This window comes from Podarcis vaucheri, assembly GCF_965113315.1.
Source record: "Podarcis vaucheri genome assembly, chromosome: 10".
Classification (NCBI taxonomy): domain Eukaryota; kingdom Metazoa; phylum Chordata; class Lepidosauria; order Squamata; family Lacertidae; genus Podarcis; species Podarcis vaucheri.
Window position 1 is genome coordinate 7,811,078 of NC_138748.1, and position 576,716 is coordinate 8,387,793.

At 42.2% G+C, this 576,716-nt stretch overlaps 6 protein-coding genes and 1 pseudogene across 13 annotated transcripts; 3 read left to right on the top strand and 4 right to left on the bottom strand.

The window, feature by feature from the left end:
* Window positions 1-8,664: 8,664 nt before the first annotated feature.
* PMPCB (peptidase, mitochondrial processing subunit beta) lies at window positions 8,665-19,492 on the top strand. The gene is made up of 13 exons (XM_082239746.1): window positions 8,665-8,831; window positions 10,106-10,246; window positions 11,361-11,447; window positions 13,412-13,541; window positions 14,292-14,490; window positions 15,463-15,542; window positions 15,760-15,872; window positions 16,678-16,821; window positions 17,459-17,619; window positions 18,423-18,508; window positions 18,584-18,672; window positions 19,030-19,105; window positions 19,185-19,492. The coding sequence occupies exons 1-13, from the start codon at window positions 8,739-8,741 to the stop codon at window positions 19,247-19,249; spliced, it is 1,464 nt and encodes a 487-aa protein (XP_082095872.1). The 5' UTR covers window positions 8,665-8,738; the 3' UTR covers window positions 19,250-19,492.
* DNAJC2 (DnaJ heat shock protein family (Hsp40) member C2) lies at window positions 19,488-34,518 on the bottom strand. Of its 2 annotated transcripts, XM_082239691.1 has the most exons (17): window positions 34,330-34,518; window positions 32,947-33,137; window positions 31,646-31,721; window positions 30,528-30,626; window positions 29,586-29,727; window positions 28,540-28,620; window positions 27,714-27,779; window positions 26,975-27,066; window positions 26,766-26,887; window positions 25,385-25,534; window positions 24,302-24,390; window positions 24,147-24,216; window positions 23,050-23,234; window positions 22,276-22,376; window positions 21,603-21,710; window positions 21,047-21,201; window positions 19,488-19,619 (listed from the first exon to the last, which is right to left on the bottom strand). In XM_082239691.1, the coding sequence occupies exons 1-17, from the start codon at window positions 34,388-34,390 to the stop codon at window positions 19,545-19,547; spliced, it is 1,863 nt and encodes a 620-aa protein (XP_082095817.1). In that variant the 5' UTR covers window positions 34,391-34,518; the 3' UTR covers window positions 19,488-19,544. The 2 variants fall into 2 exon arrangements, 1 of the variants encoding a protein (XP_082095817.1); XR_014223815.1 differs by lacking the exon at window positions 19,488-19,619 and having other exon boundaries at window positions 21,106-21,201; window positions 22,262-22,376.
* Window positions 34,519-35,182: 664 nt separating this feature from the next.
* Window positions 35,183-44,125, top strand: PSMC2 (proteasome 26S subunit, ATPase 2). Its single transcript, XM_082239798.1, has 12 exons — window positions 35,183-35,346; window positions 36,614-36,651; window positions 37,236-37,317; window positions 37,872-37,971; window positions 38,510-38,641; window positions 40,006-40,078; window positions 40,228-40,323; window positions 41,064-41,228; window positions 41,685-41,772; window positions 42,338-42,540; window positions 43,651-43,747; window positions 43,841-44,125. Exons 1-12 carry the CDS (start codon window positions 35,277-35,279, stop codon window positions 43,996-43,998), a joined length of 1,302 nt encoding a protein of 433 aa, XP_082095924.1. The 5' UTR covers window positions 35,183-35,276; the 3' UTR covers window positions 43,999-44,125.
* Window positions 44,126-44,673: 548 nt separating this feature from the next.
* SLC26A5 (solute carrier family 26 member 5) lies at window positions 44,674-89,648 on the bottom strand. Of its 2 annotated transcripts, none has more exons than XM_082239648.1 (19): window positions 89,478-89,648; window positions 79,664-79,864; window positions 79,115-79,254; window positions 77,874-77,984; window positions 76,746-76,924; window positions 75,960-76,124; window positions 66,927-67,079; window positions 66,676-66,758; window positions 66,438-66,585; window positions 65,407-65,520; window positions 63,524-63,601; window positions 55,949-56,044; window positions 54,809-54,915; window positions 53,528-53,597; window positions 51,813-51,905; window positions 50,805-50,915; window positions 47,305-47,508; window positions 46,676-46,730; window positions 44,674-45,394 (listed from the first exon to the last, which is right to left on the bottom strand). In XM_082239648.1, the coding sequence occupies exons 2-19, from the start codon at window positions 79,816-79,818 to the stop codon at window positions 45,246-45,248; spliced, it is 2,211 nt and encodes a 736-aa protein (XP_082095774.1). In that variant the 5' UTR covers window positions 79,819-79,864; window positions 89,478-89,648; the 3' UTR covers window positions 44,674-45,245. The 2 variants fall into 2 exon arrangements, with proteins under 2 accessions (XP_082095774.1, XP_082095773.1); XM_082239647.1 differs by having other exon boundaries at window positions 89,294-89,648.
* A 10,544-nt stretch (window positions 89,649-100,192) lies between these two features.
* RELN (reelin) lies at window positions 100,193-396,914 on the bottom strand. 3 transcript variants are annotated; one of them, XM_082239381.1, is made up of 65 exons: window positions 396,700-396,914; window positions 360,251-360,361; window positions 330,212-330,347; window positions 283,170-283,240; window positions 274,768-274,800; window positions 272,672-272,750; window positions 264,080-264,176; window positions 262,611-262,662; window positions 248,489-248,585; window positions 246,279-246,519; window positions 237,682-237,827; window positions 236,650-236,697; window positions 231,037-231,188; window positions 228,770-228,882; window positions 227,151-227,359; window positions 223,781-223,909; window positions 222,864-222,973; window positions 220,255-220,321; window positions 217,146-217,379; window positions 216,388-216,549; window positions 210,403-210,639; window positions 201,559-201,751; window positions 199,314-199,426; window positions 192,328-192,465; window positions 191,815-192,001; window positions 188,678-188,883; window positions 188,162-188,333; window positions 186,081-186,281; window positions 179,360-179,595; window positions 175,277-175,434; window positions 174,200-174,407; window positions 169,852-169,928; window positions 165,885-166,043; window positions 164,791-164,979; window positions 164,419-164,692; window positions 163,366-163,506; window positions 163,081-163,258; window positions 162,847-162,931; window positions 161,980-162,162; window positions 160,682-160,853; window positions 160,405-160,507; window positions 154,933-155,162; window positions 152,776-152,996; window positions 149,952-150,099; window positions 143,707-143,965; window positions 139,502-139,751; window positions 135,847-136,015; window positions 133,548-133,688; window positions 131,698-131,875; window positions 130,463-130,656; window positions 128,194-128,450; window positions 127,635-127,789; window positions 126,491-126,705; window positions 123,974-124,151; window positions 123,474-123,649; window positions 121,437-121,543; window positions 119,693-119,935; window positions 118,266-118,441; window positions 117,676-117,749; window positions 116,481-116,642; window positions 115,313-115,470; window positions 113,586-113,805; window positions 112,660-112,857; window positions 109,614-109,712; window positions 100,193-101,338 (listed from the first exon to the last, which is right to left on the bottom strand). In XM_082239381.1, the coding sequence occupies exons 1-65, from the start codon at window positions 396,881-396,883 to the stop codon at window positions 101,242-101,244; spliced, it is 10,386 nt and encodes a 3,461-aa protein (XP_082095507.1). In that variant the 5' UTR covers window positions 396,884-396,914; the 3' UTR covers window positions 100,193-101,241. The 3 variants fall into 3 exon arrangements, with proteins under 3 accessions (XP_082095507.1, XP_082095508.1, XP_082095509.1); XM_082239382.1 differs by lacking the exon at window positions 236,650-236,697; XM_082239383.1 differs by lacking the exons at window positions 360,251-360,361; window positions 396,700-396,914 and adding an exon at window positions 348,405-348,558.
* A 25,914-nt stretch (window positions 396,915-422,828) lies between these two features.
* ORC5 (origin recognition complex subunit 5) lies at window positions 422,829-489,737 on the bottom strand. Of its 3 annotated transcripts, none has more exons than XM_082239788.1 (15): window positions 489,636-489,736; window positions 488,941-489,104; window positions 484,407-484,499; window positions 482,814-483,008; window positions 478,130-478,204; window positions 475,756-475,867; window positions 472,550-472,680; window positions 471,679-471,727; window positions 470,235-470,325; window positions 467,414-467,466; window positions 467,058-467,170; window positions 465,606-465,653; window positions 461,772-461,882; window positions 427,478-427,590; window positions 422,829-423,363 (listed from the first exon to the last, which is right to left on the bottom strand). In XM_082239788.1, the coding sequence occupies exons 2-15, from the start codon at window positions 489,049-489,051 to the stop codon at window positions 423,318-423,320; spliced, it is 1,341 nt and encodes a 446-aa protein (XP_082095914.1). In that variant the 5' UTR covers window positions 489,052-489,104; window positions 489,636-489,736; the 3' UTR covers window positions 422,829-423,317. The 3 variants fall into 3 exon arrangements, 2 of the variants coding, with proteins under 2 accessions (XP_082095914.1, XP_082095915.1); XR_014223817.1 differs by lacking the exon at window positions 422,829-423,363 and adding an exon at window positions 439,857-439,973 and having other exon boundaries at window positions 489,636-489,737; XM_082239789.1 differs by lacking the exon at window positions 422,829-423,363 and adding an exon at window positions 439,909-439,973 and having other exon boundaries at window positions 489,636-489,737.
* Window positions 456,880-458,060, top strand: LOC309542331 (proteasome subunit alpha type-2 pseudogene; annotated as a pseudogene). Its single transcript has 2 exons — window positions 456,880-456,991; window positions 457,396-458,060. The product of its transcript is annotated as a proteasome subunit alpha type-2 pseudogene (transcript).
* Window positions 489,738-576,716: the final 86,979 nt, after the last annotated feature.

The window sequence follows — 576,716 nt, forward strand, 5'->3', positions numbered from 1 at the left end:
AATGTCTAAATTGTGAATACAATGGTTTACACTATATGAGTGTTACTTTAATTCAATTACTCAGAATAGTCATTAATTATCAGAATATATAGTTCAGTAATTTGTCAGTTTATCCCTGAAGGGGTTGTGCAAGCACAACATTTGTGTAGCACTTCAAATGGGTAGATTCCATCCAGAAAAATGGCACCATTAGTCTCAGTAGAAAATTGCTTAGCTTCAGCAAATTAAATCTAGACATTGCCTAAAAGCAGGTTCAATGAAGCAGCTACCTACAGACACAGGCACTGTGAGGCAGAAACACTTAAGATTACAAATCCTTAATTTGCCTCTGCTTCAGATATGTTTAAAAGATGAAGGTGAGGAAAATTGCCAGAGAATAATGAAGGGCTCTTTTCTCATTCTGAGGCATAACAGCTAATACCTCCAAGTGGACAAGTCTTTTGGACACAGCAATTTAGAAGCAGAGTTAATTACAAGTTTACTCTGTGTATAAATAAAGCAGAATAAAAGCTTCAAGATAACTCCAAATTATGAACAATCTAAATATTGTTGGATTTTTAGCCCCTTGGTTTACAATGTTTTCCTCTGCAACTGTATGTGTCACACACCCACAAATACCATCTTAGAACAATATTCAGTAATCTGATGAAGTGAGCTCAGGACTCTAGTTTGTGAATGTTTATCCCTAAGAACATAAAGAGTCCAGCATCCTATTTCTCACAGTAGGTAACCAAATCCAAACCTTTATCTAATCCCCTTTTAAAGTCGCCTAAGCTAGTACCACCATCATATCTTATGGCATCTAATTCCACAAGATATGTCCACACTAGTGGGTGTTAAAGAGTCAACTCGCCTGAGCATGCCATTTTTAACTTTAAAAAAATCCAACAGAATATTAATATACTTTAAAATGTAGATAGAGAATCTGTGGCCATGGTGACTTGAGAGTGATGGGAGCTTGCCAACAACATCTAGAAGGCCACAAGTTCCCCATCCCTGATTTAAAATAGATTAAAATTATATTGATATTTTTAAAAGATAAAAATGGCATGCCCTTCCAGTTAAAATAAGCACACTGATAAATGGCAATGACAGCAAATACAATAGCAGTGTGCTGATTTAGGAGTGCGTCAAACGTCTCAGCCACAGAAACAACAGTGACCTTAACGTAGGCATCTGCTGTAGACCAAGCCAGACTGAAGACTTGGATGATGTGTTCATAAAGCAGATTACCAAACAATACAAAGGAGAGATATGGTATTCATGGGAAGCTTAAACTTCCCTGATATTTGCTGGAACTCAAACTGTGCTAATAATGTAAGGTACGGCAAACTCCTCCATTGCGTCGCTAACAATTTAATCTCCCAGAAGGTGGAAGAAGCAACAGTACTCATCATCCTGGAAAAAAGTGAAAAGTGGGGTGCCACAGGGTTCTGTCCTGGGCCCATTACTGTTCAACATCTTTATAAGAGACTTGGATATTGGAATTGAGGGGAGGCTCATCAAATTTTCAGAGTACACCAAACTGGGAGGGGTAGCTAATATTGCAGAAGACAGAATCAGAATTCAAAATGATCTTAACAGATTGGAGAACTGGGCCAAGCTAACAAAATGAATTTCAGTAGGGACAAATGTAAGGTTCTGCACTTAGGCAGGAAGAACCAGATGCACAAATATAGGGTGGGGGGCACCTGGCGTACTAGCAGTACATGTGGAGAAGATCTAGGGGTCTTGGTGAACCACAAGCTTAACATGAGTCAACAGTGTGATGCAGCAGCAAAAACCCTAATGCTGTTCTAGATTGTGTCAAGAGAAGTATAGTGTCCCAGTCAAGGGAAGTAATAGTTCCACTCTATTCTTCCTTAGTCAGACCCCACCTGGAATACTGTGTCCAATTTTGGGCAGCAGAATTTAAGGATATTGACAAGCTGGAAGATGCACAGAGGAGGGCAACCAAGATGATAAAAGGGTCTGGAAACCAAGCCTTATGAAGAACAGTCGAAGGAGCCGGGTATGTTTAGCCTGGAAAAGAGATTGAGAGGAGATATGATAGCCACCTTCAAATATCTCAAGGAATGTTCACATGGAATATGGGCAAGTTTGTTTTCTCTTGAGGGTGGGACTGGAACCAATGGCTTCAAGTTACCAGAAAGGAGATTCTGACTAAACATCAGGAAAAACTTTCTGACAATAAGAGCTGTTATACAGTGGTCCTGTCTCTCTCGGGGGGTTGTGGGCTCTCCTTTCTTGGAGGTTTTTCAGCAGGGACTGGATTGATGCTTTAGCTGGGATTCCTGCTTGGCAGCGGGTTGGGCTAGATGACCCTCGGGGGTCCCTTCCAACTCTTAAGATTCTACGATCCTCGTGCGCTACGGCACAGCGACGATCCACGAAGATAAACCACGAGCAGAGTGAGCTCGTGGCCGTGGGACCCGGCGGGCACCTGAAGCGACCCCCAAAACGAAGAAGGGACCCCGTAAGGGGTTCCGGAAGCGCGGAGGGGAAGCGGTGCTGTGGGTTCATCGCTCTTTCTGCTGGAGTGAAGCCGCGCGGCTGCTGCCGATGAGCGCCGACCTTTCTTCCTTTGAATTGGACTCTAAATCATCTACTCGTGAGTAAGGATTATTCTTTCTTTGGATTACAAATTTTTGAATTCGGCTGAAAGCGAGAGACGAAAAAAAGGAAGTCCGTCTCTCCGCATTGCTTAAAGATCAAAGACAAAGAACTGACAGCGGGAAGCGCTTTAAAGGGATTTAAAAACTGAAACCATCGTGCGTAAACGGAACTGTTAACAAAAAGGCAAGTCTTTCATCTTTTAATCTCCATGGTATTGAACAAACTGGGAACTCTCTCCTCCTTAGTGGATTACAAATTTTGAGGCACCCAGTATCGGGCTGGCAGAGCGAAGGGAATCTATGGCTGCGGAAATTGTATCTAAAGTGGAACTTGATACTTTGGGCGCTTTGGAGGATAATTTTTAAAAACTGTAGCAGGCACCTTGTGGACTTGGTGACGATTTGTGGATACTCTGTAACCTCTAGAGAAGTGGGTAAAGACTTATTTCTCCCTTTCTCTTTCTCAAAAAAAGATTTGTTTAAACTTTGTGGAACTGCAGGGACTTTAAATGGCGGACAAGCTTCTTCTTTCCCTTACTGAACTGCAATAATACTCCCTCTAGTGGAGTTTTGGATTTACAATTGCCTGGGAACAAACTTTATTTTGTCTCTCTGTGGTTTTTATTGGCAACTAGGGGACTGCCTTTCCTATGGGAAAATTGACAATTTGACCTTGAGCCAGAGACAGGTGTGGAATGAGTGGTCCGTCGAAAACAAGGGCTGCAACAAAAGCGAAAGCAGGGAAAGGACTTTGCAAACAACCTTGACAACCCAAGCACGCAGATCATCCGTCCCTGCTGTATTAGACGTAGCTGCTCAGACTGCATCAGAGGGTATGGCTGCAGGAGGAGCTGAGTCCACTTTATTGAAACAGATGATGGACCAATTTGCAATTCTAAATAAGAAAGTGGACGAACAGACGGCTAAAATTGACTTAGCCACATCCTCCATCACCAAACTTACTGAACAAGTGACACAACATTCACAAGCAATTGGAGATCTTAAAGACACTGTATCAGAAAATCGGAAACTGGCTGAGGCCGCAAATTTGAAAGCTGAACAAGCAAATAAAGAAATCCAGGAAATAAAGGGAGAAGTAAGGCCACTACATAAACATATCAGTGACCAGCAGGCGTACCTGTCTTTGATCGAATTGAGAAACCGGGAAAATAATTTGAGAATCCGCTCTATCCCAGAATCAGAGAAAGAAGATTTGACTGGTTATTTGACAGAGGAGTTTTCTAAATTCTGGGACATAAAAGTTGATCAGGACTTTAAAATATCAACTGCATTTAGATTGGGAAGAGCAACAAGGAAGGACAGACCCAGGGATTGCTTGATTATTTTGAGATCAAAACAGGAGAGAGACAAGATATTAGACCTTCATTTTAAGAAACCACTTGAGTTCCAAGACAGGAAAGTGGAAATTTACAAGGATATCCCAAAACAACTTTTGGACCTCAGAGCTGCATACACGGACCTAGCAAGATTACTGAGAGGCAACGGGATACCTTATAGGTGGGAGTTTTCCCAAGGGTTATCATTTACACATAAGGGAAAGAAAACTAAAATCAAAACGCAAGAAGATTCCCAGAAGTTCCTGCACGACCACGGAGAGGACCTACAGAAGGGGACAACGATCCCTTGGCCACCACCATTGCTTGGAGTAGATTCAGCATTGTTGCCCTCGGGCTCGAAAGAAAAGGAGGACACCCCATAAAGAGCAACAACAGATTGATCCAGGATGTCTCTGCAGTTGTACAGTTGCAATATTAATGGCGCAAATTCCCCGGAGAAAAGAAGAAAGATCTTTCATATCTTGAAAAAAGAACATCTGGATATAATTTGTCTTCAGGAAACACATGTGACAAGACTCCAAAGGAAAGTATTAATAAATAAAAGATTGGGCCAAGAATTTATTTCATCGGACAGAGTTAAGAAAAGAGGCGTAGTGATCTATGCAAAGGAGAATTTGTCACCAAAATTTTTGTTCAAAGATGAATATGGACGAATTTTGGCAATTGAAATACAAACTCAGGGTGAAAAAGTTTTGATATTAGGAATTTATGCACCAAATGAGGGGAAATCGGAATTTTATAAGAAACTGCATGAGATACTGCTGGACTATTTGGATTATAATAACATCATTATGATGGGAGATATGAATGGAGTGGTCTCTACTTTAATGGACAAGTCGCAGAATCAAAATTTGACTAAAGACGGCAGACTACCTAAAACCTTTTTTGAGCTGACTGACAATATGGATTTGATTGATATTTGGAGGACAAGGAACCCCCTTGGTAAAGAGGGAACGTTCTTCTCTGAGGCCCACCTATCTTGGACAAGAATCGACCAGATCTGGGTAACTAGAGGGCTGGCACCTAAGACTGTAAAAGTGGAAATCTGCCCAAAAACCTGCTCCGACCATAACGCTCTGAAATTGGAATTAAGATTTACTCCAGCCGGTTCCTTCAGATGGAAAATGAATGACAACCTGTTAAGAGATCAAGAGATTGTAAAGAAGGCCCAAAAAGCTTTAAAAGACTATTTTGAAATAAATTTGAACACCTCAGTGGAAAAGAGAACAATCTGGGATGCAAGCAAAGCTGTAATGAGAGGGTTTCTGATACAACAGAACACAATCAAGAAAAAGCTCTGGAATGGAAAAAAGGATAAGATATTAGAGAAGATAAGAGATGGCGAGAAAAAATTGAGATCTAACCCGAAATCAAAAGAGATTCTGAGAGAAATTAAATTCCATCAAGCACAATATATGAAATTGATAAACCAAGAAGTGGAATGGAAAATTAAACAAATGAAACAAAGATCCTTTGAATCGGCGAATAAATGTGGGAAACTGCTAGCATGGCAGTTGAAGAAAAGACAAAAATTGAACTATGTCACCAATCTAGAGGTTGAAGGGAAAAATATCCAGAAACCAGGTGAAATTAGAAAGTGCTTCCAGAAATATTTTAAAAAACTGTACACGCAAGGACCTGAGGAAGTGTTCGAGATGGATCAATTTTTGAAAACCAATGGCCTAACAGAACTTTCTCAGGAAAAGAGATCAATCTTGAATTATAGAATAACACAACAGGAAATTGAGGTTGCCATTCAGAATATGCAATTGGGCAAATCTCCAGGCCCTGACGGACTTACCTCCAAGTATTATAAGATACTAAAAGACTATTTGATACAACCTTTAACGGAGGTTTGCAACCAGATTATGGATGGAGGGAGAGCACCAGAAACGTGGAAAGAAGCTTTCATTACATTGATTCCTAAAGTGGAATCTGAAAAGACTCAACTAAAGAATTATCGTCCCATCTCACTCCTTAATGTGGATTACAAAATATTTGCAGACATTTTGGCAAATAGATTTAAAAAGGTTCTGAATGAAGTAATTCATAAGGACCAGGCAGGCTTTCTCCCAGGTAGACATTTGTACGATAATACCAGGAACATTATTGACGTCTTGGAACTTTTGCAAACTAACATTAACACTAAAGCAGTGTTAATTTTTATTGATGCGGAGAAGGCCTTTGATAACATTTCCTGGAGGTTTATGAAGAAAAATTTGGAAGGGATGGGAGTGGGACGGGGATTCGAAAATGGTTTAGAGGCAATATATTCAGAACAGAAAGCTAAGCTGATAGTGAACAATGTGGTGACAGAAGAGTTTCAAATTGAAAAAGGAACACGTCAAGGGTGCCCTCTCTCCCCCTTATTATTTATTTCGGTCCTGGAGGTGCTCCTGAATATGATTAGGAAGGACCGGCAGGTACAAGGTATACAGGTCGGAGAGAAACAATATAAACTGAAAGCTTTTGCAGATGATTTGGTTTTAACATTACAGGAGCCAGAATCTAGTACAAAAAGAGTTCTAGAATTGATTCAGGAGTTTGGTCGGGTGGCAGGATTTAAGTTGAACAAACAAAAAACCAAGGTATTGAGTAAAAACTTGACATCTTTGGAAATAGATGGGTTTCAGAGGGAAACAGAATTAAATGTGGTAAAAAAGGTGAAATACCTGGGGATTAACTTGTCTTCAAAAAACTTGAATCTGTTTAAAGATAATTACGAAAAATGTTGGACAGAGGTGAAAAAAGATCTAGAAATCTGGACAAGATTGAAACTTTCCTTGTTGGGCCGAATAGCAGCGATAAAAATGAATGTGTTGCCAAAGATGTTATTTTTGTTTCAAACCTTACAGATCGTGGACAGAGTGGAATGTTTTGGGAAGTGGCAGAAGGATATCTCGAAGTTTGTTTGGCAGGGCAAAAAGTCCCGAATAAAATTTAAAATATTAACTGACGCAAAAGAAAGAGGGGGGTTTGCCCTGCCAGACTTAAGGTTATATTATGAAGCTGCAGCCTTCTGCTGGATGAAAGATTGGCTTTTACTTAAGAACACTGATGTCCTAGATCTGGAAGGGTTTAATAATTCTTTAGGATGGCACGCCTATTTGTGGTATGACAAGGTAAAAACACATAAAATGTTCAAAAACCATATTGTCAGAAAAGCAATCTTTACAGTCTGGATAAAATATAAGGACTTGCTAGAAAGTAAGACCCCGAGGTGGCTTTCACCAGTGGAGGCCAAGGCGCGGAAAAGATTCAATATGGAGGCCGGATGGCCGACATATGGCGAAATATTAGAAAAAATTGGAGACAACTGGAGATTACAGAGTTTTGAAAAATTAAAAGACAAGGTGCAAGATTGGTTTCATTATGCCCAAATTCAAGAAGTATTTAAGACGGATAAAAAAAATACAGGTTTTCAGGTGGAAAAATCGAAACTAGAGACAGAATTGTTAGAACCTAGGACTAAGTTACTGTCTAGAATGTATAACTTGCTGCTTAAATGGAATACTCAGGATGAGACAGTTAAATCAGCCATGATAAAGTGGGCTCAAGATATTGGGCACAACATCATGTTTGAAGACTGGGAAAGGTTATGGACCACCGGTATGAAATTTACGGCATGCAATGCCCTGAAAGAAAACATTATGAAAATGATATACAGGTGGTACATGACCCCAGTCAAATTAGCAAAGATATACCATTTGTCTGACAATAGATGTTGGAAGTGTAAAGAGGCCGAAGGGACATTCTTTCACCTGTGGTGGACATGCCCTAGGGTGAAGGCCTTCTGGGAAATGATCTATAATGAGCTAAAAAAGGTGTTTAAGTACACCTTCCCTAAGAAACCAGAGGCCTTCCTCTTGGGCATCGTCGGCCAAAAGGTGTCAAAGAAGGATAGAACGTTTTTTATGTACGCAACTACAGCAGCAAGGATTCTTATAGCAAAATACTGGAAGACTCAAGACTTGCCCACACTGGAAGAATGGCAAACGCAGCTGATGGACTACATGGAATTGGCTGAGATGACTGCCAGGATCTGAGACTTGGGAGAAGAAGCAACGGAGGAGGAGTGGAAAAAATTTAAGGACTATTTGCAAAAGTTTTACAAACTATATGAATTATAAGATTTCGCACGACCGGGAAAAAACAGCTCCAGCAAGGAGAGTGAAGGACAATGAAAATAAATAATGAATTAATGAAAGGAATAAATGTTTAAAGGGTGGAAAGATAAGTATATTGGCTGATTAAAGTAATATGACAATAAGTAATTTAAACCAAAAAGTAAGCTTTAAGGTAAAAGAAAGAAACGTATGAAACAAGGATATAATTTGTTGAAATTTTATTTGTTAAGAATGCAATGTAGGGGAGACGTGGGGAAGTTCGATAATGGACTGGAACAAGCTTGGAAATAACCAATTTCTTTTCTTTTTTTTTTCTTTTTTCTTCTTCTTTCTGTAAATGCATAAGTTTTCTGTATAACTTGTTGAATAATCTCTATCTGGAAAAAAACAATAAAATATTATTATAAAAAAAAAAAAAGATTCTACGATCCTGCGTCGCCTCGCATCATTTTGACATCATTTTGAGAACTCAAGGAAAGGTGTTTGAAAGAGCGCGAAAGCGGAACGGAAGTACGAGGGGCGCTTCTGCTTCGGCGACGTTTCCCCGTTGCGCACCGACCCCTCCCCCCGCGCTTCCTCCCCTCAGGACTCTCTCTTCCGGAAATGCTCCCGGCGGACCGCTCGGCTGCGGCAGGAAAATGGCGGCGGCCGCGGGTCGGCTGGCGGGCGGGCGTCTCCTGGGGGCCTGCCCGGGGCTCCTCCTTTCGCGGAACTCGGCCTTAGGGAAACGGGTGAGTGACCGGAGCTCCGCCGGCCAACGGCTGCCGAGCCTTCGGGCCTCTGAGGCAGCCGCTGCCGGAACGAGAGGGGCTCTCGCCTGTCTGGTCGCCGCGCACTGCATGCTGGGGCGCGTAGTTTCCTGGCGGCCTTGCCGCGCATGGTTTCCTTCTGGTATTCCCTCCGCGTTGATGGAATCCGTAGCGCGCCGCCTGATGGGAATTGTAGTCCGTGCTGTTGATTTAAGTTTCGGTGGGGGCATTGGGATGTCGCCTGGTACTTCTTAACTCTTCACAAGGTGTTGCCCTGAGCAAGGACAAAATTTGCCCCCCCCCATATTTATTATTTTTCACAATTATTCCTTTTGGTGCAGTGACTTTTTAATGTACATCTGCTCTGTATGTACCCCTACAAATATAGGTGGTGGCTGTTTTTTTGCCCTGTGCTGGGGAACAGCCCACGCCCTGTTGTGAGGAGGGATGCTCCCCACCCTATGAGTGGCCACTGACCCTCATCCAGCTCCTCCTAGTTCCTTCTGCCTTGTCAGTGTCCAGCGGTGCTGGTCAGGAGGTAGCTTGGCCAAGAGGGCAGTCATCGTTCTTCACCTTTTCCAACGTGAGCACTTTATTTAAAGGGTAATTCTGGGAAAAGGAGCTAGGTCTTCCTATCAAGTGTCGCCTTTGTGTCAAAGCCTAGTTTCAGTATCAGAATGTGCTCCCAAACACACCAAAGCAATAGTGAATATTGTATCTTACAACACATTACTCTCATCACTCAGTAACCATATGTCTTTCGGTTGTGACGGATAATAAAAACCCTCCCATGCGTTAAATTTTAAGGACATGGACCGGCCCTTTCTTCTACTGATGTGCCATCTGGCTGTGCTTCCAGCAACTGTGAGAAGGGGCCATATGTAGCCACATGCATTGAGCTATTTCATGTGGGGGCTCTGAATTATCCCTCGCACATGGAAGCTCTGGTAATAGGTGGCAAGCAGAAAAGCCAGCCCACACAATCTGGTGGCTCCCTTTTGCATTCTTTTAACATTTGAGAGGGTTGTCTCAACAACCCTAAAGTGAGGGCTCCACATAGGTTTTCTTCCCAGTATGTCTCTCTGTAGATAGAAAATACTGAACAAAGTTTTGGGAGCACTTATTCTCTTAAACTCTCATAGAACAGTAACTGGAACTCTGTTTGCTTTCACATTATTTTATAAACGTGCTTTACTTCCTTGTAAGTGAAGATAAGCATTTGTATCATACTCCTCACTGGTCACTTTTTCCAATAGTCTGTACATCTTGGGAGAAGCAGATTCAGAGCTACCAAGGCAGTATCTCAAATTGTCCTAAATGTTCCTGAGACGAAGGTATCTTCTCTAGATAACGGCTTGAGGGTAGCGTCCGAAGATTCTGGGATTTCAACATGCACAGTAAGTAACAGTTGTGAGGGAAATACTACCCTGGCCTTTCAAATCTTTGCCTTTTCAAATATCGGTAAGTTGGTTTTGTAAAGAACAATGATAGCATCCTTACTGAAGGAAAATTTAAATGCCAAGGCTTCCTAGTAAATATTAATGATGCTTCATTAAGGGTATGCTTTACTTATGCAGGAGATTTTAATGTAAACTTTCCTGGCTTGTAGAATAGTTGTTTATATTAAGGCCTAATTGCTTTGATCGCTGCATCAGCAGGGAAACTGTTCTTATAGGAAATAGCAGCCGTTGTCACTGGTGCTGGTATTCTGATGTTGGAAATTGATTCAAGATACCAAAGTGGATCAGTGGGGTGGATCCACTATGCACCAGCAATATGATAATACATTGATCAGGTGGTGATTTTGTGGTGCAGTATGGTTGCAGTGGGAGCATTCCTGAGTCTGGGTTGCCTTTGCATTATCCTAATGCAGCCTTAATTGCTAAATAGAATCAATGCCTCTTCCACACCCCAGAGGTGCAACGTGTGATGCTGGTGCCTGGGGCAGGGCAAGTGTTCCTCCCCCTGGTGGACTGGGCAGCTGGTGTGGATGCGTGCACCGGGGGAGTGGGGGGCTTCCTCGGGCCCTTTCCTGTCTTCCTCTTCCTCCCTCCTTGGGTGGTGGTGGTGGTGGCAGTGCTCCCCTCCCCTCCCTCCCTCTCAGCCTGGCTGGGAGGCACACTGGCAGGCACCCAGACTGGGAGACCTTGGGGCTGCCCTTGTGTGCCCCGCAGTTGCCTGCTGGCCATGTTCCCCCCGCCACTGGCGAGGCCAGTGCCAGGAGTGCCGAGTGGAGGCGCTGTTGCGGCAACCCTGGATCAGACTCCTCTGCGGCCCCCTCCTCCCCCTCTGTGGGAGCAGGCTCTTCCTCCCTGGCCTGGGCCACCGCTCCCATCAGCGCCCACTGCTCTCTGTGCCCCTCCACCTTCATGCTCACCACCTTGCAGTCTGGTCAGGCTCTCGCCTCTCGACCAGCCCCTTTGAGAGATAGGAGCACTCTGCCTCCACAGCATATTGAATCTCAGTCTGTGTTTTATTGGTTGGTAAGACTAATGATTTGTTTTGAATGAGGTGGGACTTTGGATTGACGCTGGAAGCAGATACGAAAATGAGAAAAACAATGGAACAGCTCACTTCCTGGAGCATATGGCTTTTAAGGCAAGTTCTCAAAGTAACTTTCCCATGCTGTTTTTCCAATTAAATATTAATTTGTGTTCATCTTTAATTCAGTAGTAGACCTTAGGCCTAGCTTCAGATTGGAAAACTAGAAAGCAGTGTCAAAGCATGTAAGCAATCTATATCTTGTTCCAGTAAAGTCAGCTGTGGTGAAATAACCTTGGCCCAAGTATTTAATGCTTAATGGTTTTGAAAGTAGCCTCCAATGTTAAAGGACGAGTAGTTACTTTACAGCTTGTCAGCCGGATAAGGCTGATGAAGTTCTTTTATTGCTCCTCTGAAGGATCTATCCCATTTGTATTGTATGTTGTGGCCTGTGAAATTTGCTGACTGCGCAACCATCATAATCTCTAGGAAGACCTGGCTCCTTGCATTACAGGGTGCTGACTCACGCGTAGCGGGTGCTCCATTCTGGTGAGGTATGCAACTCCATCATGACACGCCACACTTGCAGAAAGCTTTTTAGAGCATGTGACGCAGTGCTCCCACACAACAGTTGTGGCAAAAGCATGGAGATCTATCAGCATTAAGGGGGCATGCTGGGCTGTGCCAGGAGATTGGGCAGTCTGCACTCTGAAAGCGTGCCTGCAAATCATACAAGACAACCATACAAGACTTCAGATCGCACGTATTTTTTTAATTCAAGAACTATTTCTGTTTGCTCCATCTAGAGGTTGTAAAACTCAAAGGTGGTTGAGTATATTTCTGGTCATCTTCGTTGTTTGGGGAGTGAGCCATACAAACTGGTTTATTTTAATCAAATAAGAGCTTATGGACCAGATTGAGACAATTTTTGATCTTTATTAAGAAAACAAGGCTTTTAAAAATATTGAGAGTGATAAGTCAAGTAGTACAGGAATTAGTTTTGATACGTTATATCTTAAATTTTGGGTGACTTCTGAGATTCCAGCAACATAACAGAAGTGTAGCCTTGCAATTTTTTATCCACTTACCTGAAAGTAAGTCTTGTTGAACTTGGTGGGACTAACCTCTGAGTAAACAAATAAAAGATTGTGTTGTGTGTTACATTATGATAGACCCTGGGGATATACATTTTTGTTCATTTAGACCTGGGGGACTGTACCTACCCATTTTAGATGCAGATAATCATTTTGTGCTCAAATTTGTTAGCTAACTTCTATACCATTTTAGCCTGCTCTGTATTTCATGCACAAGACAAGTAATGCTTTGTTTAAAATTATGAAACCTATAATAGTAAGTAAAGTAACCTGGGCCGCACCCAACAAAGGCTAGTTGAAATCACATCACATACAGTTTCCAATAAAAAAAGAAGGCTTTGGTATCTTGGGGGAAGAGGTCTCCATAAACCATTTGGGGACTTACCAGAAAAATGACCTTTGAGTCCTTTTTCTTAGGGGACTTTGGCTCTTTCATGATGTCATGAAAAACCACACAGTAACCAGGACCCAAGCAACTAGAGTTTCTGCTTAATATTGGGCGCACAGATGTGTGGCTGTCCTCAGCGTGTGCTGGGACCGTGTGTCAGGTGACTGCAGTATTTTTCCTGATGTCTAAAACCATTCTTTGATCAAATTAAACTCATAGACTTCCTCAGCCTCGACCCTCCAGATGTTTTGGGATTACAACTCCCATCATCCCTGACCACTGGTCGTGCTAGCTAGGGATCATGGGAGTTGTAGGCCAAAAACATCTGGAGGGCTGAGGTTGAGGAAGCCTGTCATAGACCAAACACTATGTGAGGCAGGTGCCATATATACCTGCCCTGGTTATTGTTGACAAACTGGAAGTAGATAATCCAGTAGACATCCAAGACAAACTTGCTAGACCAGATCAATTTGGGGTCCCTGATGTAGGATAACTACATTGTCTATTTCTGATAAGGAAATACAGCGCGTCATTTCAGTTATCTCCTCTTTTTCCACTGAGGTACTCTTACTGTTTTTTTTCTTATATCAAAATTGCAGGGGACAAAAAAAAGGTCCCAGTTGGATCTGGAACTGGAGATTGAAAACATGGGTGCTCACCTTAATGCTTATACATCAAGAGAACAAACTGTATATTATGCAAAGGCTTTCTCAAAAGACCTGCCAAGAGGTAATTGTGAGTTTGGGAATTTAGATTTTATCTCCTAAGGAACTGATCTTGAAAGTAGATTAACTGTCCGTTCAACATCGGCAGAAACACCAAGGTTGGGGGCCCTGTGTGCTGGGCTTGCTTTATTTATGCCTTTCTGTGTCATACTCTCTATACTATTTTTAAAATTGAGGCCAGACTGTAATAATTAATTTGGAAGTAGTCTTGATTTTTTTTGGAAACAAGTCTTGATTTCTGTGGGTCTTCCTTCCAAATAAGAGTGCTCAGGAGTTGAACCTTGAAAGTATACTTAATGACAATGTTTTTCACATCACGGTTAGGTATAAACCATGGCTTACTGTGCATGACTGGTTTGTGTGACTTCACTTCTCCCTGCTAGTGCGTGAAAGAAAGAAACCACAATTGGTAATCTAGGAATAAACTTTTGCTTATCATTGTTTTTGTGTAGAGTGAAACAAAGCATGATCCCTGCTGAGATAGCCAAGGATTGTGGTTAGTTTCCTCCCAATACCAAATGGGATGAGCAACTTGGGTGTGATTCACCTATGCAGAGCAAGCTATGGTTTATCGTGTACCATATTTGGCTCCAAATATGGATCCTGTGACAAGGATAGAATTTTAAATAAATTGAAATCCAGAGCACAAAGTTATGCATCCCCCCTCCCATTTCCTGGCTGTTTCTAAATATAAAATTGTCATTTCCCCAATTTCTTTCTAAAAAGATGGATTTCTTTCTTATTTTACTTCCAGCTGTGGAGATTCTTGCCGATATCATACAGAATAGCACACTTGGGGAGGCAGAGATTGAACGGGAGCGAGGAGTGATCCTTCGAGAAATGCAGGAAGTTGAGACTAATTTACAGGAAGTTGTCTTTGACTATCTTCATGCCACGGCTTATCAAAATACAGCACTGGGACGGACCATATTAGGACCCACAGAAAACATAAAGTATGCCTCCCTTTTGTTGCTCCAGTTCTTAAATGATATTTTATAGTATAGTCGTTTTATTATGGTCAATGATGTGAGGGCGATCTGGCTGCCACATCTGTCACCCCATTAGTTGCCAGGGTTGATTCCGCTCATCTGGTGTCCCCTCCCTCCCTCACGGCTCCACATGCACCCCTCCCTCCCAAAGCTGTGCACTCAGGGGAAGAAGACGACCATCCCAGATAGGAGTGTACCATTCTTTGGTCAAGGGTATGCTATAGCTGTGCTCCCTGCTAAAACCTTAAATGATACTACAGTTTTCAAAGCAAAGATTACTATTTTGGGGGCGGGGGGGAATCGTGATCCAACGAATACAATGTTCCAACCTTTCTGCACACAGTTCATTATTCTTAATTGAAAGTTAATTGAAATTGTTGTGCATAGTCCATCTCATTCTTGAAATCACAGGGTGGGTTTTTTTCTGGCAGACCTATTGCATTATTTTTTTTGCCAAGTATACTATGTGTTGCACTTTGTACCTGGAGAAAAATGCAGTATTTCCAGGTAACAATTCCCCCCCCCCACTCTTAATTGGATATTGTAACATGATTAGTGGAAGGTGACACAAATCCTTGTAATTCTTCTCCATAGCAATCAACTAGTTGGTTCTAAGTTTGTTTAATTTTTTCAGAGTTTGAATGCTCTGCTCTTCTGCAATCTGCTCTTAGTGTACAGGAGTTTGTTAGTGTTTCACTTGTCTCCTGAGAGCTCCTGGCCATAAAAACCATGTATCGGGACTGTGCCCCTGGTGAACTCTTCTTGAAGAGCAGCAAGGCCATTCCCTCCTCCCAAATTATACATATTGAACATCAGAAGCAATTTTGCTTCGTACGGTGGCATACTGCTTTCAACTGTAGACAAGTTATCTCGCTCTGTTGCCCTTCTATGCATCATATTATTTTCTTTCTCACTGTTTTGCTGATCTGCTTGTAGGTCCGTTAACCGTAATGATTTGGTGGAGTATATTACAACACATTATAAAGGACCCAGAATGGTACTTGCTGCTGCGGGAGGTATGATGCCGCTGTTGTATGATGTATACAGTGTTTGTGGTATTTGTGATGTTTACACAACTAAGAAGTACATCTTTCCTCTGTTCAGAATCAGAAAGGATAAAATAGTCAATGTTTAGCTGAGTATTACTTTGGATTCTAAAATGAAGTATTTAATTGCTTTTTTGTCTGATTCATTTACATATATCACCCCTAAACTGACATGCATCTCATTTAGGAGTCGCTCATGACGAATTGCTTGAACTAGCCAAGTACCATTTTGGTAACTTGCCGTCTGTTGCAAAAGGAGGAGCGCCGCCTTTGCCCCCTTGCCGGTTCACGGGCAGTGAAGTAAGTTGAGGCCTTTCCTTTCCCTCCCACCCAGACAGCTGCAGCTTGAAAAATCACTGATAATGTAATAGTTATACAAGGTATTTGGTTAGCTGAGATTCTGGTTTCTCTGCAAAAGCTGCTGAGAAACCGGATAAAGGAGCAGTGGAGTTCAGCATCTTTTGAAGCACCATTAGTGTTGCATTACAGCACTCATGGGATTTCTGGCCTGTTTCTTTTGCCGCTTTGACTTTCCCTCCATTTCTCATTTAACCTCTGCTGAGTTGCTGTGATGTATTGTTTAGACCTTATTACAGAGCCATTATAGTGGAAACAAAAGCTGTACAATTGATTTAGTTTATTAGGCAAATTTGGCTCTCTGTGTCTTTTTAGCTTCCATCCATTTTGGCCTTTACATTAAAGCAGGGAAGGAGCTGCCTTTTTCAGACAGAGGTCCACATCCCCTCCTGGGCAGACTTCCAAAGGCCACATGTCAATGGTAGGTGAAGCTAGAGGCAGAGATGAAGGACCTTTATTACAGTAGGCTAGTTTCTAACTAGACTGCTCATCCTCCTCTTTGTTCACCATCCATCTGGGCAAAGTTCATGGGCTCATTCCAGCCGGGCAAAAACTTTGCACTCAAGGAGGGTGCAAAGTTGTGTTGGAGAGGGGTATGGCCTGGAGAAAGAGGTGTGTGGCCAAGATGGTTGAGGTTGTGGAGTCTCAAGGATCAGATCTGGCAGGCTGCATTTTGCCCCAGGGCCTGAGGTTCTTCCTGGCCTGTTTGAAAGGTACCTGAAACCTTTTGTTTGTGGTGCTTTATCAGATTCGTGTTCGAGATGATAAGATGCCTCTGGCCCACATTGCGATAGCTGTTGAAGCAGCCGGCTGGTGTCACCCGGACACCATTCCTCTCATGGTGGCAAATACTCTGATAGGCAACTGGGATCGATCCTTCGGAGGTGGTGTGGTGAGTTAGCCTCAACATTACTAACCAGTTTCAAGTAAAGGATTGTTGCAGTCTTGTGTCTATACAGTCTCCTTGCGAAAGATGAGCCCAGTTCGAGTATCATCTTTTTTTCCTTTTTTTTTGCAAACGTAGACAAGTCTTGATACTTCCTATAGCTATTTGAAAATAAGTCATTGCTTGAGTCCTGTAGATCCATTTCCCTGCCACTTAAGAGCAAAAACTGATGCGATATGGAGATATTATTAGGTTAAAAGCTTTGTGGGCAGCGAAAGGATTGAATTATTTTCACCTGTGCTTTTGCCCTGCAAATTCTGTCCCCTCCCCCAGTTGCCGTTAGTCCTGCAGGGAAAAAGAGTTACCTGGAAATGACACGTTAACATAGTCCTTCGCAGAAATCAAGCCCCTTCTGAACCGAGTTTCCTTTCAATTCCAACAGCCATTATTTTAGCTTAGATTTGTCTGTCTCTAAACTTGTTCTTATAGATTAGTACCGTACTTGCCACTTAGAAGCTGGTAGATGGATGAGTGTGTGGTGGAAAAATATCTGCCTTTAAGAAGTGCCTAGAATGAAGACATCTGTGTCTAAGCTTCATGATCCCCTTCTACCCCAAATATATTCCTCTTTTTATTTCAACAGAATCTGTCTAGTAAGCTTGCTCAAGTTGCATGCCATGGCAACGTTTGTCATAGCTTCCAGTCCTTCAACACCTGCTACACAGATACTGGACTGTGGGGTGTCTATATGGTTTGCGAGGGATCAACCATAGAAGACATGATGCACTTTGTTCAGAGAGAATGGTAAGGAAGTGACCATATCTGAAAGGAGCTGATATGGAATGAAAGCAACAAACGCCCTGAAGGGTAATGTTTTATGCATACATGAGAGCAGTAGCTTACGTAAAGTTGGTGCAGGATTTCACTTAGAGTGGGCATAGGCAAACTCGGCCCTCCAGATGCTTTGGAACTACAATTCCCGTCATTCCTGACCACTGGTCCTGTTAGCTAGGGATCATGGGAGTTGTAGTCCCAAAACATCTGGAGGGCCGAGTTTGCCTATGCCTGATCTAGAGGATACCATGCAATTACTCTTGTGCCTTGTTTTTTTTTACAAAGTGTAGGAGAATATGCATGCACTGGCATATTTGGTGCTGGGTTTGGAACCTAACAGGTCAATGGGTCAGTGCATCTGGCTGTTAACCAGAAGGTTGGTGGTTCGAGCCCAACAAGGGTCAGCTGCGGGCAGCATTCCTGCACCGTAGGGGGTTGGACTAGATGACCCTCAGGGTCCCTTCCAACTCTACCATTATTAGCCATCCAGAGGGCAACCCAGTCACATAGGCAGGGTATAAGAAATAAATTACTTGTATTACATTATGATTCTGCAATTCTTGTGGCCTTGGCCCGTCTATTTCACTGGGATGTTAGCTTACAGGAACAGGTTACTGGAGCTGTAATTGTTCTATGTGCTATTCATAAAGGCCTGTTTTCTAAATTATCTAGACTCTGCATTTGCTTGTTCTTAGTGAGCCCAGTGAAGTATATCATGAGGAACACTGGCAGCCAAATTATTAAAACACATTTCTATTTTTCATTGTCTTTAGGATACGACTGTGTACTAGTGTTACTGAAAGTGAGGTTGCACGTGCGAAGAATCTTTTGAAAACCAACATGTTGTTACAACTGGATGGTATGATCTGATTGTTTTCTTTTTAAAAGTTCGGTCTAATTAATTTGCACACATGCTAAGAATGTCTAATTTTAGGTTCCACTCCCATTTGTGAAGACATTGGACGACAAATGTTGTGTTACAATCGTCGAATCCCAATTCCTGAACTTGAAGCAAGAATTGAAGTAAGGAGCATAATGGTTTGGTGCTTTTCTTAGCCATCTTAACATAACAGCTCAGAGTTATGGCTTTGTTTACTGCACATTATGCTGAAATCTCAGCTACAAGAGAGTTGGCCAAAAGTAGGGTTCCAGCAGTTGAGAGCTGTGTTTCAGAGCTCCTAACTGGTCTCAGGAAAACTTGGATGTTTGTCAAAATTCTTACGTACTTCATGGGCTGTAGCTCTTCTTGGTGTAATGTTTGATATAGCATATAGACACCCTCAGCTATGCTGATGGATACTTGTTTTTAGGTTTCAGCTATTTGCACTGTCACATAAAATGGTCACAAATTAAAGGCTTACTGTGTTCTTTGTATTTCAGGCAATTGATGCTCAAACAATCAAAGAAGTCTGCACAAAGTATATTTATGATAAGTGCCCTGCAATTGCTGCTGTTGGTAAGGATTTCAGTACTAGCTGCCATTTGTTTAAAAAAGTTGTCTGCTCTTTGTAATTATCTCTGTTTTAAAATTTCAGGGCCACTTGAACAACTCCCTGATTACAACAGACTCCGTAGTGGAATGTACTGGCTTCGTGCTTGACATTTATCGTAAAGCTTTCCTGGAGGCTTAAGGGATGATTTGCAGAGATTTGTGATGATGGCTTTGAACTTTCAAGACTGGCAAATTGATTCCTCCCCCCTTAACTAAAACTTTGCTTTGATGTTCAACAACAAACCCAAGTATGCTGCCTGAGTGGAACAAAGTTCACTACGTAGCATTTTGTCTTCTGTTTCCACAAAGAAGTGTACACTTATCTATATAAATAATAAAAGCCGTATTATACATTTGTACTTTTATTACAAAACAGAACACACTAAGATTGTCATTGAGAATCTCATTTCTTAGTCTTAGCAGCATTCACTACTTGCTCTTGGGCAGCTTTCTTCGCTTTAACCATTTCAACAAGTTCCTAGAATGAGAGAGAGAGAGAGAACCTTGTTCACATTGTTTTTTATCTAGTAGAATTTGCTGAGCAAGTTCTATTTATTTCACGTATTGAGAAGCTAGAAAGAATACTTAAGTCTTGGCACAGTAAGACAAAAGTTTCAAATGATCAGTAAACTTTAACACTTGCCATTAGTAGGCTGCCACCAGTTAGCCTTCCTGTGAGTAACACTCACTCCCACCACCCGATTTAACTGCTCAATAACTTTTGTATTGACTTTATACTAGATCAGACTTCCAAAATTAGGGTTCAGAATTGGATAGATATTACAATTCCAAAAGCTATTTAGTTTCAAGTTATAGGGTGATTTCTATAATCCTGTACAAGCACCCCAGTGCTGCAGTTTGACTTTCAACATAAGCTTGATGCAAGTATAGTGTGGATTCTGGCTGTGCCACCATGAATTGGCACTTACTGTAAGACTAAGCACATAAAGCAGGGACAAGGAATCTTCCCCTCTGAGGTCTGTGCTCTTTCACACACAAACTTGGTGAACTGCTCATGGAGGGAAATCATTCTCTCTCCGGGTAGCTGCAACAGGACTCAGCTGTGTCCCCATTTCCCACTGACTGAGCAGTGAAGTTTGGGGGCTCCCAGTTCTGAAATCCACTACGTAGTTCACTTATGTTTCAATTCAATAAAGAACACCACAAATAATCCTAAATGAATGGCACTGAACTAAAAGGCCAGCACTCTGAATTTAGTTAACATTGAAAGAAAATTCTAGTGTGTTCCCTGCTCTTTTCTATTTCTTCATTTGATACAATTCTACATTTGCAAGTGGTCATGGTATATGTCTTCGATTCAAATGGTATAATGCAATCCTAAAAGTCTTTTCTGGCCAGCCTGTTTTAATTAAAGAGGTATGTGCAGTGAATGTGTGCTTTGTATGTATCTAGCATCACATTCAATCCCTGGCGCCTATTTAAAGCTTTTTACGGCTCTTACATTTTTATCTGCCAAGACAGGGTCTGTAGCTTCCTCTGTCTCCTGATTAGTTTTGGAAGCAGAGTTTGCCTGTTAAAACATGTTATGTGGGGACCCATAGTGTGTGATTTGCTTTACCTGGGTCAGCCTTGCCTGCAGGAAAAGTTGGTAAGCCAGGGTTTTCCCTCCCTGGCACAAGTGGCAAATTCTACATAAGGCAAGGCATCATTAATTTTGCCCTTACTATCTCAGGCAGTCATGAAAGCTGTTTTGCCAGTGACTATTATCAGCAAGCTACTCTTACCTTTGTTCATGGTCTCTTTCCCAAGGAACAGGTAAGGTTCCTATGACACTTGAGTGAGAAATTAAAGAAGTGGAATGGAGAGAAGCAAATGTGATCTCTCTTAAGCTGGTAATACTCTGAAGTGCACTATGGAGTAAAAACAGAAGCAATTTTTTCCTACCTTATATCGTTTCATGCAGTCTTTTTTAGATCGGCCTGGAACAGAAGCTGCTATTTTCTCCCACCTTTCAGGGGTATTCACTGGATATGTCTTGAGAGCTTGTTCTAAAAGTTTTTGCTCTTCCGTTGTCCATGGAGACAAATCTGTAAATGTGGCTGTTGAAAATAATACATGAGAAAAGAATGTGTTTTAATCATGAAGTCGTTAGTGAAAGCTATGCAGAACTCCCAGGCAATTTCCCAACACTCTCCCTCTTCCCTGAATGCCTTTAGTTCAGACATCGGGGCATTTTTGTTTTCCATCAATTGAACATTACATAATTTCATGCAAATTCTAACTATTCTGTTCACATCTGCAAACACTAGAACTTGCAAATGAAGAACTTTGTTCTCCTCACAGTAGTAGTGATAGACATCAAGCAGATAATGCCCAAAAGCATCCAGTGGCAGAACTGGACGTTTGGCTCTTAACCACATGAGATCTGGGCGTAAGAAAGCTGAATGGAATATTTGGGAGTGGGACTGTGGGGAGAGGCAAATCGTTCTTCCCCGCTTACCTTCAAAACGTTCTGACGGTGTAGCACTGTCTGCCTGTGGCACAACTCCATGTTCTTTTTTAAACTTATCAAAAGCTTTCTTATTTATGTCATCCTTCTGATGAGGGTCTAAGAAGAATAAGAAGTTGCTTTTAAGTAATCATGCCCCAAACGAATGTTTCACAGGAAACTGTTCTGCTTAAAGTCAAGCATTAAAAGGCCAACTAAACAATTCAACCCATGTCATAAACGAAAGACGTCTGAGAATTTTAAGTAAACTCAGTTTTCACCTGAAAGGCCAACAAGTTACATTATTTTATCAAGAGGGTGCACATACAAAGTGGTTTAGGTCACCCTTGTAAGGAGCATCAATACTTATACAATGTTGAAATTTTGCATATAAGTATAGCTCAAAATGACACTCCAGTTATTATAAGGACATCTCAACCCTTGGGATATGAAAGTCTTCATTACGCAAAACAGCCAGCACTCCAGGAGAAATCAAGCCAAGAAACCAATGAAACAGATTGGAGGGCTATATTATTTCACCCTTCATATACTCTGCCGCAGAATTGGGGAAGATAGTGGAAATGGGCAAGGATGGACAGGAATGTATTTAGGCTTGTGGAATGTAAGCTGAATTTACTAGGAAGTAAATGGAAGCATGCAGACCATCTTACAAAGATAAAGATACCAAGTTTCTGGAGGCTCTTTGCTTTGTTGATAACATCTTTTGCTGTTCGCTTTATTCCCGTAGTAGAGTGCAAATTCATGTAATTGGCAATAACCTCCCACCTATTATCAGGCAAAAGGAAAAACAAAAATGCTCTAAAAACATCCTTTAAAAGTATGTTGATTCTAGCAGTTAAATGCCTGGCTAGTTTTTTTGTGTACTGTAATTAATATATCGTTTGGTAAGATATACAGGATATAGTATATATAGTATATATAAAAGAGGCCCCGTGGAACATGGGTATTCTGTATCCACGGGGTCTCTGGACTCACCCTGTTTATTTTAAAATCAAATACTGAAATTATTTGTTGGATGCAGTTTTGGAATTATACATGCACATCTTCCTAAATAAGAGTTACATTATTCTCAGTTGTGCTTAATGCATATGCTTAACAATATCCATAATATACAATAACCTTGTGTTTTAGAAAAACACAAATTGTTGAAGAAGAAAGGGTCTTCCCTGGAAAATGCATTGGCCTTCAGCTCATACCCCCAAACTGCAATCTAGCCGAAATCATGCAGTCAGAAATACAGAACAAATTCAGCATTCAACTTGCATGACTTTGCAAATACCCCTCAGCAGAAAGCTGTTTCTGCAGATCTGTGATACGTTGAGAAAGTGTATATTCACAAATCAATTTAACATAAAAATCAGCACCCTGACTTGCCTTCCTTTTACGCTTCAACACAAGACTACTGCCTATATACATACTGTTCAATAATTGTAGATACCTTGAGTTAGTCCCAGCAGGAAAGAGGTTTACTGCTTTAATTAGCAACTGTAAGTCATCTTCTGACCAGTTCTTACTTCCGCCAACACCTCCGCTTGTGGGTTTTTCAGAACTCTTTGTCGCTTGCCGCATACGAGCCTCTGCTTCCTCCCTTTCTCTCCTTATCTGCTCATTTACTTCGTCTATCTATGGGAATACAAGGACACACGAGACTTTAGCACTGAATTGCTGCAAACACAAAAGGCTTCTCCCAATACGCAGGCAATTGCCACAAGTTTCCTGGGCCACAACTGCCACTGTGGGAGAAGTCCACTGCTTTCCAACAAAAACACAGCTGAGCAAGTTAAAAAGAGGTAGCAGCTGCACAAGTTACAACACAACTCTGGGATCCCAGCATGTCTCACCATTTGTTTCTTGCAGAAGCAATTAAGAAAGCTTTCCCCAAGATCTGTGCAAATTAACTGCACTTAAATAGGTAGCTTTAGACCGATTTAAAACTCTGAGGAACACCCTCGTCTAAAGGAGGAAATTATTATTTCATCACATGCATCTTACTGGTCTTAGACATGTTGTAGCCACAATAAAGCAAGAGAATTGTCAGACCATTTAAGCTTAATTCACAATTCAGTTTAAATAGTGTAACAGAACAAGCAGTGTCTCAGTCTTCTGTTGGTATTGGCACCATGTAAGTCCATATACTTTAACATGAAGTTCAAGCATTGAACTTCCTTATCCTTTTTTATATATATAAAAAATCTATAATCCGCTTGCTACCCCTGAAGAGGGGAGACGGACAAGGTAGTGTCCCATTTTTCTCGTTTTTATCTCTCAAGCTTGCATAAATGTGCAAAGATTCGTCTGCTAACCTCTAGATAGCATACCGCTCTTCCACTTTGTATGCTCTGAGATTCTGCTGGACTTTAAAAATGCAATAAAAGAGGCATAATTAGATGTGTAAGCAGGGACACATTCTCTTTAGAAATGCAATTCTGCTGGGCAATTTGCTTCCTATACAACACAGCATACATGTTCGACAGGATCACACCAATATTTTCACTATGTTGACACACTCTTACGTGACAAAAGATGAATAATTACCTGTTTTTCTACAGCAGCCTTTCCTTCTTCCCTTGTGGTGGATGTAAGTGCTTCATTCAAGCACTGCAGACTAAAAATAAATTATTGAGCGATATTTCAGATCTAGTAGAAAGCTGAAGGTCAAAAAACGTAACATGTAGGTCAGGAATGCATACCTTGCCAATTCCAGACGATCACACAGCTTTTCTACTTCTTCCATCATCTTAACACATTCTGCCTCACTGTCAGAAAAGTAATTCCAGTTCTGAAAGAGGAGAACACCATATGCTTTATCTTCAGAGTACAGAAAAACAGCAGGTAGAGGCAACAAGCAATGTTTGGTTTGGGCATTTTGGCTGTAGTAATTCTTTATTTAAGCAAACCGCTTCCATGAACAACATCGTTATCGAAAGTTGAACTAACTTTGCTTTTCAGAGCAGAAAGCACTGAAGAATTAGCTGATTTCTGACATTCAAATGCCTAGTATTTTAAGCTCTTGATTAATTAGTGCAAAATATCAGTGACACATACACTGGTTAAAATTTATGCTTCTAAAATTGGATTTTGGAGAACTTGCACCTCGTCATGTTGACTATCAGTACTACAGCGTCACTTAAGGACGTAAGTATTTCCCCCCATAAAATACACATTTGTGTGTGCAAGTTCACCTAACGTAATGCATTTTTGTATATTACTTTTGCTAATATGCACATTTTGTGTGCATGTTTCCCCAATGCTCACTTTTTTATTTGGATAACTGCAACTGTTCATTTTTAGCATCCCTTCTGGAAAACTATATACAGTGGTACCTCGAGTTACATACGCTTCAGGTTACAGACTCCGCTAACCCAGAAATAGTACCTCAGGTTAAGAACTTTGCTTCAGGATGAGAACAGAAATTGTGCTCTGGCGGCCGGTGGCAGCAGGAGGCCCCATTAGCTAAAGTGGTGCTTCAGGTTAAGAACAGTTTCAGGTTAAGAACGGACCTCTGGAACGAATTAAGTACTTAACCCGAGGTACCACTGTATAGTTACCATAGCCTTCACATCATGCCTCAGTTCACAAGGATATTTTGAATAAGAACATCAAAAGTATATGTGAGGCTTTATAAAGCTTTAAAGAAAAACTCTTTTAAGATATCAAGGTCGCTTCTCCGAGAATTAGGACTAATGTAGCGTGCTGTTCAAACCTGATGTTCTATGAGCTGGATGTTAGAAAGCTGATAAAATTTATATTTAACTATAGCAGTACACATATACCTTGCAGGTTGTTCGCAGTTTTTGCCTTTCCTTTTTAATTGCTTTTTTCTGAATATCCTTCTCCTTTTTCACTAGCAGGGCTTGTTGCCTGATTTCTTCCTCTTCTTTTTCCTTGGCTAATCGTGCTGCTTCTAATTCTGCTTGCCTTTGCTGAAACAGAAGAAAAACTATGAATCAGTAAAGTCTGATACCATATCTATGCCAAGTTAAAAGCAGTTTGTGATACTCGGTTCTCAAAATTTAAGGTATTCTTACTAGCAAACCAACCAGAGATGCCTATTTGTCATTATTTCAAGGCCATGACCTGAATTATTGACCAAATAAATAACTGCATCATTCCAGTAATCATCTGTGCTCCATGAAATCTTTCAGCATGACAGGTCTTTAGCAGATGTGAACGTCACAAATTCTTACGGCTAATGAAACAGGTTTAAATCGGTTTTTAAACACTTGCTTATCTCACGTTTTGGTGCCAGAACACACCCATCACTTGAATTCAAAGCTATTGTGTATTTGTTTAGGTGGAATACATATTTAATTAGGTGGAACAAGGTGTCTTCTAGGAAAGCACAATTTATTACATGGGTCATGGGCCAAGACAAAAGATTATTATTGCTATATTATTATTTCAATTTACTACCTGCTCTTCACTCTAAGGTCCCAGGGCAGGTTAAAACTATTTTATATACAATTTAGAACAGTTTGTATTTTTCAATTGTATGCCTTCAATCACAAAAAATAGGGTGGGTCATGAAAATATACATCTCAAGTTTCAAAGACTAAGGTAGAGGTGCATCCAGCATTTGCTGAAAACTATAATGAAGTTGCCAGATACACCTCTGGCAACAAGCATTAGCAATTTGGAGTGATATTCAGGGGGTGACAGCTGTGTCTGCTACTATAACAACTTTTCCTTCACCTCCTTTCCGCTGCAGCCCCCATCCATGAAACCAGCTATGGAGGGTCGTCCACAGGGGAGTGGGGGGGGGGGCAGGCTTCATGGGGGAAGTGAGGAAGAGAAAAGCCCTGCTCTGCTAGCAGAAGTTCATAGTTCAAGCTGGTTGAATACCACCCAATGTGTAGTTTTGTCAAGGCTGGCAGCGCACCAAAACATTTTGTACACCAACGCTTCCCAAACTTTTCATGTAGGTGACACACTTTTTAGACATGCATCATTTCACAGTGATTTAGTTTTACTAGCAAACCAGAGGTTAAACGAACCCCTTTCTTGCCCCGGAAGGAGCACAGGGAGTATTTGCATGACACACCTACACACTGCAGCTGACACACTTAACGTATCGCGACACAAGAGTTTGGAAAGCTCTGCTGTACGCATTCACACTTTTTGAATCCTTCAAAACAAGTATAGATTGAAATGTACTCTGTCGCGCTCCTCCTGTTCTTTTCGTTTTGCTTCTGCCTTTGCTTTCTTTTCAGCTTCTTTCTTTGCTTTTTCTTCTTCCTTGAACTTCTTTATTCTGGGATCACAGCTGTATGCGGTGTCTAAGAAAAGAAAAGGTGTCTGTGAAGTGAACATATAAAGGCTGAAACGTAATGAACGGGTCTTGACAAAACTGAGTTCACACTTACCAACGAGTGTCCTTATTCTATTCATCTCTTCCTTTTTCCTTAATGCTCTAGCTGCTCTGTTCTGTTTTTCAATCCACCTCCTCTCATCTCGACTGCAGAGAGAGATGAGAGGCGTTAAGTAGAAAGCACTTCTATGCTCCAGCACATCTCAGTACAAAATCATTTTGGGAAATGTCGCAAAACTCAAGAGGAACAGCAGCACTTCCACGAATTCCTCAGTGAATACGATCGTATTCAGTAGGGCTTCAAACAGCTTCGCAAGTGATGCCTTTTGATAAAATCCCAATTATTGTATTCAATGTACCCTGACACATACCATGGGTTTACCATTGCCTGAATAAGCTTCTAAACTTTGACTAACCGAACCCTCCCTCCTTCCTAAAAACAGAAAGCTTTCCTATATTTTATTTCTATTCGAATTTTCCTCCAATAAGCTGGGGAATGCTTGCACAATACTGAGATACTAGAGTAGAGAACAGGACCGTTCTTTGGACTGATTATCTCCGAGAATCTATACTGGGCCTATTCACAAGGCTTATTCTGCTTTGTTATTTAGTACCTGTTATCATTAATAAGATTAGTGTAAAATCTGTAACACAGTCGAACCTCTGTTTATGTAACCCTCTGGTTATGTAACCTTCGGGATGCGCACACGGCAAACCCGGAAGTACCACTGTATACTATGATACGCAAGTTGAATTTGTTTGGTATATTAACTTTGGTGCTTTTATTTACATACCATTCTGCTTTTTCTTTTTCTTCTTCGTCTAAGTAAGAAAACTCCCGCCAAGAATCAAAATTATACCTAACATACAATAAAGTAAGAGAGAGAAAGTTAGTGCTACGTTGATGCCTAATCAAATGTCGCAATAGTTGTGTTGCAAATTCTTCATTTTTAGTTTGCATTCTTAATTTGAGATTGTACTGCTAGTTGTCTGGTACATACACTTTATCAAGCTTAAGGAAATCTACATGCCACCAGAATATTAATGAACAGCTCATTCTGATTATTTTATGCTGCAGGGCAAAATCTTATGATATGGGAAGAACAATGCCTCCAAAGAAAATGGAGATGGGGGTGCAGATGGGCATTCTGCTTCCTACATTGGCCCCTCTCCCCCTAGCGTTGTTTCTGCATTTCTACGCAACCACAGCACAGAGCAATGGAGATTGCCAATGATGTTAACATCTAGTCACATACATCTGTTTGCCACTAAATAAAAACATCATTCCCATAAGTCACAAGCCATCAATCTGAAGATCTCATATCACAACTATTCCAGGCTTGTCTTGACTAAAGACTCTGCAACCCCACTATTTATATATATGGCAGTCTATTTTTGGGGGAAGGAAAGTTTCAAACTGCAACAGGGTTGCAATGTTACTTCCTGGCCCCACCCTTTATTCCTAAGGAAAAGTTATTCAGTGCTCTTATGTTTTTATACTCTACGGACTTGTACAAGTGTAAGAGTCTTGTTTATTTTTACAGACAAGTTTTCCCATACAATTTTGACATGTCACATAAAATTATTTCAAAATGAAGAAAAAGAAAAAAGTTTGCTTACCAAAATGAATAAAATGCATCTACCTCTTCAAAGGAGGAATTTGTGTCCCCAAGCTTAGGTACATTTTTCTTATTTGACCATCTGTAGCAATTAAGACACACACAGACATTCACTATGATGAAAAGTTGGGTGAATTCATTGACGAAACAGTAACTTTGACTATACATTAATGCTATATCATGTGAGAATTTAATCTGAAGTATATGGATTTGCTTCTCTAATCCTCTGAACTCTACAGACCATAATTGATAAGACTTAAATGAGATTTCAAATTCAGAAGAAGTGAGCTTAATCTTATTCTCAAGCAAGTAGCACAAAGGAAAACAGTATCAGTGTTCCATCTTGGTGCTAACATTGCAAATGACTCGGAATGTTGAGATAGTATAATCTATTATTTCTACAGTATTAGCAAATTAAATTAAATTTCTATACCTTCATCCAAGGATCACAGAGTGATTTACAATATAAAAGCACAAAAATATTTAACATAGTAACAAACAAAACTAAGTGTTTATTTTAACCTAGCACTGCTGGACTAAAAACATCCACGACAGCAAGATGCAATATAAAACTGTACACTGGACAGAAACCAAGAAATTGAGCATAGCCTCTCCTCCATTGCTCTGACAAGGTTAAGAAAATTATTTGTGCACCATCGTGAAGGCTAGGCCTTGTGAAGCAAGTGACCGTGGAAGATGGCCAAGCACTGAGGGCTGCATTAAACAATTAGAACAGTTCTGGAACCAACAGATGGATCTGCTCTACAACAGACTGCTCCAATGGTATCACCAGTGTGTGTTGCTAGGAAACAGCAATAAGCACACAAATATTATTTTGGTACCTAAGAGTGAGATAACTGAGTGCGAGTTCAGTTCAAACACATCAAACCACTAGGTATGTAGACACAACTCTATCTGCATCTGACCACTATTAAGATGCTCAAGCTCCCCAAATGGCTGGAATCAAAGACGCTTCTAACACAAAGACACACTGCCAATAAGGCAAAGTGGGAGAAAATCTCCCCTACAGCCTATAATATAGCTTACCTGGCATTTCTTTCAAAAACCGGGGAGAAAACTTCAAAGAAGTTTTCCTTTGCTTCACTTTTAGAAGGAACAGTGTTATCAAAAGTAGGATCTATACTGTTAAATGCTCGTCTCTTCAGAGGATCTGACAAAATTTCATAGGCTGGAAAATGGAATTACAGTAAATAATCAATTTACAGTAAGGAATCAACTTAGAATGGGAGCCAAGCTTGGTTCCCCCTCAAAAATGCCTTGCTGCCCATGCACTGCGAATGCCCAGCATGACTTTTTCTGAACTAACATGCAATGCACAGCCATTTCAGAAAATTAGCTTTGTGGACTGTGCTGGATGGATGAAATAACTATTCATATGTATCCAGTCCTCAGAGCCAATGAAGAATCCCAGTGACTGCATTTACCAATAGGTTTGGTGAATCAATAGAATAAGATATGCACTGCGTGTTTCTGTAACATGCTTAAAAGCTATCATTAGGACTTCTGAAAAGGGGATAGAGCACAATTCTAAAATCATCATTACATCAGTTTTCCCTTTTCAAAAGCTCCCCCAGTTATTGCAATTTCTGGAATGCAACATTTCAGAGCAATAATTGGATTAGAGGCTGCTTATCTTTAGAGTAGCTTGCACATACACACAAACTAGGAATCTAAAATCATGAGTAAGCATAATTCAATCAATTATTTCATAATTAATCTAAGCTGACACACACAAGCCCTCTCATCTGCATACAAGAACAATAAGGAGCACAATAACTTGTTTCAATGAATTCATGATTATTTTATTAAGCAGCAACATTATTATTATTACTGAGACACTGCCAACAGTTCCATTTGCTGGAAGCTCTGTTCTTCTAATATGTGTTTTATGTAAGCAAGAATCACAAATAGACTGAACCATTTTATGCACAGTCATATAGGCTATGTTAGTTGATAACTAGGACTTACCTTTTGTTATACAAGTGAAGTAGTCGTTGTCACCTTCACCTATCTGTTCTCCTGCTGCTTTTCGCTTGTCTGGATGGTGTTTCAAAACCATGGCTTTATCTATGGGAGGAGAAGGAAATGTCAACTTCAGAAACACCTCCCTTCACCTGCTTTATCATCAATTGCATATTGCCTGTTTTAAACAGCAAAAATGTTTTAAGCAGCAAAAAGTAAACAAACAGCAGCGATACCCTGCACTTTCATAAGACACCCCATGAGTTGAACCATACTACGTATCTGTGGGGTCATAGCTATCCTTAATGAAGGACAGTAATGTAAGTAAAATTATTTCCCCCTCTCCCTTATATGAAATGCAAAGTGGCAAAACAAGTACTTTGTGGTGTTTCACACATATTTAAGGTTTCAACATCTCACCCCACACATTAATTTCTGAATACTAATTATACTATAACTACAGTATTGAAAAAATGCAACACTGCATATGCAAAGTATTGTATTTTAGGATGCAATCCTAACCATGCCTATGGGGTTGAAAGCCCCCATTAACTACAAATGGGTTTGGGCTGTGAATGACCCCCAAACCTTCACACTACCATAGCTGATTTAGGCTGATGCAGCAGTTAAGATCAATCATTTATCAGCCTTTCAGTATTTTGTGTGTGTCTGGCATCTCTAAGTTTTGAACTAAATTGCACAAGGAGTTACATTGCATCAGGAGTCTGAGTTGCCACATAAAAATTACAAATGGTCCACAGGCTGCATGTGTGCATAGCTTTGCCCCACCTTAATTTCAGGTGTTTTACTTCAATTGGAAGTCAATGTAAAATGCATCTTACTGTTTTACTTTAGTTTTGTGACTCATCTGTTATTGTTGATCCCTGAACACATGTATTTTAAAGTGTCGTCCTCCCCACCCCATAATCATAAGAGTCCTAAACTAACAATGAGACTCTATGGCTCAGCTGAAAAACTGTGCCACAGCAGTCAAAACCACATTGTTGATGCCCTTTTAAGTGAACTATTCTTCCTTTATGAAATCAACAGCTTTCAGCGCAGCACAGAACTGTTCATATGACCTGAAACATTTTCAATACAAAAAATGAATGTAAGGTACTTACGAGCAGCTTTTATTTGTTTCTGAGATGCCTTGTATCTTATATGTCCCAGCCCAAGAACTGAATAATGATCCTGATTCTGAGAGAAAATTGCAAATATCAACAGCTATTTATGGTGAGGAGCAACTATTGAGCAGCCAAGTGGCAGAGAAAGCTAAACTACTTTTTCCTTCTTCTGTTTTCTTGCCACTTTTGCCTTTACTGCCTTTCCTTATCCCTATAGCTCCTCCATCCAGGTTTTGAATAAGGAATTTTAAGAGACCTTAAAAAGGAGAGAAAGAAGAAGACCTCACTTCATGGGAGAGGGAAAGAACACAGGTAGCTGCTACAGTGTGGTGCCCTACTTCTCCAACTCTCTAAGAGTTGCCACAAGATAAGTATTAGCAGAAAGAAATGTGAGCACAACAGAATGAAGCAAAAGAAAAAGAAAAGAGTTAAATGAAAACAGGTATGTATAAATTAAGCACAAGGCAGCAGCAATGCCTGTTAATGGAACTTTAGAAGGCAGACTTCCATATTGCCACTGTTAGCTGATCTGACCAGACCTTCATATTATATGTTCATCATATATTTTCAAAGCTTCTATAATGTTATATTTTTCCACGTGACCCACTGACACTGTGCTGTTAGCTTAGAACTATTTACTTAGTATTAGCAACTGGGAAAGGAAACCTAATACCAATCTGAAAAAAGGAGAGGGCACAAAATGCTATTGGGCAACTCAACGGGGCTTACTCCTACATAAGTGGGATTGAATCTTGAATTTCCCTGAAGTGGGGACAGGGAGAACTAATTTTTGTGTGGCTGAAAACAATCCTTAAGATCAAATCACACAGGGAATACAGTGGTGCCTCGCAAGACGAAATTAATCTGTTCCGCGAGTCTCTTCGTCTAGCGGTTTTTTCGTCTTGCGAAGCAACCCTATTAGCGGCTTAGCGCTATTAGCGGCTTAGCGGCTATTAAAGGCTTAGCGGCTAAAAGGCTATTAGCGGCTTAGAAAAAGGGGGGGGGGAGCAGAAAAAAATCGGAACACTCGCAAGACGTTTTTGTCTTGCAAAGCAAGCCCATAGGGAAAATCGTCTTGCGAAGCAGCTCAAAAACGGAAAACCCTTTCGTCTAGCGGGTTTTCCGTCTTGCGAGGCATTCGTCTTGCGGGGCACCACTGTAAAAGATGAAGCAATTATCAAGAAGCAATATAGAATATATTGCTTGAAGCAAAATAGAAATATTTCAAATTGTTAGTACTGGTAGGAAATCTTCACTAAAAAATGAACAAATACAATTGTAACATCAGATCCATATACCTTCCAGTCCTTTGGATCAAGTGTTTTTAACATAGGAAATTCCTCCAGCTGCAATTCTTCATCTCCTGACTCTTCAGAGAGCTCTTTCTCATCTTCCAGTTCCTGGAAAGAGGCAGAAACATGTATGTTTCTCCTCTTAATAAATGCTTCAAACCATCTTCCCACAGGTTCAACTTGGCAAAGCACAGAAGCTGTGAATAAAAATAATACAAGCTTAGGAGGCACTTCCACTGAGCTAAAATCTTCACATTCACCCAGTACCAAAATCTGGACTACCTTGCATACATTTATTTGGCCAAAAGTATGTGTTCTGCAAACATAAGATGAAGCAAATCCTAGTTTGGGTATCATTAAGGTATCATATACACGAATAAATGCACTCTTATTTTGCCCACTTCTAGCCAGCCTATAAAAACATTATATACCACACACACACACAGTACCAGCTATTTAAATTTGTTGTAATTCATCAGCAAACCCGTCTTTATAATAGTCATTACAAATAGATATTTGATAAGTAGATGTTTGAAAAGTAGTTTTAGTAGAAATAGGTCACTTGTAAAGTGCTTTTAAAATAAGAAGCACTTTAGCTGATTAACTGTATTATAACTGACGCATTTCTACCATACTTAGGGTAGTAGATGCTGTGCTTTAGTCAGTTACATGTCAGGGCAACACGGCTCTTCTATCCCCCAAACTGCAGGTTTCAATCCTACAGTTTATAGACTATACACCTGCTCAACCAGCAAGAAGGGCTTTCTTCTACCGACATATCTGCTTTGGGTGTGCGTGTGAGACTTCCCAAAAAGATGAGGATTTGCTTTGTTCTTTCTCTAAAAAACGCGTGAATAAGATCGGCAGTGCTGCACTAAGGTAGGAAACAGCGCATTCCGCCCATGGAGTTAACACCTAATTACATGAAGCCTTTATGGGAGAAAAAGCAGGAGAGATCTTCTGCCCAACAATCTCAGTAATATGTCCAAGAGGCAAACGAGCTCAAAACCCCTCCATGCTGCATAACCTTCTAGAGCCGCGGATATTTGTGCGACAGGCGGAAATTCAACAGGGGCAGCTTCTGCTAGCAAAAAAGCTACATCGACGGGGGGCTGGGTGAATTTCTGCTCCTCTTATGCAGCTCCCGCGGGGGGGGGGGCGGCAGAAACGGGGTGGCGGGGGGGGGAGAGGGAAACAGCCGGGGGCTTTCAGCGCCGGAGAACCGACTAATCCCCCCCTCCCGGCCTCCGCTTGCCCCCCCATCGCGGCGAAGGCCTCGTGAAAGGAAGCCGCCTCACCGGGGACTCGCGGAGAAGTGGCCCCCCTGCGAGGCCCCCGGAGGCCGGGAAGAGCGGAGGGGAAGGAGCCGAGAAAGGAGAAGGGACCGACCCGAGGACAAGGCTCTGGAGACGCCGGTGACCTGCCCCTCGGACGCCCCCCTCAGCAGCATCGCGGCGCCGCCCAGGGGAGGCCGCTCCGTCCCGGAACAAACGGGTCCGCCGCGGGTGTTTCTCCCCTCCGCCGCCGCCGTCGGCCTTGGTTGCGGGTTGCCAGGAGCCGGCGCATGGAAGGACCCGGCGAACACTTCCGGGGCGGGCAAGCGCTTCCTGTCCGCTGCTTCCTGTCTTCCGCCTCGCCTCGGAGCGCGACGGAGAGGTTCCGCCGCACAAGGGAGCTGCAGGCCTCCTTCTCTCCCCCGCGGTGGTTGGGAAGGTCGCGTCGCCCCTTTTAATGAACGTCCCTGCCATCTTACATGTTGCAGAGAATTAAAAGTTTTGTGTTTTTTTAAACTGCGCACAGGGACTTTCCCGCTTGAAGGACTGAGGGCCGCAGATACAGACGCAAATAAACATTTTCAGCTGTGCTTTTCTCTACAAGCGACAAAAAGGCCACAACAAGAAGTGGTTTATTCCTGGGAACAGCAAAGAAAACGAAGCCCCGAACAGTCGTGAATGTCAGAAGTGGGGGGGTTTTTTTGGGGGGAGGGGATATTTCTGAAGAGATTGAGCCCAGTCAGTAGAAAAAACACGATGCTCTTCATCTCAGGGTCGTGGGTTCAAACCCCTCGTTGGGCAAAAGATTCCTTCATTGTAGGGGGCTGGACTAGATGCCTCTCTGTGCGCAGCTTTAAACTTCCCCCGCATCTCTATGGACCTAGTCCTTTTCCCCTCCCTGTGGAGAGGGGTCTTTTCCGGCGGCGGCAGGAAATGCTCGTGACGTATTTCCTGTTCAGTCCCGGAAGGAAGAAGCTCGGAGATGCTGCGTAACGCGCATGCGCAGTGGTAGCCGCCGGTAGAAGGAGTCTCCGCCGTCGGAAGCTCTGAGGGGGAGACACGATGCCGGATTACCTGGGAACCGACCAGCGCAAAACCAAAGAGGAGGAGAAGGAGGACAAACCCATCCGCGGTGAGCCGGGGGCTGCTGCCGAAAAGAAAAGCCCCCTGACGCCTAGGCCCTGGTCGCCCGTTTGGGTTCCAGTGCGCATGCGTGCCTCTCGGATTCCCCTCTGCTCATTTGCGCGCCCCCCCCCGCACCGGGTCCGCTGTTGCGCCCGGATAACGCGCAGCCCAGCCGTCGTGTGTGGACTTTCCCTAACACCGCGCCACGACTTGCTCTGCCCATTGGGCAGCTTCACAAACCACCCTTCTCCCCCCCCCCAAACCCTGGTACCCTACAGATGTTTTGGATCTGCAGATGAAGGGCGGTGTACGAATTCAATTTAATTTAAAATCCTGCCCTCCCCCCTACGTTAAACGTAGAATTATAGAATCTTGGAGTTAGAAGGGAACCTGGGGGTCATCCAGTCCAAACCCCTGCAATGAAGGAATTTCAGCTAAAGCATCCAGGACGGAGGGGCAGCCACCCTCTGCTTAAAAACCCCCAGAGAAGGAAAGTTCACAACCTCCCGAGGGAGCCCGGTCCACTGTCAAGCAGCTCTTACTGTCAGAAAGTTCTTCCTAATGTTGAGTCTGAATCTCCTTTCTTGTAACTTGAATAAATAGGTTTGGGTCCTCTGGAGAAGGAGAAAACAAGCTTGCGCCATCTTCTAACGCTGTAGGTTCTGTTGCTCTTGTTAGCCCCATATTGTGGCTAAATTGTGACACTGGCTGCTGTTACGCTGCCCAACCAAATTTAAGGTCTTGCTATTGACATATGAAGCCCTGAACAGCTTGGGACCAGGTTATCTCTGGGAAAGCTATACATTATACAACCTTCCCAGTCACGTCAGTCCTTGGGAGAGGCACTCTATGGGGCCATATGCTCCCAAAGTTGGTTATTTTCACTAAGATCAGAGCCTTTAGTGTGACAACCCTTTGAGATGTGCTTCTGCTGGACATCAGGTAGATGTTTACATGGTATTGGCATTTAGGCGCCTGCTTAACATTCACCTGTTCACTCAGGCTTTGCCTGATGTGATGCAACTGTGTTGATGTATTAATTTGATGTACCGGTTTGTGATGTGTTTATTTTATGGGTAGAATTGCATTTTTGTATTTTTACTTATCTGCTGCTTGCCACCATATATAGTTTAATGTTGGCAGTACATACATTTTTGCAAATAATAAAACAGAAAACTTATGTCCAGATGCTATGCCATCAGACTGTTGGTGGGAAGTAGTACAAAATGTAGTTGTTTCACTTTTTAATATGATCTGTGTTATGTGTCTTTCAGCTTTGGATGAAGGTGACATTGCTTTGTTGAAAACCTATGTAAGTATTTGTTGCAGTTACAGCTTCAATTTTTTTTAAAAAAAACTAGTAATATAGGAATGTTTGGGAAACATCCACATTAACCAACTGGGAGGAATAAACAGTCCTAAAAGACATACTTTGAGAGTTAGCCTCACTGAAAATAGCAGGGTTTAGTTCTAAGTAAATATGCATAAATTTGTGAGTTTTGCCGCTTCAGCTGGAAGATTTCACTTTCATCTAAAGTAACAGCACCTCAAAACAAAACCCAATTTGGAATAAGCAAATCAAAAGCCTAAATATTACAGTTTCATGTGTGGTTTGGTGAAAAGATGAAAATTGCAGATTGCTGAGCTAATTGGACTTGAGTAAATATGTGTCTTATTTGCAAAGAGCTGTGTAAGGGTTCATATCTCACGATTAACAAGATCTGACAAAATTCAACATCTGCTTGAAACTTTGCAGAACTGCAGTGCCTACTACCAAGCTAGATTGACCAGTGGCCTGATTAATAAGGTTTATCTGTTCATAGGTCTGCATTTGGGAAGTATCTGTTCAAGTCCCATTCATATATCCACTAGTTTGCCTTACTTTTTCTAATCCAGGGCCAGAGTACATACTCGAGGCAGATCAAGCAAGTTGAAGATGACATTCAGCAGCTGCTTAAGAAAATCAATGAGCTCACGGGTATGTCATTTTAGGGTTCATTGAAAGCGTATATCTTTTTCATTTTAGTTTTGCCCTTTCAGTTATGGAGCATATGGGCCTGTCGTTCACTACTGCTCACTCCCAAGGAAAACTCCAAATAGGAAGGGTTGTTGAACAAAACAAAGGAACTGAAAACAAAGAAACCTTCATGGGCAGAGAAAAAGGGGAAACATGAGAGAGAGGAGATGCTGTCAGATACAGAGAGCAGCTTAATTTTGACAGTTGTGATTTTGAAGCTGACATGGAAAAGGATAACCAATGTACAATTGAATATCTAGTGGGGTGTAATTGTTAAGACTGGGAGCTAAAAGCCCCCAGTTTAAATCTCCTAAAATGCTCCCCCAGGAAGGTTTGCAAACCTGTTGAGTATTACATAGCATTGATGCAAGTGGCAAAGTGGTTTTTCCTTTTTGTCATGTTTATGTTCCATTTGCTGCTGAAACTAATTGAAGCAAACTAGTGCTTGAAGCAAGCTATAGCACAGCATTGACCTGAGTGGCAAAGCAAGTGGTTTTTCTGCTTTTGTTTTTTAGGTATTAAGGAATCAGACACTGGCTTGGCTCCCCCTGCTCTCTGGGATCTCGCTGCAGATAAGCAAACTCTTCAGAGTGAGCAGCCACTGCAAGTGGCAAGGTATGCAGATACTTTATCTGGTCAGCCATAGGAGCAAATAGTTATAAAAATGCATAGCGATATAGCCGTTGCTTCTATCCTCCACGTGTAATGTGCAATCCCTGTTGCAAACAAGTTACATAGGGTCCTTTCCAGTGTAACATATGGAGTTATGCTACAACATAAATATTAAAACTTTGTTATTTGCATCTATCTGTTTCCTAGGAGCTTTAATTTAATGTTTCATTCTGACATTGTATCTTAAGGCCCGGGTGTTTGAAATCCCTGGGGGTGGGGTAGGTTACACTGAAAGCAGTCTTTAGTTGGATATTTAAAGTGCCACTTCTCATGCTGTTCATGATTATTTAAGTTTTAGGGAGAAAAAGAAATATGGTAGAAAGAAGAATTTTTAGTTATGGTTAGCTAGGCAAGGCAGAAATTTAGCCTTCCTGTGAGTTCTTCAAGAAACCTGGACTTTGAATGACACTTGGCTGTCAGGCACATTAAACCCTCATTTGCTCACAGATTGCTTGTTTAATTACTTTTCTCTTCTGATTAGATGCACCAAGATAATCAATGCAGATTCTGAGGATCCTAAGTACATTATCAATGTGAAGCAGTTTGCCAAATTTGTGGTTGATCTTAGTGATCAGGTGGCTCCCACTGACATTGAAGAAGGGATGAGAGTTGGGTGAGTTGATACCAATATTTTTACTGTTCTTAGTCTGAGTTACTTGACTAGTCATCGAGTCTAGAGTGTTGAATGCACGTTTATATTTATAGGAATATATATATATATATGTTGCCTTCCTGCCCTAAACGCCAAGGTGGTTTACAAAATCACAATGCAATTAAAAGATGGAATGCATTCGAGCAAGTCATGGTAGAACAAGTGAAATAGTTTTCAAGCGGTATAAACATCTTTGATTGCCTGCCTAAAATACATGCAAGGGGCCAGTCTAACATCCAGCGAGCCAGCACATTGAATTTGGGACTGGAAACTGAAATAATATTTTCTTATATTGCTGCATAACAAAGTTCCTTGAGAGGTTTATAATAGAAAAAAAAATTGTAGAGTAAAATACAACAAGCTCGTAAAATGGAACACAAAACAATATCAACATCATACGTAAGGATTTTAACAATTCCCAGATGAAAACGAGAGTACAAGTCAACAAACATTTTCTGAAAGAAAATAATCTTTGCCTGCCTTCTAAAAGAGAACAGGAATGGAGAACATGGGGAGTGCCTTATCCCTAAGCAGGAAATTTCACAACTGGGATACTATCGCGGAGAAGGCTCTGGATCCTGCCTTTAGACACTGGGGCTTCTTGAAAGAACGTCTCATCAGCTCTTACTGCATGGGATAGAGCAGGCATCAGATAAACAGGGTCTCTATCATGTAAAGCGTTAAATGTCAAAATGCCAGTTAGGGACCAACTGATAATAGCAGATTCTTTTCAAGGGCCTGGACTAAATGGCACTTGAGGCTTAATCCAGCTAAAAGTGGACAAGTTTTAATTTTCAGACCATCTGCAGAGTGTGATCACTTGATACAAGGCACCAGACAAGGTCAGCATTGAACCCAGCAACCACTGGGAAAACTTGATTATAAGCCGAACATGATACGAAAGTGGAGTTTGGTCTTGTTTTCTTCTAGAGTACTATTTGGTTGTAAAATGCTTGCCTGCAGAATGTAAATAAAACGCTCACAGCTGAGCTGTGATAAAATATGAGGCGCAGAGTTCTCTGGAGAGAGGGTGGGAGAGTGACAAGGATTGAACAAGTCCCTCCACCTGGATTCCTTCAATATGTTGCTGTGGTGTCACATGGCATACGTGTCTGTCCAAATGTGTCCCTTGGTATTCCAAGCTACCCATTCCGACCCCTCACACTCACTATGTAACCAGCCTCACCAATATCAAATGGAGAAAAGCTTTACATCTCTGTGGTTGCAGTCTATTCACTCTGCCGTGGTTGAAGGATGCCAGACCCCCTATGAAGGGAGAGTTTGCCCCTGTGGAGCTAATGTGCATTTGTATTCTATTTCTGCAGTGTTGACAGAAACAAGTATCAGATTCATATCCCTCTGCCTCCAAAGATTGATCCAACTGTTACTATGATGCAGGTAAGAACTCTTATTGCTATTGGCCTTTGATTGTTTACCTTTGTAATCTGACTTCATTGTAACCTGCTCTTCTTATTTCATAAGATCTGTTAAAAAAAACACGTTATTGCAAATAACAAAGATGTATGCACATCTGTTTTGTTACAAAGGTAGAGGAAAAGCCTGATGTCACCTACAGTGATGTTGGAGGTTGTAAAGAACAGATTGAGAAGCTAAGAGAGGTGGTGGAAACACCCTTGCTTCATGTAAGTATTGTAATAGAAAGTGTGTGTGATCTGCTGATTTTATTCCTCTTACAGCTTTCAAGGGCTAATTGCATATACCGCAAGAACCTAAATTATTCAGTAGTCAAAAGGCTTTTCAATCGATTTACGTTTCAGTTGTCAAGATTTAATATGTTCCTTTTGTTCACCTTTCGAGGAAAGTATGAATTGCTTCGTTAGATCTGACAAAACTTCATCTAGTCCACTATTTTGGAAATCCCTCTTCTAGGCTGCCACAAGTGGGGCACAAAAACAATGCCCTTTTGTCGTCTGTCACAATAGTATTAGGGATTCAGAGAGATGCTACCCTGTTAGTATTCTCCTGTGATCAAGCTGACTGCTTGAATAGGGCAGTGCTGTCTTTGTGAAATTGCAGGGAACATGTACCATTGGAGGTTTGAAGAAAGGGAATGGCAAAGGGAAATGTCTTTATCTGCTTGCATTATTGAAGCTTCAGTGCCTTCCTATTGGCTTTGCACCGACTCTCTTGTTACACTGCGCTGCACAGCTTTCTTGCCACTGTGTCCCTTCTTGACTCGTGCACTACTTTTAAAATGGAAGATTTCTTGACAGTTCATTGATAGTACTGAAATTGTACTGCTATGGCAAGCTTGGGCTCCTGCAGGGCTTTGGCTGCCATTGGGTCCAGTCTAGGACCCAACGATACTGCATTTCATCCTGTCTGTGCAACTTTTAAACTTACTGTCTCCCAACCACTACAGCCAGAACGATTTGTCAATCTGGGGATCGAGCCCCCTAAAGGAGTGCTTCTCTTTGGCCCACCGGGGACAGGAAAAACTCTCTGTGCTCGTGCTGTTGCTAATAGAACCGATGCCTGCTTCATCCGAGTGATTGGATCTGAGCTGGTGCAGAAATACGTAGGAGAGGTAAGGAAAAGAGGGAGCGTGTCTGTGCATCTGTACCAGGGGAGGTCAAGTTTCCAGAAAGCCTGCTCAAACTATACTTAATCTAAGTTTTCCTGCAGAGGAGGGTGAAAGTCTCTGCCTTAATATTATACAGTATGATTAAAAACCTGGACCTCTTTATATATTTGTTCACTCCTCTGGCAGTTTGGGTCATATAGAATCTGAAGCCTGTCTTTTTATGTAGGGTATGTGAGATACTGTATGATGTACAGTAGGCTATTCGCATGAGTTGGGACAGCCAGGCACCCGTTATGTCCTGGAAGGAACTGCAACTAAAATGATGTCCCATAATGATCACAGTTTTACCTCTTGGTTCTGTAGATTCATTTGGAAGTTTTAATATTTACTTTAAATACTGTTAACTCAAGTGACAGTTGGCTTTATATGAAAGTAAACCGTCTGCCTGTCTTTTTATAGGGTGCTCGAATGGTTCGGGAACTCTTTGAAATGGCCAGAACAAAAAAAGCTTGCCTTATCTTCTTTGATGAAATTGATGCTATTGGAGGTTGGTATCACCTTACATCAGTGCCCTTCTGAAACTGGACTACAACTCTTTATTCTTTATTCTTGGCTTAGCACTCATGGTGCATTTGGAGAGAAACAAACCACTAGCTCCAGTTTTTACATAACAACAAGCCACACCCTGGCTTGTTTTTCTATCTGGTGCAGCAACAGCAGGAACAGGGAAGCTAGTAAGTGTGGCCTACCACACTACTCACATTTAAAGCATAGGTGAATTTATCGTTCAAACCAAGTCCCCTTTCTCTATGTCAGGTTAGTCTGTTTGGAAGACGATTAGGTAATAGAATGGCAGAAGCAACTTGATATTTGGCCTCTGTGCTGTGCTGCTTCATGCTGGTCTCTGTAGCACCAGCAAAGGACAAGGAAAAGTATTTAACAAAAGTATATCCTGCTAGTAATATCCTTTTTTTAAAAAAAATGTGATATTTTGATTTACTTCAATAGCCATAGATAACATGGTAAGGGAGTACACTTGAATTACATTTTCTTGTTTTGGGGATACAGTTAACAAGGGTGCCTTATGTGTTTCTGCTGCTGTCTCTTTCTAGGTGCTCGCTTTGATGATGGGGCTGGAGGGGACAATGAAGTCCAGCGCACTATGCTAGAATTGATAAACCAGCTTGATGGCTTTGATCCAAGAGGCAACATTAAAGTACTGATGGCAACCAACAGACCTGATACTTTGGATCCAGCACTGATGAGGCCTGGAAGACTGGATAGAAAAATAGAATTTAGCCTGCCAGATCTGGAGGTTAGACTAATTTTATTTTGATACTAAGCGAAGTCAATAAGAACACATTTATTAGAACTTGAAGGACTGGAGGTGAGAATTTTTTCTACTACCTCTCAGAAAATGGATTTGATCAAATAGTCATTTTGCACCATACCTGATTCTCTCTTGTCAAAAGGATTCTGGTGGGCAATTTTAGACCTTTCCTGTCTGTCTTGGTTCTTGCCTGATTCTATTTCAAATTATGTATTTGACCTGGTGCTTCTGTCTAGTGACAAATTCTAAAAGAGTAACTCTGTGTTGTAGCAGTTAACAAAAAGGAAAATAATATTGTAGTCCAGCCCACAAAAGGTTGTACTGTGCTGTGCTTGTCTTGAAGATGCCACAGGATTCTGTCTGCGCTTCCTGTTGTTCTGAGGGGGGGACATGGACTACAGCATAGGCAATAGGAAAGTATGACGCCTTAAGGGAAAGTGCAGGTTTTTATTTCATAGAATTGTAGAGTTTGAAAGGTCCACAAAGATCATGTAGTCCAATTTCCTGCATTGCAGAAATCTTTCACCCAACATTTGGCTCCATGATCTGTTGAGCAGCTGCTGCCTTCTGCTCACTCACCTGCCCTCTTCCTCTGGAGAAGGGGCAGATAAGCGATTAGTGGAGGCTGGTGGGCAAGGAGGTGGTTGCAGAACAGCAGCTCTGGACCTTTCCAAAGTGCTGGAGCCTCAACTGTTGCCTAAGGATGCATTCCCCCATTGTTGTCCCTTCAAAGGACAAATCATATTGGCTGAACAACTGCTTTACTCCCAGGTGCATCACTAGACATCAGCGATGGGGAGTGTCAAGCAGCTTTCCAGGCCTCTCTTTTTGGCCCTCTGGAGTTTCCCCAGGCCACTGGTCCTGCTCTGTACCCTCAAGTGCTTTTTGCTTGACTGGAATGTGTTTCTGAACTGGGACAACGTCTCTTGCTTGAATGGGTGGAGGGTGGTGTGGCTTGAATGTAACATCTACCAAATTACGAGTCACATCTGTTGCCCTGCTGACTCTTTGTCTTTGGCCTTCCCAGCACTGATGTGTAGATGGCAACAAGGGGATGAAGCCCTTATGCTTAGTCTGGCTGTGGTTGTTTTTTAGGGACGAACTCACATCTTCAAGATTCATGCCCGTTCAATGAGTGTTGAAAGAGACATAAGATTTGAGTTGCTAGCTCGACTGTGCCCTAACAGCACTGGTAAGTCAAACATCATAGTTCTTGTTCTCTCTCTCTGTTTGGTGGTGATAGTTGTTTCAGATTGTTTTTACATCCACTGTTCTTCCTTGCAAGGTGCTGAAATTCGAAGTGTGTGTACAGAGGCAGGTATGTTTGCCATCAGAGCAAGGAGAAAGATTGCCACTGAAAAGGACTTCTTGGAAGCTGTGAACAAAGTAATCAAGTCATATGCCAAATTCAGTGCTACACCTCGTTATATGACTTACAACTGATTCTAGATACCACTGAAAGATCTCCTTCATATGGCTAATACTACGCAGAGTAATATCAAAAGTTCTAGTTTGTGTGTGTGGTGTAACATAGTTGGACTAGTAGAAATAAATGGAATATTCCAAGTTACATGGTGTAGTTCCTTATGATATTCAGTAAAAATGTTTAACTGCATATTACTCTTCCTAGATCTAATGAACTCTTTTCCTTTCTGCAAGCTTTTGAGTGGGACATAGCCTGTACAGCACTGTGAAATCAGTAACTACCTCATTGAAAGTGGAGTACATGTTACCTTCATTAATAACAAACCCCAACATTTGAGATTCCAAAACTTTGGCACCAGTTTCAAGGGAGTCATTTTGCAGTGAAACCCCCGTTTTTTTACAGTGCCCCACAGTGCCTTTTTGTATCAGATTTTGGTGTCATTTAGGAGGAAATCTGTAAAAAGGTTTTTCATTATACACTTGAATTACCATAACAATATGCTTAATCAGACTAGATCACTGGCCCCCTTTTTAAAAAAAGAATAATTGCCATTAATGTCTATTACTGTCTCAGGTCACAAAACCTTTAACCTAATAGATAGGCACCATCAAAGTGTCACAGGTGCATATCTATCTTGACTACCATAACATCTAAAAATAAGCAGAAGGAAAATGGAAGAACTTAGCACAAGCTGCAAAAAATGGCTTTTATGGGATTTTAAAAATTGACTACATAAAATGTAGTTTTGAAAGCCAGTGCTGAACACTTCAAAGATATCGTACAGTGCAATTCTTCAGTAGATGGTACAAGAATACATTTTACAACAATGCCTCCACAATAAAGCGTCAAAGGAAAGTAGCAAGCAGTCCATGTCTCCCAGGCTTGCTGCATCATCTGTACTCTTTTCAGTAATCCACAGTGCTAAAAATATCCATGTAGTGCAATATCTCATCTGCTGGCACATTTCTGAACAACAACAAAAAAGAAACTTCCAAATCTTTTAGGATGCTTTCAGGAAAATACACGAGTCTTCTTTTTTTATACAAACCAGTTCAGGCTATACCTGACTTCAATTTTTGAAAGTATTAAGGCTTCAAATTCTTCAGAGAGCATCCTGGCAGAAAACAAGGCGGCCCTACTACTGTGTCACATACCCGTAAGACTGGCTAATCTTAGGCGCTGTATAATCTGTGCAAATTAAGTATTAAAGAGAAGCCCTTGGAATTTAATCAATGCACCACCATACAATCTATGATGCAGGAGTTCACACCACAACATCTGCAGGAGTCTGCGAGGCTGAGAGGCCTTTCAGTTGGCTGAAGAGGACAGCATCATGGGTACTGGGAAACAGCAAGTCTCTGCGAGCAGCTTTGTCAAAGAAATGTAGTCTAGCAAGGTTCTCCACAACCGATCCTAGGTAAAAAAAGAAAAAGCTTTAAAGGGGTGTGGGTGTAAAATCGTACAGCCTCTATTTCATTCCTGTGATCTGACTAAACAGCTTACCTATGCAAAACCACACACACCTGCTCATGTAGCTGGAGGAGGAACAATGCATACAATGGGTGGTGTGTGCTTAGTTCCGGGTGCCATATAGGAGCTATGGCTGTATTTATATAGTCCCAGTATGGAGGAAACTGAGCGGCATTCAGCTAACTAGTTTCATCAACACAAGGATGTCCACTGGCACAATGGAACTTCACACCCTCCCATTATCTGCTCTGGAGGCTTGGGGGAACCCCCAGAACAGATTTATGGAGCTCATGGTGGGAGTAAGTGTCAAAATCTGCTCTGGTGTCTCCTGCAAGTCTCCAGAGCCAATTTTAAGGGAGCAGAAAGAGGGAGGAGGCAAGAGAGGAATAGGAAGAGGAAGCTTTGCTCCATGCCCTGAAGTCGGTGGCTTCATAGGTGTTGCAGCATTGGATGTGGCCCCAAATATTGTGATATTTTAAGACGCCATTTCTAACTCCCATGGCTGTGAAGAGGTGTTTGTGTGTCCGTTCAAGCACCCTTGAGAGTCTGCAGCAAAACAAATGTGTGCAAAATGCCTGAACTTATTTTGAATACTGAATTTGAGCACTCTCACAGAAAAGTTCAAGTAGTAGTCCAACATGCATACAAATTGGATGCAGCATCACCCATAGTGCACCTTTGAGCACACTAGAGGGCACTGCCGAGTTTAAAAAGCAGCTGGATAAAAGTGGATCAAAAGTCACAGGGCTCCATATAGCCTCCAGGCTGTTCTTTTAACAGCAGCTAGTGTGTTAACAAACCAACTAACAAGATCCTCTCCTCTTTCTTCAAAAATGCCAACAGTTACACAGGTAAGGACCAAGAATCTCATTCCTTGGGTTTATCTTCAACAGTTGCAGGTTGCTAGGATTTACATTAGCACTTTCTCCTGTTGTTCTTTAGCTGAATTTGCTGGTGTTACAGTCACTTCATCTGCACTCCAGGCAGAAAGGAGAGACAGGCATAGCTTGTATGATATGGGGTTGATCAGGAAGCCACACATCACTAACACAGCATGTTTTTAGCATCTTTGCTACGTACAATCAGGCAGTAGACCAATATTTGCCTCAGGCCTTAGCTGCTGCCAGTTAGATTAGATGATTCAAGGCTAGATATGGGGGTGGGGGAGAGGAGTCAAAAGTGACCACAGCAAGTCCATGATTTCCAACTGTCAAACAGGCTTACCATTGCAGCCACTGATATACACTGACACTCCTATTTCTTCATATTCTTTTATGATCTACAACAGTGCAGAAATTAATTTGCAGTTAATATATTTGTATTTTAAAAGTCATCGTCATAACATACACATGCCCTTTTAAAATTGAGCAGTTATTCTAAAAATACCAAGGGAGAAATTGGGAGGCAAGGAGTACGGTGCTTAGAAGTGCAATCCTTTGCATGCCTATGCTGAAGTTAAGTCCTTTCAAATTGAATGGGACTTAATCTCAGGTTAAGTGTCTATAGGATTGCAGCCTAAATAGCTAGGGAGCCTGTGGCCCCCCAGATTTTGCTGGACTGCGACTCCCATCATATTTGATTACTGGCTGACCAGTGACACTTGGAAGGCCACAAATCCTCCCACCCTGTTTTGAGGCCTAAGACAGTAGGAAGCTCTTCTGGGCAAGCCTCTTTGAAATGGACATGAGCTGTGCACAGTCTTGTGCAAGAGAACTTCCTTTGGCCTCACTCCCTTTACTTGGTACGTGGATGCATGAAGCTTTGTCTTTGATGTGTGCCTTAAAGCAGCGAAAAGTATTCTGGTAGCAAGGTATTAAGTGTAGGATATGGCAGTGAGATAAGATGCTACATACTGAATTTAGGGCTTTGACTCCAACTGAATCCATGAAGTTCACAGGTGAACAATCCAAAATGATTGTGTGAATGTTGGTCACTGGCTCCATAAAGCGCTCAAGCTCATCGGGAGAGGAGTCCTGCGTAGTTGCAGAGAACTTTCCGTTGAGCGGCAGTTCGTCATTCATTACTTCATGTTTCACACTGTTCTCTGTGTAGTTTGTCTTTCACAAAAGATAAATAAATACCAGACTTAAGTATAGGTTTTTGCTTCTTTCAGACTCCTACAATCAGCACAGGATGTCATATTAACTCTGCATAATTAATAATAATAATAATATTAATAATAATAATAACTGTTCCACATGCACACTTGTTCTCTGTGTAAATGAATGTAAAGTGTTGACTATGTAAATATTTATCTAGAGAGCTCTCATTGTTTACATACAAATTAGGAAATATCAAAGGACAAGTATCAGCGTTACTATATAAGGACACATGTTGTAATGGAAAAGTTGGTTCCACAAGTGTTTCTTTTCACTTTTTTCTCCTGCCAGCAAATGGTTACAGAATGCCAGCCTCTGGTTGGCTGTGGTTCCAGGAGGGAGAGTTTAAAAGGAGAGGCCTTGGAGGGAGATAGGGTCTGTGTGGTTAAGTGGGTGGTTGAGTTGAGGTGGTTGAGGAGGGAGGTTGGAGATGTTGGGAGTTAGGTAGGGAGATAGGATAGGAGTCAGGTTGAAATACAGAGAGTGTTGAGGAGGGAGAGTTGGTTCTGGAGAAAACATCCATTCCGAGTCTACAGTGAAGGACTGAGTGTAGTGTCCTGCAGGAGTAAAAGGACCGAATTTTGCTGGGAGACTGAGGGTGAGACAGGAGAAGTAGGAGCTGAAAAAGATTAAGTCTACTTAGGTCTCAAGTGAGTCTGGAGGGGAGAGACTCTTCTGAGAAAAGAAGAGACTTCCAAAACCCAGTGAAGGAAGGGGTGTGTGGTGAGCCCTTAAGACTATTACTGAAAGTACCTCAGGAGCTGGAGTTGTTAAAGGGGTGGGTAACTGAAGGACGCGGGTGGCGCTGTGGGTAAAAGCCTCAGCGCCTAGGGCTTGCCGATCGAAAGGTCGGCGGTTCGAATCCCCGCGGCGGGGTGCGCTCCTGCTGCTCGGTCCCAGCGCCTGCCAACCTAGCAGTTCGAAAGCACCTCCGGGTGCAAGTAGATAAATAGGTACCGCTTACCAGCGGGAAGGTAAACGGCGTTCGGTGTGCTGCGCTGGCTCGCCAGATGCAGCTTTGTCACGCTGGCCACGTGACCCGGAAGTGTCTCCGGACAGCGCTGGCCCCCGGCCAATAGATGTGAGATGGGCGCACAAACCCCAGAGTCTGTCAAGACTGGCCCGTTCGGGCAGGGGTACCTTTACCTTTAACTGAAGGAAAGTACTGCCTTGGAAAGGAACCAAACTATAAAGCTGAAACCTCTGAAAACGACTTGAAGTGAACTAGCATATTATCATTGAAGTAAAGTTTCTCCACTTGTATTATACTACCTGGTTTTAAAAATAAACCTTTATTGTTTATTTAAAGAACACCCGCTTGAGACTCCAACTTATTAGTTGTCCTGCTCACAAAGATCCCCCACAGGATACTCTGGGATAGTTAGGTTTTGTTTTTAAGCCTTCGGGTGAAAGGTTGTTTAGTGAGGTGGGGGCAATATATTTAAGTGAGAGCGGGCACATCGGCGTGAGCGGTAACTGAGGAGCTGAGCTTGTTGCATGTCTATGCAGAAGTCCTATTTACAAGGCTAACTCCCAAGTACATGACTATAGGACTGCAGCCAACTCAACTTCTTTTGTTGCCTTTTGGGGGCTAATTCCCTGATAATTTTGATGTGAAAGATCAAAAGCCGGGCCTACCAATAGCTAGAGTGAAACACGGCCCTAGGGAGTCTTCCTAATTCTACTAGCTGCTGCCTCCACTGGAGGACAAAGCTGTGTGTGCTGCTTCCTCGACCAGCCTGTTTCCTTCAGGTGTGGAGGATACTGTCCCATTGCTAGTGTTGAAATAAATTCTGCTTCATCCCTGTCAAGTCAGCTTCTGCCTGTGGAATCAGGGTGGGTGGAGAGGTTCTGGTCCTTTCTCTCAAGCATATGTGTTGAAAAGAATCACCCCCTTGATATGCACAAAATCCCGTGAAAGGGCCCACCGTGTAAAAAAAAAAATCTAGTTACATCAGCCTGAAACACACTAGAAACTAAGTGCAATGTTGGGATATGAAAACCAGAGGTCTTACATGGACAGGAACACCATCTCTCAGGGGCCAATCCCTTTTGGGGGGCATGTACAAAAGGGGACAGAGGAGGCCAAGTGTGACATGGCTTCAGTGGCCAGCTCCTCCTCATCCTGCCATGGAGGAGAAGGAGCAGGGAAGAAGCTCCCAGCTGGTTGTGGCAGCAGGAGGAGGAGCCACAGCCATTGAAGTCGCAGTGCTGCCATGTTCGGCTCCACCCCTGCCGCCTCCCGATGCCCTATCATCGCATACAACACAATGTGGCCCCGTCCCTCAGAAGCTGGTACCTCTGCTCATGGCAGGGTGAGTTTTACAGGATCATGATGTCTCTTTCCCCTTCAAAAACAGGTGTGTGAATCTGCCCTTAGGACATCCTCGTTCCAAAACAAGTCTGAATCTATAACATAATTCTCCGGTCAGTCTTTGTTTTTGGATGCCTCTCTGGAACAGTAAAAGCTTCTTTTGTGAGATCAGCGGGAGGAAACAATGATGGCTACTCTCTCTCTTGATGTAGCAGTTTCATTCTGCACCAAAAGGGGGAAGTGTGGTCAGGCGACAAAAGCAACAGCTAGTTTTGATCCACATCTTGTTCCCTATTCATATCACATGTCACCAGCACTCTCCCCAAATCCCAATTTAACAGGAATTCTATTAAGGCAAACTGCTGCTCACATTCTGTATGTCTAATGGACTTGAAACAGACCCATTCGATTCCTGAGTATTCCCTCCCTCCCTCTCTCTCCCTCATAAAGGAAATGCAAAATTGTCAATCAAATGGTCTCAGCTGCACTAAACACACACCTTTATGTTCCTATAGCACTGACACCCTTGTAAAAACCATGCACAGTATTGGACAAGGGTAGCCAACTATCAAAACATAGCCTATGCATAGCTCAAAAATAGCACCAGCCTCAAGAACATGATACTCCTTCATCTGACCCTTCTCTTAAATGAATTTCCTTTCTTCCCACTGATTAAGTAAAACACTAACATTGATCTCAACCTTGGTTAATGCTAACCAGGCTTCTCCAAACCATTATTTCAGATCCAGGCAAACTGGAGACCCAGCTAACATTAAGCAAAGACAGCAGACATTTCAGTTAGCTGCTGGAGGGGGAAATTAATGCTTTGCAAGAAGAGAAAGTTGGAGGAAGAATGCATTCCCAAGGCTGATTCTCAATTTATTAAATCACTGCTAAGGAGGAGCCAGAGCCTGTGCCAGGAAACACTTGCAAGGCTTACCACTTTCAGGACTGCTGTTTTCTTTTGTTCATGAAGGTGCTTCAGTTCCTTTCTGTGCCTTTTCTGTGCTTTCTTCCTTGCTGCCAAGACTGCACAGGGATCAACACCAGTCTATAGCAGAAACAAGGCAACCCCCCCCCCCAGAGAAGATTCATCTTTGTAAAGTGGTAACCAAGCCATAACGACATTACCAGGACTCTTTGTTTGCCTTTTAAAAGGTCACCTTTCAGCAGCTATTAAAGAAGTAAAATTAATTCACCTGCCAAATTGGAGAATTTACACTGGAAAGACTCTTTTTAATGGAACTGCTGATGAGGACAGAGAAAAGGGGGGGTTGGGAATACTAGAAAACAGAGCTTTTATTTGGTTTTAACAAGCACCATCTATTACAGTAACATTCCTGGAGCTTCCAATATCGCTACCCCACCTGATCTGGGGTGTAAGAGAAGAGATACACCAGTATATCAACATATAGGACCTCTATGTTTAGTACCAGTAACATGCAAGGTAACCTTCAAGTGTGTCAGATGAGATTCTGTGTATGTGTGGGGTAAGAATCAAAACAAGACACAAATTCATGCTTGAGAATGGAGCTATGTTCAAATGCTTCAAGAACTAATCCAACTATTCTTAGCTCAGGCTGGCTGAGACAGAAGGCTTTTCTAACACACCCAGATGTGACATGGGTGGCTTAGAGATGAAACACTTCATCAGAAAACTCACATAACTCTGTTGCTGGGTTGTACCTTCTCAGACTACAGGTGAAAAACCAGAATGGTTGAACAGAATCAGTGTTCCCATGTCTAAGAAACAAACACCACCCTGCCTGTACAAAGCTAGCATATTGAGAAGAACATTGGTCTGGAATCCAAGTGTTGTCTGTACATAGATTTATTTTTCCTTTTTAGACAGGGGAGTAGTCAAATATGTAAATCCCTGCAGTGTGAAATGGCAGTGTTTAGCATTTTTCAATAGGACAGAGAGTAGAAGTGAATTGCTGTTCCTCACCTTTTTCTTCAGTGCATTGATATATAAATCACTATTAGCAAAATAGAGCGATGCATTTGCCTGGAATATTTTGATTCCAGGGCATTCTTTCACCTAAGAAAAGAAGAGATTCTTTTAATAAAGAAAGCGTGTCTTCCTCAACTTGTTTATATAGCAATATAAAATATACAGTCATTAGAGGTTAAGTACACATTGTCCATCATGCCGGAACATGCTGCCCAGGGGTCATATGGTACACATGGGAGTAGGGGGAGGTGGGAAAGCACAAGATTAAACTCAAAGGAGATTTTTGTGGTGATCTATCCCACCTCACTAACACATTTTGTTCCTCTGGCTCCCTATTTCCTTGCTTCCTGCAAAGAGGATCCATCAGTCCACATGTTGCCTCAATGAGCCATTTCAAACCCTTCTTTCTGGCACCCCAAGCGCATCACATCATCAAACTACCATTTTGGAATAAGCGACCTACTTGACAGGAAATGGCCTTGGAATCTCACCTGGGACAGTACCTGTCCCAATGAAGGAGGGCAGCCTTAAAGATCCCTTTAGTAGTGCCTTTGGGTAGACTTATACGTGAATTTGTGAGGCAGCAGGAGCTGCCATGGAGGGACTATATCACTTCAGCCTCATACGGGAAGATGTCAGTCTAAACACCCACTCACATCTATTAAGAGCACAAAAATCTTACGATATCTGAAAGAAGAAACTGATTGAAATACCTCACCTCTGCTCTGACCTTGACTTCCAAGACTGTTGCTATCTGTCGTTGAATTTGGACTGGGTCTCACAAGCTAGGATGTGCCAGAACTAGACTAAACCACTCCAAACTGCAGGTAGAATATTCCAAGTTTTGAAAGCTCCCCCACGTAAAAATAACAACAACCTCCTAACAATTAAAAACGAATGCTTCAGAAAGAGATGCTCTAGCGCAGCTGCCTTTCTCCTGTGTCCGTAGAATGCTGGAGAGCATTCAAAAATCTGTTTTCTCACTGACCTACAGTCTGAAGTGATGTGGTTGTAAGAAAAATAAGAGTCCTGCCAGACCAAACCAAAATCCCGTTTTCCCAGTGGCCAAAACTAGATGCCTATGGGAAGGAAGACTTGAAGCAGGGCCCGAATGCAGCAGGGATTCCTCAAACTGTACTTCCCAGCAGCTGACATTCAAGGGAATAGTGCCTCTGACAGTGGAAGAAGAACACAGCCTTATCCTCCATGAATTTTTCTAAACCACTATTAAAGCCATTCAAATTGCTAGTCCTTCCTAACACCTCAGGATTCAGTCTCCTGTTTCTGCTACATGGGTGGAACAGGCCTGAAGCTTGCTAGAAATCAGAGCAGGGGAGTTGGCTGAGATCTTAAGTCAAGCGGGGGTGGGGAGTCTGGTAAGATTCCCCACCAACAGACAGGCATGACTACTGAACACACACCCTGCATTCCCGTCTCATCTCTGAACATGCCTCATGGCTCTGGTTATTTCTCCCTCCAGAAATGTCCCAGCTGCTAGTTCCCAAAGAACCGTTTGGCATCCCTGCTCTCATCTCCCCATGTGGTGGGCTTGCACTGGGAGGAATGGATCTTAATGTTCAGTATGGGGTCCTACGGGATTCAGATTCAACTCCCAACCAAGGCTTTGTTACTGCTCCCCTCCATCTTAAATCAAAGAGAGCACTTTCCTTCCTTCTTAAGGGGTATAAAGAGATTTAGCACCCTCTTACCTCTTCATACTCTTCTATATCACAGTAAATGTCTGTACCGGGAATCTGGCCGAGGATTCTGTATTGTGGACTATAGAGAAAGAATCTCTGTATTAAGAGGCTATAAAAGCAATCTCTGTTAGAGGCTCCCACTAATGTCTTTACCTCTTTGGTAAAGTCCTGGTGCCCATTATCCAGAAACAGTGAGTGGAAAACTATTTTGAGGTTTCTTGTTTTACAGTCAAGCAGTATATTAAATATTATGAAATAAAATTGAAGAGGGGTGTGAAGGGAGAACGACACTTCGACTTCAGCACATTTTGGACCCTATTTCAACATGCATGGAATCATAGAGACACTTCCTACACTTCAAACCTGCTTTCTGTTTGAGGATCAGATTTGGGAAATTACGTCAGTTGCAAATAAGGTCTGCTTAGACAGTTTTGCTGCCTCCCCACCCCTTCCGTAGAGCCTGAATATTGTTATACAATGTATTGCTTGTAGTTTCTTGGGTGTGACTCACTAAAGAGAAGTTGCAACTTGCCATTTATTGGCTGCTTGAGCTGTAAATGCTCTCCTCCTTTTTAGGACTTAAGATCAGATCTGAAGTCAAAAGTAACCCAACAGGTTTCTTCTGACGCAGTGCCTTGATCAAAGGCCAGAACAGAGAGGCATCAGCAGAAATTCCAGTTCTTGAGGCATAAAACGGGTTGAAAACTGAGTGCCGGGCCTGTGCTTTTTAAAGCAATCTAGAGAAATTTGATAGAACGGATGATGCCGATGCTGAGTTTACCTTTAGCAGCATAGGAAACTGCAACATACTGAGTAAGACAATTGGTCCATCTAGCTCACGACTGACTACATTGATGGGCAGCGGCTTTCCAGGGTTTTAGACTAGGGAAGCATGCGAAGCAGATGTCCTACCACTGAGGTATGGCTCTTCACTACTTTTATTTAGTTTAGGTTTTACAATACTATTTTAGATTCAGATGCCGTTTATACTACTGCGCAAACGTTTGCTTTTCCAAGGAACTCTTCCTGGAGATATTCTTCCAGCTGCACTGGGAGGGATTGATTGGGTTGGAAGAGGTGCAAGAAGGTCTCTTAACACACTGCCGGCAAGCAGAAGTGGTACCCTACTCAACCATTTTGATGAATGACCTCACCTTCCATTGTAGGGAGGACGAGCTAGCTCAGCAAACTACACTGTTTTGGTTGAGCATGGAGAAGGAGATTGTCACTCTTTACTCCCACCACCAATAGCTTCGATTTGAGAGAATAAATGTTTAATGTGAGCCTCACCTTTGTGTTCTGTACACGATGGTAATCATTGCAAAAGTTATAGAAGTGAGCAAACCGTAGTCGAGCCCCAGAAAAACTGAGGACAGAAATGCTACAATCCAGATAGCCTAAACAAACAAACAAACAAACAAACACCTCATCAGTAATATATGGTTTCTACTTTCCAGCAGGTTCAAATAAAAGCCTGGTGAGTCAATTACAAACACTCAAGACCACTTTCAAGAAAAGGCTAACCATGTTTCACACTCACATTTTACTTTCGGGCGGGAATGGGGTGGGGAGAGGAAATTGTGGGAAGGAAACAGGTCTGAACTGTTTCTAGTACACTCAAAACTAGTGATAGGCCTAATATAGTAAGGCAAACCAAGTGCACACATTAACATGGATTTTAAAAAATGTGTGGGTAAATAAGGCCTTGTTTTGAAGCCTCATTGATGAAATGGATTGCACACCCTATTTGTTCTTATAAAATAAGCAGGTGGTGTACTGAGAAAAATCTTTAATTCCCAGAAAAGGATTTCCCTACTTATATAAATATCGTGAAATAAAAGTGGTTATCTACACACACACACACACACACACACACACACACACACACACTAAACAGAAATACGGCTCTAAGCAGCTCTTAGTGATAGCTTATCAATGCAGATTAGGGCAAGAGAACCCAGGGTTTGCCAGGAGTCAAGCCTTGAGTTTTGCTCCTGCACAGGCAAGGGCCATGCCTTTCCTACCTCTGTGAGGAAAGGACACTGCTAGTCAAACTCAGGGTAGACCCACTGAAATAAACGGCCATGGCTAACTTGGGCTCATTCATTTTGTTGGGTCTACTCTAAATAGAAATTAGGTGGATATAACCCAATGTATCCACTGTGCTGGCTTTACAATTCTAAGCAGGGAAATGTTTCACTGGCAGATGAGACCTTGAATTGCCTAATTGATCTTAAGCACATTTCAATACCCTCTCCTGCGCTATCTTCTTTACGTTCCTCGTTTTGGGGCCTAGAGCTTTGTTCTTCTTGCATCATTTGACTCTCACAGTGCAACTATTTCTGTGCGACACAACACTGCAGGTGGACCACTGGATTACCATATCAGAAACGTTCTACATGCACTTTGATCAGAATCAAGGTCACTCACCAGTTCAATCTTGCTGGTCCTCCAGAAGCGAGTGATATCTTGAAACTGTTTGAACATGCCTTTAAGGTTGACCATTACAATTGCTGCAAGCACAGCCTAGGAACATATTTTGAAAAGGGTTTGGTTTTCTTATTTTTATTTTAAAACCGTATTGCAGCTTAAAAAAAAAAAGCATTCCAAAGTGTATATAACTAGCAAGTTCTATGCAGGAGATCCATTTACATACACGAGAACATTTTTTTTTTAAATCAAAGTTTAGCAAGTGTAAACAGCCATGCAGTCACATGTCATTTTTGATCTTTTGCTTATATGCACATATATTTCATCAGAAACCAAATGAGATTCCTTGATGATAAACATCAGCAGGGTTTTGTTTAAAGTGCCTATAGCTGCAACCCTCCTGGATGGCCCATTTCAAAATCAATGTGTGTAAGGGTACAATTCACAGAATTGTAGAGTCAGAAGGGACTAAAGAGTCATCTAGTCCAACCTCTGCAATGCAGGAATCTCAGCTAAAGCATCCAGGACATTAGTTAACTTCATTCAGTAGAAGTTAAACACGTCAAACAACTGATTTCACAGCAGAGAGGAGGAGCATTCTCTCCCAAAGAAATTGGGGGAACTTAAAATGGACATGCCCACTACAGCAAGGATGGGAGCCTTCCAGATGCGGTTGTAATGCAACCACTCCACCCAGAAGGGTTATTAGATAGAGGATGATGGGAACTATTGTTCCCCCACCCCCACACTACATCATTTGCATGTTTTATAAGCCCTGTAATATACAAGTCAAAATTGCTGAGCTTTCTTCTCCCCCCCCCCTTTCCTTGGGCAGTTGAGCTACCTCCACACCCAAGTTGTTGTTCTGAAAAGAGAAGTAACAATCTGTTGCCTCATTATATTTTAGGGTCTGAAATGGAGATTCCAGTGTTTTACTAGAATAATAGGTTACTAAGATTATTTTCTGTATTCAAAACCCTTTGGCCTGCACCAGTTTCTAACTGGGATTTCTCCTTTAGCCTTTTATGGTTAGCGCAGATCCTAGGAAAGCATACAAAGTAATCCTTATATTTGTTTTTTAATAAAATGCTAATCTTCAAGTCCTCTGACAAACCTTTTATGGCTTGTGCACAGTGCTCTTCTTCCACTCTAGCTAACCAAGCAAATGGACTCTTACTTAGTTACTGCGAAACTGTCTATCAGGGGATGATTAGCTGCTTGTGCTTAAAATAGTGCCCCTTCAGAGTTTGTGCGACCCCACAAACCTCTGTGTGTGACAGAGCTCCTCAGACATGTCTGCTCTAGTCACTTGTAGAGTCCGACAGTGGCTGTCTGCGGAAGCGCTTCCAGCAAAGAAGTTCCTTAACGGAAACGCGTCTCCTGGACTCACGACGTGACAGCTTCCGGCGAAGCATAGGTCTCCCTGCAGTTGCTTCTGACACCTCCCCGCTATTATCGCTCGAAGTGTCTCTCACCCCTTTCTCTCCCCTTCTGCTTCCTGCCTGGGCTGCTGCGTGTCTCTCAGCATTACTGAGATCCTCCTCCAGAGACCCCGCGCTCCCCCTACTGGTCCCTGCTTTAGCTGTTGACTCTCTCCCAGTCTCTGGGAGCCCTACCACTTCCCTTTCCTCCGATGTCAGTTCCCTGACATCCACCTCCCCTCCAGGGCCCCCCTCTCCCCCGCCCCTACTCTCTCCTCTGGGCGGTGAGGAGCTGAAACCCCTAAAAGAATCCTCTTCATCTTCCGACGTCTCGAACATTTCCCTCCATCGGTCTTCGTTCCGACTCGCTGAATCCTCCTCCACCTCGGAATCAGCGAACCCCTCCAACTCTTCTTCTTCGTCGGTGGTGGCGAAGTATTCCCTCCGGAACCTCGCCACTGGCTGGGGTTTCCGAGGGAATCTCTGATGAAAAGTTTCAATCAAAACCTCGTCATCTACATCCTCTGCCCTGACCCAGGTGTTTTCCGACTCCGGCTCCCCTTCCCACATTACCAAATACTCTACTTGCTCTCCCCTCCACCTGGAATCGAGAATCTCCGCTACATGGTAGCTGTGTTCTTTTTCCTCCATAGCTGGTCCCCTATTGACCCTCCCCTCTCTGTCCCCTATATACGGTGACAGCAATGATCTGTGGAACACTGGGTGCAACTTCATGTGGTTAGGTAACCGGAGTCTGAAAGCCACTGGGTTGACCTGTTGCGTGACTTCAAATGGGCCCAGTCTTTTGGGTCTTAACTTCTTACAACCTCCTTTAAATGGTAACCCTTGGGTGGACAACCACACCTGGTCCCCCACCCTAATGCTTTCTCCTTCCCTTCTGGTTTTGTCTGCCTGCCTCTTATATTCCTCCTTCGCCCTGTTTAAATTAAGTTGGAGCTGGCGATGGATCGCTTCCATTTCTTCAACGAACTGTTCTGCGGCTGGAACGCTCCAGTTCTCCCCCTCCCCCCCTGGGAAGGCTCGGGGGTGACACCCGTGATTGGCCAAAAAAGGGCTCATTCCCGTGGACACGTTCTCCGCATTGTTATAGGCAAATTCTGCCAACGCCAGCTTCTCCACCCAATCATTCTCTCTGTCATTCACATAACACCTCAAATATTGCTGGAGGACACCATTAGCTCTTTCCGCCTGCCCGTTGGTTTCTGGATGACGGGCAGTTGAGAAATTCACCTCTACATGCAATAAGCTCATGAGCTTCCTCCAGAACCTGGAAGTAAATTGTTTCCCTCGGTCCGAAACCACCCTCAAGGGGGCACCATGCAATCTAAACACATTTTCCACAAACAATTTAGCGGTTTCTTCTGCTGTGACCGCATGTGAGCAGGCTATAAAATGGGCCATCTTGGTTAACAGGTCTACCACAACCATAATGGCTGTCTTCCCTTTGGACCTGGGCAGATCAGTCATAAAATCTATTGCCACTGCCTCCCATGGTCTTTCCGGCGTGGGTAGTGGTTCTAATAAACCTGCCGGTGCCCGCCTCTCCCCCTTGGCTCGTTGACATCGGTCACACCCTCTCACATACTCCCGCACATCTTCCCTGACCTTGGGCCACCAGAATTCCCTGGTAACCAGCCACATGGTTTTGTGTTGCCCAAAATGCCCTGCTGTGGGGCTATCGTGCAGTTGCTTGAGTACCTTTTCCCTCAATTCTCCTTCAGGTACGTATAACGCTCCCTTGTAGTACAACGCCCCGTTTCTCTCCTCAAAACCCCCGGGTTTGTCTCCCTCCCTCCTGAGACCCCGGAGTTTGTCCTGGGCATATTCATCCTGCACCGTTCCCTCTATCAGTTCCCTTAGCCCCACCAGTGCCGCCCCACACACCCAGCGATCCTCGGGAATGACATGGGTCTCTTCGGGTGCACCCTCTCCCTCCAAATATTCAGGTTTGCGTGATAGAGCGTCCGCCCTAACGTTCTCCTGGCCTGGTACGTAACAAATCTCAAAGTTAAATTTGGAGAACTCCTGGGCCCATCTCAACTGCCGTTGGTTGAGCACTCGCGCAGTTCTCCAATACTCTAGATTCTTATGGTCCGTGCGTACTTGCACCTTCTGTTGTGCACCAATTAGTAGGTGCCTCCATCTCCGGAAGGCCTCATAAATCGCAAGAAGTTCCCGGTCATACACCGTGTAGTTTCTCTCAGATTTGTTCAGCTTTCGCGAAAAGAAGGCACACGGTCGCCACTCGGACCCCTCCTTCCCTGGCTGCAGAAGAAGCACCGCCCCTATGGCTCTGTCAGAAGCGTCTGTTTCGACCCTCAGCCTTTTTTGTAAATCCACATGTAGAAGTTGTTCGTCAGAGGCGAAGGCCTTTTTCAGTTCCTCAAACGCTCGCTCCGCCTCCCCCGTCCAAACAAACTTCTTTTTGCTGCTGAGACAGTCCGTGATGGGCGCCGTCAGGTGAGCGAAGTTTCGGATGAACTTACGATAAAAGTTTCCAAACCCTAGGAACCTCTGCACATCCTTCTTAGTCTTGGGGGTTTTCCATTCCAGCACCGCTTGAACCTTGCCGGGGTCCATGGCCAACCCCTTGTCTGACAAGCGGTACCCCAGGAATTCCACCTCCTTGGTATGAAACTGACACTTCTCCAGTTTCACCCACAGTCTGTTGGCTTGCAGCCTGCTCAACACTTCTCTGACGTCTCTCACATGTTGCTCCTCATTCTCCGAATACACCAACACGTCATCTAAGAAGGCCACGCAATTCTTGTAGAGCAAAGGCCCCAGTACATGGTTCATAAAGGCTTGAAAACACGCGGAGCCTGCTTGTAATCCAAAAGGCATAACGAGATATTCAAATGCCCCCAAAGGGGTGAACATGGTGGTCTTCCATTCATCCCCTTTCCTTATACGTATCAGGTTGTACGCCCCCCTTAGGTCCAGCTTTGTAAAAATCTTTCCTTTTCGCACCCTGGTAAAAATATCATCAATCCTGGGCATAGGAAAAGCCACCGGCTCTGTCACTGCATTTAGGGCCCGAAAGTCACATACCAGCCTCGGCTTGTCCGTGTTCTTTTTATCCACAAAAAACACTGGGCTACCCCCCGCTGCCTTGGACTCTCTGATGAAGCCTCTCTTCAGGTTCTTGTCAATGAACGCTCGCAACTCCTGCATCTCCCTGTCTGACATGGCATACAACCTGCCTACAGGAAGCTGTGCTCCAGGGAGTAAATTGATCTGGCAATCAAAGGGCCTATGCGGGGGTAGTTGGTCAGCTTCCTTCTCGCTGAACACGTCGCTGAGATCAGCATACTGTGATGGCACCTTCCCCTTCTCCATCACTTCCGTCCCCGCTAGGGTGGCTTGGGCCCCTGCTGACCCCTTTTCCCCCCTGCAGTGTTCTAAGCAATGTGCGGAACCGAAGGAAACCACTCTTTGATGCCAGCCCACCAGCGGATCATGTAGGGCTAGCCAGCTCATTCCCAAAATAATGGGAGCGCCTCCCAAGGTGGCCACATTAAACGCTATCAGTTCTGTGTGCCTTGCCACCCTCATTATCATTGGGATGGTCTGCAAGCTGACGCCTCCTCCCAACAGTTCTCTGCCATCGATCGTGGTCACCTGCAGGGGGTTGCTTAAGGGGATAGTCTGTATCTGGTGTTCAGCCGCAAACTCCTTGCTCATGAAATTGCAGGAGCTGCCTGAGTCCAACAGCGCCTTTATTTTTAGGGGGTGTCCATTTTGCAACTCTAGCGACACTTCAATCACTAGAGCAGGTCGAGGAGCTTCTGGCACTGGCACTTGGGAAAGGGGCACTTTCACTGCTCTTTGGCCTGGCTGCAGTGCCCTGCTGGCAACCAGGCGTTGGCTTTTACCTGCTCAGTTTCTCCCTGCTCTTCCCCCTCAACAGTTCCCACCATCCCTTGCCATTCCTTCCTCTGGGGGCAGACTCTGGCAAAGTGGCCTGGCTGTTGGCAGAGATAGCATTTCCGGGGTCCCTTTCCCTCCTTCTTCGCCCCCTCACTGGGCTTTGAAACTGCGCGCGCGCGGGCTGTTCCGATTTCCATCGGCTCTGCCGGCGGGAAAGCTGGCTCAGGAATGTCTGGAATGCGTAACTCCTTCCAACGTTCCCCTCTCCCTTCCCGCCTCTCCAAGGCTCTTGCCTCCTGGCGCGCTCCAATGGTCAGCGCAGATTTGGTCAGCTGATCCATAGACACCGCCCTGGGGCTCCTGGCCAGCTCGTCTTTCACAGCTGAAGAAAGACCTTCTTCAAATAGCATCTGAATGGGTGCTGCCGATAAATCCCACCCCAATCTGTGAATCAGCATGGTAAATTCAGTCCAGTACTCACGGACAGATCTGCTTCCCTGCTTGCAAGCCATTAGCTGTCTGCGCACTCCCCCCTCCTCAATATCGCTGGAGAACATGATATCCATTGCACGAAAGAATTTCATAGTGTCCTTCAGGATATCGTTGTGCGTTGCCATCAGGGGTCGAACCCAATCTCGCGCCCCCTTCTCAAGATGCCCAATTACGAAAGCAACTCGGGATTCCTCATCAGGGAACTCATCAAACTGCACATTCAGGGCATATTGCATTTCAGTCCTAAAGGCATGGTAATCCTTGGGGTCCCCCCCAAACTTCTGCACTAATCCTGGTACCTTTCTGGGGAACTGAGTGGTTCTCCCCTTCTTGTCTGCATCTTGAGCCCTCCTCTCCTCGAGCCTCGCCGTCTGCAGCGCAAGTTGGACCTCCAATGCTCGGTATCTGTCTTCCAAGCTTGGACCAGCTCCACCCCCTGCGGCTCCGGCTCCTGCTGGGTCGCTCATGATGCCTTCTCCTGCACAGGCAGCGTACAGAGACTGTCGGACTGCTATCAGGGGATGATTAGCTGCTTGTGCTTAAAATAGTGCCCCTTCAGAGTTTGTGCGACCCCACAAACCTCTGTGTGTGACAGAGCTCCTCAGACATGTCTGCTCTAGTCACTTGTAGAGTCCGACAGTGGCTGTCTGCGGAAGCGCTTCCAGCAAAGAAGTTCCTTAACGGAAACGCGTCTCCTGGACTCACGACGTGACAGCTTCCGGCGAAGCATAGGTCTCCCTGCAGTTGCTTCTGACACCTCCCCGCTATTATCGCTCGAAGTGTCTCTCACCCCTTTCTCTCCCCTTCTGCTTCCTGCCTGGGCTGCTGCGTGTCTCTCAGCATTACTGAGATCCTCCTCCAGAGACCCCGCGCTCCCCCTACTGGTCCCTGCTTTAGCTGTTGACTCTCTCCCAGTCTCTGGGAGCCCTACCACTTCCCTTTCCTCCGATGTCAGTTCCCTGACACTGTCACTTCCCAATCATGTCACTCCCTGCCTTATTTATTTCCAGTTAAGTGAACAGGGCAATGGCCTGGCCTACCAGCAATAAAATCTCTGAAGCTTTATTTGGAACCTACAGGTTTCTTATCTTCATTTTAGGAAAGAGAAGCGGTGATCTTTAGGAAACTGATACTTTTGTTTGGCTAAAATAATATCTCAACAGCCTAGAACTAGATAAATTCAAGATAAATGTGTCAGCACATCGGCATGCATCCAGTGGATTGAACAACGACTTCTCACTTGCAATTTGTATAACCTGAGTACCCAAACAATGAAGTTCCTGCTAATCATTGGCTAATAGTTCTGTCCCACTATTCCTGAATCAATGGTTGAAAGTATAAAAGGTGACAAAGTAACACGTATAAAGTGCTGGATTAGAATTACAAAGCTCAAGTCTTCATTGCTAAAGAATATTTAGTTTCTTGCATGCTTACAGGTGTGGAGACCAAATGCAGGACAAATAAAAAGAGCTGCTGTTCATTACCCAGAGCCAAATGAGACTCACACAGGCATTCAGACTAGAAAGCCTTCCCTCCAATTGCAGATATTCAGGAAGGACATTAGAAAAAGCTGATGCACAGTAATCACCAATGCCATTAAATTACCCTGCAAATGAACCAATTTTTAAGCTTATTGTTGCAGCACAGAACATTCTATTTCCTTACAGATCTAAACATTACAGATTGTGCAATGCCTTAACAAAAGCGGTTTTACTGCTGCTTATGTACCAATTTAGATTGGAATGAAAACATATATATAAGAGACTCTTACCTGTGGCAGTGGTTCAAACAGATAACCAATGGCAACAATGACCAGGAAAACCATGATTGAGGACAGAGTACCAGCAACCTGGGGGGGAAGGACACAGAAACACTTTTGAAGAATCCCATATATAGTTTAAAAGGTTTTTAAAGGCATTGCCAAGCCCAAATATTCTTCCCATTTCTTTTTCTATATACTTGTATGTCTGACTGAGTATGCTTAAGCAAGCACACTGATGCTCTAAGCAATAACACTCACAAGAAGAGGCATCAACTAAATTTAAATACATCACATGTTGCATACAGAGTAGCAAATACGGAGTATGTGGGCTTGGACAGAATTGGGGGAGGCAGGAAGATATAGATACAGATCCCTGCTCACTAGATGGCCTTGGGGTAATTCCACTTATTTAGCCTAAGCTGCCTCCCAAAAGTGAGGAGGTATATGACCCTGATCTCCTATCTGGACAGGGACAGTCTAACTACTGCTGTCTATGCTCTGGTAACCTCTAAGTTAGATTACTGCAACGTGTTACCTCTGAAGATGGTTCAGAAACTTCAGCTAGTGCAGAATTTGGCAGCTAGGTTGCTCACTGGAGCAAGACAGTTTCAGCATATTACACTGATCCTGATCTCACTGCACTGGCTACCAATTAGTTTCCAGGCCCAATTCAAAGTGCTAGTTTTGACCTATAAAGGCTTAAACAGCTCAGGACCACAAGAACTCAAGGACCACCTCTCTCCATATGAACTGACCTGGACCCTGAGATCATCCTGTGTGGCCCTTCTTTGTGCACCTTCTTCACGTGAAGTCCGGAGGGTGGCAACACGAGAAGAGGTATCGTCTGCAGTGGCTCCCTGTTTGTGGAATGCTCTGCCCAGGGAGGCGCAGCTGGCGCCTTCATTAAACACCTTTAGTTGGCAGGCAAAAACGTTCCTCTTCAAACAGGCCTTTGGCTGATTGACAACCCTTTTACTGTGTTGTGGGAGGGGAGATTATTGGTTTGATTTTATTATGTATTTTGTGGTTTTTATATTGCAATGTTGTGAACCACCATGAGATCTGTGGATGAATGGCAGTATACTGTACTAAACATCACCATCATAATACAACCATCATAATACATCATAATACAGTGCCCCGCAAGACGAATGCCTCGCAAGACGGAAAACTTGCTAGATGAAAGAGTTTTCCGTTTTGGAGGTGCTTCGCAAAACGAATCTCCTATGGGCTTGCTTTGCAAGACGAAAATGTCCTGCGAGTTCCTGCGTTTTTTCCCCCTCCCCCCTTTTTCTAAGCCACTAAGCCGCTTATCAGCTGATCCGCTAAGCTGCTAAAAGCGCTAATCCACTAATCCGTCAATGGGCTTGTTTCGCAAGACGAAAAAACCGCTAGACGAAGAGAATCACAGAACGGATCATGTCCCTGGGGCAGCAGTGTTTGAAACTGAGATATGAAAGCTAGAAGCTAAATGGCACCTTACACCTAGGTTACAGGCGCCACAACCTAGCGTCTGGGCATGCTTTTTTATAACAAAAATACAAAGCCAAAAATGAACTGAAGTTAAAATCTTATGTTCATTTTTTACATGGTCTGGTCCTCATCTGAAGACTGCAAAAAACCAAGCCATACTTCCCCTGCCTGTCCCCCTAAGATTCTCACGAGGGTCCCTTCTCCAGTCTTCAGAGAGTGGCTGGAAGTGGGGAGGCAGAAAAAGGTCCTTTCCTTCCAGAAATTGAAAGTTTTAATCTGAAATCTTAGGTGCAGTACTGCATCCAGAGCTCAGAAACTGCTTGCATTCATGAAATTCCCTGTTGCAAAACAAGCCAAGAACAATGGGAGTTTTGAACGCTGCCCTGCAGGAAGGGCAAGTGAAACCTAAATACACATACCTGAGTCTTTCCACCAGTGCCCTCCTGGACAAGACTCCGGGACATTGAGCAAGTTATAGCAAAGGTCTGGAAAAACGATCCTGCAGAATTGCATATGCCTAAAGCAATGAGTTCCTGTCAACATAGAAAAAGCAGGAGAACACAAGGAGTAAGAACATAAGATGGGATGCTGGATCAGGCCAGTGGCCCATCTAGTCTAGCATTCTGTGCTCCCTCTCTCTCTCTCTCTCTCTCTCCCCCAGCAGAAGTCATGCTGAACATTGCCACAGATACATACCAAACTTCCACACGTGACTATTATCTCCTAAATAAGAAGCTGCTTTGCAACTAATTGGGGAGGGGGGACTGCATAAAGATAATTTAAGCACTGAATTTTAAAAAATGGAAACAATGTTCTTAAAGTCCATAAACACAAAACGAAGACTTCAAAACCTTTGTAAAGCTGAAGTGGCCTGCACCAAACTTGCAAAGAAGGGTTCTTTGTTGTTACAGTGAAACCTCGGCTGCCAAACGCCTCCATTATCGTATGTTTCGGCTCCCAAATGCCAAAAACCTGGAAGTAAAAGTTCCGGTTTTCGAACCATTTTCAGAAGCCGAACGCGCTACACGGCTTCTGTTTTGAGTTCCCCTATTGTACTGAGGCTTCTGCATTCAGTTTTTGGTTGTCAAACGTTTTGGAAGTCAAACGGTTTTCCGGAATGGATTATGCTTGACAACTGAGGTTTGACTGTATTAGATTGACTGGATAGGCAGCATGTGTACTGAAAGCAAATCTTTCTAATGGAAGAATCTTCTCTCGCCAACTCACAGGACTTCTTCAATTAGGATACGAGGCCAGTGCATATTTAATGTTTCCAACCTAACCATGGTTAGGAGGTCAGGAATGTTACATTTTCTCTGGGCCCTGGAAATGTAGGGAAGCTATTTTTCAGATAAGTGTGTCTTCAGCAACTAGCTTTTGGAAAAAATTCCCACCAATTTCAACAGGCTTTTGACCAGATAGTGAAAGACATATATTACATTCAAATTACCTGATTTCCATCAACTTTATAGCCATGCTTGAGAGCAAAGATTTTGGCCATGGAGATTGTCATGGAAAATCCAACAAGTGCTATGGCTATTGCATCCACAAATACTGCTGGGATGAGGCTGATATCTGGTACCTGTGGAGGACGTAATCTGCAAGGAATTAAAAAGGAAAAACTATTATCGACTGACTGTATTAAACTACAGAGGGCTAAAAAGATATGTTTAATTCCTCATCCTTACCCTTTGGGGATATGGCCAACAACATCCACTCCATAAGTCTTTGACAGATTCATGCCAGCTGAAGCTCCAGTACCAATTACCACCTTTAAAAGGAACACACATGAAACAAGAGACAACTTGGTTACAATAAGAAAACTTGGAAGCTAATCCAAGAGGGAGTTCATTCTGAAGTTTTGTCTGCACAGTGAATGACATTCCAAACCATGCTTAAGAGGTCATACTTAAGACATCCCTTCTTATCCCTCACTTACTACAATGATCTCCATAGGGATAGGAACTGGAAGTTTCTTCTTTAAGCGGTCGTTGATTTCTTTACCACTCAGCAACAAAACCATGCAAATTAGTCCAACAACCAAAGCTGCTATGTTGGTTTTTGTGATGTTTTCAAACACAGCAATTAAACTCTGCAAGACAACAAAATGTGGAATGTTATTCATAAGTGATATAGTCAAAGGGGAAGCAGATGTGGATGTTTATGTGGAAATGTGATGTTTGATGCAGAATATAGCACCCTGAGAACCTCAAATATCTCTTTTCATGTTTCTATCCCTTCTGGGTGTTAAAATAGGCTTGAAAGGAAGTAGACAAGCTTCATGAAATCTTTGAGGCTAAAGAGGGCTAAGTGGGGTTTTCAGTGGTGGTGGTAGTGGAGGCTATGTGGAAAGATAAAATACATCAGTTTTTCTCAATCTGTATAATTTACCGGTATTCAAATCACAGAATTTATTCATCTCAGAGAACTCAGCTTTCTTTGATAATGACTTTTAAATTCCCCACACAGAAGTGCACATGATCCTTTTATCTCTTAAATTCCAAATGGATAGCAATATTTAAAACAAAACATACTACACCAACTTAAGAACTTGCATCTGTGCTGACCGCAAACACACACCAGCACTGGAAATAATGATTTCAAACCTTTTCCAGCAAATCAAATCTGTTTAAAAGTACATAAACTGATCTACAGGCAGGGAGCTGCCAACAGGCCTTCAGGGTTACCATAGCAATGAAATTCAGTGTTGATTAAGCAGCAGTGATCTTTCCTAGAAGTTGGCAAGGAGAGCTGCAGGAGAAACGCATGCAGAGCATGATGTATTAAATACACTCGATCTCAAAATTCCTGGGCAAAGGTTTTGGTTGCTTCTCTTCAGTATTTGAAATCTAAAAAACTTTCCTAACCATAAGTCATAACTAAGTGACAAATGCAAACATCAAAACAAATTACCCAAATCCTAAAATGTATGAATAATGTTAAAACCATTAACACAATGAAGTTTTGCTTAACCATGTTTTACTACTGTCACATAAATATGAATGGCATTTTGCCAGAGTGAAGAAAGCCACTCCCTCCCTCCCCTCACTATTATTACTTGAAAACAAAAATGGTGGCTTGTGTGCATTTGTGTTTTGCCAATTTGACTAGCGCTTACGGCCTTCAAGAAAAATATTTCACACAGCCTCAGAAATGCTAAAGCAAAAGCTGCATAGAGTTGGGGTATCCTAAATAAATCCCTGTCTGCAAATACAACTGGAGAAAGTAAATCAGGTTAGTCTGATATCACCCATGTAAGGCTGCTGAAGGACACTACTAGATTCTTAGTAAAGGCTTTTCTATGTGACAATTTGCTTAAATCAGTTTATTTCCCCCCACTGCTATTCTTCAGTGACCCAAACTGTGTTGGACACATGTATTCCCTCATTCTGTTTTAAAATATTATTTTGCTACTGGTATCTTAGTTCTTGGAAAGTAACTTACAGAAAAGCCATATGATTGTGTCAGGGAACTGACATCGGAGGAAAGGGAAGTGGTAAGGCTCCCAGAGACTGGGAGAGAGTCAACAGCCAAAGCAGGGACCAGCAGGGGGAGCGCGGGGTCTCTGGAGGAGGATCTCAGTAATGCTGAGAGAGACGCAGCAGCCCAGGCAGGAAGCAGCAGGGGAGAGAAAGGGGTGAGAGACACTTCGAGCGAAAATAGCGGGGAGGTGTCAGAAGCAACTGCAGGGAGACCCATGCTGCGCCGGAAGCTGCCACGTCGTGAGTCCAGGAGACGCGTTTCCGTTAAGGAACTTCTTTGCTGGAAGCGCTTCCGCAGACAGCCACTGTCAGACTCTACTAGTGACTAGAGCAGACATGTCTGAGGAGCTCTATCACACACAGAGGTTTGTGGGGTCGCACAAACTCTGAAGGGGCACAATTTTAAGCACAAGCAGCTAACCATCCCCTGACAGCAGTCTGACAGTCTCTGTACGCTGCCTGTGCAGGAGAAAGCATCATGAGCAACCCAGTCGGAACCGGAGACGCAGGGGTTGGAGCTGGTCCAAGCTTGGAAGAAAGGTATCAAGCTCTGGAGGTCCAACTTGCGCTGCAGACGGCGAGGCTCGAGGAGAGAAGGGCTCAGGATGCTGACAAAAAGGGGAGAACCACTCAGTTCCCCAGAAAGGTACCAGGATTGGTGCAGAAGTTTGGGGGGGACCCCAAGGATTACCATGCCTTTAGGACTGAGATGCAATATGCTCTGAATGTGCAGTTTGATGAGTTCCCTGATGAGGAATCGCGAGTTGCGTTCGTAATTGGGCATCTTGAGAAGGGGGCGCGGGACTGGGTTCGACCCCTGATGGCAACGCACAACGATATCCTAAAGGACACTATGAAATTCTTTCGTGCAATGGATATCATGTTTTCCAGCGATATTGAGGAAGGGGTGGTACGCAGACAGCTAATGGCTTGCAAGCAGGGAAGCAGATCTGTCCGTGAGTACTGGACTGAATTTACCATGCTGATTCACAGATTGGGGTGGGATTTATCGGCGGCACCCATTCAGATGCTATTTGAAGAAGGTCTTTCTTCAGCTGTGAAAGACGAGCTGGCCAGGAGCCCCAGGGCGGGGTCTATGGATCAGCTGACCAAATCTGCGCTGACCATTGGAGCGCGCCAGGAGGCAAGAGCCTTGGAGAGGCGGGAAGGGAGAGGGGAACGTTGGAAGGAGTTACGCATTCCAGACATTCCTGAGCCAGCTTTCCCGCCGGCAGAGCCGATGGAAATCGGAACAGCCCGCGCGCGCGCAGTTTCAAAGCCCAGTGAGGGGGCGAAGAAGGAGGGAAAGGGAGCCCGGAAATGCTATCTCTGCCAACAGCCAGGCCACTTTGCCAGAGTCTGCCCCCAGAGGAAGGAATGGCAAGGGATGGTGGGAGCTGTTGAGGGGGGAGAGCAGGGAGAAACGGAGCAGGTAAAAGCCAACGCCTGGTTGCCAGCAGGGCACTGCAGCCAGGCCAAAGAGCAGTGAAAGTGCCCCTTCCCCAAGTGCCAGTGCCAGAAGCTCCTCGACCTGCTCTAGTGATTGAAGTGTCGCTAGAGCTGCAAAATGGACACCCCCTAAAAATAAAGGCGCTGTTGGACTCAGGCAGCTCCTGCAATTTCATGAGCAAGGAGTTTGCTGCTGAACACCAGATACAGACTATCCCTTTAAGCAACCCCCTGCAGGTGACCACGATTGATGGCAGGGAACTGTTGGGAGGAGGCGTCAGCTTGCAGACCGTCCCAATGATAATGAGGGTGGCAAGGCACACAGAACTGATAGCGTTTAATGTGGCCACCTTGGGAGGCGCTCCCATTATTTTGGGAATGAGCTGGCTAGCCCTACATGATCCGCTGGTGGGCTGGCATCAAAGAGTGGTTTCCTTCGGTTCCGCACACTGCTTAGAACACTGCAGGGCGGAAAAGGGGTCAGCAGGGGCCCAAGCCACCCTAGCAGGGACGGAAGTGATGGAGAAGGGGAAGGTGCCACCACAGTATGCTGATCTCAGCGACGTGTTCAGCGAGAAGGAAGCGGACCAACTACCCCCGCATAGGCCCTGTGATTGCCAGATCAATTTACTCCCTGGAGCACAGCTTCCTGTAGGCAAGTTGTATGCCATGTCAGACAGGGAGATGCAGGAGTTGCGAGCGTTCATTGACAAGAACCTGAAGAGAGGCTTCATCAGAGAGTCCAAGGCAGCGGGGGGTAGCCCAGTGTTTTTTGTGGATAAAAAAAACACGGACAAGCCGAGGCTGGTATGTGACTTTCGGGCCCTAAATGCAGTGACAGAGCCGGCGGCTTTTCCTATGCCCAGGATTGATGATATTTTGACCAGGGTGCGAAAAGGAAAGATTTTTACAAAGCTGGACCTAAGGGGGGCGTACAACCTGATACGTATAAGGAAAGGGGATGAATGGAAGACCACCATGTTCACCCCTTTGGGGGCATTTGAATACCTCGTTATGCCTTTTGGATTACAAACAGGCTCCGCGTGTTTTCAAGCCTTTATGAACCATGTACTGGGGCCTTTGCTCTACAAGAATTGCGTGGCCTTCTTAGATGACGTGTTGGTGTATTCGGAGAATGAGGAGCAACATGTGAGAGACGTCAGAGAAGTGTTGAGCAGGCTGCAAGCCAACAGACTGTGGGTGAAACTGGAAAAGTGTCAGTTTCATACCAAGGAGGTGGAATTCCTGGGGTACCGCTTGTCAGACAAGGGGTTGGCCATGGACCCCGGCAAGGTTCAAGCGGTGCTGGAATGGAAAACACCCAAGACCAAGAAGGATGTGCAGAGGTTCCTAGGGTTTGGAAACTTTTATCGTAAGTTCATCCGAAACTTCGCCCACCTGACGGCGCCCATCACGGACTGTCTCAGCAGCAAAAAGAAGTTTGTTTGGACGGGGGAGGCGGAGCGAGCGTTTGAGGAACTGAAAAGGGCCTTCGCCTCTGACGAACAACTTCTACATGTGGATTTACAAAAAAAGCTGAGGGTCGAAACAGACGCTTCGGACAGAGCCATAGGGGCGGTGCTTCTTCTGCAGCCGGGGAAGGAGGGGTCAGAGTGGCGACCGTGTGCCTTCTTTTCGCGAAAGCTGAACAAATCTGAGAGAAACTACACGGTGCACGACCGGGAACTTCTTGCGATTTATGAGGCCTTCCGGAGATGGAGGCATCTACTAATTGGTGCACAACAGAAGGTGCAAGTGTGCACGGACCATAAGAATCTAGAGTATTGGAGAACTGCGCGAGTGCTCAACCAAAGGCAGTTGAGATGGGCCCAGGAGTTCTCCAAATTTAACTTTGAGATTTGTTACGTACCAGGCCCGGAGAACGTTAGGGCGGACGCTCTCTCACGCAAACCTGAATATTTGGAGGGAGAGGGTGCACCCGAAGAGACCCATGTTATTCCCGAGGACCGCTGGGTGTGTGGGGCGGCTTTGGTGGGGCAAAGGGAACTGGTAGAGGGAACGGTGCAGGATGAATACGCCCAGGACAAACTCAGGGGTCTCAGGAGGGAGGGAGACAAACCCGGGGGTTTTGAGGAGAGAAACGGGGCGTTGTACTACAAGGGAGCGTTATACATACCTGAAGGGGAATTGAGGGAAAAGGTACTCAAGCAACTGCACGATAGCCCCACAGCAGGGCATTTTGGGCAACACAAAACCATGTGGCTGGTTACCAGGGAATTCTGGTGGCCCAAGGTCAGGGAAGATGTGCGTGAATATGTGAGAGGGTGTGACCGATGTCAACGAGCCAAGGGGGAGAGGCGGGCACCGGCAGGTTTATTAGAACCACTACCCACGCCGGAAAGACCATGGGAGGCAGTGGCAATAGATTTCATGACTGATCTGCCCAGGTCCAAAGGGAAGACAGCCATTATGGTTGTGGTAGACCTGTTAACCAAGATGGCCCACTTTATAGCCTGCTCACATGCGGTCACAGCAGAAGAAACCGCTAAATTGTTTGTGGAAAATGTGTTTAGGTTGCATGGTGCCCCCTTGAGGGTGGTTTCGGACCGAGGGAAACAATTTATTTCCAGGTTCTGGAGGAAGCTCATGAGCTTATTGCATGTAGAGGTGAATTTTTCCACTGCCCGTCATCCAGAAACCAATGGGCAGGCGGAAAGAGCTAATGGTGTCCTCCAGCAATATTTGAGGTGTTATGTGAATGACAGAGAGAATGATTGGGTGGAGAAGCTGGCGTTGGCAGAATTTGCCTATAACAATGCAGAGAACGTGTCCACGGGGATGAGCCCTTTTTTGGCCAATCACGGGTGTCATCCCCGAGCCTTCCCAGGGGGAGAGGGGGAGAACTGGAGCGTTCCTGCCGCAGAACAGTTCGTTGAAGAAATGGAAGCGATCCATCGCCAGCTCCAACTTAATTTAAACAGGGCGAAGGAGGAATATAAGAGGCAGGCAGACAAAACCAGAAGGGAAGGGGAAAGCATTAGGGTGGGGGACCAGGTGTGGCTGTCCACCCAAGGGTTACCATTTAAAGGAGGTTGTAAGAAGTTAAGACCCAAAAGACTGGGCCCATTTGAAGTCACGCAACAGGTCAACCCAGTGGCTTTCAGACTCCGGTTACCGAACCACATGAAGTTGCACCCAGTGTTCCACAGATCATTGCTGTCACCGTATATAGGGGACAGAGAGGGGAGGGTCAATAGGGGACCAGCTATGGAAGAAAAAGAACACAGCTACCATGTAGCGGAGATTCTCGATTCCAGGTGGAGGGGAGAGCAAGTAGAGTATTTGGTAATGTGGGAAGGGGAGCCGGAGTCGGAAAACACCTGGGTCAGGGCAGAGGAGGTAGATGACGAGGTTTTGATTGAAACTTTTCATCAGAGATTCCCTAGAAAACCCCAGCCAGTGGCGAGGTTCCGGAGGGAATACTTCGCCACCACCGACGACGAAGAAGAGTTGGAGGGGTTCGCTGATTCCGAGGTGGAGGAGGATTCAGCGAGTCGGAACGAAGACCGATGGAGGGAATTGTTCGAGACGTCTGAAGATGAAGAGGATTCTTTTAGGGGTTTCAACTCCTCACCGCCCAGAGGAGAAAGTAGGGGCGGGGGAGAGGGGGGCCCTGGAGGGGAGGTGGATGTCAGGGAACTGACATCGGAGGAAAGGGAAGTGGTAAGGCTCCCAGAGACTGGGAGAGAGTCAACAGCCAAAGCAGGGACCAGCAGGGGGAGCGCGGGGTCTCTGGAGGAGGATCTCAGTAATGCTGAGAGAGACGCAGCAGCCCAGGCAGGAAGCAGCAGGGGAGAGAAAGGGGTGAGAGACACTTCGAGCGAAAATAGCGGGGAGGTGTCAGAAGCAACTGCAGGGAGACCCATGCTGCGCCGGAAGCTGCCACGTCGTGAGTCCAGGAGACGCGTTTCCGTTAAGGAACTTCTTTGCTGGAAGCGCTTCCGCAGACAGCCACTGTCAGACTCTACTAGTGACTAGAGCAGACATGTCTGAGGAGCTCTATCACACACAGAGGTTTGTGGGGTCGCACAAACTCTGAAGGGGCACAATTTTAAGCACAAGCAGCTAACCATCCCCTGACAGATTGCTTCACTCTGACTGTTCTCCAATATCAAGAAATCTGTTCTGGGGAATTGGTTTGCATTTGCTTATACTGACAAATCTTGGTAGCTCTTCCTCCGTCATTTACACTGTTGTAATCCAATAATTAAAGAGACACAAGTAAGCTGCTATTTCTACTGGAAAAAATCCAGATTCAAACCTTAGCAAAAACACCAAAGGCATGTCCCTTGAGCCATTTATGATTGGTAGAACTTTGTCTGGGGGGTGGGGGCGGAAATGACTTCAGAAGATACACAGGAATGTAGGGATTTTATGGAAGTAGATTTGCAGTGCTTTGCTTGCCAACTGTCTAATTAAATGGTTTTTCATCTGAAGGGCACTATCACCCAGCATAACAGTGGTCTCAGATTCTGAGCAGCATGAAGAATTATCAGTCAAGGGCCAATCTACATTTCTGGTGGCTATCAGAAAATTGGGCGTTGGGGAGGAAGAACAGAGGAATCTCCCTTGTACAAAGTCAAACCACTGGTCCACTTAGCTCAGTATTGTCTACACTGGCTGGCAGCAGCTCTGAGAGTTTTCAGACAGTTATTTTCCAGCCTTAACTGGAGATGCTAGGGATTGAACCCAGGGCCTTCTGAATGCAAAGCAGATGTTCTACTACTGAGCTATGATCCTTCTCAAGGTTCAGCATTGTCTGCAATTCTTCTACTCCTCCTCCCAAAAAGCTGGGAATCTTCGCCAGGGGCAAAAGAGCTGCAGGCAGAGTTCGAAACTCCCCTTGTTCTAGGCGTATTATGCGACAGGGAATTACATTAGTGTGAGCTGTTTCTGAGTTCTGTACTGCACCTAAGATTTCAGATTAAAACTGCTGAGGAACTCCCAGCTACTCTCTAAAGACTGGAGAAGAGACCCTCTTAAGAATATTAGGGGGGTGGGCAGGGGAAGGACTAGAACATGTGAAAAATGAACATGATATTTTAGCTGCAGTTCATTCGTTTTCAGCTTTCTATTCTTGTTATAAGAAAAAAAATGCCTAGACATTCCATTGTTGTGCCCATAACTTAGGCTTAAGGTGCCATTTAGCTCCTAGCTTTCACATATTTGTTTCTAACACTGACTGCACGGATTTTATGGAACAGATTATATACACATACCTCTTGCCTCTTTTCAGCTGCAGTGTAAAAAGTGGTAATTTGGGCTCGTATGCTGCCAACAAAAGGTATACTGGCCTTGACACTAACATAGTTTCCTATAATATAAGCTATATACGAGACCTATCAATGTCAGCTCAGTAATTGGCCACAAATAATATCTGACTTCTTCATAGTCTGCAATGGTACACTAAAATTAAAACTGCCTTGTTGGAGCAGACCAATGCCAGGAGGGACCAGACAAATGCCCTTGAAGATTTATTTATTTGAAGAGGTATCATTTGCTTTTCAACTCAAATGCCTTCTGAAAGCAGAGAACGGTATGAAAAACCATCTGGTACTTAGATGTGTACCACCGCTGAACACTGAGGATCCATATAGCTGTCATATTAAATAGCCACTGATCAATCAATTCTCTGCCCACTCTATTTTTAAAGCCATCTATGCTAGTGGCCATTACAAAGAAAAGGAAGCAAAAACAGAAGGCTATATGTTTATAACTGACATAACTATTTCAGAGTACTGAAAAATCTGCCTTTCTTTAGGTTGTGTCTACACTACAGTCTATAAACTTTCACTGGTTAAATAATCATTGCTCCCTCACTTCTAGGTGCCTGAAGGATCTGAAAGGGAAGTTTCTGAGGAACCTCACAAAATGAAAAGATTCCCTGGCAAAACCCATGAGTGATCCATTTGAAAGCTGGTTAATATTTCTTTGTGGCTATGGACAGTGAATCTAGAGACTGGCTTTAAACACTAAGGAATGGTCCTTTTGTGCTTTAACTTCCATATATAGTTACTTACATAAAGAAAGGAGAGGGGTCCACTGAACCTTTTAGTCTTAATTCCAAGCAGATACTTTAATTGGGATGTAAAGACGTGCACAGCTGCAGCAGTGGTGAATCCCCGGACCAGGGGCTCCGTAAGATAAATAGCTACAAATCCAAATCGAAGGAGTCCTAAACACAACTAATGAAAAGAGAGAAGAGACATGTTCAAGGAATCATCATTTAAAAGCCAGCACAGGACAATATCATAGAGAATCCATGTTCTGGTGGGTTGCACAGTGTGTGGTTATAGAAGCGGCAAGCATAAACAGCAGAAGTCTTAGGAAAGCAGGGAATAATTATTGTCTTTAAGTTGGATGAAGTGATAGCAGGACACCTATAACCAAGGTGGCTTGCGAGGATTTCCGGAGGTCATGAGACCTCCCGGGCTCTTCCATACTTCTTTGCCACTCCATGTGACCAATGAAAGCAACGCAAGTTATATGTTTCTTGGAATAAAATGTTATTTTTAAAGGAGAACGAAGTCTACCTAGTTGTGCTTACTACGTGACCTGGTTACTTGCCAGTAAGTCTAGAACAGCATACCTTGTTCTCCTCATTCCACAGCCCAACACGAAAACACAGACTGAAGCTATTCCCCCAAAATGTAGGTTGAAAGGATACATCCCATGCCATTTTAGATCCTGAATGGAAAACCAGGTGGATGAACCAGGGGCTTACTCAGGTGGAGTTCCGCACAGCAATATTCAAATCTTTTGGGAAGCAATATTCAAAACTGCTCCTAGACCAACGGTGACGTTACCTGTATGATCCCTGAGAGCAAGGTAACTGCAACAGCTACTTTCACCCTCATGTCATCTCTGGCACTGTTTTCAAGATCTGTGTTATTAGTAGAGTTGGTGTACGTATTGGCAAACATTTCATCAGGGGCTTCCCTGACAGCAACTCCGCCAATCATCAGGCTGATTACAGCAAAGGTTCCTGCAAGAGTGTGGATTGAGAGGAGATATATGTTTATTATTACCAGGGAATCCTACATGTTTTTGCTAGATCACATATATTTCAGCTTCTGAAAAGAAAATTTAATCATCTTCCTTATTGCAGTTATACACACACACACACACACACACACACACACACACAAGCACACACACCAACACCACTTTATGGGCCTGAATTAATATTTCCATCAATGTCATAGAATCATAGAATTGTAGAGTTGGATGGGACTCTGAGGGCCCATCTAGTCCAAAGCCCTGCAACACAGGAATTCAAATGCCAATGAGAAGTTTTCAGTTACTGAAAAGGAGTTGACAAAAACAAGGCAAAATATATTTGCTAATCATCATCATCATCATCATCGTTTATATAGCATTTGAGTTTTCAAAGCACCACACTTATTTGCACTACCCTGGTTCTCACAGAAACTTTGCTGAATTACAAGCCATTAAAAGTGATCACATTTGACACACAATGAAATTAAAATGGCACAAAAGTGAGCTGCCTAAGGACGTACAACAGTGATGGAAAAACTCTGCTCCCCCAAATATTGTTGGATTCCAGCTCCCATCATTCCTGACCACTGGCCATGTTGGCTCAGGTTGATGTAAGCTGGACTCCAACAACATCTGGAGGACCTCATCTTTCCCACCATTGCCATAGTTAAGATGGGGCCAAATAAATGTTAAATGTTGGGGCAGCAGTTGATGCATGGAGGTTATGGGCCACTTCTGTGCCCTGGTGCTGCAGCTGTGACTTTGGCATGATGAATACAAGTAGATTTGACTTCAAAACTTTAAAAATGGCATCGAGTAAGAAGATGGAACAGTGGGCAATACTCATCTGGGGTTGCAACTGTTTCTGATGCAGAAGTGCATTTTGTTAATCTGACCTTTAAAGAAAACAAACGCTTGCATGCTAAAATATTTACCTATTGATATGTGTCTGGAAGTTCCAAAAAAAGTGTACAGAAAGACCGGATAAAATGAAGAATATAGGCCAAATACTGGGGGTACTGCTGCCAGTAATGCATAAGCTAATCCTGAGAGACAGAGAGAGAGAGAGAGAGAGAGAGAGAGAGAGAGAGAGAAAGAGAAGCATTGGTGAAACGAACTCAGATTCAACACTAATTATTCAAATGAAAAAAATGTTCATATACATGCCACATTGATAACAGATACTGTGCCCAGACAATCACAATGTACAGTCTCCCCACTCCAATACATCCTTCATCAATAACTAGCAGGACAGTCAATAGTATGAAGAGAAGAAAGTGGTGAAGCGAAACTGAACCATCAACCAGCTCCCAGGGCTTCAGCCACTGCTCCTCTGCCCTGCCCCACTTGCCAATGAGGTAGCAACTGGGGAAGGCAAGCAGACCTCATCGGAGCAGGGGCAGGGGGCAATTTTAGCCTTAGAGCCTGTACATGCTAGTCCTTAAAATACAACTAGTATATGCTTTTATGTAGGAACTACTCCCCTGAGTCTTCTTAGAATTGGCCAGTCCAATATTCATTCAGATTTGAATTCACTCTGGGAGAGAAGAAGGAAAAAATGGCAGGAAGAGGGGGAAATATTCTGCAGAAAAAACTGCACATCTGTTGTTCACTCAGCTTAATTATTTATTCTGCTTGCTTACATGTACTAAAATAAGGACATAATCTGATGGTGGTATAGATTGTGGAGTCAAAAGTCTGTGTGTCATCGGGACTTGCCACATTAAGAGTCACCAAAAATCCTATAAAGGACGAATATTAAACTAATTCAGCAAAACAGCTTCACTCACTACTGCAGGCCATCAACTGTGAAACCTGACATGTTTTAACTATGGTGAATGCACTAGTTAAATGCACTACCCTCAAAGGGTAGTCATTGCAATGACAAAATTGTTGATTTTATTACAGAAATACACAATTTTCATACAGGAGGACTTTTAAACAAGATATTTCCATTGTGGAAACTGAGGGTGTTTATTCCCATTAGATGAATGCAACGTCTCAGTTGATTGCCATATGAGGTGTACTGCATTATGCATCCCCCAAAGGCATGTGACACCCTCATGAAAAGTGACTGTACAATCGGCTGGAAGCTGACTGTCTCCAAAAGATCTCTCAAGGCTGTTCTGAAGATTCCAAAAAGAAGACTAAAGTTTAAAAGTTAAATTTCACTAACCTTGAGGAAGCTGCATGACCCCAGTGCTTATTCCTGAGATAATGTCTCCCAGCAAATACTCCTTCACTGGATAGCGGGGGAGCCATGTAAAAATAGGTAAAAAACTACACAGAACAGATTTGGCTTTCTTGGAAGAACAACTGAAAAATACAAGAGGGGGAGAGAAAAAGTTGTATCAGCTGAAAATGTACATTTTTTGTGTACGGGCAGAAAATACCTTAATCATAGGAAATATATTGTATCTACTATGAGAATGCAGAATGAGTCCTTGTATGTTCTCTACCTATTATTTTAAAGAACTATTTGACAGTGAAATGCCAGCACATTAGAAGATTATGCTCTTCCCTCTGGCATGCTAACTTTCTCCAGAACAGTGTGGGAGGTGACTCTGGGGCCTACAGGGGGAAATCTAAAAAATGCTTTCACACAAACCCAATTTTGCCAGTAGGAACCTCCCATGAACAGAAGGAGCCCTTCAGTGAATGGAAGGGCAATTTGGCATCCATACCAATTAATCTACTGACTGCATAAATAGCTAAGATGTCCTACCGACAAGAACGTGCTATCTTCTGAGCAAGAGGCAGAGAGGTCTTCTCCTTCTTGTGCAGTTGCTTTTGTAGGGTTCCTTGGTTATATACGCGCCTTTCCACACAGTATCTCTGGTCCAACACATGGCAAGTTTCATCCTCTACAGCATGTTCCATAGTACATTTCAGGGAAAGGGAACTGAAGAGTTGCTCCTCGAAGATGCTATCAAAATATAAGCATTTTTTAAAAGGACAATTTAAAGAAGTGCTTCCTTCTGCGGAAGAGAATAACTGAGAGTACTTTCATATAAAGAAAGGAGGAGACACAAACCTACTCCTGGGCCCTCTGCCCCACAAAGAGGTTATCTCAAGACCAACTTCTCTGCGAGAGAGAGCCAGGAGAGGGAGGGACCACACGTCTACTCTTCCTTCAGCTAGACTCTTCCCTCTCCTGGGGCCGTACAAGCCCAACTATCCTGAGAGAGAGAGACTGAAGAACTAGGAGACCGAAGAACTAGGAGACTGAAGGAGGAAGAAGGGCACTGCAATCACCACACACCTGTCTCTTCTTTCCACATGGACCACGGAAGAACAACTGCTCTGTGAGTATGGGTGACACCACAAAGTCACCATTACATACTAGTTTACGGTTCAACCAGAATGTCCTGTTCCTCCACACCCACCCCCTGAGACCATGCAACATCAGAAGACAGAAGAAGAGCAAAAGAAAATTGTAAGCCTTCTCCCTGGTCATCTCAGAGATGCCCCTACTATGGCAGAAGCAGGCAGATGACAGACTTACTGGTAGATCTCAGGGAGATTTCCAGATCATCAAGGGTTTCTATCTCACAACTGTTGAATCATAACAAGAAATGTGACTTTTCACATCTAAATTAGACTGCTGAAATGAAGAAAACCAACCAGGCTTATGGGTGAAAGGACTATGAATTCACTCCCCCAGGATCAAAATGTGCTCACTGTTCTTTAATTCTATCTGTAACTTTTAGCAGATAATATCAGAGGGTGACTCTTGTGGGGAAAGCCAGGTGGCTGGTGGTTTCAGAGCTATTCTGTCACACAAGCACCCCTCCCAAATTTAGGCAACTTGTTTGGGGACACACAAAATTGTGGTATAGGCAGGACTCATTGCCAGAAGTGGGCATGACCATATGAAAAGATAAATAAATGCCTATGTCTGGCAGCAACCTTCCCTTATGTTGTAAATATCAACCTGCTCAGGCTCCAAGATCTGCAGGATCAGCCACTCTGAAGGTCCCACCAGTAACTGTGCCACACTGGGTCTTTTCTCTGGTAGCCAGGAATAGTCCTCTTTCCCATCACTATGGTGTCAACACTACATGATTTTTTATGCCAGTTGACGACATCTTCATTCACCAAGATATTTGGGGGCAATTTATCAGTCCTGCCCATTTGTAATGGGGGATTGGTTGCTGCTATTGGCTGGCTATGGATTTTAATACCAGTTTTAATGTGTTATTCTGTTTTGTAGCTTTAATAATTTTATGTATGTAAACCACCCTGAGGTTATTTTTGATGAAGTGTGTTATAGAAATTTATTGAATGAACGAATTGAGAGCTCATACCAAGAACAAACTTAGCTGGTCTCTAAGGTGCTACTGGACAATTTTTTTATTTTTTATTTTTATATATATTTCTACTGCGTCAGACCAACATGGCTACCTACCTGAATTGAGAACAGTTTGTCAGGAATCTCCCCTCCCAATATACACAATGCTGGGATATCACAATAATACACCATAGCATAGATGTTCTGAAGCAAAGTCAATATTTGGGGATGGAAAAAAATCAGCCCCTCTGTGTTCCCATAAAGGAAAACAAAGAATGAAAAGCTGCTCTTGAGCAATCTCAGTGCACACCTGAAAAGACTGAACAGACAACCATAAAAGCTACAGCAATACTTATCTGCCTAGTAAGAATTATTGGGTGTATCCAAGAGACCAAACACAAAGACTTAATAACTGATGGCTCTTAAATGTGACTGATAAGTCAGGCTTTGAAAGGGCTTCTTGCCACTTATCAACTTGAAAGTGTTAGAAGAATAGATGCATACTGCAGAGTTATATCACCCGGAGATACTGTATATAAAAGCAAGCTCACCTTTTGATTCCCAAAGAACAAAATATTGTTATAGCAGCCATATGCCTTTGTTAGACTAACAGCCCAGGATAACTGGTGGCTTTTTGTCGATGGAAACTATTAGTTAGGTGCTGGTCTGCTGGTAAAGGTAAAGGTAAAGGTACCCCTGCCCGAACGGGCCAGTCTTGACAGACTCTGGGGTTTGTGCGCCCATCTCACATCTATTGGCCGGGGGCCAGCGCTGTCCGGGGACACTTCCGGGTCACGTGGCCAGCGTGACAACGCTGCTCTGGCGAGCCAGAGCCGCACACGGAACGCCGTTTACCTTCCCGCTGGTAAGCGGTACCTATTTATCTACTTGCCCCCGGGGGTGCTTTCGAACTGCTAGGTGGGCAGGCGCTGGGACCGAGCAGCGGGAGCGCACCCCGCCGCGGGGATTCGAACCGCCGACCTTTCGATCGGCAAGTCCTAGGCGTTGAGGCTTTAGCCCACAGCGCCACCCGCGTCCCTGCTGGTCTGCTGGTAGCTAGGGGAAATGCATTGTTTTTGAATGACATCCCTGCGGTAATTTGGAGAATTTGACACTCCTTCACCTAAGAGGGTGGTCCAGGGATGCATTGGTGGAAAAGAGCACCTGACAATTTGAAGAAATAAGTGGGGAGCTGGCTTAAGGCATCTAGGGTTGCAAGGCCACTCTCTGGGAACCTGATGTAAGGTGGAAGAACTGCTGCCCTTTAGTAACGCTTCAGTCTCCACATGCTTTGTTTGTATATTTATAAATAAAGAAAATACTACAAAAATGCAAGAAGTATTCACTGCTTTCTTCTCATGTTTTTGGTTAAGTGAGATTCTGTACACCACCTTAATATAGTTGTTTGTATAGAAATAAAATAGTAATAATAGATTGCAAACTAAATGCAGAAGTGCTGCTCCAGGAATTTCTCATTGGTCAGAGAGAAGATGCCTCCCCGTCCCGTTGAAGTCTTGCTTATCAGGGTTGCATGGCTGCAGCTTCTGGGTTCTGGAAAGATCTCTTGAAAGGGCTGCAAGATCTCACTGAAACCTGCAGCCACTTCTCCTTCCTTCTCTAGCAATGACAGGGTGTGGGCAGGGTCCCCACCCCTTGCCCAGGAGAAGTGAGGAGAAGAAGGCATCACTTCTCTTCACTTCTCCAGCAGCAGCAGGGCTGGGTGTGATGCCCATGGGGGAGCCATCGCTTGGGATTCTGCTGCCCAAGGTGGATGCCTCAGTCCACTTCATAGGCTGGCCAGCCCTGATTGCTGGACATCACAAATGCAATTTCCAAAGGAAAAGAATCAGGAGTGTGCCCTCTCGAGTCTCCTTTTGCAAACGTGGCTTGAGGTAGGGGTTCAAAGGAAGAGCTTTTGGAGACATGGGTTGAATTCAAGCTGAGCTTGTGACAGAACAATCAGAAGTGCATTCTAAGTGTGCTCCCAATTCTTCCTTTGAAATAAAAAATCGGCCCTTTTTGAACTTGGCACCTTTTCCCGTTGCCATGCAGGCACAAAATTTAAAAACTGCCAACTTTTGACTACAAAGGAAGAGCACGCTCACTACCTCCTTTAACTGCAGCTTGAAAGTTTCAGACATAATTTGATGTTTCCTGTGCCTAACATCATATATGATGTAAAACATGACTCTTTTATAGATTCTTAGTGCATATACGGTAGATTTTTTCAAAACAACACTCTGGTTAACTGCAGTTATACTCATGTAAAGTTTACCTTTTGACTGTGGGTTACTGCATCTGCTTACCAAAACAAGAGGAACTGGCACTGCCCTGCAGCAGAATGCAGAAACTGAAGTTTAGCACCTGAGCAACACTGAACTGGTAGGATGAAGGGACACCAGAACCATCCTCAAAGATGGTACTTTAAATCCCTGGTTTGAATTCATGAAAGGGTCAGATAGTACAGTTATCTAGTGGATCCAATTTGGGACCCTCTTTCTCCCAGAGTGGATTGTCAGGAAAATGAACCATAATCAAGGCAAACCCCTTTATGCATGTGGACTCTGTGTACCAAATGCATTTCTGAATCATTTTGAAAGCTCCACAGATTTCATCCAGTTTGTGTGTACTAGGGCTGATTTACATATTAAATACCATCAAATCAAGGCTTGCCACTGAGTGTACACTTCACAGGGAGCTGCAGCCAAACCTGCCTCTGATATGCATGCTAGATATCTATATTCCTGAATACAAATTTGTAGATTGCATGTTTAGGTGCACACTTTACCCAACCCCAGTTAAAACAAAAGCAAACTGTAGCCTGGGGACATTGTGTAAGCACACCAGCAACATATGAAGCATCAATGCCACAATGATTAGGAAAGGCTTGCACAGCAAATATGCCAGAATGAACTCTTCATGTTACTACTCTGGAGCACGAGCAGTAGAATGTGAGCAGCATAAAAGGTCAGACAGCATAGTACCCAGATATTTATGCTCAAATGTTTGCATTTTCTCCTCCTCTGCTCCATCTAGACCAAATCGCCAAGGGTGCACAAAACCACTAACAGTCTTTACTGCAGTGAAAGTCATGGCAAATGTGTGCTAACACATGGTGTTCTATGTAGTGCTTCCAAATCACATAAGAAAAATGATAGAAAGATGCAGTTCAACAGCAAACCCTCAGACCCTTGTCCCCAAGCCACTTCCTTCATGAGTCAATTCATAGTCAAGTTACTTGTTCTGATGATTGGCCTTTCCTGGTATGCCCAGAAGAGTCACAGACCCATCATGACACAGCCTCAGCCTAACCTCTCCCATTAGGGTATGTTTACATAGCTGGGAGGACTCATGTTGATCATTCTGGAGTCTTAGCCCAAGTTAACAACCCCTGTTTTCACAGGCAGGAAATTCAAGTTAATTTTATTATAAATGTTTTATTTCAAAGTATCTATCACAGGTCACTCATGGAACACGTTTAGGTCACACTGCAGTTATGGAGAATTTTGAACTCCACCCAAGATAATGGCTAAGGCCATGATCTCTGGAGACATTCACACAGAAGTACTTAACTTCTATAACTGAGAAGAAACCACAGGACACATTCAAGCCCTGACTAAACCAGATTTTTTTAAAAAATGTACTCCTTTTCTGCCATGAGTTATTTTAAATAATTGACAACAACTTTTAACTGCTTCATTGCAATATATCAAGAGACTCAATGCAATCACTTGTGGAATGAATTTTCACAATGGATTTTTATCATACTACATGTATTAATTGGCTTACCAATGCTAGGATATCTGTGTTATCAACACAACTGGTGTGTGTGTGTGTGAATGGCCACTGTTTATAGCATAAATATCACCACCTGTAGTATTTCCTTCTGACCTCACTATTTACCCCCCCCCCCAAAAAAAAAATCATATACACAGACATAAACCCTTGCAACCCAGGATAGCATTTCATGCATTTGGTGAGAACTGCAGTCCACGAAAGCTTGTACCATAATGTATTAGTTTTTAAGGTGTCACAATACTTATCATTTTGCTGCAAGAGATTGACACAACAAGCCATCTAGACAGAATCATTATTGATCTTTAAAATGGGCTATCAATGACCTGACATTTCATGTTTAAATGCAATGAATGTTCACTTCCAAAGTTGCATTTTCCTTAAATGATTTTGTCCCTCAGAGTCCCAATATGCTATCAGCAGTGTGTATGTTTGTTCTAGGGAAAGGTTCAGTTTTAAAAGGTCACTAATGCCCATTTGTGGACCACGTGTTTCTTATGTGCCAAGTTGATTAAACAGTTCAATAATCTGCAAGGCACTAAGTCTTTCCACTATTCGTTTAGATAAGTGATGGTTCCAGTTCTTGGCATAAATGGCTTGCAGGCTCCCTTCTGAGAAAAGAGTGAGAGGTCTGAGTTGTTAATTTTCTTGTTGTTCCGTGGTGTTCCTCATGCTGACACTGGCCTGAAGACTGATCTGACCAACCCATTTAGCTTGGCAGGTTCATAGAGCAAATGAAGTTTCTAGCCAAGTTCACATTCCAGAGTCAATACTGGTTTGCTGATGGGAACATACAGAGGTGAACTAGGCACATGCCAATAACAAGATGAGAAAAGGGCAAGTATTCTCCTTTCAATGGCAGAATAATGCAAATAATATTGCTTAGAGCAGGCATGGCCAAACTTGGCCCTCCAGCTGTTTTGGGACTACAATTCCCATCATGCCTGGCCACTAGTCCTGTTTGCTAGGGATGATGGGAGTTGTAGTCCCAAAACAGCTGGTCAAGTTTGGCCATGCCTGGCTTAGAGGATCTAACTATCTCTCCCCTTCCCTACCCTTTGTCTAGTTCAAGCCTAAATCACTCTCTCTCTCGTTGTAGTGTTCAAAGGGATGAGAGTATTCTAGCCCAACCCCCTGCAATGCAGGAATCTTTTGCCCAGGACCCTGAAATTAAGTCTCCTGCTCTACCAACTGAGCCATGATGCTGGTCACCAGCTCTCATAATCTCTGACCATTAGCCATGCTGGCCGGGGCTGATGGGAGCTGGAACCTAAATGCATCTAAAGGGCCGCAGATCCTCCATCCCTTGCCTGGTTGGTCGAAATGGAGAACAGGACTGTGATTTCTGGGTAATGTTGATAATTCTGGGCTTCCACTTTTCCTGTCTAGTATAGTGCATTCCGGCTCCATCCTTACTCATCTTGGAATTATGTCAAATACTGGTGCATATTGAGGGAAATATTGGCAATATAGGCAAATACTGAGGGAATACCAGTGGGAGGCTGTGTACACACCATACGTAGTTTACCTCTCACGGAGCTATATTTCCCAACACAAACTAAGTTATTGAGATACTGTAGGGGAAGTAATGTGCTTGATATGTATGGTGTGCATGCAGTCCAAGTCCTTGCTGTGCTTGTCATACTAAATCTTAATTGCCTTGATAGCACAATGACAATCATTCTCTATAAAAGCAGTCATCTACTGACTATCTGCATAACTATCCTACAATTACAGAAGCTTTGCACTACACTTTAAAATGTTTTACCCCAGTGAATCCAAGTGCTTGTGTGCATGTACTATATGTGGCAGGGGTGCCAATCTTTATCGGCCCATGAGCTCATTTGATTTTGGATTGAGTGCCATGGATGCCATCCCTTCTGGTAACCTCTCTCCATTTCCTTTAGTTCAGTACCAACCTCCAACTCCTCAGAGAGAGATAAAAAGCATGCACACACTTTACTTTTCTAAGGGATCTTAGAATTAATATGAGCCTTGAAAAGCACATAGAACTAAAAGAAGAATTGGGAAAATACCATAATTTCAACTTCCTCCTTCAGCTCGATGTATTTTTCAAGGGAAAAGCATGTAATCACCCACACCACCTCATGACCAAGAGTGCTCCGAGGCTTTGTGGGAAGACTTCAAGGGTGCTTTCGCAATCACAGGCACCACACTGGCAAGCCCTGGTCTGTGAGGCTGTTTAAGCTCCTGTATGCAGGATAGTTTTTATGGATATGTTAACTCCTGAATGGCCAGTTTTGTGGTAAATCAAGTTTCATTTGCCGGGTTTGTACCAATTTTTATCAATGGTTTTGGAGGCATGAGGGAATTGTATTTAGAATGTTCATATACTTAATGCTTTTCATTAAGTGTATTTTTTGCTGGAAGATTTGTGTGTTCTAAGCAGGCACACTAAGCCAGCTCTGGCTTAACTGAGAGCTGTCCAGCAGAGGTTTTCCTGCAATCAGTACATTTTGATGCCTTACAACCAAGAGGCTATTTGTTTGATCACCAAAAGATTTTTGTGCATTCAAAACATGCACCTAGCAGGTCTAATATACTTTCACAGTTAAAATATACTTGCCTTTATGTACAGAAGCTTGGACAGAAAGCACCATAAAAATGCAGAACATTAATAAATATCGGGCAGATTTCTTTATTCACAATACAGACTACTTTGTTCCTTATACTTTGATTGTACTACGACAACTTAAGGGCCCCTTTATTCTCAAGGATTTATGAACACACTATTAAAGTTTTAAACAAACAACCTTAAACAAAGGAAAAAATAGAAGGCTATGTTGCTGGGGAATGAAAAAGTGGAAAGGCAACTAGAAGGGGGGAAATCAGATTATGCTGGAAATGATTGTGGGATTTGGGAAAAACAAAAAAGTTTTCAAAAGCTAGTGATTACCGGTAAGTGATTTTCAGCTCATTTTGGAATTCTTGCCAGTGGTTCTCCCTAGAATCTAGAGCCAGGATCTTTAGCTGTGGGCTAAAGATTCAGGTATGGGGTTTCCCCCATCAGTGCTTCCGATTACAGGCTCTTTGCTCTTCCTCAAATACGTCAATGGAGTTGAATACTTTAGTCAGCCAGTCTCGCTTGTATATTGATACAAGTTGTAAACCTTATCCTACTGATAAAAGTGTGATAAAAGCAATGCAAGCAACATAAAGATGAAAAGAGGAAGTGCGGGATGCAGTTAACAGGGTGAAACCGAGGGAGGGGAGGCGAAAGAACTGCAGGAGGGGAAGTTATCAGGGAAGGATGGCAAATGATGGGCTAAACCTTGAGGAGGCTTCTCATGGCAAAGCGGCACTTAGAAAGGAGCTTCTTGCAACTTCTGAGCAAGATAAAAAAGTTCCTTCCAGTAGCACCTTAAAGACCAAGTAAGTTAGTTCTTAGGTCTTTAAGGTGCTACTGGAAGGAATTTTTTTATTTTGACTATGGCAGACCAACACGGCTACCTATCTGCTTCTGAGCAAGAGGTGCGATTAGACCCAGGTCCCGGGCGAAATCTGCTAAGGTGGGCAGGCTCTCTTTTTTGCAAGCAAGGTTGGCAGCCCCAATGAACAGGGACTCATCCCTTAGAACCTCTTTTCTTAAAACCAAGGTTCCTCCCTGAACTTTGCGAAACAAACCTTGGGGGCCACTTCCACACCCCAAGCCAGCCTCACCCATTAGCAGGGCAAAGGCTTCCTGCGGGCACGACTTTCTAAACAAGCCTGACTCGGACACATCGCCAGGCAGGGACTAAACAGATTTAAATTAACAACAAGCAGCAGCAACAATAATAATAATCAGGAGGCTTCCTTCCTCTCTCTCCGAATGAGGTTTCTCCTCACACACCCCAAATTCATTTTTTTTTTGTTAAATAAAAAAACTGGCCCTGCTCCTTAAAAGCAGCAGCCTGACCGGCGAGTAGACCAAGCGAGAGGAGGAGCTGCTCCGCGCACCGTTTCTAACCTCTCTGCCGGGACAAGTTTTGCTGGTCCTTAAAAGGGGATCGCGCACACACTTGAAAAGCCCCGAGATCAACTCGGTCCGAAATCTGTTCTCTCTGAGGAGGCGGCGGTCCCGAAAGCTGTTACTCACTTATTTTACTTACTTATTCGGTCCCAACCCGCCGAGTCTCGACCACCCGCCGCCTCCTTCCTTTCCCCCGTTGCCTTAATTTTTTTCTTTTACCCCTCTTTCTCTCACAAACATACAATGAATAAATAAATGAAGATTTAAAAAGGCGCCTCGCGCTCCTCGCGCCTCACCTTCTCCGCCTCCTCGCGGCCTCCCGAGGTCGCTTCGCCGCCCAAGCCCAGTAGCAACAGGAGCGGCGGCGGCGGCGGCCTGTTAAACGGTAACCTGAGGTAACTCTCCGCCCTCAGCCGGAGCTCTCCTCCTCCTCCCGGCAGCCCAAAATTAGGCATTACCAAAACACACAGACACACTCACATATCAAGGGCGGGCCTTTAGGGTTTCTTCACCCCCCCCCATTCCCCGTGGCAGGGGCTGCTGGGACCGGTAGTTCCCGCGTCCGTTCAGGGCACGAGCGACGGAGCGGGAGGCAACTACAAGTCCCAGCATGCCTCTCGAGGCGACCTCGGTGGCGCTGGGCCTGAGGTAAAAGCCGGGCATCTCTCTCTCGTTCGAAATGGCTTGCTAAGCTTCTTCTCGGCCGAGGGGCTCCTCTTTCCGTCAGCGGAGGGTCCGGTCCGGGGCTCTGGACGTTGTTCGCAGATGAATCTCGCGAAAAGGGAGGCTGAAAATGACCCCCCCCCCCCGGTTTTGAAAGCGGACCCAGGGGAGAGCCGCCGTTTTGTCCACCCGTGTCGAGGGGTCGCGCGTGACCAGCTGGTTGTACAGGAGTTTCCCTCTGCAGAAAAACCTGCGCCCCGTTTTGAAATGGGGGTGAGGCTGGGGATCGTGGCAAACAATTCTTGTCGCTTTCAAACTATTCCTGGTATTGTTTTATATATATATATATATATATATATATATATGCAGGTTTTGGTGTCTTCGGGTGTCTTCCCGTGTAAGAGTCGGGGTGTCTGTGCGACGTTTCGACGAGGTCTCACTCGTCATCTTCAGGCTGGTGCTTTCGGCTTCAGCCTGAAGATGACGAGTGAGACCTCGTCGAAACGTCGCACAGACACCCCGACTCTTACACGGGAAGACACCCGAAGACACCAAAACCTGCATTCCTGTACCCGTGAAAATCTACGAAAGCATATATATATATATATATATATATATATATATATATATGTCAGGGGTTCAGGAGCAGAGACGCAGAGAAGGGAGGAAGCAGAGAGCGAGGGGGAGGAATCCGAAGGGAAAATGAGTGATGATGACGACCCGAGATCTCCAAGCCTAAGCAGTGAGTCAGAGGACTCCCAAAAGGGAGCCCCAGTGAGCAGAGCAAGGGGGGGATCCGGGGGGACTCCCCAGGAGGAAGGGAACAGAGGAGATTCAGAGAGCAGCAGCTGGAAGTCGGGACCCACGCTCATAACTGAGGGCGGCAGCAGCTGGAAGTCGGGACCCACGCTCAAGACTGAGAGCAGCAGGGAGGAAGGTAGCCAGGCATCGGGTTCCGGAGGCTGTCAGCAGGAGGGAGGGCACGAGTCAGGGGTGGTCACGCCCTCCTCAGAGAGCGAGGCAACGGTTAAGAGGAAAGTAGAGAGTTGGGCGCGCGCGCCAAGTTCAAATGCAGCGGAAGCTGGAGCAGTAAGCAGCCCGGAGAGTGAGCCAGGTCCTAAAGCCCGCCGCAAGGAGGCAGAAGGATCAGGGGGGTCAGCGTCAGAGGAGAGTAGAAGGGAGGAGGCCCAGGGGGGCAGAAGGACCCAGAGACGTAGGGAGAGGCGAAGGAGGTGGAGCAAGGCTAGGGTATTAAGCTGGTGTGCAAGAGGCGGGGACTCAGACGGGTCTTCGCCGACCTAGGGCAGAAGGTGTAGAGCTGCACGCTGCAGTTCGGAAATGAAACCTGTAACTTAATAAAGACTCTTATAAAGTGAACGCTGGCGGACTTGGTCCTATGTGAGCTGGGACTGGGTGGCAGCTCTGACAGTAAGACCCGTCTCCTAAAAGCTTCGGACACCTGATATCTCGCAGCGGAGAGAGAGGCAGCTGGAGGAGGGGATCGGTGTTTGGGAGCAAGCTCACGACGGTTAGCAGAGATGACGGAAGCAGAGAAAGTTGCAGCGCTGCAACAGGCAGTTACCCAATTGAACGCGGAGGTACTGGCATCCAAGAAGAGGGAGGAGGATGCGGCAGCCGCCTACAGAGATCTCCACGCCAGGTTTGAAGCATGGGTTAAACACGGGCAGCCAGGACCCAGACCGGAGGGGGTTGGGTTGGCACGGAGAGCAGGAGGGCTTGTGGCTCACTTCGATGGGAATTTACAACAGTACCCCAATTTTCGAGCAGACGTAATGTGCGCACTGCAACTGCTGGCAAAAGACTTTAGAGATGAGGAAGAGAAAGTGGGGTTCATACTATCCCATTTGCATGGGGATGCTAAAGCGTGGCTACGCAATTTGTGGAGGGATAAAGATCCGGCGCTTCAGAATGCAGATGCCTTTATCAAAGCGATGGATGCGTGTTTTTTGTCTACTATTGATGTGGATCTTGCCCGACGGGAGATTCATGGACTGAAACAAGGGAGGGCAAGCGTCCGGCAGTACCACGCCCGCTTTTTTGCGCTGGTCAGTGCCTTAGAGTGGGACCGGGATTCGCCCCCTGTCAGAGACCTGTTCTGGGAGGGTCTAAGCTCAGCGGTCAAGGATGAAATTGCAAGGGGGGAGAGGCCCCGAAGCACGCAGGAGGTGGTCCAAAGGGCGCTGACTGTGGGGGTGAGGCTGGAAGAACGTCCCTGGTGCAGAGATGAAGGACGTGGAGGGCGCGAAGCAGCGAGAAGTTTCTCTTTCGTTCCAAGAGAAGCAGCGCGTGCGCAATCCACACCTCCGCCTGGAGGGGGAGGGGAACCGATGGAGGTTGGAGGTGCAAGGGCTCAGTCAGCAGCCAGAGCCCAAGCACCGACGGCAGTGAAAGCGAAGCCTCCTAGAGGGAACAGGAAGTGTTACATCTGCGAGGATCCAGGCCATTTGGCGAAAGAGTGTCCCCGGAGGCTCCACAAGCACACTGCAGCCTCAGCAATGGTGACTGCAGCAACGCAGCAAGGAGAACCACAGCAGGGAAACGACGATGTCTGGCTGGAGACAGAGGCACTGGGGCCCAGCCAGACGCATCAGTGAAGCAGTCCCCAGCGATCTTGCAACCCACGGACCCCCTCCCACCCAAACCAGTAGTGCAGCTCACAGCATCTCTCCAGCTACCCGATGGCGTCACTATCGAAGTGCCGCTTTCTGTGGATTCTGGAAGCAACGCAGACTTTATAGCGCAGGATTTTGTGGAGCAGCACGCTATACAGCTACTGCCTGCCACTCTGCCCCTGCAAGTCGTCACAGTGGATGGCAGAGAGTTGCTAGGGGGGCAGGTGGTGAAGCAAACGCCACCGATGGTGATGCGCCTTGGCAACCACAGGGAAGTCATCAGTTTTAATGTCACCCAACTGTCGGACACGCCCATTGTGTTGGGCATGAGTTGGCTGGACAGGCACAGTCCGACACTGGCTTGGTACCAGAGACAGCTGATCTTCGGCTCCTCTTATTGCGCAGAACACTGCATCCTGCCCAGACAGGAGGGAGAGGAGGAGGAATCACAACTGCAGTTGGGAACGTTGCAAGCAGTCCCCCACAAATACGCGGACTTTCTGGAGGTCTTCTGCGAGAAAGAGGCTGACAAGCTACCACCGCACAGGCAATATGACTGCAAGATTGACCTCCTACCAGGGGCGACGCTGCCGAAAGGGAAGCTGTATTCCATGTCTGAGGACGAATTACAGGAACTCAAACAGTTCATAGATCACAATTTGCAGCGCGGTTTCATCCGGGAGTCCAGGGCAGTAGGGGGCAGTCCTGTTTTCTTCGTGAAGAAGAAGGACACGCCCCAGAAAAGACTGGTGGTGGATTTTCGCCTCTTAAACAAGATGACCAAGCCTTCTGATTTCCCCATGCCCAGGATTGACGACCTGCTAGCGACGGTGCGCAAGGGACGCGTGTTCACCAAGTTGGACCTGCGAGGTGCGTACAATCTCATCCGCATGAGGGAGGGCGATGAGTGGAAGACAGCCATGTTCACGCCTCTGGGCACCTACGAGTACAGAGTGATGCCGTTTGGATTGCAAAACGGTTCTCACTGTTTCCAAGCTTTCATGCATCATGTGTTGGCGGGACTCCTTTACAAGAAGTGCGTCTGCTTTCTGGATGACATCCTGATATTCTCCGACTCGCAGCAAGCCCATGACCAAGATGTTCGGGAGGTGCTGGAGAGGCTGCAGCAGCATAGACTGTACGCCAAACTGGAGAAGTGCCAGTTCGACACGACGGAGGTGGATTTCTTGGGTTACAAGTTGTCGGACAAGGGGCTAGCCATGGACAGCGCCAAGGTTCGTGCGGTGTTGGATTGGAAGAGCCCGCGCAATCGGAAGGAGGTCCAGCGGTTTGTCGGCTTCGCCAACTTCTATCGCAAGTTTATCAAGGGGTTCGCGATGCAGACGGCGGCCATTACGGACACGCTAAGCTCCAAGAAAAAGAAATTCATCTGGACGGAGCAGGCGGAGCAGTCCTTTCAGGCACTCAAGCGTCTCTTCGCGTCGGAAGAGCAACTGCTGCATATCGACCCCAGCAAACCGATGCGGGTAGAGACAGACGCGTCCGATAGAGCAGTGGGAGCTGTCCTGCTGCAAAGGGACACACAGGGGGTCTGGAGGCCGGGAGCGTTCTACTCCAGAAAGCTCAGCAAGTCGGAGCAGAACTACACCATCTGGGACAGGGAGTTGCTGGCCATTCATGCAGCTTTCAAGGCGTGGAGGCACTTCCTGATCGGCGCCAAGCACACGGTGCAGGTCTGCACGGATCACAAGAATCTGGAGCACTGGCGCACGGCTCAGTTCCTGAACCAGAGGCAGATACGTTGGGCGGAGTTCTTTGCTGACTTCAATTTCCGAATAGAGTACGTCCCAGGCGACACCAACGTCATGGCGGATGCACTGTCCCGCAAACCGCAATACCTCGAAGAGGCGACGCCAGCGGCAGCCATGCACATCTTCGCGCCAACAGCGTGGGCGTGCGCTTCAGCCACAGTAGACCTGGATGCGGTGCGGCGGGCGTTGCAGGACGACTCCTTCGCGCGGGCGAAGATGGCAGAGGTGCACAAGGGCACGGCGAAGGGCGACGAGTTCCAGATACGAGACGGCTTGCTCTTACGTAAAGGGGCCATCTACGTGCCGGGAGACGAACTTCGCGCCAGGGTACTGCAGCAGCTGCACGACGCACCCACGGCCGGGCACTTTGGCACGGAAAAAACGGTGGAATTAGTCGCAAGGGACTTTTGGTGGCCCAGACTGAGAGGGGAAGTCGCGGACTACGTTGCGAGGTGCGACACCTGCCAGAGGGCCAAACCGGTGCACAAACCACCGGCGGGACTGCTGGAACCGCTGCAAACGCCGTTTGAACCGTGGGAGAGAGTGGCCCTGGACTTTGTTACGGATCTACCCAGCTCGAGAGGCAAGACAGCTGTACTAGTGGTGGTGGACTTGTTCACCAAGATGGCACATTTCATTCCGTGTGCGAAGGTGGCCACGGCGGAACAAACCGCCAAACTGTTCATAGATCACGTGTTCAAAGTGCATGGTCTGCCGCGGTCTATCCTGTCCGACCGCGGGCGCCAGTTCGTCTCGAATTTCTGGCAGAAGCTGATGAGTTTTCTAAATGTCAAGGTCGATCTGGCATCAGCAAGACACCCGCAGACCAACGGGCAAGCAGAGAGGGTCAATGCCATCATGCAGCAGTACCTGAGATGCTATGCCAATCAACAACCTGCGACCTGGGTGGATTACCTGCCGCTCGCCGAGTTCGCTTACAACAACACGAAGCACGTGTCCACAGGGGTGACGCCGTTCTTCGCCAACAATGGGAGGAATCCCAGAACCTTCCCGGGACGGGAGAGAGTGGGGGACGGAGAACCACAGACGGCGGACGCGTTCGCGTCAGAGTTGCAGGCGGTACACGATCAACTCAGACGGCAGCTGGAGCTAGCTAAGCACGCCTACAAGGTGCAAGCTGACAAGCACAGGCGGGTTGGCGAAGAGATCCAAGTGGGAGACTGGGTCTGGTTGGCAGCCCACGCAGTGCCGACCAGGTCACTAGCCAAGAAGAAGTTGGGGCACAAGCAAATTGGTCCGTACCAAGTCGAAGCACAGATCAACCCGGTAGCCTTCCGACTGGCGCTGCCGGAGGGTTCCAGAATGCATCCGGTGTTCCACAGGTCGGTGCTCACTCCCTACAAGGCACCTCACAGATTCCAGGAGCCAGGGACGGCACCGAGTCCGTTCCGGGAGCGGACGGAGACGCGAGGGGTGACGCAGCAAGACCCCATCAACGAGGTCACGGAGATTTTGGACTCCAGATGGGGAGAAGAGGGAGTCGAATACCTCCTAGCCAGAGAGGGCACCCGGGCCAGCGCCAATAGCTGGGTGCCAGACTACGCTTTGGAGGAACCCCTGCTCAAGGACGAGTTTCATGCCCTTTTCCCACACAGACCCATGCCAGCGAGCTTCTTCGACGACTGGCTGTTCACGCCCACACTTTCTTCCAGCACGTTCCATGGATTCGACTCGGACGGGGAACCCGCACTGAGCACCCGTTCCCCAGAAGGATCGCCGGCGGGTTCGGCGTCAGACACCTCGTATTGGTGGGACGATCGACCGGAGGAGCAATGGCGCCGGAAGTGGCTGGAGATGCCAGGTCGAGCGACCGACGCAGAGACTGACATGGACGTGTTCGGGGAGGACCTTGGGTTCGAGCACGGCGGTACAGAGATGGAAGCGGAACAGGTCAACGTCGGCGACCGCGAGGAGGAAGACTCGGAGGTCTTCAGTTGGCGGCCAACCACGGGGAGCGAACTGTATCCGGCATTCCCTCCCGTGATGATGGAGCACCCAGCACCCACACCTGAAAGCGGGGAGGGGGGAAGGGGGGGCTTCGAGGGGGGGATGGATGTCAGGGGTTCAGGAGCAGAGACGCAGAGAAGGGAGGAAGCAGAGAGCGAGGGGGAGGAATCCGAAGGGAAAATGAGTGATGATGACGACCCGAGATCTCCAAGCCTAAGCAGTGAGTCAGAGGACTCCCAAAAGGGAGCCCCAGTGAGCAGAGCAAGGGGGGGATCCGGGGGGACTCCCCAGGAGGAAGGGAACAGAGGAGATTCAGAGAGCAGCAGCTGGAAGTCGGGACCCACGCTCATAACTGAGGGCGGCAGCAGCTGGAAGTCGGGACCCACGCTTAAGACTGAGAGCAGCAGGGAGGAAGGTAGCCAGGCATCGGGTTCCGGAGGCTGTCAGCAGGAGGGAGGGCACGAGTCAGGGGTGGTCACGCCCTCCTCAGAGAGCGAGGCAACGGTTAAGAGGAAAGTAGAGAGTTGGGCGCGCGCGCCAAGTTCAAATGCAGCGGAAGCTGGAGCAGTAAGCAGCCCGGAGAGTGAGCCAGGTCCTAAAGCCCGCCGCAAGGAGGCAGAAGGATCAGGGGGGTCAGCGTCAGAGGAGAGTAGAAGGGAGGAGGCCCAGGGGGGCAGAAGGACCCAGAGACGTAGGGAGAGGCGAAGGAGGTGGAGCAAGGCTAGGGTATTAAGCTGGTGTGCAAGAGGCGGGGACTCAGACGGGTCTTCGCCGACCTAGGGCAGAAGGTGTAGAGCTGCACGCTGCAGTTCGGAAATGAAACCTGTAACTTAATAAAGACTCTTATAAAGTGAACGCTGGCGGACTTGGTCCTATGTGAGCTGGGACTGGGTGGCAGCTCTGACAATATATATATATGGGGGGGGGGAGCCACGATAAACTGGTATAAAACTAGTTGCAGGTAGGTAGCCGTAATAAAAAAATTCCTTCCAGTAGCACCTTAAAGACCAACTAAGTTAGTTCTTGGTATGAGCTTTCGTGTGCATGCACACTTCTTCAGATACACACTTCTTCAGGTATCTGAAGAAGTGTGCATGCACACAAAAGCTCATACCAAGAACTAACTTAGTTGGTCTTTAAGGTGCAACTGGAAGGAATTTTTTTATTTTGACTATGGCAGACCAACACGGCTACCTATCTGTGTAGGTAGCCGTGTTAGTCTGCCGTAGTCGAAACAAAATTTTAAAAAATTCCTTCCAGTAGCACCTTAGAGACCAACTAAGTTAGTTCTTGGTATTGTTATTTCGTGTGCATGCACACAAAAGCTCATACCAATAACAAACTTAGTTGGTCTCTAAGGTGCTACTGGAAGGAATTTTTTATATTGTTTGGTGTAAAACTGATATCCTTTCATAGCGCAGGTAGAACCTTCCCATGAAGATACCCCCGTATTTAATTTGCATGAGTTAGCTAATTCAGGACTGTTAGACCTGAAAGAGTATCTCACCCTGAGCTGCTCCTTCCCTGTAAATATCATTTCCGGGCCTAGCATCTCCCAGAACTGTCCAGGATTGTGATGCAATTATGGCCTAGCGCCACAAACCATCCCACCTGGTAATGATGATGATGTAATAAGTGGGACCTTGACCATTGAATCCTAGGCATGTCTATTCTAAAGTAAGTCTTGTTGAGTTTCATGAGATGTATTAAAGGCAAATATGTATAGGATTGCAGTCTCTCTATTCTTTTCCTCTTCCCGGCCACCATCCTTTCCTTTTGTATCATGTATGTTAGATTGCAGATCTGCAGCCAAGACCTGTGTTCTTTTAAAAAATAGTACCTAGAAATGTTAGGCATTTTATAAATAATAAAAGCAGCAGTAGTATCTATTGGTTCAAGGCACAAGGTACTATTGAAGTGGATGGAACAAAACAAGCATGAATTAATATTCTTCAGTTTAACTGGATTGAATATCAGGTTATAAATTGTTTGGTTTTTTAAAAAACAAACTCGGTTGCAGCCAACTTACCCATTGAAATAAATGAACTTGGCTAACAGAAGCTTGCTGATTTAATTGGGTCTGCTTTTGAGTATAACTTGGTGGGATACAAACTCAACCCTTGCTCGTGTCAGGATTAGAATTGTTTCAGGCTTTGAAAGTGGATTACTAACATTTGGAGTGAATTGATAAAACATTACATAAAACATACTTTATCAGCTGCCAGATAACAAGTACGTAATTTTGGATGACGCTGCCCCATAGTTTTATAGCTGTGAAAAGGAAAATGGTGTAGGGAAAAATACACATGCATTAAAAATATAAACAACATACAGAATTTGTTTTTATTTCAGAGTTTAAATGTGATAATAATGATGGAATGGTTAATGGGACTTATTGTATAAATGCATTAAAATTCCTTTTAGTTATGTTTAATTTCATTAATACAACAAACTTACACCTTTTAAAATCTACAATCAAATGTGAATGTGTGTCTTGGGGGAAATTTCAAATAAGCTATGTTTGCAGGGTTACTTCATTGTTTGTGCTGTCCTGGCGTGAGTTGGCCTAGGCACGTCTTTCAGGATTTAGCTTTATCTCTGAGCTTTTCTTTTAAGCAGTGTCTTGTGAGTCTTATGCCTCTGACTTTCATCCACTTAGGCTGGCTCTTTTGTTAGGAATCTCAAAAATCCTGCCAGTTCTTAGAAAATGGGAAGAACTAGTAACATTTCAGAATTGCATTTGATGGCATGGCTGCAAGTGTACTCTGTTTGAACAATACATAGCATACTCTACCTGAATAAATAGAAAAATGATTGTTGTTTGGCAAAATTGTACACATTTTTCCTTTTAAAAAAATAGTTGTGGTATTGGAATTTCTTCCTTATAGCATTTTAACACAGGAAATCCGTAAGAGACCAGAGTGAACAATAAACTCAGCCAACACCCTACTTTCCTGGGCCAAGTTTTAATACCAGCAGATAAGATTATCATGTTTTATAGTGCTCCTGTTTTTACAGTGCCTCAACTATGGCACTGTATAATAATGTGCTTCAGGACCCAGTAGTATCTCCTGATATTGCTGTTTATTGATCCTGGAGAAGGGAGAAGAAATGCCACCAGCGTGTTGAGCAGATGGTTGTACCATGTATGAATACACACACATGAGAATGGAAAATCAACAAAGTGTTTTGTGGTATCTGTAGACTTAACACATTTATTATGGAATAGACCAGCACTGCTTCCAACTGGAAATAAATCATAAGTGGTACTACAGACAGCTGCTGCTGTATCGGTACCACCTGGGGGCTTGCCTTGCAAAGGGGTATATTCTGTGGCCCATTCTTTCAGGTTCTATGTATTAACCAGCTCTGACATCTGTTGAGAGTAGTATACGCAGCCAGGACAGGGAAGGGCAGGTGGATGTACCATGCAGGCAAGACAGAGTGTGCTGATGTGACTGCAGCTCACCTGACACATGGAGAAGGAAGGGTTTTGCCTGGCTTGCATGAGGAGCTTGTCTCATACGTGTACCTGACGTAATCTGGCAGACTATGAAGCTAGAACAGGGCATAAGGGTCTTTCGGAAAACAAGCTACAATAGTGATACAGTATAAGAAAATCTGTGTTGGTGTTGTTTAAGACCTTTGAAAAATCTAGCCACAGTTTGTATGTCTTAACTTCAGAGAAGGATTTGTTCATCATCGTGTGCACACCTTGGAATCAACACTTGTACTTAAAGCCCTCAAAAAGAGTTGTGCCAATGTAACCGCCCATTTTCTCCTACACTAAGGGACTGTTCAGAAATGACCCCCAAAAAAATCTACCTGTTGTAAGATTAGAAGTAGATTCCAGACTTATGTGCATAACTATGTGAAGAATGTTAATGTCGTAAGTGAGATAGCTCTCAGGTGAATATCCACTCCCAATCGCACAGCACTTGCACACAATATTTTGTGAAACAAACCACCAGGTCTCTTCCCAATGCACTTTTACATTAGGTACCTAGGTGCAAAATCACTTCTTTTTCAGACATAGGCCTAATCATTACCTCTTATTTTCTGGGTATGAAAACTGTAGGCCATAAATATGTGTGGTGTATATAACTTTGAATCACTCCCTCTTCCCAATGAATAAGCTGTGAAAAAAGTAGCACATAAATAATTTGTTGACATTATCTTTATTGAAGCATAGAATTTTAGCTCAGTTCACTGTAGAGTGAAACATGTTTAATTCATGATAATAAGACAGTTTAGGGTTGTAGGGTCATTATTATGTTGCTGGTGTAGATACAACATCATAAGATACAAACATGACCCGCAATAGAAACAAACCACAAATAAACACGAAGAAACGTTCACTTTTTACAAATCACTCCATTACTACAGAGACCAAATGGCAGTTACTGTAAGTAAATCATCCACAGAGAATTGCTTTACTTTTGGACACGGAAACAGGAGCTTTTGTTTGGAGAGGGTTGGGTGGGAAAAAGTTTATCCACATCTGCTTAGTAGAAAAGGTTTAAATGTCAAGTATTTTTTTTTTTTGCCCACAAAACAATAACTGACAGACATATCAAAGAGTAAGAATGAAGGACAATGATGTCTTGTACAACAATGTCTGTTATTAACTTTTTGATTAGGCATTTGTTTGCTTTACTCATAGCATCAGACAGTTATGTAGCCCCCAAATCAGCAGCAAATTATTATAACAAGTCAATACAGTGCCAACGTATCAAGTTGAATACAAAGAGAACAAACAATGATAACTTAATCATATAAAATATGATACAGAGCTGAAATACAGTGCATTTAAATACCTATGTGACAAAGTATGTTAAATATTGTACTTAATATTGTCGTTTCTGACATAAAATATGAAAAGTCTTTTGTGCTTAAATGTATGCTTGTTTTGTTTTTTGTTAAAAACAGAACCAGTTGCTTACTTCCAATACTGCCACTGTAACTGGTATTACAACAGATCACAATTTTTCACAGACACATCAACATTAAAAACATTTACCTATGAGAAAATAAGTCACTTCTCATTAGATCACAGTGCGAAAAAAGTGGTGTAATGCTCTGTCTCGATGGAGGCTTTCAAAATATTCATCAATAAAAAAGTCCTGACAAACCAGACGGCAGTGCTAGATTGAAAAGAATGGAAAGCGGCACATCACAGGTTGGGAAAGAAAGGAAATGTCTTGTCCTTCACGGGAATCGCCTAAGTGACCTTCGTCTTCTGTTGTAGAAATGCCTGAGCCCATGTTGCCGTGAAAAATTCATCATGTAATTTTGTTTGCGAGTGCTGTTCAATGGAAAGAGGACGGAAGAGAAGAACTTAAGGTCCCTTTGTATATATGTTGGAAAGAACTTCCCAAGCTGCAGGTTGCATTCTTCTACACATCTTGCTTTAAATGATAATTAACATTCATACAAAATTATGTAAAAAACCCCAAACCAATCCAAATTTGAAGCATTTTGGACAGCTGCTGCTACTCATGGCATGGAGTGATCTGGAGCCAGCTAGGCTGCCTTAAGTTCTGTTAGTTTCCAGTTTACTATGTGCTCAAGTCCTGTTGATTTCACTGAGACTTTGGCTGCAATCCTGTACACACTTACCTGGGAATTAATCTCAGAGAGTATATAGGATTGTATTAGGCATGCAAAGTTTGGATTGTACCCACGGTGTGTAAAGCAGACAAGGGACCCTTATTGTGCTTTCATTACAATTCAGTTTAGGAAGACGGCTTTACATTAATTGAACATTGTCACACAATGTTTCGTTAATATTCTAGTGCTGTCTTCTTTATTAGTGGTAGGTACATGTGGATAAGTACCCTTGGAGGATAAGCCAAGTTCCTAAAGTGAGCACTAGATACCAGAAATGCAAAGCAGCCTGACTGCTGGAAAATTAAATGTATCATGGATAAAGAACATCATTAAGCAGAGAATTATTTTGCTTTCATTGTGCTTAACTCATAATTGTTCAACTCCTGAGAAACACAGGCTCATTAATTTTGGTTTTGCAGCCTTTTGCAGTAATTGGCTTTTGCAGTTATTCTTATTTAAATGAAATCTACTTAGTAGATCTTAGAAACCATAAGATCAGAGCTGGTAGTGTCCACAAAGACTGAAATGCTTTCACACCATCCCCCCCCTCCCGCCCTATTTAATTCTGTTGCATAGCACCACCCCTGTGAAGCAGATACAAATCGCTAACAGGCATTACTGACCTATATGTAAAAGCTAATGCCCTGGTCTGGTCATGTACCCTTTTGCCTTCTAGATGGTACATAAACACTGCCACATTACTTTCTCCCAAATGAACAAATGACTGATAGTCTATTCTGAAAATGGAAGGGTAAAGTCTATGATATGACAGTGATGCTGTGAGCAAAACCGACCCTTGGTGCAGCTATCACTAGAGATGGATAGTTAGATTTCACCCCTGTCTCCCATTGTGTCCCTGTTGTTTCATGCCATAGAAGGGAGTGTTGCCATCAGTTCAACCTTCCCCTGCCCTAGTTGCAGAGAAGCTCACTATCCAATGCCAGGGATCCCACTGAGTACATTCAGAGAGAGACTGTATGTCCTCAAATGGGAGGGTGGGGTCCTGTGATCCACAGGCTTTCCTTTCTACATATCAATTTTGGACTGATTGTGGATTTTGGTGGTGTTTGTAAGTAAAAATTAACACACTAATGTCAGCCACCCACATATGAGTTAACGGCCCTGAACTGTTCCGTGACTGCAGTAGCACTTTATTCAGTTACCACAATCACAGGAATTGCTGCTGGCCATGTCAAAGATGGCTGGGCTCATGTGTTATGTTTGTCCATTTAATTACATGCCTGATGATGAATGTGATTGCTTATGTAGACAAACAGGTAAAAGTCTGAACCGGCATTCTTCCGACAAGACGCTTCTCAAAAGTTAACGTTCCTCATATGTGAGAAATAAATTTAAATACCAGTACAGTCATACCTCATGTTATGTTTACTTCAGGTTGCGCGTTTTCAGGTTGAGTCCCGCAGCGACCCAGAAGTTACTTCCGGGTTTCGCCGCTCACGCATGCGCAGACGTGCAAAATGACTTTACGCGCATGCGCAGAAGCGGCGAATCGCGATCCGTGCACGCACAGATGCAGGTTGCGTTCTGCTCATGTTGCGAACGGGCCTCTGGAACAGATCCCGTTTGCAACCAGAGGTACCACTGTATCTCAAAGCAAGATAAAAGAACTTAATGAATTGCTGTATTGCCACAGCAGCACACAGAATGTAACAATCTGTGCCAAAACCAAAATTAAAACCCAAACCAAAATTCTTCTTGCCTAACCTACCACAACTTCCTGCTGTTGTTTTAAAATGGCTTTGATCTCGTTCTCATTGAGATGGTAAACTAAAAGTCCATATCACTTCAGATGAGAAATGGGTTCACATGACTACACAATTCCAAACAAAACATCCCCTTCTCACTGAAAACTCTTTGTAAGGGAGAAACATTCTCCCCTGGTCTCCTTAACGTACTAGCTTTCTGTGTAGAGAGATCCTTCCCTCATCCCATACTCTCCAACATTTCTCCGATGAAAATAGGGGCATCCCATTCCATAATGACAATTTTCCTATTTATACCCCACACATCTTACTGGGTTGCCCCAAACACTCTGGGCAGCTTCCAACATATAAATAATAATAATAAAACATTAAACAAACTTCGCTATACAGGATTGCCTTCAGATGGCTCAGGGGTTGGATAAGGCCATACCCTCCAACATTTCTCCAATGAAAAATTGAGACATCCTAAGGAAAAGTGGGACATTCCGGGATCAAATCAGAAACCGGGACGGCTTCTCCTAAATCAGGGATGTCCCTGGAAAATAGGGAACACTTGAGAAGCATTCAATCATGTGAGCCCCACTGCACTGCTAACTTTGCCCCCTGGATGTATGCAATGAGGATGTGTGGAAGAAGCTGCTCATGTTTAGGCTTAGGACAAGAGGGCATGACCTCACTTTCCAGCCATCCCCCGGGTAATAGAAGATGGGGGTTTGGTCCCTTGGAAGTATGTGCTCTGTCACAAATTATACTTCCTATGCAGCGAGCAGCCAGCATCAAATTATTTAATCTCATGTGACTGATCATTTAAAATAACAATGAATTATAGCAGCCCAGTATGTGCTTCTGTGCTTATATTTGTAGATTTGAAACTGTATGGAATGAGTTTCTATGCTGTATTTTGAAACTCTGTGAAGACTGAAATAGAGGCATTTGACAAGACTCTTGGGTGCATATTTTGATGGACTACAGCTGTTAAGGGCATCAAACAACACAGGACAACAGGATTATGCCTTTTACGGGCAGAGAAGTTCACGTTTCCATGTTTGCTGGTGTAAATGAATCTGATCACTCTCACCTTCAAGCCACAGTAATCAGACCTAGCTAAGTGAGCAAAAGAATATTTGCACAAGTATAATGGCTGCACAGATATTGTGGTAATAAGTTTACTTACCTTACTCTAGTGTAAAACCAATGACAGCAAATAATGAAATACAACACAAATTAGAAAATGTATTTCAATGCATGCAGCACTGTGATTAGTCATAAAAGACTGATGAGGTTTAGAGGCAATATAGGATTTTTCATCTCTTTTGAAAATAAAAATTGAACAAATTACTTTCTGATTTAAAAAAATGCTTATTTCATCATTCAAATAATTTTACAAGTATAAATTGTTATAGAAATACAACCACATAGCTGAATGTTCACATAAATAATGAGAAAATTAATATAATGCTGCAATATTTCAACAGTTTCTTTTCTGTGCTGGAGTAGGTATAAACTTTCCTATACGTATAGTAATGGCTCTGTGCTTAGGAGATGAAGCAAAGAAATATGGCTAGTGAAATGAATGCAATTTCATACTGCTAGAAGCTAGATTTCATATCTAAATCTTTTAAGAAAAAGCACGGCGATTCTTTGCAACAAAATTTTCAAAAATCATTTGTGCCAAAACCGTGAAATTATCTTAATAATGAAAAGCGTGATATTTATGGAAAGATTAACAACATGCCCATAAGCCCAAAGTCATAACATGATGATTCCAATTTTGATAAAGATAATATTTGTAAAAGGAATTATGGGGCTACTTCCAAATTCATGTGCCATTAACATTTTGATGGGAGTCATTGAACAAGGACAGGAGACCAAGTGTCCCATCCTTCAGCTATTAGTAACATTTGACATCTTTGTTTCTTAAATCACTAATAAGGGCTTGCCCTCTTCACAAAGAAACAATTATTCAAGATGGACATGCAATATATATATATAATTGTGTGGTTTCCACAGTATAGCAAAGCAGGCAGTGAGCTTTGGCTAAATGAGAAGTGACATGCACAGAGAATACAAAGTTGGTTCCAAGTTTTAGTCCTGGAGATAAAATATAGGAGTGCAGAGAGCAAAAAATATTTCCCAGAAAGGAAGGAAGTATTTATCCTAAAAAGACCCCCTCCCCAGGTCCAAGTGAGTGATTTGCCTAAAAATGTTTCCCCCCAACCATATATGCAATCAAGAATGCAATGAATTCTAGGGCTTATAATTTAAGAGACAGAGAGCCAAACTAGATGTGATAATTGTTCACACCATCGGTCCTTGATGCCAATGGAATCTTTCCTCCCATCACAAAGAGCTGATATGGTGTGACTAGTTCTGACCAGGAGCATAATGGGAGCAAAGTTTTCAGATGAAGGATGGTAAATAAACTTTTAAGAATAATAAGTAGTGGTAGTAGTAGTAGTTGTTGTTAAAGCTCCTCTCCCTCTTCCTCACCATGCTCCCAGTCAGGCTCCACACCACAATGGCTATTTGTGAACCCAAAAACAACTACACAAGGCCAAACTTTGCGACAAACATTGGGCTGTCTTTTGACTCCCCCCCTGAAGGCTCACTCTTCCATTGTCTCCTGAGACAGACAGATGCCAACAGCAATAAGTTTACTGTGTCCATTCATTTACGTGGGGCTACTCTGAGTATGACTAACATCACCTTCATATCTAGTTTGGGTTATGTGACATGGTCTCTTAAAAGATAAATGTCTCAGAGTTCTTTAGTCCCTGCTGGCATTTTCCTACTGGCATAGATAGGAGGAGCCAACATGGAATGGCCACTGAATGGCAGCAGCAGGGATTAATTAATGGCATAATAATAAGGAACTGTGGGTGCCACTGTAGATCCTCCCCCACCTTCCTTTTTGTGGTAGGTGGATCATGTGGCTGGGGTATATTTCTGTAGCTGGGGTGGTCAATGTGGTACCCTCCAGATGTTGCTGGACTATAACACCCACCTGCCCCAGAAAGCATGGTCAATGCTCAAGATGAGAGTTGTAGTCCAGCAATGTTTGGCTAACCTTGTCCTATGAAATGGACATGTGTCTGCAACTTGTTCTGGTTCTGGTTGCAGAAGGGAGCTGCATAACCTAAAGCAGGGCTTTCCAAACTGTGTGTCGCGACACATTAGTGTGTTGGCTGCAGTGTGTTGCACACACGCTCCCCGTGCTCCTCCTGGGGCTGGAAAGGGGTTAGTTTAACACCTGGTTTGCTAGTAGAACTGAATTAGTGTGTAGCACAGTGTTTCCCAACCTTTTTTGGGCAAAGGCACACTTGTTTGATGAAAAAAATCTCGAGGCACACCACCATTACAGCCCCGTCACGTCAGCGCGCAGTGTCACGCCGGGAGGGACGCACGAAAGTGTAAGTTTCAATTTTTTTCCCTCCCCCTTGCCGGGGAACCTCCAAGCTTTGGGGGTGGGGGGGGAGGAGGCAGCAAAGCGAGGCAGGAAGGAGAGCGCGGCTTGGCTGGGTGAGCTTTGGCAGGGGCAGGGAATGAGAGCCGCGAGGCGGGCGCTGCGGACGGAGGCGCTGCCCGCCGAGCTCGCAGGCAGCCAGGCAGGCAGACGGCGAGAGCAAAAAGCAAAAGGCAGCCAAGCGTGAATCAATACTTGGGGTGGGCATGAGTGACATGCAAGAAGGTGCCTTGCAGTGAAGTCTAGAGCAGGACTATCTAGATGCCGTAATCCGAGTTGCTATTGTCATATTTACTACTTTAAATTAGGGCTGTCCATAGACTAAAGCTGAGGTTTTGAGAGACAGTTTACAGACTTGCTTTAACAGAGTCAGCCACGGCTGAAGATACAACTAGCAGTTTGAAGCTATTCAATGGCAATAGGATATTTCTTCAAACTAATTTGTCATCATTTTAAAAATCATCAACACAATGGCTTGGATCCAGATTTGCACAAGTGCTCAATTGCCGCCCCAAAGCTTCCCCAGTGGTTCTGAGAGTCAAGTAGCTCTTCAGAATGAGATGGGATGGGGTATAAGGGGTCGTCATGCAAGGCACCTCCACCCAATTTTCTCCAATTCCTTCCTCCCACTCTAATCCTCTGTGCTGCGTTCTGGAGAGTCTCCTGATGTCCAGGAGCAGCTTTGGGTTGGGAGGAACTGCAGTAGGGGGAGCATGGGGCAAGTCTAGATCCAAGCCAGTGGCTCTGAACTTTTTAAAGTTAGTTGTGCCCACATCCTGTTACTCTCAATGGGACATAACTTGGGGACTTTAGTCACAACTAACTTTAGCTGGATTGGGACCAGCACCTGACCCAATCATACTATTAGCACTTTTCACAGATAAAGTATATGACAAAAAGTGATAATTACTGAGTAAAATAGTGTACCAATTAATACTTCCACAGCCCTAATTTAAATGTGAATCAAGAAACCAATAGTTTAACAGCTGAGCAAAAATGTTTGAAGATATAATCCAAGCTCCATCACTCTCCATTACACTTTGAAAGCTTTCAATAAAATAACATTTGAACCTATCTACTGGGAAGGCACACCTCTCTCAGCCAATCACTGGAGCGATGAATCCCAGCCCGTCATGACACTAGAATGTCAGGAACTAAATTGTTAGAGAAAAAGTTGGTCATCTTTCTGTGATGCAATAAGCATAAACTGGTTATTCTGATTGTGAGACCATTTTAGCCAGGGGAAGAATCAACAGGACAAAAACATTTTACTTGGTAAGATTGTGGCAGGGAAATGAATGTAGTGCTGTCTGCCCATAGAAACTTGCTATAATGAACCCTGTTTCTGAACACCACCTGCTTACTGGGGAAAAGAGGTGGAGGATGAATAAGGCATTAGTTGCTAAAGCTGAAGCCCAAGTCAATTGCAATATGGCCCAATTCTCCTGCAATGCTAGGCCAACCATGGGTTGAATGAACAAACTTGTGGATTCCCAGAGAAAAGATTGTTGCTGTGGTGCTCCTCCTCAAATCTTGCTGCTGCTGTGCTACTTAGGATCTAGTCATGGTTTGACTTAGTTTCACGTATGAAACCTGAGTTTGTTCTTTGTATCTCCCAATCCACAAACAGTAAAGCAGGAACAAAACCTTGGTTACTCATCGCAAAGTATTGGAAGACACAAGATTTACCCACTCTGGAAGAATGGCAAATGAAGGTGATGGACTACATGCAATTGGCGGAAATGACTGGCAGAATCCGTGACCAGGGAGAAGAGTCGGTGGAAGAGGATTGGAAGAAATTTAAAGACTACTTGCAGAAATACTGTAAAATTAATGAATGTTAAAATGATGTTGGAATGGAAAATAAGTGGTATTGGCAAAAAGATTATTAAGAATATGTAAATATGGATTGACAATGGTTGAAAATATATAGTTATAATAGGTTAAGATACTGAGTAAAGATAAATGATAGAGGGTAAGGATTTGCTGAAAGGAATTTTAAATGGGAATACAAAAGGGGAGGTGCGAGGAAGTCAGGAATCAAGTAAATGAACTACAAGATACGAAATACTGATTTTTCTTCTTTTTTAAACTGATTTTTACTTTTTGTGTGTTTTGTTTTTGGTATTTTTATACCCTTCTTTTTTCTTTTTTCTACTGTGGCTGTTCTTTGTTTTTATCTTTTATGTTTAAATTTTGTAAACTTTTATTGTCTTTAAAACTTTAATAAATATTATATATATATAAAAAACCTTGGTTACAACTTGTGGCTAGTCTGAAGCAAGACTAATACAATGCTAAACCAAGCCACGCCGTAGACCTGAGTAATTTAACAGCAGCAGGACTGCAGGAGGAGCACAGTGACCACAATATTCTCTTCAGGAACCCACACATTTGCTTGTTTACACCAAGTCATGGTTTGGCTTAGCGTTACAGGTGAATTGTGTTTATAACTGCAGAAGAACAACAACATATACTACAGTTCTGAAGTGTGCTTCAAAATGCAATTCAGCTTCACACCTTACTTGCTGAAACACACACATCTTCTTCCATGGACAATGGGGCACAGAATTATCAGCAATTCAAAAGCAGTTTAAACCCCACATTTCCCCTTCCTGCATTTACAACAGTACCAGTGCATTCCCTGCGGCTGACCTCAGACACATACCCTCTCCTGGAACTAGGAAGAGCTCCTTACTACACTGAAACGTGCCATGCTGTGGAAAAACCAGCACTTTCCAAGGTGAGGGTGGTGGTGATACGAGACGACGTTTTATACTCACTGAACAACTTCTACGTGGTCCAGAGCCCATTGATCATGGCCTGTGCCATTGTGGCGGGGCTGCCACCAGCGAAGGAGCACTCCCTTCATTCGTGCTTCCCTAAAGGGGCAGACGGAGGAGGAGAAGTTAGAGGGGAGACAAGCAGACGTTTAGCATGCATGGGGGATTATCCTTGAAGAGGCACGGCTTGTGGTCCTTGGACATGACAATACAGCTCTCTCGTAGTCTTATCTGTATATCACGGTCTGTTCCAGGAGATGCAGAGCAGAAAGTCTGAAATGTGTTTGGCAGGAAGAAATTTAAGGACTATCTACAGAAATATTGTAAAATTAATGAATGTTAGAATGATGTTGGATTGAGGTTGTGGTTTCTAGCCGTAAAGGTTAAAAGAGTATGGGGGAAAAAAATTGGATTTTTCTAAATAGATTAAAATTTAAGGTTATCAGAAATATACATTCAGATTAATGACTAGGGTGTAAGAAGGAGGGAAAGAAATTGCTGAACGAAATAAATTTGAATTGGAATACAAAAAAGGGAGGTATGAGGAGGTCCGGGAAATAAGTTAATGAAAGACAAGTGACAAAAAGTTGGAATTGTTTTTAATTGTTTTTTAATTTTGTATTTTTTCTTTTTCTTTTTCATTTTGTAATAATATGAAAATTTCAATAAATATTTATAATAAAAAAATGAAATGTGTTTGGCAATAAACAACAAACAGGAAACAAGACTCATATGCATTGTTTGAACTACCATGTGCTTCTAGGCTATTTCGAGATTTATCAAGCTTAACAGCGTTCTGAAAAAAATATTTGAGGGTGGGGTGCATTTATGATACTAGTATAAGGATGCCAAAGTCAGACGGTCCAATCCTATTAATGGACTTTTAACTAAAAGGTAAAGGTAAAGGGACCCCTGACCATTAGGTCCAGTCGTGACCGACTCTGGGGTTGGGGCGCTCATCTCGCTTTACTGGCTGAGGAAGCCAGCGTACAACTTCTGGGTCATGTGGCCAGCATGACTAAGCCGCTTCTGGAAAACCAGAGCAGTGCACAGAAACAGAGTTTACCTTCCCGCCGGAGCGGTGCCTATTTATCTACTTGCACTTTGACGTGCTTTCGAACTGCTAGGTTGGCAGGAGCTGGGATTGAGCAACGGGAGCTCAACCCGTTGCGGGGATTCGAACTGCCAACCTTCTAGGGTCTGTGGTTTAACCCACAGCGCCACCCACGTCCTATGGACTTTTAGCTACAATGTCACAAAGCAGTGGTTTGAGGCAAAGAAGCTAAAATTAGCTGCGTCTTAGCAACTGTTGTGACGTCAGGGGATTCCATATAATACAAGCCAGGATGGATGAGACGCAGGAGTGGCAAGTCACAAAATGTGTTTAATCCTTTCTATACCCATCACTTTTTTTTTATCTGCAAACCCCTAGTAACCTTTCCCCAGTTGATTGGGAAATCCAATCTTGGAACCAGGTTGCAATTGTGGCTACTTCTTTGAAGAGGTCCCCAGACTCCTGCACACTGGAGACAAGTAACCAGCTGGGAACCTTGAATTTGCTGCTAAATGTCAAGTCAGGTGTGCAGGTGTGGAGGTGCAGGTGTGGGGCAGGTGTGGAGGATTCCCTGGTCCTGAATGGGGTAACTGTGCCCCTGAAGGACCAGGTGCGCAGCCTGGGATTCATTTTGGACTCACAGCTGTCCATGGAGGCACAGGTCAAATCTGTGTCCAGTGCAGCTGTTTACCAGCTCCATCTGGTACGTAGGCTGAGACCCTATATGCCTGCGGACTGTCTCGCCAGAGTGGTGCATGCTCTGGTTATCTCCCGCTTGGACTACTGCAATGTGCTCTAGGTGGGGCTACCTTTGAAGGTGACTCGGAAACTACAACTAATCCAGAATGCGGCAGCTAGACTGGTGACTGGGGGCGGCCGCCGAGACCATATAACACCGGTCTTGAAAGACCTACATTGGCTCCCAGTATGTTTCCGAGCACAATTCAAAGTGTTGGTGCTGACCTTTAAAGCCCAAAACGGCCTCGGTCCAGTATACCTGAAGGAGCGTCTCCACCCCCATCATTCTGTCCGGACGCTGAGGTCCAGCGCCGAGGGCCTTCTGGCGGTTCCCTCATTGCGAGAAGCAAAGCTACAGGGAACCAGGCAGAGGGCCTTCTCGGTAGTGGCGCCCGCCCTGTGGAACGCCCTTCCAGCAGCGATAAACAACTACCTGACATTCAGAAGACATCTTAAGGCAGCCCTGTTCATGGAAGTCTTTAACGTGTGATATTTTACTGTATTTCTGTTTTCTATGGAAGCCGCCCAGAGTGGCTGGGGAGGCCCAGCCAGATGGGCGGGGTATAAATAATAAATTATTATTATTATTATAAGTCTTAGGCTAAGTTTTATTTACTTGCCATAGAACTAGCAGCCGAGGCTTGTCCACCCAGCCCAGTCAGTCCTCAGCCAGCTTGCACCTGCCTATCACCTCACAAGCAGTCTAGCAGGTAGTGCTGTCTGTCAGCTTCCTCCTCAGCCTCAGTATTGCAAGGAGGAGGATGGGGACAAAACCAGAATTAGGAAGCTCTGTCTGCCATTGACTATATCTCCATCTTCTCTTTTGGGATTCCTGCTTTCCACCCTACCAGTTCCAAAGGGCAGCAGACTCCACTGAGTATAAGTAACAAAGACCACCTTGAAATGGTAACAACATCTGTGGGGGAAATTGTCAAATTATAATATCTCTGGAAAAGTCACCAGTCAATACAGACTACATAATTTTTCACTTTTAAACTATATTGGCTCAGGAAATAATAGGTCTTTCTTTCACGGTTCAATTTTTTTTAAAAAAGGATTTAATTCTTTAATTAAAAATGCTGGTGTCTCATAAATAACTTTTAACGGTCACATCCATCCCCCTCCAGGGCAAGACCCATTTCACTTTTCAGTGTCTGCCCCACGCAGCCCGGTTATTACTTTAATGTGTGGTTGAGTTTCTTTTGTATGGATTGTCTGCGGTAAGAGAGACTGGTAGTATTACTTGGTACTTACAGTGGTACATTGTAAGACACTCTTTGGGCTTGTATAAAGTCCTTTGGTTGATGTTGTGCAATGACTTGCCATGTAATCCCATTATTTACACTGTACTGGAGCAACACTGCCTTGTCCACCGTATTAGGATCACTTAGATTGGTGTTACAGCTGTCTGTTTGAGAAAGGCTTCCGATTTGCAAAACAAACATTATTTTGCTGGGGAGAAAAAACCATGAGAAGTTAAAAGAATAGAATAGAAATTACTTTACTGCATGATCTAACACTTAAGAGTAAAACTACTAACAATAAAACTGACTCTTACAAGCAGTGGCGTAGCGTGGGGGGTGCAGGGGGGCCCGGCCGCACCGGGCACAACATCTGGGGGTTAGGGGGCGCAAATCCACGGGTTAGGGGGCGCAAATCCACGGGTTAGGGGGCGCAGATTACTTGCCTTGCCCTGGGTGCTGACAACCCACGCTACGCCACTGCTTACAAGAGTTAAGATTCTTTGGGAGGAATTTCCATGTGGTGCCAAGGCAATTGTCCCAGCAGGGCAAACAGTTCGGCTTGCCAGATGGAACAATCCACTCCCTCTTCCAGCCGTTTCCCCTAAAAGCTGCTCAGGGTAGTGAGGCAAGGAAAAGACACTTCAAGCTGGAAGGCGATATGTGTGCATGTAGGTCCCCCTTTTAGAAGCCTGACTGAATGCCTCTGTGTTGGAGGTGAGCTCATCTAGCCATAGCACCATTTGGTCTAGGCCAAATGCGTGGAGGGAAGAACAGAACACAACTCATGTTGCAAAACAATCCCTGTAATTTTATTTCCTAAGGTTATTTTCATTCCACCTGCACCCCTAATATCACTGAATGCCATTGTGTTCAACACTAACTTTCTCATGCAAATTGAAAAATATATATTTAAGATTCATGACAACACAAAATTACCTTGCTCGGGTCAAATCCAGGGGCTTAGTTACAGCTTGCCTTATCTGGCATCCGTTGAAATACAGAGAATCTCCATGTGCAAATGGTGCCAGCTGCCCACATCCGTTCCCTATAACCCCACCCTGGATAGTTTCCCAGTTTATTTCAGTTACTCTTGAAGATTCAAAATTATCTTTAATATAACTGGGAAGGTCGTGGCTGAAAACAGAGCAGTCATCCCCTGAAAAGGAATAAATAAAAATTACAATGCTGACAACACTGAGATACTCTAAGGGAGAATTTATGTCCATGGTTAAGAAAAGCCTGTGCTTCAGTTGAAGTCCTTGAACTTGGGGCTGAGGGAAAGGGAAAGCTCTTGATGCTCGACTTGAAATATTACAACAGAAGTGCACCAAGCTCCTTCTCTCCCGACACTTTAAAACACTGAAAGTCACTTGTACGTCCTCAGATACAGGGTCTTTTATTTGTAGACTGATTAAATTATAAACATTCATTGATTTTCAAATAACCTATGTTAAAAATGCCATATATTTTCTTTCCCAGTTTTAGCCCTATATAAAAAAATAAATACATGGTGGTGGATCAAACATCTTATTTCACACATGTATTCAAGAGTAGTTGCCATAATGCATCATACTTGTCTTGAGATTGTATTTTATTTAGTGATTTCGTCTTTGCCAGCTAAAACGACATCATTCACAGACATAACTTTTTCAGAGCAGAAACACTGTTGATGGGACGCTGGTTATGCTTGCACATGTTGGAAATACAGATTAATGCTCTTTGGTAAATATGCTTTTTGGTAAATTCACTATCCTTAGTAAATGTTAATCCCAGACAGCCCTAGGAGTAAATGTTAATATAGTAAATGTTAATACAGACAGCCATAGGAGTGCATTGTTCCCAACAGTCCACTGAATGTGTAGCACCACATTTGAGGAACCCAGAACTAATTCCTCTGAACATTACTTGTACAGCCAATAATGGGGTGGTGGAAACCCTCACATTTTTCTCTCTCATTACTGATGGTGTTTGGGCTATACACCGCCCAAACCACACCGAGGGACTTATCACTGTAGTTAACCAATCATTTAAATGGCAGTTCTCACGTAGCTGTTCTGGTGCTTTGATAGATTGTCATTGGAAGGCTGCACCCCTGCAGGACTGAATTTTTCCAATTCAAAATTGAAAACAGAAATGGCTTCCATAAATATGAACTGCAGGGCTATCTGAGTTTTAGGTACCCTGTCAGTAGCTGATGGCATGAAGGAGCAATGCCACTCACCTGAAAGCAGGTAAGGGTAGGTGTCAGCATGGTGCAAACACATTGGCAGAATTACCAGGTTGGTTCTGCTGACCTCCCCATCCCTCTCTTTCCTGGTAAGCAACAGCGGCTCAGGTGACAGGAGATCAGGTGAGTGCTGCCTCCCTAGCACACCGTCTGCTACCGCAGCCTGTGATTTGTGCAAGCAAGTAGACATTTTTTGGGAGGGGCTAGGTGGAGCTAGATCTGTATGAGGTACTATTATTGATAGGTGAAAGATGGTCTCTGTATTCACATTTCCAAATTTTTCAGGCACCAGCCACACATTGCCTAGGAGACTCAGCAGACTTCCTCTGAAACATGGTGGATTCCAGACCCATTTTGCTGTGTAATATTGAGTTAGTTTCAATGGACTAGGTTTAAACAATAATAATAATAATAATAATAAAAAAGAACATGACACCTTGGTATCCTTCGTCACAAATGCAAATGGCTCCGGTCGTACAGTATCCATGGCCGCCACAGAGTTTTGGGCAGGATTCTCCAATATACACATGATCAATTGCCCAGCTTTGCTTTTCTGATTCTTCTCCTTTTTGTATCCACCGGAACTGAGTCGCACTGCAAATAAAATAGCCACCGTGAGCCAGAGTAGAATGGCTGGATTATGATGGGGAGACCAGAGTTTGAACTGTCAGTCAGCTACGAAGCTCTCTGGGTCACCTTGGGCCAGCCCCTCTCTCCCTTTGCCTCAAAGAGTTGTTGTGAGGATGAAGTGCAGAGAGGGAGAACCATAAATGCCACACTGAGCTCCTTGGAGGAAAGATGAGATATACAGTGGTGCCCCGCAAGACGAATGCCTCGCAAGACGGAAAACTCGCTAGACGAAAGAGTTTTCCGTTTTGGAGGTGCTTCGCAAAACGAATTTCCTATGGGCTTGCTTCGCAAGACGACAATGTCTTGCGAGTTCCAGCTGGTTTTTTCCTCCTTTCCCCCCCCTTTTCTAAGCTGCTAAGCCGCTTATCAGCTGATCCGATCAGCAGATAAGCCGCTAAAAGCCGCTAATAGCGCTAATCTGCTAATCCGTCAATGGGCTTGCTTCGCAAGACGAAAAAACCGCTAGACGAAGAGAATCACAGAACGGATTCTTTTCGTCTTGCGAGGCACCACTGTAATTGTAACAAACAATACATCCTAACACAAAAACTTTTATTGTAATATTGGCACACATTATAGGCATGCTAGACAACGGATAGAGACTACCATGTGTATGCATGCTGCAGTCTTGGGTGCTGTTTTACTGCCTTCTGTGTATTACAGTTACAATATTTGCTAGCCTCTGTTTCAAGGAGCTGTGGAAGATGCAGAGCATTAAAATCACAAACGTTCTTTTGTCCAATATATCACAAGTAATGGAGCAGGGTGTCTGCTGAAGCACTGAACCTCCAAGACATTCTCTTGGAAACACTATTTTTACTGTGGGGAAATATTTCCCCAATAATATTGATTATGTACCAGAGCGGAGAGATAATAATGTTTTAAATTGCCCCTTCTTCTGCGCCCTCAACCAGTGCCAGCTAAGCAGATGATGTTTTATTGCAATGCAATAAAATGACCTTTCAGTAACCTACCTGGATGAGACATGATCTGGCAGCTGGACAGTTATTCTCTTCCAAGTGGAGCTGTTGACAGAGTTATAGATTGTAGCTTCATGGAACTGAAATGGGGAGCAGCCAACACTATTAGAAGACGATGGAAGACATTGTGTCTGGACAAGCTGCCATGAATCTGCCCTGAAAGAAGCAAAGGAAATAATATTGTTACAGCAGCTGAAGGAGAATAATAAAAAAGTCGAGTACCTACTAAATGTCATGGAAATGGGTGTATTTAAAAAAATATTATCCTTAACAATATTCTTCCAAGTAGAGTTATAAACAGACAAAGATTGAAGTCCGGTATTCTTTGCCCAGTTATAGATTTTCTTATTCTAATCCCATGATATAGGAACTTTGTCAGGAGCAGTGGAATAAATCTGGTAAGAACAGGGTCCCCGTGTAGACGGGATGTTTTGGTTCAATAAGTTTCAAATGCACATTCATGACTTAAACCCTGAAGTGTCAAGTAAATTCCTGCAAATTCCACATTTCTAATTCCATAATGGGCAGGGGCCCAAGCTAGTTCCAAGGATCTTCTTATTGCACAGATAATTAATTAAGAAAAGTGGTCTAACAAGATACGTCAGATTCCAAAGAAATCTGCAAAGATGAATTTAGGACAGCTTTAGCTACTCATTCTTTCTATATATTTATTGCATTCTTATGATGATGTTTGCATCTTATTTTATTTACAAATAGGTAGCCGTGTTGGTCTGCCATAGTCAAAATAAAAAAAATTCCTTCCAGTAGCACCTTAAAGACCAACTAAGTTAGTTCTTGGTATGAGCTTTCGTGTGCATGCACACTTCTTCAGATACACATATACACATATACATCTTATTTTATTTATTTATGATTCATTTGAATGTTTATGATCCACGCTTTCATACATATATCAAGATGGCGTACAACAGAAATATACAATAAAACCAATCAATCCAAACCTGAAAAACATAATTAAAAAATAATAATAAAACAGCAAAAGATACTGGATGGTTCCAAACCGTGATTTTACTGTTTTAGTATATGCTAATCTACTTGTATATTTTGGGCCTCTTGAACTGTGTGCCTGTATATAATTTAAATGTATAATATAAAATGATTTTTTAAAGAATTACGTCAAGTTTTCAAGCCCATTCCACAATATACCTCACTGTGGACATAGATTTACCTAGCATCCTTGGTATATTCTAACATCACAGAATGGAGGTCTCCACAAGATGTTGCTTCACAGCCAACTACAATCTGAAACAAACACAATAGCAATTTAATTTTAACTAAAATTAAAGCAACATTCTTCCAGCTTTGACGTTCTCTTTCTTTCCTTCTCCCCTGTCTGTTATAACCTTCTGCATGGGTGAGCCAATGTTTACTAGCGAAGTAGGCATCCTAAATTTCCCTGAGCTTCAGTTAATCAACCTCCTCGTAAAGGTAGTGCTGTTATAATGACATTCCACTTGTGAGGGGGAAAACTGGCTTTCTTCAGGGGAAAAGGTTGCCTCTGAGATAAATGGAGCACAATAAAATATCCCTTTCCTCTAGTCGTTTCTAAAGCCTGGACTTTGAATGGAAGTAGTATTTATGTATCAATGTTATTGTTAGACACCCTAATGTGGTTCCAATAAATTCTAATAAGCAATATGCAGTAAATATTTGATAGAAATCCGAACCAGGCATCCCACTTGACCCTGTCAGAATTTCTAGGCAAATCTGATGTCTATGGACTCAACATTTTACTTTGGAAGAACAGAAGCTTCTTACTTTAAACTGTATCATATATCCTGGCTGTATAATGAGTTCCCGAGAGGACAGGATATTGTTCGTCTGATCCTTTTTCTTATTTGGCCAGTAGAGATGAAATGATGGGTTGCCACAGAAGCCTGCAGTCCTGACGGCATTTGGGTAGAAACTCCAGTTTTCTTCATGGGAAATGCCCTCTATTAACATCAATTAGACAAAATTAAGGAGAAGTTTCATAATGTTCCAATACGTACTAAACAGATAAAAGTATTTTTTTGGCATATTTGTAATAGAATGATAAAATATTCCAAAAAGCGATAGGCAGACAGAGAAGGCATATATTGTTGGCGTTCTTTTCATCCTTCTCCCACCAGAGTTTTTTGAGAAGGTGTGTGCATGTACAGTATTTTTTCCCCCATAATGGAAAACATGGTGATGTACAGGGGACTCCCAGATGGTCACACATCAAAATACTGACCAGACTCATGCATAACTTCAGCATGGTGGTGACCTCATGTGCCTTCAGACTGTACACTGGATTTTATTAGATTTATCATTTTACACTTGGCATTCGGGAAGCCACAGGCAGTGGCTAATTAACTTACACTGCCTCTGACCTTCCCAAAGGCATTAGGAAAAGTAGGAGTGGTGGCATATTTGCCACATTTAACCCTCTATGAATATCTAAGCTAGTGGTGGGGAACATCCTTCCCACAGCCAAAGTAGGCTGGTAGGGGTCCTAATTTTGATTGTCATCTAATCATGTCCACCTGCCCCACACCTGACATGTGACATCAGGGATGGGGCAAGTAAAGATGCAGCTGAAAAAGAATGACCAGCCACCTTCAGGGTTGCTCTCAGTATCAATCAGCTGATTGGTGCTGACAACAAACCTCACAGGGATCAGCTGTACTGTGGAATTCCCAATCGGGAGCACCATAGTGTAGCTGATCCCTTCCCAAAGCGGGGGTTGCTGGGATCAGCTCCATTACCCAGCTCCTGATTGGGTATTCCCTAGTGTAGCTAATCCCTGCTTTCAGAATTTAAGTTTCACCCCAGGTTCTTTCCTTTGAAGTTGGGTCAACCAGTTGATTGATAGGTGTCTAACTCTGTCCACCTGACAAAATGGCCCACATGGGTGGGGGAGCTCAGTCCATAGCCCCCATCCTCTTAGTCGTAGCATTTGCCGACCTTTGGTGCTCAGAACTATTTTGTTAAAACTATTCAATTTCAAAATATGGTGATAATATCTATATCTAAGAAGCTTCCTTAGCATTATTTTACAAGATTAATATGTATTTTATTATGAGCAATTTATTTTTTTGGAAAAAAACTTATTTAAAAAGTCCCCTGTGTCTTCTTTAAACAAAAATTCAAATATGGACTTGAAACTCCGTCAATCAACAAAACATAATGATGAAAATAATGGTGACTTGCTCGACTCTTACCGTCATCAAATGTATCTACCAGTTGACTCGGATTGATCTCTGCTCCTCCAATCAGTACATTATCCAGCGCCCACTGAGCACGATCAAAGCCCGAAACCACAATTCCATTGTTAATTACAAATGGCTGCCACCAACGCAGGCGAGTTGTATTGGTCAGAGCATCTTCTGGGAGCAGGATGTAATCATGTCTGATGGAGATGTATTTCTGATAATCCATTTCGTGGAGCAGTGTCCAAGATATTCCTACAGGACAAAGATTCAAGGTAAAGTAAGAACTAAACAATATCTGAGATTGGATTCAAGTGGTCCACCATTATTCAGTGGGTGGCTTTGAATCAGTCAAAACTATAGATGCCTGAAAATGGATATGATAATAGACGATAAACGCTTCCCTACTAGCACCTTGATACTAAAGATTTTTGTAAGTGTACTGATTAGAACTGTTGGTGTAATGTCCATTTGATTAAGTGCTTACATAATCTTTTTTGGCACTGTGAAGAAATCACTTCTCATTACTAATATTTTCTGAGGTACAGTTTTGTTCATTAGGAATGTATTAGGAGATTCGCCATGTGCTGTGTAAATATTACACTGACAGTGAAGATATTAAGAGGAATGTAAGTTGAGTGGTTAATGTGCATAACAACGGGCTACTGTGCACATTCACCAGGACTCGTGGAAAATGTGCAAATAACCCAGGCATGGCCAAACTTGGCCCTCCAGATGTTTCAGGACTACAACTCTCATCATTCCTAGCTAACTGGACCAGTGGTCAGGGATGATGGGAATTGTAGTCCCAAAACATCTGGAGGGCCAAGTTTGGTCACGCCTGACATAACCCTTCCATGAAGAGGTACGCACATTTCCCAGTCAATATACATTGTAAATATATGCACATCTCCCAAAGCCTGTTGTATGGAGATTATGTATGTTGACTTGGAAATGTGCACACCTCTTCATAGAAGGGTTATGTGCACATTCTCCATGTGTTCTGGTGAATGTGCACAATCACTCAACTTACATTCCCCTTAACATGTACATGGTATCAGGAGAGCAGCAGGGGGCTAGCTGTCAGATTAAATGTCAGTTGCCTTATAACAAAAATAAAGTGAGTTTAAAGAAGTTAGGTCCTGTTTATTTATAGAAGAGTTTCCAACAGAATATTTCTTGTGCAACAATGGGCGATTCTTAAGAATAAGCAGTTCCATTGTCTTCAACAAGACATGTAGTTAAAGGAGGAACAGTTCATCCAATTTCTTCTGAAATGCAGTAAAATATTGTTCAAGGACAAGAATGAGGGTATGAAAATATATTTCTCAACACCATACAATTTTATTTATCCAAATGGCATGGGAGACATCCAAAATATCTGGATTATCAGAGGAGTTTCAATAAACTAGAGTGCCTGTTTTCACTGGATTATATTGACATATAGCACAGATTTAAGATTTGCTGTTATCCCTCCTCCCACACTACATTTTAGTGCCTGTGCGTCTGTGTTAACAGAACAAAAGGCAGAAAAGAGGCCATCTAGGCATACTGAATTAGGGGCTCGCTTTTGCAGCCAGTGATTTTAGATAACTATAACTTTCAGGTAACAATTTCAAGAGCAAGGGTTCTGCTCTGCTGCAAATCATACCTCTGTCTGCAGGCAATGTTCTTTTTTTGGATTTCCCCCCGTAACTGTACGGTGCTTAAATATAAGCAGAAATATTTATTAGATATCATTAAAATAGACCCTTGCCTCCATCTGTTGAATAATCCAGCAGAACTCCTTCCTTCCGACATGTTGGTCTGTGACATGTTGTCATGTTGTTTTCACTCCCAATCCTTCCCCAATATTGTAAAAATCTGAATGAAAAGACATTGGGGGGTAATCACAATAATTGTATGCTCCCAAAGAAATAGTAGACATTTCGCCACATAAATGAAATTGAAACAAGTTCAGACAACATATACAAAACAAGGAAGAACCCTCGAATCAGTTGCATGGTGAGTATAAAATACATGCAGAATTGAAACTGTAATGAGTCTTTATTGCATAGTTAAATGACATCTGTATTAGAAGAGGGGTAGCTGGCTTGCAATATTGATAACTGGAGCTCTCAGGTCCCCAAATACAGTAGGAATCAACTAGTGAACACTTGTCCCTTGTATGGCTGGTCCAATACATTTTAATGCCTGAGGTGGACAGCAAATGTCCCTACTTCTTCACTGGATGACCTTTGGGCAGTCACTGACTCTCATCCTAAATTACTTCACAGGGGACTCAGCTAGACTGGTAAAGAAAAAGCGTTTTATATAACACTGTGACACCAGGTGGCGCTGTGGAGTCCCATCTTTCCCTACCAGATTTCCCTGTACAGTATTAGTCTGCAATGTGTTTAACTGAATCGCTTCTTTGACGTGTCTAGATCCAGGCAGGGTTACTAGGAGGGTAAACATGTAAAAGGAGTGGGACATATGTATGCCACTTTTAGCTCTTGGAAAACAAATGTGATACAACCTAAAACTACAAGAATTTGTAATTCTTGTAACGTAACTGTCATATATGTTGTGAACAGTTCAAACTACTCCCCAAGCATGTAAAATGGATAGCTATGCAATGTATGGCACATTCCTGTGTGCACAGACATTTACAAGCATGTGCCATTCAAACAAGATTCATTCATTACCCCAGCTGAAGATTTAACTTATAGAGACTCTGGGGAGGAGCACAAACTCTTATAACTCACACTTTAAAAATAAACATGACAACCTTGTGCCCCAACCATATGCCTCAATCTTCTGCATGTTCAAAGAAACTTCACTATAAATCTTCCCCTCCCCCTTTCCTTCTGGCAGCTATTAGGCACAGAAATCTCTCCATGGATAAAGGAAACGTGGGGTTTGTCTTCAGTGTTAATCCTACCCTGAGAAAACAGTCTAAAATTAACAGACACAACTAACTTAGACCTATTAATTCCAAACAGTCCTTGAAATGGTGTTGGGAGATACACTACAGGGTACTCTTTTGCCAGTGCTATTTTTCTAGGAAAAAAGTACTGAAACTCACCATGAACGCCTCCCTCGATCTCTTATGATGGAAATGGTGCCCACCTGAGAGGTGCCAGAACTGAGTTCTGGTGAGTTCTGGCTGAAGAAAAGCCCTGTCTTTAGCCCCATTTCAGTACCTCATATGCAAGCTCAGTCTACTGTAGCTTGGGTCAGGCCATGACCTACTAGTGGGTCCCAACAAATCAACGGCAATTATTTCCCCACTATCCCCACCAAGACTTCTTTTGTCCTTTCCATCTGTGACACCAGAGTGACAGCTAGTGTTCATTGTTATAAAGTGACTACCTGTACAACTAATTACACTGGGGCTTTCAAAGCACTCCTTATCTCCTGCCTTTTCTTGCATATTACATTTTGTAGGCTTAAATCCTTCATACTGGTGGCATACCATGATTTCAAGTGAGGCAACTAAAAATATATGCAGGATTGCAGTCGCTGACTATATAGACATTTAAGAATGTGAATCATGCTTTGTGCAGTTGTGAAACTGTGGATGATAATAATTTAATGACTCTTTTTACGAAGGCCAGTGAATTGATTCTCTCACTTATTCTTCCAAGTTCTGCCTTCCTTCCTGAGCTGACCCTGAGTGGGTGGTTTAAGGGTAAAAGGCTCATATACCTTTGTCTGTTCCCACAGCCACTCAGTCTGCCACTCTGTCATTATTTAAACTTTCATTAAAATATATTAGCTATGTTCAACTCTATTAAGTAACCTGACATACTTTGCACCTCGCAAATCCAAGTCTTGAGTGACAGCCTGTCTCACTGTAGTGCCTCCAAAATACAGAGCTGTGTCTTCTGCTAGAATCCCACATTCCATGCAAGCAGTGCCTCCTTCCAGAGACATCCATAAATCCGGTCTAATTTCTTCATTGTCAAAGCGCTCCTTCAGGAAAGTCTGTTAAAGGATTTTAACATTTGAGAAGCCAGTCACCAACTCAAATTTTAGTTGTAAAAGGAATAGACATTTAGCTTTTAAAAATGTTTTTTCACTCCTACAGTATGCCAAGAGTAATTTTACATGTAAAGTAAACACAAGATTGGAACACAAGATTCATGTTTGCTTTAATCAGACAAAACATAAATAAAGGTATTGCATTTTTTAATGTTTATTGGTACTTGCATGTGTAGATTAATTCTAGCACAGACGCGTATTTAATTTTTTTAATACTTTCTATTGTGAAGATTCAGTACAGTCTGCACCAAAAGATATTTAGATTACCTTCAAAGTCTGAGTTAAGTAGCAGTTTGGACCAGAGAAACCTGGATCACAGACACATTGTTCTTTCAGACAGTCTCCATGGCCTCTGCAGTTGTCTACACAACCAGGTCCAAGATAGAAATTGTCAATGGCCCATTGCATATCAGAGTACTTCTGATAAAATCTAAACCGTACTGGGCTGAGTTAACACATAAACAGAGATAGAGAAAATAAGCAAAAATCACAACACAAGCATTCATAAACTTGAAGGCCATAGGACATGTCTCTCAACAGACGATGCAAGATATTTTTGTATGCAGTTGGGTGCGTGTCCCTGCTTCCATTACTTGCCAACCTGGCCTACTCCCCACCCCCTCAAACTGCCCATCCCCTTGCCAACCCCCACCCTTTATACTTCATCCAACCACACAACCCCTCACATCTTGCCCAACCCCCTTCCTCTTATGAACCACCCAAACACCACCCCCTTACAGATCACCCAATCTGTGCTCCCCTCCCCCTCCAGACCACCTAAAGCTGTGCTACACAAAGTGGTTGTCCATGGACAAAGTGGTTGTCAGTCCACGAGCCATCAGCTGCCAGTCCACGGTGACTCCACCACAGCCCAGGTTCAGCGTGATGTTTCAGGGACCAAGTATGGTACAGGTCCCTGGCACATTGGGAAAAAGTTGCCAGTCCACCAGATCAGGTATCTTGAGAAGCACTGGCCTAAACCATGCTCCCCCTTCTTCCTACAGAACATCCAAACTGCACTCCTCCTCCCCTCAATACATTGCCCAAACCTAAAACTTTCTCTCCTTTGGTCCCATCCCATGGTCACTAATGCCATTGCTGTGGGAAGCCAGAGTAAGAAGCATTGCAGGGACAAGACGAAGGGGTGATTACACTTCCTTCCTGTAAATGGCAGAGGTGACAAGGGGAATGTGAGAAGGCTTGCAAAGCCCACTCCATGCTGATCCAACCTTCAACTTTCTAGCCTGCCTGTTTGACCCTAGTTACATCCTGCTTGTCACTTCCCTGGTCTTGGCCACCACTTGTTTGCTCAGCCAAACTGCGCACACCCCTTACAGCTTGCCCAAACCATGGTCCAGGCAAGCTGCAAGGGAACAGGCAGGGCAGAGCAGCTCCCACCTCTTCCGCCTTTGAGCTCCCAGGTTGTCCTGGCTGTTCCTCTGCAGCTTGTCTGGGCCGAACTGTTGCATGGCTCCCTGCCAGCTGTTCTGTCATCATGCTGCCGTTCACATGGCCACTGCTGCATGATGACAGTCTTACGGTTTAATTATATGGAAAGATAGGAGACTGAAGATAACTTATTACAGTTGAACAGGTTATGTAAATGAGGGATATATGGTTCTCATTCATATGAATTCTGAAATCAGTTTCCCAGTTTCCAAAATACAGTGGTGCCCCGCAAGACGAATGCCTCGCAAGACGGAAAACTCGCTAGACGAAAGAGTTTTCCATTTTGGAGGTGCTTCGCAAAATGAATTTCTTATGGGCTTGCTTCGCAAGACGACAATGTCTTGCGAGTTCCTGCTGGTTTTTTCCCCTTTCCCCCCCTTTTTCTAAGCCGCTAAGCTGCTTATCAGCTGATCCGATCAGCAGATAAGCTGCTAAAAGCCGCTAATAGCGCTAATCCGCTAATCCTTCAATGGGCTTGCTTCGCAAGACGAAAAAACCGCTAGACGAAGAGAATCACAGAACGGATTCTTTTCGTCTTGCGAGGCACCACTGTAATGGAAACTGTCTAGTCTTGCTTGTGGAACTACTAACTATATTGTTCCTTGTAATGGATGTCTTCATTAAATGAACTAGCAACATCAGCATGCATAGCACAGCACCGTGGTGCAACAGAGCCTTCAAACCCTTAGCTTGATCAGTATTTCTTCTGTGTGGTACTTTGCTACTCTCACAGAAGGGAGGATATGTCTAGAACAGTGTTTCCCAAACGTTTTTGGGCAACGGCACACCTGTTTACCGGAAAAAAATCTCGCGGCACACCACCATTAAAGCCCCGCCCCGTGACGTCAGCGCGCAGCGTCACGCTGGGAGGGACGCACAAAAGTGAACGTTTTTTCCCTTCCCCTTGCCGGGGTGGGAGGAGGCAGCAGAGCGAGGGACTGAGGGACGGCGGCAGCTGAGGCGGCGGCGGCTGTTGTGGTGGTGGCGGTGATAGCGGGCGGAGGAGGAGCCGTCGCCGGGAGTTGCTGCTGCTGCTGTTGCTGCTGCTGCCCGGACATGCCGGCCTCCTCCTCCTCCGCTGTCTCGCGCTCCTCCCTTTTGCGCGCGCTGCCCCGCTGCTCGGCACCACCACCGCGGAGCCGCCCCCGGCTCGACGCGGATCCTCGCCGCCGTCGCCTCTCGCCGCCCGACTCGCCCGCCTCCCTCCCACGGCACACCAGCCGGTGTCTCACGGCACACTAGTGTGCCGCGGAACACCGGTTGGGAAACACTGGTCTAGAAGACCGATATGGCCACTCTGATATTATCAGTAGCTCAGATATTATTTATACTCACTTTCCTACTAGGCTTTCAGGTAGACGGTAAGTTATTCTTTTCCATCCTTTTGTTGGAAAGAAGACAGATGGCTGTGAAACACTCCCAGAACATTTGGGGTCAGCAGGTAAGCACTGAGGTATTAGGTAGCTCCAACTCACTCCAAAGTCAGTAGAATATTGCACATGGACTTGGTTCTGGGCAATTTTTTCTGAGGTTTTACAGCCGACAGAAATCTAATATAGTACATGTAAAAAGTGACACACATTTTTGTTTCAGATATCGTTTTTTCCAGCAAGAAAAAAATAATAGTGAGGTTTTCATGTAAATTTATAGCAGAGTATTATTATCTGTTAGACTGATTGGGGAAAATCAGAGGTGCACGAAGGATTGCCCAGAATTTTATTGCATGCCAATGAAAGGACAAAAATAGAAACCTTGATCTTCTGACTTATCCAGTCAGTGTCTTATCAAGTTATCAGGCTTCCTTTCATGCTACTCATTAATTATACAACTATCTGCTTAAGATACAGTGTTTTTGCTGTAGTTGAGCTCTATCGCTGTACCTGCAAGTGAGATTTTCCAGCTCAGTGGTAAGTAAGCTGTAAAAGATCAGTTTCTTTGTGGAAGACAAGGCCTGATTTTTGTAAGAGATTTACAACTATAGAGGCTGAGGGGGAAACTACATGTTGCACTATTAATGTTTTTGGGGGAGGCATCCTTAAACTGGCCACTTTTATTTTGAAAGTAAAGCAGCTACAGGGCTCTCATTCTGAACCTACTCTCAATCTGGATTGGGGTGCTATGGCAGTTTCCTCCGAAAAATCATCAACCCCCTCTTTCTGTTTGCTGCTGAAGGTGCTACATTCAGAGGCAAATAGTAGTCAAGTGAGGGAGAGATTTTTAACAGGAAATTGGTGTGGGGCCCTGGTCAAGATAAGGAGCATGTTAGTGCCCAGTAAGGAAGAACCACCTGTCACCTACCATCAAGAAACACAAAAACACATGGAAAGTGTTGGCACAACAGAATAAATTTAAATTGTTAAAAGGGTGTTAATCAGGGCTTTTTTCCGCTTAGTGGGGAGCATCAGTTCTGGTGAGTTCCCACTGAAAAAAGCCCTGGTGTTAATGTAAATCTCTGAAGGTTTTAGAAAGCAGTGTTTACCTTGAACTGCATAATCCAGTTCTCTGTAGGAGTTAAATCATGGGTGATAGCATAAACTTCTCTGCCATCGTGGCTACCACACATCATGACGCCATCAGGAGACTCACAGAATCTTTCAATTGAACAGTCGTCATGGAACAGCCAGTGCTCATTCACTGAAGAAAATAATATTCATACCAATGTTTTAAAACTGCAGTATTTGATAATTAAAAATACTGATGGTGTTAAGTGCTGAAAACAGTTATTGGATTATTAAATCATTATTGGGTTATAATAGAAGAATGATTTGTTTCATTCTAATGCAGAAACACTATTCTCATACATTATTGCAATACTTTAAAAAAAATGTACGGCTTTACCTATGCCTTGTTCTACAGTTACCATTTTTTTGGGCAGCACTCCTCTTTCTTTTTAACCCCTGCCTGGGTGGAGGAAATTCAACGGTTGAGGCTTTTCCTACTATTGAATTGCCATGTTGGGAAATGCTTCTCCGGGTAAATTCATGCTTGTCACAGAGAAGAAAAAATAATAACATGGACAACACTGGCTTTCGTCCTACCTGTTGTTCTGTCTTCCATGAACATATCAAAAGCAATCCTGCCGGTGGGTCCTGCGTCTGCGGGAGAGCGTTCGTGCTGCGGCAGTGGCGCACTGCTAAACGTGTCCAACATCACAGTTCTCTGGTCAGCTGACCCTGATATCAGCACATTGTCAATAGCCCAGTCACTCTGATCCAGACCATCATGCTTGGGCTGCCACCAGCGAAAACGGGTCCCCACCTCTTGGGCACCAGGAGGAAGGAGAATGTTCACAAAGCTAAAAAGCAGCAAGAGAGAGCCTGTGAAAATTTACACTGAAAACTTGAGAATTACCCAAAGATAAGAAGTACAGTTAGATGACTCTATATAAGTCTACAGTGTTTGTTTGGGTGATGATTACCTATAAGGTCAATGCTCCTCTTAGGATGAACATTACAACATTTTACTTGTTGGATTACCATAATGAAGATTTAAATCCTGGGTTAGCATTCATCGCAGGACAGGGGATCCATCTAAACTTCACCCCCACTGACACTCTTTGGAATACAGGAATTCTACATCCTTATGCATAGTGCTTTGTTATGTAAATGTAGTTATATAGTTATTATGATTCAAATTTACATGACAATAGGGGTTTTTTTATCAGTTATAATAAATCCTTTGTTTTGCTATCACAAAGGGAAACGAACATTTCAACCAATCAGTTGGTTGCAAATGGCATGAAAACCAGATATGCAGTTATGCAGGATGACAGCGTGTCCCACTGAGATGAATAAGAGTGATTTGTAGCACCTTTGCTGGAGAGCCTTTGCAAACCTGATGGCCTCCAAATGTTTTGGATTGCAACTCTCACCAGCTCTCTTGACTGTGCTGGCAGGGGCTGATGGGAGCTGCATTCTCAGAACATATTGAGGGCACCTGATTTATGAAAGCAGCCATAGGTTATGGCAAGTCCCTAACGTTTCTCTACCACAATATATAGAGAGGAATGTTCAGTTAGCTCCACCTCATTATAAAGTCTGTATAAGAGTCACTAAAAATCCTTTAGCATCCGCACATACCTTGCCAAGAGTCATAATGGACAACAAAGCACCAAAATGCAATAAAGCAGTTTGTTTATCCACAAGCATGTGATGTTGACTGTGAAAATAAGGGAATGACCTTAAACAACTATCTTCATGAGGGTTGAAAAATGGTAAGAAGAGGGCAATGGGAAGTTGCAAGCAGTGGCAGACCCGGGGCTTTAAAATTTCAGCAGTGCCCTGTGCAATGCCCAAATTCGGCAGCCCTCCCACACCTCTTGCCTTCCATTGTGCGTCATTATCGCGGTACCCTCTTGGCTTCGTGCCCAGTGCAGGCAAGCTGATAGCATCCCCCTAAATCTGCCTCTGCTGCCAGACACATTCTCTTGTTTATCGGTAATCTGCTGGTAATACACTATAAAGCCTTCTACATATGCTTAATTTCAGGGTCCCTCAGGGGTCAGCAAACTTTTTCAGCAGCAGGCCAGTCCACTGTCCTTCAGATCTTGTGGGGGGCCGGACTATGTTTTTGTGGGGGAAATGAATGAATTCTTGTGCCCCACAAATAACCCAGAGATGCATTTTAAATAAAAACACACATTCTACTCATATAAAAACATTCCTGGATCACCTGCGGGCCGGATTTAGAAGGCAATTGGGCCAGATCCTGCTCCCAGGCCTTAGTTTGTCTACCCATGCTCTAACTGTTATCCATCCTGTTAAAGAGTGGGTAGACATAGCAGACAACGCAGCGATTTCTCCAAAGCAGCTCTTTATTTGTAAGCTGGAACAGAACTGAACTGAAGGGTTCAGTCAGCCTGCTTATATAGAGCTCCAGTGCAACGTATCTGTAACAACTTTCTGTAACTATCCAATCACTGAACGTCACTTTCGATCCTTTATTTGCATATGTGGACCGGAACTATCTACAGCATCCCCCTGCTGGCCCAGGGTGATAACTTCAGTACATAACACCTCCTACTGAAACAAAGAAGCTCTCAGAGCTTCCGAGAGAGGGGCCTGAGGAGGAAAACACTACAGGGAATGACCATTTTGCGCGTGACCAAGACACATGCGACCGTCCACACACACACACACACACTGCTTTTAGACCCAGAAGAAGGTGGAATCTGGCAAGAACAGGGGTGGAACAGGATTATACACATTCCGCTGATGAATGCAATGACCCGAAATACAACCAACAGGGAGTTGCCTGTATTTATAATCAAAACAGGTTTTGCATGAGCAACAGGAATATACTTATTACCCAGGCTTGCTGAACTGGTCATAAAAAATGTCCATTAAGAGGGTCCATGTGATGCCGCCATTCACAGAGTATTCCAGAAGAACTCCCTGGTTGCGACTGTTGGGGGTTATCAGACATCCGTACATGAAATAGAACTGGATGAATTCTGCATTAGTTAAGTTTAGATCCACTGTAACTAGCAAGCGGCTGCAAGCCTTGAAAAAGAAAAAGAAACCATTATGGCTGCAAAAGAAATAATGACAACAATAACAACTATATGATTTATTTCCCACTTCAAAATAATATCAACCCAAAACTACTTTTTTAAAAACAGCAACAACACAACACAAAACCAATTAGTGTTTTCATGGAGCAGGCCCAGAATCCAAAAACATCACACTCCCAAATAGGGGGGGGGGCATTTATGTTGTAGCCCAGTAGCAGAAATTGCACTGAAAAGTGGATTGTCTCTTCAGCATTAGAATCTACTGCACTGAAAACAGCAACCCAGTGCCCACTACAGAGTTCTCTCCTCCCATAAACATGTCTTTTGCTCTCTCTGAATCCTAAATCACATAACCAAATAAACCTTTAAGTGTAAAATGGCAATGGCTGTCAGTTAGAAATATATAAACACAGATAGCGATACTAATTATTTTATCACAAATGGTTGCACTGTGCTTCTAAAATGGTTTGTCTGGAACTCAGTAGTAAATAGTAAATATGTTTAGGATGGGAATAGCTTTGTGTAAGATAGATTTCCAAAAGATCCCCCCCCCGGACACATAGGAACAAGTCTGCAAAAATGCCTATTTAGCTTTGTAGTGAAAAGAACTGCCAGTAGTTTCAATTTTGAGAGCTTGCATGAATTAAAAATTCTACTTTGAGGCCTTCACTAGCAACATGCATAAAAAATTGTTACTAATAAAATGCTTGCTTGTTTGGACCAGTGATACTAGTTTAGAACAGGTCCTTCCTCCCACATGCTCCATGCCACCTAAATATGCTCAGAATATTTGGGGAAACTCCAAGAACAGGTTTAGGAGATGCAAAGACCATGCAGCAGGAGGAGGGGGGGGGAAGTGTGGTTGCATGACTAGACCTCACTTCTGTGTGCATATAATACTTAGCACTACACTAAATCCCACCCCTCTATTTCCAAGTTGTTTGTAACTCCAAGGCTCTACTTTCAATTTGCTTCTCTTTGGGATATGTTTCAGAATTATAAAAAAAAGCTCAGTACAGCAGGTACCAACCCCACTAAAATGAAGCGCCATTCCAGAAGCTACAGCTCCACAGACAGTGCTCAGTTTCCCACCATTTACGGTTAGCCAATTCTGATTGGAAGGGGCACGGTTGAAGTTGTCTTTAAGCTGAGTGGGAAGAGGTATCTCTGGCTCATCACAGTACAGTCCACCCCAGTTTTCATCACACCTGTAAGTGATAGCAAAAAAAGAGAATTTAGCTGGTAAGGCACTCTGCATTCAATGATTTCTTCAGAATGCTTTTGATCCATTCTACAGCACTAGGGGTTCCCTTGCCTCATCTACAAGCATGGTTGGAGAACTCACACAACTCTCTCTTTCTGTACTTTAAACATGAAAAGCTAATTATGTGAAGTCTAATTCATAATAAGGGACGCGGGTGGCGCTGTGGGTAAAAGCCTCAGCACCTAGGGCTTGCCGATCGAAAGGTCGCGGTTCGAATCCCCGCGGCGGGGTGCGCTCCCGTTGCTCGGTCCCAGCGCCTGCCAACCTAGCAGTTCGAAAGCACCCCCGGGTGCAAGTAGATAAATAGGGACCGCTTACTGGCGGTCAGCAGCAATTTGGTAATGAATTGCAACTCATTACCAAACTTAAAACCATGGAGAGACCTGGTCTGAACAAAGACATTGGATTCTTATCTCATTATACATGACTAAGCCATTTCTCACCTTCTCACCCCTTGCCTTTTCCTGTAAGACCTATTACAGTCGTTAAGAGTCGTCAACAGGCTCATCTCAGCTATCTGCCAATCTCCCATTCCCACCACCCTTCTGAGTAATACCCCTCCCCACCTTCTCACTATATAGAAGGATCTGGCAACTTCTGTTTCAGTGTATCTGAAGAAGTGTGCATGCACACGAAAGCTCATACCAAGAACTAACTTAGTTGGTCTTTAAGGTGCTACTGGAAGGAATTTTTTTATTTTGACTATGGCAGACCAACACGGCTACCTATCTGTAACTAGGATTAGCAGGTTTGATCTGAAGTTTCAGAGCTTCAGCTCCTTTCTCAAGGTTTTGACATGAATCAGTACATGCTCAAGGTAAGGGGACAGAATCTAGGAGGACGGCTTAAGTTCTGCCCAGCTTGAGATATTTTCTTCTTTGCTCTCCCCACTCCATGTCTACCATACTCCATCTCTGAGGCACCAAATACAACCAGACTCCTCCCTTGAGCTGCCAAGTGCCAGCTTCTGCCCTTATCAGGGGCCATTAGGCTCTGCCCCTTCCCACCAGGCTCCTTACTCTAATCCATGAGTTACCAGGCCACTCTTCCCCAACTCTTATAGTCTGGCAACCCTGGCACCATCTCTCTGAAAAGAGCGCCTGTCAGGATGCTGTCAGCGGCTCCCGGCTGGTTGCCCAGGAAGGTATAAAGACAAGGAAAAGTTTCTTACAGTCCTTTGTGATTTCAGTCTTTACAGAGAGAGGCTATAGAACCCAGCCTCTTGGATAATGGCGTTGTCCCCAGTGAATCTCTCCCCCCCCCGTCTCTCCCACTTCCTCATTCGTCATCATCACCACCTCCTCCTCTACGGGTGCCACTAAGTGCCCTCTGCCTTCGAGCTCTTTGCTCTCCTACTTTTAAGGCTCACTGGGTTCTGGGAGATGGTGGGTCTGGAATGCTTTCTAATGGCAATGTGTCAGCCAGCTGCTGCTCTGGCACTCGCATTATTTCCCAACTCCCCCTCCCCTCTGCCTCTGAGCTGTAGCCTCCCACAAACCCCTGTTGTAAATCTATGCTGTCGTCCTCTTCCTCCTCCCTGGAAGGGTCAGGATGGGGAGGCAGTCTCCACCATTCCTCCTCCTCCTCTGCCCAGTCCCTGACAGCGCCATACTTACATGCAATTCCCTTGAGTGCACCTCCCATGTCCACTGCACATGTCTATACAGCCATCACCTATGTAGACATTGTCTATGGCCCATGTTTGCTGCTTGTCAAATGGAGCCGGCTGGTGCCAGCGGAAACGGGTTGCCTGGGACCTTTGAGAAAGGTGGAGAGATATGAAACAAATGCTTCTAGAGCCAAAGGAAGAGAGTTATCGCTCATCCACACTTCCACTTGCCCCGTGCTTTCTATTTTTTTATAATAAGTTTTACAATTTTGTATTCAACAAAATCATCGTTGTCACCAAAAGAGTATGTAAGTCCCAAACTTCCCTCAACTTCCTCTTCTGGTTCTTTAGATATTTGCTTCTCCTGCCTATTTTATTCTACCTTAATTTTGCATTCTTTTAGCTAAATATTATTACATTCTAATCATTTTTATACCGTCTTTTTCCAAATTTCCTCCTACACTTTGTTATATTTCCAATTATTACATCTAAACTTTTATACTTGTTTTCTCCGTTGTAAGTGTTTACTCAAACCCTGCTAGTGAGTCCACTTCTTTACAGTGTTTCTGTAAATACACCATATACAGTTCCCAGTCCTTTTTAAAGTCTCTGTTGTCCTTGTCTCTAAGTTTTTGAGTGAGTTTCACCATTTCAGCGTATTCCATCATTTTTGCTTGCTGTTCTTTTTCGTTGGTGTCTTGTCTTCTTTCCATTTTGGGGCTAGTAATATCCTAGCTGCTGTTGTAGCATACATAGATAGTTTCTTCCACTCTTTTGGCAAGTCTTGACATATAATGCCTAGCAAAAAAGCTTCTGGTCTTTTAACAAAGGTTGTCTGAAACATTTTTTTCATTTCATTATAAATCATTTCCCAATAGCTTTTGATTACTTTACAATTCCACCACATGTGATAAAACGTGCCTTTTGCCCCATGCATTCAAGATAGGGGTCCAAGCAGTTCTGCGTTTGCCCCACAGCTTTCCCATGGAAAATACACTCTTTACCGCTGAATTGGAACAAACAGCAATCAATGGAAAACCTGATTGCTGATGGTGCCGATTCAGTGGGAAGCCACAGATTTTCCTGGGGGGAAGGCAATGGAGCTAGTGGGGGTGTGGATGAGCCCTTAGCCAGCCGTTAGCCAGCTTCATCTTTAGAGAACTCCATTTACCAACCAACTGAATGCATACTTGAAAAAACTGATCAGTAGATGGCAGCATTAAACTTCAAGCTAAGCTTGTATTTTCGAGTGAAAGATACAACTGTTAAACAGATTTCAGTCTTTTTATTTATTTATTGCATTGCTATCCCACACCTAAGAAATTACTGAGGTGGCAGAGAAGCATTTGCTGGGGAAAAGATAATCCTGGAGGTAAAGAGAAAAGGTTTGATATTGCTATATTTAAAAATGTAGGCCACATTGACAGCAGTCACAAAATTAAAAGACGCCTGCTTCTTAGGAGAAAAGCAATGACAAACATAGACAGCATCTTAAAAAGCAGAGACATCACCTTGCCAACAAAGGTTCGTATAGTTAAAGCTATGGCTTTCCCGGTAGCGATGTATGGAAGTGAGAGCTGGACCATAAAGAAGGCTGGTCGTCGAAAAATTGATGCTTTTGAATTATGGTGTTGGAGGAGACTCTTGAGAGTCCCATAGACTGCAAGAAGATCAAACCTCTCCATACTTAAGGAAATCAGCCCTGAGTGCCCACTGGAAGGACAGATCGTGAAGCTCCAATACTTTGGCTACCTAATGAGAAGAGAAGACTCCCTGGAAAAGACTTTGATGTTGGGAAAGATGGAGGGCACAAGGAGAAGGGGACGACAGAGGACGAGATGGTTGGACAGTGTTCTTGAAGCTACCAGCATGAGTCTGACTAAACTGCGGGAGGCAGTGGAAGACAGGAGTGCCTGGCGTGCTCTGGTCCATGGGGTCATGAAGAGTCGGACACGACTAAACAACTAAACAAATGGATATTGACCAACATCTCTCAAAGTGGAGATTTCCAGAGTGCACTCTCTACAGGTGAACAGAAACCTTTGGTTTCAAATGAACAACAACTGGCCACATCAAATTTCTCAGGTCTCTCATTTATGGTGGGGCAACTGGTCTCAGTTCAAGTGAGCTGAGAGATTTCAGAGCTTGGCTTGATCAAGTTCACACCAATGAGATAAGGAGACTGATACTGAACAATAGCAATTGCCCCATTTTTATTTGCATGTAGCTACCACAGAAATATATTAAAAATGCAATACAAAACCTGTAAGGTCACATATTTTAAGGATATGCCAAAGGCAATTTACCTGGTGTAAGGAGGAAGTGGCAAAACAATCCTTGTCCATTTATTGAATGTATCTGATACCAAAATCCTCTGGAGATGGTATGTACTGCATTCGACATTCGTTGGAAGGCAGTCTCTCATTACTGGGTGCCATGTCAGACCAAGATCAACAGAATACTCTAGTTCAATAGCTAAAAAGGTTAAAATGAGTTGAATTGTTAAGACAATGGTATCATCAAACTCACTGATGTAGGACAACAGTCCAGCATTATAATACCAAAGTGTATTGCCAATCAAACATTTCCTGTTTTGTGTAGGAGTTTGGAGCACACAGTGGTATCTTGGTTTAAGAACAGATTAGTTTATGAACAACTTGGATTAAGAACGCTGCAAACCCGGAAGTAGGTGTTTTGGTTTGTGAACTTTGCCTTGGAATAAGAACATGTTCTGCTTCCTGTTGAGTTTGTTCCATTTGTAAATTGAGCCCCCACTGCTATGGGAAAGCGCGCCTTGGTTTAAGAACACTTTGGTTTAAAAACAGACTTCCGGAATGGATTAAGTTGGTAAACCAAGGTACCACTGTATGGTCTGTAGCCTATGATGAGCACCGTATTGCTTTTAAAAGGAATGCACATTTAGATATGATGCCCATAAAACTTTATGTTATGGGAGTGGCATACTAAAATAAATAAATAAATAAGCACACAGGTGTGCAGTGCATTGAAAGAAATGCAATGCAAACAGGCCATCTGCAGTGGAATGGGATATGCATCTGAACACACCAAAGATGGAATCGATATCTATTTAATGGCATGCTGAGAGATGTATTGTCACTGAGAACTAGTGGGATGTCATGGTTAAGAGTGCACACATTCTTGGCTCAAATTTCCACCCAGTCACAAGCTCCCAAGGTAGGCTTAGGCAAGTCACGATGACCACAGCTTCAGCCCTCCTGTACCCATGCCACCTGAAGTTCATAATACTGGTCTATCTCACATGGCTATTGTGAGGATTACTGAGATAGCATAAGTGGAGGAGTCTGAAAAGATTAGTCCCAGTGAGCAAAAAGAGAGAGACAGCAGTATCTCTTTACAAATTGCCTCTATCTTCTAAACTTTACTTGAAGGAGTTTGCTCACGCATTTATGCACACCTCTTAATTCTTCATCAATTGATTCCTTAACACTTGACAATTAGCAGCTGAATGCATGAACTGACTCTCTTGAAAAGCCCTGCGTTAAGTGTCACTGTAGCAAAACTTTCTGTGTTTAGTCTGTGATGGCTCATTCACACATGCACCGTTTGCTGTTGCAATCACAAAGGGATGAACATCAACGTGCTAGCCAGCCCAATCCAATTTTTCAGTTTTAGATGTATTATCTAATCCTGATTCTAACACCTTGGTTTCAGTTGTATATACTTATGCAATAATATAATGGTATAACGTACTTGGAAGTAAATCTTATTAAACTCAAAAGAATTTAGGAGCAATCCAGTGTTGCTAGGAATGGGTGGTTTAGGATTCAGCAGGTCTCTTTCTGATGAGCCCTACTGGTGTGGGATGAGGGGCTCTGCCACTGCGTTGGCCTCTGCTACACTTGCCCAAGGCACAGGCTGTTTTGGAGCTACCATGATTATGGTAGCCAGAGCAAGGCACTGAAATAAGACCAGGAGGGCTTGGGCTGTGGCAGTGGCCAAGTGACTGCCGAGGAAGAGTTAGAATTGCTCTGACCTTTGTGAGACATGCATAGGTTTGTACTGTTAACTGCTGAACAGGCAAAGAAAAAATTACAATCCCTAGTCATATAACTAATTTTGTGTCTCAAGCCTTAAAATGTACCACAGACAACTTAGGTGTACAAATTATTATTATGTGTTGATTTCTTTTTTTTTTTAAAAGGTACATGTCGTTTTTATATTATTTTGTTTTTATCAGCATGTTGCTCTATGACTATGGCTGTCCTGGTTAATACAACTCCATCAAAATACAGTGGTGCCCCGCAAGACGAATGCCTCGCAAGACGAAGAACTCGCTAGACGAAAGGGTTTTCCGTTTTTGCATTGCTTCGCTAGACGAATTTCCCTATGGGCTTGCTTCGCAAGACGAAAAAGTCTTGCGCTTTTTTTAAAAGCCGCTTGAAGAGGCGCAGTTGCGACAGACCGTGCTTCGCAAGACAAAAAACATCGCAAGACGAAAAGACTCGCGGAACGAATTCTTTTTGTCTTGCAAGGCACCACTGAATGGTTGACTGAACTAAAAGTGGGGGAAACTTAGTCATATAACTAACAGATCAGTTACAGCACTCTTAACATTAACAGAATTGTAATGAACTGTGATTCCAAACTGAAGCATGATGATTATGTTTTGGGGCCCCTAGTTAATTTCCAGACTTAAATATCTTCATTACTTATGAGCAAATTGGTTAATCTACTTTAGGGATTTTCTTTAAGCCTAATTTCCATTTTATACACAGAATCTGAAGTAATTGCCTGCAGTTAGTTGACATACATGATCAAACCTTCCTTTGGTCTAAGTTAAATCAGCTGTATGTAAATGTTACTTTGTTCCAATTTTTAAAGGTGCAAACAAGATCTAAGGTAGGAGTTTGGTCTCCGGGGTTGCAGGAACCATAACAGTTTAACGCATGACACACCATATAATGCAACATTATATGGAACCAAAGTCAGAACAAGAGATTCAGGCTGGAAATGTCAAGATGCTTTGTCCTAAATTTGTACAACTCAGAATAAAGAACAGCCCCCCGTTCCAGTAACGGCTGCTGCTGGCTAAGTTCTGGTGTATACACACAGTTCACACATCCCTAAGATCTTCCTGATTACTTTAAAGGGTGGGTCCACGTGTGTCTGGACTGGAATATAAGGAAACAGGAATAATAGGAACTGTACATATCTGACTATTTGGTCACGGATGTGGGCGTTCAGCACACCTGAAGAATAAGAATAAGAGTTTGGATTTGATATCCCGCCTTTCACTCCCTTTAAGGAGTCTCAAAGTGGCTAACATTCTCCTTTCCCTTCCTCCCCCACAGCAAACACTCTGTGAGGTGAGTGGGGCTGAGAGACTTCAAAGAAGTGTGACTGGCCCAAGGTCACCCAGCAGCTGCAAGTGGAGGAGCGGAGACGCGAACCCGGTTCCCCAGATAACGAGACTACCGCTCTTAACCACTACACCATACTGGCTCACAGTGCCCTGCTTCTGCATACCAGTTGCTGGAAATAACAATCTGGGCGAATGGTGTTGCACTCAGGGCCTGCTTGTGAGCTTCCCATAGGCATTTGGTTTGTCACTGTGAAGACAGGATGTCAAAGTGGGGCCTCTGGGCTGATCCAGCAGGGCTCTTTTTCTGTTATTATGTAAGGACAGTGCTTCCAGGCATGCCTTTTAAATTTCAGCTCTATTCACGAACCAGAAAACTCAGCAAGTGAGCGGACCCTTATTTTCCACCAATACCTGGCATCTATAAACTTTCAGTATACACAAACCACAGATGGGAGACTTCCAAGTACGCCAAGACAGAAACAACAAATCACAGTTTTCCGGTGGGAAAGCCTGTTTTAGATTCTGTATCTTTCATTGGAGAGTTGAATGAAGAACAATAAGCAACGACAGCAGAGAAGGCTGGCAAGTATGTAAATGGGAAATGCAGAAGCCTTTACCATAGCAGGAGTCGGTGACAGAGCAAGAAGCTGCGAAGTCCAGCTGAAGGAAAGAATCCTCATTGACAGCAATGTCAGTGGTGACAACATAGCGAGTGCTCGCTTTCTCAATGAAGACCAGGGCATCCCCAGTAGAACCACACACCGGCATTTTTGTTCCTCCAGGGTGGAGGAGCCATTTCTTGCTATCCAGGGTACTGAAATCATCTTCTAAGACTGTGTTGCCAGAGATGTTTCCGCCAATAAGGATCTGGAACACAAATGCAAGGGTTTGCTTACTTTTAAAAAGTTGAAACAGATGCTGAAAAAGCAGGGGCTTCTTTACTTTTCTTTCCAAGCACGCCTAAGTCATTGCTGATTAGCATGGGGGCTATTGACACACACACACACACACACACACACACACACACACACACGTAATATTTATTAAAGTTTCATAAACAACCAAAAGCTTCAAAATTTAAACATAGAATACAAAAACCCCCAAAAGCTACAAAAATGAGAAAATACAAAACAAAACACATAGAACTACACAATAGAGAACAGTTAACAGAATAGAAAAAAGAAGAAAAAACACCAAAAAACAAAACAGAAAAAAGATTAGTATTTTCATATCTTATACTTCATTCACTAGTTTCTTGACCTCCTCACACCTCCCTTTTTGTATTCCAGTTCAGATATTTAGTTCAGCAAATCCTTACCCTCTATCATTTATCCTTACTCAACATCTTAACCTATAATAAATATATATTTTCCATCATTATCAATCCATATTTACATATTCTTATTAATCTTTTAACCAACACCGCTTGTTTTCAATCCAACATCCCTTTAACATTCATTAATTTTACAGTATTTCTGTAGATAGTCTTTAAATTTTTTCCATTCTTCTTCCACCGTGACACTTATATTCAGTACTTCCTGATTGTTGTCAGCCCACGCTGAATGTATGATGAGGCCACCAACAAAGCTCTACAACACACAGGTTATGAGCTGGCCCCTTCAGTCAAATGACTGGTTAGAAGCTTTTGGTGTGGCATGATCAGAAATGGGGTGGTGTTGGTGGAAATAGCGTGGCTCCAAGATTCCCCCACCCCCCCGCCAGAGCAGGCATGTTGATGTCATCTCTTGAAAAGCCCGTGTAACTGATGGATCTGCCTTGCTTTCGCAAGTGAATAGTTGATAATGAAGCTTTCAAGTTTCACGGTTGTTTGTGGCAAATTAGCATGGAACGAGAAAAGCAATCAAGCAATTGTACTTCTCTGCAATATTGTTTTGCACTTCTAATTAAAAGCTGAAGGTTGCATTGCACCTGACTGAAGATTTATTGTGGAAGCTCAAGGTGTTTTACAAGTTGAACCTGCAATGGTCAGAAGTAAGCACCACTGAGTTCAATGGAGTTTATCTCAGGGAACTATGCACAGGACTGGAGTAATGCCACATGGTTGATCAGGGATGTGAAATCAGCCCAATTCTTATGTGCTAACTACTACGCCACTCTTTGCCACATCAGCTGCCTAAATCCTTTGGTTCTCTGGTCTGTCGTTATGATCTTGTGTCCTTCAAAATTTACTACTATACCACTGAGCATGAGGAACATAGTAGAACGCTCAGTTGACCAGGACCCGTTGCTCCCGAACGCTCCCGTTGCTCAGTTGACCAGGACCCGCTCTGTCATTAGGAACAGTGAGGCAACCACATCAGCAGCAGAACTGGGAGGCAGCCTCCCAGCTGGTCCTCCTGAGCCCACTAGCTAAACCTTTCTCTCCCGGAGGACCTTTCTCCTGTTTTGCACACCTATAACTGCCCTGTGATGTTCAGGTGCAGTGGAGAATGCTATCCTGTTGCCAATACTAAAATAAGATTCTACAGCCAGACCTTCTGATGGGCAAGTCCTAGGCTCTGTGGTTTAACCCACAGCACCACCCGCGTCCTCCCACAGCGCCACCCGCATAGTGGAGGTACACAGGTGTAGACTCAGATGGTTTTCACATGTGGGAGAGGATGTTTCAAGATTAAGAATGACTTACCTAAGGTAACAGAAGTTATTGAGATACACTGATTCTTAAAGTGTCCCTGTAAGAAGTAACCTATTGGCTTGGACACATAAAAGATGTGGAAAAGGAAAGCTGTCAAGAATTGATTACAGGTATGTAGGGAGCCTAAGACTTGCTGATGAGAAGGTTGGCGGTTCGAATCCCCACAACGGGGTGAGCTCCCGTTGCTCAGTCCCAGCTCCTGCCAACCTAGCAGTTCGAAAACACATCAAAGTGCAAGTAGATAAATAGGTACCACTCCGGCGGGAAGGTAAATGGCGTTTCTGTGTGCTGCTCTGGTTCGCCAGAAGCGGCTTAGTCATGCTGGCCACATGACCCGGAAGCTGTATGCCGACTCCTTCAGCCAATAAAGTGAGATGAGTGCCGCAACCCCAGAGTCATCTGCGACTGGACATAATGGTCAGGGGTCCCTTTACCTTTACCTTTCTAATTGTACCTGCAAGGATTGAACTTGTAAAACACTGAACCCTTAGTTGAGGGAGAGCTTTAAAAGGTCTGGAATTTGTGTAATAATAATAATAATAATGGCTTGGTTCCTATGTTAAGTGAATGGAAAGAAGGTTATGAAAAGAAAGTTTCCCACCCCCCTTTCCCCCTTGCAACCACCCTGAACCCCTAAATGCCTCTGCCTGCTCCCCCTGGACAATTTCGGATGAAGTGATTCCACTCTCTGCCAACAGGTCTCTGAATGCTTGAAAATTATTCACAAATGTTACTTGTACTTACTGATATAACATAGTCATAAGTGTACTCTTACCATTGCCCGTATCTTCACCAATGGTTAGGGTATTAAATAAACAGTAGGCACTTCATTGTTGCTGTTAGACTTAAATAATATCTAGTTTGTTGTCCCTTCCCCCCGGCCAAACTTAAAATTAATTATTTATATTTCTTCTAAATTCAGTTTAAAACTGTTTACTTTGGCAATAGCTAATTAACAATGAGTAACAATGAACTTCTGAGCAACACTCTTTTCCCTTTAAGCAAAGAAAACAAAATTACGTCTTGTGTTCTTGGCATTTGTTTCTCCTGTAAATTTCATATCCAAATATCTGAGACCATTAACCAGAGGCAGACAACTCAAAATTAAAGTCACAATATATAAAATATTGAAAATGATTCCGGGCCCTACGCAACAGGCTCAGAGATTCACCCCTCATTCTCGTAAATCTTTTTTGGAGATTTACATGACGAAGACTATGGACTATGGTTAGGTCACACGATCCCAATTCACATTTGTATATTGAGAATGTGCACTCAGCTAAATTCATTATCGAACACCTGTTGGTGGGGATTTTTTATTTATTTATTTTATTTGTATACCATTTAATCACAGTCATCTCTAAACAGTGGTCCACCCTCTCCCACAAAATGTTTATTGAATCGGCAGATTGACAGCACTCTGCCCATTGTCCTCTTTGTACACAGTCCAAATAAATGGGGAATATAAACACAGCCCCAGGCATTGGACCAGCTCTGACCAGCACAGTTTTCAACTCCTCCTTACCCAGCAGAAGATCTGGGCCTGACAGCTTGTTGATCACCCCACTGGAATGGGCCCAATGACTCCGAAGAAACAGTTCTTTTAACAACAACAAACTTTACATTTGAGTCATGTGATCAAAAGTTTTAAACGCATCCAGAGAAGACTGTTTAAAATATATGTTCCTCTTGGTTAGTGGAAAGCAAAAGTTTGTGTCTTCTTAAGGGAGAACACATGCTCTGCATGCAGAAGGTCTCAGGTTCATGGTCTGACATCTCTTATTAAAAAGATCTTCAAGAACAGGGTTAGAAAAGACCCCTGCCTGCATCTTTGGAAAACTGTTGCCGGACAGAGCAGACAACGCCCTGGCTCTTCTCCTGACTCAAATTCTTCCTTTCTGCCTCCACACCCCATATTTTCCTTGCTTTCACCAGCCAACTATTTAGCAGAGGGGCATGAAAATGTACAACATGACAGGACAAAGGGTAAAGTTTTACTACACATTAGTGTACGAGTAAATTAACTCAATATGGAGCATTCTTCCCTCTCAGCAGCTCCATGTTTCTCCTGAAGTGAAGTTCCTCTAATCATGTAAAGTAGGGAAAGTACAGGAAACAGTATTCAATCAAAGGTACTTACTTTCCTGAATAGAAAGGATTACATACCTGATCAATGACCCACGGGCTGTAAAAATGTCCGTTCTCAGATGGTTGCCACCAACGCAGACGACTGGAGGCAGAACGAGCTTTTAAGGGGATTTCTAGGGCAATGTACCGTCCTACATTGCTCGAGTTGCTAAAGAGAAACTCCTGCAGAAGATTCCATGTGAGGCCTCCATTGAGAGAATACTGTAGCAAAACAGGCTGGCTTCTGGGATCTGGCGCTGCCTTTCCACATCCCAGTCTCATGAAGAATTGCACAAACCTATAACATTGGTACAAATGACAACAACAAAATAATAATAATAACAAGAAGGAAAGTGTCATAAATTTTATAGAACTTTCTTTATGTATGCTACAACAGCAGCAAGAATACTTATTGCAAAGTATTGGAAGACACAAGAACTACCCACTCTGGAAGAATGGCAGATGAAGGTGATGGACTACATGGAACTGGCGGAAATGACTGGCAGAATCCGAGACCAGGGAGAAGAGTCGGTGGAAGAAGATTGGAAAAAATTTAAAGACTATTTACAGAAACACTGTAAAATTAATGAATGTTAGAAGGCTGCTGGAATGAAGTTATATGGCTTTAGCAGAAATGGTATAAAGAATTAAGTAAAAATAGACTGTTAATGGGCCAAAGGGGAAAAAAATAAGGTTAGATTGTGTTAAGATAAATTATAGGACAAAAACTGAGAAAGATGGAAAGGATTTGCTGAAATAGCTAACTGAACTAGAATACAAAAAAGGGAGGTGTGAGGAGGTCGTCGAAACGAGTAAATGAAAGACAAGATATGGAAATATTGGATGTGTTTTTAATTGATTTTGTTTTTGTTTTTGTTTTGTTAAGATAAGCAGTGTTTTTTGTTTTTTAGGTATTGTATTGTTTTGCTTTGTTTAACTCTTTTTTCTTTTTCTTTTTGTAACTTTGAAACTCCTAATAAACATTACTTTTTTTTTTTTTAAAAAGGAAAGTGTCATAAATCAAAGACAAGACGAAGAATCTTGTCTTACTACCATGAAGAAATCGGCAGCTCTAGCCTCATGATAGAGAGCTGGGTTTTGTTTTAAGTACAGAAAACAAATATTCCATAGTGGGAGCCCAGCACTGGTTTGGGACAACTTGAATTGGGATTTCACAGAAGTTGTACGGCACCCTCTTTTTAGGTCACCATTTTTAGTACAGTACTCTGTTGTGATGGTGATGCATTTGGCTTATAAGCTGAAGGGGCATCACAGAGCGGAACAAAGCTATTTATTTATCCTCCAAGCATTAGCATGCAATTGATAGACAGATTTATTTATATAATGCAGATCCCAGTACATTTGATCCTGCATTCAAATTTTCACAATTTTAAGCTCAGAAGCCTAGATTATGAAGACAAAAATTCAGCCTTAGGCTATAGTCATTTGTTTTATTAATACAAGGGAGAAAATAAAAATCTCAGGCTTCTCAGGATTTCGGACCTGCAAAAACACAACCTTTTGAAACACAAAAAGTGACTACACATTGTGTGTGTCTGTTGTTTGTGTGTGTGTGTGTGTAATATTACTAAAAGATTTATGGAATTATTCTGCACTGAAACCAGAAACGTACAGTACTATTTCATTAAATACAGAGGCTGATTCTAAGAGAAACAACCCAGAAGCATATTCCACTTTGATATGCACTCTTAGATTAAGTGTATCAGATATTTTCAACACGGCTGCAGTGAATTTGCCACACAATGGCATGCTTTCTCATTACAGCTGATCCTTTCCTTGGAGTGAATTCCACTTTCAGTCTTAACCGCAGTTTCATCTTTAACTGTAGTTAAGACTAGTCAGGTTCCATCTTATCAAGGGTTTGCTAAATAGCTTCAAATCCTGGCCCCTGGTTGGCTAACCATAGAACTGTAGAGTTGGAAGGAACCCCAAGTTTCATCCAGCCCAACCCCTGCAATGCAGGCACCTCAGCTAAAGAATCCATGACAAGCGCTTAAAAACCTCCAAGGAAGGAGAGTCCAATACATGCTGAGGGAGTCTGTTCCACTGTTTAACAGTTCTTATTGTCAGAAAATTCTTCCTGGTGTATCCTAATGTACCCTTTAATTGTAGTTAAGTGGGAATTTGCTGGAATGGGATGGCAAGAGACCTTTTGGGCTTTTGTGTGTGTGTGTTTACTGCACACCCATCTTTCTTCTCTCAAGATCATTGTCAGGGAACTGACATCAGAGCGAGAGGCGAAGGGAAGGCTCTCAGATGATGCTGGCGAAGGACCCAGCAGCAGGGGGAGAAACAGCTCAGTAGAGGGGGAAGCCAATCAGCGCAACACCGGGGATAAAGGGAGGCAGACGGGGGAAGTGGAGAGAGGGCTCCAGGACTCTTCACTGGACATCAGTGAGGAGAGCCCAGATCCTCCGCTGCCCACGCCTTCCCTGCGCAGAAGACTCCCGTGCAGTGAGAGGAGGAGGAGACTGGGTGTCAAACAACTTTTATGTTGGAAGAGGTTCAAGAAACGCCCACTGACGGATTCTGCCAGTGACTGAGGCAGCCACCATGAGAAGGGGCTGTGCAGTCAGAAAGTTTTAACAAGGCAAATTAGCCTAGAGAGGCACCAGTTTACGTACAAGTAACTCATAGCCATTACAATCATGGATTTAGGCTGCCATTGTACCCATGCACACACATACAAAAGCCCTCATTTTTGTGTGTTTTCACTTATAAAAAGCTTCCTGTAAGGAGGAAATAAGAACACCAAATGGGAAGGTTCTCTTCCCACCACCCGCTACTACGCTAGTTTTCTGTTTACAGGAAGTTGTGCTTTATTTTATTCTTATTGGTGCATAAAGATTTAAAAACATGACCCTCCACTTTCAGCCTGAATTTGGAGTCAATTCTACCATCTCAAGATATTCCCTCTGTATTCGGCTGAGTCTATAAACCACCTATTTGCTAATTTCCATATACATTGCCTTGGTAGTGCAGTGAGTTTTCATGCTTATTTCATGTTAGATTTTCCATGTGGTTCACAAGGCTGAATGTTTGCTGTTTATTGTTGTGGTGCACATAGTTACAGCTGCCTTTACCCAAGCACCTCATTACTTTGAGAACAATGGCTAACTATTTCGGTCTTATATCCTATCTCTCTATCTATGCTTTCTGGGTAAATGGGCTTCCAGAGGGATTTGCTGTACAAGGGAAATGCCAAGAAACCGACATACTAATAAGTCAATGAATTCAAGTACTCAGGTATATTGTTAGTTCTTATCACTAACGTTGTTCTTCAGAACATGGAGCATTTCAAGCATTCTGTTCCAAAGAAACCTATTATCAATGCCGTAAAATGACACTGGGGAGCTATATGTAGTAGCCCATCAGCTGCAATGGACTAGATTTATTGCAGGCAAGACCAGGAAATTTGTCCTCATATTTACACAGTACTTCAGAGAAGGCAAGACAAGTCTCTTTTAACAAGCTCCATGCACCGCTTGCTACCTTCCTTCCATTTTCATTGTTGATGACAAAGTAAAAAGGGTTTCAAAATAAATGTTTATTAGTCTAGCAACTTTCTACAACAGCTTTTCAAATGGAATCTAAGGTACAATTCTGCACCGTGTCATGTGCTTAAACACAACTGGAAATAAACAGCCAAATGTGGGGGGGTGGGGATTTTTTATTATTATATTGAGTTTATGGCCTGCTTTATCCTGAAGGTTCATTTTGCTATCCTTTGGTAACATAAAACAGAGGGATGTCCTTGGCTTATCCCAGCCATTATATGTCTGCTCTTACAGAACTGTCTCACGCCAGTCCTGAAATATGCTTAGCTTTGGGGAACAGTCATAGCTTTAGTGGTAGAACACAACTCTTGCATGTTACCAGGTTCAACCCCTGACTTCTCAGAAAGACCTTTGCCTGAGACTTTGGAGAGCTCCTGCCAGTCAAAACTGATACTGGCAGAGACATCAACAGTCAGGCTATATCAGGCAGCTACATACGTTCACTTTTTTGGCTGATGTAATCCCTGCCAGGCTGAAATTTGTAAACTGAGCTCAAACTGGGTTTTTAAGGCCATGACCAGCACTTTGGATTGTTTTCGCAAAGCTATATAAAAAGCCAGTGCAGACTCTGGAACGCAAATGTAATACACTCCCAGAAGCATAACCTTTCAGTGAAGTGATCTGCTTTGTCTTGCACCAGCTGCAGCCTCTGAACAGTCTTCAAAGGAAGCCCTATCAAGAGCATGTTAAAGTAGTCTGTCCTAAAACTCAAACAGATGTGAGGACTAGTTTCCAGATGCTAATCTGAGAGGAAATGTTGCTGTTTTATTGGGGTGCATGCATTGCATCACCCCACACTCAAGAATACTGGGACCTGTAGTTTGTTAAAGGTGTTGGGAATTATAGCTCAGGGGTAAACTACAGTCCTTAAGATTCAGAGAGGGTAACTAAAATGTACTTAAAATGTGTGGCGTATATGCATCCCTAATACAGTGCAAACTAAATTTGCTGGTTATGTGACTGAAACCCACTTGAAAATAGTGACAATCTAGATATTTTATGGTAATATGCAAAAAATTGAAGGTTACATATGGTAACCTATATGGCATGTTTAGAGTAGCTTCCATCCAGTTTTTATTACAAAGCATAGCTCTCATTATTTGGGTCTGTTTTACTTCTTTTAGATCCATGTAGTATGGAATGAACAAGGGACGCAGGTGGCGCTGTGGGTTAAACCACAGAGCCTAGGACTTGCTGATCAGAAGTTCGGCGGTTCAAATCCCCGCGACGGGGTGAGCTCCCATTGCTCGGTCCCTGCTCCTGACAACCTAGCAGTTCGAAAGCACGTCAAAGTGCAAGTAGACAAATAGGTATCGCTCTGACGGGAAGGCAAACAGCATTTCTGTGAGCTGCTCTGGTTCGCCAGAAGCGGCTTAGTCATGCTGGCCACGTGACCCGGAAAGCTGTACACTGGCTCCCTCGGCCAATAAAGCGAGATGAGCGCCGCAACCCCAGAGTCGGCTACAACTGGACCTAATGGTCAGGGGTCCCTTTACCTTTAGTATGGAATGAATATTCTATTGGTCTGTGACTTAGTAGGAGTCAATTCATAAGTCCAAAGGAAAACAGAAACTTAAAGAGAAGGGGAGGATAACAGACTAAGAGCAACCCTGTGATTTGTAAACAAATGTTTAATTTCAAACTTGCTTACGTTCTTTTCCTGTCTTAATTTTTGGACATAGTCTCTTTCAACAAATACGTAAGTTCTAAGCAGGTCCAAAATGACAATACGTAATCTTTAACTTTAAAATGGGTGTTTTGAAATAGCTCTACCCGAATTAACTGGTGACAGCTTGATTAGATTCTGTCAGTGAATTATTGTAAACAAATGCCTGCAATTCAAGGCAAGCTTCAGATATTACAGAAAACAGAATGATGAATGCAAAGTTACTCTGGTAATCAACACTGCAGTTCCAACAATGATTCATAGTGGAGCTTCCTATTAACAGAGCACTTAGTATGCAATATATTTCAGTGTGATGGGATTAATATGCTATTTATCAAGGCAAATGTCCTAGGCAAGATGCTGACATCCTAATCTTGCAGACCACATTTTGGTGCATTCATCAAAGACTCGCCTTAAATGGCAATGATTGAGGTTACTATGAAAATCATACGAAGGGCAGAGATGGCACAAGGCATTTTGGTGCCTAAGGCAGAAAATGCAAATGGCATTCCACTTACCCAACGCCCAACGGTCTGTGGTGGCAGAAATGTAATAATAAATTTTAAAACTACACTTTGCAGCCCCTTAATAGTACCCCAATATATATTGCTTGGTCAGGCTGTCTCACCCTGCTACATAGTGTCAAATCACCTGACTCATCAGTGGGTAGATTTTACTGGACAACATTAATCCTGAAATTTATTCTAGTCCTAGCAGCCTTCACTGGAATGATAGGCTCTGAGTGACAGCACTTGTGTGCTAAACTCTCTATGGATTGACTTCCAGAATTCTACTCCAACCAAGTCCTCTTTGGTTGGTGGGGTAACATGCTAAAACTTAAGGAACAGAGAATGCATTGCTGGGGATAGAACTCAAAGTGAGGTGAGCATTTCTTTGTTTTTTTGGGTATAACTCTGTCCAAAATGCGTTTCAAATGAGTCCGCATTAATGCATCTAGCATAAGAGAAGTACGCAACACCCCTCTGCCAAAAAGACTCTACTTTCTCAATGAAAATTTGTAAACATTAAAAAAGGGTTACCTGGCTTGTGACAAATCCAGATCTCTTGTCATCAACATGCGCAAGCCTTCTTCATTAAAGAACAGATTGTTTCCTCCAGACAGGACCCCACATTTCCTGGATGGCTTTCCACCACTCACCAACAAAAATCTATCAGATTCCAGCTGACCTGAGTGCAAGGGACAGTTATTTAGGATTTACCCTGAGGCATTTCAGTTAAGTGAGAAATGACTAATAAATCATCAGTTGTAAAGTGTGTGTGTGTGTGTGTGGGGGGAATTGTACAAGCACTTTTCAACCATAACATCCTTCCCAGAAACCACCAGAAAAGCAACATTAAATAAAATGCACAACAATAGCTTATGTTTTTCAGCCTTCCAGGAATTGAACTCCAATACATGTATACTCAGACGTAAATCTGACTCAGTTGAATTGAACTTACTCCCAAGGAAGGAGGTACAGGAGTGAAACGTCTACATATAAATTCACAGAAAACAACAACAGATATTTGCAGTGGGAATGATGGAGGGGATTTTGCATGGATAATCTCCCAATCTATATTTCAGATTTGGATAGTGTCTTCCATTAGGAATGAACTGGGGGGTGCATTCAGTTATATGTAGCCTCTTGGCTTTCATTCTAAATGCCAGCAGATCACACCTGTTGTTTATGGTTGCTAATCATGAAAGTTAACTTTCAAGCAGATATGAGTTGGAATCAGTACCATAGTATGGGTTGTAGCTTATGGGTAGAGGAATTCTAAGTATGGGAAGCCAGTGGAAAGATGTTGCCCCCATTCCAAACTCTGTTCAGGAGCAGGCCTACTGCCAGAGGGAAAACAAGCCTTTAAAAATACAGTTAGACTAACAGTACCCTTTTTGCCAGCATAAATTCTCCTGAGTTGCCAGGCCATGTGACTGGGCTGAAAAGAGGTTTGAAATAGTCTCCCCTTGCCTCTTGCTGCCCTGGCCCCAGAATGCTTCCAGTTTTTGCTGGTTGAACCCTACATGAGCGTAGCCCTGGCTCAGCTGGGTTGACTGAGTTACACTGGCATAGCCCTAGCTGAGTCCCCTCTGCCTATTCTAAACTCACTTATCTTGGTGGTTCTTAGGTTTGGATTGCACTGTTAACTCTCACACAGAGCACACCCATTGAACTCAATGGGCAAAGCTAACTTAGAATCATAGAATTGTAGAGTTGGAAGGGACCCCAAGGGTCATCTAGTTGGGACCCCCTGCAATGCAGGGATCTCAATTAAATCTTACATGGCAGATGGCCACCCAACCTCTGCTTAAGAGCCCCCAAGGAAGGAGAGACCACCATCTCTGGTGAGAGTCTGTTCCACTGTTGGACAGCTCATTTAAGTGGATTTATTCCGAGCATGATGTTGTTGAATACAGTGGTGCCCCGCAAGATGAATGCCTCGCAAGACGAAAAACCCGCTAGACGAAAGGGTTTTCCGTTTTTCGATGCGCTTCGCAAGACGAATTTCCCTATGGGCTTGCTTCGCAAGACGAAAACGTCTTGCGAGTCTTGCGATTTTTTTCGCTTCCCCCCTTTTTCTAAGCCGCTAAGCCGCTAATAGCCTTTTAGCCACTAAGCCGCTAAGCCTTTAATAGCCGCAAAACCGCTAATAGCGCTAATCCGCTAATCCGCTAATAGGGTTGCTTCGCAAGACAAAAAAACCGCTAGATGAAGAGACTCGCGGAATGGATTATTTTCGTCTTGCGAGGCACCACTGTATAACACTAATATGTATATCTTATAGTGAAGAGAGTAAGCTCATGAATTAACAGTACAATATTTGGAGGAGCCCTGAGAAAGCTGATATAACACAAAAAAGGGAATGTGCTGAGAAGTGATGAGGTAGATAGATAAAAAGGGAGAAACATTGTGGCAGCAACTCTGCCACAATTAAGAGCTTGTTGAGTTTCGTTGAGTTTCAATAGGAGAGATTTGAATATGCATAGTTTTGTAAAAAGGAAACCACTTCAGAGCCAAAGTAATAATTCCAATTTCAAATGTCAGTGCAAAAGTGCCGCTCCGCCAAGGCACTCTGTGTAAGCTGTTTTTCTGCCACTGCCATGTAAACATAGCAAGGGGGCAGCTTTCTTCAGGGAATGTTGCGTATCCTGATGGTTGAGAACAATTTGAGAAAAACTTGACAGGGTAATTCTATTCTGTTTGGAAGTCTGTTTTGATGGGCAGCCATTGGGGCTGAATTAGTTTTGGTTCTAGCTGGTTCCAATGCTGAAAAGCGGCTTGCAGGAGCATTTACGTGGCCAGGATTTGTTGATGGTGAGGGGCCGCCCTTTATATTCTAAAAAGGCATGCAAATTAAGATACTCGGGCTTCCTTTTAAGAGTGTACGCTTTCACTTTGAGGATTCATTCCCAAGTTACTCTCCTAATGAATTAAAACATAATCAAACATATAACACAAGGCAGAACAGATGCCATTCCTTGCCAGCCAAGAGAAGCTGTTGGAATTTGTCTCCAAGTACATTTGAACTTCCCTTCATTTGCCTAACTCTCTGGAAAGGTGAGTTTCTCGGCTGATATCTTCCCTGACATCTTCTTACCAGCTGTTGGGAAGAAAGGAAGCCACCTATTTGCTTGCTTGGTGGAAAACAACAGCTGCCAGAGAACCTGAGCTGTTGCAGAATACGTGCGCAGGAGTGGCAGGATCTAACTAGAACGCAACCTAGAGTATCTCACTGAAGTAAATGGGACTAAAGTGTGCCAAGAAACTAAGAAGTAGTTGACTTTAACAAACCTTTAAATGGTTTGAGGGCACAAAATATTACAAAAAAGTCCAAACATAATAATGTCAAACAGAGAGGTACCTTCAAAATCATCCTTCAGAAAGTCGGGATTCTTGGTGCTTATTCTACAGGTTGGTCCGGAATAGCCAGGATCACAGATGCACTTTGTCCCATTGACACAGCTGCCATGACCATTACACATCTCCTCACACTGTGGCCCAATATACACATTGTCAATGGCCCAGGTCACAGGTTGAGACGCAGCAGGATAAAATCCCTGGTACCATCTGAACCTCACTAATCTGAAAGAAAGCAATGCCTTTTATATTAGCTGATCTTCTACTGCATTACGTTTATGTAAAGTCTGAAATACGCTCATGCTTTTATGGCACAGAGTATTGGTAGGCAAAGCAAAGCTTGTGGGATACATCCAACCTGCCATATCCATCCTACAGCCCACCTAACCATGTGTTGATACCTTGCTTGAAATTGCAATATAAAAACCACAAAATACACCATACAATTAAGAATAAAAACAAACCAATAATTCCCCCCTCTCGAGGAAGAGGAACGTTTTTGCCTGGTACCTAAAGGTGTATAATGAAGGCGCCAGCTGAACCTCCCTGGTGAGAGCATGCCACAGACAGGGAGCCACTGCAGAAAAGGCCCTGTTCTCGTGTTGGAACTAATGACACCAGCCAGGTACCCTCGCTGTATTGTTTTAGAAGTCTGCTAAAAACTTATTCATTTCAAAAAGGCTTCCAAGACATATAATTTAGGTTTTGGTAGTTGTTTTTAAAAGTTTTACTGATCTTACCAGTTTCATTGCTAACTACCATATTTTTCCATGTAAAATATTTTCCATGTAGGAAATAATGTCAAAAATTAGGGGCCGTCTTATAGATGGATATATCTCCCCCCACTTTCTTAAATCTGAGTCCCCCAAAATAGGGGGGTGTCTTATAGATGGGGGCGTCTTATAGATGGAAAAATATGGTATCTTATGTGTATTTCTTTTTTTGTGTGAAATTTAGCTGTGTTTTATTCATAGTTTTTTTATGTATACCACTCAGAGTTGCGTGACTAAATAGTTTATCAAACCTTCTGAATAAATAAGTACTGCAAAACAAAAAAAACCCTATTCTGCATCCATGCTGAAGTGCAGGCAAATAAGTTACGTGCCAGAGAATGGTCTTCATCTAGGTCTCTTCTCCAGAAGGATTATTCAAGGAGTATAGAAATGCTTTTTGATTTTGGGTTGGAACAGCAGATATGCACAGTTAAGGGCTTTCCAGACATTCAGATGTTAACAATAATCAAAGATGCATGCACATATTTAAAAATTAAATCTTTCATTTAATTATTCAACATCAGGGTTTTTTTTCCAGACTTTGTTCCAGTTCCTCATATATGATCATATGAGCTGCTGTGTTTCTTTACCAAATATGAGGTCACTCGCCCAGTGGGAACGCTTTCTCCTGTGGCAATCTCAAAGCTGGTTATCACGATATGTTTTAAAGACACAGGATGTTTCATATGAGTGTCTCCAGTTGCCAGAAATGATCCCTAATATCCTGAGTGATACATGCACCATGGGTCTGAGACAAGTCTATGGCTTTCATAAGATTTATCATTCACAGGTCTGGTTCTGCAATAGGCTGCTATTCAAACATGACATCTCAATGGCATTTCAGAGTTTCTTATATCTTTAAAATATAATGTAAGAAACAGATGTAATGTATAAACTGTGTGCCATCAGCATAGTAATGACACCTTGCTCCCAACTATTAATGACTCCTCCGAACAGCCTCATGTAGATGTTAAATAACACTGGGGGGCAGAGAAGTACCCTGTGCACAGGGTACCAAGGAGCTGGGAGCTGAGGAGCACTCATCCAGTGCTACTCTCTGTCCATGGTCCTGAATATAAAAACGGAACCATCATAATATGGTGTTTCCAATACATATCCCACTGAACTGGCCCAGGAGAAGACCATGGCCAATGGTATCAAAAGCTGCTGAGAGACTGAGCAGAAGTTAACAATGTCACATTCCCCTGTCCCTCTCACAATCAAAGGTCATCCATCAGGGTGATATTTTTCTTGCTTTGTAAACCACCTGGAAGCCACCTGGGTATACAAATATACAAATAACCAGCCGATCTTTGTGTGCTAAAGAGCAGTAGTGCTGAAAAACGGATATAAAGAGAAAAGCCAGGTGAGCAGTGTCAAGTACTTACCCGCAAAGGTGTAGCTTTCCAAAGTGGATGACTTCTCTTCTCCATCCCTGGGTCGTTCCGGCATAATAAGTGCTGCTTGGATGATGCTCTGTAGAGCATAGAGAACTGAGGTAGCTGCTGCTACTATAACATAAAGGAAGAAGCAGGTGCCAGGTTGCCCCCAAATCTCGGGAGAATTCAAGTTTCACTGGGTCAGCAGATGAGCTATCAGTGGTGCATCCAATATTAATCTGAAGTAGAATAAAACAAAACCTAGAAGATTGCATGGCCTACATTTATGGATGCTTTGCCACTAGCCAACTCTATAAAAAGGGTGAATCCCTGGGCCAGAGGTTCAGAAGGGACTGTGTCTCCTGGTGTTCCCACTTAAGCAGGGCTTATGGCACTACTGAGTTTTCTTTTCTCAAATGCCAACAGTGTCCTTCAGCTCTCTATATTGGACAAACAGGCCAAACCTTACGCCAAAGAATAAACGGACATAAATCTGACATCAAGAATCACAAAACAGAGAAACCAGTAGGAGAACACTTCAATTTCCCAGGACATTCTATACAAGATATCAAAGTAGCTGTTTTACTACAAAGGAATTTCAGAAATAGATTGGAAAGAGAAGCTGCTGAATTGCAACTCATTACCAAACTTAAAACCATGGAGAGACCTGGTCTGAACAAAGACATTGGATTCTTATCTCATTATACATGACTAAGCCATTTTTCACCTTCTCACCCCTTGCCTTTTCCTGTAAGACCTATTGCAGTCGTTAAGAGTCGTCAACAGGCTCATCTCAGCTATCTGCCAATCTCCCATTCCCACCACCCTTCTGAGTAATACCCCTCCCCACCTTCTCACTATATAGAAGGGTCTGGCAACTTCTGTTTCAGTGTATCTGAAGAAGTGTGCATGCACACGAAAGCTCATACCAAGAACTAACTTAGTTGGTCCTTAAGGTGCTACTGGAAGGATTTTTTTTATTTCTTCTTTTCTTGCTCCTCTTTGCCCTGTGCCATTCAGGTCTCTGGGCTGGCAGAAATATCAATACTGGCAGAGTGGGCAGAATTCTAGATCTCTGAAGCTGTCAACACCCACAGACCAGAGACATCAAACGCCATAACAGGGGATGAAGTTACAACATGAGCATTCCTTTCCCAGTTGTGCCTCTACACCTGTTTTTGGAAGATCAGAGTGTTTTATTCATATCTGAAGGAGATAGGGAGAGCAAGAGAGACAGAGCAACTATCTCCAACTAAGTTCTCCTTATAGTATTCATTGAAATTAATGGGCTTAAGTTAGACAAGGTCACTGATTTTAACAGTTCTATTCTGAGCAGGGCTAGTACTGGGTACAACTCAGATCAGTGATCCTGACCTCCCTTCCCAAAGAAATGTCTCTCTATAGGTTCCCGATGGAAGTCTTTACAAGAGTAAACTCATTAATTTCTCAAGAGTGTATAAAAATCTGCCCCACACATCACATTAGTACCACTTAGTTACCTTCAAATGTTAAAAATGATTAGAGAATTATTACACAGCAGAATTATAGTACCTAGCTAGTAGGAAGAATCAAGTTAACTGAAGAAATTAAGGGTGCAGGTTCATTGGCTGATGGGCATTAGGGTAAGGTGAAAGATTTCAGAAGCGCAGAGACATATGCATTGCCTTTGCACATTGTAGAAGGGCTCGGTTGACAAATTGTTCTGCCAGTGAAATTCCTTTCATGGGTCCCTCAAAATCCAGTGGATTGTTGGGCAGTATGAAGAAGAGCACATATACGCTAAATTCTGAACCACAGGATTCCACAGATACACTCACAAACATGCCAGAAATCTATGCAAGGACCAGACCTGAGATAAGTAATTGCCCTCCCGTTGACTCTAATGGGAGGCAGATGATGAATGGGAGGCAGTTAAATGAATTCCACTCTCCTGGTGCTATACTTTTTCTATTCCTCTCCTGAGGAAGGGATGGCTTTGATGCAATGGAACTGTACATTTCCCAGCCACAGCTTTAGCAAAGAAAAAAAAATAGTCCCAATGCCAGAGAAACATGAGAATAAAATCCTGTACCACATTATGGAACCTTGCCTTTTGAGAGGTCCTCTTTCAGGGAACAGCTATAACAGTGCACAAACAGTTGTTTACATAAACTTCTAAAATACACCACTTATAGCTTTACAAAAGTAACCTTGATACTACTGAGAGGCATTGGTTCTGGGGGGTCTGTGTGTAAGGGCAAAATCATGCAAAGCCAGGAACCCTGAGACCAGCCCTTCTCCCATGAGGCGGGCTGCTTACCGGGCTCTGGGAAGAATGTGCAATGGCTCTGGAGGGTATTCCCAGGGCCCTTCATTGACCTTCCCAGAGCCTGGTAAGCAAGGAAAACCCACTGGGTGTGTGGGCGGGGTTGGGGAGATAAATAAATAAATGGGGAATGGGAAAAGGCTAAGGTTGCAATCGTGTATGTAAAGTAAGAAGAAGTTATGAGCCCATTGTGTTGGGAAAATGGTACACTTTGTTCCCACCTCCCCCCAGAGCTCTTTGAGGCAAGAGGGAGATACAAATGTGTCTGATAAATAGATAGATGAATAAATAATGTACTGAACTAAATAGAAAATGAAACTATTTACGGTTGAAAATGTTAAATACTGAATATTAATCAGCATAATGCACATTAGTTTTCCATAACTAGGTCAGACACCTACTGATCTGGAATCCAAGAGACATGGTACAGCAGATCAAGTTCTTTGAATCCAGGAGTGTGGAATGGCAACTTTTACTGCATTATGCATAATGACTTCATGTTTATCAGCCTGTTCCAAGACCTCAGCTGAAGACATTTAATTTTTATAAAAGCAAAATGCCTTCGCCAGATGCCAAGATTTGTGTGCAGGTCTTATGGGGTAAGCGCACTGAAGAGTCATTCATGTCTGAATGTGACCTCAAAGGCATTTGTTGAACAAGCTTTTAATCTATATTTTAAAACAGAAAACAGTTTGCATTCTATATATTATTAATTCGTTGTCATGACAAATTGAAATGTGCATGAATACACAGCCAAAGCAAATTTTCTAGGAATACACAAGGCGTACGTTCAGCTGCTTCTTAAGCTGCACAACAATGTGCTGTGACTATTGATGTTCTGCATGTGCTAGCTGTATACAAATAAATGTGTGTAACCAGAGCTGTTTTTCACTATGAATGCTTCCCTTATTCTCTTATAATGGCAATGGTGTCTACCTGAGAGGTGCCAGAATTGAGTTCTGCCAAGTTCTGGCTGAAAAAAAGCCCTGTGGGAAACGCACTTTGGTTGCCATTTTTAATTTAGACTATCCAAAAATATACTAAGTCCTTCTCAGAGTACACCCAATGAAATCAATGGGCTCAAGTTAGTAACAATTGACTTCACTTAGCTTAGAAGTCCATTGATTTCAATGAGTCTGCTCTGAGTATAATTTAGATGGTACATAGTACTTGACGACAGAAATATACATTATGACAAGCATGAAAATGGTGCTTCTCCCACCCATTTATAAAGTATACAAATATGCAATATGACAGAAATATATGGCATATTTCTTTGCCCCACAATATCAAACAATGTGGAATGGGAAATACAAAATTAGGTGGTAAAACTAGACACATACAGACACACTTGTTCCCTTTATGGAAATTGTCTTTTTTGTGTTTTTACAGGCTTGGATCCAGAGAAGCACCTCACACACCTGAAAAGTACCTCCACCCCCCCAGCCTAGCTTTCTGTACAGTTCTGTGTTTCATATGAATCCATTCAAGAGGCTTTTCAGGGAGTTTGGGAAAGGGCTGCCAGGGACAGTCACCCTATGCCGACCCATTCCACCGGTGCCTCTCCAGATCCAAACTATGTTTTGTACGTGTGTCTATATGCAAGGGCGGACCTACATTTCTGGGGTCCTGAAGCTTGAACTATTATGGGCCCCCCTTTGCAACCAGCAACAAGGTCTGGGTAACCACTGCTATCGTCTTCAATGGGGTTGTTACATGACAGATCACCAAACCTTTGCAACATCTCTGCTACTGACTCTCAAACTTTGGGATTGTTGAAATATAAACCAATTTTTTAAAAAAATAATCAATTTGAGTTGTGCAACTCAAATTGGGTCTAATGGACTCAAAAATTTTAAGCCGTGTGGACTAAATTCACTTCTGGGATCCCTCCAGCATTAGCAGCCCTGAAGCTTAAACTTCATTAGTTTCATAGATCTTCCCCTATCTGTATATAAAAAAGGGGGAAATGTACAATGAGATGACATAGCGTGTTCTCCTTCATGGAGAGCACGTGTTGCAGTGGGGGCTGCCAGGACACTCCAAAGTTGGGGGCGGGCTAATTGATTGTTGGCCACTGATGTGATTGGGGCTTCCCTTGTTGTTGGGAAGAAGTTAATGTTGCCATTTGTTGATTGACAGCCAGAAATGCTAAAACTCCTTGCATGAGGCTAGGGCTTCCTCTTTTCGCCCATGCAGCGGATTGCCCGTCTCCCCTTCCCTAGAATTAGGGTTGTTCGCTTTGACCTTGCTATGTCTGTCATGGGGTCGTCTGCTCTTGGGGCAGGGGCCTGGTAGGAATTTTGTCCATCTGGCTGATTGGCTAGGGCCATTTGGTTTTTGCCTACTGCGTAGCAAATCGTCACAATTTGTAAGGTTGCAGTTAGGCATTGGTTTATGGTTTGGTTGGTTGAGGGGCATGGATTGGCTGTGCCTGCCCCTCTAATGCTGCTGCTGCAAGGGATTCCATTAAAGGAATCGGGGGCTAACTATTGCTTGTCCACTCTGACAAGGGGGCTTGGGCCATAGCAATGAGCTCCTGGTTGCATTTGGGGAGGGCTGAGGGCAGGTTCCCTGCTCCGTCGCTACTCCCAAGTGTATTCCCCTTTTCTGACTTTCGCATCGTGCGGAATGTCAGTCTGTCCCCCATGGTGGGGACAGATAGTCGCAACCAATGCCTAAGCAACCACTCACATTTTTGTATTTTAATAAAGTTGTGGCCAAAATTATGCCAAAAACCTTAAACAAAAAATTCTGTGTGGTGTGTGAATTATTGGGGTAGACCTGGGGAGCTTGACACGCAACACAGCACCAGTGGGTTTTCTAATACATTGGACAGAACAAACTCAATATGGAAAGCCTTTTTTTTTCATCTACATTCTCCCGTCATTCACAACTTTCCCCTAAGGATACTGTAATGAATTATAATAACTACAATATAAAATGAGGAATAACGGGTCAAAATATTACAAAGTTTAGGTGAGTGCATACTACGAATATAATTCTTTCCTTATTTCCATATGGGATTGGACTAATTCTAGAGATTCACATAGATTACATTAATAGGATTCCCTCCACTACCCTTTAATAACATATAAGAGAAGCAGGGAAATGTCAAAGCAAGACTAGCAATGACTAACGCTCAATAAGCAGGAGAAGAACGTAATGATAAGTACCTCAAATTGGATTATGGTGTTCTCATTCACGTTCAAATCCCTTGTAGTAATTGAATGTTCCCCAACTTCATTTGAAACAAATACCATCGCGGAATCTTCCTCCCTATTAAGAGAAACCAAAGTGATTATTTCATAGCTAAATTATTAACATACATTTTATATGTTTATTTAACTTATGAGAGGATAGCGCATTCCGCTTTTCTAGCATAAATAGCACCACTATTAGTAAGTGAAACTTTCTTTTGGAATAGTCTTGGATATATTTTATGATACGTACGGTGCTCCTTTTGAAGAATATGGACAATAAAGCCCGATGTTGCCACCGGGATAGAAAAACCAATTGTCTTCCTTTGGACCAAAGTCAAAGGTATCCAGCAGGATTACAGGATTCTTAATGTTGTTTCCATCAATAATTAAATCATCTAGAATCCAGATTTCTTCTTTCTTACCTGGGAAAATAAACACCTATGTTGCTACTGATTTAATTGTTCTAGAACAGGAGAAAATAATTACACATGATAAGTTACCTCTAGGGTTGGAGGAATCTGTCAAATTCTGTTTCTCTCAGTTTCTTATATTTCCTTTCTTAAATGCAGTTCTCCACATTTCCACACCAGGTTGCAAATTATTTTTAAATGACCTCATAAAAATTCAGCAGCATTTTAGTGCAAATTTATCCCAATATACACTTGTTTGTATGCAGTTTTGCCTACAAAGGAATTTCCCCTTAAATAATGCATTTTCAATTATTTTTTTTACCAATATATGCATATTATGGACACTTCTTTTCACCAATATGCATTTTTGTACACATTAGTTGGTTGGAGAACTGCGTCACAAAATTCAAAGAAGTGTAAATGTCAAAGTATATCTGTGTTTTGGTTTTCATGTTATTTTGAAAAGGTTTGTGTTTAAATGTGAACTGAATTGATTTTGTTCCCCCATCCCAAGTCATCACTATGGTTAACCTGTTTTTTTCCAAAAATGTATTACGATGTTACCACGCGCCATAGTCTTCCTAGTAACAAACGTGGTACGTATGGGTAATTGTAGCCTGGCCTGAGGAGAAATCTTTAACTTATCTCTCTCTGTTGGGTACATCAAATTCATAACTAGTAACACCTCTTTGCTAGCCACAGTCTCTGATGACGTTTCCTAAGCAACTCCTTCACTGAGGACTGTGATTGGTTCCTGATGACCCTGGATCCCTATAATCAGCTTTGGGTTAGCCATAGGAGACCCGTGTTTCCTGAGAAAAGGTGTAACTAAAAGGAGGCTCCTTGTTGCCTCCTGCCACTCATATTTGCCCACTTCCTGGATTGTCTTTCATATGTACAAGATAGGAATGTTTTGCTCATTTATTTATTCATTACATGCATTTTTACTCCACCCTTAAAACAGTTCCCAGGGAAACCTTCAAAATACAGAGGTTGAAATTTAATTTTATAACATGCTGCAGGATTCCAGGTAATATATAAATAAATATAACAGAGCAGAAGCCTTGTATAATCACACCATTTGAAATTAAGTAAAAATATACACAATTATATACGATTTTGTATTATTTCTCATTACCATTGTTATAAGGCTGCCAGAGCCTGAACCGTGTAGCATTGGTTCGTGCTGCATATGGAAATGGGATGTTAATGAAGAGAACGTCCGTTGTTTGAGTAAAATAAAACTCATCTATCAGGTGCCAAGTGATGCCCCCATTGATGGAATACTGAAGCAGGACAGAATGAGACCTTTCTGGGGTACCTAGAACAAGAGGGAGGAAATCATAACGACAATGTAAAAGTCGCTGTGAGAATGAGCTGTTGGGCAGCATACTACGGTTACGGAACAATGAATGAGGTTTCAAATTAAAACACAGTACAAGTAGATTTACAAAGTAGATTTGCCAATTTGCAAAACAAACAAAGAAACAAACAACCCACAGTAAAACAATATGAGCTACTAATCCAAGGCTCTTTAAGGGAGGGTCAAAGATCAAGAGAGGAAGGAGAAGGGCAACATGCTGTACTGGCCAAAAATGCTACTCCCAATCTCTTAGAACAGGCATACCAGACTCGGCCCTCCAGATGTTTTGAGACTACAGTTCCCATCATCCCTGACCACTGGTCCTGTTAGCTAGGAATGATGGGAGTTGTAGTCCCAAAACATCTGGAGGGTTGAGTTTGCCTATGCCTGTCTTAGAATGACATTTTTTCACTGTCACTTATGGCTGCAGGTTTCTTGGCCGGGGGGCGGGGGGTCCTAGAATATGGAGTTGTAGTCATTACTTGGTCAACCATCCTGTAGCAAAATATGCTGACCTGTGTTATTTTGATCATCAGTGCCTCTTTGGTTCTGCCCTCCAGAATGACAATAGTCTACGGATTACCCACAGTTTTTCAAGTTAGTACGGATTATATTATTTACAGTAATAAATCATTACCTTACCTTTGGCTAAGAATTTGAATGAAAACTGGATGTACATTGTATTAGTACAATCTAAATCTCTTGAAACAAGCATTCTCAGCCCTTCCTGTAACAAATAATAGATAGGAAGAAGTTTTTTTTTTTTCCTTTTTCAGCAGGGCAGATCAAGGATTTCTATAATTTAATCTTGCTAAACAGTTTCAAGAAGGCATTGCAAAAACAATCAAAACATTTTGAACAAGAATAACTTCTAACCCCTTTAAAGATGAGAGTTGTTCCAGATTTGATGGTGTCGCCATTCAGGTTCCCTCTCTCAGCTCCATAGACTTCAGGCCAAAGGTCAGGATGCAAGTTGCCATTGAAGTCATCTTTCAGAACAGAAGGGAGGGGGGCAGCCGGGACACAGTAAGGGCCTCCAAAACCTCTGTCACACCTGAAAACAAATTGTGGGGGGTGGTTGGGAACAATATCCACTGACTAATGAGACATAATCTTTACATCACCAAGAAGCAAAAGGGCATGAAACATGTGTCTCCTTACACACAGCGGCCAGCATCGCAGATCCCGTGGCCTGAGCACATCCAAGGACATCCAGTGGCCAGGATGACATTGTCAATAGCCCACATATCCCCACCAGGAACGTAATTATGTTGAATCCATCTGAAGCGTGTTCTGGGAGATCTGGGAATCACAAACAAAAATAATAATTCAGAGCAGTCCCGCTGCTATTGGAGAAAGAGGAAATTGGGGGGGGGATCTGTCAATTTCAGTTTTCCAAGTTTCTCATTTTCCAATCTTAAATGTAGTTCTCCACAACTTGCAGCAATTAGCCATAAAAAGCTCCTTGTGAAAATTTATCAGCATCTTAGTTCTAATTTCTTTTATGTGGCCCTCCAAACCTGCAGAGAGGGAGAATGAATCCACAAATGACGGTATGCAGGGGGGAGACGTCCCACTGACTTTTGCGCCACTTACTTTTTCCTGTGGTCCCACCTGCTGCCACAATTATGTGCCCCTGCGCACTCCCTCCCCACCAGGGGAAGTTGTCCCTCAAGTCTGAAAGAGTTGCCTATGCCAGGACCACACTTATTTCTATCAAATCATACGCATATCTTTTTACACCCTTAAAAAATAAAAGCACCCTTAAAAAATAAAATCCAAACCAATAGTTAACTATCCCAAATTGTGCTTATATGAGGTGCCCCAAATTCTGGCAACCTATCATTTTAACTTTTAAAGTAAGAGGAACACCACAGTTATGTTTATCGTCTCATCTAGTTCTCCCTTTTTAGTCATGGGATAATGACTTGCTTAGCTCTGACGAAGATGTGAGATGTGACCATTTGATTTGGCCAAAGCATAGTTACTTTAACCTTGAAGCATGGAGAAAAATGTCCTTTGCTCTAGGGTGGCCCTCTTTGTAAACAGTCCTGTGCATTAAAATAGAGTTTGTGGTTAAAAGCATCCTTAGGAATCAGTCATTCACAGTTTCTGTTACGGTTACGTGAAAAAATTGAGCTAAATTCTACACTTTCTTTCACAACAAAACAGTAAAGGTGGGGAAAGAAGCCTGAATAAGATAGCAATTCTTACATCGTTGCAGGTGGAAGGTAGATGGTCACTCGCTTCCAGTTCTGAAACCTTTCAGAAGTGTAAATTGAGCTCTCAGTGTAATGCTGACATCCTATCCTGGGAGGAACGCACTCTTCGGTCACCAAATGCCAGTCTCTCCCATTGTTTATGGAATACTGGAAGTAAATACTATGGGAATTGCTGAATGGCTTGCTACAGCCCATGTTCAGCTCAAACTGCATGAAGGTGGAATCAGACACATGGAAATCCCAAGTCTCAGCATAACGAGATTTTCCTAAGAAGAGTGCAAGGAAGAAAACCATTTTACTTAAAATTCATTTTTTTAAAAAAGAAGCTGTAGTGTGTTTGCATTTTACTAAATGTGAGCCTTACCTGTATTTTCACTGAATATGAGAGCTGTATCCATAGAGAGGCAATCAATATCTACTTGACCCCCTTGGACCCTGTACCAGTTAGCTTGTAAATCGACAGAGCCATCAAATTTATCTTGAAAACCAGTCTGAGAGCTGTCATTCATTCCTACAAGGACATCATCCAAAGCCCACTGCGCTGAATGCTTCCCTACAAACAAATAGAAATATTTGGTCATTATTTCCCCACACTTTATGTCGGGGGGGACGGGGGACTACTAATTTATGAGGTGGTTGGACCAGATCATTCTTGGAGGTCCTTCCAACTCTACGATTCTATGATATACCACATTTTTCGCTCTATAGGACGCACTGGACGATAAGACACACCTAGTTGGGGGGGGGGGGAGGAAACAAGAAGAAGAAAATTCTGAACCCCAGAAGCCAGAACAGCAAGAGCAACAGATCTGGCTTCTGGGATAGCCTCTTGCTGTTCTGGCTTTGGGGACAGCCTGTGAAGGCACCCCGCTGCCCTGCGGTGGCTTTGCGCAGCTAACCCCAAGCTAGAACAGCGAGATGGAGCACTGCGCTGCGCTCCGTCTCCCTGTTCTGACTTTGGGCTTAGCCGTGCAGCCTGCATTCGCTCCATAAGACGCACACACATTTCCCCTTACTTTTTAGAAGGGAAAAAGTGCGTCCTATAGAGTGAAAAATACGGTAGGTCTAGTGAAAAATCTTTATCCCAACTAAGAACTTGGTCTGTCTGAGTTGAGATGGCCAAGAAGGCAAAACAGGAGTGGAAAGCTTGGTGACAGTAGGAAAAGATATTTCATAATCAAATGTGGGAATCCAGGGCACATGTGGAGATTCATGGTACAATTAATTCACTGTACAATTAAACATACTTGAATTAGTAAACAATGAACAAAATCAATGGACCTTACACATATGTACCCTAATATTTGAACACACCAAGGGTTTGTTCTGCCAGTGTTTATAGAATAGACATGTTAATGTTCATTAAACAAAATTGTATCTTCCCTAGCCATTACTAGGTCTTAAAACTTACATACTAAATTGGAATGGTAAAGGTTCATAATAGTGTTAAACACATACCATGTTGAGGTTGCCACCATCGGAAAGCGGTGGCTGGTGTTTTGGCCTCACGAGGCAATTCTATGGATACAATCTGCGGTTCTAAGAAAGACATGAAGTCCAGTTCTCGCAGCAGATACCAGCTTATTCCATTGTCATTTGAATATTGAACTACAAGCCCTGTACATTAAGATGGAACACAGTAATTTAGTCAAAACCCTGCAGAAAACCTAGGATCACAGGCCAGTCTTCACCAGTGGACACGGAAGACAAAATTTAAGCAACTCTTCCATAAGTTCAAGGTAAGCTTGATTTTTAAAAATTCTCTCTTTTAAAATGAAAACATATGAGCTTGTACAGACTATTTGCTTTCTGATAAATAAGCACACTTAAAAGCTTATCATCTATTGCAACATAAACAAAGATTTGGCTCCTATTAACCTGTTTCACAGAACTTGGAACTTTCCTGAACTCCTCTTGTCCCACTAAAAAATCAATTAAATTAAACTACATATTATAAAACGTGTTTTGTTGAATTTGAATGGTGAATTTCAAAGAGCGGCTGTGTTTTGGTTCGCATATTGTTTTGGACAGTGCAAATTAGCTAGGTTCACTTTTCTTTGTGAACTGAACTAAATTTATCCCGTATCCCTGTTTTCACATCAACAAAGCAGCAAGATTTATTCCCTCACTCCAACATATTGCTGCAGAACTGGAACAAGTGTAATAGCAATGCTACAAGGGAGGCCTGCTGCCATTGCTCTTTAAAACAAATACCCACTGCAAGTTTTCTAGTCAATAATTTATTATTGATAGTGCTAATTTGATTTTAAATCCATAAACACAAATTAATACCTGCATCTCACTAGCGAGGCATCTATACTTCACAGATATGAGTACTCTGCGGAAGGATTTAGAGAGATTTACATTTGAAGTGGCAGCATTACACTGAGGCTGAGAGATGTCTGTGAGCTGGAAATCACATGGGGAGTCGGGGCTTTTGGGCATTATGGTTTAAGAGTTTTAGGAGAAGATGGGGTTAGTTTTGCATTTGTCTCTAAAGGATTGTTCCCATGGTGCTGGCGGCATAATGGAGTCCAGCCTTTGGGACTAAGTACAAAATCACACAGAGGCAATTTGTAATCTACCATGCATGCAATTTTGAGTTCATGCATAATTAGTCTTTTATCAGTGTATGGTCATATACACAAAACCCATAAAAAAACAGAGGGGTACTGTTGTGATAACTTGGTTTGAGAATTAATAACCAAGCAGAATTAATAACCCAGCAGCAGCCAAGAATCAATGCTTGAATTACTTTTCAAAGTAATGCAGTACTTTTTCTGTCATGACAACAGAGAAATTGTGGCTTTTAAAACATTCTAATTTTCATTCTGTATGATGCTGATATGTTTGACCTATTTCTTCCTAAAGATAGGAGCTTTTTACCATGAAAAGTTAATGTTATAGTTCTACAAAATTAATATGGAATATTCAGTGGCCCTCAAACTGTAAAATCATAGGACGTCAACAGGCTCTGGTAGAGGATATTATAGAACACTTCTCTGCTTTTTGTAACAGAACTAAAAACTCACCCAGTTACTTTTACGACGAGGACGGGCGTCCCTGTGAACACCCAACTTCCTAGCCATTTTGTGAGGCTATAAAGTGAATTTCTTTCTCAACGGCAGCAGCTGGCAAAGAAACTCACAATACCATGGTCTTGTCTCATGTGGTCAAGGCCACTGTATAGTGCATTTTCTTACAAGTAAGGAGAAAATGGACGATGAAAATGGAGCAGAGGGCTATCAAAGTCTGCTAGCCATGATGACTCTGAAACCACAGCTGGAGGCAGCCGTGTTTCTGAAGACCAGCTGCTGGAAACCACAGGAGAGGAGAGTTCTCATGTCCTCAAATCCTGCTTGCTGGGTTCCCGCAAGCATCTGGTTGGACACTGTGAGAACAGGATGCTGAATCATATGGACCATTGGCCTGATCCAGCCGGCTCTTACTATGCTGTTGTGCTATTCCTTACTTACATAGTTCATTTGGCCTCAGAGTATGACCAACAGCAGGAAAGCTGCCACACAGATAACCATTCTCTCTGGTGAAAGCAATATTTGTGCTCAGATTGTTTCACATGAGGCCGTGCTGTGTGTTTTGACTGCTCAGAATTCAGTATTATTTGTTTCAACTACACAGGCACAAAAAGAGAAAGAGCTCGACCACAGCAAAAATTGAGCAGCGTAAAAATTAAATATAAATGTTAGTATAAATAATACTTCCCCCAACTTCAGTTTTTATGAGGTGACTCAAGAATAACTCCATTAATTGAAAGACCATAGAGTTTGGGACTCGTATAGCTAGGAAATAAATGCACATTCGTCTTTATGCCTACTTTGTCAAAATGCTCACACACATTGGATCCACGTATGAGCAGGGTCAGGCCCAGAAGCCTGTCTGCCCCATCATACACCCTGGTTTGCCACAGCCCAACGCTAGCAAAATATAGCCTAAGCTGTTGCAGTAGCTGGATGTAGGAAGAGGTTAATTTCCTTGATGAGCAGAAATCACCCCATGGGTGAGTTGATCACAGGTGCAAGGTCAACTCAGCCAGTTGCTGTGGTAATGGCCCAATTCTCCAACTATATCTGTGATTAATGCATGGCAGCCAGTTCAGTAGCTGTTCAGTGTTGTGCTTTGATTATCTGAAGTTACTTAGAGCAACGGCAAAACTTTGTATCTGTATATATCTGTTCAGGCATCTCCCCACTTGGGCGCAACCGTGTCTATGCATGGTGCCGGTAAATACCGGTAAATGAATAAACCAATTCTAACCTGAAATGGTGGGAGACAGCTGGAAATTCCTATGTGGCTTGTGAGGAGACCCTCCCCAGAGCCCGAAGAGGATGTCAGTGAGCCAAAAGTCTAGGAAGAAAGACTCCAAGGGTTCCAAAATGGCACACAGGAGCTCTGACTGCTGCCAGGCTACACTGCTGAACAGCTGTTGGGCAGGAAGCTGCATGTACTGCAATGGGCTCCCTACATAAGTGCATTTCGCTTATGTGCGCAGGGGTCCAGAATGTAATCCCTGTGTAAGTGGAGAGTTGCTTGTATCTGAAAAGCCTACATTTTTCTGTGTGACCTTCAGCTTATGTGGGGCTTATGTTCTGGGATCAAAGTGTAAAGCAAAAAATTGCATTGTCAGAACACATTGGGTTCAGTGGTGGGTGGGGTTACCAAAGTCTTTTTTTCCAGAATGCCCGCCCCCTTTTGCTTTAAATTATTTTGCCAATCGCATAAAGTCAAATGCACATAAATTGTGAGTTACTCGTGTAACTTTGTCCGGAACTGTTTTGCTGAGCCTATTCCTTCTACAACAGTAAAAGATTTGGACTTTACTCTGCTCCTGTGTGGTGACTGGTACTGCAAGCAAGATCCACACCTGCACTGTGTGTGCATCTTAGACCAGATTCTCAAAACAAGCATCCGCAGCAAGGAAGACTTTCACATACAACTGTATGTGCAATGGCACTCACATGATCTGGAATCTCAATTGCACAAGATTCCAGATTGCATGGATGCCTTTGTGCATGCCCCAAAGCTGCCTCATTGCAGTGTACACAATGTGCACCAACATCAGGAGGCCTATCAGCTTGCATGACATAGAAGACAGAAAGGAAACTATTAAAAAGGACAGTATTAGGATTCAACAGCAGTGGTTACTAGGGCCAGGAAGTAGGATTAACCCCTTCCCTAGTGTTTCATTGACTGTATCCCTTAGTGGCCAAGCTTCATTGATAGGGATCACACTCAGGTGTGAAATGTGAATCTGCCCCCAAAAATCAAACTGATGGGCATTTTGCGAGGGTGAAATTAGTGACAAAATAATGGGTTTCCATATGTCTTTCACAAAAATCAAGACACAATATCAACAAGACAGTTTTAAATATGTGAAAACTTACAACTAAATAAAAATTGAGTTTACCTTCATTTCTGGCTCTGGGTTTGTTGCAGCCTGTGCCGATTGTTTTGCTTCCAATTTGTACATAAAACTGAACTAGTCTGTTAACAAAAATGTTGAACATTTCTTTTAGGGGAGAAAAAACCACACACACAGCATAGTTAAAGCAGGGGTTCCCAATTAGTGGTCTGCGGACCCCAGAATATCCGCATAACCCACCCAGGGGGTCTGTGGCACCGTTCACATAACAAAAACTACCACAGAGATACCATATTTTCAAAAGTAGGGGGCCCATGGATTGGCTTTTGAAAACAGGGGTCCGCAGCACTCAGCTAATTGGGAACCACTGGCCTAGAGGATAGTATTATCAGACACATTTTCCTAGCACATGATTTCTCTTTAAATCGTAGTTTGCATAGACCTCTGTTTAGCTCTTCCTGCTTAAAATTGCTTCAAATTTTTACTAGCCTGGGGTGCCACAGGCATTATGGGAAAGGACATCTTTTAGGTGTTGGCACTAAACAGTGGTCTGATGCCCTTTACTCCTCTGGGGCTTCTACCCCACTCCATTTTATTGGTATTAGAATTACTTAGTGACAGGAGTCCATTCCCTGTCTCACCTCTTCACGTAGCTAGGAAATTGGCAGAGTTGGGGGACGGGGGAGAGAAGCAGCTGGTGCAGGAGAGTACGCTGGGCTTCAAAGGTTTATGTACTAAAACATTGCATGGTTTTCAAACATATCCTATAGTGAAGCTGCAATCCTTTACACACCTGGGAATAAGGAAGATCCACTGAACTTAATAGGACTTGTCTGAATTAAATGTCTACTCCAGAGAGGCGTTTAGAGCACATTGCATAGCGCCCACTCACATATGGTGCCAGGAAAAAAATATATAATTCAACCCAAACCCGGAAATGGTGGGAGAGAGCTAGAGAGTCCTTGTGGCTTGCAAGGAGATCCCACCCCCGAGCCCGAAGAGGACATCAGTGAGACCAGAGGAAAACCCAAAGAGACCAGAGGCATAGCGGAGTTTGTTCACACTGCTCAGCCTCCTCGCCTAACAGCTGATGTGCCAGGAAGCACAGCAGCAGCCACTCCCCCCCCCCGCATTCTCCAGCCTCCTGCCAGCCTCAGAGCTTCAATTCTAGTGGTGGATATTTTTGGATACAGTATTTTTGGTACAGGTTGGAAAAAGAGCAGCAGAGAGGGCATTTAAAGAGTGCTTAGAGGGTGCTCCCCATTTTATGCGATTTCAGTTATGCGTGAGAAGGCCCGGAGCGTAACCCCTGCCTAAGTGGGGGGATGCCTGTAATACAAAGGATACAAAAATAGGTGATGGTCTTTTCTTGGACCCAGTGATTTTTGTCATGTGTTCTCCAGGGAGGTCAGTCCTTATGCCAACCTGTTTCCCATTCTGCCTGATGCAAATGGAATCAGGTACCAAAGAAACCCATTTCCCTTTGTTCCCTTAATTTTTAAATGACTGTTTTGTGCCACTTCCTTGTTTTTCATAATTGTGCAAACCTCTGCCAACCTTTTAATTAATATTTCATATTAATTAAAATATCACACCAGGTTGTTTTGCTGGGTGTGTTTTTTTGTTCAGTCATCTTATCACTTTAATTTGTTTTGTTATAATCAAGTAGAAATGGAAAATAACACAAACATGGGTATAAACATGGAGATTGTGGTGAGCTGTCTCAAAGGGCAAAGTTTCACTTGAGATTGCATCAAATGTTATATATTTTGTTTTAATTGTAATTTCCTCAGGGACTATCCATTAGACTTTGACCACTTCGTAAAAACTTAACTACCAACAATGTCTGCATTTTGCCCTTATGTCTGCATTTTAACTACCAACAATGCATTTTAACTACCAACTGCATTTTAACTGCATTTTAACTACCAACAATGTCTGCATTTTGCCCTTATGTCTGCATTTTGCCCTTATGGAGTGAAATGATGTCTAGCTACAAATTTTGATTTAAATATGCTCACAAAGCATATTTGATGTGGGTGGCACTGTGGGTTAAACCACAAAGCCTAGGACTTGCCGATCGGAAGGTCGGCGGTTTGAATCCCCGCGTCGGGGTGAGCTCCCGTTGCTCGGTCCCTCCTCTGACTCATCAACTGCCCCTCTGTAGCCCCTTAGCTGCCCTTTCAGGATTTATTGCACTGCTTTCTTGATTTTCTTTTTTCAAATAAAGTCTTTTAAAACTTCAGGAATATAGAGATTTAGAAACAGAAAATACTTTTTGACAAGACTAGTCTATCTGTGGTGATTTGAGTCTGCAAACAAAATAAGAGAGACTCTTCTGTGGCCATTAGCTGCAGAATCTGCAGCACAGATGAAAGCTTAGGTGGTTACAGCTAACAAGCCAGATGTCATCTGCTGGGGAACAAAAAACCCACCCCTTTTGCAATGCTTATCTAGCCTCTGCAGCTGTCAGGTAGCTCCCATATGTGGCTGCAGTGACTGATCAGACAGAGAACAAAATCATAAGCGATAGCCATTAAGGATAGAATAAAATTTCGTCTGGACAGCCTATTGGCAGCCCACAAGACAGAAATGCTACAGGCAAAATTCTCAGCCATTCAAGAAAGGTAATGAGGTGACTGAGGACAGACCTGGAAAGAGTTTCTTCAGATAGGGCTGGAATGGTCCCCTGTCTGAAACCCCAGAGAGCCACCGGCAGTCAGTGTGGACTGGCAGTCAGAACTAGTGTTATGCAAGAAGCATCACAGCATTGAGTGGTACAGAATGCACAGCCTGCTTAGGAAGGCTAATACAACCATCAGTACCCCAGGAACCTATTCATGCTGGAAATTTCATGTTGGAATGGAGGTCTGTGAAACTGTACCACTAACAGTTGTATAGGATTTTGGCAGCTGCATATTGTCATAGAGAGGTGTCATTAATAGGTCACTATTAAGGGGAAGAGTAGCTTGCTTTTATTATTTTTTATAGAAAGACCTGGGTCTACAGAGTTTAAGGCGGGGAATGGACACAAAAAGTTGATGATACAGAAGTTGGCCAGGTAGTCAACAGCAGTTCAGGTACGACATTCTTTGTACCAAAATTAATTGGCTTTTCAATGGGGTGTGTTGCAAATGTAATATTATTTCTAAATAAAACTGTCTTCTCTGTTTCTGTGGTCATTAGAGAATGTTGATCAATTGAACCATGAGGAGTACAGGACACCAACACTCTGGAATCTGTACTCTGGTTTCCTCCTATTTCCAACTTTTCCATGCACCACCGTCAAGAGATTCCTCAAGTGACATTTGTGCACTGATGCAAACAAGGGCACAGAACAAGGTATTCTTGGTGGCTGTTCTATTGCAGGATGCATGAACATGAAGAGGCTTGCTAAAGTCTGAGAATCATCCACACACAATATAATATAGTCCTGATAGAACTGGCATTCAAAACAGACTGGACTTAAGGAAGCTGAGTGTGATTTCGCTGTATGTTTGAAAAGAAAGCACTTTCGTCTTCAAAATGCACATTGAATGAAATATAACTGTCTGTTCTAAATATAGCCAGAGTTTTTGTTCTGAATTTTAACAAGTTATTTCACTTTGGCTCTGATGATATACCAACTTCAGTAGCGAATGGCAGGGTGTGGCAGCAGTCTTTACCTAGCCTCCAGGCATAAGGTCATTATTGCTTTCAGGGAGGGACAAGCCAGTGGGGAGGTCAGTTCTATGCAAATGCATGGGAAGAGTTCATATAGTGATCCTGCTGGTGCGTTTGCACAGTCCTGACCTCTCTGTCACCATGCCCTTCCAACTCTCCCTCCTGCTGCTGACAGGTCAGCTAAATGCCATTGCTTCACCATGTACAGTGGTGCCCCGCAAGACGAATGCCTCGCAAGCGGAAAACTCGCTAGACGAAAGAGTTTTCCGTTTTGGAGGTGCTTCGCAAAATGAATTTCCTATGGGCTTGCTTCGCAAGACGACAATGTCTTGCGAGTTCCTGCTGGTTTTTTCCCCTTCCCCCCTTTTTCTAAGCCGCTAAGCCGCTTATCAGCTGATCCGATCAGCAGATAAGCTGCTAAAAGCCACTAATAGCACTAATCCGCTAATCCTTCAATGGGCTTGCTTGGCAAGACAAAAAAACCGCTAGACGAAGAGAATCACAGAACGGATTCTTTTCGTCTTGCGAGGCACCACTGTAGTACAAAAGCTATTTTTGAGCCTAAGTAACTTTATGTCCCTCAAATTACTGTAACTCTACATAAAAAGCAGTTCTTCAAAATCCTTGTTTGTTTGAGAAGTGCTTGAAACTTGTTCATTGTTCTGCAAAATTGATGGCAAAGTAAGGTCAGTATTGCCCACAGGTTTTAGAAGCAGAACATACAACGGACCTGATGCTTGTGGTGTCCAGAGGGACAGTTCTTGCTTCCCTTTTGCCGGGTCCATTGAAGTAAAGAGATTTTCCATCGCTGAGTAGTCCACAACCATTCCCAACTTGCCCTCCAGTTATCTTGTACCAGAGAGGGCTCAACTTCCTCTCAAACCTGTCGAACATCTCACTGTGGTTAGGTACGTTGGATACACAGGTTCCATGTGAGGCTTCAGATGGGGAAGGAAAAAAACATGGGAGATTCTTTGTTGAAAGAGTGCTGGGTAGCAAAGGTCAATAAAGTGGCAAGCAGCATTACATGAATCACATGTATTAGTCTCTTCTGCACAAAGCTCAGGGGTGATAACATTTAGTCATTTTTGTAAACACCCCACCCTCCTGCTCCTGCTCTCTCTGACACCAATTCTCCCTCTAAAATGAAAGACATCCAAAATGAACACTGGCACTGAAGTGTGTTGCAAGGAGGAGCAGGCAGTGCTATTGTTCAGGAATCTTTTCACTTTTATTTGTTTGTTGTTGAAGACTCAGAAGAGAAGCCCAGCATTTTTTCTGGGTACTTTTTTTTTAGGAAAAGAAAAGAAGAAAAGCAAAGCATTGCAAACATAATTTTTCACAGGAGCTTGTAAAAAGAACCGCATGATGTTACGGTCTAGCAAGCCGAATATATGTGAATATAGCCCTAGCTGAAGATGGAAACTTGTATATAGCAGGTAGAGCTGGGCACACAATTCCATCCCTCATCCAGCTATGGAGCCTGCCTGTATGCTGTTCTCTTGTAAAAACTGTGCTAGCAAGCTGATCAGCTGTTTGGCAACAAGAGCAGGAGGCTGGATTTCTGTTCCCTCTCCTTGCCAAACAACCAGTCAGTCTCAATGCTGATTCTCCCAGATGCCTACATGCATATAGATATAGCTGCTGTGTGCATGAAAAATTAGTTTCAGGCTCCACACACTGCCAACAGTTCCCAAATATAATGTTTAGTTCCTTCTTCCCTCCCCAAATATAAGCACAGTCAAATGGATGAACGGAATGTTACGTATTGATATCCACAGCAATTCTTTATAAACCAATGTCTTACCTGTATAACCCAAGTCACAAAAGCAGACTCCAGAGATGCAATCCCCGTGCCCATTGCAATAGTTGGAACAAGGCTCTGATATGTATACCCCATCTAAGCCAAAAGGGGGCACACTCTTTTGTGAACTGCTCTCTTGGATCCAGCGGAATCTGGTTTTACTGTATGGATAGAAATATTGAAAGCAGAAAACTACATGGAATGCCAGAAAGATATGCTATATTACACAAGCTCTCAAAGTAGATACCACATAGTAAGAAGAACTCTGTGATAACAGGAATAAATTTAGTCTTCAAAAAGATGTGCATGCATTGCTACTGCTATAAAACATTTACCATGAGGTAATGGTCTGCAATGGCTTGCACACAATGGAGATGTACATAGCATTTATTTGTACATAGGTATATGCTTATATAACTAATATTAAACAAAACTTGTTGTAAATCATTAAAATGATGGCGATCCAATTGAACTACATTAGTGCGGCAAGTCTAAATGCAGCCATTCATGAAACTAGGTGAAGCTGCAGTTTGTTTTTGTCTGATTCAGATAATCTTCCCACCAGGTGGAGTGATACTGGCTCTATGTGCCCGCCCACCCTGTCACTGGGCATGACTGCTTTGCCTCCAGGCCTAGTCTGAACTCATGTAGATATTAGGTAAAGGTAAAGGTACCCCTGCCCGAACGGGCCAGTCTTGACAGACTCTGGGGTTTGTGCGCCCATCTCACATCTATTGGCTGGGGGCCAGCGCTGTCCGGGGACACTTCCGGGTCACGTGGCCAGCGTGACAACGCTGCTCTGGCGAGCCAGAGCCGCACACGGAACGCCGTTTACCTTCCCGCTGGTAAGCGGTACCTATTTATCTACTTGCCCCCGGGGGTGCTTTCGAACTGCTAGGTGGGCAGGCGCTGGGACCGAGCAGCGGGAGCGCACCCCGCCGCGGGGATTCGAACCGCCGACCTTTCGATCGGCAAGCCCTAGGCGTTGAGGCTTTAGCCCACAGCGCCACCCGCGTCCCTTCATGTAGATATTAGATTTTATGTATTTAAGCCACATGTAAGTCTAACATCAGTAGTTAGACTTGCACAACTGATTTGTCCTGCAAATAGCCATGTTATTGACTATATGTATGCTGGGCCTATACAAACATTTTAGCAGTATATGGATGTGCAGCAGTAGTACAGGCAGGCGAGTTCAATTCTGTACTCTCTACTTTGCTCCTAAGAGCTTCTCCTAAGAGTCAATAATATAAATTGGGCATGTGTGCCATGAAACTGGACGAGCCCAGAGAATGGTCAGTGGTGCAAGGTGCAATATAATTCCTGAAGTTAAATATATGGTACGTGGCTGGGAAAACCAACTGCAAAATCTATGTATATGTCTCTGAGTGGCTTGGACTCATGAGAAAAACATAATAAATAATTCCATAATGTATTAAAACTTGGAAGCAAATTCCATTGTTATTAATGGAACTTACAAGGGAATATATTTAGCACTGGGATGTAAATCTGTCAACATGCAACAGTTACAGCTGACACATTGAGAGAGGTAACAGTACCCCATCTGTAATGGCAACGGGATGAATTTAATTATGCCGATCCGCACTCCTTTTGGGTTGGGCGATGTTGCTTCGCTTTTGCTTCCTATTCCTGATTATTTTGCAGAACATAATGCTAAACAGACTGCCGCTACTGATTTGGTGCTATTTGTGTTGGGCAAAGCAAACTCGTTAGTGTCAGCTTTGTGTGACTTGGCACTTCTGTTTGTTGGTTAATTAAGGGGAAAATACTTAAACTGCAACACACACTGATTATTTGATACATTCTCACCATGAAGACACCAGCTCCCCCTGCTACACAGCATGCCATGCACTGTAAATATTTGTTAAGGCAGTAACAGAAGGAGCCAGTCTGAAAACTCACACACACATTACAACAAAATATCTTGGCCACTACTGCTAGCAAAAGAGAAGAGGGGGGCAGGAAAACTCATGAAATGAGCGTGCACAAGGAGTCTGTCCATGTGCATACATGCTTGAGTCCCAAGATAAACTCCTACCTATGTCACACACTTTCTTTGAACAAGGCATTTAGGCTGTGATTTGCCCATCTCAATTCTGGAAAAGTCACTAAGACTGTTTTGGAAGGCGCTGTTTCCTAGAACCTAAGGAATCCGTTCCTACCTGTCAAAATACTACAATATTGCCATACTTCCAGAGACTAAAAGCAATGACTAATAACATCTGAATCTATAATGGTTACAGTAGCTTGGGATTCTGGAGCTAATACAGCTTTCTATACAGCACCTGTCCTAACTGCCATTTAAAATCCATTGCAACTACAGTGGTGCCCCGCAAGACGAATGCCTCGCAAGACGGAAAACTCGCTAGACGAAAGAGTTTTCCGTTTTGGAGGTGCTTCGCAAAACGAATTTCCTATGGGCTTGCTTTGCAAGACGACAATGTCTTGCGAGTTCCTGCTGGTTTCCCCCCCCCTTTTCTAAGCCGCTAAGCCGCTTATCAGCTGATCCAATCAGCAGATAAGCCGCTAAAAGCCGCTAATAGCACTAACAGCAGTAATCCGCTAATCCTTCAATGGGCTTGCTTCGCAAGACGAAAAAACCACTAGACGAAGAGAATCACAGAACGGATTCTTTTCGTCTTGCGAGGCACCACTGTACATGTTTCCCTTCCAGATGAATTAACAACCCTAGTATCTGTTCCTTTGAAATAGAGCTCATAGGTTGCCACACAAAGGACTATTTCAGCTGAAATGTTAAATGCTCCCCACACCTTTCTTCTCATCTGACATGGCCACGCAGGGGAGACTGAAAGCATTGTTCCCTGTTTTATATAGGCATACTCCCTGTTTGTGGTTGTGTTCCTGGCCTGTACTAACCAAAGTTTATATCTATGTCTGACCTGGAGAAAATCAAAACAAACTGGTTTGTTGATAATCCAGGATTAGAAACCACGGTTCCCTTCAACAACCCACAGTTTCTCAGCTATTCCCAAGTGTGAATTCCCATATGTTGTTGGACTACAACTTTCATCATCTGTGACCTTGCTCGCTGGGGGTGTTTGTTTAAACTGAAATTTTTACTGTTTTTAAGCCATATTCATACTAATTCACCTATATCAAAAGCTGTTTTGTAGAGTGAAAAGTGGTATTCAACACCACAGCTGGTTAGGTTTTTATTTAGGGTGGGACTCAGCTAAGTGTTATGCAGAGCAGACCAACTGAAAGAAATAGCTCTAAGTTAGTCCTGTTCATGTAATTTCAATGGGTATACTCTGAGTAAAACTGAGCTGAACGCCTCCCTAAATAAATAAACAACCGGCTGTGGCGTTGTGCTGACATGAGGCCCCAAATATTTCAGAAGTCAGGCTGTTAAGAATGAGGAGAAAGTTTGTATTTGGATTCTGCTTGCATCTGTCCGACTGCAAATGGTGCACACGGCAGTACTTCAGGCACAACAGAGGTAGGAGCCAAAGAAATCACACTGGATGATCTACTCTGTACTGGGTAGGCACTTGCTATTGTTAGTCCTTCTGTTTCTGTTTGCAGCTGGGAGAATGTTTTGGATATTCTGAACCGGAGTTTTGCTCGCTCTGCACAGAGGAGTCTTCCTAACACTCATCATCATCATCAGCCAATGACACGGCACATTACACAGTAGCTCAAATGCCCTTCTGCTGCTTCTTTACCCAGGAGTAACTGTTTATGAAATTAATCCTATTGATATGGCTTATTTTATTCAGAGGGCTTATCGCTCTCCAGCCAGCCTTCCAGACCTAATTGATAATCCCAAAGAAAGAGGGAATACTAAGGAAGAAAATGTTATTTGTCAGAAACATGCTCTTTTCTTTTTGCTGCAGCTTGCATGCCTAAAAGATATTTTTTTTAAAAAAATAAAATGCTGTGCTTTGTTTTGTTCTAATTTTATAAAGAAACTACTTTTCTGGGGTTTCTTCAACAATAGCCTGAAAATTGAGGTAGCTGCCAGATTCTTGCAGCCTAAAACAGAAACAAACAAACAAACAAACAAAAAACTATCATGCGCCATAAGTTCATCACAACCAGTACCTGGAGGCAAGAGATCTTGGAATGACAATGGTAATCCTGGTCCAGTCTTCAAAGTCGCCTGTGTAATATGCGGTTGGCTCAGTCAGTTCTCGTGAGCTTCCTTCACATCCTTTGACCCCTGGCGATGCTGGGTAACAGCCTTCCTTTACTAATGACCAGTACAGACCAGCATCATGGGAATACTGAAGGAGCACTGGAGCAGAACTACTGAACTGATCTGTGCAACCTATGTTCAGCTGCAAAATAAATTTAAAAAAATCAGAAACAGAAATGGTGGAAAATCAGAAGGGAGTGCAAATGTCAGATGTAATGCTGTGCTTTATTTTTCTTAACTATTCATGCCTTCATTTACATTTATGAATCTGCCTGTCAGAGAACTTCAAGATAACTGGAGGGGGATGTTGTTAGTTTCTGAAGAGGTTTTCAACCTTTTTGAGTCCACGGCTCCCATAACCAACTACATTCTTTCTGCGTCACCTCTGTGGGGCTCAGGAGCCAAGTTATGTCACCCCTTGCCTGCAGAGCTGGCAGCCTCTCACCTTTTTTCGAACATCCTTCCTTGTGAAGTGCTTCCTCAGCCTCCTCGCCTCTACCCTCTCCTTGGGAGTCCTCCAGGCAGCCCCTGCTGTCGTTCCTGGTCTCTATGTTGCCCCCCCCCACCCCAAAGAGAGGGGCCACCCAGAGGCATCATTTGCCTGCTGCAATAAACAGCTGTGCAAGTCTTTGGGAGGCAGAGATGCAAGAGGGCGTCAGAGGAGGGAGGGAAGGAAAGAGGGACAGAGGCCAGTGTTGCCCGCAGCACCCCTGACCATCATTCAAGGCACCGCAGGGTACCATGGCACACTGGTTGAAAACCACTCTAATTGGGTATTGTGTGGTTTCTATACTAATCCTGAAGCACTGTTTTTATCTCCAGGGGGTTGTAGGGCACTGTCCCAATCGGAAAGCATTTACTGAAAGTACCATAACATTCCCGCTTAAACAAAGTATCAAAAATGCACAGTATAGCCCTATGAATATTTACTCAGAAGTAAGTCTTACAGTGTTCAGAGTCTTGTCTAGACAATCCATTCATTGAGCATCCATTGACCTTTGCTTGCACACAGCTTACAGGGTCATACGGTGTTTGCTTTTTATTGACTATTCATTCTGATTTGCTTACGTGGAAGTTATATGTCTTCCCACCACTCAACAATTTATCCCACACTTATTAGTGCATTTCCCTGTCGCTTTCCTGGTGGCAAAAGTCCTTTTTAAAAAAAGGGTATTTGTTGTGCCAGAGCAGTTGCATACATTTTAATTGTGAATATAAATACCTCCTGCAAAATATAGGAGGTGGCGCAGGTATGGGTGCACATAACTGTAGCCCTTAAAAAGACAGCATAAATGTTATGGGCAAGGGCACTTTACTTCAGACAGTCATGGTGCCTATGTTCTGAGGAAGAGGGAAGGGAATATATTTAGGTAGATGCCGTTTGTGTATCACCTATGAACTCTCTGGCCCATTTGAAGTATCGAAACTGTGCTTCACCAAATTCTGCCCTTCCAAAACTTCAGATACAATTATGCATTTACTTCTCAGAATTTCAGCTTTTAACCTGCTCTTGATTATTTGTGTAAGCAAATGGTTTGGAAAAAGACCAAGTCATGCTTTTGATAAAGTTAAATAAGAGACATCAAATCAACTGAAAGAAGAACAATGCATATTAGTTAACCCTCAGTACTTAAGGCAATACCTGTAGCTTGATTTAGCTAGCTATTAACCTTATAGAAATGCTACGCTAATGTGTGGGCAACTTGTCAAATGAAGGGGGGAATGTACAAATGCAAATGAAGCTTTCTCTGCTATGCAGAACATTATTACCTGCTGTACTATGCAAATTCCTCAACCTGTGCGTGCCTGTCCCCAGGGGGCAAAATGGTTGCCACTCCTGGCTTAAAATATAAGTCATGCCAAAAAGCTAATCTGACTTACATATATCAGAAGCTGTTTGCTGAATTCAGAAATCCTATTAAGCCTCTGAGAGCAAAAACAAGAGTCTCCAGCAGAACAGTTTCCAGTTGCGCTAATCCAAAACAAGGGACAGGAGTCATGGCATGCCATGTTATGTGTTGCTTGCCCAGACTCAGGTTAAAACTCAGCTAATGCCAAGTGAAACCCAGTGGCAGCTGGTGGGGTGGCGGCGCTCACCTCATCTCTGAGCAGCTGAGTCACTATGCGGGGAGGTAGGTGTAGCAGAAATGCACCAGCTGGACCAATCTGATGTTCCTGCTGATATGTTTGCTGCAAACCAAACTCCCTGATGTCTCCCCCTCTGCTTCTTGGTAAGCAGCAAAGAGCCAGCTGCCAGAAGGCCAGGTGAGTGCCACTGCCCCATCACTTTACCCACTTATCTAGTGAAACCTCTTTTCTGTCTGGGGACCCCAAGGAAACATACAGATAGGCAAGCTCATTACAGTACTAGGGTTACCATACAATGTATTGAAGAAGAAGAGTTTGGATTTGATATCCCACTTTATCACTCCCCTTCAGGAGTCTCAAAGCGGCTAACATTCTCCTTTCCCTTCCCCCTAAGAGACTTCAGAGAAGTGTGACTAGCCCAAGGTCACCCAGCAGCTGCATGTGGAGGAGCGGAGACGCGAACCCAGTTCACCAGATTACGAGTCTACCGCTCTTAACCACTGCACCACACTGGCTGTATTGAACAGGTTGTGACCACTTTTAAGAGCTCTTTGCTCTAAATGAGCTTGGTAGTCACACGGCAAGCAACTTCAGAAAGTCCCCTAGTTATGGCCGCATTCTCCTCAGAGGGACTTAGAAGCATTTTGCAGTCTTTGCTTTCTGTTAGGTTAGTCCACTATTTTCTTAATTTAGAAGAAAGAAAATTTAAGAGCAGGGGGTTATCACTGGTTTCCAGCTCCCCAAACTCCATGTGATGAATCTTCCCAGCTGGAAGACTCTCACAACCCATTAACACAAAGAGTGCATGTTTTGTTCCTGAGATAAAACTAATTCTTTTTTCTTGAATACTGTTTTAGGAATCTTCTTTTTCAATCTTGGTGCCGACCGAATGGCCACATGTTTAAAGCCTCATATTTCTGTGACTTCTGATGTTTCGAGTCCATTGCTGCTTGATAAAGCATAGCACTGTATATGTGGTTCATTTTAGCCTAAGTTTTTTTGGTGGGGAACACATGTTCAAAGGTGGGTGAGAGTGGATACAACTCAGGCATCTCTGCCCAGGTTGAAAACTGCTTAGGGAAACCTGCAGCTCTGCAGAAGAGAGAGAAAGGGATAAGATAATTTTCCAGCATCTTTCGCCCCAAATCTCTCTCACAACACAAACCTCCCTCCAGAAGCTGGGCTGTTTTTCTCCTCCTCTCCTCCACTTGGATGTTATCTCTATGCTGCAGAGAATGAGGTAGCAGTTCCAAAGTGGAGGAGAACAGAACATCCAAGCTTCTCCCTACCTTTTCCTTCCACAAATCTCTTATAGCAAGTGAGGGCCTGATAATGTTATATACGGTACCCTTTTCATTCTCATTGTGCATGGGGTTGTGGTGGCAATTGGATGAAGAGATATCTGAAAATGACTCGAACATGCCAACAAGCCGACCCTGTCCCACTCATGCCAGGCAAAGGTTTGGAGCTAGAGCTGCTGCCATGATCCGTAAACCATGCTATAGCCATGAGCTATAACGGTTTTTATAGAGGGCCTGATGGTCCCACTTCGACCTGCTCACAGCCAGAGTTTGGACATGCATGAAGCTTGCTTCCTTCTCCCAAGAACTCAAGCAAACTTGCTCTGTAAAGATTTTTATCTATTACGAAAATACTACTGAATGCCTAAGTACCGGTACTTGTTGAGGTTCTCTGCCCCCAGCAACTATAGGGGTAAACACTAAATACTATTTTTGGAGGATTTCTCAGGCACAAGCTGGAAATCTAGGTTCACACAATTGAAAGAGTTTAAAGTACTATCTTACCCTAGCATGAGGTTAGGAAATTGAGAAGGAAATGCACTGAAAATTATGGGATGAATGATTAAGAGGAAGACGTATAAATATCCTGAAAGCAAATCAGGATTGATGCTCATTGTCATGTAACCAGCCTGCAAACATATAAAAACAAATGCTCAATCGAGGGTGGATATTGCATAACCTCTGCGTAAGCTTTGTGCAAGCAAATCAGGATGAAGACCAGCTTGTTTGGAGGAGCCCCTGCTTTATTGTTGTTGTTTAGTCGTGTCCGACTCTTCGTGACCCCATGGACCAGAGCACGCCAGGCAGACCAATCTTCCACTGCCTCCCGCAGTTTGGTCAAACTCATATTGGTAGCTTCGAGAACACTGTCCAACCATCTCATCCTCTGTCGTCCCCTTCTCCTTGTGCCCTCCATCTTTCCCAGCATCAGGGTCTTTTCCAGGGAGCCTTCTCTTCTCATGAGGTGGCCAAAGTATTGGAGCCTCAGCTTCAGGATCTGTCCTTCCAGTGAGCACTCAGGGCTGATTTCCTTAAGAATGGATACGTTTGATCTTCTTGCAGTCCATGGGACTCTCAAGAGTCTCCTCCAGCACCATAATTCAAAAGCATCAATTCTTCGGCGATCAGCCTTCTTGATGGTCCAGCTCTCACTTCCATACATCACTACTGGGAAAACCATGGCTTTAACTATACGAACCTTTGTTGGCAAGGTGATGTCTCTGCTTTTTAAGACGCTGTCTAGGTTTGCCATCACCTTTCTCCCAAGGAGCAGGCATCTTTTAATTTCGTGGCTGCTGTCACCATCTGCAGTGATCCCTGCTTTATTACCATCCATACAAATTTCTGTTCTTCCTTGCACTGAGCGCTTGTGGAAACAGGAACTCTCAGCCAGAGAGTAGAACAGAAAGAGATGGAGGCTGAGAATTTCCCCTCGGGGTCACTGTCTTTGCACAGTTTGAAGAGACCTCTACTGACTTTGATTCCAAAGCAGGATTAGTGGCATTGTGGAGTTTGCAGTGCTGTACGCCACTTTGGAAAAGCAAATGATACACGTAGGTAACCCCAAAGTGGAAGTTCTTTAAAGAGAGTGTCACAAAAAACCCACAGTGAACACGGAGACAAAGCAGTTCTCAGGTTGCGTGGCATTTCGTCACTGTAATGTCAAAGCGGAATGAGATTATTCTACAAATCCCCAGGCTCCTTGCCAACTTCCCTATTTGTAGAATGGTGGGAATTATATTTGAAAAGCTGCCTGTAAACATGTGATGTCTTTAATAATTCTGTTTGTAAATTATTCAGCGCCTGTATCCACCAATTATGTAAGGATCATGTACTTGTGGCTAGTTCATTAAAATTCTATCGCAGTCGATCCCTAGAATTCACAATGGGATTTCATTATAAACTCAATAAAATTTTGATTAGGGTTCAGACACAGCAGCTTGTCAAAGCACATAAACTTTCTTTTTCGTCTAACAGTTAGTTCTGACATTACAGGAATGATGTGACTGCCATTTCCCCTGACTGCAATACTTGCTGCTCTGGTGACAGTAAATCTTGAAGATCATGCAAGAGGGACAATCAACATTTTTACTATAGAAGAGGGGACAAGTCCCACCACCTGGCTAAGAAATAGTCAGGCCATGGGGTACTTTCACAACCTAGGAGGCAGAGTTAGGGTGTGTCATATTAGGAGGTGAAACTAAATTTTTGCAAATTTCTACAGTGAAGTCTTTAGAATATGGGGCTTTTATTGGTGTAATGAATTCAAACTTGCTATTATTTTTGTGACTGGACAATATTTAGCTTGGTAAGTCTATGTTTTTATTTGTTTACTTAATTTGTAGACCGCCCTTCATCCGCAGGTCTCAGGGCGGTTAGATGAAGAAGCACATAAACTTCTTTCGGAAAAACAAAGAATTTTAATTTTACCTTCTGGAAATATCAAGTAATTCTAAGTAAAACTAATAATAAATACATAAAAATTAAATTACTTTAAAGTATAATTGCAAGTAATTGGCAATAGTTTAATTTCTATGCAATTTTACACACATTCTACTTACCAAGCAAAACTAAATTATATTAATTTAACCAGAATATCATTTGAATTCCCAAGTCACATTACAACTTTTTGGAATCTGAAAGCTGAAAAATTCAATACACCCGACTGCCTGACATCATGGCAGGCAAACGTGGCATCCATGGTGCAGGGTCTGGGTCTGGGTCTGGCAGTAGCAGACTCCCCCCCCCCCCCCAGCCTGTTCCTGTTCCTACTCAAGAGTTGATAGTCCCCTAATTTCCCTTCAGATTTCATTCCAATCAAAACTTGAACTAGTCCACCATTTTTTTAGACTATGGTTTGACTGTCTTTTCATCACACTTTGCAAGAGCTGACCTTACCACTCTCCAATTTAAGTAATTACTTCCCAGAAATGTATACTGCAGTTGTACTTGTTCATATTTACAGTCACGTCACTACAACAATCAACCTGGATGAGGATCTTGTGTGGGGTTTTTTTTTTTTGGGGGGGGTGTATAATGTGGTGAAAGTGGCTAAACAAAGGCCTAATCCATATAAAGGCTAGAGATTACGTCTGAATTCCAATGGAAAAGAAAGTTTTGTTAGAGGTAAACATTTAGTTAAACATCTCAGAATCACTATCTGAATAGGTTCAGATGCTTGACTGAATAAGGTCAGGGCAATTGGCTTTCTCTTAATTTAAGCTGTAATTATTCATACCTTGAACTGAAGGACATATCCTGGTTTCAGTGTTAAATCCCGTGTCACTGCAAAGCGATCACCATCTGATTTCCCGAATATCATTGCTGATGGGGTGGCAGAACAGAAAGTTTCATTTTTGGGCATCCCTTCATTAGCTAACATCAGCCACACACTGAGCTGGTTCATAGGGTAATCGAATGCTGGTTTTTCATAGAAATTCTGTTGGAAATATAAAGCAAAACAGAAAGAATTATGTCTCATTGTGTTTAGTATAGGAGGGTTTTGCAACCTGATACGCAAAGGAGTCGAGCTGAAGCACTTGGATATTAAGAGATTTATGATGTGATCCTCACCACTTTTATGTGGACATAAATTCTGCTTAAATCAGATTTGAGATTGGTTCACACGTGCATATGTGAACCAACTCCATTGGAAAATACTGACTTTGAGATGAACTGAAGGTTTTATCACTGCTGCTTCTGAGATTACCCATTCATCACTTGATCTCAGGCGGTGAGCATGCATGTGTGAGCTAGACCTCAAAGGCAAAGGCTCTTGCACATGATCAAGAGGACAAACACTATCCCATCAAAAGTCACAGCAGGGGAGCCCACAGCCTCCAAAATAAGTAAACAATCAAACAATCCATTCATTGTCACAGATGTGGGTAATGGGATGTCCATGTATAGTTCTTATCATACAGGCGACATCTAAAAAAAGTTTTTTGCAGCTATGGAACGACATCCTACCCAGCATTTGCAAAAGCAATAGATGTAGCAGCTAGAGAAATAGTTTGAGTTATCCAGTAATATCTCCATAAGAGAAAGAAGACAACACTGGTCCCACAAAATAAATATATTATATTGTAGAGAAAAAAATAATCTGGAAAGGCCTGAAGTCAGTATATATAAAAACATACAAATGCACACACGCACAATCAGGGCTGAAGTTCATTTGCTTTGTCTTTATTTGGAAATATGTTTCACTGAAATCAGTGGGACTCACAACTAAAATATACCGAGATGCCCACCTGGTTATATTCAAGGACTCAGTTTTCAGAGTTGCCTTAAAATCTTTCTTTGACTGTTTGTCACAACATCCCACAAGATATGTTGCTATAACCATTTTACGGCTTGCGACCCTCTATATTCATGTGTCTTTATTTCTCTCACTCCCCATGGGCCACCCATTTGTCAATCACCTGAAATCACAATGACATCAGGTGACCTGCTTTCACCCACATGGATGAAAATTAAATTGTGTGACGGACTATGCAGAATTAGACAAACTGACAGGAAGGATTCGAAACCTGCGGGACCAGAGATTCTTAGAGGACTGGAGTAAATATCTGAACTATTTGAAAAGCAATTGTAATAAACAGATTGTAAGGAGGATTATGGAAAATATTGCAAGGAAGACTATGAACAGAATGATCAGTTAAGGACAATTAAAAGTAACAGAGAAATTAAGAAATGCAGATTAAGTGATAAAGAATGGGAACTCTTCAGAGGTAGTTGACGGAAGTCTAAAATATTGTATAAGATAAGAATGTATGTTAAATGACTGTTGGAAATGATATGTTAAAAAACTAATAAAAATGTATAATAAAAAAGGAAAAGAAAATTAAATTGTGTGAGTTCAGAAAGAGAGAGAGAGAGAGAGAGAGAGAGAGAGAGAGCGCAAAACCTGCAGCTGTTTAATATCAACCCCGCAAAGTACATTGAGCCATGGTACAGGGCAACTGGAAGCCTGACAGGGGCTTATCAGTTTAAAATTGCCGTGCAGGACTCTATGTAAGCACTGACAATTAGGTGCCTTGGCTGAAGAATGGGCTAAAATTTGTTTAAATAAAAATAGCATGTCACACATACGACTGCATGTATTATTTCCTCTAGAAAGCATTTGTGAGTTTGCAAATCTGGCCACAAATACTTTCCCCTCTGATAGAAATCAAATTTGATAGAAGCAGGTATAAGGAGGGCCTGGCACACCTGTTGTACAATGTCTGCATTGGGAACAGAGCTTGGAGTATTACCACGGCATCTCTCGTTGAATTTTCATTTGACCCAGGAACTTAATTAGTTGCACTTGTGGATTACCTGAGGTAAAGTGGGGTTAACGACAGGGATGACCTGCTTCAGTTTTTCTGACAGAATTATGATGTCATCAATAGCCCACTGGTCGTATCCTTCCCCTGAAAACACTGGCTGCCACCAGCGAAATCTAGTGCACGGTGTCTTCGCAGCAGCAGGAAGTTCAAGGTAGACAAATCTAGATGCAAAGATTTCCAACACGTTTAAAAGGTTACATACTAGGGAGCTTGCAAACACAGAATACCCGTGTGCTTGGATTATTTCACAGTGTGTGTATGTGTTTCATGACACATTTCTCTGACTGACACGCTGTTCGCTGCTTAAAAATCTCATGCCACGAGTGAAAATGAACAGATAAATCATGAGAGAGCTCAGATTGCTTAGTTGTGGCTTAGAATGCTTCTAATTCAGCAGTCTATCCAAAACAGAGTTATTGTTAGTGATAAGAGTATGGCTAGCAATGCTGTGCACTATACACAGAAACAGGCTTTTCAAATGCCCCATCATGGTCTGAACTGGTACCTGGACTTGCTGAAGTCAGAGAAGTACATTTCTGCCAGCAGATGCCAGTTGATGCCTCCGTTGTTGCTGTATTGCAACAGGATACCTTCTTCTCTGCTGTCTGGTTTGTTGCAGGAAGAACTCTCCCCACCTATCTGAATGTAAAACTGGACAAAGTCTACCCACGTGGTGTCCAAATCCAAGCTGACCAGTTGCCTCTTTCCAGCCTACAGTAGACAAGGGACAAAGGAGGGGGACGATGACACAAAACAAAGCTATTGAGACAGCTAATATTTGTAGTAAAAAACAACAACGGGGGCACTTATTCTATACTTCAAATGTATGGGATATTAAGTGGATATTGTGAATCTGAGATTATCAAAGTGTTGTCGTGGCATCCACAAACTGAGGGTGCCAGTATGTACTTCAGATGGTAAAGCCTCAGTAAATGGACCACTCCGATATTATTGGTAGGGATATAGACTGTGCAGATATGAAACAAAGGGGAGGACAATAGCAGGTGGAATCTGCGGTAAGTTCTTTTAAAAGAAGCACACAATGTGAAAGAGCCATTGTCTGTCAAAGTAAGCAATATTGGGTTGGAAGAACAAATAGCCTTAGTGTAAGGCAGCTCCCCCTGTTAGGAACTTACACACAGAAATACATCTAGGAGTATACAGTCGGGGATATTTCTCCTAGCTTGAATACAAAGGCCTATTTCAAAACCAAAAATCCTGAGCTTAGTATACAAAAGCCATTTGGTTAGGTCAAAACATGTTTGTCATTTTGATGATGGCCTTCCCATGACAGCCTTCAGAAGTTATCCTCAGAATCCTCCAAGGTCTGCTGACAGACATCTGACAAGATCTATGTGGGCATTGAGTGACTAGAATTTATCACATGGATTTAAACTGACTGATGCACTTAAAATAAAATAAAAAGTCAGCAGAAATACATATTACGTTCCTTTCAGGGGACAAGAAGGTATATTTGACCTCGATCTGCCTGCCAAGAGCAAGGCTTCCTATTCAAAGTTATCATTCAGTTATCATTAATTCAATACCTGCATTGGATTTTGAATGGTGGAGCATCTTTAGATCCCCAAAGTCAGAGCTTGAATCACCATACGAATATTTGGTCACAGAAAAGCAAAATTTGAACAATTTTTCCCCAGCTCAATTTTTTAGTGGAGAAGTGATAATAATTTGGAGGGGTTTTTTTTGGTAGGGGAGTTACATTTTAGGCTGCTGCTAGTTTGTCGGCTGCAGCATCCTGTCAACACCATATAACACCTCTGTTGAGGTAGCCGCACTGGCTGCTGTTTTGCTATCAGGCAGAGTTAAAGGTTTTGCTTTTAGCATTTAAAGTCCTAAACCACTTGGGACCAAGTTACCCATGGGATGGAAGCATCCCGTAGAGCCCTGCACGGCAACCATCCCCCTCAGATGGGGTACAGCTGGAAACTATCATATTCCCCTAAGGGGCACTAAGTTTATAACCAGAAACTGGGCTGTTAGTGTTGAAGCTCCAGGACCCTGGAATCAATTTCCAGCTGAAATTAGACAAGTGTCTTCTGGAGACATTTTTTGTTTAAGAAGGGTTTCCCTGAGGTGACCCAGTGATTTATGGAATATCAACTGTATATTTGCAGAAATGCTTTTTAGAAGCATTTATGTGTGCATTTTATCTCATTTCTACCTTGTTGTACACCTCTTTGGTGGCTTCAGGTTGTGAAGCAGTTTATAAATGGGTAAAATAAATAAACAAATGTAGAATGCATAAGCTTCCAGCGGCTGTGATCCATTTGGGGATAGCCTGATTTCCTGAGGAAAGCACAGAGGACTCCATCTCTCAGGTGAAGAGCATATACAATGCCAGAAAGAACAGCTGTCTGTGTCATACTTCTAACATGAGAACCACTCCATCAGTGGGATGAGGCAGTACATAATTAAAGTTAATTAAAAAAAGGTCTCCAGTTACAGAAATCACAAAGGAAATGAGAAGGAAGGCTAATTAAAAGGAACAACATTCTTCAAATATGATTACAGACAATTAAAACAGAGTGTAAGGTAAAATCCAGAGTGGATGTTCTGTTTGCACAATGGCTTTTGATCCAGCAGAGGAACCCAATAAAATAAGAGAAGATGGAATTCAAATTGACTCATCTTTCCTGAAACAGGCCCCTGTGTCACCCCTGTTCCAGAGGATTGGGGAAATCTCCCTAACAGCATGGAGGGTGTGTGCTGGGAACTGGGGGCGGGTGTGTGTGTGTGGAGGGGTGGAAAGAGAATCAGCAAAATCACCTTTCCTTCTCTTATATATGCAGCTTCCACCACTGGATCAAAAGCATTTTCCCTACATAAGCTGGGTACAAAACAAAATTTGTTAGTAATAACTGAAATTAAAACATGCATTTCCTATATCAGCAAAAATTTAAATAAACTAACCTTTTTTAACAATTCAAAGGCAACACACAAATAAAGACTTTTATTTAAAATAGCACATGTATCAACCTGGGGCTAGTGACGCTAAATGCACATGGCTTAAACAAAGACATCTGTAACTGGGGAAAGCCTAAAGAAAATATTGAAACACAATTTGGATTATAGCATGATTATTCCAATTTTACAGATTGAGAAATGTAAATACTGTAGCCCACATGTCAGGTGCAGTTTCAATGCTGGAGACACACAAACCATGGTTCATATCTTAACCAGGCTTTGGAAGGGTGGGAGAGTTGAATTGGGACACAGGGAACAAACTTCTACGCTTCGGCCTCAAATAGAGGTCAGTCACTCCATTCTAGCTACACCTTCCCTTGATTGCCAATGTTGAAATTGTGGCAGCATTTTCACAACACCCTGCTAGCTGGTCACCCAGACACATCCAATGCGACCCTATATGTCTGTGAGATTTGGTCCACAGATAATAAACAAAGACCCAGCTGATGCTTTTAATATCAGGAGATCCTGGGTCTGCATTCCTGTTGTTGTTTTTAAGTAAAAACATTGGTGGGCCACAGGGATTTTAGGTTTTATTTTAAAAATAAATCTAAACTCACATTTAATCTTGTATCACAGTGCTGACGTCCTTACTAGTTACATCAGATATAATTTAAGTACGTATAAATGTGTATTAAGGGGTGTGTACACATATACCTTGTTGAAATAGAGAGAGGATCCTGATGAGATGACTCCACAGCCTTCCTCTGGTTTTACAATCTCTCCACCAATCACCTCCTGCCATCCTGATTCTAAACTGTTTGGATTCTCAAAATCAGACATTATTGTTGAAGGGAGATTATTTGCAGGGTGACATTCAGTGCCTTGATATCCAGAATCACATCTGTAGAGAGGGGCAAACATATATTGCTTGAAAAAAATAACTGAGCAAACAACCTTGCCCTATGTATGTGAACAGAGAGCTTGATAATATTTAGACAGATGGACGGTTCTTTTTCCACATGAAGAAAGCAGATCGTGAAAATTCCAGTCCTAAAGCCCTGCCTCCCTCACTAGATGTCTTCCATCCAGGGCACTGCAATGCACAGGCAACTCATGGCAAGTTAGGGTCTTCCTATGCCCCAGACACTGGATCTGCTGGCTTTTGGAATAAATAACTGCAAGGCCATGAACAGCAACTCATCCACTACAAGAGCAAACATGCGGTACCTGCAAACACCATGGTCACACCAGCCATGACCATTGCACATGTTCGGGCACTGCTGCCCAATGTATATGTTGTCTAAAGCCCATTCATCTTGCGCTGTGTAGTAGCTCTGACTCCAACGGAAACGTGTAGCACTGGACCTAAAAGATAAAATAGATATATATAAACGTGTGTGTCATTAATATAACACTCAGTATATAAGCACATTTCTCATAAGCAGTTTTGAGATTCAATTTCGATCAAGTGGCATATAAATTCTGTTAAATAAATAACCATAGCATATTGTATAAGAGTTTGCAAATTAAAGGATGACATTTCAAATGAAAAATATATAAGCTGGTTTTCAGAAAATAGTGCCTTCAATGGAATCCTGGACACTGGAAAGAAAATTGGTACTCACAGACTGTTTCTGAAGTGGAACGATTTGAAACATACATAGAGCAAAATTTAGCAACACTTCAATTGAGAAGTGATGCCAGAATGTTCAATACCCTTAAATGTGTCTCAGAAACGAACTAATTTACTTACTTAATTTATTTATTTTTACAAAGTGTGTGTGTGTGTGTGTGTGTGTGTGTACACACACATCTATATCTATCTATCTATCTATCTATCTATCTATCTATCTATCTATCATCTATCTATATCTTCCATTGACGATGTTGAGGACTGTAAGTAGTAACATATAATTAAGATTTAAAAATTATTGAATTGAAATAAAAACAATAAAAAGCTGTACCCATCCAACCAATGAAGGCTTTTCACCTATCCTTTCCTATATAGTTTTGCAATTTCATACTCATGGAGATTTGGACTGATCCTGGTCTTGTGGTGAGTGAGTCAAGATTTATTTTAGTCAGTGACTAGGACTAGTTCCAGAAAGTGAGATCTAAAGGGAGTCCATATTGAAAAATGACCTTCTTCAGGTTGCAATCCATTTACAGTAAAATATTATATATTATATACAACATAATCATCTTGCATACCCTATGCAGTCTGAGCAGTGGAATGGGCTTTTAAAGGGTTAAGGATAACTAATCCATGTGAATAAGCTTGAATACATATTCTACAAAATCCAGTCTCCCATTATTCCACCTACATTTAGAAAGTGAAACTAAATTACAATAAACTTTTCACCCTGAATGGCAATTTTCAGGTCCATCCTGAATTGATGCTTTTCAAAGAAACTGTTTGACGTGTCCTTACACACGCAGAGTTTATGTGCATGGGCGGTTTTCTAGCTTTAATGATGTTCCCTTGGCAGAGAATGCATTTACAGGATAGCTCATAATGGCTATGGATGACTCATTCTAGCCTATCAAATCCGTTACTCATCTCTTAAGGACTCCCTAATGACACAGAGGCACAACTGATAATAAATGTCCACAGTGAGCCCTTTATTGTTTATCTTGTCAATGATCTGAAGATAATGGGTCATTGATTCCTGTCCTAGAAGTCCTTTACTGTCTTAGAATGGTGTTTCCAGAAGTCGCTGCGGTACACCAAGGAGAGAGAGAAATCACTAAGCAAGCCTCATAAACATCAATGAAGTCAGAAGAGACTAACCACAAGCTGTAACATCCCAAACCCAATGAGGAACATGAAAGAATGTTTGCTTGCTTGTCAAATCCTAGGGTTTGTTTTTCTCTTTCATATCTAAGCGGAGTGCTCTATGTTCTAAGTTTTGGGACTGGTGTTACATTTTGGCATTTCCTCATTTATTTATTTTTAATGACAGTGACAAAAATGATGCCTTTAAAATAAATTAATGGTATTTTTGATCTTCTATTAAAGTTGCCCCTGTGAGATCCTGCTGAGGCAAAAACGTTTAGCTGTTGTTTCATACTGTTTAAATTGTTTAGTATTCCTGGGAGTTTTATGATCGGCTAATTGTTTTACTATTTTTGATGCGCTGTGAACTGCCGAGAACAGGGCTTCTCAAACTTTCCACCTCCAAGACCCACTTGAGACAGCTGAAAGTTACTGAGGGCACGGGAAGAGACAGTCACAAAAGGGTGGCAGATGCTTATAAAGAATGTAAGTGAATACTCTAGTTAAAAACACAAACCACTCCTCAAGATCTGATATCAGAGAACCTGAGGGATCATAGAATTGTATAGTTGGAAGGGACCACGAGGGTTCTCTAGTCCAAAACCCTGCAATACAGGATTTTTTAGTCCAACCTGGGGCTCAAACCTACATCCCTGAGATTAAGGACTCAGTGCAATACACAGATGTGACACTAGATGGCAGCAGCGAGCTATGGCAAATTCAACATCTTTTTCAAAACTTTTTTTTAAAGCATTTTCACAGTGTTTTTTGTATGTGTGTAGATTCCACCCAAGAGTCTCATGATCCCCCACCTGAGGGAGGAATTTTGAGAATCCTTATGAAAATGATCAGGTAATTTTGGGTAATAAGTTGCACAGTTAGGTAGCAATCCTGTACACAAATGTCTGGTATTAAGTCCCATTAAACTCATCAAGAGCAGCCACATTGGTCCACCTAGTCACAGGCTTTCCCGTTATGCATTGTATTTCCATTTAAATTTGTGTCATTATTTCTAAATTCATGTCATTATTTCTAAATTTGCATTTATAATTCTATATGAGCACATGCAAATATGTGCCTTATTTCATCCCCTTTTTTGGTGAGGTCTTTCCTCTTTTGGTGATGAACAAGTATATGTCTAGGATTGCATTGCTGGATTCTTACATAGGTGAAAAGAACATTTTGAAAAAACACAGCAAGGTTTAGGCGCCACTCCTTGAAATAACAATAAAAATATTCCTCCTCCTTCAAAATCTGCCTCCCCTTTACATTTTGAGAGCTACACTTTACCTCCAGGTGACAGCAGCATACGAGGATTACTGTATTTAGCACAGCAATTAACAATTTTAAAACTGCTTGGCCATATTAATTAAGAAACTAAAAATGAAAGGGTGAATGTCAGCTGCATTCTCAGTGATAACAATTGGTTGCTTGGGCAATTACCACTTGGCAACTTCATAGAACAAGACTGTATGGCAATATGAGTTTTGTTACAGTGCTCAATCTGCCATTTACTAATGTTTAAAACTATGTTATGCTTTGCACTGTAACCAGTGCCCCCCTGTGCCCCCTGTCCTTTCGCTTCCTCACTTCTTTTCATATCAAATCAACTCTGTGTCAGATTTAAGCTTTCATTATATATCTACAGCTACAAAGATTTAAAGGAAATTATCCTAATTTTGAAATACAGCAAATAGCGTTCCTTTCAGGCAAACCACAAAGTATGTTTTGTTATACTGGATTTAACATAGGATAATGCTGGTTCTTTTCAACTATTAGGAGAGACTAAGGACCCAGGGCTGATGAAATTATATTTGCTACCTTCAGAGTTACTGTTAATTACATTTACCCAATTATCCTGCAACTCAGCCATTAGGTGTTGATTTGTTTATGAAGGCAGCAACTGGCAGCTGTTTGTATCTCATTAAGCCTGTTCTTATGTAAATGCCTTCCATAAAAGTGAAATTAATTTTCATCAGTGTTAGAAACGTATAATTCATGTACAATACAGTCCAGAGAGCAGGTGCATCCAGCCGATATTTTCAACACAAGTAACCCGTGCCTCATATTTTCCATCCCAGCAGATCCTGAGTTACACGAGGAGCCTCTAAAACTGTGTTCAGATGCGCTACATTTACAGGTACATATGTTGCTGTAGAGACATCACCTTGCCAACAAAGGTCCGTATAGTTAAAGCCATGGTTTTCCCAGTAGTGATGTATGGAAGTGAGAGCTGGACCATCAAGAAGGCTGATCGCCGAAGAATTGATGCTTTTGAATTATGGTGCTGGAGGAGACTCTTGAGAGTCCCATGGACTGCAAGAAGATCAAACGCATCCATTCTGAAGGAAATCAGCCCTGAATGCTCACTGGAAGGACAGATCGTGAAGCTGAGGCTCCAATACTTTGGCCACCTCATGAGAAGAGAAGACTCCCTGGGAAAGACCCTGATGTTGGGAAAGATGCACAAGGAGAAGGGGACGGCAGAGGATGAGATGGTTGGATGGTGTTCTTGAAGCTACCAGCATGAGTTTGATCAAACTGCGGGAGGCAGTGGAGGACAGGAGTGCCTGGCGTGCTCTGGTCCAGGGGGTCACGAAGAGTCGAACACAACTAAATGACTAAACAACAACAACAACATGTTGCTGAAAAAACAACAGGGTGTTCAAGACAGCTTATGGCAAGGAAAGTCATTGCCTGCTTAAATTACTTTGATTTGTGGTTGAGAAAGAGGAAGCATCCAAACTGCTAGGAAAGCACACACATGATTTGAACATCGGATCTCTTTGACCCTGCAAGATCTTTCATTCAAATAAATGCAGGACCCAGACCCTCCAAGTGTCCCTATTTTCCAGGGACAGCCCTGGATTTACAGAAGCTGTCCCAGTTTCTGATTTGATCCTGGAATGTCCAACATTTCCTTAGGATGTCCCTATTTTCATCGAAGAAATGTGGAGGGTATGTAGTTATCTGACCCTCCAGCCATTTGAAGGCAGCCCTGTATAGGGAAGTTTTCATATATGTTGGCAACCACCCAGAGGGGCTAGGCCAGGGCAACCCAGTCAGATGCGCAGGGTATAAATAGTAAAAAAATTATTCATAATATTATTATGGAATAGAATGTCCCTATTTTCATCGGAGAAATGTTGGAGGGTATGCAGGAGGTCCCTGGTTCATTTGTTTAGTTCTCCCAACAGTGAAAAGAACGTAGAAGGAATATGGGACCACTGCATGAATTAAATGTCCACTCCCAGTCTCTCTCTGGGTAAAACGGTGAAATTAAATCAGACCCTGAAAGGTTTCAGACCAGCTGTTTATTTCCTAAAAATACATGATCATTTTTAATACGGGGTACACATTATAATATAATGTCATCACTTGGAAAGAAAAAATAATTGATGAGGTAAGTAACAGAAAAGAGGTACATCTGAGTCATTTGTTATACAGAGAAATGGCCAAATGCAGGGAAATGAAACTAAGTTATCGATCTTGGCCTGATTTCCAGTTGCTGTGAGGCACTGGGTTTGAAGATAACCAAAGAGTAATGCTAATTTATTCATTTCATTCTCAATAGAAGGAAGCCATAAAGGGTTTATAATACTGAAACCTATCTAGTTTTTTTTTAAAAAATGTCAGAGTTATTGTGATTACAAGACCTAAGAAAAGTAGAGGAATCTTCTGATTATTTGTTTGTTTTGGAAATGAATAAATGGAATGGCTATAAGGTATTTATAGAAACTGGTGATTAATAAATGTATTTGCATTGCTTTGGTCATAGAAATTGCTAATAAAAACCTTAAGATTGTTACTAATTCAGAGCATAATAGGGGGAAAGCTAAGCTTTACTGGCTCCCTTTGATTTCAATAACAGAGCTAAGTGTGTGCTTAAATATTTCCACCTGATACCAAGAAGATTTTGTAGTGCTTACATCCAAATGAATTGTTTTTTCAAGGAATCGCATTGCCAGAACCAAAAAGCATGACACTTATCCTGAAATGACATTTGGGCCTATGCAGCATTAATTTCCTTTCCCTCCTCTTATCAATTCATTGTAACTGGGTTACAATATAATCATCATCATCATCATCATCATCTGGCTGGGTTTCCTCAGCCACTCTGGGTGGCTTTCAAGAGAACATTAAAAACTTCCCTAAACAGGGCTATGGAAGTGAGAGCTGGACCATCAAGAAGGCTGATCGCCGAAGAATTGATGCTTTTGAATTCTGGTGCTGGAGGAGACTCTTGAGAGTCCCATGGACTGCAAGAAGATCAAACGCATCCATTCAGAAGGAAATCAGCCCTGAGTGCTCACTGGAAGGACAGATCCTGAAGCTGAGGCTCCAATACTTCGGCCACCTCATGAGAAGAGAAGACTACCTGGAAAAGACCCTGATGTTGGGAAAGAGGGAGGGCACAAGGAGAAGAGGACGACAGAGGATGAGATGGTTGGACAGTGTTCTCGAAGCTACCAATATGAGTTTGACCAAACTGCGGGAGGCAGTGGAAGATTGGAGTGCCTGGCATGCTCTGGTCCGTGGGGTCACAAAGAGACGGACCCGACTAAACAACTAAACAACAACAACAACAACAACAAACAGGGCTGCCTTCAGATGTCTTCTAAAAGTTGGATAGTTGTTTATTTCCTTGACATCTGACAGGAGGGGGTTCCACAGAGCAGGTGCCACCACAAGAAGGCCCTCTGCCTGGTTCCCTGTAACCTCACTTCTTGCAGTGAAGGAACTGGACCTCAGTGTCCAAGCTGAATGATGGGGGTGGAGACGCTCCTTCAGGTATACTGGGCCAAGGCCATTTAAAATATCAATACATGATATCAATAAACCAAAACCCATGCAAACATTAAAACCATTTAAAACAATAATTAGCAGCAATTATTAATGGATATCAACATTTCAACACAACTGTTTCATGCTTCTAAATTCCCTGAGCAACAGGAAGTTGCAGAGATCTTACTTCGTTTGTCAATTTATTTTATTTTATTTAAAATATTTTTTTCTGACCACTCCCACCAGCCCTCTACTGTGATTTTGTGATGCCAAAAGCCTATTGTGACTCCCTACCCAAGACACCCAAAAGGTGCCCTTTAAAAACACATGAATTGGCCTCACCAACTAGAAGATTTTGGCTGAACTCATGCTGACACGCCTAAAAAAAAGTTAGTCGCCCTTGCCTTGCAGGATCAAGGTGGGTGTTTCTGATGAGAGCGTATTGTAGACTCATGTCTTTTGTAATAAACAACTTATTTGAAAAACATAAAATTAATAATATAAATATAAATAAAATAAAAAAGGAAGCTTCCAATAATAGCATGACTGGTATAACTCTATAAATGTAATTGGGCCATAAAGGTAATTTGGACAACCCTCATATTTGCATGAAAGACAGCAGGATATGTTCATTAGGAAAAGCAGGTATTACCATGTTTTCTGAGGTAAAAGTACTGTGATTCTCCTCCATTTCGTATATTCACTGGAATGGTAGATGCTTGCTGGTGTAAACTCCTGGCAGCTAGGCATACTTGGAAGACATTCCTTAAGGCGGAAAGACACACAAGAATATCAGGATTAACGTGAAGACATTAAAATTAACTTTTTTTAAAAGGTGTGAAGGTTATTTAACCAATAACATTCACTTCAAGGGAGGGGAACATCAGACTTCCCTCTTTGGTCCTTGAGACGCTACAGAGGCCACACGTCATCCTCAGACACATCCTTTCCCCTCAGGGCTCCCCCCTCATGGCCCTTGCTTCACTTTCTGCTTTAGCTTGGCTGAATTGTCTGCTTGAACTTTAATAATAATTTATTCCTTGGCTTGACGAAGGCTTGGGAGGAGTTTGAGAGTGTATAAAAGCTAGCCTCTTTTTGCCTCTCACCCCACCTACTGCTTGTTTGTGCACCCTGGAAAGTTACCCTGAAGTGAATGCATTCCTCAGGCTGAAATGGGTTCCCAATCCTGCGCTACAATATTTCTGTCATGAATAAAATACATCATAAGGCATCAAAACATTATCCTTTCATCCAGGGATAGACCATTTCTGTTAAGTTGTGGGTGAACATATCAGACGACGCAGCGATTCTTCAAACAGCTCTTGTTTATTCACAGGCCAGAACAGAACTGAAGGGTTCAGCCAGCCTGCTTATATAGAGCTCCACTACAATGCAACTGTAACAACTTCCTGTAACTATCCAATTACTGAACGTCACTTTCAATCCCTTATTTGCATATGTGGACCTGAGTGAAAACTATCTATAGTATCCCCCTGCTGGCCCAGGATGAGAACTTCAGTACATAACAATTTCTAGATTCTCTGGGGCCATTCTATACCTCAGACATTGCTTCTGGGGTCAGCCCTTCCACAGATGGAGCTATAATAAAGTTGGAATTATCCAGTACTGGCAGGATAAAGTTGCCTTGAGGGTTGGATTCATCCCATGTTTCATCGGAAGAATACCTGAGCTTAGGGTAGCAAGACTGGTTTGGCCACACTGGGCACTGCACTGCACTGCACTACACTGCAGGGGGTGGTACAACAAAACTGTAAAATGGATCACAAGAGACTGGAGGAGGGGGGCCACCGAATTTTAGTGTCACACAGGGCACCACTGAAATTTGAGAGCCCAAAGTCCACCATTGGCATCCTGCAGATGGTGCACGAAATCTAGAAAAACTAAGGCGAATGTAAATCAATAGAACTCAGGGTATTGACTGAGTGCTTGCCCCACAGATGCCTGTGGGGTGTAAATGTGCCTGTTTTTGTCTAGATCGCAGCCCATGAGTTATGTTTTCCTACAGGAAAACTTATTAGGTAATTTTATAATCTGGAAAGGACAAACTGATTAGTTAAGCAGGGGTCAGCAAACGTTTTCAGCAGGGGGCTGGTCCACAGTCCCTCAGACCTTGTGGGGGGCCGGACTATATTTTGGAAAAAAATATGAACAAATTCCTATGCCCCACAAATAACCCAGAGATACATTTTAAATAAAAGCACACATTCTACTCATGTAAAAAGATGCTGATTCCCGGACCATCTGTGGGCCGGACTGAGAAGGCGATTGGGCCGGATCTGGCCCCTGGGCCTTAGTTTGCCTCCCCATGGTTTAAGCTATTGTTTAATAGCAAGCCAAGATAATAAATCTGGTCTGTTTCAATTAACCACAATTTAAACCTAACAAAGATTTGTCTTTTGGCGCACAACAATAAATTGTTAATGCTAAACCGGTAGCATGTGCTTCCGGTCTCTTCCAAACCATAGGGAGAGGAGAGGACAGAATGTGTGAACTTGACTTATCAGCAGGCTTGATCACATAATGCTCAATGGGGGGGGGGTTAGCTTTATGTCCACACTGTTGCAATGAACCCAAGCAAACCTCAGGCTTGTGCATTCACCTCTCTCCTCCAATGAGGTCTCTGGAAGAGAGATTTCACTAGCATTTATTTTCTGTTTCCCTTCAATTTGGCTTGTCGTGTCATCTGGACTAAATAGTTTATATAGCAAACTCGGGTCAGTTTAACAAGCCAGGTTCAGGAACCACTGTTTGCAGTTGGGCTGTTTTGAAATTAAGCAGAGTTGCTACAAGCCAGACAGCGCAACAAGTCCAAGACCAACGCACACAGCCTGCGCACATAGTAGTAAACCATGTTTTAGTGTTAAGTGCGAACTTACCTCTTGAACCAGATGCCAAGTAAGACCATGGTTAGTAGAGTATTCCAGCTTCACTTGGTTGTCCATGTGAGGTCTGAACGGCTGCCCACAACCCATTACCAGGTTGAACTGTAGCATATAGGACGCTCCAATTTGCATTGACTGCGTTTCCACATAGCGCATGCTAGAAGCTAGCTTAGAGTCTCCTGTAAAACTGGAAGAAATAAGGATTTGCTTTAAAAAATAGTTGAGAAGCAGCAGCTATTCATGACCATGACACTTTTAGTTTAGTTATACCTGTTGTTATTTTTTCTCACAGCATGAAAGTGCATGCTGTGGGCATGAGGAAGTGAAGACCTGTGGTTCAGAAAATTACAAAAAGCAATGAATATTATAGGTCAAGAAAATAATTATCTGGATTCTGTATGCTGTTGGGTCACTAAGAATGCAGACGGGGGAAAATGCCACACACTAGGAAGTAAAGTGGTAGAAAAAATGTCTTTAATTTTGAAAGGCTATCTGCTGTTTATTATTAAGTAGAAACTGGGACCACAATAGTGTTAAGAAGCAGTTTTACTGAAATAAGTGCTGCATCATTTTTGGTATAAAATCTGTGGTGCCTTTCAGTGAATGAATTATGCTGAATTAGACCATGTCTATTCAGAAGGACGTCCCATTAAATTCAATGGGGCTTTCTCCCAGTTACATTGCGATGACTGCAGTCTCAGGACTCATCTATACAGCTGCAAATAAAACGTTTTGTGTTGTAAAGTGCATTATATAAATGCGACACTAGATGGCAATGGTAAGCTATGGCAAATTCAATATATTTTTCAAAACTTTTTTTTTTAAAAACCTTTTTGCAACATTTTTTATATGTGTCTAGATTCCACCTCAGTTAAGTGGAGTTTCCTATCAGCTCTTGAAATCCCCTCCTCTCAGGGTTCTCCCATTTTTGGTACTGGCTTCCACTTTTTCTTCTTACAGTTTTCTTCTGGTTATAGTCTGCTTCTTGCTCACTCAGCAGCAATGCCCTTAAGCTTCAAACTGCTTGTCCCCTGAGTTTTAGGCTCTGAGACTCAGGAGTCCTGGCAACCACAGGTTCGTTCACTTTAAAATAGTGTGGGACTTTTTTTTCAGGGGCGTAGCCAGTGTAAATATTCTGTTCTTCTAAGAGAACAATAGCAGCACTGGGATTAATACTAAAAGGACCTTGGTGCCTAAAATTTAACTCAGCGTGTACCTTTGAGCTTTAGTAGGTTATGTTGAAAAATCAACATTTTAAAAGGAAATATTAAATTGGTTGGGCATTGTTATGCCCCAGAAGCTTAAGAATGCATGCTCTGAACAGCCAGAGTTTGCCCACTTCCTTCCGTGTGCTTTGCTGGTTGACAGCTGCCATTTTGGGGCAGAAACCATGGTGTGATGGCCTGGGAATCTGATTCAGAGGCTGAACCGGAGGAACCTCAGCCTGCACAGGAGTCCCCGCCTCCAGGGCCGGCTGAGCTGGGGCCGGGCCTTGGATCTGAAGCGCCTGCACCTGTGCCGGATCCTCAGGAGTAGACATCAGATGTATCCACTCTGGCTCCGGAGGTGGTTAAGGACTCAGTGCCTACAGGTGCCCCTCTCCCAGCCCTGTCAGGGGAAGGTGAGTCTCCGCCTGGGTCCAGTAACCCTCCAGCCTCTCCTGAGCTGCAGAGGCTCAGGGCAGAGAGGTGGAGGGAACTGGTTTCTCCCAGGAGGAGTGCTCGTCTTAAGGCCAGGAGAGGTGGGTCTCCTGGGGGCCGGGACCGCCCCTGGTCTCAGAGAAGATAAAGGCCAGTCAGCCCGGTCCCAGGTTGCGGGAGCAACGTCGTTGAATATCTCCTTCTGCCTGGACCCAGACCTGTCCTTCCAGAGTTCCCGTCCCCGCCCGGCTTCCTGCTTCGGACCCTGCCTCGCTCTTTGTGTACTGTTTCCAGACTCGTGACCCAGGACCGGACTTTGACCACGCCAATGGTAACCTTCCCCCCGGGACCAGCACACATGGAAAGAGGGAGGGGGGAAAAGAGATTGGACAAACAAGAGAGCAGGAGAGATTGGACAAATCTGCTTTCCCGTTGTCTCTCTTTCACTGGTCGGTTGCAGCCATTTTAGGAAGAAACCATTGTGGGTGGAGGGAGAGTCACAGATTAGAAATGTTCCCATAGGAAATTCGGGAAATCGTCAGCTCGTTATGCGAATGCTACCCTAACAAATGAATTCCTGGGGCCTGTATGTACTGCTTGTCTGATAATAACATAAATAAAAATCACTCAGGACACACACACACACACACACACACGCACGCACACACAATTTAATAATGTAAGGCTAAATAAGAATCACATGAGACAAACAGAACAATGAATTTAAAGCAAACACCTTAGGGAAAGGGGTGGGTGTTTTCCCACTGATTCCGATAAGAACAAGCAAACAACACAAGACTCTGAAGCAAGCAACAAGAAGATTAAATCAGAAGGATAATGAAAATACTGCATGGTTTTAAATGAAAGGATGGGAAACAGGACTGCATTGGACTTAAACAACAGAAAGTCTCGCTCCAACTGCTGCACCATAACTCTTTAAATAATGTTCCTGTTCCTCAGAAAACAGGAGAACTGCAAGATGCACATAAGATTAGAGCTATTTACTTGCTTCAACATCATTCCCCCAAAGCACTGGGACTGGAGAACCCTGATAAAATGATTCCCACTGATTGTAAGCAAGACCTGTCCATCACAATGGAGCTGCCCGTTCTCTTCTCCTACCTTGGTGTTTTCCTTATATGGTAAGCCAAGTTACATTAGTAAGACACCTGTCTGAGCATTGTCTGAATTGCTGAGCTGCCACAAAGTGCTTTGGGGGGGTCCTTCTTTGATTCAGGGTGCCTCATACAGACCCTGCTTCACCTCTGAGAAGCTGAAGACCCCCCCAAAGCTCCTCTGATTGGCTCAGGATTTGGGATTTGTCTGCATCTTCTACGTGGCTAAAATATATCAGGCTGAATAATAAACTGGATTTCTCTGTGTTGGTCAATCCACTATACATTCTTGCCTTCTTTTATGTTCATTGCACTGGATATATATCCGGGGTGGGTGGGTAGAATAACTTTGATGCCATCTAAGTGCTGGGAATTTCTCCCCCCCCCCGCCCCCTCAACTCCTAAATACTAAGAAAGCACAATCTCTTTGTCTCATAGGCCATTGTTAAAGGATCAAAAAAAAGATCAAAGAAGGTATGTTATGCAGGGACCATACTGAGTATGATATGCGAAGAGATGCTTTTTAAAAAACAACAACAGTACCTTTTCATAGTTTCGTTTTATGCCTACAGATTGCCGGTAGCCATAACTCAGTAGCATTAAAGACACTGACTCTATTCCCTCTCTCATTTCTTCCTTCTGTAATTCTCCAGTGTACCTGCCTACTGCTGATTTTTACTGCTGGATTCCCGACCCCCTCTTCCTTTGTGTGAAAAAACATATGCTTGGAATCAATTTGAGCACTGTCAGAAGGTAGCCAAATATATTGGCTGCATCATAAAAGGAGAGTGATCAAATCCTCTCCAGAAACAAGGAACCAAGAGAATGTTTGTTATAAACATTCTTCTGGGAAATGAATTCTACTTGTACATTTAATTAAATGATGTGCACACTCAGAAATAGTCAACTTCTGTGGGTATTCCCAAAGTAATCAGTCCACCTGCAAGCACTGTAGACTAATTGGCACATGTGGGGATAATAGCATACGTAAATGTACAGGGACTTTCACAACCACTGCACTTTTGAATCCATGACTTTCAATAACAATGGAAACCCCTGTGAATACAGATAAATTGTTGTTGGACAAATCGAGCATGTTAACATAAGAGATTGCAGATTCCCACAGTCAACCTTGTCGCTTTGCCTCAGAAGATAGCAAAGTTTTTATAACAGGGAGGTGGTCTTTTTGGTCATGCCTGATTCACCTTGCCTTAACCTCTAAGGACCTCAATACATATGTGAAGTTTCATATATGGAATTTCACACACGTAATAGTACCAGCACCCATGGAGCTCAGTACATCATCCAGAAACACTGGATGGGAGTGTGAAAATGCTTTTCTGTATTTCATTCATTGCTATTGTAATATATTTATACAAATCTCTATGCAAATGCTCACAGAACTTTAAGATTAACATGTGCCTCCCCACGTAAGAAAATTGGAAATAATTCCAGCGTGACTTTGTTATTACTTCATATATACGTCCAGCCACTTTTGATTGATGGGGTCTGTGTGGAGAGGGTAACAACGTTCAGATTTTTGGGCATTGAATTACAAGAGGATCTGTCCTGGAGTGTCAACACAAGGGGGCTTGTGAAGAAGGCGCAGCAGAGACTGTACTTTTTGAGAATACTAAGGAAAAACCATCTTCCGCAAAAACTGCTGCTTGCCTTCTATCACTGTGCCATTGAGAGCGTGCTCACTTATGGCTTATGTGTGTGGTACGGAAGCTGTACTGCCCAGGACAGGATGGGGTTGTGCAGGGTTGTTAAGGCAGCAGAGAGCATTGTTGGCTGCCCACTCTCCACCTTAGAGCAGATTTATGCCACAAGGTGCCATAGGAAGGCACTGGACATAGTAAAAGATCCATCGCATCCTGGTCACTGTCTCTTCGAGCTCTTGCCGTCGGGACGGAGATACAGGACGATGAAGACAAGAACGAGCCGTCTTAAGAACAGCTTCTTCTCCAGAGCGATCTCGGCCCTGAATGGGAAGCCCGGACTTTGAAAGTCATCTAATCTCCCTTGCTGTATTATACTGTATTGTTTAATTAGTGTTTTTATGGAGCAGTCAAGTAATTTCGTTGTCCCCGAAGGGGGCAATGACAATAAAGATATTATTATTATTATTATTATTATTATATTATTATTATATGCCTACAGTAACAGGAAAAACCACAGCCCTTATCCACTGTGTATAGTTCAACCACTCTAGTTTTCAAAGGTGAGCTGGGCTGTTCATATTATTATTATTATTATTATTATTATTATTATTATTATTATTACCACCACCACCAAATATTGGTCTAAATGTTAATGGATAATTAATGGAACAAGTTACTTTATAGTTTGAGCTAATTTCCATCCATTAAGCAGCAGTAAAGGAGAGGAAATACTTTATTGGAAAAAAATATATAAAAGCTTTTATAAATGCCAGAGCTTAAATCTTGAAGCAGAAATAGATTCTGCTTTACAAATTCCTGTCGACAAAGGGAAACCCACCATATAATTATAAGCATTCCCCCCCTCTCTTGAAATTGTGCTTTAAGATGACATGGTGTAAAATGATTTATAGCATATTGACTACAGTTCTTCTAATGAAAAAGCAATTGTCAGAGTTCTCCCAGGAGAACACTCTTCATGCCATAGCAATCCATGCTCATGGAAAGTCATGAGTTAGAAAATGAGAAGCAAATGGACTCACAGCTGGGAGAAGCCAACAATAATTAATTTAACTACCAGCCATTTGCACAGACCTGATATAAGTAAAAAATTTCCCTTGAGACACGCAAGGTCAGGGAAGGGAATAGTTCACATCTCACAAAGCACCCAAAGAATATTTATACAGCCCAATAGTTTAAGTGCACACAATGCTTTTCTGTCCAATTCAGCAATAATCAACCAAGAAGAGAAGGCTGCAGAGTAATTAGCACTGTAGTTTCTTGTTTGGACTTACAGGGGGAGCGGGGGGAAACCAAAAGAGGAAAAGAAGAAAAAACAAGAAAAGAACTTTTACCTTGCCACCTAATAAAAAAAGCCCATCAAAAAAATCCCCACATATGCTGTGCCAATCTAAGGAGACCAGAGGAAAAGCAATGGCATTAAAGGCCTTTCATGCCAACTCTTTGATGAAAATGATGCAAACAGTTTGGGCATGGCCATGTTGTTTCATTTTAATGAGCAGTGAGTACTTCCATTGTCCTTATTAAAGTGGTTAATGCAGTTTCAACAGCCTCATTATCACTGCCAAAGCACATTTTACGTTGTTCTCGCAGCCAAGTCAACTCCTTTTAGTTTGAGAGGTGATCAGAAAGTCAAATCAGACTGTTCAAAATCTACTTGTTAATAAAAGTCCTGGCGTGTTAGTCCTGGGTGCCCTTGGGCCAACAGTTCTATTATTTACTGTTTTCTCATAATCACAATGATTCCAGTTTCTCAAAGCAAATTATTCATTATATAGCAAATCCATAGCAGGGGGGGGGGAATCTTGATTAGAGATGGATGAACGTTTACTGGGTGGTTTGGTGAAAGCAGAAAAATAAAGTTCTTGTAATCAGGCTTGGAGCCTTCATGTTTGAATCAGGATACCTTTCAACTTTATTTGAACAGATGCTGACAATTAATGGAAAATAACTTTTCACCCTACCAGTCCTAATGCATTAGTAATACTAGTACATAAAGTTTATGCTAATGCAATATTCATATGCAAGTGCATTATGAAATAAAACCTTCAAAGGCAACTGAAACATGGCTTAATAAAACTGATTCTTTCCATTGGTGCATTATACTGCTTTGTTTCATAATAATAATATCTTAAGTGCTGGATCCACAATTAGTCTTGATCAGGGGTCATCAAGTTTTACCTCACCTGGGCCAGTTCACTCCCGTGGAGATCACTCCGTGGGCCGGATTGCATCTGCGCAGACGTGATTTCCGGAGCCATGGAAGCGAGTCTGTGCTACGCCGGTTTAGCGCAGCACGCAGGGATTCGCTGAGCGGGCGGCTTGGTTCAGGGGCGGCTCCTGGGCCGTTTAAACGACCCCCGTGGGCCACTTGTTGCCAACCCCTGGTCTAGATGCAAGTAGTCATGCCTAATTTGAAACTCCACTGATTTCAGTGTGTCTACTTTAGGCATGACAAGCCCATCTGGGTCTAACCCTACATTCCAGTGTGAAAGAACCTATCTGTATAACACACACATATTTCCTCCCCAGAAGTACTATTCATTGGGTCTTACTCACACTCCTCAGTAAATAAAACAAGCATAGTCTCATACATGGAAATATCCATTCAGAAGTTATTTATTTATTTATTTACTAAGAAACCCTCCCATACAAAGCAGCTTTCAACTTTGTAATCTCTCACTTTCGCTTTACGGAAGTACCAGTGTCCTCACTACAGATCACCCTTTATTCAATAGATTCACTCTTGTCATAAAATTCACAAGAAATGCATGTGATGAGAATGTTCATAAGTGGAAAAAATGAATAAGGGTTAAAGGTACTTTGCATAGAAAAACAAACATTTCTTTGTGTGCCTTCTCCACCAGAGGTCCAGAGGGTGCTAACACAAGAACAGACCTTTTTTGCAGGAGCTCCCCATATGTGGGATGCTATCCCCAGGGAGGCTTGCCTTGCGCCTTCATCTTTAGGTGCCAGGCAGAAACGTTTCTCTTTGACCAGGCCTATAATATTCTATGTCCTTTGAAATTTGTTTGTGGGAAGGGGGTCTTCTTACTCTTATTGTGTAACTGGTGTTCTCATTTTGTAATTTTGTATTTTTATATTTTGAACTGCCCTGTAATCTTTGGATGAAGGGCAGAATAAAAATAAAAACCCCTAATATGCATTCTGCATATTGTTGTCACAGTCTATCTTTACAGTGTACAGTAATGCACTGGAAAGCATTACGGATGTGGTTCGATAACTGATCTGCCACTGCAATACTCCAATATGTAGTGTGGCATGCAACTGTAGGGTGTTATACAATTGCAGCATAGGGAATTGCTGGTGCTGCAACAGCAACAAACAGCAGAGTAGCATTAAAAAAACACACCAATGTGAAATACAGAACTAAGAGCAGAAGTAGAGCTATGGCAAAACAAGAGACAATTCCCTGAACACCATTCTATAGGTGATTTGGGGCACCAAATCTATACTGGCAAAATATGACCTATCTGATATGCAGTAACAGGATTTTGTAATGAGACAGCAGCTGGCAAGTAGATATTACATATCCCACACTACAGGGATGTTGGCTAAAAAACACTGGGGGGAAATATTCATGGGAGTAGGTTTATGAGTTTTCCATACAGAGACCATTTTATATCTGAAAACTGCTGGGAACTTATCCAGCCACAGTGAAAACCTTTCAAAACCCCATTGGATTCAATGGGGGTAGAGAGATAAATAGGTGTTTAATTGTCCCATTACATTGCTAGACCTTAGAAGTGCTGAGATTTGGCTAGATCATATATCCCTTGAATAGAATTGTTGTGAGATAGGTCCTGCTAAATACAAAAGATTAAGTAGCTACACAGAAAACTCTTTATCAATTGTGTTTTAAGTGTGTCCTCTAATCACGTTATGTCCCATCTCCCAGCCTTAATTTGCATAAATTAATTAATGTAACTGAAGGAAATGAGAGCAGCTAATTATTCTTTTATTTACATCAGCGATCAGTTCAGGATAAACTTCCAACATGTTGCAGGCAAAGAAACCATGTGAGCACAGGCTCACCATCAAGAATAAATCACATTGCATTGCAGTGTAAAATTTACCCCTCATTACATATAGGTCAACGAACACATTGTTGTTCATGTTATGTGCCCAGGGGAAAATTCTAATGAACAACAAGTAAGAAGAGAGTCATCTGCAGAAATCAATTAGACCTTTTCTACACTCATTAGGATACTTAGAAACATGCTCTATTATCCTCTTTACTTAAAGATTTATATCCACATCCTAAGCATATTTGAGAGCAGGTTTTTACATGATATTAAGTTCTGCTGAGTTTACTGGAGCGTCTACTCAAGTAAGTGAATATAAGAATGAAACTTCACACCAAAAACCCAAAATACTCACCAGAGTGTCCAGTCATGGCCACAGTATGGCTGAACATTTCCCAAGTAAAATCCAAGAGACTGAGTAACTTCCACCAAGTTAGTGAAGTCTAGGCTAATACTGTTGAAAAGTACAGAAGTCATGATGATTTCATCAATTGCCCACACGTCCTCGCCTTGAGAAGAATGATATGGCTGCCACCACCGGAACTGAATGCCAAACTGCCTTGCATCTTCTGGTAGCTCCACTGAAATTATTCTTAAAACAAACAAACAAATTGAACTTATTGAAACTGCCTTGGTAGAGAAACCTCTTAAATGGTTCTACAAAGCCAATGCCTTTGCATGAGGCCCCTTCATATTTTCCTTCCAATCCCTCCTAAAAACAAACCTCCGTTGACTGCCGTTCTGTTGTCTATTCCTGCTCTGATCCTTATCCCCTATTGTAACCCAAGTCTAAATATGTATAGCTGCTTTTGCTCATGTTTTATCACTTGCTACCCCAAGTGTCTCCCTCCCTCCTTTCCCCACTATTAAAATTCAGATTGCAAGTTCCTTTTGGCAGGGGCCCTTTCCCCTAATTAATTCTGTGAAATTCAGTGTACACTGACTGCCCCGCATGCATGTATTTTTTAAAAACCCAATGCACGGTTGTTATTACTGAGGTTAGTAATATTATACAAGACTACTAAACCAAATGTCCTTATGGTAAGGACAAAGCAAACCTTGGTGGAAAGATTACAATTCAAAGCTAAATAAATTAGAAATAAGCAGAGTTAGAGGAGAGCGGAGTGAAAAATACAAGTGATAAAATGTGAATGGCAGAAAGCAGAATTATGTACTAGCTTAAAGCAAATGGAAAAGAATTAGAGTCTTCTCTTGTAGTGTATCACCAGCAAAAGGTAGCTGGCACACATTCAAGAGGTCTCTGGAGATCAATAAATTATGATAGTAAGTAAGATATAGCCAGTAGGTGGGCTGCACTGAATTCTTCAGGAGAACATATTTATGGTGCAGTATATAATTTTATATTAGCTGTCTGAATTTCAACAGGGACAACTAGCACTTTGGGTGTCTAAATCATCCCAGTTATCCATACGGTGGATGTACAATAGCTCCAGGAATATATTTGTTGGAAAAGACTGTCAAAGCATATTTAAACAAAACTTGTTTTGATGATCAAATGTGCATGAAGGGGGAGTTTCTTACAGCGCAAGGTTTCCCTGAGCTACATTATACTTACTTTTCCAGGTAACCATTTCTAAACTTTGGAACAGGCCTACACAAAAACGACCAATGTTTTCACAGGAGAAAAATGCAATTCACTTTTCCCCCCTATAGCGGTTTAACATGTTAAAAGCTCTTCATATGCATAGATAATTTCCAATAATTGTTACAGCTCTTTTAAGGTAAGCCAAAATGACAGTTGTTATTATTATCACCACACAGCAGACCAAGTATAAGCAACTCTTGCCATCTCTAAAAAAGATTGTTAGCTGCAATCAGGGCCCTGCTAGACATTACATAGCATTTCCCATGAGTTTTAAAAACCAAAAGCAGGCTTGGCAAGATGGCAATCTGAGCAAAGGAAGAGAGGCCGCTCTACTTTCCCCCTCATATAATTGTCACTGCAAAATGACCCACAAGCCACTTTCTCATCCATGGGGAAGCGGAAGACATGAGGTCTCCCCCCAGCAGGTGGGAAAGTAGCCTAGAGAATGGATTATTATTATTATTATTTGTCAAATATCATGACAGGGGAAAGGGTTAATCAACCCCTTGCCCCTTCTTGCTCTTCTGTTAATTACTGCTTCCCAGGCTGATTTCCCCACTCAAATAAATGCTTTTTGGGAAAAGACATGGAACTCTAGGTTATGTCTCTGTAGAGGAAAAAACATGCTAGAATCATTCCAAAAGTTGAATTAAAAACCTTTTGTCCGCTTTACTGCCCCTAGTGTCTTTGGCTACAGCGTGTAGCACATGTTATATTCCTTCATTAAACAATTTATTTCTCCATTTGTTTTCATGATAGCACTGACATAACTGTAGACCCAACTGCAGTATTTCTGGAGGAACGATCCCTAGAAAATACTCATTTCTCTAAAACATAAAAATGAACTCCCATCAGAGGATGAGATTGTGTGCAGTTAGTTTTGTACTGCCCATGCGTTTCTTTTGCCAGCCAGTCCCATGAGCCTACCACCGTCTTCAAGGCCACTTGATTTCTCGTGACAGCTGTGACAACAAAACCTGTACTTGACAAACTGTGAAGAAAATTAAGAATAATATCGAATTTCCAGGAGCAATTACAGTACACAGCTACAGGGAGCATACATTAATTGCCATGGCAATGACATCTTTGTGAATGTTCCATAAATCAATAACAGCAGATGCCCACATGCAACTCGCAAGGTGAGATGTGTGGCAGGACAGCATAAGGAGCATTTGTCTCCATCAATGTACAATTAAATACTGGCAAAAAATGCTTTCAGTATATTTCTACTGAGTCTCTCTGTGTGTTTTCTTATTTTTTTCTTCAAAGAAAACCTGTAAGGAAGTTGGCATAAGTGACTGGCGGTGGGGAATGAATTCATACATTTAGCATTGTGCTCCTCCTTTCCCCCTTGTATGGGCCTTATAATTACCTGAGGTATGTGCTGTTACGTTGCTCTTTGATTCTTCACATACATGCAAAACCTCTTTGCATCTTCACTCATGGCAAATAACAGCACTTTCAGAAAGTGCTTGCTAAGCTGTCTTTGTGAATCTTAATATATGCGCTCAAAGTATCTTGTGATATCACATTTATTCTTGCAGACAGAATGTGCTAACTGATGAACAAGAAGAAGTCAGATGGAACAAGTGACTTTGGAAGTGCTGGAAAAATTAATCCAGAAACAGTGGTTCTAAGGAACAAGAACAGGAGTCCTAATATTTTCTAAATACCCATGGGTATGCCTCTACAAAAGAAGAATTTACATCAGAATTGGTCCAAAAGACAAATTAACCAGCTGATATACTCTGCCATCACTTGACCTCACTGCCACCACACCTCTCCCTCTCCGGGTAAGCAGCACCAACCAGGTTCCAGGAGGATGTTGCTCCATCCCATCAAGTGAGCCACTTCTGATCTCCTGACATGTATGTATACATAGATTTGTAAAGCCTTAAACGGCTCAGGACCGCAATACCTCAAGGACTGCTTCTTTCCATATGAACCTACCCGGACCCTGAGATCATCTTCTGAGGCCCTTCTTCATATGCCTCCTGCCCAAGAGGTCCAAGAACGGGCCTTCTCTGCAGTGGCTCCCTGTCTGTGGAATGCTCTCCCCAGGGAAGTTCGCCTGGTGCCTTCACTGTACACCTTTAGGCGCCAGGCAAAAACATTCCTTTGTAACCAGGCCTCTGGTTGATCTGATTGAAATCCTATGCCCTTTTAAGGTGTGGGATTTTGGGGGGAGAGGGTTATTGGGTTGTTTTATTATATATTTTGTGTTTTTATATTATGATTTTGTTCTGTGAAGCACCCTGAGACCTTCAGGTATAGGGTGGTAAAGGTAAAGGGACCCCTGACCATTAGGTCCAGTCGTGGCCGACTCTGGGGTTGTGGCGCTCATCTCGCTTTATTGGCCGAGGGAGCCGGCATACAGCTTCCGGGTCATGTAGCCAGCAGGACTAAGCCGCTTCTGGCGAACCAGAGCAGCGCACGGAAATGCCGTTTACCTTCCCGCCAGAGCGGTACCTATTTATCTACTTGCACTTTGATGTGATTTCAAACTGCTAGGTTGGCAGGAGCAGGGACCAAGCAACGGGAGCTCATCCCGTTGTGGGGATTTGAACCGTCAACCTTCTGATCGGCAAGTCCTAGGCTCTGTGGTTTAACCCACAGCGCCACCCGCATCCCTCCTATAGGGTGGTACATAAGTCCAAAAATAAATAAATAAATAAATAAATAAATAAATAAATAAGGCTTACTTTTAAACAGACAAAGGAATCCAGTACTGAAGTATAATTGTACATTGCAATGTTATCCAATGAAGATAGATGTGCAGGTAAAGGTAAAGGGACCCCTGACCAATAGGTCCAGTCGCGGACGACTCTGGGGTTGCGGCACTCATCTCGCTTTACTGGTCAAGGGAGCCAGCGTACAGCTTCTGGGTCATGTGGCCAGCATGACTAAGCCACTTCTGGCGAACCAGAGCAGTGCACAGAAATGCCGTTTACCTTCCCGCCGGAGCGGTACCTATTTCTCTACTTGCACTTTGGCATGCTTTCAAACTGCTAGGTTGGCAGGAGCAGGGACCGAGCAACGGGAGCTCACCCCATCACGGGGATTCGAACCGCCGACCTTCTGATCGGCAAGCCCTGGGCTCTGTGGTTTAACCCACAGCACCACAGGATAACTATTCCAATAAAGCCCAAAGTTACTCTGAGTTTAACCCAGCAGCAATTCTGGCTATCAAACAGGGAAGTCAAGAAATACCCAGCCAGTCCCCTCTCTGATGACCTGCCGCTGCAGGCAAAGACTAGTTGTAGACCTTTGACCCATAAGTCTGCTAGGTGACCTTGGACGGTCACTCTATCTTCATCTAACCTACCTCAAAGGATTATTGTGAGGATAAAGGTGAGGAAGAATCATGTACACACAGCCTTGAGTTCCTGGGATGAAAGGCAGGATAGAGAGCAAATGAATAAATAAATAAAGCTGCCTCTTGTTGTGGAATCCATTATACAGTGGTGCCTCGCAAGACGAAAAGAATCCATTCTGTGATTCTCTTCGTCTAGCGGTTTTTTCGTCTTGCGAAGCAAGCCCGTTGACGGATTAGCGGATTAGCGCTATTAGCGGCTTTTAGCGTCTTATCTGCTGATCGGATCAGCTGATAAGCGGCTTAGCGGCTTAGAAAAAGGGGGGGAGGGGAAAAAAACCAGCAGGAACTCGCAAGACATTGTCGTCTTGCGAAGCAAGCCCATAGGAAATTCGTTTTGCAAGGCACCTCCAAAACGGAAAACTCTTTCGTCTAGCGAGTTTTCCGTCTTGCGAGGCATTCGTCTTGCGGGGCACCACTGTACAAAGAATTCAGTGGAAAAGGTACATAAAACTATATAGATATACTGGCAGCCGCTTTCCTTAATTCATACATTATACATAACATGGAAAATACTTCTAGAATGGAAGTCCTACTTTCAGGAAGGAAATGAAATTCTAAAATCCTCATCACTATCATTATTACCACGCATTGAACAGGGAAAGAAGAGTTGTTACCAGATTGCTCTGGGAAGGTACAAGGGCATGACAAGGGGAACTAGGTGTGGGCTGTATGTAGTAAAACCCTTAAATACTGTAGTGCACAATGGGACTGAGGCATAATGGTATGAGAATAAGGCTCACCAAAATGAAAGGGACGTAATTCTGAGTAGGCATGTATAGGTGGCTTTGACTGTAGTATACAGTGGAACCTCAGGTTACATACGCTTCAGGTTACAGACTCCGCTAACCCAGAAATAGTACCTTGGGTTAAGAACTTTGCTTCAGGATGAGAACAGAAATCGTGCTTCGGCGGCACAGTGGCAGCAGAAGGCCCCATTAGCTAAAGTGGTGCTTCAGGTTAAGAACAGTTTCAGGTTAAGAACGGACCTCCGGAACGAATTAAGTACTTAACCCGAAGTACCACTGTATTATACTCAGTTGCTGGTATTGTTTCCAAAATATGTAGCCTTTCATTATATATACAGTTAATTCATAAATATCTAAGGAGCGCCCACATTCTCAAATAATATTAAATTCAAAACATGAGAAGGGTACAAAAAACCCCACAACAATGAAGGTAATTTGCACAACTGCAGCGATAGTGTATTTTCAATTCAACCAAGAACTCCTACTAAACCGAGTCTGTCAAAATCATCTTAAGTACAAGTGCTTCAGCTTAAGTGTGTTATGGATGGGGCTGTCGACAACCAACACTTAACTGGGGATGCACATCATTCTCCATGAAAATGACTGTTGTACCTTGGCTCATGGTAGTTGAGATAGGAATAATGTTCCAGCAGTTTCCACGTAATCCCATTGTCATATGAATAGTGCAGCAATACTCCTTCTCCAGGCTGATCAGGCGCTTTGCAGGTACTCAGGACGGATTTGCTTCCAAGCCTTAAGGTGAACTGGAGGAACCTAGATAACAAGGGCATGGATCGTTGTAAATTGCAATTTATACAGCACTCTCGTCCTAGAACTGTGGTTGTTTTTTTAATCTTAAAAATCTAGACAAGCCAAGGCAAACAATATTTATAGGGTCTTTGTGAAGCTGAAATTGTTTATTCAGTCCAGCAATGCAATGCGGAATATATTGTTTTAAAATGCCAATCATTATTGCCTTCAATTATTTATTAGGAACCGGAGGGGTGGAGGAGATATCGAATGGATCTAATCAGCTGCCACAAGCTGTCAAAATAAATATAACCTCATAAATAATTAATTAGCACTTGGCTCCAACACTCACTTTTGATATTAATGCCGCATGTTTGCAAACTCAGGCATACAATGGTTGCCCCCAAATGTATTAAATACTTAGTGCTGCAGATAAAGCAAATGAATTTTAAAATTAAATTTCACACAACCAAAATCAAATAAGAAGTATATTAAGTAACTAGTAACATGTTAGATCAATTTTCTCTATTGGAGGCTGCGAGTTTTAATACATGATACCTGAGGCTCTCTGGATCCTGTGTTGTAACTTCAATGTGCTATTTCCATTTATTTCGATTTACCTGGACTGTGAGCTGTCAAGGAAAGAAGTGATAAGCTGACGCCTCCCGTCTTTGTTAAAAACCAAGGCTTTGCCACTTGCTAGGACTCCACAACCAAAACTTATTTCAGCACCACGGATAGAGTAAAAATTGTGATACGAAGAAAGCCTAGAATTGCCAAAACTCTCAGATATAAACATAGGAAAGGTCTGGGAGGCCATTTCACATGCGGGCCCTGAAAAGCCAGGATCACATCTGTAATAAAACATAAGAATTTTACGTTCAGCTAAATATTATAGGTATTATAAAGATCAAGTCATGGAACGTGCAAGATCAAGTAATGGATAAAGTCAGATGTCTTCAGACATAACAAGCATAATGCTGTATAAAACTTCAAAAAATTAAATTAAGTCTACCCAGTTACCATTCCTCTTCAGTTTTAAATCTCTACAAATATTTTTTTTTAAGCACATTCAAACATTCTTTTGCTAAACTGCGGAAATCCTGTCCCAAGACAACAAAACTCTTCTACTTGACAGTAATACCTATTTACTGCAGTGGAATTTATTATAGGGCAGTCTGTCCTCTGCCTTGCCCAGACTAAAATAACATAGGGCAGGAATTCCAAAAATCCAAGAAGCTGTGTTATATGTTATAACAGCAACTAGATTAGGGAAAGGAAACTGAATGGTCAAAATAAAAACATAATAGCAGAGAGAGAAATGTAATACAGTGTTACCTTGGTTCTCAAACGCCTTGGTAGTCAAATGCCGAAAAACCGGAAGTGTTTCGGTTTTCGAACATTTTTCGGAAGCTGAACATCCGATGCAGCTGTTGGCTGTTGTTTCTGGGGCACCTGCACCAATCAGAAGCTGTGCCTTGGTTTTTGTACATTTCAGAAGTCAAATGGACTTCTGGAAGGGATTAAGTTTGGCACTTTTGTTTTTGCTAGCTATTTTGCATTTTTGTTTTTGAGGCTTTTTTGTTTAATTTGTTTGTGTGACTGTGTGGAACCCAGTTCAGCTACTGATTGATTGTGTGACTGCGGAAATGAATAAAAGCCTCCCATCCAAAGAATGACTATCATCAGTGCAGGTAAGAAAAAAAATTAATTTTAATTTTTATCATCTACAATACTATCTTATTTATTTTATATTACAGTACGTATATTGATTATTGCTTTCAATTTATGGATCAGTGGTCTTGTTAGATAGTAAAATTCATGTTAAATTGCTGTTTTAGGCTTTTTTTATAAAAAAAGTCTGGAATGGATTAATCCATTGTGCATTACTTTCTCTGGGAAAGCGCGACTTGGTTTTGGAACGCTTTGGTTTTGGAAAGGACTTCCGGAATGGATTAAGTTTGAGAACCAAGGCACCACTGTACAGGTATGAAAACAGGAATCCCTGCCTTCATTGTTCTCTCTGTGTCCCACTGTCTCTTCTCCAGCAAACCATGAGCTGAAACTCCAAGGTTTGTTCCTAGGTTTATAGTTCATAGTTTGTCTGGAGGAAACACAGCACTGCAGCAGCAGGAGGACTGGGGGAAGAACGCGATAGCTCTAGACTCCTCTCCAGGAACCCTAATCCTTGTGAGTTCACACTAAGCTGTGGTATGGCTTAGCATGATGTGGAAGTCAGCTCTCTGTTGACATGGCTTGGTACATCCTAAGTGCAACAAAAAAGAGCCCTACCCACATCCAACTGGTGTCATTCATAGTCCTTTGGATGTGTGGGCAGAAATAGGTTCACAGAAATAGGTCTGACCCAAAACAAAGCAAGTTGCTAGAAGTATTTCATGTGAGCACTCTGAAAAAGTCAATTTTTTTTGAAGGGTTCAATGGAACACCCAAGATAACCTTACTTTGCCACTCACTAACCTTTTTTGCACAAAGCGCTAGGGAACGGTAGGGGTAACATATGGCAGAGGACTCCCATTATTTTTTTTGTGGTTGGGAATCATGGGAAATTCCCATCTTTCATGATCCCCATGGGAATCATGGGAAATTCCGAGCTTTCATGATCCCCATGGGAATCATGGGAAATTCTCATCTTTCATGATCCTCAGCTGCAAATGACAGCTCCACGGCCAAGGAGCGGCATGGCCTCATTTCTGCTTGTGACTGACACCAAGGCCAGAAACCTAGGCCCAACTACCACTCAGTCAAAAAGGGACTCTGCTACAAAGGTCACAGACACAGATATATTTTACAGACCATTTTTTAATTAATAGATTTGGCGAAAGCAGTTAGGTGATGATCAGTCCACATAACCAGAACCCTAGGAAATAGAGGCTGAGGCTCCGAGGCTACTGGAGTCAGTCTCAAACACCTGATGAAGCAAAACGTCAGTGCAACTATTGTTATGGTTGGATGGTAAACGTTAAAAGTTAGGGTGACCATTGGAGTGTCTGTTAGAGGAACTTTAAAATGCTCCAAAACCTCTGGAGAAAAGGCAAATAATTTTTGAAGTAGTGGATATGCAGTTCATGGAAGATGCTTTCCTCCCTGCAGCTGAAGCTATGCCTTTTGCCACTGCCAGTTGGGAGAAGTAATCAGTGGCGTAGCGTGGGTTGTCAGCACCCGGGGCAAGGCAAGTAATTCGCGCCCCCTAACCCGTGGATTTGCGCCCCCTAACCCGTGGATTTGCGCCCCCTAACCCTAACCCCCAGATGTTGCGCCCGGTGCGGCCGGCCCCCCCTGCACCCCCCACGCTATGCCACTGGAAGTAATAATAGGTATGGTAAACAAATAAAGGCGGAAGACAAAGAAAGCAACCCATCAGGTGGTGCTGCAGTCCAAGTTACATGGCGGATCCCAGGTAGGCCCCTCTGAAACACTGCAGTAGTATTTGGTGAATAGCACTGCCCCTCCCATGGGCACCTACGTATGCCACACCATAGGAACTGATAATTGTTTTGATTCCATATGGGCTGAATGAATGACAGAATGACTTAACAAGAGTCTGGTCTAAGTGAGGCGAGAACTCTTCTTCTTGATAACCACTTGTAGAAGATCCTGCCTATTCTACTGGAAGAGGGTACATTCCCAGAGGACAGACTATCTTACAACCTAGAAAGAACCATAATATGAAACACAAATACATTGGCCAATGGTTTATATCAGACTTACTTGCAGCCATTTCTACTGCATTGCCCTCGACCTGAGCAGAATTTGAGGCAAGATGGCCCAATGTAAACTGCAGATAAAGAAAACTAGTTATATTAAATTTTGAGGCAAAGAAAAAACAAACAAGGCACAGATATACTGACTTCATAATATCAAGCAAGACTAGGATATTTACCTTTGATCCAAGCAATGTGATTGTGTAAGTGATAGATTTATAGTGAATATATGGATGGATGCATTTGTTAACTATGACTCTGACTGAAACAAAACTTGCTCTTGCAAGATGATTTATGTTCTTTTGAATATTGTTACAATTAAGGTTACGCTGTGGATATTTTTTGGACATTTGCCCTTTTTTTGCAGGAAACTGACATTGATAAGTAGTTTTCCAAAAATAGCCTTACTATATCCATTATCCAGGAGCTCAATGAGACCCAAGACAAATACAAGAAAACCAGCAATGGATATGAATAACACACAATGAGTGTGTGAAAACCTAAGAAGTTAGTAATGATCAATACAACATTTCAAAAAACACTGTATAGCATGTACATGCTATGACAACAAACTCTAGTGTCTAGCAGGGGACCCAGCACTCTCATAGACTCCCATGTGAACAAAGTCATTCCATTTAACCGGCATGATACTGAAATTGTCCCTGGTTTGGCCCTGTTTTCCCACTGGAAACTTTGAAGCTAGCACTGGAATGCCTTGCCATTGCCATGTTCAGGCCCAAACTGGCAAGCTAAATATGTATTTCTGATGGAAAATTCATGTGGACTTGTTTTGTTTTCAAAACATGAACATTCAGTCACCAATTGTGCTGCCATTGTTCGGTTTAGAATTTACGTTTTTTTCATGGATACCTTCTTAATAACAATACACAGTGAAAAGTGTTTGATGTCCATTTTCCTTCATTTTGGGGATGTCACCACAAACAATCCAAAACATTAATATTGCCTCAAAAACAGTCCCTAGTTAATGCAAAAATAAAAATAAAAATGTGCATGTATGAATAACATTACAACAAAAAAACAGCAGGAATTAACTATCACACATTTTCATATCGCTTATCAAGCATACTTCCCCATGTCCCCCCCACCGTAAGACTAAAAGCACAATCCTAGTCATGTCTACTCAGTTTCACTGAGTTCAGTAAGGCTCACTCCTAAATAAGTATGTACAGGACTGCAGCTTTAATTCATGTAAGGTTTTTCCTGTAAAAACTGAGTTACATGGTGCAGCTTTTTGGTGCAGCAACTTGTTTAAAAGAAGAAATATACTCCGTTTTTCATACTTCCTAGCTTGATGCAAAATTTTCATTAAAGCAACAACACACTCACAGATCAACATCAGAGATCTTGGCCTGAAAACCTGCATTTATAATAAAATAATGTTAAAATTTATCCTATTTCTTTGTGGGGATATTAGTGAACTCTCACATTCTTTTGCAGAGCTTTGCACATTTTGCAGCTTTCTTGTTCCTCAAATATGTTTACTATAAAACCAGCTATATAGTATGTCATTCACAAATGAAGTGCTACATTGTAAAATGATTTTGCTTTGATCATGCCCTTCTTATTTTATTAACAGATCTCATATGACTTAATCTACATATCTACTGGCAATAAGGCCTGCTAAACGAGGACTGCGGGACTCGGAGCAGGCTTTGAAATTCTGCCTACTTTCTCCCTGCCTCTTCCCTCTTGCAAATGAATTCCTTGCCCACTCAGGATTAAAATGAAACCAGCCATACTCCTACACCCACTCTGGAGACTCAGTTTAAACACAATTATAAAAGTGAAAATAGGAGTGTGTGGTTGATTGCACTCAGACGGATGTAGTGATGGTTAGCTGTAATATTTAAACCCACACAGAGGCACTTCCTGTGCAAGAGACAGGGAGAGTGAAGAGAAATGGACATTAGGAGAGCATGTGGTGGCAAATCTCTAAACCTTGGTTTCCTGGTACATCTGGACCTAGCCAGAGAAATCATTCCTGCAACTCCACATGTGGCTGTGTAATAGGACACATGCATTATTATTTTTTAAAAAATTACATACGTAAATCAGGTTTATGTTTTCAAAACAATTTCTAGGATTTCCCTATATTTCTCTCTCTCTCTCTCTCTCTCTCTCTCTCTCTCTCTCTCTGTCTGTCAGGCATGACCAAAGTCCATTTTGGGGGCCTAATATAGCCCGCTCATCAATCTAATCTGGTCCCCGTGGCATTATATGTCCTGGGGTAAAATCTTAAAAAAAGCTCAGCAACTTCAAAAAAGCTCAACAACTTTGGTCAGCCCACACGCATGTTCACTTCATCAAATCTGGCCCTCTTTGAAAAAAGTTTGGGCAGCCCTGGTGTATGTATTTGCCTGCTTCAGTGCATAATGTTATATCCTAAGATTCTGCAAGCCATTTAAATTGGAAAAATGATATTTAGCCTCACTTTAATAAAGAAAACAACAACACCTTGGGGGGGGGGAGTGCTTAAGAAACTGAGATCCCTACAATTTTTATCATATTGCGAAACACAAAGGCACTCACTGAGAAGGGAGCACAGACAATAAGCACTATTGAGGCACAATGATGATGGTAATGAATACTACTAACTGTTGTCAATTGCCCACATGTTTCCAAGAATTGGTCCTGTTTGCCTCCATCGAATCCTGGTATCTCTAGTTAATGCTGCATTTGGAAGTGGAATAGTTATTCGGTTCCACCTGAAACAAACATATGAGCCTTCATGCTTTGAAACTTACAAGTCGATTTAGAGTTATAATAGTGTCAAGCTCATACCAGTTGCAGATGCTTCATTCACTCACAAAGACAAAGGGTATCCTAGCATTTAAGGATCACAGCGTCTTAAACTCTAGGAGCATGTGGAGTGGACAGAGTAGCTTAAGTCCAAATGCATGCAACTGTATTTGCATATATTCATTCCTTAATATCCTTGCCTCACTCTCCCCCCTCCAAATCTAAATTTAGCTTGTAAGCTCTCTGGCTATCATCACTGAAGCAGATTATTCTAGCTGCTCTCAATCCTTCAAATTATTGTTATACAAATAGGAACTTTGGAAACAATTCTGGAACGAACATATAATGTTCAAGGAAAGTAGAGTAAGAGCTTTTATGCCAAATCCTTATTATACTGGGATTTGCCCATACTTGAGGAAGCCTTAATGACATCACTCATAAAAGGTTTACTTTACACTTGTAATGTAACTTTATTGCTGTTTAACGAGGACTCATATATAGCCATTTAGGTTTGAATATGCAGAGGGAGTTAACCATAAGCAACTGTTTAGGCTTGATATAATTCTTAAGAAACTCACGTTTATTTAATAGATTTATCAAATCATTTTTCAGTTACTATGGGTCCTGAAAACATAAGGCTGTCCTTCTTACAATTAAAACAACCTGAGGTGAATAAAATGTATTAGCATAACATCAGATGTCTTCCTCCATTTGTCACAGAGAAGAGCTAAGACACTGGCATCACTGGCTATTTGGGGAGTGAACTTCCTTACCCGCTGTAATTTTCAGAGGCATAGACTGTGCTGTGAGGAAGGTGAGACCCGACACATGTCTCTGGCAAACATTCAGAATGAAGTAAGGACCAGGATCGGCCATGGTTGGTGGAGAACTCCAAACTGACACTAGGAACCCAAAGAAACAGAGAAGTAAAATGGGCTGTTCATCCCACACTAACTGCGATTAATAGCAAGAACACACAAAAGCTTTAAAATCATGGCTTATTTAATAATTGATCCCCTGGATGCTGAAGTATGAAATGCCTGTGAGTGCTGAACATTCAAGATGAAACAGACATGAAGCACAGTGCGTTAAAAGATGAGATGGTAACCCTTGTCAGAAAGTGTTTAGCTGATGGGTGTGAGAGCAGTTACTGCAAGTCTGACTTACCCAGCAGGCTGTTGTTTTTCTACATTGGGTTTAAAGAGGATTGATGCCAGTACTGGTGTGTCAAGAAGGAGGCAGACCAAAGGGAAACTGAGAGCTAAGGCCTGTGTGCTCCTACTGCTAATAGGTTTCTCAAACCATTTTGTGGAGGGGTCAGGAGGCTGAGCTGGCAATTGAGTTGGGTTATTTATATTTCATAAGTTCAGAACAATCAGGGATAAAAGGCCAAGCTGTGCACGCATGTTATATTCCACAGAAGCACAGAAATATAGTAGGCATACAAGAATAGCTGTCTTCTTGATCAAAAGCTGCGTAGTGGACAATCTCAGCCTCCTCCCAAGTAGCCGAGAAGCTCAAAAGGCGGGGGGGGGGGGAGGAGAGGAGGATTGCAGTGTGTATAGATGTTAGACCTATATCAGACTACTCTGACCTGGAGAAGGAATAGCTTTCCATGCATCTCCAAGAAGCATTCTAGTGGGTGGAGGGTGGGTACGGGGTACAAGAAGTACATGTGTGAGAGATCTTAGCTAAGGAGATATTCACATATTGGAGCAGGTTCAGGTGATCACATCTTAGGTTAGATATGTATGGCACACACAGCCTCTTCCAAATCTCCTGATGACTGCTCCCAGTGGCTTCATATAGATATTAAATAGCACTGGGTATAAAATAGTGCGCTGTAGCACCCCAGAACATAACTTCTCAGGGGTGAAAAGGCACTCTCCCAGTGATGCTCTCTGGACTTGACCACATAGGTAGGACTGGAAGCACTGTAAAACAGATCCTCCAATCCTATCCCATGGAGCTGGTGCAGGAGGATGCCAAGGTCAACATTATCAAAAGCTTCATTGTGACTGAGGAGTAAGCTAGTACTTCCCTTGCTCAGTTCTAGGTAAAGGTGACCAAGGTCAGCTTGGTTCCAAGGCCAGACCAGAACCCAGATTGATCTTTGTCATCCAAGAATGCCCTGCTGCAACCATCTCCACCAACATCCATAATGAGGAGGAGTGTATTTGTGAGTGGTCACAAATGTGTGAGTTAATCTAAAGTTCTTGCAACATGAATCACCTTATCTCTAAAATACTTTTAAAGTATTTTACTGCCACTCATTATAAAAAATAAAAGCACTTTCAGTACATACTTTTGGAATAAGCACAAGTCACATTCTGTGAGCTTTCAACTAATTTGGGAAATATTGAAAGAAATGTAGCCTTTTGAAAAATGTCTGTGTAGAATAATTTAAGCAGTGCAGTTTAATTCTAATAGTCTCATTTTAAGTTCTGCAAATGAAGCATTAAGACAAATTAATAATTCATCAGCCTGGCGCCAAATAGCCAGCACATGGCTTATCCAGTTCAGAATAATTTATTTGGAATATAATTTTACTTGAAGAATGTCTTTCCGCACAATTATTGTGTGTGTGATATTTTAAATGTAAATTAAAATAGCTTATGAGGCTTCACTGATTTCATTTGAGTTGAAATTTTATGGATACCTTTGAGGACCACATTTACTCCATATTCTACTATATTCCAAGTCATGAAATGAGAGTACTGCTAAAAATTATGCTTTGGTGGACAAGGAGATTTGCACGGTGAAATTATTTTTGAAATGTAGATGAGGTTTGTGGGAAGTTAGCAGTTCTTTTCAAAAATGAATAAAGCAAAACAAACTCCCTGAATCGGAGCCACTATGTGAGTTGAAAGGAGATCTTTCAAAAAAGATCAAAGACTGTACTGAAAAACCCTACTATGAAGCAGGAAATTATGCTTGTACCTGTACCTTAAAAGAGAAATTCATTTTAAAAGGACTGTTCTAATTGTAGATCTCTATTGAGCATGGTCTACCAAAATACAGAACACCTACATTTGCATATGTAGAACACATATGGCCAACTAAGGGTTCCCAAGAAGTTGTATGCAGAAGTTGGCCAAAACTTTCAAACCTATCTTATAGTTTTATTGTCCTAGCTGAAGAAAATAGATGCCACAGTTTTATATAAACCTACAGAATGCTGTTGTCTTTCACATGTGGCTTGGCTCACAATAATATTTCTGACACATGGTGTGACTTGGCTTGCTTGCATGGATCATCTGGGCAGGAGTGGATGGAACCTTGTGAGACCCAGAAAGAAAGCAGATGGGGCCATGGGAGGGAAGGTAGGAAAGGGGAAAGCCAGAGCCACATAGGGAGGACAAAACCAGTATAGACGAGGTGTTGGTGGAGCTGAAAGAGAACAGATGGGACCACAGGAAAGAAGGAAGGAAGGAAGGAAGGAAGGAAGGAGAGAGATGAATTGAGTGCATGCTTGGGTTGCCTGTGAAAGAGAGCTATGGAGGCAATCCTGAAAAAAGAGAGGAAGAGATTGGGGAAGTGAGTTCATTTAGAATCAATTTGAATAAATAATTGTCTTCCATTGAACAGAAAATCATGGATTCAAATGAGCAATTTTATGGCTTGTGGTTCAGACCCCATCTATGCATTTGCTTTCAATTTACAGCAGAAAGCTGTGAGCTCAAAGGAGTTGTTGTGTATTTGTAGGTACAGACCTCAGTTCTTCCTTGTACTCAGTTACTTGGGGCGAGTTACTTGTCCTTTGTGACTAGCCAGGCCTCAGGGCAGCCATTTTGTGATGGTGCTCACATTTTTTGAAACTTCTCAAAAGTGTCCATGAGCCCCAAAAGGGGCTCAATACTTTCAACTGGAGATGCCAGGGATCACTCATGGTACTTGCCAATCACACGCTACCAGTGAGCTAAGGTCTTCTCTCCTACTATGTTCTCTCATTCTGCTTATCTTGCTACCTGAGCCCATTCATGGTGAAAAGGGTCCATGGATGGTCCCTTGTTCAGGAGCCCTCAGATCCTAACACTAGCCCTGCATAAATGCACCAAGGAACACAGGGAGGCAGTTTGATAAAAGCTAGAACTGTTAAAAGAAATTAACAATTACATTAAAAAAAGAAATAAATGCAATTACCTGTTGCCGGGTTGGTGGGTTCCACAACCCAAGTTAATAGAAAACTGTATCATATGAGTTACAGTGGTAGGAAGCACTGGCAGGACATGGAAGTAATCAACTGCCCAGACATTTCTGTTATGCCCTTGATGACTCTTCTGCTTGAGACAGAATTTTGTGGCTGGAGTCTGCAGCTCTGGACTGATGACAACCGAAACCAAAGATGGAACCTTCAACAAAAATCACATTAATTACATTTCTGTAATGTAATCTGTGAGATACATAAATTATAGACTGATAAATAGACACACACACACACACACACACACACACACACAAAATACATATAAATACATACAAACTATGCTAGAAAACTTTTGTTCCAAAAGCAGTACTTGCACATAATAATAATAATAATTTTTATTTATACCCCGCCCTCCCCAGCCAAGGCCGGGCTCAGGGTGGCTAACAAGCAATAATAAAAACAAGTTGAATGAATACAACTTAAAAACAAGATTAAAATACAACATTAAAATATTGAAACATTAAAATATTAAAATGCAGCTTCATCACAGGAGGAGAATGGAAAAAGAAAAAAGAAAGAGGGAGAGGGAATCAAATTGGCTCCAAGCCAAAGGCCAGGCGGAACAACTCTGTCTTACAGGCCCTGTGGAAAGAAATCAGATCCTGCAGGGCCCTGGTCTGATGAGGCAGAGCGTTCCACCAGACAGGAGCCAGTGTTGAAAAGGCCCTGGCTCTGGTTGAGGCTAGTCTAACTTCCTTAGGGCCCGGGACCACTAGGGTGTTGCTATTTATGGACCTTGAGGCTCTCCGTGGGGCATACTGGGAGAGGCAGTCCCGTAGGTACAAGGGTCCTAGGCTGTGAAGGGCTTTAAAGGTCAAAAGCAGCACCTTAAATCTCACCCTGTACTCCACCGGGAGCCAGTGCAGCTGGAAAAGCACTGGTGAATATGCTCCCATGGCAGAGACCCCGTGAGGAGCCTCGCTGCAGCATTCTGCACCCGCTGGAGTTTCTGGGACAGCTTCAAGGGCAGCCCCACATAGAGCGAATTACAGTAGTCAAGCCTGGAGGTGACCGTCGCATGGATCACTGTAGCCAGGTCAGGGCGGGAAAGGTAAGGGACCAACTGCTTGATGCGGCGAAGGTGGAAAAATGTTGCCTTGGCTGCTGCTGTAACCTGCGCCTCCATGGAAAGGAGATTAGTCATCTCTATTCTCTTGTGTGTGAATTAGGGTCCTGTATGTTATTTTTGTTGTACCCATACTACAGGAATAGGTCTAAGAGTCATTTTCATATTCCCAAAGAGGTTGGGAATTATGACTTTGTTAGGCAGGCTAGGATGAACAGAATTCATAGCCATCTTATTGAACTACAATTCCAAGAATTTTTTAAATGGTGAAGACACCGTGCTAATTTCACAACTATTTTAATAGTCTTATTACCTGAGCAAGCCCCTCCAAACTTGCCTCAAATTTGGGAATAGTTTTGGAAACAGGAAGGGGGGTACAGAGGAATGGGGAATTGGTGGAAATCTAATATATGAATGGAGGATCAATTTAGGAGCCAAGCATTTGTCACCTGAGTTGTGCTACCTTCAGGATTTGTTTTGAACTCTTACCCTATAAGAAGTGTAGGTCATTGTATCCAGATTTAAGTGATCTTTTCTTCCTTCAATCTTTGCATACAATATGACGTCACTTTCATGGGTTTGTCCAGCATCACAGCTCCCACCTGTAGCAATGTATATATTGGTGGGGTTAGCTATTTAACATTCAGTTGTATATTAAAATCTTCTCACCTTACATAAAAGCAATTGTGAAAATTACAGTCGCCAAACATTGTTAAGTTGATGTGTGCAACATTTGAAACAAAAGTTAATGCCACTGAAATGCAGCAAATGCAGGAATAGAACACCCATCCCAAAATGAGGTTTAAATAAACAGTGATGAGAACCACATGCTTGGAAGTTAAAAGAAAAAGAAAAAAAAGCCACTCACTCTGTGTAGAAAAGAAGCACATTATCCTGACTGTTTCATACTGTTCTGCTGGTTTTCTATATGCAGAAAGGTTGATTTCACACAGTATTTAAGCATGCAAATTCTGATCTGCAACTTGAAGTTTACAATCCCAACAAGACTGTTCTGTGGGATTATTCTAGATGCAGTTCAGCTCCTATATTTTAAACTCAAATTAAAATTTACTTCCACCCTCCTAATATTTTCCCCACTTGAATATTCAACCAAGTAAATTTTCACACAATGTTTTTCAGTGTGATCATAAAAGTCGACAGCCTTTCTTGCTGAGCCAACAGCTTTGCCCAAGAGTTCAGAAGGTCGACTAAAGTGTCTTTCCTGTTTTTCATGCAGGTGTGCATCTCCTGAAAGACCTGGAAATGCAGAAATATCCCCTTCCTGTGCTTTTTTTTTTGTACATTATGCAGCACAGAGGAGACGTGACAATTCAGAGCAAATATCAGAGAACTTCCACTTTCAGTAAAAAAGGCTGTTTACTCTTTTTGACATAAAAGGCTGCTTCATCGGAAAAGCAAATTTATTCTCTGTTTCCTTTACTGTCTTTCCATTTCACATTAATGAACACAGTGTTGAAAGAATAAGCTCCACATGTAGTTTACCTGATCTGTAGAGCTTGCAAAACAACATTCCTGGAAAAAGTGTCGCAGAGACAAAGTGTGTGATTTTGCCATTGAAATCTTCTGCTTGTTGGTTCCCACTACCAAAAAGAGTTACAAAACTCCAGTAATTGCAGCTCTCTTACTAAGAGAGGCAGACGGTTCAGCTTTTGTATCTATGCCCCCTGCTTGCTAACTCATCTGCTGTCTTCGCAAAGTGTTAACCAAGGTAACAACCACCCATTTGTGGAAGGCCCGCCAGTACAAGATTTCCAAAAGTATTTCAGCATGAGGTTGACCAGAATACTTTTCTGTCTGGCTTAGGTTGCTTTTAAACCACAGGCAGCTCATTACCGGACTAGCTAGAAAAGAAAAGAAAAAATGGGAAGGCACAAAATGCAAGAGGAAGGAAGAGGAAGAGGAGGAACTCTTCAGGTGACCACCAGCATATCTATCAAGCCCTGTCCAACACCTTTAAAATTCAGATTCTTCTTCTAGGAGAGCAAGGCATAACCAGTTTGAGACTTTGGCCTCCAATTCTGTTGCAAAATATGCTCTTCAAAAACACTGTCTCTGACTCAGGTGCCATGACACTAGGCTCATACACCTCCCATCCCACTGGAAATGTAGCAGGTGAAGTAGAATCATAAGCTGGAACTCGATTTTACGATAATACAGGTACAGTTTTCTACCTCTTCCTAGGAAATGTATAGTAAAATTTACTCAGGTCCTGATGTCATCAAATAGCATATATTTCTGCCCCTACCAGGGTTTGGAGGGGAAAATGCACAGAGTTATGAGGTCAGAAGACACAGGATTCAGCTAGATTGGTAAAGAAAAAGTGTTTTATATGTGTTGTACATGCGATATAACACTGTGACACAAGATGGTGCTGTGGATTCCTGTCTTTCCCTACCGGATTTCCCTGTATGAGTTTACAACGCAATTAACTGAATTGTTTCTTTGACATGTCTAGATCCAGTCTCAGTATGGAAGGGATGAACTATCACCATTCTAGTTTTGTGATAACTGCTTCCTGGTGAAGGCTTAGTAGTAAGTGACAGTGAGAAAATGCTGGAAGGAAAAACAGCCAAACCAAGGGTCAAGGGTAGTTGAGGCAGTGAGGATCAAGTGCCACACAGAAAAGGACAGGCACTCAGACAGAAGGACTGGTTGTAACACACTCTCCAAAAGAATAACAAACATTTTCTCATCAAGCGTGCACATACCAAAACATACTAATGGCTCATACTCACCCATGCTGAAATAAAACCTCAGATTTCCGTAACCTGTAGTGTCCATATATGGAGTACACAGCTTTCGCTCTCCATCTCTGAGAAAAACAGCTGATGAACCTGATTCCAGGGTTCCACATTCAGTGCCGATTACAGCTCCAGATATATCCCACCTGAAGACATTAGTCAAGATGTAAGAGATAGGGCTATTTCACACATTATGTATAAGCAATCCTCGGTACTGGGTATAGACTCAACAGGAAACCAACAGGAAACTCAACAGGAGAGCCAGTGTGGTGTAGTGGTTAAGAGCAGTGGACTCGTAATCTGGGGAACCGGGTTCGCGTCTCTGCTCCTCCACATGCAGCTGCTGGGTGACCTTGGGCCAGTCACACTTCTTTGAAGTCTCTCAGCCCCACTCACCTCACAGAGTGTTTGTTGTGGGGGAGGAAGGGAAAGGAGAAGGTTAACCACTTTGAGACTCCTTCGGGTAGTGATAAAGCGGGATATCAAATCCAAACTCTTCTTCTTCTTCTTCATGGTCAATATGACAGTATGTTCAGGCCTGCTGGTATGTATTTTGTTTTTCTTCCTGATTTACTACCAATATTTGTTCCCATATTATATGTGGTCTCCTGTGATATCGTTATGTTTAATGTATTAATTGTTTCATCTGGGGTAGAAAGGTGGGGTACAAATGTCTTTAAATATAAACGCACCTTACAATTTATAGCTAAAAGGTCATGTAAAGTGGCCCTTGGTCCTAAAAGCAGCAAACTTACATTAATTAATTAAAGCATATTCAGGATTTTTTTGGTGGAAGGGCACTAATAACAGTGTCCAAAGCAGAATAATAATAATAATAATAATAATAATAATAATAATAAGAAGAAGAAGAAGAAGAAGAAGCATGACAAGATTTGAAATACGTTCATTATCATTCAAAATAGCTATATGTTTGACAAAAATTATTACAAATATTAAAAAAGGTTTTTATGCATTGTGTATTCTCTTGACCAAGTTGCTTGCCCCACTCTTAGCAATAGCCTCAATGATGGATGAAAAGGTTAAGAATTTAAGAATAAGCAAACAAAAATGACAGAATAGGCATTTTAACTGCCACCAAGGAGCAGAATTGAGGGAAGGATCAGAGCTGTCTACCCTCTTTGTCAGTCTTGATGACCCTTTACCTAGTATCAGTGGCAAGCTGCACTGCAATTATTTAGCTGGGAATTTTTGTATTGGCACAGAGGGCAATTGTATCCCTTCAGAAGTTTCAGCCATCTCAGGCTGTGGAGAAGTAGTGAATTAATGTACAGATGAAGTCCATTCGCCTTGCAATTCTTCCTTTGTAACTGCCTTTTCAGTTGCAGTTTCCATTTCAGTCTCTTTGGGATCATGTTGGAAGGAGAAATCAGGCATGGACCTCCCACAGGTACTCGTGAAAAGCAATGTGGGGCCTCACAAGCCGACACCCACATCACACCAAATGGGTGAGCCCCCTTACTGCTGCACAAGATGCACAGAGGGGAATCTGATTACACAAGGCAATGGTGCAGATGTTTATCTACGATTCACTCCGTGGCTGATAAGCAGCTCGTGGATCAGTGACAAACAAAAGGAGGGGCTGACAGAAGGCTCCCTGGATCTGACTGGCGAAAGTGCAAGCAGCATATTTCAGAAAGGCGCACTGTCCTGTGTTCCTGGGAGAGATAACACCCATATCATCTGGGTTCTCAATGGCAACCAAAGCATAGGTTGCCTAGAGAGGTTTTCTCCATGTTCTCTTCAGACTGATGATGATGATGATAAATACCAACAGCAACACCTTTTCTTTTATAAATGAATTGTTATATCTGTTATATCTACAAGTCTTAGATCGGTGCCTCCCAGAAGGCTTCCTGGAGCATGACATTTGAGGACATCGTCTTCCCTCATCTGAAGGACATCAAGAGCTTCTGACATTGTAGAAGTTTCCTTGGAAAGCAACAGCAGAAAATGCAGTAACGTTTTATGAAGGCCTCTTGGGGGTTAGAGAGAAAGACAAATAATAATGTTTTGAAGGTATACGTTTTTGGCCTCGAACAGTAGATTCCACGTGTCTAAAGTCTACTCACCACTTGTCTAGGACATGCACCCATACCTTCAAGAACCTCCTGGAACTACAAAGAACCTTCAAAAAGCAGGTTCTGCATATTTTTAGGAGCAAGAACAGGGCTGGTTCCGCCATGCAGCACACGGAAGCTATCAGCATTGGGAGGGATGGAGGAATAGCTGGAGCCACCAGTTGGGCTCCACTTTCGACACAAAAATGCCTCTGCCACCATTGAGCAATGATCTATCAGAAAAAGTTAAAGCATGCACCCAGTTGTTTGTATATGTGGGGATCATGCACAATATGTAAAATCCATTTACTGGATTCTCACAGGCATCTGGTTGTGAGAACAGGATGCTGGACTATATGGTCCACTGGCCTAATCCAGCAGGATCTTTTTTATGTAACTGCAGTTACACTGATAACACATCTTGAACCATGCTAGTGTTAACCCACATTGTATAAAGTACATGCATTTGGTACAAGCTGTATCAAATATTTTTCAATGCTTAGCGTTCAAGATGTACCTCATAATACATTAATAATAAAAAAACTAAGTATCAGTGCAAATCATTATTATCAGTGCAGACAGTTCCTTACACAGGACATTCTAATCAGACTGTAATTATGTAATTTCTTTTCTTCACAAAACTGCTGATACAATTTAAATACAGTCCAAACTAGTTTCTCAAGGCGGGATTACAAATGTTTGCATGCCTGTAATTGCGGGCTCTTCCAAAGGCAAGGTGCCTAAGAGGTGGTGAAGTGGGTTTACTTAATCAGGGTTGTTACTTTATTGGGATAACTCCCAGGGAACCAATTTAGACTAATGATAATGAGTGGCAGGGGCTGATGTTTAATTGGAACAGCATTCACAAAAGATCCACTTATTAGGGATATATTCTGCAATTAAAAAGGGGTTAATTGGTACTGGCATTTATCTGGATTTTCAGTAACTGGTTAATTTCAGTTACTTCATTGTGCCTAAAGCTTGAGAACATTATTGGGCTGCAGGGAAAGTTTAAAAGTTCACAAGACAAACCAGCATGCAATTCCTAACTAGTGTTTGGCATCTCAGACAGTCACAGAGCAAGCAACACATAATGCATAGCCTCCAATATTTCACAGAGAGAAAATAGGAGCACTCTTGCGTGTTTGCAATATACCTATTCTCACACCAAGGATAACTGCTGGAGCAGACTCCTTAGGCCCATTACACACTGTTGAAGGCTATGCATTGAATCTCCTTTATATTGCACTCATTTATTCCGCAATAGCCTGTCATACACTGGCTTCTGAGGCAATGATATTAGTGAGCAAGTCAGAACAGTTTCCTTCTTTTGAAAATGTAAGGATTTTTAATCAGACCGCGAAGCTGGTTGTCCTAGTTACAGAATAGCCATATTTTAAAAGCTTCCTATAACGTCTACTTTATGCACAAGTAACAAGTTATTGTGGGATGGGAGGCAAGCACTGCACTGCACTGATATTTTGTGTATATTTACATATGCACGGGCTAGTCAACATAGAGAACACAGAGAAATAGAGACCCAGGAGAGGGGGTTGAAGCCTAGAGAATTACAGTGTGCATGCTAGTCATTGTTTAAGAAGTTATTTCACACAATTCCAGAAATGGCCGAATGGCAATTCTCAAATGATGAGCTCTAATCAAAGATATGCACAGCCCCATTCCCTGCAAAAGGGCTGTTTCTGGTAGGGACTGTTGAGACAAGGGTTTGCTGCTCACTTGCCACCAGTTGTTGACTCCTGGAGATGTACATGGTTGATAACAATGTCATAAAGGCAACCTACTTTTCACTTTGATAGTCTGGGAAGAACCACGAGAGAATCTGGAAGTGCACTAGCAAGATAATGTCTACGGGTGCATATCTGATTTCTAAGTACAAAAGACATAACCACTCTAGAAAATTTAAGGTCTTATGTACCTGACAAAACCACACTTTGTCGTTCAACAAGTTTGTTTTAAAACCTGAAGAATCTTTTTCGGAAGACCTGAAGGCTTCAATGGCCTGCCAAACAGTCCTTGTACTTCTTTCATTAGTGCACTAATGCCAGCCTATCCTTATGCACTTTTCCTTTGAACTCAGCATTATTGTCTTTCTCATTTTCAGCTTCAAGTTAATTCCTGGAGCACTGCCAGAAGGTGTTTAAGGAAAGAGGAGCATGCAAATATTGAGCTGATCTTTTGAAATGTGGGACAGAATGGATCTGTAATGCAATGAGCTGGTGAGGGTCATAATACCATAGGTGGCTGCCAGAATGTCACTGCCCTGAGACCATCACCATAATTAAAGTGACCAGGAATAGAGGTGGAAATAGAGGTGCAATTTTAAAGGGACTAAAGCAAAAGAAATTTAAAGGAACAGAAACGCTACCACTGAGCAAGAAATGGAGAATTGTCTTGAGAGGGAATGATATACATAGGAAATGCAGTTTGTATTTAATTGTGGGCAAATAGCAGCGGGGTAACAGATAAACGAGAAAGAAGCTATAAAAGGTGCTGAATGAAAGAGTGAAATGATACAAACAACACAGAGCTAGGGAATATGTGAGCAGAGACACTTTACAGGCAGAAGTGCAAATCAGGTCAGGTAGTGAAAAATGACAGGGAAACAACTAAGGTCAGAGTTTGAAGAAGCAGGAAAAACAACAAATCTGAAGAGAGGACCAGCGACTATAGTTACTGCTTGATTTACTCTAAAATGTAGGCCAGGGCATGGGAGAATTGCACAACACAAGTCAAATCTGTGGTCAACAAAGGGAGGAGAAAAAAATATGGTTAGGTTGAAAGTTGGTTTGAGAACTTTTTTTTGGCTCAAACCAAAGGCTTTGGGGACCATACCTGTCCTTTTCACAGTAGCCACCTGTTCACATGGCCTGGGTAGCAGCAGCAGCAGCACTTACACTGCATGGTGCTGTTTCCTCAAGGACACCAAAGTGAGGATATGAAACACTGCTCTCTGCTCCTGCTCTCTCGTGACAAGGCTACATGGCAACATTACGAAGTCGAATCAGAGTGAGGAACACACAAGGAATGTTGAAGGCACTGAATGAAGTCAGGGTGGAAGGTTTTTTTTTTGGGGGGGTACGCTAAAACACACTTTTAGACATAGGTACCTTCAGACAACGTTTGGTATTTGCAGTTTTCTTGAGGAAAAGCTTATTCACATTGACATTTTTCCTTTTGTTTAGAACTCCAAGTCTGGCTCTTCTTTTCTCCTCGCTACCATCTTGGGTCTAAAAATGTTTGTGTCCCCCCCACCTCTATCCTTTAATTATACATGCAACATATCTAGAGGGTTTTCTCATCAGAATTAAATTCCCTAAATATTAGACTATGGCATGAAGTAGATTCCGAACTGAGTTGATTTTGCTATTGAACAGTCACAGTATTTGACTAGATGATCACATCCAGTTGTTAGCCAACAGGATCACTGCCTCGCGAGATAAAGGAAACACGAAGCCTGGAAGCGCCAGAGAAAGAATGAAGAGGATAGGAAAAAATACTGAATAGCTACCCATTCTCTGAACAACGTCCATCCTGTGCATTGAATGAGGCAGGGATCCTGCGGAAAAAACAGCACGTGATCACAGAATTAAAGTATTCATCATACTATGTGTGAATAAGGGGTGGGTGGCAATGATTCTTAATCATGAATACTGATACCAGGTCAATAATATTCTAGGCACCTTATATAGACAGCATGAGCCCTGCTCAGAGAAGGCTTATGGTCTACAGATGATAGAGATGGCACAAAAGGAGAAGAGGCCAGCTTGTAGCTTAATTAGAATATTTCATTTTAAATGTGAGGCATTCATAGACCCATGGAAATCTTTACTTGGTTCCCCAATTAAATATTCAAAACGGGCTCTAATCAGCCAAAATTGTGTCTTTATCATCATCACCACTACCATCATAATCTGAAATCTGGAGGAAAGTTAAATGCTAGCCACCATTGTTATAGTATGCATGTCTTATGCCATGGTGAAGCTGAACTGCAATCCACAAACCACCAAGGCAACACTCTACACCTTAATCCTGTTTTTTTAAAAGTAATCTCTGCTTGCTTCCGTGAAATTTACTTCCTCGTGAAAAAAAAATTAAGATTTGTGGTGTTAGTCCCATAAACAACAATGAGAATGAGTACAAATATATGGAGTACATATATAATTCCAGTGGTACATGGGTTGCAAAATGAGAGATGCTTTCTAGGTACTTAATTGCAGAATTATCCCAAGATGTTTCGTCAAGATTCACTGTCAGTTAATACTGAATGTTAGAGTTTTGCTCATGATAGCAGTGATTTTGCCATAGAAAAGTGAGACATTTTAAAAAACTCAATATATCATTCTGGAGCCACTGACCCTTCTTGACTTATTCATCTCTAAAATTTAGGGGGGGGCACTTTCCTGAGATTATTTAATCAATGCAGACATATGTTGCCAAAAGCAAGAAAAAGTGCTTCTCAGCTGAAACTTCTTGCTTTCCCCCCAACCCGAGAGTAATGCCACATGCGTCCTTATACTTCTGTAGGGTAGTGAACACTCACCCTTTGGGCTGGCTCTCAAACTCTTCTGCCCACTGTTCCTGGGCATCTTCAGTAGAAAGATCGACATCTCGCGTTGTGGCAAAATTCAACTCACTGCCTTCTGTTCCATGGAAATAAATTGCATTCCCATCTGACTGACAGCTATGCTGCAGATAAAAGGAGCGTGCAGGAGGTATGTATTAAATCGGTTTTGTAACAGCAGCTTTCGACAACTCTGAGAAAGCCATTAAATTATTTAGCAACTGGCTGATTACAGAAGCTAAACCAAAAAGTGAAAGAAAGAGAAAATGTGCACTTAATTCTTCTGTATGTATCTTGAATAATTTATAAATTACTGTCAGTATTCAGTCAACTTGTAGGGCTGCTTCCAACAATACTTTTCCCTATCTGCAACATTGCTAAAAGTTGTAACATTTAATATCTATATGTATGTCAAATACAAATGGTTCTGTAGCACAGTAAATAAAATGTTAAACCACAAGCTATGAGTGCTCTAGGTGATAAGATCATGATGCCCTTCTATGCTAAACAAATGCTTTGAAGTGAACCTGGCTTTTGCTCTTAAGCCTCTAAGATCATCTCAACGGGGCTACAGCAACACCATGTCAAGGTTACACATGTGCAATGCATGAAACTTGTATCCTCAGTCTGAAGTTTGAGCTGTCTAAGTATCTGAATACTCAATCCACACTAATCCCCAAACCAAGAATCCTGCCTCATTTGAGATACAGTCAGAAAGAAATCCAAGTTTTGCCAGCAGAGCATGCAAATTCAGATAGGAAAAGCCCTTCCTTGTGAATGAAAAATGCAGATAATATATTGGTTGACATCACAAATGGAAAACAATGGTGGAAAATCCTCTGGGAAACAGTCGATTAATCAGTTTGCTTTGAATCTCAGAAAAATCCGACAGAACAGGATATAGGTAAAGACAATATCGCGTAATTTTGTTTGCTTGTTTTGAGAACTGTTTTATCAGTAGTGATCAGGGGGTTGCTGTAAATGTTAGTTGTGGTAGGCCAAAGGAATGTAATGCAAGCAGAAGAAAACACAAACAAGCAAAGAAAATACAAACAATCAGATGTCATACACTTATTTTTATTATACAAATAAAGGCCAATTTCACAGGACTTGGTGACTTTTGCAAACATCCTATGTTGTTTTCCATGTTGAAGTTGACTAACAACATCAATAAGCTGCTGGAACAAGAAGGGAAACAATATCCCTGGCCAGCTGGACAGAATAAAAGAAATAATAAAAAAAGATAAATGAATAAACCTACAGATAAATGTATTTTGTGGTGTACCTCAGCACCCCTGTCCTAATTCCTCAAAAGTAAATGGCATAAATCCCCATGGACCTTTGTGGGGTTTTTTTTTCTTAGGCTAAGTCTACATTTGCGGCTTGAAATGCTGCAATGTTGTTTTCCCCTGCTGAGTTTGCAAGTCGCTTTCTCTCACTGCTCTTCACATCTGAGCAGGAGTGGGGATATCTCCATCCACTGATTTCTTTCTGTGTGCAATGGCTGCTTCTGTATTCAAATTGGATGGAAGCTGGTTTGAGGGAAAGTGCATTAAAGAGGAATGTTTCTTGAAAAGCAACAGGATACAAATGAATGGTGGCTAATGTCACCTGCCTTAATGAAACCTGTGACGGGAGCACACTGGACCCGCAGCAAGCAGTAATGTGAACACACCCTTACTTGAAAAGCTGCAGCCCTGATGGGGTAACAAAAGCCAATCCACGCTAAGTTTGACATCAGCAAATGTTTGATTAGTTAAGGGTATGGTGGTATGGCGTTTGAATCTTGCACAGGATCACTGAAAACTGCAGCTCCCCATGGGCTGAATGTCTGTGCGAACTCAGATTTTATTTCATCAGAACTGAGTGAAGATGGCGTCTACCACCAGAGAAGGACTTTTGGATTGATTCAGCATAAACAACAGCGTGTGAGAACATTCTGCAAACAACAGACTTACCAGCTGCAAAAAGAAAAAGGAGAGTCATACAAATTTCACACAGAAGCACATTATTGTTTATTTCAACTTGCCTGTGGAAACAACTCAGAGGCCACGAAAGAAAAGGACAACAACAGGAAGATTTAAAGAAGGAACTATTGGAAACTCAAGGCAGTAGAAACATAAGATGATTGGAACCCCACTGAACTTGAAGCATGGGAAGCCCCAACAAAAATTTATAATTTGGCAGAATATTTGGACTATATGATATGTATTTGTATAATTTGGAATACTTAATGTGATTTGATTGGATTGTTAAAATGGAAAATTTAATTAATTTTTTTTTTTAAAAAAAAGAATGCCTATGCGAACTGGTCCAGCCATGGGACCAAAACTGTGTCTGGACAGGCACAGGAATGCAGGACAGAGCAGAAACAAAGTGACTTGATCAAGGTCACGAGGCATCCCAGAGTAGTCTTCAAAACAGGCTGCTGATCATACAGTTCTTCCAACTCAAAGGGCCATCTTACAAATACAGAGGAATAGAAACAGCGCCAAGGGGACACATTAAATTTTCATCAAAATAAAGAAGGGTAGTGAAACTGGTAGAATGTACTGCTTTGCCCTTTTCAGGCCAAAAGTCTCATTACAGATGAATAAAGTGCAATACATCTAAGGTTTGAAATCTCTGTCTCTTTTCCCTGCTCTTTTATGCTTATAACTGTAAATCAATAAGCCTGATTCTCCCCCCCCCCACCTCTTTCCCTTGGCTATATAGTCTCTCATTGCTTGACAAGCAGAACACAGTGTAACTAAGTGCTGCAGCTTTGCCAGTTGGAGATGCATCAACAGGAAACATCCGTGCTAAATTCCTCAGTCTAATAGATTTTGAGCTTCAGTTGTGGGCTGCATCTTCCTGAGGATGCTCCCGAGTGAGTGACTTCACCTCTGGGCTTTCAAAACATTTGCTGTCTCCTCTACCAACATTTAATTAGGCTAAAAAAAAAAAAAATCAAAGATGAACCCTGATGTACTTCTTCCTAATAACTCTCAGTGGCCTAATGGACATGATGATTCTTTCAGACAGCTGTAGCCTCACAATTTATTTTTTGGCGACTCTGGTTACACTGGAATGAGTATATCAGGCATTTGGGTGATGCCAGCTTGCAAAGGGCTGGTGGCAGATGGAGAGAAATCTGCCCATAGTGCTTGCACCTTTACATGAGTGGAGAGTCATCCATTTCCCCCATTAAGGGGTTGTCACTTAGCCCACCCAGCTGGAAAAGAAGGTTGCTGTTTTTCCAAGAGCCTGGCTAGCAGGTTGCATTAGAGACAAATGCAAAGGGCACTTTAAAACAGAAGGCAAACTACCATTTGTAGGCAAACTGAAACCACACTGTTTCAACAGCAGCCAGATTTTTAAAAAATGGCTGTAATATTGTAAGTGATTATTTTTGCCACTTCAGATTGCTCCTTAGAGAGGAGAGGGTGTGTTGTTGTTGTTTTAATTAAAGTCTACGCAATGCAAACAGATTAGATATGAGGAGGAAAGGAAAGAAAAATTAGGATGGAGAAAATTAATTAAAATGGCACTGTCTGCAGAGTCATAAATTAGATATTGTTTCTTGCTGGGAATGAGTTATGCTAGTGACTGGAATTTTTAGATTTTAAATCTGATAGCAGGTTGATGGAAGGATCCAATGATCATAAACTCAAATCCATGCACAGTAACATACTTAACAGTCTAATTGCTGTTATTCAGAATTAAGTGGTTACATGGATTTGAGTATGAGGTGATTCAGGATGAATCTCTTCCCGTAATTAAAAGAAACACCCAGCTAGGATTAAAAACTACTCTGCATGAAGTAAAACAAGATTTTAATCACTTCTTACATGCTAGATTTCTATATGATTTAACCCTAGATACAAAAACCAGCTACATACACTGACAGCTACAAATGGTCATTTCCCCACTCCAATACACGACCATCACATGGAGGCCACTTGAGATATCTGTGTGATGCCTGTTCCACATAGATGCTTGACATATAAATGTGTGTTGTCACATGGCTTAACCACATTCAGTGGAAAGTCTTCAGCATGGTCATAAGGAGAATGGAAACTTCCATCTCTGTTTTAGATTAACTACAGTTTAGTGCATTATCCAAAAACCCTAAACTGTTGCTTTCATTAACCATAGTTAAGATTAAAGGTAAAGGTAAAGGACCCCTGACAGTTAAGACCAATCGTGAATGACTCTGGGGTTGCGGCGCTCATATCGCTTTACTGGCCGAGGGAGCCGACGTTTGTCCGCAGTTTTTCCAGGTCATGTGGCAAAACCAGAGCAGCACACAGAAATGCCATTTACCTTCCCGCCGGAGTGGTACCTATTTATCTACTTGCACTTGACATGCTTTCAAATGGCTAGGTTGGCAGGAGCTGGGACCGAGCAACGGGAGCTCACCCCATCGTGGGGATTCAAACCGCCAACCTTCCGATCGGCAAGCCCTAGGCTCAGTGGTTTAGACCACAGCACCATTAACCATAGTTAAGAATAACCACAGTTAATTTTCCACTGTACATTTCCTACTGCAGGTTACCATTGAAATTCAATCATGAGAAACCTTTTGTTATTTTAGCATTATTTACAGAAACATTCTGATACCTGTGTCAATTGCTGATGTGTGCTAGTGATCTCCCTGATAATGACTTAGAGCCAGAATCTCATAGGTTTCAAATCCGTCAGACACAGACTCTAAGGGAGAACTTGCTAAAGGATAATCACCAGTTACTGAATTACCATGTGGGCTGCAGGGAAGCAGTTGCATGGGAGAGTCAACTTTAAAGTTTAACCCTTCCTGTGCTTGTTAATTTCCCCCAGAAAATACCCCGTCTCATTTCCCTTGCTACAAAGCCAGGCTTACTGCTGGGTTTTTACCTGGCTGGGGGGGGGGGACAGCTCTGAAGATTCTTTAGATGACTGTGATAATATAACTTTTATATTGCTTGTATGAATTATTAATAATTAATAACACTTTAAAAATCAAAAACACACAAACCAAACCAATCAAGGAGAGCATTTGCAGATAAGAAGTGGGGAAGATTCCCCCTTCTGCTTCATCTCTTTTGCACATGCCCCCCCCCCCCAAATTTGGGTTTCGTTCAAATCTAGTTCCTGCTATGCCTGGGAGCTCTCCCAGGTCCTGCAGCAATTGAGTCTCACTGGTTCTCTGTAGTCTTACTACATATTTCTTCCTGCAGCTACTTTAGGTTAATTTCCCCAGTACTTTTTTTTTAAACTTTGCATGTGCTCAGCCCCACCAGAAAAATAACGCTGATAACATTTGACTGTGGCAATTAAGGAACGATAACTTTACTTATTGCAACCTAATAAACTAAGATCTATTTTCACAAAGAGTTAAGAATAACGTAGCATTAAGTCTTTGGCTTGGGAAAGAAAGAGATATGACCTCTAGAACATGCACAACACAGAGCACACTATCTTGAAATGTGGCGTGTAATCAAGGAATGCAACTTTACTCTCCTTTCTAGCTCCAAAAGCAGTCTGGGCAAGAGCCTGTTTGCGTGGTGGACTGGAAGTGTGTTGAGAATCCAGATCTGGTGCCTTCTAAGGCTTGCGTGAGCCACGGGGAGGAGGCAGCAATGGTTATACAAGGCCTGCCTTTCTGCCTGCCTGCCTGCCTCCCTACCCCCTCCTCCACTTTCACCTTCAGCGAGAACACATAAGTTGGCCCTAATTAAATTCCACACTTTGTCTTCTCTCTATTTCCAGACTTCTGATGCAAATGTTGTCTATGCAGGCCATGCCTTGAGCGCCATACCTTCTGCTGACATGAGGATGCGTTTTTGTAAACAAACCAGAATAATTATGGGATACATTTTTTAAAACAACAACAACACACCGCTATGTTCTCAAATATTTCTCTTGTTTCTACCCACTCCATCCGCCTTCCCAGCAGCCAGTGCTTCTCAACCACATTAAAAATAGCAGCTGTTTCTCACGCCCCCATCCTTGTCAAGGCGTGTTCTGTGCAGCTGCTTCAGACATACCTGCTTAATAGGCCCAAGTTTCTCTGTGGATTTTTCCAGCTCTGGTTTAAAGGGCAGGATCAGCATACCCTTTAAAGCCATAGTGTTAGAGGAAAAGATGCCGGAGTGAAATATCTATATGAAATTCTGTTAAATGCCCAGAGCCAAGCTCCATACTGTACCAGGTGTAATGTGGCCAAATGTCAGATGGGGATTAGATTGACAAACACAATTTATCCTCTAAAACCGCATGCAGGCTTAGGGAGATGAAAGGTTAGTAAACTAATCCACTATCCTATCTGGCATATGTATCCTTTTTATTCTGTTGTTTTTGAAAAATGAGTTTTGACAAGCATTTTATGGTACTTTTAGTACATATCTAATCTCTAATTCACCCACTTTTGCTGTTAAGCTTCACCCATGAGTTGCATGCAACTGCTAAACAAGAGCAATTCAACTAAGCTAAGCTAAGCTCTGCATGCTTTACATTTATATTCTGCTATGGGATCTCAGTATAGTTGCATAGACCTCACCAGAGATGGAAAGAAAATGAAGGGATGTAAAATAGGGGCAGAAGGAGAGCCGGCTGGAGCGGGTCAATGGCCCACCTAGTTCTCCATCCAGGTCTCACAGTGGCCAAGCAGTCACCCATAGGAAGGCCCCAAGCAGGGCATAACTATGACACCACTCTTCCCACTTGAGATTCCCAGCAACTGTCACCCAGAGGCATTTTGCCTCTGACAGCAGAGGGAGAACATAACCATCGTGCCTAATAGCCATTATAAAGTGAAATAAAAGGTTTTTAAATATAAAAGATATTATGAAAGCATTAAACCAAACAGAAACAAGCAAGGTTAGCATAATTGGCTTTCTTCTTCTTCTTCTTTTATTTTGTATTTTTAATGCACTCTTTGTTTCCTTTTTGATTTTTTCCTTTTATTTTGTTTAACTGAAATACGTTCAATACAATAAAAATATTATATCTGGCTTTCAAAATTTCATATGCTAAATATTTCCAACGAAATATTGCACTGCTTTAAATTCGTCTTACAGCAATATACTATGCTTGGGAAGTATCTCCCACCCCAAAAAGTTCCATATGTACTACCACACTTTACTACACTTCACTATCTACACTTTACTACAGGCCATATCTATTTGCTCTAAATATGCCAAGAATATTACCAATATCAGTTATTAACCTTGATAAGACCTGGTTATTGTTGTTTTGAATGCACAACTAAGTATATCTCATAACATGAAAGGCTACAGCTGGAATTGGTCATATCATAATCTTTGCAAACTGTTTTGAGGTCCGCCCCCCCTTATAATCAAGCAGTATATACATTTTATGTCATGAATAATAAATAAAATAAAATAATAAGCTAAGCTATGAACAAGCTCCTTGCAAACTAAGGTCAGCAGAACAAGCCAAGGTTTGAAGTGGGACCACTCAATCCGCTGGAGCCTGTCTTCACATGCAGGGGAAGTCCCTAGCTCACCAAGGGTTTGAGAAACATTGGCTACCCTCACCTGGTTTGGCCATCTAGTTGAAGCCATTCCCGGGGTGTGGGTGCTGTTGGATGCTGAGAACTTCTAGAAATCACAGGTGAGAACTGAGTGCAGAGTGGGGACCAAAGGTCACAAGCAGCAGTTCTTGTCTGTTGATTGCGTGGGTGAAGGGTGCAGAGGGTGCAATCCATATACAGTGTACTGGGCCCAGGAAATCCCGTTGGCACCCCTGAAACTACTTGTGTGCTCCAGCCAACATCTGAGACCCTGCTCTGTGTCCCCCCTCTTGCAGAAGCAAGGTGGGTGAAATCAAGAGACAGGATGTTTCCAGTTGGAGTGATGCAGTTATGGAACACATACTCTACCTGCCTTGCCCTGGCCCTGCATCACCCAGTCTTCCAACTAGTAGCTTTAAACCCTGGAAGTTTCAAATAGGTTTTTGGATGCTAATTCTCTCTGTTGCTGAATACTACTTGGTATGCCCCCCCCTTCCCAAATAAGGCTGTTGTTTGCTATGTTTTAATCTTTGTAAATGTGATTTACCTTACAATGCTTTGTAATTTCTATTTTAATTTATTTTGTTAGCTACCTTGTTTGCACTCCACTACTGAAAGCATGAAATGTTAAATGGAGTTAGTAGGTAAGTAAATAAGCAAGGAAATAAATAAGTAAAATCCCAGGAAGAGTGATGAAAACAAATGGTTATGCAATGGAAAAAAATGTAATTAACAGCCTTATTCTTATGTGGTGTGGGAGGATGGCTACAAAACACAAAGGAATAAGACCGGTATTCATTTCAGCACTGTTTTGCTAAACAGATACCATCGAGACATTTTCTGCTGGATGACCTTTGACATGACAGCTCCAGTACATAAAATATCAAGAGATTTGGCATTGTGATGGGGGCGGGGAAATTATCTGACAATATGGAATAATTAGAGGGATATTATATATATATATATATCCCTTCTCTTGTATCTCATTCAAAAAAAGAGTGTGTTAGTCAGCCGGCTGCACTGGGGATCCAACATTGTATGTACTGAAACATTAGCAAATTAAAACCAAAATTTAGCAAACCTTAATAGTGGCTCCAGGGAAAAACAGCCAGTTGCCTGTGTCCACAGGATCAAGATTATCTTCCAAAACAATTTGTCTGTGGGCTGCATTTATTATCAGAATATTGTCCAATGCCCAGCAGGCCTCATAGACATCGCCAGCATGAACGTATTCTTGTTTCCACTGAAACTGAATATTTTCTCCTTTGGCTTCTTGTGGAAGGTATAGAATATGAATGATTGTGCTGACGTTGGAAGGAGCTCTGTAGGATATTGAGATACACACATATATATTAAAACTATTTATACTTTATAATCAAACAATTCAATCATTTACAGTGTGTTGCATCTCATCAACAAGTCAGTAATATTAAAGTGCATTTCCTCAAATTATACCATGTACTGACATTACACTTGTTTAAGATGATAGTCCAGTATTTAGCTTATTGACATGAAACAATGGGTCAAGCGTGCACAAGTCCCATGGAAATGCACTGAAAATGTGCAAAAGCACAACTATTTCTTTTGAACTGTACTGTGCCCATAAGCACCATCCAACTTCTTGTACATCTTCCCTTGAAATGAATTAGAGTTCTACAGGAGAATAACTGTCTCATTGGTGGGACAGTAAGTGTCATTCATTTCAATGAGACATCTACTAATGGATTGTGCTAATGGATGCATTCAAAGATTTTGTGCCTAAAGAAGAGTAAAAAGAAAAAATATATATATCTATTTTTCCTGTTACACTCTTGAAACGCATAAAATATTTACCATAATACAATATTTGCTTCACAGGATTTTTAGATTAAATAAAAGCATGTGTTACAGGGAAAGCAAACATTTTATAACTCTTCGTGCTGCTGTAGCCAAAGCTATTTTCTTTTAAAAACATGTAATTTTAAGAAGTGTTGATGCAACTTTATCACAAGACAGGCCATCGAAACTATATATTGCTTTATGTCTTCTGTCCTATTTGAAGCAGCTAGCTGCCATGCTGAAAATTACTGCCCTTGCTGAGATTAAAAGCGGTGCTAAAATGTAAACCGCCAGTACTTTCAGAATGTAATAAAACAGCCGTGAAAAGACAATGCCAAACCCATACATCTTCCCTGTCCTTTGATAGAACATAGAGCTTGGTAAACATGGCAGCAGAGGTTTCAATTTCCATTTTTGCCATTTAATTATTTTGGATCTCCAACTGCATGGCTTCAAATTGGGGAGAAAGAACTGGTGAAGTTTGCAACATAATTAATCTTCAATATATAAAAAATTAATTTTCTATGGGAATCTGATGGAAGAAATCATCAGAGAGACTAAAACCTCGTGATAGTCTTATACAGTAAGGAAATATTATTTGTGTAAGGTGCACTGCCTTGAATAAGGGTGTGTTCATAGCCAAGCCTATGTATGAGCTTTGTCACAAATCACAGCAGTCTTCCTGGATCTCTAGCCTAGTCCTCAGATAAAGTTCCGGAAATGCCTATCACTCAAATCACAAGTAAGAAAGCAGGAGAATTACGGCAAAACCAGCAGCTCTGTGCAGAAATCTAGGACGCCTAGGTGTGGACAACCTATATGCAAGGTCCGGGGGCTCCCTTTCCATTGACTGAAGTTTAGTTCATGGCGCCACACTACTAAACTGTACAATGAATCTTTACTGCAATCAGAATGTTTCACAGAATAATTGCCTGTTTATGCACATGGGGTCAGCTATGTCCATGTGAAGGTTCTATCCTTCTGAAGTCCCCTTACCCTTGATCAAAGTCTAGTTCATGGGTCACATTAATAGTGCTTTCTTTTGGTAAAAAATGAGGAGCCCGTATGCATCTCTTGATAAAAATGTTGCTAGTGCCAGCACACAAACACACAAAAGATGTCAGTACTCTGTACTGGTGTGTACCATCACAAGAAAAAGCACTGCATACTACCAGCAAACCGTACAATTAGCTTGTTTCATAGAAGAATAGAAATATTGATTGAATTTGCCTCCATCCCCCAATCCTTTCAGTGAGAACCATTACTCTGGTTCCCTGTACTTCAGCTTAAACCCCAGAGCTATGCAGGCCTTTTCCTAAAGCACTATTGGACAAAGAATGTTTAAAAATATGCAAAACTGAAAAACTGAAAAAATACCAACTTCCTATTTATTTTAGATTATTATTTTTTTAGTATATCACACATTTTAAAGCAATGCAAGAAAGTGAAGAATGCTAAATATTTGTAACAAACCTAATTTTCTCCAGCTGAATCCAATCTGCAGAATTGTTCTTGGAGTACGACACAATAATATTTGGATCTGAGTAACTAAAGCGACATGAACCTGACCCTGTGAAGAGCAATAAAATTAAAAGTGTTATAACACAGTCAAGCAATCAATTATCCCTCTGATACATTCACTTCTGACTGAGTACTCGCCACCATTATCAATTTTCTATATTTTAAAATTCTTTGATTGATGATTAAATTTGCTGTGATCTGTTGCTGAAGGAAAACGCATAATAATGTCTGCTCTCTGAGTCAGAAATAATGTGGAATTGATAAATCACAGCAGTGCAGCATAATCTGCAGTAGATTTCCCAAGGGGAGCCATAATAAATTACTAAACACCCCCTACTCAAAACGCGCACACAAGTAATGTTAAAGCAAAAGCGAAATGCCATGTGCCACACTTTCCAAGGTAAACACTCAAAGGCTGCTATATACATAAAGAGATTTTTCAAGAGGAAACCAAGCTCCTTATTGCAGAAGTACTGTGGCTTAGGTGCAATGAATTAACTGTGTTGGATATGGATTCTACCTTTGAAATTTAAGGTTGTCTTACGAGCTATAAAAATGATGCACAGTCTGAACATTTTGCTCAAAATTTAAGTAAAAGCAGATCTTAAACAGCAGCAGTGAGATGCAGATCCTTTACGCAGCGTGCACTGCTGAAACAGATTGCCATGTCTTGCCTTTTCTTCCCAGCAAACCATCAGACCTCTGTTCCTACCAGTGCACTGGGGACAAAAGTCATCCTTAAACACATTCTAGGGTTATACTCTGGGCATATATTCCTCATGGCTTTGCCATTCAGTACCAGCCCAGGACATTTTTCTGCCTAAAGTCAAATCCAAATGGTGCCTTCGCTGATTAGGGTTTTGAAAAGTATTGCTGAAAAGTATTCAGACACTATTTTCTACCTTCACTTATCTCCCCTTCCGCTCATGTCTGTGGTGCTATCTGAAACAAGTTGCTTCACCCTGTTCTATGTGAGGATAAACTTAGCCGCTGAGTATACGGGTTGAGGTTCGTAACAAAGTGTACTGAAGAAATAGATCTATAGGGTGGGTAATACTATTAAAAGAGCAATAGGCTGGGGCACTGCATTTTGGTAAATAACAACCACAGTGACTCTTGCTGATGACTCTTCCATGAAGCTTGGCTCCCACTCAAAAGTGGCACTTTCACCTGCCCACTGCTAAAATGCCATTCAAAGGGCTGGCAGAGACGGCGATAAATGTGGTGGCGCCACTACTGTGATGGCAATAGAAGGAAAAATACTTTTCTGTCATGGCCATTGTCCTGTGTGCTGTGGGGGCTTTTGGCAGTAGCAAGCTGAGGGTCCCATAAGGTCTGGGATCACACATGCTTAGCAATGCACTACCAGGCATGAATATTTCCCTCCATTAAAAAAATTAAGTTTCCATTAGCAGTTAACCTAGCTCCAAAGATGCATTCCCATCATTTTTCTTTTGCGGGAATGCTTAGTGAGGCCTACACAATTTGTGACTCTGACTCAGCAAGACAAGGACAGCCTACTACGAACAGCCACAAACTGTGATTTGCTCCCATGTGGTGGGACGCAACTGGATAGGTTGGCTGCAGGTTATGCAGGTCTAGAGGAAGAGGCCATGATTAGGAAAAGTGAGCAAACAGGGTCTCCTCCCGACCTCTGCAGCAAGATCATGTTTGTAGAGTGATTAAGGTACTGCCACTGGGTTAGGTACTGAGTTCAGATTTTAATTTCAAATTACAACTGAGAAGTCAAAGGCACGGGGAAATAAATTAATCAGAAGGACTACTTCTTCTTTTCAGTTTTCTTTTCAAGAAGTTCTTAAAAGTGAAAGTGCTATATGCACTGAACTTCCATAGGTGCTGAAGGCAAAGGTGGAATGGTCTCTTTTAATGGAAAACATTCCTCACACTGTGCTCTTCACGTCAATGTAATTGTTAGCTTCAGCAGTTCCTCATATTGTCACAGCTGCAATGTAAATGGTGCTGCAAGGGATGTTTTGTTGTTTGTGACATGTCAGTTACCTCATATGTACAGTTCAAAAAGGTGCCTGTTTTGGAAATCATGGGGCAGCTTGGAAAAGTTCGGCTAGCATAGTTGTGAAAATGGTGGTACAAGTAAAGAAGTTAAACATGTTCCACTTAATTAGTTCAATTATTTGTAGATCTAAAAATATACTTCAGGAAAGAAACCAGAATCTGTGATAACACCTTCTTATTTCTCTCCTGTACTTCACCATTTTTTTTTAAATTGCTAATGATGTTAAAAATAAACTTTCAAACTCTTACAAACATGTACAATATGCTCCAACATCTTTGTATGACTACAGAGGCAAAAGGGCTGTGATTAATTAATGTTGCACAAACAAGGATACATTGCACTTCCAATTAAGCTTTTGAAAATAAACTGACTAGCAACTGCCACTAGTTTATTTTTAATGACACAACTGTTTTCCTCTTTACAGTATTAAAAAGCAAATGAAGTAAGAAAATAATTTATATGCCATTTTTTACCCTTCTGTTGCAACAATCATTTTTACTGGCTGTCATGTGTGCCGTTTTCTACATTTCTAGTGCACAGGAATTCCATAGTCTAACACAGAGTTATTATCCATTGTGGTGCCCTTCAGATGCTGCCGGACTGCAACTCCCATCATTCCTGACCAATGGCCATGTTGGCTGGAGCTGATGGGTGCCGGAGGGTACTACTCTAAACCATGACGATTTATCTTATTTCAGCGGTGTTCCTATTTAAACTGGTTTATGTTAAATAGTAGAAAGGTACCTGTCCTAAGAAAATATTCAGAATAAATGCATGAAGTTGGATCTCTAAGTAGAAGTAGTTACATTCTGCTGCTCTTGAATGTTGTTCAAGGGCAGCTCTGGGGGGAATGAGAATGGCAGTTTATGTGTTCCCATGAATACCTGTGCAATCCTCCAATTATGTCATCAGCCGAAGCTGACAGAAGGCATTCCACACCACCGAGGCCACTTGAGCATCAAGTAAGAGCAATGGATCCAGGAATACTATCAAGCTATCTACCCACTCCTTCAGAGGGAAAACAGGAAACTTTCCATCTATTTGGTCTAGGGAGCCACCCACTAACAGTTCCCTCAGTCTTATCTGGATTGAGCTTCAGTTTGTTGGCTCTCATCCAGTTCATTACTGAGGCAAGACAATGGTTTAGCACTTCCACTGGCTCACCTGCAGATGTAAAGGAGAAATTGATCTGAGTGTCATCAGCATGCTGCTGACAACAAACTCCAAAACTCCAGATGACCCCACTCAGTGGTTTCATGTAAATGCTAACCATCATAGGGAATGTGTTTAAACTGCTGCCATACAAATACTTTTAGTCAAGGCAAAATTTGTTTTGGTTTAACATGGAGTCCTTGTTATTCACCCCATGCCTAATTGCCTTACCACACTACTGTTACAGAGAGTTGGCTGGTTCAGTATATAAATTCCAAAGGTTAAACGGCTGTTTAGTGGAGGCAACCAGTGAATAAAAATATCTACTTGGTGGCAATGGTGGAGACCAAAGAAGGAGAGGTGGGTGAGCCGGTTTGCTTTCTTCCCCTCCCTCTCACAGTTCAGGCTACGATTTGTGCTGTCACACTCACTTAATCCCCTGATTTGATAAACTGAATCTTTGCTCCATATCCAGGTCAGATCTTGGCTTGACAAGAGCAAAAGGCCCCAGAGATGTGCCTAAAGTTTCATGGTGACAGCTATTCTATCCTGGAAACTTACTAAGTTTGCCTTGGGTTCTGCTTCACTGATGAAAAATTGCCATTCAGCCAATCTAGTTGTTTCTTACTCTGTTCAAGTAACACAACTTAAATGCACTGTTAAATAACACCAGACAACAACCAGGAAATACATCCATTTCTATTATACTGATTATTCAGGCAAGTACAAAATTAAATGATGGCCACTTAGGGAGCTCCTCAAAAGAGGCTGCATATGTAGTAGATACTTAGCTGAACTAAATGAGTTTTATACTTCCAGGTGTTTGAATGCCTTTGGGACAACAAGCAGAGGCACTTAATTAGACTCTATTGGTAGGTGCCTGAGGGACTAGCCATTGACAATGCCATGTTTATGAAAGGCAGATATACTACCAGCAGTTCACAGTATCAAATGGTGTTTTACTCAGATAAGCAGGATGTCATCTGTGAAAAGAGCAATTTTATGTTTGTTACCATGGGCTATGGTGGTCTGAACCTCTGGAGAATCACCCAAGAACCACTGCAAGTGATTCGATGGACTGAACAAGGAAAAGAGCTGGCTTTGTACTTCTCTTCAAGAGAAACAAGTCTTCAGACAAAAATCAGACAAATAAGAGAATGCCTGTGCAAAATTACAGACATTCTATTGCATATTGTTTGAATAGTGAGATGAAAATAGAATATGGTACAACCCCACTTTATCTAATGTCATCAATGCATGTATGTTAGTTGGCTGTTTCTGCTTATTTGGTTAGTTCAGTAACTAGTTTTAATTACGATAATGGCTTCTGTTACTAATGCCAGGTAGTTGGTGTGAATGAATGAGCTTTCAGGGAATTAAAGCTGTAATTTCGTATTCTTATTTACTCTCATTTACTTGGATACTTAAGGAACGAAACAGGAAATGTGCAGAGCAGCTGTTAGCTAGGTTGAAGCAACCATCTCAGGGCTATAGCTCAAACTGATGGGACTTTTAGTCCTTGGACAAGTCACATCATGCTATTAAATTATGTGCTGCAGCACTAAGTCTTTATGGGTCATTTTAGTCATTTTATAGAGACCTTAAAACATGTTTGTTTCATGCTCTCCTAGCACATTAACAATTAATTCCATGTATTGTTTCCAAATAGGTACCAATCCTCAAAACTCTAGGGTTGTGTTTGGGATTTTGTTTTCAACTGAGACAGTATATGAATTCAATGATAAACAATTATTATCATCCAAGCACTTTGCATATCTTATACATTTGTAAAAAAACAACAAAGGGAATAAAAATCAGATTTGTCAAAATGCCCAAGTTTTAATGCCATCTGTAGAAATACTAGGTCAGGTTTTCAACAACAAAAACTGTCGCGCCTTTGATTTCACCTTCTCCTCCTATGTCACGAAGGGCTGAATGTTAACTGTTTTGTAAAATGGATAAATGGTTAAATTAAAAAGCAGGCTCTTCCTGCTAAATACCAATGTGAAAAATCTGAACCAAATTATAAATGTTTGATGAGCCTTTTCCATGAGAATAGTGACTATTTAGAATGAAAACAGTCTGTAGGCTGACCTATAATTGCTACAGATTCTAGCTCACTACCATTCGGGGCATGGCCCCATCTTCTGCCTCTGGCATAGTGGGTGGTGTGAGTCCAGGCTATTTAAACTGACCCAGACCAAATTGTCTTCCACATTGCACTCCTGACCTCCCTTCTGTTAAAATTGTACTTGCTGTGGAATGAGGTTGTTCACTGATTAATGGAGCTAGGAGCTTTTTTCTCATACTCTCTCTCTCATCTATCTATCATCTATCATCTATCTATCTATCTATCTATCTATCTATCTATCTATCATCTATCTATCTATCTATCTATCTATCTATCTATCTATCTACTATCATTATATTACACAATATTACACAAATATTTTCATGTCATCTTCCAGAACTGACGGTATGAGCTCCCTGCCCTGAAATCTTCACTCAGTTGGCCTACAGCTGTAAGGTTTTCACCTTTCCCATAGCGAAGATATGAGTGTCACATGATAATTATGTCCCGGATTGTCAGAACGTTTTTGTAGGGTAGAGCCTTGGAAAAGATCCATAACTTGTGAGGAGATCCCCATAAGGGGATTTGGGGGAGCCAATTTAAGTCCTTAGTCCTAGCTTGGGGGACCTGATCAAATAGCTACAAGAAAAATTAGCTACAAAAGAAATGCTGTTGCAATGTAATATTGCAAGGCAAGTTATTGTTTTAAAATCTGTTTATAATACAGCATTTATAATAACAACAATAACAACAACAAATTCAATCATGGCACCTGCTTCTACCAAGTTTAGGAAACTTGGTATCCTAAACTGGAATGCAGATTTCTTAAGGCTTCACTGCTTTACTCTTTTCCCCTACATGTTCAAAGTGGCATAGACACACTAGAGCAAAAGTACAGTGGTACCTCAGGTTACATACGCTTCAGGTTACAGACTCCACTAACCCAGAAATAGTGCTTCAGGTTAAGAACTTTGCTTCAGGATAAGAACAGAAATCATGCTCCGGTGGTGCAGCGGCAGCAGGAGGCCCCATTAGCTAAACTGGTGCTTCAGGTTAAGAACAGTTTCAGGTTAAGAACAGACCTCCAGAACGAATTAAGTACTTAAACCAAGGTACCACTGTACAGACATACACTATGATCTTGCAGTAGCAAACAAACTACACATATCCTGCGGCTCACTACTTAGTTGCCGCTGGGAGAGCTAGTCAGACGAAGGAACTACAGCTCCTTTAAGCCAGTTATCAAGGGGGGGGGGGGAAAGGTAAAGGACCCCTGGATGGTTAAGTCCAGTAAAAGGTGACTACGGGGTTGCAGCGCTCATTTCACTTTCAGACTGAGGGAGCCGGCGTTTGTCCACAGGCAGCTTGTGGTCATGTGGCCAGCCTGACTAAACCGCTTCTACTTGCACTGACGTGCTTTCAAACTGCTAGGTTGGCAGGAGCTGGGACAGAGCAAAGGGAGCTCACCCCTGGTGGTGCTGCCAGGTCTTCTTAGGAGCCTGGCTGCCAGAATTCCAGGTTTGAGACCTTTGGTGCCTTTCATTCCCATAGCATGCTTCAGTTCCTAAGTCTGAGTTATTGTGGGAGGTCACTGGGCTACACCAGCTCACATACCTACTCATTTTGTCTTGTACCTTCCATTACTTGTTGCACTCCTCATCCTTTTATTCACCTGCGACTTTGACCCAAGGATTTTTGCATGCTTTACAGCCTTATCAACTGTCTACCTCTTCTTCCACAACAGTCGGTATGCTGCCATAATCTCATTCTACCAAGACCTAGACAATGAGCCACTGTCAGTAAGTGGCAGGCCAGGCAAATCTTGTGGCTGTTCCAAGTGCTCGGCAAAATGTCAAAGGGATGTTGACAAAAGACTAAATTTATCCCTTGGTCTCCAGATGCTGGGCTGATTTTCATTCTTGATTCTGTACCCCACATTGCTGCTCTACCACACAAGTAGCTGTAGATTAGCCACTGCACTTGGAAGACCATTTTCTGTTATGGAATTTGGCATGAATGAATGTCTTTGTGTGGGAGTCAGTGGAAAAAGCTTAGTCATGGGGAAGAAATATTTGTTCAGGAAGAAAACACATCTCCCTTTCGAGCCCTCTTTTAAGAAGATTACGAGATGAGCCAACTCTAAAATGAATATCAACATTCACCCGCAGGCCGTACCCTGGGCTTTATATCATGAGGGAATGAAGTGGCTGAATTTAGTCTGGTGAGAAAATAATGAAAAGAACAAGTGCTTAGCTGCTTTAAAATAAAATTCTAGAGGTTTCATACCTGGTATAAACAATTGCTATAATTAAGCTGAAACAATGCAAATCTATAGAGGTGTACAGCCCTTGAAGAGGTTACATAATCCCTCCTCTACATTTTAATTCAGTAAATGCATTAAGCCTGTTGAGAACCTGCAGCCTCCACAATGATGACAGCCACCTTCCCATCAGCCTCAATGGCTTACAAACAGTAGAAGACTCAGTTAAACCAATTATTCATTGTTCTTGTTCAAACCAATCAATGTATTGAACCAGCCAACAGACCTCGTAACAAAACTTATACTTTCCGTTGAAAATGAGATCCAAGATCAAATAACTCATAACGTCAAGTAGAGAAATGTAGTTACATTTAGTTGAATAAGCTTTTTGCTAATGTTTTCATTGGTCTGGTTTGGATGTAATGTTAAGCCATAGTTTAGCATTAAAGGAATTAACCACAAGTGAGGGGTCTTTAGAGCCATTACAGTGGTGCCCCGCAAGACGAATGCCTTGCAAGATGGGAAACTCGCTAGACAAAAGAGTTTTCCGTTTTGGAGGTGCTTCACAAAACGAATTTCCTATGGGCTTGCTTCGCAAGACGACAATGTCTTGTGAGTTCCTGCTGGTTTTTCCCCCTCCTCTCCCCCTTTTTCTAAGCCGCTTTGCCACTTATCAGCTGATCCGATCAGCAGATAAATCGCTAAAAGCTGCTAATAGCGCTAATCCGATAATCCTTCAATGGGCTTGCTTCGCAAGACGAAAAAACCGCTAGACGAAGAGAATCACAGAATGGATTTTTTTCGTCTTGCGAGGCACCACTGTACAGACTGACACATCATGGGCAAATTCACAAATTAATGAGTCCTGCTTACTTTTTAATAAGATAAAGTTGGTACAGAGAATAGAAATGCACAGGAAAGTGTAAAATTGACAGGTACTCTAGTTAAAGCTACAAAAAATAATTTCTGTAATAGTTAGCTGGTGATTCATGATCTTAATTGTTGTTGTGGGGTATGTGTTTGCATGTAATTTGTTACATGGCATGGCATACATGGTTCTCCTACCCATTTTTATCTTCACAACAACTCTGTAAAGTAGACTAGGCTGAGGAATAAAAGCCATGAACCCACAAAAATGCACATAAACACATACAGGCAAAAATTTGCAAAAGAATTTATGTTATTGTATTGGGTAAATCTTTTTTGTTTGTTTGTTTTGCATCCAGTTCATGGACACCTTGAAGCCCATCATAGACCCCACAGGAAGCCCATCATAGACCCCATAGGAGTCCATGGAATGCAGGTTAAGAACCCCAGCACTGGAGCATGTGGTGGGGTTGTTTGAAGCTTTTATCAAGCTTCTGTAGACCACCTCTGTGGAGTCCCACCAGCGATTCTCAGGACCCTAGCATCTGCTCTGCTCTGGAGATGGCCATATGAGTCAGTAAGTGATAAGCCATTTCTGATTTAGCATCCATATATCCAACATGCTTAGACAATAAGTTTTATATGTCTTTCAATTTACTGTCCAAGGCTGCAATCATACGCCCTTGGAATTGAGCACCATTGAACTCATTTATAAATGACTTGGTTGAAGAAACTGAGGAGATGCTCATCAAATTTGCAGGTGACACTAAACTGGGACAGGTAGCTAATGCTACAGAAGACAGAATCGGGATTCAGTATTGTAATGGGTATGAGTTACTCGTGCGTAAACTGGTGCCTTTCTCGGTTAATTTGCCTTGTTAAAACTTTCTGACTGCACAGCCCTTCTCATGGTGGCTGCCTCAGTCACTGGCAGAATCCGTCAGTGGGCATTTCTTGAACCTCTTCCAACATAAAAGTTGTTTGACACCCAGTCTCCTCCTCCTCTCACTGCGCAGGAGTCTTCTGCGCAGGGAAGGCGTGGGTAGCGGAGGACCTGGGCTCTTCTCACTGATGTCCAGTGAAGAGTCCTGGAGCCCTCTCTCCACTTCCCCGGTCTGCCTCCCTTTATCCCCAGTGTTGCGCTGATTGGCTTCCCCCTCTACTGAGCTGTTTCTCCCCCTGCTGCTGGGTCCTTTGCCAGCATCATCTGGGAGCCTCCCCTTCGCCTCTCGCTCCAATGTCAGTTCCCTGACAAGTATGATCTTAACTAATTGGAGAATTGGGCCCAAGCTATCAGAATGAATTTCAATACGGACAAATGTAAGGTTCTACACTTGGGTAGGTTCTACACCAAATTAAGACAAGGGACACCTGGCCTACATGTAAAAAAGATCTAGGCGTCTTAGTAGATCACAAGCTTAGCACGAGTCGATTGTGTGATGATGAAGCAAAAAAAGTTATGCTATTTTAGGCTGTGTCAACAGAGGTCTATTGTTCTGATAAAGGGAAGTAATAGTACCACGCCATTCTGCCTTGGTCAGACCACACCTGGAGTACTGTATCCAGTTCTGGGTGCCACGGTTTAAAAATGACATTGACAAGCTGGAACATGTACACAGGAGGGCTCCCTAGATGATCAGGGGTGTGGAAACAAAGCCTTATGAGGAATGGTTGAGGGAGTTGGTTATGCTTAGCCTGGAAAAGAGGAGACTGAGAGGACACACCTTTTCAAAAGGCTATCACCTGGAAGATGGAGCAAGTTTTTTTCTCCTGCTCTGGAGGCTAGGACCTGAACCAATAGATTCACTACACAAGAAAGGAGATTCCAACTAGACATCAGGAAAGACTTTCTGACAGTAAGGGCTATTAGACAGTGGAATGGACTCCCTTGGGAGTTGGTGGGCTCTCCTTAATTGGAGCTTTTGAAGAAGAGGTTGGAGTAGATGACTCTCGGGGACACCTTTCAGCTCTACAATTCTATGTTTCTATGAATGTGAGTGCTACCATATCTGTAAGGATGTACAAAATTTGAAGGCAATAGAAAAAGATTGTAGGATTGCAATTCCGCAGCTGAACATTCCAATTCTTTGACTCATACAAAATGAAACACTTTTTGGTTCCCAAGCTCACGTACAGCCCTACAAAACACAGCTTATGCAGAAAATACACTCTGCACACTTTGCTAACTCTCCAAAATTAAAATAGTTCTACATGTAAGTAGTTCTTCCCCTAGAACCTTTCCCTCTTACCTACTGTCTACATATATACTCACTTCAGTCATTAAATCCATTATTATTGTGAGTCACCTTCTACAGATGGGCTATGAATGATCATATTTGGGGGAAGTTCAGGGACATAGCTATGGGGGGGGCATTGGCTTTATGAGTGAGATGCAGAGACTATTTTGGCTAATGAACCATGCTAATATTTCATGGCAGCTGAGCTTTAAAACTCTCGTGTGTTCCTCCTCAGCCCTAAACTGTGCAATTAAAATTTTTTGCTGAAAAGATCCCTAAGGTACTGCCTTTAAATATCTTAATTAGGAGTACTCCCATTGCACATTATAGTAACTCAGAGCATTTAGTCTTGCTGAAATGTAGCAGCATATGAGGAGGGAAAAGTGAAATGGCTAGAAATGATTTGGCACTAGGGCAGTAAGCAAGAAAGAGCAAAATACCATTTCAGTTCTGAGTTAAGAAAAACCAGCACTAATTCAGAGGAAACCTGCACATCCAGCATCTTAGTGTGAATCTGCAAAGGCTGTTATATGTTGTAGATGTTATCTGCTGTACTCTTAAGGGATAATAATAGTTTCTTGCATCAGTAAGTTCACCCTAAACTCAACTGACAGGAATAATTGTTCACCAGCTCAATAAAATAGCAACAAACTATTAGCAGCTCAACATTTTGGATGCTTGTATTTAGCAGAGCCCAGGATCTATTGAACATGTGGTACTACTTGAAAATGCATTTAATGAAATTTTCTCAGGGAAATTATCCTTTCATATGCATGATCTAAGGAGCTTTGGGATTTAGCATGAAATCTGGGCCATTTTTGCTTAAATCCTTAGTCATTATCCTTTCCTCTAACTCAAATTACTTGATTCATGCCTGGTGTTTTGGCAATGGAGAGGATCTGGATGAAAGATGTGTATTAAGTTGTTGCATAGGGTGTTCAATGTGCAGTCTGTTGCTGGCACAATGTAAGACGTATTACAGCTTTGCAAAAACAGATAGAAAGTGTTAGAGCTCAATTGCACAACCGGCAGTCGCTTGAAGTATCTGTTGTTGGAATATATGACTTTACACGGCTGCTGGCAGTTTGACTATCTTAATGCTCCCACACATTGTTTTTTTTAAAAAACACATAACCTTGAACATATTGAAAGGTTCTAACTTCCTTCCCCTAACTCTTTTCACATCTCCATCTCTTTGAACCGTGTCCCTTTCCTTGATCCTCCCTGATATTACAGTGATCATTCCTCACTCCCACCTTGGGCAAAGTGAGTATTTACTTTCTTTACCCTCAGCTACCCTGCATATGAGAGTTTGGTACTTGTATGGGTGGGGGAGAAATTCTGTTTGCTTCACATTTTAACACGAACCTACCTAACGTTTATTTCCCGAAACAACAACACAAACTTAAATGTAACTATCCTTCAAAATTCATACTTCTCTGAATGTTGTGATGCAATTCTTCAACCAAAGAAATTGGCATATTAGGGGGAAGTGTGCATAAGAATGAAAGGAACATACAAATTGTCATCTTCTAGGCCAATTTACTTGCAAAAATGTGTGTATCAGGAGAAATATGCACTAAAATGCTGGCCAATTTTCATGAGGATTTTTTTAAAAAAACACAGACTGAACTTATTGGAAACCCGAAAAAGTAAAAGAAAGAAAATTGATACAGTACTTTCATCCATTCCTACCTGCAAGTATATATTGCAATGTTGGTGTTGGTTTTTAGTGTTTGACTAGGACTAACAAATCCCTACTTAGCCATGAGCTCAGTGGGTGACTTTGAGTCAATCTCTCTGTCTTGTTGTAATATGCAGTTATTGGCACACGTGTTTTACAGCCTGCATTTTTGCTAACCAAAGATTACATGATCTTTTTTGTAAGGAAACCAAGTTCTTTCTTTTTAAGTCATTTGGAACATTATTTTTCTTTTCTCTTTTTACTGCCAATGGATGGAAACTTGCTTTTGAAACTCCTGTGAGTAAAATATTCATTTGTTTGCATTGTTGGGTGTCTGTGATTTATTCTAGCCTAAGTATTTTCATGGGCATCATTTGCTTAAAAGTGGATGAGGGCAGACCTAAATCTAACTAAGTTTTAAGGTGCTTGGAGCAATCACCATTATGACTTTTTTAATGAGGCACAACTGATTCCAGTGCTGTATGCTTTGGTGGAATGCATTTCTCACATTATTACTTAGCTGATATACAAGCCCACTTTCTATTATATTCTGCACTCTATGGCTGGTGCACACTGGACAGTGCAAATGTGCACTCTGGATGGAAAGCAGACTTTTCTTTCTTTTCTCAGGCACATGAGTATCACAATGAACAAGATCAGTGGTGAGCCGAAAGCAACGTATTGTGACTGAGAGATGCCAATATCACAACTGACCCCTTAGCTGCATTACTAATTACAAGTGGTATTCCAAGTGATATTAAAGTAATATTTAAATGTCTGATAAATAAGTCAATGCAAAGTATAAATGTATTACACATTTTTGGAACCTTCTGGCATCTAGATTTAATTCAAAGTAGAGGAGAACCACCCCGGTGTCAATCTAATTGATAGTTTTCATTTCCAGCAAGTATCTCCACAGTTTAATCACAGCTCTACTGAGGTATACCCTGCTAGAAGAATTACTTGTTAAAATGAGAATTTAATTTAGAAATACATTTCTAGAATTCCACAGAGGAAACAGTCAACATTGCTTCTTTGGTCTTATTGAGTTATCTATACACTAAAACGTTTTCCTCCAGCACACATTTAATTGAATCATGTCTTCAAAAAATTAATACTTTTCTATGCCTGTCAAAAACCACAAGTCACCACTTGCCTTCTTTGCTTAATACATCATACAAATGTGCAGTAATTCCCAGCAGGGTTTAACACATCATACAAATGTTCAATAATTCTCAGCAGGGTTTAACTAGTTGCCCACACAGTTTTGATGTTAGGAGGACTTCAGCCTGACCATAGCTGTATGATAGGATTACAATGTGTATTGGCTAAATATATATGAATGATGTAATTCTGCATTCATTGAACACCTCTGGATAAATACAAAATAATGAGCTAAAATAAAAGGTATGTTTAAAATGGTGACTGTTTAACACTGTGGTTCTCAACCTTGGGCCCCCAGATGTTTTTAGCCTACAACTCCCATGATCCCTAGCTCACAGGACCAGTCATCAGGGATGATGGGAGTTGTAGGCCAAAAACATCTGGGGACCCAAGATTGAGAGCAAGGAAAGCAGATATTCACGCTCTCAAAGTTTCAGACATATCTTCTTTTCCAGCACACACTGAACATGGAAATTTACTGATAACTTTTCAAGATATACATGTGTGTTTTTTTTTTTTAAAAAAGAAGACTAAAAACTTGAGCTGTATTTTTCATTTCTAAAATGTATATTTTTTAAACTGAAGACACTATATATGAACTTACCAATAGAAAACTGGAGTACAGAAGCTGTGGTTGTATTAAGGCCATTAGTAGTCTATGGAGAAGGGAAAAGGAGAAATGTTGCATTGAATCAGCAAACTAATCAGTTTATTGTAGTTTTCTTGGAAATACAAATGAGAATCTTTGAACCCTGTAAGCTTAATGCCTTGGACTCTGTTCCAGTTACTTTCAACAGTGGCAAGCTCAGAAATGAAGGATATTTTATTTTCTGCTTTTCCCAGTATTGACCACTCCACGCTTAAAACTTTGCGTGGACGCGCGCAGCCCCTAGATCTGGAGCGGCTCCAACAGCATAGGCTTGGCTTTGCCTTCCCTCAGGTGGGATACCTGGAGGTCTCCGCCTACCTCAGTCAGTTGTCCAATCCCACCTGGGGGAAGCGTTGCCAAGGAGACCAGGCCAGGTAGGGGAGGGATTACCTGCCCACACAATAGAGGGAGGATCTTACCTGGGAATCCTCACTTGGCTCTTACCATATGCAAGCTATAAAATCTTTGCTTTTGTCGTAATTATGAAATGAACATGCGATTTTTAAATTGATTTTGCACCCTTATCATCTTATCTACAAATTAAGCATTCTAAATAGTAAACAAATAACTGATTATTGTTTTTGTGAGTGGTTATTTTTGAGCATGAATATAGTTTAAAGCAGTGTTTTATTTTAGGCAATCCAAATAATGATGTGCAACCTTTATTATTATTAATTTTTTAAAGTTCTTTTTAACAGGACTCATGGTCTCAAGTTATCCATTGCACCTATTAAAATGGAACATGCATTATTTATCAAGAGTCATGTGCAATTGTGCCAGAAAGAATTAACTGGCTGGGGGTTTTATATATATCTATAATATTTTAAATTCTGCCTAGTTAATGGAGTTAGCAACTTCAAATGAGAAAGTTTCACATTTCGTATCTCCATTTTTGAATGCCCACATGATGAAAGCAGCCGCCATGCTGGTGCTCACTTATCCTCTAATATATCCTTCCTCTTTAGAGCATTATATACTGCCATTGGATAGCTCACCCTGTGATTCTGCCAGCACAGCGCTTGCTGCGCAGCCAGCACCTTAGATGATTAATTCCACTTTGCAAGTCTGTCTTGGCTTGAATGCTGAAACAAAGCAACGAATACACCAATGCTGCTTAAGAATGAAACCTTAAGGTTGCATTTCTGGGAATAAGACTTAGTGAATTCAACAAGACTTACTTGTGAGTAGAAATGGTTAGGATTGTGATGTAAGGAAATAATATATAAAGGTATAAATCTGAAAGGGTATATTGGAATGCAATGCATTGGGGAGAAGTACAAGTAAGCAATGGGGGCTAAGGAAAAGAGCCAGAACGCCCCCTCCCCAACTGTAACTTTGACAGTGACATGTAAAGAAAACTGACAGTTTCTGAATTGAAAACTTGAAATTCCACAAATCAGTCAATTTCGCAAACAGCCACTTACCAATTCTCTTGGCCCATATGGCTCACAGAAAGTGACAGCACTGCCATGCATAATTACACCGCATTGGTCTCCAACCTCACAATTACTACATTCAAACCTGCAGGAAAACAGAACACAGTCGAGTTGAAAATGCTGAAAAGCAAATTAGAGGCTTGAAAATTCTGACTTTGGGAAGGAAAGGTCTGTTTAGGAGTCCCCAAACTCAAGTTAATGAACAAATTACCATCCAAAGCAGAATTGTTATTTGGCTTGCTTATAAGACGCTCCATTTAATCTTGCACCACTTTCCCCACCAACAAAACATCCTCATGTTAATTCAAAATATTTAAAACAAGTGAATGGGTTTCCCCCCTCAACTACAGTCATGTTTTAGTTTTCAGATATAACAAATATAATATTGCAAGTACTACTGTGTGGTATTACAGTAAGGATAATTTTGAAACAGATTTTATTTCTAAGCACAGTATATGTAAGTAGGAGAAAAACAGATGAGTCTTGGCATCACCACGGGCTGATGGCAAGAGGACCAAAGTGTCCCATTATTAACCCAGCACCACTTCTGTAGTCCAATAAGAGTCTATGCTTTCGACTGTTTAAATGATTCTAATAGTATTTTTCTTCAAACAAAATGACTAATTCTGCTACTTATTTTGCACCCAAGGTGTGATGGGCAGCATTGAACACCTATATAGCATGGACCTGTTTAGAAACCCCAGCGCAGTAAGAGCTGCTTTGCACTTGCAGATTAGCAATGACACAGTATGCATTTGCAGCATTCCCTGCAATGCAGAAGGGAGGTATACATATTGTTACCACCCCACCCCAATCTCTGAGTTGTGAGAGACTCCTGGGGTTCCGGTTTTACCAAGGGTTTCCTTTCCTTGGGGTGACGGTAAGCAGAGATTGTGATGGCTTTAGGATTTATATGCGCGCGCGCGCACACACACACACACACACACACACACACACACAGCCTGAACATAAGATGGAGGCTATCACAGCATTAACACTCCCTTGCTTCCCCTTTAGTTTCCCAGGAGAGTTCCAAAGCCAAGCACAGAGCAAGACCGGTCCCTGTGTCTTCAGCCTCCACATTTCAGCTTCCAAATCTCACACATCTAACTCTACATACAGTGGTGCCTCGCAAGACGAAATTAATCCGTTCCGCGAGTCTCTTCGTCTTGCGGTTTTTTCGTCTTGCGAAGCACAGCTATTAGCGGCTTAGCGGCTATTAGCGGCTTAGCGGCTTTAAGAAAAAGGAAACAAACTCGCAATAACTCGCAAGACGTTTTGTCTTGCGAAGCAAGCCCATAGGGAAATTCGTCTTGCGGAACGACTCAAAAAATGGAAAACTCTTTCGTCTTGCGCGCTTTTCGTCTTGCGAGGCATTCGTCTTGCGAGGTACCACTGTACTGTTCTCCTACATAGCAGCTAAGTGAGGGTTGTGGGAAAGGCCCACCCATATGGTCTATGGCAGAGAGCAACATCTTTGGTTAAGCTAAATTGTGGCACTTAACTAGCCAGCCAAAGCCATTATCTTGACAAAGGAACTGGTTTGGGCTGCTTTTCCCGTCTACATTCTACTTGCATAGATACAGGATTGTGGGTTCTGGGAGGAGACCCAGACTGACCCCACACCCCTAAAGGAATATCAACAATCAGTTCACCTTGTGCAGCATCTCTGTGTGTACAAACTAAATGTATAACATCTGCCTTATTATGGGACATCCCTTAGACACATGTGGTGTCCTAAGGCAGGTTATGTGCCCTCATGCCCCAGCTTCTCTTTCAGTCTTCCCTTCCAGCTTCTCCCCTCATGTTTGTATTCCGTAGATTCTGATTTGTGTTTTGATAATTAAAGTCAAGTCTTGAATTGATCAACGTGATCCCAGCACAAATATACCCAGTTATGTGTACTTCTTGTTTACATAAGTAATGGGCATGCAAGCCTTTTCCATCTGTACCAAAGCAGCAAAGCATTACAAATCTTGTTGGGTACTTGGCAGCCTTTCCTTTTGGCTAATGAATCTTGCCTAAGGATAAACAGAAAACACACCTTTGGCTCAACAGTAATACATGCTACAATGTGCTTAGCTTTTTGCACAGACCGCTGTTATAAGGCTGTTGTCACACAGATTGACTTGAGAGTTTTTAGAATTATTTTTGTTTATTGCAGATCGTTTCCCAAAGACCTGTATGATGGAACTACTCTTCTCTACGACATATTTGTTCACTTTTTAGCCAGCGGATCCACCAGGGGAGTGGGTGCAATGAAAGGATTAACTTGATGACAATAATCCAAAACAGTGACAAGTGAGGGTGTAGCTAACTGACTGGCTTTTGTTTTCTTTCTTATTTACAAGAACGTCCTGCCAACGTTTTGTTATATATATTTCTACTGAACTGAGGATTCAAATTGGAGGACATTCTTGACTTCCTAAAAAGTACCTAGCAAGAACATCTAATGCTAGACAGTTTTTTTAAAAAAATGCAACAATCCCTTGCTGAAGTATTTGTACAACAGTTGCTAGGCACCTGGAGTGCTACAAAAGAGTTACTCAATTCATAAACAGGCATGATGCCATTGCAACAGATGGACTAAATAGAAGGCTAGGCTGCCAAAAGGCTGCCCATGAACATGAGATTGTAGATGTGCTGTTATTAAAATGACTGCCCGTTAAGGAATTGTGCTTTCTTTAACCCAAATGTGTTTTTTTTTTGGGGGGGGATTTAAATGCTTGTTAAATCACAAGAAGTTAGCTCTGTATTCTATGAATTAGTTGCTAGGGGTCCTCATCCTCAAAGATAACTTTTTGACAATAATTGCTGGTTGTTAGGTCAGCAAAATGGTTAGGGTTGTCTATTTCACAATCCCTATAGCCTGAGGAGTCCTAATGGGCAGAATACTTGATGACTGGGTTGTGTTTTTTCAGGTGTTTTCCCTTGAAAATGGTAAACTATTAATGTAGTATGTTGTTTTGAGTCCCTTTAAGTATAATGACTTCTGTGAGGGAAGAGGGAACTCTTCGTGCATGCAATAGGGAAATCAGTGTTAGAAATTGGGATAGAAAAGCTAGGAGCCAAAAGCCTACTGGGACCTGGGTGGTGGGCGCCTAAACAGAATGTCTAGTTTATTATTTTGATAAGCTTGAACTAATATGCCATTCACATAAGTGACACATTGTTAATATCACATTTTTATCAGAAATTGTTAATACATGTTTAATTTGGTGTTTACAATAAAAATATTGGTAACGTACTTCAGTTTTCAAAACACTCTTCTCTTTATCGTTAAACTCCTTCACATATTGTCTATCCTTAACATAGACTTCAAGGCTTCAAAGCACATATATTTGAGTGATCATTGAGTGTCAGCTAGGCGCAAAAAATGGCACCCAGGCTTTTCAAGGCACCTGCAAATGATGTGTCTTTAGGCGCAAAACGCGCCTGGTGCCCTGCTAATTTCAAACCCTAAGAGAAATCACTGTGTTTGCAATCCCCTTCAAAGAACAGAACAGGAAAACGGGTAGGACTTCGGGAGTGTGCCCAGAGTCATTTATAACACAATCTCAGTACTGTGTCATTGTGAGGAATTAACAATTGGAATAGGCCTGCCCACTGAACATACTCTGCTAGCCATATACTAAGGTTCACCTAGAATGCTGCAAACTTTGTGTCTCGGGTATCCCAAATGTCAGCTTTTAAATAGATGCTCTGTGAAAGCAGCTTGGGAGAATGTGTTGCATTTTTTTAAAAAAAGCAGTGGGGAAGTTAATTATTTATTTTCTTTCTTACTTTTATATCCCACCTTTCTTCTGTCGTGGAATACAAGGTGGCCTAAGTGAGTTGGCCTCTTTTCTTCCCTTTCTTCTTTGTGATATCTGAACCAGGATGATGAGATTGAGCAGGCAAAATGAAACCGGAGCCTCACTCTTACATTTGATATCTCACCTTCCTTCAATCATGGAATTCAAACTGATATGCACGGGGTTCCCAGGTAGCCCCCCATCCAGACACTAACGAGACCCAGTCACGCTTAGCTCCAGCAAGGTTGCTTCATCATGTCCCCTCAGATCATGCCTTCTCTGCTCTACATCTGCCTTGTCTTCCCAATTGTCAACTCCACAAAGGAAGAAAAGGACAAGAGGGAAAGTTATGGACAACTACGGGTGCCACATTCAACCTGGCTGACAACCCACACTTGACAACGTCTAGCATCAAGTTTGCACTGGGGGAAAACTTAAAAGATTTAATACTGATTCTTGCTAATCTCAAACAAGTAGCTATTTTTTTCTGATACTTGCTCGATGGCAGCTAGCCTGATATCCCTTTTAAGCTTGACTGCCACCATCAATATAATTCTCTCAATCCTAACTCTTCCTTTCCCCAAAACTGAGCTTAAAATGCAAGCTAGTATACAAATGTGTGCTTAGGCTGCATTCTCTGTAAATACAGAACAGGGGCTGCATCACTGGCTACAGGTTAATCTGAATGACCTTATTAGGCCTTTTCCCTCTTTTTAATTTCTCAAACTCTATGCATATCAAGTGGCTTTGCTGCTCAGCTCCTTCTCCTCTATAATCTGGTTTAGGAAATACTGTGAAGAGCTCTGGCTAGCTGGAACATCTCTTTTTATCATCTTTCATCTCCTTTAGGATTATTTTCTTTATAAAATCATGAACAGCTTTGAGCAAATCCTGATTCCAAGCCTTCATGTCGACTTTGAAATGTATTGCTTCGAAAATTAAATGGCTTAGAGCTGGTCACACACACACACACACACACACAAATTAAAAAATAAAAAGTTGAAGAAGTCATGCCAGTAAAATATTAGTAGCATCATTAGGGCATCAAAAGAAAAGAAAGAGAATTTCCAGCATCCAGGTTCATATCCTCTTGACACTATCTGAAGTGTCATTTTACAGAAAATGTGTTTGTAAGCAATTTTCTTAATTGCCTTTGCTGCTCACTTCAGATATTCTTCATCTCAAATACAGAAATGGCTTCAATTATTTTTGTGTGCATGTCTGATGTTACTAAAGAGTTATTTGCAGCTCAATTCTATGCATGTCTACTCAGAAGTAAGACCTTTGAACTCAATGGCGCTTACTCCCAAGAATCAAATAGCACACTGCCACCCCAATTAGGCTTTCCTTTTGAAAGTGCCTAATTTCCTTGCATAAAACAAAAATATCCAGTTACCAGTAGCATGACATATTTTGCACGGGGAGGGGTGGACTTTAAAGCTTGTATCTAAGTTATACTCAGAGTATACACACTGAAATTAATGGACTAAAGTTAGCCATGGCAATTAATTTTAATGAGTCTGCTCTAGGTGAGACTAGCATTGGATTCAACCCTGACGACTTGGATGCAGGCCCTTAAGTGACTAAGCAGATGTAAATGTGCAAATTCATAGGCACATTAAACCAAAAGTTGAAACTTAGGAAGTTGGATCACTTCAAAACAGAAAAGAAAATGAGAAATTGCTAAAATGTTCTTGACCCGATGTAGATATATGATAGGATTCTAAGCACAACAGTCCATTTCCAAAACCAAGTTCTCTGAAGCCTTGAAGGCAAGCATTTTCTTTGCGGTCCAAGAACATAATATTCTGAACAAATATACAGCAACAGGAAGAACCCACTCTCCAAAAGACAAAGCTAAGCCTATCTAAATTTGAAATATAAATCCCAAAGCTTTGAGGATGTGAACAAATCATGTCATACAAAATTTCAAGAAGAAAGGATTGGAAAAGCTCATTAGAGCTCAAAAATATTATGCACAGGACTTGGGGCAACTGGTAAGAAACTGATTGGGCAGAGAAGGTAGTCCCGAGTGCAGAAAGGAGGGTGGGGTTGGGTGCCATTACGGTAATTAGTAGATAAGATCAGCAGCAGGACATTGGACAGCTCCAAACTGACAACTTGATCCCACAAGGTCTGCAGCCCAGCTGAGTCCTCCCTGGCTGACTGTGGAATGAACAAGGGTAATAAAAAGCCTTGCACCACTTAAGTACAGCCAGGTATGTGGTTGCCTTTGCCAGATGGAGGGTCTGAGAGTGTGAGGGTAGTGGCTCTGGTTGAGGGGTGCAGCCCCCAAAAGACTCTAACTTAGAGTTTTCCATCTAAGGAGGCTTTGGGTGACTTAAGTCCTGGGCTGGGATATATATATATATCTACACAATAAAAAAATCTTTAAAAATCATACAAATAATTACAATAAAAACAGCACGGCACCAGCCATTTCATTAAAAGCAGTCAGCTCCCAAAAGCCTGTTGGAACACTTGCCAGAGGAAGGACAACAAGGAGCAAGTCAGTCTAACTTCTCTAGAGAGGGAGTTCCAAAGTCTGGGGAAGTCACCAAGAAAGTATGGGGTGGTTTCAAGGGTCCGCCTTGTACAGTTCCTCTGTTGGTGTGTATACTACATCTAGCAAACAACACTAAGCCCCTTGAGAGCAAACTGAGTGTAGCAGCAAACACAGAGTTGGCCGCAATCTGAACCTCACCAGTCAAGGTACATATAAATGCCTCTTTCCCCACTGATAAAGACAGAAGACTCCCTGCAAGAGACACTTCAAATTTTCTCGGTGTGAGTAACCTAAAGAGACCCAGAGGCTAGTTTCACAACTGTTTCACTGCATTTATTACTTTCAGAGAGAGTATGCTACTCCTTGCGTCATAGAAAAACCATCAAGATAAAAGGAGTCACTGAAGGTATTACAGGCCTGTAAGATGCCAATAAACCACTGTATGTGTATACCTTGGGTAGAAATAACAAATCTGGTGGTATAAATGATACGACTGCCTGAATTTCAGGTTGAACACCAACATGATTTATGACCTGTGCAACTCACAGTGTGCACTTGTGACAACTCTAAAGGAGTATTATGTAGAATTTGTGCTAAGGTGTGAGGATGTTAGTTTGTGAAATTACGGGTGCATGCGTTCCAGCTAAATCAATGGTAATTATCTTCCTGGAACTGTGCAGGATTGCAGCCTTGCATTATAATCCACAAATGTGGATAGCACAAAGGCTCTCATCCAAGTGTGAGCAGCTGAAGAAAGGAGACGATGGCAGAGAAGATGCTAATGGAGCATGAGAAGGATAAGACATTGACTGTCAAACCAAGCAGTATGAGCATGGGGATGGGGGAGAGGTAACTGAGACCATCTGCTCACCCGATTCTCTTGCAGCTCTTCTAGAGCAGAAGCACTGGGAAGAGTGTTGGGGTGTATCTGCTGCCAACTGCTGAACATCTCATACATCTGTCTGTCTGTATTGCTACCTTTTATGGGAGCTGAAAAGTGGCGCTCTCCAGTGAGAGTGAGGATTCCCGAGGGAAGTTGTGCGGAGTTTATTCAAATCTCTTGGTGAAAGCTTGAGTTTGGGGGAGGACAGCCTGGGTGGAAGTTGGACTGCTTTCCACAAACACACATCTATGAGACACCTATGAGTTTGCTATAGTATTGTTCTGTTTATGGCGTGTATGGCGTGCCTGGTGCTTCTTCTGCAGTAGTCCATCCACCTTTGGTCTTCACCCTGCACTCAGCACTCACCTGTGGCTCCTGCCAGTTGTCAGCATGTGACAGTGGCCACACCTTGGGAAACAGCTTCAACTGGCTGGCTAAACCAGGTGAGGGCAGCCATTGAGTCTCAAACCCTAGATGAGACATGCTCCAGCAGATTGAGCAGGTGAGACTAACAGGGGGTCCAAAGTCTTTTGAGACACAGGGGAACCGGCAGTTCTGTGTGTCTTTTTATTGGATCAGAATTCACTTGCATGCCGGTGCTTCTTTTAATAGATGAAGCAGAGTGAATTATTGAGGTGGTATATGGTGGCGCTGTGGGTTAAACCACAGAACCTAGGACTTGCTGATCAGAAGGCCGGCGGTTCGAAACCCCGCGACGGGGTGAGCTCCCGCTGCTCGGTCCCTGCTCCTGCCAACCTAGCAGTTCGAAAGCACGTCAAAGTGCGAGTAGATAAATAGGTACTGCTCCAGCGGGAAGGTAAACAGCGTTTCCATGCGCCGCTCTGGTTTGCCAGAAGCGGCTTAGTCCTGCTGGCCACATGACCCGGAAGCTGTACGCCGGCTCCCTCGGCCAATAAAGCGAGATGAGCGCCGCAACCCCAGAGTCAGACACGACTGGACCTAATGGTCAGGGGTCCCTTTACCTTTATATGGGATGAGGTGCTAGTGAACATAATAATGTTTAGACTAGTTTTTAGCTGCTGTTTTGCTAGAGTAGTTTTATAGACTATAATTGCCTATAATTGTTTTATTGTTGATTTATTAATGATAATGTATTAGTTTTATTGGCCCAGGCATTGTAACTGTGGTGTTTTGTGTCATAGCTATGATGTTCTAGTATGTTTATTGCTATTGATACTTTTTTTAAAAAAGACTTTTGGAGAATCACTTGAATGGAATTAAATACAATTAATCAAATCCATGGCCTAAGTGTGCTGCTTCTTTACTTGAGGGTTGGGGGAAGGGGGTTGGCTGTTGTCACAATAAAAATAGGGTGGGGGAAAGATGATACTATATGTGGCTCTTCAAGAAAAATATAAAAATGAAGCAAAACTTACCACATAGCAGGATTCAGTCCTTGTAGCTGATAAGAATCAAAGTCATCTCGTAATATTATGCTTTCGCTGTGCATTTCAGCTGAAAATGAAAGACAGAAAAGAATTCCCAGCATAGTTTGAAAATCAAATGAACAAATGAAATCTCTTTCTTGCTCGGCTTTCTGAAAATATGATTTGGTGTCCTAAATGTCCTGCTTTTGCTTTTTTTTTGGGGGGATCTTCTTGCACAGTGGTAGGGATCACAATTTTCATGCAAAAGGTCTAAGCTTCAGTCCTTGGCAGCTCCAGGTTACACCTAGGAAAGACTTCTGTCTGAAACCCTGGAGAGCAATGGGCAGGATTTGCTGAAACAAATTTTGGAATTGGGATGCAGAAAGGGGAGGTATGGGGAAGTCGGTGAAGTAAGGTTTAAGAAAAAAGGATTTGAAATTATACATGTTTGTTTATGTGTTAGTTTGTTTGTATTGTGTAATGTTTGTGTTTATAAAAATTGTGAAAAACCAATAAAATTTTTATTAAAAAAAAGAAACCCTGGAGAGCAATGGCCAATCATTGTAGATATGCTGAGCTAGCAAGACCAGTCACATGACTTGGTCTAAGGCAGTTTCCTATGTTCCTACTTCTCCTACTTCTGTCACATGTGGGATACATATCCTACAGAATATAAATCAGGCATAGGCAAACTCGGCCCTCCAGATGTTTTGGGACTACAATTCCCATCATCTCTGACCACTGGTCCTGTTAGCTAGGGGTGATGGGCATCGTAGTCCCAAAACATCTGGAGGGCCGTGTTTGCCTATGCCTGATATAAATTATGTCAAAGGCCCCCACTTGTTTTAAAAAACAATTCAGGACCAGTTAGCTGGTAGTGGTTTCATTCTCATGTTCTCCACTCATCTCCCTCCTACTTTGTGAGCCAGTGTCCAACCCAGTATTTCCCAGACTTGGGTCTCCAGCTGTTTCTGGACCACATCCCTAGCTAGCAGGGCCAGTGGTCAGGGATGATGGGAATTGTAGTTCAAAAACAGCTGGGGACCCAGGTTTGGGAAACACTGGTCCAACCACTAATTTCTCAAGTTTTGAACTACTGGTGAAGGAACATATCAAATTGCTTGATACCTGTTTTATGTTTCTAATACTCACGGACACTTCACATATATTAACATCTATAGTGGTCAATGAAATTTATATATTATCTAAAAGGGAGAGGGGATAATGTTTGTCCCTGCTGGCACTGATGCAGTGGCGTAGCGTGGGTTGTCAGCACCCGGGGCAAGGCAAGTAATTTGCGCCCCCTAACCCGTGGATTTGCGCCCCCTAACCCTAACCCCCAGATGTTGCGCCCGGTGCGGCCGGCCCCCCCTGCACCCCCCATGCTACGCCACTGCACTGATGCATTGTTTATCCAACATCCTTGCCTTGGGTGTCAGTGTTCATATAGGAGTCAGACCCAATGTGTATATCTTGCAGTCTCCACGCTGCAAAAATGAAGCATGCAGATCACATATTTTAGGTCCACATGCCCAGACCCTATGCAGATGTAACATCTAATATGAGAACATCAGACATGCTCGGGGGTGGAGCCAACTGACACAAACATACCCACCACTCCGCCAGAGATAGAATACTAATGTCTGCAAAAGGCTAATGTAATAAACAAATGAGCTCAAACATATTTATAAGAGACAGAGAGACATCTGTTAGGTTCATCTGTCAGCTATTTTACTAAGCATTTAGGGGATCCAAAATGAGCTGGAAAAGATTCAGTTATGATTTTCAGTCTAATCTGGGATTAATCTAGAAATACAGTAACATCTCCCTTGCTGCTTTCTCAGAGCTTGTTCTGTGCACCTGAGGACAAGAGATTTGAGATATTATATATTTAGGATGCAACAATTTGAAATCTAATAAGCAAATGGCAATGGGAGGGCAGAGTAGAACTAAATATATTCATTTCTCATTCAAGTCTGATTTATATCCGAACTCTTTCAAAGCTGCAGTTTCATGATTGCTTTGCATTATAGCAAAGCAAAAAATCCAAATACAATAACATAACACGGCAACCGGAAAAAGCAATAGTAACTCTACTGACATACCTAAAAGGGGATACAAGGGAGCTTCTGTTGGAGCTGCAAAAAGAAAAAAGAAAACACCATTCTATTTCAGTAAAGCAGAAGATTAAAATGATATAAATGTTATAATGCTGCATATCATATATATCTTGCTCTTCTCACATGCTAAACAAACATCACATTGCCATCTTGTTTTCATTTTTTGCAAAGTGGTCTTCAAGTAACAAACTTTTGGTATGAAGGACAACAATATTAAAGGAAATAAAAGTCACATTAAATATGACATAGCTCCTCAAATACGTCAAATTTTTCGGAGTTCTACCCCCTTTTTTTGAATTTTGGTCAAAACGTTTATGATTTTTCTGTTTCCTTCTGAGGAAACTGAATAGTTCAGTGAAAAGAGGTTTGTAGCCGGCATCCCATTAAGGCTTTGTTCAATTTTAGGTTTTTCTAAATTTTTCCATAAACTTTTCGATTTTTATTATTTAGTTTATTTCCACAAGATAATATTTCTAGTCGGTTACTTCGCGTTTCAGGGATTTTCACGGTATTTCATTTGTTTTGTGCAATTTCTTGGTTCCGTGAACGTCTTTTTTCTACTGGCCTCAAATGGAGGAGGCTGATCACATGTGTTGCCTGGCTGACCAATACAGGAGAGACATGTTTTGTTGCAGCTGGGGCAGATGAAGGCATCCGGTTGTGCTGCTGCAGGTGCACCATGGCATTTATTTTCTCTGCGCTCCTCCCAGCGGTCTTTCCTTCTCTGGTCACTGCTGTGGATATATGACCTGACTGTCTGTCTCCAGGCACTAAAAGCCACCACAAATCTCAGCCACTGTAGCTCTCCAGCAGTTTGACTTCAACCTCAAAGGCACACCATTCCTTTGTCTCCTGAGAGAGGACGGATGCCAGCAACAGAATTGGCTCCTGTCCACATGTGCATAAAGCTTCATTTGTACATATTCACTCCCATAATACTTGTTATGTACTGAAGTTCTCACCCTGGGCCAGCAGGGGGATACTGTAGATAGTTATGCAAATAAGGGATCGAAAGTGATGTTCAGTGATTGGATAGTTTTAGAAAGTTGATAGTTACGTTGTACTGGAGCTCTATATAAGCAGGCTGACTGATATCAGACGACACAGCGATTCTTCAAACAGCTCTTGTTTATTCACAGGCCAGGACAGAACTGAACTGAAGGGTTCAGTCAGCCTGCTTATATAGAGCTCCAGTACAGCGTAACTGTATCAACTTTCTAAAAATACTTATTTCCTGTGGCCAGTTATAAATATGTCAATTGGTAATTAATAATAATAATATTTCTCAACTTTTGTAATCCAATATTTTCAGGCTGATGGACAGAAATTTGGCTTTTGCACATGCATGTGTAGTGTAGAATGACTGCAACATCGTGATATTTATTTATATTAGGTTAACTTTTCTTCAAGGAGGACACACACATTTTTTTCTAAGGGGTGGGGGGAGTATATGTTTTTCCTCATACCCATTTTAACTCAGAGCAGCCCTGGGAAGAAGCAGTGACTAGTCCAAGTTCATCTAGTGAGCTTCATAGCTCAGTTGGAGTTTGAACATGGGTCTCCAGTAGACCATAACAGAACAGATATTGCTCTCTGGTTCATCAATGCGGATTGCCAGGTTGATGGGTACTAGCAACAAGGTCTATACACCCCCAAACCACTACATGTGGCCTTGTTCCTAATGATTTCTTTCAGGCGTGTTTATTTCCATCTGCCTTTTATTAATCAATATGTCCTGATGATGTTTTGCTGCTTATTTTAAGGGGTTGTAATGTGGATTTCAACTTGGCAATTTGTATATTTGTTATGCTTATTTTGACATCACTTTGTACGCTGCCTTGTGGGGGCAACTGCCCTGAAAAATAGTTTGTTAAAGTTTTAATAAATACACTCAGCTGCGTTTGTGAACTAACCCCAAAACTTTTATTTGAGCCATCCAGTACGTGAAGTTAGGCACAGCCAGCCTTATATCTGTCAGCATTTTGCACAGAAATGTATTGATTGCCCTGCACTGTTTTTTGTTCTGTTGGCAATAATTTTGCACACATTTTTATTAGGATTCATGGGAACTAGAAATGTTTTTTATAAGGAGTGGGGAAATAATTCTGCATGCATGAGTTACTTACCTTTTGGTTTTGAAATAAATTATTTGTAAGGTTAAGCAAGTATTAAATGCCTAACAAAAGACAGTTCTTAACTTCTCACCCATAAAAAATTAATGTTAAGGGCATTTCATTTCCCAAATTTCTAGAGTCTCTGAAAAAGCTTAGGGATTCTTTGCCTCCAGTACCTTTAAGCTAATTTTAAATTCTAATCCTTCATCTGAGAAATTATAGAGGAACTGTGAAGTTACCATTAAACGAGTGATGAACATACTTTTATATCCCCTGGAATAATTTCTTTATTACAATTTATATTTTATTGCACTAGGGTGAAGTTTTGACCTTCACATATTGTAATTAAGGTCCAAAAATGTCAAACACCTGGAGCATCATATAAAATAGAGTGTAGCACTTTTCAAAGTATTTTCAAGTTTAGAATCTTACCAACCCAAAATTATTATTATCAGCTACAATTTAGCCAAAGTTGAGGCATTTTCAAACCCATTTGTTTAATTAAAAGGTTTATAAGCCACTTGATTTAAAAAAACCAACCCGAACACCTCTCCAAGTGGCTTACAAGTAAAATCAGAGAGTTTAGTGAGAGAGATCAGATGTTTAACACTCCTTAAAATCAACAGAGATAAAAAGTCCCTAACTTTAGTTGGTTTGTGCCCTATACTTTTATTTTAGGAATATATAGAATCGTAGAGTCGGAAGGGAGCCTGAGAATCATCTAGTGCAACCCTCTGCATTGCAGAAGATCAAATCTGCAACCTTGCCCTATGTAGCCAAGGTGAGGGTGAGATCTAGAATTGCAGAATTTCCCAAGGGGACAGGCTCCTCCAGGAAGTGATGGTGAGGCACACATGAGCAAACAGGTTCTTATCACAGTACAGTGGTACCTCGCAAGACGAATGCCTCGCAAGACGGAAAACTCGCTAGACGAAAGGGTTTTTGGTTTTTTGAGTTGCTTCGCAAGACCAATGTCTTGCAAGTTTGTTTCCTTTTCCTTAACACCGTTAATACAGTTGCAACTTGACTTCGAGGAGCAACTCATAGCACGCGGTGTGGTAGCCTTTTTTGAGGTTTTTGAAGACTGGTGATTTTTGAAGCTTTTCCAAAACTTTTCCGACACTGTGCTTCGCAAGACGAAAAAAACTGCAAGACGACAAAACTCACGGAACGAATTAATTTCGTCTTGCAAGGCACCACTGTACTTGCTTGTGGGCTTCCCACAGACATCTGGTTGGCCCTGTGAGAACACAGTGCTGGAATAGACAGCGCTTTCATCTGATCTAGTGTGGTTCTTCTAATGCTCTTAGAGATTTCCTCCTCTTTTTGGAGACATGTCTTCATCTCTCCCCTTGATATTCAGCACAATTGTCGGCACCCACCAGGAAGCAAGATGGCTAATTTGAAAGGCGTTCCTCCTCACTAGCCTGTTCAGGCAGAGGTAGCCAGCAGAGCTCAGTTATGATCTCTTGCTGGAGAAAGTGAGGTGATGGCAGCTGGATACTCAGGAAACTGCAGCCACCTGCTCCCCTGATGTCTGTCTTCCCTTACTGGTTTCCCTCTTCTTTCTCCACACCCTGGCAATCTTTTGAAGCTCTACATCCTTCCTTTCCCTCCTGCAGTAGCCTGCTGGGCTGGAGAAAGATCTGCTGGTTCCTCACTAGGTCTTTCCCTGGGTGTAGCTCACTGCCCGGGTAGAGTCTTCAGCTCTCGTGCCAAAAGGGAGAATTGGGTGACTTGTAGGAGGTTCTTGTGGGCTAAGAAACAAATTTTCTTTCATGGGAATTCTCCTATGAATTCTGAAGCACGTTTCCATTGTCAAACATATGAGACTTGGAAGTGTGTTCTGCTGAAATCAATGGCTCCTAAAAGATCGCTTAAAAGGAATATTGGAGAATGGTATAAATGCCGTATGTAATTTAGAAACAAGTTACGTTTATTGATACATGTTTTTAGTTGCATGATTTGTGTCCTTGTATACACAGGGACGTACCTATCAGTAATCTAAAATATATCAAGAAGAGAAGGACGGAACAGAGAATGGAATGAGAAAGAGGAGCTGGCGACTTACTCCTGGCAATCGAATGAGGCAACAATCAGAGCAGCTGGAGTGATAGAAAAATGGTGGAATGATTTTTTATGGGCTTAGCAGAAATGTTATAAGGAGTTAAGCATATATAAGTATTTTAGTTTTAATGGAAAATAAGGTTAAAAAATACGTTATTTACAATATGATAGAAAATGGAGAAAGATGGAAAGGATTTGCTGAAACAATTAATAGAAGTGGAATACAAAAAGGGAGGTGAGAGGAGGTTGAGGAAACAAGGGAATGAAAGATAGAGTACGGAAAAGGGATGATGTATGTTTTTAAATTGTTTTTGTTTTGTTTTATTTAGGGTTAAGGTTAGGGAGTGGGGTTTGTTTAGTTTAGTTTAATGTGCTTAGTTTTGAGTTTAGGTTGTGTTTTGTATTGTCTATATATTGTACTGTATTGTGTGTTTTTTTCTTTTTTCTTTCCTCCTTTGTCTTTTTTTCTGTTTTTTTCTTCCCTTTTTGTAATCTATAAAAGTAATAAATATTATTTAAAAAAAACAAAACAATCAGAGCATCTGTTCTGGTGGTATGAATTCATAACTCAGGCTGCAAAGTCTCCACATGCGAGTCAACAAGTGACTTGGAATGACTGCCTGCAGGGGCACTTTCCCTCTCTCGCCTATCAGAAGAAGCACTCACTGTGCACATTGAGCGCTTCCCATATCCCACAGAGCAGGCGGATAATTCTCTTCCATGCCTAAGAATGGGAAGCCTCTGTGCATGGGGCTCTGGAACTCTCCACATGTATTTCTTTACACTCCGGGTCACTGATTACCTTTCTTCATCATCTCTTCCATTTCCCCAGCTTTAAAAAGGCAAGAAAGCCCACCAAGGGAGGCATGTTTGCTTTGCTCAGTGCTCAAATTTAAATCTAAATAGCACAAATCAATGCTTATTAAAGAGGAAGAGATATAATTATTCTTAGCAATGCTTCCCTCTGTTCATGTTTCCTTTGCATACATTTTTGGAATATTTAGCAAAATATTACAGAATCCTCCCCCCACCCAATAAGGAATACGCATAGTATTAAGATCTTGGGTTCACTTGGAGTAGTTCTTTGGATCATGGTTGTAAACTAATTTGGAGTTGCTTTTAACTGGGGATTCATGAAGGTCTTCGGCCTCTGAAGAACCTGCTTTAGAAAGGCAAAAAAGAGAAAGAGCCATTCTCTTGGGAGCCAGTGTGGTGTAGTGGTTAAGAGCGGTAGTCTCGTAATCTGGGGAACCGGGTTCGCGTCTCCGCTCCTCCACCTGCAGCTGCTGGGTGACCTTGGGCCAGTCACACTTCTTTGAAGTCTCTCAGCCCCACTCACCTCACAGAGTGTTTGTTGTGGGGGAGGAAGGGAAAGGAGAAGGTTGGCCGCTTTGAGACTCCTTAGGGTAGTGATAAAGCGGGATATCAAATCCAAACTACTACTCCTCCTCCTCCTCCTCCTCCTCTTCTTCTTCTTCTTCTTCTTCTTCTTCTTCTTCTTCTTCTTCTTCTCTCTTTGATATTTTCCCATAGAGTAAGGTTACCAGATGTCCCTGTTTCCCAGGGAAACTCCCCGGATTTACAGCTTTATCAGCATTCACATGCACATCGCAAACAAGTGTCCCCGGATTCATAGAAAAAAATCTGATAACCTTACCATAGCTGTGCTTCGGTTAACAGCAAGCTCTCAAATGAAGGCACCCAGGAGCAGTGAGAATACAGTGAGGGGGGAAAGTATTTGACCCCCTGCTAAATTTGCCCATTTGCCCTCTGGCAAAGCCATTTGGTATTTTAAATATTTGTAAGTTGCTTTTATTAGAAAATAGATAAAAGTGATGAACAAATGCAACAAATAATTAAAGCAACAGTGACAACAGGATCTATGGACTATGTGACGAGTTAACCACTCCTGTAGTGAACTTCATCAGCTGAATTTTGAATTGACTTCTGCTGCTGTGACAATTCATAGGCCATCTAGTGACCTCTTTTGGAAACGGAGTGTTTTAAGTGGAGCTTTTCAAACTTAGAGCAAATGGTTTGCCGGAGTCTATTCGTTCCCGTGGACTTAGGAAACATTTTGGGTGGTTCTGATATTTGTTGAATAAGTGGTTCTACTTTGGTTGTATTCCATTTAATAGCAATTGGGAATAGGGATATAAAGTCGGTCCATAGAGGAATATCAACTACTCCAATATCTGGAAGTAGTTAAAGCGTGTTCCTGGAGAATAAGGAGTAGAATAAGGTGCAATTTTTATAAAAAGTGAATGGAGGAATGTAATTGGGGTGGGCAACCATAACAATGGTGTGATAAGCAAACCTTTTCTGAAACTCGGTCTATTGGGAAAAGAAATCAGTGCTAACATTTAATCAAAACGATTAATTAGATAATCAAATGAGCACTATTATGTTGATTTCTGCATATTAAACTATCTGTGCAAGAGCAGGTCAAGCTGCTTTTTCCGCTGGCTTGTTGGCAACCTTTGCCGCAGCCTTGCCTGCTATGTTTTCTAGGCTCTGGAGAGGCTCCAGCGAGGCTCTGCTTCTCTTCCTCCACAAATGAAACCCTCAATTCCTCCTCCTGCCCACAAGCAGGGCTCCTCTCCTCTCTTTGCCCCTTGGTTCTCCTTGGAAAAGAACCAACAGATTCTTCTTCCCATGTGGTGCCCTGTGCAAAAGTTGTTGACCAGTTCTTTTTTTAAAAAAAGCATCTCCACAGCTTGCTTCCTGCCCTAAAAGAAACTGACTTTAAAAAGATAGGCAGCGGCCGCAACAGCATCAGGGGTACTTTTTGGTCACCCCCCACACCCCCCGCCTTGAGTCATTTGTTGTTCTCCTAGCTCTGAAATAAACTGTCTTCCCCTCCCCTTCCCCTTTAAACCTGCACACAATCCTGATTGTAAATACATGAGGATTGCCACGCTGAGTGGCACACATCCCTTTGCTTTTGTTTACTCTTAACAAAATACAGTGGTACCTCGGGTTACATATGCTTCAGGTTGCATACGCTTCAGGTTACAGACTCTGCTAACCCAGAAATAGTGTTTCAGGCTAAGAACTTTGCTTCAGGGTGAGAACAGAAATCATGCTCCAGTGGCGCAGCAGCAGCAGGTGGCCCCATTAGCTAAAGTGGTGCTTCAGGTTAAGAACAGTTTCAGGTTAAGTACGGACCTCCAGAACGAATTAAGTACTTAACCCGAGATACCACTGTAGAAGATTCTTATTTGGATTAATAAAAAAATGTAGACTTTATGCAATATACAAAGAGCAGGAATTTTATGGAAGTGCAGAATTTACAACCTTTTAAGATTATATTGACTGATGGAAAATGCCAAGAAACATGCAATGATATATCTCAGTGTCTAATTTTGAACAAGAGAAAGGTAGAAATCATATAGTACTTGTGGTGTTTGAAATGCCCCTGAGGCTGCCACATACCTTTCACTTGTCCCAAATCTACAAACTAAATTCAAATGGAAAAAAACAAGATTGACTCCCTGTATACCTCTACTCAAAAGGAAGTCCCAATGAGTTCATGGGGCTTTCTCATAGGTATAGGATTAAAGCCTAAACTGGACTTGATGCTTTGTGGTTCAATGCAGGCATTTAGAATGCATCCCAGATACCTCGGAGACAGAACAGAACTTGTTTGAATGATATCGATGGAGTTCTAGATAGGACAGTTAATCTAGTCATTTCAAGTATCAATCCCTCTTCCCAGGGAACTCAGAATTGTGAGGAGCTTACTAGCAACTCTCAACAAACTACACTTCCAGAATCATTTGGGGGAAGCCAGGACTGTTTAAAATGGTGATACTGCCCTTAATATATAGTGCAGACAGGACCTTAAGGGAGCTTGTCATACAGGTGTGAGAAAATCTGCATCTGTTGAAATTCTGTCTTATGCAAATCACAAGTCCTTTGCATCTGCTCATCTTCATGCTAGATGGACTCCTGAGTAGAGTGGGGAGGTCATGGCAGGTCTTTTCAACCAAGAAGATCAATAACAAACAGCTTGCATTTTGCCAGGCATATGGGAACAAAGCCTGAAACTGATCCATCAGTATGGAAGAACAACACAATCACATCCTTAATAATTTTGCATCTTTCATGTCTATCAATCAGCTATGCGTCTCCTCAAGTACTAATAATGTCTACAACTACAAATGAATATGGAAGAGCAAGATTCTAAATGAAAATAACTCTTACCTCCTTGTTCACACAACTGTTGGGCTAAGGCATCCTTGAATATAACTTGGCCCCTGTGAGTAGCTGTTGCCCTGGAAATATAAAGAGAAAAAAAATTAAATAATGTAGAAAGCTCAGTTGTGGTACAAAATAGTTCATTTAGGTTACAGAAAATATGGGTTTGCCAAGAGCATGGTAAGATACACATCACTATGCAAATTTCAGACAAATACCTCTCCACACATTGGCAGTCACTCAAAAGCAATTACAGCGGTACCTTGGTTCCTGAACAGCTTAGTTGTCAAACAAATTGGCTCCTCAGTGCTGCAAACCCAGAAGTACGGTAAGTGTTCCGGTTTGCAAACATTTTTTTTGGAAGCCAGAAGTCCGACTTGAGTGCAGGAAGCACCTGCAGCCAATTGGAAGCAGTGCCTTGGTTTCTGAAAGGACTCCCGGAACGGATTAAGTTCGAGAACCAAGATACCGCTGTATTTAAGTAGAGACCGCAGGACAGATAGTCATTTGAACATGCCATCAGTGTTTTTTTCACTGATCAAAAAGCTACTTAATGCATGTTCTAGCTAAATGAACACGAATTCTTAAAACAAACATATTCCTAAAAATAAAAGAAACTGACTATTCAGCTAATATCAATATTTAAAACCAGTGTTAGAAAGTGAGATATGAAAGCTAGGACCTAAATGGCACCTTAAACCTAGGTTATGGGCACAACGGAATGTCTAGGCCCGCTTTTTTTCTAACAAGAATAGAAAGCTGAAAATGAATGAACTGTAGCTAAAATATTATGTTCATTTTTCACATGGTCTAGTTCTTCCCCACCCCCTAATATTCTTAAGAGGGTCTCTTCTTCAGTCTTCAGAGGGTAGCTGGAAGTGGGGAGGAGAAAAAGCTCCTCCTTTCCTTCCACTCTGCAGTTTTAATCTGAAATCTTAGGTGCAGTACTGCGCCCAGAGCTCAGAAACTGCTTGTGCTAATGAAATTCCCTGTCGCAAAATGTGCCTAGAACAATGCGAGTTTCGAACGCTGTTTGAAACCTGACACACCATCTCAAGATGGACATCTCACTGAATATAAAAAAGAAGATGATCAGTGTATGAAAACTGCATGTGAGTGGGGTGAAGGGAAAATATATTCTGCTTGGTTACTGGGCTGCAAATCAGCACAACTATGTTTTTCACATTCAAATTATCATGTGATTTGAATTTTCCATTCTTCGTTCATTCTTTTCATTTAATGAATGTAGCACCTTAGACACTGTTATAAAACTTCCGTGCTGGTTGTGCCTGCAACAGAGGGTAAAGAGAAGGGCAGAGCAGAGATGGTAAACGCACACAGAAACAGGTTGAAAACAGGCTTTGGTCATCTTGATTTCAGTTTACATTAATTTGGCTTCCTCTGGCCAGGGACACACTGATATCACTGGCACAGCCTGATTGCTAATCATGGAAATGCCTAGCCTGTCTGCTGGGTGGCCTGGGAGGAAGAATAATGGCTGGCAACAGATGGTGTAAGCTACCACCAACTTGGGGTAAAGCACAGCATCCCTGTACAAATCAAGGCTGTGACTCAGGATTCCCTGTGGTTGCAGGGGGAAAAATTAGTACATGAGAAGCACAAACCTGGATTTCCATACTGCTTCCACTGGAGTAGTGAACCTGGGCCAAATGCAGCTCTCTAATCCTCTCTACCTGGCCACCAGGACTCTCCCCAAATCACCACCTAGACCACACTCCTCACTGATTTGAGCATCCTGGAGTATATTTTTGCCTGGCTAATTTGATAATACCTTTTGCTTGCCTTGATGCAGAATAGAGAGAAGTGTGGAGAAGCTACTGTACAAAGATAAAATTTACATTTACAGCTCCACCTACTTTTGTCTCTGGCTCTGCCCCCCACCCCATCATGTGGCCCCTGGAAGGCTTCCCAAGAGGGAAAATGGCCCTTGGGCTGAAAAGGTTTGCCCATTCCTGGTTTCCAATATGGCAGTCATCTCTTGAATTGTGCCATAGTATTGGGCTTGGGTACCTTCATAGGTGTACAGTGCACACTGGCCAGAGAAATTAGGGTGTTAATTCATGGAAATGGGCTTAGGAAGCTGCTTGACACTGAGTCAAACTATTGGTCCATCTAACACAGGGATGGGGAACTTGTGGTCCTCCCGACATCATCTTTGACCATTGGCCATGCTTGCTGGGGCTGAGGGGAGTTGAAGTCCAACAACATCTAGAGGTTCACAGGTTCCTGACTCTTGATTTAGCCCTGTTTTGATAGCGCTGACTTGCAGCTTGGAGATGCTGGGACCTTTTGCATGCAAGCCATGTGATCTACCACAGAGCTACAGCCCCTTCCAAAGGAAAGTGGAAAAGAATATTTGTTTCCCCAATTAGCTGAAAGGAGTCTTTGAAGAGGATTATGAATGTAAATCAGCACAACTAGTCTTTTGCTTCTTTGAAATGCAGTAGGTACAAAGTACACCTCCAGATGCCACAATGCTGTCATAATTGAGTGCTTAATCGTCAGAGGTCTAATTCTCCTTTGATTCACGTAGCTAACTCCCAGTGACACAAAATGGAATGTGCATTCATGTGCAAAAAAAGGAAAACAACTTCATTAGTGATCATTCAGCTATCGGAAGACATGGTAAAAACAAACAAAAAACATTTGGGATTATTTGTTTTTAAGATGTTCCAGGAGCAACCATGTGGGAAGCAGAGATTTGGCTACATTTCTTCCTATATACATAAAAATATAAGGCTGTCATTGTGCAGCCCTCATTGAAGGATTTGTAGTGCTGCAACACAATCCTGGGTTTGCATAAAATCAGGGTTGGGTAGGAAAGCAAAGGAGAAGGCCGGTTGCACAACAGCAGGATCCTGAGAGGAGGAAAGTGGTGGTGTAAAACAATGGCGGAAGTTTGAGTAAAGTAGGAATGGAAAGAACTGAGAGGAAAATGATGGTTTTAAACAACAGAAGATTTGAGTAAAGTACCTTCACACAATGGAATATTTGAGGGCTCTGCATGTTTTATCTTTAAAAACATGAGGCAGCTGAGGAATACAAGAAGGAGATGTTTGAGTACAGTGAGAAGGGAGGGACACTAAAAGGGTGCAATGGCTCTTTTAAACAATGGCAGAAGTTTAAGCTGGGGTGGAGGATCACTGAGAGGAAATGGCTGTTTTAAGCAACAGAGATTTGAGCAGAGATGCAAAAATACTGAGAGGAGAAAAGCGGCTGTTTAAAACATGGACAGAGGTTTGAGTAAGCAGGGGGTAACTAAGGGGAGGGGGAAGTGGCAGTTTAAAATAAGGTTTGAGTACAGCAAGAAGGGAGTTAGGAATGGTTTTGTTGTGTTAGCTTTTTGTTCTTAGCTTCTGTGTTGCACCCATCTCTGCTATTTCTGTGGGATAACCATTCTCTATATGTTGGTGGCATTGAAAAAACCAGGTATAAAATTAGAATTATTGGCATCCAGGAATTCTTACTTTATATCTATTTTTTCCCCTTTTCACCAACAATTTCTCTTCGGTAAAACTGTTTAAAAAAAAACAACCCCTCAAAGTCTTAATTTTTTTTTTAATTGAAACTTTTTAGCATATGATACAATAAAAAACAGATTAATCTAAATAAAAAAAGAAATCAACAAAAAAGATCTTAACCCTTGTCTCACATTAAAGGAAATGGACCCTCCCAGCATTCACCAGGGATGTTTTCCTTTATTTTCCCAGTCTCCCATCCTGGAAAGTCTTTCCTTCCCTTCTTCTCACACAGGGTCTTTCACCTCCCATCTATCACCTTCCCGTGTGTACCCTCATTAACGCAGAGTAAAAGGACCATTAGGTCCAGTCGCGGATGACTCTGGGGTTGCGGCGCTCATCTCGCTTTATTGGCCGATGTACAGCTTCCAGGTCATGTGGCCAGCATGACTAAGCCGCTTCTAGTGAACCAGAGCAGCGCACAGAAATGCCGTTTACCTTCCCACTGGAGCGGTACCTATTTATCTACTTGCACTTCGTGCTTTCGAACTGCTAGGTTGGCAGGATCAGGGACCGAGCAACGGGAGCTCACCCCATCGCGGAGATTTGAACCACCGACCTTCTGATCGGCAAGTCCTAGACTCTGTGGTTTAACCCACAGCACCACCTGCATCCTTTTAACCCAGAGTAGATGACCTCAAAAAACAAAGCCAAACACAAGCAAAAGTAAAGTGGATAAAAGAAGAGAAAAAGAAAACACAAGAAATAAAATCACAAGAAATAAAGAGAGGAGAGAGAGAAAATTAAAGAGGACTTCTGATTCTCCATCCATCAATTATATCATTATCATCAGAGTGTTCACTCCAGAATGGTATCCAGCTGTATTCCAAGGTAACATCCAGCTATTCTTCAATCTGCTAGGTGGTCTTTTCCCAATCTTCAACCCCAAGCATCTCAAGTTCATTCATTTTCCTTTCCATACAAAAAGTCAAAGGGGCCCTTCAATTGTTATTATCGCTAGATGTTATTCATTCAAACCCAGTTCCATAACTTCCCATCCCATTTCCTGTTGGCCATGATTTTCCATCATAATTTAGAAAATCCCTTCCATCCTTTTCCCAGAATAATTGCCAGAGGCTTGATCACTTTTCCCTCTGAATTCAACTTGTATACGGGATCCTCTCTCTCTCTCAGCTCTGCCTCTGCCATCTCAAGATGTTTTTAATGTCTCTGTCTGTGGTTTCATTCCACTTCTCCAGCATCACAACTCCATTGTTTGTCTGTTTCACTCCTCTGGAAATTCTCCATTCCATCATCTGCTACCATTCTACTCTTATGTTCAGGCAGATCTTGATCAGTAATATTCCCCAAAGGTCTTTGGTCTAATCTTTCTCTGATCCACAATTACTTTAACAGAAAATTTTATACCTGAATTCTGTAAATCTACCCCAATAAGCTATGGGATTTGAGATTTGAGTTCCAAAGCCATTTGCAGATTGAGATAATACTATACAATGTAATAAAAATGCAGTTTTCCACTACAGAAGCAATACAAGAGGAAGATTATGAGCAACTGCTCGGTTTATCCATACTGGCAGAAACATTGCATGGTTGCTGATGTGCACACTATCTAACTTTAAAAGCACACTGATTTCATTACCAGCACATTATGTTCTTTCATGTCATTATTAGAAGGATTAGTCACAGCATCTGAGCATCAAAAAGAAAACATTAGCCAACTGTATTTGATTATTAGAATTAATACCACTTTCAAAAAAATGCAAATAACAATATTCTAAAAATTACCATTCACCAGAAGTAATCTTTGTTACTATTTAAAATACTGTTTTCAGTCCTTTGAGTGGGAGAAAAAGTGAAACTTTCTTTTCTTTTCTTCTTCAGATGTACACCTTGTGGTGTGATGAAAGCAGCTCAGCATCTCACTGTGACATTTTTTCCATCAATATTCACTATCATAGGAATATTGGTGCATAGGAAGTACAAATGAAGATAAAGACGTGTTGGCATGTGAAAACAGAACATATTACCCTTTCGCTTAAAAAGACATAGGTTCATTCCAACAAAATTGAACGAGCTTTCTAAGTGTTATGCTCACATAACATTTTGCATGATTACAGCTCACATGCAAGTGCTCTTTGAGAGTTCATTCCAAATGTACCTATTAATCTCCCGCTTCAAGATGTGTAAGACATCGCCACCACCAACAGCAACACAAAGTTTTGCAGAAGACAGCTATGTCCAGGGCTAAATGACTGAAGCTGCATAATATCATCAAGAAAGCTTCCTATCCATTCCTCATACTCTATCACTGGTTAAATCTCCCCCCTTTTATTAATATGGGATTGTCTTGGCATCCGTCTTCCTCAAGAAACAATAGTGTGCCAGTGGAGTCAAATCACTGCATTAGCAGCACTGAAGTGACATCCCTGGGGTACAAACCTGGGCAGCGTGTCTGGAGCTCCTGGGCTGCCCAGAGGACAAGACTCACTGATGTGGTCCAAAGGAAAGCGGAGCAAGACATTTGGCACCAGCTTTGCTGCAGGAATTGCTGGAAGGAGGCATACAAGGGTGTAAGGGGAGGGGTACTACCTCTGGTGGACGGCAGGCTGTGCTCCTTCTGGGGTACTTTGTCAACCTGTGGTTCCCACTCAGCTCTCGCCTGTCACTCCTAGAAGGTGTCAGCAACTTATACCAATGGTTTCAGAGAGACTTTGTTTTACTGGCTGAGTTTTACCGCCTTGGCTGTGAGTCCTATAAGAACTACTCCTTGCCTTGCAGGCCTTTTCCTACCAGGCTTGGGCAGGGTCAGGGCCCTATCTGATTCCAGCTGCAAAAGCTGAGGCTGCTGAACAGACTCCTTGACTCTTTTGCATCTTTGTATCTTATTACGATTGACGTGGAAATTGTTTGATTTGGTTGTGTACCTTTGATGTTTTATTGTTTATGACGACTGTTTGCAATTATGTGATTATTATTTTTAATGTTGTAAGCTGCCTTGGGCAAAGTTTGAACTATGGAAAGGTGGTATACAAACAAAATTATGTATGCATAATTGAGTCCTAACTAGAAAAGAAGTTTTCACATCTGTAAGGCTCCAGCAACATCATCCACTGTATAGCTCACAGCTGGCTTTATATTATCCACTGTTTTTGGTTTATGTATAACTGGGGAGACTTATTATTAGCATTATGTCTTTAGGAGAAGACTCCTGTCGTGGTAATGAGTACATACGTTAGGTGGATTCTCTAAACGGAAGAACATATGCTTGACAAATCCCAATAGTCATGAAAAGGACAAGCTATTGTGAATTCCAGACAAAAGACTGCATGCCAGGAAATTTCAATGCCAGCTGTTAACAGGAGTACAGCACAAAGAGGTATATATTTCATATTTTATTTAAATTTTGTTGAATCAGAAGATAACTTTTAAGTGCATCTATAAAAAGAAAGGGAACTTAATGGGCTCAAGTGAGGCAGATGATCTCTTTTTCACATCTTTATTTGGTTCTTCAGGGCTTCAAAATTTATCCTGACTCTCTCTAATGCATGTCATTACCTGTGTTGTGTTCTGACCCATGTACACGAGACACTATTTCTATGCCAATAAAGGAGATTTACTGATTGGTGGTATGGCTTACAATGCATAAAGAAGGCTGATCGCCAAAGAATTGATGCTTTTGAATTATGGTGCTGGAAGAGACTCTTGAGAGTCCCATAGACTGCAAGAAGTTCAAACCTCTCCATTCTTAAGGAAATCAGCCCTGAGTGCTCACTGGAAGGACAGATCCTGAAGCTGAGGCTCCAATACTTTGGCCACCTCATGAGAAGAGAAGACTCCCTGGAAAAGACCGTGATGTTGGGAAAGATGGAGGGCACAAGGAGAAGGGGACGACAGAGGACAGGATGGTTGGACAGTGTTCTCGAAGCTACCAGCATGAGTTTGACCAAACTGCGGGAGGCAGTGGAAGACAGGAGTGCCTGGCGTGCTCTGGTCCAGGGGGTCACGAAGAGTCGGACACGACTAAACGACTAAACAACAACAACAACAACAAGGCTTACAATGTGATCATGTATGCATTTCAATTGGGTTTATTCCCAAATACTTAAACAGGATTGCAGTGTTGATAGCTGTATTTTCCTGCAGCAGAAAGGAAGTTGTTCATCTATTACACATGTTATGCAGACTCACTCGGCAATTCATTAAGAGATTGTGTGCTTAAGGGACATAGGAAGAATCTTACAGGAACAGAGCAAAGTCCCATCTAGTCCAGGATCCTGCTCTTACAGTGGCCGGCCAGATGCCCCTGGGAAGTCCATAAGCAGGGCCTGAGTACAACTGCACTCTTCCCAATTGTGATTCCCGGCAACTGATATACAGAGGTGTGCTGCCTTCAATACTGGAGGTAGAAAATATCCATTGTGCCCAGTATCCGTTGACAGCCTTATATTCTATGAATTTATAATCCTCTTTTAAAGCAGTCCAAATTGGCAGCCATCAATACATACTGTGGGAATGAATTGCCCTTTAACCTTCCTGCTGCTATCCTAGAGATATATTTTCTCTAGATAAAATATATGGAGGAGAAGCAGCAGCACATGCTATCTAACTGGAATAACCAGAAACATCTAAATTCGTAATTATTTTTTTTTGGGGTGGTGGTGGTGGAATTGGTTGGGAAAGATTTTCTTTTCCATTCTGCCTACAAAGAGTCCCATGGAACAGTTTTGCAAACTGTTAGATGAAGTGGAGTTGCTGCAACAAAAGATATCAAATAACATATTTGATATCTGACACTGCATTCTACTGCTTTGGGTAGCATTTGAAGTCATCCCTGTAGCTGCAGATAAAACTGCAGTTTGAGCTAAAGCAATTAGCAGGTGAAATGTCCATGCTGTGAAATGGTTCACTTGCAAATCAAGCTGCTGTTCAAGGCAAACAGGAAAACTAGACTGGGTTGTTGTTGTTTTCTAAAAAGCTGACAAAGTGCTTAAATAATTTGTGTTATGGTGGGCTAGAGGTTCTTAAGAATTCCCAGGAAAAATACATTAAATACATGCAAATTGTAGTATTAAATTATGATGTTCATTGCTAAATATTTACTCACCTCACCTCACCCCAGCCCTGTATTTTAAATTGGGAAATATGGCTGATAATGGTTTCTGCTTTCATCTGGGCTGCGGAAGACATTTGCTTAGCATTAAAGCTCTGGCGTGAAACTATTTTTATAAGAACATCAGAAGGGCCTTTTTAGATCATACAGTCACCAAGGGCCCATCTACTTCTGTGTGCTGTATATACCAGTGGGCAGCCAGGTTGCCTCTGGGAAGCCTAAACCTCATGCATGAAGGTAACAGCCCTCCCTAACATCTGGTATTCAAGGGGAGAAGTGTTCAAAGTCAGCAAGCGCTGCTTAGCTATCACCGCTAAAAACCTTTGTAAAACCTATTTTCCTTCCTTTCCCAACCCTCTGCTTTCCCACGGTCTACCCTTTTTAGACAGCGTGGTCATCAAGAGAGAGGAAAAACTCCAGGTGTCCCCAAATAAGGATTTGTTCCAAATGCATTGGGCTTGGAATAAATTTCATTTCAAGCACTTTGTCCCCCCTTTTCCATTCTTGCAGTTAGTCTACTTTACAGTCTGTAAGCCTACAGAAAGCATTAGTGCAATTTCACTTACTTTCTATGCAGCACCTAGCATTTGGTGTACTTTATAAAAACTCTTAGGGATGCGGGTGGCGCTGTGGATTAAACCACAGAGCCTAGGACTTGCTGATCAGAAGGTCAGCGGTCCGAATCCCCGCGACGGGGTGAGCTCCCGTTGCTCGGTCCCTGCTCCTGCCAACCTAGCAGTTTGAAAGCACGTCAAAGTGCAAGTAGATAAATAGGCACCACTCTGGCGGGAAGGTAAATGGCATTTCTGTGCGCTGCTCTGGTTCGCCAGAAGCGGCTTAGTCATACTGGCCACATGACCTGGAAGCTGTACGCCGGCTCCCTCGGCCAATAAAGCGAGATGAGCGCCGCAACCCCAGAATCGGTCATGACTGGACCTAATGGTCAGGGGTCCCTTTACCTTTTACCTATAAAAACTGTTATCCAGCATATCTAAGATAGTGGGCAGTGTCACATCTGGCGGCAGTGAATTTCATGTTAACCCTGAACACCATGAAATATAACCTCCTCTGGTTCATCATGAAGATGCAGCTGATCCATTTCACTGAATGAGCCTGAGTTCTAATAGTATGAAAAGAGACATCTCTTCATACCCACTCTACCCTTGCCTTTTCTTTTTGGCATAAAGGCAGACAGTAACATAAGGTAATATTCTCAGGGCTGCATCTAGACTAAATTGGCTGCACCTAGTTCCCGCTAAAATCAATGGGACTTAACTTAGTTGTGGTTAACTTTTCATCCTGATATCAATGTGACTAACTTACAGCACGTTCCTAACTGACTCAGCTATACAGCTGCAAATAAAACATTTTAAATGTGCTGTAAAGTACAATATACAAATGTGACACTAGATGGTGACAGTGAGCAATGCCAAATTCAATGTATTCTTCAACAGGTTTTTGCATTTTCACACCATTTTTTATATGTGTGTAGATTCCACCTATGTCTACTAAGAAGTAAGTTATATTGAATTCAGTGGCGCTTATACCCAGGTGAGTTAGGAATGCAGCCTTTGTCAGAATCCAGCCCTCAAATTTTATTAACTGAATAAATGTGCATGCAAGCGTTTAGTACAGCCTTGTATTTAATCACTAGCTTCGTAACCATAGGTGACAAGGAACTGCATGCAGGTCAGATGCATTTAGGTACTGCAGGGGAAAGACAGAGATGCTATGCCTTCTTCTGTGCCTAGCATAGAAACCAATTTTTCCATCCCTTTCCTGCCAGTCTATATATTTTTTTTTTGTATCTTTCTTATAATTAACAATAATAAATTTATTACATTTTACCCTGTCCTTTCTCCAAGCAGCTTAGGGGGGCCTTCATGTTTTTCTCTTCCCAACCATGTCCTAACCTCATAATGTGTTGTGAGTTAGGAAGCATGAATAATACTGACTGGCTCAAGGTCAGCATAAGCTTTATGGCTGAGCAGAGGTTTTAATCTGAATCTTCCCAGCCTTCTCTTAGGCCCGCTCTATATCTGCCACATTATTAACAGCAGCAACAATAGGCCACACAAGCTGCTAATCAATTTTTTTTTTTATTCAGCCAAGCCATTATTGCAAATGTACGGGTTCTTGCCGGCAATATCTACCGTATATATTGTGTTAAGAGAGATGGAGAAGCAAGAAAGGTAAAAGAACAAAAGAGAGGCCTTTAATGGTTTTAACGCATATACATTTCTAAAGGAAGAATGTTTACAAAAACAAAATACTTGCACTTGGGGAAAAGTCAAGGCTCTGAAGCCTATGCACAGTGTCTTATAGACAGTAAACTATAGGCTCTCTGGCATTAAGCCTCCAGAGGCACTGCAGAGAGACCTCTCATCCCTTTGCCAGGTCATTTGGACCTGAACCAGAGTAGCATGTTGGTTACTGAACTGAAAGCAGTACATAATCAGGGCATGGGTTTCATTTACAGCCTGGAATTGCTTGAGCGGTGTTCTTTGTCACTCCTCCCTGATCCATGGGAGAGGGAGTGTAGCAGCAGAAAAGGCATTTGTTGCAGCACAAAGTATTTTGCTTGATCTTTGACTAGTGATGTAGCAGTCTCTGAGGGTTTGTTGCAATGAATATGACTTGCAGCAGCCCCAAGGCTGTTCTAAACTCTTCCAATGGCTCTTTTGTCTCCTAGGTGTGCCAGGACAGGTGGCTCAAAAATCATTATTGCCTCCTCCATTCCCTTAGCTGTACCGAACAGGGCCTGAAAGGTGATTGAATTGTCCTCCCCCCAAGGTTCTTCATTTCAGCAAAATTACTGACAATAATTGGTACTTGCGAAGGATTAAGGAGGAACAACCAAAGATGGCTACAGGAGGTTTTGCAAACAGTTATATCTGCCTTACTTATGTGTACAACAAAGCAAACGACAGAATCTCACCTAAAATATCATGGATATGAGTTCCCAAGGCCAGTATGATGAAGAGATATACAAACATTGCTTCAGTCTTGAAGAACAAAGAGCTATTACATAGTAAATCCAACCCAACCATCTGGAGTGGGATCTAAAGATTAATACCATAGCTAAGGATGCATGTTTGTCAGAGCTGTAATGGATTTTCCAACTTATACAAAATTCTCCATGACTTTTCGCAGCTGAGAGCATGGAAAGCTGCCCAGGTATGTGTGGGAGCTAAAACAGTAAGAATGCTTATAATTTCATTAATGTTATTTTCCTGGGTTAGGAGGCCTCAGTGATTCTATGATATTTCCTGTGTATTGGAATGAAATACAGATATAGCTGGCAAAATACCTGGCTGGTGCTCTGGAAGGAGCTGTGGAAGGAAGACAGCTCTGATTAGAAAGTAAGCAGTCTTCCTCCACCAGTATTCCCACATGCTTTTTGGATTTTTTAAAAAATATATATGATAAAATGATAATATGACAATGACAACTGTTGCTTGCTAGTTAAGGCAATGGAGGTGAATAGGTTTTACATTTTACCTATCTTTTGTGGGACTTTAAAATGTATGGTTTTTTCCTATGGCTCTTAATAAATTTACCCTGAAAAACCAATTACACTACTTTCAACTGAAGTAGCAGAGACAAATACACAATAGGATTACCCATGTGGGAATTTGGCTAGCGTACTTAGCCTTAGTCATTGCTTGGCCAAAAAACTGAATTAAGTTTTGTGGATGAAACTAAAGTAAGTTTTTAGTGCTAACAATTTCAAGAGAGGTCTGAAAATCATGGGAATCATAACACTATGGGGGGGTGGAACTATGTGAGTACTAAATACATGGATTTCATTTCTTTGCTCCTTCTGGATTTTGGACTTAAGTCATATATCAAATCGTCTTAAAATGGGAAACTCAGGATTTCTAAGAAACTAAATACATCAAAGATTCAGGATTTAAGAATAGCACTCGATAAGGTTTCAAATAAAATATCCAAGATTAGTGGCTATATTATTTTAAAACTGATTTTTAAAAACAAACAAACATAGGTACTGTACATACAGACAGGCTCCATTTGCCATTCCCCACCTTGGCCCCCAAATTAGGCTTTGGAACAACACTATAATTTTTAATCATTATTGATCTCCGTGAGATGGCCTCCTTTTTAGCAAGGGCAACGAGAATGAAATTGGATAATTTGGCATGAAGTCTAACATTGAAAGTAGCGCACTCCTATTAATTTCAGTGTCAGCTTTAGCTGACCAGGGCAGTCACAGCTAATAGGAATTAGACTGGTGCCTTGGGGAAAAATATGTCCTGACCTGGTAATCAAGTCAAACTGCAATTGGTGCTCCAGGGAGGCATTGACTTGTTGCTTTTGAACATGCCAAAGGATCTTGAGTCTCTTCAACCCTAAAGATTTCTGAAGAAAGCTTTTTTGTTCAGAGCCAAATATCACAGGTCAGCGGTTTTCAATTTGTGATCATGGGAATGCTGGAGCTCTCTGGAAACTTAGCGGGAGTTCCATGGTGGGGTCAGCAATAGCAGATAAGGTCCCCGAAAGTCAGCTGCCTGGCTACTATAGTTTTATTTATTTACTTTATAATCCACTTTTCATTGTTCACGCCACCCCAATTTCCCCCTGCAATGTTCAGATGCAGGGAAAAGTTGTGTGTATTCTAGGGCACATTCTCATACACAAAAGTGAAAGTCACAGCAAGGCCCAACAGGCTTGGTCAGTGTTCTGTATCATTAAATTCACATTGCAGCTAGTCCTTTCTGCTCTTCACCTTGAAGAGCACACCGTGGGATTACAGCATAATACACAGAAGGGGTACATTTATTTTGCTCAAAAATCCGCTTCTAGAAGCATCAGCTCAGGTGTGAAAATCTGAAAATGTTGAGCAATGAAATTCTCAAGCAACCTGAAATACTTGCAGGAGTAATCCTTCATGCACTGTATTAATAAAATAAACTTGTTCTGGAATGCTACTGCTACTTCCTAGGGTGCACAAATCAAATTGCATTTCTACCATTTCTGCCCTTTTCAATACATAACACTTGCCTCTCTGTATGTACCATCTTGAGCATTTTGAAATGCTTGCCGTTGCCTTTGATTCTGAAGAAAAGCAAGTGCCCTCTTTTTCCACTTTCTCTCTGCATTATCAAGAAAGGTTTACTGCAGTGGCATCTGCCAAATCAGTCAATTCATATAAATAATAGAAGAAGCCTCTGTTGTTTCTCTACTGACACAGTAGCAACAATTGGGTCCTTTCCAGCAGAGAAATCATGTTCTTACATTCCATACTCTACCTTGTGTTGCTTATATTTGGGTTACCTATGGAATATTGATTACATATGTAACTACTATTTAAAACCTTGATTTTGTTGTTGAATGGCTTTCATAAAAGGAGATAGTGAATGATGTCATGTGTAATGGTATGCATGCATGCTTACTTGGAAGTAAGTCCCACTGTGTTTAAATGAGTTTACTCCCTAGTCAGTGAGTTTAGGATTGCAGCCCAACTCTAACTTGTATCCCTGTTCTAAGACTGATAGGCAGTTTACACCTAACCCAAACATTTAGAATGACAACTTGGCCAATAAAGAATATATGTTTGCCTTGCTGATAGTAATGAACTACAGTTGTACCTTGGTCCTGGAACGTCTTGTGACTTGAATGTTTTGGCTCCCAAATGCCGTAAACCTGGAAGTGAGTATTCCAGTTTGCGAATGTTTTTTGGAAGTTGAGCATCTGATTGAGTACAGGAAGCTCCTGCAGCCAATTGGAAGCCACGCCTTGGTTTTTGAATGTTTTCAGAAGTCAAATGGACTTCTGAAACAGATTCCATTCAAAGTACGACTGTATATCTACATATATTTTGCATACTGAACTGTTTACTGGCATAGTGATCACAGCATGTGATCTGTGAGGTAGAACGTCGCTGGTTAAAGCTGTATCTCTTCACCTAGTGACCTTAGGCAATCCAGTATACTGCTGGCCACAGCTATCCCAACTGCAATATGAGGACGATAGAATTGACCTACCTTTTATAAGCGTTGTAAGAATTATTGAGATCGTGTATGTCAGGCATGGCCAAACTTGGCCCTCCAGCTGTTTTGGGACTACAATTCCCATCATCCCTGACCACTGGTCCTGTTAGCTAGGGATGGTGGGAGTTGTAGTCCCAAAACAGCTGGAGGGCCAAGTTTGGCCATGTCTGGTACTAATTTAAACTCTAAAGAGATACTTAAATTGCTATGTATTTAGTAAGCTGGAATGTGGCATTTTCAAGAAATCTTGGAGCCTATAGGTAGATATTATTTTTGGAAGCCCTGTAATATGTCCCAAAAGCAAAACGGGGTGGGAGAGAGGCACTGAATGCAAGAATAAACCAAAGAGACAAGGTGCCCATAATGTTGGTATTGTCCAACAAGTTTTAGAAAGAATGAATTCCTTCAAGGACTATCCTTATTATTGGCTCTTTGATAAGTTTGACAAGGCCAGCTGGCTGGAACACAAGGCAGGTCCCCCCCAGTAGAAGCCCCCCTTCCCAGTTGTGGAATTCCCTCCCAAAGGAGATGAAGCTCCATTTCTGATGGCCTTTAGGCCGGTAGTGAAAACATTCTTATTCTGCATGGCTTTAAAATGTTTTTAAATATATTATTTAAGATTGTAACACTGCTTCATTTGATGTTACGGTTTTAGTTTTGACTTTTGTTACTTGGTGGTAGTTTTTGTAGTTGTTTTTCGACTTTGATTTACCTAAAATAAATAATTTTCTTCTTTATGTTACACTTCTGATATTTGGATTCACGAGCCATAAACTCGCTGCTTACCCTTGGAAAAACATTGCTTTTTGCTCTTTCCCCTCCCATCTCTAAAATGGTATCACTGCACACTCATGGGGTTGCTGTGAGCACAAAGTAGATAAGCACCCTCATTCAGTGACCCTTATCAGGTGCAAGGGCTGTGATGTGCACTATCTGGTAAAATCAGTGGCACAAAGCAAAATAGTGATCTACCAAATCACAAACAGCAAACTTAATGTTGGGTGAGGGAGCGGAAATGTGTCCAAGATATAAGTATGATTAAAGGAGGAGTCCTAAAGAATTAGGTTTCGTGATGTCTGGCTTAGGCCCTACCATTGGTCACTAATGCTGAATGATGTTTCTAAACACAAACTTACATAATAAACATTCCATCACAATCCAGACAAACATAAACTCTTTTATGAGCAATTGGATTTAAGCTGCCTGGTCACCGGCAAGATTGCAGCCATGTAATGAGCAAACCCAGTACTTCTCACCATAAACTGAAAAGCTACCCAGCAGAAAGGGAAATTGCATCACAGCTTGTCCACAAAACAGCCGTAGGCATTCTCAAAATATAACTCTACAAAAGATTTGTGTTTCTTTTTGCTCCTGCATTCATGCTACATGGTGAATGAGTTCTGTCAAATTCTTAAAATCTGAAAAAGAAAACTGATAGAACCAGTTTCTGACAGGTGCGTTGGAAGGAGTTTTTCCCCAAACTAAACGGTTGAGTTGGAAAAGGGAAGGGCTACCTCTAATCACAATCACAGGAAAGTTAGGTATCACTTTTACTAGTTTCAATGTATCAGGCAGAATTTTATGCAAGAAGACTGGCAACTTAGTGCTCATGAGCACAGGAGGGGGGGAATACCCCTGTTTCAAATGCTCCTTTGCTCATCACCAAAGGCGGCCTCTTCAAGAGCAGCTCCAACCCATAGAACAGAATAGGAATACCTTTCATCTATTGTATTTAAATGTTTTGTACAGCCAACTGCCTACGACAAAAGACCCATTGTGTAAGCACAAATCTCTCTTTCAGAGCGTGGTAAGTACTCAATACACTATTGGGTGACAAAGAAACAGAACCCAGAATATGGCTTTGCCGATGAAAAGCAGGGCTCTAGATACAGGAACAGGACTGGGCCTTGATGGCATGGATCTCTGGGGCAGATTGTTATGAAGTAGCTCTGTGCTCCCCCTGAGACAATGTGTGTGACTTGGCTTTGCTCTGAGCATTGACTACGTCGTTGTAGTTAAAAGAGGAAGGGTCTTTGTTGTAGCTGGAGCTGGCCCTGGTACTTGCCAGCCAACCATAAACTGGTTGTCTATCCATAATTAAATATCCAAAAGAACAGCGCCATATCTAATGCAACACACATCTATACTTCGGCCATTAGTCATCCCTTCTGATGAATGGCTTGCCTAGAACTTGTTTGCATGGAAGTGAGTGTAAGAGAGCCCCAGCAACAGGAAGAGCGAAGTGGAGAAGCAGGAAGGAGAATTGGTGCTTAACCCTTTTATCTACTGACTGCTTCTCTACTCCCATTTGTTTTCCCTACATATTACTCCCTGTGTTTGGAATACAACTTGGGCAGAGCGAGCAGCTTATGGGGAGGATGACTTGGAGAGAAGAAATGATAGGGAACTGATTACATATCACACCACCAACGGCTTCTCCACTCTAAACTGAAGTGGTTTTTATTTCTTACAAGAGACACTGGGGCTCTGCTGCACATAGTTGAATGCAGCAGTTTGCCTGTAAGTGATGTGAAAAGGTCTTGTGGTTTGAAGAGAGGCGTTCTGAATTGTTTCTTTAATTAGTCTATTGGATAAATAAATGGGTAACAGCTAGGGTTGCTGTATTTCAAAAAGTGAAAGATCTGAACACAAAAGTGTTGTTGAGCTTTTTTTAGTTTTGCCCAAAGTTGTTGAAGAAAATCTCCAAAAGCGACACTGTAGACATTGTATGACCACATTTGGACACTGTGTGGCCACATGTCCCCGGACAGTATTCTGGCTATGTCCAGGAAATTCTGGACATATGGCAACCCTAACTTCTCTATTGGACATTATGCGACATTTGCATACATTTCCCCCTTTTCTTTATAACCTCAGATTTATTACCATCTTGCATTTCATTTGGAGCTTTAGTCCGGACACAAATAAATATTAATATTTGGTTTAGAGGGAGTGGTAGCTGCTCCAGGTGAAAACAGTGTTCCTGAGCTCAATGCTCAGAAATAGTTCCCAAAAAATGTGCTCAGGGAGGAGGGAGGGGATCATTTTGTTTTCTATTAGGCCAGGCTCTATTACATCCAAAGAAATTAGAAGTTTCACTGTTCAAGGATTTCACTCAATTCACATTTTTATGTGAGCTAACCTGATTTGGGAGCGTAATGCTTATCATCATGCAGTTAGCATTTTTCACACTTTTCCAATTTTGGGAGCATGGTTCTTGGCACCAACAACATATTAAAATGCATATAAAGTGCATTTACTTTTGATAAAAAAATATATTTTAGGCTAAAAGTCATAATAAATGCATCTTTAAAAAATAAATTTGAAAAGAATGAAAACTTCCATGTTTTTAAAATTTTGATGCAGAAAGTGGATTGAATAGACATATGAATGAATGGAAATATGTAAAACTGGCACATACTGGAAACAGACTGACTAATCCATCACTCCCTAATTGAAAAAAATATTCAGCGAGATGGTTTCAGGTCTGCCTTAAAACAAATGAGATGGCTTCCTAGACACCTCAAGTGCTGAACAAAATAATAAAAGATGGAGAGAAATGCTTAGTTGCTTACAGTACTGATAGTAAGAAGTCACGTGAAGAGGAAAAAAGGGATTTCAAATCCTTTTTACTGAAAATGGAGGAAATGGAAGTAATGACTGTTAAAACCAGGATACATCTCTTTTTCAGCTTCCATTCAAGATGCTTCCCAAGATATGACCTGCCACAAGAAAATAGCCCTTCTCCCTCTCTTGGCTTTTGTAGATGTCAGCTACAGCTCTGGGAGTAGGTATTCAGGATGAGAGGCATGGGTTTTCATTGTTCAAACCAGTGTAAGTCTCTCTCTCTCCAATGAAGAACTGAGTTCACTTAATGCCTGAAATTATCAAGATTGCTCTTCATTTTCCTTGGGTAGTTCTTGTATCGCATTAGCACAACAGAAACACATCAAATTACAGAGGAAAAATGTGGCTTTCAAACAACAGGAAGCATTCTCCTGCAGATGCAGATGGTGCTGACTGCTGATTCTCATTTGAAAGAGTCACATGCATTAAATCTCACACACAGAATACTCTGAGCTAACATTTTCCCCTAGCACATACTCAGAAAAACAACAACACTCTACTCTTGCTCAGGTGAAAAGAAGCATTTAAATCACTACTCAAAACACGTCAAACAACACTATTTTTATGTCATAGTAAGCGGCTGTTTGTACAAATGAGCAGCACACTCTCAGGGCGGGATTACAGCATCCGAAATATGGGATACTGCGAAAAATAAATAAATTGGCATCCCATATGGAGTTCCACCCCACCTCCTCCATAATGTGCAGTTAATGCCCTGAAATAGTTAATATGGGTGTTTCCTATACCACGATATAGATGGGGGGCAGGGAGGAATTCAACATAGGGTTAACATTTCTGGTGACAGTCCTGAGTTTTCGATAGCATAGAGTTGCACCTTAGCAAACAGTGGCAAAAAATATCTTACAGATTCCCTCATTTAAACGTTTCTTAATCTGCTGACATGAGAAATTCCTACGCTTCATGAATGCAAATCAGCCTCTCACTGATTATTATTTATTATATTCGTATTGCACTGTTCCCTCCAAACAGCTCAAGGCGTCATGCGTGGTCCTTTACCCCACTATTTTATCCTCACAACAACCCTGTGAGGTATGTTAGGCCGAGATGCTGTGACTGGTCCAAGGTCACCCCGTGAGTTTCACGACTGGTATGTTAAGAGATGTACCCAATCGCCTACCAGCTTTGGTTTTTAGCTCCCCCCACCCTACTGTGAATAATTATTTTTGTAGCCATTTCTGCTTTCCTTATTGTCTTTCTCCCCCTTTTAATATGTATATATATTTCGTAAGATTTATGAACGCGTGCAAAATACAACCTATTCCGTCTTTGCCCGGACCAGCATCTGGGGACAGAGGCTACGGGAATCAAGCACAGATCCTGGAGCACTGATGTAATGCGCTCCTAGTGACAGACACACGCAACGTCAGGAAGCAGCCCACTGCATTCTGTACAAATTACAGCCTCTAGATAGTTTTCAAGGGCATCCTGATACAAATCATATTACATTTGTCAAGTCTCAAGGTTACATGAGCGCTAGTGACATCTGCAGGGGCAGGATTTCCCCCCCCCCTCTCCTGCTCCTGCTTGTTTTGGCCCCAGAAGCAAAAAGACGAGCATAAAGTCTGCTGCCTCTTCCCAGCAGCCAACAGAGCACAGTCATTGTCATCTCCCATGGCCTGGGACAAGTGGCAAGGATGTGATAAGGCAAATGGGTCTCCATCTCCCTAGAAGGCGGCTGATGAAGGGAGGTCTGCCCCTGCAGCAGTCTGTTCTTACAGCCCAGCTTTTCAAACCATGAGGGGATCTTTGCTGCTTGGCAGCAAGGCAGGGCATGCATCTGGCATGGCAAATGTATTTATTTATAACATTTATACCCCGCCTTTCAGGAGCATAGCAAGCTGCCTTATACAAGCTCAGGCTAAATGTCTGTTTAGCTGTCATGGGCTGGTTGGACACAGAGGAGTGGTGGGAGGAACTTTCCGAGGGAAGAAGGCTCTGAGCCCGGGGAGTGATGTTGAGGCAACCATGAGTGGCCAGAAGGAAAAGACTGGGAAGAAGACGTGTTGGAGGATGAAGTGGTAGCATTAGTAGCAGGATTTAATGAAGGAAATGTGTCTGAATCTCTCCCATAGTGAACTACTTCAGTGTTTTTAACTGCAGCAGCACAATGTCTTTCTTCTGTGCACAGAGGGAAACATTGCGTCTCCCAGGGTTCCTGAAGTGTGCAGAATCTTTTTTTACTCAAACCCTGTTTGTTGTAATGGCAGACATTGTGCTGGTAATATGCAGACCCTGGGCTCCATCTGATCTTTGAAATTCAGTTGTGGTGCTAGTTATGGGAAATATACTGCATGTTTTACATGTTGCCTGATGCATATTAAATGTACACATATTGCATCTTAGATTTACGGCAGCCAAGAATAATACTGGTTGAATGAAAATCAAATGGCATTTCTTTGAAATACAGAACAATATTATCCCAATGTTGTTGTTGTTGTTGTTGTTTGGAATGTACATAAACAGATGCAGATCCTGTGTACAGGATATACTGTAAAACCTATCTGTGACAGTTCTTAATGCAAAACTCACCTAACTTGACGATTGTTGCAACTTATGTATTAAACATCATTCCTGATTTATGTTCAGTTACTTTCATATCAGAAACTCTAGTTGCAGATCAGTTTAATGATACAAATCACACTCCTAACACAGAAAATGCAAAGTACAGAAGAATTAATATCACAGTCTTTAAACTATTCCTCTGCAGTAATTGGACAGTAAACAAGTCATTAATTCCTTCTGAACTATCCAAACTGCTTAAACAAAGTATGTGTTGGGTTGCAGGTAGTTGTCATTTTGAGGGTTGCTGTGGAAATACATGTCATGTGGGCTGATACAAGTCACTCACCAGAACCACAGTTACCCCACCATTCTGCCTCTCACAAAGAGAAAATGTGGCATAAATTCTATAACGTTTTTCATAAAAAGCTAAGAAATATCATACTCTGGAACAGATAGTCGCTGCTCAGCAGCTAATTATAATTATTGCAGGATATCCATACACTGGGGACGCGGGTGGCGCTGTGGGTTAAACCACAGAGCCTAGGACTTGCCGATCAGAAGGTCGGTGGTTCGAATCCCCGCGACGGGATTAGCTCCCTTTGCTGCCCCTGCTCCTGCCAACCTAGCAGTTCGAAAGCATGTCAAAGTGCAAATAGATAAATAGGTACCGCTCCGGCGGGAAGGTAAACGGCGTTTCTGTGCGCTGCTCTGGTTCGCCAGAAGCGGCTTAATCATGCTGGCCACATGACCCGGAAGCTGTACACCGGCTCCCTCGGCCAATAAAGCGAGATGAGCGCCACAACCTCAGAGTTGTTCGTGACTGGACCTAATGGTCAGGGGACCTAATGGTCAGGGGTCCCTTTACCTTTACCTATCCATACACTTCTGTGGTGCTCAAAGTAAAGAAAGGGGGGGTGGAGATCAAGGCAAGTGAATATTGGTAGCCATGTGATGCCTTCCCTTATACAAATAATTTCTCTCAAGGGGCCAAACCTCCAATTTACAGAGACTGTCATGAACCAGATCCTAAGCCGCAACCTGTCAAGGGGCTGACAGGATGACCAGGTCATTCACAGGTCAGAGGGGGAGATGAGAGGCTAACGTGCCATTAGTTTCTTTATTAATGAAAGGAAAAAATACAAGGAGGCTCATAAGGCAAACCCTTCTAATGCAGAAGTTGTTTGAACTGGCATGCAGCCTCTCCTTTGCTCTCCAGCCCTCTGAGTCAGGGCTCATCCCATGTAATCTTCTGCTATGGCAAACGAAATGAGCCTCTCTCTGTGCCTGTCTGGCCTGTTTCTCAGCAACATGTAACATCCTTTGCATTCTGGGAGTCAGTGGGGCCAAAGAGCCTTCAGCAGAGAGGCTGTCCTGTTGGTGCTGTGGGAGAGATGACGGGTCTGGCTCCACTCTGTCAGAGCCTGCATCCAAACTGGAAACCTCATCACCCTGCCCTGTGCTGGGCCACTTGCCTGCTTCTGCCTCTCCATCATCCCTCATGCTTCCTGCATCTGGTACCTCCCCTCTTGTCCCCTTCTTTGATGTATAGACGGTATCCCACCACCAGCATCCATGACCTAAGTCATCTTCTGTGCCCTTCATGGGGAGCACTTGCACAGGCAGCTCCCACCACTCTTCCTCATCCAGCCAGTCCCTAACACAGCCAGGACACTGGCAGAGAGAGAGGAATCAGCGATACCAGGAAGACCATAGGGGTAAGCTACTAAAGTACTGAATCCAAACCATGACACTGAACTGGAGCCAGCCAGGAGCCCTTTGCATGAGAGGCCCCTGGAGACAGTACTCACTGAAACAAATTCCTCTGAGGAAAGCCCCCTCTTACACAGGGGCCTAATGCTTACAAGAGCCTGCTCACCAGCGCAGGCCACAGCTGAAGAAGGAGCTGACTGACAGGTGATGCAATGCCATGCTCTAGGCCAGAGGACCACTACTTTAAGGTACTCTACTCTGCGTTAAGGAGGTGGGACCAGAAAAGGAAAAAAGATTTCAGTTGAACTCCAGAGTTTTGACCTTCTTGAAGTGCCTTGCCTGCTTGATACTGGAACTTAGATACTGGCGTTGGTGTAAGGCCTCCGTATAAGGCATTGGAGTGTTCCTGCCAGCCAAAATATGTGATACTTGAGTACGTGGATCAATGGCCAAACTTAGGATGAGGCAGCTTCATATATTTATCCTTATGCTTATATCCAGCCAATATGACTTGGACCTCAACCTGTACTAAAATAGGTTAAAATATTAATGCAGAGTGAGGCAGATTTTCCAGTTGATGCAAATCAGCTATAGTTTATACAGCTGGTCAATAGGAAGCTATAGTTAGGCTATCCAATTCTCAAAATCTGCCATTGATGCAAAACAATGAATTGCTTTAAAAAACAAGAAGAAATTGTAGCTGTTGCATTATACACAGGCATTTGGAATACAGTATGGTTCAACTATTCCTGTACTTTGATTGTAAAACTCAACATTCTGAAATACAAAACCATAAAAACAGCCTTCAGTTTATATTGTTTTTCCATATACCTGTTACATTTTTAGTGAATAAAAGCAAGACATTCACTGAAGAGTGCTATTGTTAGCATTATTGTTTTGACAATATGGCTGGTACAACTTGTCCATATGGTCTCTTATTGTCAATACACAACTTCAAACTTTCAACTTTCAGCTGCTGAAGATTCTCTCTTGCACACTTCCCAATTGTAGCTAAAACTGCTTTCAGCCTTTGGCAAGAGTTCTCTTAGTAAGAGTTAATTTGCAGGAATGCAGAAACATAAAAGGCATTATGATATTGCCACTTGCTTTGCTAATTAAGTTAAGAGCTTGTTAGGCTATCATTACAAACTCCTCCAACCTCTTACCTTCTCCAGTGTGCAAAAGCAGATTGGAAGCTTTCGTTTCTCTTTTCACCTGTTGTTGTTCGAACACAGATAACTTGTGGTTTGTTTCAACTATGATTTAGCACAAGAGTGGGGGAACTGTGGCCCTCCAGATTATGTTAGATTCCACTTTCTAGCAGCCCCAGCCAGCACAGTCAATGGTCATGGTCAGTGGCGTAGCGTGGGTTATTAGCACCCGGGGCAAGGCAAGTAATTTGCACCCCCTAACCCGTGGATTTGCGCCCCCTAACCCGTGGATTTGCACCCCCTAACCCTAACCCTCAGACGTTGCGCCCGGTGCGGCCGGCCCCCCCTGCACCCCCCACGCTACGCCACTGGTCATGGTTCATGGGGAGCCTGGGACATTTTGCCACTGTAGGCAAAACACCCCACCAACGCTCTGTGCTGCCAACGCACCCCCCTCCCAGATCCACGCCCCCTCCCTGCTACCACAGTGTCACTGGCCCCACCACTGCAACTGCACCGTTGGCAGCAGCCGCACCTGTGCTACCTCAACAACACTGTGGCAGCAGCAGGCGCTTAGCATTAGCAGTGAGGGCAAAGGGGCTGTGGTGGCAGTCGCATGAGCATGGGCAAAGTCATGGCAAGGTTGGCAGCAGTGCAACAGCAGGGGCAGGAGGAGGTGAGATCTGCCACTGGAGGTGAAGCACTGCCCTTGTCAAGGAAGATGGAAGCTGTCATCAAGCAATAACTGGAGATTTAAAGGTTCCCCACACCTGTTTTAGGGAAACAAGCAAATTTCAAACTGTATTTTCCTGTGCTAGCTTGTTTCTCTAAACCAGTGGTTCTCAAACTTTTTACTCTGGACTACACTTTCAGAATATAAATTTGCTTGGCCCATGCCATTTTTTTTTAAAAAAAATTGATATGAAATACATTGGGGAAAACAACAAGTTATTGTCCTCAGTATCACACTTAATGCTCTTGCTCTCATTTTGAAAAGATATCTATCCATAATCTGCAGGTTTTTTTAAAAAAGACACAATAATAATAATAATAATAATAATAATAATAATAATAATAATGATTTATTATTTATACCCCGCCCATCTGGCTGGGTTTCCCCAGCCACTCTGGGCGGCTTCCAACAAAATATTAAAATACAATAGTCTATTAAACATTAAAAGCTTCCCTAAACAGGGCTGCCTTCAGATGTCTTCTAAAAGTCTGGTAATTGTTTTTCTCTTTGACATCTGGTGGGAGGGCATTCCACAGGGCGGGTGCCACTACCGAGAAGGCCCTCTACCTGGTTCCCTGTAACTTGGCTTCTCGCAGTGAGGGAACTGCCAGAAGGCCCTCGGCACTGGACCTCAGTGTCCGGGCAGAACGATGGGGGTGGAGACGCTCCTTCAGGTATACTGGGCCAAGGCCATTTAGGGCTTTAAAGATCAGCACCAACACTTTGAATTGTGCTCGGAAGCGTACTGGGAGCCAATTTCAAGACCGGTGTTATGTGGTCTTGGCGGCCGCTCCCAGTCACCAGTCTAGCTGCCGCATTCTGGATTAGCTGTAGCTTCCGGGTCACCTTCAAAGGTAGCCCCACATAGAGCGCATTGCTGTAGTCCAAGCGAGAGATAACTAGAGCAAGCACCACTCTGGCGAGACTATAATACTACACCGAAATGTTTACATGTTTCTTTGATTGTCCTTGAATCTCCCCGCCACACTTGCCATTCTCTCCTGCCACTACCACTGCCCTAAACCATAATTAAGACTAAGCACAGTTCCAGGCTCACAATAAGTTGCAAATAGAAGCGAATGCTTCTGATGTATGGAACTGCCTTAAAAGCCGAATGCCATAGTCTCTGGGAAGGATAGTCTAGAGCCGTGGTTCCCAACTTGGGGCACATGCCCCGCAGGGGGGCAATTTTATTTTTAAGGGGGGCAATTCTAGAATGAGTTATTAACAGTGAATGGCCTTTTAGGCTTCCTCCACGTGAATAGGAGTTCACTTTTTTAATAATAAGACTTATATGTCTCGGGGGGGGGGGAGGGACATCAGGATTTCAAAGATGCTTAGCTGGGGCCATAAAAGGGTTGGGAACCACTGATCTAGAGTCCTCTGTATGCTGCCTTTGTGATGAGATTCCTTAAAATGCACTTCAATGTATTAAAACAACAAAGGAAGACTATTTACAAGTATTTAATTGTTTCTGCTATTTAAAGCACAGTGGAAGTTTCAGCTAAAAATATCTGTGACCTTTTGAGCATTGCCAGCCCCAGGAGGCTATGGACAATAATTGTAAGAGAAAGGTCAGTCTGCTATGGTCAGCAGAAATAAAAAGCCAATGCCTGGGCAACAACATAGGAAGAAACCATTAATAAGCTAAGTAGTGCATAGAACATTGCAGTCCTCCTGAAAGCTACTCTGCCAGAAGGTAACATGCACTTTTCAGTTTCATGGTTTGCTCATATATAAGCATAATATTCTAAGTGAGGGGGAGAATCTTTGTTCTATACATCTTCGGCATAATCTGAGGAGTCATTCTGCTACCAGATGCAGTGCATAGGAAAACACTTTATTCTTAGGTGTTTTCTCCATATCCCAAGAAGGGAGAAGATCAAAGGTAGATTTCTTCCTGATGTGGGTTTATGAAAGAATCTACAGAGCAGGATGGGTATAAAACACAACTTCAATCTGTAGGTGGGATATGCAGCTTGGAGGGTTATTCTTGATCCACTGCGGTCCCTTAAGGCTCAGACGGCCTCAATGGCACAGAGTGCCTTCCATCAGCTTTGGCTGGTGGCCCAGCTGCATGCCCTATCAGGGCAGGGATAGCATAACTTCTGTTGTCTATGCTCTGGTAACCTCTAGGTTGTGTTGTTGTTGTTTAGTCGTTTAGTCGTGCCCGACTCTTCGTGACCCCCTGGACCAGAGCACGCCAGCCACTCCTGTCTTCCACTGCCTCCCGCAGTTTGGTCAAAGTCATGCTGGTAGCTTCGAGAACACTGTCCAACCATCTCGTCCTCTGTCGTCCCCTTCTCCTTGTGCCCTCCATCTTTCCCAACATCAGGGTCTTTTCCAGGGAGTCTTCTCTTCTCATGAGGTGGCCAAAGTATTGGAGCCTCAGCTTCAGGATCTGTCCTTCCAGTGAGCACTCAGGGCTGATTTCCTTCAGAATGGATAGGTTTGATCTTCTTGCAGTCCATGGGACTCTCAAGAGTCTCCTCCAGCACCATAATTCAAAAGCATCAATTCTTCAGCGATCAGCCTTCTTTTCTAGGTTAGATTACTGCAATATGTGGGGCTGCCTCTGAAGATGGTTTAGAAGCTTCAGCTGGTGCAGAATTCAGTGGCCAGGTTGCTTGCTGGGGCAAGTCAACTTGAGCATATCACACGGATCCTGGCCTGACTGCACTAGCCACCAACTTGTTTCCGGGTCCTATTCAAAGTACTGGTTTTGTCTTATAAAGCCTTAAATAGCTCAGGACCACAATACCTCAATGGTTGCCTCTCTTCATATGAACCAACCTAGACCCTGCAATCATCATCTGAAGCTAGACAGGCTCCCTCCTGGTTGTTTTTCTGCTGGCAGGTGAAGACTTTCTCATTCCAACAGACTTTCAGGAACTGACTGCATTTAATGAAAGGGCTGTTGTTTTTTTTAATAAATCGGGTCCTCCCTTAAAGAGGGCACGTATTGCGGTGAGACCTGGAAACCGACACCCTGTGTTGTGGGTGGGTATGATTGGTCAGCCACAACACCCGATTGGTAGGTCCCTCATAGTGGGTGAAATCTGGCCAATGGGATGCAGTCCAAACTGTTTGAGGGACCTATTTATGCCCATGCAAGTGACCCAGAGCTTCCTCTTTCGGCGCATGCATTCGGAACACCCGCCCACCTCTCTTCTACTTTTAGGGCTTTGCATTTGTCCTTGCTATGCCGTCATGTGTCATCTGTCATTGGGACAGGGGCACGGCAGGAATTTCCCCACTTGGCTGATTGGCTGTTGCCATTTGGGTTTTGCCTGCCGCGTAGCAAATCGTCACAACTTGTAAGGTTGTGAATAGGCTTTGGTTCAGGTTATAGGGATGGGAGAACGCTCTCGCCATCCCTATGTGAAGTGTATTCCGTTAAAGGAATCCAGGGACTCAATGGTTTGTGCCCATGCCTGAGTCCAGGGGGACATTTGGGTGGCGGAGATAGCCTGTTCCCAGCTTTCTGCTTATCCAGGTGTTCACCCTTGGCTGACCTATGCTGGAACCCTGGGTCAGTGCTACCTGCGTGGCAGGGAGCTAGTTGAACCAGAGCCTATGCAACCAGTCACTTTCTGTAATCAATAAAGTTGTGGCCTAAATTCTGCCAAAAACCAAAACTAAAAATTGAGTCAAGTGTGAGGTTTCTGGGTCTGAACACACAATTATGTCTGTGGTTTTTATATACTACCCCCCCTCTAATGTTTGTAGCTATTCCTATTTTATCTGTAAGCCACCTTGAGTCCCTGTCAGGGGAAATGGTGGGATATAAATGAATAAACAACAACAAAGAACAATGTCAACTAAAATAATAAAATAAACAACTATAAAACATACTATCTAAAACAAGTAAAGGCAACTAAAAACAACTAAGCAAGTTAAACAATTGCCAATTTTGCAAACTTAAAATGCCTGGATTCTAACCTGGCGCTGAAACAATAACATCAGCTTCGGTTATATTTGTAAGATGAAGGCATTCCACAAATAGGGAGTCAAGATGTTGTTCTAGGAGTGGTTGATTATGGTGGTTTGCTATTACTTGATTATCGTTCCTAGTTTTGAGAGAATCATATCTAGTTTGTTAGGAAACAAAGGCTAAGCATTTTGGCAAGGGGCTTGCTACTGCCGCTCCAGCAAATCTAAGTTGTGTTTTTTTAATAATGACATCCCTATTGTGAAGCACTAAATTATTTGTACTTATCTGCAAGGCTGTGATAAACACCTTTTTGCATTCACAGCTGCTGACAACCTTCCTTGCTTCTTAAATTAACAAGGACAGATTAAAACAAGTGCTATTCATTAAATAATGTTAAATCAATGCCATTTTATACAGAACATCTTGGACGCAAACCTGACAGTCACATTAATAGTAAATGAATTCATTATGATCAATTTATCATGATTACAGAAAACCAATGTGGAAGGATGAAGAGTTTTACACGTTACAAAGAGCAGACAAGAACAGCTTGGACTTATGTCCTCCTTAACTCAACTACACTGATAGATAGCTATGAATGTTTTCAAACATTTAAACAAAAAACTCAATAGCATTACCATGTAGTTTTGAAGTCTTGTAGTATGTATTTTGAATTACATGAAATGAAATGGCTGCACAAACCTTCTTGGACAGTTTTCTGTGGAGTAATAATACATATTTGGGGTGTTTTCCTTGCAGAGCTCATAGATCTCAGGCTGATGCATGCAAGATACTCAGATAAAATATCTTTACAAAATATTTTTAAGAGACTCATCACACACAAAAAAGCTTCTCTTCACCCTACACCAATTTCATACAAATTCTAAAGTTGCAATAGATCGTGCAGATTAAGGAACTTTAGGCAGCTGGGGGAAATGGGTTTAGGCATTCTGATGTGTCCATAGATTTCACCTTCCTGCTAGTAACTTATTATTAATTTTAATGGAGCATGCAGCCATGCATAGCTCTTCCTTTATAGGTGAAGAGTTGCTCTTCCATTTAAATTAATGGACAGTTTGAATAAACAGATGTTCCATGTGCACATCAGAACAAATTGGCAATAAGGGGGAAGTAGTGAAATAAGACAAGGAAGAGTGAGTTTGAGAGTCCTGGGCTATCATGTTCCAGTTTCTGCCTAACATTACATAGCTTTTTTTTCAGCCTTCAGAGATTAAGGTATAGTTTATTATATTATATTATATTATATTATATTATATTATATTATTCAGCTTTACATTTATCATGTTCAAACTGAAGTTTTTAGGATGCCACGTTCTTTGCCAAGTGCAAAATGAATCCATGTTTATATGAAGCCACAACCAGCCCGTATTTCAGAGATTTCCCTCCAGGAGACTTTATAAGCTACCTGTGTGCTGTGCAAACCCCAGTGCTTTGCCCTATTAACCACAACTATGCCTCCCCTGGGACAGGGCTAGGGAGCATCAGGCCTGGGAGCAAAATGCAACCCTTCAAGCATCTCTATTTAGAACTTGTGATTCTCCCCAGTCCCGGAGCACCTTCCTGGGCCTCGAGTGTTTCTGCCTGGCTGGAATGTGTCCTCAAACTCTGATAAAGCCTATTCCTTGCCTGGGTGGATGGAGAAAACAGTCTGCAGCACAGAGGTGAAATTTTCAGTTGTTGCTCCTCCTACTTTTGTCTCTGGCCACACCCACCACTGGTATTTCATCCCTGCTAAGGTTGCCCAGAAGAGAAAATAGCTTTCAAGTTGGAAAAGGATTCCCCACCAAGCATAGGAGAAGCCTGCAGCACACCTATATTAAGAGCCCTGCAAAGACTACACACACACCCATATTAATAAACCATTTAAGCTATCAAGACCTCTGTGAAGGCTGCATTTATTAGTTCAGGGCTTGCTACTGCCGCTCCAGCAAATCTAAGTTGTGTTTTTTTTATAATGACATCCCTATTGTGAAGCACTAAATTATTTGTACTTATCTGCAAGGCTGTGATAAACACCTTTTTGCATTCACAGCTGCTGACAACCTTCCTTGCTTCTTAAATTAACAAGGACAGATTAAAACAAGTGCTATTCATTAAATAATGTTAAATCAATGCCATTTTATACAGAACATCTTGGACGCAAACCTGACAGTCACATTAATAGTAAATGAATTCATTATGATCAATTTATCATGATTACAGAAAACCAATGTGGAAGGATGAAGAGTTTTACACGTTACAAAGAGCAGACAAGAACAGCTTGGACTTATGTCCTCCTTAACTCAACTACACTGATAGATAGCTATGAATGTTTTCAAACATTTAAACAAAAAACTCAATAGCATTACCATGTAGTTTTGAAGTCTTGTAGTATGTATTTTGAATTACATGAAATGAAATGGCTGCACAAACCTTCTTGGACAGTTTTCTGTGGAGTAATAATACATATTTGGGGTGTTTTCCTTGCAGAGCTCATAGATCTCAGGCTGATGCATGCAAGATACTCAGATAAAATATCTTTACAAAATATTTTTAAGAGACTCATCACACACAAAAAAGCTTCTCTTCACCCTACACCAATTTCATACAAATTCTAAAGTTGCAATAGATCGTGCAGATTAAGGAACTTTAGGCAGCTGGGGGAAATGGGTTTAGGCATTCTGATGTGTCCATAGATTTCACCTTCCTGCTAGTAACTTATTATTAATTTTAATGGAGCATGCAGCCATGCATAGCTCTTCCTTTATAGGTGAAGAGTTGCTCTTCCATTTAAATTAATGGACAGTTTGAATAAACAGATGTTCCATGTGCACATCAGAACAAATTGGCAATAAGGGGGAAGTAGTGAAATAAGACAAGGAAGAGTGAGTTTGAGAGTCCTGGGCTATCATGTTCCAGTTTCTGCCTAACATTACATAGCTTTTTTTTCAGCCTTCAGAGATTAAGGTATAGTTTATTATATTATATTATATTATATTATATTATATTATATTATATTATATTATATTATATTATATTATATTATATTATATTATATTATATTATATTATATTATTCAGCTTTACATTTATCATGTTCAAACTGAAGTTTTTAGGATGCCACGTTCTTTGCCAAGTGCAAAATGAATCCATGTTTATATGAAGCCACAACCAGCCCGTATTTCAGAGATTTCCCTCCAGGAGACTTTATAAGCTACCTGTGTGCTGTGCAAACCCCAGTGCTTTGCCCTATTAACCACAACTATGCCTCCCCTGGGACAGGGCTAGGGAGCATCAGGCCTGGGAGCAAAATGCAACCCTTCAAGCATCTCTATTTAGAACTTGTGATTCTCCCCAGTCCCGGAGCACCTTCCTGGGCCTCGAGTGTTTCTGCCTGGCTGGAATGTGTCCTCAAACTCTGATAAAGCCTATTCCTTGCCTGGGTGGATGGAGAAAACAGTCTGCAGCACAGAGGTGAAATTTTCAGTTGTTGCTCCTCCTACTTTTGTCTCTGGCCACACCCACCACTGGTATTTCATCCCTGCTAAGGTTGCCCAGAAGAGAAAATAGCTTTCAAGTTGGAAAAGGATTCCCCACCAAGCATAGGAGAAGCCTGCAGCACACCTATATTAAGAGCCCTGCAAAGACTACACACACACCCATATTAATAAACCATTTAAGCTATCAAGACCTCTGTGAAGGCTGCATTTATTAGTTCAGGCTCAACAGATAACACAACCTGACTTGTACAAATCCCAAGCCAAACTGAACACAGCTTGCCATTATCTGCCACTTATATAAACATGCCCTCAGTGTATGTATGAAACACAAGTGTAAGCCTTTGGTCTTCTGTCAGTTTCATTTGATCATCACAAACTAAACTAGTTAGGACAGGAGCACCACTATTATTTTTCATTTAAAGTGTTTTCTTGAGGTGGTGTGGGGTTTTGTGAGGGTGTAAAGCAACCAGATTGCAAGCATGGAGGTTTTAAAAAGTACTTCCCTCAATTTTGCAACCTCTGGATTTGAGCTTGCAGGTTTTAATGTGCACGATAGCACCTCTCATCTAGCAATAAGCTGCTCTCTAGGGATCACTTGCAGAAAAACAAGACATTGAGCCCATAATTAAAGTAATCTCTTTCCAGGCAGATGCTTCAGTTGGCTGTGTTATCACATGCTACAAATGGCATCTTGAGGCCCATAAAATGTGCAGCAAATGGCTTTGGCAAAGAGCAATGGCAATTTTTCATCCAATTTTGATCCACAGACATGTTAAGTACTATATTGCCAGGTTTGATGGAAAGCTGAAGCAACTACTGTGGTTGTTGGACAAAACCTGGTAATAACCAAAATGGAAGAGACCTCCAGATTTTATTCTTGGGCAGAAATATTCTTTACTAACCATCTCTCTTTGGGGTGTGGCGAGTATTCACCAGGCACTCTCCAGCAGAACAGTCTTTCCGACCAAACCCTAACAACTAGAGGGAATAGGACTGAGAAACACTCACAATCTTTTAAGCTTGTTCAGATAACTCAAATGATAACTCCTGCTCAGTCTCTCCTTTGACTCTCACAGACAGCCTCCCCGCAAGCTCCTGCCATTTCTTGTTCTTCTCTCCACCACCATCTCTTTTTATGAACAGGACTTTGCCGCAAGTCTTTGCCTGGAGCGTAAGCCTGTATTTCCATCCAGGCTTCATTTGCTGCTCCCAGACTCTCCACGTATCCCTATTTTCCAGGGGCGTCCCTGATTTAGAGAAGTCATCACGGTCTCTGGTTTGATCATGGAATGGCCTTTTTCTTAGGATGTCCCTATTTTCACTGGAGAAATGTTGGAAGGTATGGCCTTATCCGACCCCTGAGCCGTCTGAAGGCAATCCTATATAGGGAAGGGTTTGGTTTTTTTTTTAAAAAAAATGCTTAATGTTTAATTATGTTTTTATATATGTTGGAAGCTGTCCAGCGTGGCTGGGGCAACCCAGTAAGATGTGTGAGGTATAAATAGGAAAATTACCATTATGGAATGGGATAGCTCTATTTTCATCAGAGAAATTTTGGAGAGTATGTGCTCCTGGCCTTGGTCCAGTATACCTGAAGGAGCGTCTCCATCCCCATCATTCTGCCCAGACACTGAGATCCAGTGCCAAGGGCCTTCTGGTGGTTCCCTCACTGTGAGAAGCCAAGTTACAGGGAACCAGGCAGAAGGCCTTCTCGGTAGTGGTGCCCTCCCTGTGGAACGCCCTCCCACCAGATGTCAAAGAGAACAACAGCTACCAGACTTTTAGAAGACATCTGAAGGCAGCCCTGTTTAGGGAAGCTTTTAATGTTTGATGTATCACAGTATTTTAATATTCTTTTGGAAGCCGCCCAGAGTGGCTGGGGAAACCCAGCCAGATGGGCGGGGTATAAATAATAAATTATTATTATTATCCTGGCTAGGGGAGTGCACTGCACCCTGGACCCTGCAGCCTCACACTCTTCCTCCTCCTCCTCTGAATCATCTGTCAGAACAAAATAGCCATGGTTCAGCCAAGATCATGACCCAGCTAACCCGCAAATAAGCAGATCATTCCCTGAACATGAGAGCTAGTGCCTCTATGTGTAACTTGCTAGGAGCATTCTCTCTTTTGTTGACATTAAAGTTACCATTCACTTACACTGCTAACAGTTTCAACTATTTGCAGAAGTCAGTTGGCCCTCTATGTGGTATCATAAGGAAAGGTTTACCCTATTTTATCTTTGTTTAACATGTTGAGGCACTGGGGATGTTGTTCTTTGACATGTGTAAGTTTCTGCTAACTAATTTGTTTAGAAAATTCCATAAACACTCATGTTGATAAGGCTCGGGTGAAATTTAGAAAGCACTTTCTTTTCTTTTTTAGATTAGATTAAGGCCTTGGGTAGGAAATAGCCAAAATTTGACCTCCAATTAGTAAATTAATGGAAAAAAATCTAGTCAAGTGTTGTTCATTTTAGTTTGTTCGGTTTTTTTAAAAAAAAGAACAGAAATGATATAGTTTAATTATTCACAAGATGTAGATAAATTAATAAGAATACAATTGTTTGTCAACATTTTTTAAAGAGTGGCATTTAGACAGACCTAATCATCTGTTAAATTATTAGTGGGAACAAGAATTTTGTTACTGGTGGGAACAAGAATTTTATTACAGAAACAATAACTGCATAATGCTTACTTATTGAGTTGTTTTTTGACAGTCAGGGTTGATTAAAGCTAAATTCACCCTGTTATCAGCAGCAAATTATGAAAATTCCTAGATATTATGTCACAGAACAACACCCAAACAGTGTGGGGTTTTTCGTGTGTGTTATCTAGCTGACTGATACAAGCCAGGGGTAGCTAACGTGCAGCAAGCATCCAATAAATTTCTGAAGAACAGAGGGATCTTTTCTCTCTGACCTTAACCTTTAACCCTAAACACCACAGTGCTAAGGCTGGAGATAAACGCTATCTATTCTTTAAGACTAATAGACAGCATTTCCACCCACTGTTACTCCAGCACTGGAGTGGGGAGGGACGGAAATGCTGCTTTTGTGTGTGCATTTCTGCAGTTCCTCAAGTGCTTGTGCATGAATGAGCATGTGTGAGTGTCTGTGAGTGTGCACTGATGTGTGTGAAAGGGAGGGAGGGAGGGAAGGAAACATACAGTGTGTTCCTACAGGTGTGCTTGTATACACGGTGGGTGTATGGGGGGGGGTAGGTCTGTATCTAGCGGTATGCATGCATATATATACATAGCAGCAACTGAGGGCTTCCCTAAGGGGGAGAGTTGTTATAACTGCTCAACAGCTGAAATAAATAACACAAATAGTTCATCTTCACTTCTAAAGCTGGCACCACAGACTTGCACAACCGGCATTGCTTTAACATCAGCAGGGAGCTTTTAATTCACAGGAAAATTTACAGCATCCTATATGACAGAGATAAACTGTGCATGCGTACTATATATCAAAGTGGTGAACTGCACAAGAAGTGCAATAAAACAGGTATTCGAAGTTGAAGCAATGAAGACGGGGTGTCACATGCACTGCTTGCTGGGGCGCTATTTGGTTTAAAGTTGTCCTGGTAGTTCGTAAGACTGGCCTATAACATTTTTTTTCCTTTTCCCCCCTTTTTTATAATTTTTAATTGATTTTCATTATAACAAACATCTTATGACAATAAACATTCAAAGGGATCTAGGAAATTATCAGTTTACATTTGCGACATAATTCACTTAAATTCTCTTGTACAAAGCTGCATTATCTGTTGCATCTTATTTTTTGCTTCTACGGTAAGGCTCCTAATATCAATCACACTACCTTTGCTGCACTGATCTGCCAACAAGCACATGGTACTAAGAAGTAGTAAGCTTGAGAGCCAGCCAAACAAAGCTATTTTGCTTCTGAACTCACAAGAGTCCATGGCTTACCTGCTAGATTCTGCCCAAGATTTCCCCAGACTCATCAGACACCTCTCTCTTTCTGACACATCCCACCTAAGTTGGTGGTATCAGTGGCGTAGCGTGGGGGGTGCAGGGGGGGGCCGGCCGCACTGGGCGCAACATCTGGGGGTTAGGGTTAGGGGGCGCAAATCCATGGGTTAGGGGGCGCAAATTACTTGCCTTGCCCCGGGTGCTGACAACCCACGCTACGCCACTGGGTGGTATAAGTTTGCCTGGTTCCTGTTAGGTTTCCATTCTGGCACTATTCCCTGGACTCGCCTGCAGAGAAGGGCGATCTTTCACCTCTAAACGGCGAAGCATTCAAAAACAATCCATGATACATCCATGGATGTGCTATGGGTATTTTTGGAGATGAATGAGTGCTTCATTGAAGGCCGTCAGGGTTTATGTTTTTAGTTTTTACTCGGAAATATATTTCAGGGTTACATTTTAGTGTGCTAATGGTAGCACATACAAAGCAACATGTACGTGTCTCAAGGGAGAAGAAGAGATAAAACAAAATTCAGTTTTTTAAAAGAAATATTATTCAAATGAGCATGTGATAAAGAACAGTTTCTTTAAAAGGAATTTATTATTAGATACTGCTAGTAGGAACTGATCTAACTCCATTCTCTTTTTATGAAAAACATGACTGGATCCTACACAGAAACACTCTGAACATCTTCCAACTACCCAAAGGCTACTAATAAAACCAACCTCCTGCTACTATGTATGACAGGAGATTTAGAACTGTAGCTGCACAAAGGGAAGAAACTTCAGCATGGGTTTCACTCTGGCATCATATGATCAAAGAAAAGGGTGTTATCCTTAATGATGATTGGATACATGCAGCAGCCACAGAGACGGGGCCCGTGTTTTGAGTCCAAATGGCTTTTGGGCATTGAAATAAAATATTTTAAAACTTGCAAGCACAGTCACTCGTTCTGGCTGCAATCAATGTGTGCTTGTTGTCTGGAATGCCCGGCTCTACACTTCTTGAGGAGGGTCAGTGCCAAGTCGTGGCTTCCCCTCCCCGCTTCTTGCAGCAGATTCTTAAACCAGCTGGTTAATTCGCCATTGTTCTGAATGAATACAGAAATATGCAATTTTCTCTCTATGTATGATGTTTTTCAAATGGCTGCAAATGTTCTTAAAATGTTTATTGATACGAACATGACTTCGGCAATCTGTTATGTAACGCTGTAACATACCCTCCAACGTTCCTCAGATGAAAACAGGGACAAATCTCATTCTCCCACAAGGGATCCCCCACAACCCCCTATTCCCCCCCAAAGCATTTTCTATCAGAAGAAGGGAGAGTATATATTATCTTTCAGTAGATTTACAAAAAGAAAACACACCCACCAATAAATAAATTTTAGAAAGGTGCAAGATTAGACAAGGATGCACAAATAATTTTTCTGCTCCCCCTTTCTTCCCACCCAGGGCGGCTCAGGAATTAGGTGCACAACCTGTTCTGTGCGAGGTTGTGCTACCCCTGAAGGAAGAGTTTGTAATCTGGGAGTTCTCCTGGATTCCAACCTATCACTGCCAGCTCAATAGAGAAGATACGACGTTCAGGCATATCTGAGCTCGACCATGTCTGATATGTGAGATATTAAGAGCAGTACATCAGTCTTTACATAATTCTCCAATGGGATATTCACCTTGCTATTTTTAACAAACTGAAGAGACATTCTAACTCAGTGGTTTACCACGAAAATGTGGTGTGTTCAGACAGCATGTCACTTTTCTGCCACAGTCAAAAGTATTTAAACAGACCATGTAATCTTGCTGGATGTTTCTATAAATGTTTTAAGCCTCTCTATTTGAATTACATATTGTTTGCACAGATATATCTGTAGGCACAGTTGTCCTCCACCAGAAACAATCTGAGACACAGACACGTAAATTACATATCTGGAAGAGAGTATCTGAAATCCTCAAAAAAACATGTTAGCAACACGAGGACTCTATTATTGGAAAGTTACAGTGACATGAGCAAATTGGAAATGAATACTTGGTTTTCCCCTTTCCCTGCCCAAGATCTGACTAGACTGTGGCTCTTGCGCATCATGGGTTCATTGCAGGTTTGCAAGCCAGTGTTACAGACATTTCCTACCATTCTATATTAACTTCCCTGGCACACAAAAATAGTATAATTCAGCTAAGCAGTTAAACTGTATTTCAACAAGGAAGTTAAGCATGTGCTTAGCACTCCCACACTCTCCCACTGAAATATATACAGTATGAGATGCAGAAAACAACCACATGTTTTCATGGAAAAATTACCCTTGCTGATTTTTATGCATTTTTTTAATTTAAAAGAATTTGTACTGTATACCACTTTTTTATTTCAAAACAACCACCGTCATCCAAAGTGGTTCATGCAGTTGTAAAATGAAAATATGATAAAAACAAATAAATAGAACAATAGTATACCTATTCCATAAATTCAACCTTAAAAGCAATTTTAAACGTTCAGAAGGTATCAGAGTCTGCACCTCTTGTTGTGAGATGGTCTTGCATGATACGTACATTTTAAAATAAACAGAGATGGATGTCCTATGCTTGACACCAATTTGGCACCTTTTGCTTTCATTATATATAATTTGCATGCCACAGCGGAGGCCTAGGAACCCTGCAGTGGATCTGGGATGCATAAATTCAGATACAAAGCTTGCAGACTGCTGCCCTACCTTCAGAGAACACTTTCTGAATCAGCTTGTCAGCTGAGGAAAGCAACTGTTCTTTTTATTTATTCATTCTCTCAACAGTTTCTATGGGGCTGGATCCTTATAGTGTCATAGAGAATTCAAAGCATAGGGCATAGCATAAGCCCACTTCATTTGTAGCACTAGCCGGACCAGCTGGGACTTATCATTGTCCCATACAACCTGTGAGTGTGTCCTTAGAACACACCTCATGGCTGCGCGTTGTAGGGAGGAACAGCTGTGATGTCCAAGATTTCTTTCAGAGAAACCTATCTGCTTATTAGTAAACATCTCAATGAGAAACTCATAGAAAGCTTCTTAGAAATGTCTAGATTCCCCAGAACACAGTTTAGAAACTGGAGATATTGGGGAAGATCCTATCAGTTAAGGGTAAATTGTTCTTAGTATTTATGAGCTTTCTTAGGAAATTATGATGGGGGGCTGGAACACCTAATATGTTTTCCAAGGTCTCTCCTGGTTAACAAGGTTTTTAGTTTTGCTTTTAGTTTTATTGTTGTAAAAAATACCTATAGTGATTTTTTATGTTATATAAACATATATAACATCAATACATCCTTCAGACATTTTTTTTAAAAATGTGTAATAACAATTACATACAATACTGCATTTTGGGTCCCCCCAAAGTGACTTACTATAACATTATGGCAATGTACAGTATACATGTAACACAAAATAGGTTCTGAGGCTGGTTTATTCCAACAAGCCACAGTTAGATTAACTACAGTTTAGAATTTGGACAACATGGTATAACTGTGGTTAGTGCAAAATTGAAGCAAAAACTTCCAGTCTCTTCCTTGGTGGCTGCTTTAGAAGAGGACAGGGGAGAGGAAAGTTCAGAAGGCCAGGGATTGCTGCAATTCATTCTCATAATACTAAACAATGGTTTAAAGCTGCATCTGAACACAACAGCTAGCATCTGCAGCCTGCAAAGCTAAGAAGATTTACAATGTACATAAGCACATGACATGTCATAGACCAGGTCCCCTCATTGTAGGCTCACTGCAGGGGGTCTGATGTTGCTTTAAACAATATAAGTGCAGTTGTCTTTGGTGACTAAATATTGCCAATATTTCAAATATGAGGCATTAATTTTTCCACAACATGTAATTGCTACTGGAAATTTACTACTAAAAATGGATATTTTCCCCATAATGTAGTTATGGGACTTTCTGTAGTAAATTCATCTAGAATATCAAGCACAATTTGCTTGGGCAATTTTCAAGTAATTGAAATCATTTTTGCAACCATAGTATGCAAAGTCATTTATTAAAGCGTGAGGCTTTAACATTCAAAGGTATAATGGCATGTCTCTCTCTGCTTAGGAGTCATTATCATTGCCAATGACAAACGAATGTGAGCACAAAGTACCAAACTGTAACAGCAATGTCTAATTGAAAAGCATTAAGGATTGTTCTATGTAGATTTCCTCAGTAATACTGGTGTAATTTAGTGTTGAACATGGAAGACTAGCTGCAGCCAGGACTCCAAAGTCAACATTCCCAGCAGTCTTAATGCAGTTGCTATCAATTGCAGAGGGTGCCATGACCCCATGCAGGCCCCCCCCCCGGAGCCCTTTAACAGGGTACCCACATGACTAAGGATTCAGCCCAATGCCGTATCCACCAAAGTTGTGATGGTTGCTATGAGGTGGGCTATTTGCTTGCAGGAGAAAATCTCTCCCTGACCAATTAACCAAAGCAAGGTCCTTACGCCAACTTGCCCACTCCCCCACCAAGCTGGTCCCTAACAGTCTGGGTGGGAAGGAGACAAATTCTGTGTTAATCAGCCAAGAGGGTGGTCTGTTCCAGGTCACCTTCCTAAATACCCCAGGTGTGGGCAGGACACAGCCCCTGTGCCCATGCCCCAGTAGGCATGTGGGCAAGGCCTGCTCAAAACAATGTGTCTGTCACTTCTGGAGGAGGGTGGCATCAAATGGTCACCCCCTCTGGAGCCCCAGGTGAGCAGGTATTTTGCAATGGGTGGGGAAAATAGAACTAAATTCATGGTTCCTTTTTTGGGGTGGCAACTGCACATCTTAGCACTATCCTCCTTTTAACATTTTTATAGTAGCTGGGATTGTCTTTAGCACAGGTCTGGTCAGTGTAAACTAAAGGCTTGGCGTTCAGTGATTATCGGGCAATTTAGGATTAAGAGAATGGTAAAAAAGAAAAGCACTGCACAGCCATAACCTATGAACTTTTCTCAAGCAAAAAGCAATTTAATTAATGTTCCTTGGCTCAAGTTGACCATCAAAAAGCATGGTTATCAGCTAATGAAGCATAGGCTGTTTAGAAAGACTCTAAGGATAAATGTCAGCCATTCATCTTTATTTTTTATCATTTGTGCTGAAGTTTTCTAATAGTTTTTCTTAATAGCAGGCAGACCCAGTGATGAAATCCAGGGTATGGCCATGGTATTTGAAAGCTGTTATCTTCTTATAGCTCTCAAGGACAGTTTGGTAGCTTCTGTTCAGTTCTCAAGGAATAAACACCAGCATTACAAAATACTGGGAACTAATTAGCAGACCTGTGATCTGTGTCAGTGGAGAAGTTGGAGATGAATTAACATTAAGAGTGAGCTAAGACTAAGCAGAGTCATTCTCGTCCCAGTATCAGTGCAGGGAGGCTTATTTTCCAGTCTCATTGATAAACATGACTCTCAACTTTCCCAGATGCTAATTCACTCTATGTTGAACACTTTTTACACATGATGCTAACCTTAACTGTTTACGGCGTGGTAGGATTTTTTAAACCAGAGATGGCTGTAGGGTTCCTCCAAAACGCACTCAAATAGCGCAAGTGACATGTTACACAGAAACACATGCAACAAAACCCTGATGGCAGCTTCTGTTAGGAACAAGTAGCTTCAGGAAGGCGTAACTGGAAGTGCCTTGGATAGCACAGCTGCAGATGGAAAAGAGCAAGGGGATGAAAGGTTGACTCTCCCCAACTCTAAACTGCTCCCTTCTGATGTTCATTTTTCCTGAATAGAAGTGGCCATTGAAGGGGTGTATAATGCAGGGATGTGGAACTCGCTTCCCTCCAGATGATGCTTGATTCCAACTCCCACCAGCATGGCCAGTTTGGAGCCCAACAACATGGAGGACCACAGATTTCCTAACCCTGATGTAACATGTATTTCTGTCCATGATGTATGCTGAATAGTAAATAAAACATAGGAGAAAATGGTTGTTGTTGTTGTTTAGTCGTTTAGTCGTGTCCGACTCTTCGTGACCCCATGGACCAGAGCACGCCAGGCACTTCTGTCCTCCACTGCCTCCCACAGTTTGATCAAATTCATGCTAGTAGCTTCAAGAACACCATCCAACCATCTCATTCTCTGTCGTCCCCTTCTCCTTGTGCCCTCCATCTTTCCCAACATCAGGGTCTTTTCCAGGGAGTCTTCTCTTCTCATGAGGTGGCCAAAGTATTGGAGCCTCAGCTTCACGATCTGTCCTTCCAGTGAGCGCTCAGGGCTGATTTCCTTCAGAATGGAGAGGTTTGATCTTATTGCAGTCCATGGGACTCTCAAGAGTCTCCTCCAGCACCATAATTCAAAAGCATCAATTCTTCGGCGATCAGCCTTCTTTATGGTCCAGCTCTCACTTCCATACATCACTACTGGGAAAACCATGGCTTTTACTATACGGACCTTTGTTGGCAAGGTGATGTCTCTGCTTTTTAAGATGTTGTCTAGGTTTGCCATCGCCTTTCTCCCAAGGAGCAGGCGTCTTTTAATTTCGTGACTGCTGTCACCATCTGCACTGATCATGGAGCCCAAGAAAGTAAAATCTCTCACTGCCTCCATTTCTTCCCCATCTATTTGCCAGGAGGTGATGGGCCCAGTGGCCATGATCTTCGTTTTTTTGATGTTGAGCTTCAGACCATATTTTGCGCTCTCCTCTTTCACCCTCATTAAAAGGTTCTTTAATTCCTTTTCACTTTCTGCCATCAAGGTTGTGTCATCTGCATATCTGAGGTTGTTGATATTTCTTCCGGCAATCTTAATTCCGGCTTGGGATTCATCCAGCCCAGCCTTTCGCATGATGAATTCTGCATATAAGTTAAATAAGCAGGGAGACAATATACAGCCTTGCCGTACTCCTTTCCCAATTTGGAACCAATCAGTTGTTCCATATCCAGTTCTAACTGTAGCTTCTTGTCCCACATAGAGATTTCGCAGGAGACAGATGAGGTGATCAGGCACTCCCATTTCTTTAAGAACTTGCCATAGTTTGCTGTGGTCAACACAGTCAAAGGCTTTTGCATAGTCAATGAAGCAGAAGTAGATGTCTTTCTGGAACTCTCTGGAACTCAGGAGAAAATGGTACTAACTGGAAATCAAAAGATGAAAACAGGTTTTCCCTCCTTCTCTCACACATGCTTCAACATGCTTTTGAAGTTAGTTGTAATTTTTCTAATGCCCCAATCCAGCTAGGGATTGCAATTCCACTGAGGCAGTGTATACCCCTGGCTGGATGAGGAATCACTAGCAAATATGGGTGGAGTTATAATTGCTTCTGCATAGTGTTTGCCGCTGCTGAGATCTGTACTAAATAAAATGCAGCCCTAGTTCTAGTACTAGTAGTCATTACCTACTTTGGCCACAAATGTTTTACTGGATGAATGTCCGCTGTCCAGTTTGGCCTAAGAATTTAAATCTTATCAGTATCATTAATATTATGAGAAGTTTAGCTTGTCTGTGGTGGCTAACACTGAAGTATATTCTGCTTAAGAGGAACATTTCCCCTCCACTAATGCTCTGTGTTTGCACATAATGTGGTTTTATTGTCAGTTCAGTTAGTTACATAAAATTCTCTGGCTATTCCATAAGAACAGAGTGTATTGTTTATTGTCTAATGAAGGAAGGTGTTAGGTTTATTTTTTTGGTTTATTTATTTATTTTTTTAAAGCATATCAGCAACCATTATTTCACCACCTGGGCACAATCTCCCTGACAATGCACCTGTTTCTTTTTGTTCTTCAATAATAGAATAAATGTGCATATATTTATACTTGCATGCTATGTACGGTATGGGAAAGGGAAATGCCCTCACTACAGCAGCAAAATGAATTTTGACAAGCATAATGGATGGCACTATACAGAGTGAAAGAGGCCTCACAACAATCTCCCCCAACTGCTGTGATTTTTGGCCATGTAATTATGGCACAATCAGTCTATCACTGAGGCAGGCTGGAAATGTCCACTTTCAGCTGTGTTGTAGGCATGCTAGTTCCTTTGGAAATCACCTTGGAAACTGGACCTGCATGGTATGCAGAAATGGAGAAACTTACTGGAAGAATAAGAAATCAAGAAGAGAGACTTTTTAACTTAGAATGGGGAAGATTTAAGGATTATCTGAAGAACTATCATAAACAGCTTCAAACGCTAGCAGGATTGAATTGCAAATGAGCAATAAAATAATTAAAATTGAGTATAAAAGACGAATAATAAATAGATTTAAATTGGATATGTGGTGGTAAAATATATGACAAGCAACTGCAGAAAGAGGAGCGGGGTCTATAATAATATTTGGTATCTTAAATTGGATGTGTAAATTTGTATCGTTATGTTTGTAAAATGAGAAAATGAATTTTTTTTAAAAAAAAAACTGGGCCTGCATGAGTGAAGACAGTATTGTTTCTAGAGCACGTATTGAAGTAAACACAAACTTCTTATTTTACACAGTGGTACACTGTGATATCATTTAGCATATACAGGTCTCTGTCATATAGCATAATGTAACAGAACCAAGTAAGTATTCATATATCTTAAAACACACCCACCCACCCAATGAAGAGCAGAATATGTTGTCATCCCCCCATCCCACATAAGCCAGGTCACTCAGAAGATAAGAATTGCTATCTGTAGATTTGATCCTAGTAGGAGAGATTTACTGCGTTTTATGCCAAGTCTTGCAAGCTGGAGAGGATCAAAACAAAGTTGCCAGCTGATAAAACATGGAGGATAGCAATATAAAGGGAGTGAAATCTTGTGATTTTATAGAGGTGAGGAGGAAATCTCTTATGCTAGTGTAATCTAGTGGTCAAGAGAATGAGCTGAAGTCCTTTATTCATTATTGAGTTCAACCATTAACTCAAGCAAGCCACCATTTCTCTGCAATGGCAAGATAATAGTGTTGGGTTACCTTAGTGTGAATAGATGCTTTAAGACAATGGGAGTTAAGTGAAATCACACATTTATTATTGTGCATAAAACTTAGGGACGTCCAATATACTGGAGGGTTCCAAACATAGGAGGAAGCTGCAGTAGTGACTCTGTGTTGCTCTTGAATTCTTTGAAACAGTTTTTAAGTTCCTTGCATGATTTGGCATCCACCACAACTCACTTGCAGATTGGCATTGTGCCAGTGTGTAATAGGCTGTTGACAAAGCCTTCCCGGAGCAAGTGTTCGTGTGTGTTTTGCACTGGCGTGGATACCAGAAACAGAATGCAATTCCCATAATGAGGTCTCTGCCAGTGGAAAATCCAAGTTTAGGATTCAAAGCATCAACTTCACAACACGCTGAAGACTGGACTAACAACAAGAATTGTCAACTGCGTCATTTCTCCCAGTGATGACTAACTCTCGGTGTGGCGGCCTCATCCAGTTTTCCCAAGCAAATTGTTCTGCTCCTCCAAGTCTCCACAAATTTTGGTAACAGCGGCAGATATAAAACAACAACAATGCAGAGATAGTAGACAGCGGACAGCAGACATCAGCATCCTGACAGAGATGCAAATTGCCCTGTCAAATCAGTCATTTGACAAGTGGCCAATAACCCCACCTATTCAGCAGATCTGCATGGGAGACCTGAAGAGGGGTGAGGGTGAGACGGCACAATGGCACTTTCTCATCCTGGCACCATTGGGCCAGCTCTCAATTAAATTTAGTGTGACCACTTCACGGTACACCAATTACACGATTTCCTACAATTTACCCCATATTATCTAGTGGGGGACTTGTGTGAGGGAAAACTTAATGATTTAGAGTCTAAGGCAGGAGTTGATCAAACAAATACGAAAAGTTTTACAAAACAAAGGGAGTTTTTGACACAAAGTGGGTCAGGAAACAAGTTCTTTCAGGGAGAATTAAACTTAGTTACTTTAACTATAATATGTCTCAGGCTTAAACACAATATTATAGGTACAACTCTTCTTAAACTTCAGTAACTAAACATCAGTCAGCACACTTCAGGTAGACAGATATTCAGGTTTCCAGAAGAGATGGTAAAATGTTCAAATCAGTGTCTGTCACTTAGATAATACAATACTTTCAACACTATACTGCTTCCTTCACAGCTTAATCCTTTGGTTCATGAGCAAGGGGCATTTTTCCTCAGTTATCCCCTCTCTTAACAATCCCACACCTGAGGTATTCTAAATGGTATTACAGACCCAGGGGATCCCCTCTCCCCTTGTTACTGGGTTGGGAGTCTTAAGTACCTAGAAGAATTCTCTGTTCCTGGCTAGACTGACACCCAGGAAGACACCGGATCTGTTCTCCTGGCTCAGATTCAGCCCTCCCAGAACACTCCTGTCTGGATACCTTCCCCAGACCCTCAGCCTGGTCTTCCTATCCCAGCTGCGAGGCTCTGTCCTCTCCCTATGGATAGTCTCCTCAGTGAGTATCTCCTTTTCCCCTCAGAGCCCCTTCACCCTCTCTCCCAACCTGAAACCTGTCTAACCTCTCCAAACCAATCATTTCCCTCCCCCGGAACTTTGGCCAATCAGACGCTGTTGCCAGTCAACTGTTTGCTGGCAGGAAAAAAAACACTTGGTGACCCAAACTGTGGGGGTGGGGGGGTGGCAGAGAACGAGACTGAGGCCCACCTGTATTCTGGTTTCTTTTCAGATCGTATAAATCTTTCACCTTTTACCTGTTTTTTTTGCAGAACGAAGCTACAAATTGAATTCAGTTGATCAGGACAAAATTCAGTTTGCAGTTTCATCCTATACACTGGGCTGGCTGAGAAATGTATACATTGGTCCACACAGCCTCACAGACACATAAAAGAAGCATCATCTTACTCAGTGTGTTTACAGATATATGTCTGCCAATTCCTGGCAACAATTCAAGCAGTGTGGCAGTACATTTTTTTAGCTACTGCACTCAAATTTTCACTTGGCAGCAATTGGTGCGCTAGGTCAGATCACTTCCTTTATTTGGCTTTACATAGAGCTATTTATGAGTGTTTGAAATATCTCCAAGACTGTACTAAAACTGTCACGAGCTTCCTCTGTAAGCCAAGAAAGTTACCACCTCAAGTGTTATTAAATTATAAATATAACTAATGAAGGTAGCTTGTTGAGCAACAATTGATACTAGAGCAAATCTGACCATTCTCCATGCAGCCGCTATGAACCACCCATCATAGACAAAACACGGGCAAACTGCCTCTTGATTTGTAAGACTGGTAGCTTGGCTTTTTTACCAATACCAAATATTCACTGGAGACAAATCTTTCCACATATGTTGAGATTCATGGTTGAAACAATTACATGCATTTTACTTCCTGTAGCCATGCTACAAAGAACCTTAGCATTATCAGCAACAGTATCTTGACACTTACATAAAATTTACACAGCCTGTTCCTGCAGGTGGGGCAATCCAAACAAAACTGAGATTTGTTGTTGGTAGATGGCTTACGTGAGATGCAACCACACTGCACATGAATTGATTTCCAAACTGGTGATCAGACATTATTCCTAAAAGAAAGACAGAAAGTAAAGATGAAACACAGATGCAATTAAACGCAAATATTCATTGCATTGCTTCAGAAATGTTAAGTAAAAATTTTATAGCAAAGAATATTCAGTCGGTGTATCAATAGCAAATGCCATATTCCACTATTTTAAACCTTTTGGACTTGAACCTAACCTAACCTTTCCATGTGAATGTCAATCAAATTACTTAATCACTATGCTTTCCTATCTGTAATGTGACCTCAAAGCAGTTCCTTCCTCAGAATGACATTATGCTCAGTAATGGACAGGAAAGATTGCTTCAACCCTCTTCAAATAGTACATTGAATAGCTATGTCCATTTTTCCTTCCTGTTTCTTTTGAGTATATTCCACCTTTCCACAAATTACTGACTTTTAAGTGATCGTGGAACCAGACTCTCCTGGCTCCTCCTCTAGATTCATACTGTCATGGAGATGGTTGGAAAAACCTCAAATGCCATTTTGTTCAGGCTACCAATCGACACAATGCAATCAGGATTGTGGAATCAGGCCTGATAACCATGCCAGCCAGCTCCAGGCTGGTGCAGTGATTGGGTCTGGATTAGGTCTGATGCCACCATGTGACAGCAATGAGTCCGGCTGGGGTCAGAATGCTTTACGTTGGGTGTTCCTGCTGACTTCTGCCAGTGGGGAAACTGCCAGCAAACATCGTGCCCATTTGCATGTTTTGTGGCCAGAAGGAAGCTGGCTGGCCCAGCCAGCAGAGCTGAGCAGAAGGATACTTCCACTCCGTTCAAATCCTCCACAGCATGGCCTCGGCGGCAGATACCTCAGTTGGTTAGAGCATGGTGTTGATAACACCAAGGTTGCGGGTTCAATCCCGTATGAACCACCTGCATATTCCTTACCTTGCAGGGGGTAAGACTAGAAGACCCTCTGGGGTCCCTTTCAACTCTACTCAACTTCGAGGAGTCTATGTTCCAATAGGTTAGAAGCTTAACAATGTATGCATATGCATATTTATACATACTGCTATTTGCTGGGAGGGGGTGGTCTCCCATATGTTGTATGGAGTGTCCCCATCTCTTTTCTATGGTATAATGTATTTATTCATGCATATTTTTCAACTTAACAGCTAAGGAATAAGTTTAGTTAATACTAATAAGAATAAAGAATAATTTACTCCAAGGTAAGTCCCTTGTTTTCAAAGGGGCTTACTCCCAAGTAAATGCACTTAGGATTGCATCTAAACTGGTATGAAATGTTCCATTAAAATGAAGAAGAATCCACATTTTCATTCTAGCCATATGCTTGTCTTGTGAATAAAACCAGCTTTCTCTTCCCCACCAAGAAGACTTCTCAGTAACACAGCTGATCACGCAGCTATGTTACACTATACTCTGCAATGAGGTACATGGGAAGGCATACACAGAAAATAAGTAATTATATTGCATTTCTCAAAACAATCCCAGTGAGTGATAAGATATGCCAGAGGCAGAACTTGCTTTTGAAAACTAATGTGCTTATCTATTACTTAAAAGTGAATAGAACATTCACATAATTTGTGTTAAGGGCTGGTAGGTATGGCGGTGAGTCTGAGAGACCAACAACTGTGCAAATCCATAGAAAAACAAAAAAACAAAGCAGCTTTTCCACGCATCTAGGTCACCAGGGAGTATATCCAAGGTCTGCAGCAACTAAGCATCACTAAATCATATGCTACTTCAATGTGAAGAAGAACCTCTCTGAACTCCCCTTCCCTCGAGTTTTACTGTGTGTGCTCATTGTGTTGAAATAATTTATATGCTACACTACCCAGTTAGGTCTGTCTCCACCGTATATTACTTTGCTGTGAAGCTATTAGGGTTACTGGCTATATATCATGCCTGATCCAAACCTACAAAAAGAAATTGAATGAAAAGCTTAGCCATATGACAGTACGTAACATACTCTGTTCTCCTGAATTCATTATATATATATATATATATATATATATATATATATATATATATATATATATATATATGCTTTCGTAGATTTTCACGGGTATAGGAATGCAGGTTTTGGTGTCTTCGGGTGTCTTCCCGTGTAAGAGTCGGGGTGTCTGTGCGACGTTTCGACGAGGTCTCACTCGTCATCTTCAGGCTGGTGCTTTCGGCTTCTTGTTACTGGAACAGAGCAGAGTCTGGTGTTTGAGTTCCTATAAATACTGTTGAGGGGTGTGGTGTATAGCCTCCAACGTTCTGGGCAAAGAGGAAGTTCCTAGATTAGTGTGCCTTTTCTTCTTTTGTTCCTTAATTACTTGAGGGATATCTTGGGTGATTTCATGAGTGATATTCAGAATATCACTGGGTGGGTCATTAAGTGTAGATTAGTTGCTAAAGCTTTCGTGTCTTGACCTCTTGAGCTTGTGAAGAGTTTTTCTGAGAAGATGGCTGTGCTGCATTTAGTTGTGCTCTGGCTTGGCTTCGTGTATAGGGGCGAGCTATGGTTTTGTGCCTTGTGCCAGCCAGATCTGTGTAGGGATTGCAGGGGGGTGCAGCATCCGGAGGTGCCACTATAGTTTGGCTACTGGATGGAGTCTGTAATATGTCTGTGGAGAGGGTCTGGGTTTGGGTCTGGTGTGGTTGATTGGTGACGGCGTTCTGTGTGCCTCTGGTTCTGGTGTCGGTTTTTGTGGGGAGGGCTAATTTCCAGATGTCTGGCAGGCGGGACGTGTCGTCACGCTTGTTCATGTTGTGAGGGTGTTTCTCTATCTCGATGGCTTCCATGATTATTCTCTTGTGGTGATGTTCCATGTTAAAGAGCAATTTGGAATCTGCAAAATTAATTTCATGTCCTGTTTCTTTCATGTGTTGGAAAAGAGAGGAAGTTTTTTCTTCTTTTTTGACGGCATTCTTGTGTTCTGCGATACGTGCATTTATTCGTCTGTTTGTTTGTCCAATGTACGTGGCTGGGCAGACTTTGCAGGGTATTTCATAGACCCCTTGGTTTTCCAGCTGGATTTTGTCTTTTGGGTTTCTGAGGATATTGGCTATTTTTTGGTTGGTGCAGAAGGCTGTTTTGATATTGTGTTTATGGAGGATTTTGCTGATTTTGTCTGTAGTGCCCTTGATATAAGGAAGGAGGGCCATGCCATTGTTTTCTTCTGTGTCTTGGTTTTTGGGGGGTGTTTCTTTTTGGATTAGCTTCGTAACCCTGTTTTTCTGGTATCCATTGGCGATTAACACATTTGAGAGATTCTGTAACTCAGTTGTCAAGTGGTCTTTGTCAGCCAGGCGTTTGGTTCTGGAGATGAGAGTCTTGGCTACGGAGTTTATTTGTGCAGGGTGGTGGTGTGATTGTGCATGTAAGTAGCGGTTGGTGTGTGTGTTGGTGTGTGGCTCCCTAGGACACACTATCTACCTAGGACACACTATCTTTCCGGTAGATAGTGTGTCCTAGGGAGCCACACACCAACACACACACCAACCGCTACTTACATGCACAATCACACCACCACCCTGCACAAATAAACTCCGTAGCCAAGACTCTCATCTCCAGAACCAAACGCCTGGCTGACAAAGACCACTTGACAACTGAGTTACAGAATCTCTCAAATGTGTTAATCGCCAATGGATACCAGAAAAACAGGGTTACGAAGCTAATCCAAAAAGAAACACCCCCCAAAAACCAAGACACAGAAGAAAACAATGGCATGGCCCTCCTTCCTTATATCAAGGGCACTACAGACAAAATCAGCAAAATCCTCCATAAACACAATATCAAAACAGCCTTCTGCACCAACCAAAAAATAGCCAATATCCTCAGAAACCCAAAAGACAAAATCCAGCTGGAAAACCAAGGGGTCTATGAAATACCCTGCAAAGTCTGCCCAGCCACGTACATTGGACAAACAAACAGACGAATAAATGCACGTATCGCAGAACACAAGAATGCCGTCAAAAAAGAAGAAAAAACTTCCTCTCTTTTCCAACACATGAAAGAAACAGGACATGAAATTAATTTTGCAGATTCCAAATTGCTCTTTAACATGGAACATCACCACAAGAGAATAATCATGGAAGCCATCGAGATAGAGAAACACCCTCACAACATGAACAAGCGTGACGACACGTCCCGCCTGCCAGACATCTGGAAATTAGCCCTCCCCACAAAAACCGACACCAGAACCAGAGGCACACAGAACGCCGTCACCAATCAACCACACCAGACCCAAACCCAGACCCTCTCCACAGACATATTACAGACTCCATCCAGTAGCCAAACTATAGTGGCACCTCCGGATGCTGCACCCCCCTGCAATCCCTACACAGATCTGGCTGGCACAAGGCACAAAACCATAGCTCGCCCCTATACACGAAGCCAAGCCAGAGCACAACTAAATGCAGCACAGCCATCTTCTCAGAAAAACTCTTCACAAGCTCAAGAGGTCAAGACACGAAAGCTTTAGCAACTAATCTACACTTAATGACCCACCCAGTGATATTCTGAATATCACTCATGAAATCACCCAAGATATCCCTCAAGTAATTAAGGAACAAAAGAAGAAAAGGCACACTAATCTAGGAACTTCCTCTTTGCCCAGAACGTTGGAGGCTATACACCACACCCCTCAACAGTATTTATAGGAACTCAAACACCAGACTCTGCTCTGTTCCAGTAACAAGAAGCCGAAAGCACCAGCCTGAAGATGACGAGTGAGACCTCGTCGAAACGTCGCACAGACACCCCGACTCTTACACGGGAAGACACCCGAAGACACCAAAACCTGCATTCCTGTACCCGTGAAAATCTACGAAAGCATATATATATATATATATATATATATATATATATATATATATCGGCTACATAACTTAGACCAAGTCAAGGCCACTGTAGCATCTGAAACGCTCTGGTCACATATCTATGGCCCCAACACTGTCAAAGGAACACAGATAAGGATGGCTATTTCTGGTCCATTTCAATCTTGTATATGCCTATTCATAAATCCATCCTGTCATGTTTTGGATTAACCTGCAGATTTTTAAAAAAAAAATCTGCATGAAAATTTGTATTTTAATACTTATTTAAATACTAATATAATCACGATTTTATCTCATGGCTGGACTGGTAAACGGTATAACAACAACAACAACAACAACAACAACAACAACAACAACAACAACAGTTTATTACAGTCGCAGACCAGCATAAGGTAAACAGTATAAAATATTGGTTTGCAAACCAGGATCAAACCACAGTTTCCAATCTTGGTGTGTAGCCAGTCCTTAAACCATAATTTCATGGTTTGGGAGTAACAGGAAACTGTGGCTTAACAAACCCTGGAAGAAATAAATGAGAGGGAGGAGGGAGTTAATGGGACAAATGTCCTGCTGGGAAGCAGAGAGAAAGCACAAGTGAATGTGTGAGTTTATCTTTTGAGAACCAAATTCTGTTCCTTTGATAGGTTACTATTTGAGTGATTCACTGACCACCCAGTTTTAAACTGATTAATTTATCCAACTGTTAGAGATCCATGAGTCATCCTTGTGTGTTTAAAGTAGCTAAGACCTTATGTGGCAACATGAAACAGCAGCAGTTATATCCCATATAACAAATTGGTGCATTGTTGTTGTTTAGTCGTTTAGTCGTGTCCGACTCTTTGTGACCCCCTGGACCAGAGCACGCCAGGCACTCCTGTCTTCCACTGCCTCCTGCAGTTTGGTCAAACTCATGTTGGTAGCTTTGAGAACACTGTCCAACCATCTCGTCCTCTGTCGTCCCCTTCTCCTTGTGTTCTCCATCTTTCCCAACATCAGGGTCTTTTCCAGGGAATCTTCTCTTCTCATGAGGTAGCCAAAGTATTGGAGCCTCAGCTTCAGGATCTGTCCTTCCAGTGAGCACTCAGGGCCGATTTCCTTAAGAATGGATAGATTTGATCTTCTTGCAGTCCATGGGACTCTCAAGAGTCTCCTCCAGCACCATAATTCAAAAGCATCAATTCTTCGGCGATCAGCCTTCTTGATGGTCCAGCTCTCACTTCCATACATCACTACTGGGAAAACCATGGCTTTAACTATACGGACCTTTGTTGGCAAGGTGGTGATGTCTCTGCTTTTTAAGATGCTGTCTAGGTTTGCCATCGCCTTTCTCCCAAGGAGCAGGCGTCTTTTAATTTCGTGACTGCTGTCACCATCTGCAGTGATCATGGAGCCCCAAAAAGTAAAATCTCTCACTGCCTCCACTTCTTCCCCTTCTATTTGCCAGGAGGTGATGGGACCAGTGGCCATGATCTTCGTTTTTTTGATGTTGAGCTTCAGACCATATTTTGTGCTCTCCTCTTTCACCCTCATTAAAAGGTTCTTTAATTCCTCCTCGCTTTCTGACATCAAGGTTGTGTCATCTGCATATCTGAGGTATTGGTGCATTAGGAAATATCAATATTTCATTGCTGTGAGTGTTACTCTTTTCTACCTGTTTAAAGATGAGAATAATGCATGGAATGATTCTGCAACCAACTCTCATATGATAATCCCATTAAAGTCAGTGGAACTACTCAATTAACAACCACCTACTGGCATTTCGAATGAAGGCCTAAGTGTACTACACTCATATCTAACATACAGCTGCTGATTGATTTTTTTCTGGGTGATTACATTCTGCTTCACAGGAAAAAACATCCATCTAGTTTGATAGAATGGAAGAGACTTCTAAAACACTTGCTGGCTTTTGCAATCAATTAGGGGTCAGCAAGGCTTGATAAATTATTAAACATCGCAAAGGGAGCGCATACTGACAATTCTGGAAGGGTTTTTTTTCTTACTCAGCGGGTTATGTTACCTTTAGCTTACTTCAAGCACTGAAATTATTTTATAGATGATATCAATTATTTTGAAAATAACAATCTTACAACATAACAAGGAGCTAGAGAAGGTATTCACCCTGACACTAAAAGAGACTTCTATGCATTTAAATTAAAAATATTAATTTTGGAATATAGTTTAAATTGGGATGTTAGTAAATTCCTACAATCTCTTTAGGGGAAAATAATTATATTGAAGTTGGTAATTAGTTTCATTTGGTCACATCCACTCCTTATTTAAGCACCAGATCTGTGTACATAATACACAAGAGCCACTTCACAGCTTTGATATCTTGTCTGTATAAAGACAGCAAGTTCATGTAGCTTGTGTTCTGTGTTTGCAGGAGAGAGAAAGAAATATGTTAGTACCAACACCCTAAAGTTGGCCCAGAATCAAACTGGCAGCCGTGCAAACTTTGCAAGCAAGGCATTATATGCTGATGATAGTTCACCCCCCCCCAAAAGAACCTAGCTTCTGCATTCTGCAACACCTTCAGCCTCTGGATCAACCTCAAGGGTGGCCCCGCATAGAGTGCACTGCAGTAATCCAGCTGTGAGGTTACCAATGCATGGGCAACTGTTGTCAAGATATCCTGATCCTCGGTGTCTTACCAACCTAAGTTTGTAAAAGACACTCCTAGTGTACAGTGACAAAGGTAGATCTAGGAGCACCCCCAAACTACACACCTTTATGTGTAAATCACACTGAGCTGGCTTTGCTCAGTAAACTGTAATTCTGACTAACACAGTTTGGATTTGGACATAACGCTAAGCTGCAGTTATTTAAAAACAGAAACAACCGCTTCTGATCTCCTTCTCAGGGCCAGGTCAGAGGAAGAGGAGATAGGAGAAGTCCAAGGGTCATGCACACACTGGTGGAGGAACGGGGGTGTGGAGGGAGTGGCCTGCCCCCAGCACCACTATTCCAGTAGGGTGCCATCATGGTGGCTCCCCCGGACACGAGCTGTGTACCCCCCCCCGCACTGGGCGCTATGCCCCCACAGGCAGCGCATCACACCCCCAGAATGCCGCCACACCCTCACAGGCGCTGTACCATGCCCCTGGGATGTACGTCACGCCCCCCGTGGGGGCACCAGCCACGTCACCACTTGCTCTCCGCCCCCGGTAGCAGAGCATGCAGCTTCGCCACTGCAGGCACAGCCTTACAACTGTACATATCCTACACATTTAGGGTGTAGCCTGATCTTCATAATGACTATACTGTATGTAGGTTGGGACAGGGACTGCCACAATCAACCTACAGTTCCCCCTGCCCTCTGGCATGTCCACTGAAATGCCCACACTGTAGCAATACTAAGATTGCAAATGAGCCAGAAATACTAGATCAGAAGGGACAAGCTTTGGTTAGTAGCACACTGCCGCCAGGCTATACAGTGGTACCTCGGGTTACATACGCTTCAGGTTACATACGCTTCAGGTTACATACGCTTCAGGTTACACACTCCGCTAACCCAGAAATAGTGCTTCAGGTTAAGAACTTTGCCTCAGGATGAGAACAGAAATTGTGCTCTGGTGGTGCGGCGGCAGCAGGAGGCCCCATTAGCTAAAGTGGTGGCTCAGGTTAAGAACAGTTTCAGGTTAAGAACGGACCTCTGGAACGAATTAAGTACTTAACCTGAGTTACCACTGTATACAAAACTGCAACCAGTCAAATTTCCTTAGCTTCTTTTCACTGCTGGTGTCACTCTGAACTGAGTCCCCCCCCCCCGAATACAGCCAGTTCTAAATCACTTTAGTTCCTCCTCACATTGCACACATGAGGAGTTATTTTTGATAAGTAAGCCAAGAAATGTAAAGTCTAAACTAGTTTTCTGTTAGATATTACCATGCTCAATATTATTACAGGGTGGCTAAAAAAGGCTGATAGTCTACAATGCCCATGGACTATCTTTTATCAAAAGACACAGTTGCATCTGGCCAACAGTATATGGATTTACCCCTCCCCCCTCCTCCTTTAATCGTTTTAAATGACCCGAATTTGATGGGTAGTTAATTAACATTTTCTAAGAAAGCCTTTTGTCAGAATCCACTAGAGCTGTATTTTCATCTTGGGGATTTATGAGTTCAAGCTGACATGAGTTACGCATATGCAAATGAGAGCCCACTGGGAGGAGAATATAGCCTTGCATTTGCATAATTCCCCAAGACATTGAATGAGATTCCTTGTACAATTTATTAAGCATGTGTATTTGTAAAAAGGGAGGTCAGAAATGGATGCCAATGCCCGATGCAGCGACTATTAAGAATGTTCACTGACAATTGGGAAGATGCTAGAGAACAAAATGAGTTAAGTATACAAAGGCAAGGGAGTTTAGTAAATGGGGATAAGGAGTAAATACATGCATAGATGCTAAAATTAGGCAGTTACTGGAAATATTATAAAAGGGAAAATGAAATAACTTTTCAGATAATCTACTTATGTTCAAGGCCAAGTGAGATTTATCCATTCACTATGCATGCCTACAGCGCCTAGTATTAAATACCAGTTTTCTGTGCAGAAAAATAGCACAGATAGAGCAACTTTTTCATATGAATGGAAAAGATAATCTTTACACGGCAATGCATTTTATTTCAGAAAATAGTTTTCTTAACCTTTATTCCACTCTTGTTCTTCTTTGCAATTTCTATAAGTGGATTCTAAACCTGTCATCAAATCTAAATCGCCACCAAAAAGAAATAGGAACCAGGGATGTATTGGCTCACAGAATACCCACTATGCACTGCAAACTTTGCTTTCATTTTAGATTTGCAATTTCAAACACTGCTCTAGCGGCTGCCTAAACACATCCATTTATTCCAATGAGCACTTCCTCTTCTGTGATGGCTAATTAGTACATTGCTAGCCATAGGCCTGTGAACAGGGACTCTCTTTCTGTCTTCAGCACTGCCTGAGTCGGTGTATAAAAGCTGTCTTATTCTGCCATTAATGGCTAGGTAAATACTGCAGTTTGGTGGTTTCTTCATGCTAGGTTGCAGCGAATGAGTTATCACCATCTTCTTTGGAGAAACAAACTGAACAGAACCTACTTCGCCAGCCAATGTTACATTTCTGAACCATAAGCAACACTGAATAACCTTTAGAAATTGTAGCTGAAACAAACAAAATTAATGTACTATAGCCTAGACGAGGCATCAAGAGGGTAAGGAGTAGCAAGAATGATACAGAGGCACAGTACTGTTTTGTTTCCTTTTCCTAGGTGGGTGGAAAACATTTGCAGACTGCAGCAGGGCGGTGATTACCGGTGGCGGGGGGCGGGGGTTAACAATGTAAATACAGTAAAAAAGGCATGACACCAGCTTGGAATCAAAATGGCTACAACTTTATTAGTTACAGATGTAGATTGGATTTGGCATAGGCATTGAGTATGTGTCCTGAATCAGCCTCCCCAATTGCTGACTGATATATCCATTAGGGGATCTATTGGGGACGCGGGTGGCGCTGTGGGTAAAACCTCAGCGCCTAGGGCTTGCCAATCGCATGGTCGGCGGTTCGAATCCCTGCGGCAGGGTGCGCTCCCGTCGTTCGGTCCCAGCGCCTGCCAACCTAGCAGTTTGAAAGCACCTCCGGGTGCAAGTAGATAAATAGGGACCGCTTACCAGCGGGAAGGTAAACAGCATTCCGTGTGCTGCGCTGGCTCGCCAGATGCAGCTTTGTCACGCGGGCCACGTGACCCGGAAGTGTCTGCGGACAGCGCCGGCTCCCGGCCTCTAGAGTGAGATGAGCGCACAACCCTAGAGTCAGGCAAGACTGGCCTGTACAGGCAGGGGTACCTTTATATCCATTAGGGTCAGTCCTGGTGAGATGATACCCTCCATTGACGCAGATCTAACAGGGAAATCCCACCAGGATGCCAGAAGGCAGCCCTGTATCGGGAAGTTTTTAATGTTTGATGTTTTACTATGTTTTATATATGCTTGTAAGCAATCCAGAGTGACTGGGGAAACCCAGCCAAATGGTCAGGGTTCAAATAATAGCATTATCATTATTATTATTATTACAGTGGTACCTTGGGTTACAAATGCTTCGGGTTACAAACTCCACTAACCCTGAAAGAGTACCTCAGGTTGAGAACTTTGCCCCTGGATGAGAACGGGAATCACGCGGTGGCAGCAGGAGGCCCTATTAGCAAAAACACGCCTCAGGTTAAGAACGGTTTCAGGTTAAGAATGGACCTCCGGAACGAATTCAGTTCGTAACCTGAGGCACTACTGTATTATTAGTGCTTTTTTCTAAAAAATAAAATAATAATAATAATAATAATAATAATAATAATAATAATAATAAATTTTATTTATATCCCGCCCTCCCCAGCCAAAGCCGGGCTCAGGGCGGCTAACAACAATCAAATAATCAGTCAAATAATCACACAATCTAAAAATATTTCATTATAAAATTAATTAAATCAAATTGATGGCAACCAATTATGCAGAATTATGTGCAGGTTGCCAGAGGAGGGAGTCAGGCTGCGCCCTGACCAAAGGCCTGGCAGAACAACTCTGTCTTGCAGGCCCTGCGGAAAGATGTCAGGTCCCGCAGGGCCCTAGTCTCTTTTGACAGAGCATTCCACCAGTTTGGAGCTGCAGCCGAGAAGGCCCTGGCTCTAGTTGAGGCCAGCCTAACCTCTCTGAGGCCTGGGACCTTGAGGATGTTATTATTTGCAGACCGTAGGTTTCTCTGTGGGGCATACCAGGAGAGGCGGTCCCGTAGGTACGAGGGTCCTTAAAAAATGTTTAAAGTTACTCTCATTTTGACTCAAGAAAATCACCATTTTAGAGTTCAAATGGGGGGGGGATAAATACAGTACATGGACAAAAGTACAAAGATTCACAAAATGTTTAGGGGTATACGTCCCCCTGCATCCCCCCATAAAAAAGCACTAAGTATTATTATTATTCAAGGATGTTCTGTTGCCCGGCAGCCCTTTTTCTCAGGGCTTTTGGACAGACCCTACCCTTGGACCCCTTTACTGGGGTACTCTGAGTTTATCTTAGAATTCTGGGGTTGGGACACTCATTCACCCCCAAGTTCTTGACTAAGAATCCAACCCAATGCCTTTTTCCACCAAAGTTGTGACAATTGCTAAGAGGAAGGCACGCCCACCCACAACCCGCAAAACAGGCTCCAATATGTCTGCAGGCAAATTCCTTTCTTGCCCCACATAACAGTGGCTGAATAATTCCGCAGCAAGGCCCTATACATGCCCTGCTCATTATGACCCACTAGCAGACCAGACTGAAGACTGGGCCCAGCCAGGTCCACAGGTGAGGCACCCCCACTGTTCTGGGCCTCTGAGTGGCCCATTAAAATTTTTAACAATCCTGCCACCCCCCACAGATAGCCAAGGTCAGTGCTGACGTCAGCCAGCCATGCAGAGTGACTGCTTAAATCCTTTGCTCCTCGGAAGCCATGCCGGGCTGCAACTGCAGCCACCATCAGAGTTATGGCAAGTGGTCTCTCTAGGGCACATTCCCTTCAAAGATGCTGCATTGGTGCACTACAGTATCTCCATGAAGAACCTTCTCTAAAAGTTTGCAGGTTGAAACTGAGCGCCGATTCATACAGGCAGACAAAAACATATACCAAAATCGTTCCAAGCTGTACCCCTTCAGACTACAAGTGGAAAACTACATGTCTGGATAGTTATTCCTGTAAAATCAAAACAAAAATAAAACACCTCCCTGTCTGTGGGAAGGTAGCATTCCAGAGAGAAGAATGGCCTTCTTCCTGATGGGGAATTTCTGTGTGCTGAAGCAGCCTTGTAGAGAAGCCCACAAAAGTTACCAGCTGGGGGCTGGCAGAGGAGGAACAGAGAGTCCCTTCTCTCCTACAGCAGCCCACTACATTTCTACCCCGGACATGGAAGAGGGGCCTTCCCTCCTTTGGCAGTCTGCTTGACTACCATGCTGGACACCACAGAAGAGAGACAGAACACCCTATCCCTCCTTTGCAGTCTCACTACATGTAATTTCTTGTTGCTACCAAGCAACTGCTTACATATGAGACTGTGCTAAATGGTTTTCCCGGGTGGGATTCAAACATGTTTCTCCACCTGCATTTTAAAGTGATACGGTCCAAAGCAGATCCTACCATACCTTATTTCTGCATGTTTGGATTGTTTCTCTGAATGAATGTAGGGGAAGCAGGCTTTTCACTGTAGATTTAGCTATTCCCAAAGTAGAATAAGTTCAAGCTCTAGATTTCAGTGAGCCCAGAGCACTTGAATCTGTCACCACACAGACTTCATTTCTGGTGTCTAAATACAGCCAGTTTCCCCTCCACAACAACCAAACTTCTTAATTCATCTGATCACACAGTTCTGAGACATGAGCTGTCAATTTTTAAGTCCCATAGATTTCTGTGGTAAATGGATTTGCAGTGTAATTCTGTGCATATCGACTCAGAAATAGGTCCTACTGAGTTCAGTGGGACTTACTCCTAGGTAAGTGTATACAGTATCTTAAGTATGTCTTTTACCCTCTCAATGAAATCTATGTGACCCAAATGTGCTTGGGTCATCCTTTTGATCTTCTACAAGCACTGAAGCTCCCACATGGCTAGTGAGTAAGGAAAGTGTCACAAGTTGGCAGTAGAGGAACAAGAGCACTGTACAGGTGCATAGGTGTTGAGTGGGTTGCAACACCCACAACAGCACAGAATGAACTCAGGCTTGCTAGAGAGGTTAAAAGCAACAAAAAAGGCTTTTATGGGTATGTTCGTAGCAAAAGGAAGAACAAAGAAACTGTGGGGTCACTCAGAGGAGAAGATGGTGAAATGCAAACAGGGGACACAGAAAGGGCTGAACTACTCAATGCCTTCTTTGCCTCAGTCTTCTCCGATAAAGAAAACAATGCCCGACCTGAAGAATTTGGAGCAAATGATTCAGCAAAGGAAACACAGCCCAGAATAACTAAGGAGATAGTACAAGAATATTTGGCTAGTTTAGATGTATTCAAGTCTCCAGGGCCAGATGAACTGCATCCAAGAGTATTAAAAGAACTGGCAGATGTGATCTCAGAACCACTGGCAGTCATCTTTGAGAATTCCTGGAGAACAGGCGAAGTCCCGTCAGACTGGAGGAGGGCAAATGTTGTCCCTATTTTCAAAAAGGGGAAAAGAGAGGACCCAAATAATTACCGCCCAGTCAGTCTGACATCAATACCAGGGAAGATTCTGGAACAGATCATTAAGCAAACAGTCTGTGAGCACCTAGAAAGGAATGCTGTGATCACCAATAGTCAGCATGGATTTCTGAAAAATAAGTCATGTCAGACTAACCTGATCTCGTTTTTTGACAGAATTACAAGCCTGGTAGATGAAGGGAACGCAGTGGATGTAGCCTACCTTGATTTCAGCAAGGCATTTGACAAGGTGCCCCATGATATTCTTGTAAAGAAGCTGGTAAAATGCGGTCTTGACTATGCTACCACTCAGTGGATTTGTAACTGGCTGACTGCCCGAACCCAAAGGGTGCTCATCAATGGTTCCTCTTCATCCTGGAGAAGAGTGACTAGTGGGGTGCCACAGGGTTCTGTCTTGGGCCCGGTCTTATTCAACATCTTTATCAACGACTTGGATGATGGACTCAAGGGCATCCTGATCAAATTTGCAGATGACACCAAACTGGGAGGGGTGGCTAACACCCCACAGGACAGGATCACACTTCAAAACGACCTTGACAGATTAGAGAACTGGGCAAAAACAAACAAGATGAATTTTAACAGGGAGAAATGTAAAGTATTGCACTTGGGCAAAAAAAAATGAGAGGCACAAATACAAGATGGGGGACACATGGCTTGAGAGCAGTACATGTGAAAAGGATCTAGGAGTCTTGGTTGACCACAAACTTGACATGAGCCAACAGTGTGACGCGGCAGCTAAAAAAGCCAATGCAATTCTGGGCTGCATCAATAGGAGTATAGCATCTAGATCAAGGGAAGTAATAGTGCCACTGTATTCTGCTCTGGTCAGACCACACCTGGAGTACTGTGTCCAGTTCTGGGCACCACAATTCAAGAAGGACACTGACAAACTGGAACGTGTCCAGAGGAGGGCAACCAAAATGGTCAAAGGCCTGGAAACGATGCCTTATGAGGAACGGCTAAGGGAGCTGGGCATGTTTAGCCTGCAGAAGAGGAGGTTAAGGGGTGATATGATAGCCATGTTCAAATATATAAAAGGATGTCACATAGAGGAGGGAGAAAGGTTGTTTTCTGCTGCTCCAGAGAAGCGGACACGGAGCAATGGATCCAAACTACAAGAAAGAAGATTCCACCTAAACATTCGGAAGAACTTCCTGACAGTAAGAGCTGCTCGACAGTGGAATTTGCTGCCAAGGAGTGTGGTGGAGTCTCCTACTTTGGAGGTCTTTAAGCAGAGGCTTGACAACCATATGTCAGGAGTGCTCTGATGGTGTTTCCTGCTTGGCAGGGGGTTGGACTCGATGGCCCTTGTGGTCTCTTCCAACTCTATGATTCTATGATTCTATGATTCTAGGTATGAATGGTGACTTCATTGGTCTGTGCCAGGTACTGTTGGGAATTCCATTCCACCCTTGCTGCAGATATGTGGGGTTGTTACATGTCAATGTCTGTTTACATTCCAGCACAGATTGTTGGAGTCTCGTGAGCGGAACATCCGCTCTGTATTACTTTTGTGTTCTCTCTCTCCAAGAAGAACGACAAGGAAAGAAGCCATGTTTTCTTTGTCCTGGTTTATGTACAATAAAAGTAGCCTAGTATCCACACCTCGAGCCAGATCTGGTGTGTGTTTACTCTGCTGAGTAGCGTGTGCTCATGCATGCCAGCATGAGTCGCAGACGCACTTTGGAGGATGACTGATGGATCTCTGCAGCGGCAAGGCTGAGAAGGGAGACGCTCTGGCTGGGGTCTGTCCAGCTGGCTTTCCATCTCATGGTTCCGACAGGTACTGCTATCTATGCAGCAAATGTGTGACTGCACAGAGCTGAAGAAGCAGACTCCATGCTTCTGCTGATGCCTTGCAACACCCTACAAGAAGAGTATTGGATCTCTCTACTCCAGGCAGGTACGCGGGTGGTGCTGTGGGTTAAACCATAGAGCCTAGGACTTGCTGATCAGAAGGTCAGCGGTTTGAATCCCCGCGACGGGGTGAGCTCCTGTTGCTCGGTCCCTGCTCCTGCCAACCTAGCAGTTCGAAAGCACATCAAAGTGCAAGTAGATAAATGGGTACTCCGGCGGCAAGGTAAATGGCGTTTCCGTGCACTGCTTTGGTTTGCCAGAAGCGGCTTGGTCATGCTGGCCACATGACCCGGAAGCTGTACGCTTGGCTCCCTTGGCCAATAAAGTGATATGAACGCCGCAACCCCAGAGTCGGCCACAACTGGACCTAATGGTCAGGGGTCCCTTTACTTTACCTTACTCCAGGCAGGGATGCAAAGTTGAATACAATATTGTGGGGGTCCAGGTAAGCCCCACCCCGCATAATCAATCACATGACACAGTGTGCACACATCATTTGAATGGGAACGCCCACCAACTTTGTGGGGGCCGAGCCCCATCAAATATTATATTTTGAGGGCCAAAACCCCCACAGCCCCTAGGAGTTGGCTCTTATGACTCTAGGCATCAGTGCTCAATTGCAGAAACTAGTTCTCTTCCAGGAAACTGCTACATAAACTGTTGCTGATAAAAACTGACACTCTTATTGAGCTTATTAACTTTTTCATTGGATACTACTTTAGTGAGCTTTTCCCTCTAAGGAAGGATGATTAAGTCTGTTGATTGACTGATTGACTGACTGACTGATTGATTGATTGATTGATTGATTGATCTATATATATTACAGCATTACTCTGAGTCATGTAACTCTTACTTTTACCCCAGTAAGGGTATAATAATAATGTTAACGCTTGACTGATGCAATATTAGGGTTTATTCCAAATGTAGCTAATTTCAGAATTCAAATAAATAAAGCAACATACACAAGCAGGGGGCAGAAATTAATGGATAGAAATGACTGCGCTTATGCACTGTCAATCTGCCTTTAATGAGAAAAAGTGCTCTCAAGAGACATGAAGAATTACAGCCAAATTCCTCCCCCGAAGTTATATTTGTGCTACCCCATTGATTTCTGAAAGGAACATAGGTACGTAAGGAGAGCATGGCGAGTCTGATATGGCTTCTTAATTGTTTTTCTTGTAAGGCAGATTAGCAGATCAGAAGCTTAGCCATTTTTTTAACCTTCATTAATCTCACCCCCTAGTAATATGCTAATAGGACTTTCTTTCTCCTTGGTATTCCTATTCCAGCTTTATTCCCCTGCGTAATCACTTTTATCAACTCCAGATGCTAGAAGTCGCAAGTCAAGTCTCACAAAAATAACAGGATTGCTCTTAAAATTATGCAAATAGTTCTTGGGCCTTTAAGGACATGTGGAAATTCCACTTTGGGGCTCTTCTCTGCTAAAACCTGACTTTTACAAAACAAACCAATAAAAATAGGAAAGAGGCTATGCCTATCCTTTTAATAGAGAAAATCCCAACATTGTCAAGAAACATAATAAATAGCAATAATGTATAGGGCTAAGCTGAAACTAGTTATGATTTTTCATTAACATTTTTAACAGTGTCCAAAAATCCCTATCCTTTCCCCCTATCACTATCGTTCCCTCTCTTCTGCACTCAGGAAGATATCAGAAGCTTATGCTTTTAAACAAACCATAGTTTCTTCTTGACATTTGAACTAGAGTTTAAGTGAGCAAACCAGGAACCGATACTTAGTGACTTTGTTCTCAATAAGTAGAACTTAAATTACAGGTTCCTGCATTTGAACATCAAAGGAAAGTGATGCCTCTTTAAAACCGGAAGCAAATGCTTCAGTCTTTCTCCTTGAGGATGTGTACAGGGGGAACATGTGAGACCCTGGCTTGCTGTGGCTTTTTCAAATAGTGAGAAACTGTGGTTTCCTGTTATGTCTGAACTATGCCAACGGCATTAAAAAAGAAACAACCAGAGGAGACAATGTCACTGATAAGAACAAGAAAGAAAGAAAGAAAGAAAGAAAGAAAGAAAGAAAGAAAGAAAGAAAGATGTTTCCAGAGGGTTTCTTTGAAAAATCTCCACTCGGTCCAAAATTTGGAAGTGGAAAATTTCCTTAGCCTTTTCTCCTCCTAAAGATATCCCGCAAGGCAGCAGACGTTTAGGACCAGAGTTTTCCTTCTCTTAGATGGTCTACCTTCCCAGGTTCATGAGCCCCGCCTGCCACTCATTTCCTTCTACAGCACACACAGAAACCTCCTTCTTGACCGTTGGACCCACTATTGGTCTCCTTCACTCACTCCACCAGAGCCTGTTTTCACCAGAGCCTGTCTCTAACTCACTCAGTCCCTAACCCACTGTCTACCCTCAGACAACTCACCTCATATTGTGACATCACTGCATCCTGCCCTTATGTCACAATCACTGGTTGCTGCCTGGCAGTGCAAAGGGTTTGTCACAGTGGTCTGTCATGATGAGTTAAGTTGAAACTTTTGGAGGAGACAGTGCAGTCAGTTTTGGGAGCAACCACTGGATTTGTATAACATATTGGGTACCTCTTAACTTTCCTGTACTCCACAAGATTATGTTTCCTAGAATCATGTCTCAAGTTAAGGGTATTTTGTGCTTTAAAAATACTTTTACACTTCATTTAATAAAAATCTGAAGCCTCAATCTGGAATTTGCATGCAAATTAAATCATTAGCCACACTACAGAGAACAGAGTGGGTCTGCCTTTGATGCTGGTATAAGAAAGTATCAGCTAAAACAGCTTCTCTCCCATACTTCCCAAGATTGAGGATGTGAACTTTCACTGGCTTAAAATGGAAGATATTTTGTAATAAGTTGTTAAAATCCATGCCCTTCTCAAGACAAGGTTTATCCCAATCTCTTTATACAAATGAATTACAACTTACTAGCTCACTAGCCAGCAGTGTGATGTTAAAAATGTGTCCACTTGCATCGTGATACTATTTCTAAGGTACTGGGTGGTGCAAAATCCCAATTTAGTTGAATGCAGAAAGAGGGAAGTTTTTTAAAAAGATAAAATAATGACCTTAAAGGATTTTATTTAATGAGTCAAGAAGAAACACAGGGCCTTTTTAAAAATAAAATAAAATAATGCATATAGTATAGGAGGCTCCAAAAGAAACTTAGTTGTTTCCCAACCCAGCTTTCTGGATATTTATGCTAAAGGATTAGTTCCACTAGCTCAAGGCCAAAGGGCCTGTTTTCATCTAATGTAGACTTCATTACAACTCATATTCTTTATCCAGCAGCTAATGTTGTCAGTACTTATAGATTCATTGTAATGATAATTATGTTCTTTTGATAGCAAGTCAGGAAGCATCAGAGTGACCGTGATTCCATGTGACTGCAGTATGTCCGTAATGCCACAATGCATTTGTGTTTGCTATTTAGCTGAAGACACACATATAGGTAGAGAGCAGAAGAGCAAAACTATTAGAAGAGCAAAACTTAGAGTTCAGAACAATATGCTATGTTGAATTCTAATATTACTGTGTGTTTGGTAACTCTGTGTGATGCAAAATATCTATTTCCATAATCTATGTCCATACTAAAACTGAATATATATTCATAAGTTTCACTAAGAATTAGTAACACTAACTAAGACATATGTAGAAAGCTGCTTTTTACTACTGTATGTCCTATGTCATGTCTAAACAAAAACTACTGAGCATGTAGTTCCAAATAGCTAAGTTCAGAGTTGGAATACTTAATTAAACTGTTGATGAATTGCACACAAATATTTGCAAGGGGCTACACATCAGAATTTGTTGATCATTCCCACTGCTTCCATTATATTATGGTAATCATTATATTACTAGTACTGCAGAAAGCTAAGTCTCATGATACTTTCACTGGGGAATGGAGTGAGGAAGTCAGATGTTGGTCTCAGAGAAAGTGGGTCCTCCAAATTTAATCCCTTCCCCCATCCATGGCCCTTTAAGCTGTGGAGGAGTAGCTCCCCCTCAGACAGCTTAAAGGAGCCTGCCATTTCATTTTGTTTCATTCTCTTGGTTCAATTTCATATGTTAGGGGATGTGTAAGTTGAGTGGCTAATGTGCGTAACAACTGGCTATTGTGCATATCTATCACACCTCATGGAGAACATACAGCATCTGGAGGTCACATGTCATGAGACAGCAGACCACTTGCTCAATAGCACCTATCAGAACTCATCACATATCCTGACATCCTTATGTGTTTTCCCAGTTTGTAGTCAGCAACAGCTAACATGCAGAATGGGCACATGGTGCAATGATGCCAGGTTGCAAACTAAGTTCTGATAGATGTTATAATGGGGAAAGGGAGCTCTGCACATTGCAGCTGATGTTCTTTTTAAACACATTGTTCTGTCCTGAGCAGTGTCTTGTCCCCATGCCCACAGCAGAGTATTAGTATTAGTATTGTCATTTTAGGACACAGTTCTATGAGGTACTGCACTGAGGTCAATAAAATATTGATTATTGAAGCAGAAGATCTAGGATCAAGATAATATCGAGGCCATATCCAGACCACTTCAGCTGCTATAGAGCAAATCAGCATTTGCACTACAGTGGATAGAGTTTCATAAATAAAATATAATGAACTCTTTAGAGGATTAGGCTTGTACTTTTATTTACTTTGTTAATAAATGTATTATTGAAACAACATATCTGCCTGTACAAAAATAATAATTAGATGACTACCAGCAATTTCTAAATGTTTGTGCTAAATATTACCAAGGATATTTGGGTTACGTTGAATGCAGTTAAATAGTATGACTTCGTTTAAAAACAATTTATCTAAATTTATTGCAAGTGAAACATGAACAGGACATTACAGGTTCCATTTTTATAATATTTTTTCTGGATTGGAAAAGTTTGTTAACAACTAATTTTTATGGTTAAAAGTATAGATTTTGGTTTTATCATTCTTGAACATAACATATACAGCAGGACACAGTGAAGAACTCGGAATTATCAAGGGTTACATTTTCCCCTCAAGTCTATTAAACAAAACTTGACAGGGCCATCAACTTTTATCTCTACAGGTTTCACTGTCAACATGGCTCCTTCTGATTCAGGAAAGTTGATTATACATAGTAAAACTGAAATGTAAACTTTGCTGACCAATGTCAATTTGGCCCCCATTAACAATTTAATTAACTGTTAACAGATTCTCCCAGATATGACGCTATACAGATATTTTATCTCCCTGTTAATTAGTAATTATGCACTGGCAAGAAAAACAGGATTTCTTTCCAATTATTCCAGAACTCAGTGATTATTTAAACTTGGCTAATTAGCAGTGGAGGGCTGGTACATCTTCTGGGCAAATTGTGTTTGATAATCCCTATTAAAATATACATTGCGGTTGTTGACTTGTAACAAAAAAGTGGCAGTTCAAAGGGTATTAGATACAGCACAAGGCAAATGGGGGCCTATTAAAATTTTCCCAACTGTTCTAATGAGAATGCTGAGGGTAATTTTTCCTAGCTTACCATCTGTTTGGTTTCTGGCATGTGTCTCTGGTGTGAGGGTCCTGGAGCCCATTTGATTTGTCACAAAGTAAGCCGGGGGCACGAAGCAATTTCAGTAGTTTACAGAGGAACATTTCAAGAATGTTATGCTATGCAGGCTAATGCTTCCTGGATATGCAGTAATCAGTCATGATAGTTTCTGCTTTTTTAAATCGTAGATCCCAAGAACAAAATGTTTCAGTGCCAACACAAACGCAGCTACAGAAGTCTATTTCCTTTCCCTCCACGCAGTGCCAGCGGGAGGCATGTTCCTTTCTTTTATCTACAATTGATTTCCCATTCAAATGAGCTTGTAGGGAAGATCATTTGGTGTTCCACATGGTGCCCTAAAATACCTGACCCTTCCCAAATGGTAGCTGTGCGGACGCAAGTCAGCGGAACAGGTTTTGTTGTGAGATGTCTTTGAAGCAACAGCTCAAGTGCACACAGACCTCCCCTTCACTTTTAAACCCCTCCTCTGACCTTTGCACTGACAAGATGTCTAAAGGGTCTCCTGGAGTTTGCCTGCTGTTTTTGTTTTGTTTTCTCTATGTTTCTTTGCTTTTAAACACTTCTTGTGCAAATACCCTGTAGTGCTTTTAAAATGCAAGACTTTTTAAGAGCAGTTTGGAAGCCTGGGGAAACATGGTGCAGGGATAAGATTCCAGCATTAGGGGGAAATGTTTATGAAGCTCAAGACAGGAGCTGGAATGGGAACAACTATTGAACTACGGTGGGTAGAAAGCTATTTTTTCCTCTCCTGAAAGCAACACGAAAATCTAGTAGACAATTTAACCAAAATCCTTATTTTTCTACACACTCCAGTCCTTGAAAGAGATTGAGAACTCCCTTCTTTCCAAACAGTGCACAGGACTCTAGAATATAACACTGTAATTTGATGTAATTGTAATTTGTTCCTCGAATGATCACTCATAGCAGCTCCACTTTATTTATTACCAGAATAAAAAGGAAGATTAATAATAAAATCCAAGTGGTTTTTCTTAAGTATCTGTTTAAGGTTAAGAACAATTGCATAACATCAAAAACAGTAAAAGGGAATAGCTTTACTCCCAGCTAAACAAGGCAAGATACAATTCATGCCATTAACTATTTAAGTAACAACTGCATGGATGGCTTTTAAAAGAGATATCAGAAGTAGGGATCACAATCCGGATCAAGACCCTGGCATGGGGGTAGAAATGTTAACTCTTTGCCTGCTGGTGTGGTCCCAATCTGAATCAGGGACCCCACATCTCTGTTATTTTCTCTCGAATAAAACTTCCCATTCATGCTAAAGGAAGCATTTTCCCCCAGTGCAAATAGCTGGTGCAGACACCCCAAAGTGAACTGGGATTGCATTGAGGTGAACAAAGGGTTAAAGTCGTGTCCCCCCCAAATACCTTCACATCAGGTTCCCAGTCTAGATTGGACTTCTCCGTGCTTTGTATTTACTTCTTAAAAACCATTCATGCAGTTGCTAATTGCATGAATGATGTCTTGTCTAGTTTGGCTCTCAGTTCTTCAGAATGTGCGGTAAAGCTGCTGTTCATAAGACAGGCCATAGAAGGAAACTTTTTCTCCTGCAGTGCATAAATGGATATTCATAATTAAACATTAGACTTCCCTGGGGCATCATGCTTTAAGATTCATATCAACAAGCAAAACGAGGTATCTCTTAGTATGCATCAGTGACTTACAACTCTCTCTTTAGACATTTCCTGCCTTTAAGGACCTCATTTGCTTCTGTCCAGCTTTTTTTGTCTTGCCCTATGGAGCAACTTCATTAACAATTCACAGGAAACACTACACTTAAAGGAGTGATTCCATGGAAAAATTGTGCCCAAATTTAAATGTAATTAACTGGGCTAATTGGAAATGCAAAAGACCACCCAGATTCTCTTTGAAAGCACTTTACTGATTACAATATTTGTTACTAATTTTTTTCATCCATATATCCAAGCAAGCATTTATAGAAGTAATGTAACTTTATTGATACGTTGTTTATGAATTTTGTATTCATTATTGTGGGATTATCTTAAATCATAGAATTGGGACCACAGGGGTCATCTAGTCCGACCCCCTGATATGCAGGAATCATTTTGGCCTATGTGAGGCTCGAACCCACAACCCTGAGATTAAGAGTCCAGTTTAAAATTTTGGCATCATAATTATAGGTCATCCTTGGTAATATGTGACAATGGAAATGTTTCTATGTTAAATACTGCACAATGGAGTTTTAAGCAATAAAATATAAATCGAATACAAATACCACAACCAAAGAAGAAAATATACTAGCCTTGAGGCACATCAGGTACCATGCTTAAGCACCATGCTTAATCTTGGATCTAGCAGCCAAAATCCAATCCAAGCAAATTATGACCATGAGATGCTGGGAAACAGTCCATTTACTTCAAATGAAGCCCAAGCAAATAGTCCACTTCTGAGAGATTGGGACCTTGCATCATAGAATCATAGAGTTGGAAGGGACCCAAGGGCCATCTACTCCAACCCCTTGCAATGCAGGAATCTCAGCTAAAGCATCCATGGCTGATGGCCATCCAACCTTTGCTTAAAAATCTCCAAGGAAGGAGAGTCCACCATCTCTTGTGGGAGTCTATTCCACTGCCAAACAGCTCTTACTGTCATAATTATTTTCCGAATGTTTACTCAGAATCTCCTTTCTTGTAACTTGAAGCCATTGGTTCGAGACCTACCCTCCAGAGCAGGAGAAAACAAGCACGCTCCCTTTTCCATGTGGCAGCCCTTAAGATATCTGAAGATGGCTACCATATCTCCTTTCAGTCTCCTCTTTTCCAGGCTAAACATACCCAGCTCCTCCAACCGTTGCTCATAAGGCTTGGTTTTCTTTAACATGGTCAAATGTCAGTTGGGTGGTTATCAAAGCTTGGTACTCTCTTAGGATATTGGGTGGGATATGGAGAGGCAGTATTCAACTCATCTACTGATTTATGTTGCATTTGGCATTTGTCTGATTAATGTAATTCTGTTGTTCTTTTTTGCTGTTCACCAGTATGATAATTATTTCTTAATGCTGATGCAAAAATGAAAAATAAGTAAGTTTGTGGTATCTTTGAGAACTACTGCAATTTGCCTGACTCCACATTCTTTGTATTGCATGTTACCAAGCACAAGCAGTAGATTACTGTACACTCCCAATTTACATCTTGGCTTCCATTCCATCAAAGTTGAAATAGGAGAACTGCAAAGCTCATGTTGTCCCCATGGTGATTTCTGGGATGTTCCCAGATCTGTTTGTGTACCAGTGCTCACAGGCACATGAGCCCATATCTTTCATCTGCATTAACATAAAAGCTAATTTGGGGAAAATAACAGTACTACTCTTGAGATCTCCAGTAAAGGAGGCAATTGTGTGCTAGAAAAGGACTGCCCTGGCTGTGATGCGATTGCTTACATGTGGGGATTTAGTAATGATCAATAGAAACCAATATCCATGTGCCTGTTCCAAAGAGCCAGCAACAATCACATCAGGGTTGCAACTGCAATATTTATTTGCAAAAGAATAATATGGTTTAAGAGTAAAATCATGGCATTTGAGGTTTGATGTGCTGTTATCAAAATATGCAGAGTTAAAAGGATCAGTAATACATTACAAAGGCAACCCACACCAATGTTGCCTGACTTAGCTGTTACTATTATAGAGACCAGGAAGAAGATTGAAGGTAGAGAACCACCTTGTAAGAAAAGGCAAGGTAGAATCTTAAGGATCCAGCTGAGGTCCAAGGAAAGAGAAATAACCTGTGAGGTTCTCTGGCCATAATCCTTCATCCAGTTAGGAGACTTGGAGGGAAAGGCATCAGTTAGGAAGCCACCTGTCCCTCATTTCTGGGCGGCCCAGGCCAGAGTATGTGGCCTTACTGGACTCCTCCAACTCCAAGACTATCCTTGTGATTCATCTCTCCTTGCTTGGCCACCATAGGATCAAACCGTAACAGAATTGGACAATGACCCTTTTAATGAACAGGTAGCACCTCAGAGAGAATAGAGCTAGTAAGAGGCTCACGTTGGCCAATCCTCAGAAGGCTTCAACATGCTGCTGAAGCACGAACTCTCCCCAAGTCTTGGCACTGACTGCTGTGAGCTCTCCAGGGTACTAAACAAGCTGTGCCTTTGCCCTGCTGCCCTGGTTGGCAATATGGAAGGGTGGATTGGATTTGACTGGACTTGCAATAAATAAAAGATACAGCTGAGTCCTATTGTCGAAGTTTCCTGCCAGTGTCATAAGGACATCCCCACATGTCAAATTTTATGTTAGTAAGGTGATTTTTCTCTTAAAGAAAGGGAGAAAGCTTGAATTTAAGTGCTCATTTTAAATTTTATGAAAATCAATGTGAAAGCTGCTTAATACAAAAACCACTGCACCTGTTTAGGCAGACTTCATCCTGTCAGAAATAGTGGTGCAACAAGATAATTTTAGACCCTGAACTAAATGGTCTTACAGGCCTTCCCTTAGCTGGCCTTATGCATAACTTAAGTTGCAAAGGAAACATTTAGCATTTCTCTTATCTCTCCCCTCTACCTCAGTCACCACAATTCCATGCATTACAGCTGCTTCTACATTCATTATATGTTACAGAAGCAGAAATACTCCAAGCATGTGCTCATTACTTACAGGAATAAAACTGAGATTGTTTCTGCTCCCTTGATGCTAAATGCCTTTTATTGAGAATAAGCACCATTTTGTTGTGGAAAAACACAACACATAATAGATAGATGATAGATAGATGATAGATAGATAGATAGATAGATAGATAGATAACAAAAAGGGCATCAGTAACCATGATATGGCTGGCCAGCCACCCCATTTTTAAAATAAGAAGAAAGGTTGCTGCAGTGACTTGCAGAAGCCTTAATTTGCCCTGACATGCCCATGGTGGCCTGGGTTCTGATGGGGGACATATTTGCTGCTGCCCCCATAATCTGCTACTCTTTTGAGGGCGCCCCATGATGTGAGGCCCTGGACTTTTGCCCCAAGGTCAAGGCCATGTTGCGTCAGTGCTCATTATGAACCTTGCATAATCTCAGTGATGTGCAGCTTCATATAGCCCTCAGATGTGAACAGCATATAGCAAGACTACTTAGTCTTTGTGACTCAGTAAGTGGCAATTCTCAATCTCATCATGCCTAGACCTTCAGTTGCAGTACCAGGATTCTCTGTAATAACAATGAATTACTAAGTAATGGAACTTTTAAATATCCATCCATCTTTCCTGACTGGGGGAGGAAGGAACCTTCCCCCAACCTGCTCGTATATCTTCCCTGTTCTTGGCCATTAAAAGCACAGTGTTTTTTTCCTTTTGTCTTCTTCTTTTTTATCTTTATTGTTTTCTCTCTCTCTCCTCAATACCAAACATTAGCAAACAGTCTGGAATAAAAATTATATTACAACCATTAATCATCTGCAAATACACTCAATTTCCAAATGGTGCTAGGAAGTCATCTACTTTGTATGTTTGATAATAAGTGAAGCTTTTTCCTTTCTTAGAGGTAATATCAAGAAAATGCAGTTCATTTTTCCAACTCCATAACATTTCTGACATACAACTGGGATTGTGCAGACTATCAATATGTAGGGGAGTGGAATAGATCGTGTCTGGTCAGCTGTGCAGGTGTACAGCTAAAAGTGTACTCTCATCCTCCTCACTATGTTCATTCAGAGTACACAATTATAATATGTGCACAGTCCTAATGTTCTCCAACAAGTTTTTAATGCAAATTTTGGACAGTGGCCTGGTGGGATACAGTGACATGGAGAACCTCTAGCCCCTGAGATGTTGCTACACTATAGCTCCCGCTGTCCCTGACTATAGCCCTTGCTGGCTGGAGCTGATGGAAGTTGGAGTCCAGCAACTTCTGGAAGGCCACAGGGTCTGCAACATGGTCACAGTGTTTTCCTGCCAAGCCATTTCCATCAAAGTGCTTATTGGTTCTGGTCTCTTTTGAATCCATAAAATTAGGGAGCGTCTGTTATAGCTGCTTCCCCTTTATACTCCTCTTCTTATCCACCTGCTCCATGGCCTGCCTTTAAGCATTTGTTTGCTATGAAACACTTCTTGTATCCAGCGATCCAGGTGGTTGCTATGAAGCAGCCCAGATCCACGTTGTTGCACTGGTGCAATGTCCTGGGTGAGTTCAAAACACCACTGCAGGCACAACTTCTGCCTCAGCAATTGCCTTGCTATAAGACTACCCAATTGCTTTTTTCTGCTGGAGTGGCACAGAGAATCAGATGTCTAAGCTTCAGCCTGAACTACACTTACATGCAAGTTCAATTAAAATCAAGTGAACCTGCTTTCAGGTGAATTGTAAAAAGACAGAGGTGTTGTGAACCTCACTGTCTTCCTTAATAGTGGTAGATCTTTTAAGGTGAACGAGAAAGCAACAGGCACAAAACAGGAAGCAAGCATTTGTTAACTTTATTTACTATATGCATATTTATTTATGCTTTTGATGTTTGCTAAACTGAAAAGCCTTGGGGAGCAAGAGGCATTGATTTAATCACAATGAACATTACTGGTAGTACTTGAAAATCTAAATATTTAGGGGCAGCTTCATCCTGAGGGGAATTGCAGCTTTGGGGAGGGGGATATTGGGGCCACAACACAGGGAAAGTGTTAAGTCCCCTCCCTGCACAACTAATGTGTTCCTGTGAATATTGTAACAATATTACATGCATATATGTACTTAGGAATGTGTGGCACCAGTTCCAATGGTAATTACTCCAAAGAATCACTCCAAAGAAAGTGTACATAGGAATGTCTCACTTAGCACAATCCTATCATCCGGCAAGGCTGGTTAAAGCATTTTAAGAGATGTGTTGTCACCCCTGTCCTAGGGCTACAGTAGCAGAATTGCCACAACTCTGCTAATGGAGGGACTGAGCATGGGAGGCACCAGAGCTGTGTCAAATGAGGGATGAGGTTGTGCTGGAATCCTTCTGGCAAAAGCTGAAGTACAAGCAGCAATACTCCCACTGAAATAATTGAAGAGCCCAAATGCATGCTTCTTCCATCTCTTCCTGCTCTGCCCGTGCAGCCGCAATGGAAAACAAGGGTTCTGATCAACTCTGCTGCCAGCCACATCTCTCTTGCAGCAGTATATGATAAACCTTACACAAGGAGACCATACTTTAGATGGAAGGGCACATGGATGGCTAGTCATATTGTGCATACTTATAGCACACAAGGAGGAACTTTGGGGATGTCAGAGACTGTCTGGACTCTGAGGAGTGGTGGCTAGATACTGATGAGTGGACACCAGAAGAAGTGGAGGTTGGAGACTGATTTGGAATAAGAGATCAGTGATCTGGGAGAGTCTGTAACAGCCAGGAGATAGAAGTCAGAGGCAGGAGAAGCTGCAGGTCAGATAATAAAGAGCAGGGGCAGGAGGAGGGAGAGAGTGCCTGCTTGTGTGCAGCTCAAGTAGGCGCCTCTCTGTTGCTGCAACTGCTTCATCAGGTGCACGTCTATGAGAAGGTAAAAGACATAGGACTGATAGACATGCCTTTTTCTAACATAAGTGTACTTTTGACAATAAAGAGTTAATTCCTCACTCTGGGCATTCCTTGCCTGACAGGGCTATGACAGGGGATGGGAAGCCTTGTGAAAAGGACTTCAGCACAAAAGACAAGTATGATTCCAGCCACTTTCTTGTTACAGCAGACCTTGAGGCCATTGGTTTCTGTTAACTTTAGTGGAATTTACTTCAAATTTCAGTTATTTAATAGAAAAGGAAGCACTATTTAGCATACTGCATAGAAAGAGTCCATATTTCATACTTATTCACTCTGCTTCTTGATAAACAAAAAAGCCCCAAATGTTGTGACCTTTCCTCAGAGGGAAGTAGCTCCAGCACCTTTTGTTGTGGTTGCCCTTTTCTGAACATTTCCAGCTCTACAATGCCTTTTTTGAAGTGACCAGAACTGAGCACAGTATTCTGTCCTGATTCATGCAGGTACCCAGCACCACAGATTGATGATGACCAAGTGGAATGGTAGTCCCAGAGAGACACGAAAGCAAAGCAAGGCAGGATCAGCACCTTGGAGAGGGACCTATTTGGGTTTCAGGACCACAGCTAGTCATCCTACTAGTCACTAATAGTTGTCTCAGCAGTGCCCTGAAACAGCTGTCAAAGCTTTATAGTATGGATTAGGTATTGATTGATGTGAGGCCCCGCCCCCTGAATGTTGCATCTGGCCAGTCAAAGAGCTGGCATATTCCTCTGCTGCCCTGGGGTTTCAAGTTTTGGGGAAATCCCTCTTGATCCACTGAGGAGTCTGTGGATCAATCCTTGAAGTCTGATAGCAGAGGTCTTTGCACAGAGGTGCAGGCTCTGTTGATCATGGCTCCACATGGAATGGACCAGGAAGTAGATCCAAAATATAACATATTGATCTATGCAGCTGAACAGCGCTCTCTCTCTCTCTCTCTCTCTCTCTCTCACACACACACACACACTTCATGAAATCATTTTGGACTTACCAAAGCCAAAAGCACTGGACCCGCCAATACTCTGTGAAGCCTGAACACTGGTTGATGTGTAGAGTCCCGTGACCAATAAGCCATCAAAAAAGGTACTCGTTGAAATAGTCACTGAAATGAAAGAAAATTTAAAAATATGTAAGAGATTCTCAATTTTAAGGGAAAGATTTCACCACCCTTCTATGCTCAAGCCAGTTATCTAGGACCAGGGTTGTTGCTAAAAGGCCTTTCACTATGTGGGCAATCCATGTTGCAGGGAGGAATCTCTTCTGTGTGACCAAATCTAAATACATGGGGTACTGAATAGCCCTGGAGATAGTGGACACTGACATGAGAATTCTCCATGTGTTTAGAGTGTCATTTGCAATGCTACTTCCCACCACATAGGATTACCAGCAGAGGGAAGGCAAACATGGACAGTAAATGACCTTTTAACTGGTCCTTAGATATCTTCATAGCCAACCTTCTTCCACGCCTTTTAATGAGTGGTGATCAAGAATAACCAGCTTTTTATTTGGCAGCAACAACTCATTTCCCAAACTATGAAGCCATTCAGTTTCAAATGTAGGGTTTGACATAAACTGTAAGCAAATACTTAAAAGTCAGTTTGTATTCCTCACAAATTCATAGGCACAACTGGAATAACAGCCAAAATTTATTCATAGTAGGTTAATATTATAAGTATAATAGTTCCAAGAAGAAGCTCTAGTAACAGGATTCACAAATTGTGCTGTGCAATGGACAGCTCCACGTTATGTGACAAAGATGGCTGATGCACATACACAGGTATGTTCTATAACAGTGTGGACCATATACACATGTTTTTAAACTGAACATACATCTGATCAGGCCAAAGTCCCTGGATATGTGTTCACAGGTGTCAACACTGGTGGACATATGGCAATTATGTGTGCCAAATAACATGAAAAGCTGCACCGAGTGACTCTAAATCAAGTGGAAATGATTTGAGCAGGGTTGCTTCCCACATTAACCTAAATAGGAGTGTCAATAATGGAGAGAGAGAAATCCATTGAAGGGTCCACACAATTCTGCCTACCATGAATGCACGACTCCTAGCATACATATGTTCATACATGCATAGAATCCTTCACATGTTAGAAAGAAATGCATGTCAGTCAGAGCTTTCCTCCTCACTACCCTACTTGCAGCTTTGTCAGAAACTTTCCAAATATTTATGTTAAATAAAAAGCTATTTTCAGCTGAGCACTCCTAATTTATTTATATCTCTTTCTCTGTGTCTCCTCACCCCCTCAAATTGTACAATCTTGAGAAAGACAACCATGCTTAAATTATTTGTCATCTTTAATGAATCAGAAATAATTTTTATACTTAATGAGCTTTCTATCATGAAGTGCTGCACACTAAGCATTACAGCAGCAAGATTTTAAAGTAGCAATAAAAGGTCACTCAGCTCACTGTTTCTGAAAGGCGCTGCTTGCCAAGAAAGGCTAAAACTTTGTTATGGTGTAAAAAAAGCCGAACCCTTCAGTTCGGAAATGCAAATGTTATATCTTTAGTAAAACAAAGGACATGCTTGCAGCATATTACCATAGCATATTACACAGTACTATATCTGCATGGTTAATAATATGATAATACTGTGTCTTTTTGATGTATTTTACACAACAATCTGAATGTGAAGTAGAGTATTAAGCTGTTAAGTCTTAAATATTTGTAAGTGAGATAAAATGAAAAAGACCAACATAACCCACTAGGCAGATTATAAGCATTCTTTGGCATTTAGGCACCTGTTACTATTTTTCTGACATAATTTAGAGCTAAGAAATGGAACTCTAAATTACTTGAGCCAGATGGCACTCAGAATTTTTGAAGTACTACTTTCTGAACATTCATCTTAAACATGTCTGCTTGACATTTTTATCATCAGATATTACTAGTTCAAATATACTAATATGCTTAAATGGCCTCGGCTGAGAAAGGCCAAAATTATTCCCTGCTTCTCTTCTCCATTATGTAAAAGCATGGCAGATTAGCAGCATGTCTCGCTAATGTCTCTATGTCTCGCTGTCTGCAGCAATGGCCTTGAACTGTTAAAACCATTTTTACAGCACCACCCTATGCATGTCTACTCAGAAGTAAGTCCTGCTGAGTTCTGTGAGATTTATCCCATGGGATGTCTGTATAGAATTGCAGTCTCTGCTGATATTCTCCAGAACCAACATACTTCCAGCATTCCTAATCACAGCATTTGTGCCTCAAAGCTTGCCTGGGACCATATACCATGTTTTCAATGCGCCTTGTCCTAAGAATTTATGAACGGATACAGCAAGCCTTAGAGACAAATTCAGAACTGCGATGTAATATGATAATTTGATCACAACATTTTAAGTCTTAATAGCTTGGGTGATACAACTGATCAAAGAGCCCTTTTCAAACTCAATATTCTCCTTTATTCCATGGAAGAGAATGTGAAAACATCACTAATTTGTTGCTTCTAGAGAATTCTAGAGAAATACTATTTTAAACCCCCATGTGAGCACCAATGTAAGCCATGCAGAACTTATGAATCTTACTACTATACTGTTTGAAATTCTAGGTGAAGTAACATACTGGGTTGCAAATTGAAGCTTTATAGTATACAAGACAATTGTCTCTTAGGAAGTTGGTATTATTTTGAGGTCAACTGTTCATTTTGTCTAAGCTGTTACTGAAAATGTGCATACATTTTATAGGTACATCAGACTTAGAAGAGGAAATTTATTGTGCTAATATCAACATTTTCCCTGGTCTCCACCCTCCTTGTGGTATTAATTACTGTATGTCCCAACGTCATGGAGGGAGAAGGAAGCATCATTGTCATGCTGTAAACAAAATGAAAATATAAGAATTGTAATGAGACCAAAATGGAAAAAAGAGGGGTAAATTGATATAAACACCTGCATAAGCATACACAGCCCAACAGGACAATAACAATAATCCACCAACAGCATACAAATCAATATGGCTAACCTGATCCAAAACACCCACCCACCTCACTCACACACGAAAACAAGGATCACCACAGCCAATCACAAGCAAACAATCACACCCTAGGCCAACCCCAACCTCTCTCACCACCAAAGGAACACAAGTGAACAACACAAGCACGCTGACACCAAACTCTACATACATTAAGCATAATAGAAACATCGCTACCCGACCCCACCCCCATCCATCTTCCCTCTCTCCACCCCCCTTTCTTTTTTCCTTTTTTTCTTCTCCCCCTAATGCCTCAACAAATGAAACGGATTTGTAAAAATGTTACATGGGGGGGGGGAATACGAGGCATTACACTTACTTCTGTAAAACAAGAAAATCCTTAATAAAATATTTATTAAAAAAAAATAATAAACACCTGCATAACAAAAAGAAGGTAGAGCCGATCCAAGTCTGAGTTGTGATGTTAACGGGTTAAGAACATGATGAAGAGCCTTATTGAATCAAGCCAAAAGCTCACCTGGTCAAGAACCACAGTGGCCAACTAAAAGTCTGTGAGAAGCCCCCAAGCAGGACTTGAGTACAACAGTGTCCTCTCAGTTCTGATTCCCAGGAACTGGTATGCAGAGGCACACTGTCTCCAAAAGGGGAGGCTGAACATAGTCTTTATGGCTAGTGCCCATTGATAACCCTATTTTTTTTAAAGTCATCCAGGGTATTGTCCATTATTACATCTTGTGAAGGTGCATTCCATAGTAAACAGCACTTCCCTTTGCCTGTCCTGAATCTTGCAACATACAGCTTCTTCACTGGACAACTTCAGGCTTTCGTATTATGAGGGAGGGAGAAGAATGTGTCTCTGTCCATTTTCTCCACACCATATCACTCTCTTATGTGCCCTTTTTCTTTCCCATAGGGAAGTTGTCCCAACCCCTTGACAATTTTGGTTGCCCTTTTCTGAACCTTTCCAAGCTTGCGATATTCCTTTTCAAGTGTGGTGACCAGAACCTCATGCGGTGCTCTATACAGTGTGGTCCCACCATAGATTTCTGTAACAGGATTATGGTTTGGTAGTTTTATTATCAATCCCTTTTCTAATGATCCCTAACATTCAAGTCACAATTTTTCACAGTTGTCACACACTGCGTCAATATCTTAATCAAACTGCCCACTAACTGAAGCACATTTGCCGTTTTGCTGCCCATTCACCCAGTTTGGAGTGATCTTGTGTCTTAACTTTAAGAAACAGCTAAACAGACAGAACCTATTACAGTCTCATCTGAGCTGTAACATTTAGGACTACAGCTATGGGACTGCATATTGGGATGCTTCCCTGATATTTTGTTTTTTTTTTTAAATTTCACACAGTTGAATCTAGTATGCCAGGAAGAAAGGCTCTATCTTAGCTTCAAATTTAATGGTCTCTACCATGGGAGCATATTCACCCAGTGCTTTTCCAGCTGCATTGGCTCCCGGTGGAGTACAGGGTCAGATTTAAGGTGCTGGTTTTGACCTTTGAAGCCCTTCACGGCCTAGGACCCTTGTACCTACGGGACCGCCTCTCCTGGTATGCCCCACGGAGGACCTTAAGGTCCATATATAGCAATACCCTAGAGGTCCTGGGCCCTAAGGATGTTAGATTAGCTTCAACCAGAGCCAGGGCCTTCTCAACACTGGCTCCAGCCTGGTGGAAAGCTCTGTCTCATGAGACCAGGGCCCTGTGGGATCTGATTTCTTTCCGCAGGGCCTGTAAGACAGAGTTGTTCCGCCTGGCCTTTGGCTTGGAGCCAATTTGATTCCCTCTCCCTCTTTCTTTTTCCTTTCTCTTCCTATGAAGAAATTGCACCCTAATGTTTTAATGTTGTATCTTAATCTTTTAAATTGTATTTTAATCAACTTGTTTTTATTATTGGTTGTTAGCCGCCCTGAGCGCGGTCTTGGCTGGGGAGAGCAGGGTATAAATGAATTATTATTATTATTATTATTATTATTATTATTATTATTCTTTGTTGAGCAGGAACTGCAGAAAAGGCAATTGCCTCATTGACAGATGGAACCTGGAGAAGACTTGCCACAGAACACAGGCATATATTTCTGCCTGTACAAGAGTGATGAGCCATGGAGTTGCCTTTGGTCAAGGTGTAAAGAGAGGAAATCACATGCAATTCATTGGATTGGTGAGGACCACGGTGCAGGCAGATGCACAGCATAACCTCTGAATGCTTACCGCATGCTGCCGCTCAGCTGGCAGGCTGCCCAGAAGGGAAGCAGCAGGAGTAACAGCAGGGGTTCCTGATCCGATTTCGTCTCCTAAAACCCAGGGAGACTAATGTGACGAAGTCACTGGACCAGCGATTTCACAGGGAAAAGGCTACAGCCTCTCATAGCAAACCTTTTGCATAGTTGGGAAGACTACATTAATGGTTACCATCTTTCCCCTTTGTTTTCTTACCCCAGGTGGGCAGGCACAACATTTTTACTAGCAAAAAATTGTTTCTTCTACTGTATTGATTTCTTTATATATGTAAATAAGACATGTCATTAGGATTGCAGCACCTTATTTATTAATGGGTCCCCTTTCTAAAAGGATATTCAAGGTGTAAAAACCAATAAAAAATCCAAGAGATAAAGTGAGCAAACAATTAAAAATAGAATACCTAATAAAAATACAGATATAACAGTAGCAGCAGAAACTTAAAACAGGAGGAAATGACAGCCTAGAACAGGCAAACTCCAGCCCTCCAGATGTTTGGGACTACAATTCCCATCATCCCTGATCACTGGTCCTGTTAGCTAGGGATGATGGGAATTGTAGTCCCAAACATCTGGAGGGCTGGAGTTTGCCTATGCCTGGCCTGGAACAACCAGATCACAGTTGTTTTCAAAAGTTAGAAACAAGTCAAGAATTAAGTAACTGAAGGGACCTTCTGAATAAAAATGCCTGAACATGCCAGTAGAAATAAATTAGATTGGGGCCCAATGCACATCTCTATAGAGGGCATTTCATAACATGGGTGCCACTGATTTAGTAATAACCACTAAATGGGAGAGAGTTCTTGGTAACCACAATCAATACACCTAATCTGATCACTTCCTAACGAAAAGGCATTTGTATCTCAGAGTCTTGTTCTCTTTACTTTCCCATCTGTAGTATTACTAGAATTTAGGAATGATACAAAATGTTCCTTAAGGAAATATAGAGACCGAATCTCCCTGCCAGACCGCACTGGCCTACAATTAACAGGGAGGCCTTGTTGGTGGCATCACCTCAGGCTGCTGTTTGGTTGGCATTTACCCATCTCACACACACACACACACACCCAATGGCACCATTGAAAAAAATATATTGTGAGCTACTGACAAATATAAAAGAAAACCCAGCTAACCGAAAGGACCTTGTCTGAGCAAGGCAAGACTTGCCAGATTCATTTATATCTGAAGTCTTCAAGATGCACGTGAGGCCCAGTCTTGCCTTGAAGTATGTCCCACAATTTCCATGGGGATTATTTCCTAATAAGATAGTACTAAGTACAAAGCCTATTTTTTCCAGAAGCAAATATATATGTGGTCTAAGTGGAATTATATGGTCTGTTTTAGTGTTGAAAGGAGGCAAGCGGTTATTGTGTGGTAGACCACACAAGCTATGTTTAAGTGAGAAAAAGTGTGGTCACTGGCAGTCCACAACAAATTTAGAGCCTTGTTGCCTTTTTCTGAACTTGCACCAAGTCATGTAAACAAAGAAAGTCTTCATAAAACAGAAGCCTACTATGATAAACTCTCTCTTGTCCTGTGTCTGTCATTTTTGTTTTCACTGGACAGGACAGTAGACTGTTCTTAGACATGCAACTAGAATTCATATTTGAAATTGTTGCATAATGACTGGCTCCTACACTTAGTTTCTTCTTCTTCTTCTTTCACAAAGCACAATATTTCCACATACCATAAGGAACTCTGCCCATGTCAGTGAAATGGTTGAATAAGCTATCTGCTATCTTTTCATCAGTAACTCAGAGTACACAAACTATTAGCAATTTTAAAATATCTAGTTTGGTTAGCACCATTCAAGATGCATTTTAAAGAAAAACAATATCACAATTGTAAATAATTATGAATCCTGGAGTTGTTCTACTAAATATGCTAGGATTTTTAAATAAAAATCATTAACTTCAAATTGTTACAATTAACTTTTCATCAATGTAATCCAGGAACAGCATCACAAATTTAGTGACCTCTGTTTTAAATCTAATCTCATTGCTCATGCCTTTCAGATTTATGTGTGGCTGGCTGCTTGATACCCATACATGAAATTTTCATACTGTTGGCACCGCTCTAAATAAATTATTAAAAGGATATGAATATGAGTGTTGTGTTTAGATTTTCAGCATTGTTTTGTAAATCCCTTTTATTCACTTGCCCTCATAAAAAGAAACCGCTGTAAACATAAACAGCAATGGCATTTTAAGCCCACAACCGTCCCACCTACTGAGGATACAATCATCTTTGTCTTCTGAAAATTATAAATGCTTGCAAGAATTGTGTCTTATTTTTAGATTAGGAAAGTGTGCTAGCTAAACATAGGCTTCTGAGCATATTGACCTCAGTTTAGAAATATATAAATCCTCTTACCAAACGAATTATGATTATATTAAGCAAATGGAGTTGAAAACTGTTATAGCGACATTAGAAATTAAAGAAACATCTACGTATTAAAAAATTGATGTGCAGAATCCTTTTGCAAACATTCACGTTAAATGAAGAGAGAGACAGCTGCAAATCAACAAAGAAGACTGCCAGTAAGAATATATACTTTTTCTTACATTATATTTAAAAATATAATAAAATAATATTTTCATTTCTATATAAACCTGTTATATCACAGAAGAATAGCATGTTGGCCACTGAGGGCTCTAAATAGAATATTCCAGAAAAATCTTTCCTAATTCGTATGTTTTAAGAACATGTGATGGCCAGTGATGATACCAGGGGCTAACATGGAAGATGATATAATCACAGGCCAATTGCTTTCAGATAAAATAGGCCACAACTTTACTGATTACAGATGTGAGTAGGTCTTGGCATAAGCATTGGGTGTGTACCATGAATCACCCAACCCGACTGCTGGTTGATTATTGAGTAGGGTTAATCCCAGGTTAAGGATCAGCCCATGACACATGTCAAATCGGGGCAATCCCTCTAAGATCAAAGCTTGGGGCGTGTGTGTCATGGCCCATCAGCCCCCATCTGGGCATCAGGATGGAAGCACACACTCACGAACCTCTTTATGGGGAGTAAGGGTCCCAATCCCCCTGTCTGCCTTGACTAGGGATACAACCCAATGCCTTATCCACCATCCGTGCAAGTCCCAGAAGCCAAGTGAACTGGACTCTGGGCAGGAGGCCCAGCTTGGCTTTATAACCAAAGAGCAGACCCAAGAGAAATAGTTTTCCCCCAGGTCCACTCTGAAGTCCCACCCTCCTGGCTCACCAGTGATTGGACAGAATCACGGAAGAACCATTGGAAGCCTGTGCAACCGTTGGGGAAGGAAATGATGTTCTCCCTGGCCACCTGGGAAACCAGCGCCTGCCGCTGCGTCATCCTGCGCTGGGCTGCAACCGCCACTCACTGGGGGTGAAAAGGTAATATTCCCATAATTCAAAGAGATGTTGATTCCAAGTTAATTTGCAGTTTGTGTGCATCCATGTTCAGCATGACTGAACATAACTTCCCTTCTTTATTTCACAGTATAATATACTCAGACATAAGTCACAATTAATTCAGTGGGACTTACTTTTAATTCACTGTATACAGGAAGGATTGGTCTACCACAACACTTGCTGCACAGTTACTTCCTCTTCCTGCACTGGCTTTCAATGCCACCAGCAGCCACTCACTTTGGCTTTATCCCACGGTAAAGAGTATAAAAGGTGCAGCAGAGTATAAACACAGGTAGGGTTAAATCCCATGAAATCAGCCAATCAAAGAAGGGCGTGTAGTGATGCACAATGTTGCAACACACACTGTGGCAGCAAAATACACATAAATCATTCTGCAGTCACGTTTTTTAATGTGCATGCACAAAAATCAAAGTCTTGGGATCTCAGAAAAATTGTAAATGTTTGAGATAAATGATGAGATAATTATGTTTTTTAACAAAGCTAGTTTGTTCATGAATCTGGTGTATGTCAAATTGCAGTTTGAGCCACTTCAGAAATTACACAAATATACTTCTTGTGCTAAGGGACCCGGGTGGCGCTGTGGTCTAAACCACAGAGCCTAGGGCTTGCCAGTCAGAAGGTCAGCGGTTTGAATCTCCACGATGGGGTGAGCTCCCATTGCTCGGTCCCAGCTCCTAGCAGTTCAAAAGCATGTCCAAGTGCAAGTAGATAAATAGGTACCATTCCAGCGTGAAGGTAAATGGCATTTCCGTGCGCTGCTCTGGTTTGCCAGAAGCGGCTTAGTCATGCTGGCCACATGACTTGAAAGCTGTATGTGGACAAACACTGGCTCCCTCGGCTTATAGACCGAGATGAGCACTGCAACCCCAGAGTCGTTCGTGACTGGACCTAACTGTCGGGGTACCTTTATCTTTTACTTCTTGTGCAATGTGCAAAGCAGGAACTGGCAATGAAATCTGTGATACTTCTACCACCTAGAATTAGCACACCTTTCTCATGATTTCCTGGGGAGTGCAAAAGGAGAAAATATGAATAAATCATGCCATTCTGTCGGCAGAAGTCTGTAATATCTGAATCCATCCTTGACTGATGTGGCAGTGTTATATTTTATTTTAGAAATGTGTATGTTTTAAGTCATGTTGTTTGTATGTTTCGATGGATGAAATCAGTTAGGGGTGAGGTCTTGCTGGAAAGTTGTAGTTCAGCAACATCTGGAAGACAAAGTCCCCCCAACCTGCCCTAGACTTTTTCTTAGAGTCTTCTGACCCTCAGAGGAGCTTTTTCATGGGACATAGGGGGTTGCAGTGGGGAAGGATTCCTTATCAATGAACATACTCCCAAGGGCTCACACAGCATCACACACTGAACTACCCAAAGTTGGGTTCTCCATCACATTGTTGCTTCAGCTCCTTGTTCTCCTGGTTTAATAGGCAAGGCCACAGGAGAAGGTACATTCTAAGTACAGAGAGAGGTACATGTGGCCCTATCTGTACTGATCTGCGAATGGACCCTGAATACTTTTTTGTTTGTTTCAGATTGCTTTTGTTGAAGTATGAGTGCTGGGATTTTAAAATGCTGCTTTTTAAAGATATGGAATGCTGCTTTTATGTGTTGTAATGGCTTTTTATTTTTATTTTGTGAGCTTTCTTGGGTGGGCTGTGCCCTGAAAAAATAAACCGTCTCTCTCTCCCCCTCAGGTTGAAAGGAGGAGACAGAACAGAGGAAATACATTTTATTCTTGCTCTAATTTATATTACTTTACCTTGTACCCTAATTTATAGAACTGTCTGGGTGTGTGAGCTGCAATAAGTATGCAAAGAGCTCCTGGTTGTTATGGCTTTTGCACTGATCTATCTAGCTAGAAGAAGCTGATCTGAATGTATGTTCCTTTTACACGTGGTCCACTCGCTGCATCATAAATGAAAAGGACATCCTGTCTACACAGAGGCACCATGAGTGCATTGAAGTGCATATGAGACACTGTACCAAGGCAACATTTCTGTGGCATGGAAGTTGATAAGAACCCTGAACAGGTGGCTCACTGCTAGCATGATGTGGGAGACAATAAGCTCTGTCAAAGGGCATGAGACTTATTCCACTTCCACAAGGCAAATTGTGCACACCAGTGATACACAACAATCGTTTTACAAAAGGGACACCACGCCAGCTGTTTGGTCTGGTCACAAAGCAATTTGTAGCAAAATAATACAGGGAACACCCGTGGTTTCTAATTTAGTTAAATGATAATCATCACTGCATTCTGTGTAACACTGCAGTGTTCTAGAAACTTGTAGTGGACTCATTTAAAAGCAAGTTGGAGCAAACAGGCATTTCAGGGGGCGGGGAAAACAGTCTTGCGGAAATGTACTTCTCTTAACAGAAATGTTTAGTACAAGTGCTGCCAACTGTATCTTGAGAAATAAGCATGCAAACTCCTCCCCCCCCCCAATATACTGTTTTGTTCCTGCTGATAACTTTAAAAATACAGGCTTCCAGAGCTTCTGAATAACTTGATTACATAAAGGGCCAACACAGTATTAGGTTCTCTGTGTTGGAAATGTCTATTACTGAATTAGCTCAGTGCTGTCAGCCCTGACAGGTGGCAAAGCTTGAACTCAACTTTCTTAGGCAAGATGTTTGACAGCCCTATTACATTAAGTCCCCTCACTGAAGATGCCAGGGGCTAAACCTGTGACTTTGTACATGGCAGAACATGAGCTACCAGACCTAAGCCACATAATTTGCAAAAAAAATTAAAACATAAATTCCTAAAAAAAGAAAAATGCCTCTTAAACAATGGGCTCTATCTTTATTGAGAAATTTCTGGCTATAACATTCTAATGGAAAGGCTGCCATGGCAAATAACAAAATAAATCCACAGAAGGCTAAAACAGTGGTTGGCAGGCTCAGTGACCTGAAAGGACTGGGTTCACCAGTCACTGACAGGTTCAACCTCCCCTAGTTACACAGCCTGTAGCGTTAGAGTGAGTCTGGATTTGATATAAGCCATAGAACCTTCAGGTAGGAGCAGCAGCAGCAGCAGCCAGTATAAAAGGCTGCAAGCTATTCTTCCATCTAGCACAATTATGCATTTGTAACTATGAGGCTGAATGATTGTTGTGAGCTTTATGTGGGCTTACTCCAAGTCTTGGATAGCTTCAGATGGTGCAGAATGTGTGCTCCATCTCCCAACACAAGAAGTCATCATGTTCCACATACAAATGAAGGTGCCGGTTACGTTTGTAGCCTCTAAATATGGGGTAAACCACTGGTCCAGGCCCAGTTGTTGGTGCTGTCACAGGATGCTGCTGAATCCTTAAAGGTTCAGTGGTACTTCCCCATTTGTGGAATGAGGTGAGTCTGTCTCCTTTACAACTGACCTTCTAGAGGAATTAAAAACATTTTCATTAGCAGCAGCATGCCTGCTATCGGCACAGAACCGAAAAGCATCCGGACATCAGTGTATTTCTCACTGGGGACAGAATGTATGTTCAACTGCTGTATCAGAAAAATTAACAAAGCGATAACATGCATCAAATAATACAAATGATGTACGTGGTTTTTTTGAAATATGACATCCTTTTATATAACTCTGAGGAATGGCAACCACCCAAAAGCACAGATTGGACTTCGGTCCCTCCCGGAGGGGTGGGGGGTAAGTTGGAATTTTGTTTTTGTATCTTTTTACCTTTTTGGTAATAGTTATTATATATTGGGAATCAAGAAAACTATTTACCCCGCAGGTGGTATTTGATGGTTTTTATTTGTATTGTTTTACCACTATAGTGTTTACTGCCTTTGGCTCCTTGATGAGACAGAAATTTATTACATAAACAAATAAACATACACACACACACACGGATATGACTGAGCAAGAGCTTTCCTAGACCTGGGGCTCTGTTTAGATGCATGTGCACACACACACACACACACACACACACACACACACACATGTGTACATGAGTGTGCTTCCTTATCTGACAAAACCACTGCCACCACCAATGTGCCCTGAACACCAGGAGAGTGGTTCAGGGCACTGAAGATAGAGGCAGAGTCATGGAGCCAGCAAGGCACTGTGGCAGGTGGAAGTGAGAGAGTCCAGTATGTGGAGAATACGCAGGTAGAGGAGGAGCAATACCCTAAACAGTGCTGCACAAGGAGCAGGAGGAAATATTGAGTAAGAAGGCCTGGACTCGAACTGTGCAACAAGAGCAACTACTAGATGCTGAGGTGTCCAAAAGGAGCTGTGTTGACAGTGTTCAGTATGGAAGTCACCCCCCAAGGAACTATCACTACTGCCAAGTGGTAAGGAAAACCTTAGTATTCCTCTGATCAGGCTGCCACATGGCAGGGCAATATAGCTTACCAAGTGCTTGCATATATACCATGATAACATTGCCATTTGGCAAATGGGCGCCTGAATTTACCCACTGTGCCAATGGCAAAAGCCCTTGTTTCCCTACAGATCCCTAATTTTGAATTCCCGTTTCTTTTTAACATGGCATACACATTCTTATATACAGTTTGCTTAAACTGCATTGTGAATTATTCAATGGCTGTCCTCCTTTCAAAGATATTTCACGACATTTCATATTGCAATCAGGACATATACTGAATCATATTTAAGACTTAAGGATAACTACATATAAACATCAAATCTTGTTGAATCCAGTACAGGTCAAATAGGTCCTGTGAACTGGCTCCTAGATTCTCCCAAGCTTGGATGCAAGGACAACTGCAGGAATATATAGTGTTACTGGCTTTGTGGGGAAAGAATGCTGTGATGGGCTTGGCTAGAATGCTGATACTGTAGTTCACTGTTTTATGCATAAATTCAGGCTGACAGAAAGCTCGTCCAAATCCCAAAGGACACAATTAGTATGAAGAAGTACCTGGCATGACAGAAGGTGACATTCAACATGCCAACATGTATTACAAGATTTTAGTAAGGTTCTTTTTTAAAAAAAAAAGAAAAGAAAAAGAAAAACCAACCACAATTATTTGCTAGAACAAATGTTCTATTACTTTCCCTTTGGTCAGGCTATTTTATTTATTTTTAAAAGAATCAACGTGCAGATTTCTTAAATGCATTGGCTTGAATCGCTGTATCACTGGTATGCAAATTTAGCCAGGATACCCAAAAGCTAAGCACCTGTCTTACAAAATCAGAAATAATTCTTGACTAAAACAAATAAATGCATTTCTATAAAGCCTGTGTTGTAACATCCGAGAGGAAGGGTGAGCAAGACGCAGTCAGTGTAATATCAAACAGCCCAGCCTTAAATATAAGCAGTAATGGGCTTGAAAATGTCATAGCAAAGTGTCAAAGGATTAGAAGGAATGGATAAACAAAACACAAGCTGACATCTCTGCTATACACACACGGTCCTTGCCATCATTAAGAATGACATTAAAAAGAAACTAATTTTTATCACTCTTCTTTGGGAACAAAACAAAGTTACAGAAGCTGTTGTTTCAACTTGAAGCATGGTTTTAAAAGTTACTCAATGTCTACTTTTTTTAAAAAAAAAGAGAGAAGCATCTCAAAGGCAGTCAGAGTAGGTAAAGGTAAAAAAAAGGGGGGGAGGAAAAAGGACCCCAGGATGGAAATCTCATCTCTGCTTTCAGGCTGAGGGAGCTGGCATTTGTCCACAGATAGCTTCCTGGCTCTTGTGTCCAGCATGACTAAACCGCTTCTGGTGCAACAGGACTCCATGACAAAAAGCAGAGCATACTGAAATGTCGTTTACCTTCCCACCACAGTGGTACCTATTTATCTACTTGCACTGGTGTACTTTCAAACTGCTAGGTTGGCAGAAGCTGGGACAGAGCAACAGAGCTCACCCCGTCACACAGATTTAACAAATTGTATTAAATTAAATAAATTTGGTTTGATTTGTATTAATTTGGAAAACTAATAAAAATATTTTTAAAAGATGTAAATTAATACTTACCTAGTACGATTCAATGTTTTATATTTACACATATTTATTAATAATATGTGTAAATGATAAATAATAACAGAACAGCTATAAAAAAGACATTCAGACATTGCCCTTCCTGAATGAATAAAATCTGCCAATTTGAAAGGAATAGGGCCAGAGGATTTTGTGATGGGTCCCTTTAAAGTCTGATTATTAGTAATTTTTTTTAAAGGATCAGTCAATAAGTTTTTGAATTTTATGAAGAATTGAGTGAAATTCACAGGCATAGTAGCCCTTCTCAGGGGATGACTACTGCCAAATTTAATAAATATAGCTGCAGTGGTGTTTTGTTTTGTTTTTTTCAATGGCAGCCTTTACAGTTTTGCGGTGATTTTTAAAAAGATGCACTTAATCTCATATTGTTTTCTGGGAAATTTGTATGAAAACAGCATATGTCAGAGTGGTGCCTGTAAGTGAGCTAAGTGCCAAGTTTCAGAAGAATAGGTGTGCAGGGTTTTAGGCTAGGCAAGTTAAAAGTTGGTGTGTGTGTGTGTGTGTGTGTGTGTGTGGAGGGATTCAATTCTCCCCCAGTTAGTTTTGTGCACAATGATTTTAGAATGAAAATGGCATACAGTATATCATACAGATTCCCCTAGGAAAGCAAACCTGCAAATCTTCAGAAGGACAAATGCAGGGTCCAAGGAGTTGCAATAAATGGAGTCAGGCAGCTTCAGACTTATATTGTGGTTCACACAACTAGGTGCAAAGCTGTCATGACAAGAAAATATTTTTTTAAAAAAAAATCACTTGCTCAAAATATTTGAGAATGGATCTTGGATTAATGAGGGTCATGCACCCCAGTCCTGAACAAATATGCTTCAAAATAAATACCCATTATTTTAGCTGAACTTATTTCCAAGCTTCAATTAACAAAATCCATTGGCAATCAAATGCTATACTATATGTATTTGATAATTACAACGTAAGTAATTTAAAAGGTGGCGGGGGTTTTTGTATCTGTAGATCTTGTCATCTAAATGTAAATTTATACGCAACAGTGGAGCTACAATAAGGGCTCTGCCAAAATAGCTCAACACTGTTCATACCAGCATTTAACAGAACTTTAAAGAATCACAGGAAGTGGTATTTTCAGCAGCAACTTTAATATTTAATTCCACATTATGTCTCATGATGCAACAAACAATAAAAGGGTAATTTCAAATATAAGTGTTAACCTACAGCAAAAGGCACAAAGCATTAAGCAGGACATGAACATAAAAATAAATAAAAGCTATGCATTCTTTGCCACGCCATTTAGCTTATATCATATCCAATCAGGCAAAATACAGTATATCAAACTTTTATGAGCTGCTAAAAAATATACTGAATTAATCAGATCCTGCACATTAAAAAGCTAAATATTTCATGACAGCATGTCTTCAGTAGAAAAGAGTTATTAAACTTCGGCATATTTCTGTTATAAAATTTATCTGAGCTTTTCTCAGGGATAACTTTTGAACTGTTATTATTGGATTTGGCCTGGATTATATTTTAATGACAGAAATGGTGCAGCCATGGAGCCTGGGGTGGGTGGGTGAGTGAGGCATGCCCCTCAGGGGGCCACAGCCTCTCTCCGCCCCCAGGTCAGGCTTGACCCAGGGTTGGTGGTGCTGGGGCTGGGTGCCTTGCAAGAAGCAGCCCCTCACTGCCCCTGGGTCAGGCTCATAGCTGTCAACCTTCCCTTTCTTTGCGGAAAATTCCCTTATTCCAGCGCTGTTTCCTGCTGCTTCCCACTGCTATCCCGGATTGTTAGATATCCCATAGACTGTCCCTGGGACAGGTGAGGCTGCTGATCCCTTCTTTTCAAATCTGAAAGTTGACAGCTATGGTCAGACTTTCTCATGACCTGGGAGTGGAGCTGTGGCTGGTGGTGTCGGGCTCTGATGAGAAAGGCTGCTTGTGGGGGTGCCTGGTCACGCCCCTTCAAAAAAATGCGCCCAGGGCCACATCTCCTCAGCCACCCACCCCCCTGGCTACACCACTGGCAGGCATTCCTCTTGAGCGGGAAAAGAATCACTTCTAAATTCTGTGGCCCCGGAGCCCAGAAATACGCTGACATAGCAAATCCACACCAGCATAGCAACTGTCTTCCACGGGTAGAAGCTAACAGCAGAATTCCTATGCCAGTATGACATGGCAAGGAGCAAAAAAGCTAGCAGATTTGGGTATGGCAAGAAGAAAGGAAGCATCTGCTTACCTGGAATAGTGCCTTCTGGCATATATACCTACTTGAACCTTAAGATCTTCTTCAGAGGCATAGCAGCCAACTCCTAGGGGCTGAGGTCTATTTGGTGCCCCCCAATAATATGTCTAGCAAGCCTCTCCAAACTTCTAAAAGTTTTAGGAGCCGCCTCCAATGTTCGGCAAAAACTGAGATCAGTTGCGAGGGAAGCACCTGAAATATCCACTGTGTGTTTTCAAGCCCTTGTTTGCACCTATGGGCACTCTGAAATCTACCCATTACATCTGAAATCAGGCATCCTAAATATCAAGTGAAAATGTAGTATTTTTAACACATACAGCAGCTGTAAATGAACGCATAAAACCAACACAAGTTCTTAGCCGTGACTTATCTGTTAAATGCATCTTTCTTTAATGTTCAAGGTTATGGAAATAATGCCAGCAGAACAATTGTAGAGTATATTGGAAAGGCAGGTGCTGCTCTTCATTGTTATGCAAAAAAACTCCTTACATTTTCTATAGCAACTGCAGCTGTCTTCGTATAACAATTATCTTTCTGATTAGCAAGTGAAACAACCAGCAGTTGACTAGTTTACTAGTTCAGCTTAAGAGATGAGATATATATTTAGAATAATGCAATTTGGCATTTTTTATAACACTGGTAGAAAATAAAACTGCACCTCTGAGATATTGCAAACTGCATTCTGGGAGGACAGTCCTTTGGTTTTGCTATGCCAGCAGCCTGCTCAGGTTTCCATGGACTAAATTTATCACAATTTAGTCATATTTGAGTCAGAGTATGATTTCAGATGTGGAAATGTCAGTAATGTTTGACTATACTTAACTTACAAATTATGTTTTCCATTTGCTGGAGTCATTTGACACTTTGGGAAAATATTAGTGTGGGGTTTTTATTATTATTATATAAATTGTCACTGAAAGCAAGTAAGGTTTTCGGAAACTGTCCTACTCCTGTTCTCACTGCGGCCAGCCTGATCCTTACTGAAAGCCCATCATCAAGGCATGTGTGCAATAGCCTTTGGCTCCCACTCATAATCTCCAGCAACTAATATTCAGGGGCCTGCCGCTACCAGAGGCAATTATGTTCCCCTTTCAAACCTGTCCAAATTGGTGGAAATAACTATATTTTGCTGTACTGAATTCCCTAGTTTAACTGGACAATGTGCAAAAAAGTGCCTCTTTTTGTCTTTTCCATTATCTCTGGCAATTCAGTTTTATTAATGATCCCCTGTTGCAGCATTAGGAGAAAGTGGGGAGGGGAAGAAGGTAGAGCTGAAGTTGTTCCAGCCCACTGACCATTTTGGCTGTCCTTTTCTGAAACTTTCCCACCTATAATCAACCTTTTTGATGTGTGTTGGCTTCTGTACACTTGGTAATTTTACCTTTAATGCTGCTTTCCACAAATTCATGCCAAACCAGCATTCATTTTGCTGGCCTGTAAATTCTGTATCTGCTCTGCATCATTTTGTTTTATTTTAATGGTGTTAACATTGGCTGCTCTAGCACTCAGGTACAGAGAATGATCTTAGAAAAATGTTACACGCTTTTTCCATAATACAGTGGTACCTTGATTTAAGAACTTAATCTGTTCTGGAAGTCCATTCTTAAACCAAAACCATTCTTAAACCAAGGCGCATTTTCCCCAATGAGGTCTCCCACTGCCGGTGCCCTTCCACCATTCGGCTTCCATTCATAGCCTGTGGTAAAGTTCGCAAACTGGAACACTACTTCCAGTTTTGCGGAGTCCATCAACCAAATACAGTGGTACCTCGGGTTAAGTACTTAATTCGTTCTGGAGGTCCGTTCTTAACCTGAAACTGTTCTTAACCTGAACCACTTTAGCTAATGGGGCCTCCCGCTGCCGTCGTGCCGCCAGAGCACGATTTCTGTTCTCATCCTGAAGCAAAGTTCTTAACCCAAGGTACTATTTCTGGGTTAGTGGAGTCTGTAACATGAAGTGTCTGTAACCTGAAGCATATGTAACCCGAGGTACCACTGTAGTTCATAAACAGGACTGTTCATAAACTGAGGTACCAATGTATCTACAGTTTCACATCTGAGTTCTGTTAAAAACTCTTAAGATGGTCACTATCTATACAATGTCTGTTTTCAAGTAGTCAATATCATCAACATCATCAACAACACTATATTACGGTTGTAGTCCAGCATAATAAGTAGCCAAGGAGGACTAGAACTCCATCTCTTGACAGCACTTTTGTCTCAGTTCCTCAGACTCCCTTCATGGAAAACCTCCTACAACTTTTGTGGTGAAGACAGACACAAATAATTCCTCCACAAATATTTACAATTTTAGTCAAGCTACACCCTGACCTTGGGCTAATGATCAGCCACACTGAGTCCTGGCTGAGGGATCTAGGAATCAGAAAGTCTCCTCTTCAGGCTGATCCATTCACTCACAACCAGGTCCCAACCACTCTCATCCGTGGTGGCCAGCTAGCTCCTCCACCTCTCTGGGATCTGAGAAAAGTCCAAAGGGGTCCTACTTTTCAGAGCCTGGCATTCTGAGTTAGGTGGCCAGGTATTGCCTGCACCAATGCTGGTGTTTGCCATAGTGGGTAGAAGGACTTACTTAAAAAACCTAAAATGGCAGCAGCCGAGGCATTCTTGTGGCCATCTTGCTCAGAATGCCTGGCTCTCAGAGAAAGGCCCCTTTGGCCCTTTCTCAAAAGCCCAAGAGCTGAGGGATTTCAGATCTCTATGTTAAGGAATGTGGGTTTTAAAAAAGGTAAAAGAGGGGACTGTGGGAGTGGTGTGGAGGAAGAAGATTGACACTGCTGCTGCCACAAAGAGGCAGACCACAGCAGGGGCAATTGGTGGGGGTGGTTACCCATCACCTGGACAGCGCCTAGGGCCCTCCGCCTAGAGCCCTCCTTGCTGCAACACATTTCTGTTGCTCTTCTCTATTTTACTCCTTCACAAAAACAAACAAAAACCCAACCACAATGTAAAATAACTTACTCAAGGTGTAAAAGTTAGATAAGGGCTGATTACCAAGTCAGATAACAGATACATAAGTAAACACAATCAAATCTGCGTGATTTAGACTACAACTTTATTCAGCCCTAGACATCACATGAGCTTTTGTAGGCTAATTTTATCAGCTGAAGCACATAAGTGCCAAAGTATAATCCTACACAAGTGTACTCAGAAGTATGTTTCATTGAGTTCAGCAGGATTTGTAAGACTGAAGTCCAAATGCTAGACTTAAGACCACCCACCCAAAATAGTCTCTCTGTACAAGTCTCATGGCCCACAAGTGAAGCATCCAGTTTTTCCACAGCACTCTGAATTCAAAAGACAAAAGCTACATTTAAATCCAGTCCAGAGAAGACAGCCCAATGACTAGTCAAGCAACTGACCTTTTCCCACACCAAGAACAAAGAAGGCTGCTACAATAGGAAAGACCATCAAAATAATAAAAGATGTCTGAAACCATGCAAACACAAATGCATAAATGTCTGGAAAGTCCTATTTTTACGAAGGCAGAATTAATATAATATTATCTGAAATAGTCTGTATTTGTAGGTGCGCTTACAGCTTTCTGCCCTCTGTATTTTTGATCTATTAATTTGTCTAATATTTTGCACCTTTGCAAATTCCTTAATGGTAGATACCTGTTGATATATAACATGTCATACCACTATATATTAGTTGTAATATACTGTTAATTTTTACAGTATTTTTTCCCTTTTGGGGGTTTATTGGGATGCAATTGTACACGCATTGTACACGCATTAACCTGGGAGTCAGCCCCATTGAACTTAATGGGACTTACTTCTGCATGGATAAGTATAAACTGCACTGCTAGACATTTGCTGATGTCATGTAACTTAACTAACCATGACAAATTCTCAGATTACTTCGCAGAATAAATACTCGTGCTTCAAAATTCATTCTACTTTTATTGGGGTTGCAACCTGTAAGCTAGGTAGGTGAAGACCAAACAGATGTCATATTCACCATGAGAATACCACTGAAAGTGGTCTCGCTTTAATAAGCAGGGCCGGCCCACCCATGAAGCAAGATGGGACAACCACCTCAGTCAGTAGGATCGACAGGGGCAGCGGATCCTGACTCAGATCTTTCTTCTCCTCTTGTTCCTGATGTAGCTCTTCACTCACTTGTTCTTCCCTGGAGGAGAAGAGGTAGGGACCATTTTGTGGTTCACCACAGATGCCATAATGTATTGGGCCAATTCTGGCTTGTTGTAATGACCAGACCTGTAATTACTACGCATCTGTGGCAACAACCATGGATATGAAGAGGTAACTTGAAAAGCCATAATGTGATTCAAGCAGTAACTTCTACACATTATGAATGAGGAACACAACAGAATGGGGCCCACTTGCTATTTGGATGACATTTTTAGTAACATACTCTTGGCAAATGTAATGTGGGGTCTGGTCCTAAATCCATGGGACAGTTGGCGGGAAAACCTTGTTAAGCAACACAGTCGGATGGGCGGGGTACAAATAATAAATTATTATTATTAATATGATGATGCAAAGAGCCAGAATATCCATGGAAAAATCGAATGAACATTTATTATGAATTAAGGATACCAATGGAGACAACTCCATTTCATGATGTCTGTTAACAGACATGGACATACGAATAATAGTAAGTCACTGGTGCATAACTAAGAAAACATGCTGTAGGAGGTGGATGTTCAAAAACAACCAATGCCTGAACATATATGATTAACATATCAAGAAACAGACATAAAAAATCAGCAGTATATCAAAATTGTTTGTATGCTTTCATGTCCCTACTTAGCTTCATAAATGGATCACTACTTAACCCTGAATGAGTCTGCAAATCCCTTGCGGCTGCCTGAACTGTGCCTCTTTTGAAATCTTCTTTCAGCTCATCTTGCCCTCATTATTCCAATTTCTTTCTTTAAGGCATCATCAAGCTCCAGCACTCAATTCCATTGTTTGTGAAATACTCTCGCCTCCAAAGATGAATTGGAGGACGGTTTGTTGAGAAACCATCAAGTCCTTTGTTGAGAATTGCATGCCACCCACAAAGAACTTTAGTGTCATTTATTTAAGAAAAACACTTGGGTGGAAAAATGAATATAAAAGGAAAACTCAACAACTGACACACACTAGCAGCTGAATTCTGACTGCATAGATGGAACCAAGGGTGGGAACTAAATGAACACCTCACATGTGTATTAAGAAAAATAAATTATTATTATTTGTCCATGTTGGCAAAGGATGTGTATGTATGTGTTGGGGGAAAAACCAACCCAACTCTCAAATTCCCTTTTTAAGGAAACTTGCACTGAAGAATAATAATAAGATATTAGTTATTCATACTAATACTAATCTGTTTTAATACTAATACGAATTGATGATGTTGATGATGATGATCTATTTTAGCTAGAGAGACCTCTATTTATTTTACAGCTGACCCTTTTAAACTGTCTTGCTTAAATTGCAAGGGGTCGACAAAAAAAAAGTGTAACCCAGCACCTCGTCTTTTAATTTAAAAATATCATTTAATACATTTCCGAGCACAATTCAAAGTGTTGGTGCTGACCTTTAAAGCCCTAAATGACCTCGGTCCTGTATATCTGAAGGAGCGTCTCCACTCCCATCGTTCTGCCCAGACCAGCTCTGAGGGCCTTCTGGCAGTTCCCTCACTGCAAGAAGCAAAGTTACAGATGGGCAGCTTCCAACAAAACATTAAAATACAATAATTCATTAGATATTAAAAGCTTCCGTAAACAGGGCTGCCTTCAGGTGTCTTTTAAAAGTGAGATAGTTGTTAATTTCTTTGACATCTGGTGGGAGGGTGTTCCACAGGGCAGGCGCCACTACGGAGAAGGCCCTCTTCCTGGTTCCCCGAAACCTTCCATTCTTACTTTTTAAAAGGAGTCTTCCACCAAGCAGCTGTTGTTTAAAAATTACACACAGCGCGAATTTGAGTCAAGCTGATCTCCAAGATCATAGATTTGAAATTCTCATGATTGTAATCTGTGCCTTCTGAAGGAAACATAAACAGGAGTAGATTCCTGTACATTCCCGCACATTTCCCTATGTGGTAAGAAGTGCCCAGGGCAGCGCAACTGGTTTTGATTTCTTTCAATATGGCTGTTTTACAAAGGATAGTCCTTTATTTGAACAGCCTTCAGAGACAGGAGTGTTCTCTTTGAAGAACTGTCCACTCCAAGTCTGTTTTAAAGATAAAGAAGAAGCACAAAGAGGGCAATCAAGGGGCCTTGAAGTTGTCCATCAACATGTATCACCCGGACAGAAGACTGAGGTCAGCTGTCCATAGTCTAGGTGAGATGTAAGACATTTCTAATTAAGTTACAGCAATTATTTATAAATGTGCATCTATGTGCATTTAAATCAATGTGTCGTTGGCATGCAAATCAGTGTCCTAATTTGGGGTGATGTGTAGGTGGTCACCCTACTTTCCACTGAATAAGAAAACACTGGATATTTGTGGGCTTTTGTAATAATGGCTTTATTTACATACAGTAGCAGCCTATGTAGTAGAAAGCCACCCTCCTCACATTGGTGTTGCTGCAGCTTACCTGATGCAAGCTGTAGCGGGACAGAGGGGCAGTGAGTTTGGAGTTGCATGTGTGTACCTGCAGGAGCACTGGAGTGGCTCCACTGGTGCAGCTATCCAGCCCTGATCTCACTGCCACCAGGCCCTATCCCACTCCTGCCCCATCCAGGTAATTGGCAGCAACACCAATGTTAGGAGAGTGGCTGTGCCCTGCCACCTGGGCTGCTTACAGATATACAAATAGGTACATAAATGAGCCAAACATCAGACATCTCTACAATACAGAAGACTTGTTACCCTCTTGGAGTTCTTTTTTTCTTTTGGGTGATTATGGGCCACAAATTACGAATGCTTACAGGCAAAACCAGCAGTGTTGGATTTAGGACAATGTGGGCGGTTCCCCTGCACAGGGTGCACAAATTAGAGAAGATCCATAATTGAGAAGATCCATTTGGGTGCCCCAAATTTTGCCCTCGCTTAAGGTGCCATATTAGGGATGCAGGTGGCGCTGTGGTCTAAACCACAGAGCCTAGGGCTTGCTAATCAGAAGGTTGGTGGTTTGAATCCCTGTGACGGGGTGAGCTCCCATTGCTCGGTCCCTGCTCTGGTTCGCCAGAAGTGGCTTTGTCATGACATACATGACCCGGAAGCTGTCTGCAGACAAACACCGGCTCCCTCAGCCAGTAAAGCGAGATGAGTGCCGCAACCCCAGAGTTGTTTGCGACTGGACCTAACGGTCAGGGGTCCCTTTACCTTTAAGGCGCCATATTACCAAAGTCTGCCCCTGAAACGTATAGAGCTGTATATGAGTTTTTACTTAAATGTCTGATTTAAACAAGAATTTAAAATGGTGGTGCAATGACCTTAGTTTAGGAGCAAGTAATGTACTACTTTTTTTTTTAGCTACTTTGCTACTAGTGCTCATTTGACACTAAGTAAACGAAAAAATATAAAGGTGAACAGGATTGGAGATAACAAGAGCAATGCTCTTTTTAGAAATAGAAGTGTCATATAGATAAAATAGTATGGAGTACCTTTCAAAGGTTACTCTGAAAAGAAAGAGAAACCAGGAAAGTGAGAAGAACAGAACGGAAGCTTGTGGGGTAACAAATGCACATGATGAACTTTCTGTCAAGGCCGGTCAATAATACATTCCCTTCCTCTCCAATTTTTTGCTTACTTCCTATTATGCCTTCTCCTCCGATTATTCACTCTGTTTTCTCCTGGCTTGGCTTTTTAGCCTGAGTGAGCCACACCATGTATTGCAATAACAAAACAGCAGCAGCAGCAGGAGAGGATTAGAATCGGGACCACAGTGGGCGGAAGAGTTAAACCCTGTTCCCTCTGCTCGTGTCCAGGCAAGAATCCTACCCAGTGCTGCAACTTGCATTGGAAAGGAATCTCACAATGCTGCTGTTGGAGGTCGGGGTGTCAGAGGAACTATTTTTATTTCAATAACCAGTCACATTAAATGCAATAATGTGTTTAATGCAACATGCAGTTTGACAGCTAGAGAAGGGTTGATAAGGAAAGGAGTGGCCAAGCGGCAGCAGAAGTTTTGTGTCACGGCCAGGAAGGTCTACAGAGGCGCTGAACAAGGAAGATGGATAAGAATGCATTCTCAATGTATTCTGGCAGATGGATGAGCTGAATTTGAAGCAGACTCAGGCTTGCTCTAAGCTTGTCACCTGGAATATGTGTATTGTTTATCCCTGCAGTCCTCATGGTGTTCCTGGGTTTGCGAACTAATTAACACACCAATGTGGAGCCAGCCAGTTTGTTCAAATCTTAGCTCCTGAGGCTGAAATTTATGTTTGAGAAAGGAGCAGAACTCATCACCCACAAAGTTAGCAGCACCTCTACTAAAGTATCAAAATGCGTTTTGTTTTGTTTTGTTTTCAAATAGTTATAAGCAAGTACCCACCTCACACCTCACTTTGGGGAAGAGAATTAAAATTTTCTGATTGCCTCTTAAACATTAGGTCTAGATAAAATTAGCATTTTCAACACTGCAGCATTAAAAATGTGAGAAGTACTTTTAGTTTTAACTCTGCATTAGCAAAATGTTTTGTCTCTGAATATGTTTATGACTTTGTAAGGTACAGCTCCATCATCCTCAGCTTATCTTGGAGAAAAAGAATGATCAATGGTACACTCGTAGCTGCTCCCACTTTCTGAATGGCATTGGGTCTTGGTGCCTTCCTCAGCCTCAGTACAACGGTTGGCAGTCTTAATATTAGCCATAAAAACAGCCAGCCCTTTTCTTTTAGTTTGTAATGAGGATCATTAATGAGGGTCAGTTCCCATCAGGGGTATGCTGCAAGCTATTCTTCTTCAGGATTTTGCGCATTTCTGTATCTGAAAGCCATGCTCATCTGTGTGTTCCCTTTTCTGGAATCACATGAGTTTTGTGTTCCCTTTGTTAGTAAATTTATCATTTCAGTACTTGCGTTTGTCTTCAGGGTTTCCTTTTTTACCTTTTGTGAAACATTTTTGGCTACAGCCTGTCCTGGCAGTGGAACACGCACAAGTGATGCCCTTGCCGTCACCAGTCCTCCTCATTTCCCCCTAACTCAAATGCTATGACAGCATCATTCTAGGGTATTTTGGATAAAAAATGGTGACCACCAAAAAATGGTAACTACCACTGGGAGATGCCACTTTTTGTGGTAACTTTCACACACACACACACACACACCTCTCAAATGCCTCAGATCAACACTGCATTGGGGTATTTTGGAGGGATATATCATCAGCTGGTCCTGGAGGCTGCAGTCTTGCTTTGCATCTTCTTATTTGAGCCTACCAGTCATTTCTGCCTAAATAATCTTGGGTGGCAGAGGGAAGCAAGACACATGCCTGACAGATATGATGCCCACCAAAATGCCATGTTGAGAGTAATGGACTAGATTCCCCACTGGTTCAGTTAAAGGCATATCACGTAAAAAAGAAAAGAAAAGAAAGAATCAATCAGTGGTTGACTTTTGTCACTTCGCTGTGTCAAATTCATCTTGCAAACTCTTCATTGTGTGTAAAGATTGCAGCCAGCAAATGATGAAATAGTACATATATTGATCCAGAATATGGCAAGTTGCAATCATCACATTTCCCCAAACCATTTCAATGCACCGAAATCCATTGGAAAAGTCCATTCAAGTTGGCAGCTGTGGGGGGAAAATAGCATTATATTAAAAAAAAACAACCATCTTGACTATGAGCCATTTCCTTACATCATTTCAATGGCTTTTACAAATATATATATATATATAGGCAGCATTATGTGCATTACTGGAAAACAGTACTAAATCCAAGATGCTTGTGGTGGGTATAGTCAGATGCCTATTTTATCTTAATGGCACCTACAATAAAATGAAAAGCAAAAGATATTTATAAAACTGATATACTGCTTAATGAAAGGGAAAGCATTCCAGTAATTTTAAGAAGAGATGGAACAGACACACATGGGGAGTTGCAAAAACAATCTGGGCAACATTTGTTGCCAGAAAAATGAGCCACACACAGCCAATTTAACCACATACACTGATTGGGCTATAACAGTGATAGCCAAGTTAATTTGAAAGATGATGGCAAAATAGACTGCATAATTCAGAAGCAATACCAGCAAAGAGAAATCAGTGCAGTGGACTAATAATATAATTCTCCCCCTCACTCTGGGTTGTGTCCAGCTACATTCTCGTCAGAACAGACCCACTGAAATTAATGGGCTTAAGTTACTCTTATCTAGTCATTCCATAGAATCAAAGAATCATAGAATTGTAGAGTTGGAAGGGCTGCCAAGGGTCATCTAGTCCAATCCCCGGCTATTTTATTTCACTCCCACTTTTTTCCCCTTGTTTGCAAAAATATGTAATTGGAGAATTGTATCACTACACCACTACACAATTTGGCAAATTAAGGGGAAAAGGAGAATAATCAGGGAAACTGGGCTCATTTTTTGAAATTCTTTTGGTGGATTTCCAATAAGCTGAAATACATTAAAAAGTTGAGCCCTGGGTCAAACATGAACACCTGTAAAACTCTGCTGATTTTGATAGTAGAGGTAATAGCAGAAGCATACTTTTAACTTTATCATTGGAATCAGTAGAACTTAAAACTTGTTAGTATTTAACTCACATTGAAATAATAGGTCATTCAATTTGCTTCAGTGTTTGCTTATCCAGAATCAAGCCCCAAGTGAGTGTTCACATATGTTTGCAGCCTTAAAAGTGCTTAACTTTGGCAGGATTGTGACCATACTGCCCAAACGCAGGTTAGTATTTCAGTTTTTTATCTATGAAATTTGGTGATTAACATGATGGTGGCAAATGTAATGTTCACATATTTGAAATACAAACTTTTCAATTATATACTAATATTTTACTATCCCCTCCCACAAAAAGGAAGAGAAAATGAGCTAATTGTGCTCACCCCACAAGTTGCTTAAATCCAAAGGCTATGCATTGACAATAAGAAATGTGTGTACCCCATTCTAAAATTAAAAATTAAAGCTTATACTGCATTAATCCAAAATATTAATAGGCATCAGCTGAAAACTTCCTCTATAACCAGGGCTTTGGTTATAACAAGGGGGCTGTTGGTTTTTATGTTTATTTGTTTGTTTTGATATGTATTTTGTGTTTTTATTTTGTATTTTTATGCTTCAAACCACACTGTGATCTTCGGGTGAAGTTTGGTATAATTTTTGCAAATTACCGTCATGATCATATTCTTACTCCAAATCGATACTCCTATTATTTTTCATTTTAACATCCTAGCGCAGATGGAAAAGTTAAGAATCATAGTAACATCACGAACTGTCTAATACAAAACCTGATGTGGTAAAACATTTGGATTTAAGTGTTCATGGGACTGGGAGGCAATTCAATGAAGTGATTGGAAGGACTGTCATAGCACAACATGGTCTACCAACATTTGGCAGATTTGCTAGCACAAATGTCTAAGAGCAGCATGCTATTCCTCACAAATCGAAATCAGAGATTTAGTAAGTTCATAACATTTGCTATCCTGAAGTTAAACCCAAACAAAAGAACCTAGCAATAGATCGTCTTTTTTTCGAATCCCCCAAAACGTATGTATTTTGTTGCATATTGGTAAAAAGTAGTAATGTGGATGTATAAGTGGAAGACCACAGATGTTATGGTGCAGAAGACCATATTATACCCAACTTGGCACAAGTGGGAGGAATGAGATCAAAAGCAGCAGTAAAATCCAATATGCAGTGAACATTTTCCTTAAACAATATGAACAAGCAGGAAATGTTTACAAAAAGATAGGAAGCATGTTAAAAGAAGACTGCAGCCTTTATGAGGTGCTATTGAAATTCTCATAACAACTTTGGGATCACTAAGCAGTGTTGCCCATGACACCATTGGAAGAGAGACATTGTTCTCTTTCCTGATTACATAACTAACAGAGTGCAGTGACACCTCTGTTTGGCCCTAGAGTCAGACATAATAAAAAACGTTCAAAAACAGTGGAGGAGGCCAAGTGTGGAGCCAAGCACAGCACGGTTCCAGTGGCCAGCTCCTTCTCCTTCTCCTTCTCCTCCTCTTCTTGCAACAGGGGGGAAGGAACAGGGAAGCAGCCCCCAGATGGTGGTGGCAGCAGGACGAGGAGCCACTAGCCATTGAAGCTGCATTGCTGGTGTGCTGCGGCCACGTTTGGCTCTGCTCCCAACTCCACATGATGTCACCCCCCCCCATTCTCCTTCGAAAACTGGCGCCTCCAATTCCATATATAAAGGGTATGTATGCTTTATTCTGAATGGAGATTAGCACTGTGAAGGAAAAATATAACATGTGAAACAGGCCAAAGTCTCACAAAAGTTATCTCAGAAAAGATGGGAATGATAGGAGAGATAACCATCTTCCAATATCTCAAGAGCTTTTATATGGAAGACGGAGGAAGCTTGTTTTCCCCTGTTCTGGAGGGTAGGACCAAAACCACTGGATTCAAGTTACAGATTCTGACTAAACATCAGGAAGACCTTTCTGATAGTAAGAGTTGTTTGATAGTGGAACAGGCTCCCTCAGGAAGTGGTGGGCTCTCCTTCCTTGGAAGTTTTTAAGCAGTGGTTGGATGGTCATCTGTCATGGGTACTTTAGTTGAGCTTCTTGCATTGCAGGGGGTTGGAGTAGATGACCCTCAGGGTCCCTTTCCAACTCTACAATTCTATGATTCTAGACTGACATCAAACAGGGGAAAATATTATGTTTCTTAAAAGTTCTAGTCTCAAAGCTTTGGGGGCCAATGGGCACTGTTTTCAGAGTCAGAGCACTTTCACATGAAATTAAAATCCACCCAAAACAAGATTTTCAAGGCCAAATTCATACCAAGTGAAAGTATGATTTAAGTTAGCTGGAATGAACAAAGGCTCACATACATTTTACTGTAAGGTGAATTAGTTGTGCTTTGTGCCAATGGCCTAGTATCAGTTTAAGAACTTGCTTTGTAAGGAACCCCACTACTCAAAATTGCAGCAGCGATGTAATAATGGCTTTTATATATTTCATTTTTGCCTTGGCTTGTCAAAAATACATACAATTTATACCTTGATTGGCTTCCTTGGGTATATTCTATCCAATCCAGGTTATCCAAGCAAAGTATTGGCCTTCACTCACTTTGGCACTGTCTTATGTGTGACTTCAAGTTGACCAGAACTGAATACACTCCATGTTTTAACTCTGTTGCTGTCACTATTTTGCAACGATTCAGTTGTTCCTAGGTAAGTTATTGCCCAACTATGGATTTGGGTCCCCCCCCCCCATTCGTACCATCACAGTTTCATTTGTTTGCTATGTTTTAACACTGGAACCTTGGACCAAACAACACCTTTCCTTATATCAAATTCCTGGTGCTGTTTTAAAAAGCAAAAAGAGTAATCTGAACTAATCTGAAGTTTTAAGAAACACTTTTTAAAAATCCTGTGTGTGTATGTTTTCCAGCTTCTATACTGATTCTCTGTAGCATTAGGTCAGAACAGCTGGACTTTTGTGGCGCTTTCAGGCATGCACGGCTGAGAACAGATTTTCAATATAATTAAGCACAGTCAATTCATTTATTGAAAGGAAACTAGAGTGATATAATAAGGCATTTAGAAATAAAAGGGAAACACATTATATCCATAGCATTGCCCTGATGTTCATCAGTACAGTGCACATATACCGTATATCTTTCCTCAGGGGAAGGATCAAACTGATTAAGCCTATGTGTGAGGAAGCCAACTTGTGGCATGATTCAGTTACATGTTATACACATGGAGGATGGGGGATACATTGCCTCCTCAATCACAAAAAGAGGGTCCTCAGTCAGTTTAAAGTGTGAACCAGCCCAACATCTCTAATGGGCATTGCAGGAGTATATATCTATATTCCAAAACAAGTCCCCTAACTAAGCAGATTTTCTGCTTCTTTGAAAGCATTTAATCTACAGATCTGAGTCTTTAGACGGCAGAGCTAGAAATAATAGAGATTGACTTGCTTTATGTGCAACATTTTGTCCAGTTTGATTATATCTTTACACAAGGTCAGACCCTTGAATTGTATGCAGTACAACGAAAACTTTCTCCCTTTTTTTGCAATTAGAGAACTTTGGTCACAAATTGTGGCTACAGGCTAGTAATACACAAAGTATTTTATTTCGCAAAAAAGGTGGTAGTTCAAGTCTGAATGTGTGTGTTAATATTACATCAAATGCAAATGGAAGGAAATTACCCAATTAGTAGTTACGTGCCTGAATCCTATTCATGCATTTATAGCACACCATGTCCATGCGGGCTTGCTCATAAGTCTTATTTGCATTTATATACCCCATCTTTCCCATTCCCTTCACCTGACACCTTTTATCTTCAAAAGAACACCTGTGAGACCAAACATATCCATGCCATCCTTTAAAAGCACATAAAATGCACATGACTTTCCCCAAAGAATCCTGGGGACTGTAGTTTGCCAAGGGTGCTGGAACTGTAGCTATGTGAGGGGAAACTACAGTTCCCAGAATTATTGGGGAGAAGCTGTGAGCTTCAAATGTTCTTTATAGATTTAGACTGAAAGAAAGCAACTGGTCCAGATTTGCTGAATGAGGAATGGAACTTGGGTCTTTCCAGTCCTAGTCTAGCCACTACACCACATTCTGATTTGTTTTCAAGGAGGCTAGGTGGCATTGCGTCAGATTGAGTGCCACCTCACACTTCCCAGTGCATTTCCCTTATCACAAAAAGTCCAGTATTTTGGGGAAGCGGATTTGTTGTGCCAGACCTCCCAATCAACTATAATTGCAAAGGCTTGAATTTGCTGGTATGTGATTGAATGCTATTTGAAAATAGCAGCCGAGAAGTGCTCTCAGAATCCAGCTTACTCTGTGCTGACAGTTTGGGAGAAGAGTTTAAGCAACAGAGCATATAATTCAATTGACTCTCTCAACCTTTTCCATAAGAGACTCTAGCTCTTAGCTCTCAGATCCCCCTCCTACAAATCTGTGGGAATTCCTTGGCATTAATCACATGATACTAAGAAGCCCGTCTCAAATCATCACTTGTTTTTTGTGCCACATCTAAATGCTGTTCATGTGCAAGAGAACCTGGAAGAAATATCAAATGCATACATTTTTTATAGTCATATGAAGGACCCTTTTAAAATAAAGCTTATTTAAGTCTCAAGTGTGGAAAAACTACCGGTACTTAAGAGTTGCTCCATTGAGGTCACCAGAGATTCTATGGGCCCCAAGTATTTTACCTGGGTATGAACATTTGCTTTTGGCTGATATTTGGACAAGAAGGTGCCACTCAAAGTGTGTATTTTTCTCCCTCCCTTCCACAACAATAGCATATTACTAACATTCCTACATGATCTTCTAGTATCTATGCGTCCAAAATGTTTGAGGACAAACTGATAAGAGTGAGAGAAAGCATCCATTACAGACAACTGAGTACAAATGTCATTGGCTAAACTAAAATATACATGTGTTAGTAGCACTAGGCAACTCCTGGCATTCTTGGTGTAATAAAACTTTTAAATGTTTTGATCTCTCATAAATCCTTTCATATAAAAAGGAGAATTCAGACACAAATAACACATGCTATGATGTTAAATGTGCCTTGTTTACTTTGTAGCAATAGTGTCTCAAGGTATTTCGTTCTGGATGTGCAAAATATCACATATGGGTGCTAAGAGAAAGTGGTTGCCGTGTCACAGTCTAGAGTGAAGTCATAAATAATAAGGGTCTACATTTATTGTTATTTTATTATTATACAAACAAAAAAAACCCAAAAGCTCTTGGGGTTCTTAAATAGAAAATGTGAGTTGTTGTTTTGTGGGCAACCACAAAAAAGCTGCACTTACATGATCACATTTCTTAAGATCCAGAAATTTGCTGCTGGCCAAGAACTGTGCTATGCAAGCCTACACTTTTGGTTTGTTCATGTGAAAATGGCAGGGGCATTTCATGAAAGTTTTTTTATGCTAATGGCCAAACCAAAGGTAATCAAACTCCTTCCCTCTCCCTGCTCCACCCTATACAAGTGCTACTTCCACCTGTTTCACCCTCTCTGATTTAGGCTGCAAATATGTGCACTTATATACAGAAATGAAGCCAAGTTAATTCAGTTGGACACACATCCAAATAAATGTTTACAGTATTGGTCGGTATCTGCTTTATCCAGTGCATTAAGTGAACTGAATATACAGATTTGGGTCATGTTGGAGGTGTTGGATAAACCAGTTTAACAGAATGAAAAATAAAAATAACAGAAAGGGGGAGTACGTCTAAATGACTCCAGTGATAAACATGGATACTAGGGGTCTAAACCTTTTTAAAAAAATAATAATCTCCTAGGGATGAATACTGACAGGGGAAAATGGCTTGGTGGCTGTCAATCCTGGGCAACATCCAAGCAAGAAGGAAGGTCCTTCCTGTACATACTGGCAGGTGGCAGCAGTGGTGACAGGATGGAGTGTGATGTGCAGTTGCCATAATCATTCAACTGCACATCACCACAGCTCAGCACTGCTTGGCCCACCATTCCCTTGCTCCAACAACCCCCCCCCCCAGCTGTGATGTCACCCAAATGTGCTCCCACTTCCAGCATCACCACTGGAGGCAGAGCAGCTACTGCTCAATGTGAGACAACTTACAGTTAGAAGCAAAAATGGAACAAGCAGGCAATAGTGTTCCGGAAGACTAAGAACTATGTGAAAAGAAATAAAAGAACGGCAAAACAAAAGCAGCTTTCTTTATCTCTGTAAAGGTACCGTAATTCCCTCTTGCTGTGAAAAATTCACTTCAACCTAACAACTAGAGCTCTTCCATTTAGGGACAAAGAAGAAAATTAAGGACAACGTAGGATCTTCCAATAAAACTTGATTGGTTCACTGAACCCAGCTTTGAGCGTCTGACCTAACAGTCTCACTTTCAACATTTATCGTCAAAATTATCCCCATCCTTGAGGTCACACTGAGTAACAAAGCTCAATCACTTCTGGGGTCAAGCCTGTGTCACAATCATATTGGCTGATCATTCTTACGGAAGTTAATGGGTGACCTTCAAATGGCACCACTCAACTCTTTGTGTGCATTTACCAAGCAATGGAACTGCTATCTATTCAGGCGGGGCTCTACACTCTAAAGGCCACTGAGGGCAGTGGAAAGTCTCTCTTCCGAATCCTAAGAGCCTTTGCACGATTCTCCAGAAGCAAAAAAATGCCTTTGACGACCAGCTACACAACCCAAGAGAAAGGTATCAACAAGGGCAGTGAGCATTTGCACACCAGTGCAGCACAGGTTTTAACACACAGTTTGAGACAAGAGAGGTTAACATTCACTCTAGGCTATTAGTAGTCATGCTACCAGGACCAAAATAGAAAGGAACCCCCAAGGATTCATTTGTCTTCATAATTTACATCATAAATGACATACAAACTCTGCAAGTAATCACTTATTTTTCTTTTAGGTCACAGTTAACAAGTAGCTAAGCTTGAAAATATCTATAGGCGATACCAGACAACAGTTTCTATTTGAGCAGGTCCCAATCAACTAAACGTTCTTGAAGTCCTAATTAAATGAATAAAACTACTTTATGTTAAATCTCTGTCACAAGGACGTAGCCAGCAGCACCTGTCTTCTTTCCCCTTTATTAATTAGGATTTTTATCCCACCCTGCCTGTCATGAAGTCTTGGGGTAGAATACAATATAAAATACTCCCACCCACTCTTAGACAAGCAGCAGTGTTTAAAATCATTCTGGGCTTTGAGGCTGGACCAACACTGTGATCCTAAGCATGTTGGCTCAAAAGTAAATCCTATCAAGCTTAAGGACATGTGTTACCCTCCAAGTGAGCATGCGAAGTACTTTGTAGTAAATTGCACTGAACTCAATGGAACTTTTCCCAGAGTAGATGTGCTTAGGTTCATGCTGCATAGATCCCAAACAGAACAACCAAATTTTCCCCTCCTAAACCCACCACTCCCCCACACTGTCTCGATGCGCAACCCACATACCATGTAAATTAATAAGGAATTATAATAATTTACGAATGAATTTATGAGGAATTATTAGCTAATATTTCATCTACAGCATTTTTAATGGCATCCAACTTCCAAATAGTTCAGGATGGTGTTAGGAAGATAAAAAAGAATGTGAAACCCATGTATATCCCCCTCATGTAGTTTAGTGGGTAGCCCAAAGTCATTCACATGAACTTCATGGCTTAGCATGGATTTGAACCCAGATCTCGCTGCCCCAATTCCAGCACTTCATCAAGCCAATACAGCACAATAGCTTTTTATCATAAGTCTTTTATTTGAAATAAAATCACATTTAAGATTGAAAAACACATTCAAGAATCAATAAATTAACCCCAAACACATCATCTGAAACATTACACAACATTAAAAAATAAATAAAGACCAAAGGACACTGGAATCATTGTCCTAAGCACAAACGCAAAGGCAGGATTTCCTCTTGCTATTCCACAATGTCACCTTTTCCCATCACTAACCCCTCTGCTCTAGAGACAAAGCCTCTCAGATTTGTGGCAAACAAGAGAAAAAAGTAGTGTAATAGATTTTTGAAAAGTTTTCCAGGCTGCAGATTAAGGGATGGAGATAACAGGGTGTCTCGACTTCATTTTTTAAGAGGAGGAGCGCGCAAAAGCTCTGAAGACAAAACTAGGAAGCGAAGAACAGGAGCGACGGGGGGGGGTGTGGCTGAAGGGAGACTTGCGTTGAGAACAAGGGAGGAAACCAAATTCGTTGCCCAAAAATGACTTGGGGGGCAGGGAGTACTTCGGGTTACACCACATAAATCCATTTCCTGTTCCCGTCAAACCAACTGACAGGCCTGGTTCGGCGGGGGCAGGGGCGCCCCCCCCCGCAAAGCACTAGATCCAGCCTTAGCCAGGCTAAACCCACTGAAATCAACGGGGTGCAAGGTGGTCGTGGCAGAGCCCCACTCCTTTCCCATGGGTTTTTGTTCTGCGCAAGTCTTCGTCTGCCTCCAGCCCCGAAATCAATGAATGAAGCCACCGGCTCCCCCCTTACGCCCCCACCCCTCACACCCAGACCCAGAAAGAGCCGGGGCAGAAGCCGCGAACCGGCGGGGAAGGCTGCCTAAAGTGGCGGCGGAGGCGGAATCCCACGGGCGCTGCGCAGCCTGGAACTGCGCGCCAGTGGCGTAGCGTGGGTTGTCAGCACCCGGGGCAAGGCAAGTAATTTGCGCCCCCTAACCCGTAGATTTGCGCCCCCTAACCCGTAGATTTGCGCCCCCTAACCCGTAGATTTGCGCCCCCTAACCCGTGGATTTGCGCCCCCTAACCCTAACCCCCAGATGCGGCCTGCCCCCCTGCACCCCCCACGCTACGCCACTGCTGCGCGCTCCGAAGTGGCCCCTTCTCTGAAGTGCGGCGCGCCGGTGTCGGCGGCGCAACACGCGCCCGGCAGCAACAACGCGCCCCCCCCCCAACTCTCTTTCTTCAGGCAAAGAGCAGCAGCCGAGACCTGGAGGAGCCCCTCACAGGTGCTTTTCATGGACGAGAAGCATCGCCCCCCCTCCCCTCCCGGACCCTTACCGTGGTATTCCTGCCCCGGCACGTAGAAGGTGGGGTTTCCCGCGAGGTGGAGGGAAATGAGCACCTCGCCCTGCTCGCCGTCCCCCTCCAGCTCGCCGTGGTGGGTGCAGAGGAAGAAGAATGGCGAGAAGCGCGGGTAGTAGCCCACGGCGCCCTTGGCCCCCTGGGACGACGCCCAGAGCATCACGCCCAGCAGCAGCGCCCCGGCGGGGAAAGTCCGTCGCCCGGTGGGGAAACTCCGGGGCCGGGGGGCTGGCGGGGTCGGCTTGGGCTCCATGCTCGGCTCGCTGCTCCGGTCGCCGCCAGCTCCTCACGGTCATCCAGAGAAAGAAGCGGAGGCGGAGAGCGCCGCGCGCGCCAAAGGCGGGGAGCGAAGTTTGACAGGAATTGGGGCAGACCCAGAAGTTTGGCGCCGCCGCCGCCGCCCCGCGAGCGACTCCCCGCCGCCGACCGAGAGAAAGACAGAAATCGCCTCAGCCGCCTCAGCAGCAGCAGCAGCTGCCACCTCCTCCTCCTCCTCCTCCTCCCCCTCCTCTCCGTCTCCCTCCCGCGCGCCCGCTCCCCACACCTTCTTAAAGCCGCGCGCCGGTAGCTTTGATTGGGAAAGGGAGCGGCGAGGGGAGAGAGCGCGCGCGCGCGAGGGAGAGAGCGAGAGAGCTTCGTCTTTCCCGCCCACCGCGCCCTCTGCCCTCCCGGGGGCAACCTGAGGGGCGAGCGGGGCAAGGCGAGGAGAGCGCGCGCCCGCCTGGAGTCCGAGGAAAGAAGCGGCCCCTGAGGCGCTGGGGAGGGAGGGAGACGAGAGAAAAGCTGAGGCAGAAAAGCGCCGGGGCTGGAAAGAATGGGTTCCCCTTGGCGGCTGAGGGGGCAGCGAGGGAGGGGGGGCAGCTCTCCCCGCTTGGCTGCAGTTGCTGCTGCCCGTGAGGAGGAGACGGGCAGGGGGCTGGAAGGCCGACGGACTCGAGCAGAGCCACTTGGCTGTGGCTTTGTCTGGGCTGCTGGGGCTCCGTCTTTCTCTCTCCTTCCCCCTCTCCCTTCTCTCCTCTCTTCTTCTTCTTCTTCCCCTCTTATAAACTACACCGGATCAGGGAGCCAAGGACACTCTTTCGGCCAGGGATGAGCCCCACCAGTGGCGTAGCGTGGGTTGTCAGCACCTGGGGCAAGGCAAGTAATTTGCGCCCCCTAACCCGTGGATTTGCGCCCCCTAACCCTAACCCCCAGATGTTGCGCCTGGTGCGGCCGGCCGGCCCCCCCTGCACCCACACGCTACGCCACTGAGCCCCACAGAAACTTCAGCTGCACCTGCTGGGGAATAAAACCCCATTATTATTATTATTATTATTATTATTATCATTATCATTATTATTATTATTACAACTATTGATAATTATAAACCTTTCCAAAAACCTTGGTATGATTGGCCCAGAAGCAAGAGCAAATGTCGTTCTTTTGAGCATTGCCGTCCTCTTCATGTCTGATATTTTTAAAAAATGTGATCCCCCCCCACACACAAAAAATGGAAAAAGCAAGACTGGCATCTTCGTAACATTACATCGCACTGGCCCTACTCTTAATTTCTCCAATTGCCAGGCTCACAGCACCAGAACTTACTGGAGTGCAAAATATCATTCTTGGTATTTAACGTCCCGAAAGAGTTGAGTGGGCAATTGGTAACAATTAAAAGGGGGGGGGGAGAGCTAAATGTAATTAAATTGGCTGCTTCTTGCTCACATAGTTTTATTTCTTTTGCTCTGTGTGTTTGTGCAGGGACATTTCCTCTCCATCCCTTCAGCCCAGACCTGTGCAACTGAAAGAGTGATATCATTGGGAAAAGGAACAGATGCGCCAAAGGAGGGGAAAACGAAAAGCCAAAGGCAGAGCTTGGGCTGGAGGAATATTTCGTAACAAAGCATTTGCTTTCAGACATTCAGGATGCACTGGCAGGAGGGCTTCGGCACCAGGAGGCAGAAGCCAAGCTTCCAGGCTTAAATGTAGCTTTCTTGGTCCCCTACCAGCAACCCGACAGAACCAGTGTGAGCATTCAGTACATGATGTAATTCGAAATGATAGCATACCTGCCAGCGTTTCTGAAGCGCAAGAATGGTACAGTCCAGGAAGGTCCCTCTTGAATTACTTTCATTGCAAAGGGAAAGATATCCTTCCTTTCTCACCTCCCCATGCCAATTCCCCCCCCCCCAGTCTCAAGGAAGAACAAGCTGATCACATGGAACGCATCTTTCCCTCTCCTCGCGCAGGCAGACTGCCTCTCTGGCCCATCTCCCACACATCTGATGTGTATTCTACATACCAGGCCCAAGGGAGGTCATCGCCATCTGTTTTACCTGGAAGCACTGCCAAATTTGTACCAAACCACAGCTCACCTGCTAGAACTTTTCCTAAGAACGTTTCTCAATTTTTCCCAGCTGTGTTGATTGAGGGGGTATTTAAAAACCCTGTATTTTTTTGACAGGGCTGGATGAGAACGTGAAAATGCGCAGTCCAACATTGGCATTTCCAACACAGCGAAGGTAAATGGGGCATCCTGCAGTGAAGTAACAGTACACAAGCCCATTCCAAAAGTCTAATGCCTTGGAAACGGAAACCTTTGAAAGTCACAGATGAGAATCAAGCTGGCTACGTTCTCACCATTAAAAAATAAATAAATAAATGTCAATTCCATGAATCTCAGTGCTCATAAACATGACAGGCTAATAACACCATTTTTACTGCCAAACAGAGTGCAGGCAAATAGCCTTTCACATAACTTTGCCAGCACAACCCATTCAGAGTACATTTTCCTAGCATGCTCTCTGGCCTGCCAGCACAGATATTCAAAAATGGACCAAATTATGCAAGGTAACAAACATTCCCTCCTTGGCATGCCAATATGCAGAACTAGCAATAATTTGAGTTGGGGGGGGTGGACCCATGAGACATTTAGGAGGGATGTCTACATGTATCTCATGCATTATATACTTAACTAAACATATAGTGGAGGGAGGAGGAATTTCTGTAACACCACCTGCTAACAATGCAGCAATAGGAATGGACTCCAGCTGCTTCTGCTTGGATATGTCTGATCTAGCCAGTGTTACCTTTTTCAGCAGACATCCCTACAAATAAGCTGGAGGAAGGATGATGCAAAGTCTGCAGATCTATCAGAGGGATTCTAATCCCTGCTGAAGTCAACAAGAGTACTTCCAAAGCTTTCTCGGGGCAGTTCAGTTTTACCTTAATTTTTCTCTTACTCCACCTTATCAGCATCCATCCGCAGCATTTTCACCACCCCATACTATCGCTCTCCCTTCCTCCCTCATGTCAGCTCTTTATCTTGTATCTCCCTCTTCATATTACCTTCTTTATTTACAATCTCCCCCCAGAGCTCCATGTGGGTTTGAATGTGTAAGCTTTGTGAATCTGAGCCTTGATGTACAAAGAAACCCAATGTAGTCCATATATGGAATGGACAATTGAGACATACCTATATATTTGAGAATATATATTATGACAATTCTAGTAATTATGTTAATTATGAAAAGCATACACCAGTAGCTCAAGTTTTGGCAAAACCCATCAACACATACTGCTTTTACTAGACTGGATTCCCATTTATCTTACATGCCACCTGAGCCGGCTGTTGATCAACATTAACTTGCATTCTGATAATAAAAAGTGCTGTATAATCACTGTGCTAGCTGAACATTTTTTACTTCCTTCCTTTTGCTATCTAACTATGTTGTATACTTCAGTTCTTGAACTGTCTACAGCCTGGGAGTTCAGAGTCTTTCAATTTAAATTTTGTTGGTATTACCCTGCACTGAAAATAATAGAAACTTAATTTTAAAATAAGAATATGGAAAGCTGCCTTATACCAAGACAGATTAGTTGTCCATCTAGCTTAGTGTTACCTACTCTTGACTGCTAGTGGGTCTCATGGGTTTCAGATTATTCCAGTCGTGCCTGAAACCTGGGAGCTTTTGCTTGCAAAATGTGTTTCCATCACTGGGCACAGTTCTTAGGGTTAATAAAACAGAATAAAATGCCACACAAAAATGGTTAGTAAACCAAATTTGGGAGTTAACACTATCAGCATTAGTGCATCACAGATGCGTCAACTTACGAATGTAGATTTCCGTTTCACAATAGTCATTAAACTGTCCACTGTTCAATTTATTGTAGTGGTTCCCAAACCCTTTTCCCACGGACCACGCAGAAATCGATGAGCATCTTGGTGGACCACTTAATGATTTTTTTCTGCCTGTTGTAGCAATTGCAATATTGTGTTAAATGCTGCATGATTTTTAATTGTATTTTTACAGACATGCCAATAAATATCAGGATGAAGGTGGTGGACAACTAGTGGCCCCACAGGTTGGGGACCCCATATCTATTGCACCTATTGCACCTGAAGCAGCATATAAATAACACCAAGCAAATAAAATTCAAGTCCCATCTCTACCCATGTCTGCACTTGAAAGGGTTGCACACATTTCTTCCTTTTCTCTTCCCCTTGATATTCCATCCTTACACACTTTCCTGCCTGCCATCAACTGATTATGTGCTGCCGCATCATTCACACTCTGTAATAATGTCAGCATAATAAAGACAGCCTTAATCTAGTTTCTAAAATGGCAAGAAAGATGAGTTATCTATTAAGCAGCTACATGTTCTAACGGGTCATCAAAATCAAAGCCTTTGATATCTTTATCTGAGTTTGCAAGGCCTAATAACTCTTTCGGCAGGAGCTATATGTTGTTGATCCCCCCTTCCCCAGCTTAAAGCATGATTTGCATTAACAATGTTCTGCCTGCTCAGAGAATCATTAGAGGCTGGTGATGAGGGAAAACACCATGATTCCAGGTACATCAAAACCTTCTAAAAATGAACTCAAGAAATGATTGTTAAAATGATATAATGGTGTAAAAGGCAGTATGGAATTTCTGTGCCTACTTAGAAATCTGCCAAAGGAGGAATGCAGTTGGGAACTAAAGTATTCTCACTTAAAATACTTATCTTTCAAGTTTAGGTAGCGTGGACTACTGAAGAGTTAGGCACGTGCAAGTCTTACTGATTTCATTGATACTTAAGTGCATCTACCTACGTTAGATTGAAGACAAGACATGGATGGCATAGGAAATGGCTGTCACATGAGAGCCACTTAAAATTGCTTCATATGGCAATTGTCTCCTCACACGGTAACATCGTAGGATCTGGGACATAGCTGGAAAAGCCACAGCTTTTACTGAACGGTATTGGTTGTGGAGAGAGATTTGACAGTATTACAGAGGAACGGGTGCTGCAAACCTTTAGTTTTTACAGGCACTCTCTTCCCTTGAAAGGTGCATGGCAAGTAACTATAGCTCCACTAGAGGTGGAATTTGGTAATAGTTCATAAGATGGCACCCTATGCGAGGCCAGAATTTGGCGCTCTGAGATGAATCTTCTCCATTATGGATCTTCTCAATTTTGCACCCCCTCAGCTTGGCACCTTTTGCAGGAGGACCGCCCAGGCCACCTTAACTCTGGCACTGGCTCCCCCTTTGCCACACACTCCCCCGTACTGTTATACATGACTTCGGTATGCTTGAAAGGCACAAGAGCTCTGCTAGAATTTCCAGCATGGTTGCTTCGAACAGCCGTTGCAGAATGGATTTTCAGGTCTCTGGTGCAGAGAATGCTTTCATTTTCATCTCAGGGTTGCCACTTCAGGCTTCAGGAGGTGGGAGCAAATCTATTTCTGTGTGTGGTGGCAACAGTTAGAGTTGTACACTTGAACAGATAGCCACTATATTTTGAAAGCATTTGCTGTACCTAATAATGACCAGGAATATAGATACTCCAGCACAATAATTACATCAAGTCTGAAACACAGGGTATGTAGGTATGTGTGGATCCTTTCCCGACATAGAACCACAGAACTGTAGAGTTGGAGGGTACCCTGAGGATCATCTAGTCCAACCATTGCAGGAATATGCAGCTGTACCATACGGGGATCAAACCTGCAACCTTGGTGTTATCAGCACCACGCTCTAACCAACTGAGCTATCCATCTGCATATGTTCCAGGAGAGTTTGTCATTCAGTCATAGAGCACATGCTTCCCATGCAAAAGGTCCTAGATTCAAAACTTGGCATCTCCAGGTAGGCATTAGGAAGACTGGCTTGAAAATCTGCGCACCCCCTGCCAGTCAGAGTTAGATGGATCAACAGCCTCACCACATACAGGGTAAGTCTTTTAAAAGAGGCCCTGTGGAACATGTGTACTCTGTATCCACGGGGCCTCTTTTAAAGGACTCACTCTGTATATGACACAGCTTCCATGTTATTAAATGGAATCCTTAGTTAACTTGCCCTGTGAAGGCTTACTCCCCATTTGGAGTAAGACAGTCATTCCCGCCTTGACTTGGGAAAGTATATTCTCAGAAATAATCAATGTGCCCATTAAATTTGGAACTTGGCATGCTGATATGGGTGGAAGTTATTAGGTTTTTTTTATGTGTCATTCAGAGTGTGCCGGTAAATGATGCCCATTCATTGTGGCAATCGAGGCAGGAACAAAAATCAGTTTGTAGAAGTGATAATATCCTTACACCGAGTCCTTGCAAATGTGTGAAGATTGTGTTGGAACTTACAGATTTATGGTTCTTTTTACAGGACTTCTCTAACTTGTGCTCTGCTATTCTAATTACATCTGAGAACTCGTTACTTCTATTTCATCTGCTGCATAAAGAATGTTGGGAGTTAGTAATGCAAAACAAGTATGCAATGGATAAATATACTAGAGTGCAAGCGCTACCCGTAAAACTTTAGTTTTAGAGTGTGAACAAGCTTTTACTGAGTACTTCTGTCACCACATCCTGAAGGCAGGTAACAAGATCAAATATTTAAGAAAGTTATAGTGAAATTCTGTCGGTTCCTATGGAATCTACCACACATGTATCCTATTCATGGCCATGAAATGCCAGCTAGAATAATAAACTTTAAAAATGGTGATGGACTCCGCTGTGGGCCAAACTAATCGTGATGTTAATCACATGGCTGGCCCTTGCATGCCTGTTTTTTCTTTACTAAATAACAGCCATATTGAAGGTAGAGAAATATGGATTAGGGCAGTAGCATGAGGGATGGGATTTCAGCACTTCACTCCTACCATTCTTCCAATCCAAATCTCCCCACTGCAGCTGCTATCTGCTTCAGGAAAAGTTAGGGGTCAAACAAGTATCATTTTAATTGTGTAGTGAGCAACCATTTCTGGTTTCTTAAAAAAATAAAAAATAAAATTAGGCATTCACACACACCCCTGCACACACAGCTAGGCAACACACAGCGAGAGGAGGTTTAGCCCCTTCCATCACATTGGTGATCCCAATAAAAATAATTCCCAAGTTGCAATTAGCCTTTGGGAGGGAATAACACCCACTGACACCAATGGGAGAGTTATTCTTAATGATAATTGTGTGAGAGAAGAAGGGGTTAAAACACACTTCTCTGTGCAGTGCTGATGAAAATCAGGGAACCTGACCCTAGAATTAATTTTTAAAAAACCAAATGCGGTCACTGAGCATGAAACAAAAGTTACATATAGCTCAGTCCTGAGAAGAGACAACTACCCTTCTAGTTATCTGTCAAGTGTCCACTAGGGGGCAGCATTAAATACCTCTCTGCTCTTGCAGTCTTAGCTTGTCACATGGATGAAGAAAGTAGGTGGTGCTCTCAAATTTTCTCAAGGCATTGTGAAGCATCATAAGAGCAGAGCCAGCAGCCTTCCATATGTAGAGCAAAATTTGTCTGTATCTTTATCACAGAGTGGAAGGCAAATGCAGGCATAAATATGGTTTCAGGTGAAATTCATATATTTTTCCTGGTCTTTTTCACAACTTGCTCCTGCTCTCTATAAGTGCCAAATAAGGGATCCAAGAAATTAGAGATCTTTGAGATTTAATTAAAATTACTACTTCTGCTGTTGCAACTGCCACCATCAGTATGACACCAAAACACATGTCCGTCTCAGAATTCCACTGTCTCTCAACACATAATTCAATAGTTTTGTGTATTTGTGGTGCGCTCCTGTAATCGTGTGTGTGTGTATATGTCGGAGGCATGTTATTGTGTTCACATGAAATGCTTGCCAGGATTATAAGGGCTTCTTAAGAAGTCACAAGTATTTTATCCTTCAGCCACTATCTGATTTTTCTTATTTTTATTTTGGCAAATGTCACTGGCCACACAAAAAAGCCCTCAGAGTGTTCATGACCTAATTTATTTCTCCACTTCACTAATGCCTACTGTAATGTCCTCAAGGGGACCTAAGGTACACATGGCAAACAGCCTATGACAACTTGCACAGTGTTTACCTTTTCAAGGAAAGCAGAAGTCTGATCTCCAACAGCTCTAAAAGATGCTCTTCATTTTCTGCACAATGTTTGCCAAGGACAGGGGAAGCCTGAAACCATATTGTCTACTCTTTATAAGTTGAAAATATTTTCTTTCACATTAACATGTTTTAATGTAGAAACCGTGACAAAACCTAATGCACGTAACAGTGGCCCCTGCACTCGGGGTTTCCCCTGCTTCTCAGTGCCCCTGCTTCCCACCTGTCAATCACCTGACATCACAATGACTCCAGGTACTGTGTTTTCATTTGCCCACACAATCAAACCATGTGGACAAAGGCACAGGTAATCAATAGCACTTGCAAAGTGACTTCCTAGTCAGCTGACACAACTTCAAATTAATGTAAATACAGTATACACACACTTTGAATATATCTTAAAGTATAAACATATCTTTGAAGTATACAAACACTTTAAATATATCTGCATGATGACACAACTGCTGCATATTTTGTGCCAGTCAAGACCCAGTCAAGTCCCTCACTGCTTCTTCTTGCTGTTGGCATCCAGACACAAAGACACCCCCTGTATCTTCTACTTCATGTGTATAAAGACATTGTTTCTAACACCAGCTAATGTGTGGTCCATGCAGCAGGTTAGAATTCAGATGTGCCTTAAACTAGTCTAGTAGTGCTGACATTACAATTAGTCCAAAGCTGTAAATGGCTGGTGATTTGGAGGCAGGAGGAGGGTTAACAAAACAGAGTTGCAAGAAAGGTTATGGTGGGCTTCATGAGACACCATCTGCCATCTGTTCCGGCCATTACAATCTATTTAAGTTCTACTGAAGGCATTAAAGTCATGCCAGTCTTTTTGAGGCTGTAAGAACATTGGTATGCTTTAATAAACCGGAGCCAAGTCTCAAGCACTTCTCCACTCAGAAAGCAGAGTTTTTGAAAGGTCAGAGGTCACCACAGACAGCATCCATTCCCTCCAGTCACCCTTCTGCCAAGAACTAAGACCTCCATGCTCTGTGACCTAAGGTTAGAAAAAAATTAAACAAGCAGAATAGGTCATGGACTCCACTACTTAAAAACCTCCAGCATCTTTACTTCTCGGGAAATGGACCAATGCCTGATGCCTAAATATAAGACCTTAAAAGGTGGTGAATAACCCCTTTCACCCCAGAAATCCAAAGATGAAATGTACCAATTATTTGCTTTCAACTTTGTTCCCAAGTCCGCAGGCTGCTACAATGGCCCAAATGGAATCCCCGATGGAGAATCCATTTGCCTTTGAATGGCTGAGAAAGCCAACACTCTGTGGTGCTTCTTCATTTATTTATCACATTTGCATTCCACTTTGCCTCCAATAAACTTGGGGAAGGATATGTGGAGTTTCTCGTTTTCTCATCACAAAAGAAACCCCTTTGAGGTTTAAAGATTGCTACTGGCCCAAGCTCCCTAAGAGAACTTCAGGGTTCTGCGGAGTTTTGAACGCAGGGTCAGCATGGTCCACATCCACTATGCTCCCTGGCACACTGTACTGGTATGTCATCCCTGTAAATGCTGCTGTTGGCTGAATGTCATTTATGCAGAAGTTGTAAGACAAGCTGGCCTGGGACAGCAAAAAATAGCTTGAGGAGTTCTCAGTCATGACAGATGGTCCCAGTACCTTCCTCTTAGCTGTGCTTGCTTCTTGGCCTGTTTCTTGCAATGGCTCAACATTTATTCTTGGTGGGCCATATCCCCCCTCACTCAATTAGTTTATGTCTAGGGGTTTTGTATGCTTTAGGACCCAACTGGTTCACTAGGAGGGGTCAATTCTCACAATTCACAAGGAAGGAATAGAGTACACAAGAAGCTGTCTTGTGTTGAGTCAGATCATTCCTCCATATAGGCCAATATTGCCTGCAATGTCAACCCATGTCTCTTTAGGGCAGGCAGGGCCAAACTTGGCCCTCCAGCTGTTTTGGGACAACAATTCCCATCATCCCTGACCACTGGTCCTGTTAGCTAGGGATGATAGGAACTGTAGTCCCAAAGCAAGCTGGAGGGACAAGTTTGGCCATGCCTGCTTTAGGGTATCAGACCAAAGTGTCTCTCAACCCTGCCTGGAGGTGCTGAGGATGGAACCCTAGCAAATCATGTGCTCAGCCACTCAACTTTGATAGTGCCTATGATCCAGGGTTGGGGCAGTTCTGCTGGAGGCAAGCCACACACACAGAGAGAGAGGGGGGGGGGTATTGCTGAAGGAAGAAGAAGTGGTTCCATGTCTCCAGGTACAATGGATGTACAGCGGTACCTTGGTTCTCAAACTTAATCCATTCTGGGAGTCCGGTCGACTCCAGAAACCGTTCAAAAACCAAGCCGCGGCTTCCAATTTGCTGCAGGAGCTTACTGCTCTCAAGCGAAAGCCGCATCAGGCGTTCAGCTTCCAAAAAAACGATCACAAACCAGAACACTTATTTCCAGGTTTGCAGTGTTCGGGAGCCGATTTGTTCAGCAACTAAGCCATTCGGGAACCAAGGTTTGACTGTACTACAAACCACTATAGCTGCCACTTCTCAACTTTTCACCTGCACAGTACAGTGGTACCTCGGGTTACATACGCTTCAGGTTACAGACTCCACTAACCCAGAAATAGTACCTCGGGTTAAGAACTTTGCTTCAGGATGAGAACAGAAATCGCACAGTGGCGGCGCAGTGGCAGCAGGAGGTCCCATTAGCTAAAGAGGTGCTTCAGGTTAAGAACAGTTTCAGGTTAAGAACGGATCCCTGGAATGAATTAAGTTCTGTACAGTAATTGAAGATGGAGGCCCACTATCTAGAACCAGATGTTCAAAATCTGAGAGTGGTTTAGGGCAGTCTCTCTCTCTCCTCCCTTTGTCCCTCTCCTGCTTTCCTTCACCTTGCTTCTTCTCTATTTGTCACTGACTCACCCTCAGAGTTTATTCTCAACAGTTCCTCTCTGCTACAGATACATACACCTAACTAGATGCAAAGCAGAGGAGATTCCTTGTCCTTTCTAACATTCTTCCTTCATCCCCAGCAAAATCTTCTCTTCCGGCTTCTCATTTCCACATCCTCACACTTTATTTGGAAGTGGACCATGCAATGTGGACCACAGTTACAGTATTTTTCAGTCAGCAGTCCCGGAAAGCCTGAAACCAGAGGAGGCAGACTTACAAACCACAGTGAAAAGCTGGTTGTGAAAACTCTTGCCTTTTGATCATTGTTCTGAACTTATTGGTGATGATGGGATCAGATTTTTTGGCTCTAACTGAAGGCACAAGATATATTGTGGGAGCCAAGGCACCCCGCAGCTCAACTGATTTTAATTTTTTTTAAAATAATGTTTATTAAAGTTTCACAAACAATAAATTTCAAAATTTAAACATAAGAAACACTTCAAGAGTAAAAGCATACAAAAACAAAACATATAAAAAATACACAGTAACAAACCATTAGCAAGAGAAAGGAAGGATGAAAAGAAAGGAAAGAAAAGAAAAAGAAAAAGAACAACCAAAAAACAGAACAAAGAATAAATTAATATTTTCATCTCTTATACTTCATTCACTAGTTTCTTGACCTCCTCACACCTCCCATTTTGTATTCCAGTTCAAATATTAGATTCAGCAAATCCTTACCCTCTAGCATTTATCCTTTATCAATCCCCATTTACATTTTCTTAAAAGTCTTTTTACCAATACCCCTTCTTTTCAATCAAACGTCATTTAACATTCCTTAATTTTACAGTGCTTCTGCAAGTAGTCTTTAAATTTCTTCCAGTCTTCCTCCACCGACTCTTCTTCCTGGTCATGAATTCTGCCAGTCATTTCTGCCAATTCCATGTAGTCCATCACTTTCATCTGCCATTCTTCCAGTGTGGGTAGCTCCTGGGTCTTCCAATACTTCGCGATGAGTAGTCTTGCTGCTGTTGTTGCATACATAAAGAAAGTTCTATCCTTCTTTGGCACCAATTGGCAAGTGATAAATTTTTGCAAGCTTGACTGGGGTCATGTACCACCTGTATATCATTTTCATAATATACTCTCTTAAGGCATTACATGCCGTAAATTTCATACCAGTGGTCCACAACTGTTCCAGCTCAACTGATTTTAAGAACCATTGCCCTATATTACTAGATGCCCATAGAAATGTTGCAAAGAGAAGCACATACACATACACAGCCAAGCGCATAGACTGAGATGCCAGAACCAAATCACACATAGTAGCCTTCTAGAGATAAAACTGGATACCGTTTCAGTAACAATTAGACAAACTGTTTTGAAAAGACGGGGGAAGGTACCAGGAAGCTTGAGGTTAAGAAAAGAAAGCTTAATTAAACCTTTTAAAATTGAGCCATGATAACAAATTAAACTTAACTGACGTATTGAGCATTGCATTACTCTGCAGGCTTTCATAATTTTCCTTCTTTGCAGGGAATTCGTGCAGATAGACAAACACTTGCCACATTCACTGGGTTACAATAGCATATTGTAGGCTTTTGACATTCTGTTTGGCTCCTTTGGCTGGCATGGGGTGTTATGTTCCATTCAACCCAACAGTTGATTATATTTTCTAACTTAACACTAAAGATACAGACTTCAGATAAGCAAGAAGAATATTTCCATAAATCGTAACAAGTTTGCGTAACTCTTGCTTAATTTTGTGTAGGTGAATACTTGTGGGTTTTTTAAAAAAATCTAAAAATAATACATAGACCCAGTGCTTTATTTTCTGGGGGGACGCAGAGGTACGCATACCCCTAAACATTTTGTGAATCTAAGTTTGGCCTCATTGAGGGGAAGTATTTCAATATGAGTAGGAAAATGAGTGTTAGGATATTTCCGTTCCACCTTAAAAGGGAGCAGGACGTTTGTGTCACAGCCTGTGTATTTCCTGTTCACAGGATGTTTATGTTTGCTGTTGCTTTCGTTTTCTCTCTGTGTCGCAGACACTGATGCAGACAGTCATGTCTTTCTTTGTTCTGATCAACGCTGAATAAAAGCTTGTAAATAATGCTCTCCTGAGTGTGACTTCTGGCTGTGCATTATCTGCTGATAAGAGTGTGCATGAGCCCTGGAATGTGGCAAGGTATTTCCAGGAAACTCGTGTCGCTAATAGCTCATACTGCGTGACTACAGGGATCGATGGATCCTCCGGCAGCCGGCTTGGGGGCCATGATGGACTTTATCTCCCTGGCAGTATCCCAACAATGAGTACCCCTGAACATTTTTAAAGAAAAAAAGCACTGCATAGACCCAGTTTCCAAACCATTATTTAGAACAAGTGAAGGAGTTTGTGAGCTTCTGGAGAGGAGATCGTAACCGCTTTGCTCCTCTTCCAAACCTGCCGTGCTGTCCTGTGCTGCTATGAGTGTTTGCAAAAACCGGTCAAGGGAGTAGCAAAATCGGGAAGAACACTGAGGTTTCTTCTGTCTAAGAAGCAGAAAGAACTGCTAGCAGGTTTTATTGACAGAGTGCAATCATGTGCAAGTCTTTGGAGCAAGGTTTAGGTAAAAAATAACCATGGCTCTTGTTGACCTGTCTTAAAAACATAACAAAAATGCTTCTCAGGATCTCGGCATCCAACTGACCAAAAATAAAAATAAAAATCTCCAACTATCTGGAATTTTATGTTGTCACAAGCCCACACACCTTTATCAATCTTGTCTTGCTATATTTAGGGACATTTTTGTGATTTGCTATTTGGGACCAAATTCTGTTTTTCCTCCCGCTTCCTTTCATTAAGTTTCCAGCAGGAACTGACTCACCGCCATAGTGTCTAGCACAAACACCGACAGACAACTCCAAACAAAGTGAAAAAGCAGATGATTAGCTGCAAATGCCTCTTTCCTGGAGTTACTGAACGCCATGCTGTTCATTAAGTCTCACAGACATATTGAATCAATGTTTGAAAATTCGGCTTGCTCAAGATGATGTGGGGGCGTAGACGAATATTAATTCCACAAGTGAGAAACGACTTGATAATTTATGGATTGTAAACGGAAAGGCTTGCCATTTGGGCTTCTTCCCTTCCTTGGGGAAGGTGGAAGTGTCTCAGTGCTACATCTTGGAGACAACACACTCCTCTTTTAATGGCTCCCTTTGATTTTTAATTTGAAATTGGTAGACACTTGCCGATACAATTTTCATATTGAAGTTTCATGCTATTCTGGCAGGTTGCATATTTTCCTCCTTATGTTCTTAGGGACTCATTTGAATTGCAAAAAAAAAAAAAAAAAACACTTTGTATAGTTCTTGTGAAGGAGAATTTGGGCTCATTCCCATAAACAAACAAAACGGTGTTAGAGAAAGTTGCTTTCAAAGCCCAAATGCTTTATGTGGTTTTTGTAAGTGTATTTATATGAATTTCTATTCATAACCAGTTATTACAAAACATTTTAAGTAAGGACATAAATTAGCAGGAGGAGGAGGAGAGTGAAGTTTTTCAAATTAATTTGAAAGAGGCTTAAGTCTTCCATCAGCATACCACTATTTATTCTGGATTAGCCACAAAGTGTTTTTATTAAAAGATATATTCTTATAATAAATACTTCACACTGATTAAATGTAGTGCAATGTTTTACCTCAGTGAGTATGAGTCAAGATTATACTTATGATTCAAGATTAAAACTCGTGGAAATTCTTGACAGATGGCTATGTGCTAGAGATTGGCACAGATGTGGGATTACAGACCATAATGCATCTATAATGTAAGTGGCTTGATGTTCTGAGTCTCTTAGGGCAATCATTCATTGTTGACATCCAGTTCAAGGATGCAAAGATCAATGGGTTCACGAGTTAAACAGGACCTTGCATTCACCTCTTGCTACTGACTTCTGGGTGTTCGTGGCTCTTTGACTTGGCAAAAATAAATTGCTTCCATATAGCTGAAATGTAGATGCTTCAATCCTTCTGGTAAACCTTAGCCTTCCTGCAGATAAGATTTGAAGAGAGGGAGTGGTGGTGGTGGTGGGGGAAACACCTAACTATTTTTAATGTTCCTATTTGGCTTGAAAGAACCTTTTGAGCTAATATTTGTAAGTATCGACTGAAATAAATCATATGGCATTATCTTCTAAGCATACAGTATGTCAAGACTGACAGGAAAGGCTTTGCAGGGTCACTGGGTTCTGGTTCATATCAATGAGGTAATTATTAATCCCATGGTAAACAGAACTTTGATCCCATGTTTATTTTTAGATGACTGACATTCACCTTTAAATAAATGTGTCATCTCTGAGATTTATACAAAGGGAACACAGCATTTTACATTTTTATGCTACTTTAGCAGAATACATTTTCCCAATAGCTTTATCTTTTTTTTTTTTTAATGTACCTTATTATCAGTAGTGCAAATATTTTTACAAGTCAAGAAGCCATCTTGGAAGGAGGAAGAGTCAGAAAGTATCCCTGTGAGAGGAGAGGTCCTGTCCTTTTCTAACTGGAAATGCTTAACCAAACTAAACGCAACACGAGTGAACCATGGATCTCCAAGTCGCTCCTCCAAATAGCAATCTCAGGTGATGAGTGGATTGGAGGCAAAATGGGTCTACTGAGAAACAAGTGGGATGTTTGGATGAGCCTCAAGGTTTGGATAAGTATCAGGGGGAGGGATCCTAAGGAGGAAACTCCTCACAAAGCCCAAGGAATATTGAGTATCAATTGGAAAAGAAAATAAGTTAGCTGGGGTTGGGAATGGAATGGGCAGCCTGGACTAGGGCATGGCTGACACCCTAAACAGGAGCACTCGGGACTTAAGGGTACCCAACAGCATTTTCCTACACGTCCCTCTTGTTGTTTATTTTTATTTTGTAATATTTCTATACCACTTGATTATATACCTCAAAACATGTCTCTTTCTCTCTTGTGTGAAGCCAGTAGTTAGATAAGGTCACAGTGTTGAGTGAGTGAATTAATGTGTCACTTCCCCATTTTAAATCTCCCTCCAAATTATCCTACTTGTTTATTAGGGGAGGAAAACTTCCAGTATCTGTAATTTTTCCCAAATGGAGCCAGTATCAGCTGGCAGGCACACAGTTTAATCCCTCCTCCACCACCAGGTTCATAAACCAAATCAGTGGGTTTGGGGCTGTGGTTTAAAAAGAGAGACGAGATCCAGTGACAGATCTCCATCTTGTCTTATTTGGCCCAGAGAGGTGACAGAGCTCAAACCTATCAGGAAATCATAGGCTCTGACCTGTGAGCAATCCCCCCAGTGAGTAGCTTCTAGCTCAGGCATAGGCAAACTCGGCCCTCCAGATGTTTTGAGACTACAATTCCCACCATCCCTGACCACTGGTCCTGTTAGCTAGGGATGATGGGAGTTGTAGTCCCAAAACATCTGGAGGGGCGAGTTTGCCTATGCCTGTTCTAGCTTCTAGCTACTCACATCAGCTGATGAAGACACAAAAGAAAGAAAATCTGTTCCTGCTCTCTTCAGCAATTCAGGCACCTGGAAGTCCAAATTTTTGCATTATTAAACCATCTTGTATTTTATTATATGATCACAGCTTTACTCTGTAGGTCCAACTGCGAATGACAATAACGCATTAACTCTTCAGCTGCGGGGGTTAGGGGTGGGGGAGATGTGTGTTAATTATGTTGATCAAGGATAATACTAATTGTGGTGAGATTAAGTGGGGACCTGTGAAAATAAATAGTCATTTATTTGTATGCTGCCTTTCCGTAGATAAACCACGGTCAGGGTGGTTCACAAAATAACTTACTTTTTTGCATAATTCACTCTTAAGAGTTGCAGAAATATAATGGAATTTAAATAGGCAAACAATAAACTGAAGAAAACACCACAGCAAAAATAGAATAAAATTAAACAACCCCCGCATAGTGAGGTCTAACAATAAAACTATATTTTAAAAAATCAACAACAGCAAAAATAATGCACCTCCAAAATTAAAGCTTGGCCCCCAGCAAAAACTCCTAAACAGCACCCCTCCTTGATAGTCTCTAGACATCCTGAACAGCAGGTCTTTCTGCACTAACAGCAAGATGGTCTCTGGTAGCAGCTGCAGCAGCTTTTATAGGTGAAGTCAGTCAGGGCCCAGCTCTCCTTCGTAATACAATTTAAACAAAACAATTCATATCTAAATTAACAAGCTCTCAAATTCAAATGCAACATTACATATACGATAACATGAGGATATTCCTATGGGAGTCTCAGCCAGCAACCTCCCTTTCATCTTAATTGGTATCAAAAAATTGCAAATCCATAACCTGGATTTGGGACTAATCTCTTTCTATTACTATATTCAATAAACTTTGCCCATCTTAGCCAAACATTACCCTGTCTTGAAAGAAAGAAAGAAAGAAAGAAAGAAAGAAAGAAAGAAAGAAAGAAAGAAAGAGCCACAAATTCCCATATTTTGTCAAACCATTCCTTAATGGAAGGTGTAATGCGTAGTACCCTGACATATATTAAACTAGTTCTTTATGCTCTAATCTCACTAAGCCTTCCTTATAATTATGTAAAAAGAACACAGGATGTCATGGGATGTTACAGTCTAAGATTTCTTTTATTTGACTTCTCATTTACCCCCAATATCCCTTTGATATATTGTACCTGCATCATCTGCTGGAACAGCTCAGCTGGTGAAGCACGAGACTAAGCTCAGGGTTATGGATTCAAGCCCCACATTGGGTAAAAGATTCTTGCATTGCAGGGGTTGGACTAGATGACCCTCATGGTCACTTTCAGCTCCATGTGCCCCCTCCACAAGAGGTCCGGCGGTTGGCAACACAAGAACGGGCCTTTTCTGCAGTGGCCCCCCGTTTGTGGAATGTTCTCCCCAGCGAGGCTCACCTGGCACCTTCATTGCATATCTTTAGGCACCAGGTGAAAACATTCCTCTTCTTCCAGGCCTTTGGCTAATTAAATAATCCATGACCTTTTTAACTTTGTGTTGGGGGCTTATTGCTTTGTCTGTCGGTGTGTTTGTGTTTTTATATTATATTATAATATTATTACATTATAAATTGTCCTGTGATCTTTGGATGGTGGTATATAAATTTAACAAACAATAAAGCAACATCTTATATCCAAAAATGGTTTAGAATATGCAGCTATACTAGTATCAAATTATGTCATTTGAATTATTTATCCACTAGACATAAATCAGGCCCGTTTTTGAAAAACAAACATCCTTCCCCACAAGCCCTCCAGCCCTGATGTTCATAAATTGCTTGCTGAATCTTCAGAAGAGAGTTAAAATAAAGTGGAAAAGCATCTATCTTCCCCTGCACCTTGGTACAAGGCAGGCAAGCAGCGCTAATATTATTACTTCTGTATTTAGCAAACTCTGGAAAGATTTCCACCAGGAAACTTAAATCAGCTTTACCCGTGTTTCATACAGTTCTTACGGAGAGCGCATTTGTGTATCATAAACGGCACCTACATCTGTGGATTTCCAGCGCTGACAAGACCACAAGTGCTTCATTCTACCTACAATGTTTCAAGCAGCCATATAGGGCATTTTAAAATTTTTCAGAGCTTTCCAAATTTTCTGCTCTGCTTATCTAGAATTGACTGTCTGGCCCTATGCAGCGCTACATCCAGATAGTCCTCCCCAACATAGCTCTGTTTATCTGAACCCTTGATAATCCAAATGCTCTTTAGCATAGCCCCATGCTCTGTGCCGCACTGTACATAGTAATAGCTCCTGCATATCACAGCAAGCCATATGAATGCCTGCTGTGGCATATTTATTGTTGATGATTGATAATGGGATTACTGCTCCTATACATGAATCACAGAGTCAGAATTCACCTGCTCTCGTTGGTGACAGAAAGGCAATGATTGCTGTGTTCTGACTTATCAACCCCAGACACAGTGTTCTCTCCATATTTCTATGAGGTCTAAGAACACATTATCAAGTCCCGTGCAATTAATGTACCATGAGCCGCTGCAGCCATATGTCAAGAAGAAGTCTGGTGCTGAGTTTCTTAGCAATAATATATTGAATGCTGATGGTACACCTTTTTACTAAAAAATATGAATGTTCCATGAATTATAAAGCCATGGAAAAATATTATCTATTTAGTATATTTATAAAAATCATAAGGATAGGGAAGAACAAAGGTACAGTACTGAACTACAGCTAAAATATCCCAAGTCATAATTGAAACTAATGATTCTGTTAAATGATATCAGTTGAGAGGGTTTTCATGTGGGAGTTTCTTTCTTAAGACTAAGAATCTGTTTTCAGTCTAAACAAATAGTCCCAGAGTATAGAATTATACTCTGCAGAGCATGGGAGAAGAAGAGTTTGGATTTGATATCCCACTTTATCACTACCCTAAGGAGTCTCAAAGCAGATAACATTCTCCTTTCCCTTCCTCCCCCACAACAAACACTCTGTGAGGTGAGTGGGGCTGAGAGACTTCAGAGAAGTGTGACTGGCCCAAGGTCACCCAGCAGCTGCATGTGGAGGAACAGGGAATCGAACCCAGTTCACCAGATTACAAGTCCACCGCTCTTAACCACTACACCACACTGGCTCATGAGTCCTCCACTGCCATACATTGAGGCTTCGCAGAGTACATGTCTACTCGGAAGTAAGTCTTACTGATTTCAGTAAGGATTATTTCTATGTATGCAAGGACAAAATTTCAGCCCAAATGTAAAAAGACCTGCACACATACAAATGCTTACTTGGGCAGGCTTTTCCTGTTAGATCCACCCTCTGTTGAAAAAGCGGTGGGTAATATGGTAGGATCTATTTGCATAACAAAGGCTTGCAAACTTTTGTTCACATTAAAGTTCCTGTGCATGGAAGCAGAGAATGCTGGGAAACTGTAGCCCTGCAGATCGTTATTGGATCTCCCATCAGCCCTACCCAGCCTGACTAACGTTCAGTGATGGGTATGTGTCTGTTTGCGCCTGCATTGGCACCTGCCTGTTTCTGGGAGACAGAGGAGACCACCTCTGAGGGCAGAGAGAGGCTCAGTGACAGGAGGACACTTTCCTGACAACCCATCAGCCCCTCTCCAGGATCCAGTCCTGTGCTCTCCTGTTCGCAGACCTTCATTGGCTTTGCTGTTTCCTGGGGTCCTGAAAGTGCCCTCCTCAGACCCAGGGTCCTCTGACTCCATTCCTCCTTCTAATCCAACCATCCCCTCCATGACACCTCCGCTGGGCTCATGACACAAGAGAAGTCCGGGGGAACAATGGAACCAATCAGGACTGCAGAATTTTATCCCATCAAAATCACTATTTCAAATCTGAAAATCAGCAGGGACCCGTCACAGATGGAGGCATTCCAGAAGATGTCCTGCAAACTCTGCAACATGACTGACCATTCATAGTTGTGGGAGGAGAAAACCAAACACGATCTGGAGCATCACTTGGTTTTGGGAATTGCTTTGGCTTCACTGTTGTCACTGCTGCTCTGCACAGCTTGTGGAAAAGAGCATTCTAAAATCAAGGATGACTGTTCACTGTTATGAAAAGTTATAAAAAATACTTTGTGGATCAATCTGCAAGAATTGTGCATTTCATAAACTGTTACTCCCCACCAAGACTACAAAAAATAGCAAGCTATTAGCAGGTATGCCTACCCTATGATTATAAATGTTCACAATTCAGACGCATAAGGTTAAAGATGGGCTTTCCTCCTGCATAAATAACTTCTGTAGCTCAAGTGAAGTGGCAAACATAGAGAGCATGCTGCTTATGAATAGCAAGCAAGAAAGCCGAAGGGCTGATGTTGTTGGGAATTAACTTCATTTATCAGATTTTTTAAAAGTTAAAGTATGTTTTCAAAGTGTCGTATTAAAGAGATGGAACTAATAGATGGTGAATTACCAGTGCAGAACACTACCACCATTGTACGGTAGGTTGAAAAGGGGAAGAGGACAATAGCTATGAGCAACAATGAATTTGAGGCTGGCCCCCGTCTTTAAGAGTGAATCAGACAAGATTTTCTAGGATGTAGTAAGAGGCATACTGGAGAATTTGGCACTCTCAGGAGGAAACCTCTCAAGATTTTGAGTATATTTTTTTCAGTGACCTTGTCAAACTTACTATAACTGTCAATTGAGCATAAATGGCTTAAGTATATTTATGTATGTTTCCATAGGTTTGCGTGTTTAACTCTCTTCAATTCAGGTTTTGAAAAATCTGGATTCATTTACTTTTCACCAAGAAGCAGAACAGCATGCACATATTGTCTAATCTTTTCTCTGCAACCATGATAGCCAAGACCATTAAACAATATCTTCAGGATGTTGAACACCACATTGTTTGGCTGACTTTAGCCTTATATGGGGTTATAGTTCTGTTAATAAAACTGTGCAATGACTTTTGTGCGAAAGGAACGACAAGGACGTATAAAAGGTTGCTAAATCAGACTCAGAAAACTGTACATCCACGCTGCAAACAGAAGCCGTGATTTTAAAAAATGCAGCAGGATAAAGAAGATAACACAGGCCCAATGGGAAAATAATTCAATATGTTTGCTAAAACAATTTAACAAGGGAGCAAGCCCAGTTGAATTCAGTGGGCCTTCTTCTAAGCAAGCGTGATTAGAACTGACAATGCTTGCTGAATTATGTCCAACATAGATAATCATATTATATAGCGCATTAGGCACTTTGTAAAAATGCAATATATAGTAGCTGTTTTTATTTTTGATTCTCACACAACATCATGCAACACACACAGTAGGGGAGGGTCAGCTTAACTCACCTGACTGTACTGCTGCCGCTGAAGCCAAACACTGCAACACCACTGATAGAGGCAGATATAGGCAGAAGTTGCAGAAACATTCCAGCCTTTTATATTTAGATCAAGGGAAGTAATAATGCCACTGTATTCTGCTCTGGTCAGACCTCACCTGGAGTACTGTGTCCAGTTCTGGGCACCACAGTTCAAGAAGGACACTGACAAACTGGAACGTGTCCAGAGGAGGGCAACCAAAATGGTCAAAGGCCTGGAAACGATGCCTTATGAGGAACGGCTAAGGGAGCTGGGCATGTTTAGCCTGGAGAAGAGGAGGTTAAGGGGTGATATGATAGCCATGTTCAAATATATAAAAGGATGTCACATAGAGGAGGGAGAAAGGTTGTTTTCTGCTGCTCCAGAGAAGCGGACACGGAGCAATGGATCCAAACTACAAGAAAGAAGATTCCACCTAAACATTAGGAAGAACTTCCTGACAGTAAGAGCTGTTCGACAGTGGAATTTGCTGCCAAGGAGTGTGGTGGAGTCTCCTACTTTGGAGGTCTTTAAGCAGAGGCTTGACAACCATATGTCAGGAGTGCTCTGATGGTGTTTCCTGCTTGGCAGGGGGTTGGACTCGATGGCCCTTGTGGTCTCTTCCAACTCTATGATTCTATGATTCTGCCTCTGTCTGTTTCCCTCCTTCTCCCTTCCTCTCTCTTCTCAAGGTCACTTCCCCACAGGTTGAGGCAGCCGAGGGAGCCGGCTGCTGCTGCCTACTCTCCCCTCCTTGCCACAATCCCTGGTATTTTGAAACATTAGTGTGTGCCTGGGAACACCCCAAGGCCCTCCCCAAGGTAAGAAGCAGTAATGTGTCTTAACAAGGTGAGGTGGGCAACAGCATCCCCCCATGCAGATTGGTATATTGTGTTTTATAAGAACTTCTCCCTGTCTTGTGACCTCTTCACTCTAGCAGTCATCTCCTTGATATCTGACTACTTGACTGCTGATACCATTGGCTCATGTGCTCTGATGTCACAGCAGGTCTGTGCAGAACTATTACAGGCCCTCTGGTTGCTATCGGGTTAGCTGCACTGAATTTCCAAGATCCATGAGCAAAATTCCTGAAATTTATCTTGTGCACCGTGGACTTTCAAATATACTTTGGGTGGATCTAGACACATCAGAGAAGTGTTTCAGGGAAACGTGTTGTAACTTTCATAGGTTGAAGACGGGACTCCACAGCGCCATCTGGTGTTGCAAATGTTATAATGCATATAAAATGATTTTTCTTTATTAATGTAGCTGAGTCCTTTGTTGGTCAATAATGGTTTACTGTGCATGTAAACCAGTCAGACCTTTAGATAGTAAAGAGGTATATAAATGGAAATAAAGAAAGAATAATAAAATAATCCGTTTTCACAGGTTGCTGGACATGTCATGCCTAAACCCTACAGTAGCCTATGCTGGGGGAAAACACCATTAAACAATTCCACTATCTTAGATTTCTATTATATGCTACAATGTAAAAATAATAAAATATTTTTCAGTCTTCATAATACAGTGCAGGTGTCCATGCTCAACTTCAACTGGTGTTCCTTGTGTGTCGTTTACTCCCCTCGCAACTTTCTGTACCAGTCACAGATAGTGAATTTGATTTCAAATCAGATATAAAGTGATTCTCAATCCTACAACGCATTAAAAAAAAAACCATAAAGTGAGGACAACCTCACTTTAGCATGAATCCAAGATTAAATGCAATGCAGTGTTAGCTGAAAATTGCAAGTCACTTGACAGCACCAGACTGATGAGTATCATTTTGTTATAGAATTGAGCTCAGCAGTGTGGCAAATGCTCCGTCATCCAATAATTCATAGCTCTCTGTTTCTATAAAGACAAGAGTTCTGCAGCCTGAAGCATGCAGCTGGTGTGAAAGAGGTTTCTGATGTGACCAAAACCACTGATGGCTGGAGGGAGCTTTTTTCCATTTCTACAGTACAGCCAAAAGAGAATGTATTTATACAAGGCAGATATTCCACACGCGTGTGTAGCTTCAGCACCGTGCCCTGCAAGTTCTCAATCAGACATTATAGAAGTCCACTAAGCAAAAGGGGGAGGCTTCAAACACTTATTTTAAATGTTGCAGGTCTTTTGGCATGGTAAGGGCTGAGTGGTATAAATCCTTGGCTGCGCTAGTGCCCACAGAACCCATAAAGTGATATTTATTGCCTATGACAACCTTTGCCTGCCTATTGATTGCAGAACTTATTCTAGATTCTACCAGAGTGGAATGAATCCAGTCTTTACTCTGGCAAAACTTTTTCACATGGAATCATCAATGCAGGCAAGGCAAACTCATCCCTCCTGCTAGTTTGGGTGACAGAGGTGTGTACAGCTCGCCTTCTGTGATTGAAGCAACCCTTTCCTCAATCTACTCAAGTAATATGGCGCTTGGGGCATCACTATGGCTTCTTGAAATTTCTCTAAGACCAGGAGACTCACTTCTAGAATAATTGGCAAGTCCATGGATTTCTTTTCAGCTGTATTGGGAGGTGCAGGGATCCTCAGCACTGGTTCTCTATGCGTATTTGCAATTCTGCTTAAACAATGGAACTGGAGGCACTGAGCTGACTTGTGGCTCTTTGTGGATGCTGTGGTGTCACTGACAACAGATCTCAAGGGAACTGAGCCAAACACAAGACATTGGTCTTGGTAGCTTTAGAAGATTTCTCAAGATGGCCAATTAAGAAGACTTTGGTACCTGCTTCTAGCACCACTGAAATCACTTCAGGATTCTGTGTGTTTTATGAGCGGCTATCTCTGCACGGACAGTGCCTTTTAAATGACATTTCCTTACGCTCCTGACCTTCTTAAGTAAATATTGGGCAGAAAGGATAGTCTCCAAAGTCACATTCTCCTCTCAAGGAAGTCAGGCACAACGTCTCCATCCAACTGTGCCATTTGCCCCAAACTCCACACTTCTATAGTTCATATTGTGCCACAAAAAAACCAGAAGGCAGCGCTTTCCTGCTGCTTTCCCAGACAGAGTGTTCCCTAGATAAAGATTTCAAGAGTAAAGTAAGTTTGAAAGAGGCAGAAAAAAGATCCAGCTCTAAAGAGAAATAGACTTTTCACTCCAGTGTCAAAACAAAAAAACAGAGCTGGCCCCTCAACTGACAACTAGCAGAAAAGGCATTTGACAGAAGTCACTTCAAGCTTCAAATCAGGAGTGACTGGTTTAAAACTGACAATGAGCCACCAACAGTGGTCTGCCCCCTGCCAGCAGCCCTAAGCCCTTCCTCCTTTACCTTGAGCACTTGAGTCCACTCTGTCTCCCATGTTATAACCACCCATTCTCCACCTTTCTCGCTCCCCTTCTAGAAAGAAAACAGCAGCTTTACTCATGCAGTTGTCCATAGAAAAATGGTGGGAAAGTGAAGGTGGGTTGTGTTGTTTTGCTATAAAGCAGGGGAAGGGAACCGTGGCAATATTGTTTGGTTTCTGTGCTAGGAGAAGAGTACTTCCATTCCTGCAGCGTAGAAAAACTGCTCTCCACTCCTTAACCCCTCTTATTTCTGCATCTTCCTAGCGCTTTGCCTTTTTTCCTTCCTCTTCTCACTCCTTAGCGTTGTTGTCTGCTCCTCCCTGCCCCTAGATCTGCCTGTTGTAAGCTCTGGTTCCACCTACTCCTAGCTCCACCTGCTAGTAGCTGCCCTGCCCTTCACTCCACCAGGCCCAAAGGGTAGCCACCATTGTGTCAAAAGCTACAGAACAATCCACAATTTGACTAATGGTAATTGTGATATGTTTTCCTTCTCATGATGTATGTGTTTACCGCAGAGAGAAGATCCCTGTGCAGCAAAACTCTGGAAGCTGCCCCAGAGTTCCTACCTCTCTTCTCCAGGCTAGATAAGCTTATTATTCTTTCCAATATTACGTGACAGTGTATCTTTAGAGAAGGGAGCAATTTGCCAAAGTGCACTCTTGTCTGAATGTAATTGCAACAAGCAACAGTAAGAACTGGGTGGTTAGTGAAAAAATAGGTGGTATTTACAAATCTGTTCTAATAGTGAATCTACAAATAACTAGACAGGATCTAGGAATGAAAGATAAGCAGCTTGGTTTTTAAGTTTATTGTATTTTCTATTCCAATTTCCTAAAAGGTGGCCTTAGGACCGAGCTGTTTTGGCAGACAAATGCAAAAGGTTCCCATGGAGAGGAAGTGAAAGGACTGGGCATACAAACAAGGCTGCTGCCATGTTCAAAGCACAGGGGGAGACCTTCATCATAGCACAAAATACACTCCTTAGTAAAATGGATTTCAGGCAATTTCAGCGTTAAGATAACATCATTAAGAGCAGAACAGATTGTGCTTGGTCCCTGCTGTTTATAATTAACACGTTCTTTCCAAATACTCCAGGGTCTTGGGTAAATAGTCCTCAGCTCAGATCCATCCAGACCAACTAGTGTTTTCATCAGATCCCATGCTGAGCTAGCACCTGTTTTGGACAAATCCAATAGAGCCCAAAGTCTCCTCTCGCTGGATGGCTAAAGTAGATAGAGGAACACCAATTGCCTTAGTTGTCATCCCAGTGTCCAGATGGTCTTCACAGGAAGTCATACAAGTATTTTATGATGTCAAAGTTCACAGTCCTGTAAAACAACATAGTATGTCAGTTTACTTAAATCTCTACTCCTCTTTGGGAATGGCCAAGTCACCTGGAGCACCTTTGAACTGAGACCTCCATGGTAGTAAGATTGCGAAGTTTGAATTCTGAATGTAGCAAGGCCTAGTTCTAAAGTATTAAAGGTTGGAACATTGAGGTCAAGGCTCACACACTTTCCTTCTAGTACTGCTTTTTCTACAGTGGAGGAACTGGTTGCTTGCCGTCATTCCACCGGCAGGTGAGGATCTTCATGTTCCAATAATTTTTGGGGAACTGACTGCTTTTAATGAACAGCCGTGCTGCTTTTGTTCTAATCACTTCTATGTTTAAACAGATTTTATATACCGTATGTACATAATTTTAACTCTATTAATGTTTACTTGCTTTTATTGTATTTTCTGTTTTTTTGAAGATTTTTATTATTATCTGTAGTCATCATCATCCAACTCTCCACCCCATACATCCTGTGACGGAGATGCTCCACATGTAGGCCTCTATGTGCCAAATCTTGATTGTATGCTTTGAGGGTGGAGAGAGAGAGAAGAGGACGAAAGGAGGAAGGGGGAAAGAATGCACAAATTAGGGTTCTGTGCGCCTGAGCCTCTATGTGATGCATCCAGATCATATACAGTCAAACCTCGGTTCCTGAATGGCTCCATAAATGCTCTGGTAAATGCTCCAGTTTTTGAATGTTTTTCGGAAGCCGAACGTCTGATGAGGCTTCCGCTTGAGTGCAGGAAGCTCTTGCAACCAATCGGAAGCCGCGCCTTGGTTGTTGAATGTTTCAGAAGCTGAATGGGCTCCTAGAACGGATTACGTTCGACAAGCAAGGTTTGACTGGATGTTGTTTCGGTGGTTTACAGCAGCTACTTGCCCCAGCTGCTACACCATCGGCCCAGATGAATGAATGAATGCACCTGAGTCGTCTCGTTACACAGCTTTCAAAGACTATCAAACATTTAAAGTTGCTCATTCTCAGCACTGAAGCTGTAAAACAAATTTAGCTCAAGAATAAAAGAGAGGTTTTTAAAAAAAATTAAAAACCAACTCTAGTAAACATGGCACACTGTTTGGAAATGCAAAGCGGCAATCTTCTCTGCTATTGAACATTCTGTTATTCGTCCAAACCACCTGTTTCAGCATTATGTATGGCATAACTCCTTCATCTGTACTAATTTGCAGTCTGCATTCTTTCTTTCTTGACAGTAGTTGACCCATGCTTTTTAACTAAACTTGAACAATCCAAGAATACTCAATAGGACAGAAGATTTGAATGTATTTTTGTGCTTTGTTAGAATAAAGAATTATACACCAAGGGAGTAAAACACAGAATTCATTTTTCCTCCTTTCCAAATACATTCTGATGTATTGTATTAACATTCTTGCACTGGGGGTTTCCTTTTATATAAAAATGAGAAAAATTACAAGGTATGACAAAAATGAAACAATTTTAGAAATAATGCGTTTTGTATAAAGTAACTGAAATTGGAATTCTAAAGACTAATTGGATCTCTTATTTGCCAAGGGAGTTGGGTCTAGCTCATACACAATTTTCAACTCCATGCTTTTATTCATCATCTCTAAGGAAGTATGATACAGAGCACATGGAAGTGTCAAATATTATCTAGCCTATTACAATACTTAAAAAGTATGCACTTAATTAGCACATTTTACATTTTAAAGATAAATGCCATCTCATGGTTAACATGTTAGACCTTCATTACAGAGGCTTAAAACTATATTCACTGGCAAAGGTTAAGCTTGCTACACAAACACCACAATCAATCATTTGGCCTAACTAGCACCAATAATGACTCCGTAAGATGTTTTGTCCAATTAACTGATATTTCATATGCTAGCCACTTGCACTAGTGTAGGAGAAACCTAACTGTATAAGAGAAGCAACTCCACACTGAACTTGGCCACCAAGTCAAAAGCAACTCATTTTTGAAGATTAAGAATCCAGGAGATCATTAAAAAAATGAAAGAAAAACAACTCTCCATGTAGTCACAGTTTTGAATCAGGACATAGCCTTAAAGGATCTACTACAAAGCAATTGTACACTTTCCAATTTACATCAGTGGAGAGTACAGCTGCACCTAATCAGGACTGACCCCTCCGCAGAAAGTGAAAAGTATAAACTACTGGAGGAGCCCTTCTGTTTCCAAGGAACTGGTACAGCAGAATGAAGGGTATGTTAGGAGGTAAAATAATAGAAAGCCTCTATGGCCCTCCAAAGTGGTTAGACCATCACCCTTGACCATTGCTAAGAGAAAGAGAAAACAGTCAATGATATAGAAACTTAACTAGTAATTTCAATATAAGATGATTTCCCATAAACAGATCATTGCTCCTTTTTTTTAACCCTTTCTACCCATCCACTACCTTTCCCTCAGTCCAAATAGGACGGCCTTTCTACTTCACTCTGCTTTGCTATTGCAAAAAGAAAACCACTGTTACATATTTACAAGATGTGATTCAAAATGGTTTTAATCTCTTGCTTCCAAAACAGGAAACAAAATCCAACCATAGACTAAGGACAATCCAAGGATATCCCTACTTAATGAAGTACCTCTTGAAGTACCCAAGAGATGCAGTATAAATACAATTTGTGGGTAATTTAAATTTGGGATAAGACATTTAAACATTGTTTCTGAAATCCTTTGGGATTTTGATTTTAAAAAATGAATTCTCGAAGTAATAAAAACATATTGGAAAGTAGATATTCGAGCATTCTGATTGAACATTATGCAAATCTTGCTCTTTTATTTTCTTCAAAGTCAAGTCTACATTTAAAGGGTTTCCAATGGTGAACCCTAAACTAATATAAATCGGGTGGTTTTTCTATGTACAATTTCTCATTCTTAGCTAAGCTAATTTTGAATGAAGCGGAAGGACTAATCATTTGTGGCAGGCAACAAATAAGCAAAGGGCTAGGAAAACAACATTCTGCCTCAACATTTCCTAAGCTTTGTACAGCATGAAAAATATTAGCAGACGCAGAGGAAAGAGGTTTTCACTCCAAATGAAATCTAAGTTTATAAATAAAAGTAATGGATAACTGCCATTACTGCAAAACCTACATCCTCATTTGAACATCATGGTAAGCCAGTTTGTCCTAAATCCTTTCACGAACGCCTATCTCCTGCCACTTTCGTGCTCGCACAGCTCAAACTACTAGCCATGCTATGTCTTGTTGTGTTGTATGAATATGGGCTGCGGTTTGTCTCAAACAAGGGTGGTGGCGGGGATCCTTTTGATACCTATCTCTCTTGAAAAGCTGCTTCATTTGCTTGCAGAGACTCTTTAGCAACCCCTTAGTTCGTATCTGTAAGTGAAATGAAGCCTAAGAAATGTAAACTTCATTTGCTGACTTTCATTCCTTTACTCCTCCTGCTCACTTCCTCTGTCCGGCATTCCCCTTACCTAATTTACACTACCATGTCCTTCAGACACGGCCCTGCCTTATTATTTTATGACATTCCATAAAGCAAGGTGGCTAACTAGATATTGTGACCTCTAGAAATTGTTGGGCGACAGGTTACCACCCCGGACAGAAAGTATCAGTTACAACCGCAGTGCTCTGTGTAAATGCAAACAAATGAGCAAACTCAATGTAATAGATCCTCCAGAGCAAGGATGAGGAATCTGGGGCTCTCCAAATATTGTTGGGACTCGGAACTTCTCCCAGCCCCCGCCAGCATGGTGGGTGTTGCAGTCCTGCAGCAATACAACAAGGTCACCGGCCTATGGCAGGTGTGACCCACCAAGCTAAATGTATTCCGGCAGCCACGTCATGGAGCTAAGGAGGGGAATACACCTTTGGCCTGCTTGTTGTTTTGCCAAGCACATGTCAGGCACAGCTACTGAGCTGAATTTTGCTTGGAAGGTCACACAAATGGTGCATGATTCACTTCACTTTACTGCGAGATTTACAATCACTTTCATTTACTTATTTTGCAGCCAGTTTTTATTCACTCTCCGCCACCCTAAGATGCACTTTCCTGTGAATGGCTGGGAAATATATATATATATATATATATATTTCCATTTTGAGAATTTGTTCAAGTAGCATAAGAAGGCCGTGAATGCAGCTTACCTCGAAATGGATCTGATAAAATCTAGAGAAACACTGCATTTGTATCTTGGTCCATTGAGCTGGTCATCGTGGCCTACTAATGAGAGGAGCTGTAGTGTCACAAGGGAAGTGATCTAGAAAAAGAAAACGGGGGGAGAAACATTAGTTGGCTTTACGTTAATTAGGGCAGCCATCACCACATTAACAACATACCTTTCCAACTGGCTAGCCGGTTTTACACAATAAAGCACCTGCTCAGGTCTAAACCAAGTTTTAAGACTGGAGAGACAAAGATGGTCAGCAAATGTAAAACTCAATTCACTGAAACAAACAATAAAATACAGAATTGACTAAAACCCTAAGGAGTTAAAATTCTAGAGTCCTAGCTGCTCCAGCATTGTGGGCATCCTATGGCGTGGATGCCACAAGGAGGATTTTGTTGGCAAGAGTGCCATTGCCCTGGCTGTGGCACAAGCCAGCACTGTACTCCAAGCTGCCTCTCCCACAGCCTGTTATTACCTGTTCCCCTAGTTGTAAGATGTAGGCCAGGCTTCCTCAACCTCGGCCCTCCAGATGTTTTTGGCCTACAACTCCCATGATCCCTAGCCTGCAGGACCAGTGGTCAGGGATGATGGGAATTGTAGTCTCAAAACATCTGGAAGACTGAGGTTGAGGAAGCCTGATGTAGGCAAAGTCACACCAAGACAGACGCATCATGTCCAATCAAAACTATTTGTCTTATTAGCTGGCATGGAGAAATGACTTGGTAAGTTTTATAATTTAGTAAGATATCAGAAAATTCTGTTTAAGAAGTGACAGCTACAGTATAGCGGCTATAAGTTTTCTTTTCAGGTGCAAGCACCCTATGTCTCCTATGTTTCGTTTGAGCGTATTTCATTTGTAGAAAACAGAAATGAAGCACATTTAGACATGTTAAAGTACAACTTGTTTTATTTTACAGTTAAGTGAGAAATTTGCTTTTCCACATTCAATAAAAGGTTGCCGATTTCTTTACATTATCTTCCTTCTTTTGGCAGTATCTTCTTACCATTTTTGTGTTCCTTCAAACTATAATCTAAACTGCCAAAATGAGAAATGTCAATAATGCCAAGTATTCAAATATATTGTCAGGGTCTCTTTCGCTTAGTTTGAGAAGAACCCCCATTACGTATTCCTAAAATTATGTTTGAAAATTCTCATTTTAAACCAGTCATTCATTCAGCTAATGGAAAATTATTTAGGATCAAAGAAGAGGTTTCTTTTAAGGAGATAAATTAAGCCACACACAAATCCACAAATGCACTAAAAAGCACAGAAATTGTAAGTTATACAGCCATACAGGGCTGGCTGGACCCTTTTAAGTGGGGATGCCAGGGACTGACCCTTCCGTCTTCTACATGTAAGCACGTGATTCACCACCTAGTTATGACCAAGGCAGCAGCCAACAGCCAGCAAACAGAAGTGGTTTCTTGACCTCAGGCTGGTCACACAATGTGACTGCTGCGCTTGTAGGTCACAAGTTGTACAGGCTGGCCTCAATGATCAATCTAGATATGATAGTATAGTATTGTATATTTTCTGACACAGCCTGAGTAATGTACACAGTGCATTATTATTACAATTTATTGCTTGCCTTCACCCTAAGGTCCCAGGGCGTCAGGGCTGGAATGAGACGCAGGTCAGCACGAAGAAGCAGAGCTCCATTGTCAGTGAAATTTTTCATTCAAGGAAACGGCATACAACTAAGCAACACTTCCCAGTGGATCTTAGCCCCTATGGAGCAGTTGCCAGAACTGAAGGTCTTCCAACCTTTCTAAGACTCCTCTTCGCCTGGATGTTTCTCAAACTGTGTCTGCCCACCTTTGATCTCTGTTCCGCTCTCCTCATTAGCCTCACCTTCTTGGAGACCAGGGAGGGAGGGAGCTTGTTACAGCAGGAGAGGGAGATTCCATGGATTCTTCAGCAGTCTTGTGACCCCCTCCTCTGCTTCAGCCTCAGAGTCTGCACTGCTCCCTGTCACAGGCTCTTCCTGCTCACTAAACCCTGTTGCCCCTTCAGCATCCAGCACGTCCTCCCAATCTTCTCCCCTGACCTTTCCACAGTGTCCCACCACGAACCTCCGGCTCTGAGCCTTCCTCCTCTGGGGTTTCCCCAGCTGGTACTTCCCACCATTCCTTGTCATCCAGCCAGTCCCTGACACAGGGTGGGTTGCAACAGAACTTTATAGAACTTTTTTAATGGTTTGGAGGCAATAAACATAATAATAATAATAATTTATTATTTATACCCCGCCCATCTGGCTGGGCCTCCCCAGCCACTCTGGGCGGCTTCCATAAAAACAAAAAATACAGTAAAATATCACACGTTAAAAACTTCCCTGAACAGGGCTGCCTTCAGATGCCTTCTGCATGTCAGGTAGTTGTTTATCGCTTTGACATCTGCTGGAAGGGCGTTCCACAGGGCGGGCGCCACTACCGAGAAGGCCCTCTACCTGGTTCCCTGTAGCTTTGCTTCTCGCAATGAGGGAACTGCCAGAAGGCCCTCGGCGCTGGACCTCAGCGTCCAGGCAGAATGATGGGGGTGGAGACGCTCCTTCAGGTATACTGGACCGAGGCCGTTTAGGGCTTTAAAGGTCAGCACCAACACTTTGAATTGTGCTCGGAAACGTACCGGGAGCCAATGTAGGTCTTTCAAGACCGGTGTTATATGGTCTCGGCGGCTGCCCCCAGTCACCAGTCTAGCTGCCGCATTCTGGATTAGTTGTAGTTTCCGAGTCACCTTCAAAGGTAGCCCCACGGAAGCTAAATCAAAACAGTGCCTGATGCCTACTTTATAAGGTATGTTCCTAAAGTGGTTAAATGTTTTGCAGCTACACTCTTTAAAAGTATGTCTGAGGTGAAGGAGGTGGGCACCAGGAATCTGAGTTCACTTGACGGTTTGGTTAGATCTGTAATGTGCAGAGGACTCGTCTCTTTTATGCACACTTTGCTGGTAGCCTAAAGTCCCCACCCCATTCCTCTGAAATCTGTTGGGGAGATGGATCTTGGAAGTGAATTGGATAACGTGCTATGGGGGAAACTATGGCTTACTCCCCCTTTTAGATTCACATCCACAAATATCAGAGAAAATTCCTTCAAAATAACCCATTGATGGTTCTTGCCTCCAGTTTGTCTTGCACAAATATCATATTAACTGCCATTGCTGAAATATAGTTTTCTCTCAATGTGTGCAGATTGCATTGTTACGAAGACAAATTTAATTAAAGTGCTATAGATTATCCATTAACATATTATTCACATATAGTGGATCATGCTCAACGAAGTCTGACAACTGACCTAGATGAACGTTTTAAAATGGGGAGGGGAAGGCCACCACGAAGATCAGATTAGTATGAGAAGCAGCAACCTAAAATAAAATTGTGACTTATCCAATCCAAGAAAAGTTAGCTGCATTTAAGAGTAAATGGGACAGGTTAGCGACAGCTAATTTGAGTAACACTAATGTCAACAGGGTATAAATATATCTAATTTCCTCTAGGCTTGTTCTATGGGGCTTGGGAACAGCAGTATTACCACACAGGTGGTACAAGGTCACCTCAACTTGGTCACCTCAACCTTTTAGTGATGTCTCCACAAAGTGATTGTATGTGTGCATTATACTGTTCACCAATTAAACTGTTAAGATGCTTTTACTAATGTGGGACTGTGTTGTACTCTGATTGGTTTTTGCTATATATAATCTTACAAGTCTGGATATTCACATTTTAAATTATTTTGCTTATTTACAGCAACAAATCTCTACAAGTTTACAAAACAATTGTCCACAGAACGCAACTAATGATGTATCCCTAGCGCTTTAGTAAAGGAAAACAGACAAAAATGGGCCCAGACTGCTTTTCAGAAATTACTTTTACTACAGAAATTTTCTTGTATGCCTCCTAAATTTCATAGGGTTACTTTTCCTATTTAAAAAAAGGTATTTCGAACCCCTAAAGTTAAAGAGGAAAATTACTCTTCATTCACTCAGGCCCTTATTCAGTCAACGATGAAGCATAATGGAGTAATCTGTTATTACAACTGCTCTTTTACACCCCAGTGCACCATTATTGGCTAATCATTTTTGCAGGGTACGCTTGCAGCTGGCCTCTTACACTCTGCGCCTACCGATGAAAATAGGTCATATTCCACAGCAGGAATGGCATGAGGCTCATAAAAGCTCCCAGCAAACACACCAGCTTAGATGACTTGGAGTTGGACCCATCTAAATATTATGGAGAATGCAGATTCAAAAATGACCTTGCTGTTGCATTACAAATGTGCCAGCCACTCTGTTAACAACAATTGGGGGGGGGGGGAACTGTGACAAATTTCCTCTTCTTTTCTCCAAATGCAGTAAAATGGAACAGAAGGTCAGTATTGTAAAATTGCTCCCTAAATCTTATGGCTATAAATCTGAAATGGTGTCAAACCTGGATATGAAATTTCTGATTAACGTTTTAAGCATAACATGGTAGAGTAGATACAAAGACTTTGGCCATCGCTTACAGACAAGGTTACTTATCTGGGTAAACTGCAGCCCTAGTCACCTGGTTTGATTCACGCAATTCTGGAGTAATAAAAACTCAAGGTAATTCATACATGAAAAAGTATCTCATGCCCTGTTCGTTCTCTCTCTCCTTCTCTCCCCGACTCACACACACAAACACACACACACCACCCACCCACCATGTTAATGAAGCAAATCAGTCTTTCCCCTTCTGATCAAAACTGGTAGGTTTCTTTATCATTTGCTGTAATGGATGGAACTTCTGTGAAAGGTAGAAAAAAAGCAACACATGCCAATTAATGCCATATCTGTTTACCATGCTGAAGATTTATCATAGTCCAAGCTCACCCAAAGGATTCTGCTCAGGGTGCATTAAGTAATCATGTGCTGTCAAATCAACACAAAATCTCAAGCTTCACCTGTGACATTCTACCCACAATAAGGGAGAAGGGTAAGAAAAAGGGGAAACGAGAGGCTGCGGTTCAAATCAAACCCACTATGGATATAGTCCTGGGAATGAGCAATTGAACATGCCCTCAGTAGCGAAAATACTGCATAAAATTAGTATGCGGTATTATCAGCAGCCATGTTCCTTCAGCTCTGCTTCTTGCACCCAAAGTTGGACAGATCGGAATCCCATCTGAAGATTGGAGACCTAATCTCAGGGGGAAATCTATCTGAAAATTCAAGAGGAAATGACTTGGCTCAGAGAAAAAACATTGTACTACATTAGGAAAATGATAAATGCAATGTCAAACTAACTGTGCCCCTTGGTAGGGGAAATAAACTCCCAAAGTCTCAATTGTTACAGAGCTGTTTTTCCTTTCTGTCACATACTATACTCACAGTATTTCATTGTCACTGTATACCATAACACACATCTATCTACAAGGACAGACTTGAAAATAGCTTTAAAATGGTATAACCATATATATATATATATATATATATATATATATATATATATATATATAAAATAAAGAATCTTTAAGCAGCAAATGACTAGAATATTATATGCTTAATATATAGAGATTTCTCATTCATGAAATGCAAGTATGAGAAACATGCCTTAAGAAGGGAAAGAAAATAGTGTTGGGACTACTAATGAAAGAAGAGGCACTGGCTTGCACAGTAAATGGCTGTAGAGTTTTCAATTGGAAATGTAATCCAGTCAAATAACCACTGTGGAAGAAAAATTATAGGCAGAGGTGCTTCGTGTTCATTGCCAGCCTGAAAATCCAACATTACTTGGCGAGCATAAAAGAGTGAACAGCTGAGAAAGCCTGGTTTCGTATCTAACAAACAAATACAGATAAACAAATTTGGGCATGCATTGATTAAAATACAGAGAATGTAGTTTAAGCTCCTGGCTTGTTCACATCTAGTAACCATGGTTTCCTAGTTTTGACCTAACTAGAAACTATGATCAATGGAAGATTTGTTGGCTTATTACAGTGTATGGAGGACAGAAGGAGCAGCATGAAGACTGGGAATGGGCAAAAACTGTCCAAACCAGACCTAAGTCATCACATAAACTTTGCAAGGGGCTTCCAGAGAAGGAAATCAAACAATTGTTTGTGCTAGCTGTAGTTTGCTGTTTTATCTCAAAGCACAAACCACAGTTACTGCTGTTGGTCTGTTACGAAAGATGGTACTATAGAGATAAGACTTGCTCATTCTCAAGAGACAGGAGTGGGGTGATGGAGCTGGGTGCTGAACAGATGGAAAAACAAATCAAGGCAAGCCGCTCTAAACCAGGGCTTGGCATGAATTCTGCATACAGCCACAGTTAAATACTGATACAACGAAAGTATGGACATGAACTGAGGCAAGGAAGAAGGGCTGCCCCTATGCTATCCATATAATCAGTTATCAGTAATCAGTATATTCATATATGCTTACACATAATCAAGGCTTACAGTATTTTAATTATTATTTTAAAAAAAAGTAATTTCGTTGTCCCCGAAGGGGGCAATGACAATAAAGATACAGTGGTACCTCGCAAGACGAATGCCTCGCAAGACAAAAAACTCGCTAGACGAAAGGTTTTTTCGTTTTCGATTTGCCTCGCAAGACGAATTCCCCTATGGGCTTGCTTCGCAAGACGAAAACGTCTTGCGACTTTGTTAAACCGTTAAAACCGTGCTTCGCAAGACGGAAAATTCGCTAGACGACAAAACGAATTAATTTCGTCTTGCGAGGCACCACTGTATTATTATTATTATTATTATTATTATTATTATTATTATTATTATTATTATTATTTTATAATCCATTTTGAATCAAAGGGAAGCTGTGCCTTAGCTAACTGCAAACTGCTTGGAACAGCAAAGTTAGGAGCTGACCTTTCCCCTACAAACATCCGTGTACCCTGGACAAGGGGAAGACGCGAATCAGAGATTATGGTACAAAATCCCCTCAGATACAGGCTAAATTAATCCACAGAACAGGAAGAGCAAAACCACAAAATCTCCAAATCTCCCTGTCCTGTCATAACTAGGGGAGAGGTTAGACAGAGCGTCACTGCAAGCAATGGAAAGCAGAGCTGGAACTCCGTGCTTGACCAGGAGCTGGTAGCGTGGCAAGAGCTTGCTAATTGGCTAATTTTCGCTGACAATATCGTGAATCCCTCATGGTTGTCTCGTGATCTATGATTTGCTGTTATCTGCTCAGGTATAAAGACCTCTGGATTTCTGTCAATCGGGGTCCAAGTTCCTTTTGGAAGAGATTCCAAACTGGGTCCTTATTGCCTGGCAATAAACCTCACCTTCTTATTCTCCATTGCTGAGTCTGCCTGATCCTTATTTAACACCAAGCGGGTACCTGCTTACGTTCACGTGCTTCAGAACCAGGGTTGATATTACAAAACTCCTACGCTCTAGATTTTACATTCTGTTATGTTCACACATAGTTTTAGTTCTTTAATATATCATTCCTTTATCTGCCACATTTGAATCCTGGGAAAACAATTAAATACATCACAGATTATTGCTTTTTTCAAAAAGATAAAAGAGAAGAGGGAGCTGGCTGACTGACAGGAGAGCTATACATAACTTAAGTGAAGAATGGCATTGGGAGACCTATAAATAAGGTACAGAGTTACAAGCACAGAGCAACTGTCTGATATTCTATAATAAAATACAAACAACAGAAAGGTTGTGTGGTCATTTAAGGCAGGTATGTCCAACGTTTTCAGACCCAGAACTCACTTTTAACCCAAACATACATTTGGGGACTCATTTCTTAATCATTTACCATATATTTGCACAGTGGCAGGGCTTTTGTTGCAACCCACCTTGGATCAGGCCACAACACTTTGGATCAGACTGAGACCCACCAGTTGAAGACCAACAATTTAAGGCAAATCACTGTCACAAGATCACTTATGGAGCAGCCCACAAACCCCAGAACAGACATGAAACAGGCAGAAAGCAGAAGCAAATCAGATGTACTGTACAGTGGTGCCTCACAAGACGAAAAGAATCCGTTCTGTGATTCTCTTCGTCTAGCGTTTTTTTGTCTTGCGAAGCAAGCCCATTGACGGATTAGCGGATTAGCACTATTAGCGGCTTTTAGTGGCTTATCGGATCAGCTGATAAGCGGCTTAGCAGCTTGGAAAAAGGGGGGGAAGGGAAAAAACCAACAGGAACTCGCAAGACATTGTCGTCTTGCGAAGCAAGCCCATAGGAGATTCGTTTTGCGAAGCACCTCCAAAACGGAAAACCCTTTCGTCTAGTGAGTTTTCCGTCTTGCGAGGCATTCGTCTTGCGGGGCACCACTGTACTTCAATTGCCTAAAGAGCACGTAACCCCGTTTGATGAAAGGAAGTGAATGGAAGCATATGCCACAGGGGAAGACATAGACTGAACACCATTGGGAACAATATGGTACCAGCGTGAAATAACAGTTGATTCAACCTGAAGTTTTAAAATTTCTTAGGTGTATCTCTGTCATATTATGCACTTGTCTAATTCCAAAGGTTAAAAACATCTTTTTAGACTTAATTACAACATGATTCTGAGCCCCCAAGACACACTGAAACATACTCTACTGTGAATATCACGTCTTCAGTGTTTTCAGTCATTCTACACTATCTTAAAACTCTGAATTGTTTGCAGTGTCATTTATGTTCAGCTTTTATTGCTCTTTAAAAAGCAGTGCAAAATTAGTCTTTTGGCTGCATTTGTACAAAACCCACTGCTGCTGGTACTTAAGTTCATACAGATGTTAAAACCACTAATATGTAGCAAAAAGCACTTTGAAAACCAGATGTCATTTTGAAAACACATTTCAGACAGAATGTGCCGAACTAGCCTCTTGGAATTAAATTCAATGATGCTTGCACAAATTATGTTGGCATAAAAATCCACTTATGTAGTGAGCAGCAAAGCTAACTTATGCTGGGGAGGGGGGTGGCACTGACTGTTTCTCTAAAAACAAAAATATGTTTTTAAAATATATAGTTTTTTCTCACAATCACTGGCGAGGCATCCTACAGATTAAGAAATATGGAACAGGTAAGAAAAGACCTTATATAAAAGGCTAAGATCTGTCAGTAAAGCAACACTTGAAGATTACTTGGAATCTTGAGTTCTTAGTAATTCAAACCTCTGAATACTTAAATACGAGGCTGCACTCCTATACCTCAGGTTGATTGCGATTTACTGGTTGATCATGGTAGCAAGTTAGTGATCACCTGTGTGCCTCCTCCCAAAAAAGCTCAACAACTTTGGTCAACCCTCCCCTAAAAGAAGCTCAACAACTCCTGGCAATGACAATGGGTAGATCACAGCTGTGAGTAGATCACAGTATCTTGGGAGTTGGACATGCCTGCTATACCTATATTCTATCTGAGAATAAGCTCTGTTGAAAATGCTTCCTTCTGAGTAGACATATGTTGAATTGCACTGATAAATCTGACAACACACACAACTTTAATGAGGACTGCAAAATATTCTGTCAAGTGCAAGGTGTGTCACAGAGGGTGTGTGGGTACTGGAAAGGGGTAAACTCCCCTTCCCTTGCAGGTACCTCCCCATTTCAGAGGTCATATTTCACCCACAATGTACAAAGGATATTTCATTTACTGGTTCAGGGTCAAAGATGCCAGATTGATTCAATCTGTTGAAGTTTAATCAAACCTCCAGTAGTGTTTTGCCTGATTTTTATGAATTACTAATTTGTAAAGTTATCAATTGTCTTCCAGTATCCCCTTCTACTATTCTTCATTTTCTCTCTCTCTAAAGTATCACCATTATGGAAACAGGACTAAACTTTGTCATTTTTAAAATCATAAATATTATCTCCTTTTTCACTTACTAATGAAACCTTACGTTTCCACATTATATCTTCAGACACTGAAAATTGAGAGGAAAGCCCAATTTTCATAACATTTTCAGATAGTTAACATTAACTCATCCAGATTCATATTCTGCACCTGCTTATATATTCTCACTGATTCATATGAGGCTTATATATTTCTTTTAGATTTGTTGTTTAATATTTATTTTATTCATCTGCTGCTCTTATGTACGGTTCCCAGTGGTCTCACATCCAGATTACTGATCCACATCTCTTAGCTTTAGTAATGTTAATGCTTAACTGTTTCTAGAATCCAGTTATTGGGACTTGTACATTTTTTCTGTGCCAATGTCTTTAACGCTACAGAACTTGATGTCTAGATACCTTAGTGCAGGTGTGGGAAACTGGCCCTGCAGATGTTGCTTAGACTAAACTTCCCATCATCCTTGACCGTGAGATGAGGCTGATGGAAGTTAGAAGCCCAACATCTGAGGGGCCGTATAGGCTCCCCAATCCACCTGTCATTCACCAATGACAGGCAGCTTACACATGCAAGCCTACATACCTGTCACTATGCAGTTTTGAATGAGAATGCATGACAGCATGATAACATATTGGCTTTAATGAGACAGTATGTATATCAAGGTGGTATTTTGGATTCCACTATTTATGGAGGCTGGAAAAAGCAACCACTGTTGTGGAAATGGCCGTTGGATTTGAAATGGCTTCTGCACACTAGGGTGACACATTTTGGCATGTTTAGCTTCCAATATGGAAGGATGAGAATAGCTACATATCCCTCTTTGATTCAAATATTAGATGTAACATGCCATCATGAATAGCTATACATGTTTAAACTTTAGAGTTTTACTCTTAAGTGGAGCAGAATGCTTTTAAGTTCAATTTCAGGCCATGGTTTATTTTAGAATTTTCACCTAGCCTCTAACTGAACCCAATGATGCATCCCCTAGTAATTATACCACATACATTCTTTAAAGCACGGACATATTGACATCATTAGAAGACTATAGAAAACTGGATATGCTTCTCAATATTAGGTCTCCACACTTCTAAACAAAATTACATTTGTGCAAAATTATGCTTAGCGTATACAGCTTTCATTTTCTAAATGGTGTTAGAAGCATGTGTTAATTGCTGTCTATTTTAAATGTATGATAATTAAATGTTGAAAGGGTATTGATCCAATCTGGCACAGGGAAGCAAGATATTAACAAGGCCTAATTACCCAATACCACCCACACACCAACAATAGCTGGCTGCTTCTGTGTTTTGAAATATAGATTTTTAAAATGCTTTATCACAGGAAGACACACACACACAACGTGTGGGAGCTTTGTTTAAAATGCGACACTTCAACATAGAAAGAACTGCCATGTGCTATTTCCTCCCTCAATATTTCCAAAACAAATTAAAAATAGGAAAAATGCTTTTGATCATACAGCATCCCTAATGTTTTCCTATGGATCAGCATATACTGATTATGTGTACATATACATTAGATTATGTGCACATAAGTTAGTTATGTATGTATGACTATCCAAAAAAGAAAGAAAGAGGAAGAAATTAAGAACCAATGTGATCCAGACAGACAACTGGAGAATTAAATTGCTGGTTGAAGTGCAGCTTAGCCAAAGATTGCCTGGGTTGGTCAATTGCAGGTCAGACTGCAAAATGGCAATGATCCACCCAGTTCTTAAGTAAAATCATATTTTAAAAGATGCTGTTTACATGCATGGAAAATAGAAGAGAAACTGAAGGAGAAAACATTTTTCCTAGAGTTGTTTTTTTTAAAGGAGGCACCCACCAAAGTTCATTTGCTTAAAGCATTTGTTAAGACCTCCCCAATCCTAGAAGAAGCTTTATATCAAACCATTACAAAACCATCAGAATTTCCAATATGACTTGTTAAAGTGAACGTTTCTATGGAGACTGGCAGAGCTGTAGAAGCCAGAGACATAATTAAACTGAATTCCAGATAGTTAGCATGTTGCATCCAAAACATCAGGAGTCCTCTAGGCGCCTAACATTTTGACGCATGAGTTATCATAGGTTACATATTATGAGAATTAAAGTCCAATTCTGGACAACTCTCACTGAAATGTGTGTAGGTAGCATGCAGCAGTAGTTATTGGTGCATTAGTCTCCTAAAGTTACCTGGCTTCATCCACAAAGAGCTCCAAGACAATGATTACTGTGTGTACTTCCCTAGTCTGGGAACCTACACCCCTACTGTGTCTGGTCTATTCCATCTCCTAGCACCGCTTACCCTTCATGCTTAATGTATACAGCTTTCATTACTTTATAATGCATAATAATAATAATAATAATAATAATAATTTATACCCCGCCCATCTGGCTGAGTTTCCCCAGCCACTCTGGGCGGCCCTCAATCGAGTATTAAAAACAATACAGCATTAAATATTAAAAACTTCCTTAAACAGGGCTGCCTTCAGATGTCTTTTAAGAATAGGATAGTTGCTTATTTCCTTGACATCTGATGGGAGGGCGTTCAAAATGAACAAAAGCTTTTTACCTCTTCATTTTACTCCCGTGTATAGGAAGAAAAGCACTCCAGCCAAACTTACAGAGTGTTTTAAATATGCTGGCAAGGACTATTCTTCATCAGCAACCACCACAAAATTGTTTGGCCCTGAAACACACACAAGGCAAGAGCAAATAAATGCTTTAAGGCCTGGAACTTGGTTGGGACTCTGAACTAAGATTTTGTGTTTCACTTGCCAATCTGGGCATGAAATTCCCTTTCAAGGGAGTCTCCTGGGTGCAAAGAGATATACTTGGGCATAATTCTCATTAAATAATTATTTTTTATCAGAGAGAAGCAGAAAGACATTGTGTAAAGTAGATTCACCAAAATGAAATTCAGATTATGATAGAAGCCGGACAACCAAGAAAATGCTGGAAGATGCAAGATGCCACAAGCCTGAGCCTATGTATTTTATTGAAGTCTGTGCCATCCTAAACCCTAAGGAAGTGATACCTGCATGTGGTGTTTTTCCTTATAACTGGAAAAAAACTGACTTGGTGAGCCAACCTTGTTACAGTCAGCACGAGCAAGGGGTATAGGAACCAGACCTTTCTTAAAGTGCACATGTATTCTGCAGGGGGTTCACATTAATAGCAACCACTTCTAAAGTAATAACCACCTTCCGTGATGTAAAGCTCTCGGTCCCGCTTGTACTAATTAGCCATGAAATATTAATAGCAGTTTAACCTCCTCATCTCCTTAAATACACAAACACAGCACATAATTGGAAGACAATTGAGAATAGCCTCTCAAATGAAAGCCTGTTGGAAAGCAATCTACTTGCTATCAGTTGTCCACCATTACGTTTTATTTTATTTTACAAAAGCAGGTTATTACTATCACATAGAGGCACGAAACTCAACCAGAACTTCATTTCAACAGTTGCTATTCTTCAGGTGCTACTTGGTTTGTTGGGATTCCATTTGTTTAGAACACATTCCCCTTCAAAAAGAATACTTTACAAATGCTCATCAAGTCTAACATACATTACACCTTTGCATTTCTCCATCTTAAATGTCAATAAATCAATAAATCTCTTCTAAAATTCTACCGTAGGCATCCGTTTCCTGTATTTCCCAATTGACTTGATCTTCATATGCCATGCCCATTAACTTCTGCAAAGCACCATACAAATTGAGCTTGTGACTTTACCTCTTATTTCCAGACCAACCGTGCCTTACAAAGATGTCTGCAAGTGTGACATTAATCCCGCCACGTGGAAATCCCTTGCAGGTGACCATCGTGTCTGGAGGGAGTCATTCATTCATTCAATTTCTATGTAGCTTTTCACTCACACGAGTCAGTTACCAGAGGAGGAATGACCACTGGGAGGAGTGCAGAAAGAACAAACTTCATGGTATACCTGCATGAGCATAACAGGATACCTTTAACTGTCCTAGCTGTAACAAAACATGTCTCTCCTGTACTGGTCTCTCAACTACAACAGGCGCTGTAACTCTCCAACACTTCACCCCCGAAGCTGCAGTCGTCCACTCTCTTCACTGCACTGACATTCCAATTATGACTCAAATCCCCACATGCACAAGGGGGGGGGGGGGAATTAAATGAGATCAGTACTTTGTTCATGTTCTCTTTCCTGAGCGCTTCTGTAGAACATGTGAAATGGTTCATAACGGCTAGCAGAACAGAAATAGTAAAAAATGCAGCGTGGCCTTAGTAAAGTATGTCTTTCAGGAATATAGCCCTGAAACGCTTATTGCAAAGCTTTCTCCCTCCCCCCTGCTCAATCACAAGGTTGCTTGATGCTATTTTAATTTGCACTTCCGGATGTAGTAATGTGGTTATTTTCCCCACCATGTAACTAAGGCAAAATTCATGCAAAGAATATAAAGTATGGAACAATAAAGTAGAAATACATATGAATATTCACTGAAACTTCAGTCTAGCAGTTTATTATAGGCCTGGAATCCAGCTGTGCTTATATCTACTTATATACTTGCTGACTATAAAATAGTCAACATGTGGGCACATCTGAAAAGATTGTGTTGCAGAGCAGCAACCAATTCACATTTAAATCTTGAATGCTATATGGGACACATTCCCTCGCAGTCATTCTTCAGACACCTGTAAACGCTTTGTTTGTGCACAAGACATGCAGAAAAACAAGAATTTGTTCAATTTGGACACTTCTGAGTTTTAAAGAGACACTCCAAAAAGCAATGAGTTTTGTCTGAAACTTCTAATATTTCCCCCTTTCTATTATATTAACAATTATACTATTTTAAAAAACCAAGCAGAAAACTGCTATATTTATTTAGCAATTCTTTGCATATCTCATTTTTTTCTGAAGAAACAGGAAAAGAACACCTATGGTGTTAAATCAATGTATTTATAAATATGTTTGGAGAATGATGAGTTATGTGGTTCTACTTAAGATATTCAGACTGTGGGGAGTTAGTTCCCATTAAGAATGAAAATATACAGGTTGGGAGCGTACCTCTAGAAGCAACATTATCACTTGAGGTCTGTGAAGGGGCACCTGTCTCAATATCTGTCATTTGTTATGAGGAAGAGATTTTAGGTACCCTCCAATTGTCGGACAAGTTGATTCACCTTTGGACTGTTGGATCTTATCATTCACTAGAAATGTGGTACTGAATATATGGAGGATATAGGAAGCTGCCTTATACCAGGTCAAAATATTTGTCCATGTAACCCAGTACTGTCTGCTTTGACCGGAAGCAATTCTCCAGAGTTTCAGGCAGAGATTTCTCCCACCAACTGCTATCTGATCCTTTTAACTGGAGATGCCAGCGATTGAATCGGAGAACTTATGCATGCCACTGAGCTACGATCCCTGGAACTAATATATACTGGACGCTGGTGGCGCTGTGGGTTAAACCACAGAGCCTAGGACTTGCCGATCAGAAGGTGGGCAGTTCGAATCCCCGCAACGGGGTGAGCTCCCGTTGCTCGGTCTCTGCTCCTGCCAACCTAGCAGTCCGAAAGCACGTCAAAGTGCAAGTAGATAAATAGGAACCGCTCCGGCGGGAAGGTAAACGGCATTTCCATGCGCTGCTCTGGTTTGCCAGAAGCGGCTTAGTCATGCTGGCCACATGACCCGGAAGCTGTACGCCGGCTCCCTCGGCCTATAAAGCGAGATGAGCGCCGCAACCCCAGAGTCAGTCACGACTGGACCTAATGGTCAGGGGTCCCTTTACTTTTACCTTTTATACTACAAAACACATAAAGATGAAGCTTCCAAGACTATCAAAGCAAGCCCCACAAAAAAGCCTAGGTCCCTGGGTAAAACAATCAATTACACAAATAAGAGGTTAGCTGTACACATACATTGAATCCCATCTTGTTTACAACGCTACCAACAACAATAGAGTTAAAACCTTACTATCTTTGCTTTTAATATTTTTCTATAAATGGTAGCTTTCAGCACAGCACACACTTTCTGCACATTTCCCTCTCACTATTGAATTTCCTTCCTCACACTAGCAAAATTAAAGTCAGTGGGGGAAGGAACACATCTCTCAGGTTCCCAACAATAACCATCAAGGTTGACAGACGTCAGTTCTTCCTCATATAAGTCTTGAAAGTGAGCACCTCTGTGGAAGTACACCAATTTCAGCAGTGGTTAAAGATCATTTTAATAAATCATTTTAAATGTTTAAAATTTGAATCGAGAGCTGTTTAACATATGCCTCTTTTTATTTATAATTATGTTACAACAGATATAAATTCAAGAAAAGGCTAAACCTACACTTACGATCTCAAACTAAAATACAGACCCTTTATCACACAAGCTAAAGCCTGCCTTTTATGTAAACAGATAGAGTCAAATATTTATTTGTTTCTTTGTTTATTTAGAGCATTTATATTCCAAACCTCTAGTCAAAGATACTTATGATATATAAAATCACAATTCCATGAAATGAGTGCAAAACCACAAAAGAGAAAGGGTCAGCAGCTAAAAAACCGATTCTTGAGTTGCATAAACATTGCATTTAGAGTTTAGTTTCTGACTCAGGCTCTGGTCACGACATCACAGAAGACACTGACCCCTGTTGTCTCAACAGGGTCATTTCCTGGGCCATTATTTAGTACTTCTGTTTATTAAGTCTTCCAGTTACTTGATCTTTGCAGCATGTTCAAGCAATCTAGTTTTGAATATTTATGACTATCAAAGATATTTACTTTTGCTATTGTGGAAGGACACTGTTCTGTCCAGTAACAAGCAGCCCTTTCTAAAGCACTGTAGGCATCTCATCTTGCTTAGCGTCTCTCCATATGTAAGGGGGTCAAAACAAAAACAAATTTCGCAATCACAACACACCTTTTCTCCAAACAAACATAATTCTGAAATTTGTGTGTCTGTGTCTCTCAGTCTCTCTCTCTCTCAATATATTTCTGATTTATCATGGGGCATGGTTAACAAGATTACCCTGCACTACCTCTTATGCATTAGCAACACCAAATATCCATGTGAATTAGAGTGTATTATGTCATTATGGAATTTATCTTACTGATTCTATGGTACAAGGCTGGGAATGAGTATTTTATGGCATTTTAATACATTTTTATTGTGTTCTAGCCGATTTTTGCAGCTTAAAAATGAAATACTCGGTCTATTCTGTCTATTTTAAAGTCACATAAATTTTGTTAAACAAATACCACTGCTTAATGATTGCCAAATGCTGTGGTGGAGGGATATCAATAACACGTTCCTCAATATATTGGAAAGAGAAATGAAAGTGAGTAAGGGAAAAGGCAATTAATCATGGAATATTCTGTTTTTATTACAATTACTGTATCAAAGGCAAGATTTAAAGCAGAACAGAGGAAGTAAGGATCAAGGTTAATGCCTATTCTGAAGAGAATTTACATAAATTAGGCTGTGCTACTGAACTGAGAGGCTCATTTTGCCAATTTATTCTATGTGAGATCACAGAAACCAGTGACAGAAAATTTATATTTACAACACCTTCCCTCTTCTCCCTCCAGACACATTCACAATATTCAAAGCTATGTTCTCCTTTGAATCAGAATCATTTACTTGTTCCAAATGTGAAGTTCCTCAATTTTCTCCACCCCTTTGGATTTACAACCTCAAAATGTTTGTTGAGACAATCCTCACGTAAACAGCAAAAGTGCTTTTTAGTTGAACTAACAAAAAACAGGTCATTAAGCTTCGCAGGGAAGATGAAGGCCACCATCGTTCTTCATTTTTGTTTTAATCCCAATCTATCAACTGGAAGCGTAAGCACTCAGAGACCTATTAGACAGCTGAAGAGTTTTCATTAGACACCTGCCTTATTTATTCTGTATTAGGTGGCAGGACAAGATCACCAACAATGTAGTCAAAGAGCGCTAACCGTGTAAACACAGAGGCCGTCATAATCGTCACTCAGCTGGGAAGGACACATTGTTCCGATGCATGACATCAGAACGGAGCAGGTGCTAAGCTGGCAGGTGGTAGAAAGCAGCAAGTAAGCGACATAATACAAGCTATAAAAAGGACTTCAGTGAAGAGGCTTCTGTGGGGTGCAAGAGGGATATTTTCTATCAGGACACTCTTGTTTGTCAATGGACAAGAAGTGAAGGGCTTCAAAAAATGTAATCCCCCCAGCATTATCCATGCCTCTCATAAACCTCCCCTCTCTTTGTCATAACTGTTTCCACTGCCAAATTGTAGACTGCAAGGTACCATCAGCTCTGCTTAGTAGGAAAGTGTCCTGTACCCTGATAATGCCACTTTGCAATGGGTGGGTGTACAAACAATGATCTGAGTCTTTCATTTTCATGGCTTCCCTGTCTCCATACAACCAATCCCCAAAACTGGCAGTGAAGATTGCATATAGTCATACCTCGAGTTAAATATGCTTCAGGTTGAGCATTTTCAGGTTATGCTCTGCGGCGACCCGGAAGTAACGGAACGCATTACTTCCGGGTTTCGCCACTCGCACATGCGCAGACACTCAAAATGACGTCATGCGCATGCGCGGAAGCGGCGAAACGCGACCCGCACAGTCGCGTGTTACGTTCTACTCAGGGTGCAGACGGGGCTCTGGAACGGATCCCGTTCGCATTCAGAGGTACCACTGTATACACATTTGGGCAGGGTGACAGAGATAGAGGCCAAACAGCATACTAAATTTTAAGAACGTTAAATAAAGGCAACAAAACCTTGCTGCATTTGGGTAGAATATGAGGTTTTAACTTATGCCCCAATTATTCCCAGCAGGTATTTGGTTTTGACACCAAGAACCTCAAAGACTGAGACGGAGACCTAGTCTGGTGAGGAAATGAGACTGTGGTCACTCAGTTCTCAAATCTCCTCCAGGCACCAAAGGAAACGTTAAGAATAGTCCCTGCAACTGTCAAGTAATTTGAAGCATCTGGTTTGGATTAACCTGGTATAAATACTAAGAATCTGTATCTTCTTCACTTTCATGGCCACAGATCAGTATCTTCAGCCTTCTGCCTGAGATCTATTTGCTATATCCCAAAAATAATCCGAAGGATCCTGGGAGGAAATAAGCTAGAGATTTCTGCGATGATCTTGTGTTTTTTTCTGTTTTTTAGAATATTTTGTGTTGTAAGGTAAAGGTAAAGGGACCCTTGACCATTAGGTCCAGTTGTGACCGACTGGGGTTGCGGTGCTCATCTCGCTTTATTGGCCAAGGGAGCCAGCGTACAGCTTCCGGGTCATGTGGCCAGCATGACTAAGTCGCTTCTGGCGAACCAGAGCAGCGCACGGCAATGCCATTTAACTTCTCGCCGGAGCAGTACCTATTTATCTACTTGCACTTTTGGGTGTGCTTTCAAACTGCTAGGTTGGCAGGAGCAGGGGCCAAGCAACGGGAGCTCACCCCGTTACGGGGATTCGAACCGCCAACCTTCTGATCGGCAAGTCCTAAGCTCTGTGGTTTAACCCACAGCACCACCTGCGTCCCATTTTGTGTTGTACACTGCCTCAATGTTTTACATGAGTGATACATACTTTTAAAAACAGAATAAATAAAATTATTCCCCAGTCTCAAACTCAGTTATGCAATCCCATGATCTCAGCATTGAACTTACAATGCCCAACAAACAAGAAGCTCAAGATCTTCCACAATAATTCAAAGACCATTATAAGGCCAACTTTGACTACATCTATTTTTTAATGTGAAATTCAACAAGGAAAGGGTTTAAGTAATGACTCAAGCAAGTAATGATAGCGTTACTAAACCAAGAAATGAGCAAACCCATGTACCCTAGAGAAATATTTGCATGTGAAATAAATTGTTCCTCGGCCCAGAAATCACTATGTCTGGATCCAATTTATATTTCCCCCTGGACTGCCTCTCAGTCACATATCTCAGGTCAAGATACACAGTCTTAGATGACACTTAAAATAGTTTTACTAAGATAAAAAAGGTATAATCAAATCTGAACAGCAGATACATAACTTATAAGGAATGCTCAGAGTAAAAACAATTTAAAGAGAAAAAATGTTCAATCAGATAATAATTGAAATAGTGTAACCTTTTAAAAGCATCAGTTATAGAGGTTACATATTATTTCCTAAGAGTTACAAAGAAAAAGATATAACCAAAATTAGGCTTCTCTAGGGTGTGAGAATGTCTACTTTTGCCATATATTAAAAGCCTTTTTATTCCCATTAACCACAAAGTTATAATATATGTGGGTCTAATTATCCAACTGAGATTTAAGTGGTCATAATACAGATAATCATGTAGTTTCCAATTACTCTAAATCCATTAATTTCCTTATTTAGCAAAGCCACTGGCTTTGCAAATTCCATTTCAAAGGTCAAGCCTACCTGTCTTACAAAGGCTCGGGCCTTGTAGTGTGCTGTTGCTGTGCTACTTATAAAATTTTCTCAAGTTACTCATCCCAATTTTTTTCTGCTTCAAATATCGTTAGCTGAACATGATACATAGGCCTTCCTTCATGCTGTAAATTTGACAAGTCTGGAACACTTCTAAAATAATAGCTGCTTTGGCTTCGGTTCCAGAATGACTGCTACTGACCTTAATATTGGAATATTTGGATATATGCATATCATTCTCAAGCATAAACTCGCCACTCTATACTTGCAGGCTCCTTCAGTACCAGATCCCTCACAAATACTCTCTCCCTGAAATAAATATGATTTTTTTTGCTGACATATGCTATAGTTTTAATCAATACAATGCACACAAGTCCTAAAAATGAATTTAAAAAAGAGAGAAAACTGCCATGCAGGCAATAGCATGAAACCAGAAGGTTTGCTGAAAAGCGAACTGGAAGTGGCTTTTCAAAGTGCGTAGAGTAACACCTAAACAGCCTTGAGATATATATGAAAATACCTCTATGTTGCTTAAAGAACACATGTGAGTAATCCACAGTAGCTGAATTTGCCCAATGCTGAGATTCAAAACCACTGTATCCTTCCAAGGGCATCACAGAAAGCTCAATGGCCTGATTCACATGTCACACGAAGCCAGGCTTCTAGAGAGGAAATGGAGGCCACTTTACTCTGAAATAGCTGTTCGGATGCTGAGCTGAGGTAAGCCATGGTTTGGTTTAGCATGTTGTCTGAAGCTGGGCTTGTGATTCAGCTATTTCCTGACAAACCATAAACTATAATCAAGGTTTGTCCTGTGGCTTGTGATATACTATTTATGAGCAAAAGAGGTAATATTTACACCTTCTGTTTCTTAACCCAAATATTTTTTTATTTTCATTTGGATAACAGCATTGTCTCTTAAAACATTTGTTTATATGTAATCATACAGTATGTATTATTAACGTTTAGAATTTCATAAAAGACCAAATGCTGGTATATGGGATGAACACTATAATCTCAAGATTTAAACACAGAATTATTACTATTAATCTGTTATTAGTGTTCCGTCTGTGGGTAGCAGCAGGGTAACTGAGATTATCTTCCTTCAAATACTTAACGCGGCCCCATTAGGTGCTATAGGAAAATACTGTTTAAATGTGGGAAGCCACATTTGCATTCTGTCCATCTGATCAATCAAGCACTGCCTTAAAAGCACTTAAGCTGTTAATTGCGCCCAAAATGCTTCTATGAATCAACTCTCAAGGTTGCATATTTAGCTCTTATTTTTGCTGTTTGCAGGAAGTGAAATGTCCTTGTTCTCTTTACATCTAGCTGTCACTTTCTGGGAGGGTGACTGATCAATTCCAGAATACTGTTCAAATAGGTGAAACAGGTGTGAAGAGGGGAGTCGCTAGCAGAGTTGGGCGCCCAGAGAGGCTTGCAAGATCATCCTTAATGGAAACAGGCAAGGCCAGGACAAAGAAGAGAGCCTCAGCTGCGCATGGCGGTGCTTTGTTGCACAAAGTCTGGCCACAGGAAGGGAACGCTGGACAGGGACAGTAATGGACAGTGAGCCATTTCAGTGGAAAGGATACAGCATCACTCCCATCACTATTGTAACCCAAGGGCTGTGTGGAGGTGGTACCACCTCCCTCCCATAAAGGACCTGCTAACAACAGCCAGGAGCTCTCAAAGTCAAGAAACAAGGTAATAACTGTTCTGATGCTGTTCCTGGGAAACTGAGGAAAATCTAATATTTTTACTGGGATTGTACTATAAAACAGCAGCATGGCATTTATACAGTCATTTCAAGTGCCTAAAGCCCTTCGCATTATCTCAGTAATCTTTTCAACAATCCACAAAGCTAGAGGAGTATTATTACCCCCATACAGCAGATGCAATTTTAGGGCAAGAGAAAGCTATAAGCTGAACAACATGGTGACCAGGTTGTTGGTTTCTGTCTGTCTCGAGACACTGGAGTGTGCCTCAAAAATGTTACACTTTTAAAAAGCTTGGGACAAATCTATTCTTTCTTTACCAAAATGGGTATCTTCATTTACAAGTCCTAAAGACAAGCTTCTGCAAGCCTTTTTGAATAGTGTTAACTCGTTCTATCATTTCAAGGAACAGGATTTCATTTAATTTCAAAAACTTTGAAATAAAAAAGGCTTTCTGAATTCCAGAAAACCCATGAACAAAAATATTCCCACCCTCAACTGAAAGAGAATTTTAACAACCCCTCCAAACCTGTCAACAAAACTACAAGAGGCATCTAAGTGACAGATCTCTTTTTTCTCATTTTCAAGCTTGCTTTATTTAGAAGAGTTATTAAGAAAAGTTGCACCATTACCACTTAATTAATCTTTGCTCTACTAAGAGATAAACCAGATGTGCTATTACGGTCTTTGTTCTTGTCTACATAAGGATGAGCCGATTATTTAGCTCCAAACAATAGGAGCTTGTATTTAACAGCAAGATTAAAAGTAACAAGCTTCAGCTGGATTTGTTTGATATAAAAACACAGGCACAACAGGAAAGAACAGGAGCTGCCCAAGTATAGCTCAGTTAAAGATATCACACCAATTCATTGTTCGTACTAATCTTAGTTTAGAATGCAAACCACTGTTTGAGCTTCCAAAAGTACAGCACAAAACCCAGTTTGTCTGCTTCTGTTTCCCATCCTCTGAGTATTCCCCTTCATAATTTCATGATAGTCTCCATGATGCAGCAGCCTCTGGAAGTGCAGCAATAGCTGTTAACTACAATTTATCATTTCAGACACCACACAAAGCAACAGATAACCTTCCTTGACCATGGTGTGTGTTGCCTGTGCGGAGTTATGTCACTTACTTAAAAACAAACTGAGCAAAGCTAATCAGTAAACTGGGGTTTCTCCTCTGAACAGCAGGCTTCCAAGCATGACCTTGGGAAAAATGCCCCCACTCCTGGGATAAAAAAAAAAATCACTTTCTGCAGACTCCAACACTAGTTCTACTGAAGTACATGAATGAGTTAATACACGGAGAAAAGTCAGCTCAGAAATGCAGTCAAACACCATTAGCAAATACTTTCACTTGAACTTCTATCAAGGTTTGGAGCAGAAATGTTACTAGAATTTAATTGCCGGCTTGCAACTGGAAATCTATACATAAGAGCAGGGATGAACATCCTACGATTTTAATTCTTAAGGACCAGCATCTATTTTTACGGTATTTTGCTGAAAAACTGTAAGAACTAAATAATGGTGATTTTCCATCATTGCACTTTCCCAGGCTTCGTGTAACCAAAGGTCAACAAAATCTTCATTTGCTGGTAACCAAGTAGATCATATTCACCAAAAACAAAATAAAAATACAATATTAAGACATACCACACAGAAAACTTACACTCCCTTGATAATATAAAATGGTACATTCTGCAGTTTCCAAAGTAGTCGGATAATCTTTCGTCTGTGTAAAATTTCCAAATGTCCATTAATTTCTACTAAAAATAACAAAATACTGAGATCACTTGTAAGAATCTTAGTAAATAGATGCAAAGTGACAACATCAGCAAATTGAATAGAAATATGCGTCATAATATGCAGCACAGTACATTTAATAAAGTCTGATTAGCTGCAAAACATAAACTAGGAAAAAAGCTTCCATTTTCAGAAGAGGAAAAAGGTTTAAAATCAATTAAAATGACTACGACTTATTAGTGACTGCATCCCATCACCTTTAATTTGTTTTTTTAAAAATAAAACATTCTAATGGGAAATATGGTGTTTTTCTCTTTTCTTCTTTTTGTTCACACCAATGGCAAGCCTTGACATTCTATTAGTAATTTGCTATAAAAAGTACAGCCTGCTCATTTGCTTCAGTGCAACAGCAGGTTCTCTGAAAGTGCCACATTTCATACTGAAGTGCTAACCAAAGCTACCATGCTGCGCTTTCTACACGTCTAACTTGAATGTTCTTGCCACATTTGTCACAAGAGAAAGTTTTAAAGAAATAACAAGAAAATTATAGCCTTTTAAACTTCTTTCCATCCCCTTTTCTCCCTCTGAAGTGCAAGGTACACTTCAGCTGAATGAGCTGGTGACAACTCATTCCATCTGGCCTAAGAGGTAGATTTTATTATCAGCTATCAAGGCAAGACTTGCAGAAAACCTTGTTTTAAAGAAAGATGACGACCCGTTCAGCTCTTAGTCAATTCAGAATCCCTTGTCCATTCTAATTGTTCAACAGAATGACTTAAGACTGACCAACTATATAGGCATGTACATTTATAGACAAAATTTATATAACACCTGAATAGCCTATTCTTCCAGTAGTTGTCTGAAAAGTGAAAGGGGACTGACCATTTTTTGGGACAAGCCATAAAAAAACTCACCAAAACAATACCATTGTGCACAATCTGATGGGATTTTTTTTCCCTGCTCAAGAATCACTGGAATTATGGAAACTACAGAAGTTTATCCATGCTCTTATGTGGTGGTCTCCATTCATTTCATACCAAGGAAAATACTCCAGGAATCAGTTTGAGATGTAATTTACAGAACCAGTGAAAAATAAGGATAATTATAGCCATGGCAATGCTTGGAAGAAGACTATAACTATTAAATTGACTTATTTATTCAACACAACAAGTAAGGTTCCTTTCCAGCCTATGTAGCTGACACCACAGACTGTTCCCATGGGGAAATGAGTCAAAAACCCCTAAACCTTAGACCTTATTTTGGAAACAACAGTTTATTTAAGTTCATCAAGCCCTTTGGTTTGGAAAATATCCCTATATTTCTGTGATGAGTTGTTAGACAAGTCTCTCACTGGATTTAATCACTACATAAACTTTGGACAATAATTAAGAGCACAGTAATTGGAGCTTGCCAGGTCCAATCCATTTGAAACAGATAAGAGAAGTCGTGACAGGGGGATAATCTGTCACATTGTCCCTCCTTCAAAAGCCCAAACATTTTGGTTGTTATTCAAACACAGTCCCTTTGGCTCTCTCCAGCTGGAAGCATGGTGAAAGTAGTGCTCATTATTTTGACTGAGTCACATCATATTAGCATTCAGTATTTCGGTCTAAGTGATACAGCTGTAAATATGAAGTGCATTCTTAATCAAATCAAAAGCTTAAGTTATACCTCATGGCCAAATTTTGGTTAGAAACTGTGATGTCCAGGGCTATGCCTTGCTGAGAAATCTTTGTCCCTATGACTAAAAGAGATAAGTTCCAGACAGCACCATTTTGATAATTATATGGTCCACTCTACTCCATGACTAAGGTTTGTGGTGACTTTGTGGAAACTTGGCTGCTTGCTCCGGGGGCTTTCAAATTCTTAAACTGAGATTTATCTATGTCAAGGTTCAAGAAAAGCAGTCTGGTGAGCTACCTACAGCTTACAGTGGTGGCCCCTCCGTCCCCTACCTGCCACCACAGGGATTTCTGAAGGATCATCTTGGCCTGAGGAAAGCAGAAGTCAAAGCTTGCACTGTTGTGCTTCCCTTTTTATACTAACATTTAAAAAACCAAAAAAAAACCCCAACTGACACTGATTGCTATCATAGTCTTTTGTGAAATCAATGCTATAAAGGAGGAATGGGGAACCTGTGACCCTCCAAATGTTGTCCCATCATCCATGGGCTTTGACCATCCTGGTTGGGGTTGATAGGAGTTAAGAGTCCAACATTATCTGGAGTGCCAAAGTTCCTCATCTCTGCTGCAAATCTTCAATTTATTAAGTACTGGGACTTAAAGAGTTTGACAGTAGTATACTACAGAAATACTACTAATTTTATCCAGCAAATTAAATAGACATTATATGTGTATCTAAGCAGGACAGATGCCTTCTCCTTACCATAAATATTATGAAGGGAACTGTAATGCTACTTGGTATATGACATGATCTGCCCTTTCCTGTTGCTAGAACAGTGTAAACAAATGCAGTTCCTCATGAGTAAATACAGTGAACAACCAAGGTGCTTCCTTTCGACGCAACAATCACTTTAGTATGGTGTAGCGGACAGAATGCTGTACTTGAACCTGCAAGATCCAGGTTCAAATTTCTACATGGCCATGAAGCTTGTGTCAGTCACTATCTTTCAGCCTATTCTGCAGCTAAGGGTTGTTGCAAGGACAAAATGGGAAAACTATATAGAAGTTCTTTTCAGCACCTTTGTGGAAGGTCGATATGAATGTGGAAAGACAGATTTTATGATCAACTCTTGTTCAGACTAATCACACAGGGGCACACTTATCTTCTCTACACCTGTTCTTAAATTTATTTGTTATTTCTGTAGGAGGGAACCTGTTTATGTAATATACCCTGTAATTTGGGACACCAATACATTCACTGGGCAGATTCCAGCAGAGCAGAGCATAATTCTTTAGGGTCCGTTAGTTAAACATTAACGAACAGTGCATGTAATCTTATCAAGAATTTGTCCAGTATTTCTTCTATCCATCCCCAGAATGTAGCAAAGATTTAGTGCTTGTCATCTAACTCCTCTAGCTTAAACTTCAAGATGCTATCTCCTTGTAGAAAATGAGTTCAATGACATGTAACGGAAACCACAAAAGGAATGATTTAATAGCCATACAAAATATACTCACTTTTCAATTTCCAATAATAACTTCTCTTCTCCTTTGCAATGATCCAGTCAAAAGTGACAACACATCAAGGTAAAAGTTGGACAGTTTCTAGAGTACATAATCACCAGGGAGGGGAATCCTGCATCACTTTTATCACATATGAACGTTCTTAGTGAAGGATTATCAAACTATCCACAGGTCATATCAAATTGTCTTCTGAGAACCCAGGTGGGTCCAGGGAGTAGTTAATGCCTCACTGTGAGAAGTAGTGGTACTAGCTTCATTAAAGGAGGTGGAATTCCCTCCTTAAGAGGATCTCCCTGGACCCAGAAGATTGCGAAAACATCTCTGCTCGAGGGGGTGGTGTCCGTGCAACTTGAAGTTTGTTTTAAAGAAGTTTATTATCCTGACCCATTTCAATTTTAGCATTGAAAGAGCTTTGGTTGCCCTAACCAATGATCCGCATTGGGAGAGAGGCAGGGGGAATGCAACTCTCTTGGTTCTCCTTGCTCTCTCACTGGCTTTGGATTCCATTGAGCAAGGTATCCTGGATCAGCAATGCAGACTGTGAGTTTGAAGCACAGTGTTTCAGCAGTTCCACTCCTACCTAGAAGTAGGTTTCAGGGAGTGACCATGGGGAAGCGGCCTTGCTTGGCTCACTGGCAAGTCCTACAACACCCATATGAAGCCACTGGAAGGGTAATCTGTGGATCTGGGGAGTGGTATTATCAATATGCAGATGAGACCCAGTTTTGCCTAGAACAGTTTTAAAACCACTCTGGAGCATAGGTCCTATCTGCAGTATAGCAGGACAGAAGCAACCCTGTACTTCCTCTAGCACAGGTACAAACCTATATCAAGATGTTAGAGGGAAGTGGGACAGCTCAGCTTCTCCTCTCGCATGATAAACTAGTGTTTTAATACAGTGGTACCTTGGGTTACATACACTTCAGGTTACAGACTCTGCTAACCCAGAAATCGTACCTCAGGTTAAGAACTTTGCTTCAGGATGAGAACAGAAATCGTGCTCCGGCAGCCCGGCGGCAGCGGGAGGCCTCATTAGTTAAAGTGGTGCTTCAGGTTAAGAACAGTTTCAGGTTAAGAACGGACCTCCGCAATGAATTAAGTACTTAACCCGAAGTACCACTGTACTGTGGAGCACGTCTTTTCTTACAACAAAGAAGAGGCCAGGATCAGGCATATTATCTGTAGACTTCAATCCTAAATAAGTTCTACACCACATATTTCAAATGGTGCAATGGTAATTTTCTCTTCTAAGATAGTTCTGTGTTGTATGAGGGAGGCTAGGGATCTCTGGCAGAGAAATCTGATAGTTGTTAGGAGCAAGTTGAATTATCAAGAGGCATAATAACCAGTCAATACACAAATTCACGTCATGGAAGCTGTGCTCATAATCTATCCTTGAAAACAAACTAGTGCATATTTTCCTGTTGATATACCGTATATAATTTCTAACAAGTCTTGGGGAATGTGCATATTCTCAGTTGCATTTTGTACATTTTCTAAGCAGTATGTAAATATCTTAGCGGTTCTGATGATTAAGCAGATTTAAATCCCGTTAAATAAAATAAGATATGCATAGTGTCCAAGAAACACTGCAGAATGTGAATACTTCATCCTAATTTGGTCATTTTGTGCTTCACCCATGCAATAAGGATAGCCTCCAAGTAACCTCAGATAATGTGCAGGAAGTAGCTATATATGAAGGAATTTTGTATATTGATCGTTCAACATACACTGTCCACCAGTAATGCTTGGAAATGTTCATAAATAACCAATAACTGTGCAGATTAATCTGAAGGCCTGACAGAATTCTACACACTGGTTCCACCTAGGAATCAGTCTGGCTCTAAGCACTCACAGAATGGAAAATAAAGCTGACCTCTGGGATTATAAAAAATATAGCTCACATACAGCTTTCTCAGTGGGCCTTTAAAGCAGTGCTTTAAAGGTTCCAGGAGAAGAAGTAAGCCATGTTGCCAGAGAAATCAATCTGACTAGGTGCAAGCAAAGATTGAGGAGGGAGCAGCAGGTGTCAAAGGAAAGTAATGATCAGTGAAAAGTGAGGGACAAAGTTATTTTTATAACTCACTCTCCAAGAAAACATAGACCTAACTCACTTCTCTGTAAGCCCAAACAGGCTATTTTTACAGAAAAACAAGCAACTAACACTGACTAGGAAAATGAAAATAACCAAGAAGAGTCTTATTGTAGAATCTTATTGTTGCTTCTTTCCGATAGCAATGACTTCCAATTTAGCGCTCTCACTGCCACATTACTACAGTGATATTATCTGCATCTTGCTAAAAGATACAGAGTTTTAGCAAGCAAGAATGCAAAAGTTGCAGACAATCTGATGGACATTTTCACTACTTTTGGAGATCCTAGTATTTTGCAGACTGTTAATGGGTGTGCCTTCAGCAACAGAGTAGTAGAGAAATTAATGGTAATGTGGCATGTCTTGAAAATCCTTTATAGCAAGGCTTGCTCCTCAGGACTCTTTTGAGAGGGCAAACATATAAAACAGGTTGATCGTTTGGCTACAAAAGCTAACAGACCTAAAAACAGGCAAAAGGACTGAAATTGTGCAGTTCATTATGCCCCATGCTTATCACACTTGGTTTAAACAGAGCCCACGACTGGCTTGAGAACCCTGGTATCTCACAAATTCTTGAAACAGAAGAGGAAGTAGAAAATGTTGTTGAACAGAAAGAGGGTGAAGCTGGGGGGAAAAACCAAGAGAAACTCAAAACATTACAAAAAACAGGAAATGGAAGTTGTACCTGCAACCAGTAGCACCAGCCATATGGGGCTGAAGGGGCTTCAGCCCCCTCAATATTTTGAAGCAGGGGGTCTAGCTCCCCCAATATTGAGGGGGCCGGCAATCCCCACTGCTGCTGGGCGCCCTCCGTGAACCACAGCCCCTGCCCAGAATCCCACAAGGGGGCTGGGACAAGTGAGGGTGATCTTTGCCTTTGCTCCTCCCATCCTTTGCCTGGCAGCCTGGGAGGGAGTTGGGACAAGCGAGGGTGAAGACTGCCCTCCGTGCATCCGGCCCCCACCTGGCGCATGCCAAGTGTGGAGCCCAGTGACTTCGTTTCTCCTCCTCTGGCGTGTGAGCTGTTGCCACAGGAGCCCCATCAGCTGGAATTGCAGCTGCAAATGGCGTGGTACTGGCAACAGGGAAAAAGCAGAAATCCATTCTGTATGATGAACGAAGTGTATGCAAAGTGGAATCCGAAATCAAACACATAGGCTTGGTATATGGGTGCTGATTATAGAGTACTTGTCCACAGAGCACACAAACTGGCCCAGCAGTTCTACTTGGTTTATCATGAACCTATTCTAACAGCTCAGCCAGTGCAAGGGGTTGTTTCTGTAATGGAAGAATACACACAATCTGGGGATGTCTGCCCATTTGGTGTATCATTGCTAATATGTGGGTGGAATGAGGGATGACCATATTTATTTAAGACTGATCCATCTGGTGCTTATTTTGCATGGAAAGCAACTGCAATGGGAAGACAACTATGTGAATGGGAAGACATTCCCTGAAAAGAGGTACAGCAAAGACTTGGAGCTTGAAGATGCTATTCACATTGACACTGAAGGAAAGCTTTGAAAGACAAATGACAGAAAATAACATAGACGTTGGCATCTGTAATAAGGCAAGATTGAGAAGATTCACTCCAACTGAGGTTATGGATTACTTGGCTGCAACTGCCTAGTATGCATTAAGGAAGACTGCTTCAATACATACAAGGATCTTTTAAAAATATTTGGCTTCTGCAATCTCATTTCTACTTTATCTGCTAGATTTTTTTTTAAAAAAAGAAATATTATGGATTTAAATACTACTGAAAATGTGGAATTATTGTTCTTTAAAATATTAAACACTGTACAAGAATACACAATATGATTTTTTAAAAAAAACCAACACCAAACAAATTCAAATGGCACCTTCACCTTTCTCATACGTGAAAGAAAATATTACTTTAATCAAAACCAATTCTAACACAACATATATAGAGTATATGCCATGTAAGCGGTTGGCATTACTGTTGAGTCACTCTCAGGAGGAAGTTTGAAGTGATACACCATATTTTCCTCCATCTTGCAAGGAATAGTACTAGAGAGAGGTGAAGCAGAAGCAGGCAAGGTGGGAATGAAAGCTCTTGCCCTGGGAGTGGATGAGGAAACTGCATGATAGAGAAATGGCAGGGAGATAGACAGGCATTTGCTTCCTTCTCTTATTTGTGTTCCTCTCCCTGTCCCTCCTACCCCATTACAAAGCAGGAAGAAGTGAAAAGGGGAGTAGCCCTTTTGGTCTTGCCCACCTTAAACCCAACCAAAGGGGGCTGGGTTTAGTTGGAAGGCTGTACCATTTGATTCTTGAATTATGAGCCAGTCCGTCCTTAAGGAGAGATGAATCTCAGGTTCCCATCACACATGTGTGCATGGCAGTCACTTCCCTGTTGTGTTATTCCACACAACAGCAGCATATGTACCAACACTGCAACCACATGAATAGGGCTTCCTGTATAAGTCTTATCCCACCCATTTAATGGCTTACCTCCCTCCTGATGGGATAGCATTTGGGTGGAAAGACCCACATAATCCTCTCTGCCTACGTAGTTGCAGTACACACAATCACATACACTCAGTTGCTTATAAGGAAGCATCTTAAGGAAGAAGCTGCAAGGCAGTTTGTGTACATGAGCTCTTCAAACTGTATTAGACTATGTTATCCTACATTTTTGCTTCTTGAGTGGGGTGGCTGACTTTTAAATAAAGCAACATTTTAATCAGTTTCAAACTGCAATGCAACTCAAGAAGGGCAATTATTTGACACAACTGCCATCTAGTGTATATTCTGAAACAGAAAACAATACTGGACTCAAAACATTTCCATAACAGACACGTTGGTCTATTAGGGGGGGGGGGACTCAAGCAAAATGTCCCAAAGTACTGAGTATTTAGCCAGTAAGTACTAAATGAACAACTAAATAGCAGAGCAGATTAGTGGCTGCACTCAATGCTACTGGAACAAAGAAACAATAAGTGAACCGTGGGATCCTGGAACTAGATGATGATCTTCTACCACCTAATACAGTTCTTTGCTTTTTCAGAGTTGCATGCCCTTCAACCACTTTTGTCTGCTTATCCTATTTGGTTTCAACTGATCTTTACCCAGTAAAAAGGTAAAGGGACCCCTGACCATTAGGTCCAGTCATGGCCGACTCTGGGGTCTTGGCGCTCATCTCGCTTTACTGGCCGAGGGAGCCAGCGTACAGCTTCCGGGTCATGTGGCCAGCATGACTAAGCCGCTTCTGGCAAACCAGAGCAACACACGGAAACGCCGTTTACCTTCCCACCGGAGCGGTACCTATTTATCTACTTGCACTTTGACGTGCTTTTGAACTGCTAGGTTGGCAGGAGCAGGGACCGAGCAACGGGAACTCACCCCGTCACAGAGATTCAAACTGCCAACCTTCTGATCGGCAAGTCCTAAGCTCTGTGGTTTAACCCACAGTGCCACCCGCGTCCCTCTTTACCCAGTACTCCATCTAAAATTATTCTTCAGCTTTGTAAATATGAAGACCTTGATTTTCCCATTACTTCCACTCTCTGCTTCACAAGGAGACCTGGATGTTTCACTTATAATTTTAGATACAAATCTGAATAACTGCTGGTTTCATATTTTCAAAATACAGGGTCCCAGGGCAGAGAAGCCATTTGGCATGAGTGATGCTCATAATGCCTGGTCTGAAAGACTTGTTTACCTGTGTTTGCCCAGGCATGGGCTACTTGAGGCTACAGAGTGAATTTGAATAATCATGGCCAGACCAGAACAGGCACTAGATCACCTTAAAAGTTGTTGTTTTTTTAGGAGTTTTTTTAAAGATAACAATGTAAAAGCCTTGTTCCTACATGGAGAAACAGTAACTTTAATGTATACAAAGCTCATTCACATATGCAGATAGTTATTACACAGACAACTAACAGGGAAGGTTGCATTGGGTAAATTTCCATCGGATACTTCTATTTAATGTGAAAGAAAAACCTGTGCATTGATGGAGGGTCAGTTCCCGAAATACTGCCCTTGTTCATTGGGTTATGCTGCCATCTAGTGAAACCTGACTCAATAAAAATATCAGATGTTACATAGAAGATACTGCTACAGACTTAAGACAGGGCAGGGGAATGAAGGAGCGTGGCGAGCAAGATCTATACACTATAAAGAAAGTTGACAATGTTCTTTCTTAAATGTGTAACTTAAACAAAGTTCTTTCTTAGTGGCATTACCAGGAGAGGAGGTTAAACGGTTAGCAAGTTGGTGCATTCAAAATTACTTAACCTATTCCTTTGGTCAATGGTAGCCACTTGGACACCTGATGGCATCAACTCAGTAAGGCTCCAAAATCAGAAGAAAGGGAAAAAGAGAACTGAATGTGGCAGTTAATGTTTATAACACATGGTGCATATGTTCCGTTTGTCACATTTCCAGTAGGTTGCAAGAGAAGGATATAAAAAGAGGAGAATGAGAGGTGTTTGTGTGTGTGTGTGTTGCATGACAGAACTGACAAATTTTATTCATTCAGGAAAAATATGGTTTCCCCATCTAGGCCAACAATATAAGAGAGACCATACTGGGACCATTTTTGGACTCCGAAAACAACAGCTGTGCTGCACATTAGATATGCTATACCTTCTCTCTTTTTTTATGGCGTCAGTGCTCTGGTGCCTATCATTTTGGTTGCCAATTGTAATCATTTTGATTTAATATTCAAGACCACACTGCTTAATTTTTGGCAGATATTCATTGGTGGTGATGTTGGGGTTGCATCATACAAATTACCAAGCATATTTCTCACTACTCTTACCCTAAGTGAAGCTACCTGCATTTACAGTGCTTTCCTTTTAGACATAATTATTGGGGAAGGGGCAACAGGCAAAATATATGAGAAGTGTAAAGATGAGTGAATAACTCTCAAGTTAATCCCTCTCCCTCCTTGCCAGGTCAAAAACCCTGAAACACCTTTCTAAGTTTGAACCAGTTTAAAAGGTTGTTTACTGTTGTGTAGTGCCAAGTAACAATTCATGTGTGTGTATATATCATAACTTGAGCACATGTTAGATTATTAAATCATGCCTATTATATTAAGCAATGAACAGCTGCAACATGCAGCGCAGACTTTCTACATATCAACATGAACACAACAAATACTTGGCTAAAATCTGCATTAAAAGCTCTTCAGAAGGTGATTGGTAACATATGGAATTAAATGACAACCAAACAGTGAGAAACCATGAGTCTGAACCTTTGGAAGTTTCAATTGCTAACACATAGTCAATTTCTCATTAAATATTTAAAATAACTTCTGTGAGTGGTTAATTAGGGTACAACACAAGAAACAACCGAAGCTGACAATTATATTGTAAAGAGAAACCAGTAAACTGTTGTCTAAACAATTTATATTAGGAACTTAACTCACCTGAGAAAATATATTTGCAGTTGGAGCAACTCTGCTATCCACAATGCTATGCAATATTGCTAACAATCTGTCCAGAGGGAATGGCTTTGGCCCAAGAAGGTGACCGCTGGTCTGTTAAAAAAAAAAGTGTATTTCATCAGCTAGATCTTCTTGGAACATAGCAAGCTGGATCTCATTTATTTTATTTTTCCAGTTATCAGACAGTAATACATTTTTACATTAAACAAAAAGCCCCACTTTTTATTTTTAATATACTGTTTTGCAGTACAGGAGTAAAAGCATTCAAGTAAAAGCAGGACTCTGTACTAAATTACAAGCATTATACACATATTAACCCAACTTTTTAAAGATAAAGAGACTGCAGAAAAACAGTTGGGACTGTTTAAAACCACAGTATTAGAAGCTCATCTAGGCCAAAAGGATGCCAGTATAGTTAGCAAACAATATCAAATAAGCTATTAGAGACAAGAAGACATATTTTAGAAAACAGACATCTTGTCCAAGTGAAAAAAACCAACAAAAAGGAACACAAACTTTTGCAGCGTTTTATGTTATGCCATGTGCCCATGGCAGCCACTTTGTATAAATATTTATTAAAGTTTTCACACTATTACATAATGAAAAAGAAAAAAGAAAAAATACAAAGTAAAAAACAGTTAAAAACAATTCCATCTTTTTGTCACTTATCTTTCATTTGCTTGTTTCCTGGACCTCCTCATACCTCCCTTTTTTGTATTCCAGTTCAATTTATTAATTCAGCAATTCCTTTCCCTCCTTATTTTATCCTGATCTTTAATCTTAATATATTATAACATTAAATTCTTACCTGTTTAAAATCCAATTTTTTCATATTCTTTTATACCATTACAGCTAGAAACCACTTAACTTCAATCCAACATCATTCTAACATTCATTAATTTTGCAATATTTCTGTAAATAGTCTTTAAATTTCTTCCAATCTTCTTCCACCAACTCTTCTCCCTGGTCTCGGATTCTGCCAGTCATTTCCGCCAATTCCATGTAATCCATCATTTTCATCTGCCATTCTTCCAGAGTGGGTAGTTCTTGTGTCTTCCAATACTTTGCAATAAGTATTCTTGCTGCTGTTGTAGCATACATAAAGAAAGTTCTGTCCTTCTTTAACACCGATTGGCCGACTATGCCCAGGAGAAAGGCCTCTGGTTTCTTCAAGAAGGTATATTTAAATACCTTTTAAAATTCATTATAAATCATCTCCCAGAAAGTCTTAATCCTTGGGCACGTCCACCATAGGTGAAAGAATGTACCTTCAGTTTCCTTACATTTCCAACATTTATTATCGGGCAAATGGTAGATTTTTGCAAGCTTGACTGGGGTCATGTACCACCTGTATATCATTTTCATAATATTCTCTCTTAAGGCATTACATGCCGTAAACTTCATACCTGTGGTCCATAACTGTTCCCAGTCAGCCATCATTATGTTATATCCAACGTCTTGTGCCCATTTAATCATAGCAGATTTCACCGTTTCATCCTGAGTATTCCATTTCAACAGCAAGTTATATGGCAGCCACTTTGTGACTGGTGCCAACATCACTTTCATGAAGTTTAAAGTATTCCCACTGGTCCAAAAAGGTTGGTAAGCTCCGCTCTAGCAAAATGGTCAAGCGTTTGGACTGCAACTGTGTGTTCCCCCCTTCTCTTTTAAAAACTCACATGTGATGAGGCTGGTGTCTGGAGGGCCATATCTTCACCACCCCTGCTAGCCAGTAACACAATGAACATTATAACTACAGTGGTACCTCTGGTTATGAACTTAATTCGTTCCAGAGGTCCGTTCTTAACCTGAAACTGTTCTTAACCTGAAACACCACTTTAGCTAATGGGGCCTCCCGCTGCCGCCATGCCGCTGCTGTGTGATTTCTGTTCTCATCCTGAAGCAAACTTCTTAACCCGAGGTACTATTTCTGGGTTAGCGGAGTCTGTAACCTGAAGCGTTTGTAACCTGAAACGTAGTACAGTGGTACCTTGGGTTAAGAACTAAATTCGTTCTGGAGGTTCGTTCTTAACCTGAAACTGTTCTTAACCTGAAGCACCACTTTAGCTAATGGAGCCTCCTGCTGCTGCTGCGCCGCCGAAGCATGATTTCTGTTCTTATCCTGAAGCAAAGTTCTTCACCCGAGGTACTATTTCTGGGTTAGCCGAGTCTGTAACCTGAAGCGTCTGTAACCTGCGGTACCACTGTAGTAGTGACAACCACTAACAACAGGCAAACCGGGTTCGTGTCTCCGCTCCTCCACATGCAGCTGCTGGGTGACCTTGGGCCAGTCACACTTCTTTGAAATCTCTCAGCCCCACTCACCTCACAGAGTGTTTGTTGTGGGGGAGGAAGGGAAAGGAGAATGTTAGCCGCTTTGAGACTCCTGAAAGGGAGTGAAAGGCGGGATATCAAATCCAAACTCTTCTTCTTCTTCTTCTTCAATGCAATCTGTTGAGGATGCCTTTTGCAGAAGCATCATTAAAATAAATTGAGAGTGCTCTTGCACAGCTTTCTCTTATTGCTCTTGGGCTTGTACAGGTGCTCCTGCTGGATTCTGCCTCAGTTACTTACACTGATTTATTGATTAAATAAATTTAAAAGGGTGGGAAAACCCAGCTTTCTGTTTGAACCAGTTTCACAGAGATTGGATGCAACAAGGAAGTCTGGTTAGAATTCCAATCTCATGGCTGTGCCAAAGAGGGAAGCATGCAAACATGAGGCACTTGCACGCTAAACACCCATGTTTAGTGTAACATCTGAAAAGGCTGATGATTCAGTGAATTTAGATAGCCAAGGGACTGTAATTCAAGGTCCAGTAATAAGAATTTCAATGCAATTTGTATGTTCCACACTTATAATTTAAGTACACAGCTATGATGTGGTCACCTGAATTCTGTTAAGGCTCTGTGCACATTCAAAGATCAGGTGAGCTTCTAGTATGTTTATAAAGAAAAAATGGGGAGAAAAAGTCAGCATTTGCTACAACCCAGTAATCTGTATGGTGAATGCATGGATCTAACTTATTAAATTTACACACTATAAAACTGTAGATGTGGGAAACATTTTTTTCATTCCATAAACTGATCTTTCATTTCAACATCTCTTCTTGAAGTATGCATTCCTTATTTTTTCTTGCTTCACAACTAGGATTAAAGGGAAGGCAGTCACGGTTCTAAATCTTTGGATGGCAATCTCTCTCAGTAACAACTTCAGCCATTCTACTGCACTAGTTATCAAAAAGATATAGCAGCTCTGCAATCTTAAAAGGAGCGGAGGAAACAATCACAGGCAATGGTATAAAAATCCAGGAAGGGTTTCTAATGTTATTCATATAAATACATTCTGCAACCTGTACAAATTATGCAAAATCTGCATATACGGTAGATTCTTATTTGGCTTGTTTCTACTATTGCTAGTAAGGGAGTGAAACTTCCTGCCTGCCTCTGGCCACTAGGAGATTTTTGCATGTGTGGAATTATATATGCATGTCTGTGGAGTTTCCTTGGAGGTGGGTGTTCAGTCGAAACAGTTCCTACCCTAAAAAGTTTAAAAGGACAGAGATCAAACTAAAGAAGGGATGGTCTTTCCAGCAATATTGCAGAAAGAAAACACATTCACCTGTGGGCGTGGCTGCCTTTATTCCTTTAGGCAGTTCTAGGTAACCTTTTAAGGCAAAGTCCTCTCAAGGCAATCATAGAATATACAGTAAAATACAATAGGACATTTCATCATATGTTAAGACAATTTAGTGACACTCTGTTTCAATTTTATACCAGAATGGAGATAATCTATCAAACAGAAAGCTGAATTTACCTTTTCATGTTTCTTCTGAAAGTTTTTCTTCCTAATTTTTCCATGATGCTGCATGTGAAAAGAAAAATCCAGCTGTGAAATAGTTATTTGCAATGGTACATAATTTATATGGGGAGAACAGCCCAACTTCACTGAACATATCACACAGCTACGCGACAGCATACACAATAACTGTACTGTTACAGGTATACTTCATGTAATAACTATTTCATTTATTCTTCACAAACCCTGTATGGACAATAGCAATGCTAAAATATGGCCCACTGTGGCCTGCCCATGGCACGTCAAACTGTGACAGACAGTGCACACCACTGAAAAAGTACAGTATTTATAACGGGGGGGGGGGGAGGATTTACTGGAAGGTATAAGATAAAAAATAAATAAGAAAGTAATTGTGTGTACCTCTGAATACAGTTATCCATAAATTTATCTGAAAATTCACTAAACCATTTCAGCCATTTAAAACATGCAGCTCTCTCGCTCTCTCCCTACTGGTAAAATAGCTGCAAAAAGACCGGGAGGGGGAAAATGTTTTCCTTTCCATCAACTGACAAGATGAAGCAGCTACTGCTTCACTTTAAAATGCTGCCAGCCTTTCCTTGCTTCCTTATCAAATCTAGGTAAAGAAGTAGTTATTTTAGATACAAAGCCAATTTTGCGCCTGTTCAAAACAGCAATTGATGGAAGGCATGGAGGGTTAATTATTTTGGAGAGTTGCCAACCAAATGCTGGTATCACCCCACCACTGACGTTTCTTCAGATTTTGCTATTTGGTTATATAAAGTAAATCAAACTGTTGCCTTGCTGAATATTTTTATTAAAAATAAGCAATTTATAAAGATAAAAAGGGAAAAATTACATCTAAATTTTATTTTTCCTAGTGTAATATAAAACAAGCATATTGATTAATAAAATGTATCGCGTACAATTCATTTCTTTGAAATAATTAAAACCAACCAATTGTTTAGATGTAGGCTTTTCTCCCAGTATTAGAAAAAAGCTTCCATGCTTCCAATGACCTCAGTGAGTGAAATCCAACATCACACAGACTTTCACTTGTGCAACAGGACTCCTCTTTCATCTACATCTACTTTCCCCTGCAACCCCTGCCCCTTCCCAAAAATTCTGCTCCAGGGGACTCTCCAACCACCCAGAGAAGAATTTAGGACATTTTAGGACATTTAGGAATTTTGGCTCTTTTCTTTGATCTCTACCCCAGATCAAACTATATCCCCCACTTTCAACAGTGTTTTGCCATATAGAATTGAGGCGAGAGGCTGCTATTGCTGCTATTGAAGCGCTACCAAGTCTGGATCAAAGCCCTGCTGAACATGTAGAGCTAGTAGTGTATTTTAGCCATGGTTTATAAAGCTCTTTAGAGACATGCAAAGGTATTAAAGAATGTTAAAGAATGCTAGAAGAGATTACGGCAAAAAGAACAAACCTATTTACCTTAACGAAGAACCTTTTATCTGTCCTGGCAGGGTTGTAAGAAGCAAGGTATGCAGCTATTAGTAGGAACTTGGAATAATATGGAAGCTCTACATGAGCATGAGCTGAAAGTCCTAGAAAAAAAATGTGAGACAAAAAAAAGTATGAGTTTGGAAGACTTAAGTTAACCAGTGTTGATCCCCACAAACCCCATTTGCTGGAAGAGAATATGTACCAGCATTCCGTGCTGCCTGTTTAGTTTCTTTAAACTGTTGGTATATTTGCAAATGCATACTGAAGACAATGACTGAATTGCTCCAAATTACAGGGGTATTTTTTGTCAATAATTAACACTACACTATTACTTCTTCACATACCTTTTAGTTGCCCGGCTTCACCATCATCCTGGAGTAATTGTTCCCACTGGGAGCTAAAAGACAATGCAGCTATTTTTAAAAATGCATTTGCCATGCCTAAAAGCAAGACACTTAGAGATTTGATTTTTAGAGATGAGTGAGTGCATTTGTGTTACTTTTGAATAAGAATAATTATGCAATTAAACTGTTTAAAAGTATATAGACGATTAACAATGATGTCAGATTATTCTGATTTACATCAGTTCGCCAGACAAAAACGGGCAAAGTAACTTTTATTCGTGGATTTAACATTGGCTAAATCTAACCTAAGGAGTAGTGATGTATGGAAGTGAGAGCTGGACCATAAAGAAGGCTGATCGCCGAAGAACTGATGCTTTTAAATTATGGTGCTGGATGAGACTCTTGAGAGTCCCATGGACTGCCAGAAGATGAAACCTATCCATTCTGAAGAAAATCAGCCCTGGGTGCTCACTGGAAGGACAGATCCTGACGCTGAGGCTCCAATACTTTGGCCACCTCATGAGAAGAGAAGACTCCCTGGAAAAGACCCTGATGTTGGGAAAGATGGAGGGCACAAGGAGAAGGGGACGACAGAGGACGAGATGGTTGGACAGTGTTCTCAAAGCTACCAACATGAGTTTGACCAAACTGCAGGAGGCAGTGGAAGACAGGAGTGCCTGGCATGCTCTGGTCCATGGGGTCACGAAGACTCGGACACGACTAAACAACAATAACCTAAGGATGGTGCAACCTGGCCTGCAAGCAACTACTACTACTACTACTACTACTACTACTACTACTGATGCCTCATTATAGACCCAGTTTAGGAGTATCAACAGGCAAGTCTCTAGTTCACTTCTCATTAAGTGGTCCTAGGTAAGCCATAATCTTCTAGCCTCTCACCTGCATTATGGGGAAATTACTGACCTACCATGTGGGGTAGGTTGTGTAAGCATTGTGTGTGAAATACTTTGATTACTCAAAAAGCACTATATTAAATGCCAACCATATTAAACTGCCTAAAGAAACAATACTAGCTTTAAAACTGTCATGCCCAGGGGTAGAATGGGAAAAACCCAAACACAATGCTTCAGTTGCTAGGTAACTCCCCATTCAGGTTCTCTGGTTCCATTTCATTGTTGTATCCAAACTGGATAGGGAATTGTAGCAAGAAGAATGACTCCCACCCCCCGCAAAAGAAAACACCAAATGATTTCACCTGGGATTTGGGACAGAGGGGGGAACAGAAAGCTAGTCCTCAAGTCTAGGAAACCCCTATTTGTGGCCTGCTGGCAAAAATAGTCACTAAACACAGCAACATTCATGTAAATGAAAAATGGATAAAGAGTTAAGTGTAGGTAAAACAGAGTAACATTCTACAACCAGTTAATTACAAAAGACTTGTCCTACAGGACCACCTCTCCTGGTATGCCCCACAGAGGACCTTAAGGTCCATGAATAACAACACTTTGGAGGTCCCAAGCCTCAAGGAGGTTAGATTGGTTCCAACTGGGGCCAGGGCCTTTTCAGCACTGGCCCCGATGTGGTGGAACGCTCTGTCACAAGAGACCAGGGCCCTGCGGGATTTGACATCTTTCCACAGGGCCTGCAAGATGGAGCTGTTTCACCTGGCCTTCGGCTTAGACTCACTCTGACCCTTTATATGGGATTTGGTATATAAATTTTCCCTTGGCTTTTTTGCTGGCCCATGTAGGACCAGCATGGCTGGCTGGCTCGGGTGAACATCTGATGTTTCCTCCCTTTATGGTCTTGATTTATGGGCTGCTACTAAAATGAGGCTGCATTTTAAGCTGTATTTTAATTGTTTGTTGTTGTTTTTCTTTTCTATTACGTTTTATTGTAATTCATATTTGGTGTTAGCTGCCCTGAGCCCAGCCCTGGCCGGAGAGGGCGGGGTATAAAAAAATATTGTTTTTATTACTATTATTATTATTATCTGTATAGCAAAATGCTAAGTTGTACAATATGATTCTAAAGTGTGTTAAAGTATTGACTTTTAAAAGTAACATAAATATCAATAGAAATCAGTGAAAATGTTAAATATTAACAGCATGAGGTTAGTATCCAGTTATGCTAGATGGTATAGGACTGCGACAAAATCCCCTTTCAGACTTCTCGCTGCCATGCTAATCTTCCAGGTACAAGACAACTTTTTTCCATATAAACATTTGCTGCATCTCAGATCACACACATTCAGCTTAAACTAGTATAGCCCTGGTACAGATTATATAACCTTTCCCCGGCAAATGCACACAAATATCCAACAAGCCCTGCTCTCTCTGGAAGAAAGAGAAAAGTGAAGAAAATTGATTTAACCAGTCAATCTCACAAATTTCAATGGGAGAAATTTAAGCACCTCAAATCAAATTGCATGTGTCGCTTAACCAAAGGGGTCATTACAATATAGTTTACAAAAGGAACCCCAGCATAAAAATAGAAAGCAACGAAAATACATAATTCCTGTATTAAAAAAATTATTAATTAAACTAATTAAATCAATCAATCAATCAATCAATCAATCACCCCAAGCACCTCTCCACCAACACAACACACTCATTTGCAGACTTCCCATATCTCATCTAGCAGCACCTTTACCTAACATCTTTATCCTAATGTTCCATTTAGAAACAGACATGTACTGCATTATTTTTCATTTATTGGTAGGCGTAACCTATTTAACAGATTTTTAAAAGCCAGGACATCTGCTTTAGCAGGAAAGAATACCACCTACAGCACCTACTTGACATTTTAGGTAAGCCTTGAGAGGCAGCTTTCTAAAAATAAAGAGGGGGACAATTACCTTGATATTTCCCGCAGGTAAACAGTCTGCATAGCTTTCTTCAAGTGGGATTCAATATTTTTCCAAAGTTTGCGTGTGTCACGTTCACTTGCTGTATCACAAACACACAAAAGTAGTATTGATTCAAGATGAACTTTGAGAAGTGTTCAGGTGATACACTGGCTCTTGGATTTAATATAGGTTTACAGATTAAAAGGCACGTTTCTTTTGAGATTCTGGTACTGATTATGTTCATAACATCAAACTATAGTATAACTGTTATGCTGCAAATGTTGCATAATGGAAAAATGTATTGATAACGGACCGATGGTTTAGCATGATATGCATAAGGTAGAACAAACCTCAGCTTATGCACTCTCCCCTCCTATGCAGATGTGTACAATCCGAGAATAACTGGAACTGCAATCATGGAAATTGTAGAGTTGGAAGGGACCACAAGGGTCATCCAGTCCAACTCTTTGTAATACAGGAATTTTTTTGCCCAATGTGGGGCTCAAACCCACAACTCTGAGATCAAGAGTTCCATGCCCTACTGACTGATAATTCTATGTCTTACCTCCATCCTTTTAGCTTAAAAGACTCTTCGGTCCTGCCCTTTCCTTGTTAATCAGGTGCAGACAAAGCACCGTCCAATTACCTAACCATTGTTCAAGGGACTTACAGTGGTGCCCCACAAGACGAATGCCTCGCAAGACGAAAAACTCGCTAGACGAAAGGGTTTTGCGGTTTTTGAGCTGCTTCGCAAGTCAAATTTCCCTATGGGCTTGCTTCGCAAGACGGAAACGTCTTGCAAGTTTGTTTCCTTTTTCTTAACACCGTTAATACAGTTGCGACTTGACTTCGAGGAGCAACTCATAGAACGCGGTGTGGTAGCCTTTTTTGAGGTTTTTGGTGATTTTTGAAGCTTTTCCAAAACTTTTCCGACACCGTGCTTCGCAAGATGAAAAATTCGCTAGACGAAAAAACTCGCAGAACGAATTAATTTCGTCTTACGAGGCACCACTGTCAATTGCACCATCCCCACCTTCTCACTCATTCTCTCCGGAAAGCATCCCCCTCTCCTTCCTTGGAGATCAGCCCTATGGGTATAACCAATCTTGCTGTTCAGTTTAGCACAGAGTCCAAAAAGCACACTGGATCTTCTAACTATGATTAGACGACTGAGCCTGCCCATGACCCCTAAAGTATTGCACACCCCATTTCCAACAATGATTACCAATTGTGGTTTGGGGAATACACATAAGACTAACTCCACAGCAAGCCCCAAAACTGAAAGAGAACGATGCCCAGGTGAGAGAGAAGGCAGGAGGAAGAGTAAATCAGCCCAAGGAACACTTCTGATTTGTCTAATCATGGTCAGAAACATATAAAGACTCAGAAAGCTTTTTATTGCCTCCTCTCTAGAACCATCCACTATTTATTCATATGAACGAAAAACACTCACCCTTTTGCTGGACCACAGGCTCACAGTACTTAGAAAAATTGAGTGCAGCCTGCAAGACAAGCAGTGGTATAATTGGTATTATCCCACATTTTAAATCTTTGCATCCCTGGCATTTGAAAGAACCCTGGAACACATGTTAAAAATATCCCACCCCTATCTGAAAAGGAGCTGCAACACTCCTCTCCAACCCTGAAGAGCAGCAACTTACAATGAAATTGCATGCAGGAGAAATAAAACAAGAAAAGGGTAGATGAATTAGTGGCTGCACAGAGCCATAAAAACAAAATAAATCTTTGACATGGATAAGCAGGACAGTATAATGCCATATCTGGTAACCTGAAGGTCCTGAATGCATGTCCATATTTTAAGACAGGAATGGGGAATCTCTTTCAGTACTGGAGCCACATAACCTAGTGGGCAACTTTCCAAGGGTGACATGCTGGGAGTGGGTGCAACAATGGATATATCTTTGTGCAGTAGGTTACAGTCCAGCCACATAAAAGTCAGAATTTTCTATTTATTCATCTAGGCAACCAAGAGGCATTCGTACATTTCAAGGATGTTCAGACACAGCAACCATGTCTTTCAGAACTTGCTCAGCTGCTGGTGAGAGAGCTGCATTATTCCAGCCCCTACATGTAGGCAACAGTTACTTTTATGTATGCAGATCAATAATGTGGCTTTGTGAAGGCTGCAAGCTCGCTGAGCTTCTCTTTCTGGCCTGCCGAGCCGACAACCTAGCAACCTACACCTGAGAAATAGCACAGAATCCACATGCTATGTTATATAGGACATTCTAAGAATTCCAAAGCCAGCGTCAAAAGCACTATGACACCACATTCATTATGAAAGCACCTAAGAGATCCCTTACTAGATGTCGGAGCTCCTTCAAGTCCCTGCAGACAGGATAGAAAACGCCAAGCAGAATATTTATATATGCAGCGTAAAAATCAAGAGAATACTCCGGAGGATGGTCATGGGACAGAATCTTTTGCAGGTGTCCTGTTTAAATAAAGAGCATTGAAAAACAAAAAGCTGATGAGCACATCATAGAATTGTTCTCAGGCTAAAAATTATGCAGAGAACAAACAATGTATGCACACTTTAGATATACAGTTATACTTCAGCAGGAAACACCCCTTCTGCCAGAGGGCCTGTAATCCCCTTCTGGCAATTCAGCACTGAACACCTTTTAACCAGTTCTGGGAAATCCAGTAGTAAAGAGTCTTCAATGTAAAAGAACAGCGATTGCCAAAATCACCATGTCTGGTTTCAGGGGGAAGCTTACATGTTTCCAGTCATCTCTCTTCAAGATAAAGGCACACACTTTCAGACTCAGTCAGCTGTGAGTACAGCAATCAAACCTAAACAAACTTTAATGACCCTAAATCAGGTATTTTTAATCAGACCAAACTCCAAGGTTTCCCTTCTGATCAATTTCTCTTTCAGGCCCAGACTTCAGGGTAAGAACAAATTCTCCATTTCAAATTTGACCCGAGTTGTTTTTTGTTTTTTTTAATTTTAAAAATAAATTTTATTTCCGATATACACTCTTTTAAAATCACAAACTTACCAAAAAGAAAAAACACAAAAAATAAACAAATATAGACAGTAAAACATCAAGACGTAAATACATTTCTCCAAAAGTACTAATTATCATATCGTCATTCTGACTTCCCTCCACCACGATTTAAGCTATATCACATTAATAACCTTCTTGCAGTTCCTTCTTTCAACTTTTGTCTTTACTTCGCAGATTCTATAGTTCACCTACTGTTATTTTAATATTACCTAAGTTTTTTTCCATGTATGATATAAATTTATTCCAATCATTAATAAAGTTTTTATTACTCTGGTGCCTAATCTTCTGAGTCATTTTTGCCAACTCAGAGTACTCAAATAGCTTGTTTTGCCATTCACTAATAGTTGGGATTTTAGATGATTTCCAGTTCTGTGCCAACAATATTCTGGCTGCTGCTATTGCATACTGGAACATGGTTTGATCTTCTTTCCTGATCTCCTCACCGACCATTCCCAGAAGAAATGCTTCTGGTTTTTTTGGAAATGTGTATTTCATTATCTTTTTCAATTCGTCGTAAATAGAACCCCAGAACCTCTTCACTTCTTCACATGACCACCACATATGATGGAAGTCACCCTCTTTTTTTTTACATTTCCAACATCTTTTGTCTCCAGTCTTGTACATTTTTCCCAGCTTAACAGGAGTAATATGCCAACGATACATCATTTTTTCGATATTTTCTCGGAGGCTAACGCATGCTGTAAATTTTATATCCTTAGTCCAAAGTTTCACCCATCTCTCATATTCTAGACTGTATCCCAAATCTATGGCCCACTTTATCATGACCTCCTTCACCTCCTCGTCTTTAGTATCCCATCCCAGTAATTGATTGTACATTTTAGATAAAAGCTTACTCTTTCCTTCTAATATTTCTACCTGGAATTTTGATTTTTTCTCACTCATCCCTATTTTTTTGTGTTCATTCCATAGGGCATTAATTTGGTGAACCTGCAGCCACCCTATTGTCTTATCCTTTAGTTCTTCATATGATTTAATTCTCCACCCTTTATCCGATTTAGTCAGGAGATCTTCGTAGGTCCATCTTTGGGTTCCCGTGTTTAAATTTTTAAGTGATGAGATATTAACTGGTGATAACCACCAAGGTATGCCCTTTTCCAACAGTCTTTTAGTTCTATTCCATACCTCTAACAACGCTCCTCTAACAATTTGACCCGAGTTGTTAATTCAGTTTAGGTATTAAACTACAGAAAAACATGCACTTTTATGGATTCCAGCTTTAGTCAATACATATTTATAATTTCCAGCTGTCCTATTGTGATATTTAGGGCTGCTTTCATAAGTCACCGTGCTGCTATGTGTGCCCTAATCATTATGCTATATACCAACCTTAAAGGTAAAGGTAAAGGTACCCCTGCCCGTACGGGCCAGTCTTGACAGACTTGTGCGTCCATCTCACTCAAGAGGCCGGGGGCCAGCGCTGTCCGGAGACACTTCCGGGTCACGTGGCCAGCGTGACAAGCTGCATCTGGTGAGCCAGCACAGCACACGGAAACGCCGTTTACCTTCCCGCCAGTAAGCGGTCCCTATTTATCTACTTGCACCCGGGGGTGCTTTCGAACTGCTAGGTTGGCAGGCGCTGGGACCGAGCAGCGGGAGCGCACCCCGCCACGGGGATTCGAACCGCCAACCTTTCGATCGGCAAGCCCTAGGCGCTGAGGCTTTTACCCACAGTGCCACCCACGTCCCTATACCAACCTTAGTTGTTCATTAATTACATAGTATTTTGTTCATAGCTATATTTTTCTGTATTGCTATTTGCAACACTAATGCATCCTAATGTAATCCTTACTGCGTCAATCTTCATCAGTATCTGAATTTAAGAATCTGTGACAAGGCAACAGAGATACTGTTTACTCTTATGCTTAGGACCTAGTTTAGAATACCAGGAGAGGTGATTTTTTCTTCTCAGCTCCATCCCACCCAACCATGAGAATAAAAAGCTCTTTAATATATATAAAAATCATTTTGCTGGTGACCAGTTCTGGTAGCTACAACAGTGCTGAAAACTTGGTATTGTGATATGCACCTAAAGATAAAGAATTCCAAGATTTGGAAGTTTAACTAGCAACATAATTTTTCTCTCACAATCAGTTAGAACCAGCTCTAGATTTCACCATCCTTTTCATAAAACCAGGTTAATTCTCTCAAACCAGGAGTTCTTAATTCCTTGGACTGCAAGGGGTGTGATGTATACGCACATACAGAAAATAAAGGTACTAATTATTCATTCTTCAAAAAGTAGATGTTAAACATCATCCCAGCGCCCATCAAATCTAGTATTCTGTTTGCATCCAAGAGTAACTAGCCAGTTCCCTTTGGAAACTTGGAAGCATGTTGTGGAGAGAAGGTGGCTTTCCCTAGTCGGTTTGCCTCCAGCATCTGATACTCAGGTATACAGCTTCCATTGACAGAGATTTCGTTTAGCTATTATGTTTAATAGCCACGAACAACCCAAAACAAGTGTATTGTGTTACCGATGCTGTAGTCCGGAAAAAACAACGGCAATGGTTCAAGGCATCCTGTAGCTGGACGAAGCAGCTCCCACACAATTTCACTAAGAAGGACCACAGTCACATTTCTCTCCGTCTGGAGGACAGGGGTTGGGGAGGGGAGAGAGGGGAAAGGTGACCTTGCAGTTACGTTTTTAGTCACAGAAAAACTTGTGAAGTTTCTTTCTAATTGAAACAAACTCATCTGATTCAGCATTTCACTGCAAATTATTTGCATAATCATAAGACCGTAAGCACCCTAATCAAGCAGCTAATACATCTGCATTTTTAAAAAATCCAGTTCTTCTATTGCTGTGCACTATGGCATTTAAGCTAAATAGGGCTGCACATCTTAATTGTCAGGAAGGAGGCTTGTGTTTGCTTGAAAAAGCTTGACTCTTAAATTATTAAAATCTTAGTAAGATAAACGGACAGTCCATCTGTTGGTCAGTTGCTTTCACAACAGGCCTATGAGCTCAATTGAGACATAGAATTTTCAGTCTTCAAATCACTGCTCCCTGCTTTCTTGAGCAAGTTCCCTGCAGCAGCATGTTCCTAGGACTGTAGCTTCAAAATGAGGGACACAGCATCTGAATTGAGACTTCCTTATCATAGCATCACAGAGCTGGAAGTGACCCTGAGGACCATCTAGTCCAGTGTTAGCCAAACTTGGCCCTCCAGCTGTTTTGGGACTACAATTCCCATCATCCCTGACTACTGGTCTTGTTAGCTACGGATGATGGGAGTTGTAGTCCAAAAACAGCTGAGGGCCAAGTTTGGCCACCACTAATCTAGTCCAACCCTCTACTTCTGAGCAGACATATATAGGATTCCAGCCTCAGTTATTTTGAATTTACTACCCTACAGTTTCTAACAATACAGATTCGAAGGCATCAGTTTACACTAAGGGCAACTCCACTGACAACCAGAAGACCAGGAATCTAGCCTTCTATAATTAAATCAAATCCATACGGCTTCAGGAACTATAAATGCAGATTTATAAGTGTTTTCACCTATGGAATCAGAGGTGCCAATTGCCCTTCAGGCCTGAATTATTTGGAGGGAGAGAAAATTTGTCTCTTCCCTCACAAGATACTCAAGGAGCTTTACAGACATATAATAAAGTGAGGGAGGCAAAGGCTTTTTAATACCTTTTAACTTACCTACCAAGATGTTAAGGCACTTGTCCTAATCTAGCAGCTGAGTATCACATGAAAACAAAAGCATTTCCCATTAAGAGAACAGTTTATGCTTTCAAATCTCACCTTCCATAGCACACAATATGATCTTGCTACATATATCAGTTTCTGAATCAAGATCAATTAGCTTTCCAAGCCTCTTTTGCACATCACTATTGTTCATCATCACACAAAAAATGATAGCTGTGTAGCCATCCTTCCCAAGAGAAGCACCAGGAATTTTCCAACAACTTGATCTCTAATTATTCTCCTGGTAGGAGAGTTAAGGAGTCTTGTTTGTTTTTCACAATACTCCTTGGCTCCTACCTACTGGCAAGATATAAGAATCATGCACTATGCTTCTCTAATCCACTTGAATTGTTGCGAAAGCCAGCATCAATCCAAAGCAAAACACATTTCTTCCCTGCAGTCGAAGTCTCACATTTGTTACAGTCACATTTGTTACAGTTCATCAGATTATTGCAAAAGAACACATGAAAGTGCCAAAGCAAGCAACACGCGCATTCTCCATTCCAGTGTACTACCAAGATTAATGCACATCTACAAAAAATGATCAGTACCGTTTATCAGGTTCCTGCATGTACGGGAAAATGGCAGGAAGAGCAACCCTGAACTAGCATTTCAAATGCTCTAGGAGCATATCGTTAACCTCCCTGTCCCAGAAAACAAAAGCAAGGTAAGCTGTAACAAGCAACATGAAACATCTACTTTACACAACATAATTCCAAGGTAGAAAGGGGACAATGATGATTCCCTTGTCTCCAACACTGGACCACTGTACACATCACAATGGTTATTGGTTTACCATGAATGAACAGAAGGCTCCAGTATTGCTCCTCCCATAGCACAAGTGGGAGCCAGCTGTTTTATAGAATGCAGCTGGGGAATGAAGAAACCCATTCCAAAAGAAAAAGTTAGTTTCTCAAGCTGTGGTGGGTAAGGATGCCTCCAGGTGAGCAAGAAAGCAGTGTCCTGTAACTGGAAGAGGGATGGTACTTCTTTCTTTCTTAATGCCCCAGAGTTGCACTGAATAGTGGATTCACTGTATTTCACAGCAGAAATTGGCTCATTGAACCAACGTAGTACATATTGGAAATTTGTTTTATAAGTACCGCTAAAATGAAGTAGCTCAATAAGGATCACTTGGTCAATTTACTTACCAGTTCTTGTAGTCTAAGGAAACCTGGCAAGAGGTTTGTTTCTAGTTCCCTCAGCTGCTCTGCTCTATCCAAAACCTTTAAAACCAAAGAGAAATTTTATTACACAAAAGTAACTCATAAGCAATTTAAAACGTTTGAATTACTTAAGTCCACTGATTTCCAGTGAGGCTACTCTGAGTAGGATTAATGTTGGTTATCACTTTATATATAAACATGGGATCCTAATCCAAAGAGGAAAATACAATGGTGGATGAATAGACAGCAGGAGAGTGGGACTGAATGTGGTGGGGTAGAATTAAGAGTGACAGAGGTCAGCTGAAAAGGATAGTTAGGTAGTAGGACAGAGTTAGAGGAGCTGAAAGCTAAACAGACTAAGAATAATCAGGGAGAATTAAACTGTTAAAAGAGAATTGTTATGCTAAAACGATGTGTTCCTATCAAATTACCAATAGTACTAGATATTATTTTCCACAAATAAATATATTTACAGAGTTCTACAATTAAGGAGGGTAACCTGAGGAAGACTACATTAGGAGATTTCACTCCACACAGTGCATTTTAATCACAGAGACAAGTTTACAAAAGGCTCTCTATACATTAATAGGTAGTGGCAGCAAATTATTTGGAGGGCTATTAAGGGATGTTTGTACTCGATGGGCCACCTAAACAAATTATGCATTCATTTATTTCTCTGCAACAAAATGTATATACCAAATGATTACAATAAAAACTCTAGGTGGGCCTTAAAGATATTGGCAAACACTTTATACAGAACTTTACGTACGCCATCTAAGTAATCCTTTTAACAACGCTGTCAAGGAATAGCATGTAAAACGTCCCAGGTTCAATCCCTGGCAGCTCCAGGTAGGACTGGGAATGTTCTCTGGTTGAAACCTTGGAGAGCAGCTTTGTCTCTAGTATAGACAATAGAGAGCAGCTTCCTATATTCCTGCTCTTTCTATGACCGCCATACTGAGATTGGGGGCGGTGTGTGTGTGTGTTATGGCTTGGCTAAGGCCACCTGGTGGATTCAACAGGGAAAAGGTCACATTAACTGTTATGCTACACCAGCTCTTATGTGTTAAAGATAACTAGACTGATGAATTGCAATTCCAAACACAGGAGAGAAGGAACACGAAGGACACATTGTTCTCAACGCAGGTATAAACACAAAGTTTTATTGGCACCATCCTTCACCGGGGAAAATGAATCATTTTGAACCTCATGATTAATCATGATTGTTCAGTACCTGTTCTTGGATTAAGAGAAGCATTTAGAAGCCACTGAAGAGACCATCCATTTATCTTAATTTTCACTGAATTAATTGAGGCTGAAATATCTTAGGTTATTTACGAATGAAACGAAATAGCATAGATTAGTTTTGCCAGCTTGTGCTACCAGAACGCAAGTTCTTCCATCAATCTCCATTTAAACCGCCCCATAATAAATCCAAAGACACAGGTTAATTCACATAAATTGATTTCTCCCCCACTCTTGTCTATTTTCATGCACAGCAGAATGAAATGCTCTAATTTAACACTTAATTGTTCTGATTTACCAACATCTTACCCAATAAAATTGATCATTCTGCAATATTTAATGTCCTGCCCTAGTATTTTATTATCTATTTTCAAGTAATTTCAAATATTACGATAAGCAACATTATTAATTCCCAAAAATTGGTTCTAAAACCAGTTAAGTCAAGGGTTGCCCCGCTGTAACATGCTCATCTGACAGCAGTAATCTTTCAGAATCTCACACCACATTTTTAGCACTTAACTATGCTCATTTTATGAGCATAAATTTTATGCTCATTTTATGGTGCCGGAGGAGACTCTTGAGAGTCCTATGGACTGCAAGAAGATCAAACCTATCCATTCTGAAGGAAATCAGCCCTGAGTGCTCACTGGAAGGACAGATCCTGAAGCTGAGGCTCCAATACTTTGGCCACCTCATGAGAAGAGAAGACTCCCTGGAAAAGACCCTGATGTTGGGAAAGATGGAGAGCACAAGGAGAAGGGGACGACAGAGGATGAGATGGTTGGATAGTGTTCTGGAAGCTACCAGCATGAGTTTGACCAAACTGCGGGAGGCAGTGGAAGACAGGAGTGCCTGGCGTGCTCTCATCCAGGGGGTCACGAAGAGTCAGACACAACTAATCGACTAAACAACAACAAATGCTCATTTTTTCTGAAGAAAATGGAGGAGGTCCTTTGATGTACTTTGTTTAAATGCATAAAGATACTGTACATTTAAGTAAGCATTTCCTTGACTTCCCACTTGGCACTAATTCTTACGCTAGAAGGGTGGGGGTCTTCAATGTAGGAAGATCTCTTCCACCAATAGCAACTGTCTGAATACCGGACAAGATGACATGGGTCCTTCTCTGCTGGGCAATGATTGGGTGTGAAGAACCCATACAATTGGCCACGCCCACCTGGTGCTTATTTTCAGCATCAATATGGGATTTTTGCACCAGGAAGCAGTAAAGGGGAAGTCTCCCTTGAAAATAAGGAATTACTTTACTTTCTACCATCCACTCACCTTGTCGCTACTACCAGCATTATTTTTGATAACATGCACCCAAGAGACACAGTCAGAAAACACAATGTCAAATTCACTACCTCTGAATTCAAAGAAATTAAGTGAGCCAAAGATGTTGGGCGCACTCACTAACTTTTTTGGCTGTTTATTTAAACAGCAGACTTGCCTGCCATATCACAAACAGCCGTAGAAACATGCCTCAGTTTCAACAGTAATTTACCATGTGGAATATGGTGCTTCTGGCTTGAGAAACCATTGTTGAAAAACTCCCTTGAAGGTGCATGGTTCTTTGGAAAATGGCCAGAACTAACTACAGGCTAATTCATATTTATAGGTGCCACCTCGCAAGTGGTAGTGTGGAGTAGTGTGGAGCGGCCATCAGGCAATCCTGATTGTGAAATTTGCCACCTAATGTACAGAGTGTGAACATGGCCGTGGCAATCTATGCAATCCTGCAACTGGGCAACTCATTGGAGCCATGTGTGCAGCTTCCAGAAGGTGGCACCAGCTTTACATGCGAGCTCTTCTCAGCCAGTCACAATAGGATTGCTCTTAACGTGAGCCAGTCTTCAACTTAATGCACACAGCCTTTTTCATCTTAGCCTTCAGCCAAAGGCCAGGGCAAACACCTGTCTCAAATTTTTTTGGGAACAGCACTTGGGTTTGGGACTTTGGTGAGCCTGTAATGACAAGAAGCAGGGCAGCCACAAGGAATATGTGCCTTAGCCAACCATCTCCCTTACAACCAGTTTAGAGCTACGAAACCTGGATTTAAATATCAAAGCAGGACTGCAGGATCATGCACATATCCTCTTCCCTGATAAGCACATTCTCACAGTATAGGAGCAAAGCCAGTTCAACTTTAACCTCCTTTGAAGACATTCACATAAACCACGGAAGAGGATCAGAAGGAACGCACAACAGGAGTGGTAGAGTGTATACAATCCCACAGTCCACTCCCAAAACCAGAGATCAACCATAGGCCTGAACAGAGCCTTAGGAACAAAGGAAACTTCCTTATACCATGTGAGACCAATTTTCTCCCTAGCCTAATACTGTCTGCTCTGGCCAGAAGTGACTCTCCAGGATCTCAGGCAGAGATCTTTCGTATCAGTTGTGGTCCTTTTAACTGGAGCTACCCAGGATTGAATCTAAGAACTTCTCTATGCAAAATATGTATTCTGTCGCTAAGCTACGAAGCCCAATATTATTTTCACTGGAGATCAGTGTGACAGAAATCAGTGGGGCTCATACCCACGTAAGCATACATAAGTTTGCAGCCATAAGGGCACAAAACATGACAGTAAAGCCATAATATAATTACAAAAGTCAGGAGTTAATCCACCATTATAATAGCCAATGTTTAATAGGTATCTGAATGTGTTTCAAAACGTATTCACAGATTTTTATTAGACTCCAGGATGGACAGTGTACTAGTAGCTTGCTGAATAGAACACCAAAGGAGGGAATGTGGGGTAGGGTGGCGGTGAAGTTACAAGTTGCTCAAAATTAACATAAAATTTTCAGTGTGATATTACTTTCTCAGTTTTCCTCAGAGGTTCAGAATGAGATCTTTCTCTTGAAAGGAATTCATCTATTCCCACTGTGTATCCATTAACGAGTGTTTCTGCATTAACTATTTTTCATACAAAGTAGTACAATAATCTTTCACCCACATTTCCTTTCTCCTCCATCTACTCTTCACAGACTATGTAGAATTATGTTGCCCAATTAATTTTTCATTGCTCTAGTTATACGTACACACTACATTATTTATTCAAGTGCGCTTAAAGCTTTTACAACAAAAACCCCAGATTTCCATCTTGCCCCTAGACTATAAGATTCATAAAATTAACAGCCTGTTATTCAAAGGAGCTAATTCCCCTCCCCAAACCACAAACTTTATGCTAGCCTACCCAAACCTTCCCATTTACATTGGCTGCCCCACTTAATAGCTTTATAGTACAAACCCTTCAGTAACAGTTAGTTGGTTGTCTGAGTTGATAATGTTTGTTCCCCTTCCCACACTTGGCTAAAATAAACATTGATATGTTCTAGTATCCTCATTCACCTTTACATAATCAATTATTAAATCAGGGAGTTCACCCAGCCCTAAACCCAGGTGACTTTTCAAACTTACCACATACAAAGTTTGTTTCTGCAGATCAGGTGTCATAGTTGCCTGCTTAAATAAACGTATGAAATCGTTGAACGTATCACAGAATGGAAGAGAATATTCTTCCTTAGAGGAAAGGCTTTGTAACTGTCTCAAAATTTCTTCTAGAAGTAGTCTTGAAGTGAAACATTCAATACAGTTCACAAACACATGAGGCAGCTAAGGAGAAAGAAAATTGCATTAATGCTGTTACAACAATTTGCAGAGAATACCACCAGCAGTTTTTTTGTTTTGCTTTTTTAAAAAACAACAACCTGAGAGATCATTATTCATTCACATTTCTTGACATCATTACTTCTCAATGAGGATTGCTTGCTAACAAAAATGCAAGTATTTCAGTACTAAATATTGAATGATTGGACTTCATGTATGAAGTCGAAATAATTATTACATTTGCTGCCATTTCAATGTATTCTACACACAGTGGGAAGTTCATGAAAATGAATCCAATAAACAACTACAGTGGACCCTCATGTTATGTTACCTTCGGGTAACGTAACTTTTGGGCTGCGAATGCAGCAAACCTGGATGTGTATACTTCTGGGTTTCACCGCGCGCGCATGTGCAGAAGCACTCTGTGCCTGCTCAATTGCGCCCCGCGCATGCGCAGAAGGGCGTCTCCAGTTACGAAGCTTTTGGGATACGGCCGGGCCTACAGAATGGATCCCATTCATAACCAGTATTATACAATGCCAATCACAAATTCACTACCACTCCCTCTAGCTGTAAATAAGGTTAGAGAAAGTTAAGGAGAACATGGCACAAAAGCAGCAGCAACATTAGCTGACAGGCCCCCAAATGAGGACCATAGAGCATCACATGGCAAGTTGTGAGAGACTAAAAAGATGTTAAAACGCATAATATGATCCATCTGAAACATTACAAGTACTTAATACGGATTGTTAAGATATAGTTTAAGCACAGGATGAAGCTGAAACCAGTAAGTATTTTCTTAGTTCACTCTTGTTCTGAAGTTAGCCCTTGTCTTATCATTCATGTCACCTCAACCCCACATGGATCGTCAACAGGGCCAGCACAAGACATATTGATGCCTGAGGCACAGTAGCATTTGACACTCCCCTCCCAAGGCCACTCAAAGTCAATCAAGTTATTCTGGCACCTAAGGCAGAAAAGCTCGCAAGGGCCTCTCCTACTTCCTGCCAGTAAAAATACAATAATAAATTAAATAACTAACCATCTGCTGCCCTTTCATGACAGTCAAAATAAATTACCTGAAGTGGCCACCTTCAGGTATGGCTAATGATAGGGCTGGACATGTACTGTCACTATAGGCAGTACCTGACACTTCCAGAGGCAGGGCAAATATAGAAATACAACAACACTAAGTTACAGCTGATTTTTAGGGGCAAACAGAGCTTTGCTTCCTTGTATTCTTTGCTGTGTAAGCCAAGGCCCGTTGTACCAAGTTATCTGGGGACGGTCAAGAATGGTTTTCTTGAGGAAACAGTTGAACAAACTGATGGTTTCAGAGGATTTTTAAAAACAAAACTTAAAAGCATTTCCCAATATACAGTATGAATCCATTATTCTTCTTACCTCTAAGGTTTTCAGAAGAGTCTGCATCACATAAGTCTTCCCACTGGATGTGTGTCCATAGATAAAAAGGGATGGGAAGCTCAAATGCTGACGCTGGACAAAAATTATATATATATATTTAGTGTTTGTTTTATTTCTTTTCTTTTAAAGCACACTGGCCTTTCTTCAATCAAAAGATGTACAGAACTTTGACTCATCAAGTTTTTGGCTAGATGAAAAGTTGAAGAATGAAGGGTTCGCTAAAAATGCAGCAACTAAGATCCACCAGGACAGCTTATCCCTTTGATTTTATAATCCATCAAAATACAAGGAAGTTCGGTTCAAAAGAATGACTGGCCTGAAGCCCAGCACTGAAACTCCCAAGACATTACAAGTCAAGAGATAACAGTACCCAAGGCTCCATGACAGAAAGGCTTTAATTTGGAGCATACGGATAGCTTTTCAAAAACATCATTGTGGCAGTTTGTAATTGTAAGCTGCTTCGAAAGCCAATCGCAGCTAAAAGCAAGAAACAAATACAATAAACTTGTTGGGTCATAGGCCGTGTTCACACATTAACAGTAAGTCAAGAACCTTGGCTGAATTAGCCATACTGTGCACAAGCTACGTAATGGTGCATGCAGCCCAATCACTTGATTCACACAAGCAGGTAAACATACTAGTTAGGGGACAACTTCTGAACCCAAGTGCTGGGAGGGCAACTGCTTGGGTGCTGGGAAGGGCGCCAAGGCTATGAGGGGATTGATAAAGCAGAGAGTCTGTGTGCAGATGTTTTGTGTGCTTGTGCTTACTGAATGGGATGGGTGGTTTTTTTCAATGTATGCAGTGAAGGGACTAGGCTGAGTGAAACAGTTTTGGGGTGATCTGCCAGTTAACATGGTTTCTAAGAAATGGCTTTGTGATCTGGAGTTCCCAGGCAAATTACTTATCTTTTAGCCTCACTAGTGACCAGCTATGCCCACCACAGTGGCCGTTTTGTGAATGGGCCTGCCCCCACCATGGCAGCCAATACAATTTCGTAGAACTCCAAATGTGCTCGCAGGCTCTGCAAAATTGGAGACACCAGAACTAAATAGAGAATGCTTTTTCAGGATGTGGTTAAATACCTTCCAAGAGAAAATAAGTCAATGATTTGCAATTCTAAGGTCCTGGCACTTAACTGCATAATCTCTCTCTCCCTCCCTCTTCTTAGCAAGAAACTTGCTTCCTTTTTTCAATTTACAGAAAGAGTTGCATATCCAAACCACTGATTATTAAGTCAATATCTTGCTTCTTAACAATTTTTAAATATTTTCTGGAAATTGTTCTGAGTTGTTTTTCCAGTCCACAAGCTATTGCACTGAGCCATCTGAGGCTGAGAAAGTCTTAGATGTACTGCATGATGTACTGCAAATACAGCAAAATGATAATTGTACAGGTTCATAAACTTACATACTGACAAGCGATTCATGATGGTAACAAGAGGAAGAAGGGTGATTCCTAATGAATCAATCCGAAACCCACATTGGAATTCATAGTTTTATTGTTCATCCAATCTTCAATCAATAAACACTTTATGTATGGTAGGGCAGCTGGTCTGAACACACTTATCACTCATACAAAAAAACTTCTTTAGTGATGTATATGCACATCTGTACTAAATTCTTCCAATCCTTCCATGTAAAAAAAGCTGACTGCAAAATTCCAGGGTATCACATGTACAGATGTATGCATGTATGTCCATTCATTGCTGTGCACACCCAAGGAGGAGACAGAATGATGAGTGGCTACTGTCCCACCTCACATACAGATTTGCTAAATCTGATATTGTGTACACTGGCCCCACAATGAGTAGTTTTCTAAACAATGAAATTTCAAGTTCAATCAAATTATGTATAACTTCACACAGAAGGGGTCCTGAAACGATTTACAAAACCCTACAGAACAAAATCCATTAAAATGAAGCAAAAATACAGCTGTTTACCCACAACGAAAACCACCCAACATAAACATGTGACCTCCTGCCACTTTATCAAAGGTTCTGTTTCAGTAAAGTATTTACAGCAGTTATTCATTCATTCTCTGCAACACTAACTATTTAAAACAAATAACTGTATATTGGCAATTTTCAACACATCTAAAGTTATTTTAATTCTTGAGGGCAATATAAACACTCAACAAGGAAAAAGCAATACAATCATTAGCACTGCTTGGGAATGAAGCAAAAGAAAAATAGGGGGAAAAAACTATTTTGAAGATACAATGCTACCTGTAGACATGTTCCTGTAACAACTGTTCAGACAGAAGTATATTGTACACAGTGATAATTTTAAAGATAAACTGGTAAAAGAATATAAACCGATAAAAATGTTTCTGGAATGAACACCATTTGAATAACTATTACATCCATGTCTTTCAGTTAACTAAGTTCAAGCTAAATTCCTGGGTAGACCAACAAGTGTTGCAATGTTTCCTGAAGGCAGGGTTGAAAAATTCATTCTTCAGGGATTACTAGGAGAACCCCTGGAAATTACTGAGATAATCAAAATCATCTCCATGGTTGAAAAATGTAACCTTTCATTTAAAAACAATCTGCACGTCTAGCACTCATGCTGAATACATCAGTACAGCAAGCTTCAGAAGACTGTCAGGCAAAATTAAATGCCGCAGCAGACTGCCGACATCAATTTCCATACCGTGAACCAAATGACACATTATTCTCCTTAACGGCTTGTAGGGATATTATATTTAATTACAGATAAAGGTAACAACTTCAACTATGCCACAGTCCATATTAATCAATGCAGGAGTTGCTGCTTATATAAGACAGGAGAGGGGAATAGCAGAGTATTACCTTCACAGTTTCTGCTTGAAGCGATGCTCTTCCCGTTATTAACATAAGCCAAATAATGTTTGTGTTTAAAAAAGACCTTTTGCATAAAGAATGAGCTGTGAGCCAAGAATTCCCCACTTCATATCTCACCTATCATGAATCCATACATAGGCCACTATCTATTTGGCAGTGTGCCTCATTTGAAATACGAGGATAATGTTGCCCTACTTAGCATAGCTTTATAAGGGTATTAACATTCTGCAAGTAAGTTAGAAAGCACTACATGAAGATAGCTCTTTGTATAACAATTTGCTTGCCAAGGAAATCATGCATTTCACGGGAGTCCCATACACTGTAAAAAAATCCGGAACGTGTTCTAACACCAAAGGTGATGTGGAGTAATATCAGGCACACCATTTCTAATCTGAACTGAGAAGGCATTCTAGAACGAACACATCATAGTTCCCTATAGCTACAGCACAGGAAAAAGGTCAGTACAGTGGAACCTCAGTTTTCGAATGTCTCTGTTGACAAACGTTTTGATTTTCGAACGTTGTAAATCCGGAAGTAAATGCTTCAGTTTTCGAACACTTTTTGGAAGTCGAACATGCACGTTTTGAGCTTTCTGTATTGTTTTTTTTTCCATTTTGAGGCTTCTGTACTGAGTTTTTGGTTTTCAAACTTTTCAGAACTCGAACAGTCTTCCAGAACAGATTACGTTCGAAAACCGAGGTCCCACTGCCTTTCAGGAAATCTTGGTTCACTGATAACTTTTTTTTTCAAATTAAGGAATTCCTGGTAACCTTCGAGATACCCCAAAGTCTCCACAAACACAGCTGGGGATACAGAGATACTGTATGTGGAGTACTTAAGAAACAGTGCTACATAAATAGTATGCATTACTCCCTAATCTACCTATTCAGATAAATAAATGCCAAAAGAAGGCCTATGTTTGTAAATTAGAATTTAACAGAATCACTACTGAGTTTTATATGGCAACCTTAAAAAAAAAGGGGGGGGAGGCCTGACTAGTCTACATTTTCTTGTAAACTCCTATTGGTAGCCAGGGGAAGAAAAGTAGCAATACAAAACTGATACAGTGGTACCTCTGGTTACGCACTTAATTCGTTCCGGAGGTCCGTTCTTAACCTGAAAGTGTTCTTAACCTGAAGCACCACTTTAGCTAATGGGGCCTCCCACTGCCACCACGCGGTTTCTGTTCTCATCCTGAAGCAAAGTTCTTAACCCAATGTACTATTTCTGGGTTAGCGGAGTCTGTAACCTGAAGCATAAGTAACCTGAGGCGTATGTAACCCGAGGTACCACTGTACTGTACATTTAAAACAACCATAACTGCATTTCTTTGAACTTAAGAGATACGTGCATGAGTTAATCCCTTGTGTTATGAAAAAACACATGCGTTAACTCATGTATGTATCTCTGAGTTCAAATAACTCCTAAAGGACATGCTAAGGTAATAATAAAGACTTGCTAAAGGTCAGAGACCTTTAGTTAAAGTAGAATTTGAACCCAGGTCTTCCTGGGCCAACTGTGGTATATCCACTTCAGCTTTACTACCTGTCAGAAGCAAAAAAACCCAAAACAAAACACTGTTTTCCTGTCCAGTAAGAAGTATGTTGCCTGAAAAGCAGACTTTGAATACAAAAAATAAGGCCAAGTATCTTAAAGGGCAATTAGAAAATTAAAATTAGAAAGTGCTACCTCTCCGAAGATTGATAACAAGGTGGACACTTGAGATTCCCGAAAAAGCACCAAGCTTTCCAAGCGAAGTAACGTCGCTTCTGGATATGCTGGATGTTTGAAAACAGGCATTTTAACTTCTGTCTCTGCGTCTTGCAACTTCCAGGATTGCGAGGTGGGCAGGTCTGTTAAGGGAAACATGAAGCGACAAACTGATTCTCACGTTATAGCATACTGTTTCAGCAGCAGCAGTAAAAATAATAATAATAATAATAATAATAACTGAAGTAAATACTGCAGCCCAACCAATCGTCCACCTGAAGCCCAAGATGACAGCGGTCTGGGCCATAGTAAAAAAATAAAAATAAATGTGAGATTATCCCCACTAATTTGTAGGCAGGTATTTATGGCACAGATGTAGGTTTTAACGATCAGACCACCTGCAAAGCAGCAGCTAACACTTGCAAGTCGCTCCTCACGGGCACGAAATATCGACCACAGAGGTAATAAGCAGCACACCTGCCCGCCACGTTATTTATTTTATTTTGGGGGGGGGGATTTGTCGCCAACTTCTGTTTCAGGAATCGCAAGAAAGCGAGTCTGAAGTAAGGTCTCCCAGTGAGTAAGCCCTGTGGTTCTGCTTCTGTGGAAGTCAGAGCCAGGCAGGTCCCTCGGAGCCGGACCCAGGCGCCCAAATATTTACCGGCCTCGGTTACCTCAGCTCTCCCTTAAACCGCCAAAATGCACCTTTCGCCCTCCCCCGCTCCGACTACGCGCGAACCCACTGAGCATGCGCGGCGAAGCCACACGCGCCTCCTACCATCGCTAAGGCGCAGGCGCAACGCGCGTTTGTTGGGGTTTTTTTTTTTACTAAAATGAGCATGCGTAGTAGCAGGCGGTGAAGTCCTTAGAGGGCACTTTCCGGTGCCCTTACTTTGGACGGGTGCTTTTCCTCCCCACGGCCTGCAGGGGGAGCGCGAGAGAGGAAGGGAAACCGAAACGAAAGCGACGGCTGCAAGCAAAGCGGGAGGGTATAAAATGTCTTTGGGTATAAAAGCAACTGGAGAAGGGATGGGCAGCAAAATCCGCCTGGTGCTCCCACCCCAGCCTGGTGTCCAGTGCCCGCTGCAGGGAAGCCCCCCGCCACGGAGGGGACGCGCCAGTGTGGCAAACCTATATTTAAAACCGGCCTTTTGAGACACTTGACATAAATTGCCATTTTACTTTAAAAAAAAAAATTCCTTCCAGTAGCACCTTAAAGACCAACTAAGTTAGTTCTTGGTATGAGCTTTCGTGTGCATGCACACTTCTTCAGATACCTGATTCCTCGGCTGGGCTGAGTGCTTGCTGTGAGAGATTGACAATATTGTTGATCTTGTTTTGATTAGTAGCCTGTAGGTTGGAAAGGTTAGAGAGTTTCTTGTTTTTCTGTTTTTTCAGTAGCTCCAGTTGAGAGTGGTAAATGTTTTGTTTTTCCTTTTGGAACTCTTGCCAAGCTTGGTGGTTCCTGATAGAGTTGTCTAATACAAGGAGTTCCTCCTTTATTAGCTTCTGTTTAGAGTAGAGAACGCTGATCAGATGTTTGAGCAGCCTCTTAGAGAAAGTGTTGCATAGTTTTCTTGCATATTCAGTGGGATACATGGATTGTAGAGGGTTCTTAATTCTAAGACCCTTGGGTATAATGTCCAGGTTCTTGCTGCCATTTTACTGTTCGCGGTGCATTTGCACAACCGGACGCCTTCACCTGCCCCAGATGCAACAAAACATGCCCTCTGCAGCCACAGCAAGAGCTGTAACTCGCCAACGGTTTGACTTCACCCCCAAAGATGCACCCCACCCATAGCTGTCAACTTTCAGATTGAAAATAAGGGATCAGCAGCCTCGAAAATAAGGGATCAGCAGCCTCACCTGTCCACGGGATATCTAACAATCCGGGATAGCAGCGGGAAACGGCGCTGGAATAAGGGAATTTCCCGCAAAAAAAGGTTGACAGCTATGACCCCACCGTCTCCAGAGATGGATGGGTGCCAACCAACATTACTGCCCATTCAATCCCAGGTGGGTTTAACTAGATGCCCTTATTTATTAGCTCTGCTGCTGGAAATGAGACACAGCTCCATGTTTTTCCTGTGTGCACTCAGTTCTGAACAGCTTTACTCCCAAGTAATGAGTGGGTTTATGAATGCAGCTTTAACCCTGGAACTGTAAGGAAACAACAACATCGAACTCAGCAACTGAGTTCGTATACTCCAATTTATAGATATTCTCCCCAGGGACATCTGCATCTGTTTTATTTTCAACACTTGTCTGCCAAGCAGCATGAACAGGAATAATCTCGTGGATCGCCTTGTGAAGTATTCCCTAGGCATCATCATAAGCATCATAAGGTTGTTTTTCAAAGCATCACTCGGCTATTTTCAGATCAAATATAAACAGCTCCCTCCCCCAAAAAAGCTAATAACCTTTGTACAGAGCTATTAAGAAACTCTGTAAAGCAATATTTTCAGTTCTGCCTTATTGAGGCTTAAAGCCACTTCCTTCGCCCACAGGAATTCTGCAGATCTCTGTTCCACACAGGAAGATGCCTTCTTTAAAGTCAGCCCATTGGTCTGCTTAGCTCAGTACTGTGGATGTTCAATGGCGGCAGCTTTCCAGGGTTTCAGAAAGCTGTCTTTCCCAGCCCTATACGGAGAACACCAGAGATCGCTCCTGTGACCTTTTGCAAGGAAAGTATGCACTCTGCTGCCACATCACAATTTTCCCACTAGCTTTATGTTGTTGTTTAGGTGTTTAGTCGTGTCCGACTCTTCGTGACCCCATGGACCAGAGCATGCCAGGCACTCCTGTCTTCCACTGCCTCCTGCAGTTTGGTCAAACTCATGTTGGTAGCTTCGAGAACACTGTCCAACCATCTCATCCTCTGTCATCCCCTTCTCCTTGTGCCCTCAATCTTTCCAGCATCAGCGTCTTTTCCAGGGACCCTTGCTTCATACTGTCCAGTATACATGTATATCCAAGGATATAGGTCTGTTTTGTAGCCTACAAGCAGTCTGCTGTTGGGAAAAGGATGCAGCAGACCAGGGTAGATACCTCTAAACACAAGTACAGATGAAGAATGATAAAGCTCACCAGCTCCATTCCAGATCTAATCGTGCTAAAAGGTGTTCTTTGGGACGGCAAGCACAAGAATGTGGTTAGAAGTGCATATTTGTAATGTGGATGTGTGGTGCTGTGGGTTGGGGAGAGATCGCTGCTGAGCTCTCTGTATGTTCTGAAATCTGAAAAAGGCACTACAGCAGGAGTCTTAACTTGCCTCATTTCTAACCTGCTAATTTGCACTCCCCACACAACTTGCAGCCAGAGCAACAAAATTTGGTTCTCAATACTCTTTTCCTACGCTTGAAAGGAGAAGGCAAAATGTTTTTAGGCATCATTGAATTCCTCATGCTCTAGTGCATGGACCTCTGCAAGGAGCCTGGGTTGCCTGTCTCAAATAATATATATATTCTAACATATGTTCATGTGATAAAGCAAGTAAGATATTCAGTTAACTGCTGTTTCATATAATGGATGGAATACAGGCCACTTAGAATTCAGCAATGGTATTTCCTGCTCTCTATGACGGAATCTAACACGCAAGATGGAAAACAATTGCTGTCAGTAGAGGATTCTGGAACAAATTTCTCTCTGGCTCCACCCTTTGGAGATCTGAAAGCATCTCATTGGTCCACATGACATTGCTCCATTGATAATACCTTTCTATGGCTAGAAAGAGTGAACTACACACCAATATATTTGCCTCAGTGATATCCCAAACCAGGGCTGAAGTGATAGAGGAACCTGTTGAAAATTGTTCTAGTATATTCCACTGACAGGATTTGTTTTTTCTTTTTCCAGAATTGATTGACTGTACTTTCCATTCAAGTGAATCCCAAAGCAGCTTGTGGACAATAAACAGCAACAGCAACATAGTAAAACATCCTAGTTACAGCCCAAGTTATATAATTAACATAACTTCGATAAAACAATTACAAAGAATTAAAGCATAGAAAGCAACACTAACAAAAAGCTAACAAGTAAATTAAACATTTGCTTTCTCTCTTACACACACATGCTCAACTATAATTTGCTAAAGTAGTCAGCCAGCATAGAAGAGGACCCTGATCCAACAGAAGTACCTACAAACAGAATTGTTCTACATTTAGCACCCAGCTTCCAACACAACATTTACGGTACATAGAGTCTCCTGCTGCACAACAGTCAAGCTCTCACTAAAAGATTGGGACCAACTCCACAAACCCTTCCTGGAGACTCTAGGCTCTGGTGGAAGAGGACCATATGCCATACACAGCCATAGCACAAAACAACAAAGATGGTGGTTTGGGTTAGAGAGAGAAGGAAATACCATTGAGGAAATCTAAGGGGCCCATAATCCCAACATGTGAGGTAGAGCTTAACAGTTTCTGGGCCGTATCCTTCAAGAGAAACTTGAAATATTTATTCTGCTCTCTCCTTAGGCCTCTTCACTATGAGTTCATTCAAATAATAATTTGCTTGGTCTTTTTGTTTTACTCGAGGCAGGGAACTTGCTGTGATCCTCTAAATAACATTTGGCAAGGAGAAAAAATCATGCTCCCTTTTCATATGTGATGATCTGACAAAATAATTAAGCAGTTTCAAAATGATTTCTTCATCATCATCTTCATCCTTGCAGCAATTTTGTTGTTCAGACCCAGTCTGTTTTTCATGTAAACATCCATCCCATTTCTGCAAGTTTCTACTAAGGCATGAAGGACAGCTCCCTCTGTAATTGCTGTCAATAAAAGAGCTTTGAATGATGTACTTCATCTTGAGGCGGAAAAAAACAAACAAAACATTTCCTAACTGCAGAAAGAAGACAGACAGACACTGTTTGTTGCAGTTGCAGACAAAGACTCAATGTGGGCTTCACTTCTCAATCTATAAAACTTTTAAAAAGCAGCTAAATTTTACCCTGGGCTGATAAATTGCTTACTGAGACTGACAGAAAAATCCTATCTGCTACTCAGCTTGATCTCTTCCCTCATTCTATTTTCTGTAGGCTTGCAGCTGTCTCAGTCTTAGGTTTATATGTCAGCAAAAATAAACCTGGCATATTAACAAAGGAGGGAAAGGAATCGAGAACAGAGAGGTGAGATGAGGGTTGTTGTTTTTTTCCCTGGTTCTCCACTCAACAAAATCCTTACAAATTATTGATTAGCTGTTTACAAAAGACAAAAACAAGAATCCTCCATTAACAAAGCTAATAACTGACATAGCTGATTATGAAAGAATGATCATAGCATACCCTTCCAATATTTCACAAATGAAAACAAATTCGCTAGAACCATCCCACTCTTTCACTAAGGATCACTGCCTCACTGCAATTTCACATTGCACATTGCAAAACTGTGTTCCTTTATTCTACAATAGCTTATCCCCCTCTGTTGATTAAAAAGCCAATGTGTTTTTTAGAGGGGATAAAGGCAGACTTACATTTTTTTTCTAACTGTCCATAAGCAATGGTTCAACATATGTTTCAGGGGCTGCAATGTGTAAAAAGTGCACTAAACAAGGTCTTAATACAGTGGTGCCCCGCAAGACGAATGCCTTGCAAGACGGAAAACTCGCTAGACGAAAGAGTTTTCCGTTTTGGAGGTGCTTCGCAAAACGAATTTCCTATGGGCTTGCTTCGCAAGACGACAATGTCTTGCGAGTTCCTGCTGGTTTTTCCCCTCCCCCCTTTTTCTAAGCCGCTAAGCCGCTTATCAGCTGATCCGATCAGCAGATAAGCCGCTAATAGCGCTAATAGCACTAATCCGCTAATCCTTCAATGGGCTTGCTTCGCAAGACGAAAAAACCGCTAGACGAAGAGAATCACAGAATGGATTCTTTTTGTCTTGCCAGGCACCACTGTACAGGAGTAGAAAACTGTTGGCCCATAGGTGGGATCCAGCCCACCAGTTTCCTTAGCAGCAGTGTGAATGGGACCATGATAGTGCCATCTTCTGGAATCACTGCTTCAAGTGTAGTTGAAGGTGGGTGGAGCATTGCAACCACTGGAGATCAAGAGCCTGACTTCCTCCAGTGTTTGCAATGCTCTGCCCACTTCCTCCATCAGTTACACTTTGAAGTGGTGGTTCTGAGTGGCTTCCTCTGTCCTCCACTGCTGGGAAAGGTCAGGTGTTTGGGAGGCCAGCCACCCCTCAAGGCACATGCAGCGACTTAAAGCTGCCGTTCTCAGTGGCTTCCTCCCTCACCCCCATTCAGGAGCAAGTCAGCAATAAACCACACAGAATAAGTGAAGTTAACTCTTTATTAGAAGAGCACAGCAACTCTTCTTCAGTAGGCCTTGTCCCTATGAGGCAGTTGTGAAAGCTACACCTTCCCACAGCTACCTACCAGTAAGTCTCCTCCTCTCCCAAGCAATCTGAGATTGCGTCATTGTGCATGACATTGGTCCTCTCACTTCATACCTCTCCTGGTCCTGGGAGACCAGCAGGGAGGGGAACTTGTTGCAGCAGGAGTGGTGGACACCCTGGTTTCTTCGCCAGCTGGGCTCATCTCTGCTTCTTGGCCGCCATCATCCCATTCTCCTGCTTCTGTTTCTGGACTCCTCTCTGCCTCAGATTCTCCCTTCTCACTAAGCCCTGTTACCTTTTCAGGTTCCAACACTCCTCCCCCCATTATTTTCCTTCTTCTCCCTCTGGCCACTCATCGTTGTCCCACCACCAATCCCCGGTCTCTAAGCCTTCTTCCACTGGTGGTTCCCCATCTGGTGCCTCCCACCACTCCTCTGTGTCCAGCCAGTCCATGACTTCCCGCTTCACCTATTCTATTGAGAAGGCCAGCTGTGTCAGGATCCTCTGCCTCATGGTACATGGATCACCAAGAAGTGTTGGTTCCTAAGAGTGCAGTCCCCTCTTTGCAGTTGCATGGCTGTCTCACGATCAGCTGAGGAGGAGGAGGATTGCGGTGAGGGGAGTTTTAGAACATCCTGTAACGGTGAACTCTTTCCCTCCATCAAGCTGATTGGGAATCAAATGAGCAGCTTTGTGTGTTTGTGCAATGCGCCAACTTTGAGCACACCCATTCTTGTTTTGTCCCTGCATACCACTAGCATGGGACACGGGTGGTGCTGTGGGTTAAACCACAGAGCCTAGGACTTGCCAATCAGAAGGCTGGTGGTTTGAATCCCTGAGACGGGGTGAGCGCCCGTTGCTCGGTCCCTGCTCCTGCCAACCTAGCAGTTCGAAAGCACGTCAAAGTGCAAGTAGATAAATAGGTACTGCTCCGGCGGGAAGGTAAATGGTGTTTCCGTGTGCTGTTCTGGTTCACCAGAAGCAGCTTAGTCCTGCTGGCCACATGACCCGGAAGCTGTACGCCGGCTCCTTCGGCCAATAAAGCGAGATGAGCGCTGCAACCCCAGAGTCGGTCATGAGTGGACCTAATGGTCAGGGGTCCCTTTACCACTAGCATGTGACCCCCTGGGGGGCTGACTCTCAAGGCAAAAAGAAGGTTGCTTCAGCATATCCGCTACTGCAGCCTTGTATGGACCGCTCCAGGCAATCAGGAATGCCTTTCAGGTGAGTGAGCGGGCAGACAGATCTTTCCATTCCTTCTTTACTGGCCTTCTTTGTTTCCATGCTGTTTGCAGAGGACAGGAAGCTCATTCCTTCGTTCTCTTTTTAGGCTAGTAACTTTTGAGGGCTTATTTACAATGCAGTACTACTAACTTGGTGCATCCCTGTCGTCGTCATCATCACTACCAGAGACTAATTCAGTTAGGAAAGGAGGATGGTCTGAACTCTGAAGAATGGCAAGTCAAGCACCTGTCACTAATAAGATTTGAACATGGCAGTCCCCAAAAGCAAAAATAGAGAAAATGGATATGGGAAATACTGAATCAGGAACCAGAAACAGGGACTCTCCCTAGTAAATGAAGGCAGTTGGATCTGAATTCAGTTTTTGAGGACTAAGGAAGACTTTCTGATCTTTCAGCATGGTTTGAGCTGTCAATTGTATATTGTATTTAAGATTAACTTACCCTGCAATATTAAGAGAAAATTGTGTTTTGTTTTGCGTGAATATAGCTGTGGGGAAAGAAATATGTAACATTTCAGTGGCTCTTCACTGCATTTTTTATTTAAAAAGTCCAGTGTTTTGAACTGAATACTGAAATTTACTCTTTCTCTGCTCATAATTTACTGGTACCATGGAGCACTGACAACATTAATTTATGATGTTACAGCTTCACTGAAACTTTTGTAGTTTCCCTGTTTGCACAAGGATTTTAACAGCACTCATTCCTTTATTACATTTATATATCATCCTTTGATCCAACAGTGTCTCTATAGCAGTTTCACAGTAAAAGATAGTTACAATCATAGATAGATAGATAGATAGATAGATAGATAGATAGATAGATAGATGGATAGATAGATAGATAGATAGATAGATAGATATAGATATGGCGCATCACCACAACGCAGACAGCAATTATCACTAATAGAAAGCAGCAAACCTGGATGTGAATAATAAAACACTTTTCTTCATATGTTATTTCCCCCACTCCAGTAGGGAAATTAAGGGCCAAATGATACATGATATTAGTCACATGTTTATTCAATTGTGCTCAACCTTCACTGTGCTTAGCTTTCACTTTTGAGAAAAAGCAGTTCTGATGTGGAATGCGATCCCAATCCAGACTTTATGCTGATTTTCCGTAGAAAACCAAGCCCTCCTGGTTAAATTAGTCTTGCTCTTCCTAGGCTCCCAGCTCCCAAGTGCTGCCCAGGACTGCTGGACCCCTTTGGAATCCCAACCAATATTCTGGTTGCACACAGAAGGGGTAGAAAATGGGTAGGAATAGGCAATAAAGCTTCTCAGTTTTCACTAATATTCTTGCTGAGAAACCCTTGATGAGCTACTGAGGTTCCCTGCAACACAATTTGGCAAAATCTAAACAATGGGGGGGGGATTGACAGAAAATACTAGCTGTTAAAGAGCGATACACACACAAACACCCCCGCCAGCCGCCATTTCTTTTCCAGTACATCTTTGATGGCTTCAAATGACTTTACAGTTTTATAGTATGGACTGACCTTGCTCACCTTTCTCTCCAGGGTCTTTGAAATACCAAGTCCAGATTCCATCATAATACTGGCCCAGCCTGCTTTCATTGCCTTTTTATCTTAAGCCTAGGCTGCCCTTGAGTATCCTGACAACTGCTGAGACAATTTTCCTTCTTTCCTCCCTCTCTCAACTTAATATTCTACCCATTTCCCCCCTACTGCTCATAGTGAAATTTGTTGCAACAATTGATGTTCAAGAACGTAGCTGTTGTGTTTTGAGCAGATTTATCGCTGGGCTGAATTCAGGTTTTTTTTTTAGACCACAGCGCTGCTTCGGAAAATTATGATGATTCGTTTTTGTCGTTCACGGCCCTAGTTCATACGAAGCTTTCAGTGCTAGCTAGCAGGGCTGGCCCAAGACATTTTGGCACCTGAGGCAAACCACAAAATGGTGTCCCCACCCTACCGAGGAGAATAAGAATAAGTGAACAATAATTAGTGAAAAATATGTCAGAATATATCTGTGGGTCACCAGTTTTTCTTCTGTGAAATGGGTTGAGCCTGCTGGAGGTTCTTAGATTTCCAATTTTGCTCAGGCCCAAAAAGGTTAGGAACCCCTGTCTCAATGTATGGCCCTGTTGATATGGAAGTGTATGCCTATGTTTTCCTAAAATACAATTTGAGGAAGTGTGCAGGTGTGCAGAATAAATCAAAATACACCTCACTAAATTACTTTTGAAGCAGAGTATGACAAATCAAAGCTGTGTTTAAGACTCGAAATTTTTTTTGTATAACATCCATTATTTACCATATCCATTACCCAGAGAGAGTACAGTGGTACCTCGGGTTAAGAAATTAATTCGTTCTTGAGGTCTGTTCTTAACCTGAAACTGTTCTTAACCTGAAGCACCACTTTAGCTAAGGGGGCCTCCTGCTGCTGCTGCTGCGCTGCTGGAGCACAATTTCTGTTCTCATCCTGAAGCAAAGTTCTTAACCCGAGGTACTATTTCTGGGTTAGCGGAGTTTGTAACCTGAAGTGTATGTAACCTGAAGCGTATATAACCCAAGGTACCACTGTATTCCTTCTCTTCCATTGGGTCAATTCTTTTTCATGGCCTTAGTTTAGCATTCCTTGTGGAAATGTAAGTAATTCTGCCACAGATATATATTTTTAAAATATATGCCTTAAACATGTCAAAACCCATAGCAAGGCAAATATGGCCTTTTTGCAGAATAGCCAGCCAGCCGGCCAGCCTTTCCCGGTGTCTACTTAATAAAACTGTCTTCTGTCAGCTCACCAACATTTGATACAAAAAGACTTTCAGGTCATGCAAAGGCTCCTTCAATAAATCCACCAGGTTCTGTTTTGGCTTCAGCCAAGCACACCAGATTCCACACTGGCCCTAAATCTGCCTCATCACATATTTCCTTGATTCCATCAGCCTTGCCCCACCCTGACACTTCAACCTGCTCAAAGGTTCAATATTTTTAAAAATCAAATGCCGTCCATTTAAGCTTTCTTCCATAATGTTGTGCCTCTCCATGAATCAGTGGCGTAGCGTGGGGGTGCAGGGGGGGGCCGGCCGCACCGGGCGCAACATCTGGGGATTAGGGTTAGGGGGTGCAAATCCATGGGTTAGGGGGCGCAAATCCACGGGTTAGGGGGCGCAAATCCACGGGTTAGGGGGCGCAAATTACTTGCCTTGCCCCGGGTGCTGACAACCCACGCTACACCACTGCCATGAACTGCAAACATGCATTGTTGATTTGATTTGAATTAAGAAGATCCTATTTATCTTTCTTCGGGAAGTTCCATTTTGATTTGAGATCACTGGACTGTGCAGCTGGTTTTCATCAGGTATGTGTAGGCAGCTTCTACTCCTACCACACATCCGACTGTCTCAGAATATGCCATTAGGTGCCAATAATACACCACCGGAGACTATTCTTCACCTGCACCTTTGGTGGTGTGTTACTGTCACTGAACAGCAGGCACTGATGTCAGGTACTGACAATGCGGGTTTGATGTAAGTGCCAATACATAGGAGGGGTGGAATTTGCTATCACGGATGTAATGGAAAAGAGCAAGTGTGACAGCTGGATGTAAGGCAGTTGTACATAAGAAAACCCAGATTGGAGGTTTTCCTAAATTAGAACCCACAGGCAAGCTCATTATGTATATCCTGTTAATCGGGGACACACATACACAAGGAAGGTCTTTTCTAGGGGAGCTGTGAGATGTGCTCTGACATGATAACAAGTTTTAAAATCTTTTTTGTCTTTGCTGAGATTTCAGCTGAGCTATAGCGATACTCTGAAAGAGAGAATTCTGCGCAGTTAATAGAAAATATGATAAAAAGCTGGTGCTCAATAATACCCAGCATTGTTCATAGTTGTTTAATATTTTTATCGCAACCAAACTGAATGGAAACCTAATCCATAGGAAGGATTCCTTTCTTTCTTTTAGGAACACAGGAAAAACTGCAATTTAGTTTTACAATGCACGAGAAATTGCACTGCTCACAGATGCCTCAATCCATTTCCATTGGCAGGAATGACTACATTAGCTCAGGGGTAAGAGAGGATGGATAGGGACGCGGGTGGCGCTGTGGGTTAAACCACAGAGCCTAGGACTTGCTGATCAGAAGGTTGGCGGTTCGAATCCCCACAACAGGGTGAGCTCCCATTGCTCGGTCCCTGCTCCTGCCAACCTAGCAGTTCAAAAGCATGTCAAGTGCAAGTAGATAAATAGGTACCGCTCTGGCGGGAAGGTAAACAGCGTTTCCGTGCACTGCTCTGGTTCTCCAGAAGCGGCTTAGTCATGCTGGCCACATGACCTGGAAGCTGTACGCCGGCTCCCTCGGCCAATAAAGCGAGATGAGCGCCGCAACTTCAGAGTTGGCCACGACTGGACCTAATGGTCAGGGGTCCCTTTACCTTTACCTTTACCTTTAAGAGAGGATGGATAGATTGTGAGATGTACTATGGGAGGGAAATACCCTTATTAATCCAGGCACACTTTGGCATCATTCCCATTCCTAGACTGCAAGCAGAAACCGATGGCAACTTTCCACCACACCATTCTTGCTCACCATCTGAATCCTCGAGACTCATCCTAGTCTGCCTGCTGTCTCCTGAAAATATGTCAAATCCCTTCCCACCTTGCTCTTCAGAGCAGCACATCTGAAGGCCATGGAGGGAGAGGAGGGAAAGGCATACTATCCTAACTGCCAGCCTGAATCCCTCCAAGTGTTTTGGATGGCTGCGCTCACCACCAGCCCAAGCTGTGTGATCCAGGTGTCCCATCATCCAGCCCTGCCAGCTTCCCTCAGCCACCACCTGCAGAGTGCCACCAGCTGGGCTTCCAGGGGCAGGAAGATGGCTGGCCCAGCATCCATGGATGTCGTGATCTGTCTGCGCTCTCACTCCCTGCCCACGTTGCTATGTGTATAGGGCTGTGGATACGGTGGGGGCCCTGCAGCTCCACGCAGACTGGGGTGGCAGCTAGGAATGCTCCCTAATTTGAGACAGCTGGGCTGCCCAGACAACAAGACCACCCCCCTGGCCTCAATGATGTGGTCCAAATGAAAGCAATGCCTTTGGAACTAACTTGGCTGCAGGAGTTGCCAGGAGGCGGCATACACGGCACCATCCGACTGTCTTAGGAACTCCACTAAAGATCTGTGTAGAGTTTATTCCTTAGCCTTTTCTTCTCCTGAAGATAAACCACAAGGCAGCAGAGGTTCAGGATCATAGAATCATAGAATCATAGAGTTGGAAGAGACCACAAGGGCCATCGAGTCCAACCCCCTGCCAAGCAGGAAACACCATCAGAGCACTCCTGACATATGGTTGTCAAGCCTCTGCTTAAAGACCTCCAAAGTAGGAGACTCCACCACACTCCTTGGCAGCAAATTCCACTGTCAAACAGCTCTTACTGTCAGGAAGTTCTTCCTAATGTTTAGGTGGAATCTTCTTTCTTGTAGTTTGGATCCATTGCTCCGTGTCCGCTTCTCTGGAGCAGCAGAAAACAACCTTTCTCCCTCCTCTATGTGACATCCTTTTATATATTTGAACATGGCTATCATATCACCCCTTAACCTCCTCTTCTCCAGGCTAAACACGCCCAGCTCCCTTAGCCGTTCCTCATAAGGCATCGTTTCCAGGCCTTTGACCATTTTGGTTGCCCTCCACTGGACACGTTCCAGTTTGTCAGTGTCCTTCTTGAATTGTGGTGCCCAGAACTGCACACAGTACTCCAGGTGAGGTCAGAGCTTTCTTTCTCTGAGATGGGCTACCTTCCCAGGTTGGCAAGCCCTGTCTGCCCCTCACTTCCCACCACAGCAAGTGAAGAAACCACCTTTTTGACCATTAGGCCCACTATTGGTCTTGTTCGCTCAGTCCACCAGAGCCTGTCTTCGCATGCAGAAGAAACCCCTAACTCACCAAGGGTTTGAGCCCATTGGCTACCCTCATCTGGTTTAGCCGGCCAGTTGAAGCCATTCCCAGGGGGTGGCCGCTGTCACATGCTGAGACCTTATAGGAGCCTCAGGTGAAAGCTGAGTGCAGGATGGGGACCAAAGGTGGACAAACTACCCCAGAAGGAGCATGGTGTGTCCCCCACCAGAGGCGCTACTGCTCCCCAGACCCTGCCCACACCCCATACAATCTGAGACTACTAATTCAGTATCTTTATAAAATTAGAAGCTGCATGGACAACAACCCTTCCTTCATTATCCATTCCCTTCATGTTGTTTGTTGTTGTGAGGCACACTGCAAGCATCGTGTCGCTCCCAAAAAAGATCAAAGAGCAATCTGGTTAGCACCCATGTAACTTGCTTATGAATCAAGGCATTATGTCAAGCAGCATAGTGGGTGAAAAGGAAATCCGTGACTGTGTCTGTAACTCAGTTAGACACCTGCATAAATACCAAAACCAATGTGCTGAAAAGCAACATTCCCAGTAGGGTGGAAGTTATTTTTACGTCCCGCTTTATGACAAAGAAAACACTGTTGTCAGAGAGCAATGTTCCATCTCCATGTTGGGTTTTCTACTGTGAGCACCTTGGCTCAAAGGCATCAAGGTTAAGCCCAAAAGGAGGCAAAAATGTTTAGCCTGGGAAAGAGACTATTACTAGGTGATATGATAGCTGCCTTCAAATATTTGAATGCCTTGAAAGGTGGTGGACAATCCTTGATAGGAGGTTTTTAAGCAGAGGCTTGATGCCAGCCTATCAGGGATCATAGCTGTCAAGTGTCCCTTATTTGAAGGGACAGTCCTTTATTCCTGTGCCATGTCCCGCTGCTGTCCCTTATTGATGGATGTCCCTTAAATCTCCCTTAAATTATGTCCCTTAAATTTCAAAGGAAGCAGCTCCTCTCCCTCCCTGCCGGCCAGGGAGGAGGGAGGCTCCAACTGTGCTGCTTGGCTGTGTTGCTCACCCAATAAGAAGTCTAAGAACGACTGGGGGGTGGAGCTTGCATGCCTTGTGTGTGGCTAGTTAATGCAAGCTGAGGGGTTTTTTGAATGCTGGACGCCATTTTGTTACACGTGCTGCTGCAAACTTTGCAGTGCAAAGCCAGGCCGGGGAGCCATCTTAAGTTGAGGCTGCATAGGCCTTGTGGTGCATGTGATTCAGATTCTATTCAGTTGAACCTCTGGTTACAAAGTTGGTTGGACAGTGTTCTCGACCGCTACCAGCATGAGTTTGACCAGACTGCAGGAGGACAGGAAGACTGGAGTGCCTGGAACAGGTGAGGCTGCAGGTCCCTTATTTTCAAGGCTGCTGGTCCCTTATTTTCAAGGCTGCTGGTCCCTTATTTTCAAATCTGTAAGTTGACAACTATGTCAGGGATACTGTTGTAGCAGATCTTCTGCATCAGCAGGAGTTTGGAATAGATGGTCTTTGATGTTCCTCCCAATGCTATAAAGTTTAATAGCTGAAGTAGCAGAACATTCGGGTAGCTTGGACAAGACCAGACACTTTTTGCTCAGATTCTCCTTTTAATCTGCCCTTCAGCTGAGAACTTGCATCTTAAATAAAATTAATTTAAAGCAACAAATAACCAAACACTTCCATCCTTTGCAAGATCAAGAGTGAAGTGATCAGCATTTTCCAGAATCAACCCCCTGTCAAGCTCTGATGAGCAGCACTGGTGGAGCATTAGCCTTTGTTCTTGAATGACTCTACGTAATTCCCATTGAACTTTATAGAAATTTCACAAATGAATAATTGGACCTCATCAATGAAGTCTCTAGAGCAGAGAGTGGCGGCGGCAGCAATGGCGATGCGGGTGGCAGCATTTCCCTGGAGTAGGATCTCAACTTGTATCTTTCCATTTACATTGCATCCATTTTGTGTCATGCCACCCCCCACCCCGCCAATAGCAGCTATTTTGTGACTGGCACGACCAACACTGCTGGTTGGTGACCCCTGGTTTAGAATATATGGTTTTATTTACACATACAGTGGTAACTTGGGTTAAGAACTTAATTCATTCCGGAGGTCCATTCTTAACCTGAAACTGTTCTTAACGTGAGGTACCACTTTAGATAATGGGGCCTCCTGCTGCCGCTGCGCTGCCACCACTACACAATTTCTGTTCTTATCCTGAAGCAAAGTTCTTAACCCGAGGTACTCTTTTCTGGGTCAGCGGAGTCTGTAACCTGAGGTACCACTGTATATACAACCTGAGCACAGGATGTGAGGGCTTATAGCATTAACACTCCGGCAGATTATGCTTCCCCATTAGGTTGCTGGGATGTTTGGGTCCCCAAAGCCATAGCTTTGAATTCAGCACACAGAGTGTCTTCTCAGCATCCAGCCCAAACTCCCCCACAGACTACCTTGGCTATATTTCCTCCAGCCTGTCTAAGGTGTGGAAATGCCTACCCCACTCCTAGGGAGCATCATCACTCAGCAACCTCTTCAGTCATACAGATGGGAGGTACGTAACTGGACCACCTTAACTAAGAAACTGGTTTGATCAGTTCAGCTGTTCCTTCTCTTACAGGCCTCCATCTGGTAGATATGAAATCACACTGGGAATCATCCAAACCAATGTTTCCCAAACTTGGGTCTCCCACTGTTTTTGGACTACAGTTTCCCTCATCCCAGTCCACTGGTCCTGCTAGCTTGGGATGATGGGAGTTGTAGTTCCAAAACAGCTGGAGACCCAAGTTTGGGAAACCCTGATCCAAACCAATCCCCTAAATCTATAACCATTCTTTTTCTTCCTCTTCTTCTTAAGCGAAGTTTGTCAAGCCCAGCTCAGAATTGACCTATGGCAGTGGGGTGCCTTGAATGGTGGTCTGGGCTGCTGCGGGCAACACTGGCCTCTGTCCCTCTTTCCTTCCCTCCCTCCCCTGACGCCCTCTTGCATCTCTGCCTCCCAAAGGCTTGCACAGCTGTTTATTGCAGCAGGCAAATGATGCCTCTGGGAGGCACCTCTCTTTGGGGTGGGGTGGGGGGGCAGCTCAGAGACCAGGAACAACAGCAGGGGCTGCCTGGAGGACTCCCAAGGAGAGGGTAGAGGAGAGGAGGCTGAGGAAGCACTTCACAAGGAAGGGTGTTCGAAAAAAGGTGAGAGGCTGCCAGCTCTGCAGGCAAGGGGTGACATAACTTGGCTCCTGAGCCCCACAGAGGCGACGCAGAAAGAATGTAGGTCAAGGGAGCCGTGGGACTCAAAAAGGTTGAAAACCTCTGACCTATGGGAAGAGTGGAAGGCACCTGTTCCTCCTTCATACAACTCTTACAGTCCATGGACAGGGGGTCAGGTAGAAAGGTGCAGGGCGTGGTTGGCAATTCCGAAGGGACAGTGCTGCATGATTCCTGGCGCATTCTCTTGACAGGGGTCTGCCTATGGCACCAGGTTGGCGGAAGAGTTGAACAGTTCCTCCAGTGGCTGTATCACAATCGCTGCATCAGAAGTTCTTTTGATGTTGCAGCTGCAATGTGTTGATGTTGATGGAATGTAGGATAATGATGAACTTACACCAGTGGCGTAGCGTGGGTTGTCAGCACCCGGGGCAAGGCAAGTAATTTGCGCCCCCTAACCCCTAACCTGCCGCCGCTGCCAGCTTCTTCTTGCTGCTGCCTGGTCTGGTCTGGTGTGGTTCTCTCCCGCGCTCAGCGCTGCGCTGGGCAGCTGCTGCACTGTCCCTCCCCCAGATAGTCCCACCCTCGCTCTCTCTCCGCTCCGCACGCCTGGCACCCCCCCCCCTCCACAGTGGGCGGCGACCCGGCAGCTCGGATCGGATTCGCACAGCCAGCACTGCAGTGAGAGAGAGAGTGAGTGAGCCAGGTAGGGGCAGAGAGCTGCGAGTGCGAGCGCCCCCCCGAGATGTTGCGCCCGGTGCGGCCGCCTCCCCCTGCACCCCCCATGCTATGCCACTAACTTACACCAGTGCAAGGCAAGGTACAGTGGGGACCAACTTATCTGGACCATATGAGCAAAGGACCGGAAAAGGTGGGTGAAATTTCTTTGACTTACTCTGTGGTGGGTAAACTCCAGATTGTGGGTCTCCTAATTTCTCCTGCAAGGGCATTTTGGCCAAGCTAAACCCACCTGGCCTACACCTGGTGGCTGGGGCAAAGGTCGTTTTGCAGGTGCTGCTGATCAGCTTGTGCCGAGGCCTGTGTACAGCACTTTGATGTACCAACCACCAGCTAGTTGTCAGGGGTTGCAAAGCGCACATGGATCCGTGCAAGCCCTGATGATCAGGTGATAAATCCTATTTTGCAGACTGAGAATTAAGAGTGAGATCATGACTAGCCCAAAGCAACCCAGAAAAGTCAGAGCTGAGCCAAGATTTCAAAGCATGCCTATGAAACATACAATCTGTATACACAGGACCCTTGTTCAGGCTCAGATTACAGCAAGAATACATTTTCTGCCCATGACTAAATCTAGTTTATCTTTCTAAGAAACAAGTGATGAAGCAGTAGCTTAATATACATGTAGTTGGAATGCTTTACTACCTCGTGGTTTACAAAATCAAGGTTGCCTTTCCTAAAAAATGCTACGTTAAATCATGTTTTCTTCATGAATTATTTTGCCTTTGAAGAGAGGCATTTCTTTTGACATTTGGTGAATTAAGTTGACAGCTTGATATGGATGCACATTAACACATGGTAGGATTTACGAGCGTTCAAACTGCAAAAATCTAATACTGCTTCCTGCAAAATTGTCCTTACTTGTCAACAGGAAGACAAGATCAATCACGGGATTTATAAAAAATAAAAATAAAAAGTTTCAGAAACGTTCTCTCCAGCATCTTTGTAAAATGTTGTGGACGCAGTGTCTTTTATCCAAAGCATGGATAGTTATAAAGGCAGGGAAGGGAAGTGTGTAGGACAACGACCGATCCAGTAAAATATCCCTTGCTTTGTGGTAGCAAATACAGTGGTACCTCGGGTTACATATGCTTCAGGTTACAGACTCCGCTAACCCAGAAATAGTGCTTCAGGTTAAGAACTTTGCTTCAGGATGAGAACAGAAATCGTGCTCCGGCAGCGCGGCGTCAGCAGGAGGCCCCATTAGCTAAAGTGGTGCTTCATGTTAAGAACAGTTTCAGGTTAAGTACGGACCTCCGGAACGAATTAAGTACTTAACCCGAGGTACCACTGTAGCGTACATTGTAGTTGGGAATGTGTAGTAAGGTGGTTAGATCAGGCTGACAGTGCTTAATGGGAGTGTGACATTTGGAGAGCTGAACTAATAAAAGTAAGACTTTCACTGCATTTATAATGCCATATGCTGTCATTATAGTGTTATATACTTCCCCATTCTACCAAGTGGAAATTTGCAGGGCTAATACTACAGGGTTTAATTTCCTTTGGATAAAAAAGCACAAGACAGTCAATCTCTAATATTTCCTTCATGCTAAAGCTTCTAAGATCTATATCCCAGTTGGCATCACTCTTGGATTTAAATTGATTTTATGATTTTGCTGTTCTTGTTTTAAACTGCTTTTTATAGCTAGACTTGGTTTTTTTTTAAATAAAAATAAAAAATTAGGTTTGTATATACAATTGCCTTAACAGCTTTTATTTATGCAACTGTCACAATAAACTCAAAAAACAAACCAATTACAACCAGAGCATAATGGAAGCAAACAGGCATTCCTATATCAAATAGCAAATCCCCTGCTAGGAATTTTTGCAGCCCTCTGAAAGGTGTATTCCCAGTTTTAACTAGCTCCAGATAGAAAATCTTTGCTCTTTTGTTCTCTTTGCTTCCCTTTCTCTCTGTAGTCCTTGGAGGAAGAAGGGGTCCGCTTCTTCAGGTTCTGAAGGGCATCTCACTGCACCAGACACGTCCCGTCCCCCCAGGTATCCGGGGCAGAGCCGTAGCTAGGTGATCTTGAGCTCCTGTCAGGACCGTCTAGACTGCGCCAAGGACAAGTCTTATTTATAGACATATTTATGGACATATTTTTAGCTGATTTTGCACACACACCCCATCTCACCTGTACCCCTGGTGGGGGCCTTTCTTACCAGTTAATCTCTTGCCCCCATTATTGATGAAAAACCACCTGCTCAATGTACAAGGTCTGAGTGTGCTGGTCCCGTGGGTTACCCGAGAGGCGAGGTCCAAGTCTGGTCCGGGGTCAAAGGTGCAACATGGAGGCAGTCCGTAGTAGCTGAATCTGGGTGCAGGGCAGGGAGTCGGGTGAAGTCAGGGACAGGCTTGCAAGCAGGGAGCCAGGGCGGGTCAGGAGCTCAGGCAGGAAAGCAGGACAGGGTTCAGGCAGGAACTAGCAACCAACAATGTTGCTCCCGCAACTTGGGACCGGGGCTGGCCGGCTTTTATCTCCCCTGAGGCATAGGGCGGCCCCAATCCTCTGGTGACTCACCTCTCCTGGCCTGGAGGCGAGCACTCCTCCTGCGGGAACTTAGTTCCCTCCGCCTCTCTGCCCTGAGCCTCTGTAGCTTAGGAGAGGCTGGAGGGTTACCGGACCCAGAGGCAACCTCACCTTCCCCTGACGGGGCTGAGAGTGGAGCACCTGCAGGCAATGGGTCCTCCATCACCTCAGGAGCCAGAGCAGACTCAGCTGATGCCTGCACCTGAGGACCCAGCACAGGTGAGGACCCTTCAGGCTCAAGCCCCAGCCCCGGCACAGCTGGCTCTGGAGGCGGGGACTCCTGTGCAGGCTGGGATTCCTCAGGTTCAGCCTCCAAGTCCGAATCCCAGGCCATCACACCGAGTATTCCTAAGATATCGACAGTCACTTCCTTTTAATATGTACATATTATGTACATATGTACATAATACGGCGTAGGACCCTCGTACCTACGGGACTGCCTCTCCTGGTATGTCCCACAGAGGAACTTACGGTCTTCAAATAAAAACATCTTGAAGGTCCCAGGCCACAGAGAGGTTAGGCTGGCCTCAACTAGAGCCAGGGCTTTCTCGGCTGTGGCCCCAACTGGTGGAACGCTCTGTCACAAGAGACAAGGGCCCTGCGGGACTTGACATCTTTCCGCAGGGCCTGCAAGACAGAGCTGTTCCACCAGGCCTTTGGCCAGGGCGCAGCCTGACTCCCTCCTTTGGCAATCTTCACAGAACTTTAGCTTAATGGTTGCCATCAATTTGATTTTAATTAATTTTTATTTATTTATTTTAATAAATATTTTATTAAGTTTTCACAATAAAAGACAAAAAAGATACAAAATCACAAAAAACAATACAATACAAAAATACAAACATTAAACACATCAAAAGAAAAGAAAAAAAGGAAAAAAACACATATAAAAACAAAAAACAAAAATTCCCTCTTTCTTAATTACTCATCTTCAATTAACTTATTTTCCAGACTTCCTCTCGTCTCCCGTTCTTGTATCCCTTTTTTAAAAAATTAATTCAGCAAATTCATATCCTATTAATTTATCTATTATTAATCCAATCTTACGTTTTACTTTGTTGCTAAAGCCCCTGCGATTCATTTCAATGTCCTTAACATTCATAAATTTTACAGTATTTCTGCAAATAAATTTTAAATTTCTTCCAATCTTCCTCCACCGTCTCCTCTCCCTGGTCTCGGATTCTGCCAGTCATTTCCGCCATTTCCATGTAGTCCATTAGTTGCATCTGCCAATCTTCCAAGGTGGGTAGATCTTGTGTCTTCCAAATTTTAATTAATTTTTATAATGAAATGTTTTTAGAATGTTGCACTATTTTATTGTTGTTAGCCGCCCTGAGCCCGGCTTCGGCTGGGGAGGGTGGGATATAAATAAAATTATTTATTATTATTATTATTATTATTATTATTATTATTATTATTACATATTGTACACACTATCAAGTAACTTAATAGTTTTTTAGGGGGGGGAAATGTGCCAGTACTCACCATGAAGTTGTCAGAGTAAGTGCCACACTTTTAACTTTTGAAAAATAAAATAAAAGGTGCTGGTAACTGTGTACCCTTGTGTACCCAAAGCAAAAAAAAACCCCACTGATAATCCCAAATATTTCCTGCAAGGCAGTGGAGGTTTAGGATCAGAGTTTTCCTTCTCCTATATGGGTTACCTTCCCAGGTTGATGAGCCCCATCTGCCCCTCATTTTCCTCCAGAGCATGTGCAGAAACCACCTTCTTTGCTGTTGAACCCACTATTGGTCTTGTCTGCTCAATCTAACAGAGCCTGTCTTCACATGCAGGGGACGTTCCTAAGTCACTGAGAGTTTGAGACCCAGTAACTACCCTCACCTGGTTTAGCTGGCCAGTTGAAGCCGTTCCCAGGGTGTGGCCACTGTCACATGCTGACAGCTTCTAGGAGCTATAGGTGAGAGCTGAGTGCAGGTAGGGGCCAAAGATGGACAAACTACCCCAAAAGGAGCACATTATGTCCCCCACCAAAGGTACTACCCCTCCCCTAGCACCCTGAATACCGATTTATGTTAGTAAAGAAACAGTTCATCAATACCAAGAGATATAGGTAAAGGGTAAAGGGACCCCTGACCATTAGTTCCAGTCACGGACGACTCTGGGGTTGCAGCACTCATCTTGCTTTACCTTCCCACTGGAGTGGTACCTATTTATCTACTTGCACTTTGATGTGCTTTCGAACTGCTAGGTTGGCAAGAGCTTTGACCGAGCAACGGGAGCTCACCCTGTTGTGGGGATTTGAACCGCTGACCTTCTGATCGGCAAGTCCTAGCTACCCACGTCCCCACCAATAGATATAAGGTAAAGGTAAAGGTACCCCTGCCCGTACGGGCCAGTCTTGACAGACTCTAGGGTTGTGCACTCATCTCACTCTAGAGGCCGGGAGCCAGCGCTGTCCGCAGACACTTCCGGGTCACGTGGCCAGTGTGACGAAGCTGCTCTGGCGAGCCACCGCAGCACACGGAACGCCGTTTACCTTCCCACTAGTAAGCGGTCCCTATTTATCTACTTGCACCCGGAGGTGCTTTCAAACTGCTAGGTTGGCAGGCGCTGGGACCAAACAACGGGAGCGCACCCCGCTGCGGGGATTCGAACCGCCGACTATGTGATCGGCAAGCCCTAGGCGCTGAGGTTTTACCCACAGTGCCACCCGCGTCCCTACCAATAGATATATTAAGTACCAAATGTTCTTCAGTAACCTCATGATAGCAGTGTCCTAAAGTGTGAAGAAAACCCTGACACTAAAGGAATGATACTTTTTACCCAGAGAAACGCTATAGAAACTTTCAAAGTGGTGAGTAAATTTTCTACATTATTCATTAGTAATACATACTTGACAAGAAAAAGCACATTAGATTAGCCTAGATTAGTTCTTCACCCTTGAACACAAAGTAGGATGTGGAACTGACCCTATTCTGTTCCTATTTGTATGTGTTGGAAGGAATTTTTTAAATCTTATTTCCAGTGGCATAAATAAGGAGTGAACCCGATGAAATATTGGAGTGGTTGCACTGCAAACCAAGGGTGCGAAAAACCAGAACCCAGCTTTTCTTCACCTCACCTATTCGAACAGAGGATTCATAAAACACAAACCTTATCTAGATCCCATGATATAATTTGTATGTAATTCTATTCATCCTTTAATATGCATCCAATAAACCAAAATTATAAATAATGCAACGTGCCACTGGTGGGTTATTAGCCTGTATGGCAGAACATGTGCAATCTCTTTGACACATCTGGGATTTCTCTGCAGCGGGCTCTGTTTGAATATAATTTTGCATGTAATCAAACGAGGAAGTCTCTTTTTCCTTTGGAGGTACTGTTCACAAATCTCACTGCATTAATTTTGGGCAACAAGCAATTGTTTCCTTAATAATATTTATCAATTCTGTCAAAATTAAATTCCAAACATCTTGCACCAACTGACATTCCCATTGTAAATGATAATATGTACCAAGTTTATTGCTACCCCTCCAACAATTAGGCGATATAGAAGAAAACGTTTTTTACATTTGCAAAGGAGTGTGATACCATCTGCATAATAATTTTAAAGAGTCTTCTCTCAGAAAACTGGAAACAAATTTTAAGGGTCACAATTCCCAAATTTTACTTAAGTCCTTGGGAAGACTTTATGTGCCAATATCTAGTTCCCATATCTTTTAAAGTGCTCCATTGCTATTTGATCCAGGTGTTTAGAATCCCCCCCCCATTTTCTTTATGCCCATATAATCCTGGCAACTGAGGATAGCCATTTCTGCATCTGATGAAAGGAACTGTAGTCTACAAAAGCTTTATGGCATAATAAATGTGTTCCTGTCTTTAAGATGCTACAGCACATTGTGATGCTCTTGCTAAACCCTAAATTATAGATAAGATTAGCAATCTGTAGGCCTGCTAAATTTCAGCCTAGCCAATGTTTCTCACTCACTGATGGCATTGCTATTATTATATCTATATTCCATCCTTATAGCTTAACCCTATCACTCAGGACAGCTTACAACACATACAGTTGCAATTTAATAAGAAAACAATGTGAAACATCATATAAAATTTAACTGAGGTCAGAAACATGCTTCATTAAATAAAGGTCTGTTTGAGTAGAAAAGATTTTCAACAAGAAGGGGGGAAACAGTGAGGGTTGTCCGGCTTGGTGGTTTAGGGCATGGATGAGAGACCCCTGCCCCCCCCCCCAATATTGCTGGACCATCCCTGGCCATTTTCTATGCCAGATGAGTTGGAGTCCGATGACACCCAGAGAACCACAGGTTCCTTTCATCCTGATCTAGGATTATGATTCTTAGGGTGCAAGAGGTCCCAGGTTCAGATCCCACACAAGCCCTTTAATTTCTAGTTAAAGGGGACTTCAGGTAAGTGAAAGACCACCGTTGGGGACTCTGGAAAGCTATTGCCAGTCTGAGCAGAAAATACTAAGCTAGATGGATAAATTGTTGGAACTGGTATAATGCAGCCCCCCACGTGGGAAGGAGACGCCACAGATTAGGCACCACAAATAAAGGTAAAGGAACCCCTGACCGTTAGGTCCAGTCGTGGCCGACTCTAGGGCTGCGGCACTCATCTCGCTTTATTGGCCGAGGGAGCTGGCGTACAGCTTCCGGATCATGTGGCCAGCAGGAGTAAGCCACTTCTGGCTAACCAGAGCAGCGCAGGGAACACCGTTTACCTTCCTGCCGGGGCAGTACCTATTTATCTACTTGCACTTTGAGGTGCTTTCGAACTGCTAGGTTGGCAGGAGCAGGGACTGAGCAACGGGAACTCCCTCCATCGCGGGGATTTGAACCACCGACCTTCTGATCGGCAAGTCCTAGGCTCTGTGGTTTAACCCACAGCGCCACCCGCGTCAGGCACCACAAATAACGCTTTCATAAAATACCAAAATTCCTTTCAGTGGAGCCAATTTAAAACATTATGCTAAGACCAGAGATTGATTTCCATGTGCATGTTCATCATTTGATGACCGTTTCATAAATGGCTCATCACACATATCACCACAGGCAGAACTATCATATCATCTCAACCTCTTTTAAGAACTGGTGCCTGGCTTTGCTCATTTTCCTCTTTCCTCACCCGTTCTCTTTCCGTTGGTGTTTTGAGCCTTTTAGAATTTGGATTTTCAGCCTTATGTGATCTGCCCAGAGAGCCTTTTTGGCTAGGGGGGGGGGAGATAATAAATGCACACAGTGGAAGGAGTTCAAAGGAAGGTTTTTCACACGTTCAGGTGAAACGAAGTACAATAATCAGGTGGTAAGAGAAATTGGGCAAGAGACACCTGTGTTGCAAACCTGAGAAAGGAAGTGTGACTCACATGTGTAAATAGACCCCAACTGAGCACACTGCTCTCCATGCACTCGCACACACATAAGTGTAGTGAATGCACATCAGGATTTATTGGGCAATATCCCCTCTCTTTGCTTGCTTATAGAGAAAGTGTTAAAGGCAGCTGGGAGATTTAACAGTTGTAACTGTTGGAGAGAAAAAACAACCCAAATAGTTCTGCTGTGCTTGTGGGACTGATGTGCACATTACAGTGGTACCTCGGGTTACAGACACTTCAGGTTACAGACTCCACTAACCCAGAAATAGTACCTCGGGTTAAGAACTTTACTTCAGGATGAGAACAGAAATCATGTGCCAGTGGCGCAGTGGCAGCAGGAGGCCCTATTAGCTGAAGTGGTACCTCAGGTTAAGAACAGTTTCAGGTTAAGAACAGACCTCCAGAACAAATTAAGTTCTTAATCCAAGGTACCACCGTACTGGATTGCTGCCAGAGAGTGCAAATAATGGCTTTGTTTTAATAATGGGTATGTTTTCATTAGGCTTCTTCTGTTGCTACTTACCCAGTACCTCCATCTGAATTCAAAAGTGGGGTTTTGTTTATTTTGGGGTCCTTTCCGCTTGTGGGTTCCAAGACTCAATTGGCATGATGTTGAGACATGCCTCTTTCCCTCCCAATGCCCTGGCTCGATATCAGACACTCTACCCCCTCCACTGGAAACCTCTCTGGAGGTCTCGTTTTTTGTATCCAAAAGATGTGCTCAGCAGGAAGAGATCAAGACAGCTTCAAATGCTGTAAGTGGTACTGGGGCATTTTACTATGGGTTTCTAATAATGGAATCCTTCTCAAAACCCCTGGGGAAATTTGCTCACCTTTGAATACTGCACTGGGCACAGCCTTCTGGGGCAGCACTTTCCTCCCATTGTTGAAGATTGTTTCTAAATAAGGTTTCCGTGTGAACCTGGGGAATTGGTTCCACAGGCAGCCTGTCACCATTTGCTTTCCACCAATGTCATCTCTCTGCCTCCGCTACCAAAATTGTAAATGGCATTTTGTTTTTTTGTTTTGCTCGTTCTTGGATCTGACTATAAAAAAAGGCTTCTCCAGATTTAATTTTCAACATGGGGGATCTTCAGATTTCCCTGTGGTTGCACAAACTCCAGCCAGCATGCACATTCTTCAAGCTTTCTTCATCTGCAGCTTACAAGCACTTCTGAGTCACGGCTGACGGAGAGCCCATTACCTTCCCAGCGTTTCCAGGTAGTTGCAATGATTCCCACAGCAGCAAATTAATAATTGAAAAGCATTTTGCTTTGTAGTTTGAAGTTATCCTGTTAGTTTTTGTGTGCGGAGAGGTTGGAGGGGGTCAGAAATTACAAGTGGGGTAGCCCTGAAAGAAAGGCAAATAACAGCTTTTCTTTGGGATCAACTTTGCCAAAGAGAAAGTTGTCAATCTGCACAACTTATTTATTCTGTCAGGAAAGGCAGAAAAGCTTGGCGTTTGTGTGACCTTAGCCTACCGTTGGTCCATTCTGTTTAGGAACAGGAAACTCGGGTTAGGCATTCTGTGGATAAGTCAAAGAGCCATACAGGGCCATCCCATTTGTTCTGCAAATGTGTCTGGGGTGGGCAGGAGCCAATCAGTGGCAGCAGACAAAGGAAATTCACAAGCATGGATCTTTGACACCCAGGAATGGAGGAAAGTGTTATGTGAATTGTTCTTGCTGACTTTAGGAGAGGACTATATTTTGATGTGAGCAGCTCCCACAGCAGGCCAGATGAGTTCAAATGCTTAGTCACACAGCGCCACATGCAAATTGAACCGTTATGTTCTGCTTCGCTTGAACAGATGGAACTGAAAGCTGCGTTTAAACTTAAACTGGTTTCATTAGCACAAACATAAGACTGCCTCTAGCCAGCCTGGTTCTCACAAAGACTCCTTCTACTCCTAACTCACACTGACTGAAACCAGATCTAGGTTGTGAACATAAAGAGTCAATGAGGTGTAATTGTGAGAGTGTTGGACTAGGACCTGGGAGGCCAGATTCAAATCCCCACTCAGCTGTGAAGCTCAATGGAGCCAGTCACCAATTGGGGCAGGCTAACTCATCTTAGAATCATAGAATCATAGAGTTGGAAGAGACCACAAGGGCCATTGAGTCCAACCCCCTGCCAAGCAGGAAACACCATCAGAGCACTCCTGACATATGGTTGTCAAGCCTCTGCTTAAAGACCTCCAAAGTAGGAGACTCCACCACACTCCTTGGCAGCAAATTCCACTGTCGAACAGCTCTTACTGTCAGGAAGTTCTTCCTAATGTTTAGGTGGAATCTTCTTTCTTGTAGTTTGGATCCATTGCTCCGTGTCCGCTTCTCTGGAGCAGCAGAAAACAACCTTTCTCCCTCCTCTATGTGACATCCTTTTATATATTTGAACATGGCTATTATATCACCCCTTAACCTCCTCTTCTTACTCAATGGTTGGCCCACCCATGAGGCAAGGGGAGATGACCGCATCAGGCAACAGAATCCATAGTGGCAGCAGAGTCAACCTCCAAGGAATGCATTGTCTGCTATTGCTGCTGCAATGACGGCAGCACTGACTATGGGGCACTCCTTGGAGACTGGATCTGCCGCTTCCTCGCCAGCCCTCCTCCCAAACCACCTTTGCGGAGGACTGTCTGCAAACAGGAGATGCTGCTGGACTTTTCCACCCTTGTTCCCAATGTAGATCTTTATTTCCCTCTTGTTCCTGATGTAGATCTTCACTCACCCCTTCTTCTCTAACTGTAGGGCATGTGTTTTGTGGTTCGCTTCAGGAGCCAAAATGCCTAGGGCTGGCTCCGTTTGCGGGGATAAAATAGAAAGGGGGGAAAGCTACATTTATGCCACCTTGAGCTCCATGGAGGAAAGATGAGATTGAAATGAAATGAAGTAGCAAAAATAAATGCTTTCCAAAATTAAACATTAGTTACATAAAATTGTATTGACTTTCATAATTTAATCCCAGCCAAGTTCACAGAACCACATTTTTTTGCTCATGGAAACTCTGTAAAGTCTCATGTAGGTTGAATGACAACTATTATTATAACAGATGCAAACATGGAGTTTGGTGTGCTCTTTGAGTTTTTTGTTTTTATTTCTGTGTGAAACAGGTCTTAACACCTCTGAACCGTCACTGATATATCTTTTTTTTAATAAATATTTTATTGCAAATTTTAAACAAAAGAAAATCACCAGACATATACAATACCTTCACCAAAAAGTAGCAGACAAAAGAAACATAGTATACAAAAACATAAACATAGAATAAAAAAGATCATAACCGTTCATACATCATTTTTTCATGACTATTTGGACTTCCTCACATCTCCCTTTCCTGCGTTCTCTGTAATAAAGTTATAAACAGCAATTTATTACCTTATTTCAATTCTTATTTTCTAGTTCTCATATATTATGCCTCAGACTTTAGAAATTTTTATCAAATGCTTAACTGCTTAGTTTAAACATAACATTACTTCAAATTTCATCTTTGTCATTAAATTCCACTTATTCTCATATATCTTTCAACTAAATTGCTGATGCCATGTTATTTCCTTTCGTGCATTTTCTTAGCATTCATACAGTTTATAATGTTTTTGTAAATAGTCTTTAAACTTTTTCCAGACCTCTTCCACTGTCTCTTCTCCCAGGTCTCGGATTCTGCCAGTCATTTCAGCCAGCTCCATGTAGTCTATCAGTTGCGTCTGCCATTCTTCCAGTGTGGGCAAATCTTGGGTCTTCCAATGTTTTGCGATGAGTATTCTTGCTGCTGTTGTTGCATACATAAAGAGAGTTCTATCCTTCTTTAACACCTTCTGGCCAACAATGCCTAAAAGGAAGGCCTCTGGTTGAACCGTCACTGATATATCAACCACATATGTAAGCTGAAAGCCATAAAGGATGTAGTGGCCCAGCCAAAGTCAGCGTGACAGTGTTCAAGCAGCAGCTCAGCAATGGGTGTTTTCCCCAAAAACACCGTTTATCAGGCTCACCTGCCCGGCAAGGCTGTTGTGGAGCTCAAATGCCACCCTGAGCTCTTTCGGCTAGGAGCAGAAAACAGTTAAGTATAAGAGGTATTAGGAAGTCAGTGCAGAAATTAGAAATACGGAATATTGGGTTGAAACAACTGAGTGCCTGAAAGAACTTGAGCTCCTGCATACTAGAGATAACACGGTGGCTGGCTCCGGCAAACAATACATTGCAATAATCCAGCCTTGAAAGAGGCAACACATTCATCAACTTTTCTAAATCCTCCTCCCTTTGCAATGGGTTGTGCCTCGTGATATTTTGCAGATTGTGGAAAGATGGGCCGGTGACTGAATGGAAACCTGTATCTATCAAACCAACAACAAAGTAGAGCCAAGCTCTTAAGTCTACAACATGGATTTAATATGGGGTTTGATCACCAGGGTCAGACACAGGAGTCAGCAAATCCTTCCCAGACCTCATCTATAGGGAGCCGATTTGCCTTCTTGGAAAGGAAAAATGGGACCAGCGACAAACTGTCCCTGCATCCGGTCAGCCAGCCATGTACCAGGATACTCCCTTCCATTTACCTTCCCATTGGTACCCCCTGACAGTCAGCATTCTTAAGTCCCTGAGCTCAGGCAGTTGTTTTTAGGGTTCCTGTCCCTTAGGATTTTTCCCTTTTCTTCTTCTATCCCTGAAATATTGAGTTCTGTAAACCGTTACATTCTCCCCCACCTCACATTTGGCTTCTTATGCAATGGCACTCAGCATCTGAATATAAGAAATAGGAGGGATTATTGCTGCTAGGTCTCCCCATCTACATACTCGAGGTTGCTGCTGGCCCCTTCACATTGCATCTTTTCTCAGCATTTCTTTTCAGCTGTCCCATTTTTGTTTTTTCTTTCTGAATGTGGCGGCTGGGAATGATGTTGCCATAATGAAGCTGTCCCCTTCTAACAGAAAGGGTGTCATGTACACTCGAGCATGGACAAAACCTGTGCAGAACCCAAACAGAGCTGTAATCATAAAAGCTGGGAGTACGGCTTCATGTCGTTTTCCCTTTTCCCTTTCCTTTTCCTGAAAGAGGGTAAATTTTGGTTCACTATTGTAATGGCTATGAGTTACTTGTGCGTAAACTGGTGCCTCTCTAGGCTAATTTGCCTTGTTAAACCTTTCTGACTGCACAGCCCTTGCTCATTGCGGCTGCCTCAGTCACTGGCAGAATCTGTCAGTGGGCGTTTCTTGAACCTCTTCCAACATAAAAGTTGTTTGACACCCAGTCTCCTCCTCATCTCACTGCGCGGGAGTCTTCTGCGCAGGTAAGGCGTGGGTAGCGGAGGACCTGGGCTCTCCTCACTGACGTCCAGTGAAGAGCCCTGGAGCCCTCCCTCCGATTCCCCCATCTGCCCCCTTCCTCCCTGGTGTTGCGCTGATTAGCTTCCCCCTCTACTGAGTTGTTTCTCCCCCTGCTGCTGGGTCCTTCGCCAGCAGAATCTGTGAGCCTCCCCTTCGCTTCTCGCTCTGATGTCAGTTCCCTGACATCCATGTTAGCAGCTGATATACCCATTGATTTTCCTATGTTCTAAAGCAGTTCAATAAATGGTCAACACTGGTGATGTTCTATACTAGTTATATTTAATAGTATGATGTTACTGTGATGGTCTATAATTTAGTGAATTCCGTGTATCATGTGTGCATCATGACAATCCAAGATATGTTCCCTCAGACTTGATGGGTGGGGGTGCACCCAGTTCTTCATGGACTAGTATGCCCCCTGAAGGAGCAGGTGAACAGTTTAGACAGACTTCTAGATCAGTGCTTCTCAAACTTTTTCCCCACTGGGGCAGACTTTCAGAATGAAAATTTGCTTATGCCACACTGATTTTTTAATTGAGAAGAAATACTTTGGAAAACAAAAAGAACTCCAAGCAGTGCTTGATTTTGAAAAGTTATCTGTCTATATTCTGCAAATGAAAACAATTATTTTGATAGCACGCTACTACACTGTAATGTTTAAATGTTTCTTTGATTGCCCTTCTCACACTTGCCAACCTCTCTTGCCACACCAGTGTGAAACACCACACCCTATGAGAACCACCGTTCTAGGTCAACTACTTTCACTGGAGGCACAAGTTTCCTCTGTGGCATGGTAGTCCATCTGTGACTCCATCTGTCTGGATGGAGATAGACTAGATTTTGTTGCTTGTGTTCTGGTGACATCTAGGTGAGATTACCGCAATGTGTCATACATGGGGCTGCCTCTGAAGGCAGTTTGCAAACTGTAGCTAATGGAGAATTCAGCAGTCAGATTAGTGACTGGGACCAGGTGGTCCAAACCTATGTGATGGACTGTCAGGCCTCTCTGGTCCTTTGCTGGCATCTTGCTGTTATGAGCATCCACTAACTTTTGACGTAGCTCCACGTGGTGGGTGATTATTTACTCGGTGCTGCTCATATCTGCATGTTACACAACAATCTCCTCCTCAAAATGTCATCCCCTATCACCCTCCCCTCATTTAATCTAGATTTCACATTTCAGTGGGGCTTTTCCACTAATCAGATTTTCTGTGGAAACGGTAAACCCAGGTTAAATGGGGAAATAATGTGGGGTTGCATTTGATACAGTCAATGTATGGATGCATGCATGAGCAACAGCACACCCAGAAATAGGCTACTGTGTGGAAGAAGCCTTTGATATTCATTGCAATGTATTCATAGGATGTGGTAGACCCCTCTTATAGTTCCTTGGCCTGTCAATTTGTGGATCGAGCTTCTTAGTACTGAAAGCTTTCCAGCAGTCCATTATAAGCACTTCTTGATCCTTGCGAAAGGGAAAGCGTTCTCATTAAGAACCATTTGTATTCAGACATTTTTGTTACCAAGTTGCTCAGACTCACTGGTCTCTTGGGAATTGCTCAAAGAACCTTGACTCCAGCTATCTTAGTTTTGCTTAATAAAACATCAAACATTTAAAAATTCCTCATGCAGGGCTGCCTTTAGATGTCTTCTAAAGGTTGCATAGTTACTTATCTCCTTGACATCTGATGGGTGTCCCACAGGGAGGGTGCCACTACCGAGAAGACCCTCTGCCTGCTTCCTTGTAACTTCACTTCTTGCAGTGAGGGAACCACCAGTAGGCCCTCAGAGCTGGATTTCCGTGTAGGTGCGCTGGTGAAGCTGATCCCACACTCCTGCCAGGGCACCCACACAACCCCGCTGCTTTTCTCAGCCTCTCCCATAAAAGCTGCAGCAAAAGCTCCTTGGCTCTGCCCCATCACACCGGCCACTACTGACTTGACCCTCTTGTCTGTCTGCTGTCCATGTCTTCTGGGTGATTCTTCTCGCCTCAGACGGCTCCAGCTGTAGCTAAGTAGCTGGTCTGATGCGAATGCCACTAGCATAACTCTCCATTTTTCATTCTGTAATCTGCATACAAACCACTATCTCTGTTTATAATGAAGCTGTATGTTTTTGATTCTACTCTCTGGCCTATGGTGTGAGAACTAATTCCCCCCTTATACTAATGTAAAAGCGCAATATTCCCATGCCGTACTGTGTCTCTGGGCAAAATATCTCATTACACATGTCTGTTGAGAATACGCAGTCATATTTCTCCACGGCATGTGATACTTTCAGTAGCAGAATGTACTGGAGGAAAGAAGCAACGCCCAGGGCCTCCTCAAGGCCAGAGACACTCAGGAACACTTGAAACGGCTTCTGTAGATCCTGAATCTTTAATAAAGTTCACAAGCAGAGAGAGAGAGAGAGAGAGAGAGAGTGAGAGAGAGAGAGAGAGAGAGAGAGAGAGAGAGATATCAGTGGGCCAAAAAGCACTGAAATGTCCAAGGTGCTTTTTTCTTTTTCTTTTTTTTCAAGAGGGGAAGCTATTTAAAAAACACATTGTAAGAAGAAATAAAAAAGCATCTGAGCTTAAAAGGGGAAAGTATCGATCAAACAGGGAGCACACAATAGACAAAATGGACTGCAGAGTGTTTTTGAAAACAAACCACCATCACAAAAGCAAGAAAAGTTGAAAGTCCTTCCGTATGCCCTCTAATTCTGGCAAAATAAAGGCGGGGGTATAAATGGTGCAGCTTAGAGGATGTACAGAACATCCAAACCCATCAAGCAGTCGTCTGGAAAGTGATGTGTGAAAGAGCAACATAGCCACTTATCTTGGGACTGCCTGGTACAGAGGCAGCGTCCAGCACAATGTTCCAACTCTGTGATGCAACACGTTTGAGAAACATTCTATTCACAGGTCATAAGTAACCATCACAGCCGGGGCAGACTTTGGCCTTTCAAATTTCAGCAGCATCCTGTGCGAGGCCAAAATTTGGCGCCCCTGCTTCTCGTCTTCCGTTCTGTGCATGTACTACGTCATAGTTGTGGCGCCCTGCAGCACCTGCCTCAGCTTGGCACCCAGTGCAAGGGAACCGGTCACGATACCCTAAATCCACCTCTGATCACAGATCTAACGCTAGAGTTTACATATCTCCTTACATTGATCTTCACTGTTCACAGAGTCGGCTGCCAGTTGTCTATAGGTACATGCATTGGTGAATCAACTCTATGTCCAAACTTTATTTGCTATGACAGGACCGCCTGATACTTTAACTTGTTCATTCAACACTGTTTGATAGGCTGAGATTTACCACAACTGTGATAGCTTTGCCTCTGCAACAGGCTGTGTTTGCTTTTTGGATTTTCAAGGTATCCTGTAGCCTTGATTCACATATTCCCAATATAGGGCTGCGGGTAGCGCTGTGGGTTAAACCACAGAGCCTAGGGCTTGCCGATCAGAAGGTCGGCCATTCGAATCCCCGCGACGGGGTGAGCTCCCGTTGCTCAGTCCCAGCTCCTGCCAACCTAGCAGTTCGAAAGCACGTCAAAGGGCAAGTAGATAAATAGGTACCTCTCTGGCGGGAAGGTAAATGGCATTTCCATGTGCTGCTCTGGTTCGCCAGAAGCAGCTTGGTCATGCTGGCCACATGACCCGGAAGCTGTACGCCGGCTCCCTCGGTCAATAAAGCGAGATGAGCGCCACAACCCCAGAGTCGGTCACGACTGGACCGAACGGTGAGGGGTCCCTTTACTTTTAATGTAGATATATAGGCATCTTCTGCTTTCCCAACAGTATGTTCTGTCTGATCTGGAACATTGCATACAGCTCCAAGAACCACCACTCCTCAAACTGGATGACTTTATTCATGTCTTACCAGACCCAGGCTCAGCTTGGTGCGTGACACTCTAAAGTAAATTATGATGATCAAAGGGAATATCCAGATCGAGGTCTAGCAAGGCCATCATGTAATGCTACCTGACGGCTGTCACATTTGTGCATTCTGTTCCCTCCTCTTCCCTTCTCCCTGAGAGCAATCCAAGCTCCGGAAGCATTAGCCAAGCTCTCAGGCCTTTAGCTGACGTTTTTGTAAGCCTATCCAGGTCTTATCCCCTGAATTATGTTCTGATTTCATGGCATACCCCCAGGAAGTGGGATTTGGCATTGGATCATAGCTCTGTTATGCCAAACTGGATGAAAAGGCACTGAAGGCAGAAAGCACACAAACTGTACAATGAGTTGGCCCAGATAAAAATTTCTCCTGGATTTTTTTTTTAAAAGGAGCCCCCTCCCCCGATGTCTTATAGTCGCACTCATTGGTTCTTTCCCATTGTGCTGCTGAGTGCTGTGAAAATGTTTAAAGAAGAGATGTTTTTGGGTCTGAGAGCTCCTTCAATTGATCTCCTCTCTGGCTCTTCCTTTACTCCCCACCCTCCTTAATCCTGTTCAGCAATGCAGAGCTGATGCAGTTGGGAACGACGCAGCAGCAGAACTTTTGACTAGGTTCTGATTGCAGAATGTTTTTGTTGCTACAGCTCTGCTAATGGCAAAGGTGCCAAATCAATTTCTATCTTCTAGGAAGGATTTTCAGAGAATGGGAAGCAAGATTAGGCTTTTTTTCTAAAACTGGACAGGGGAGTCAAAGAAAGGCCAGTTTGGGACAGGACTAGACATACACACAGAAAGGGTAGCCAGGAAGGTCCATTTGCAGGTGAGAAAAAACAAATACAACCAGAATTGTGTTACTTTTATTAGAGTCAACTAAAATGCACCTATTTAAAAGGTGGAGGGGTGGGGAGAAGAGAAAAATTGGTTGCTGGCAAAAAAAATAGCTCAGTAGAGTCATGACTGCAATATGTGACAGTCTTATGGTGACACAGAAAACCCTTATCTCATACATAATCTAAAATTAATTTCCAGCTTATATTAGCACTGCACACATTTTTCTCTGCTTTTCCTCTCTTTCTTCTACAGGACCCTGTGCTCTGATCAGAGATGGAGACAGACCTGAATAACTTTGCTTCTTTGCTTCTGGATAGCGCAGTTGGTTACAGCGTGCTGCTGATAATGCCAAGATTGCCGGTTTCATCCCCGTATAAGATGGCTGCATGTTCTTGCATTGCAAGGGACAGGACTAGATGATCCTCAGGGTCCCTTCCAACCCTATAGTTCTTTGATTCTTTGTCCCACACTGTTTTGGTAAAGGTAAAGGGACCCTTGACCATTAAGTCCAGTTGTGACCGACTGTGGGGTTGCGGCGCTCATCTCGCTTTATTGGCCGAGGGAGCCGGCATACAGCTTCCAGGTCATGTGACCAGCATGACTAAGCCGCTTCTGGTGAACCAGAGCAGTGCACGGAAATGCCATTTACCTTCCCGCCGGAGCGGTACCTATTTATCTACTTGCACTTTGACGTGCTTTCGAACTGCTAGGTTGGCAGGAGCAGAGACCGAGCAACAGGAGCTCACCCTGTTGCGGGGATTCAAACCGCCGACCTTCTGATTGGCAAGCCCTAGGCCAGGGGTCTGCAACCCGCGGCTCTGGAGCCGCATGTGGCTCTTTTACACCTTTCCTGCGGCTCCGGGGCGGATACTAGTGAGGGGAGGAGGCGCATTGTGGGCCCCGACACTCCCCACTGTGGTGGGCGCTGTACTGGCTGTGACGTCGCATGGGGGCACTGAGTGCGTTAGTCACGCATCGTCCCGACGTCACCTTCCCGCCCGCCCACCCGCTACATTGTAAGGGGCATGTACGCTGGTCACTGTTTTGAAGGGGAGTGAAGAACACACACACACACAAAAGGTAACTTGTTAATTTAATGTTTATTTCTATGAGGAGGAGTAATTCTGAGGGGTCAAACAAAGAAATAATAAAAAAGTGACAAAAAAAGTTATTTTTATAATGACGAGTTTTGCGGCTCCCAGTTGTTTTTTTCTTCGGAAACGGGTCCAAGTGGCTCTTTTTGTCTTAAAGGTTGCAGACCCCTGCCCTAGGCTCTGTGGTTTAACCCACAACACCACCTGTGTCCCTACTGTTTTGGTACTACCTAAAGCACTGCCTGGAACTAAATTTACTGTTTTGGTACTACCTAGTAAATTTAGTTCCAGGCAGTGCTTTTTCCCCCTAAAAAAATGTTTAGTGGTACTCTCATTTTCCTACTCATATTGAAATACTGCCCCTTAATGAGGCCAAACCTTGATCCACAAAATGTTTAAGGGTATGCTCACCCCTACGTACCCCCAGAAAAAAGCACTGGTTCCAGGTAAACTGGTTTACTGTTTAGCAGCCTAACCTGGCGCATGTTTACAAAGAAAAAGGGTATGCTCACCCCTACGTACCCCCAGAAAAAAGCACTGGTTCCAGGTAAACTGGTTTACTGTTTAGCAGCCTAACCTGGCGCATGTTTACAAAGAAAAAGGGTATGCTCACCCCTACGTACCCCCAGAAAAAAGCACTGGTTCCAGGTAAACTGGTTTACTGTTTAGCAGCCTAACCTGGCGCATGTTTACAAAGAAAAAGGGTATGCTCACCCCTACGTACCCCCAGAAAAAAGCACTGGTTCCAGGTAAACTGGTTTACTGTTTAGCAGCCTAACCTGGCACATGTTTACAAAGAAAAAGGGTATGCTCACCCCTACGTACCCCCAGAAAAAAGCACTGGTTCCAGGTAAACTGGTTTACTGTTTAGCAGCCTAACCTGGCGCATGTTTACAAAGAAAAAGGAATTATGTCACATTCAAGCAGAGCTCGCTCACAAGTAAGTTTCCATAGGGTTGAAATCTGCATTCTGGCAAAAGGTGGGTGCCTAGATGTGCAGGGAAATGGGAAGGAGCCAGGGACTCTTTCAGGAAAGGGGTGGAGACTTTGGATTCTTACTTTACCCCCAGACTGCACTGAAATTTGTCTTGAAATAAGCTTTCCCCTGCAGCCAATGGAACAGGCTGGGTGCTTGGATGCAGTGAGTGTTGCCCACAACTGTTTCTCTAGTTTGCAAATGTGCCCATGGACCCGAAAAGTTGGCAGCGCCTGGCACAGGAAATTGAAATTGGCCCAGGAGATTTCTGTGGTGCTGATACACACAAAAATATGAGTGTGACTGACCTTCGTGATACATTACTGGGCAGCGGGGTGTGGGTGGGAACATATGGTTTACTAGAGTGCATCTACTAACTAAGGCCTCAGCCACACTTCGCTTGTGCTGCTCAGAGCAGCTTTCCACTTGACCCACAGCATGGGTCCGAGTGGTACCCCCCTGGCTCACTCCTTTCCAAAGGAAAACTCTCTCTTTAGTGATAGATCAGAACAAGCAGTAATCCGGGGAAATCCCAAATTGCGGTTTGGGATTGAGCACTAAAGAGTAGGTTTTTTTTCCCCTGGGAGAAAACAGCAGAACAAGAGGAATTGTGGATCAGCCCTAATTCTCAGGCCTCCACTTTCTTCTACTGCTTGCCTTTCTAAAATGTTAATTACTGGCCCTTGACAGCTCTTCACAGGTAGGTCTGTTCACCTCAGTGAAGATGCAGTTAATCTTATGTTTAAGCTTTTAGCAGATAGCTGCAGCTTTCTGAATATAGGTCTTTGGGGTTGAGCATGATCAAATTTCTATGTAAAATTATTCTTCAGCCGCTTCCACTAGATAGGAATCAGTCACCCCACCTAGATAGTAATTGAGGTCATGCCATTCCTTTCAGCACCTCTGTGGCTCTGGTGGCTGAGAATAACATTTCTGTCACTGCCGATGAAGCATTTATCACAGCTATATCTCCAGCAGAACTTAAAGCTTGCACCAGAATTCCTTTGTTATGGCTTAGAGGTAAACATGGTCATTAGCTCAACGAGTCTGGGCACATCATCTTTCTTTGTCTGACAAAGACCGGAACATTTTGCAAAATAAATATACTGTCAATGCTAATTTCCCCCCTTTTTTTGCACATGGCCTTTCATCACTTGGCTTTTGGTTGTGGGGAACTTTGAAAACAGAACCTAGAAAGAAAACAGAAAACCCTCACTTACTCTCATCATGAGTAATGATTGTTCATACAGCAACCGAGCTTGCAGCTCAGTCATTCTCAACAGTCACGCCAATCTCAGATGAGGAGCTTATAATAATTTTTCAATTAAAGACTGGGCAGTTGGGACTCAGTGTTTGTGCTGGTGTTGGCTGGCTGGCTGGATTAACAAATAAATCCACGACTGGCCATTGAAACCAGCTCAACCATTACCAAGCCCAACAATTTCCTTATCATGTTCGCAGCATTCAGGAGCCAGCCATATTTAAGAGACTTAATATAAGTGCATTGGGAAAGCCCTGCTAGATCAGGAAATTATGGTAGAGGCACTGGAATACCCACATCCCTTCCCTTGAATCCGCACACTGTGACCCAAACAACAGTCTCTAGCTCAGTGTTTCCCAACCTTTTTTGGGCAAAGGCACACTTGTTTGATGAAAAAAATCTCGCGGCACACCACCATTACAGCCCCGTGACGTCAGCGCGCAGCGTCACGCCGGGAGGGACGCACGAAAGTGAAAGTTTTCAAATTTTTCCCCTCCCCCTTGCCGGGGAACCTCCAAGCTTTGGGGGTGGGGGGGAGGAGGCAGCAGAGCGAGGGACTGAGGGACGGCGGCAACTGAGGCGGCGGCGGCTGTTGTGGTGGTGGCGGCGATAGCGGGCGGAGGAGGGGGCGGCGGCGGGGCCGAGGTGGCCGGCGGCGGGGGAGGCGGCGGCGGGTGGAGCAGGAGGGCGGCCGAGGCCGGTGAGGGAGTAGGGTTGCCCGGGGCGTGAGGAGCCATCGCCGGGAGTTGCTGCTGCTGTTGTTGCTGCTGCTGCCCGGACATGCCGGCCTCCTCCTCGTCCGCTGTCTCGCGCTCCTCCCTTTTGCACGCGCTGCCCCGCCGCCGCCCCATTGGTTGGGTCCTGTCAGCTGATCCTGTGTTATTTCCTGTGTGTGTGTGTGAGGGGAGAATGGAGAGAGAAACCTCGGCACCACCACCGCGGAGCCGCCCCCGGCTCGACGCGGATCCTCGCCGCCACCGCCTCTCACCGCCCGACTCGCCCGCCTCCTTCCCACGGCACACCAGCCAACGTCTCACAGCACACTAGTGTGCTGCGGAACACCGGTTGGGAAACACTGCTCTAGCTGATATATTTTAATAGCTGCTTCTGGAAGGAAGATATGGTCAGTGGTGTCATCTGCCTGACCACATTTCCTGCTTCCTCAGGAGAGGCAGGGGTTAAAAGGCATGCGCGCCTCTTCCTCTCTTTGGTATTAATGATATCCTGAAGTACTGAGAGAAAAGAACTCATAACTAGTGAGGCACAGGAAGGAAAATGCTCTTCTGTCCTTAGCACTGCAGTGAAAACCACCCTGCACCCAAAAACTTATTCCGTGATTTTATTTTTAACAAGTTCTTGGGGGAGTGCTGAGATCCCACCATTCTAGAAGACGCATAAAATAGATGCTTCACCACGAATTATGTGGCATATTCTGACAGGGAGGTAATCAAGCTTCGGGAAATATGCACATTTCCGCCCACCCACCCCTTCCCTACCTGTCTGCAAATGGATTTCAGCACAATGGAGGAGACAGCCAATATTTTCTTAATGGAATAACACTGCTGCAGCTACTGACTGCACATTCTGGCAGGAGCTGGGCAGTTCCTTTTGTTCAAAAGTTATCCCAGGCACCACTGAACTGTTTTTCTGCCTTTGGAGTTTACAGCTCCTCCGCCTGCTCTCCTCCCATTATTCTGCAGGAACTTAAAGGGCTGTCACGGCACTGCCTAAGTGTTAAAAGATAATCTGTTTACTTTAATTCTAACTCACTAAATTACCACATTTCTTAAATTTTAGAGGTGCTGAGTGAACTGTACTATGAAAGGGGTTTCAAGATTTTTGAAGAGTGGGCTGCGGAAACTCAGTTTTTTTATTTATTTACAGTAAAAAAAAGTTACTAATAGGTTTGCTAACTTCTAAACCAACTCCCCGTTCCATGTTCCCATAGCACCAGTCTGAAGCTATAAGCAGGTGATAATTAGGGCAGCATCTCCCCCCCAAAGTGGGTTTGTATGGGGGGAGAGTGTACAGTATCAACAATGAAAAACAGAGGACATTGCAAGCTCTGCTTGTTGTGAACCGCTCTTGTGAACAACTGGTGTTAATGATATGCAATTGCCTGTCAGCACTGTATAGATTTAATTTCCTTCGGACCTCCCTATCTACACCCCACCCAAAACAATTATGCTCTTGTACAATTTTTTAGTCTGTAAGGTGCCACAATACATTATTGCTTTTCCAAAAAAAGAAATAGAAAGAGGAATGACATGCAAGAGTTCGTAGGAACACATAACATTAACACCAACATACAATATCACCTGTTAAGACCATATTCATGAAAGACAATCTTACTTGGCTACGCGTGATCGCCAAAGAAAGAAGACGATATCACCTGTGGCACAGGCCTACCTACAGTGGCGTAGCGTGGGTTGTCAGCACCCGGGGCAAGGCAAGTAATTTGCGCCCCCTAACCCGTGGATTTGCGCCCCCTAACCCGTGGATTTGCGCACCCTAACCCTAACCCCCAGATGTTGCGCCCGGCCCCCCCTGCACCCCCCACGCTACGCCACTGCCTACCTATCTGATATGTTAACCCATCTGGCAGAAGTTCGGAGTGCGCACACTATCACAAAGTCTCTGATTTAAACAGAAACACACACACAGTTTTTCCCTCCAAGCTCTATGTTTAAGGCATGGCATGGGAGTTTTAGTCCATTAAAATTGCGAGGATCCGGTTGTCACAACAAACAAACTGCCTATAGCGTCCATTCTTTTTCTTCAAAGACAGATAATGGAAAATAAAGTACCTCGCTTATTGGTATGGCGTCTATCCCCCCACAATCAGTACCTAGGAAGGGTAAACTGTAAATATTGTTACCAGACACCCCAACCTCTGACTGCTGAGAGAATTCCAAGGTTCCGGGCTCTTACCCAGGTTCAGTTTCTGTCTGTGGCATGTTTGTGGTTTTATTTACACATATCTGCAACCTGAGCATAAGATGAAGGGCTCACCACCTTAACACCCCGACAGATGTTGCATCTCCATGAGTCATAACTTTGGATCCAGCATGGAACAAGCATATATCTGTGTATCCAGCTTCCATCCTGCTTCAAGCTCAGCAAACCCACACTCCCTGGCTTTTGTTCTCCTACCTAGTGAGGGGTGTGTGGAGAAAAGGCCCGCCCATTAGTCCAGAGGGCACCGTCACTTAGTTGTCGCTCTTGCACCCTTGCTCTGGCATGCTGATGGGGACACTTAAGAGGCCAGCTAAGGTCACAGTCTTACGAAGTCTTACGAAGTCTTACGAAGACACTGGTCCGACTAGTTCAGCAACCTACCCCCGCTGGGAACAGGACCCGCTGGGAACAGGACTCCTGGGAACAGGAGAAGAGTGACTAGTGGGGTGCCACAGGGTTCTGTCTTGGGCCCGGTCTTATTCAACATCTTTATCAACGACTTGGATGATGGACTCAAGGGCATCCTGATCAAATTTGCAGATGACACCAAACTGGGAGGGGTGGCTAACACCCCAGAGGACAGGATCACACTTCAAAACGACCTTGACAGATTAGAGAACTGGGCCAAAACAAACAAGATGAATTTTAACAGGGAGAAATGTAAAGTATTGCACTTGGGCAAAAAAAATGAGAGGCACCAATACAAGATGGGGGGCACCTGGCTTGAGAGAAGTACATGTGAAAAGGATCTAGGAGTCTTGGTTGACCACAAACTTGACATGAGCCAACAGTGTCACGCGGCAGCTAAAAAAGCCAATGCAATTCTGGGCTGCATCAATAGGAGTATAGCATCTAGATCAAGGGAAGTAATAGTGCCACTGTATTCTGCTCTGGTCAGACCTCACCTGGAGTACTGTGTCCAGTTCTGGGCACCACAATTCAAGAAGGACACTGACAAACTGGAACGTGTCCAGAGGAGGGCAACCAAAATGGTCAAAGGCCTGGAAACGATGCCTTATGAGGAACGGTTAAGGGAGCTGGGCATGTTTAGCCTGGAGAAGAGGAAGTTAAGGGGTGATATGATAGCCATGTTCAAATATATAAAATGATGTCACATAGAGGAGGGAGAAAGGTTGTTTTCTGCTGCTCCAGAGAAGCGGACACGGAGCAATGGATCTAAACTACAAGAAAGAGGATTCCACCTAAACATTAGGAAGAACTTCCTGACAGTAAGAGCTGTTTGACAGTGGAATTTGCTGCCAAGGAGTGTGGTGGAGTCTCCTACTTTGGAGGTCTTTAAGCAGAGGCTTGACAACCATATGTCAGGAGTGCTCTGATGGTGTTTCCTGCTTGGCAGGGGGTTGGACTCGATGGCCCTTGTGGTCTCTTCCAACTCTATGATTCTATGATTCTATGACCCCCAGAATTGGAAGGGACTCAGGGCATAATGCAGACTGACCCCAAACTTGTAGCAATATTTTTAATAATAAGTAAACAAATCAATACTGAGCAAGTCTGGAATGAGGAAGAGAGGGTGGCTGAACGGTACTTAATGCAAGGGGCCATAGCAGAGAGGGGGAGCACTTGCATTGCATCCAGAAGGTCGGAGACTGAATCCCTAGCATCTCCAGTTAAAAGGGACAGGTGCCAGGTGATAGGAAAAGACCCTCTTGCCTGAGACCCCAGAGGCCCATTGCCATTCGGAGGAGACCTTACTGGGTGAGGTGGGCAAATAGGCCCACCAGGTATAGGGCAGCTCCCGCAAAGCCAGGAAGTTGAACTGGAAAGTAATAACATGATGGCCAGTAGGTGGTGGTAATAGGGCTCCTTCTACGGCCCTGCAGTAACACTAAAATCCAAGAGGAAGAAGAAAGTGTTGGGGGAAGTTCCCCTTCCTTGGAGTCTGTTCCAGGCATTTTTAGAGTGGAGCTGGGAGACCTCTTAAGGGTCTTCTGGGGGAAACGCTAGAAGAGTCCCTCCTTTGCTGCTATTCCTGATCCCTCATAAGCTGCTGGAAACTGTACAGAGAGAGACCCTCTCAAGCAAAGGGCGAGTGCATAGGAGCAGAATTCCCTCCTGAATTTAGATGCCTCTGTGTACAGTGGTACCTCAGGTTAAGTACTTAATTCGTTCCGGAGGTCCGTACAGTGGTGCCCCGCAAGACGAATGCCTCGCAAGACGAAAAACTCGCTAGACGAAAGGGTTTTCCGTTTTTGCGTTGCTTCGCTAGACGAATTTCCCTATGGGCTTGCTTCGCAAGACGAAAACGTCTTGCGCTTTTTTTAAAAAGCCGCTTGAAGAGGCGCAGTTGCGACGGACCGTGCTTCGCAAGACGAAAAACATCCCAAGGCGAAAAGACTCGCGGAACGAATTCTTTTCGTCTTGCGAGGCACCACTGTACTTAACCTGAAACTGTTCTTAACCTGAAGCACCACTTTAGCTAATGGGGCCTCCCACTGCCGCTGCGCTGCCGGAACCTGATTTCTGTTCTTATCCTGAAGCAAAGTTCTTAACCTGAAGCACTATTTCTGGGTTAGCAGAGTGTGTAACCTGAAGCGTATGTAACCTGAGGTACCACTGTATTGGAGAAAGAGGTCCGCAGGATAATTCCTGGGATTCATCTGAGGCTCCAGCTCACTACATAACAATCACCATTCTCCAAAGAGCCAAATACCGTTTGCCGTGGTGAGCCGCAGTGTGAGGTCAGGGCTTCCTGACACATGTCAGGCTCTCTTAATGCTTCCTTCCCCCTGACTGCTCTTTAAAGAAGCACAGCGTGACATCCCACTGTCTGTCTAATGGCATATGGTAATGTACCCAAGAAGTCTCACTTCGTTGGAGTGCTCTGCGCCCCAAGTCTGTATGTTATGTCTGCCTTCCCGCTCAGCTGGGTGGTTTTAACAAGGCAGACAGTCACCCTCTGCCTGCTTCTGGCTAGATAGATCAGCAAGGTCAGTATCTGCTTTGTTAAGCTATCACTGAAGTTCCAAAGTGATCTAAATTTAAAGTGGCTTATTGCAATCAGCATCTACTACGAATCTACTTAAATATACCCTTGAATGTCTCTGTCATACTTTGAAACCACTTACTCATCAGCTGAGGAGGAGACAGGTAAGGAAAAGCAACAATGAGGAGAGATAAGTGGGAGAACAGCAGCAGAGGCACGTAGAGGAAGAGACTTTTTGGTTGCTCTAATTCGTGACAAGGCGAATGCCCACTAAGATTCAATGATTTTTATATGCAAAGTCTGAAGGATGTATGGGTGACTCTTGACTGAGATGACTTGGGGATCTATATATCAAGAAACAAATGGAAATTATGTGTACACTGTACAGCAGGGGTTGTGAAATATACTCGGAGTCGAGAGTGGATTTCATGCTCTTTATTCAGCTCATAGTGGTGAGGAGGAATGGAAGTTCCCCCAGAATGTCTGCTTTATATACATTATTTACACAATGGGCCCCATGTGATTGGCTAATTCCAGGATTCTCCTGTAGGCCAATCAGGTTGCGGATTCACTTGCACCTGGAGCTGGATTGGGTGGCTCCTGTGGACCAATCAGACTGCTGCATTCTCAATCCTATTGTTCTAGCACCAATCAGACTGCTGTATTCTCAATCCTATTGTTCTAGCACCAATCAGACTGCTGCCTTTTGGATCCTATTCAACTCAGTACATAACCTGGCACTCACAAAGGCTTTCCCTGGCGCCTGTGGGCATGTGCCCCAGACTCCAAACTTTCTTTTTTCCACCATGAAATAAAGTTATGGGGCAAAATGTGTGGCCTTCTAAGCGATTTCCGTGAAATGAGAGTGAGTGGACATCTTGAATATTATTCCTGGTACTGAGGAATGCTCACTTAGACAGTGACAAGATCAGTGTGTGTAAAATCAGTGACAACCAGCAAACTATATCAGGTATTCTGACAGACAGGAGACAAGCTACACTCTCAAATGTCTGTTGTAGACCTTTTCTTTCCATGACTCTTGTGGGATGCTTTTGGGTGGTCTTTGGCTAAGGGGTTGGGCAATTTCTACAGCCTTTAAAAGTTCTTGCACACCTTTGTTCTGGGTCCTCACCTTGCAGCAGGGGCACGGGGGGACTCTGTTGCAACAGGAAAATAAAGATAGGCCTTGCTTTGACTGGTTATTGCCTCCATCCATTTTTCTCTGACAGATAACGGACTGAATCCCTTTATGGAGAGTTGGGCTGTAAAAGCCAAGCCCAATTTTTTTCTACATCAGAGGCAGCTTCTGAAAAACTGCTCATCTGTTTCAGATACCCCTTAAAATACTTGGGGGGGCTAGGTATAATAATTTGTTTTATTTGATGAAGAAAGCTGAGATTTCTTGGTGTCCTTTGCAAGCCACAGGCTTTCTGACCTAGGAGCCTTACATCACAATTCTTACAAATTTCTAGACCCCAGCATTTAGGAAATGAGAACTCTGCTGGCAATGTAATTAAATGCGGTAAAGGTTTGTTGGAACAATTACCTGGATTATCTGATCATTGAAGTAGGCATGCATGCAGATGGGACAGCTAAGCCAATTGTCTTGCTGCTGATGTCAACAAGGTAATCCATCCTTAATTTGGGAATTGCACTGAAAAAACACGTGATCGCTGTAGCAGCAAGTGAGCAAAGGTTGATTACCGTATTTTTCGCTCTATAAGACGCACCAGACCACAAGACGCACCTAGTTTTTGGAGGAGGAAAACAAGAAAAAAAATATTCTGAATCTCAGAAGCCAGAACAGCAAGAGGGATCGCTGTGCAGTGAAAGCAGCAATCCCTCTTGCTGTTCTGGCTTCTGTGATAGTTGCGCAGCCTGCATTCACTCCATAAGACGCACACACATTTCCCCTTACTTTTTAGGAGGGGAAAAGTGAGTCTCATAGAGCAAAAAATACAGTATTTTCAGAACTAGAGACCAGAAGCATTTCTTTCCCTACAATTGTCTACTAAATCTCTCAGAATCTTAATTTACATGGTTGCACAAAAGTTAGCATCCTTTTCTTTGGTCAACCGACCCTTTCTCAGATAATGAAACATATATTTTTTAAAAAGTTTTAGATGTATAAAAACAAAAGACAAAGCCCCACGATATATTTAAAGCACATGGCTGCCCCCAAACAACTCTAGGAACTGTAGTTTACTCCCCGTGGAGCCACAAATCATAGCACACTTAAACTACATTTCCCACAATTTTGGGAGGAAAGCCTGCACTTTAAATGGATGATGTGGGTGGGACCTTAAAGTCCCCATTGCCACCAGCATTAACTTGCTTCCTTAAAATTCACTGACTTACAGAACAACCCTGTGCATATTTGCTCACAGGTAAATCCCACTGAGTACAATGGGACTGCTTTCCAGGTAAGCAAGTACAGTAATACCTTGGATCTCAAACACCTTGCAAGTTGAACGTTTTTGCTCCCTAACGCCGCCAATCAGAAGCCACGCTTTGGTTTCTGAACGTTTTGGAAGTCGAATGGACTTCCGGAACGGATTCCATTCGACTTCCGAGGTACGACTGTACAGCTTTACAACCTTGCTCCTCTAGTGAACTTGCCTCTCTTTGGCTCTGGTTATATTTATGCACCTGAGAAGCACTCAAAGGAGTTCCTCACAAAGTAGCTGGGATATTTGCCATTAGCTCACCCATATCTTTTGTTAAAAGTGATCCTTCCATTTCCTCCATGAGAACTGTAATCTCGGAGCCGACCTCGTCTTCCAGATCACCTCTGCCCTGCTAATGGCTGCAGTCTAGCTTTTCCATGCTTCCTTCATCACTCCCCAGCCTACTCGAGTCAATTGCTTATTCATACATTCACCTCCTGCCCTGGTCACAGAGCAGCTCAGATGTCCATTTGATAATTTGCTCCTCCATTAAAAAAAAAAATATTTCTATCCACTATAAAATCCTGCCCGCTTTCTCTAATGCAGAGACCTCCCCCTCCTCAATCTAGACGATAACGATATAACACCTACTGCAGCCACACCAGGCATTTTTGCTACCTGCCATTATTTTCTTTCTTCTCCCCTTTTTGATAGCAAGTTCTTAGCTGCAGCAGGTTTCAGACAACATGCGATTATTTCAGCAGCTCCAATATACGGCTAGCGGTCTCTCACATTGTACACACTGGCTATTGATGTAATAATGCAAGCATTTAAATGTGGCTGTGAATGAAGGGTGCAAGCCAAAAGCACAAATCTCTTCACGGGAAAAAGTGTGTGCGACAGTCTCGCATTGATAACGTCACTCGCTATAATTAAGAGAGAGAAGATACCTTAAGGATGTACCACATTTCTGTAATCTACGTTTTTGAGTTTATCTAAGACTAGTCTTTTAAACACTGATGATAATCTTCCTGCTCAATGCTGAATTTTTATTTATTTATTACTTACTAGCCTCTTCTTCACACACATATTTAAAAGCACACAGCTTTCTCCAACAAATCATGGAGGGATTTGTTTACTCCTCACAGAGCTACAGTTTTTATCACCCTTAACAAACTACTTGAGAGAAGTAATGTGCTTTTAAATGTGCTTTAAATGTTTGATGTCGATGTGACCAAGCATTGTTGCTAAGGTCAACACCCACTTTGTGACTGCCTCCTGGAGGCTATTTTAAATTGTTTCATGGGGGCAACGAGTACATGGGTCCTCTGTATCACCTTTTTATCTCATTATCACTTTTTTATTTCTATATCACCTGTATACCTTTTAATTTTAATGTAAGTGATGTGACTACACAGAGAAAATTCCCTACCCCTTGTAGTGAGCAGCTATATGCGTGGAGACCAGAGGAAAGCAAAAACCACATGTGATATGAAAAGCAGAGGTCATTTTAAAAAATCAACAGCTGTGCTGGACAATACTTTTATTAGGACGAATATTGAAGCAGATTTTGAGTTTACAGAACTCAGCCGGGCTATGAAGTATCTCACTGTGCAAACGTGACCACAATGCACTTTTTGAGCAATGAGCTCTTCATCAGGAGCAAAATCTATACTATCACTCCTGTTAAATGACTTGAGAAATTAATCTATAAGCAGTTCTAAGAGTAAAGGTCAGAGTTAAACAATGCAGGGCAAAGATGAAGATCCTGTCCCTCTCCAGTTTGCAGTAAAGGTGTCTCCAGACTATTTATAGATCGATGCAAATTCTGTCATAGCACCAGCCCAGATTCTTCATAAAGAAGTTTAACATCGACAGATTATTATGCTTATGAAGTCTTGTGTAAATGATGAGCTAACAAAACCAAACTGTCTCCATGCTTTCTTTTTCATTACAGTTTTATCCTGAGAATTGTTTTGTTCAAAGTGGTAGCATGGGGGAAAGGAGTTGGTTTCACCCGGGTACAGTCATGTGTGAACAAGAAAAGGCACATAAAAGCAAGCAGCTAAATTAATACAGTTTTTCAAACAGTTTAACTTGTGGAGATCTAAATTATAAGTGAATTAAAAGTTGACAGCCAACTTATTTGATTTTAACTATGCATTATGCCAGCGTTAACGCTCATTGTTAATGTCATGAGAGTTGGTGGAAATCTGAGTTCAATTCCAACTCATTTGAGAATACCTGATGATCCTAAATCACTGATCAGACTACAATGCCATACACCAGGGATAGCCAGCACTGTATCCTCCAGATGTTTTGGACTCCCGAATCCCACCAGCCAGGCCTTTGGTTAGTCATGATGGGTGTTATAATCCAAGAACATCTGGAGGGGACTGTGACATTAACATATGAGAGTACTGGAGGTGAAATAGTTAAACAGGTTACCCAATCAGGACCCAGGGGGTGGAGTCAGAGGGACTATAAAACCAGCTCTGGGAGGGGCAAAGGGGGGAGTTCCTTGGGAGTTGGGTGGTTGGTTGGAGTGGGAGTGAATTGGGATAGAGTTTGTGGGTAGGTTGAGTTAGTGTAGAGAAATAAGCTGAGTCAGGAACAGTTAGGGGCTAGGAAGACAAAGGAAATATCTGAGAGGTGGTTTAGTGAGTGAGAGCAGGTAGCGGAAGTTATAGGTCTGGATAGGCATTGTAATTGACCAATACCTTTTATGAAACCACACGCTTGTTAAACTGCAATAAATAAACAGAAGTTTATGTTCCAATTTAATCCTGACTGGACTCAGAATTGTACCAGGTAGGGCCTGGGTGGTGGCAGCGAGAAATAAAGTGGTGGCACAGGGATCAATAGACGGTGAAACGTCCAGGGACCCTGTGTGATCGCCACAGGGACCACGTTGGCAACTGCTGCTGTGCCCATGTATACATGAGTACAGTGGTGCCCCGCAAGACGAATGCCTCGCAAGACGGAAAACTCGCTAGACGAAATAGTTTTCCGTTTTGGAGGTGCTTCGCAAAACGAATTTCCTATGGGCTTGCTTCGCAAGACGACAATGTCTTGCGAGTTCCTGCTGGTTTTTTCCCCTTTACCCCCCTTTTTCTAAGCCGCTAAGCCGCTTATCAGCTGATCCGATCAGCAGATAAGATGCTAAAAGCCGCTAATAGCACTAATCCGCTAATCCGTCAATGGGCTTGCTTCGCAAGACGAAAAAACCGCTAGACGAAGAGAATCACAGAACGGATTCTTTTCATCTTGCGAGGCACCACTGTAGTTATGCGTAGGATTTAGCTGCTAGGCTGCAACCCTCTATATCTCCTCCCCATTAAACTCACTCACTCCTGAGCAGCCTTATATAGGATTGGAGCTTCAGTCCATCTGGATGATGGAGATAATACTGCTGACATATCCTATAGAATCACAGAATTGTAGAGTTGGAAGGGACCCCTTGAGTCATCTAGTCCAACGCCCTGCGATGCAGGAATCTCAATGAAAGCACTCATGACAGATGGTCATTCAACCTCCAAGAAAAAACTTCAATTGCTGTTTGTGCCTGGAAACCAAGGGGTAAAAAGTAAGTTCGGATAAGCCCATGGATCACTACTTTGCAACTTTAACACCTGCTCTCACTGTACTGCTTTACAAGCCCAGACTCTTACAGACAAGGGTGAACTTTGTTAGAGTTTCCTTATGATTTCACTGGCTTTGAAAAGGGGTAATGCAATTGCTTTGATTGCGTGGCAGGTCCCCTCCCCCATGTGAAATAAAGACACTAGACACGGTATTTAAGGTTAATGGGCATGAAAAGGCCACAACTTTATTGACTACAGAATTGAAAGGTATTGGCCTTAGGCATTGGCTCCTAATGACTATCCGGCATGGGGACCGGGAAGGGTTGTCCACAAGCCGTGGGAGTCCTGTTGAAGTACGCCAACTAGGATCCCACGGGTGTCACCGCTCTGGGGCGTGCCGGAGGCCCTTACCTCACAAGGTTTCGGACAAGGCAACGCCCCCCGGAGTCCTCTACCGGACTACCCTTAGCCTTGGGGAAGGTGATGGCTTTTCCTTCCCCCCTTCATTTGCATAACAATTGACCCCTGCCAATGCCTAACCGCCAACACCAAAAGTTGTGACGTTTGCTACAAGGTAGGCAAAAAACCCAAAAGGCTCGAAGAGTGCCAACTTGGAAAAATTCCTACCAGGCCCCTTGCGGCAACCAACCGAAGTCCATAGCAAGGTCAAAGCAACCTAAACCTAAAGGGTGGGTGGGATGGGAAAAAACCTGCTTGGCTGGAAGGGGCAAAGAGGGCGGTCCCCGGGCGTGCCTAGCCTTAAATAGGCTAGACCACGCCTCCCCGGCCCGCTGATTGGCGGGCCGGGTCGCCGACACGCCCGGGGATTCCCTGCTCTCGCGGGGCAAAGGCTAGCCCCGCGTGAGGATGTGGGAGGATTTCTGCACGCATCCCCCTCTCCTCTGAAGTCGGAAATGGCTTAACTCGACTGAAATGTTGCCTAAGTACCTTGTAACTGGAGTAATGAGTAGTTTTACAGACTCCTCCTAAAAGCCGTCCTTGTAACTTCCCTGTGCAATTACTCCTTAGTGGATCACAACATATTGTTTTATGCCTCTTAACAAAAAGAAAAAGGGAAGAAAAGTGCTTCAGGGTATTGGTGCTGTTTTCCCCTATTTTCCTTGAAGTAAAACAGCCCCCAGCCCAGCAAAAAAACCATGCTCCTCTGTTATGCATGCATTCTAGGCCTCTGAACGACTCGTGTTAATATCGATAAAAAACCCGCACTTAAAATGCAGACCACAAAGCATGATAAGGAAGCCGTTCCAAGGGACAGGCTGTGTAAGTGCAAGTCCATGTCAGGATTGTGAATAATGAAAGGGACACAGTTTTACTCCGTCTTGTATAGCATTTCGCCTTTGGCAGTGTGCATTATTTAAGGGCTTTCCCCACACCAGTTCCTCAGAGCTCCCTAACCCCTGCCCCACCAGACAGGCACAAATTCCTCTCTGCACTCCCAATCCACACTGTAAGACAGCAGTTCAGGCATTGGTGGCTGCAGGATCGTTTGACTTCAGGGCACTCTTATGTGGAGCATCCCTTGCACTGTTCGGGAAACGGCAGCTAGTGCAGAATGCTGCAGCACGGTTGCTAACAGAAATTACGACCAGGCCCAGAGAGCTGCACTGTTTGCTCATCTGTTACCAGGCCAAGTTCAGGATATTACTCTTGATACTGTGGCATGCCGCTCCAATCTCTGAGTGCTATGAGATTCCAGGGCTTCCAGGCACTCCTCCAGGTTCATGTTTCCTTTGGAAATGAGGCACAGTGGAGACACAGTGGTGCAATTTATGATATATGGTGAAGGAATGACTGCGGGTGTGGAGCACACTTCCACCCACAGACAAACCACAGCTGTCTGAACATCATGCCTGTCTGAACATCATGCCCTCTATCTAACCTTTGCTCTCTTAGTGGTCTGCCGTGCCCTGTCTGTGACCTTTGTCTCCTTCGTCATACATTGTTCAAGGAGAAAGTGGCGCGGTGGAAACAGGTGCCAAAATAACTTTGTACCATCCCACGATCTCGGGATTGGAAGATGTGTAAAGGTCACAGTCCGAAATGTATCTGACTGGTTTGGCATATTGTGCTAATAAAAAGAGCCTCCGCAGAGCTAGCTAGCAGCTTGCCTACGCACAGCTCTCCTGCATTACCAACTCCTGCCTCATGTCCTTCACTTCAATATGGGTTATTTACATACATAGATATATAATATCTGAGCCAACGATTGAGGGGTTTGCAGTAGCATCACCCCCAAAGGGTCTTGTTTCTCCCGTAGCAGCAGCCTTGGCTTCAAAGAGACATCAAACATCGCTCTCTAACGCTGATCTCCCCGCCCCCCATCTAGGTCACATCTCTCTTCAGCTCTCTAAACTCTGGCTTTATTTGTTGAGGAAGGGCCCCCCACTCATTTGGCATCCAGCCCTTTGATGCTCTGCTGTCTTAGTGGCACATGACCCAGGAGTCTAGCCTGTCTTCATTAGCTTTTAAACCCTGCTGGATCCAGGAATTAGAAGAGTAAGCATCTAGTTTAACAACCCGTCTTGATTAAATTCTAACACTTACTTGACCCAGGAATTTAGGGGTCTGGCACCCACAAACTCACAACAATATATAAAGTCCTTAATGGCTTGGGACCAGTTTACTTGCAGGATCACCTATGTGCCCACTCGGCTGCTATTTTATGCTTCCCTGGGATATTATTGCTGTATTTGTTGCATGTTTTATATTGTGATTTTAGTATCTTTGTTGTTAACTATTTTAAAAATGCTATAAAGAAGTGTTAATCTAAATAAGATACATCACTATGGGTGTGCTTGTAACCTATAAGTGGTTAACATAAAAAACAACAACACTGGGTAACATTTTCTAAAAACTGGATAAAAACAAAATGCAACTGTATTATCACAAATAAAACAGAGCAGCATATAACAAAATATTAAAAATGTAAGAGTCAGAAGGTAAACCTTTAAGTTTATAAGATGCAGTTAGAGGTCATTATTGTATTTGCCTACCCAAGGAGTGGAATGCAAGAAGATTATCCAAGGCATAGAATCATAGAATCATAAAATCATAGAATCATAGAATCATAGAGTTGGAAGAGACCACAAGGGCCATCGAGTCCAACCCCCTGCCAAGCAGGAAACACCATCAGAGCACTCCTGACATATGGTTGTCAAGCCTCTGCTTAAAGACCTCCAAAGTAGGAGACTCCACCACACTCCTTGGCAGCAAATTCCACTGTCGAACAGCTCTTACTGTCAGGAAGTTCTTCCTAATGTTTAGGTGGAATCTTCTTTCTTGTAGTTTGGATCCATTGCTCCATGTCCGCTTCTCTGGAGCAGCAGAAAACAACCTTTCTCCCTCCTCTATATGACATCCTTTTATATATTTGAACATGGCTATCATATCACCCCTTAACCTCCTCTTCTCTAGGCTAAACATGCCCAGCTCCCTTAGCCGTTCCTCATAAGGCATCGTTTCCAGGCCTTTGACCATTTTGGTTGCCCTCCTCTGGACACGTTCCAGTTTGTCAGTGTCCTTCTTGAATTGTGGTGCCCAGAACTGGACACAGTAGGCAGACTTCTGTGTCACCAAGTGATAATCTGCTGGTCATGGAACACAAATGTTAAGTCAGAATCTCCTTTCTTATAACCTGAAGCCATTGTTTCGGGTCCTGCCCTCCAGTGCAGGAGGAAACAAGCTTGCTCCAGCCTCCTTGTTACAGCCCTTTAGATCAGTGTTTCCCAACCTTGGGCCTCCAGCTGTTTTCGAACTACAATTCCCATCATCCCTGACCACTGGTCTTGCTAGCTGAGGATGATGGGAATTGTAGTCCAAAAACAGCTGGAGGCCCAAGGTTGGGAAATGCTGCTTTAGATATTGAAGATGGCCATCATATCTCCTCTCAGTCTCCTCTTTTCCAGGTTAAACATACCCAATTCCCTCAATCGTTCCTCATAAGGCTTGGTTTCCAGACCTTTGATCATCTTGGTTGATCTTCCCTGCACACGCACCAACTTGTCAGTATCTTTCTTAAATTATTGTGCCCAGAATTGGACACAGTAATGCCTATTAGGTAGTATGTGCCATCCTGTATTAACAGCTCAAGTTCTTCTTGCTTGTTTCCCTTACTCTGTACATTTGTGTAGAGACAACTGAAACCTTGAGTCATTCGTCCACACACTTCTGCTTCTGTCCCCCTCCCTAGGGAGTCACCTGCCACCACCACACATCTCTTCCTTCATATACACATACAGTGGTGCCCCACAAGACGAATGCCTCGCAAGACGGAAAACTAGCTAGACAAAAGAGTTTTCCGTTTTGGAGGTGCTTCGCAAAACGAATCTCCTATGGGCTTGCTTCGCAAGACGACGATGTCTTGCGAGTTCCCCCCTTTCCCCCCTTTTTCTAAGCCCCTAAGCCGCTTATCAGCTGATCCGATCAGCAGATAAGCCGCTAATAGCGCTAATAGCGCTAAGCCGCTTATCAGCTGATCCGATCAGCAGATAAGCCGCTAATAGCGCTAAGCCGCTTATCAGCTGATCCGATCAGCAGATAAGCCGCTAAAAGCCTCTAATAGCGCTAATCCGCTAATCCTTCAATGGGCTTGCTTCGCAAGACGGAAAAAAACGCTAGACGAAGAGAATCACAGAACGGATTCTTTTCGTCTTACGAGGCACCACTGTACATCACTAATCTTCAAGGATGACAAGCTACACTTGCTGAAATTCCTTCCTTTTTTAAATATGCACGAGCCCTATCTTTTTTGTATTTGGCCACCCTAATTGGGATTCACAAACTGCATCTCATCAGTGATGAGGCGATTAAAAAAATAAATAGAAAGTGAGAGAAATGAGAAAATCAGAGAGAGTCAAATTTTTAAAGTGGTCCTCATGTTGCAAATTCCCATGAGGAACAGATTGCTGATGTACTTCACTTTTATCATTTGAAAACTCACAGTGAAGTGTGTGAGTCAACCCTATTGAAAAGCCTGCTTCTGGGAGATTGCAAAAATGACACAGAAATTCCATGTGTGGTATCTGATCAGTGCATAGCTCATTCACACATACAAGTCATCATTCGATGCCACAATCTTCCAACTATGAAATGAATCATCTGAAGAGTCAGGCTGATGTATGTGCCGATGTGAACCCAAAGTGAGAAGGGGCATAAACTAGACTGCATCCTGCAAAGTCAGGACAACCCAGTATTCTGTGTGTACATTGCTACTGCGACATCAACTGAAGCAATTTTATGATCGAAGTATTGCTGTTAATCAATCATATTTTAGATTGGATGTTAAATGGAGCAGGATAGTTTTTGTTTTTTTTTTGCAGTGGGGAGGTAGGGGAATCTGAGCATGATTCACAGAGAGGCAGAACCAGGATATTTCCCAGATTATTCTAAGAACTGTTCAAAGTTATTCATTCCTGCGTATAAGCTGCTTCTGTTACCTGAGCTCTCCTAGTCTTCAACGATAAGCAAGTTGCAAATTGTGAATGTGAGAATGAGGACATCATGTTGAAAATGCTGCCCACCAAATTTGGCTGACTTGGCAGGAAGTGGCTAATACCAGATTTCCCAAACTTGGGTCTCCAGCTGTTTTTGGACTACAACTCCCATCATCCCTAGCTAGCAGAACCAGTAGTCAGGAATGGTGGGAACTGTAGTTCAAAAACAGCTGGAGGCCCAAGTTTGGGAAACTCGGAGCTAACCCTTGGCTCTCCAGATGTTGTTGGACTCTACCTCCCATCATCCCTGACCATAGGCCATGCTGACTGTGATTGAGGCTGACAGGAGCTGATGTATGCCTCTCCTCAACAAAGAATGTTTCTGTTGAATAGCTCCATTGTCGTTCAAAGAACTGGTACCCCCCCATAGTGATATTAAGATTCTAAGAGGCAATTAGAAGTCATTAATGCTGACTTGATGAAATTAAGCAATAATGATTATACATACAGACTTTATTGCTTTTAGTCATAGGCCTCCATATAAAAAGATTATATTACACAATGAGATTGAAAATTTTGTGGGTGGTGAGACTGGCAAATAGAAAAGATAGACAGTAGTTCTAGGATGAAGGATTAACCTAATGTTTTCTGGGATGCCTAAGGTCTTAAGGATGAAAAGGGGGAAATTCTTTATGGATGAGAAATATTGATATCTAAAAACCAGGGGTGATAGCAAATTAAGGGCTTATCCACCCTTCCTCTAGCTCTGCTTTCCCCAGGGAAAACTGCTCTTTAGTGCTCAATCAGAACAAACAGTAATTCAGGTTTTCTCTGGCCATTGCAATGTTAAAGCTAGGAGGTGCCCGGGTGCAAAAATGGCAAGGCACCTTCAGTTGCCACTTCAAGTGAAACTTGTCACAATGAGCTATAACTGTGAGATTCTTTCCTTACAATTACTAGAGGTACAGGAGCACCATAACTCATCATATGGCGGCCCCAATCCACCTAGTGAGTTCTCCAGTACATTATGGCTGGGAGTAAGATGATCCAGGATGGAGAGGTCCCTTTTCACAGCATCCCTCTGGAATCCTATAACGTTTTCTCCAACTCTCGTCTGACTCTTCAAGAGTCTTGGGCAGAAAAATGAGACTGAAGCTATCATCTCAGAAAACAGATGAGGACCTACATATATATATATATATATATATATATATATATATATATATATATATGCTTTCGTAGATTTTCACGGGTACAGGAATGCAGGTTTTGGTGTCTTCGGGTGTCTTCCCGTGTAAGACAGTTCCAGTAACAAGAAGCCGAAAGCACCAGCCTGAAGATGACGAGTGAGACCTCGTCGAAACGTCGCACAGACACCCCGACTCTTACACGGGAAGACACCCGAAGACACCAAAACCTGCATATATATATATATATATATATATATATATATATATATATATATATATTGTAGAAATGTGCTGCCAGAGGAAAAGCGACAACATTTGATGAGAGCCATCTATTTTGATTATCTCAAAAATGGTGACTGGGAACAGGGGCGCTGGCCATGCTGATTACCTATTTGAAAGAAATTTCTGTAAGCGTGGCCATGTAATTAATACGAATTGGATCTGGTGGTACAGCAATTCCTGTGTGATAAATGAATCATCTAGTCACACTATTTGCGCTGACCCTCTTGAAAAGGGCATTATGTATGCCGGTAAGGAAATAAACGCAGCTGGCAGGTGTATTGCTTTTTGATTAGCTGATTGGTGGATGCAAGGACCATGCCAAGGTAAACGTGACTGTATATCTCAAAACAGAATTATGAGGCCAGGAGTTTCATTTATTTCTATTTGCAAACAAGTGCATGGAATTTGAAAGAGAGCCTCACCTTTAAAAATGTATCTTAATTCTGCCATAAGGAAAAGGAATCTGTAAATAAAAATGGCTCCACTTTCTGCGGTCAGATTAGTTTCACTCTTTTTCTATTTGGGCATTAATTGCTCTCTTTGGAAACGATATGTTTTAGAATTCAGAAATGTTGGACGGGGGATATTAGTGAAGAAGAAAAATAAGATTGAAAACCTGTGGACCCTCAGTTGGGATGAGTAAGGCCACATTCATACCATACATTTAAAGTGTTATGCTACCACTTTCAACAGCCATGGCTTCACCCAAAGAATTATGGAAGCTTAGACCCCTATTCCCCTGGTAGAGCTACAATTACAATTATCAATCAATCCCTCTTCACAGGGAACTCTGGGAAACCATGATATTGTTGCAAATTTCCATACCTGGTGAGTACAGGTAATGCTGTATTATATTTAAGGTTGTCATAGGCTCAGTTCCATTTCCAAAACAATCTGAGGAGCCTTTTAATCCCTTCATTTATTTATTCATTTTCCCTTCATTTATGCCTTTGAACACTCAATGACATGTTTGGGTTTCTGGGCGACCTGACTGCCATCTAGGGTCCATCTGTGGGCAGAAGGCAGATGTACTGCCCAGTCTCTGGGTGATTTGCAGCAAAGTGGCTGTATTTTGGTGCCATAAAACCAAATTCAAATATCTCAAGAGGTTCAGATATCTCAAGGGCTGTCACATGGAAGAGGGAGCAAGCTTGTTTTCTCCTGCACTGGAAGGGAAGACTCAAGCCAATGGCTTCAAGATACAAGAAAAGAGATTCCGACTAAATATTCGGAAAAACTTTCTCAAAGTAAGAGCTGTTCAACAGTGGAATGGTTTCCTTCTAGAGGTTGTGGATTCTCCTTCCTTGAAGGTTTTTAAGCAGAGGTTGGATGGTCATCTGTCACGGGTTCTTTAGCTGAGATTCTTTATCACAAATTATCTACTTTGGGTGTGTTTGACGGGGTTGGGGGAGAATCTGCCAAAAAGCATGCAACTGCTTAGCACAAAACAAGCAGCTCTATTGTGAAATAATGACTATGGCCAGAACTGAAAGCCTGGAAAACTCAAGTGCATCGTGCCTTGTAGGATAAGACCTTAAACTGCAGTCCTGTCCTCAGTCTTCTCCCAGTCTCTGCACTGATCTCTGAAGCATATGGCTCTTGGACTCATTTGTGAATACAAATGGGATACTTCACAAAAGTCTGCAAATAACAAAAATCCCCACTTACTTCAGTGGAAAAAGAATTTTGTCCTATATACCTGGTCTCTTCCCATGTGAAATACCCCATAAACTCCCAGTGATGACAGTGAATTCTGTGTCCGGGTCTTAGAGGGTCACTTAAAAAAAAAGGCATTCTACAACCCCTATGAAATCTTGTTGATCTAATGGATAATAAACATGTCCTTTATTATCAACTATTCAGCTATTTCATAGGGGGAAATATTTTCTTCTTCTAAGATTTGGCATCATATTTCTTGTCCTAACAGTATCTTCTCAAGGTAATGATGCCTTTTCTCTGCTACAGTTATCAATACTGACAGCGGTATTTCAAATGGTTGTGTACTGCGCTCAGCTCTTGTCAAATACAGCCCCTCTCTCTCTCCCTTCACCTTGTTTCTTGTTTACTTCTTTGCTTTGGGCTTAGACTGCACCGACAGTTTTCGATTATTTGCTACGCAACAGCTTGCAAATCCCTTACCTGATTACATAAGTGTTCCTTTTAACAGTAAGCATGCATTTCTCAGGATGGTTCCTTGATCCTAGACTAATTATTCTATATAATTTTGCATTGAATTACACTTACCATCTGCTCAGCCAATCAGCATAATGAATCCCAGCCCTTTAGAACTAGATTGCCTTATTACTGCATCCTCTCTGCTTGGCAAATACAGGTCCCTGTACCTGACCTTGCTTTTCACTCTTATTATAGCAAGCAATTTGCAGTTCAGAAAGGAAAACGGTTGTATTGATCTTGTTTCCCCATAACTTAGTTATTTTCCAAATATGATAATTATGAACATAGTATCTCACTCATTTCTTGACTTTAACATCAGTGACCCTCAACTTAACGCATGAGTTTCATCCACAGAGGGGACGCGGGTGGCGCTGTGGGTTAAATCACAGAGCCTAGGACTTGCTGATCAGAAGGTCGGCGGTTTGAATCCCTGAGACGGGGTGAGCTCCTATTCCTCGGTCCCTGCTCCTGCCAACCTAGCAGTTCGAAAGCACGTCAAAGTGCAAGTAGATAAATAGGTACTGCTCCAGCAGGAAGGTAAACAGTGTTTCTGTGCGATGCTCTGGTTCGCCAGAAGCAGCTTAGTCATGCTGGCCACATGACCTGGAAGCTGTACGCCGGCTCCCTTGGCCAATAAAGCGAGATGAGCACCGCAACCCCAGAGTCGGTCACAACTGGACCTAATGGTCAGGGGTCCCTTTACCTTCATCCACAAAAACATACCAGATTGGATCTAAGCTTTGTGAGTTACACTTAGTCCCCATGAAATTGATTAAGACCTTGGACATCTTTCGTCTGAAAGTGTAGGATGACCTGTGGTTGGGGCCCAGGAAAAAGTGTTTACAGTCGTGGCACTCACTGAAGTTTGCCCGGTGCCTGGGAAGAAATTTTTATTCGCTTTGGCTTTTTAAATGATAAATTTAACCACCAGCTCTAACTTGGCTCGTACTCTTTCTCTGTTGCTCTGTTTCTTACGTATTCTTCTGGTGTTTTAACATGGGCTTAGCCATTCTAAGAAGCTCCAGCTAGATATATAGATTTTTTAAAAACCCACAAATGCATACATTGTACAAGCAGATGGAAATGTAGGTCTCTATGCACTGCCTCAGGCCACTTGTTGCAGACATCTTTTGTGCATAATTAAAACTGCAGCAGGCTATGTGCAGACACCTCTTTCTGTCTCTTGTATAAATACACCTCATCCTCAAAGCTTAGCCAATGGAACTAAAGGGATAGTGACTGGACTTATCAGGACAGCCCAAAGACATCTACATAGATGTAAGGATGATGTAATATGCATTGGTGGATAATCTAATTTCCTACTTTCTAAGCTCTTGATAGAAAAGGGAGCATATTCGCAACTAAATATTTAATCTGTTTGCACAAATAGCAAATAACTTCTTACAAATAGCTAGCATTTCTACATCTGTGGATTTAATTCAGTTCACTGAGTATTCAGCAGCAGAAGACACTACTTTCAGGGCTGGCATGGCTTCACTAAGAGAGAAGGAAGAGGAAGAGTGTGATCAGTGTGGACGCGACAGGTTGCAATACCTTCTCTCCCAAGACCCAGCTCTTGAGAGTGGTAGCTGTAAGGTAAAGGACCCCTGGACAGTTAAGTCCAGTCAAAGGCAACTATGGGGTTGCAGCTCTCATCTCGCTTTCTGGCCAAGGGAGCCAGCATTTGTCCACAGACAGCTTTCCGGGTCCTGTGGCCGGCATGACTAAACCGCTTCTGGCGCAACAGGACACCGTGACGGAAACCAGAGCGCACGGAAACACAGCTTATCTTCCCGCCACAGCAGTACCTGTTTATCTACTTGCACTGGCATGCTTTCGAACTGCTAGGTTGGCAGGAGCTGGGACAGAGCAATGGGAGCTCACCCCGTGACGAGGATTTGAACCGCCGACCTTCTGATTGGCAAGCCCAAGAGGCTCAGTGGTTTAGACCACAGCACCACCCGTGTAGCTGTAGATTTAACTGGAACATGCAGGCTGAGTGGCAAAGCAGAAGAGGTTCTCTACTCCTCTCGCATATCTTTGTAAGCAGCAGTGGAGGCACTGCCTCAGTGTCATGAATATGATGACGACGCTCTGATTCTGTGTTACATTGGAATCAGCTATGGCTGGGCAGTACTGCCTAGAATGTTATTTTTATTTCAAACTTTGCAGATTATTGACAAGATGGACTGTTTCAAGAGGTGGCAGAAAGACATTGCGAAATTTGTCTGGCAGGGCAAAAAGCCCAGAATAAAATATAAAATTTTAACAGATGCAAAAGAAAGAGGGGGATTTGCCCTGCCGGACTTAAAATTGTATTATGAAGCAGCAGCATTCTGCTGGCTGAAAGAGTGGATGCTCCTCGAGAATACAGATATCTTGGACTTAGAAGGTTTCAATAATGCATTTGGCTGGCATGCATATCTATGGTATGACAAAATCAAAGTGCATAGTGCCTTTAAAAATCATATTGTAAGGAAAGCGTTGTTTAATGTTTGGATGAGATATAAAGATCTGTTGGAAAACAAAACCCCTAGATGGTTGTCACCCTTAGAGGCTAAGGCCCACAAGAAAGTTAATATGGAGGTCGGATGGCCAAAGTATTGTGAGATCTTAGAACAGGATGGAGAGAAACTGAAATTAAAGAGCCATGAAAAATTAAAACCCAAAGTACAAGATTGGCTCCACTATTATCAAATAATGGAGGTTTTTAAACAAGACAGGAAAATTGGCTTCCAGGTGGAAAAATCAAAACTTGAGACAGAATTGTTAGAACCCAATACTAAGAATTTGTCAAGAATGTATAACTTGCTGTTGAAATGGAATACACAAGACGAAACAGTTAAATCAGTTATGATTAAGTGGGCACAGGACATTGGTCATAATATTATGTCTGCTGACTGGGAAAGGTTGTGGAACACTGGTATTAAATTTACGGCATGTAGTGCTTTAAAGGAAAATGTGATGAAAATGGTCTATAGGTGGTACATGACCCCAGTTAAGCTAGCAAAAATTTACCATTTGCCTGATAACAAATGTTGGAAATGTAAGGAAACTGAAGGTACTTTTTATCATCTTTGGTGGACATGCCCGAAGATTAAGGTTTTCTGGGAGATGATATATAATGAAATGAAAAAGGTATTTAAATATACCTTCCTTAAGAAACCAGAGGCCTTTCTCTTGGGCATTGTCGGCCAACTGGTGCCAAAAAAGGATAGAACTTTTTTCATGTATGCAACAACAGCAGCAAGAATACTGATCGCAAAGTATTGGAAGACACAAGATTTACCCACCTTGGAAGAATGGCAGATGAAAGTGATTGACTATATGACATTGGCGGAAATGACGAGCAGAATTCGTGACCAGGGAAAGGAGACTGCGGAAGAAGACTGGAAGAAATTTAAGATTTATCTTAAGAACTATTATAAACTTGATGAAGTTTAGAATGTCGAGATTTTACAGAGAGAAAGGGTTGCAGTAATATAAGATTAGATTAAGAAAGGACTATGATGAATTAGGATGGGAAAAAACATTTATAAGTTGCTATAAAATTTGGACATGAGGATGCAGAAAGGGGAGGTATGGGGAAGTCCGAGGAAAGAAGTTTATGAAAGGACATTTTGAAATTATATTTGTTTGTTTGTCTGTTTTTCTTTTATGTTTGTTTGTTATAAAAACTCTTGTAAAACCAATAAAAATTTTATATATAAAAAAAAGGAATCAGCTATGGCTGTGCAAGCCTTGGAGTGGTTTCTGGATGCAATGAGGGGCTTAATGAGGGCCAATAAGCTGAAACTGAATCCTTTTTTTTAATAAAGATATTTATTCAATTTTCCAATTTTTTACAAACAAAAAGAAGAAGAAAAAACAGACATAAAAAGAAAAAAGTTAAAAACACATAAATTTCACAACTTATTTTCTCATAACATATTTCCCTGACCTCCTCATACCCCCCCTCCTTGTATATCCAGTTCAAATTATTTATGCAGCAAATCCATATCTCAAAGCATTACAGCTTTAAAGGCAAGAAAACCTTATTTTCTCTCCATCATCTTAGGCTGTTATAACCTTAAATTCTTACTTATAAAAAAGAAAACCTTTTTATCATATACCGTTACAGCTAGAAACCACTTAATTTCAATCCAGCATCATTCAACATTCCTTAATTTTGCAGTATTTTTGTAAATAGTCCTTAAACGTTTTCCAGTCTTCTTCTGCCGACTCTTCTCCCTGGTCACGGATTCTGCCAGTCATTTCTGCTAGTCCCATACAGTCTATCAGCTTCATCTGCCATTCTTCTGAAGTGGGCAATTCTTGCATCTTCCAATACTTTGCAATAAGTATTCTTGCTGCTGTTGTAGCGTACATAAAGAAAGTTCTATCTTTTTTAGCACCAACTGGTCAACCATGCCATTGACAAGCTGAAACTGAATCCTGACAACATGAAGGCCCAGTGTGTGAGTCATTCACATATCTGGGAGCTGGGAAGTGGATCTGCTGTGGATGGGGTTGCACTCCCACTGAAGGAATAGGTACACAGTCTGAGGGTGCTCCCTGTTCCATCTTTGTCGTTGGCACCCCACTTGACCATAGTGGCTTGGAGCAGCCTCTGCCAACTTTGGTTGTTTGGCCAGCTACAATGGTTCCTGGGTCAGATAACCTAGCTAACCATGCATCGGTACTCTCAAGACTGGACTATTGCAATGCAATCTAGCGTTTCCCTTAAGGTTGTTTTGGAAGCTGCAGTTGGTGCAAAATGCAGCAGCTAGGTTGCTATATGTGCACATATAACTAAAGTTCTGTTATTGACTTTTAAAGTCCTAAAGAACTTAGAAACCGCCTTCTCCCATATAGACTTCCCATTCACTAAGAACTTGGGAGGAGGTTGTGTTAACCATGACATGTCCTGCAGAAGTTCATCAAGCAGCAAGCTGGAGGAGGGCCTTTTCTACTGTGGCCCCTGCCTATGGGATGAACTCTTTTAAATAAATAAATAAATAAATAAGAAAGCAGTTTTTTTTCTAGGAATAGGTCATTATTAGTTGCAATAGTTTACATGTGTGTGTGTGTGTGTGTGTAACTGACCTTCACCTATTTATATTCTTGTAGACCATCTTATGTCTGCGGATCAATGACATTTTACTGTATTGCCAGGTTGGCTGAACTGTTGATTTGCTTTGGTTGCAGAGCCTACAGTCCAGAGGTAGAAAGTGCATAATTGTGTATGGTAAATTAGAATCAGATTCTATGTTGCTTTAATATATTAAAACTATCTGCTCTTTCATTTGAGTAGGAAATATATCCAATTTGGAATTGGATTTGACTTTCCCATACTCTACATATATAGATACTTATATATCTTTAAGTATATAGAGTGTGTGTGTGTGTGTGTGTAGCCCTTATGGCTGCAAAGATATGTCTGGAGACATGCTGGCAATGCTTTCTGAAATCTCAGAAGCCAGAGGGGATGAGTAAATAAGATTCTGAATAGTTCAGGATGTGGCCTCGGTGCCTTGCATAGATACTTGCTCACAACCAGCAAAACCCAAGCTAAGTTATAATAAAAGTAGATACTAAATTATGCAAAACATGAGAAATTTATCACTTGGTATAATTGATGCAGGCTGCAGAATTCAACTTTTCTTGACACAAAATTATAGAGTTGGGGGGGGGCAGAGGTTTAACCCTTTTTTTTTAGTGCAGAGTACACACATTCCTAGTGATAGCTATAGGAGAACCCATAGGACTCCATGAGGGAAGGCAAGCAAGTTGAGGGTACATTTCTCCTCAATCTCATGTATTTTCTCTGTGCCATTATCTTTGACTTGTAAATCTTTATCATTTCCTCTGGGTCCCTGGATTATAGATTTTAGATTTGAGGGGAAATTTAAAAACAAATTACAGAAAAAATGCCGGCAATCTATGGAAAAGTATGGCAAACCCTTCAGTTCCACAGCTTCTGAGCCAAGGTTGTCTGCAAGCAATGATGTCTTCTGAAATCAGCCACAAGCCCCCAAGCTGACATTGTACTATTAAAAATTGAATCTCAGCAGGAGCTGAGTCTCAGCTAACACCCCCTGCTGTGTTCAAATGTTGCTGGTCTTATCAGCTCTCTTCTCCCACCTACCCTGCCTCAGACGTTTTGCCTGAGGAGGAAACTCGAAATTCACCTTGACATATTGTTGGGGGGGGGGGAGATTCAGTGGCAAATCAACCCTCAAGACTTGGTTCTTTGCATTCTTACCGCTGAAACCAAACTGTGCATTAAGCAGCCAATCTGTGTCTTCAGATATGGGCCATTGCACAACAGCAGAGGGCAGGGGGTGTGCGATTTCAAGTGGCCAAGTCTGGCTGTGGGCAGGGGAATGGACTGGGGAGAGGGTTGCAGGGGAAAGGGGGAGGAAGTGATGGGCAGAGGAAGGAAGTCTCCAGCTGCAGCTCTCACCCTCCTGCCAATTCTCCGTTTGAAACCAACTGCCACTTACAGTTGTATTGGGATACTTCTCTTCCAAGATACAAGGCTGCCGCCATAATATATAGCCTAAGGCAAATATGGAATCTTGAAGGCAGATTGTAAAAATGCTGTCAGCAGCATCAGACAGTTATGTTTGCACTGAATGCAATGGGGTGAATAAGCATTTGCACTAAATACCAGCAGATTGATAGAGTTCTCCAGGTTTGTTCTTTTTAGGAGTGTACACCGGCCACAATATTGAGTTTTGACCCTGATTCAGTGTTTCAGAGGCTGATTTGACTCAGAGTTCAAATCTGAATACTGATTTTGGGGGGAGGAGGAATGAAGCTTAATGTCTTCCTCCCTCACTCTTATGGGGGGGAAACAAAATGGCTATGCTTTCTTTTTTTTACAGAATTGGGTGAAATTTGCTGACATTGTTGTCCCACTTGACTATGTGTCACCTGCAGATAAGGAGGTTTGTGGGGAGGGTGCTGGGCACTTTTAAAACGCGTGTGAGGGTGTCCAGAAAGGAACCATCTATAAATGTTTTCCTTTTTGCAAAAGTGGATGAAATTTGCAGGAATGGCCATCCCTTCTGAGGGGATGGAGCCTGCCAAATTTCTGAAGAACAGCCTTTAGAGTTTGGAGATTAAAAATTAATCTTCCCAATTGCTTTATGGGCAATCCCATTTTCCTTGGATTGTTTTTATGTACACAGCCTAAAAAATCTGAATAATCAGCAGCATATAAATGTACACCTAGCTAAGAAATCTGCTAAATTATAAATAGGTAGAGGAATTTTGTGTGTGTGTCACTCTCTGTGTGCGCACATGCATGCTACACATTTAGTTCTCCCCCTCACCCCCCAAAAAATACAGTGTTAAAAGAGATAGGTTTTTCTCCCTGTGGTTTGAACCTAGACCTGTTAGTTGCAAAGCTGCTCTACACCCCTGCCCCCAATGCTAATGTTTTCTGTATATGCTCCATACATTTAGGGAAAATATTTTGATTTTTGCAGACACACTTTCTGCAGCATTTTTTAAAGATCCAAATCTCCAAAGCACCCCACAACACTCCTTTGATTTGGAGCACTTCTAAGAGCTTCTACCTGTGCACAAGCAGACTTTGAATCGGTCCGAAGCAAGCAGCCTGTGTCAGTTCAGGATTTGTCCAAATCCAATGTACACCCCTATTGTCTATGGCAATAAACATTTTGGCCTTGTATTGGTCTTTTTAAATGAAACCTATCATTTATCACGTTTGCTGTTCTTCAAACTTCTTCTGTCCCTCATAGATCTAGTTCCCCCCTTCAAACTGTCATTAAAAGACAGATTCCTTTTACAAGTAGTTATTTAGACCTAGTGAACTATCTCTTATGTGCGCCTAATCTTTCGCCAGCCATGCCTCTTGCTAAACCTATGGTGCTTCCTGAAACACTGTGCCTTGTTGATATTGATAGATTGATCCCTGGAAATGATTTGAGATTACAAAGGCTCATTATTTCTCTAGTTGCAGTTAATGGGGTGGGTGTTATTAGTCCTATAAATCAGAACGTGCCAGTATAGTTAGGATCCTTTAATGTAAATGCAACCTTACATTGTATTTGCATAGCTGATTTGGGTGGCTTTGATGTGATTTTATCCTACTAAAAAATAATGTACTTGGACGAAAATTTGCCTGGAACATACCTTCTGGCTTCGCAGACACTTTTTCACATTTTCACAAGTCTTATTCAGAAGTTATACTTGCATGTAAGGTCAATGCATTAAAAGGGTTGTGTCAATGTTTAGTGCTCCAATGACTAGCCCCATCGCCTGGCATCCATCCATGGGAGAAGAAGAGAAGGAGTTTGGATTTGATATCCCACTTTATCACTACCCGAAGGAGTCTCAAAGCGGCTAACAATCTCCTTTCCCTTCCTCCCCCACAACAAACACTCTGTGAGGTGAGTGGGGCTGAGAGACTTCAAAGAAGTGTGACTGGCCCAAGGTCACCCAGCAGCTGCAGGTGGAGGAGCGGAGACGGTTCACCAGATTACGAGTCTACCGCTCTTAACCACTACACCACACTGGTGAACATCTGCAGAGAGGGTATCTTTGTTCATACAAGTGTATGTGCCAAGGCTCCCTCCTTGTAGATATTTGTAGGGCTAGTGAGTGTGAGTGATGTTGGGAGCATGGTTACTTAGCATGGCCCCACTCCCCACTCATGTGCAGATCTTATGTGCAAGTATAACTTCTGGATAGGGCTTTTATCTACGCTACTTAGAAACTCTTTGCAAATCTGCCATATAAAACTTTTGTGCTGCAGAGGGAAATACGCAGAGGATTCTGGAGAATATACTACAACCCACTCCAGTTCCAGTGGAGCTAATGGTTTTCTAGACCACAGTCTGTAAACCACCGGTCTAGAAAACACAGGCACAAAATGTGAAATTGGGGCTCTTTTCTAAATGGATTGTTCTTTGCCAGCTTGCATACATTATTGCTTTCTTAGCATCACTTTCTTTACATTGTACTTAGATACCAATTCTGTGTGCAAGTTTGTTAAGATGCCATTGTTCTCCCACATGAACATCTTCGATTTGCTTACATGGGCAGAAAACTCCAGGAGAAACTGGTCAGGTCTAATTGGTCATGTTTCCTAACTTTGATTACTCTTGAATCACTGTGCTTGTTATGAATTGTGACCTTAAGCCAATTTTGGTTCTGTGAAGTATTTTTCACTGGGCCAAAAATGTATAATAACTAAAAACAGCCTGTGGTTATCCCAAAGCTTGTTGCCTTCTTCAATACTTGATTTACTCTTCTTAACTGAATCAACAAATCCAAGGCTGAAGTTAGTTAAGGGGATTGTTATCTTGGGATAAATGGGTATATAAACAATTCTGTAAAAAACAGGATGGCCCAGTTTTTAAGGGTCTATGGGAACTAATAACTGAACTTAGATAAACAGTATTAACTTCACATTTCAAAGCAGATTCATAGAATCACAGATTGTTCATGAATTTATTTGTATGTATTTTTAATTGCGTTATGTTTACTGAAGTTTCCCAAGATACTTCAGCCATTAAATATATTCGGAGTGTAACTCTTTCCCTTTCATGCTTTGCTTTTATCCTATGCACTATCCCAAAGAGTTCAGGGTGGCACACATCATTCTCCCTTCTGCTCATTATGTATCCACAACCACCTTGTGAGGTAGGTTCTAGCACAGTGTTTCCCAACCCTGGGTCTCCAGCTGTTTTCAGACTACAGTTCCCACCATCCCTAACCACTGGTCTTGCTAGCTAGGGATGATGGGAGTTGTAGTCCAAAAACAGCTGGAGAACTAAGGTTGGGAAACACTGTTCTAGCTGTTTTGTCTAACATGATAGACATGGAGTTGATGGTGAAGCTTTCAGCCAAGTAAGCTCCTACTTGCATTCTGAACTGGCACAGTCCAGACTCCGTATACCACGATATTCAGGCTACCCCTTAAAAGGGAAGTGTGGTAATCCAGAACGCATGACATACTAGGAGAATAAAATGAGTGTCTTCCTGCAGGTTATGCCACTGGTAGCAAAAGTGGGTGAGTGTTCGGTGTGCCAAAACCTTAAGAAACACTTTGTACAAGGTTCCATGCCAGAAGGCACTGACATTTGACAGTTTGTCTAAGGCAGTTGCCATCTCTGACTGTCAGCTCTGGAAGGAAATCCATAATTTCCAGGAGAAAATAATCAATCCAATATGTAAGGGAAGGGCCGAGGAATCCTTAGGCTGAGCACCGCAGAGGCTTTGTCGAAGGATCAGCATTTTCAGTATTTGAGGCAATTCTGAGATGCCAAGCTGTGTTAAAGAAATATCCAATTCACTGCATTCAAGCAAAACAATCCCTGCATAAGAAAGAGAGGCATACAGCCAGCTGTGTGAATTGGATTTATATCAATTTCCAGCAAACCTCTATTGAGGAGTACACATTTATTGTCCGGAGACATACAACAGTATGCTAAAAACAATTTAATACCTAAACAATATGGGCCAATACCATGTTTGCAGAATGTTGATGATGATATATCTTCGTATTTTTGAGTGACAAGTCAGCTGCAAGGTTCTCTGTCTAATGCCCATCAAATCATTAAAAAGGGGGGAAATAGGAAAAGGAGCCTGCCACCGCTGAAAAAAATATGGATTCACATATCAGTGTGGGAAAAATGGTTACCTCACAAAATTATATTGTAAATATAGCTAGCAAAGTGTTCATCATTTGAAGTCCACCTGTGTTTATGTTCTTATGATGTAGCAACTTCAAAAACTGTTCTTCATTAAAGTGTTCCTGTAAATAATGCCCATTACTTGATATGGAAGGAATTTATACCAAAGGGCAAAAACAGATGACTTTGTCATTGCTTTAAAAAAGTCTGTTCTTAGACACTCTCTAGCAACTCAGCACATAATGAAACTACTGCTGGACTGTATCATCTCAGATTGTAGGTGGATGATAGCATATTGGAATGTTCTTCAATGTAAAAGAAAAAAACTACTGAATATTGAAAGTGGTAATTTGCAGATGGGGGTTCTAAGCTGGCACCTTCCCGACTTTTTAGCTTTTCACCCATGAGGATTTTTGACCTGGACTTAGAAAGCAATGCCTTCTGATATACATATAGGTGCTGTGGACTTTGAAGAAGCATAAACTCAGGGCAAAAAGGAGAAATGAACTAAGAGGAAGGGCACATTTGCCTTCACCATGATCAACTCCCACCCAGAATTCTATGTCCCCACTGTGGAAGGATGTGTGGATCCAGAATTGGCCTCAACAGTCACTTGACGGACCGGTGTTAAAACCGGTTTCATGGAAGACAATCTTACTGGGAGTTCACTCGTAGCCGAGATACTGTTGATGGACTCTTTCGAGGAGTTGAAGATGGCGTTTATAAGTGGTCCATGTTTCACAAGCGTACAGTGAAGTTGGCAGTACAATGGCTTTGTAAATGAGCATTTTGGTTTCCCTGTGAATGTCTGGGTCCTTAAACACTCGGCGTTTCAATCGGGAGAAAACTGCACTAGGAAGTATACATTTTGAAATGGAATACTGCTTGGAGGGCCGCACCATGTGTTTTTATTTTTGGAATTTTAAAGTTCATCTTACAATGATTTTAGGCTTTGATAGAATGACCAGGGGGTGTGAGGGAGCTGCTTTCAAAGAATGATGCAACATGATCCTGTTTTTCTAGTTACGTCTAAATGGACTTCTCCAAAGAAATCCTGGCATATCAGTGTCACAGAGGATAACTGGAGCCAGCACATCTGATCCCCAATTGGAGTGTGTAGCTACTGCCTTTACTGGTCGCATTGCATTCTTGTGCCATACTACCCTTTCTTCTGCTTCCAGTTATGACAAAGAAGCAATATGGCAAGATGAATTCACTCTTGGGCATACAAGGCCCTGGCCATTTAGGCCATCTGTGGGCAATAGTGAATGCCTGTTGGAACTTGATAACTGGGGTAACGTTCAACTCAAAGCTATTCTACAAAACAGCTTGAGTTTTCTTCTCATTCCCATTCCTTGATTGGACATTGGGAAAGGCTCTGCGACTCACCCTGTTAAGGATGAAGGAAGAAATACTCTGTGCCAATCAAACAGTACTCTCAGGGCATTAATCTGGAAAGGGTGAGCTAAGGATGCTCTGTCTAATGTGCCCTTCACTTTCCTCCCACCATCTGGCACACAGTCAAGACATCGATTTACACTTTATCCAAAATCACAGCACCATCCGCAGCAGCCTAATGATATCACTAAAGGCATGCCAGAGCACTGATTCGCTCTGCATCATCAAAACCTCCTTGTGTCAGTCCTAGGTTTCTTATGGACCTTGCCTCTCATTCCTCACTAAAGTGCTGTAGCATAGTTATTCCCAAGTCTCATGTTGGCATAACAAAACACAGCCATTTCCGAGCTACCTGTGCAAAGCGATCTTACACAGCCCAAGTACCAGAATTCAAACCTGTTTTGTGAATTCCTTTCTCCCATTTTCTCACCTCACTCTCACTCTCCGTTCTAAAATTAGAAGCAAGCTGGAGCTTACTGGAGGCAGTATACAGCATCTTAATTGGACTGTCACTGGGGTTCCTCTTCAGTCAGCAACTACTCACCTTGTTAGCATCAGTAAACTTTCTGGTCTTTAAAAGATGCAAATATCGGAAGCTGATTCTGTCACTGCAAGAGGCTACCTTCAGAGAAGGAAAACTTGAAATATTACATAATGCAGTCTTTCAAAATGGACTAAATATTTCCCCAGGATAGTTTTATCAGGAACAGCATCAAAAACAGCATTCAAACTTCAGGCACATCCAATGTCTAAGGATGTGTGGCTAATAGCCTGTCAATTATTCTCTTAGAAGACAGAGCTGGGGTGGGAGGGAAGATGTCATTCCAAATTAATACATGAAGTATTAAAAGTATGGCCTTAATTTTTTTTTCTTTAAAGCACAGTCATAGCTGGGCTTCCGGTTCGGCGCCAGCGCTAATGGCTGCTCCCTCTCCGAGCTCCGGAGAGAGGACGGCTCTGCGAGTTCGGGTCTGACCCGCTACGGCAAGCGGGGGACCCCTAAAATCACAGGAACGGAGCCTGTGAACAAGGAGATTCGGTGGGCACCTGAAGCGCCCCCCTTTACCGCAGAAAGAGCCTTTTTAAAGGCTCCGGAACGACAACGGGGAGCGCGGTGCTGAGAATCGCTACCCAGCCCGCAGGGTGAAGCCGCGTCGCCATTAGTGGAGAGCGCCGATTCCCTTCCTGAACAATTTGGACAAAAAAGACCCGTGAGTAAGATTGAACCTCTATTCGTGCCAAAACTACCTGAAATTAGGCTGAAAACGGGAAAGGCGAAAATTAAGGAAGTCTGCCTTCCCCCGACTGCATGACAATTAAAGCAACGAAAGTTACTGAGCTGCATCCGTATGGGACATTGTTTTTAACTGCTTGAATCCGACATTTGGACTTTGACTATCCCCTCTAGCTTGCAGGGCAGAGGGGAGGAATAAGTGACTTTATAAGCTGCATGACCAACTGAAAGGAAAGGGAACTCTCTGCAGCCTTCAACCTGGCACAAACTGCTATTAGAACAAAGGAACACTGAACTGACTTTAGACTCTTGTGAAAGTAACAAAGTGGAAGTCTTATTGCTTATTTGATACAAAGTTTTGGGACTTTGCGGATACAATATATCAGGGAAGGCTGGGACTTTATTTAATGAGAAAGTGTTGCAATATACATATAGAAGCCTCCCGATAAATTTGCTTTTCAAATACTCCTTGCCTTTGTTTACGGACATTTTGATTTGCTCCCTCTAGAGGGTAAATTAAAAGTTGCTACGCTTTGGGACAGTGGAATTTTCCCTTAGGAGAAGGCTCTCGTGGGAAACGACCTTGAGATATGAGTGGCCCAGCAGATGAGATAAGCACGAGAGTCAAGACAAGGCAATATCAACAACAGCTACAGCAACACAAGAAAAGAGGCTCGATCTCAGGCATAACCCCTACAGTGACAACAGGACAAGAAAAAGGTACAGCAGTCTCCATGGATGCAGTGTCGCAAGCCCTTCTTAAGATAAACCAGTCTCTGGAGAATCTAACAAAGCAGACGGCTGAAAATACCAAGAAATTGACAGAGAATTCACAGAAATTGACAGATTTAACAACAAGACTTGACCTGAATACAGAATCTATAAACAGGCTTACACAAGAAAATTCTGCCACACGTCAAATTGCAGAGGAAGCCAGAACTATTGCTGGAGAGACCCAGGAAAAATTAGAACCGATCGCCAGGAAGGTCTATGACCACGACACAACTCTGGCATTGTGGGAACTACAAAGAAAAGAAAGGAATTTGAAATTACGATCAATTCCAGAGGACGAAGGAGACAATCTTACGGACTTTTTAACGAAAGAGTTTGCTGATTTCTGGGAAGACCTAGAGGAAGACGAATTTAAAATCACAACAGCATTTAGACTGGGCAGAAGACAGAACAGAAAGGCGCCGAGAGACTGTCTGATTACCTTGAGATCGAAGGAGGAAAGAGCCAAAATTCTAAGACTGCACTTTGAAAAGGCCTTACAAATTGGGAACTCTCCGATACAGATCTTTAAAGATATTCCTAAACATATTTTGGACTTGAGAGCTTCCTATAAGGATTTGGTCTACCTGTTGAAGAAGAACACCATTCTTTTCAGGTGGGAATTTCCACAGGGACTGTCTTTTGACTATAGAGGGAAGAAGGTGAAAATAAAGACGATACAGGATAAAGACAGGTTCCTGCAAAGAAATCAGGAAGACCTACAGAAAGGAACTGTAGACCCAATTGCTGAGCAAAGGAGTGTAATTGACATCCTGAACCTTTCGTTTGGACAGAACCTTCCACCACCAACAGAGGAGGAACAACAACTGGGAGCTGTTGGAGGAATACCAGAAAAATAACAAGATGGCCCTGCAATTCCTTAGTTGGAATTGTAATGGGATGAACAGCCCTTTGAAGAGACGACAAATATTCCATATTTTGAACAGAGAACAACTGGACTTGATTTGCTTACAGGAAACCCATATAACCAGAGCACACAGGAGACTGCTTATGAATAAAAAATTGGGACAAGAATTTATTTCGTCGGACAAAGTTAAAAAAAGAGGAGTTGTGATTTATGTAAAAGAGAAGTGGGCTCCAAAAATGATGTTCAAGGATGAACAAGGAAGATATTTAGCGGTGGAGATTCAGGTACAAGGAGAAAAATTTTTGATAATTGGGATCTATGCGCCAAATGAAGGTAAAGCAGAATTTTTCAAAAAACTTCATGAAACTTTGACGGATTATTTGGAATACAATATGATAATTATGGGAGATATGAATGGTGTAGTTTCTACAAACATGGACAAGACACAAAGACTGACTCTTACTAAAGAAGGGAGACTCCCGAAGACTTTTTTCGAAATGACTGAAAATATGGACTTAATAGACATTTGGAGAACAAGGAACCCTCTTGAAAGAGAGGGAACCTTTTTCTCCCATGCAAAGATGACCTGGACCAGAATTGACCAAATCTGGGTTACTAGTGGAATGGCTCCGAAGATTAAGAAGGTAGAAATCTGCCCAAAAACCTGTTCCGACCATAACGCCGTGAAGATGGAAATGAAATTTACAACAACTGGTCAATTTAGATGGAGAATGAATGACACCCTATTTCGAGATAGAGAGATCCACATGAAGGCCCAAAAAACTCTAAAGGACTATTTTGAAATCAATCTAAAGGGCGATGTGGAAAAAAGAGTGATCTGGGACGCAAGTAAAGCTGTGATGCGAGGATTTTTGATTCAACAAAACTCAATAAAGAAGAGAAAACAGAATGAGAAAAAGGAAAAATTTTTGGAAAAGATAAAAGAAGGAGAGAAAAAATTAAGATCAAAACCAAAGTCTCAGGAGATTTTGAGGGAGATTAAGTTGTATCAAACACAATATATGGAATTGATGAACCAAGAGATAGAATGGAAAATAAAGCAAATGAAACAAAAGACATTTGAGTCGGCAGACAAATGTGGTAAACTTCTGGCATGGCAACTTAAGAAAAGACAGAAATTAAACACAGTTACAAGTCTAGAAGTGGATGGAAAAAATATATCTAAACCCAACGAGATAAGAAATTGCTTTGTGAGTTATTTCAAAAAACTCTATTCCCAAGGATTACAAAATGAAGAGGACATAGATAAATTCCTTAATAAATATGGATTACAAAAAATCTCTCATCATAGCAAGGTGGAGCTAAACCAGAGAATAACAGAACAAGAGATAGAGGGTGCCATTCAGGATATGCAATTGGGCAAATCTCCAGGGCCAGATGGACTGACTTCCAGATATTACAAATCTTTAAAGGAATGGCTAATACAACCGTTGAAGGAAGTTTGTAACGAGATCTTAGAGGGAAAAAAGGCACCCGAATCGTGGAAAGAAGCATATATCTCACTCATACCAAAGACAGAGACTGAAAAGACTCAATTGAAGAACTACCGCCCAATTTCATTATTGAATGTGGATTACAAAATTTTTGCAGACATTTTAGCAAAAAGATTTAAAAGAGTATTGATGGAGAAGATTCACAGAGACCAAGCAGGCTTTCTCCCAAAAAGACACCTCTCAGACAATGTTAGGAACATAATAGACATTTTGGAAAAGTTAGAGGTGAATATAAATACTAAAGCAGTTTTGATATTTGTGGATGCGGAGAAAGCCTTTGACAATATTTCGTGGAGTTTTATGAAAAAGAATCTTCATGGGATGGGGGTAGGACAAGGATTTGAGAATGGTATGGGTGCAATATATTCTGAACAAAAAGCTAAGCTAATTGTAAACAATGTAATAACTGAGGAACTTAAGATAGAAAAAGGAACACGACAGGGGTGCCCAATTTCCCCATTGCTTTTTATTTCGGTCCTGGAGGTGTTGCTGAACATGATTAGAGATGACCAGCAAGTTAAAGGTGTACAGGTCGGAACTAAACACTATAAGTTAAGAGCGTTCGCAGATGACCTTGTATTGACTTTGCAGGAGCCAAACACTAGTACAAAAAGAGTGTTGGAAATAATCCAACAATTTGGGCAGGTAGCCGGATTTAAATTGAATAAACAAAAAACTAAAGTCTTAGGGAAAAACCTAACAGATATGGAAAAGAATAAGTTTCAAGAAGAGACAGGTCTGACGGTGGTTAAGAAGGTGAAATATTTAGGGGTTAATTTAACATCTAAAAATTTGAATCTGTATAAGGATAATTATGAAAAATGCTGGTCAGAAATTAAAAAAGATCTAGAAATATGGTCAAATTTGAGATTGTCAATGTTAGGCCGAATTGCAGTGATTAAGATGAATGTATTGCCTAGAATGTTGTTTTTATTTCAAACTTTGCAGATTATTGACAAGATGGACTGTTTCAAGAGGTGGCAGAAAGATATTGCGAAATTTGTCTGGCAGGGCAAAAAGCCCAGAATAAAATATAAAATATTAACAGATGCAAAAGAAAGAGGGGGATTTGCCCTGCCGGACTTAAAATTGTACTATGAAGCAGCAGCATTCTGCTGGCTGAAAGAGTGGATGCTCCTCGAGAATACAGATATCTTGGACTTAGAAGGTTTCAATAATGCATTTGGCTGGCATGCATATCTATGGTATGACAAAATCAAAGTGCATAGTGCCTTTAAAAATCATATTGTAAGGAAAGCGTTGTTTAATGTTTGGATGAGATATAAAGATCTGTTGGAAAACAAAACCCCTAGATGGTTGTCACCCTTAGAGGCTAAGGCCCACAAGAAAGTTAATATGGAGGACGGATGGCCAAAGTATTGTGAGATCTTAGAACAGGATGGAGAGAAACTGAAATTAAAGAGCCATGAAAAACTAAAACCCAAAGTACAAGATTGGCTCCACTACTATCAAATAATGGAGGTTTTCAAACAAGACAGGAAAATTGGCTTCCAGGTGGAAAAATCAAAACTTGAGACAGAACTGTTAGAACCCAATACTAAGAACTTGTCAAGAATGTATAACTTGCTGTTGAAATGGAATACACAAGATGAAACAGTTAAATCAGTTATGATTAAGTGGGCACAGGACATTGGTCATAATATTATGTCTGCTGACTGGGAAAGGTTGTGGAACACTGGTATTAAATTTACGGCATGTAGTGCTTTAAAGGAAAATGTTATGAAAATGGTCTATAGGTGGTACATGACCCCAGTTAAGCTAGCAAAAATTTACCATTTGCCTGATAACAAATGTTGGAAATGTAAGGAAACTGAAGGTACTTTTTATCATCTTTGGTGGACATGCCCGAAGATTAAGGCTTTCTGGGAGATGATATATAATGAAATGAAAAAGGTATTTAAATATACCTTCCTTAAGAAACCAGAGGCCTTTCTCTTGGGCATTGTCGGCCAATTGGTGCCAAAAAAGGACAGAACTTTTTTCATGTATGCAACAACAGCAGCAAGAATACTGATCGCAAAGTATTGGAAGACACAAGATTTACCCACCTTGGAAGAATGGCAGATGAAAGTGATTGACTATATGACATTGGCGGAAATGACGAGCAGAATTCGTGACCAGGGAAAGGAGACTGCGGAAGAAGACTGGAAGAAATTCAAGATTTATCTTAAGAACTATTATAAACTTGATGAAGCTTAGAATGTCGAGATTTTACAGAGAGAAAGGGTTGCAGTAATATAAGATCAGATTAAGAAAGGACTATGATGAATTAGGATGGGAAAGAACATTTATAAGTTGCTATAAAATTTGGACATGAGGATGCAGAAAGGGGAGGTATGGGGAAGTCCGAGGAAAGAAGTCTATGAAAGGATATTTTGAAATTATATTTGTTTGTTTGTTTGTTTTTCTTTTATGTTTGTTTGTTATAAAAACTTTTGTAAAACTAATAAAAATTTTATAAAAAAAAAAAAAGCACAGTCATAGCTGGAGAAGCATAGTGGTGAAGACAGGGCACGAGTTAGACACTGGAACTCAAATGTTAGCTCTACACCAACATACAGAACCCAGTATCTCTCAGCCTGAGTCCCAAGACAGTAATGAAGGGACAATAATATGAACCTTCCTCAAGGACTTTCATAGGGATTATTTACATACGATGTGTTATGAAGTTTCTGGAAAATTTGGGTGGGCAGAGCAATAAGTGGAGATTCTGTGATGAAGAAACTGCTGTTCTTTAAGCCCTGCTGGCTCATGCCTAATGGGGGGGGGGAGTAAATCCATTTAGCCTTTAAAGGTTCCTCTCCTGTCAGCCTCAGGCCTGGAGTATTTTTTTTACCCTTATGGGAGCACCTCAGGGAGCAAAATGGGTTAGTGCATGGCTGGTTGGTGGTTTGAGCCTACCCAGGGATAGCTGTGGGCAGGATTCCTGGATTAGATGACTCTCAAGGTTACTTCCAACTCTTTGAGTCTATTAAAGTGAATGGGAGGCATGTGAACAAGAGGGCTGTTAGATCCAGCAGAGATGGAGCCTCCCTGGAACATCCTGTTTCTGCCCTCAGACCATGGCACCAAATGGCCAACTGCTCCTTTTAGGATATAATAAGCTGCCTTTATATCGACTGTCAAACAAACTTTTCCTTGGTTGGTTCTTCCCCACATTATCCCAACACATCCATTCTCCCTTAAACCCTGTTTCAGAGAAGCCAACTTAATAGCAGGGGGTTGCCCTCTCAAAAGCAAATGCCCCACCTTTCAGCAATCTCTTCATTGTCATTTCTACTGGTTTTATTGATGTCACTTCAGTCCTAACTATTTTTCAAGACAGGTTTTCATTTAATATGGGCTCCTCCTTTTTCTAGACCTCCATTTCCTGCGTTTACCCAGCAACCATCTGCATCTTTCATTCTATTTCTGGGAGTGTCCTTTGGTTTGTGCTCTCGGATTTAAGCCAGTGAGACTTAACTGTCAATTAAATTAACTTAAGATCAGGGTGCCAATCAAGTCAACACTTCCCATTGCTGTTTTATAAATACATCTGGGCACTGAACTACTGTCACCCCAACAATGAAATCATAATAGGCACGATGGCACATTACGCCAAAATTGTAAATAAAAATTCCAGTCATGTTGTTGATGTGCACAACTGAACCATTATACAAAAGCAGACACAGATGCCATTTCTCATAACGGGGAAAGGAAATCTCATCAAACATGCTCCTTTCATTGAATGGGGAAGGCTAAAGGGCCAGAAAATAAAACTATAATACAGAGGCAGAATGGAAAACTTAAGGCTTTTTGATAAACAGCAATAGCTCATCAGTGAAGAGCCCCTCTGTTGCTATGGCAATAGTAATATTGCTCAATGGGCCTGTTGTATTTTTTTACACTCTTTTGCTCCTAAATACTTTGTTAACACACAAACCTGAAGATTAATATTAAGTCGATTTTGTACAAGTTGCATTCACTACTGCTTATAGCTTGGTCTCCAGTAAGACAAGCACCAATTTTGGCTGAGAAAGAAAAATGATTCTGTTTGCGTGCAGGAGAAAGTATGTGTGTATGTTAAAGGCTAAAATCACAGGGAGGTGGCTGAACCAACACCAGAATATAGCAAAAGTGATCAAAGGTTCATGAGAGGGGTCCTAATTGTGACCGACAGCATCCCAAGGCTTTGAACTAGAATCCCCATCCATTATCAGGAATCAATCCTAGCAGGGGAAAAAGTATCATAGGGAACAGCAGGCATATATATATATATATATATATATATATATATATATATATGCATTATTTATGTGTTGCATTATAAGAAAAGTCTGCTGTGTGGCTTAAAACATAAAAATGATTGTATTTACAATAAAAAGGCAGGAAAAGCAGGGGGTGAATTGCAACTGTAAAACCGAAGCAGTCAATTCAAAACAGAGAACAAGAAATAAAACCATGGAGCCAGGTCAATTTAAAACAAGAGAGCAGAGGAACCATCCCATTTCACAGAGCTAAATAATGAAACCACTACATAGTTTTAAAGACCTGAGAACTAAACAGGTATCTCTGCCTAGTACTAAAAACAAATGGGAGCAGGTGCAAGCTGGGCAACTCAGAGGAAAGCATTCTACTGAAAAAGCTTGTTTTCATGCTGCTACCTGCTATATTTTGCTTTGAGAAGGTCCTAAAATGGTGATCTCAATGTCTGGGTAACTAGATGGAAGGAAACTATTCCCCAGACACTGAAGGGTGCAGCTCTGAAGGGCGTTAAAGGTCAAAATCAACACTTAATAGCCTAGAAAAGTGCCAACAGGAGGCAGTGATCACTACTGAAGTCCTCCTGGCATAATATGTTCCTGTCCCCCATAGTCTCAATTAGTACTCCAGCAGCTGTAGTCTGTACCCACTGGGATTTCCAGACTATTTTCAAAGGCAGGCCCATAATCAGTGCACTGCAGAGGTAACCAAGGTGTGGATCACCGAAAACTGGTCTTAGGGACATAAGAAACCAATAGATAACATGAGCTTATACAGCTTCTAGGAGATGCTATTTTCCCCAAGATAGACTGAGGAACATCTCAGACCTAGTCTAGGTAGACAGAAGAGTCTATAGCACCCAGAGATGTCATGGCAACCAAAATAGCCAGAGCTGTTTGGCATAGTGATTCGATGTTATTAGGTTGTCGTATGCCATTTAGTCAGGTATGTTTTATTTGCTGATATATTACAAGTATTTTTATCCTGCCTTCCCACCAATAATGCCAAAGGCAGTTTACAAGAAAATAATAAAAGCAAGCCATTAGAAAGGCACTAAAATGTGGCAAGTGAAAAAAGCACTTACAGGTAACAGCAGACAGAGCTAAAACAACTTACAAATAAAGCCATATGGAGCACAATCATATTAAGAACTGGATGGTTCCATGGTCCCACCATGAACAATGGCTGCAATGCCCTACCAGTAACATGGACACAATGTTATGTGTTGGGATGGGCAATCTGTCAATTTCTGGGATTTTTAGTTTATTATTTTTCCAATCTTATATTTGGTTCTCCACATTTCCTCACCAGTTTTATACATCTATCTATCATCTATATCATCTATCTATCTATCTATCTATCATCTATCTATCTATCTATCTATCTATCTATCTATCTATCTATCTATCTATCACCTCATTAAAATTCATAAGCATGCTAGTACTAATTTCTCCTGAATTACACATTTTGTGTTCAATTTTGTCTAAAGCAACCCAGACATATGAGTGAGATATACATAATGTTTTTGCAAACAAATTCTGTGTGGTACAATGCATTTTATGTTATTTTCAATAATGAAAGCATTTCTTATGCACTTCCTACTATATGCATTTTTGTACCCATTGCATGGCTGGAAGACTGCGCTGTAAAATTCAGAGAGATGCAGTTTTTAGAATGACTCTGTTTCGGTTTGCATATTGTTTTGGAAAGTACATATCAGGAAGCTTTACATTTAAATGCAAACTGAATCAAATTTCTCCCCCACCCTTTTCAACATACAGTGGTGCCTCGCAAGACGAAATTAACTTGTTCTGCGAGTTTTGTCGTCTTGCGATTTTTTTCGTCTTGCGAAGCACGGTGTCGGGAAAGTTTTGGAAAAGCTTCAAAAATCACCAAAGTCTTTAAAAACCTCAAAAGAGGCTACCACACCGCGTTCTATGAGTTGCTCCTCGAAGTCAAGTTGCAACTGTATTAACGGTGTTAAGAAAAAGGAAACAAACTTGCAAGACGTTTCGTCTTGCAAAGCAAGCCCATAGGGAAAATCGTCTTGCGAAGCAGCTCAAAAAACAAAAAAACCCTTTCGTCTAGCGAGTTTTTTGTCTTGCAAGGCATTCGTCTTGCGAGGTACCACTGTACTTCCAGCAGCAGAGTTGAGAATAGCTGCAGAAACAATCCCTAATATAGCAGCATCTACAGGCGCTCCCACAATTATCTCAGCCAACCCCACTGCCACCCACTGATCTCTATGTTGCAGACCATCAGTGCTACAATAACACCACACAGCTGCCAGCACCTCTTCCACACAATGCACAAACATGTTGACCGGAAGAGTCTACCTTACCAGAGGATTCCCATGGCCCAGAAGGATCACGACACATGTGTGCAGTTGCAAACTTTGGGTATTTCCCTAGCCAGGGATCTAAATCTCCCAGCTGCCCGAACGTAGTCATTACTAGTTGAAAATAACCACCCTGATGCCAATGAAAGGGCTGGTGCCATACAGGAAAGGGCAGGCTGCCATTCCAGTCACAATAGTTGACCAACTTCATAGTAGTTAGGAGGAATCCCACCTGTAGAAATCACAGGAATAATAATAATAATATTATTATTAATAATAATAATAATAATAATAATAATAATAATAATAATAATAATAAAATAAATAATAAATAATAATAGATTGTTATTTATACCCCGTCCATCTGGCTGGGTTTCCCCAGCCACTCTGGGCGGCTCCCAATCGAATATTAAAAACACAATACAGCAGTGGCGTAGCGTGGGGGGTGCAGGGGGGGCCGGCCGCACCGGGCGCAACATCTGGGGGTTAGGGTTAGGGGGCGCAAATCCACGGGTTAGGGGGTGCAAATCCACGGGTTAGGGGGCGCAAATTACTTGCCTTGCCCCGGGTGCTGACAACCCACGCTACGCCACTGCAATACAGCATTAAACACTTAAAACTTCCTTAAACAGGGCTGCCTTCAGATGTCTTTTAAAAGTAGAATAGTTGCTTATTTCCTAAACATCTGATGGGAGGGCATTCCACAGGGCGGGCGCCACTACCAAGAAGGCCCTCTGCCTGGATCCCTGTAACCTCACTTCTCGCGGTGAGGGAACTGCTAGAAGGCCCTCGGCGCTGGATCTATGGAGAAAGGGTTCAGAATCTGATGTCTCCACCAGCCACGGCCTGAGCAGTCGGGCACCTGCTGAAATCCACCACAGGGAAGAGCACTCACAATGGACTTCTGGTACTGGGCCTATTCTTGCATCTCTGAACATACAGGGCTAAAATAAATGAGATGCAGGAAATCCATGATGGTTCTGAAGACATAGCGCAGGCTTCCTAAACCTGTTGCCCTCCAGATGTTTTGAACTACAACTCCCTTCTTCTCTGATCAGGACCTGGAGGATCAGAGAAGATATTAGGTGGGAAAAGATTGAGACATAGTGTTGTAGCCCCAAGTCATGTATATATGAGACTTGTCTTCTCATGATGAGACTCCTGCTGTTGTGCAAACTAAGCCTCCAAGAGCAAAATACACATCACTATGGACACCCCCCCAAATATGACCATAAAACCTTCATCCCCCGTTAATCAATGATATGCAGCATCCTTAAGGCACAACTTAATACATCTGTACAAGAATGAGAAACAAACAAATTTCAAATACAATAATATTCAACTTAGGAGGTTTAGTTTGGTCAGAATCAAGTACACACTTCCTGAGTTAACTCTAAATATATTACTTCCGGATGATGGGCCACCACCATAGCTGGTAGAGGGCCGTGAAAATTTGTGTTCCAGGCTTTTTAGGCTGTGGGTTAAACCACAGAGTCTAGGACTTGCCTACCAGAAGGTCGGCAGTTCGAATCCCCGCAACGGGGTGAGCTCCCGTTGCTCAGTCCCTGCTCCTGCCAACCTAGCAGTTCGAAAGCATGCCAGTGCAAGTAGATAAATAGGTACTGCTTTGGCGGGAAGATAAACGGTGTTTCTGTGTGCTGCTCTGGTTCGCCAGAAGCGGCTTAGTCATGCTGGCCACATGACCCGGAAGCTGTACGCCGGCTCCCTTGGCCAATAAAGCGAGATGAGCGCCACAACCCCAGAGTCGGTCACGACTGGACCTAATGGTCAGGGGTCCCTTTACCCTTACCTTTACCCATGTAGACCAAAGGGGCACATGGGTTACCAGGTGTGTGGTTTTCCCCCAGCTCTCCTACCCCACTGGAAGCAACTTTCAAGGGTTTCAAACACTGGTCTTTCTCATTTCCTGCTACTCAATTCTTTTAACTGGAGACACCTGGGATTGAACCGGGTACTTTCTGCATGCAGGGCACTGCAGTGACCTATCATTTCTCCCCATTTTGCCGACCACAGAAGAAGTTTTTAGAAGAGCAGAGCAATTATAATGTTCAGGTGTGAGTGCAGTCAGCCTGCCATACTGGCATTACCAGTCAACCAGAAAGTGAAGAGGAAAAGTTAAGAAAACTGTTGCTAGGGATATTTATTATTACCCTGTAACTTCCTAACCTAAATGCTGTCATTGCCTCACTACTATTCATGTTTCTAGTGCTGCTGCCAGCCGTAAGTAATAATAAGTTTTCAGAGGGCCTGCCAAGCCAGACTTCTGTCAGGCAGGACCTAAGTCAAAGAGAAACATGCGGAGGGGAAACAAAGCAGAACAAAGAAACCACCTTGGGGAATGAATTGCTACTGCTTCATTCCTTTTAAAATGACTGAGGTGGTTGCAAAGTATTAATGCTAACGCTAAAGTTGAAGCCAATTCTTCAAGGCTGGGGAGGAGGGGGGGAAATTGAAGCAACTTGCTGCCAATGATAAGAGACCCTAAGAGGGCAACTCTTGGATAAACATGTGTCTTTCCAGAGGGCATGGTTATAAAGAGACCAATCTGTAGTGATTGTTTTGGAAAGAGACTCTGATTCTGTGCTGTTCCATGCATTGTGTATTCCTAAAAATTCAGTATCAGCACACATAAATACATTGCTATAGACTGTGTCATTATGAAGGCTACTATTTTGCTTTGGAGAGGGTGTGGGGCTTACAAGTGGATCCAGAAATAAAAGTATTTACCTTTAAATGGATCTGTTTCCATACTGTAGTATTTGTCCAGTGATCATTAGCAAATATATAATCCATAAAATCAGATTATAAACCAACAAATAACTCATAAACCCAGTCCCAAATACGGAGCAGGATTATTTATTGACACTAGCTAGGAAAATCTTAAATGCTATGTTTACTTCACTCCAATAGTAGCAATGAACAACACCTTGCTATTTGGGTCTAGAAATCAGCTGGGTTTGTGAGTTGTTTTTGGTGAATGGTCATTTAAATCTGGTAGCTCCACATTATTTCTAAACTGGGATCCTTTCACTAGACTCAATTAGTGGTGCTAACTGAAAAACAAGTCAATATATAGTCATATTGGTCCAATGGTCATAAGCACCAGACTAAAAACAGAAACCCTCAGCAGCAGCACTAAACTCAGCACTTCATACTCAAATGCTCCTTACTGTTCACTAACATCAAAGTCCAGTGTCAGGTCAAACAGACAAGACAGAGAATGGAAAAACTTAAGATACACCATAAAGTTAATTATCTTTCCAAAGACTCTAGGGACACACCTTCAATTTATAACTGCTTCACTAGTAAATCTGGTGAAGCTTTTGATATGATCGCCCATATCTTAGACCAGGACAAAGCACTGTTTTACACTAGTACCAGAGGTAGTGCTGAAGAATACAGAATACTGTTCTGTCTCCTGTCCTTTTTCACATCTACATGAAACTGCTGGTAACGTGAAGTCCAGTGTCGTTCATATGCAAGTGGCATTGAACTTTGTCTCATTGGTTGGTTGATTGATTGATTGGGGTTATAGACTGTTTAATGCAGTGGTTCTCGAAGCTTTTTTCTTAAGGCCATGCTTTCAGAAGAAAAATTTGCTCACTCCACACCCTTTGAGAACCACCAGTTTAATGAGTAAAACCTCCCAGCCACATTTTATCATTTTTGAAACAGTGTCTGATGTTGGTAAGAGACAGATGGGGATGAACAAATTTGTGCTTTCTTGGATGGGGCAGCCCTCCCGTAAAAGAATCCAGGTTTCCTGCCTGGTGGTGTTCCTGGATCTTGCCTTGAGCATAGATGCTCCAGTTGCAGCTGCAGCCTAGAGCACCATTGCTCAGCACAGGCTGGTGTGTCAGCTGTCTTCATTTCTGGAAAATGCTGATCTGTCCATGGTGATACATGCCTTAGTCATCATCATACTTTGAATGATTGCAATGTTCTCTGTGGGGGGCTGCCTTTGAAGAGTGTCTGGAAACTTTAAACTATCCCGGAATACAGCAGCCAGATTGTTGATCACAGCTCATTATTTGGATCACATGACTTCCACAATGAATTGGTTTCACTGGCTTCTGATTTGTTTCTAGACTGGGTATCTGCCTTATGTCATAATATATTATGTGTGCATCAACATAGATACACAGAAAAGCCTCTGTCACCATCACTGGAAGTGCGTTTGGCTGAGACCTTCTCTGTCACTGTGCTTAGGTTCACTTTACTTACGTATTTATTTTGGTATTTTTATACTATCGTTCTGGGCCAAAGGCCATCCCAAGGTGTTTTCAGTGAAAATCATAAAATCAGTTTAAAAGAGTTAAAGCAGTTAAACTAACCAAGACAGCACTGTGATTAAAAGCAGCGGCACTTAAGCACCGACCTAATTCCAAGCAGTTTGCAATAGTCAAGTCTTTAACTCATGATTGAAGACAACTAGGGAGGGAGCCAGACATGCATATGATGGGAGGATTTCCACAGTGATGGGGCCACGGCTGAAAAGGTCCTGTCTCTTGTGCCCACCAGCTTGCTGGTTCTCAAGAGCATGGCATCTGTACTGATTTCAGAGCATGTGTAGGTTCTGTAGGCTGTCCTTCAGATAACCTGTCTTAAATTTGAGTCTCCACAAATTCTGAATTATGGAGGGCAGCTAGACAGAAGAAGGTCCTTCCCCTGGGCAATTACCACTCTGAGGTGTATTACCACTTGGCACCAGTGGCGTAGCGTGGGGGGTGCAGGGGGGGCGGCCGCACCGGGTGCAACATCTGGGGGGGGGTGCGCTCGCAGCTTTCTGCCCCTACTAAAATCCACGGGTTAGGGGGCGCAAATTACTTGCCTTGCCCCGGGTGCTGACAACCCACGCTACACCACTGCTTGGCACCCACTTGAATGCTTTATTTTGTGCTACAATTATTGGTCAAAACCACACTCACAGGCTTCCCTGTGGGATTATCAACTTGTGCTCACCAACCCAAAAGTTCTGCGCTACACCGGGAAAATCTGATAAAATCAAGGGGTAGGATTTGCTGAAACGAATTTGGAAATTGGGATGCGTAAAGGGGAGGTATGGGGAAGTCGGTGAAGTAAG

Excerpts from the sequence above, each read along its gene's own strand:
- PSMC2 (XM_082239798.1), top strand. The coding sequence starts at position 35,277 with ATGCCGGATTACCTGGGAACCGACCAGCGCAAAACCAAAGAGGAGGAG. Across the intron at positions 35,347-36,613 it reads GGAGGACAAACCCATCCGCG|CTTTGGATGAAGGTGACATT; the intron begins GTGAGCCGGGGG and ends TGTGTCTTTCAG. Across the intron at positions 37,318-37,871 it reads GAAAATCAATGAGCTCACGG|GTATTAAGGAATCAGACACT; the intron begins GTATGTCATTTT and ends TTTGTTTTTTAG.
- DNAJC2 (XM_082239691.1), bottom strand. The coding sequence starts at position 34,390 with ATGCTGCTGAGGGGGGCGTCCGAGGGGCAGGTCACCGGCGTCTCCAGA. Across the intron at positions 24,391-25,384 it reads AACTGCGAACAACCTGCAAG|AACTGGAATTACTTTTCTGA; the intron begins GTATATGTGTAC and ends CTCCTCTTTCAG. Across the intron at positions 19,620-21,046 it reads ACTGCATGAAACGATATAAG|GAACTTGTTGAAATGGTTAA; the intron begins GTAGGAAAAAAT and ends CTCTCATTCTAG.
- SLC26A5 (XM_082239648.1), bottom strand. The coding sequence starts at position 79,818 with ATGGAACATGCTGTAGAGGATGAAACTTGCCATGTGTTGGACCAGAGA. Across the intron at positions 77,985-79,114 it reads GGTCATGCAGCTTCCTCAAG|GATTAGCTTATGCATTACTG; the intron begins GTTAGTGAAATT and ends TCTGTCTCTCAG. Across the intron at positions 66,586-66,675 it reads GTTGGCCATATCCCCAAAGG|ATTACGTCCTCCACAGGTAC; the intron begins GTAAGGATGAGG and ends AATTCCTTGCAG.
- PMPCB (XM_082239746.1), top strand. The coding sequence starts at position 8,739 with ATGGCGGCGGCCGCGGGTCGGCTGGCGGGCGGGCGTCTCCTGGGGGCC. Across the intron at positions 10,247-11,360 it reads CTGGGATTTCAACATGCACA|GTGGGACTTTGGATTGACGC; the intron begins GTAAGTAACAGT and ends GTTTTGAATGAG. Across the intron at positions 15,543-15,759 it reads GGTACTTGCTGCTGCGGGAG|GAGTCGCTCATGACGAATTG; the intron begins GTATGATGCCGC and ends CATCTCATTTAG.
- RELN (XM_082239381.1), bottom strand. The coding sequence starts at position 396,883 with ATGCTCTGGGCGTCGTCCCAGGGGGCCAAGGGCGCCGTGGGCTACTAC. Across the intron at positions 179,596-186,080 it reads GATATGTCCTTCAGTTCAAG|CTGAACATAGGTTGCACAGA; the intron begins GTATGAATAATT and ends TTTATTTTGCAG. Across the intron at positions 115,471-116,480 it reads CCAGATCATGTCTCATCCAG|TGCGACTCAGTTCCGGTGGA; the intron begins GTAGGTTACTGA and ends TTTTATTTGCAG.
- ORC5 (XM_082239788.1), bottom strand. The coding sequence starts at position 489,051 with ATGCCTGTTTTCAAACATCCAGCATATCCAGAAGCGACGTTACTTCGC. Across the intron at positions 461,883-465,605 it reads TTCAGAAGAAACATGAAAAG|ACCAGCGGTCACCTTCTTGG; the intron begins GTAAATTCAGCT and ends TTTTTTTAACAG. Across the intron at positions 423,364-427,477 it reads TTTATCAGATCCATTTCGAG|GACTGTGAACTTTGACATCA; the intron begins GTAAGCTGCATT and ends GTTGTTTTACAG.